Source organism: Falco punctatus (assembly GCF_963210335.1).
Source record: "Falco punctatus genome assembly, chromosome: 3".
Lineage (NCBI taxonomy): Eukaryota > Metazoa > Chordata > Aves > Falconiformes > Falconidae > Falco > Falco punctatus.
The window spans coordinates 58613142-59189857 of NC_137582.1; the positions used below are offsets into that span (position 1 = coordinate 58613142).

The 576716-nt window shown below is 39.5% G+C and overlaps 2 protein-coding genes and 3 long non-coding RNA genes across 12 annotated transcripts; 4 read left to right on the forward strand and 1 right to left on the reverse strand.

The window, feature by feature from the left end:
* Positions 1-31938: 31938 nt before the first annotated feature.
* Positions 31939-41750, forward strand: TGIF1 (TGFB induced factor homeobox 1). 2 transcript variants are annotated; one of them, XM_080381393.1, is made up of 3 exons: positions 31939-32489; positions 39181-39407; positions 40747-41750. In XM_080381393.1, the coding sequence occupies exons 1-3, from the start codon at positions 32474-32476 to the stop codon at positions 41311-41313; spliced, it is 810 nt and encodes a 269-aa protein (XP_080237519.1). In that variant the 5' UTR covers positions 31939-32473; the 3' UTR covers positions 41314-41750. The 2 variants fall into 2 exon arrangements, with proteins under 2 accessions (XP_080237519.1, XP_080237520.1); XM_080381394.1 differs by lacking the exon at positions 31939-32489 and adding an exon at positions 33220-33962.
* Positions 41476-399978, reverse strand: DLGAP1 (DLG associated protein 1). 7 transcript variants are annotated; one of them, XM_080381372.1, is made up of 13 exons: positions 399864-399978; positions 374338-374434; positions 313344-326632; positions 203281-204306; positions 188990-189204; positions 160263-160440; positions 157552-157792; positions 90963-91336; positions 87631-87722; positions 77085-77503; positions 67758-67849; positions 65171-65323; positions 41476-62287 (listed from the first exon to the last, which is right to left on the reverse strand). In XM_080381372.1, exons 4-13 carry the CDS (start codon positions 204232-204234, stop codon positions 62078-62080), a joined length of 2928 nt encoding a protein of 975 aa, XP_080237498.1. In that variant the 5' UTR covers positions 204235-204306; positions 313344-326632; positions 374338-374434; positions 399864-399978; the 3' UTR covers positions 41476-62077. The 7 variants fall into 7 exon arrangements, with proteins under 7 accessions (XP_080237498.1, XP_080237500.1, XP_080237499.1 ...); XM_080381374.1 differs by lacking the exon at positions 374338-374434 and having other exon boundaries at positions 326527-326632; XM_080381373.1 differs by lacking the exon at positions 374338-374434 and having other exon boundaries at positions 203281-214282; positions 326527-326632.
* Positions 91260-126957, forward strand: LOC308061438. The gene is made up of 3 exons (XR_013927227.1): positions 91260-119765; positions 119917-120010; positions 121079-126957. It is a non-coding gene; the product is annotated as an uncharacterized lncRNA (long non-coding RNA).
* LOC308061439 lies at positions 227881-399870 on the forward strand. Its single transcript, XR_013927228.1, has 3 exons — positions 227881-232312; positions 233386-246743; positions 386451-399870. It is a non-coding gene; the product is annotated as an uncharacterized lncRNA (long non-coding RNA).
* On the forward strand, positions 246778-248281 carry LOC308061440. The gene is made up of 2 exons (XR_013927229.1): positions 246778-248061; positions 248115-248281. It is a non-coding gene; the product is annotated as an uncharacterized lncRNA (long non-coding RNA).
* Positions 399979-576716: the final 176738 nt, after the last annotated feature.

Genomic DNA, 576716 nt, shown 5'->3' on the forward strand with positions numbered 1-576716 from the left:
TCTTAGTTCAGGGGGTGGTTTTTTTTGTTTGTTTTTTTTTAAGGTACAGTTTGCTTGAGTTTCAGCCTCTAATCAATTTTACATTAATGACTTTCCTATACAGTTTGCTCCATTTTATCTCTGTGGCGGTTGCAGTTTTCATTTGGTGAATCTCCTTGCATTTCTCTGCTATATGTGGCTGATGTCAGACACCTGTGATATCTGGGCATGTTCTTACATAGTCCACAAAGGTTTGTTTCAAGCTTTTGTTCCCAGAAGCTATGGAGAAAAGGACGGTATAAAAGCTGTTTAGAACTGAAGTTGGTTGGGGGTAAGGGGTGAGAAGTTTTATCCCTGGAAATAAAAGCAATGTGGCATGAAAGTATTTGTAATATGGGCTCCTTTTAATGAATCTTAGCCACTTAGTTGACTGAAGACATTAAATTGTTCTTTCCCTAAAGTAAGTAATTAACTTTCAACACAGAAAATTAAATTGCTTAAGATTATTACACAGCTATCTGAACAATACTTCTAGTGTCTCGTTGCATTCATTCCTTTTTCGCCCCTGGCATTTTGTATGTAATCATCCAGACACCATGAGACGTACTGATCAAATAAATTGGAGCCCTTTGCACATTGCAATCTTTTTTTATATAGTATTATACAATATGCTATTACTGTAGCCAGGTAATAAATAAGAGTAGAGTTAAGACAGAAACTTCAGGCAAAGCCAGTCTGTCCTGTAATCCATAGTCAAACATGATCTGGACTCCTGAAATGAGCTACATCTTTACTGGGAGAGAGACAGACTCCCGAGTTGACTTTAGCAGATACTTTGCTATTAGGCTGAGCACATTTCCTCCTACTACGCTGAAAAAAGCTGGCTGAAGAGCAACTTCTGTGCCAATGCTCACAATGCTCCTAGAGCTCCAGACAGGTGAGTAGGTCTCTCTGTGTTTGTGTAGCGTCTAGCAAAACAGAGCGGGGTGTAGGTGAGAAAATATAATGTCTTAAGGCATTTCCATAAGAAAAGTAATAAGCACTTTTTCAGTAGAGGTCACAAAAGCCATGTTTGAACAGCTTCCACTGGGCCTTTTCTAATTCATCAGAACATCATTTTCACCCCTGGTTTTGGCTATGCTGATTTAGCAGCTTTCTGTTAGCAGTGTTCTAGATAACAAGTGGCAACCAAAATATTCCAAGGCTGCCTCATCCTTTCTTATCCTACAGCCTAATGACAAAAGGAGGCAATTGTACCTTGTTTGTTAACTACATGCTGTGCTTTATCTTGCAATTTGGCTTATGTTGTCATCAAGTTGCTAATCATCATTCCGTGGCAGTGTCTGCACAGCTCCTCCATGCAGCTCTTGGCTGCATTGCATGGGCACGGTGTTGCAAACTAGCAAATCCAAGCACTGGCACCTGTCAATAACTGTTGTTTAGAGGGAAGTTGTTCCTTTTGCCAGCCAGTGGAACATCAGCTCTCCAGGCCACTAAATAAATGCTATTTTACATTGTCTGGGCACCGTATGGTCTGCATACTTCTGACTAGAGCTGAGCCACAAGCTCCCCATGCAGTCAGGTGCAGGTGAGAGAGCCAGCTTCCAGCCGCAGTAGCCATGCCTTCCGCTGGCGTGTTGTGAAGAGAATCAGGGAAAGCCTCTCATAAAGTACCAAAAGGATTTTGTTCCCTTGCCCAAGCGCTGAAGTTTTTGTTGACCCTTCCAGGCATTAATGAATAAGTAATCTAGCTGTTCAACGTCGTCAGTTGTGCTACACAGCCCACAGGTCTGCACCCTGGTGTACCTGCAGCTCTAGTGCCTCCTCAGAGAACTCATCTTGTATTTGGATGTCCAAACCTATGGCTTAAATGAGTTCATCTCGTCTCATGCAGCTTTTATTATGTCTTGCAAAATAAATCCATTCTATGCTGGAGCCTTGCTTTGGCACCATGCTTGAACAGACAGAACCAACATGTGGGCATAGCTGGAGGTGACTGGGTTGAATTTGTCAGCAGGCGAAGTCCTTCCACGTAGGGAAAGAGGAAATGAGGTCTGAATCAGTTCCTAGAGTAGCACAAATTAGTGAGCTACTAAGAGCCCTCAGAGAGGTTCCCAGAGAGCCTCACACTTAACCCAGGTAATTATAGCTGCAGGTGGCTGTGTAAGCATGAATCACATAGGTGAAAGTCGTGCTGAAGCTTCAGCAAGGCTGGTTTTTTAAGCCTAGGAACCAAGTCCAACTATATTTTATTGACCTTACTGCCAAGACACTCTCAAGCCTTGTAGTAACGGCTAGCCAGAGTACCGCATGTTATTGCCATTTAAAACACCTGGGACTGGGACAAGCTGTATTGGCCAAACCCTAGTCTAAATCCATACAAGTAAACCCAGTACTCATACAAGTTTGACAGGGAAACATCGGCTCTGTGCCTGCAACTCACTTTTTAACAAGCAAAGATCTATTTCCATCCTAAAGTGCTTGAAAGGAACTTCTGTTTTTGAGAACACGACATAACTAAGGTAACAAATGACTTTATCATCTACCAATGTCCTTTAAGTGTGGACACACAGGTTTTGCAAAGGAACTTTAAACTTACAGGTTTCAATCCATACTGAACTTATTCTTTGAAGTCTTAACAGAGTGAACTGTACTTTTTCTGTCCATGCCAGATTGTCTGGAATGGCCTTTTACAACTTTTTTTCTAGAAGACTCATAACATATCTAATGTTCCAGGCTGAGCTGAACAGCTTCATTGTTATTTCCAACCTAAAGCCACATGTGGTCTACAACATGACGATGTCTTTGGGCCTAACTCATGTCCTGCTCCTTCACAGCCTGAGTCCAGCAATCATAAGCTGAACATGTTTAGCAAGGGTGGACAGCACTGAGTTAAGCACAAGCACAGTGGTATCTCGTGCAAAATCACAACTGATGAGATTCATGCCTTTTGCATTCCAGGTCAGTATCTAATGCTTACATACAGCAAGTAGAGACCCGGGTGCAATTTCCTATTGTGCTTGAGAAGGGTCAAGGCTCTTATACCAGAAGCCGTCCTCGAATGAGACCTCTTTCACCAACAGAAAGATGGCCAAAGCCCTATATAGCAGGTACAGCCTAGGGCTATGTTGTGTAGAAAATCATGGCCGAGCTCCTCAGACTCCTAGAATGGTCTTCAGTATCAAAGCACTTGAAGCAAAGCCCAGTTTAGAGGATTAGCATTTGTCAAGCCCAAATAACTGTAAAAGGTAGAGGGAGAGGTACATAGGAACATACCAAATCTGTGCTACAGATTATGCCTGCTTCTGCTGAGGTTCCTGCCAAACCCCATCCTCAGACACCAGTCTTGCCAATTTTTAGCTTGCTCTCAGCAGAGCTGTTATACCACAGCCCAAAAATGCCAGCACACAGGACTCCGCGCCTTTAAATAATGCTGCTTTTCCATGCATGGATTTTCCTTGCCCTCAGCTCCCCAGCCAGAGTGCCTCTCCAGTATGGGATTAATTTGAGAGGGACACCTTCAATGCACTCCCACTGTACGAGCTTACCGTAACAGAGAACGACAGAATAACAGTCAAACACTGGGGGGAAGGGGGTGTACAAGTGCCTGTGTGAGTGAAGTCATGCATTCACTCTGTTCCATTTTTTCCAGATGTGGCGCTTAGTATTTGTAACATTGCAGTAAGTCCTGTAGCTCTGTCCATGTTTTTACAGCGTACTGTGGGAGAATTCATCTGTCCCTGCCCCGGATCCTGGCAGAAGTAGCATGGGTATGGCAAGGCATCAAAGTGAACTGGCTCTGGCTCCACATCTGTGGTTCCATCGGTGGCAAGGCATTGATCCAGTGGTTCATTCTCCAATGTATGTCTAAGTTGTGCAACAAGCCTGCTTGTTTGCAACTCTCCTTTTAATTTGTGTGGAGTCAATCCATTGAGTCTATTCCACACTCCAGACAGGTCCATTTTCAGCTGTCTGACTGAGGCAGCCCTTTGCATATCTGCTGCATCCCAAGACATCCTGCTCTTAGCTTTGGTGCTATGCAAGTCAGCACATTCCCCTCCTACTGGCACATTTCAGTATAAGCCTCCCTCTTCTCAGCTTTCTAAGCCAATTTCAGCAATGTCAGCCTGTGCCACATTCCATGCCTTTCTAGTCCCAGTTTCTATCTAAGCTCTGTGAATCCACAGAACAGCACAAGATAATCTGTTCACAGCTCCTGATCCAGTCCAAGCAGTCAGAATATACCCAACTGAAACACTTTTTGGTGCAAGCTGACATGATTGCAGGGGAGAAAGAATTAGGACCAAACATCACAGTCTGATACGACCTTTCCAGGCTACCATGGAAGGGAAGTCATGGTAGTAAAAGGGAATCACTATGGGACTAAAGGGAAGCAGTTATCCTAACGGGGAAGACACCTGCATAACTAGTATATAAGCAATAATTAGTACAGAAGGTGGTACCAAGTTCAAGAACACAAAAACTATCCAGAGAAAGGAAAGTATTAGCAATACTATTATTAACTACTTACTGCAAAAGATTAATAAAGGTTAAAATTAGTTTCAAGTGTATTTGGTGAAAAAAAACTAGAAAATGAAACAAAGGTGCTTTCATGATTCACTTGCTGAAAAGGAACATTTTGAGATTCAAGAGGAAGCAGTTGGACTGTCAACATGAAAGGAGCAATTGATCAGAGGAGAGTGCAGAGGGGCTCCTGCTACAGAGCGAGCTCAGGAAATCTGTACAATGAGCAATAATGGTGATGACTGAGAGCCCAGAACAAATGTTATAGGGGGGTTTCTTAAGTGATGGGAAGGCATAAGAGCCTACTGGTATGAGACAGGAGGAAGCAAACTAGTAGTAGTAGAAATTGGTAGGGGATTTTTGAAGGAGGGAGATAATTTAGATTAACACAAAGATCAAAAGTCTTTGCACATGGCTCAGGAAAAAGGCCAAACCGGGAAGACAAACTGAGTAGAGAGATGAAAGTCACTGGTATTGAAAAGGCAGTCGGGATTATTAGTGTCTTCTGATAGCAGTGAATGGCAGAAATTAGTGTGCTGCTGAACGCAGGGTAGAATAGTGTGGCATTGCTATATCTGAAAAATGAGGAAAGCCATCATCTTTGTCTTTTCTACCTGAGAATCCCAAATTACTTTGTGCTGCAATACCCTGTGGTGTGAAGAAAGTTCCTGGTCTTGAGAGGAGATACCAACAGGCCAGATTTAACTGTTTATAATGGCTGAAGGTTAGCAAGGAATGGAACAAGATGGTGAAATCTGGCTGAAATATGAACACTATGTTCAGAAAGGCACTGGCTGGTCATTTTCTGAGCAGCGAGACAATGGAAAAACATATAGAACAAAGGAGCACTGGGTAGGTGAGCCAAGGAGCAGTTTTGGGTGACAAGCAAAAGAATCGTTCCCAGAGAGGGCAAGAACAGAACTGACTGTATGGAGCATAATCAGACTGAAAAAAAAGAAACCTGAAAGGAAAATTCAGATCAAACCACATTAGTTTTGCTGATTTGCTTCATTGAGAAGTTTACGTAATATTTCATGTGGAAATCAAGAGTTTCCACTCCTCTGTGGTCAGCTTTAACAATGTAACCCCAAAACTCTGACAGCCATTTTAAAGAAAGAGGAGGAAACTTCCTGAAAACCAGAAGTAACACCATGAAGTTAAAGTTTTGTCTCCTGTGTCCCCCTCCTTTTTCTACCTAGAAAACACATGTATAGATCAAGCCTCTTTTCCCTCTAACAAGCGTTGTCCTCTGTGTGCTGCCCCTGGGACGGAGGATGGAGGCTGGGAAGCTGAAGTCAAAGGTTTGTGGGGAAGGGGGGCTTTGTCAAACAAAGGGTGCTAGTAAATGAAGAGAGAGAGGGATGGATGGAAGAACAACCTGTGGAGCTCATTAACAGTTGCAATCAGCAGTGCTGCACAGGGCACAGGTCCTGGGAAAGGACCAGGTAAGCGCAGCACATCAGCTGTGGCCAGGACAGGTAGACTGGAAACCAGCCAAAAACCGCAACTGGTGAGTGAAGATGACACTTACTTGGCAGGGATGGCACTGCTCTGTTTCTAATCTTCTCTCACTTTGCCCCTTGGAATTTTTTGAAGCCATTTGTCATCCTTACTCATGCAGATCCATTCTTACCCTGAAAGTGACCCTACAGATTTAAATTCAGATGTTAACTGTACAGGTAAAAGCATGTCATACAGAGCATTTAAAGGTAAAATTGTGACCTAAAAGAAATACACAGGATAAATATTTGCTACACAAAATAGTTTCTAGTGTACGGGTTTTGTTGTCAAAGGCTGTGTTGCAACACCGCTACCTAAGACCAGGACTTCAGGCTGGCTAAGACTGTTTTGCCACCCTGCATGGGCTTTCTTTCAGAGGCAAACACCTACACTGCCAGTAAGGTCCTACAGCAGACAGCTGTACGTAGCTACTGAGTAAACCAGCAGGGCTCAGTAGAGGACACATGCTACTATCAGTGAAGAAAATGCTGGAGGTGGTTAAGGACCTAGATGGCAAACACATACAGGTAGAAATTCTTCGATGTTCACAAAACATATAACCAAGTTCAGAAAACAATAATACTGAAGTGGCACCCAGATCTGAATCAGGTACTGCCTGTCAGCATTCATGTGCAGAGGACCTGACACAGCGGGGCTTCAACAGAACAAACAACTCCTCCTCCTTCCTCGGTGGTTGACCAAATATTGGACCACACGGGCTCTGCTGGCTTCCTGCTCCCTTCCACATTCCAGACAAGAATGAGGATTCATCCTGAGAGGCGAGAAGTTACATAGACAGCTATTGCTGCCTTTCAGAGAAGGGAAACAAGCTAAAAAGCCGCATAGGAGCCGAGATTAAAAGTGATGAGCTTCTGGCTGGGTGCACTCTGAAGGTCATAGCACTCTTTCTGATTAGAAAGAAAAACATTTGATTTACATAGAAATATTTTTGGCAAGAGCAGGGAAGAGACATGCTATATGATGGATATGGTTTTGATTACACTTTGAAAGTTTGCCCAACTAGAACAGTAGCAGCAAAATAGTTTGATGTTTAAGCGACCCCCCTCCAAACTTAAAATAAGGCTTTTCTGTTCAGCCAAATATTAAAAGACATTTCACTACAAGTTCAATCATCTCCCAAAGCTGCTTTCTCTTCACTAACAAAACTTTTGACTTGCACATTAAAACAATGATGGGTGAAAATAATCTTGATCAATCACTCATGGATCATCTCCTCCTGTTTATTCAGTTGTTAACCCAGTATCTTTTTCTTTTCTCATTACAACCATCACTTTAACAGCAGACTTGCATTTAATGTTACAGGAGCCTTTTAATGATGACTGATGAATGTGAACAAAGAGAGAGAAGTTATTTTTGCAATTAATTATTGCACAGCTTTATTGGTGCAGCAAGCACTCTGTGTTAGAATGTGCATAGGAAAAGCCATACAGCTGAAATTATTTGCAGATCTCCATTTTAAACTCTAATTTCATGTACTTGAGACATCCCATTTGTGGTCTGAGTCCAAAGGAGAAATATTCCTCCTTTTGTTTAAAAATTATTTCTATCTCAGACCAGCAGTATTTTGTTGCTATCAGTGTTCCTGCTGTTCTTTAACCTTACGGACATTGTGGATGACAGGCTGGAACAGAACCATAGAATACCATTCATTTTGGTGCAGATCTCTGAACATTAGAAAAAGGGCTGGCAAAATGGGGATCCAAATACTGGACCTGGACTGTTCACGTTTGGTCAGGATATGAGCAAAGACTTTTCCCTTTTTATTTGCATACTCATACGGGGATTTGGGTTTCTTACTCATTCTCTGTCACAAGCACCATGAAAAACATGTTACTTACCAAATCACTCTGACTCACTAAGCCTCTTCATTTCAAGGCCTCATCTTTTATATATTTGACCAATGTCACTGGAACCCTATTTCATGGCATAGCCAAAACCTTCTCTTTGATTATAAGTCATGACCATGGCAACAGTCCAATTGCAAGATCTGGTGAACTGGATGTCCTGATAAAATTAACATGATCTTATAATTATAAGTACATATTTGCATTTCCAAGCCAGAGAAAATAATGCACAAAGTAAATATTAATGTTGCTGGATGCATTGTACAGCAAAGGCCAAGGTACTGAACGCAGAAGTTGCTTCTCTTTTTATAGACGCCTAGTTTAACAACTTAAGAGTATCAAGGTAATCTTTAATGCATCCAACATTCCTGGGCAAAACTACCTTATTATACTGCACCGCCATTCTACTAAACCAGCATTCTGAACATGAGCAAAAGCTTCTTCCACAACCTTTATTTAAAAGTTTTCCATCAAAATCCTGTTGGTGGTGGGCAGCTAATTGTCTTTTTAAGCAGACTAAGGTCTTTTGTTAAAACCAAACTTTTTCACATAAAACTGGAAATTAAAACAGCCACATCAAATCTGGTACTTGGGAAGCACACCCGATTAAACCAGGATCTGCATTTTGTGAGTGCCACTTTCTGATCTGAGAATACTCTGCACCCATTATATCAGGACACACTAAATCAGAAGTCCTCTTCTGTGTGGAGCCTGAGCTCTCTCTCGGTGCTGCCTCATGGGCCTGCTGGCACAGTCCTCACGTTGCCAAAACTACCCTCCCTTCCATAGTCAGATGAGGTACAGTGGTCACAAGCTTCGCCTTGCACCCTGAAGGCTGCTGCCCTGAATATTGGGGAAGACCCAAGTACAGAACAGGCAACCCAAGGGAACTGAAGTCTTCAATCTGTTGCAATACCATGGGACTGGACTCATCTCACAAACTGAACTACTGATTAGGTTGTTTTCACCGGTGGAGCTGGGTGTGCTGGGCAAAGGGGACACACATCTCAAATGGGGTGCTGCTGGATTTGTTGCTTTGGCTGTTTCAGTAGAACCTCCTACATCACCACTGCCTGCAAAGCACCCCACCACAGAAGGTGAGGCCTTTCACACCCACCAGGCCAAACACACAATGTAGGTCTGCAGAGCAGAGCCATGCCTGTAACACTTGTCTTCTTACAAGGAGTCAACAGTTCAGGTCGCTGTTATTCTCTCTCCCCTCTGGCAGGTGAAGAAAATTCTCCCTGTTGAGATGCCACTGCGCTTTGCCCTTCTCACAGAGGAGAAGCCACCAACAAGATCACTACTTCTGGTGGAGGTGAGCTCAGTGGGCCAGATGAAGGGAAAGCTCTGGTTAGTCAGGTTTCTCCCAGACCTCCTCCCTCCACCAGGAGGTACAGACCCTCCTTCAGCCTAGTTGCCTGTAAGGTGTTTCCACATGGCTCTCCTGGCTCTAGCCGAGCCACAGACCCCTCCCCAGTTCTGCAGAGCAGGGGTGGCACACTGCTCGTAAGGTTTTGCCTTGCATGCAAAAGGCATGGTGTTAGTCCATGACAGTTTCAGCCCCTGTTCCCTAAACATGTTCCCCAGAAACGCCCAACTCTGCTGTCTACCCCCAGGAAAACTGTCCCTGCTCAGAGGCAATCATACTGAGGCTCTTCCCAAAGACTGCAACTGCAAACATCACCCCTACCTGTTCACAGCACAAATCGAGGATGCCGTAGGGACCTTTGAAGGTTTAACTGAAAGCTGCATTGGCTTTGCCTTGTTACTGAGATGACTGATGTGCTAGAGCAGCTTGGCTGCGCAGTCCTACTGCTCATGAGTGCCATCAGAAGGAAGGTGTGGATGTGGAGGCTGCTTGTGAGCCTTCAAGATGTTAGAATCTGTGATGAATTAATATGCACAAATGTATCAAGAGGCATCATGCAGTGCCTCTCTCCAAGAGAAAGACTGAACTAATTTATTCTTACATATAATTACGTATCTTAATCCTGTCCTAACTCTACTCTGCTGTTGCTGAGGGTTTTTTTTTTTTCCTTGTCTCAAATTCAAATCATTGTCAGGCCTAAACATCAACAATATTTTTTTCAAAACAACTGTGCGAAAAAGACAAGTACAGAAAACATGCAATACTTGTCAGCATAAACTTAAATAAGCACTGAAAAGAGAACTGTAGAAAAATATGTTGTACTTGTTATGGTTTAGGCCACATCCTGATTTCACATCCTGATTTAATTCAGCACAAGTCTGAAACAATGCCATTAAATCCACTTTGCATTTACCCCAGGTAACTGAGCAAATGAGGACCTGGAATGAAATTAAATTTGATGTTAATTTAACAGTTAGTTTTAGCAGCATAGATAAAATTATAATCCCAAAAACTGTTCTTCCCCTTCCTTCATGTCAATGTTGCATTTTAAACTCATCCAGACACTGAAACTACTGCAGAGTTGGGCAGTTCCTTAGTTACAGGAACCCAGTTTTCACAGAGACATCAAAGGTTTGTGCTTTGAATCTGCATGGGTTACTTACTTAGCTGACTGAATTTAATCAGTTCGTTTTGCTCTGGAGAGCTCCACGCAGCCCTCAAATCTATTGGGTTATACTGCTCTATGCAGTGAGCAAGTACAGCCTGTGTATTTTCTCCAAAAAGGTTGCTCAGCTTCCCATTGCCTGACAAGGCTGAAATAAATTGCTTTACTGATCTTCTGTCCATGCTGTAAAGCCTGTATATTTTCCTGACTTCCAGAGTCTATGAAAATGCTCCTGAGAGAAAAAAAAACCCTGACTGTTAAACCCTTCCTTTTCGAGAGGAAGGGGGAGGTGTTGTTCCCCCAAGCTTACTACGATTATGTCTTTAGTTGAAATGCAGTCCCTCAGTCTTTTTTTGTAGTCACATTTTCAAATGTGTCAAGAAGCACTAGGAACAAGAACCTAAAAATCGACAAATAGTTGTTTAGGTCTGTTTATTCCCTAAGAAACTTAGATACTTTCATGAATGCTTCAAGGACCACCTTACCTTTTTTGGTTTTCATTCTAAAATGACAATACTGGGACGCATATAACTAATCCTTTCCTGTATCAGTAACTCCAACTTAACATATAAACATGGAAAAAAAGCTCCAACATCAAGTGATACTAAGGCCACTACAAGAACTACTGATTTCTGCACAAGCTGCTCACTGACCCTGCGGGTAGGTACACTTCCATGATTTGACATCCTCAAACCAATCCTAGGATCGCTCCATAGGTACATCACTGACTGAAGCAAAACCCTGAAGTCTCACAGCAGAAACCTGCAACCAGGCCCTTCCTCCAGCATGTTCACTAGGACAACTGGAGCCTGTAGGTCAGCTCTGAACACCCCTAAGCTATTGTGTAGTGCTCACAAAAGCCAAACCAAGACTTTTTTCCCCCCATATGTTCCCATATAATCTTCTCATATTAGCTTAGTGGTTAAAGCATTCACAGCTACCATGGAAGATCTTGTTTCAGGCCCTTAAACTGGACTTTAACCCAGGGGTCTGTAACTCTGTGTAACACAGGCTGTTGGGTAAGTCTCTATTAGGTAAGCTGTTTAAATAACTCCATATAGCTTTGTATAAATAACTCCACACCTCATTAAAGTGAAGATATGAACCAACCGCACTCAGTGACAATGCAGATGACGGAGAGGTAATTCTCCCCCTCTGACTTGATAAATATTTAGTTACAAGAGACTGGAAGAGATCTCTTACAGACCACGCAGGAATCCTGGAGCTGGAACATTCCCTTGGGATGTATGTCACTTCATGACTAAGCAGCACATGCTTGTTCTAGGTAATGACTGGCATTACCTTTGAATGACTCGCCAGATTTAAAGATCACAGCTTTAAAAAAAAAAAGTTTCCGCAGAGTGGTGGAGAAAGAGCTCCAGGAGAGGATGATGACAGAGACAGAAAGATTACAACCTTAAGGAGGACTTAAGGAAGGGTCCTCGTGATACTGAAAAATCACAGCTGTTCCAAGTTCACTTTCCTATTTGCACAGCCAGCTCAATATAGTGACCTGGAAAAACAGCAGTCCTTTCAAAAAAGTTCAAATGCAAAGGCAAGACAGGCTAGCTACCTACTCACAGGTGGAGTGACCCAATGATCTGAATTGAGAACTGAAAAAATACACAGTAGACTGAAGACAAGGAACATGTCTCTTTAACAGTCATCAAGCCCAATGTGAAACTGAATCCTTGACAAAGAGTTAACTAAGTGGCAGGGGTGAAATCTTTGAAAATTAAGCTCCCTAGAATCTTACTGTATTTAAATTCAAGCAGAAGAAACCAGCAAGATGGTCTGAAAACATTAAAATTTCTAACCACCACCTTATTTCTCCTTTCCTCTCTCCTGCCATGTTGGATGTAAACTCTGGAAAGAGTGAATTCTTCAAATACCAAAATAAATGTCACCCAATTTTAGTTCTAAATCGCAGCCTTCTCAATATGATCTCTAGATCACAGATCAGAGAGAAAATGACATTCTGCACAAAGCCATGTTTGACCCAGACCTCTGGATCACTGAATTTTATCAGGTGACCTGTGGATGAGAGTTGGTCACAAGGCATCTAAAATGGTACTAAGCACAATGTAAACAGCTTTCTGTAAACACACAATGGACACGAATAAACATGAGGGGTGGGGGGGGGATAATAACCATCAGTTTAGACGTATTTTTAATTTGGCTGTAAAGGGGTAAATCATTCCAGCAAAATCACACAAAACGTGTCTCCCACCAAGGTAAGATCTGACATGACTCAGCATTCTCTGTGCCATGCCTTCCGTGTGGGACAGCCAGGCAGGAGCTGGTGTACACGCTGTCCGGTTTCCTACTTGGTATGAATGAAGGAACAGGATGTAGAGTGCAAGCATACAATTGCGTGTATTCATTCCTTAAAGTAAATTCAGCCCAAGCCTTCCTTGGATAGAGTCAGTGTTAGGGATTAAGCCAGGGCTGACTGCCTAGTCAAACAAATGCCATTTACAAAGCTAGACTTTGCACTTCAGTGAATGCAGAGATGACCAGCACTAAGAACTCAGGTCATTGGTCCCAAAATACTTCTAAAATTGCATAATCACTCTTTCTAATGGGATAACTAGATCTAATCAAAACCTTCCCTATTTAATCCACTGTTTTGAAAACAAATGATACTGGCACCAAAGAAGAAACATTGCAGATCCAGGTTTTAATTACTTTAGCTGTGCAGTTCTACCTCAGGGTCCCAATGTATGGCTGAATTAGGACATTTTGCAGGGTGCTGCGGAAACATGGTATATGGCTGTTTTTAGCTTACCAAAAGGAGACAGAATGATTTAACTTAAACCTTCCTGGAGGTTCATGCTAACATATTTTACCTTAGGCTTCCTATAGCCTAGCAGCACATATGCAAGTGGCAGTTACCACAACACAGCTGACACACAGTAACCCTAAGCAAAGAAATTCAAATGTGTTGCCTTTACCCAGATCTCCAAACTCCCAGTTTCTTGCACAGAACACTTCTTGGAAAAGCTAATTAATTATTTTCAGTAAAAAAATCCCTTTTTATCCTCTCCTCCTATCTTTTTTACATTTTTTTTCTTAAATGGTGAAATAAACGTTCATGAAGGAAGTACTCATCTGTTGCAAATTGGTGCGTGATCATTATAGCTTTATCACAATGCTTTAGCACTGAGTTTATGTCTGTGAAGGCATTCTGTTAATTACAAAAAAGGGAGTAATTCTTAACAAACCTGAATTTTAGCAGCTAATTCACTATCTTAGTAGCAGATACTGAAATGCTGCTCTATAATAAGCTCTAGAAGCATCTCAGTACTATCACCAAGAGGTGAAGCTACACAGAGCAAGGGAAGACTACAACCAGTGTCAAGGTCTCCCCACAGAGAAAATGCAAGAACCTAATTCTTCTGCTTCAAAGGATAAAAATTGTGAGTAATAATTTCACCAATATCAAACCTAAACTCATGATAAAATACCATCAGATTGGGAACAAGTCCAATGCATTCTCAATGCTCATTACACAGTATGTCACCTCTTAGTAAGGCACCAAGTAAGAACATACAGCGCCTATATTTAGGTACTGTAACATTAACATTTGAATCCAACTCACACATTAGCATCTCCACCTTTCAGTCTTAAAACGGGGATCATGACTTTCCCACAATAACACAGCAAATGAGGACTGGCAATGAACCACAGCATCACATTGTTCCCATTCCACGAATGCAGCCAGATGAGAAGTGCCCAAAAGCTGCCACGAAGACAACAGCTATTTCTGCAACTTTTGCTGTTCTGAAAATCAATAGTATTCACAGCATTAAAGAACTGCAGGATCAAAGATTGCTATAACTCTTCACTGAAATCCAAGGCTGAGCCCTCAGGTGCTGTTATCCCCAAGGATAACTGATAACCTGCCAGAAGAGTCAGCTGAATCCAAAGCCAACTATATTCAAATCGACTTGGTTACTGTTTCTAGCTCTGGATCAGCACTGCTCTCAGCCAGGCCCATATTCCTGGTGCAAAGCCTTCCCTGAGCCACACTGCTTCCTGACCCAGCTATCGAACAGCTTTGAACTGCACTCTCCCCTTGCCTATTCAGTAATCTTATCAGAACTCCTCCTCAATGCTGTAATTCTAGTTCAACACCTCCAGGCACTCTCTCACACACAAAACAAAGAAGCCGAAACACATGGTACTTCGTACTTCGGCTCAGCAAAGGAATTTCTCAGCTAGATGCTTTATTATTAAGAAGTGCTGCAGAGTCCCAGAGTTCTGTAAAGCTCAGCTTTGCCTCCATAGCAGTCCAAGTTTTGTCCGTGTTTCAAACCAGTTAAAGATTTTTCCTGCTTCCTCTCTCTCCAAGTGCCCTTGTTCACAGAGAATCCAGGTCTACCTGGATTCCACCTGTCTCTTTGGCCAAGCAGGCTTTCCCTCTCTTTGTTATGTACTCCTGCTGAGAAGCAGCAGGTCTGTCAGCCATGCTGGCTCCCTCCTGTAAAAACAAAGCAAAAAATAAAAACTAAAAAGAAAAAAATAAATCCAGAGCCCTCCACCTCAAGGGCCTAGTCCAGCAGTTCTGAGATCAATAAAAAATTGTCCTACCATGGCTATTCTCCAAGAGGTCTAAACATTCTTCCTGGGAACAGAATTTATAATTCAAAATGGGTGTCTTAAATGCAGTCTCCATTTTGAAGAGTGCAAAATTCTCCAGCAGAATGATGACAGAAACCTGCCAGACAGATTATGATGCTGATGCAGAAAACAAAAATTTATAAAGTATATAAAGATAATTTTGTAAAGTATCTGTAACACTTTTTTTATCTTGCTGCATGTAACTGTATGTGGAGACACAGACCTGTTACACTGATTAGACTCTCTGGGGGCAAAAAGAAAATTCCAGGACGTAAGGTTATATGGCTCACAATCACGAACGAAGAACTGCTAATTAATCGATTGTTCTCACTGGACAGGCAGCTTTCCAGGGTCCTCTTTTCATGTCCATAAATCAGATTTTTGTTAGAAAGCTAACTGATCAGTGACAGTTGCAGTAAAATCTTTTTTTCCTAAGATACATTCTCACAGTCTGTGCAATGTCTGATGCATGCCTCTTATTTTTCATTAAAAATAAATCACTCTGTACCTCTAATAGTTTCGGTACAGACCACGAAAAGCTGAATTAAAACTGAACAGAAATGTAAGCTATCAGGATCTAAAGGACAAACTGAGGTTAACACTTCAGATGCTTTAAAAGATGAATGTACAATCTGACCTGAACCAAACTTCAAAGTCAGTGAAGGCCAAGTGAAGATAAAAAGAAAAATGAAAAAGATTTCAGCAATTACTTAGCACTGATATTTCAGTAGGAGGGAAACAACATGTACTTAGGTTAAAAGAAGCCTTCATGCCTCTGATAAATAATGTGATACTTAAAAAAACCCAAACACAACAACATCCCAAACTGTGAAATATAATATTACTTTACTCTTTAATTCATTCTTTTCATACTACAGTACAAATAGCAGTAATGACTGTTTCTTGTAACACAGATATTCTTCAAATAAATAATAGCAAGTGGGAAATAGTAGCAAGGGGAGAAAAGGGGGGACAAAGAAGGAAAAAAATATTAACCTAGAGACCTACTGAGCTATATAAACACAGGGCGGGGAGAGGAGGAGAGGCAATTTCTTTCCCAGATCCATAAAATTCACCACAATTATCTTTATGGACCCACTTATATCCATCTCAGCAGAATTCTACTACTTCAAAATAGCGTAATATTTCCTAAAAGGAGAATTACTCAAGATCCTTATGAAAGGCTAGAGAATTCTGAGGTCTCCCAAGCCTATTGTTCACTGTAAGAGCTAGAAGAGCTTGGAAAATACAGCTAAAGATATAAGTAGCACATGGGAATCCTTGCCAAAACTCCCTTCCTATCGGCTTACCGCCTCCCGCTCCTTTCTCCTGCTGCAATCTTTACATCTCCACTGGGTTTTTAAATGATCGTTCTAGAAGCAGTTAAAAATGACTTTTAGGTTAGATAGTGTCAGCAGCATGGTCAAAACATCTGATTTGATGGTTTTGGCCCAACAAAGGCTCTACCAACAAATGCTATCCCAATCCCCTTGCCATGTTCAAGAGAAAATCAACTAGTAAATCTGTTGCCAGATTAGTAATGACAAAGAACTATTTCCAACTGATTATTATTTAATATGAAATGAGCTCATGATCTCAGGATGGTTCTGGCTGTAAGGTGGCATTACATCATTCACTCTCACTGTCGACACTGGAGTTTTTGGCGCACGTTCAGCAGACAGCACCTGCCTTACTAGAACTCGGATATCTAATTCATTACTAGCTCAGCTCCCTGATATACTAATCAAGGAAGACACAACTCAGAAAAGAATAGGCTTTTTTTAGCTAGGACATCCATATCTGACTCAAAGGACCAGATAGCATAATCATAAAAAGAAGTTCTAGTTTTGTCTCTGCAGCAGATTCTACATTCATGACCAACTGCAAAACCATTCCAGTAAACCATAACTTAGCCAAATTAGTGAAGATACACCAGCAGAGAGATCACTGACTTACAACTGACAATAGGTAGCGAACTCGGAATCACATGCATGCCCACATTATCTGACCATCCAAACTAGACCCCCCCCAGGTTCTTTTCCTAGGGCAAGTAAAACTTCACTACCAAGAACTCTCTGTGGCATTCAAATACATCTTGGTCTGTCATATAATTTTATTAGTAGCGAGTCTGCAAACCACACAGCCCAAAACCAGGGACACTCATCACTCCCTGCTCCTGTCTCACACTCTGCACACTATCTCCTCCCTCTTTGTCTGAGGCTGGGTAATGCTTTATAGTTTCTTTTTCAGCCTTTAACCCTTTCTTAAGGCCCAAGTAGGAAGCAGAGGTGTCACTGGTAATCCATGCACTGTCCACCCAGTGAGGTACTTTCTTGTGTGACCCTCATAACTACTTGTACGTTTGCAGGGAACATACTAAGCACCATTTCATTGCTACACTATTAACTTCAGAGCTGCCTGGTTGGATGGACTGCCATCCTGACAGACTGCATGCAATGCCCAGAAAACACTAAGCATATACAATGACTTTACACAAAGGCAAAGGATGCATATCAAAACAGCACAAAGTAATCTTGTGAGCTTGGTCATGAGAGAACCTTTTCCTCAATATTTGCCCAGCAGTAAGAGCTGTTCTGGTTTTATGGATATGGAATATGGAAAGACCACTGGTTCCTTGTGCGAAGTCCTTCAGTATCAGATATGAGTCAGGTCCCCTGACTCTTAATTCCCCTATTCTAATTACAGCTATCCATGTAATTAAGATGTGTTACAAGTGTTTTAGAAATAATTATTAAGTGCACATATTGCAATTTGACACTGCAAATACCAGACAGAACCTAGAACCAGGTTAAAAATCTGAGGACTGCACACTAGTGGTTATGTTGTGCCTTCATGACTGGATGTAATTTTTTTCAAGCTGTAACTGCTGTGATCACTGCTATTGACAAAATAGGATCATCAACTCTACAAGCTTCCATAGCCATGAAAGTATGAGTTAGTAAATTGGGAGTCAGAGATCAGAACTTGTATGGAAATAATGAAATCTCTAAATTCAGTAAGGCCATCTAAAATAACCCTCTTGGGTTTTGTGAAGCAACATGAGAAGCTGAACGTCCCAACTTCCTTGCAAATATTCACTCCTGTAAATTTTTAAATACATCAAAATTATCTCCTTGGCACTCTCAAGACAAAGAGGATTTCCTCCATTCTCAGCACCAAAGCAAGAGGCAAAACCACATAGCTCTGACAGCACCTGAATTAACAGCACCAGAGGTTCACAGATAATCTCTGACTTGACTGTTATGGTTTGTTTTAATGTTTCATAACCATATCCCCTTTGATCTGCAAATCTTTACATTGGCAGTTCTGTGCTTTGAATTTATAGGAACAGCCACTGCTTTAACCAGTTTAAGAGGGAACTGATTCACATTACTTGCTCAAAATTAAAAAGAAATACTTCCAAAACCATAGTCGAAGGCATTATTCTATTACCAGCAATTGAAATAAAAGTCTTGTCATCAGTTAGCCATCATTTACATTCCACTGGTGATCTACTGTAAATAAAAAGAAGAGGAAGACAACTGAATGTATTACTGACTTCTTTGTGCTGGACCCTAGAACTTGAACTTTGACTAGGGACAGACAAGCCAAGCTACTGGTTTAACACCTTTGCAGAAAACTAACTTCACCAAGACAAATACTTGTTTTGGTTTTGTGGAAATTTTTTTTTTTTGGTTGGGGTTGGTTGGTTTGGGGTTTTTTTTTGTGGAGAGAAATCAAGTAGACATCAAATTAATAAGTCACTCATCATCTATGTATGTATTGTAGTTATGCTTGTAGATTGTAACTATAAGCAGCCCAACCTTGGCTTTAAACACACAGATGATCCATCAAATCTTTAAAAGGCCCAAATAGTTCCACGGGAAGTGAAACGTTCTTCACGTTTACCTGCAGCTTTGTGTCTCATATTTGTATTATCCCATTTCAACTAAGATACAAACTCTTGCCACCTTTTCTTTTGTGCTTGGGGCATTAAAAATTTCCCCCTCGTGGGTCTGTCACTGTCTAAGAACATAACTGAGCCCCTGACAAAGCCTTTCCTTCTGTGGTGAGATTCAGGCCTTTACCCATTCAATCATTTTCATCACAGACAAAGCATCTTTAAGACACTTTAATGCTGGAAAATTTATCTGAAACTGTCCTACAAGTTTTAAAGTTACTGAGGAACCCAGGCAGATCAGCAGGCAAGAGTAGCACACTTCTGTAAACCTCCTTTCCTTAGGAATCACAACTAAAATTCCTGACCTGGTTCTTCTGTAATGTTATGACGTTTCAAGGTTCATTCAGTGGCACTGGGTACCCGTTGCTGCCTGCTCCTTCGAAGAGAAGCACTCATTTTTTCCTAAAAGGAAACTCCATACCAAAGCAGCACCTGGCAGCACCAGCTCCTGCCCTGACCCTCCGAAGCCTTTGCCCTGTTTTCTGACCAAGTCTCAGGGGTACAGCTTCCCTGAGATAGGCCGTGGAGATAGACCACACTAAGTTTTTGGTTTCACCTCTGTTCAACTTCCATGAAGCTTATGATTCCTGCTGCTTTCTTAGCTTTTAACAGGAGCAGTACATGTTAAAGAACAGATGACCAGCCAACCCAGAAGCAGCTCTGACTTGATTGCATCTGAGAAGGCAGGTTTTCCCTATCCCTCTGCCCCATTTTTATTTAAATCCCCAAGTTCCAATGGCATTAGATGATGTTTCTAAAGAGCATTAGGCACACTCAAGGCCCATCCAAACAAAAAAAAAATGTACTGCCGTGATTTATAATGCATCAGGCAGTGACTCACATAACTGGCTCCCCTGAGAGCTCTTTTGAAGCGTACATGAGTCAACAGACTGACAGGACAGCACAATATGCCATCACCAGGCATTCATGGGCAGCCTCGCCGTTTCTTCTGCGGCATGCCTCATTCTCCTGTCTCCAGTATATCTCTTTCATATCTCCCTCTGGCTCTGTCAAAGCAAGTTACACTTTATTAATCTGCTGATCAGGTCTATTAATATTGCAGAAATTAAATTAACTAGAAGTGCAGCATCTTTGAGTGCTAACAGAACCAGAAGTTATAGTACCTTGCCTCACTGAAGTCTGTGGAAGTTTTTCCATAAATCCGAACAAGGCCAAAGTCTCAATTCCAAGCTCTAAGACCATCTAAACCCTAAGTGTGGCTGCTTGAATAATGCTGAGCCTCCCACTCAAGGAAGCTTACTTGTCCATGCAGTCCGCAGTCCCAGGTGGTCTTGCGTTTATCTCCAACGCCTGCTTGCCTTTCTGCCTTAAGCTAGTCCTGACACTGGTCCACCAACAAGCCTTATCTTATTTGTACTGAATTTTACACTTTTGAAATATAACAGACATTCCTGACAGGGTCACTGTATTTCTGAAACAGTGGTTAACAAGTTGTTTGGCCATTTTGTGGAAAGTGTATTGCTGAAAATAATCATCACCTTGACTTTCTTAGCAGTTGTCAAGCATTACACTGTGTTATGTGGACATGAAAGTCTGAAGTTGGCTTTAAGAGTGAAAAGCAGTATGGCTGTATTAATGTGGCGTTTCATCAACACTAAGCCTTACATCTCAGCTAATTAGTGAAGCAGGAATGACACAATGACAAGATTATACTGTTACCAGTGCTCAAAATTAATTTAGCATGACACGTGTCACTTGGACAGGACTTAAATTTTGGCCAATCTACAAAGAACTTTTACAGAGGCATCTCATTTCCCAGTAGACACAACACACACACACCAGAATGATAATTTCTGCTAGGCGTTCCATTCACTAAGCCTTCCAAAAATAATATTGTTACCAAATTTTCAAAACAGTATCTTCCATCTGCACATGTATTATTATTATTAGTGTGATAAGGCAACAAGGAACATTGATAAAATGCCTTTGTCAAGAATCAGAGTTACATAACTAACATTGTGTGCATATTTATACACACATAAGTGTACAGATGTATCAAAATATCACTTAATGTTCTCTGGTTTGTGTTTTGTTCTAAGATTTACACGAACAGTGATGGTCATGGCAGGTTACTACACTGTAAATACATGTTCATAAGCACATATTTGTAGGCGCAGGACACATCCATACACATAGACCAGAACATCAGTCTGAAGTGCTCTGTATACTCTTTTCCTCTTAGATTGGTAGATCTACCCATGAAATTAAATTTTGCTTTATTAGCAATGTTCAGGCTTTCATACCAAGTCTACATATACGTTAACTGTGTTACTATGAAAGAAAGCAAGAAACATTACAGCACTGTAAGAAAGCAGCAGTCTTCTCTCCATACCATAGAACAAGTTTTCTAAACTTCTGCATTTAACAAAATACTGTGTAATACAGTGTCATTTAACACTCTTATTTGTTGTAAATACTAGCTGTCAGAGTTTTAACCTTTACACAAGGTTATAAAGGTTAAACCAAACCCTTATAAAAAGGTTTAAAACAATTTGAGAAATCTTCTAAAACCCAAACAATTTGAGAAATAGTGCTTCGGAAGATGAGCTTACTACCACCAGATTAATTGCCAAGCAATTAGTATCGTCTCTTCTGTAATCCTTATCTCTGTCTCTCTCAAATATGCAGTTCAGTGTCTTTGTTAAAGAATCAGACTGAAACTTCAGTTCAAGGGGGGACACATGCAAGACTAAAAAAAAATAAAAAAGGGGTGGGTGGGTAAATTTATTTCAGCATTTCCACCTTCTGTAACTGGACACAGATTGTAATCCTATGCATTGCATAAAGTCCCCCTTTTCCCTAAAACCTTCCAAACTCTCAGCAAGGGTAATTACTTGGCCCTAGTTTTCACGTCCATTTCAGTGTTGTACATCACATACAATGTAGCGTCTATCCAGTTATCACTGTTGACCAAGAAGCGCTTTATTCTAGAACAAGAAATGAGGTTCACCAGAAGGAGCTATTGCTCTACCTCCCTCCTGACCAGCACTGCTCATGGCAACGTGGCTTCTGCTAACCACATGACATTATCACGTACACCTTGGCGTTTCTATATTTTATCATGAGTCAGGTGTGTTATGTTAACCATGAACAGGTACAGGTTAACAGTTTGACAGTATACAGGTATAGAGCACTTTGTGTCTGGAGTTTACTGCAGGTACACGTGATTTATCAAGTATTAAACCTGGCAGCAGCTTCTTTCCAGAGAAAGGAGTGAGAAAACATTCATCGGTTCATTACCAATTAGCTTTCAGTTAACAAGTAAAAAATAAACACGGGATTTGTTAAACTTTCAATGTTGGGGTTTTTTTCCACATTTAAGGCTAGAAGTTCCTGTCTTCAAAGGGCAAGTTACTCAGTCCTAAATAACGTGATTTAAGAAGAGAAATGCTAGCCAGGAGCTAGCTATGCGCAGCTTGCTTCGATTTTGTGACTGCAGGCACACTTGCAAGAGCTTGAAACAGATGTCAATCATCTGCCTTTACCGCACACAGGTAAGACAGACAATTAGCACCTTGTAAACAATTCAAACAAACTGCAAGTCACTCAGACTAGCTGTAGCCTTCTGTTACATTGTTCAGGACTATCCAGTTAATCGATCAGCTCCACACCTAAGGTTTATCTCTGAACAGTTGAAGTCAGATCCTCAGCCATCTGATGATCCTACATAAGACTGTTAGCATCCAGGTGTTTCAATCCCAGCTCCTCAGGAGACTAATGACTCTATTTAGACTTTTTTTTTTTTTTTACAGGTTTTGTTACACATCATAAGAGGTACAGGGTTGGAGTAGGCGTAAGAGATTCTAGTATTTGCTCTTACTATACTTCTTAAGTGCAATGGAAGCAGGAAAAACAGATTGTAGCATCTTAATAGGTAACAGATCAACATATGATTAACACCTGTGTAAAGACCTACATTTGCTCCATAAGGGGACACAGTTTATTAATCTAGTTTCACTTCTTCCTTAAATGTCCCGAGACCCCTTCTTATCAAGGCATGAAAACTCCATGCTGTACTCACTTTACACTGGCTATCCAAGCTCAGCTACTTGTACTTTCAGTGTCTCCTAATGCATTACCACAATTTCCCTCAGCTCCCAGGGCAGTTACCCCCACTTCTCTGACAGAACAACCAACCTGGCCCTGTCTACTGCAGGACAAAGAACAATTAGCTATGACTTATCACCTAGCTAATTATGCAGACCACAGAGCACCCATAAAGTATGGAGAATGCCCTCATGATTTCTGGCATTTGAGATGACTGTGTTTGAAAACTTCGAAAGATCAAAATCATGAAGACTATTACAAAAATATTTCCATGAAGGACAGTTCACCCATTTACACTCTAAAACCAACCGAATGCCCAAATCTTACAAAAACAAAAAAGACTGCCTGCCATAAAGTCGCTCACTTCACATAAATTAAGGCTTCTCACACTATTTAAAAGTGTTGTCACAGGTTCCACACTGTGCCCTGGACAGATATTCATAGGGTCACTGTGATGAACCCTCATGTTCATTTTCGGACATTGTGAAAGATCACTTGGTGACAGGTTGCCCTAGGCCTTCACAAAACAAACTAGTTGCCTCAAGCTGTTTACAGACTGCCCAGAATACCCATGTCTTTAAAGTGCCATTTTCCAAAAATCTGGTCCTGGGGATGCTCCTGGGTTACAGTTTACCCTTCACCAATACATAATAGTAAAATCAAACAAACAAACAAAAACCCCAAACAAACAAAAAAACCCAACAAACAGAAGATTACAGTCCTGTTGGCTGCATCATTTTACTTCAGCATTCACAAGAAATATCCTGACATAGACAAAATACTTTTATATAAAAAGCCCTGTCTCACTTTTCTTTTTGTGTCTAGGGTGGTTTGGTTTGTTTGGTTTGGGTTTTTTTGTTAAATGGACTATTTTTTTCAGTAAGCAGTAGCCTTTTCCCTGCATCAGGCTGGATCCTATACATCCAAATGGAAAGCTGTCCTAAGTAGTGCTGGACTTGATATGTAGGAAGAACACACTACATCAAGAGCAGTGAGCCCTGTGCAGACTCAGAAAGGTCAGCAGTACTGAACAGATAGCATGCATTCCTGTTTCTCTCCCCTGCTCGATCCTCCATTATCTGCAAGTCTTCAAGATTTGAGTTTTAAAAAGCAGGCATCGACACCTGACTCACTTTCCTTAGTACAAAGTTATTGAGGGTGAAAGCACTGTGATCCTCCCCAAAAGAGCAAAACCCTGATGAAATCAATTTCCCTAGACTGTAGCTCTCTGTCTCCTAACATTCACTCTTGGATGGGCCACACGCAGATTTAGTAACCTTCCTTGGTGCCCTAAATCATAACTGCAGAGAGGCACAGCCCCAAATCATCACAAGGTGCATTTGCCTTCAGAAGGCTAGGGCCTCAGGCTATGTCTAGGATTTTACAGAAAGGTAGCCAACACCCATTACCGATTGCTTTAAAAACCTTACACACCTTTTTCAACAGTGAAAACCTAATTCTTCTCTCCAGTCATCAAATCCTCCTTTTCATGGCTCCACCCAGGTGAAAAGATCAGCTCAGCTCACTGGTACCACCTGCAAGATAGGTGCAGTAGTCCCTAATTCTACAGATTTGCTCCTTTAGGCTGGGCCTCTCAGGTAGGCACTGATTCTTTCCAGCTGAGTACTATGTACATAAAAGCTCAGTAAATAAAGTAACATTAACCGCTTGCTTATACGTTCAATTGATGAAGCTGTCCCATAATGCTGTAAATTTGACTGGTCACTCAAAAGTCTGTAACACATTATAATATCAAAAGATTATTGTGTCTGCACTTAAATATGTGAAAATTACAGCTAACTTACAATAATATAAGCATCAATTTTATACTGTTTTATTAAAAAGTCACAGCAGCAAAAGTAATGAAGTGGATGCAATACCTATAAAAGTACAAAGCTGGTAACTTTGAAAATAGAGCTCCCAGGTACAGCATAGACAGCAGTGAAAGCTTTTCTAAATTCATTATACAGTGTTTAATTGTGGCCTGTCATAAAATCCCACTATTTTTTAACTAGTCTGCATCCTTTTCAATATTTGTTGAACATAAGGTTATATATCTGAATAGTTTTTTTCTATACTATTATGTGTAATTGATAACATCTGAGTTTACATTCTGCTAAAAAGGCATGGAAAGTCTGCAGTCCCAGAAGGCATTTTTATTTCTGGCATAAGCCTTCCACCCTAATAACAGGGAAGGGCAATGGTGCATCTTTAGCAAGAACTTTAAATTTCCAAAGTATTAAGATGTGGTACCATCACTTTCTTAGTTCACAGGCATAACAAGTATTCCAACTTAGGTTTTTGTTATAATAAAAACAAATTATGTTATTTATTGTCATACAGAATAATATTTCATATAATAAACAGTATATTTCATTCATTACCATTGCATTGTTTTGGTCCTTCTGCAAGTCAAATTTAACCTTGTCTTGTAAGGACAGACATAACTTCAGAGACAATGTTCCTAAAATGTAATTCTTAAAAAACAAAACAAACTTTTAGTGTAGACTCAACCAAGCAAATACTTGGCTGACTGTTAATTTGTTTAGAGTGGACTACACTAAACAGAATAAAAGTGCCCAGATACAGCTAATAATAAAGAATTGTTTGATTTTAAACTAACTTTCTGCCCTGAAAAAAATATCACTTTCCAAGTGTAGACATCTCACAGGCTTTGGTTTTGTTGCTTTATACGGTGTTAGACAGATATAGTGTACAGTTAGATATAATTTGCTGATGCAAAACCTTAAGTGGAAACAGACATTTATACATAAATAATATACATATGTTAAAGTATTATATAAATTACACATAAAACATATAACAGTATTTAGTTAGACAAGTCAGCTAAGAAAGGTCACTCTTGCTCTGGGCACCTTGCAGTAAACCTCCTGCCTTATCTTTGGTATGTGCTAACCGTGTGGTAAAAGCAAGTTAGGCATCCCATAATTAAAAAACAAACAAAAAAACAAACAAACAAAAAAACCCCAACAAAACAAAAAAAACCCTAAAACTACTTTTTTTTTTGTCAGCCATACCTGCTTTACTTGCTCAACATCTTACAGATAAGCAAAAACTGATTGCATAAATAGCAAAATTGCACCCACAGTTTCAAATTTCAGAAAAGAGGGATCTGTTTCCTTGCATGCCCAAAGTTGTTGAGCTGAGCCAAGACTGTAAACGATCATGCCATGCGTCATGCAGATTTTTATACACTTAATTGTGTGCACACAAAAAAAAACCCAAACAACAGAGCCAGAGCCTCCCCTCTTAGATAAGGGGACAAAGCAGTTATGAGATGTGCCTGTGGTGGGCAAAACCTCTTACTTCCGCATAACTGGAAGGAACACGTGAGGTCTGTCCCTTGTCAAACTTGTACTTTTATTTTAAGTTAAAACCTGAAAGTGAACACAATTACTCCAGGCAAGATTAAACCTACAATTCACTTTTTTATTTTTAATTTTACACAGTGGTCTGACTTCAAACTATGGAGAAGAAATTGGTTCTACATTAAGGCAAGTTTCAAAAACCACTCCCCAGAGTAGCCACACAGCTTTTAGTCTCAGAGTGCAAGTGATTATGCCACTTAGGAAGTTTCTGCATTGTCAATCATATCTAACATTATTGCATGTACTTAAGTTGCCCCTACAGTAATCATAAAATTCTATTTCCATATGCTTGTATACTGAGGCACAGACACTGGGGAGGACCATGTGCAGATCTGGCCCAGGAAGAGTTGAAGGAGCCCCCAGAGAGAGACTCCAGAGCACTAGAACCTGCTAGAGAAGTCATTGCTCCCATTTGCCAGCAAATGTCTGAAAAATCTCAGTGGCAAGCACAGCTCACTTCAGCAGCTGGTCCTCATCAGGAAGGATACATATTAAAATACTGCCCGTTACCTCAAGTCCATGCTAAGGACCAGGCTGACAACCAAAAGCTTGCAAACCCAGTGCTATATGAGATAGAAGTCAGTGTGATTCTACATAAGGAATTCCTGAGGCTTTTGTTCTTGTTTGATCTTTGATAACCACAAGAATGCCCACATAAAAAAAAGTTAAAAGCATATTCAAGTTGCAGAGTACGTTATGCAGAAGTTCTGAAATCTTAGGATTGCCTTCAGGACTCTGAGTTACCCTTTTTGCCCTTGCACAAAAGGCGGCAAAGTGAGCCCTAATTATGGGAACACAGCTGGTTAGTATAATTTATTTAAATTTCCAAAAGGTTTTTGACAAGGTTCCATGCAAGGAGCTACTGGAGAAACCAAGATGATGTTAGGGGAAAAATGCAAATGATTGTCATGAATGAATATCTGGTTGGAGCAAAAGAATCAAAGTGTAAGGTTAAACGGTTGGGTTTTATTATGACAAAAGGTTAACAGCAGAGTGTTTCCAGGTCCTTATACTCAGTCCAGTGTTCTTTTAATATATTAACTCATTCCAGTGAGAGAGGGAGAAATAGGTGCCAGAGTCTGCAACTGTCAAAAGTATATTCGGGAAAAGGGAGATTTGTAACTTCAGTATGACTTCTCTTAGATGAATGAACAATGCAATGACAAAAGAAATTCAACACTAGAGATGAACATGAGACCATGCTCAAGTCAAACTTCAAACAAGCTATGTAACATCCAAAGTTGACAGAGCCCCATGCTCAGTATGTAGCAGCAGCCAAAGATAAAGCCGAACGTGCTCGATTCCATAAGAAAGAGGTCAGGGAGCTATATCAAATATATATATATTGTAATCAGAGGCATAACTTTGCTTAGAATACTGCATGGAGCCTAAGTCACCTTTACTGAAAAATGGAATGTCATAGGACTAAATAGACCTGGGAGAGAACCAGGGCAATGAATAGGCCGGGAGTAATTCTGATAGGAAAAGAGATAGAGAAAAATGAAAAAAAATTATCTCAAAGTATGATGAAAGTATACAAAATAACAAATGGTACAGAGAAGGTAAAAACAAGGAACTTCTGTTTTCATTGTCTCAAAGCACAACTAGATATTAAATGAAATAGAGAAGAAAATTAAAAATTAATGCATTTATGTAATTCACAACTCAACATGCTACTCTGCCACTGACTGCCATTACACAGTTTTAATGCTATGGAGTTACTGAACTTTTATACCAGTATAAAGACCATCCAGCTATCTCATTACCAAAACCCGATATTAAACTATTGTTCTAGTGCTTGTATTGAACTATTAAAGATTTGGAAGGGACATTTATGTGAATACGTTACCTCACATCTGCCTTCTGTAGACTCTACTTTTTGTCTGATACACCTGAGACTAGTCAATGTCACAGATAAGAAAAACTGAAGAATGGGTGTGACCTACAGGAGCAATTCTCATTTTTCCATTCATAGAACAGATTTGTTAACTGGAAGAACAGTTAATTGTTACACTGCTCTATTCTCATTGCTGAAAGTATGACCTGCTTAACTTACTGTGCACTACTTACTTCTGTTGTGAATATAAAGGAACAAATTTTCTCACAACCATTGCAATGGCATCTGAGCATTCCACAAGGATCAACAGGTTTATTTTCGTAACATCCTATTAAGTGAGGAAAAAAAAATATAGTCTCTAATTTATAAATGGGAAACTGAAACAAAGATAACAAACATTGACAAGCCTGAGGTGCCTAGGTCCCAATTTTCCAGAGTACTTCCTTTAAGAGCTTCTGTGCCCAAAGCATGGCCGTGGTGACTTTAGTAGCTAGGCAAACAGTCTCAGCATCTCAAACCAAAGCAGTTGTAAAATAAGAAACATACCATTAGTCATGCAAGATACCACATGTGGTAGTGTGACAGGATAGAAACACACGTGGTATCACCACAGAACACTGACAAACCTGTGATATGGACAACCATTGAGCAATAAAAAATCTAGCCCCTCCAGTTTTATTTCTCTCCCTTCTTGGAATCCAGTTTTACAAATACTTAGCAGCATGTCTATGCAGATGGGTCCAGGCAGAGCTGAACTTGCTCTGACTAAACCAAGCTGTTCAAACCTGTTGGCACAGATGTATCTTGATGCACATGTATACCACACTTACCCAAGGAGCTGCACAGATGCCAAAGTTGCTCATTGAGCAGTGCGAACTGCTTGTGAGACATGATGATCAGTGCTGATGTAGCTCCAGCAGATTACATAACACTAAAAAACAGCCTCACCAACACACAAAGGGAAAAGAAACACTGCAGAAAGTTACATACCGTCTTCTGTACCACTTACTACTGCCTGCAATCAGCAGTCAATACCAGCACCCGTCATCAACTTACAGGTCACCAGGTTACTGCATTCATTGCAAAATCAAGTTGCTCTGTTCCTCAAATCTGAGGTCAGGACAGGCGAGAAAATCACCTGCCCTCTCTTTAGGTACAACCTTGTTTCAGGTGTGTTGAGGCTTTATTGGTACAGAAGGTTGCAGGGGTTTTCTTGTACCCACCCTACTTTTTTGCAAGTTTTACGCACTCTACCACCTCAATCATGAAAGCCAGAATTTGTAGACTGATCAAAGGTATTGCCTAGCCAACAGCTGTGAGATGCACTGCACATTTTCTGTCTTCCCCAGAGGTCCCAACTACAGATACCCCCCTTCATGCTCACATCCATGGAGTAAGTTGGCTCAAAAAATCCCACCTCTCTGCATTTTGTACTCAGGGAGCTAGGAATGACCACCGCAACATGAGCTGTGAAGCGGCCCACTGCCTGCTCCTAATAGCTAAAAAACTGCCATGCAAAGTTGAAATCAATCTTCTCCTAGCATCCTTTGAGACAATTCCGAGGAACCCACGTTCCAACAGAGCTAGAAAGACTGTTCCTAATGCTCTTAAAAGCAAGCCTGAGCTCACTGTGAAAATAAAAACTATTTTTTTCTCCTCATAAAAGTGACCTTGTCAAAGAAGAAAACCCCAACCTCAAAAAAAAAAAACAACCAACCAATCAAACCTCAAAAACAAAACAAACAAACAAAGGGGAGGAGTTTCACGAATTTGTCAGCAGTCCCCAGCACAATAAGCATGGTGAGGCGGCTGGAGCGGTGTGGAGAAAGGGAAATCTCCTCAAATCCTTGACGTGTCTTTCGTTAACTTCCCGTCATTACTTTTTTTGCATGACCGTGTCCGGACGCTCAAAACACCAGTTTGAAGGGTCAGCCCTCAGTGCTGGGAAGCAGGACTTTCGAAAACAAAAACAAAACAGGAAAAAAAAACCAACCACCAACCACGCATACGGCGGCGCGCGCGCACACCCCCCGCCCCTGAGTCACCAGTCCCTCGGAGACACAAGCTCGCGTCTTGTCACGTTAAAAACACCCGCCCCTGAGCGAGCCCCGTCCGAGCGAGCCGCCGCCGCCCGAGCACTCTCGCCCCTGTCCGGCGCCCGCCGAACGGGACGCACAGCCGCGGGGCGACAGCGGCGGGATGGCGGCCGGAGGGGGGGTGCGCGCCCCTCGCCCCGCGGGCCGGCGGGTAACGGCCCAGCTCGCGCCGCCGGCGGCGGGAGCCCAGTCAGCGCCGCGCGGCACAGCCGCCCGCCTGACGCGGCGTGAGTCAGAACGGCTGGGCCGGCCTGCCCCGCCGCCAGGCACCCGCGGCCAGCCCCAACGGTCACCCGAAGGCGGGCTGCCGGCCCCGCAGCGGCCAACACTGGGGCCTTGTTAACTGGCGTGACTCACCAGCCTCCCTCCCCCCGCACACGTCCCCCATTCAGGATGTAACAGCTGTTTTATCTCCAGCAAGGTCGCTGTAATTACGCCACATAAAAATAGTTACAAGGTACTTGGGAGGATTTGCTGTTAAAACGCTGTTGCTTCCTCTTCTGTTGTGAATGCGCGTTTGTGTGGATGCCCGGGCCGCCGAGCGGGAGGGTGGGGGGAGGAAGCAGCCCTGCTCTGCCGTAGGAATTCATTATTTCATCAGCCGTTTAACACGTTTGCTTCTCAACCCCCACCGCCTGTCCCCGCTGCTCCTCGGCCGGGAGCAGCCCAGCACGTGGCGGGGCAGGAGTAACACAAATACGTTCACACACTGCCCGGCGTAACAAGCACGCTACGGCCGCACGCCCGTGCCGAGGCAAGGCGGATTATTTTGCTTTCCACGCCGAAACCTTCGTGCGCGAAAATTCCAGCCCGGAGCTCGGCGTTCAGCGCTTTGAAGTACGCGCCTGGCGCCGAAGGGCGTCTCGATCTGACAGGGGCGGGGGGGGGGGGGGGGGGCAGCGCCGGGACCCGCCGGCGAGGCCACCCGTGCTCGGGGAGGGCTGTCCCCCCCGGCTCGGCGGGGAGCGGCACTGAGCCCTCCGCCAACGAGCCGCTCGCAGGTACCGCGTTCCCCATCCCGCAGGAAAATAAACTGTTGCTGCAACGCGTGCTCGCCCGAGAGGGATGAGTCAAGCTGCGAGACTTTCCTCTTTTACAGCTACGAGCATGTGCCGCAGCAAAACCCACCGGGCTGGGGGGGAGGGAGCGGAGTGGGGAAAAACAACCTTTACGAACTGATGTAAAAATAACCCTAGGAACGGGGCTCGTCTTCCCCGCGGGAGAGGCCGGCCAGCCGGGGCTCGTTCAGTGCCATCGGGGGGTGGGAGGGGGGGGGGGAAGCAGGAGGCGAAGCAGCCTGCCCTCCGGGCCGCTCGGCAGCCGCGAGGGGGGCGCCGGGGCCCGCCAGTCTTTGGAGGGCTCCTTCTCCTGCTGTATGTACTCTCCTTTATTCTCTATTCACGCGAAGGAGTGGGTGGTTCATCCGGCAGCAACAGGAGGAGGCTAGTCAAGGGCAGCTGTCAAAATCTGCCCCCCCCCCCCCCCCCCCCCCTTCTCCTTCCAGTTTAATGATCAAATGTCTGCCTGGAATAAAGGCGAGGGAGCGGGAGGCACGGAGCTCTCCCCCCGCCGCCGCCGTTTGTGTGTGCTTGAGCGAGCGGGTACGGACAGACACCCCCCCCCGCCTGCCCGTCCCTCCCCTCCCGTCTGACAGAGCCACAGCAGCCCGGGAGGGGAGGGGAGAGCAGGAGGAGGAGGCAGGCGCGAGTGCCAGTGCAGCGCTCGGTTACTCTCCCGTACTCGCTGCGGGGAGGTGGGGGAGGGCGGGCGCTGTGCACCTTTTCCTCCCGTGCCTTTCCTCACTTTAACAAGCCGGGGCCAATCGCCGGTAGGAGGGAACAAAGGGAAGGGGGGAGGGAAGCCCACCCGGCAGCAAGCCGCACCAGAAAACCCCCGGGGAGGCAGAGCCCTGCGGCTCCCGCTGACAGCAGCACGGCTCCGGACTGGGCGCTTGGCTCCGTGGCGGTGGTTCTTCATCTTCGTCGTCCTCCTCCTCCTCGCCGAGTTTAAAGGGGGAGCCGCGTCCGGCGAAGGGGGAGAAACTTGGGTCGGTGTGCGGCGTTGTCCGGCGGCGGCTCGGTCCTCGCGATCAAGATGAAAAGTAAAAAAGGTAGTTGTGATGGGCACGCTCGGCCGCTGGGAGAAAGCGGGGTGCCTTACACCTCTCCTCTGCCCGCGGGAGCAGCGGGGGGGCTGGGGGGGGAAGGGGAGTGGGGGGGCTGCTGCCAAGCCAGCCGGAGTCTTGTTTTCTTTCTCGGCCGTTTTCTCCCTGGTGCCCCCCGCCACCCCCCGGCGAGCTCCCGCCGAAGATGGCAGTGGATGCTCCGCTCCCAGACAAAACATGCGGGGCTGTTGTTCGGAGGCGGCCGCCTCTCCGCGCCGCTGGCTCTCGGTCAAAAACACGGCCAGCCGCCCGCCTCGTGCCCCCGCCAAGTTTTGTTTTCGTTCCCTCCGCCGAGCCTCTTCCCCCTGTTCCCCGCTAAAACGCCTTTTGTCGCTTTTCCGCACCGAGCCCCGCCGTCCCGCTAAGGCGGGTCGAGGGTGCGGGTCGTTTTCCCAACTTGGGGCGAGGAAAGCGGGGCCGCTCGCAACTCGGAGCGCAGCGGCCCGCGGGCGGCCGGCAACTCTTTGTTCGCGACGGGAGCGGGCACGGCGGCGCGGGGCTGGGGGCGGCCGCGGCCGGACGGCTTCAGACCCCGTCCGAGCCTCGGCCGTGTTATTTTGCTGAAAGTTGCTGTTTTTTCCTTCCCTTTTATCCCTTGGGGGGGGGGGGGGGGGGAACGAACCAAACGAGTCCAAAAGTTTCGACACAGTAAGGGTTAAAAGGAGGAACAACACCCCGCACCCCCGCCCTAAAAATAAGGCTGATCAAGTTTTCTTTGTGATAATTTATAGACAGACAAACTTTACGGTTAGAGGGTTGTTACTCTTTGCGCTCGCGGTGCTTTAAGTGCCTTTAAATGGGAGCTTGGCCACAAAGGCGCGGAACGTGCTTTCAGATTTAACACATCTGCGCTAGCTGGGAAGAAGTTTTTCGCAAAGCAGAGCCCATTCAGTTGCGGTGTAGCAGTCGGTAGAGTGGATGAAGGGTGTTTTGCTTTCAAAGACCATTAAATTACCCGAAGTGGAGGGCTAGAGGGGAGCAGTGCGCATGTTCAGTACTCCACAGAGTTGTGCTGTTTTTTCCCCTACTACGCATTCCAGCGGCTCTATAGTAGAGCAGCCTCGGTCATTGTTAATATCCTTGGAGCAATTAATGCATATGTAGTTCGTGAAATCAGTGGGCTGCTGGAAGGGTGATGTACTAATATGGTTTGTAGCCCTCGTCAGAAGTTTTGGACGTGCCGCCCATCTGAGAGGAGCACACACAAAGGGAATTAAGCCACAAAGACGAAGTTTAAGCAGCGGGCGGGCTGGTGTTTAACAGCGAGGCGTTGCGAGGTCCGCAGGCGCAGGGCGCGCGGCGCGTTGCAGCCTGCCTGCGGACGGCACGGATTGCTACATTACATGTGCTGCATACCAACCTCGGCCGCTGTGCCTAGCCTGTGACAGCACTGACTTTAAAATGTTGCAGTCCTCTTAGGTAGGTTGAGATTCTTAACCTTATTGCAGGCAGTTGTTTGGTGTTTTTTTTTTCTTTTTCCTTTTTTTTTTTTTTTTTTTTTTATGGTTTCGCTGAATTAATTTAGCCCAGTTATTTTTAGGACATTCCTATGGTCCCTATTTGCACAGCAGTGGTGAGCTGGTTTCCTGTCTGCTGTTGCTTCCATTGTTCAGACTTCTCTCCCCGAGGGCAGCTGCTAGTTGGTGAAATACCAAACTCCCTGCACTTTCAACTGTTGTTCTTGCCACCCCCGAAATAAATGCGTGTGAAAAACGCTGACGTAGTTTCTAGGTATGCATGTGTAGGGCTTTGTCTGTGTGTGTGTGAGTGTGTGTGCGAGAGCGGGGGAAGGATCTGCTTTGAGGATTGCGAGTCCTGGGCTGAAACAATGGAAACAATGAAAGGTGACAGGCAGGAGGGAGAACTTTTGAGAGGGGCCATGGGCCCGGGGTTTGCGTGGCAGAAATTAAAAGGTGAGGAGACAAAGACGGGAACTTTTTAAAAGATGTTAGGGCTAGGGTGCCTTTGTTTTATTAAAGGTTGGGCTTGTAGTTATTTGTGACCTCCTGGCATTTGAGGATCATTCAAGAAGTTTCAAAGAGTGACTCTTGTTACAGATTTCTTGCTAGCACTCCTAGAAAAATCCCGTTTGAAGAAAAAAAAATGTATAGCACAGCCAAGTCTGGCAGCTTTAGAAGCGATAGAGCGCAAGCTGTGAAATGCAGAGGAAAACAAATAAGCTGGTTCCTCAATTATGAAACTTACTCAGAGGAAAAAGTTTGGTGGTGTTTTGTTTTTTTTACTGTGGAAATTCCCTCCTGCATCCTTGTAGTTCATGGTTACTCATGAATAATTTCAAACTAATTTAGTTTTGTTGCTGCCTTTTAAATTCACATTAAATTTCAGTTAGGTTTTTTGTTGTGTGTTGATTTTTTTACTTTTTGTTGTTTTGTTTTTTGGTGTTTTTTTTTTTAGCTACCAGACTGGATTAAAGCCCCCAGGACTCTTCTGTGGATAGTTTCATTTACAAATAATAACGTGATAGCGATCACACTGAACGTACTCAGCTTGTTAATTAGCTGATTTAGACTACAATTTCACAAAGACACAGGCATGTGCTCAAGTTTATACATGCGAAGAATTTTACTGAACTTGGTTACAACAGGATCGGGGCCTTAGATAGGAACAAGTTCTGTTTATTTGTTCTCATTAAAAAAAAAATGCTCACCTTCAGAAATTCAGAGAAGCCTAAGGGGGTGGGGTGGGTGGTTTTGCCTGGGGTGATTTTTGTCCATCCCCTCTCTGGAGGGCAGAGATTGTTCCTCGTGGTATACTTGTCCCGTTTTGAATAACAATTGGCTTTTGCCACTTCCTCTGTGAAGCTCTTACTCGACACAATGAGATAGTGTTTTTTTTTTGTCCTGATACTCAGCCTAAATTTTTCACTTGCTTAACTTCGATTTCATTTGTCTCAGCCCGAGTACTTTGTCCTCCCCCTCCAAATATTTCAGCGAGCCTTCTTAAGTAGCAGTAATTTATTTTGAAATCAACTTTAGTTATCGCTGCACTTCTACTCAAGTTGTTTCAGGCTGTTAACGCTGGGTGTTGAGCTAGACTCGAGATCCTAGGTGTAATCTGCCCTGAGCTGATTACAGGAGGACCTGTAAAGTCTTTGGGCTGTGGTACAGCTCAGCAGTGCATTCAATCATGCATATGACTTCAGCAGGGAAGCCGGGAGGATAAAGTAATTTATAAAGAAGGGATGCTGATCATGTAGTTCTTAGGTCATTAATAGCGTGGACTGCTCATCTAAGTAGCGATGGCAGGAGCAGAGAACTGTTATTTTGTATTGTTGGTCAGACCTCCCTGCAAATGAACTTGTGCTGCTTTAGTTTAGTCCTGTAAAAGCAGTTTTTCTGTTTAGACTGAATGTATTTAGGAGGCGTAAAATAACCTGGTGCTGGCCTGCTTTTAAGACTAAATAAATTAGTAGGTCAGTTGGGCCTACTCGTCGTGTCCACAAGCCTTTATTCTGGGTGTAAATAGCAGTAAGCCAAAGGTCTAGTCATGGAGCCTAGCCAGAAGCCTTTTCAGTTGGGCCCTGTTAAAACAGGAAACCAGCAGCGAATAGCCTGATTACTAACAAGACGGAAAAACAAAGCTGGGTTGTAATCAGCAGGAATGCTTTAATGAAAACAGAGCCTTGACAGCAGCAACGTGGCTCCTGCTCTAGTAAAGAGTATCAGCTGGGGCAGTGCGAGATTTCTAGCGATGACTTCCTGTTGCTGCTGGCTCCGCACCACTGCCGCAGGTTCAGAGGGCTGATCAGCTATTTAAATGAGCTCATCTGAATGAGGAGAAGTCGTACTACGCTGGGTTTCCTGCTTAACCAAAACCTGCTTTGTGCTACTAACTTGCTGTGTCAATTAGTATGACACGCTGAGCGAGTGGGTCAAAGGGCAGGCCCTGCTGTTGACTCATTTCTTGCTAGGTAGGTTACGGTTAGTCAAATGGCAACTTTTACTTTAGCAAAATACTTTGTTTGCAAAATAGAGCAATGTTCTTATGCTGTTGACTTTCAGACAGTGTTTTCTCACTTGGCTTCCGTGTGAGAAAGAGCAACGGTTCCAGAAGAAGTTTTGCTGTCAAGTCAGTTATCTCATGTTCAGAGAGGCACCCGTGGAATCTTTTCACTGTTAACATCTTGGAGAGGTTACTGCACATGGGGTGGTGTGTAACAAGAACTCCTCCAGATACGCCACGTAAATATGGTTCACAAACCATTAGACACCAAACTTTCTCATAGGAGTAGTTATTTTGGGTTCTTTTCCCTCTTTATTTCCAACCCTCACTGTTTGCCTCTCCCTCTTTTCCAAGGTCCTGTCTTGCTGCCTGTTACGTCTAAAACCAAACAAAAACCCCAACCCACTGGAGTGCTGCAACACTTCTGGTTTCTGACAAACAAGAAAAGCACACTTGAAAACATTGTCTGAATAGTGTAGACTAGTTTTAGCTAGTTTTAAAATTCAATTTAAAAGGGATGAGCTGCTTTGCAGAGTCATCGTGTTGTCTGTGCAGGATCTTTGTTCCAAGAAGTGCTCCGCATGGCTCCAGGAGCCCATTGTGCAAGGCATGTTCTCAGGTTAGGTTACAGGCGTGACAGCACTTTCCGTGAAGCTATGACAAATACAAAGCTGTGTAGCACAGAATCATTTTCAAGCAGACTTGACATACTTTCTACGTTAATTAAGAACCTGTTTACATAATTTGGAGTTTATCTTGTGTTGGCTACTTAAATATTGTCCTATTGTTCCTGTTCCATGCCTGGATAATTTATGTAGCTAATCATCACAGGAAAAATTTGGTGTGTCAGTTCGGTGTTTTGTCAGTTACATAAATCAGCGATTGGGAGAATGAAAACAATACAAAGTAAGTAACTGAAGTAACTATGCCAGACAAATTACAGATTGGTCATACTGCTGGGAATGCTTGCGTATCAAAAATATGCATTGGAATTTGGTTAACTTAAACTAGATTTAAGGATGTTGGAGCTATTCGTAAATAGGGGAAGGAAAGAATAACTTAAATGTCAGCTTTGGCTAAAGTTTGGAAGTGTGGGGAAAGGTCCGCCTGCTTTCTGAGTGTCACACATACACACTCCCCCACCCCAAGTATTAAGGGAAACTTGCACACAGACACTTTTTTCTTTCTTTTTTTCTGTGTTCTGGATTTTGTTTGTTTGGGGTTTTTAGATGACATTTATTCCATCTATTTCTTCTGGATAGAACTATCTCTTTATATGTATTTACACTTTCAGGGCACACTTCTTGTATTTTAGAGCAGACTTTGTTTCCTTAAACAGAAGGAATTTCCTTTTTTAATTATAGGTGTTTGTCCACATAAAAATTTTACTTTTTCTCTCCCCCAAAAAAGATTAAGGGCTTGTTTTTCTTCTGTAGTTTCTAGAAGATGCTTCTGAAAGCCACTGCAATTTCACTTGAAATCAGTATTCAATTGCACTAGTTGAAAACGTGTGGTATCTTATTTAGATTTTTATATACTTCCTGAGATTTTTAAAATTTTTGGTGAATTTAATCTGGTGAGTATTTAAAGCATGGTTTTCTTTGTAATTTACAGTACTGTTTGTTTCCTCAGTGACTTACATATCCTAACAGAGGAGAAGAATTGTGTAGTCTTCCTAACTATTGAATACTTGTTTGTTTTAATTTTATGTGTGTACCATAGCTTCATTTTACTAGTAGTGTGATGTATGTATGAAGGAATAATCAAATTTTGAAATCTGTTCCTTCCTTTGTGTTGAAGGAAAAATGTACGCAGTTAACTTGTAAATCTAGAGCCTTCGTAGTAAGTGTAGCACAGAACACCATTTCCACAGATCAAAATGAGATGAAAACTATGAAGTTGAAAAAATAATCAGGATGCAAAGTGAGTGGTACATTTAAACAAACAAACCTGCCCAAATGTTAAAAGATTGTTGTTCTTTAGTACAGAAAGGCAATTAAATTAAATAAGTCCATCTCCTGATAAACTGGTGAACTCTTAGGTACCTGGTTCTTTCCTTTTCTTGCATGCTTTTTTCCTTCCTAAGTGAAAATCCACTCGGGGATGGGGGCAAACACAGTTTTTCCCTTTCTCCTTTTCTTGTTCTATTTGTTTTCTTAATAGATCTGCAATGAACTATTAATTTATAAAATCTACAAGATATCTCTCCCAGGAGGAAAGCATCAGCCTGTTAAGAAGTAATTAAATGACCCATTACCTGATTTGGGGTGTTTTAAGTTCTTGCTTATTGACCTTTTGCCCAGCCACTGGATAGTTATCCTTGAAGAGAAGTGTTGGATGCATACCATAGCAAGCAAATTTGGACAACACTGGCATTAGATAGAAGCAATCTGATAACGTGCAGCAGATAAAGGTTGCCAGGGGAACAAGAAAATGAGGGTTTGCAGAGAAGAATTCCCCTAGGAACAGATCACTGGTGCTACTTTTTGTTCAGCTGACAGAAAAGCTACAGCCTGACAAGTTAACGCTACAGGACAGATCTCCTGTACAGGAGGCTATACCATGATTCATAGTGAAGACAGTTAATGTAATAAAAAGTGTCTGAACTGTAGAATGCTGGAGCCAAGTAGTTTACGGATTTAGGAGGCTGATTGTTCCTGTCTTATAATTGTAGGTGTAGTTGCAATATCAGGCAGTGAAACGGAGGATGATGACACCATGGATGTCCCACTGGATCTTTCTTCATCTGCTGGCTCAGGCAAACGGAGGAGACGTGGCAACCTGCCTAAGGAATCTGTGCAGATTCTTCGGGACTGGCTATATGAGCACCGATACAATGCTTACCCTTCAGAGCAAGAAAAAGCGCTGTTATCCCGACAAACACACCTTTCCACACTACAGGTATTAAAAACCAGTAGTTCTCACTTCAAAAGGAGCTGATTCCTGTTTTCTTCTTAATTTACCTGTGGTTTGGTCACCGATACAAATGTTTACACTCCATGTGAGATTTTATTGTTACTTTCCTTCTGATGGCACTTCTAAGGAGAAATACAAATGCATTGTGTGTTATGATGGTCTTTGTTTATTGGGAATAAAATTACTTATCTGGGAGAACAGGCAGTAATGAATTTGAGCATGCATGCTAATTTTTGTGGAATCAGGCTCCAGAAGACATGAACTGTTCTGTAGAAGGTAATTTATTGGGATAAGGTGTTTTATTTGTTAACAGTGGTTTTATGGTGATAGATAAGAGTTATAGGTTAAACTGCGTTCACTTCTAAAACGGCAACCTGAGGCTCATTCCTGTAGAATAGGCATGTATATAATTATGTGTATGATGACTTCCATTAAGATCTGTGGAATAACCTATATGGGATAGAGCTACTCAAGTGCGTCAGTATAGTTGGTGTGGTTAGTCTGGATTCTTATCCCAGGATACAGCACTGATAGCTGCAGGTCCCTTGGACACGTAATTCTGGTCTTCTGTGATCATCTTTGGTGGAATAGCTGTTGACAGCTGCTGCTTTCCACCTCGTGGGAAGGTGGCTGCATGAGAACTTGGGTAAACCCTGGGTTGTTTTTTTTTTTTTTTTGAGAGGTGCTAAATATAGCACTCCTGTTGACTTCTGGGCTTTATTTTTCCAGTTAATTCATTAGTAATAATTTTGTAATCGGCTATAAAGTAAAATTTGCTTAATGGAACATCATAAAGAAAACCTTCTTTATGTAGTAAACAGAAAAAAGACGTTAAACTGTAAACTATCCTGTATCACCCAGGAAACTGGTTTGATATTTAAACAAGGACAAACTTAAATGAGGTAATTCATGTTATGTCTGTCGACACAGTCAGTTGAACAAGGAAAATCAGTAACTAGTTGTGGGAGGAGTGGCTCTCTTCAGAGAGAAAAGTTTTTCCTGTTGTTAATTAACCTAAGGGTAGAGAACAATAGCCAATAGGTTAATGTGTGTGCACAGAGTTAAAAGCTAAACCCCTCCGTTTGGGCTAGCAGTCTTCAGATGTCCCTAGGCTTTCTGTAACAGGAGTGGGGAGCTGGCGGTAGAGCTTGGGATAAAGGAAGGGCCTTTGCCAGGCATGTCAGAACTTGTCAGTAGGTCTTTCTTTTGTTCTGCAGTTAAGGAAACTGCTTGGAGGGATTCATTAATCTAACACAATGACTCTTAACGGCACATAGTTGGAAATGAATGAAGGTAGAAAATTAAGATGTCATTATATTCCCAGGTCTGCAACTGGTTTATCAATGCACGCCGCAGGCTTTTACCTGACATGCTGAGGAAGGATGGCAAAGACCCAAATCAGTTCACTATCTCCCGGCGAGGGACCAAGCTTCCCGAGGGTGGCCTGGTGGAGTCTTCCATCGGCACAAAGAACTACATTCCCCTGCTGGAGGAGTCTGCCTTCCTTCCTGCTGCCACACCGCTCAGCAAGACTGTGTCCTCTTCCAAGCTGGCTTCCCCAGGATCAGTTCTGGCTCGGCCATCAGTGATTTGCCACACGACTGTGACTGCATTGAAAGACGCCCCTTTCCACTTTTGCCAGCCAGCTGATGCAGGCCAGACCATGGACCTGCAGCAGCCCCCAGTGAACGGCTTCACAGACAACTCCCTCTCCTACCACGAGGACGCATCTAAACTGGGATCTGGTACAAATGCACAAAGTGGGCTGTTTAACACTCCTCCTCCAACCCCACCAGACCTTAACCAGGATTTTAGTGGATTTCAGCTACTGGTGGATGTTGCACTCAAAAGGGCGGCAGAGATGGAGTTGCAGGCAAAACTTATGGCCTAAATCCCCTTCCTTCTCCTTCCCCGTTTTGTTTTTCCAGGCAGGGATCTAACAGCTGTGTGGTTGTTGCCACCCACACAATATCAAAAGACTTACTGCATTATTATTATTTTTTTTATTAATCTTATTTGCACAAGGGATTGCTGAAATGAAGCTTCCTGTCACTGAGATGGTCTTCAGTGGAATATGGTCATTCCAAGAATTATAAACTTAAAAGCTACTGTAGAAAGAAAGGATTGTGTGTTGGGTTTTTTTTTAATGTTTTCTTTGTAGGTTTTTCATAATGTGAGATGGTTCCCAAGATCATGTGATTTGTTTTTGTTTCTTTCAGACTGTGCAATATCTAGTAATGATATAGAGTCTTCTTATCATTCCCATGTGGAACAGAATATACCGACATGCTGTTTAAAATAAATTTTCAATTTTTTTAACAATATGAACTTTGGATGATTATGCTTTTTTCCCATAATGTAATAAAATATTTTCTTTAAAAATGCATGTATACAGAGTATTTTGTTGAATACGAGCTTTGCAGAAAACACAACTTTACTCTTGAAATAAATGGAAGTGAGAACTATTTTTTAGCTCGTACTGACTTTACTTTGGTTTAGAGAGCTATGCTAGCAGTTGTTGTTAACTAGATGTTTAAAAGGAATGCTGAAAATTGGGCCAGAAGTATCTGACTGTTCTCCTGTGTTGAAATTTTTTTAAGGGATCAGAGGAAGCTATGTAGGCAACTCTTACTAAATTTCAGGGGGATATCTCAGTCCCCTTTAAGACTTCCAGATTTTGGCTCCTAGAAATACTTTAGGGCTGGGAGACGTGACAGCCCATGGGGAAGTTCTCCTGAAGATGAAATGAGGCCAGAAAAGGGGTTGAGGTGAACGTTCTTCCAGGTCTTTGTGATACAGCTCCTAGACATTGCTAGCGACAGATTTTGAAGGAGGGACAAGGGCTCCCAGTCTTTGCTCTTCCTGGACTAGCAGTGGCAAGGTTTTGACTCGGTAATTCTAGTAAGATGAAATAAAGAGGCTGTATACGGTTGAAATCCGAGTTCTGGGAGCTAGGTCACGGTGAGATACTTAAACAGGTGGCTAAGATTTAGAAGAGATCCCTGTTGCATTGGGGTGTATTTTGGCCAACAGAAGCCAAGTTACCTTTCAGCAAAGAACTTTGCTATCAAAATGACTTATTACTGAAAAATGTTAAGACTTACAGCTCACATTTCAACTTGCTTGAATGTCAGTCACCCACCCCTTATCCTTCCAACAACAGTGAAATGAGAGACCTCTAAGGGGAAAAAAAAGCAGTTTGGCTAATCCTTAAAAACAAACCAGTTGTCTGAGAGGCTGGGGGAGGGCTTTGTGGAGCAGCAGAGCTGATGAATTTAAAGATATGGTTATGAGTAGAAGATTGCAATATTCAGACTGCAATGTGTATGCGTTTTGTTTTGCTGTGGGCTTTGTCTTTTATTCATTTGTTCTCTGAAGTACTCTGGAAATCTACTGAGCTTCTGCCTTTCTTGAAACTTAAAGTTTAAAATCAATGATTCTATATAAAAACAAATAGTAAACACTGGCTTACTCATGTCTGCATCAACTTCAGTAACAGTCATCCTAATATACTGTATTAATACAGATTTTTTTAATACTTTCCATCAAAATAAAGCTAGAAAAAATAATTTTGAACGTAGTCAGACATGGCTGTACACTTTCTCTTAAGGAATAACATGTTGAGTCCAGAAAGAGCCTTGTGTATTGTCTGTTTGGACATACTGTACTTTATATTTCTAGGTTAATTTTCCTGGGATACCTATGTATGGGTTTTTTTAGTTGTTTGTTTGAGTTTTTTAATGGCTAATTATAAAATAAAATGGAAGTACACTTTGTGTAACTGTGGAGTCAATGTTGAGGGAAGAGTTGGTCAATAGGCATCTTTTTGTGACATTAATGGTGGTTGTCAAAGGGTGCCAGACACCCAAAGAAGAGTGTCTAGTAAAGGTCTGGAAGATGCTTTCTTGTCCGCATGCAGGAAGGAGCTTTATTGCAACACTCCTTACACCCATGCCTCAAGCACTGACAAATGGAAAAAGGAAAAAACAACCTCATGCAAATATGTTTGCATGGTTTGATTTGAACTTTTTTTTTCCTTTTCCCTATTATTTTTCTTCTTTAAAGCAGGTTGCTGGTGTGCTGTGGGGTAGAGAAAAAGCGGAGGACTGATCATTAAAGGGCATTCTTACAGATCTTTACTCTTCATTACTCTGCCCTTTAAAATAAAATTAAAAAAAAAATGTCAGGAAGTTCAGAAAAAAAAAAATTGAGCTTTGCTGGCTGAGCTGACCAATTCTGTAATTCCACTAGAGCAGCTGCAGTACTGAAAATGAAAATAGGGTGAGGAGGAAAGCTGTCGCCATTCAGGTTAACAGTTTTTATTGAAAGTAAAAGCCTGTGGGCTCTGCGCTGTTTTCATTTACCATTATGCCACACAAAATGGCATTCGTGTAACTGAGCACCAGAGTCTTACCTGTGTGATGAGTACTGCATTTGCATTTTGCTGACTGACTTGCCCTGGGGGCTTCACTTGTGACCAGTTTTGCTTAAGGCCAGTTATTTTTTTTAATCATTACTTGTTAAGGTTACACATAGAAGTTCAGCTGTAGTCACAAGCCAAACCCCTTTGGCTGAGTAGCACCTGGCACACTGTGTAAAAACTTTTCCCTACCCTGAGGTGTTACTTACCTTGGAGGAAGAAAATTACTCATATTGAGTACCCGCTAAAATAATATCAAAAGGGAGTTCCTGCTTTCCTGTAATCTAGCACTGATAGATTTGGTGCAGGCTATTGAAGTTTGCCTGAACCTGTTCTTTCAGAGCAGAAACCTGAAGTAACTCTGGATAAAATTACCAAAGGGAGGTAGAGGTGGAGCGAGGATCCCAACCTGAGCAGGAGTCCTAGTAACAAACCAAAGGCATCATGTGCTGGCCACTCATCCCTGGTGGAGCAAAGGAAAAGTCATTTCTGGGAACTTGTTTTAACATGGAATAAGAAAAAGAAAAGCAGTAGAAGCTGGGTCAAAACCCGACCTGAAAACACACGCTTGGGCTGACTGCAGAAGGGAAGGCATTGCCTTGTGTTCCTGGAGACCGCGTGGGCAACCAGGGTGTAAGTGAGCTGAGAGGTATGACAAATCTATGCCAGGGAAAACGGCTCACACGCAGACTTCGTCAACCTTGTTTTCATGGCTTTTGTGTCTTGTAAACAAGTTGCGGCAGCTGCATGTGATAAATCTCTGTGCAAAGCAAAAATAATTACAATAGGGAGGGAATCTTGAGACTGGCGTCGCCGCCTGTGTGTGCGGGGGCGGGGGGCTTGTGGTATCCCACACGTCTCCCAGCTTCTGCCATGAGGTCAATGTGCACGTCTATAAAACCGTTGAAGCTGTAACAGCTGGCTTCATGTGCTATGGGGGAGGGAAGGGGCGCAGGGAGAGCACGAAGCTGGGGTAACTCGCTTTGGAAGGGCAGTGCAGCCAGTCTGCGAGCTCCAGGGTGATGCCGTCTGCGTGGCCAGAGGGGATGCAGGTAGTAACCTCGCTGGAAAAGGGGTGGCAGGAGGAAGTATGCAGAAACGGAGGAGAGAGAGCACATGAGTGATGGTGGGGAATGATCATGGTTTTCCTCTTGGAGAGGAGGGAAGCCCAGCCAGCAGAAGGTGCAGTGCAACTGGAAGCCCAGGTGCACCATGACACTATTAAGTGTCACTTTGATACCTATGGTATTTAGGCCATTTGCAGTTAACTGTGTGCTGCCTGTCAAAGTCTGTTTTAATTTGTCATTTTTCTCAAAGCACTTACGTAGTTTTCTTGTTAATGCTTAAAACCTGTTCCTGGAGTAGTTTGTAGTTCTATTAAAGCTCATTTGGGTTTTCTTTTTTTCTTCCTCTTCTTGGCATCCTGCAGTTGTCAACTTCCCTCTGGCTTTTGCCGAATAGGGATTACTGGCATGAATACAGCACATGTTTACTTTTCAGGACATGTTTTAAGACTTCACCAGTTGCGGGAGTAGTTACATCTCTATCCTGTTTCGCTGGTTCCGCGGGCTCTTCTGTGAGCTGCAGTGTTGAGACTGAAGATTAGATTAGCCACTCACTCTGGCAAAACATCGCTTAAATCTGTTGCTGTTCCAGACATAATAAATGCATCCTCGTGTGCTGTATGGGGTTCAGTGTCTATTCCTGTCCCTATCGTGACAATGAGTTCCTGGAGTTCTGCATACACAGAAAATCACATGAAGTGATGCTAGCTATACTACAAAGTCAAGACTCAGACTACTTTCTCCATCTAAATTTTTGCATGCATTCCTGCTGACAGCTCAAAGCCATAGCATCTAGCCATTTTGCTCACATGTCCCTTCAAAACCGGCTTTACTTGCCTTAAAACTCCCTTTTCTTTCTGAAGCTTTCTAATACCTTCTGAGGCATTGGGTTTGGGACTGAAACTGGTAAGCGTCACAAGTCTTGCTACACAGGCTTGCAGACTAGGATAGCTTCCAACAACAGGTAAACTTCACAGCTCTTTGTAGCACTGCAATGCTGCCTCACTGTGTAATATGAATCACGATTCCTGAAGCTGATGCAGACATGAGTAAGTCACATCTGCCTCCTAGCTAATCCCTATTCCACCAGATAGCAGTGTTTCTGCCAATTTTTGACAAAAAGTGTTGATCTTTCAGCTGCTTACATATGTGTAATAAACCTGCAAAGATGCACACGGGCAGGTAGCAGTGCTTTGGATTAGTCACTTAACGAGGGGACAAGTGGCAGCTTGTGGGTTGAATGAATGCAGCTGACAACTATCTAACCCTCTTTATTCTTAGACAGCTTCTTTAGGACCACAGACCAGGGCTGTGGCTGCTTTCTCTAATTGCAGCCTAGCCAATGTCTGCCCTGGGTGATGAGCCCTGTCTGCAGGTGTGTAACACTTGGGGCAAAAGAACCCTTGTCTGGGCATATATAAATCCTGCACGTGGTTTTTGTGGTGAGCCTTTCATTGCATCATTCAGCAGGTCAGTCCTAGCGCTGTGGATTTTGCAGTAGACATGTATGTTTGTGTGGCTCCTCTGAGTCTTTGCCTCTCTGCACCGCTGCCACACTTTTGGAGAAATATTGCCCTGGCAACTGTTCCCAGAGCTCCGCCATCAGTGACATTTCACAGGTTGGTAGGGCTCAGCTTCTTTTTGAGAATATTCATTTTTATCATTAGTAAGGAAATAATTCCCCGCTGTGAGGGCTGTAGTTTTACAACTATAGTGTTCAATAAATATATAGCAAATGTTTGGTCCTGCCTCTGATGTCCCTATAGCTCTTTGGGAAATGATGTGTCATACACTTCAAGCCTGCTGCTGCTTCCTCTCTGACAAACACTGAAGGCCAGAGCAGCTTATGTTAGGGATAAACCATTTGGTTTCTTTAGCTGATGTGTCCCTATCTAGTTCCAGCATAAACCAAATATTCTTTCCTATCTCAACTTTGCCTCTAGTGGTCTAGCTCTTTTGCAGAAGCAAAATTGTTTTCAGTTGATTGGTGACTAGATTTTAGTGCTTGGCAGCAGCCTTTTGACCTCCCCTTTAGAAGCTCTTGATGGAGAAGACAATGTTGATCATCATTTGGTACTTCCTTATAGATTTTACCATGACTATATATATATATAAAAGGATACCATACATATATGGGTCCTGGTATATATAAAAGAACCCCAAGATATTACTTGACTGATTGTGGGAAGAGCATGATATCCTCCAGCTTGCTTTTATGAATTTGTGTAGCTTGTCTTGGAAATTGTTCTGGATAGCAGATACATAACTTATGGTAAGGATCACAACAGTTTTGTAATTTTCCTGAGTAAGCGTTCAGCTGTTTTGCCAGAGCCTGTAATTTCACTTCCTTTTCTAGCCTGCAATGCTCTGATTGCCTGACCTTGTGCTGAATGTCTTATTTTGTTTTCTTTTGTACTTCTAGTCTCATTCCATGTTTAAACTCTCCCTCTGTCATCTCTCTCCCTGTTTGACTTGAGAGTGCTCACATGATATGCATAGTCCACTTAACTAGGTTAGAGATTATTTTGACTTGGTTTGTACTGTTTTGAAAGTCATCTGATCCTTGCTACCCCACTAAATTAACCACAACAGCAGATCTTGCTCTGATGCGAACAAATCAACTTCTGTTCATGAGAGAAAGCACATCTTCCCTGTGTAGATAGCTTGGCTTTTTTCTAACTTCTGCTTTCTGTGTTGTGACAGGCGTAATTTGAAGAGAGAAGCAATGGGTAATAAAATACATTGGGCATTTTCAAAAACAGAGGGATTGTTTTAGTTTCAAGTCAGTGGCATTTCTGGTTTCAGCACGCAGCCCTGGCTCTGCTGCCACGGGTCTTCCCTAGGTGGATGTCCCACCAGCTGAGGCGTGAGGCAGACGTTCCTCTGCCAGCCTTGACTAAAAGGTGAGTTCAGGTTATCGTATTAAATGCTACTCAGGCAGTTGCTGCTGTAACTCATTCTTCATGTTGAACTTACCTGGCTTGTGTTCAGCCAAGGTATTTCCAGTGATGTGCTGCCAACTTTTTCCAAGGGCTTCCTCAAAAGTCTTTCTTCCTTAGCTGGTGATATGTGGAGAAAAAACCCTGCAAGTATCTCCTTTTAGTGTATAGATTTACATCTGCAAAACATATGCTGTTGGTTTCAAAGCCACCAGCACCTCCACCTCCCTTCGTCTACCAAACCAGGCCTCCCTGACCCCCTGCTCCCTCTGTCCTGCTGCAAGCAGCTTCAGCCAACTTCATCTCTTTGCCTGCTGGGACTTGTCACCATATCAGCTGTCCTGGCCCTGGGGGCTACCCCCAGGCTTCTGGAGGCTGCTCAGATGCAGACGGCCTCCTTCATTGCCTGACTGGTAAAATAATAGATGTGCTCTGGGTCTTTGAGAGTCTTACTTCTTACCAACTGTGTTCATGTCCCCCACTTGAGGCGGGGGAGAATGTCCCAGTCACCCTCTGAAGAGAGAGTGGCATCCCCTACCATCTCTTTGGACCCAAAGGAGGAGGTGGTGGGAACCTGGGCATCCAGGTCTGTCTGTGGGAGAGTTCCCACTCAGTCCTGCAACACTTTATTCCTTCACCTGGATGTGATTGTGGGAGCAGTTGAAGTGGTGCAGGTCCCAGGCCAGAAGGGTGCTGGTAGTCTCAGGGAGGGCAGCACGTGAAGCCTGACTGGGGAGTGTGCTCACAGCCAGCACCACCCTGAGCTTTCTCAAATGTGGCAACTTGAATTTAAATAAGCAGCACACACGGAGGTTTGGGAGGTGGCATCATTTTTGTTCCTATTTACACAGATAAGCACACAGATAAGGTATTTTCCATTGTGAGAAATTTCCTTTCCTTTCAAATGCAGCGATACAGAAGCTCAGGTTTCCTTGAGCACCCCAACAGGGTCGTTGGGGTGAGGAGGGAAGCCTGGACCAGCTGATGCCCACATTAGCCAGGCTCCTGCCTGGCAGAAGCTGCTCATCGGTGGCGTGACCCTGCTGCTCTGTGATGCTTGTCGATCTCAGGGGGAGTTTGATTTGGGATCCTCTGCTTCTGCGAAGATTTGCCTTTAATCATTACCTTACCCCAGCCCTCTTCTGCATTTGCTGGCCAGCCTGGGCTGCAGTGGGCTGCCCCGGATGGGGTCTCCAGTGCCTGCGGCTCCTGGCAGGGCGCGGGTTGCTGCCCTGGTGGAGCTGGCGGCTCCCTCCACCTGGGGCTGATTACGCGCCGCTTCCTCCCCAGCTGCCAGGGGCCTGGATGGAGGGCGAGGAAATGGCCTGCGAGGCGCTTGTCAAGGCCGCAGCCCGGCCCGCCGTGCCTTGGCCCTTTCTGCCGCTGAAGGAAGGGCCGGCTGAGCCTCCCCCCGGCCTCCTGCCCTCGGAGCTCCCCGGCTGTAGGCAGCCTGGCAGACACCGCGCGGGCTCTGAACCCCGGCCCGTCAGCACTGGCTGGGTACAGGATGGGAGCAAGGGGCTTTGAGAAAGCCCTAATAAACCTTTCGATTATGAATAAGACAAAATAAATAATCCTTCCCCACGTGGTTTGCCTACATGTTCTTCCCTGGAATACATTGGAGTCTGATTTTTAAGAAATTATCTCTAAAAAGCCCACGCGTAGAAACTTAACTGTCCCGGCGACAGGAGTGTAATCTGCCTTTGATCCCGTGAATTGTTGAACCACAACTCTATCTGTTGCCCAAGGACTGCAGGAAATGTACACAGGCTTATGCAAATTTCTAGGAGAGGGAATGTTTTGCAGGGCTGGGGCAGGGAGCGGAGCAGGGGAAGATGGCTCTTGCTGCAACTCTCAGTTTCTGGATTGCAGCTGAATAGTTTGGCAGTCCTGATGCTCTCCTGTGTCACCCTGCTGCCAGTTCCCACGGCTTCTACCCCTCGCTGCTTGCCGCCCAGTTGTGCAAGCCTAGAGCGACGAGATTTTTCAGACCTCTTCTTGTGTACGCCTGTGGCATTTACAAGCAGAGTCTGCAAACTTGGTCCTTTGGCTGCATTTTTCTCCAAAGACCCACAGTAGCTGTAATGTTCATGTTTCATCTCTAAATGTAAGATTCGTGTTTTGCCTCCCCATGACTCTTGCCAACTGGGGGATATTTGCATGGGGGTGGGTGATTTTGACAGTAAGAGACAAAACAATTCCTTTGGGAACCTTGAGGGGAGCCAAGACTGCACCGGAGCCCAACCAAGGCAGGATGCAGCAACGACACAGTGGGGGCACAGCCCTCAGCTGGGAAGCTGTCAAGCAGGACTTCAATTTTGTGTAAAATGTGAATTTTCCTCTTTCCCAGACTTGTAAAAGAATGCTCAAACCCTTGTAAAGAGACAAGTTGGGTGTAGTGTGGGAGTACAACTATCACCACATTCGAAACAACTGTGCTTTACATCCTAACCCTGGCTCAGGGTAGCAGATTCTGCTAGAAAATAAAAATAAAGATCCCTTGATCCCTTCTCTGTTTTTTGGTTTGGGTTTTGTTGTTTTTTTTTTTTTGTATGTAAGCCAAGTGACGTGACACTGGACTTCAGTACTTCACCTGATTTATTTTAATTTGCATGTTGAAGAAAGCTGTCAGACTGTCAGAAGGGCAGGATGAGCCCTCCGTCACGCAGCCATCCTGGCGGCAATCCCCTGGCAGCCATGCCATGGTGCCGCTCCGTGCCAGGGCAGGCTGTGCTGCGTCCCGAGCACGGCCCGGAATTTTTCATGGTTCGCATGTGCCGCACAGGTATGGGCTTGCACACAGCAGAATGTGGGGCAGCGCCGCCTCAGCTGGGCATGAGTTCATTTTGCTGCGTCTGTTTGTTTTTTTCACCTCGGTGATAATTCTTACCCAATGTGCGATCTCTGCTCTGTGTACATTACTACTCCTCGTGATAATCAAAATCCGGCCCTGAACTTTTTCACTACAAAGGAAACAAGAACTTTGCCCTGCTGGCTGTTCACCAGGCGTCCGGTGATGCTGCAGCCTTTTCTCACGTGCAGAAAACCCCAAAGTCTGTGGAAATCAAGGTTATGTTGATGTCAGAATGCTTGCTGTTTTTTCACTGGTACGGGTGGTGATCAGGCACTTTGACAAGACATGAGATTTCTGGTGTCAGCCTTCTCTTAAATAAAGAGAAGGCACCCAACCGGTCAGTGGAAACAAACCTATAAACGCCAGGACTGCCAGTGGCGCATTGTATAGGGCTCAAAGTGCAACCTGTGATGGGCAAGCGCTGAAACATTAACCAGACCTTGGGACACTGTCTGTAGTTGCCGCTTGGTGCTCACGCCATTGCTCCCGGGAGTGGGGAACGAGGCCTGCGCTATTATTAGTCTGTGCGGAGAAAGGGCGCAGCGGTGTTTGCACAGCATGGACGGAAGCGCTGGCAGCGGCCCCGAGGCATTGTGTGTGCAGCAGTGTGGGCAGCAATAAAAAGGTATGAGCTTCCCCATGCGGGGAAGAGGGAGAGGCTAAGAGGTTAAATCTCAGTTTCCAGCTCTTGTTGAAATGCTCAGGCAAGCAATGCAGTGCTGGTGGTGTGAGCCCATCCTTCCACGTGCACCCCCATGTTTGCAGGTATAACCTGGCTGCGGGTGAAGCCCCTGACTCTAAGCCTCCCCCTGCCCCCAGATGAGGTAAGGCTTGTGCGAAGAAAAAATATAATTTATGAAATTTCCGCCTGTAATGGCAGGGGAAAATGGGAATACTAGAGTTTATTCTGGGCCCACACCTCAGGTGGTTTGGATCTGGGTGGTGTTTTGGTGTTTTTTTTTTAACACTGGTGAGCTGTCCTGGAGATTGGGCGAGGAGATATGAGGAGCCAGAAACTGTTTCTGAGTGCGCGAGTGTTGTAATCACATTACTGCTCCCTGAGCTCAGCTGACACAGGAGACTGGTAAACACCTCCCATTGCCCAGGTAGATGACAGTACATAAATTTTCAGAGCACCCTGAGGAATAACAAGTTTTTTGCAAGTTTGGCTTTGAACTCTGAAGGAGTTATGCTTGCATGATGGACGGCAGTGGTGCCTAGCTGTACTCTGAGGAGGAATGCGGCTCCTGACTCCCTTGCAGAGGTTTTATCCTCATCTGGAGGAAGGGTATAGCCAAGCTGTGTGCCGGTGCTGACGCTCGCAGCTGTAGAAGCTGTCATTTCCTTTCCAAACACCAGCACCCTCAGCAACGCACTTGCAGCTGCCTTGCACGCTTGGCATCCGGCCAAAAAACATTTCTATAGCATCTGCTCATGCTATATACATGTGTAATGTTAACTTACCTGATTCCTGCTGTGGGTTTCTCCACAACCACTACCACATACCCATGTCTTATCAATGCGGTGGCTTTGGGAGCAGCCTTTTCCACTAAGGCTTAGAGTGAGTTTACCTGGCAGCGTGTCCCATTTCGGGAGCAGCAAAGCGATGCCTTGCCCTGTTCGTGTTGAATCATTGTTACCTGGCAAGAGTTTAGGAGCCATAAGATCATATTTTATTGTAGTATATTACAGGTGCAGAAAAAGTATTGGATTTTGGGTTTATATCGAAAGACTAATTCTTGGTCAGGATGATAAAGTCTTTAGGTCTAGGACTTTGCCTTCACAGCTATTTGTAAAGTAATTGCTCTCCTAGTAGTGGCAAAAGAAAGGACATGCTCATTTATGGTGCTTTAAATCATACAATTCGTTTCCAAAGACAAACAACAAAATCGTAGCAGAGGGCTCTGGTGCAGGGCTCCTTCTTGGATTGTAAACACCGCAAGACAGAAACCATCAATATTTGCACTGTGTCCAGCCCAGCCCAGTGCAGCTTCTCTAGCTGGGGCTTTGGAGGTGTGCTAACAGGAATATTAAATCACACTGAATACCTTCTGACAATATTTACAATTTAACAGTAACCATGCATGTGTGTGCCTGATACTGTGGATTATAACCATGCAGCACTGGAACCAGAAAACCTGCCATGAGGCCAAGCATTGTGACACGGCCCCCTGCTCTTCCCCCTGCTTACCTTGCGTGCAGCCCAGTGGCTGGGACTCTTTCTGGTGCTGCCAATATTCATCAGAAGCAACTTCTTACAAGAAGCAATGCGAGAGTAAGCATGTTACTGTGTGAGCTGTCACCAGATGTGCCCAGGACTGTGGACTGAAAAATCAGGGGGAAAAAAAGCATTAAAAATACCATTGCCATGTTGTCCTCTGGGCTTACACAAATGTGACACAGAGAAGAATTAGACTTTTGCAGTTTTATGTTTCCTTGACCTTTTGAGAGAGGAAGAAAAAAACGGATCCAACTTCTGCTCCTTCTTATAATGCTGAAAGTCCAGAGCAAATATAATACTCTGGCTCTTGAGATGTAAAAGCAGAGTTTCATGTTGTCTATTGAAAAATCAGAGAGAGCGAGCTGAGGTGTAACGATAATTGAACAAAAGCTGGATGAGTTGAAAGCTAAACCTCTGTCCCAGGTGAGTGTAATTATTGGTGTTTAACGAAATTCCTTCACCCTGTTCTGTTGGGCTTTCTGACTTGGCATCAGTGTGAGGTAAAGCAGAAAACATGTGGCTTCTACCATGCAATGTCCTCTTACCGTATGGGTCAGGGATGTGCCACGAGGGAAGGTTCCCAGACAGCGTCACCTCAGCTGACAGACCATGGCAGTGGCAGCTATGGCTAATGCATGTGGCAGGGACAATGCAACAGCACCCACATTGCACTCACTTGACACTTGGGAAGGCCTTGAACCATTAGCATTAAACTCACATGTGCTATTTGTCATGAAAACATTTCCAGTTAAAAATCATTTTAGAGTATCACTATATTGGCTTACGCAACTGTTGACAAACAAAATCTGCTTGGATTACACTTTGATGATAAACTCTGCATGTTTCAGCGGGTTTTCTTTGTTTTGGCTTGGTTTCCTGGGTTTTTTTCCTGCCTTCTACTAAGAAATTTTTTTAGCTCAGAGGGGGCAAATACAGAGGGTGGGCTGCTTCCTACCTGAAACCTCAGCATTGCCTAGGAGAAGCTGATCAACACAAATCATTGCAATGAATGCAGTACTGCACACAAGTAGCTTTTTACCACTTCTGTATACAAGCACAAGGCTATTAAGCAAAGGACGAGAAACACGTGGAGTGCACTGCAGTTTGCTAACGTATGGCTGGGTTCCCAGGTCCATGTACATTCTTGCAGACAGGCTGCTGTTGTCACGATGCTATTGCCAGGAAAGATGTAAACAAAAGGAAACCTCTAGTTGTCAGTTGAAGTATTAGGTTAGTAATACAAAAGAGTACTTCAAAGAGTCTTTCAGATTGATACACGCTATTTATGAAAGATGTTATTTATTATATGTACTCGTACAACTTTATTGATGTAAGCACTGGGTTTTACGTTTTTTTAAATCACAGCAGTATTTTCTATGTGGTGAGTCAGGGCAGTGAGCAAGGTCATAGGATCCTCTTGCACAAGATCATGACTTAAAATTCAGGTGTTTTAGGCATAGCTCTCCTGAGCTCACTCGGAGATTGACAAATGGATATGTTTCCGTTGAAGATGCTGAAGTTTTATGTTTGTGCTTCCACTAAATTTCACAGCTGTCAACTTGCCTGGGGTGCAGTCTCTCTCCCAACACTGCAAATCCAGCTGTTAACTCCACTAAAAACCCAGCACTGGTGTTTATGCTGGATTAAAACAGTTGCTAGCGAGATGAAAACAAGATTTACTCTTACAAACTCTTCTTTCTCACCATGACAGCTTACTTCACGGAAGTAACAGCCATGAACTGACCTGGATTACTTTTAGGTTGCGTTGCTTGTGTTATATCCATGCCACGTTCCCCTAGACTTGGCAATGTTTCAGCAGCATGTGACAAAGCCCTGCCCCGTGCAAGTCCTGGTGTTGCCCAGGGACTTGCATCTCCCCTGCTCTCAGCTGGGGGCCCAGGGGCTCCTTGAGAGCATGCTGCCCTGGCACATGTGAGGCTTGCAAATAGCACAGTGGAAACCGTGGTTATGGTGGCACTGATGCACTGGAGAGGGATGTCAGATTATTTAGAAAGTAACTAATGAAAGATCGCTCCAAGATGGGAAGGAATTTCCCCCTTCAGCTGTCACTACAGTGTGACAGTAAATGCTTTGGTCACAGATGAACTTGCTGGTATCCAGGCTCTTCTGCCAAGTCCCTCTCCTTCCTCCTGCTTTCCTCCTTTCCTAGGGCCACTCATGGCACTCCCTGTTTTGGCTCTTAGTACCATGGCCGGTGCTCCCAGTGCTTATTTCACCTTGGTACCACAGCATGGCAAAATGCTGTTGCAGTTTTTGTGCATCGTCTGTGAGCTGCCTGACTGGTACCAATTTTTTCCCTTTTGTTGTCAGTTATTGAGTGGAGAGATGAGGAACAACACATGTTGAAGTGCATCAGTTATATCCATTTCCCCCACCTTAGGCCTAGCATAGCCATGATTTGCCAGAACTAGCTACAAATTAAAGAAGTTTCAGCATTTTTTCAGATGGTAGGAAAGTTTTCTTCCCAAGACTGGCAAGAAAACTGGAGCACAGTGAGAAAAACTGAAATTACCATCGCTTATTCCAAAAAAAAAAGAGAAAAAAGAACATGCTATAAGATGACAAATAACATAGCCCAACTCATGCAGTACATCAACGTCTCAGTTTGTGGAGCATGCACAGCAAAAACAGGTATTATCACAGTTCTGGTTCAAGGACTGCAGCAATCCAGTGCTGAACACATGCTTTCGAGGTGGCTCTAGATGACTATTCTGAGCACCGATAGCCAGTACAATAGGAAAAAATAAGCCATACTATTTTAAGGACATGACTTTGATAATTCTCTGCTAAAAAGCCACGGATAAGTGATAGGCTGGACATTCCCACTGGGGAAATAAGTTAGTTACATTGGAAGGAGTTACCTTTTGCTATTCAACATCTCGGCTCCCTAGTTACCATCTCTAAACTAAGATGTTTGCCTCAGCACACGGTTGTTCGCACAAGTGACTTATCTTACCTTGGTGAGACATTTGATACCCATAAAACATCCGTCACACTCTGTCCTAGTGCTTTTCTTTAACTCCTTTCCCTGAACCTTTGACAGCTTCGAAACATGACAGAGCGTTGTCTGTGTGGCTCAGGGGCTGTGCAGCGGCTGCCTTCTCCAGGGGCTCTGCAACACTCCAGTATTTCTCCTCTTTGAATATTGCTGGAAAAAATACATGATTGCTTCCATTCTGTTTGACTAAAAATAAGGAAAAGCCCTGCACCCTGGCATGGAGGTTGTTCAGAGCAGAGTCAATATGATGAAGGCCTCTGCACCAGAAGTCACCTATAATAGGTGGTGGCAATGTCACAGCTCAGCTTGTTTTTTAATATATATCTCTTTTTTTTCTCCTCTCATATGTTCTTTTTTTTTTTTTTTCCCCCTGGGTGGAACACAGCCGGGGAGGTGATGACTTACCTGCCACAACTCGGTAGATTGCAATCTGGAACTGGCAGAGTGTTAACACAATGCCCCAGCAGAGCTTTTCTGTCTCTAATTTCTATGATTATGTTGTTACTGGTTCAGTGAAGAGAACCATGAAAAACACAATTACCAGGAAGCCCTGTTCCTTTCCTCATCCCTTTGTCTCACTGCGGATCGGGTGTGTGACTCACAGAGCCATAGAGGACCTGCTGTATTCGCCCACGCTACTGAAAGGGGTTATGCCCGCTGGTGGGACCCAAGCGTGGGAAAGCCTGACCGCTGGCTGGAAGGGCTGGTCACGTCATGTTTTGCAGCTGGCATCCAAATGTATCCTGATGAACCAAGTGATAGCACCTACCTTCTCTTGCCATAACAGCAGCCAAGCAGCAGCACAGGAGAGGGGCTGTAAAAACCTCACTGCCACATTCAAAAGCACAGGGAAGGGAAAATGGCTGTGAATGAGCTTGCTGTGGCGGGACAGTGATTTTTTTTTAGATCACTGGCATAGCATCAGACTAAAGGGAAAGGGAGCAAGTATGTTTCAGCTGTGGGTGCTGGTCCCAGGTTTGCTCAGTGCAAGCCCAGCTGTGTATCAGTCTGGTGGGGCTGATCTGGCCCCGTTATGTGGCACATAGAGGGAAGGGAGAACTTCACTTGTTGACTGCACTCCAAATCATGTCTAAACCTAAAACTCCAATGACAAATGCCAATGGCAGCAGAGCAGCCAATATTTTTATTAATTGCTGTCAAAAATGTCAGTTCAGTCAACACCAACTCTCAACAGATCTGACAGGTGAGATGCTCCAGTCTTACAGTCAAAATATATTATTTGCCTGTTGCGTGCTGCAAAAATAAATGTCTAGCAGGAGAGAACAGACTCTGGCAGACAAACAGACAAGCTATGCTTGTGGGGAAAGCTCATGACTTGATCTGGAAGGCAACATTGAGTATAAATAGGGATAAAATTTACCTTAAGCTTGCATGAAAGGCAGGGCTATGAGCCGTGGTTTGGACTTCTTCATTCTTCTGGAGAACAGCTTGAAACATATTTGCTATTTTACGCTCTCTGATCTATTGTTGTTACAAAAAGATACCAGCCACCTCAGAAAGGTTTTTAAATAATAAAGCATATTTTTTTCCATCCCTGGTGCATCAGTTTATCAGACCAATGAGAACAGATATTCCAGCACATGAAGAGAAATCCCTTCATCTCAGTGGTAATAAACTTTTAAGCAGAAGTTTCCCTGCCTGTGGATCCCTGGCACAAATCTTCCTGATCTTCCTGTGCTGAAGGTCTAAGCACAGGCAGACGATATGTGGTGCAGCACTGGCATGCCATTAATATAACTATTAGCCTCTATAGACTGAATCAGAACCTGTTTAAATGCTGGTATAGCCATGACCAACATCATCCGGGACATATTTCTATGGGATTTGGTGACTGTCTTTATTTCATGTACCGGGAAAAACCCCATCCGGAAGCAGGATTCCAGGGAAGGGAAAGTCAGCTATCTCTGCCAGGGATCTCTTTCACCTCCCATGTTTCAGCCATCACCAGAGATAAGCACAAGATGAAGGGAACCAGTGAGGGGAAAAAGAAACAGGCTGGGGGTTTCTTGCCGCTTCTTTTGAAGTCACCAGCGTAACTCCAGACATCTTCAGCGGGGTTTGGCTGGGCTCCGTGCAGAAGCGCCTTTGAAGATTTTGCTAAGGCTCAAGGCCTTGATCATGGCAACATTTACCTGTGAGTAACTCTGTGCAGATGAGCACTTCCAGGGTACTCAGTGGGACGCTTCGTATGAGGCTTTGCAGGATTGGTCTTAAGCAATGAGTGCTTAAGAGAAACATTCTGCTTGTCCTGCTTTTATCCTTGACCACATCAAATGAAAACTGCCTTGGCAGTTACGGGAGAACGAATTTGCATTGAAAACCCACAGCTTTACAAGCAGTGCATTAATTATTTTATTAATTTGCTCTTTTTACATTATGGGAAACATTCATCTATTTACATTTTCCTGTCCACACACAAACCCGATAGATAATCCTATGGAAACCCAAATTGTTAAGCCATAAAAGCACTCTCTGTCTAAAGGCTTTCAAATTTGTGTCTTTTGTTTCTAATCAAAAACATTTTTAAAATCACACTTGGGAATGCAGGTAGGCCAGTGATTTACATTCCAGTTACTTAAAATTTGACCATTTTCCTTAAAAAAAACCCCAAACCAAAAAACCCAATAAATTCACAAAGATACAGTTTAAATTAAAGTGATAGTGCACATCAAAGCATTAAGGGAACACCAATAAATAAACTGAAATATATTACAAATAAATTATTTCTATTTACCTTTTCAAATATTAAAAATCTTTAATCCATTTCTTCATCTTTCTTTACAAAAGGATTATGAGAATTTTATGGAAACATCTGCAAAAAATAGAATAAATACTTCTTTTTTTGGTTGTGTTTTTTCTTTAATTTTGAAGCAGGAGACAAAACCAACCTTTTCTAAAATTTCCCCCAAGAAAAAAAAAAGTGATAATTTCATCCTGAAGTAAAACAGAATATAGGCATTTTATACACTGGGCAGGTTAGACTAAAAACAAATAGTTACAAATTATACTAAAACAGATGATAGAGCAAATATACTAGCATTAGTGTTGGTAAATGAGTCAAGTGGTTAACTAGTGGCATTCTAGGGGCGGAATTATTCTATTTTATATTTTCTGGTCTTGGCTGTATCTTTAATATTTTGCTAAAAAACTAAGCAAACATTATAATACCTTCTCCAGCGCCAAATGATCTAACAGGCATTCAGCTAAGAATAAATTCATTTAAAATAGATATGAAAAATATTCTATGATATACAAATACAATAATTTGTAATGTACAAGACTAGATAGTCTTTTGCTTTTCTGCTTTTTTAAGGGGGAACTTGCTGGATATAAATTTCTGTAGCCACTTGTCAACCAAATCTTAACTCATCTTTCATAAAACGTTCACAAAACTAAGTAAGTCTGCGACACAGTTGTGAATGTGGACTCTCACCTGGATACTGCTTTGAATATTTCAGTACAAATGAGTTCCGAATAATTAATATTTCCTATGACTATATATGCTCAAAAGTGGCAGTTGGCACTAGTACATACTGCGAACACCGTGATGTTTCATTGCTGCTAAAAGTTAAACGCAGTGTTTCAAAACTAGCAAATACGCTGGTATTCAAATGCTTAGAGGGTCAAACCTTTCAAAGCTCCTGTAACACAAAGCACTCTAGGGTTACACTGGATTTCTGATTTCTCCAGTTAAAAGTCTTTATGTATTAAATTATTAGCCCTTATCTTGTAAACCACAGCAGTAAATATTTGTGCCCTGTTTATAAAGACATAGCTCAGATATCAATGGCTTTGAGAGGTAGCAAATTCTCTAGTGGTTTTAGTATGCTCTCATGAAAATACTTGGTGCCAGAACCTATTACCTCTCCTATTTTCTTGAATAAAATTAAATTAGCACCTGGCTATGATGTCTTAGGAAAAGAAGCTGTCTGGCATGATCTCGATGAATAGTTTTAGCAAGACCTTAATTTTTTGATGATGATTTTAAATGCTTTTTAAGTGCAAGCTGCAGAATTACACCCGTGCAGCGGGATTTTTCACGGGTTGGACCATCCATACAGGTTTAACAGCTATGGGCATAGAGAGCCAGCGTTGGTGTGCAGCAATGTCTGCACCCTGTGCTCCTCCATGGCAGGGTCGTCCCTGTGCCTGTTCCCATCAGGAGCAGAAAGCAGCCTGCCTTCCTCTCCCGTGTTCCCCTGCCCTGGCAGCCGGGTTGAAGAGCACGCAGGGACCAGTGGAAAGGTCCAGAAAGCATCACCACAGGGCTGCGCACACACTGGGGGCCCACAGAGTGCTCCTCTGCCCCGGACCAGCCCCAGCATCCAAACCAGCTTACACTAATTCTGCTTTCAACAGCACATGCCAGCTAGGCACGCGTGTGTGCGGGTACACACACAGACACACACACATGCACGCACGCACGCAACTTGCTTTCAGCAACATGCCTGACACAGCTTTCCTAATGTTGGCACAAGAGATTCCGGTAGCGGTGTGGTCAGCATCGTTCCTCATCAGACGAGCTGGAGGACAAGCTCCTGCCTCAGCCAGGGGGTAGCTGGGGGGGACAGACACGCAGGGTCTGACCTCTCAGGCTCCTCTCCAGCTCTATTGTCTGCCATTTCCCCCCACTATTAGTAAGCTACTTGGGATGCATATTTTTCATGACTGCAAAACAATGGCAGAAGCCAGGGTAGGAAGGCTTGTTGTGAAAAAAATTAAGTTCATATTGATCCCATAACTTGTGAAAAATACTTTATTGTTCTTGTTCAAATGGGTATTCTGTACTATTAAGAAGAGGCTGAATTAGAAACTTACTCCAAGATACAGACTGTTTGGTGATAAACAGTCTGAACTGTAGCATACAACTGGCTGTGGATAGAGCACAGTAAGCTTGGCCTGGAAAAGCATCAGCAGCTCCATGTACAGCATTTCGCCTACAGGTGTCCGTGTGTGGCTACGTGGACGTATGAGATCAGATGGTCCCACCGAGATTAAGACATCAACAAAACCAAGCTTTTTTTTCTTTTTTCTTTTTTTTTTTTTTTTTAAACCAATATAATCCATACAATACAATACAAGAGGAATTGACAATACAGTACAATTTTAAAAATTCTTAACACTTGGACAAGAAAATCCTTCTTTTATGTTATCTCTTCAACTGTCATTGCTTCTTATCTCCTTCCTTTTCACTCTTTTATTGCCTTTCAAAATAGATTATTTCCCTGGAAGATCGAATTTACAATCTTCTGCTGATTGAAATGTTTAAGTAGTGATTGATGAAATAAAAATGAGGCAGTTTGTGCAGCTGTGAGTGTGCAGGTATCTTTCACAGGATCTTTTATATCCCTTGCCATCTCACCTGTGGGATATACTTCCACTTTTTCACCTCCCAGAGCTGTGTTTTATTTCTCCCCCCCTCCCCACTCCCACCCCAGCCCCCTCCCCTTGTGTGACTCCTTAAATTCAGGTGAGAAGGTGTGATTCGGAGGTTTAGAATAAAGTGCGCCATCTGCTTTAAAAAAAAACAGTAATAAAAAGAAGGGAATCTGAGTCATAGCTCCTTTCATCTTTTGTGAGGAAGACGGCAGAGTCTGAAAGGATCACCCTGCATGACTGAAATTTCCAAAGTCCCCTACAGTTTGATATTGCTGTACACCGAGTAACAGACTAGCTTTAGGTTAACTAAAGATCATGAGTAAGTTAAACGGAGCATCTACTGTACAGGTGTGTGGGTGCGTGGAAGTCTGAGCGCTGCATTTATTTGTTTCAAACAGAAAAAAAAAATGGATCGTACTCGTTTACATGAGGCAAAGTGGTAGTAGCATCAGTACATGTGACAAAGCATCATGATGACATGGGCGAACCTTCAGAAAGGAAGGGTGATTAGAGGACATCTCTCGGAGGACCGACAACTACGCCACGGCAGTGAAGTTCACTGGGAGCATCGGGGCGGCTGCGTACAGAGAGAGGGGGCAGGGAGAGGAGGGGAGAGAAAGCGAGAGAGAGAGGAGGAGGAGGTACAAATACTCCATGGTGACCTTGAGCAGGAGCCTAGAGGGGCAGATTATACATGAGGCTTGTCTTGCCAGAGAGTGTCCTCCCGGTTGGATCCCTTCATAGCCTGGTCTGGGCTTCGGGGATGTATATCTCAATGCTTTCGGCGCTCTCGGTAGCTGAGTTCTGGCGGACCGATGCAGCGCGCTTGGCAGCCATCAGCCGTTTCCGGGCCTCTTGACGCTGCGAGCTTTCCAGAGAGCGTTCTCGTATGAGTGGCACCTGACCTTTCGATGGCTTCTTTGGCACTGGAGGAGGGACCCTTCTCTCCTGATCAAAGCAGAAGGTTAATGGCATTATACAGCTTCTCAGGGAAAGATGGGAAAAACTAGGATACGTCAGTAGTTAGAACACACATTTTACCTAAGGTTTGTTAGCTCTTATCTGCCTTTCTGTCTTCAGTGAACTGGCTTTTGTGCTCAAGGGTTCATAAACACAGAGCAAGGGCAAAGGGGAGGGGAGGGCCGGCCGCAGTGCTACTTCTCCGCAGGGACGGTGCGTTAAATGCCCGGCGCTGCCAGGGCTGAAGCCCCCACTGCTAACCGCTTAGTGCGGCTCCCTGGGGTGGGGGTGATCCAGGCGTCTCCTCCTGGTGTCAGGGACTAGAAAGGAGAGCATCTCGGATGCAGCCTCCTGCTGCCAGTGCAGTCGTGTGCAGCTGGGGAGCGAATGTCGCTCTTGGCAGAGGAACTTTTGAGACCTCCGACTCCTGGGCCACCCTCTTCTATACGTGTATAATGCTAGGCACTCGTGCAACACGGAGATACCGTGGCTTTGGCATTCCCAGATGCAGATGGGAACTAGCTGCCTGCAGCTGGTGCATCAGAATAAATATTTTTTAAAACCACCATATATTTATGTATATATTTTGTACTGGCTTAATGACTGCTCAAAAATCCCACACTTTCGGTCTCACTGTGCAAGCTCGTAAACTCTAGCCTCCTGCTAAATAGGAATGACAAGCTACAATCAGCTAGAAATAGAAAAAAAACGGTAGGGAAAACTTAAAACTCATTAAGAGAACATGCATTAATCATGACAGTGGCAGCTAGCTCCAGATACGCGATCAACAAGGAGGACTTTTATGTATATCCTGGTGCATGTACACACACACACACACACACAAAACCAACAAAAAAACCCCCTCAGAGAGGGATCTCTCCCGAAAAAGAAAAGTGTATTCAGGTCTGAATTTCAGGCGGCCACAAAGACTTTGTCAAGTTAATTAGATTGTCTTTTAAGTTACATCCCCTTCCAACTGTGAACACGGTCTCTGAGCGAAGGGATTTTATCACACTACAAAGGTCCCATTCTGCCCTTTCGTTTTCTTTCATGCTGCTCACAACAGCTTCCATGGCTCAAAATATAAAGGTGCTTAGTTACACTTATTCATACTTTGCTTTTTCTCTCCATCCAAGGATTAATCTATGCTGCTTACAAAGGGCCCAGTGGCAAAGGTCAAAGGCAACTGCAAATATCAATTCCACAGAAAGTTTTTTCTTCTTTTTTTTTTTTTACCCTTTTTAAGAAAGAAGATCATCTGTTCCATCTAAAATCATAGACAAATACTGTTGAAACAGGAACACAGTCAGTGTAATTCTTTAAAATCTTTACCTTCCTACTGTAGGTCCCTTTCTTCAGCACTACTTAAGTTCCTTTAACCCGTTATAGTCTTCTTTTTGTTGGAAACTCTTTGAAATGTTTTTCAGAAGCAAAGAAAAGGCACATTTTTTTGTAAAGAAAGCTCTCATTTCTTATTGATGCAATTGCAAACACTCGGCCTACCCGCTTTACTGTAAAGGCTAATGAAAGACCATATACCAGCATTTGTGTGCATGCATGTTTGACAGTTTTAACTTCCTTTTCTGACAGATACTGAAAAAAAAAAGAAGATAAGAAAATGACTTGCCTTCAGTACCTTGGGCTAGGAAAACACATTCCCATTCATTCCCCTACAAAACACACTAGGTGTGCACAAATGGTGTGAACATGGCACTCCTAAGTCAGGAATGAGTATTTAGTCTTGATCGGAGGAGGAGGGAGAGTGCTACCAGCACTGCCTTTGCAAGCTTCCTGCTGCAAGATTAATGGGGTTTGATATTATTATGGTTATTTGTCCAGAAGAAAACACCGCTTTGGTCATCAGCAGCCAGCTGACCGTAAGTTGGGGCAGCCCAGACTCCTGTCTGAGCCACTGTCCCTGTAAGTCACATTCCCCCTCCTTCTGGTTACCCTACCTGTTGGCTGTATTCATTGCTATCAGACCAGCCACAGTGGAAATTCAGCCATCAAATTACATACCTATAGGAGCGCAACATTAGACCGTTGATTCCTCTAGGAATGGGTCTGTCTTTTAAGGATTTTCTGAAACATTTGTGTATTTTGGCTCACCCAAGTGCTGTTTGTCTTGATGCGGATAGTGAGGAGAAAAATAAGGCAATGGTGCCAAATGAGAATGGAAAGTGAAATGTGGCTCACACTTGGAGATGTGGTAGGTTTTCATGGTGACAGAAGAAGACTACATTTAAAAGAAAAGACCAAAGCTCCAGATGATTTTTATGCTACCTTGGGTAAACAACACTACCAGCAAAGTGAACCTGTTTATGAAATCACCCATTTAAGAAACCCCAAAATAAATAAAAAAACAAACAAATGGACAAAAAAAAAAAGTAGTTCTTTCATGTAACATTTTGGAAGGCATATTTTTGATATTGCTCTGTTTGTAATCTGGTTACCAAAGTCAGCGATTATTACAGTGCTTCCCTAGTTTTTTCAGTAACACAACCTAGAACTCTTGCTATATGCAATAATATGAACCGTAAATGTGATTTATTTAATTTAAAGAATCAATATATAAGGCAGTTCCTTCCAACGATTGATCGTCTAATATGATTAAATGTAAAGCTTAACAAGGTACCACATTCCCATTATCCGTTTCACAAAGACAGATTTGGTTTAAAAATATGCCTGAAACATATTACAGATAATATCCCAGATGATTATTATGTAAACATTGTTATTACAATGAAATTAATTTGATATAAGCTTCATTTCACATTTTTAACGTCAACGCTGTAACACAGAGGCCTATTTAATCTGTCCAGTATTTGTGCAGGGTTTTAAATGAAGCATACAAAATCTACAATGTTCTACCTTCTTGTCATGAGGATCCATCTGTTTCCAATTATTGGCCTTTAACTGATGAAGTTCATCAAATTTCATACTAATATTTTCTATGGACAACTGCAGCATATCCCAAAACCCTGCTAAATCCTGGGAGGTCGGCCGTGGATGTGCATTAGGATTCTGTGCAACAGAAGAAAAAAACACGTTGGCTTTAGTACCTCTTAATGTAAAGCATTTGTACAAATGGTTACAAATCTTGCTAACAAAGCAGTTTCAGCAGACCCAAGCAATCAGTGAGGTGCAGAGAGAAGTGGAGCACTACTTGCTGGCGGGTTTTTTTCCGCTGAGTATGGCTTGGTGTTGAGCTGCTGTGCCCCTGCAAGTCCCCACACACGGAAGGCAGCAGCTGCCCCACCCCGGACCACAGGGCAAAGGCACATGGCAGATCCCCTGTGGCAGGATCTGCCTGGGAATGTTTCAGGGCACAACTGGTGATATCCTAACTGCGCTGAAATTAATCACCAGCCTCCTCTTCACTTCCATGAGGAAGGATTCCCTGCCATGTTCACACTTGTAAAAGACTGATACATGTGCAAACGTACATTTGCTGCCTGTGCAAACAGTGATATGACAATGCGTGAATGCTTTTTCCATATTGTGAGAACCTAATGTGAGAAGGTCTACAAAAATACACCATTTCAAGTAAAATTGCCTGTTACACACCTCAGGCCAATTTTTTCATATTTTTTTGACAAGAATAACCTCTGCAGGGTGAAAAGCTCAGAAGAGAACATGCAGAAACAAGCAGTCCCATTTTTACAGATGGATTTTTGGGAAGAGTGAGACTGGGACCCAGGTGGGGAGCATTGCTTTGTGTGTGAAAACTCAGTCCAGTTCATTAGCTTGAGAGTATTTCTCAGAAGAGCACACCTGGACCATTAGCATCTCCAGTGCAGCATGAGCCAGACGCTGAGAGGTCCTGTGCTGTCTTCTGTCCCTTTAGTGCAAGCCAGCTCTGAACATTTTCTGCATGCAGTGGACATACATGAAATGGTCCCTGCTCTGCTGGCAAAGTTTGCATGAGGGAAAGCTTTCTGTACGGTGTGTCTCTATAAGTTGGTTTCCAACTGAAACTCTTCAAATAAAATGAGATGTTGCATACACTCACTTCAAGTATGTTTTTCCATAAATGCTGAGGAGTACCTACACCAATCTGAGTCAGCAAGGTTTCATGGGTGCTGTGGCCTCATGAGATTACATTGATATATTGTTAATAATTCATAGATAAAAAATTATTAAAACCTTGCGTGTTGTTTCACATGGCTCAAGTTTTAAGTTTTCTCCCTCACCAGAAGCAATAAACCCAGGAGACAGTTGCTTGCCTTACAAAATTTCTAAGTATTTGTTGTTTTCACAGCATCACTTGACAGATCATTTTGATAGGATGGTTATACCACCAAAGGAGCAGTTACTGAAAACAATATAGCATATATTTTTAGATTCCTAAGGAGACCAGAGATTACACTTGAATTCCTGTTTTTTCAGTGCTTGACACTAGCAGGTTGCCCAGTTGCAGGCCTTTATTTACAAAGACGTGCAACAAGAATGCTGTTTCAATTTTTATGTTAAGAGTAGGAAGGCTTATTCAGGCAGAGCCAATTTCTGTTGCATTTGTCCACTGAGGCAGATTCTGGTTTGGGGCTTGATTTCCAGAGGTGCATTAACTGGAGTGGAAACTGATCACCCCGCTCTGGTGAGTATCACAGGGTTTGATTTCCTTTCCCTGTTCTGTGTTGACAGAGCATAATGCTTTGTGCTTTTGGGACTTCTAGGAATTTATGCCAACATTGGCAATTAAATGTATTGTATCTACTCTGCAAAGATGAATTGTTAATTAAAAACTCTGAACTTTTTTTAAGTTAAGTGCTGGCATTTTTGAGAATACTGCTTTAGATACGTGATGTGAAATGTATTTTCATTTATTAACTGAAATCTTGTTCTGATTCTACTACTACTAACAGCATAAAAATAGCAAATAATAATACTAATTGTGGTAGCATAGACCAATTACATACAGTAATAATAATGATAACGTATTGGCTCTTTTCCTCTTTGCCCTTTTAGCACTTGAAAATTATTTTTCTGTCTTTCACTATTGAGGTTGTGTAACACGAAGCACAGACTTTAAGTGTCTTGATTGCCTGGTATTTCTGTCTTGTTTAATACAGGCAGCATTGGGATTACATGGGAAAGCCCCACTAATGAGACTTCTGGTCCACCCTGAAAGACCTTAAGGTCTTTTACCCAAACATCCCTGTGCCTGTGCAAACTGAACTCAGAGGTCAAGGGACAGATCCTTACTCCTCTGAAGTCAGTAGCAAAGCCTCAGCGGTATTTCACTCAAAGCGTTTTGCCTGTGGTTATTTTCAGGCTCTCAAGCTGTTGTGAAACTCATGCTGACTCTGCCAAGTTTCACAGAGTTGCTCCTAAATTCATATCAAGGCCTCTACTGGAAAAACTACCATGTTAGTCAAAAAAGCCATCTAGTTTAGGTGTAATTATTCACAGGCTTAGTAGAAGGCACACCACAGTGTCTAGCAGAAAAGTTACATACCAGGTTTTCCTCGCAAAGTTCTCTGAACTGGTAAAATTTCTGGGCCATGAGAAGCTGGGCACTGCCCACTGCAGTTCGAATTTTTCCTAGAACTGAGAGAAAAAGAAACATAAGACACGATACTTTGTTGCGGGCAACCAAAAGCCTATAAAAGAGGGGAGAAAGGTGCACAGCAGTCAGCTCTGGCTTTCATAAAGCATGCTATCTTTCAGTCATGGATTAGAAAGAGGCTGATAAATCTAAGACCAGATCTACACTATGCAAAAATACTAATCTGTTGCTTCATCTTACCCTCATCCCCCAGTGAGACCAGTTGTAATGAGCAAAAAGCACTTCCATGGCAATATAAACATGGCTAATCAAAAGCCTTTACAACCTGTACAGAAAGCATACCAGAGGTGACACCTCTCATCATCACTGTGACCCAGGCTTAGGCTTTGAATACAAACCCAGCTCCGTGCACAAGGACATGCAGCTTTCAAACCCTGAGATGCCTTCTACACTGTTTGGAAAACACTCTACCTACCAGCATTTCTGCCACCTCGCTTAGCAACTCAGCACCTTATTTTCAGGTTTAGCTGAGTGTTGCTTAAACAGAGCCTGGGAAAGGGAATGGTGATTTTAATGCACGCCAATGAATCTCATTTGGACCCCCTGGGTATTTTCCGTGAGCACAATCTGAGATAGCTTCTGCCTTTGAATCCAGATACACAGGCATACTTCAGGGAGCAATCACACCCTGGCCTTTCCTCCTTGCTGGTGACCTGGAGGGAGGTGTCAGTCCTAGCCCAGCTCCTGCGCTGTCTGGGGACTCCTTTGTACAGACAGCTGGGTGCTTATGGTCTTTTTGGACTGAGTGCTGTGAAGGACTGCAGTGAACCAGAAGACAGCCCGTAGTAAATGCCTCTGAACAAAACAGGCACTCGTACTGTTTTGGTTGCATTCAACCTCACTGAAACAGTGGGGTTTTACTGCTGCAAGGGGTAGTCGGGGATACACCACCCAAGACACAGGCTGGTGTATTCGGAGACCTGCATTTCCCTTGGGCTTTGCCGAATTCTGGTCCAGTGGGAGCATGTGCGTGCACATGTGTGTATATGAAAAAAGAAGCAAGCATGCAGAAACAGAGCAGAAAGACAGACATGGCCTCAACTGGCAGTGGGACAGTCAATCCAGGAAAACGAGTGTGATTTTGGGGCCTGCTTATTGAAAAAAAATCGATGCTGTGAGCAAGAAAGTGGCTACCGGGTTGTTTCAATACTCAGGAGACTTTCAATACTCAGGAAAAACAACAACAACAACAATGCTATATGCACTGTCTTTAAATAAATGGGTTGGCTTCACAGATGTATCTGGCTCCATCATTAATTTTTCCTCTCCACTGAAGCAACTTATTATCCCCCAATTCTCTGGTTAAATATTGATTTAAAAACTAATCTAAATTAATTAAAAAATTACCACTTCATTAATGAAAAACATTAATATCAGCCACTGTGTCACAATTTTTGCTGCTATTTCTACTTATAGATATTTGCATTGTCCTAGCCATCAAATAAAGTGACTCTTCCATGACAAATTTACAGTCTGGATACATGAGGCAGGTGAGGGAGGAACATGAAAAACAGAGACAGGAAGTGGCCTCCTCAAGATGAGTGAGTTGTTGGCAGAACCTAGAGGAGATACTAGCTGCCATCCTCTGTACCATCCCTGGGGCATGGTCACTTTTTGTATAAAACCTAACACAAAGTTAGCAGAGCTGCACTGGGAAAATACTGGTAAGTAAGAAAAACCAGATAAATACATAAATAAATAAATGCAACTTTGCTATAACCCCTTCTGACAACATTTTTAAGGTCTCACAGTCCCGTGACTGGCTGCAGTGCATGTCAGCAGCTTGCGACCAGAATGCCATCATGCGGTGCTTGGTAAGAGAAAGGCCTCTCTAAGGGATTTACTTCTGTAGCCACCGCTAAGCTGACTGGCACAAACACTCATGATGAACTGAAACCAGACGCACAGTAGTATGAAATCTGTGCTCTGCTCCTTCAAGGCAAGTGGCTTTTCCTTCAGCAGCCTTAAAGCTCACTCCTTAAGGCTGCAGAAGAAAAAGTGGGATGTGGAGTTAATTTATACTTCAGATGTACAAAGGGGGGGAGGGGGGGGAAGAAGAGGGAAGAGAGGGTCTTTTCACATTTTTTTTCAGAAACTATAGGAGAGAGCTCTGTGAACACACACAGAGCCCAGACTTTCATTTTGTTCCCAGAACTCAGCTCAGGACTGCCAGGAAATAGCCGTGAGCTGGAAGATTCACTAAGCAGAATATTTTCAACATATTGCGCAGGGAGTTTTGCACACAACTCTCATTATTGTTAGCAAGGCTTGCGTGTCTAATTCTATGCGCACAGTGCTGAAAATGGACCCCTTGGTGTGTCTAGTCATTTATGCAACCCAATATGCAAACCACTCAACTGAAAGGACTTTTCAATAGTAGGAGGAGCTACTCCGGGAGCTTTCATGTGGTTCCCATTGTTATGAAAACTCTTCCCACTGAGTATATTTGGGAACAGCTGCCTCATCTGGAGCTTGGCTACTCTGATGCTTCCGAAGACTTGAGAAGGGGAGGAAAAACAGTTTCTCGACTTCTCGGGACAAAAAAAAAAAAAAAAAAAAAAAAAAAAAGAAGGAGGGCTCTTTGTGGAAACCTGCACCATCTGAGTTGGAAATCACATCCCAAGTACGAAGAAATGTAAAAACACCTTGTTGGTGATGGATGGAAATGTGCCCCTTTCTTTGAGGGAAGAAGAGCTTAATATTCAGAGACCTCAGCAGAGGGAAAAGGAAGTCCTTGTCCTTGGCTGCCTAGCGACTGGCTATTTGCCTAAAAACCATCATCCCAGCTGACGGTGGGATGCATGCTGATGCTGTTCTCTATTGTTGCCACTTCTGCTGTAGCTGCGGCTGTATCTAGTCAAGTGTCACTGATTCCTCGCCCCTCAAAAGCAAGCGGTCTGTTAATGTGCAATCCGTCAACAACCAACTCTGTCACGGAAGTTAGCGAGGAAAAAAAAAAGAAAAAAGACAAAGCATGCAAAGGACTGAAAGGAATCTCTCCAGAAGGCACAAAGCCTTATCAATAGCCTGAGTTTTGTTTCCAAACACACGTTGCTTTTAGTGTTTCAAGTGCTCATTTCGCTTACTCAGTCAAAACTTCCAGTGCCAAAGAGAAAGGCCAAGGTGTAGTAAAAAACCCAAAATGTAAAAATAGATCAGTACTTTCTTAGGAGGAAATCCTGTGAGGTTTGAAGCCAGATACCAAGAAAATAAATTGAATTGCAAAGATAATACTCAAAACACATCAGAAAAGAAGCAGAGCAATCTTTAAGAGCAAGGGAGATGTGGTACAGGAGAAAAACATAAACATTCAAATTGATGTGTTCAGCTAGTAGGATAAAAAAAATATATATAAAACCAAGAAACCACAAAAAACCCAGCCCATCAAGATGCAATCATAATGGATTTAAGCACCTATATAATGTTATTCATGTCTGCTTACTATTCCATACAGGGTTATACAGCACACTTAGCACTGTCTGAATGCCTTCCAGTAATGCATTAAGCAACGTTATTAACATCCATCATATGCTTTGCTGTCACCGCTTCCCTAGGGAGAGAAGTGTGTGTACTGCAGTGTTTTGTTTTTTATAGTTTGAAATTTTCCTCCTTCCCCGCCCCCCCCCCCCCTTGCTTTGACCTCTCTTCCTTGTAAATCCAGTCGTCTCCTGTGACAACTTTTCAGAAATAGACAGTTATGTCTATTCTGGAAGAACTGTTTCAGTATAGGTATTTTGATAAAATCCAGCTATTGTGGGGTGCCTCATCACTATTATTGTTCTTGACTAGGGGTTGCAGAGTGTTGTTCGAGGATAGATGCATGCCAGTGAATTTCCTTGTGTCTCTAAACCCCCAACCTGTTCTCCTTTTAAAAAGTTCTTAAATATAGACTTAGACTACATGCTGTTCAAGCAGTAAGTTCTTGATTCTCTTGGCTCTCAGAACTGCATAGGACCTACTCTGGGATTGTAGAGCTCTGTGTATCTCCTCCCTCCAAGTCTTCATGGAAAAAGAAATGAAAGAACAAAAAAACTGCAAACACAAGCAAAAAGATGGTTATATTGTGATCTGCTCTACCTTGGAAGGAGACTGTGTGTGTAACAAGGATAACAAAATACAAGAAAATAAAAACAAAAAACACCTGAAGTGATGTGAAAAGTCACCACATAGAAGCTACTGGTGTTTTGAGGAGTGGCAGCATTATGTGGCCTTAAAACATCAGCTGATCTCTGCATTTCAACTCTGATAGCCCCCAAAATCTCACAAGTGACAAAGGAGGCACTTTAGGACTGTGACTATCAAATGCCCTTAGTGTGAAAACACCTGGTTGGTAGATGTAGACAGTGTGCAAGCTAGGGAACAGAAAACCAGGGACTTGCTCATTGCCCCAGGAGCAAGTGGCAGGAACAATAGCTGAAATTACAGGGACACAGCCTGACATTTGTGTTGCAGATGTTGGCTGGCACTATGCATATGAAGCAATCCGGCCATAGAGCCGTCACAATCCATTTCCAAGCCAGGATGGACCAGCATTTTAGCCTATTCATGTTGACAGACCTACATTTAAATAATGCCAAGCATGACAAAAGCCAGGAAATTCAGAGTTAAAGCTACTGCTCAGATTTTAAGCTCGGCTATTAAGGAGAAAACAGCCAAATGTGCAAACTATTGAAGGAGAAGTTCCTTGCTTTGAGTCATATGTACTTATAGGAGTGATCTCACTGAAATTAATAGGGCTGTCTGCATGAGTAAACGCTGTTCACTGGAAGTGAAGCAGTTTCCATGTGTTCTCTGACTTACTTGGCTTTTATTAGCACACTTCATGTTTTTTCCCTCACTAGATTGTTTCATTGCTTGTGGATTTTTCTTTTTAACTTGCTAGACTTTGGACATTGGCAGGGCTTCCAGCCAGGAGCTGGCTTTCCTTGGAGAAACCCATGTGTATGGAGGAGTCCCTTCTGGAGAGAAAGGAAAACCAGGACAAGAAAAGGCTACGTCGGGCATACAGCCAGAGGCATGTAGCCAGGGAGATTCCAGCAGGACTCGGCCACACGTCAGGCTGGTGACTGTCCCTCTGCAAGGCTGCATCAGCCTGCTGCAGGTTGAAGCCGCCTCGCTTCTCGGAGCAGCAGGGACCAGGACAGCTTGGGGGAGTCCTGCAGAGGTCTGGCAAATGGGTTTCCTTGCTCATGGCCAAGAGTGAACTCATGGGTCTCCTTCTGCCATGCACAACTATTACGAAAAATATATTTTTTCCTTAACTTTATTCTCTTGTGTCTAGCCTTCACTCTTAAGTTTTCCTTTTAAACAATCAAAACAAACCAAAACAGCAAAAAGTGTGCAAACATTACATAGTTTGCCAGAACTGGCTGAATTTGCAGAGGTTCTGGTCCTAAGCGGCGAGGTTACTGAAGATTTGAGGTCAGCCTTTGTTCGCAGACTAGCCCAGAGGAGTATAATATACACGCAAGACAGTTATAATGACATGTCTTGTCAGAACCTTGTTTTTCTGTTTTAGTTTTCACTTGATTGGCCTGACTTGTCTCACCACTAAATCCACATTACACCTGACTTGTGGTGAATCAGGCCCACTGTTTGCTTCTGATGGTTATCTTTGCATGGAAGCCACATTACAATGCCCTGTCAGAGAGACCCATTTCTGAAGGGGAGGGGCAAAATGAAGCCCTCTGGTTCTTCCAGAAAGGTTAATGCTCCCTGTGAAATAAAAGCAACAGCAAAAAATCCAGCAAAAGCCAGGCCAAGGCTGTAGGTGTATGTTCCCATGCTCATCGCTGCTGGGAAAAAAAGTGGGCAGAGGCTGCTCGCTAGCAGCCCTGCGTGGGGAGCCAGGCCTGCTAATCCTGTGTGTAAATGGTTGCTCCAGAGTCCTGAGCCAAAAGGCACCAGCGTCTGCGGTGAGGCTCTGGCTGTATGAAGTTTTGCAGGGGAGAGGCAGGAGGAGAGAGCAGAGGGTTGAGAGAAAACAAACAAAAAAAGGTAAACAATTGATTTCACCTGAGGCCTGCTCCAAAGTGTCAATCAATTCTCACAAGGTGTTTAGCCTCATATGTCTAACATCTATTTTTTTTATGAGCGCCCTGGAGTTTGTAGCCAATGTCTCTGTAACAGGAAACCATACCAGGTATCCCAGCTTAAGTGTGAGTGGTATTCATCTGCCTGTTATGCATGCCGCAGCTTTATCAGAAAATTATTTCAGATAAAACCAGAATATACTATAGAATAAATAATTCATGGCGGAAGGGGAGCCACATTTCTCTCTATATTGGCATTTCATCGTGCAGCCACTGAACCACAGCTTGTTTTTATACACAGCAGCAGACTCCATTTCCCAGCTAGAAACATTCAATCCCATCTGGTAGATTCATTCCCAGCTAGATAATACCCAACGTATCTATGTAACATACAAGCTACTGTCAAACAGCAGTGAGCCGTCTCCCCGAGACAGCTGTTTCGCACAAGGGCCGCATTGTCTGGAGGAAGCGTGGATCGTTTTACACGGAGCGCCGGGGGGACGAGCCCTGTGTCAGCTGCCATGGCATCGAGAAAACCTCGCTCATCACACGTTCTCGTTATTTTGTTATCTGGCCAAACACACGCTGGGGATGTCAGGTTGAAAACAAAGGATGCATTCCCTGCTCTGGTTATATTTCATTAGGAAAACCAAAGCAAACACACCTCTTCTGCTCCTTTCCTCCCTCCCCCCAAAGTTTATAGATGTATGAAAAAGACATATTTCGGGGCAGGGTTTGTAACAGCCACGCTTTTGTTTCTGGTGCTGCTGAGTGGGCAGACTGGCCCCGGCCATATGCTTTTCCTTGGCACCAGGTAGAGTGTGGCATGCTGAGCTGCAGCAGAAAGCTGTGTGCTGCCTCTGCGGGAGGCAGCCGCCACGTGCCAGAGTGGCTGATGGTGTCACACTGAAATCAGTACCTCACCAGTGACCACAAAACCCAGGTGACCCCTTTTCTCCTCCTGTTTCCAGCAATCATGAGAAGTGCTGGTCAGAAAGACGAAGAGGAGGGATTATCCACCAAACACATGCCATTTGCGCTGTAAGGAGGCACTGGGAACAGCCAGCCTAACCACTCCTTTATTTTCCCCACAACTGACTTCTCTCACTGATTGCTCAATGAAGAGCCCTTTAAAACTATCATATATCAAAGACATCAAGACACTGAGACAAAGTTCTGTACACGGATATGCATGTTCTGCATGCATCAGCCTTGTCAAATTTCACTTCATGTTCTTTTCCCAAGGCAAATACATACTTTGGTGCACAAATAAAATAGTTCTATGTTTTTCTATTATCAGTTCACAGAATCACAGAATCACAGAATGGCAGAAGGGACCTTTAAAGATCATCTGGTCCAACCCTCTTGCCATGGGCAGAGATATCTTTCACTAGACCATGTTGCTCAAAGCTCTGCCCATCCTGGCCTTTGCCACTTCCAGGAGTGGGCGCCCACAACTTCTCTGGGCAACCTGTTCCAGGACCTCACCACCTTCATCATAGAAAATGTCTTCCTTATGTACAATCTAAGCTGTTGCAACAAAAAGAAAGCAAGTGGGTTTTGTGGCTTGGACTTACAAAAAATGTTGCATATTTACTATTTGTTCTGTGTGCACACTTCTTTTTCAATCAAAATCTCTTAGTTTGTGGGGCTTATTTATTACATACTAACAACAGAAAACCTTGGTATTGTTCAAAGAGGTTTTTGAATGTATTGATGATGTAAATTAAAAATGCAGTTCAAATACTCTAAAACTTGGGGAACCTGAATTGGCTTTAAAGGCTAATCCTTCTCTATTTTTCCTTCAGAAAAAAATGTTAGCTTATTATATAAAATAAACTTTGTAGAAATAGAAAATCTTAACATACCTTAAGGTTATCTCATACTTTCCATTAGAAGTCACTTTGCAGTTGCTTACAATAGTGTCTAACTTTAACTATCTAGATCAAACTTCTCTATGGGTATTTCTCCCATTGGGTTGAATGGAAAGATACAGCAGAAACAGCTTATGCACTTCTAAGAATTATTTTTTTTTTTTTTGCCAGTGTTAAGTCCTTTCTTTCCATAAATCAAAATCTACACATCTCAAAGGAATTCTAGCACCTTCCTTCTTGAAAGGAAGGGTTAGAAATTTGAAAGAAGCAAACCTGGAGCTGAAGTAGTAGTCCTTGCTTTGTTAGGAGCTAATTTGGGGGTTGGAAAAGGGTTATTTGTACATCCAGGAAAATATACTTAGGTGTGCCTCAATGCTACAATGTTGAACTCCCTATATGCAGCTGCTCCTTAGCGTTTTCTAGAAACTCCCTGCTAGAATTTGAAAAAACTTAATTCACAAGGGGCGTGCTCTTAACTTTACAGGCTTACCTATGTCCAAAAGTTGACAGCTATCAATAGTACTGCTCCTTGTAATGGAAGTAAGTGGAAAAAACTTCCATTTTTACTAGTAGAAAAAATTCTTGACAGGGAGTCACATGCTCAGCAATTCTTTCCTAATTAGAGTGAATGAATGAGATGTGAGCTACCCAGCCCTTCTTACTAATGAAGGCTTACTAGACATTCCCCTTGCCTTACAGGTGGGGTAATACTTCTGGCAGCAGTGACAACTGATGTGTAGTTTGCATGTATGTGTTTTTTATCACAGAATATGGAAAACTTGTTTTACTGGGAAGATCAAAGAGGAATGAGAACTGCAAGGAAGATGAAGGGAGGCTGGAGAGGGGAAGAGAGGGAGAACAACTTGGAAACACAACTGAAGTCTCAGTTGGAAGAAGTGCCTGAATACTCTGATGCCAATCACCATCTAAAAGGGCAACTAAAATATGAATTTAATGAAAAGCAACTAGAATCTGTTTAATTATGTTCTAAGGTTATGAGAAGTGATTTCAAATGGAAGCATTAAGAAACATTAATACTACAAGATCCCTAACCACACTCTCCTAATTATCCATTGAACTATGCAATCCCAAAAGCTAATACCTCTGGAGTTTCAAAAGTGCTGAGCATTTGCATTCTCTGTCAACTTTAATAAGGATTATTATATACATACATACAGTCCTTTTGAGAATCACAACCATAGCTTCATTAGCTAAATAAGAAAGGTTATGATACAGAACTCACTGGAGTAAATTTGACCTATATTAAATACTTCTTTGTAGTTGCAATATTATTGTATGCAGTTACTTACTGTCCTCAGGTAAGTTGTTTTCCCGTTCTTCTCTCTCCATTTGTTGGCACCAGCCCTCCATACGATCCCTTTCTGCCTGAAGTAGCTTCAGAAACCAGTGGCCATCTCGTGGGCACACTGACCTTTGAACAGCTTCCAGAGGATCTTCAGTGATAGAGTCAATCCAGGGGTCAGGAGGAGGTAAAATTGATGGATCAAAATCAGTATCAAAGTCATCATCCACTGCACATGCGTGGTAATGGTTTCCTGACCCTTGTATGCTAACAGTAGAGGTGCTTGCATCTCGGGAAAATTGTCGTGATATTTGTCCAGAACACGTATTGTCCTCTTGAGGGTCGATTATTTCAAAATTCTCATGGAAATCCAGGTCTGCTTGCACGGCTGTTGTTACACTATTAGATCGTGTAAACCTGCGAAAGCTTTGGAGAACACAAACATAAAATGTTTAGAAAGCTTTTTCTAGGTAAGAAAGGACTTACTAAGATTCTGCCAGAAAGACTGGCAGTCATGGTTCTCAGTCTACACTCATGTGCTTTTTGCATGTGCTGAAATGATCATCATAAATTTGTTTTCTCATTGCAAGCTAACGAACAAAAATCTCTCTTTTTTCCATGCAAGCTTACTGTTTATTGAGGCAAGTACCTCTAACTGTTGTGTGGTTTAACAAAGCCAGAGGCTAGGCCAAGAGACAGCTAATAGTGTCAATAGCTCAGGATTTTAGGTTACCAATTAATGAAAAGTTAAAGGGGCTCAATTTTAAGTGGCTTATCTTTCAGTTTTTGAACCTCACCCCCCTGCAATTACACACCTAAACTCATCAGCCACATTTAAAAATCATACACATGAGATTAAGAAGATAGTAATATTAATGAGTCCACCATCTATGTAATGTTATACATTCCATTTATAAAGAAGGTAAGTATTTTCAACCCAGATAAGTATTTTGTATTGCTTCTTCATAATTACTCTTTATAATTATGTACCTGCTAATACCACTGCTCTCTCTCACAATTTTAGTGCTCATTCCCAGTGTTCAGACATTTTGTTTTTCACATTCAACCTTCAGTTTCAAAATGGTCTTCTCTTTTTCACCAAAGCTAGAACTCTCAGTTGTTGTCTATGTTACCCTCACCGTGATGGCTGCTACCCTGTAGGTAGCTTCCTCTTGCATTGCATAGTTTCCTTGTGTTGGAGCCTCTGAGGGCAGAGAGCAAACCCTGGGGGTAAAAGTGAAAACAGGGGAGAAAGGAAGTTTGGGGCTTTGGGTTTGAGTGGGTTTTCTTTAAATAAACAGCACTCCAAATTCTGCAGTCCAAGGCATCCGAGGTGAAAAGGCTGCTGTAGAAGGAGCAGAGGGAAGTATAAAGAGTAAGAGACACCTAATGCTGTTGCAGGGGGTGGTAGTGAGAGCAGATATGACAAGCAGTAAGTTGTGTAGGGAATGAGTGGAAAATCTGCAGGCAAATAGTTACAGAGTCAGGGTAACTCTAGAAACTGATGCACTGAGGAACACAGGAAAACAAGAAAAGCAAACACCTGTCTTGATCCATGATGATAAAGAAGGTAGAACCATAAAGTAATTAATGTAGACGTTACCTAAATTAGTAATATTTAGGCTTCGGAATTAACATAGTTTTAAACTGAATAGGCGCAGATTCTCATCTCTTCTTCTTACTAATCCAGGATGTCTGTGCACTCATGCAGCTGGTAGTTCACTGCTAATTTGTTCATAAACTCACTTTACACTTGAAACCATTGCTAGGACCCATTTCCCTGTGATATTTTGGCTGTTTTGCCCTTACTGGTTCTATCTTTAGTTTGAGCTCAAGCAGCGATGAAAATGCTGAGGAGATAGTGGATCTGGATTTTGGGCACTATTGCTCTCCCTTTCATTTATATTTGACCTTCCACTGAAGCAACAGCTGATTAGACAAGTGTAACTGACAGCAAAACTTTGTCAAGTGTATTTAGCCTGCAGTTGGGGAGGTAGCAAATGGAAGGATGCCGAGGGAGAATTTCATGTCCAATGTACCTGATGCATCTAGGTACCTCAGGAGGAGTGCAGCAGACTTTAAGGAGGGCTGCACCAGGTCCTGTTGATAGAGGAAATTAGTGGCTGTTGATCTGAGGCTTTGAGAGGAGCAGAGCAAAAGCAAAACAGGAGTTGAGAAGGGTTCTCCAATTGAAAAAAAAAAAAAAAAAAGCCATTTCCTCTGTAGAAGAAAGCTCAAATTAACTTCTCAGCCACACTAGTCTCTGGAAAACTTCAATAATATATTGTGTACATATTTTTTTATAATGGCTTAGGGTACAAATGTGTTAATGTAGTGTCAGCCACTTGCAGTTCTTTTGAAACAGGTGTTGTTAAATGATGCCGAAGTCACAGTTATGCCACTGTAGTTTTGCATGACACGCACCAACAAACTGAAAAATATGGAGAGAGCAGAACTCTTCAGCTCAGTAGTATTTATCCTTTGACAAGCAGAGCAAAGCATTTTGCTACAGTCTGATACATCAGAAAAAATTCAAAAGGGAGGACAAGGATCATTGATTTCCATAGGAGGAAAGACATTTCTTGGTTTAGAAAACAGATGGCTGAGGAGGGGTATAGGAGACCTGTGAAGTCCTCACTGGGTGATGTTTCACCATTTCTCAGAGTGCAAGAACTGTGGGGAGGAAGGCAGCCAGTTGCAAGGCTGAGAGGTCTAAAGATTTACATGTAGTGAAAGGAAGTATTTCTTCACACAATGTGTAATTAAATTGCCACAGGATCCTGGGAAAACCAAAGGTAAAAATAGGTTCAAAGAGAACCTGATCAAATTCACAGGAGATAGGTCCAGGAAGAGCTATTGCACAGATGTCATATCTGGCTTAGGAAGTCCCTGAACAACAGACTGCTAAACTGGGAATGTCTACTGGGAGAGGTAGTGCTTTATATACACCCTTTATACTTTTCCTTTACACACACTCCTTTATAATTTTCCTAAGTATCTGCTACTGGCCCTTGGCAGAGAAAAGCTGTTAGACTGCTATTAGTGGTTAGAAAGATTTTAGCTTTAGACTGACATTACAATGGAAATCTTTTGGTCCAATCTACCCTAGGTTTTTTTTGCTTTAAATTGGCCACCAACCTGATAAATCCCTTATCTGCGCTGAAGTGCGTGCATGCATATACACAAACACACAGACACAAAAACATGTGTGCCCACACAGACACATGCTCACACAGGATTTCTTTTGTCATTTAGTCAGGGTCCATTGAGAGCCAAGGCATTAGTATGCATTGTGCTCTTCCACACCTCCACCTGGAGAGAAAAGCAAATGCCTTAATCCAGGCTCGTTCTTCTCCATGCCCCTACCTCCATGTTACAGCTGCCTTCTGCTTTCCCCAGTGCCCTAGACTCTGATATCCTTCTGTTTCAGGTGACCATTTGTATTTTCAGTTAACACCCTGGCTTTTCAGTGTACACCAGATCCCAAATGTAAAAACATCAGGGTCTACTTGCCAAAAGGATGTATTGCTGGAGGCACTACATTTCAAAGCTTTCAGGAGTGTACTCTTACTGGTTTCAGTATGAGGTAGTACCACCAAAACCACTCTGCTCAACAAATGAAATAGAATAACCTACTTTTTTCTCCCCCTTTGTTTTATCTATATAGTATGCTACAGGCTTGCTCAACAGATTCTTGGCACCAGATACTGTAACCTATATGTCTTCAAAAGAAAAACAACTTGGCAATAGAATATAGCATCAGTTGAAAATTAAAAAATACTCTTAAGGAAATGTATGTTGAATGAAATGCAGGAAGGCACCCACTATCTGCCTGCCTCCAGCACATCTATGTAAAATGCCTAATAGATGGTAATTTTAGTCTCTGACATACCTTCCTCACTCACTTCCAGGATGTTTTACTCTTACAAAACACCATTTGTGTCCCACATGCGTCTTTTTTTGTTTTGCTCTGTTAAAACTCTATACTGCAGTACTGCTGCTGGAGCTAATGCCTAAGTTTTCACTATTTCTACATGTACAAAACATTCACAGGTCTACCTAAAACTGCCACGTTTTCATAAATTGCTAGTAATCGTTAAAAACAGAGATTTGCTTCTTCCTCTGTTTTCAGTCTTGGACCTTTTGTACTCATTTGTGCCCTGCAGGCACAAGGTGTAATAATTACAGCTTCAGAGAACTGCAGCAGGTATCTGGCCTAAGGTGCAGAAAGCCATGAAACCTCAGACTGGATAAACCAGTATGGAGAACAACAGCATGATGTGTTTTGAACAGCAACAACAGGGTCACTTGTTAGCTTCGAAGTCTTTTGCTTTCTTTTGAAAAACATGTTTGCATTTGAAGTCAGATAACTTCTTTCTTTCCCCTCAGAAACCCCAAACCCCAGAAAAGAGCTAGGTTTCAAATCAACTGATGCACAGTGAGTCTCACAGGCACTTAGATTAAATTCAGCCTGTCTCACTTTACCTGTTGGCTCTACTCTTTCTCGGTTATGGACTTCTCTGCTAAGGTTGCAGTGACTGTCAGCAGAACAAAACAAACTGCAGGAGTTACCAGGTATGTACCACATCTTCTAATAGCAGGATCTTCAGCCATACATCTTCAAGCTACACAGTCTTGTGTGCTTTTCTCTATCCCTCCCTCTTCTCTCATTCACATAGTCTTTTTTCATCACCAAGAGTCTTAGCAGGGCAACTGTAATCCTTTATGGCAATATTAGAATAGACTGTTTTAGTGGGAAGGTACCTGTAATGATTGTCTAGTTCAACTGCCTGACCAGGCTGAACAAATGAAAGCCTGTTGTTAAGGGCATTGTCCAAATGCCTCTTAAACACTGACACACTTGGGGCATCGACCAGCTCTCCAGGAAGCCTGTTCCAGTGTATGACCACTCTATCAGTAAAGAAATACTTCCTAATGTCCAGTCTGAACATTCCCTGGTGCAGCTTTGAACCACTCCCACGCATCCTGTCACTGGATCCCAGGGAGAAGAGCTCAGCACCTCCCTCTCCACTTCCCCTCCTCAGGAAGCTGTAGAGAGCCATGAGGTCACCCCTCAACCTTCTCTTCTCAAGCTAGACAAGCCCAAAGTCCTCAGCCGCTCCTCACAGGACATGCCTTCCAGCCCTTGCGCCAGCTCTGTTGCCCTCCTCTGGACACATTCAGGGACCTTCACATCCTTCTGAAATTGTGGGGCCCAGAACCGCACGCCGTACTCGAGGCGAGGCTGTACCAGTGCTGAACACAGCAGGATGATCACCTCTTGTGACCGGCTGGTTGTGCTGTTTGATGCCCCCCAGGACGCAGTTTGCCCCCTGGGCTGCCCGGGCACCCTGTGACTCACAGCAGCCTGGTGCCGACCAGCACCCCCAGAGCCCTTTCTGCGGGGCTGCTCTCCAGCCACTCCTCCCCCAGTTTATACTGGTGCCCCGTGTTACTCCATCCTGGGTGCAGAACCCAGCATTTGGATTTGTTGCTAGACTTCATCCCATTAATCATTGCCCAATGCTCCAATCTATCCAGATCCCTCTGCAAGGCCTCTTGCCCCTCAAGAGAGTCAGCAGCACCTCCCGGTTTGGTATTGTCAGCAAACTCGCTAATGGTGCATTCAGCTCCTGCATCCAGATCGCTGATAAAGATACTGAACAGAACTGGCCCTAGAACTGAGCCCTGAGGAGCTCCTCTGGTGATGAGTTGCCAGCCAGATGTAGCCCCATTCACCACAACCCTTTGAGCTCAGCCTGTCAGCCAGTTCGTCGCCCAGTGCACTGCAGACCCACTCATTTCACAGCTGGACAACTTGTGCAGAAGGATACTGTGAGGGACAGTAAAACCTTACTAAAATCCAGAAAAACTACATCCACTGCCTGCCCTTCATCCACAAGATGGGTGACCTTGTCAGAGAAGGGTATCAGTTAGACAGGACTTTGTGAATTCATGTTGACTGTGCCTGATGATTGCTTGTCCCTTAAATGCCTTTCAGTAGTACCCAGGATAATCTTCTCCACAATTTTTCCAGGAACTGAGATTAGACCGACAGGTCTGTAGGTTCCTGGGCCTTTTCTCATGCTCTTGTAAATTGGAATAACATTAGCTAGCTTCTAGGCAGCAGAGACTTTCCTAGACTCGAGGACCTTTAGTAGATGATCAAGAGGGGTCCTGCCATAGTATCTGCTAGCTTCCTCAGTATGCTGGGATGAAGCCCATCAGGCCCCATGAACTTGGGCTTTTCCTCCCTGTCCTCCACTGCCCTGCTGTACCCCAGATATTCATGGGGTGTGTACTCTGCCCACGCCAGTGTGCAAGTAGCACAGCAGCGCAGGGAGGATGTCGTGCTGCAGAGACAATCCACGGCGAATACACACCCTGTGCTGGCTAGTCTCTCACCACCAGAGTCTGCAGGACACAGAGGACCAAAGCATTCCTGAGGTCTCTCATCCTCATATGAATCTGTTCTGACCTTTGCCTTGTGATGATTTCTGGGCAGCCCTGGGAGGAATGGCTGGAACAGAAGAGGCAACACTTTGTTAGAGACCTAACACACAAGACCAGGTCAGGGCCCCTAGCTTTAAACAGGAAACATTTTTAAGCCTTGCCTTTGAGACAGCCACTCTTCTGCATACCAGCTCGGTCACTTGCAGCCGGGTTAGTTGTGGAATCATGGAATGGTTTGGGTTGGCAGGGACCTTTAAAGGTCATCTAGTCCAACCCCTCTGCAATGAGCAGGGACATCTGCTAGAACAGGTTGCTCAGAGCCCTGTCCAGCCTGACCCTCAGTGTTTCCAAGGATGGGACATCTACCACCTTCAGAATTCCTCAGTGGAATGGTTTCCACTGTGGAGAGCACAGTCAGCCAGAAAATGCTGTCTTCAAAAGGCAAGGAAATATCAGTCCCAGCTCAGCTTAGCCAAAATACAGATTTGAATGTCTTGTCCAAAAGCCTGGAATGTTGAGAAGTTTGAGTTAGAGCAAAGGACTGGTCTGCTGTACAGGGAAGACCCTTAAACCTGAGTATTTTTTGTCAGGACAGTAAGTGACCAAACCCAAAAACCTAAATGAAAAAAAGAGAAAAATATGGCTTTATATAGTAACAAAAGCCAGAGATATTTTTATATTTTGTTTTATGTTACCCCACTACAATTTCAAATCATTTCACTTTATACCACACCAAGAGGTATGGTGTGGTAAACCACACTTTATACCACAACAAGAGGTGGGAGCACCTTCCCTGGCATCACAGAAACCAGAGGAAATGGAGAAGGACCATTTGTCTATGGTCTTAACCTCCCACGGCAGTGTTCTTCAGAAACTACCATTGTTTTAGCATTCATAAATTCTTGTGATGGCAAACCAAGTACAATTACCAGCTGATGGTATGGCTAGAGCAATGAGCGAGACAATTGTGGGGTGAGGACGTAAGGGGAGGAGATCTTGGGGCAGGCAAGGTAAAATGCAAGAGACATTAAAAGTGATTACAGAGCGATGGGACCGACAGCCCCTTGTTCAATAAGGATGTGTGCTAAGTGACCTGGCACAGTACATGATGACTTCTATTCTGGTTCAGTAGAACTGATTGACTTCCAAGGACTCAATTATCTTCTGTAAGAGAGGAATGGAAGTTGGTCCTTTGCAGCCAAGAAGTTGCAGGTAGAGATAAGGGACAATCAGAAATGGACAGAAAAGGAAGTGCCCTGAGTCTGCACAGATCAGCTTCATTAGATACACATTTCAAAATTGCCTTGGAAGGAGTGGGTTATGTGCGAGGAAAGGGGAGGAACATTTTGACTTGGGGTTTGTTGGCATCACGGGGGCGATCATGTGAGAGATAAGAGAGTTACAGCAGGAAGATTGTGAGGTTGAAAGAAATGCATAATATTTTTTTTCCATGAGGACTGGACAGAGGTACTGTAAATTCTAGAAACTGTAGAGCTGCACTTAGGGAATGGGTATAAAAAAGATTATGGAGAGCAGGCAGCATAAAGAACTGAGGATAAGAATAACAGTGATGGATCCAGTTGTGATACAGTCAGGTAGTGGTAGGCACATTTATCCTTTGAGCAGTACAAGGGAGGAGGAGGGGGACTCAGAGTCATTTGTCTTGGCAGGAAGCCCAGGTCAGAGGGAGTGAAGGGCTAATGAAAGGTCTGAGTTGAGATGGAAGATGGAAGAGAGAGAGGAAGATGGTCTGGCATTGAGCTACTTGGATCAAGAAACGAGGCAAAATCTTTTGCTTACTTGGTCCAAGCACAGAAGCAGAAATATTTAAAAGGACATGAGGAGGTAAGATGCCTTAGTGTGAGAATAACAGTCATGAGATGAGGGAAAGGGGGAGGAAAGAACAGGAAGCAAAGAAGGGGAGTGAAACAAATTTTGTATGATAGGCTTTTGGTGCATTAAGCAAAGAACTTTCTAGTGTTGTAACTGCACTGAATAGACTGGCAAGGAAATGATCACTTTACTGTATCTATTCTCTTTGCTGTGTCATTTTTCTTTTCTTATTTTATACTTATTTAATATTTCTGAAGCCTGAAAAGCATTCATTTGACAAAGATTCAAGTCAAAAGGGCTTTTCTTAATCTCTGCAGATGTTATGGTGCAGGAGCAGGGAAGAATGCACTGTATTTACAATTCTATTCCTGTAACAGATAGTCAATACATTGTGCTCTACTGTGTTAAAAAAAAAAAAAAAAGGAAGGAATATGAGTGCCAAACTACGATGATAAGCTCTTTGTGTCTTGAGCACACTCATTTTCTAAGGATTAGGGGCTGTCCTTTATCAGCCAGTCCACTTCTGAAAGTCCATGATAGATTGCTGCTTGCCCCTCTGCTCCAAACAGCAGCAACCTCAACTTTGTCAGCAAGGAAACTCCCAAACACAGCTGTCAGTGGGCAATGCAGAAATACTGCTTTCTCGGGGCAGAACCCCACTGGCAAATCTTACCTTTCTCTCTGGAGCTATAAAAAGTGCAACAGAAAGAGGACTTTGGAAGTAAGGTATTTACAAACAACCATTTATTTCTTTCTTTGTTTTTTTTTTTTCTGTGGGTTTTTGTTTGGTTTTTTGTTTTGTTTTTCTGGGTTTTTTTTTGGTTTTTTTTTTTTGTTTTTTTGGGGGGAGGGTTGGGCTTTTAGGGTAGTTATTTCCTTTGTGCTTAGGCTGAAGGGAAATGGTCCTTCAGCATCTATTTTAATGTGGTCATTTACCTAGTGCTGGAAGAGTTGTGGGTAAATGGGGCTAAGGTCTAACACATAAAGAAATGTCTGCCAGCAAGAGATGTTTTAGCAGGTTAATGAGGAACTTGGTAACAGCCTAGCAGATCATTGCAAAATCACATTTCTTTTTGCTGAAATCACTTTAGCCTTTTAAAACCACAGGAAAATACTCTGCTACTTTATGGGGAGATTTTGTTGAATTGAAAATTATATAGATAACGTGTTATTTTTGAGTATTTTTAGGAGGCGTAGGAAAAATACAGTGTGAAAATGGTCATCTCCTTTACTCACTACTGCAATCAGTGGGCCAGAGGAGGGCAGAGGGCCCTGATTTTGTCAGCTCAGATTTGCTGCACCCAGGTTTTCTCTGGAGAGATAGCAAGGGCGGCTCTTCCCTCACCGACAAGCGATACTGCCCTGAGGCTGCTCCTACATACCGTACAGTGAATGAATTATCAACAAAGCAGCTCCGGGATCCAAAAGTTATGCAGTGCCCAAGCATCTTGCAGAAAATGAACAAAGAGTTGGGTGGGTGCTTGCAGCCAACACAGCACTGGGCAGGCCTGCATGCTCAGAGGCGAGGGGAGAGTCCAGCTTTTCTTCAGTCACTGAGTCCAGTTTTGGGAAGGAATTAAGAATCTGCAGTTGTGGTCAAGCACTCAGAAACTTTATGTGTTTCTGGAAAGTGCTGCACCCTGCAGCATAACTGCAATTTGTAATCAAAAAGAAACATAGTTCTTAAAGACAACTATTTTTTTTTTCATTTTTATTGGAGCATATTTGTTTACTGAATCAGGTTACACTGCAGATTGGAGAGAAACTAGTTTTGCAGGCTTCCTCTCTAATCTCAACAATTTTTGCAAGGGAGCAGTTGTAATGCAGAGATGTCTGGGTAAGATACCTGAGCAAAAGCAATCAGTTTGTCTCTGTCACTGCACTGCTCCACGTGGCCAGTATTATTCTGCTGAAAACCAAGGTAAACTTCCCCATCAACTCTATGTTGCTGCAGCCATCTGGAGCCTAATACCCCAGCTGCATCACCTTTCACTGTTTAGGAAGATTTTTTGGTGGAAAAGCGCTTGTTAAAAGTATATTGACCTTCAAAATATGTGGCGTGCTTCTAGTTCTCCCACCAGTGCCGAAAAATCCCCTCTGAGAAGTAACAGCTACAGTATTTATAAGAGTCAGATTTTCAGCTGGGTGATCTAACAGTTCATCCAGGAAGCAGGTTTATATGGTCATGCGTGCAGGAACTAGGGCTCTTAAAAATTAGTTGCAGCGTAATTATTTACTTTAGGAAAACAGCATTAACTTTTACTCACCACTTTTCCTCCTCCACTTGAACTCCTATGGACTGGAACTTACTGGTTGCTTTGTTTTCACCTGATTTGGTGGATTCTTCAGCACCATCAACCTTAGAAAAAATTAACCAGTTACTTAGAATGTATTTTAGCAGAGATATCACCCAGCTACTTACAATTTCTATGCATGATAACTACTAAGTGTCTGTACATACAGTTTGTACCATAAGTATCTTCATCTAGTCAGTCTATCTGTGGTGTGGACATTTCTGATGTTATTAGTGAATATTCATGATTCTTGTTAATATATAAAGCATTTCTGGTAAGAATGCAGATGGATTTTATCCAGTATTTTATGGAGGCTGGATGCTCATATTTGCCAGAGCAAATCTGTAAGCAGTTGTAACTTCACTTAGTGTGCTCCACCGTTTGTTTGATTTCACCTGCTAGGGTGTATGTGTGTGTATATGTGAACTCATGTCAAAATTATGTGTTTATTTTGTTTAAATGTTAGTGTCTGGAATCAGAGCACTGTACAGATAAGATTTAAAGAAAGCAGATGCAGGTCTTGTGTGCATTTTCTTTGCTGCTTCATCATGCAAACAGGTGGTCCCCAGGAGCACATGCAGGACCTTCATACCACCTCTCCATCTCTGTGAGGAGATTTATACCAATGGTAAAAAGTTAAAATTTAACCACACATGTGTCTCTGAGCAAAATCACAGACTTCTACATCAAATCAATGTAGTTGTTAGTTCCCAATTCTTTTATGACATTCTTTGGCATACATGAAAAAAATTTTCCATCACACAGAATTTTTGGACCACAACAGTGTAACGAAGTGACCTGTAGATCCACTCTGATCCAGGGTATACAAAATCTCCGGCTGTAGTTAGCATCTGTTGCACCAGTAAATAAGCTTGTTGTTGAGAGCTAGTTGAACAGCCTATGCAGGAAAAGTGCTCCAGGAGGGATGGGAGTTACAGAGCTGTTCAGTGAAGTGAGGTACTCACCTGATACTGAAGCTTTTGGGGACATAACTACATCTTAAGTCCCATAACTGACAGAGAGAAGCAACCTTTTGATGGGAGTTTTTCTTTGCTTTACTTAGCTTGTTTGCTAAATAGATTCACAGCAAAGGCTTGAGGTGTCTTAAGAGTGACCGAGGGGTGCAGAGGACATGCACAGAGGTTTATCACAAGTGCACATTAGGTTTATTTGTTAGAGGCAGAAGCAAACCGAGAATATGCCTCTGGCTAATGTAACTTTCCCTTCTCTACAGAGATGGGCCAAACTATAATTAAGGTGTATACCTGGTCTGAGTTCAGTCTAAGCCTAAACTAGGCTCCCTTTACAGTCAATGGAGAGAGACTGATTCCCATACTGCCAGTCAGAGGGCTGACAGTTTACCTACCTATTTTTGGGCAGTTGTTTCTAAGAGAAGTAATTTCTGGCAGCAACAGCTATTTTACAGTATTTCCACTCCCACGCTACCTCTTCAGCTGTACCAGCACAACTGTTTGTGCAATGATGCTGCAAAATGGACCAGACAGCGAACTAGCAAATTAGTTTTCTTTTATCTGTGAAGCCTGTCTGACTCTAAAAATCTCATTGATGGGGCACAACTGGGAGGTTAGCACAGCGCACGGGTAGGAATCCTGTAGGGCTGTATCACTGCTGAAGGTTTTGCTTCGTGTAATCCCAGCTTTAGGCATCTTCATAGGTTTGTACACAAAAGCTGCCCTGGCAAGCCCCTCACATACCATCCCCAGGCAGCTTTCTCATATGTTTATGTTGTAAATTTCATCTGTAAATTTCAAAGTTTTAGAGGAAGGCTGTCAAAGGCTTGAACAACATTTGGGGCATTCTTTTCCTCAGATCTCAGGAAACCGAGGACCCTATACTCTCAAAAGCAGCATTTGTTACTTGCAGAAATGCTACCTTAAGAAGAGACATCAAGGCGATAGTCTCTCAAGAGCTATGATTCAATTACCACGGTTCATTTTGGCTTCTGCAAACATGGAAATTATTTCTTTCTACCCATTATTTTGCAGGGTGTTTGCCTGCTAAGGAGTCTTTGTTGCTTTGCTCAGCGAAATGAGGGATTACAACAATAAAATGGCACCTTAGGCTTGGCTGGGAATGGGAATAAGTAATAGAAGAGCTTTCCTCTACCCTTGTCCCACCTGGCCCTTGCTCCTCTGTTTAACACTGAACATCAACCCTTTTTTCAGATTATACCCAAACAAATGGCTGTGAAGCAGAAAAAGGCTACAACAAAGCTGTGAACTGAACCCACAGGCAATAGCAATTACTGCCCTTCCAAGAAGAAGTAAGAGAAAAGTCACAGCTTCTCCAGGATCTGCCCCTGGGATGGCATACTTGTACACAGCTCCTCTCATCTCATCAAGCCGATGCAGAGATTTCACGGTGAATTCTTAGTCTTTGCTAATCAGATAAGCCTGCCCAGGCATATAGTGCTATGCTTACAACCTCCATCTGCAAGAAAAAAAATAATCATGTCTTCTTGTGAAGGCTGATAAGCTGTGGATTGCTATTCTGTTTGCTTGGGATTCATCTCCCATCAAAACCTGTGTTGATTCTTAGTTGACTCTAAGTTCAAGTACTTGGTTGCAAAAGCGAATCCTGCAAGCAGATAGCTGGAGTCTTATGCACATTCTTTTATTTTTTTTGGGTGGGGGGGTGAGGAGGGGAGGGTTATGGAAAAGATTAATTAAGAAAGCAGATTACATTGGTCTAGTTTATTTGCTCTTTCTCCTTTCTGTAAATAGGAGTGAACTTCGGCGGGGTTAGTTTTCTTGTTTCGTTCCACTAGAGGTAACAAAAAGTAATTTTCTTTAACAAGGGCAAATCAGAAGGAACTTATCCTCTGCTCTTGAGGCTGAGATAGGAACAATGCTGCCTCATTCAAGCTGCTACCAGTCATTATGAAATGCATGAATAAGCAGCGACAATTAATTCAGTGAGGCTGGACGAAAATATTTTTGGGGTGATAGTGTAATGTAAATCATTGTTTTACACATTCCCTTTCAATGATTTAATTCATGCCTTTCTGACCCCTGCTGCGTTATGATTCATAGATTAGTGCTCATGTGTGTAATTTAACAGAGCTGAATAACAAGTGGCAAGGAGACTTAAACAAATCCTTGCATCTGATGTTTTATGATAAATTAGAAAAGCATCATTAGTACCATGCAGAATGATTACGCTGCTGCAATTTCTATACAGGTACTCATCAGGAAAAGAAGAAAAATACACCGCATAGTGAGCAGTAAAACAGATACAGAAATCCAAAACAACAGCAGACATATAATCCATGCCCTGTACTGTACCTGTATTCCAATAGATAAGCATCTGTTTTTCTTGAAGTGGTCCTTCTTTCTATCTTCTACTGCAACGGTGGCAATGGTTGTGGTGGTGGTGACGGTGGCAGTATTGTTCCCTACATGCTGACTTGCAGGGCCATGGATTTGTGCATTGGCAGCTTCAATAGCAGCTGTTAGTGCCTTCATACTGTCCAAGCTTTCTGTGGAGTTGCTAAGTCCAGACTGACTGATGATATCTCCCCTCTGTCCATGCCCATCCATATATGCATCTTGGGCAGACTCTGTGCTGCTCTGTGCTGTGATGGAAATAAACGGTTTGGTGGTAGTTCTTGGTGGGACTGGAGGTGGTGTCTTCTTATAGGTGGTAATGCAGGATGACACTAGAAAAAATGTATGAGAGTTCTTGATTTATTGATGCTGCAGGGAAAATGGATGCAAATATGGTTTCAAAGCATCAGTGAACATGGACAGAGCAGATGTAAAGGGGATGCTGTTAGCCAAAGAGCTCCCAAAAGTTCCAACATAAGGCCCACGGAAGTACTTGCTTATCAGTGTCCTCTGTTCCTACTAATGCGAGTGGCAGAATTGCTAGTAGAGGGAGGGAAATTATCTATTTGCCAAGTTCCTTCTTAGCCTTTTTAGGATTGTTTTCTCCAGCATATTTTCTACTAACTGTTCTGAGTCCCATAGGAATAAGTCCTTCCACCAAAACGTTTGTTCTGCTCATGGCTTCCAAACAGATTCACAAGAGTGATGAGTCTCTCAACCACTAATCCTAGCTACTTCATGCAATTTTATTGCAATTGTTTTCTCTCTCTCTCCCCTGTCTGCTGTATTTGCCCAGCTTATGTAGAATTTTAAACTGCATTTTTCTGATCAGAGAGAGATTCCCAAACCGTCCTAGGTCAAAGTCTCTTAACACTCTTAACAACATTCTTGGGTATGTGCATTTCTTGCTATAAACCATCTCACTTGTTGCACAGACTTCTCAAATACTTTGAAATGCTTTGTAAGCTGCTAAGGATATATTTAAAACAACATTTTGCCATGCCTAAATGTCTTCTTATAAGTATAACAGTTCTGGGAAAAAAAAATTGCTTGATTTTCCACACAGAGAGTTACACACAATGAAGTCAATGGCTAAAAGCCTGTCAGTCAGTGGCACTACTTAAAGGAAAGTGTAAACATAAATGTTTGCAGCAACAGAGGCTTTAATAAAAGTTTATGAGGACTCCTCTTTTCATATTTTGAAGGCCATACTCTCTGTGTAAGTGGTGCTATATGGATTTAGAAGTTTAGCTTGAGGTTCCTGAGTTGAAAACTATGTACAGAGGATTACATGCAGAAAGCACTACATGGAGATAAAACCATCTTCCTTTAAGGGTTAGTTGGCAGCTCTGCATTACTGGAGTTCTGGAATGCTTTCAAATGAGGAAAGAAAGTCCATTAAGAACAAAAAACAATCATGATATGCTCTATTTTTTTAAAGAAAATAAATGCAGGCATGAACCTGTGCAAAGTTCAGACACAAACATGTTAACATAAATTCTTATTAACAGTAATCATATGGCAAGAAATGATTCATCAGATCATTTTAATTGGCAGACGTCTATGCCACCCACATAAAAGGTAACTCTACTACAGCTGTTCTGCTCTGTGTTTGCACTGTACGTGCTTGTTGAGCCAGAAGCCATTATGGTATTAATTTGACTAGCTCAGATCCATATGCCTTCTATCTCCAGATAGCTGTAGGAATAGTTATAACGTAAAAGGTGTTTCCAGGGCATGAAATCACACGGGATTTTTTTAAAGGACTGTAGCGTAAGTTTCTGATAACATGTCTGGACCCATGTTAAACACATTGAATGCTAATGGAAAAAGAACGTTTCACTAAAGCAGTGAGGGTTTTGAAACTATGATTCACTTCTGAAGAATCAAACAGAAACCACAGCATTTTTGAGAGAGGAGATGGCTAAAAATGAACTTGTCAAATTTTAACTCTGGGGAAGTGAATAGTTGGTAGGGGTTAAAGGTGTTTAATAAAGTGCTTATGACAAGGCTGATATCTGAAACTAAGAGAAAAGGTGACAGTTTTACAAAAGAGGATTGTGATTTTTGTGCTGTTCAGATGCTGCCAAAAAGCATTTGTCGTGACTGGGCACATTCAGGTAAATCAGTTGCTGTTGCTGCAGCACAAGCGTTTGCTTGGGCTTACGGAGAGTTGTGGATGCTGCTGCTTGGGTGATGACCCACGTGGTTTGTGGTCTGCAGAATGTTCTCTGAGTGGTGGAAATGTAAACTGAAATTCACCACTGAAGAATTCAAAGCACATACACACATACATATCCAGGTAACGCTTTGAGAAGCTGGTGCCAAACTTGTCTAATAGAGCTTGGTGTGCAATGCTACGTTGCAATTCAGCAAAGAATAAATTGCACTATTTAAAATATGCTGGGCAAGGTCATTGTGGAACTCCTGGGGATACGCCAGCATCTTCAGGACATCCCAGCAAGGCACATATCATTTTTCTTACATAGCAGATAGGGAAATGATAATGAAACACATTCAAAAAGTACTCTTAGGTAAGAGAGAGAGCATCAAAACCAAAAAACAAGCCTTAACAAGACTGGTCCCCACATCTCTAGTCATCCCCCACCAGAAAGGGAGTCAATAGCAACTCCCTATCGACAGCTACCATGCACTCTGGACACAGCAGTACAAATACAGAAATGCCTGATTAAGATGTCTTTCATCCTGTTCGTAAATGTACTCAATGAGGAGTCTAATCCACACTGCAATGAAAGATGTTTGCACTCAGCTAATTAAATCTGAAGTTATTCTTAAGAGGGGGAGAGAACTGACAACTCATATGGTGAAATTGTAAAGAGAAACAGCAAACGTTCTTTTAGCAAGTCAAAACAAATCCTCAGTTTCCTGGAGTCACGCAGCACATACTGTACAACTCTGGAGAAGCAGAGTGTGCAAGTCATAAAAGAACCCCAGGCACTTCATTACTGGAAATGATGTAAGCTCCTGCCGCTCCTCTGCAGAAACGACAACAAAACAATGCTCAGGCTGCTGCCGCTGTCAGAGGCAGCTGCACTCGAAATGTTGTAGCTGGCTGAGCCCTCCAAATGGCTGAAGCACAACAATGAAAGGGATTCGGTGCATCAGTTTTTATCTGGGTGCTTTCAAGAACCTGGCAACTTGTGACACGGCAACCTGAAGGATCTGCCAGCTATTCAAGTGGCTATGGTATTTTAAATGTTAAGCTGCTTGAGAAACAAAATGTGTTCTTCCCAAGAAAAATGACAAAATGCTGGCACTTTCTCTGTGTAGCCAAGAGAGCCTGAGCATTCAGTTGGTGTGGGAAGAGCACATCAACGTGCTCTGTCCCTGCGGGCAAAGGGGAAGCTCATCCATCCAACTCTCCTGCAGCAGAGTTGGTCTGCCTGGTAGCAGGACTCTGAAAGAGAAGACTACAGGATCATGGGATGCTTAAAAGAGATGGAGAAATCCTCACTTCACACAGAGGGAACTTTCAAGGGGTTTTGCACATGAAAGTTAGTTTAATACCCATCAGGAAGTGAATTTAAAGGGCTGTATAAATTCTCTGATAAATACATTCTTGGACATGGATCAAGGAACAAAGTTCTTTATGGAAACTGATCTGACTGGAGAGTCAAGTCAAAGTAGTCTCATTTTTCATTAATATTGTTTAGACATGGAGTTTGGAGTTAATCAGAAATGTCTTTTTCTGAATAGCAAATGTGTATATGAACCCTCAGTTTGTCACAGTATAGACTAGCTTTTCATATTATTTTTCAGAGCACAAATGCTGCTGGAGCGGGTATATATTCCTCTCCTGCGACATATACAAGGTTTAATCCAGAAACTAGTTAAGTCATGTGCAAGAATCCTCTGACTCCCAAAGCACCTTGAATCAGGCCCACTGTTTCCAGCTGTATCAATCCACCAAGTAATGCTCTCCTTTTCCTTTTGATCTTTATCCTGTTTCTGTGGCCTGCCTTCAGGTTACAGTTTAATCCCAAATACCTATGGAAAAGCACTTTCTCCAGATTAACAAAAAAAAAAGTCATGGTGTTTGTCCTCCTAGCCAGTATTTCCAAACAACTAGCTCATGGGACAGGAATTTGGAACAGGGAGTGTCAACCACCCAGTTCAGAGGGAAGTCTAATGATAAAAAAACATAATCCCAGATTGCATAATAATAAAGGCTTGAATTTGAATGTTTCATTGTAAGATCACTTCAGTTGTTTAAACATGCTCACTAGGGAGATGAGCCCTTGGGAACAAACATCAGCATGCAAACACAAATTTTTCGTTCAGTGAATGGGTGCTCAGGAGAACCCCAAGGCAGAGTAATATTTGTGAAGAGATCAAATTCATGCAGTACTTTGAACAGTTCAAGTGATGAGGTATGTGAGCAATATCTTTCTAATTTGGCAGTCTCATATAAACTTGGTTAACAAATACAAGAGTAAACGAAAGTGCAAATTTAAAGTTAATTAACGTAATGGTGTTTCTCTTGAGAAAGAGGAATAATTCCACAGTTTGAAAGGAGCAGCAAAAGGCACAACTTGTGTACAGCTAAGTATGAAGGTACAAGGCAGTTCTTCTACCCTGCACAGACGGACCTTAGTCTGTTAAACAGATGTGTTAACAGCAGTGCCCTTGCATTTCACACAACTGCAACACAAAACATGGATGTAGGCACGTCTCACAACTGCAGCCCCAGAGCACCCCATACAGAGGTGCCGTGCTTGATTTGGCTTGTTAGACTTACATAGAGCTGTTATTCTCTTTACCATGCACTTATTTCCTTAATTTGTTGAGGTCTGGGGGGAAACGCTTGGAAATTGGGTTTCAGATCCTGTATTGTTGTTTTTACGTGCAAAACATTGATATGAAATTTTCTTAATAAAAAACTGCTTTCATGTAGCAGATGGCTTCTGAGGATGTAGAGATTTACTATTACCAAACTGAAATAAAGATTTTTATAAGAATTTAAACTGCCCAAGGGAATACTACCAGTGTGAGCTACGGATGTCATTATCCCATATGAGAACTACTGAAAATCTATGTACCACACCATCAGGAGTTCTGCCAAGGCCATGCTTTTTCCATACTCCCACCACTGCCAAGTCAGATATGTTATCTGACGAAAGCCCAGGTTACACTGGGTTAGGAAACAGGCATAACTGATAACTAAAATCCTGCAGAAATCCATACAAAGTATCTAAACTACCTTTACTGCACAAAATAGCACCACAGATTTAATATCCCATGTACTCTGAGGTCTAAAAGCCAGTGCTGGTAACCTTTTCATAAGGCTGGAAATTTTTCATTGCAAGTAAGGTGCCTTCAGCTTCCTAGCTGGATACAGTGAAGGACCTCTTGAAACCTAGGAGAGGTGTGAGACTGCATATGGCTCACCCTTCATCTCAAACGGGTCGAGTTAGAAAATCTGCATGTGCATAGTCAGTGGATGACAGGTGAATATTTGTTCAGCAGAATTTTTTTTCTTTGAATGTCTGCTGCTGGAAGCTGCTGATGCCAGTCAGAAGTTTAATTGCTATCCCAGGGAAGCTGAATTAGTGTACAGAGAGCAGCTGAGACAGCCAAACGTGTTGGCTAAATGCAGTTTATCACTAGGATATCACCACAAATTATGGATGCACGGACAAAATTCGGTGCATTGTAGACTTCCTATGAGACACACTGCACTCCCTGTACTATATAGCCGTAGCTTTACTTCTCTATACATAAAAACTACCAGTACATTAACAGCACACAACTTAAGCAGTTCAACTCATGTGGCCTCAAAGCCAAGAAGCCTATAAGCAACTGAAACTCTAGAAAATTCACATAAACTGAAAGTCATTACCCAAAACAGATTGTTGCTAGGATGGCTTATAATACTTTACTCCTAAAAGCTGTGAACTTTACTGTTGTCAAAAAATTAGGGCTCGGCTTTATCTCTGCTGAAGACACAGATAAATAGGTAAGCATATGACCATGTGCAGTCCCTAGAGTTAACTACAGCTAATGCCTATGAACTGCCTTGCCTTTCTGCCTGGAGCAAGCAGCTGGAGGGGACAGCAGTACTATTTCTTTCTGCCATTCCTTCGCCAGCAGCTGTCTCCATGAGATCAAACTGCACCGCACCTGTGGAGGTGATGCTTTACGGAGGGGTTCGATCCCAGACATTGGCCCATGGGAAGTGACGAAGCTATATACCCACAGACATATGAACAGCTGCTCAAACTGAAATTCAGTCAGGCTGAGATGGAAGTCAGAAGTGAAACTATTTTGGCCTTGTCCTTAAACTCTGGCTACCAACAAAGCACCTGGAAAAACAACAAGAACTGCAGGGATGAGGATGTGAGTCTGTCCTGGACAGATGCTTTCCAAGAGCTTTGAAAATTCAAACTGCTTTAAAACAGTCATGGTAGAAGGTATCTGATACCGAACATCAACCTCTACATTCAATGAAGCATGTTGAAGAAGAGTGAAACAAAAGAGAGAAAAACAATACAGCACTGTGGCCTTTTTTAGTTAGCATGTGAATTATTTACCATCTCTTTTGATCTGTACAGTATTTTTTTTCTGAGCAAATCAGGGAAACACTTCTTGATCTATAGCTTAAACTAAGCCTAGCGAACCATTCAAATACTTTCTGCACTTAAATACTTCACCAAATATTTCATACTTCCCCGCCCCCCCCCCCCCCCCCCCCAATTTTGGAGCAGTCATGGAAAACAGGAGACACAGTATAATTTTAGGTTTAAAAAAAGTAGATTTAAAAATATTTTATGTTTCAGAACTTACATGTCATAAAATCACCATGGTATGAAATTAATAAGCTTTCTGAATATCAACACATTAATCTTATAAAAGGCATTTATGGAAAACAGAGGAAACCTTGTGAAATATGGTAGTTTTATCCCACTTAGACTAAGAGTATGTAACAGTAAATAAATGTAATAATATGCAGCTTGATGAAATCAGATCCTTTTCCCATATATTTTCCAGGAAGCAACTTCACTGGCACTTTGATATTACACTTTGTTATGTGTTACTGCAGCACTCTCAAATTCAAAAATTTGCATCTTTTTCCCTCTGGCAATACTGTTAATAAAACAAAATGGGAATTATTCTTTTAATGTGGAGTTGTGCTAACCAAATACAGACACATATATGTAAGCAGCTATTTAAGTAAAAACACAGTGCAAGAAACAAAGCCTGGATTTTCAGAAACACAGGGGGTTGAACTCCCTGCAAATATTTAGCTACCTTAGATAGGAAGATGTATTTAATAAGTTTCAAATCCAAGCACAGTCTGAAAAACTAATCCCTTATTTTTTTGCCTACTGAGGAATGGTTGACTGTAAAGACTTTAGCTATAAATGCACGTTGCAAGTTCTTGGAGCTCATTGCTTGTAAACCTGTCTCCTATTTACATTTCTGAATTGGATCTGGAACCTTGAAAACCTGACCTGAACTGTGAATACACAACCTAATTTCCAGACTATAACAGTAGTTCTTTCAACATGCCAAAAGTGAGTGTGCCACAGTGGAGCCCACACTTTACACTCTGTTTGGGCGTGTTACTGTAGGTGCTGTTCCTTGAAATTATCATATAATATTTGTAACTGCTGGTGCTGGACATATTAGTATACTCTTGCAAGTTTTCCCTTCAGTTCAGATGGACTATTTAATATCTGAGCAGCCAATACATAGGAGACTTAAACCCTATCAAATGTGGAGATACATTAGGGTGGATGTGTGGTCAGAGCTAAGCCCACATGTTACTAAAGCTCTCCTGAAGCAAGTACTGTGGGTCATACCATTCTTCACAGTTTGTTAAGAAGCGCTGCCTTTTGTTCTTCCTGAGCCTTTGCTGCCAATCTCTCATTCTCCTGTGGTGGCAATGCAGCTGAGTGATGATAAAGCAAGTTTAGCAGTCAGTCGTTTTAGGAGAAGCTTGTCATAAATTTGGTGGAGAAATTGTATGTTGAAATTGTACAGCTTTTGTCACATAGGTGGTGGACTAGAGAATAATTAGGACTCTCCTCTTGTAAATATGTGAATCCCAGAAACTAACCTGTGAACTTAGAGGAGACTTAAGCAAGCCAATTATCTCTGAGTAATCTGACCATGTGACGTTTAAGTTAGCTAGATATTAATGTAGTTGGACATCACTGTTCTTGACGTTACTGCAAGGATTGTCTTTTTAAGCTCTTCACTGCAACTGTCTTTCAAAAGGCAGTATTTGGATGAGTTATTGACATTTCAAAGTGTGATTTCTTTGTAAGAAAAATAAAAGAGACTGTAAAAGTTGTTCCCTCTTCCTCAATCTGGAAATGTACCTTTTTTCTTTGCTGCTGCTGTTAGCAAGAAAACAAGCTTCTGCTGGTTTTTACTCCCAGTGGTTTTCTGAACACTTAATAAACTTAAGGTAAGGTAAGCAGAATTCTGTATCATTGCACACACTGGTATCAAGCTGGTCTCACAGAATTTTATTAGTGATGCTTCTAGATTGCCTTAGAAATAAATTAGTTTAAATTGCTAGAAACTCACTCCTAATGTGGACACATTTAGAAGTGGATATGACTGATAAGGTCTTTTTTTAAACTTAAATGGAAATGCAGTGGAAATAAGAGCGATTCCCTCAAAGAGTTTGTTCCAATTGACTGTATCAGTTCAATGATTTTAAACTGATTTCCTTTTATGCCATGCTGTGCAAACAAGCTGTACATTGTTATCAGTTGCATTCATTTGAATCCACTGAAAACTGTACAGGTACAATTTAACCCAATAACAATTTTGAAGTTTAAGAGCCCTCTTTAACTTTCTGGGTCGAAATCAGTTCTCAGGGTTGTTCTGTTTGAGTTCGTTTGTGCCTGCATGGTTTGGTTACTTTTATGTCTGGAAATTTTTAAAAGCTACAATAAAACACAGAGCACAGTGAGAAGCATTGTTACTAACGAACTTTTCAAAGCTGACCCACACTGGGAAAGTTCTGCACTATGAGACAGTTATATTCCTCCAGTCATTAGGGGACTGGTATACACAGCAAATACAGAAATGTAGGTACACCAGTTTTGCATGTTATTCAAACCTAAGGCTGTTCAGAAGCTTTTAAGTTTTGACATAGACTATTCAAATGTGTTTAATACAACCTTTGTGAGATGGAATTTACTGTTTTTGGTACAGTAGCCACCTACTTTATTAAGCAAACTACCTCATGATGCTGATGAGTATAGGCTGTGATTCCTCACAGCAGAAAGCACTTTGTCACCTGATCCAGCAAAGGACTCGGATATCCTTAAACTCTTGAAAGAAAGTATGTACTTTAGCTTTTCTGCTCAGTCCCCAGTGACATGAAGGCTTTACTGCTTTCATATAATCTCAAAAGTCTACCTTTCGATTTGTTTTGAGAATCTTATTTTATGCTACTTGATATCTAAGATTATATTAAATAGTTTGGCTAAGAGTTAAAAGTTATTCAAATGACAGCAATGATGAAGGGCTGCTGTGTTTCAATCAGATATATGTTGGGAAGAAAGTCAAATGCCAAAGACAAGAAAATAAAAGCCAATACAAACTAGAAGAAGAATGTGATTGATAAAAACAACATGAACAACTTTTTAGCTACTATAAATTGCTATGAAGCACCACAAGAATTGACATACATAATCTTTCTACCAGCTTCAATGTAGTTCACTGTAACTCAGAAGAGCTATGCAGGTAAAACACCACATTATATTATTCTTATAGATAATTACTAATAAACATAAATTTAGAAAACCAGCATTCAGGAAGGAAAGTATCATCTGGGTATTGAACAAGAACATCTGTTCAGTGTGAAGTACTGACTTGTTTTTAAGCAGCCAGTACTGCATTTTTTAGTGTGCTTAATGCTTTTGGGGTGTTCCAGCCCAAGCAGGAATATCTAAAACAAACAAGTTGTTCTTGTATGTTTCCTAAAAAAACCAAAACCAAACCAAAACCAAACCAAAAGCAAATGCAAGAACTGCTTGCAGCAGGAAGAAGGAAGGGAAGAATGAAAATTATGACTAAATCCATGCTCCAGGCTGAAGAGTGACTTGTCACCTGAGAGAGAATTATGACCCAGCTCAAAAGTTCTGCCTCCCTGATAAGGTTATCAGATGACCTGTTAAAAGTCACCTGTCAGGGCAGATCCTCTAGCGCCGTGGGGGAAAATCCAATCCCTTCTCAAATGAGAAGGAAATGTAGACAAAGGGTTTACACAAGAAATTATAATTATCTTTGATCTAATTTCAGGTAAAATAGCAAAACTGACTTAAGCTTGAAGACGTTAACTTTTTTCAAACTGTAGAAAAAAAATGAATTGCTTGGTGATGAAGGCATATGGAAAATGTGTATGAAACATATTCTGTCTTGAAAGGAATGAAAATCTACATCAAACCCTGATTTCCCATTTACATTCAAATTAACAATTTTCAGCCTTGCTCAGTGACAGGTTGGAGGTCACTGTGAGTGACCTAATCTTTTTATCTATTTGCTTGTGTCTATGACAAGAGTCCTAGTTAATAATGCAACAGATCAGCTGAAAATACTGGTTTGGTGTGAGAAATTCCTAATGATCAGCCTGCCTGTCCTGAGTACAAAAAATATTGACATCTCACTCGTGGTCACCACAGTTTACAGATAAAAGCATTTAAACAAATCTGGACACAAGAATCACTTCTTGTTGGGAGACCCGAACTAGCAAGAGGACATCACCAGTTCCCAGAAGACATTTAGACAAAGGAAGATGGTAGCCCTGGCACACATGAAAGAGGACAGACCAGTCTTGTGTTACTTTTAAGTGAGTTGTTCTCATTTCTTTCCACATATTTCTCCATTCATTAAAAAAATGCCTGTAAAAGAGGCCTTGAAGAAATTCAGTTTCGAAGTTTGTAGGAGTTGTCAGATACAAACTCCTGTAACTTCCTTGGAGACATCAGCTGCGTGTCTGATGATAGTCCAACAGCTTTTATTTCCTTCTTTTTTTTTTTGTTTGTTTCTCTTTTATTTTAAAAAAATCAGTTTAGTACAGGTGGAAATTTTAAAACTTGCCAACATGATCCTGAAACTCTGATGGCTGAATTCACATAGTCATTCCAGTGGCAAAAATCAGAGGTTTATTTTACATAATTTCCACAAGGACAAGAAGCATTGTCACAGTAAAAAACCAATTCGAATGAACTTTTCTCTCCCCAATTCACATATTATTTATTTTCCACTTAGAATTCTATTTAGCCAGAGATTTTGGAATTAGTGCTTATGCTCTCAGCCTGAGATAAACCTCCCTTTTCTCTAACCCCTAGACAGCAAAATAATATTAGCGTTTCTCACATTTACATAATTATTAAAAATGAATGATGCATTTTATACTGGCTTAGTTAAAAGCTAAACCCAGACATTTTCTGCTGGCTGAGTTAAAAGGTAGACCCAGGCCATCTATTTAATACATAAGAAGAGAAAGAAAACTCACCCAAACGAATTTTGACACTTGAAAGTAAGACCTTTTGAATCTCTAGACTACAGGAATTCTTTCTGAATATCACAAGGCCAATACAAAATCTTTGCAAATGCCAGCAAAGTGAATCCTACAAGTCTGTACAATTTCACATGCACATAGCAAATCTTCTACACCTCTAAGTCTATGAGATGCAGGAAAGATCAAATCCTTAACCAATGCTCCAATTTTTGAGCTCTCTTCCTACCATTTTCTGCCCCAGCCTGAAACTTCCTCTTCTTAGTCACTCCTCTAATATGACCCCTTTGTCACACACACCTACTTCTCCTACAAACATGGTGTTTCTTTTGGAACAAAAATCTGTCTGAGACTTTGCTGGCTCACGGTGAATCAGAAGGTAACCCAGACTTCTGACTGAAGACGCTCCCACAGGCTTACAGGATGTGAAAGAAAGGGTTAGAGTCAGGTCTGGATCCTCTTGTCCACATTGGTCATAAAATATTTAAAAACAAATAAATAAATACAAACTAATACAGATAGCTGTGAACATTTGATGAAAACAAGGATGCTCAGGAGAGCAACATGCAACCGGGTTCAGCTCAGGCTGTTCAGTTCAGCTCTGCTTTGCTTGAAAACCTTTACATGACCTCAATTTCTGTTTGCACGGATGTTTAAAGAATGTCTGTCTTAATACCAGCACCTTTATCTGCCTGGTTAACATTGCTGAGAACATGTGGTTTTTCATTATTTGTTATTCTCATCAAATTACAGAGTCTGAACAGTATCACTGTCAAATGCCAATCACCCAGCGCAAAAAGCAAATAATTAAAATGGACAGATGATGAATAATCCACAGGCCAGGGTCTGCTTTTCATAAATTGTCTGTTAACAAATGATAAACAAATACATCTGTAATAATGAGGACTGTTCATAAACAACTTGGGAACTGGCAAAAATTATAAATTCAAGATTAAAATCAGTTCCAGTGAGTAAATCAGTCAGCTCTTTTTACCAACAATATTAATATAATTTACTTTTTATCACGGGGGATCTAAGAAGATATACAGACTGTGCGTAGCTGTAGGTCACAGCAGCAGCATCCACGGCTGCACTGCGCCCAGCTGAGAGGACAGTTTGAGGCTAGTTGGACGTTTTCCAGAAAAGTTATTACTTTGGAGTAATTATGCATTTTTATGCATAATTACTCCATACATTTATGCACCCCCGCTTTTTATTTGGGGTTAAGCGTACCCAGATGAAGAGTTATTTTGGAATGACCACGGTACTTCTGGACAATTTCTGGATTTAGGGAGACTTTGCTGCAGAGAGGAGGGCAGCACGCTGAGCCAGCAGTCTCCTCCTGTCACCTTTGTATTCCTCCAAGTCTGTCAAATTGCTGGCACGTCTGATTCTCTTCAGCCTTTAAAGACTAAAAAGGGCAATATTCAAGGTATTGGCTGAATTGGGTGAAGAAAAGAGCAACAAAATGTGTGTGTGAACTTGCCTCTGTCTAAGATTTCTCAGGGCACAGACTTCCCTACCTTCAGAATGGTTACAAAAAGCACGAACAGTTAGATTTCAATAATTTGAAAGGCAGCTTATTACATCCACAATGTCATTGTTTTCCATATAAAATTACTGTTTAATCCATGTACACCAGAAGTGAAATGTACTTATAAAATGAAAAGGAACTTCCTTAACAGTTCTCCTGAACTTGGCACTTAGGACTGTGGATGAGTCATATTTTCCTTGTTATCCCATTCAGTTGACTTTTCTATATGTCTTGAATGTGCTATGTATTAACAGCCAAGTAGGCCACCACAGCAGTTTTCTTTGAGATTGGGAACCTGCTGATTTGACCTGTTTATCAAGAGAAAAGTGTCATCTCAACAGGACAAGATTGCTTTGTATTTTTCCTCCCTATTTTCCTCTTGTGAACAATTTCTTTTTAACCCCCTAGAGCCAAGCAAAAAGCCACTGGTCTAGAGGATCCCCCCCACCATTTATCTTCTTTTCTAATATTTGTCTATCATTCAAGAAAAAAAATACAGGAACTTTTTTTTTTTAATATAAAAATCTAAATCGTGAGTTTGAAAAAGCATACCCTTATTGTTCTTTATGTATGTCTGTGAGGGACTCTTTGTGTCTATCTTTAAGCACAAGCAGTGGAATTTAGACTCTTAAAAGGGAAAATAAATGTATTTATGAACAACCCTATAATGATAAAGGAAAAAGTGCAAGACCTGTCATGACAGAAAAGAGAAGACAATAACTTCAAACCTTGCCATGTTCACACAACAGAATGGACTTCAGCTCTGTTGAGTGTGTTAGAGTACTTCAGGCTGGAAGGCACTATTCACTCTAATTTAAGTTAGTATTACAGTCAAAGAGCTTTCAGTTTTAAAAGCATCCTAAGCTGCTCTGAAATGTTCCAGAGCTTTGTTTTCATCACTTCCACTGCTACAAGTTAAAAGTAAGACCTCCTAGATCATTGTATTAGCCTCACTAAGGAAAACTGAGTCAATGGTACTTCCTCCTCCCCCATAAATTACATGTTGTCAAAAGAAAAACTGTGTTTAAAAGGCTACATTTCACATTCTTCAGGGTTCTGCATGCCACTTGGTCAAGAACTGAGCTTTCCATGACCTTCCACAGCCTGCCATGTGTGAAATTCATCCTACGTGACAATTTTAACATCAGTTACATCATTAACACATGTTCCTGTCTGCACAATGTTTTTTTGCACTTTGCCAGATGAGGCAGAGGCAAGATGAATTGTGACTGTGCACATGCAATTTTCCAATAAAAACAATATGGACATTATTATTCTTGGAAATACATTCAGAAAATTTTACTCTACGTTGTATAACATGCTTTTGGGTGACAGGTAAGCAAGGCACTGGGAATGTATGTTGAGTAAGAAAGAGGAGTCTATGAGTACAATAAATACCTGTGTGCATGTACTTGTCTGAACACACAAATACAACTACCCATGCATGCACATACAGAATTATGTTAATCTTGACCTCTGCCTTTGAGTTTTGCTTTCGTTCCCATTTTATACGATGCAACAAATTTCAGGGTGTGCTTTAGTGTCTTTGGTTTCTTACAGGATGCTCCTTTTGGGTAGCATTTGACATGCCTTGGCATATGACACTGGGAGGGATTATTTGGTCTATCCACAGCTTCCATGCAATCATATTAAATCCCAAAGTATCTCGTAGCACTAACCATTCTGACACAAACCATAAACCACCCCAAAACTACATGAAAACACATAGAACTTGCAGTAAATAAAAGGCTGAAACCTCAAAAGTGGAATGCTATGGGAAGAGAGCAGAAGAACATCAAGGGCTCAACCAGTGTCATGGGCCCTTCTAGGTAAGGGTGAAGGTGTCCAAGTGAGCCTTTCCTACAGATAAATGATTTTATTTGACACCACAGATTAAAGCTAAGAGGTTGGTGTGCCCAGCATTAACTGGTTTGGCAGCTTAGTTCCCTGCCAGTTCTTCGCTTCACAGAACAGCATATAAAGAGATATTCGGAAATGTGTTTTCTGGAAATAGTTTTCTTCAGCTTTAAGGTAAGCGTACATGCATGTGCATATATTTGTATAAAGGTGTTACTGGGACACAGAGGGAATTACAGTTAATAGCACCAGATGTCCTACGGCTTTGTGTCAAAGACAAAAACCCTGCAGCTCGGTTACTCGTGCAACCTGCTTGCTATGGGCTAAAAAAAAATTTCTGCTTATGAGCAAAATAATACACGTTATTTCACTGCTCATTCTAGCACCAGCCCTATAATTACTGCATTCTCAACTATCTTCCACATTCCCCTTGAGCTGTGAATTACAAGCTTTCAGCGTATTGGATACTAGTTCTGTGGCATGATTAGATTACCATTTCCACAGGTTGCCAAAGCAGAAGAATAGCTCATCTAAGTATGAATAGATTCATTTAATTGAAGAGAATTTTCTTTACCTTTCAGACTAATCATCTGTGTCTAGCACAGGGTAAAAAAGAACAGAAATTCTTTGCAAGTTAGCTTCTCTTAGAAAATAAAATTAAACCCCTAGATTTTCTACCCCAGCATTTGAAGTTATGCAGATTTGGGGGTTTTGTCTGGATGCTCAGCAGAGAGCTGTAGTTTGCACAATGCAGATACAGACCTGTTTTGTGTTGTAAACTGAACGCGCCAGTCACTAAGGAGGCCAGAGCATAATGGAAAGTAGCCATTTTGTGTTCATTTAGTACACAGGCTTGGAGAAAAGAAAGACACATATCCATGTCATTTTTTATGTACTATTGAATAGAATATAAAGATTATAAATATTTTATTAGCCATTTATAGGTTAAAAAGGTAATTTGCATGGACTAAATATTTCCTTTTGGAATTCACGAAAACATAACAGGTTTGAATTTGGAATAAGAAGCAGCATTTGAGGATATTTGTTTTTTGCAGGATGTTTTTTGTGTGACCATTTAAATGTGTATGTTCAGAAATAGTCAGATCACCAGTATGCCAGCGGCACCCGTTCCAGTGCTACCAAGCAGCTGTAACCCCAGCCTAATGGGCAGCACCTATCAGATTTACAGCTTTCTTGTGCTTCCAGAACTGCAGGCAAAGCAGGCAGGTGAGTCCACTCTACTGTCTGGTCAAGTATACAGGTAATAGATCACACGCAACCTGCTTGTCTTTTTGATGTGGAAGCTGATATATGGCATGTGGCAATGCGGGTCAGAAGCAGCCTCAGTGGCTCACTGGCTCCACTTGCCCACCATTGATGGGACACTGGTTTTGCTCAAACGCATTCAAATCCTTGCCCTACACAATGGCATAAAGCAGACAGCCCACAGGTTGCCTTCCCAGCCGTTTGCATACAAAAGGGTTTTGTTGGATGCAAAGACTGACCCATGCAGAACACCAGAGAAGTTGGTGAAAACTCATAGGTTCTTCCATTGGTGAGCAGCCTTTGGGCCCATCCCTTACGTTTGTAAATGAAATTCCAGCCACACATTTGCAGCCTGCTTGGCACTCTTATCACCCATGTTTTAACTCTCCGGTTTATGATTCTATTATTTTAATATGGTCTCCAGACCATCTGCAAGCCACCTACAGAGCCTGGCAGCTCACACAGTTTGGGAAACGTTGCCTTGTGATACTCCTTTGTAGTAATTACATTTAGAGCTTGTTAAAAAGCCAAATCTAAACAACTTTGGAGATGTTCAAGGAGAACCATAGATTTCTTCTTGACATGCATCATTATGTAGAAAAAGAACATTCCGTGAAACACAAGGATATTTATTATTCAACAGATTACGCTCCATTACAGCTTAAGCTAGTCTGGAAAGAAAAGGACAGCATTATTTAATTAATGATGGTTTGCAAATTACATCCAGGGAGAGAATAGCTGCCTTTTCAGTTTTTGTTAGCCCTCATGTGGCCGTGTGAGCACTGCTCACAGAAATACTACTCCCTTCTCCCTCACTGACACACAGACACACACATCGTTCTCCTGACTTTGTCCTGACTGTTCCTGAGTGGTTTTCCATTCAAGAAAGCATCTAGGCAAACAAGAACATGCTGCCTGTACGAAAAAGAAGCCCTTTACCTCAGGGTGTCCATCTCTCTCTCTCTCTAAGACAAACACTCCCTGTGTTTTCTGCCGTGGCCTCTCTCCAATCCTTCCACCCCCTCCTCAGCCCTGCCTCACATTGCAGCCTTTCAGATGCTCTTCCTGAGTCTCGCTGTTTCCTGCAAGCCGGTGTGATTACAGTCAAATTCCTCCTTCCTTACAGACTCTCAGGACAGTAGTTTTTCTGCCTGGTAGTTCAATGCGTCCTTCTACTACTAGCTTCTTGTGCACGTGCTGTTCTGCTTTCTATAACAATGCAGCAAATGTCACACTCTTTGTCCAGAAGGATAAAATCCCCATGTAAGCGCCTACTCAGCGCATAACGTATGCCCAAAATGCCTGAAGTTTTCCAGCATGCTGGTTATGCCGTGATGTGGTACTGTTTTTCTGGAAATCCCAGTTACAACCTGACTCCTGTATGCTGGGTAATTTCAACCTGTATAATTTCCGTTCCTTGCTGTGAAAGGAAATCTGAAACAAATGCAAAGCACACTCACAATCCACTCAGCAAATATTGCCAGAAAACAAAAAGAGGAAAAATCTGGAAAAGCCTGTACCAATGGCTATAAATGCCTAGAAAACACATGCACTCTGGGCAAGTAATTTATCCCACTCTCCTTACAACAGCTATATTTGGATGGGATGAACTGCCTTTTGGCAGTGTCTGCCCCCCTCCCTGTACTGAATGGCAGGCCCAGATGTCTAATTTTGGATGGCCAATTAGGCAAGAGGAATCCCAATGCTAAACAACTCCAGCACATTGCTGCACACAGTTGCACCTATTTGTATTTACTCCCTTTTCTCCATTTTTGTCAAGCTCTGAGATGAAAATCTGAACACAAAGAGATACTATTCTAGCCTCAGAGTTTATCTGTCTCGGATACAGTGGTTGTAAATGTGCAGAAGGGCTCCACTTTGCTGTTTGTCTAGCACTGTGCAATGGAAATCAGCAGTTTGTAGACAGCTCTTTCAAAGATCAGAGAGAAGAAATGCTCCTTTCTTTCCTCTCTGATTTCCTCTGAGTTAACAACAGATATTGACCTTATGGATTCACTGTAGCACATTGTGAATTATGTATGAAATGCAATTTCCCTGTCTGCTGTGAACAAGTTTTGGCTGTACTGTTTGCAGTTGACCTGTTGTCAGAGGGCTCACAGTATTCTCAGAGACATAGCTAAGGCAACCCAACTCAACAAAAATAAACTGTTCATTTTCAATTAAAAAGAATATTTTTTAATTTCTGAAAATCCTCCCAGAAAGCAGCTTGTCATAACTCCTCCTAACACAGTTTAAAACCTTTTAAAAGTACATGTTTTATTCTCCCAAGGGTTCAACATGTGCTTAAGGGTAAACTGCAATGTTAAGTAAATAGAATAGAATAGAATAGAACAGAATAGAATAGAATAGAATCCTACAATGATCATCTAGTCCAACTGTCTGACCACTTCATGGCTACCAAAAGTTAAAGCATATTATTAAGGGCATTGTCCAAATGCTTCTTAAACACTGACAGGGATAGGGCATCAACTACTTCCCTAGGAAGCCTGTTCCAAAAAAAAACCCACAAGCAAGGGAGATTCAAAAGTATGGGATGCCTCACTAGCACACCTAGAATCAAGAAATCAACAATGATTATAGCCTACCTATGCTTTTTTCCATCCAGCGAAACTTACTTCAGTGAAGATCTCCCAGATTACATCAAATGAGTGATCTCAGATAATAGGTCCCATACAAAGAAAACCTAACTTTCAGATATAGCCTGGCTTATGCTAGTTCCCTGCTCAGTACATTTCTTGTGCCCTCCGATTCGGTCATCAGAGACCTTCTGTGAGTTGTATACGTTTGACTAGTCTTGGGGACTAAGGTGGAATTTGGGCTATCTTAATATGGCTCTGGAAGTTTTGCAGCCCACTAGCAAATCAGAAAGAATCAGCTGATTTCTCAGTGGGAAAACATATTTTTAGAATTCTACTCAGAACATTTCTCTGTAGTTGGGTTATTAAGAAGTTGGAACATGAGCACATTTCTATGGCATTATTCAATTTTCCTTCCTTTTGTTACATTCAGTTTTAAAGCTTCCAATCAGTGTTTTTCCCTCATCTTACTTTTATTGTCATCCTAGGAACAAAATGCCAACATAACAATGAAAAATAAATAAAGCACTTATTAACAATATATAAAAGCCACAGAAGAGAACTGGATTACTGAAGTTATGAGGAAATTTCAACCAGGTGTTTTTTTCTCTCTCCTCTGTGCAAGCCCCATTAACAATGTACAGTGTGTGCATCAACAATGTACGCATGGTTCTGGATGTGTAGGGCAGGAGTTTAGCAGACCCCCCCCCCCAGCAATATGGGAACAGCATCCAACTCCACTGCTATTTTTCTGAAGCTCCAAGATTATTTTGGGGGTACAAACTACATTCACACTTGAGCTAATAACATGAGTAGAGGCAGAGATGTAAGCAAGCTACCCTTAACTGATGACCACAAGAGTAAATCTGACAGACACTTAAGTACAGCAAGTAGATTTGTGTCAACAGTTCATGCTGCTGATGCAAGGGTTGTCCTGTAAGTTGCACCCAAAAGCAAGCAGAGTTGGCTCGGAATGTTTACTTCTAAAAATTATTTATAAAATGGGTTATTTTAGGTGCACCAAATCCTGGTTTCCTTGTGGGCATGTATAATTTGCACTCATGGAAACTGTAGGAGCCCTCTTTTCTCCTGCTCTCAAGTAGTTAAAAGTTAAACTGTTTAGCTATTTGCATGCAATGAATTTGTTGTTCCTTCACTTAGACCGCTATGTCCTGTTATACATTACACATCCAAGGATTAGATATTGTATACACTTAATTGCTTTTGATCCTGTAGTGGAAATAAATTTTATAAGCCAGCCAAACTTCTAACCACGTATACATCTGCTGTCTCCCTGAAGCTTGCTGACAGTTAATTCCCTTCACATCTTCTGTAAGCTGCACAAGAGGTACTATTCCCAGTGCCCCTGCAAGGTTACAGCCTGCTCCCATCCTGCATGACTAAATCAAAGCATTCCAAAAAACCAAAGGGACAGTCAAGTCTCAGGAATTTCAAAGCAAACGTTTTCTGTATGTCTGGGTCTTCAAATCCTGCCAAATCATTTCTCCTAGTAATCACAAGTGTTTTGTTTAGCACACCAGCTCAGCTCCTGGCTTCTATTTCACTGACAGAGCAGAGACTTTGATTCTGGCTTGACGTACACCTGGATAAATCCACCAATGTTAACAGAACTGCACAGGTATAACTGAAAAGAAATAGAGATACAGGTCTGGCTTTGTGCACACAGATATCATGTAGTAAGTATGCACCATGATTTTTGTAGTAAAACTGCACAGCTTGTTCAAAAGCACACATCCGCAGGGAGTGACAGCCTCCCAGGGGATAGCTTGTCACTGTGGTAAGGCAGCAGGCAGCCCATGACAGATAACACACCTGTCTTAATTGAGGACAACTCCAATACAGATTTTTCAATCCACCAGGCAGCCTGTCCAGAGAATGCTAGAGCTCTAGGAAAATGGCAGTTCCATATAGCATCACTTAAATCAACATTTAGTTTAAGAATGACAAAGCCACTGAAAAGTGTTGCCCTGTACGTAGAGTGATTGAATATGGGACTGTGCCATGCTGTAAGGCAGAGCTGCCAGCTTGTGCCACCCCACCAACTCAAGGCCATGCTGGCTGGAGCAGAAGGTCAGACCTGAAGCTGCAAGGGTTTAACAGTAAGGTTTGCCCAGCTATGCCTAAGGGTGAGCTGGGAGGGAGCTGTCAGCAATAAAGAAGAGTAAATGGACTGATCGTAGCCAGTCTCAGATGGTTCTGAATCAATCGCACACTCTCCTGGGCCACCTCCAGTATGGCACTACCTGTGAGGGGCATGGGACAGAGATGCATCATCACACAGCTCTCCTTCTAGGTGTGATAATATGCTCTCCTTTGGTAAGAGCTGTAGCTCTTGATGTGCCTGCTCTGGGTGGATTCCCAAGGCAATGTCTCTCTGACATCTCCCTGATCTTGCCTGGAGAAGGAGCCATCCACCATTCCCCTGGCTCAGCCCACGTTAACAGCGGTCTTTTATTCTCTGCTGCTACTGCCCCAAACAGAGCCGTTCAGGTAAGACTCCCTTTTTGTTAATGGATGTAAATCTAACAATCTTCCATAGGAATGGATGCAAGTTTTTAATCTAAATATGGAGTCTGCACATGACAGGAGAGAGAAGCAGAAGAAAAGAAGAAAGAAAGGAAAGCAAGCAGGTCCAGATCCACTAGGCTCCAACTCACCACAAAACTTAAGGACAGGTATAATATTCCCAGTTTTTCTCATATGAGAAAGAGAAGCTGTCTTTCTTACACACTGCTCCCTCATACTCTATTTCTCTTTTCCTAACACTCTCAGAAACTTCTGTCTTCACTCAGTCATCCTTGCTCTAGGTTTCTTAAAATTGCAATTGGATAATGACCCTGGCTCTGGGGAAACCCCTTGTCAGAAGGATTCCTGGGGATATCGCCCCTATCTGATGAAACAGAGAGTAGCTAAATTGCCAAAGGACTGACTAAAGATATGGTTCTGTCTTTGTATTAGAAATCCCCTTTTACCAGCAACTTTTTTTAAGGAACCCTATAACACAATACGTATGCTTGTACATTCATGCTCCTGTTTTTTATTTTCTGTCAAATAAGATGCTGATTTTCTGAATATTGTGATCTGTGTGTGTGTTTCATTGGGAATTTGGACCTTAGCCTGAGCACTTGCTACCTTGACCTTAAAGATCCCAAATGTGTGGGCACCATTTGAAATAATTTCCCCAAACCTATCTAAATTTTTCTCTCTCTCTGTGTTTACATGTCACACTTAATCACATGCAAAAGCCCTGTGCATAGCAACACACAGACAGCCCTGCAGTAAATGTAAAGAGGGGATTGCTTAATCCCTTTAGGTTTCCAGTGTCTTCTCTCTCTGCCCTGAGCCATGTCCTGCAATCTTATTTGCTTTAAAGTAACCCTCAAAATACTTTTCAGGAACTTGGTTAATCTGGTATTATGCTTCTAATATTTCAGGGAAGACCATGAATGACATTCAGCTAACAGGCAGTGTGTAGCTATGGACATAATTGCTTCTGAGGTAAAAACCTTGAGCTGAATGTGCATATGGTTTACATTTGTTTTTTAAAAGAAGTCCCTCATAAAGCATGTTGCCTATCCCACAAGGCATAATAGTCTGCAGAAATGGTGGAGATGAAGTCTTCCCATTAATAATTAAATTTCTGTTGCTATCACAGTGGTGAGCATTAGGCAATTACCTTTTGTCTTTGGAGCTATTTGTTCAGATAGCTTTGTAAATAAATCCCTGCCTTCATGGGTCTGATCCATTAAAAAAAAAAAAGAAGAAAACCAGCAAGCTACCTCTTGTTCCAGAAGACGTCAAGGACTTCTGCAAAAGTCATGGCTTCTGCCCCAACCACTATATGCATTTTGTTCACAGTCTTTGATGTATTTATCAATAAGCAATAAGCAGAAAGAAATGCCCACCACTTTTACTCATTTTATAGCTCGTAAGAGAATATTTTTGAGAAACTATGTAAACTCTGAGTCAGCGCAAGGAGTTGTTAAGGCCACTGCTGTCAAATACATGAAGCGCTTGGAATTGCTTCTGTGCTTGACAAGTGTGGTGTGTGTGTGTCTCAGCTGGGGCACACGTACTGACAACACAATCTTTCCAACAACAACCTGCACAGCTCAGTGTTGCAACCTCATGCATGAGGGACTCGGGACTCGGGCAGAAGAGGCAGAACTCAGGCACAGCTATTTTTGGGATATTCTTCCTACTGCCACCAAAGGGGATACAATGGATGGGACTTGTGAATACTGCTGTCCAGGTGTCCTCAACAAATCAGTAGGCTATTGGCCTGCTGATGCTGCCTCTTCCTTCAGTGGCAGCATCCCTAGCAAGCCACTGGCAAGCTGGGGCTCACCAGCTTCCATGTAGATGCTTGGAGCATACACGGTTTAGACTCCCACCCTGTCTCAGCACCGTCCCTCCACCTCTATGCCAAAATCCAGCTACGAGAACTTGCAGTTTAAGGTATGCTGCTTTTTTGCCATAGATTTTCAGACATCAGCAACATGTTGGAGGTACTGCCACTTTTTCCTTTCATTTTTGCTTGCTCTCAAGCACACATTTTTGTGGTAAGGAAGAACAAGGATGTTTCTGTATTTTGGAATGTAGAAGGCTATGATTGTGCCAGTGAAGCTATATTAAGAAGAAGCCTGAGCTAAAGTGTTTATAACCAATAATGAATTTAGCCACTCCTTTTTCTATTCACAAAGCTTGCAAAAAGTTTTTTTAATATTTTTTGTTATGCAGCAGCATTCTATAACACCTCTTATGGATCTAGGTCAGGTTTTAGCACTTGTTTATGAACAGCTCACTTCAACTGTACCTCGGCATATTCAATGTTTATGCTGTATGGCTGAGCAACTTTCATCACAACTGACCATTACTGCTCTTTGTTAATGGAAACTTTTGTAAAGGGTAGAGAGATTAACAACTTCAAAATACCTGCAAAAACATTCTCAGGATCTGAGAAATGAAAACTGCTCTTTGAACTTTCCATGAAAAATACCTGGAAAGAGTGAAAAATGCTGTTTAAAGAGACTTTGCGTTACTTTTCAGATAAAATGTATATAGGGGAGCTGGGGTTAAAAGTCCCTATCCCCAGGTCAGAAATAAATAAATGGAACACTGTAGTGTTTATTCCTAAACCGAACATTATACAGGATGGAATTCAACAGCAAAGTTAAATATAAAATAAATCCAACAAGATTATAGAAGGGCACTGTAACCCTGTCCCTGCAGTGACCCATGTAATAGCTCTATGGTGGTGCTTGTGATGACATGTCAGCAATCCCACATTAAATGTACTTTAAAGGCATATTAGCTTCTCCTCTTTGTGCTTCCAGAGGTGTTTCCTTCGATCCTTTATGAACACATTTCAGTGTCTTCTGTCCTCTTCCCCTTACCCCCACGTTATCTGCAAGCAGTGTTACGTTGCTCTCTCCTGACCTTCCTCCTCAGCTGATCGCTGCAGTGAGGAAAGTATTTCGAGATACCAGCTCATGTTTTTTCCCTCTTGTTTTTAGCAGAAATTCCCTCGCAGCAGCTTGTTCAAAATAGCTGCCATGTGGAACCACTTTTGCAGCCACATAGTGCTGGCAAAGAGCTAACACTGACTTTGTGAGACACGGAGGTAAAAGAGGCAGATGTAGCCCTGGAGCAGCAATGGCAGGAGCAGCGATGGGTAAGGGCGCAAGGAGCAGGTCTCTGTACTGGGTAAATACTGTTTGGGCTGAGTGGAATCAAATTCTCTGGATGAACTGGAGGATGGGTAGGTATGCGGGGGATATTGAATATCATATTTTGCACTTGTGAAGTTACATGCTAGATAGCATTTAATATAGGCCCTTGTCACTTGATTTCAATTATCTCTTCCAGAAAATTAGCCCTAAAATTGTATGCTTGGGAGAGCTTAAAACACTGTAGTTGCCCCACAGATGATGTGGGTAGGCGGAGGGAGCTCATCTGAATGAAAAAACCACAAACTTCTTACTCTGAGGCCACAATTACCACCTCCAAGTTTGAAGGCTGGCGATGGCAAGGACAATTTTTCCATGAGAAACAGCGTAGATGATGCCTGCTTTCCCCCTGGATAACTTCTTTCTCACTTCAGCCTCTCCTCTCTCCATATCTTCATCCCCCTTTTGCCAAATGCCCTGTTGCTTCACCTCTTCTCGGTATCTCCGTGTCCCTTGCTCCAGGCCCCTGGTGCCACCAGCTCAGCAGGGCCAGGCAGGGCGAGTGGCACCCCTGCCCCCACCCTCACCCTTCGGGGCTGCCGGGGCTGGAGCAGCTGGCTTTGCCAGCGGGGATGCAAGCCCCAATTGTGCTTTCATAGCCCACCACTGATTTTGACAAATCCCAGCAGAATGTAAGCAATCCTGAGATCTTTTCCTTATTAATTTGGCTGGAATTGATCAGTGAGTTAAAAAGTTATTCAGGGGGGCATGGGTTATTGGTCTCTGCTGGCCTGCAGGCAGTGGGAGAATTGAGGTTTAGAAAACCAGGTTAAAATCAGCTATTCCTTTTTTTTCTTTTTTTTTTTTTTAAAAAGGTAGAATTTTATTCAGAAGTAGCTGATTCATAATTATGCTGTAAGGTGTCAACAATGGGAAGTCTGAAACACCTGTAGCACACTGTCATCAACGCTGCTTGTGACAGAAGCACTGTGACATGGGCAGCTGCGGAAGAACCTGATCCTTAATGAACCGTCATCTCTGAACTCCTGAGCTGCCTTTGCTTGTGCATTGTCAGAAACTCATTCCCTGTTCAAGTAGTAAGTTTTGTAACGGCAGTCAGGACACACACTTCTTCATCCATGAGGATACAAAGATGTATTCCCGCTTCTGGTGTAAAATTCCGTGTTAGGAGGAATTGCATCTGTCACCTGAGGTTCACATCTTAATGAACATTAGCAAATATCACCATTTGCTGCCATTTGGATCTTGCAGTGAAATGTGGCTGATTATACTTGTTGGATGCAGGAGCTTTATTAAAATCCATAAGTTCAGGCTATGTGCAAATAAATACAAGGTATATTCCACTGGCATGTATAGCTGTTTTCTCTGTGTATATACTTTTCATCTATAGAAAACTTTTCAACACCTGTTTTTGCTTTTCTTCCTGAAAAATGATGCGAAGTTATTCCCTATGCCTCTTACACTATTCTTTTTCACTGTGTGCTGACACATATGGTGGAAAAATGTTCACGGCCTTGTAGAAAGCAGTAAAAAAAATTACTGAGATTTCCTAGTAGTCCCATTTGTAGCAAGTATTGACAAATCTTGACATTTTATCATAAGATATTTTGTTAAAATACCTTTCTCAAAGCTCTGGTCCTTGAATTAGGTTAATATTCCTGTAATAAATCAATTGAATTGAAATGGTTTGAAAATCAGAATATAAGTAGAAATAAATTCTTTTTTTACATCTCATTATTTTTAGGTACTCATCATACTTCCAGGTTTGGGGTTGATGCTGCATACAAATGACAGTGAATGGTCTGGGATATTTTAGACCTCATAACTCATGAACAACAAGTTAAAATGTACCCTTCCAGAAATCATATATGGTGATCTCAAATTTTCTGGGAGTTTCTTATGGGCAGGGAGAATAGAACTTACACAAATCCTCCTTTATATCTTTTTTTCCCCCTTAATATTTTAAAATCTGAACCTTTCAAACCACACCTCTGCTCTAAGCTAGCAAAGTCAACCGGAAAAATTTACAGGAAAAAAAAAAATTCCAATATTTAATTTTACTCATTCAAAAAAGAGAAGATGTGGCATTTTATGATCTTACACTGTGGTAATACTTGGAATTTTGTATTTGGTATCACAGAATTAAAATCCATAAAAGTAAGGTTAAATGAGAAATGAACAGCCTCGTAGTCCTGGACAATTCACTAAATACTTTCTTAGAAAAGGAAAGCTTTCTAGGCCTCACACTATTAAGCAGGGGCCTGTACCACCCTGGTATTACAAACTCTTTTTTTAGGACCAGACAGCATAAACACAGACTGATATTACTTTTGGTACACTCTGCCTAGCATAGTTTGTGTGGGAGTTTTCTGAAAGCTTGCCCCAATAAATGATTTACTGGGACAGTAGAAAGATCAGGAAAGCGCTGAGCTGGCCTCTTAAGACAAATTACTTTCTTCACTCACTCCTTGAAATCCTTTAAAAATTTCTTGTAATGATTAATTTTCCAGAATTCTAAAATCTGTTGAAGATCAGGACCATGACCACCACATATCTCTCCTGGGATAAAGGCATGGCCTGGTCTTGGATTGAATCCCGTCTGGTGAATTCACATGTTTGCTTTGGGTATCCATTTGCTTTACTTGTTACCTGAATTTTCCTACAGAACCACTAGGGTTTTGATGCTTTATAATGCTGCACATTTCACTACCAAACAAAACACAAGAGAGTGTTTTGCCCTCCTTTTTTATATTAATTTTGTCAAAATAATTTGTTTCAGTCTTAGTAAAGACAAAACCAGACTCGCAGGGAGGAAGGAAGAGGCAAGTGGGAAGATACCAATAAAGGCAGAGAAGACAGATAAGGGAGATGGAACGAAATGACTCCATGTACTCAGGGGGCTCCCCTGCCTTTCCACATACTGGTACCTTGCTGGGACCCCTGAGGAGTTTCACAATCCACATAATAAAGAACCAGTGGTAGGAATCACATGGAGAAGAACAATTAAGAACAACAAGAAAAAAAATTACAGGCGTAATTGTGCCTTGTTAGAAGTACTTTATGATAATAAACAATGATATGTATTTCTGATGATAATGATTCTGCATTTCACTCTCTCCACTTATTCTAATTTCCCTCTACATCACCACTGCTGTCTCATACAGGACATTTGTGTGAAAGATGAGTTAGAAAATTAGATTCCATTATAAAAGCATCAGGTATAACAAGCAAAGCTATGGAAAATAAACTCTCTTCCTTTACTGCTTCTGCACCTGTCATTTCCAGTGGTTTCCACCACCCACCCATACATGTTAAACATTTCACAAGCATCACTAACTCTCATATTCTCTTCATTTTACTGAAGGAGAAACTGAGGCATAGAATAACTTGCCTACAAATAAGGACCTACCAAGCAGCTGGGCTAGGCACCAGGCCAGTCTGCAGTTGTATGCTTTAAATGTTTCTGATGCTTCTATGTAGAATATTATTAATTACTGGCAATTTGTAGTAGGCAAACCCATATGAAGGCCTTATTAGCTGTGTGTGAACACAGGGAGAAGAGCTTCTGCTCCCCAGAGGAGCTCACGAAAGGCTCACAGCTTTAATAGCCCATAGAAGCTCACATTGGGAAAAAAGATCTTTCAAAACATTGCTCCCATAGTAATTTTAATTATGACAGATCATTAGTCAGCAAACCCATGCTCAGGGACTCCTTATTGAGCAAGTAAAACCTCGTATCCACAGCTGCAGCTGTGACTGCAAGCTGGAGTGCATCACAGTGCTAACAAAAGCAATTACAGAAATATTAAGACCTTTAGCAAACCCAGGCAGGACAGTTAATTCACCTATCACTAGTGATCTGATTGACTTACAACACCAGGGAGGAGAAGAGCTGCTAGGGATGCAGACACTCACTGCCTGTGGGGCAGCAAAGGGTCAGGTGTTTGCCCCCTTTTTAGCAGTAATTTGGTACCCAAGGGCTGTGTGTGCCTTTGAAGTGCAATGCAGTTATTTTCAAAGACTCCCATCAACCAGCCCATCGTGTAACTTCAGAAGAAATGACACTGTAATAGCAGATATAATATTCTTCTTGCAGAGTCTGCAGTTCTCCGACACGTCTGCTTGACTCTCCTTTCATAGCGGACAAACCTCCCGGCAGGAACCAGTTAACAGGGACAGCAAGGAGCAGCACCAACACACAGCAGCTCTGGAGGAAGGCAGTCATGTATTTAAAAAGGAAAAACCACCACCAAGAAGCCCACAAAAAAGCCACACTATTTATTTTTCTGGGAGGTGAGTGGGAAGGCTTTCAAAGCATGGCTTTTTTTCTGTTTTGGCACAAAAAGTACTTTTCCAAATTGAAATCTTCCATTAGGCTGGCTTGGAAAACGGCATGTGGTTTACAACCATGGCTTGTTCTTTTCAGCTTTGCCTCCTCTTCCAGGTTAAAGTCAGCAGCTGGGAGTGTCTCTGGGAGGAGAGTGTAAGAACCACAGCATCCCCAGCGTGTTTCCACTGGCTGGCTTTGGGATCTGCAGGTAGTAAACACAAGCGCTCTCCCTAAAAGGACCTTGCTTGGCAGGATACTGAGGGAAAAAAATGAGACTATTGCTGAGGTGGGGAGCAAAAAGAAGTTGTTATTTGCTGGCACAGGGAAAAGGAGCAAAGGATGCTGAAAGGGTACTGGGCAGCTGCTTTTCCGGCTGCTCTGGGAGCCAAGGGAAGAGCCTTTGATCTGCTGAGCAGGCCTGGGCTTGCCGCCAGGACCTATATCCTTTCTCCAGCAGTGACAGCAGGCTTCCTCGCTAGATCCTCTCCGATTGCAGAGTCAAAAACAAGTGACGTAACTCGTATAGGGACCTCACTGAAATGTTTCTATTATCACCAGCTCTGCAGAAAACATATGCTACAGATGCCTCAATCTGAAATTATCTTCTCATTCAAGGCGGTGAAAAAAAACAACCCCAAAAACCCCATGAGGTCCTCTGGATAACATCTTGCAAAGCCTCATAAAAAACCCTGTAGTGTACTGGTGAATTAAACAGACCCATTGGTTCTACAGCTGAACTACCATGTCTGCACAGCACCTTGGCCAAGCAAGCCCTCCCCCAAATTTTAATGTGCTTTTACCAATTGTGACTGGGAGATTCGAATAGGAATATGGCTTCCAGACCTATACCTTAAATGGTATCATCAAGGTAGTATTTACTAAAGAATGAGCTGTTATAAAATAATTGCCAACAATTCTTAGTGCAGAGTGATGTGAAAACCAGCCTTCTTGATTTATGGCAGTGCCCAAGAAAGGGGAATACGCAGACAGCTGTGTTCCTTAGCTCTGAGACCAAAACAGCCAGCATATACAGAATTTCCTCTGGCACCAGCATGCCTTTGGTGCTTATCAGCATGACACGCTACCACCATCACTGCAGGTAAATTCTGCTTGAATGCAATTCAGGCTTGCATCTTACCCCAGAACCAGCCAGGATTTGAAAGTCCCACCACACAAGCATTTGAAGCACACAAACATGCAACATTCTATTTCTAATGAAACTAAATCATACCTTTTTGCATGATATAACCAAAAATTCACTTCACCACCTTTGCAGCTCAACAGCTTTTGCAACACTGCCTCCTGTTCCTTTTGAAGCTTACCGTCACTACTGAGATGCAACCTTGCAAGACGCTAGGAGTACTGGCTCAGGAGTTTGGATGGTCCCATAAAGTTAACTCAACCAAGCAGTTCTAGTCTCTCAATAATGCTTCCATATTGCTATCAGGTACTTGCTGCTTTGTATTAATGTTACTTGCATGGCAGTAGTGCTTCTTTCAGGTGGGGTCCCCCGCCAGATGCACTGGGTGGCTCTGCATTAGTTCTTTTTCCCAGGTCATAGTTTAACACTGTGGGATGTGATAACAGTTGTACCAGGTGCATTGTTTTCACCATGTCCAGCTTTGCTGAACACAGCTGAAGCCCTGATATTTGGGTCAGGTTTTGTCTCCAGCCATTATCATACTGACTTCAGCTTGCTCTTGATGAAACCTTTAGTCCCTGGTGCTACTGGGGCACCAGTTTCAATCTGTGATGCTGCCTGCTGCTTTTCACAGGGACAGAACCTGCAAAGATTTTGTGCTCTTTTTTTCTCCCCCAGCTGCTAAGTTTTACTGAACCTATCAGGCATTGCTACACATGAGAAGATACTTTAAACACAAACTCATTAAGAAGTTGGGTGTATTGAGAAAAGAACAAACCACAGAATATGAGCAATGACTTCTGAAATGATTGGCTATATTTTGCATTCTAGCACACACAATCAAATTTTGTAGAGTTCTTTTTGAACCTATGCACCTGAAACCTGTTTTTTTTCCCCACTTGAGACACTGTCTCAGTTGTGTGCAATTACTTGAAAACAAAGCAACACACATCAGTGGAACTCTTAGCTGGCGTAAACCCATGCTGACAATTAGGCTTTCTATCAATTTTAAGAAGCTGTTGTGCTCACTGTAACACTGCAAGAGCAGCCAAACACCCATCTCGTTACAGCTGTCTTGGACAGTGGTTAAGGCAGGCTGCTCAAGACAAGAACAAAGTAATGTTCTCTCTCCCAGCCACTCTCCCAGCTCAAGTGACTTGTAGTTTAGCAATTTCCCTAGTCTGATGCGGTATCCTTTGCAATCCCTTAAAGGATTTTATTTCATTTATTTGTGTGGTTGCTTCTTGAACCCATATACTAACAACAAAACACCTAAATAGTTTTACACATTTCATAAAAATGGTGCATTTTCTTCCCTATCTGTGTGCGATTTCAGTTTTTTTCGCGCACTCATATCAATATACCACATGTGTGATTGCCTTGTTGCTTTTATCTACCCATAATTGGTTGCCTCACTGCTGATAACATTGACTGATGCAAAGACAGAGGTGTAAGCAGAAAGGAGACATTTGCAGATGTGGAAACACTTTAAAATAAAATGCCTGTCAAACAGAAAAGAACAGCACTGATTGGGAAAGAAATTATCTTTTCCATCTTCCTACTGCACGCTGCTAAAGATGCAAAGTTTATTTAAAAGGACAACTTTGAAAAGGTAGTTGGTGCTTCAATTTTTAAGAGAACTGAATGATGACATTTTTTGCTACATAAATACTTGAAGCTTCATTCATAATTTGTCATTAATAATAAACACACATGTGTAGAAATATCACTCAGGTTTATAGTAACTTAAAACTAATATAACTAGAGATAATGCTGCAGAACAGGAAGCATACAGCAGCAAAGCCCTCTTCACTCACTGTCCACAGCTGCATATAGGATTAAGCTGTGACAAGTAAGCTGAAGGATTTGCCAAAATTATCATATGGCAACATGTTAATAAGCTGGAATTTGGCCCAAAGAGATGACACAAAAACTGTTTTGCTGTGACAGATTTTGCCTGCTATTGGCTTTTTGAAACTGAAGGCCCATGATGACTTGTTACTCACCTTCTTGATGCGGTGTCAGCAAGAACTACTGGGACCTTCTTTCTGGAATTCAGTGCTAAACAGCCCAAATTTGGAGATCAGGAGGGAGATCTAATGCCAATAATTCTTCAGCTAGTAGCTCTTCTTCTTATCCTGTATCTCATGCCTGTGACTCCGGGATAAATCACTTAAAGGGCATCACATACGTACAGAGCACTCTAAATTGGTACCAGCCAGACCTTACTTAGCATAGCAGGCTTCTGGAACATAGAGGTGGGACTCAGCCTGCTGGAAAACCAGCTCAAGCTATATGCTTTTGCAATCTGGTGGTAATAAAAACCATCAGCCTATCTCCTAAGCCTCTTCTTCAGACTGCTGACAGTTCTGTGTCTAGTATGTAACTGGCATCAAACAAAGGGAGGTAAAACACTCAGTAAACCAGATGTATGGCAGTTATCATAGTTTCCACTTAATTTTTGCTCAAATTTAATAATTGCCAATCTGAAATGGGAACAGCTGACTGGCTGTAACATATAAAAAGTATGTTCATATTTATATATGTCCCTAGTTTCCTTCCCCACATGTACACATTTGAAAAGCCTCGTGTTTTGCAGCCTTCACCCAAACATCTGCAATCACTTATGGAATAAAACAGTCTGCCATCTCAGCCTAGGCTTTTCAGTGCACACTACAACTGATGTCGTTTTGGTATTTCGAATTTTCAAAAGAAACAAATAGGTTTCCAGGCAAACCACATCACAGAACATGCCACGGTTATCAGTTCAAAGAGCCTCACTGGCTCAGCAGCTAGTGCTGTGTTTCATCTAGTCTTCCTGACTGAGGTCAGGCAGGGAAATCTAGCGCAGGAATACACATCTGCGTATATACAAATAGCTTCAGTCTTCAGTTGTTCTCTCCCACTGCCCCCTGAAATAATCCTCTGCAAAGCACAAGAACTATCAAGTACAGGCTTGGCCAGGGGTAGACTTCAATATGAATCATGCTATGTTCTAGAGCGTGGGTGTTTTGCATGTCATTTTAGGGATGAAGGAAAATTGACTGAAACAGAGATTGTAACTGCACTATCCCATACATTACTGTGAAAAGGTCCCTCAAACTTTTTTACAAAAGTGTATTCTGCTTACATTTTGTCTTTCCTCTAGCCCACACCAAAGCTAGGGTGAGAAATAAGCTCCCTAATGATCCCAGAGAGTGGAAGTAAGACCAGATTCAGGATGGAATGCTTAGACCTTCACTTCCCCAATTTGGCAAAAGAAGCTAGACATATTTTGGGTTCCCAAAAAGACCCAGCATGGATCCAGGCTTCAGTGAGTAACAGATTAGACTGGACACAGTAAAGGCAAAGCAGAACTGCCTCTGGGGCTGCTCCTGGCTAACCTGAACATGATTTCAGTCAGTAGCCTCAGGCAAATCCTGGGCTGATGCCCATGCAACTTTTTTTAAGCAAATTCATCTGCATAAATGAAACTAAGGTGTTGTCATAAGGGAGATGAGAACATGCTAACAGCTCAGCATCGGTAGGTATTGATTGAACACTTTGCTGACTAATCCTGGTGGGCTGCCAGTGATAAAATTACATCAGGCTCCAGTAAAAGTTCTAAACAAATATCCTTTACTAAAATTAGAGGAATAAACTGTTCAGAGGACTCAAAGGACTGTTGAGTTTTTTATTACGTAAAGCCTTTGGAGTAAGATGTTACACTAACTTGGTAAATGGGTTTGAACATAGCTGAGACAGGGAAAATATGGTGTAGCAGACACTGTATTTCAGATGAAGTGGAAGGGCTACAGTTTCACAAGATCACAAACATCAAATGAAGTGTCTCAATACCTTGGTGTAAAAACTTAAGACAGAAATGGACAAAATGCAAAAGATGGCTGCAAGAGTGACTCAGGAGTTTCACATTTGGAAATCAGTCCCTGTGCTGTCACTGGGACTACTGTCTGGTGCTTCTCCCTGTTTGCAGTCTGGCATATGAAGGCACACACGCTGTGACTAAGATTAATTTTATTTTAGGTTATGTGTCCTCATCAAAGAGCTCCAAAGGATGCTGTTCAAAGTAGGCATTCAAAAGCACAGGTTTCTAAAAATGTGTTATTAAAGAAGAACTATATGAGCATTTCTCATGTATTTTCCCAAGGGCAAGCTGTCCATTTTTTCTTTGTTTTTATCCCCGAGATGTGGGATTTCTTCTCACAGACACAGATCCTGAAAGATCTAGTAAGAAATGATTCTTCATGTTACAAATGCCTTGTCTGCTGTCCCTACACGCTGCCTGGCAAAGCCTTCTGAGCTTTGAGTAACATCACTTTTATTACTTTTGAATGTAAGTCATGCTTGGCATTGCAGATTTTAACTCTTTGTAGTGCTCTGGTTTTACACAAATATGATAGCTCCAATCATTTAGTGTCCTTTCCACAGGCATGCTTATCTGATGAACGAATTTAACATTCATAAGCATGTGACTTTCCTTCATGCCTGCCTTGTCCAACAGTATGGTACTGCTATTCCTTTTTGACTTGAGGTGCTAGTCAGTTTTGGATTAGATGGTTGCTATGCTAGGAAAGGACCGTGGTGATGGAATAAACATCAATCTTTGAATCTTTGCTAACAAAGAATAAAGGGAGTCTGACTTCCTTCAGCTCTGTAAGAATAAAAGAGACAAAGATTTCTGTTTTTCAAATCTAGGCTGATATCAGCACATGCTTAAACCAAAAATAGTCATTCCATATTCCCACCACCCACCCCCAGTGTCATACCCTGAGGTTTTCTGTGCTATATCTAGCAGTTTTGATGTACCTGTGTGAGTTCCTGTTGTTTCTGTCACATACTGATAGGTACAGCTCAAACAAATCAATGCCCCAGCTCCTGTGTTTCTGATTGCACTTTGTTCTTAAGAGATGTTCACTATGTTTTTATGTTTAGGGTATTGCTTCAGGTCTATAAACCAGCTTGTTTTGGCTATCTGTACTTAATGGAGGATGGCTGCTAGACCCACAGGCTCCTGTGTAGATTCTCCCCTTTCCCCAGCAATCCAATGTTCTTCAGGCCAGCCAGCAGGATCAAAAGCTACTTTACAAAGAACATTTCCCTTCACCTCAGGACTATAATACTGTTGCAGAAGAAACACCCGCACTACTCGGGAGCTGCGGGCAGGTCACATAGAAATATTTTAGACTCACATAGAAATGTTGCAAGGAAATGTTTAAAAGTCTATAATGAAGACGTCCTGAATGAATGGACTGTTCACAAAGGATCATCTCAGCTCCTTTCAGAGCATGTATTAAGGATGGGGTTTGATCGTAGTTGTCTTCAGCAGCAGGACCAATGCAGATACCTTAGCCACTTCATGCCACTTCTGCAACATTACATTCCTACCTGTACCAAAACACATCACAGAGCAGTTGGATGGTGCTGTCAAGCAGATCAGGTGCATGATACATGTCACTGCTTTTACATTTGTTTCTTCCCTTTTTTTTTTTTTTTTTTTTTTTAAATCCAGATTCACAGCACAGCTCCAGAAATAGCTGTATTAACAGAGCTGGAGGGAGCAAGACACTGTGAAATAGGGACAGAGATACTCCATGACAGTATCACTGCTGAAGACAGTGTGCTATCACTGCAGCCCAACTCTAGGGGCATGGAGCAGCCCCTACCTTTATACTGACTATGAGAGCAGCTCAGGAAGATTTATTTTCCTAAGCTGAAGTTGGCCTTTATATATAACCTTTACTTCTCTCCATAGTGCAGGAAGATTCAAATTTATACACTGATTTTTACCTTCAAAATGAGGAGCAATGTATTACTTTGCAACCAAGGAACCAGAACAGAGATACTGATACTGATATTTAAACAGATTTACAAACCCAAACCTACTTAAACATCTGATCTGCATAGGGGTTTCTGTGAATTTTACCAGGCACCTATCCACATCATTAAATACTTAAATACATTTCTCCTTCTCCACATTCATATTAATGTAATTAAGATGAGAATTTGATTTTAGTTCTCTCAGGGTTCTTTTTTAACTTGAAGAAAAATATTTTCTGCCTGGATAATTATTGTATGGTTCTGATTTAATGAATTAACAATTAAAAATTCACTTCTAATAATGCCCAGATCTTTTAAAAGATCTCTATAATGCAAGTCATCCACCTGCATGCATGAAGCGTCTTCTATGTTCACCATCAAAACAATGCCAAGATCCTCTTTTTGTGCTGGTGAGCTCTGTAAAGCTGACACATCTATGAAGAGAATAGGCTCATCTCCATTAGATCTTACACACCTGCAATAAAACTGGTAAAAAAAAAAGAAAAAGTTTTTTTTTGCAGAATCCTTCACCATGGCAGCATTGTGAAAGCCAGGGGTATACAATTTAACATCGGGCTCAACCTGGATTTACTTTCATATTCATCAATGAAGGGGTGATTTTTACAGAATACTCTTTCCCAGAACAGAAGAAAACTTTGAAGTCTTCTGCTGAAAAGACAGTTGAATTGTGTAATGAGCTGATCAGCTCATATGCAGAAAGTTAAGCATCTCATCAATAACAGAAACTGAAAGCAGTCAGTGCAGAAGCATTAATTACACTTGGGGAAAAAGCAGCAGGTGAGTCTCCACTTTAGTCCATTGTCTTGGAAGTTCAGCAGTGAACTGGAGAAGCTTCCCACCTGCCCCAGCATTGTGTGAACTGTAATGGAGTTGGGCCAGTTTGTTCATTGAAATGTTTTTCTAAAAGGTACTGGCGTAGATTTGCCTGGAGGCTGTTGCTGTGTTTTCTTTGAATCAGTTACGGCAAATAAGGCAGTTGCAAGATCCTTTATATGAAGAGCCCAGGGGATTCATTTTTCCTGGTCCAGGCCAGCTGAGACTTTGTGAGCAGAAGGACAGACTTTCAGCAGGCACAAAGTACAGGTATAGCTGCTGAAAGGGCAGCTTATTTCCAGTAAGTAGATAACCCACTCACTTCTTTCCTATCTATGTACCCAGATCTGCTTCCACCGAAAACTGGAGCACCTGGGGAGATGGGTGTATCCTGGTCCCTCTTCAGCATGCAGCATACCTGGGGACCAGGACTCTGAGGGTCTTGAGGACTTCACCAGTTCAGACTCAGACACACTGGCAGAGGGAGGGCATGTGTGGATGGACGAGGAGAAAAGACTCATTTAATAAACAAGTGAAAAAGGTTATTTCTTATTTCCTGCTCATCAGGTTTTGGACACTGAACTGCAAACCTCTAGTATTGCAAACATCTTAAAAGTTACTGGACGGTAAGCGGGTAGTATGCAGCAACTCCTTGGTGCAAAGAATCAGTACCTTGGAGTCAGCACTGAAAAACGGTGAAGAGCGCAAACTCTTTCAAACATCACGAGAATGAATGGTTTTACCATTTGTATTTTTGTAGCGTCACGTCATCCGAACTTTTTTCTTTGGTTAGAAACCTCAGTCACCCTATCACAAGTACCGTATCCCGAGGCTGTCCTTTCCCGGCTCTCCAGTAGAACAATACCTCCCTCTGGTGTTTGCCTGCCATTGTTACTGCCTCAGCCACAGCCCCTGGAAACCCTGCCAGAAGATGTTTATACTACAAACCCTCTTTCCTCGGCCGATGGCGTTTCAGGCTTTGGGCAGGAAGGAGGGTGTGCACCCACCAGGCACCCACCCGAGGCACCCACGGCCGCAGGCGGACATCACCGCATCGGGAAAAGCGGAGCGCCAAACTGCTGCTGCTGCCGAGCCGCGCACGGTGCCAAAGACTCATTAACATGCTCCCTGCACTTTTTTAATTACATGAACAGTAGGCTTACTGCAATGCATCTGGACGCTTTATTTGATGAATACAGGATCTTACCAACCCAGTCCTGAGAAGGTCAGGATACATATAGGGATATGTCAAGTGGCTGGATGATAGTTCAGAGTTAATGAATTACTGTGTTCTGCTCTTGGGACAGACAATGTGGAACTGTCATTCAGCTGCAAACTTATTTACAGGAATGCTGTCACAGCTTCAAGGCTCACATCTGACCTACAAGTGAATTTAAAGCTATATCTGCAGACAGAGGAAGCAAAATGAGACACAAGAGAATTAACCGCCGATCCTTTAGGCTAGACTTTACCTGTCTTTTGCTATACTAATGCTGATTGTCAATTTTTTCAATGTAAAATTTAGAAGAAAATATAAAATCTTTATGTTAAATATATATCACACAAGAATCCATAATAAAACACGCAATAATTTTTCCCCCCAGATTTTTGTTGTAATCAGATGATGAAAACAAATCTGCAATACAAGGTGAAGGAAACTAAATGCTTGAAATCTGCATTTTTCCAAAGAGAAGTGGCTGTTTTGCTGGGCTGTTTAATAGAGAGTCCTTCCAAAGAATCATGCTATCATTCAGCTAGGTGCTCTCTCCAAACAGCCCACAGTTTTTTTTATATTTGACCTAAATGTCTGGAGTTTTGTTTTTTTGTTTTTTTTTTTTTTTTTTTTTCTATTTTCTTCAGCATATCACAGAACATGAATCTGTAAACTGATTATTGTTGCTGTTAATACACTTCTGAATGCAAACATCTTTGCACATTATTTCAAACATTGGTGCATAGAGCTGAAATCAGAAAAGTTAAAAGATCTTGAAAGCTCATACTAAATCCTGACTGTCTGGCTCCCTGGCCAATGCCTCATATTATACAAAGTGTGTAACCCTACTACACCTTTGATGTAAAGCAACTACCCTTTAATGTGCTGTAATCTCTCATTCCCTTTGTCTCTCAAACAATAATCCTCTTGCACATGGTAATCCTCAAAATCACATATGCTCTTTAAAGCTTTTCTTTTAGAAATTATTCATATCCATTTTCCAGGCACCGGAAACTAAATATTACAGAAAACCTGATTCTTCCTGCTTTCACCACAACAGTCTGAATTTTTCATATTCCACATCACTGCTTGGCTGGAACTGGATCAACAAAATAAGTAAACAGTTTCTAGTTGTCCAGCAAAACAATAGCATGCCAAGTTTTTGTTTGGTCAAGGCACAACATGTCTGGGAGAGTTAACAGGAAACAAGTAAAATGACATTTTCTATTCGGGTTGTAAAACAGAGAATTTAATGTAGCTGTCTAGAACAATTAAAAAATATGTCCTCCTGGGCTACTCAAACAAGCTAGCAAAAGAAAAATTCCCACTCCACAGTAATAACAAGCCCCTTAGCACTGGCACCTGGATATTTACAAGTGTGCTACCAGCTGCTCAAAGTTTCATTTTGCAAGATTAAATGTTTTTAGATGATGCCACCTTAAGTCAGAGGTAGAGGTTGAGACTAGAGTTACTTTATCAGACTAGCGTTTTTATTTAAATAATCGAGTCATGACAACTGGTGATGACTATAATGTGAGTCTCATTAGGCTGAATGTAAGATCCTAAATGACATAAACTGCATTAATTGCAGGACATGATGAATATTAGCCTAAGAGTTCAAAAAAGTATTTTTATTTGCTGACAATCATGCACATTGCCATACAGAATTTGTAGCAAGTTGAGGTACAGCTTCCAATGATACAACAGCACAACCTGCTGATCAGACCATCTCGTCTTTTCCATCCAAGCCCAGCCAGCTTGCCTCACTCCCTCTCTGAAAGACCAAGCACAGAGCACAGACAAGACCAAGGAATTTCTCCATGTTTGCTTTTTACAGAGGGCAGGGTCTGCTGCCAGCAGGACAGATTCTGGTTGTCCTCCTGACTTCTAGGGGCATTTAATTCCTTTTGCCCTTGTTGGGAGGTGCTTTCCACTGTCCCTGGGCGTGGGAATCACCCATCCACAACCCCTCTGCATTGGTTGGTCCTACACAGCCGCGTTGTCCTCCCTTCTCCCGGGCCAGTGGGCAGAGCTGTGGCTCTGGGTCAGCTTCTGACTCACCGCAGCTGCCCTGGGGGTGGCGGGTAAATACACCTGAGCTGAACAGCACAGCTCTCTGGCATCCTGAGTTAATGTTTCACAGTGTTTGTCATTTAATCCTGTGACTACAAGAGGCTTAAAGTTTCTTCTGAAGTTCTGTGAAACCCTCATCCTCATACAAAATCAAAACTATTTTGCACTTACTTCATTCAGATAAAATCACAGAATCACAGAATCATTTAGGTTGGAAAAGACCTTTAAGTTCATCAAGTCCAACCATTAATCCAGCACTGCCAAGCCCATCACCAAACCATGCCCCTAAGCACCGCATCTATCCGTTTTAAAACACCTCCAGGGATGGTGATGGCACCACCTCCCTGGGCAGCCTGTTCCAATGTTTGGCCACCCTTTCAGTGAAGAAACTTTTCCTAATACCCAATCTCAATCTCCCCTGGCATGAGGGGGATATAAGACTATAACCTATACCTTGTGAGTCACAAACCAGAATGCAAACTCCCCAATTTCGAGAGTTTGAGGGAAGGAATCTTGACGGTCTCTCAGCCTAAGCAGATTTGGATCTTGTTGGAGGTTTAGGGGTGCCCTGCAGACCAGCAGGTCTCTCTCTGCAGTGAACTGCAGTAGCACGTGTGTCGAGGCTCCAAGACTGCCACCCAGGTGTAACAAGAACAATAAATAGTACTGATAAACACTCCAAGCTGAAGTGGGCTGCACGTGGGAATCAGGCAGTACTATTTCTAAAAGAAAGGCAGGAAATTAGGCTCTCTTATGCCATTTCAACTGTTTACAGTAAATCAGCAAAATTAATGGTTCTAGCAGAGAGAAACTCTACTCTCACTGAAAAATTCACTGTACTCCAAGCAAGCTAGCCAAATATTAATTTCCTTACAGCTGTTTTCACCATTTATATCCTTGATTTGCAAAAATTAAGTCAGCTGAATTTTCTCATGAGTGCAAACATTTGTGTTGCAAAAAATAAGAAACTCAAGGATTTAATAAATTTTTAGGAAATAAAGTTAACTTATCAACTCTAAGTGCTTCTCATCTCACATGAAAGTCCAGAAACTCCAGATAGATATAACACTCTTGGGTAACCTGACTGTTTGCATGAAGATTTAGATTCTAAGTGTTGAAGGCTGTCAAAAGGAACCAGTCTAAATTTGGTGAGCAGAAAAAAGTGAGGTAAACCACCAAGGTTACAAGCAAGACACCTAGGAAGACGCTAAAAATTTTTCATGCAGATACATCAATGAATACAAAAAAGTAATCTCATGTCCTCCATTCCTCTCTCTAAGGAGGATTAGAAGTCTAGCGGTCACAGGGAGCATGCTTGCTCTCTTTAGTCCTCACCCAGGTGATAACAAGCAACTCTAGCCTGCCAAAGATTCATTAAGCAATCACTTTGCCAAACTTTGTTAGCAGTGTATTGATTAGAAACACACAGCTTTTAAATTATGAAATACGTGTCCTTTTTCAGTTTCTGAATTTTTAAAATCAGCGTAATCACTTCTAAATCACTGCTTTAACGTTTGTTTATTGAAAAACAAATTACTGAGGTAAGAGCTAATAGTTATAATTAATACTATTTTTCTTTCATCTTAATTCTTAATTGAAATGACATTAAATGATCAGAAGTTAAAATAGAAGGCAATGTAAACTGACTGCATATATGTTATTACTATGAGGAGAAGAAAACTTTAGTATTTAGATGAGAAGCTTATTGTTATCAGCAGTTACGAGACTGGAATCAGAAGGTCCAGATTAGATTTCAGGCTCCAATTCCCTTTTTATTTCAGCTTTCTTATCAGTGATATGAGGCTAATAATCTTTGCTTTTCTCATTTATGGATTGTTTCAAGGATGAAAAATACAATGTCAACTTTGAATATTATCATAATTAGTTTTAAAAGTGTAAATTAAATAATGAAGATATATCATAAAAGTAAAGAAATGGGGTATTTGGAACTATGAATGCACAATACTGAATTTGTCAGGAAACAATAGCAGTCTGATGAAGAAAAATTAATCTTTTTTTCTTCAGTGGCAAGGAAACAAAATTTTGGAAATCACCGTATGACTTTTTTTCCACATATTTCCCACTGAAGAGGTCCATTCTGAAAATGTTTATGGAGTAATTTTTGAGAGTTAAAACTATTACAGGTGCAACTATCTTCTGATGTATGTATGGCTGGAGTCTAAGATTTTCAGTTTATGGAAGAGTGGTTGTATAGACAAAGAACAGGAGTTGGGATCTAGTAAAATACTGTAGTTAAATGGATTCCAAAACACCTAGTGATAAATAAAAAAAGAAACTACAAATCCCTATTTGATTACCAAAGTGTATTTAAAAAAATTAACCCCTGCCACTTGGAGAATTCATGGAGAACATCAATGGTATAATGGCTTAACTAACTTCAGAAGAAAAAAAATTGTCCTTAAAGTATTAAAATTAATGCCAGCAAAAGTAATCCATCAGAGTAAGATAACACATGACAAGCATAATTGGCTGATTATTTCTCCAGACAGTCAGCGGAACAAGACAAATGACAAAGCTTACAAGTTACAGCAATTTATCAGTTGCTTGTAAACTAGTTTAGCTATATTATCTCAAAGTGTGTGTTGCTATACATCAGGTAATGGTCTGATTCTCTGTTTCACTTCACGAATGTCACCTGGTTACTTCTACAGTGGATTTCCTGTACTGACACCACTGATGAACATGGGAGTGAAATGTTTTGGAAAATGTGGGTCTTTAACATTTTTATTCTTAATCTCAGCAAAACTTCACACCAACGTGTACCTGCTTATCATTCAACGTTACCTAGTGGACACTGGCATGTTTCCTTTCAGACGTGACAGTCAAACCTCAAGTTTTACATTTATGTTTATGACTGAAACACAGAAATTCCAACTCACTTCACACTTCCAGGCATTCCTAAATCAATATGAAGGCTTAAGCTCCAATGTGATTTTTGGTATAAATTCATTTGTTCAGGTTGTAGGACTAGGAATTGATTTATTCTTTCAAAAACAAACTCAAAATCATTTAATAACCCTTTCTAAAAAACCTTCAGGAGCAATTTAGTGAATCAGGGATACAATATGGATAACCTACGGCAAGGTGTATGCAAAGGTGTATGCAAAGGTGTACCTTTGCACGCTGTTATTTTCTATGGAGAAGTGTCAATGCTTTTTATGACCTGAGGATCCATCTGTATACTATATAATGTGAAGATAACATCAAAATGACAGAATTGTAAAAGTGCCTGTAAAACTACTAGATTTTGCACGCTGACACACTTACTTGCATGGTGCTACACATTCTGTCCTGACTGATTAAAATCTGGAATAATTCTAAAATAAACCAATGTGACATCAAAAGTACAACACTATGATACTTTTGAAGTGTGTTTTCTTTTTCTGCAGAAAATGAATCTTTTATTTATTGCATTCATGGCTAATATGACAGTTATCTGAAGAAAAATAGTTTAATGATAGGCATTGGTCTAGGTATTCAATTTCCACAGAAAAAAAAAGGAAAACATATGATACCATTTGGCTGTCATAAAATCATAGAATCATAGAATTATTTAATTTGGAAAAGACCTGTAAGCCCATCTACTCCAACCATTAACCTAGCACTGCCAATCCCACCACTAAACCATATCCCTAAGTACCACATCTACACATCTTTTAAATACCTCCAGGGATGGTGACTCCACTACCTCCCTGGGCAGCCTGTTTCAATGCTTGACATTTTTGGTGAAGAAATTTTTCATGATGCAATCTAAATCTCCCCCGGCACAAGTTGAGGCCATTTCTTCTTGTCCTGTGGATTGCTACTTGGGGAAGAGACCGACTCCCACCTGGCTACAGCCTTCTGTCAGGTAGAGAGCAATAAGGTCCCCCTTGTACCTCCTTTTCTCCAGGCTAAACAGCCCCATTTCCTTCAGCTGCTCCTCATAAACCTTGTGCTCCAGACCCTTCACCTGCTTCGTTGCTCTTTGTACATGCTTCAGCACCTCAGTGTCTTTCTTGAATTGAGGCGCCCAAAACTGCACACAGTATTTGAGGTGCGGCCTCACCAGTGCCCCAGTACAGGGGGACAATCACTGCCCTGGTCCTGATGGCCACACAATCTCTGATACAAGCCAGGACACTGATGGCCACCTTGGCCCCCTGGGCACACTGCTGGCTCACGTCCAGCTGGCTGTTGACCAGCACCCCCAGGCCCTTTCCCACCAGGCACTTCCCAGCCGCTCTGCCCCAGCCTGTAGCGCTGCGTGGGGCTGGTGTGACCCAGGGGCAGGGCCCGGCACTGGGCCTGGTTGCACCTCATACAACTGGCCTCGGCCCATCGGTCCAGCCTGTCCAGATCCCTCTGCAGAGCCTGCCTGCCCTCCGGCAGGTCAACCCTCCCCCACAACTTGGTGTCACCTGCAAACTTACTGAGGGGGCACTCGATCTCCTCATCCAGATCATAGATAAAGATATTAAACAGGACTGGCCTCAATACTGAGCCCTGGGGAACACCACTTGTGACTGGTCGCCAACTGGACATAACCTCATTCACCACCACTCATTGGGCTCGGCCAGCCAGCCAGCTTTTAAGCCAGCACAGAGTACACCTGCCCAAGCCATGGGCAGCCAGTTTCTCCAGGAGGATGCTGTGGGAGATGGTTTCGAGGGCTTTACTAAGGTCCAGGCAGACACATCCACAGCCTTTCCCTCATCCACTAAGGGAGTCATCTTGTCACAGAGGGAGATCAGGTTTGTCAAGCAGGACCTGCCTTTTGTAATTCCACACTGACTGGGCCTGATCACCTGGTTGCCCTGTATGTGCCACATGATGGCACTCAAGATGACCTGCTCCATAACCTTCCCCAGCACCATCAGACTGACAGGCCTGTAGTTCCCCAGATCATCCTTCTGGTCCTTCTTTAACATGTGCATCACATTTGTTAACCTCCAGTCAGCTCCAGCTAACCTGCCAATTAGCCAGGACTGCTGATAAATGATGGGAGGTGGCTCAGTGAGCACTTCCACCAGCTCCCTCAGTACCCTGGGGTGGATCCCATCCAGCCCCATCGACTTGTGTATCTCAGTGGTGTAGCCAGTTGCTGACCATTTCCCCTTGGATTATGGGGGCTTCATTCTGCTCCCCATCCTTGTCTTCCAGGTCAGGGGGCTGGGTACCTGGAGTGCAACTGGTCTTACTATTAAAGAATGAAGCAAAGGCGGCATTAGAGTATCTCAGCCTTTTTGTCATCCATGAAGATGTCATCTTTTGTCATTTCAAAGTAGCTTTAAAACCTTCAGTTAAGATATGTAGGTCTATCATTATGTCAAATCCCAAGCTTTTAACACCAAACATATGATTAGTGTTGTCAGATCTGTCAAACACAGCAACTTTGGCAGGTATTAAGTGCAGTAGCACTGACTTGGTTGTCAGCAGTTGGTTGGCTCTAGCAGGTCCTGCTGCGGGATTGGATTGGGATGCCTCTCTGGGAAGGCTCCCTGTCTCCCTCTGCTCCTGGCAGTCCCCTGGGGTGACCTTCTGGGATTTCACCTTCTCTAAAAAACCCTGGGTGAGCCTAAGCACAGGGTGAGCTTTCTCAATGATGAAGGGGCAGTGAAGGGGTTTAACAGGTGGCTGATTCCTTGACTTTCTGTTTAATCGACCTTCTTAATGCTGCTGAGATCAAATTATATTGTTTACATTGTGTTATGAAACAGTACTTTGGATGGGGTATTTTCCATTATTATTGAAATCAAGTAACTGACTGCAAAGGGCAGCTGTGCAAGAAACGTATTTTGTAGCCAACACCATATTGTGTTACATTATACTACCAAAAGCACAGCACGAATGTCAGAGGGTGTAGGATTTCACTGGCCCAGGTCTTCTGTAGCTGGATCTTTCCTGAATGAAGATGTATTATGAGAATAACTAAAAATATTTCAGAGTTTCAGTTTTCAAGGAATGGTTTCTTGTACAGTTGTTATGTGCCCAACTCTATATAGCTTAAGCTTTGAAATCATAAACCCAAATATATGTATAAAACTTATGAAAGCTTTTCATGCCAGAAATTGATAATTTCAACTTTGATACATCAGGTCCTTACAGGATTTGAAAGAAGCAGCTGCACAGGACAATTAGGCAGCTGGAGATCAACCCTCTGCAGCAATATAAAGCTCCAGTTTCTGAGCCTGCAGGGATATGAAATATCAGGTTTTAAGTATGACATCTCAACATGCAGAAGAGCTGTCACTGCTGTTTTCAGTTTCAAGAAGGGAAATTATTTCTGGGGGTAAAGCCAAATTTAAAGAGGGAACATTCTGGGGCTGTATTAAAGATAAAGCTGGAAACTCTTTGAAATGGCAAACATATTTGAAACAGCATAGTATGTCTTCCTTTCAAACATTAATTATTGCTCCATCTACCTTTTCGGAAATACTTGATTCCTAACTTTGTTTACAATGTGTTTGTGTGTGATAACTCTTACAACCCAAAGGCAAAATGGTAACAACCTGTGTGATCACTTGGCTCCACCGTTTTTCAGTCTCTGCAAATTTATTTTTAATAATAGCTTTTTTATATTTGTAAATTTATTAAGATGACTCATCAGATCTGTAGATCCTTTAAGTATTGTATGGACAGCATACAATAGTGCTCTATATATACCTACAAAGAATTTTGAAAAAACTGGAGGGACCTCCCTCAGACCTAGCCAGGTACAGTAGGATTCCCAGCAGTGCTTAGCTCCATTTGCATACTCTGGCTATAGAAGAACATGTGATAGTTGGAATGAGAGTCTCATTATGAACTCAAATGGTTACAAAACCCGTATATTGGAGGACCCAGAGGAATATGCACACAGGGGCACAGGCTACAATTGAAACTAAACTCAAGTTGAGGAGAAATCAGAGGGCAGAAGTTTAGTTATAAGCTGTATATTATATATTTTTCTATATAGTCAATGTAACTATCAATCAGCACATAACACATAAGACTTCCTAGAGGATGCTGGAAGAACAATATATGCCCTGTACTCAAAATGTAAAGATTTACAGCCCTTATAAGCCTTAAATTAGCCCCATTGGCCATTTCTTCACAAAATGGTTACTAATTCAGTACACAGAAAAAGCAGTGCTCATCTGATCAGCAGCTCTCCCCTACACCGGGTTTTCCTTCTTGCTCAATGTGCAGTCCCATCATAGGTCTGCCAAAAATAGCTGACACTGCACCCAAAAGACAGAATTCCTATTTTCCTTGGTGGCTAACATTTTCTTTCAGAAAAAAAAATAAATGTTTAGGATCACCTTCTGAGGAAAAGAGAGGTTAATTACTCCCATTTCAGAGGTGGGGAAATGAGAAGCAGAACAATTAAATTTAAGATTACCTACAATTCTGAGTCTGCAGTCTAAGATGCTGATAATTTTACAGATTGCATCACCTCCTGCATGCAGGGGAGAAATCCCTGTGACTTCAGTTCTACCTCAGCACTTCCACCAATTAAGTCTGCATCTCCAGCCAGAGACTCATGAAACAAGTTCAAAGCAGGCAGACGTGGCTCTGCCCATGGCAGGGGGGTTTGGGACTACCTGGTCTTTAAAGATCTCTTCTAACCCAACCCATTCTGTGATTCTATGGTCCTATGACACCGGCAAGAAATTACTTGTTTAACATCACACAGGAACTTTTTGTTGGAAGCGGGAAGAATCCAGGTCTCCAGGTCAGCTTTCCATGGTTTTAACTATAAGCCCATCCTTTTTAGAGGTGTAGTTCCCTGGTCTCATTTGATCCACACTTTCTTCTGCAACAAATTAATCTTGGACTCAGAGGACAACAGCTTCCCTTATTTCATATTCCTAGACGACCCTGGATTATCTCCTGAGCAGAATCCAATCTGTTCCCCACAGAAGGCAGGCAGAGACCTTCAGGAAAACACAGTAAACCTTGCAATTAAGGATTATGACATACAATAGGTGCCCAATGGAGCCAAAATAAGCCTGTGGAGGTAAGTCTAAGTCCAGAGTTTTCTACTCTATGAATGATTCACTTGATGACTTTAAGCATGACCTTTTAAAGTAATTCTGGATCTATAATTTCCTGTGCTTACAAAAAAGCAATGAGAAAAGAGAAATTTCCACTGTGAAGCATTATATTGGAAATTATGAGCAACATTAAAGAAGACTGAAATCCATCTTGCTGCTGACTGAAGCACCAGGGGTGACAGTTAACAGGGGCTGCCATGCTCCAGGTGGATTGGAGGGGAGACACACATGCCTGTGGGCATTTACAGATGAAGAAGAAAAGAAAACCTGAGGAACCAAGCCTGGTCTCTGAAGGGGAACGTGGCATGCAGAAATACACATTTCCACTTCTCACCCAGCTCGCACCTTTCTCTGCCCCTTCACCCAACTTGCTCCCATTTCTTTCTCTTTCTCCAGCCATCCCATGCAATCCAAGCTCACTGTCCTCTTCCAGCAGTCATTCCTCTGGCATCTTCTCCCAGTCCAGACACTCCCTGGACATCCAAGTCAGTCTTCCCTCCAACAATCCATTGCCCTCTGCCTCTGGTGTCAGGCTCCTTAGCAGTTCCTCACGCCCAGCTTCTTCATTAAAATGTTCATCAGCCTTTTTTATTTCTGTGCTGTGTTGTTGAGTCACTTTGAGTTTTCTGTATTTTAAAACTCAGCTACTCCAGGTTAAAGTCTAGTAACTTACCTTTTCAAGTTTAAAAGGTTTTCTGAGTCTTTTTGGGAAACTCACTATAAGGAATAGACCGAATGTAATCTACCTCAAAACATCAACAGACTTGATGTCCTGTCCCAGCTGAATCTCTCTCTAATCATGGTGGCTCCTCTTAGAGATCCCAGTTTAACACTTTTCCTCCTGTAGATTGCTACCTAAGTCTTCTTGCCTTGCCAGTCACCACCCTCCTATTAGTTTCAGGCTTACCACAGTGCCTTTCTGGCTTCTCATCCATCTCAGAGTCACCAGCAGTTTATGGGTATCCTATCAGGTGACTGTCTTCCTGACATTTACTCTTGCAGCTCCCCAGGAGAGTTTGCTTAGGCAAACACTTGGCCCTGGGGTCGAACATCTATCTTCCAAGGTTTCATGTGAAAATATTAACACAGTTTTTATTTTTTTTTTTAAGGACATCACCATGGTGTGGTGCTTGAGGGTTTTTTCCCCCTCAGCATGTGAGAAAGCTTTAGCTTTGGAAATAAAACCAACTTGTTGAACATGTTATGCATATCTTTCTGTTTTAAAGATAACCATGGAAGATAGTAAGTGTTCACATTCTGCTTTAGTCTCTTTACTAGGAAGCAATGCTTGCTACAAAATGACTTTAAGGGAATCAGGCATCCACACATTAAGTGAAGGTATCTGGAAGAAATTACTAGCTATTTGCTTTATGTGATTCACTTTGTTCTAACATGAACATATATGCATAAATAAAATCAGTTGTTCTCAGGTCTTACAAAAGTGTTCTTCATCTGGGTCAATGTGAAAGGCCAGAGAGCTGCAGCACTGCTTGCTGGGGTTTACTGCTGATGCTAATGAAGAGCAATCACACTGGAGGAGGAAGCTGCCACATCTCAGTTTTCATCACTGGGCTGTGGGAAAGCTATGACCCACTTTTGCAGTTACCTCCAAGAATGTTCTCATTTATTCATTTTCAGTTTGAAACGGTCTTTTGTCAAAAACACAAGCAGGTATCCTTCAAGAAAATGTGAACTCATACTGCAACTGCCTGGAACCAATTTGTACCCTAAATTAGCAGTAGAAGCAATGGAACTTATTGATGCAAGTAATGTAAACAGAAAGATTCATTTAAAAATCTCTCAAGATTGAATTAGGCTGACAAATTAAAAATTAACAAAACTGAGGCACAACAGCAGCTTTCAAGAAAATAAGCATTGTTTAGTAATAAATTTGCAAGCCTCTGCAATAGAATAGGCACCTTTCAAGTAAAACACCTGTTAAAGTATTTTATTAGCCTTCCAAATCAAAAATGTAATTTCACATTCCTTGTTTTCAGGATCTGATGCCAGTCTCCTTGGAAGCAGGAGGTGCAGCAGATAGTGCCCTCTGTTACACTTTCAGCAGTGCTTCCTACTTGTTACTTTCCAAGAATGTCTATTTTTCTAAATGTTGTGAGAACAGTGTTCATTTTCGCAAACGACAGGAACGATGGGGCCATGGTAGCTGCACGATTTCCAGAAAAGTGAAAGACAAAGAGCGTGCTGGCAAGGTTCATGCTGCGCTGCAGTTCACACTGAGATGAACTTCACTCCTTGGACTGTCTGTCCTCAGCACTTGCTGCAGCTGTGAAATTCGGGTCTGCACCTTGGCTGCCGCTAGTTACAGGGTGACACAGTCACACATCACAGCCTGTCAAGCACTCAGGCTATAAAGGAACTAGCACTAAGCCCACCTGCATGATTTTGTTGTGATTTCACAGATACCTTCAACTGCTCAGCTTCAAAAGACAGGAAATAATGGATTTATTTCTGATATCCAAATTGGATAATCTAGCATGTATTTATTTCTGGGCAAAATTCACTTTGGCTATGGAAACAGTGTTGCCTTCAGTGTTCAATAAGAATCTGTAACATTTCATTTAGGCTACCTAAAAAGAAAAAAGGCATTAGCTCCTAACTTTTACAATATCAGAACTAGGCTTAATTCATACTACTGCTGTTATCATGCTAATTTTTGTAAAGGGAATTGGTTTTATTTTGAACCCAGTTAACAGGCTTGTATCTTGTGCTGGAGTGGATTCTTTTGGCCAATTTTGACCCATTAATGAGATGAGGGTCCCTGAAGGCATCAGATGAGATAAATCAGCACATGCATATGCAGTTATTAAAAAACTTGACCCTGTGCCATGCAGTCCATGCATCTGAATGAAATATAGGCCTTACTTTTGCCCATAAATTTTACATTTTTTAATCTATAAGTTGAAAGAACACAATATACTGTAATTGTACTGTATTTGGAAAAACTTGTTCAAAAATAGATTTTTATAAACGAACAATCATGAAGTGGAATTGAGCCAGTCAGATTACTGGCAAAGCTTCCTGCTGAATATGATTAGATAAAAGGAAAACAGAGAAAATTGATCCTCTCAGCAGAATTTGCCATAATTATATGCAGGATGAGGAATTAGCTATTATTCTAATGTTAAATTCCTCAAGTGGCCAGAAGGAACACTCTTGCATAATCTGCTTTTTTGATCTAGTCCATGCAAAATGAAGATCCATAAAAAAGTTAAGAAAAATGGAGATGGGGCTGATCAAGATCTATAAACCTGGTAATTTTTCTTCCTAAAGGTTACAGTGGAAGGATGTATTGGGATTGTCTTACCAGCACTTCTCCAATAACCCACTAGCTTCTGTTTAACAGAAGTTTTCATTTCAAGAAGTAAAATCATTGAATTTCACACATGCATTCGTCCCTGTCAAGTTGCAATCCAAAAAGCCTCTAAATCTCAAGTGCTATTCTTGCAAGGCAACCTCTTTGTGATGGTTCATTGCTAGCATGACCTGAACTCTGCCCTGCTGCACCAGCAATCACATTGTTGTGAATTAAAATCTTGTGTTTTTACCAACACAACAGGACTTCTCTGATCACGAGCTTCTGTTTATGCAAGGAGCTCATGGCTTGGAGCACAGCTTTCTCATTGCCACCTAATTCAAGTGGAGATGGTACTAATAAGATGAAATAATACTTCTGAGAAGATACAAATGACTCATGAACACGAAGAGGGAATAGGCTATGTAGCCTAATGAGAAGGGAGGATTGCCCTCAATACTACTGAATGCAGTGAAATAGCAAAAATGGAATTGCGATAGGTTGGCATTTCTGGCTGGTGGGCTAACAGCTGAGTTAGGTAACAGAGGAATTGTGAGCACAGCTAAGCAAGTAGAAAACTTCTCAGTGCGTCTCCTTTCCAAAAATCAGAAACTTACATAATTATTCAAATTAGCAACATGAAAAGGAATCAAAGGAAAAGGAAACAAAAGCAAGAAGCTATGAAAAGGAACAGCTTGTCTGAAAGATAATTATATACAGTTAAGAAGAGTAAGAAAAAAAGCACTATGTTTAGTATGCCTCCAGATTAGCACTGGTCTTTCCTTAAATGCAATCTGCTCTGCTAATTCTCCTTATTTCTTTTATTATAGATGTTGCAAACATAATGGTTTTATAGTTCAGGACAGGGTAGGTGATCTTAGCTGCAGTATTACTACAAGCCACCCATATCCAGACTGCTGAGATGGCCTTACTCTAATTCTAGCTGCTAAAATAATCACTATTAAAACATCAAAAGGAAAAGAAGGAAAAAGAAAATCTGATTTACTACTAGGGGCCCAGAAAAATCTCTCAAGTTGTCAGAGCTGTAACACTGTCATCTCCTCTTCGCTTCCTGCAGCCTCCCATGTAGCCCCCATTCCCTTTTTTCAGCCAGAAGTGACACTTGCCTGCTGGAGCTGCCCAGTTTGTCCAACAACACACTTGACTGTGAATGCACAGAGTTCTCCTTCATGCTAACCAGAAGGGTGCAACTGGGAGAAACCAGAAATTTTACATAAAGGCAAAATTTAGAGAAAATGACTGCTAGAGCCATGAGTGATTAATATGTATGTGAACAGTGGGGAGAGCTGCTGACTGGTAACTTTATGCAATAATGCTTTTAGCAAGTATAAAATATGGCTTTAACAGATAGTATTCCAGTGAAATCAGCTGTATTCAAGAGGTGGCTGTAGAGATGGAAATGTGATTGAAGTCCTGGAGACAACAGCAGCTCTAGCTATATATATATGTGGTAACTGATGGGCAAAGGGCATCTGGGACACTGGGTGTTCTTCCCTAGAATTGCCTTTATTTATTCTGGACATATCACCAACCCCAGATGCAGCAAATACTTTTATACCATATAATGTTTAGGTATTTTAATTTACGTCTTTAAGATGGAGGCAGATTGCAGCACATCTTTAGAGTTTGTCTCAGAATATATGGTTATGGACTACTGGATAATAATTCCTCAACTGTTGTGAAAATGCCAATTGAAAAGTCTGTGGTCTGACTGCTGGAGGTGTTGCTGGCTGACAAACTAAAAGATATCTACATTTTTCATAGGCAGGGAAAGGTGGAAGACAAAAATCTATGAGATAAAAATAAGTATGGATACATCATCGTTTTTCTCCAAAGCAGAGTTATAGACTGATTGAAGGGCCATTACCTGTAAAAATCAGAATAAATTGCCTAGGAAAAATGGTGACTGACGTGAGTGTCATGAGGTCATCAGGTTAGTTTACGAATCAGCATTACTGAGTTTACATCAGATTTAGTTTACTAAGCAGCAGTTTTTATTGAGTAAATGAGCTACCCCATTAGCTTCAGCTTGTCCCCAAAAAAATCTTCATTAACTAACCACTTCTGCCAAACACAGCAAACATCTCAGGCTTGAGTATTGTGGGGAATTACCAGGGACTGAGCCACAGAAATCACAGTGTAAATACAAGCCTAAAAGAAGACTTGCCAGTTGACTTCAACTTCAGCAAGTATTAAAATATGGATTCAGTGGAGACAGACAGAATTGGAAATCTGCAGTGAGAGTGAAGATGAATCAAAGTGCATGAAATTAAAAGTTTTTACAAAAACACATTTTAAGCACGGCAGCTGCTAAGAATCAGCAAAGCAGCTACAGTGAATAGTGGAAAGCTGACCGGCAGATTACATGTGCGTTGGTAGCACGTGAAATGGTTGCAGGCCTTGTTGTACAAAATTATTTAATGACATTACAACTTCTAGATGTGAACTTCTTTTCACCTAAAGTAATTTGAGAAATGCAACACTTTCCCCTATTTGATGAAAAACCATGACTTTGTAACTTACTGCACTTTAAGGGAGATGTATACTAATTTGGATTTTGCAAAACCTATACAAACTGCCCCTGTAGAAAGGTACCCACCTCTTCTTGTTACATCGTCAAAAAGCAAACACGCACCAGTTTTATTTTACAAGTGAAATGTTTTTCATAACAGTATGGATGAGCTAGATATTGCTGACAGCTTGAATTAATAATTTCTCTGGGCTTCTTTCTCTCTCCTAAGAAGCATGATGTCATGCTCCAGTAACAATAATAAGATTTTTCAGGAGAAAAAAATTAGATGTAAAAGACAATGCCAGATGATGCCAATGTAACCATTGCTTTTCTGTATGAGAAACTGACAATGTCTCAAGCCCCAAGGAAGGTAACATCATGTAAGTGAGAAAAAGGATAGCGTTTTTTTGAAACAGGAAGCCTGGACCAGGTGGATACGCCTAATCCTGCACCCATGATTAATGTCACATGTTCAGAATTACTACATTGATGTTGTTTGATAACCACACTGTTTATTTTTGGAGATTAGTGATAGTAATTGGCAACATTTCCCAATTACACAGGTTCTGGCTTGGGATAAAAAGACTTTCTTCCTTATGATTCTGCATAGGCATTGGCCGGAATGCCACACTAAAGGAGTCCCTGACTCCTCTCCATGCATGACGGAGAGAAGACCGTCTGAAAACTGAGGAAGGCTTCCTCTTATCATCATCATCATCTGGCATAGTTAGTTTTTTTCCAGTGGTGCAAAGGTGGTGCAAAGGACATGTGTATACCAAACTTTATGTGTTGAGAAGAAAACACAGATGGTTTGCGGGAAGTGCACATGGTTGCAGTGCAAATAGAAATAAACTCTTTAATGGAGTCAAGCTAATTTTTCAGTGGGTGGTCTTTTTTTTGTCATTGTTTAGCACATGTATAAGGAATATGGTGGCAGTGGTCAATTCACTATATGATATTACGGACAACAGATGCAAGGCACTCAGTATTGCTCCACCTCATTCTGCTGAACATGATCTCCTTGATAATTGTAGGGGTGGAAAGAAAGATAGATAGAGCCATCTCTTCTGTATTTTCCATTTATGAACGTGACAGAAACAATCTTGACATTGGGTAATAATCAGTTTTTCTTGTGTTGCAGATTTGTCTGCTACTACAGCATAGGGCAAGTGTAGTATGACATTTCCCAGGATCTCATGTTTTCTAGCAGCATAATGGAAAAAAAAACCCAACATTTGAAAAGATTCCTCAGAAATCATGTTTTGCAAGCCATTTCTGTATTATTCCCTAGGATTTGGTTGCACAATTTGAGCTTTTGACAGAAAAAGGACTAGAAACGCTTACATTTGTATCTTCTAAAAAATATCATAAACTGGATTCCAACAGATTAATGCTCCTGACCCAGACTCTTCTGGTTGTAAAGGCACCTGCAGTGAAATAGAGGAGCCAGATGTTTCTGTGACACCAGGCATATGGAAATTACGAGCTGATTCTACAATGCTTGGCAGCTGAGGACACTCAGCACCTTTTACAATTAGATCCTCAATGAGCAAAGTTTGCAGGAAAAGAAAGATCTGTCTCACTTTTGCAGCTTAACATACTGCTCTGATCTGCAATATTGTACTTAAAATATTAAAAAATGTATCTGCAAAACAGATGGAGGAAATTGTTATCCTTCACTTGATGGAATTCCAACACTGCTGCTGTGGTCCCACGAATTCCCACATCTATTCAAGCTTTCTATCCAGTGCTTACTTCTATCTGTCATGTTCATTATTTTCCATTCACTAGTTTTGACAGCCTTTTGAATGCAATAAAGGGATTCTGGATGCCATTAATTTGATGACCATCTCATATCCCTCTATATCTCCTGCCTGCAGGGGAACTGGAGGCCTATAATAACAAGAAAACATCTTGTAAAGTAAGTATCAAAACATGGCTACACTGGGGGATCAAACAGCATCAATAAAACAAGCCAGATATCACACCTTGTCCATCTAGTCTACACGCCCAAGTCATATGTGATGAAGGAATAAAGACAAAGCGTTTTGGAAAAACTCATGTTAAAAGCTCTATGCATATATTTCTCACCATCAACTATTCACACCAGGAAAGGTGTTACTGATTCTGTGTTTTGTTGAAATAAGTGCAGGACACATATCTGTTTTATAAAACTATTCTGGACCTGCTTTGCTACTCAAAATCAGTTTCTTCCTTGTCTGTCTCCCTCTCCTTTTGTCACTTCTCCCCTTTTTTTCTTAACCATCGAACTGTTTGCCTTTCAGTGAAAGGAGGTATGTTGAGCCTGGAAAAAAAAGTATAATATTAAGAGTGAAAACTGCTTTAACTCCTACTTGTTTACAGATACATGTTTTCTGCATTGGTGCATGTCACCTATAGGGTGGGCTATTATATATTTTATTAAATAAAATAACCCCACCCATATGCTTTCAGGCTCGGTACCCCTTCACCCTACAGCTATTATGCAACCATCCCACCCAAGCTCACAGGACATAAGACCAATCTTTATACTTGGCGTGAGTCTTCTCTACCAAGTCGTACATACTCTCCATAAGGAAGCTATATACTTAACATGCTCAGTAAGCATTGACAGAAACAGAAAAAGGCTTTCAGGATTCCAGCATGAATTTGAAGTCCAGAAAGGGGAATGACTGGGAAGGTAAATCAGATTATGGGAGGGTGTTCTTATTCATAATACCATGCATAATCTGTGGAACTATGCAACAGCAGAACAGACGATGTGCCACAGGCTGCGGAGTCTGTGTAGACAAGGAGTGCCTGCTCAAGCACTAGCCCCGCAAGTGGCTGATGTGAGCTTAAACACAACCATGCATTTACGTAAAATGACACTGCACACTTTTGGGCGAACGTGATGCATCTTTTTGGCTGTGGATCGAGTCCTAGAGGCAAATTTAGGAAGGTTTAATGTTGGTATTAGAAATCTTAACTAGTGACTTCTTGCCCTTATTTGTCTCCCTTTTTCTGAAAAGAGAATAAACATTTTGGTCTTAGCTGTGCATTAATATAACTTCTAACATGATCTAACTTCCCTATAGCAACATTCCAAAGAGGGAAAGAGGTGGCATAAAACAATATGTATAAGGACAGAGCCAGCTCCCTTGGAAGTATGTAATAAGACAGTAACTGACTTCACCTAGATCAGAGCATGCAGCCTTGCAAACCATGTTATCAGCACTTCCAACACAGATGCAATACTTTCCCTCACCCCACCTCCATCTCTCTGATTACCTTCTTCCCTTGCTTCCCCCTTTTTTTTTAAAGAGGCAAATGTTAAAATGTCACATAAGAATTCAGGGAACTGTGTGAGATAAGACGACTGTAAGGCTACAGCACCAGGCAACAGCTAATTCTGTCACTTGGGTGTAAAGTACCCTTCCTGCAAAATGGAAAGTGACAGACTTTCTCAGGACTTCCTGAGGGAGTCAGATTGGGGCTAGTAGTTCATGGACAGGTTGGGTTTTATTCATAGCTTGTATATTTTTGGTCTTACAAGACCCTGGCTTTTTTTTTTGCCACAGATGTACATCATTTTACTTGACTGTTAGCAAAGTTCAGGAGAAGAGGGTTAAAATAAATTGAAAGGAAGGAATTTTGGAACAGAAATAGCCCGCTTTGTTTAAACAAAGAGTCTGACAGCATTTATTTTGTTATACTATTACAATGTTCTGACTTCCATCTCAGCCTTCCCAGAGGGACACAGATTTACATTTTACTTTAGCTAAAGACAGAATTAACTTGAAAAATCATTACAGCAAAAAGAATGGTTATCGAGCCACCATCGTCTTGACTGTGCAAAGACAAAAAATAGGTGTCTTTCTCAACAGAACAAGCAAGAGCTCTGTCACAGCAGAGGGATTTGTGATATCATTTATTGTTTTTTTTTTCTTTTTTTCTTTCCTCTGATAGCTTAGCTCAAATCCCTGATCAAAGCAACTAGGGATTGTTCTGCTCAGATGGCTTACTGCATTTTAAGTGGAATGCAATTTAGCGCTCTCCCATCTGACCAAAGCCAAATTCAGTAAGGGAAAACAATTTCCAAAGACCAACATATCCATTTCCCCCTTGAGAGGCCAGACAAAGGTTGTGGCATTAGAACAGATTACCAGCATCTGCCTACAGTATGATTTGATAAAAGGGAATATTAGACTGTGATGGCAGCCACTAGACTGTCCCTCTTTGCAAAATAACATTAGGTGGTTCCAGATCCCAGTTGCATTGTGCTTTGTTATGGATCACTGTAAGATGCAGTGTGCTAAGATCGGTGTAATAGCAAGAAATAAAAAGAGTAAATCACATCTTTGTGTATACTTCAGAGTTTCTGTGGGTTTTTTTTTTAATTTACAGATTTCTTTGCTGCCATATTTCCTTTGGGCTTATCTATGCCATTACTAAAGAAAAAAAGCAGTCTCTGTTTCCAAAAGTGATTCATAATAAGTGGTTCATAATATACACACCCCATAGTCCACCATAGCTTCAAAGAGCCAATTACTGTTAGACTGTTGCATAAACACATATTTAGGAAGCATGAAAACATGTAATTATTTACTGGATCCAGTACCTAGTACATCATATCTGAGCTCTGAAATGGGAATTACTGATGTGATACAATATAACGGCTCTAAACAAATTGCTGTAGTACAACAGGGGCCCTGCAGAGCTGTACTCATTAAACCCACTTATTACAAATTCTTACTTAGTTTTTTGAAAATCCAAGATCACTCAATCACTTTAAAAAGCTCATCATCCCCAAAAACCTCATCATCTTCTCTGCAATTCTTGGAATATGCTGTGGTTCCAGAGAGTTTTGTAATTATTATATCTGAGGACAACCAAAATATTCAGGCTTGTCTTAAAGGAGTGACATGGAACTTACTGCAGGTGAGTGGCAGCACATTGCTGGAGGCTGGACAGTAGCACACACTAAAAAGAAAAACCTGCATTATTTTTACACACTGGATGTATTAATTAAGCATAGACCCTTCAGGAAAGAGGCCTAAGTCTTGCTTCCCAGAAGAAAACTGTAGTTAAAAGCCACCACATTAGCCTATTTTAGGAAAACGGCAGGAATTATTACTGAAAATGTGATCACATTATATAAATTGGAGCATGTCTTCAGCTTACTGATTCAGCTTATTTATGTCACCACCATCATAAAAACAATGCATTGGAAATAAGCCAGAGCAAAGAAAAGATTTAAGTCTTTACTGTATTTCTCCATGAAGTGAAAATTGAATTATTTGCCCTTCATTTGCTACAGGCATCTCAGCTAGGACACAATGTATCCCTAATGCTCAAAGTTCTACTGTTTTAGAGCAATGACCAGTCCCTGAGAACAACATTTTGGATTAAGGTTATACTGTCCTCCCACAATATGCAAGTAGAAATGAACCGTGTTTTTATTTTATATTCTGCTTCACACTCTACCCATTAGTTTGCAATTAGAAGCTGGCACTGCTATGGGAAACCTGCCTCTTTGTGATGTGATTCTAGGCCTACTTCAAAGAAGGTTGGTTCCTACTCCTGCCTGCAAGTCAGAAAACATTGTCCCCAAACATGCAGATGCACAAGGCTGCTGAGTCAGAGCTGCTGAAGTCACATCAGCCTTGCCCTGTACCAGACCTAATTGTTAGGACAGCATACCAGAAGTAAACTGCTGCCTCTGCAAGAGGTAGACCTGTCAGCCAGCCTAAGCTTGATGGCAAAGGGTGGATTTGCCTTGTGGCAATGGGCAGAAGAGATGGTTGATTAAGCCACCGCTTCTTGGATTGTGGCAAAATCACTGAAGTTTTACCTTTTGTTTATAGGCTTAGAAAGCAATTAATTCTCAGTTAATGAGACTTGAGGCGTGCAGTGCTCAGTCAACACAGCAACCTTCAAATTACTATTTTGCTTGTAGTATCCTCCTCCTGTACATTTTTTATGGTAAATCAAGTGGTATTTTGTCTCAGCTAGGTGCTGGACACTCAGGTGCTTTAATATGCTCAGACAGGTACGGCTGCAGGCTCCACCAGGGGTACCTATACAGAGAATGTGCACACCAGCAGGAGCATGGTGCACAACCATGGGACCAAGGTTGTCTCACTGCATTGATGCACCAGGCAGTCTCCATCTAACTGGGGCCCTGGACGCTCCTGCAACAATCTCCATGTAGTGGAGCATTTGATAACACACATGCCTAGTCTGAAGCAAAAGCATAGCTCAAATTCAAACACAATCTGCACTGCTTTAGGGAGAACTATAGATGTCTGACCACCTGAAATGATCATCATTTTAGCGTGCGCTGTATAATCAAAGGAAATGCATTAATGGCAGAATGTATTTAGGCACATTCCATACAGACATATGCAAAGGGCTTCCACACAATTTTTCATCTCTGTAAAGAAATTAAGACTAACAAATAATGAAACTTTACATTTTATGTAACTAATCACTACATCCTCTTTATTTGTGCTGCCACTAGATGAGCAATCTACTTACAAGTTTTTTTCATAGGATGGTATAGATTTCTTTTAAAGATACCCTTCTTCTGAAAAATCATGGGTTTTCCTTTTTCATTTGAGACTGTCAAATCTACATGTCTGATGGCCATCCCTATTCGCAGCATCAGGAAAGGCCCGTAGGGTCCTGCAGAGCAGCACGCTGAGCAGCAGTCAGCAGTGTACCCTTGCACTGGGGGCTGCCAACTGCATGCCCAAAGCACAACTGGCAGTTTGAGGGAAGTGTCATGCTGGTGAGACCGTATTTTGAGTCTGTGCCTAGTGTGGCACTCCCCAGCATGAGTGACACATGGACATTGATAGTAGGGTTGGAGTGTGATGTGCCCGATTTCAGCCTTGGAGATGCCCAAGTTATTTGGACAACTGGAAAAGTCAACCACACAACTGCCATCTGAACAAAACAGCAGAGCTGTCCTGTGTTTCTGGAAATGTTCACAAAGTAAGAACATATTCCTTCAAGACATTTTAAGATCAAAGTTCTGAATAATTACGATCTTTCTCATATTCTTACCTCATTAAGAGCTTTAGCCCAAATGTTTAGAAGCCTATCAAGCAAACGAAGCGTAAGAATAGTAAGCAAAGACTGAATACTGAAAGGTATTACAAGTCTTTCATTTCCTGCATTTGAAACATATTTATAACTGTGGACACCACTTTTAACTCCTCCAAGCTTTATGTTTTCAGCGGTGGAAAAAATAAACAGGCTATACACTACAAAACAAAGTCCTCTCACACTTTCTCTTTAGGAAGTTCTGAGCTTTTTTTGCTGTTTCATTATGCTCAGCAAGTTGCCTTGAGCTTTTCCTGAAATTGTAAGGACTGAACACTTTCCTGAGGAGCTGTGAGGGAAAGTGGACTTGTCATAAAGAAACCAAAATCACCAAGCTCCAGGCTGAATGCCTCAGGTTGTCTCTCTCCAGATTTGAGCAGTGTCTCAGATAGGAACAAACAGTTTAAATTCAATGTTCATAATCACACAGAGAAAAGAGGCAGAAGAAGGGAGGACGATGAAAAATCAATGTAATATGGTCCACTACCTGACATCAGTACAACTCTGAACCACCTGTAACTACCAAGTATTCTTAAAGTAGAGGCCTGTGCAATATCTATTCCAATAATCCCTGTTTTTCAGGCCACAAAGCTCCATGTGTCTTCAGGACATACAAACTTTACATCTAAAAATGGAATTTATCAAACTTCTTTCACCTCCAGTTCTTGATTGGCATAAAACTACACCACATGTAAACTGACCTGCTGCAACCTGCCAAATGTTTGGGCAGCTTTTCCATGGCTCTTTCCCATGGCTCAGTCCCGCTCCTTCTCAGGCACTTATTATCAGAGCAATTTCCATAAGCGCCTTGCATCATGCTTTAAGTCAGTTAGAAGTGGTCCAGCGAGAGCTCAGTTCTGAGTTTCTCTCATTAAAAACTTCCACTGGCTTTAAATACATGGGGGTTTTTTTGGTGTGATGTGGAGCTTAACATTTGTAAAGCTGACTTGTGGGATAGACAAGACGGAACTTGTTCTAGCTACAGTCAGATGCCTCTGAAATTGGAAACTGTGTTCTTCTCCAAGGTCAGCTCCTCATTAGTAAAGGAAAATATTTTTGAGTGCTGGTTTCAGCAATTTGATAGCAGATCCAAAGGCAGACTGCATTTCAGGATTACTCAAGGAAACAGAGGAAATGAACCATGTAAATTCTTTGTCAAACATTTCTACACTCTTCAAATCTGTGTTAAGATTTAACATCTGCATGAAGGCCTTAACTTAGTTATATTTCTCAGACCTTCTGCGGAAATATCTTAATTTTGGTACAGATCCAGAAACCAGCCCTAGCTTCAACCAGAAATCAAATCTGAAATCCTAACTCCTTGTTTCTTTTTGGACAGAACGATCTCTGAAAGGACAGATCTGAGGAGTCCAAAAGAGCTTTCACACAGCTGGCATTCAGTCAGTTATAGCTTCCTTCTCCACAGGATTTTATTTTATTTTTGCATACTGCCTGGCACAAGTCTATTTTTAAAGTTGTTTGCATTTTTCTTTCTCTTTCTTTCTTTCCTTTTTTTTTAAAAAAAAAATTGGCTAGGCAGCCCTTTAGAGATTTTCAACAAAATACCTGACCCCTCTTGGTCAGATGTTCCAAGGGAAGGAAGGAAAACAGCTTGCTCAGCTGAAGCTCCATAATTAGCATATACTGTGATAACTCTCAGTCCTTCTTTAACCTGCCGGCTACACAGCACGATTTCCTTGGGATTTTTGTTTGTTCTGCTTTTAAGCAGAAGTGTAATATTACTGAGAATCACCAGATGGCATTGCTGCAGATAGCTTTGAAATTTCCGTTCACCTGACTACAGAGGACACATACAGAGAAAATACATATTGCAATCTAGTGTAGTTTTTCCTGATGTTACTGCTTGAGCTCTGCTACAGAGATGTCACTTTCAAATTAAACATATCCAATCTCAGTTATATATTTGTACCTGCATGTGTTAATGCTTAAACCCTCACAATGTCATAAAGTTTGTTTGCAGCAAAGGAACAGCTGCACAAGCACGGTTTAGAAACACAGACAGAAGAAATAGGAGAGAAAGGTGTTTTTTAGACTACTTTAAAATGTCATTGCTTCTTAATGACTGTATTTTTTAAGCTCACTGAAATGATTTACAGACTTTTAGAGTTGTTTAAAGGATATCTATTTAGTGACTGAATCTGCTGGCTGAAGAGTTTCAGCTACAATGGTTGCACCCGCAAATAACCTGGGATCAAATTATGTCATAACTCACAGGTCATTAAATTCCTCTGAAGACACCAAATGACACGGGAGGTAATTTTTAGTGCAGGCTATGGAGTATAACATATGCCAACACTTCAGAGCTGCTGTAGCTCTCAGCCTGCGCAGCCCCTCTCCCAGGGATGGTCCCGGCCAGTGCAGGGTACAGCTGCCTCTGTGGGTATGACTAATGCCAAGCGAGCAAATACGAGAGTGAATGGACCTTTTCAACTACTCAGCTTTCAAGGCATGATGGAATTGTGACATGGCATTTATTTCTGTTACAGTGGTAACTTTGTATTTCCTCTTCTTCATTTCAAAGTCCTTAATTTCAAAACCAGGATAAAACATCATTTCGCGTACAAAATCACCTTATGAACAAAGTGCCCCCCTCCCAGATACATGCAGAAACTTCACTTTGGTGAGGTTAGGATGTCTTTCTGCACTCACAGTGTAACACTTCATCCTGTTGATGACAACAGGTTTGTGCCTACACCCCCATTTTTACACTCAGGCTCAGTTTCAGCCAGATGCACTCACCCCGTGACGTTGCTGCGATAGCACTAAGACCAGCACAGGCTGCAGAGGCCACCAGCTGGGCAGTCACCCATAGCTGGGCTCTGTGCCACAGCCAGCAGATTAGGACTGGATTTATAGTTAGATTGAGCACATCCTCAGGAACTGAAAAGCTCTGCCAATAGACATGCATTCCTAATTTCAGAAATAAACCTCCAACACTATGTGGCAAAAGGAAATTAAAAACCTGAGGTTACAACCACTGTAGCATAGGCTAACAGGCAGAGGTAAGTGTGATTTTTGTCCATAGCGCTTGCTTAACATTTTTATCTAGATGTCCTGGAAAGCTGTGGGTCATTTCTCTGGAGGAATAATTTTGAAACCAGTGGACAGGCAGTTCTCTTGTCTTTTCCATCATCGTCAAGCTGGCATTTCCCTTGGCTTCCAGCAGTCAAGTATCCAGAGTTCCCAGTATCAGTATACGATCAGATCACAGCTTTTTGAATTAGTGAATGAAAAGCCAGGTCCCTGAAGGAACTGCTGATGTTGATGAAAGAAATTTTGTTTGGTTGAACAGACAGGTAGTTTTGGGGCAGGAGGACAGCCTTCTCATTTGGGGATGTTAAATCTGTAGTTTAGATCATAACTGCCCTTACATTTCCCACAAAAGCATTTGAAACAGCACCTCAGTGGAGATAAGTCTGAGATACCATTCTCCTTTCTTCACATCTGCCTAGCTGTTGTGCTTTTTCCCATTTTATTGAAGCAGATATTAATAGAAACCACCAATGATACCTTTCACGTTTCTCTTCTGTGAGCCAGCCACAGGCAACAGCAAGGTAGTCAATATAAATGCTTTTGAATGGAATTAATTCAGCTCGAATCCCCATTAAAAAGATAGTGGTATGTAAGTCAGATAGTAAAAGAGACAAGTTGTCTGAAATGCTACCAGTGCAAGGGATGGGCCCTTGGGAACCCACGAATTAAAAAATGAGAAAGATAGCTCATTAGAATTCCCACAGCAGAAAATAGATAGCTACAGCAGTCTTTAAATGCTTTTCTGGATGTCTGAAAAGAGGGCTGCAAATCATTCCCCTCTCTGCAGTTTAAGGTGCCAACTACAGAAGCAGTAACCCAAGATAAACCCAGTGGTTTACACTTTTCAATAACATAGTTTTGTTCATATGATTTTTTAATAAAGTCAGCTACCCAGAGAAGAGCCTCTTTGTGGGTGTACTACAAAAAAGGAACATAAACAAGAGACAGTTTACAGTAACTATTTTCATCTTTTGGGTTTTACAGTGCTTTTGGCTGATACGTACAGCCAACCTTCTCCATTTATACACCATCATCTCCAGACACAGGCACCATTTATCTGAGTGACAGAAACAACATCTTATATAATTTAAAAATGGTTATTCTCTTCTGTATTAATAATTACAGTTATTTTTATAAAGGAAAAGTGTTAGCAAAGCCATTCTCAAAGAACTGAAAAACCACTCTGGGATACCCAAATTGATCTAATAATGGTGAATGCACGCTGAAAGATCCCTGAAAACTCCCATCCTTCAGCTTTTGCTTCAGAATACATTTGACACAAGCTAATACTGTACAGTGAAGTAACACACACCTTATGTAAATCCTGTCTTTGCAGTGTGGTGCAAACCCTGCATGCATGCAAGAACTACTTTTATAGCAGAAATGTTGTCACGTAAATACTATTTTTCAAGGATTAGTGACTTAGACAAGAACTGCTCTGCAGCATTTTTTAAAAATGCTTTGATGTTTGTGATGTACTGCCAGTGTATTTCCAACAGTATTTAAACTTGTTACTTTTAGAAAAATGAATTAAGCTCAACATTTTTGGTAAAAGGATTGAAAGTGTATTTTGATGACATAAACCAATTGACAAGCAGCTTTAAAAAAGACTTGAGTGAGAGATAAGGAACCTACAAGGTATAAACAACTGCACCTGTGTGAGGTAACACACAAAAAGGCAAAAGAGTACAGAAAACAGAAATTAAAGAACCAGGAGAAGAGGTAGTAGGCACAGTGAAATACTTATATTAGTCAATATTAGTCATGAATGTGAAGAGTAGATGTATAGTAAATTAAGCTTGTGTAAAGCAGTGGAATGAATGCAGAAAAATCAAATGAGACCCTTTCATCCTTCCACAGGGAAGAGCACACACATGTAATGGTTCCTGGCTCTTGCTTTTCTAAGTGAGAGAAAGAGATTTGGATTTTTTTTCCTGACTTGCATTTTTTTACCCTTAAGCACTAATTTTAGTGACAGAATCTGGAATTCATCATGGTTATTTCCAGAAGAAAAGCAATCTCAAACATTAAAGGGAAGGTTTGCAAGTCTCACATTTAGACCAAAATCTCTTTCTCTTGCAAGGTTTGAATAGTCTGAACTGCAGAAAGAACAACAGCAGGATGTGAACATGCATATTTTGACCTGCAGACCACTTATTTCCTTCTTCATTCCCACCTCTGAGATGGCCTAGAGAGCTGTAACAGTCTCTCTGAGCCATTAAACAACACATCTAATAACTTGTAACTTTTAGGAAAGGCAGAGACCATTTTTCATCTTTGTAGAAAAACTCAGCAGAGGGACTCTCCAGAGCAGAGCTGCTAACCCAGAGCCTCTTGTTCAGCCTTGCTAAATTGTGATTGCTCATTTGGGGAGGAGAGTGAAAGGAAGCATGACCTTGGACTTCTCTTCTATGTGCTTTTAACCCAGAATAAATTAGCTTGGATGTAGGAGACACCACAACTGCATCAGCCTTGATCTGTGCATAGTTTTAGGCTGATTAGTTTGTCCAGATCCCTGGTGAAACAGACTCTCTTATGGCTTGGTGTCTGACAGAGAATTGCTCATCATTACTCTTATGGAGTTGCACAGAAAGGTACCTTCCCTTTCCACAACCCCTCTGGGTTCCTCTTTTTGTTACTCACCAGTACTGCTCTGGATGGTCCTCACCGTGGTGGTTGTACGTGGGGGAGATGAGGACCGCAGCGATATGCACTCGTCGTCCTGGGAACAGCCCTTCTCAATGGCTCTGACATAGCTGTGGCTCCGCATGCGGAAGCAGCCCGGCATGGGCAGATCCAGCGCCTCCACAGCCTGAGACTCCAGTTCACTGAACACCGACTCGCAGACGGATTCGAACTGACCGTTCACTTCCATCTCACTCACCTGCAGACAAGGACGGGGCAGGGTCAGTATATCCCTACACCAGCCTACCTGGTACAAACACCTGCTACAGTAGCACGATGGCCAACATCTGTTAGACCAGCCTTTCACACGTGAAGAACAGGTGAATGGCACATAAACACAACCCATTTTACAAAGCAACAATTGTCAGGGGTAAAAAATCATGTACAGAAAGGGGAGAGAGAGGCGTTAGGCAGAGATTCGGCAGAGTTTAGGCTCCTGGTTCCTGCCAAGACCGGTGGGAAGCTGCAAGTGCTTATAGCAGCACCTGGCTGCTGTCCCCTTGGGCCCACAGCAGAGGTTGAACCTTTGGCCGTTATGACCAGTACACTGAAAAACAAAAATCACACTTTCCCTGCGGGGTGAGGTAAAAAACCAGAAAAGGTCAGCTTAATGCCAGTGTGTAATCAAGGAATCAAGGCCACCCACATGCAACCACAGTGATAAACCTGAGGGGCTGGGAAGCTCGAGGGTAGAAGTGGCACAAGCACTTCGGAGGGGGAGGCTGGTAAGGGAACCAGCTTTGTAGCAGGGGAAAAGTGTTTGTATAACTACACCTCTGGCTGAGACGGAGATGCAAGGGAATCCTTAGACCCTTTGTGGAGCAGTCACTAGGTGGTGACAGAGACTTGCACTCATGCAGGTTAAAGAACAATGAAAAGCATGTGGCCTTGCTGCAGGTCTTACAAACTCGGAAACCATCTACCTCGTCTTAATTAGTAACGGATGCTCATGTTTCTAAACTGAGAATCAAGCCCTGAGCTTGGCATTAAAGCACAATAATTATCACTACGGAAAACATGCACGTGGAAACCATCTCTTGAAGACTCTGTTAGTTTTCAGGTATGCAAAAGGCCAAGGTAGCAGGAGAAGGTAAGACTGTTAGTCTTAGAAAAAAACATTAGTAATCTTTTTCCAGGATTACTTTTACCAAGAAAAATGTTATGCTGAGTATTTGTACATATAACTGAAAAGAGAAACCTCAAAGTTAAGAACATATTTTTTCAAAGGGAAACTAAAAGAGCATGTAAGAGTAGTAGATAATACATCATAAAGAACAATCTTACTATGGTGGTGAATAGCCATATCCCCAAATAAACATCTCTGAATCTATGCTTTTTTTTTTTAAAAAAAAAAGCCCATAAATTCTTCACAGCGGCAAAAGATGCTTACTCTGTGGCAGACAGCTTTGCGTAAGTGTTAAGTGTCCAGCTAAATAAGTTAACTAATGTTCATATAATTGCCTCTGAGACCCGAATTTCAGTGCTGTTTCCTCCTAGATACATACTGACCCTCTTTCTAGGGCATCAGCCCGTACTCTGTGCAAAGTGCCTCACTATAAAATGCACAGGTGAATACTCTGAGGCTCCAGTGCCCAGATACAGAACACTGCAGAGATTCAAACTACAGCGCTGTTCTGAATGGCACGTATGTTATGGCCATTGCTGAAGCCCTGTCATCAATGATGTCATGTGCATTTTTCTGACATTGCAATGACTTGACATGCCAATAATAAGGGGCTAGTATACGGCACCATGAATCCTGCTGCTGTACTTCTGGACTAGTGCAAGAAAGTTCTTTTATCCAAGTGATTTATCCAAATGATCCACTTAAGCAAGCAAGCCAAAAATCATACCAAGGAGCTATAGGATTTAGCAGATGAGCTACTGGCCCACTGCCCTGTGGAGTGCAGGCACTTTTGCATTTCTTTCAGATCTGTTCCTGACAAATTCAACTGTACAAGCATGTTGTATGCAAGAACAGGCTATTTTATGACGCTAAAAGTCATAAACTGAATGTGTCACGGTGGCCTTCACTTTTCTTTGAGTTTAGAATAAGCATGAAGGGGTCTTACAGGATTTCAGGGCAACAATATAGACAGACCTTTGCACCATATATATATATATACTGCAACATTTGTACTATACAGATAAAAAGTTCAGAGGCGCACAGGGTTAAGAATGTATACAATAGCATAAAGAAAGCTCTAAAATTTCTAATAAAATACAAATAAAATTGTGAAATACAAAATACTATGGACGTAATTTTCCTTCAGCATCTCACTCAGCATGTGAACTTTTTCTTTGGAGTCACTCCGAAAAAAATTGATTTGAGATACTAAGCACAAAGATGCTTAAGAGAACCCTGTTTAAAGACATTGTTGATGAGCACCTGCTTTCAGAAAAGAAAAATAAAAAATGAGACTGCTCCTTCAAAGAAATTGCACGTTGTGCCACTCATCCATTTGCAAAGGGGAGGTTATGGCATTATGAAGTGTTACACTCTCACAAACAAGACTGTGTGTGAACGCCCTTGCTTTATTAAGAATGTTATAAAAATCTGTGGTGTGATCTAATTTCACTTGAAGCAAAATCCAGTTTCTCCTATAGCAAGGGTTTGGTGTCCAGTGTGGCGGCTGCTCTCCAGGCTGCTGCAGGTATGTGTCACCCACCTGACTGATGGTGCTCATGGCTCTCATGTAGCTCTCATTGCGGGAGCGGAACTTGGGGGACGTCAGCAGCCCTGCGGGGTCCAGGCTGTCCAGGCTCCTGTTGATGGACACTTCGCTCACCGCCCTCAGGTAACTGTGGCTCCGGATCTGAAGCTTTGGGGAGTGTTCACTGGATATCCTGGGAGGTTTGAGGAGGGGAAAGAAAAAGAAATAAAAAAGATATTTCATCAGGTCCAAATGGCCTTACCAGGAGTGAGAATAACCAGGTGTTTTTCACTGGAACAGGAAGACTTGAACAAGTCATTATATACTCCTTGTAAGTTATAAAATAAGAATAATGCAAGTGCTTTTATTCAGATTACCCCATTCTTTTATTTGGTGGGTGGAAGAAAGAAGGAAAGAAAGGATTTTTTTTTTTTGGTGGGGTGTGTTTGTAAACCATGCCTAAGCAGAACGGCAGAATAACTCCAAATTTATTTCTTGACAGCAGCATGGAAAAATTTTAGACTACTGACAGTGGCAGCAACCAGCTCCAGCAACCCCCCCCACTATGTGAGACTTTTGAAGTGACAACATTGAAATGACTTCACATGTTGGTTTTAAAAAAGCAAGTGGAGCCACTGTGGTGAGTACAAGGAAGAAAGCCTTGTGTCCTTACAGAGCTGAATGCAGGAACCACCACAGCCAGCTGGGAAGGGGGGTAAAGGAAGGAGAGGCTCAATAGTAAGGTTCGATGAATGACCCTAAACACATTAGCATCTTGAAATGCAGCTGGTAGGAATGGTAGGGTCTCTGTTCCCCTAGAGGGTTGTTTCTCTGAGGAAACCTGGTGTTGAACAGACCTGCTGATGCTGTGACTCTTGACACTCATGTATGTACCTGTATAACAGGGCTGCTTCTCCAGGAGCTTTCAAGGGTGTCTGTGCTGATAGAATCGGCAGATCATACACAACATGCACAATGAACTTGTAGTGTGTCTTAACCTAGGAAATCATTCCAAGAATTTGGGGCACCTGCTAAGGTTTGATGTGCTTTAAATTTTATTTTATTCCTGGCATAAGTTGAGAAAGTGTAAGCTAGAGAAGTAGCTTTACATGACCTGATGTCAAACTCCAGGTTTATAATCCACAGTTGTGTTTCTGAATTGATAACTTTCCCCATCTTTCCAACATGAGTGACAGACAAACAAACAATGAACTGCCCCCAGGTAATGTGCACAAATTGTATTACTCCTGCTCTATGTGCTTAGAGTCAGACAGCAAAGGTTACAACATGTAGAAACAATCCTTCACCTACAAGATGTTTTATCCTCTGAAAATGCAGGCTAGGTGCTGTCTTCTCACATCCTTTAAAGATGTGACTCACAAGAAGTGATCCATGTCATGCCTCTTATGCAATTATTTTGGGGACATTTCCTGTGGAACAATTAATCAGTGGATAAAGTACTGAAAGGGTGGTTCTTCAATATGTTTATTGAAATATCTTTAATATTCTCCAAGTATTAAAAAGCAATCAAATTAAAATATTAACTAAATTTTCCATTTAAAAATGTAAATCTCACATGGATGTTTGCAGTTATATGAAAGAATAATCTGTAACCTAATTACAGGCTTAATCTTGGTCCTCCAGTCTTTAGAAAGACATACACAGCTGACCTGAAAGAAGAGAATCCATTTTATGTCTAATTCCTCAAGCGTTTGCAGATATTTTGTATTCAAGTAGCTAATGATGGTAATTAGTATGAGCAATTTCCCAGTGGCATGCACAATTCTGGTAACTGTCAATGTATTTTAGGAGGACAATTCCATTGTGTAATTGCACACCTAAGTAGTTCAGAAACTGGGTCTGTTTCTGAATGGTACAATACCGTAATAAAATCTAGGCCATCTCTACAATACTGTATTCTCTGGCTGCTAATTACCTGCCTAATAAAAATACATAAACTTATGCTAATTATTCAATATTCCTGTCACAAGATCAAGATAAAGCCCTTGCTTGCCATTTTCACTACGCATATGGTGCAATACTCACAGCAGCCATATTCATATGCTTTGACTCCTTACGCCATTTGATTCCACATGACAAAAGAAGGGGTTTAGACATCATAATTAGCCGTGTTCCAAACAACTCAAAAAAAGGAAGAGAAAGTAATGAGAAAATGACTGTTACTAATGGTTAGCTACAACATTTTGGTAACTAACACTAACTGTGGAACTCTCGGAAAAAAACCTTTTTGTCTATTATTGGATAAAACCCCAAAGAAATAAAAAAAAGATAAAACAGAATGAATAATTCAACAGACATAATTTTTCAAATGCATGAAAGCTACTTCACCATGCTGCAGATCTGTAAACGGATCAGCATTGCCTGAAAAGTATTTCTTAAATTAATTCAAAATGTATTTTATGAATGTTGTGAACAGTTTGCTGCCAATATGTGACATGCAAAATTCAAATATGCTTGATTAGCTGCCAGTTAGTCAAATACGTCACCTGGGGCTTGTCGCTGTTCACTGATTAGCTGAGCTCACAAGAAGACTGCAGCACATCACAAAATTCATCACACAGGTATTGCCAGACAGAAATTTGCAAGTGCTGAGGCACGTGCCCTTTAAAGACTGGAACCAGTATAACAAGATGCAGGTACCCATAGCAGTACGATTCTGCTGTGACAGCCAGAGTACAGACCAGGTCAGATGCTCCAAGTGTCGTGGAAAGCCACCACAAAAGGTATAAAAATTAATTTTCTGTATGCATTAGTGTCGCATAATGTTTTCCCAACTCCGCTTGAAACAAGGGCATCCATCCATGAGAGTAAATGTTTCCCTGTCGTTTCAGATGTGGGTGGTCAGCACAGCTGCTTCCTTTTTCTTTTTGTTCCTGACTATACAACTGGCCAGTCTGGCACATATATAGAACCACATTTTACAGGTGGCCACTTATCTTAGCCTGTGCATACCTCCCAACTGTTGTATAAACCAGGCTAGGATACTGGCAGCTGTTGGAGGAGGTGGTTCCTTGCTCACTGGTTGTTACAATCACTGTTTCACTAGATGTAGTGATGGGGGGGGGGAAGAAAAAGGATTTAAAGCATAATCAAAGAAACATCTGAAGGTTTGCATTTATAATGATTATCACTGCTTTTGTAGCTGTGTAATAAATTGTCACTATGTTCTGCAGTACACTTTAATGAACAGCTGAAATGCCACTGGAAATTCCATTTAGGAATAAATCTGACTATGTATGGCAGGGAAGATCTGAATGTCTAATTTCTTTTCTCAAAGTTACTGTTACTGGCAACCTGTAAATGAAGTTGGTATTTTCCTCCTTACAGCTTCAACTCCATCTTCTATTTATCCTGTATTACCTAAACTTCTGTTTGCGCCATCATAATTTCCACAATTAAGTATGACAGACATGGGACTGAGACTTCGGGACAGCTCTTTGCCCCATAGGAAACGGGCTGTTAGCTGCAGTCACTGCATTGGATATACTAATTGGCAGGAGGAGGATGTGAATTATTAAAGGTCTTGAACAAGATCCTCAAGCATGCCACATCATTTCTGTGCTGCAGTGCCTGCTGCTGTGACATGGGACAAGGGCTGAAGGGCAGTTCTGAACTCAGTGCCAGAGCCCTTTCAGAGAGGCTTTTACACAGCTCGTCCTTACTGCTGTGGTGGAAAAGACATTTTGCCTGGCAGGCTTCTAGCCCCTTGTGGATACACGATGTGATGAGGTTGGCTGAAGCAGCATCCGTGGAGCTTGCAGCATGCATGGGGAACCAGGCGTGCTTTGAGGCTGGGCTGTCCCCAAAGGCAGCGTGCTGCACTTGCAAGCGGCAAGTCCCCAAACTGGCTGCACTGTCCTTGTCCCCCATAGTGTTGCCCTTGCCCCAGGCCTCACCCCAGAGGATGGGAGCACAGCCATAACAGCAACATGCTTTGGCAGTGCAAGGAGTGGGAGGAATAGCACTGCTAAACGTGCTTCTTAAGAACGACGGCAAGAGGCACCAGGAGATGAGGGCTTTGGGTTTCTGCCACTCTGCTGGATGCTGTTGCAGGTGCCCCAAGGGGATTAACCAGAAAAGGAGCCAGCCCTGAGTTGAGGTGGGTGGAAAAGGAGTCTGCTGAGTCTCGGTGGAGAAATAAAAGGCTCCCCTGGGTAAAGAAGTACCTCTGATCCACAGGGTGCCTGTGAAGGCAAAATGCTACTGAAAACCCATGAGGGGCTCTGAGGGGCAGAGCAGTGTCCATTTAAAGAGAAAATGTGTTTTAGTGAAGCATCTAAAACGGAAGATTGTGTAGCTGTGTAAAGGACGTCTTTAAGCCACCTCTGCATATTGCCATTTGATTTCTGATCTGTACACATTTCAGGCATGCTGAGGCCGATCCTCCTTTTTTCATTCAAATATAGAAATGAAAATATTTTAAATGTGCACATTTAATCACCCCTACAACTGTTGCAACAAGCGTGTTAAAAAACACTTCTAACCCACTGTTACAGATGTGTTCGTATTTACACGGCTTTAATCCAGATGGAAACATTTTGTCCCTCATTTGCTTAATTGGCTATTTGCAGAGTGAGGAGCTGGTCAGTGCAGGTAAGCGTGCCAGGAGCTGGACTTGGCTGCTTGGCTCTGGCTTCCCTGGAAGCCTGAGGCAGAGGCAGGAAAGAGCATTAGCCTAGGGCCTGCCTGAGATGGTGGTCCAGCATGAATGAAGAGGGAAGGAAAGCTATACACAATCTTTACATACTGCCTTGTCCTTTCTGACTTTTATGCTGGCCATAATTTAGTTCACTCAAATATATATTAAAGGGTTTAAAATACAGTGTTAGGAGATTAAAAGTGAAATAGCTTTGAATGTATTTCTGGAAGAGTTCCTTTGCCTTCAAAGTGTCTTTGAAATGCCAAGAGAAGGTAGACAACGGGGATTTACAAGAACGGGCAAGTTTAGTTTCAAGTATTTCCTTTTATTTTAGGAAAGCACAATGCAATCTGTTGTATATGTGCTCTTTATGAAAAACACTTTCATTTATTACATTTCATTTCTGAATGAAAAAAGGGAAAGCCAAGACTGATGATGGCTGTTTTTTTTTTCCCCTTTAGGCCAGACACAATATAAAAAAGTGCTACAATGAAAAGTAGCCCTAAGACTGTATTGCCTTCTCCAAGTTCAGCATTCAGATTCCTAGCACAAAGCGCAGCATTGTGCCAGACGGGTACTGTGCTCTGGCAACAAAAAATGACAAAGCAGAACAAAGTGAAAATCCAGAAACATGTCCTGAATACTTCTGTAAACCAGTAGAGGAACGTGCTAAAATTTGCCTTCAAATAAGCAGAAGGCCCCCAACAACACAGCATGTGCAACCCAAACCCAAGAGAAAATAAACCTCTATCGCTAAGTATCCCAGCTCTCAGTTTTGTAGCCTACAATGGACAGCTCAGCTCCCTGGGGCTTAATTATCCCTGGCTGAATGCCCCACCTACGGCGTGGCTGATGGGCACATCCAACATACATTGCTGTGCTTAATTTTATTTGCATTTTAGTGTTGCTAGAAGGTAGAATAATCCAGCACAGTCTGACACAGGGCAAACACTGAAGGACATCAGAAAGGAACATGTACAGAACAAAGTCATTCAAGTGCATCTGTCTGAACCTGCTCATGATACGGGTCACCAGGCTAGGGTAATTTGATCATGTTGTCACCCATGTTCCGCTGCTTTTTCAGTGCAGCAAACACAAAGCTGTCATGCTACCAACAGAGACAAGGGCAGCCCATAGAGTTTTCAGCATTCTTCCCCCTCACCAGGGATTTTTCTGAGTTTTGAAGATCCCCTTTTCTGTTTTTGTTTATAATGAAGTGAACCTCCTCATGGGGACTTCCTTGAAGAAAAAAAAAAAAAAAAGCCCAAACCCCAAAACGAACACCCCCTCAACCTCTCTTTATGTCCTTAGTATGTTGCTAAAGAGTCAAGCGTGAGAAAGAAAAGTCTAAAACTTGGAGACAACTAGAAAAATCTCATCTGCTGAAGGGCAATTCAACGTTATCAGCACAAAATTGGCATTTGCTCCCTTTTGCTTTACAAAAGATTCTACTACCAGACTACCAATCCCTTTCACTGCATGGACCAGCACACCACAAAACTGCCTGGGACATGTCTGTGTGACAGGGTTTTCCACTTGGTGAGGAGTGGCAGAAATTGCAGTAAAGTGTATTTGTGTCTTTGCCTGATTTTTCAGATTCTGTTAGGGCTACACAGGAAAGCACTTTAAAATAAATGAATTCAGAAGTCCACATTTTGGTGTCATGCAGATCTCTAACGTGTTTATCTGTCTACCTCTAGCTGTTGTGGGTTTTTTGAATAAGCCCATGGTGTCCTGTCAGAGAGCTCCTGTTTGTTTGATAGAGGGCAGCAGGAACTGGATCAATGTTTTTTAGTAGCAAATCCTTCTAAAAAGCCCAGTCCCTTTTAAAACTCTCCACATCTGGCTACTGCTAGCTTCAGCATCAGCCATGAAACCATTCATTTGTGATTTTATTACAAACCTGCTTTCATCCCGAAGGACAAGGAAGCTTTGGGTTGTTTTTTTTTTTTTTCTTTTTCTTTGGGATGTGGAAGTGTTGAGATTGTGTGACCCTGTTTCAAGAGCAATCTTTAGTTGTTAAAATGTTATCAAAGCTGACGACTGCACAAAAATTCAGATAGACATTAAAACAAAGCTTCCTCTTTATCTTAAAGATCCTCTCAGATGCTGTGTACAATTGATAAAAAAAATAGGCTAATGAACTGAAGGAACATTTCCCTTGCCATAGACATGCTGTATCTTCTCCCTGCATTCTAGACACGGTAAAAGAACAGAGCACAGCATGGAAGGGGCACATGATGCCATATACAATCGAGTTGGTAAGAGAAGCAGATGGAAGATGGTGCAGACAGACATTATACAGTTATCTTTAATCAGAAATCTGGTCTACATAGTGGTGCTGATTCCCATGTGGGTGTGTGCATGCATGGGGAATAATTGTACGTGCTCTTCTGTTCCACCCTGGAGAATGAAAACAGATGCTGAAATGTAGAAACGGTTCAATCCAGATGAACCAGATCAACCCAGTCATACCAGAGCAAGTCGTTTCTGTGTAAAAGCAGAATTTTTTGTTTACACTAGAAGATAAAGCCATCCTTTCCCGTTACACTTAGCAGGGTAAGATATAACATCGTCAAGAACACCCAGCTTGAGAAGTGTGTCTTTCCTCTCAGAAGACCCTCTGAGGAAAGCTGTGGGCCTTAATGTCGCCCCTATTGCCAATCGTACTAAGTATATGCTCAAACAGGTTTTTGGAGATCCTTGCTTATGGAAAAAATGTCTGAGCCTAGACCAAACACGAGATGCAAGGCTCTTGCCTTTTCAGCACGAGTCTCCTTTGGGCTGGCACTAATAATCTCAGGACCAAGTGCTGCTCACCAGCAGAGAGATATATTTACCTAAGCTGGAAAAGCTCTTGCCTCCTAACAAGGTATAGTGCAAAGAACGAACAGTGCCTGAGGGCCTGAGCAGGTCAGTGGTGCCTGCAGCCCTGCCTGCAGCCCTTTGGCCCCTGCTGGCATAAGGATGAATCCTTTGCTGCTCTACCTGTTAAAGCCTTTCACCACTGCTTTGATGAATTCTCTCTTTGCTGGCACAAAAGTCAAACCCTCTTTCCTGCAGAAGACACTCCTTCAGCTCTCCTTGGCGAGGCCAGGCTTGCCCACCTGATCCCACATCACTTCATGTTCTTGGCTACTTCAGTGCCACCTCTCCCCACGAGTAAGACTCAAAAGTCATCCACAGTCAGCTCAGATGAAAGACTTATTTTAGTAATTCAAGCATTTTGGTCTGCCAGCCAGCCACCTGTGAGCACGTGTTTGAGGGTGAGCCCCCCGAGAAGGAGGGAAGGAGATGCCTCCAGGACTGCTCAGGCATAGCTTTTGGTGCTGGACACAGACCGCTTCACTGCCACTTCCATGAGTGCTGCTATTATCACAAGTGAGTCAAATCACACTGTCATTTTCCTCCTCTCAGCTGTCTGGTAACATACTCAAACCATCCTCTTGCACACCTGTGGATCTGCACTACCTCATGCATTCGTCAAATGGAGAAGTTTGAACGTCTTTGTATTAATATTAAGTTTATTCCTACTCTGAATACTTACAGACAGCTTTTTAAAAATTTATTTCTTTATTTTAACCCCAGGATATCCGGGATCGAGATATCCCATTGCAGTCCTTGTGTTATTCTACAAAAAAATCAGTCTCCACAAGCTTGGCCCTCACCTGCTTAATTTAATTTTCAGGTCTCCCTGATTCGTATTTTAAAAGTTTGATTACTTCTGTCAGTGGGAAAACCCAAGAATTACATCTCTCTGCCAAACCACAGGAGGAAAGCAGTTACTTTTCAGGAATGTCACCTGGCTGTGTGCTGAGCTGGCTGCACAGCCAGCCCTCCCTGCTTAGCACTGCGATTTATGCAGCAGCCCTGGCTTGCTCCAGGGAGTGGGAGGATAGTGCTCCAGCTTTGCTAAAAGGCGTCTTCTGGGCAAAATTCCTGAAGCTGAAAGTCCTCCTGTGCTGCTCCAAGTTACAATATTGGGCAGTATTTACCTATGAATAATGTTTTCTAGGTAAATACTAAAAAAACTATTTCCTCTTGAATGTTACTGCTGTGTTTATTTAATAGCAATTTTTCCTGACAAATTGCAATGAGTTTTCAGTGTTCAGTGTCCTCAACTCCACATGGACCTGAAACTAGGTGATGGTCACCCACACACTGCATGGACATAAGCCTGCAGGCCCTGCCACGTGCCTGCTTCTGTACCACCTAGTTCCAAAAGACATTTCAAGTATCCGGGCTAGATCTGTATAAACATCTCCTGGTGAGGAACACATCTTAGTTTTGCAAGTCAGCTTCATTACACCTTCGCATAAATATGCAGCCACCTGCATTTTCCATAAATGCATTTTACATATGCAGCATTTTTTCACCTCCTATTCAGTCTTCTGCCATTTCAAAAGTTTCAGTTACCTACTAAAAACAAATGGAAAAAGCAGATTCAACACCATCTGTACAGTTGTGCAACACAAACCAAACTACTGGAGAAACTCTGGAAAGGAAGTACATTTTAAAGCAACAAGGAGGCTAGGCTAGTAACTATGTTAACTCAGTTTTATGGAGAAGGGAAAAATCCCAAAGCCAACTGAGCTAAGGGACTGAGCTCACCTTCTTACATCTCTGATTAACAGCGCTACCTCCAAATGAATGACTGAGAAAGCAAGATTCAACACAGGGCAAAGCATGCTACCTGGCAATTACAATGATACCTCACCCATTGTGGGCACGCTTTATTTCCTGATAACACCTGCAAATTGTTGACCTGGACTGTAATATGCACTGGTGGTGACTGTGGATTTTCTCTCCTCATGCCTCTTGATGGGTTCATTTTGAAAAATCATATGCATACTCTTACTAAGCGGCTATTTCAGTATCCTCTGTTTTAGCTGGTTTGTACTTGAAGGACGCTAAGCGGTTTAAAATGCCTGAAGAGAAGACTGCTCTTTCTTTTTTTCTAAACAAGTACTTCTATCTTACTACATTTAGCTTCTCTGCAGACACCTGTGAGAATCCAGCTACTCCTGAAGGTGCAGGGGTTGAGAGGGGGTTGATAAGACAGAGCAGTGACCTACTGGATAACTCTACAGGCAGTTTCTTGAGCTGTGTCTGGATAAGTATAGCTTGGAGCTCAGATATGACTTGCAGCTGTCTCTTCCTGATAAAAAAGCAAAGGCTCTGGGGGAAACTGTTCAACTGGGAGTTACCACTAAGATAAACCCCTGCATCTTCTTCTGTCATACCAAAGAAGCTGGAAATAATAACTTGTATTCCATATTTTTATTTAAAGTACTGTCTAGAATGTAAGTAAATTAAAAAATAATGATGTGCAGTAGGGTTTCTAGCAAATTCTCTACTGATTCTCTGGGCAACAGTGTGCTGCCCTGGGGGATTTTCCCTTTTATCACTGATCTTGCACAGCAAAAGTGATAACCCAGGAGCAGGGAGACTTTCCTTCCATGTAACTTTACCAGAGCTATTCCTCAGAAAAAAGGAGCTGCTACCACTTTTCCTTCAGGTGCGTTTACATCAAAAGAAATCCAACAAAACAAACCCAGTTAATTCCAAAAAATCAGTTATCCATGTGTATCTCATAATTCTGTCTCTCCATTCCGAAGTCTTTCTGGTTTTGTTTTGCAGTGATTACAAAAAGACTTGTCTGCTGTATAGAGATACAACATGAAGTGATAACCTGTTATTTCAGGTGTATATATTAAACAGATAAATAAATAAATAAATAATAATTAAAAAATATAAATAGTGGTCTGGACAAGTTGGCATGTCAATGCTTTTATAAACAGGCCGAAAGCATACCTCAAGGTGGAAGCCTGCAGTTGATTTCTATTAATAAAACTTTTCTGATAAATACAAGTTTGCTCAAAAGATATAAAATTATGCTTAAGACACATTATTAGATTTTTTTCTTCTTTTTTAAAAAACAGATGCCTTCTGTGTTATAGGCTATTGTTGGGCCAAACTTGTACAGAATGAATCCTGATAAAGCAGAGCTATCTGTATTTTGGAGTATGAAAGAACAAAGGAAAAAAATGTCTCAAGAAACCTGCAAAATAATGCAAAATCCTGCTGGGGACTGAAAAGGAATTTTTTTTCCCCAATTGTTTAAAGTAGTTATCTTTTGATCACATGAAACATATACCCTGAAACATTTATTTGGGTCTGGGAGTAAAGAAATGGACAACAAGTTATCATGCCATTCATCATGCTGTCCGTGTCAAGTGCAATGATTCAGATGAAGACAATGAGAACATAAAAATTGTTTCTGAAGAGTGGATGCTCTTCAGGGTTGAGAATTTTCAAAGGGGTTGTACACCTCATTTTAAAGGAAGAAAGCCTGCCCTTGTTTCAGCTGGGATAAAGTTAATTTTCTTCTTTGTAGTTAGTGCAGTGCTGTGTTTTGGTTATGATGTGAGAACAATGTTGATAGTACACTGGTGTTTTTAGTTATTGCTGGGTGATGTTTATACTAAATCAAGGACTTCTTGGTTTCTTGGGCCCTGCCAGCGAGAGGGCTGGAGGAACATGGGAAACTGCAGGGGGACACAGCCAGGACAGGTGACTCAAACTAGCCAGAGACATTCCATACCATATGACATCATGTTGAGTATATAAGCTGGGGGAAGAAGAAGGAAGGTGGGGATATTTGGCATTATGGCATTTGTCCTCCCGAGTAACTGTTACATGTGATGGAGCCCGGCTTTCCTGGCGATGGCTGAACACCTGCCTGCCCATGGGAAGTGGTGAATGAATTCCTTGCTTTGCTTTGCTTGCGTGCACAGCTTTTAGCTTTACCTATTAGATTGTTGTTATCTCAACCCCTGAGTTTTACATTCCTTTCCGATTCTCCTTCCCATCCCTCTGGGTGAGGGGGAGTGAGGAAGTGGCTGTGTGGTGCTTGGTTGCCAGTCGGGGTTAAACTACAACAAAGTCTTAACCCCTGCAAAAGTCAGCTGGCTTTAAGTATTTCCAAATATTTACTTGAATTTAATTATCATACTTAGAATTAAAATCTGCAGTTTACTGAATTGGTACACTGCTCTTTTCAAATGAAAAATTAAAGCAAAAAAAAATCCAGCAAGTTCAGATGGCAAGTAGAAAAAATGCCCAAATATCTGTGTTTGCACAGGGAAAGGAACAAAGCTAGTTCCTTACAGAGGACTGACTAGTAGTGTGCTCTCTATCCCATATAAATCACAAAACAACCCACTACTTATGAATGAGTTAAGAAACCTCCCTTTCCGTTTCAGAACACAATAGTAGGATACGTGGTCAAGCTGAAGATGGCCTTCTGTCCTGCTCAGAAGATGAAAACACCTGGATATCTGTGCTTTTGTTTAAAACACCATAGCAGAGGGGGAAAAAAAAGGAAAAAGAAACTAAATTTTTCTGGATAAATAACTTCTACCTGGCATTTAAAACCACAGGCAACAGACTGTGACTCATGGGTTCAGATTTCAGTGTTGACAGAAATTTGCTGTGTGACCTGGAGGAGAAGTCATACAAATTCTCACAATCAGAAAACAGGTATGTTAATACTTCCCTACAGCATCTCTTAAGTGGCTTTGTGATGCTGAATTAAAGTTAGCAGACATGACTGAGGTTTTTCGATGGAAGAGATTAGTGGCACCATGTTTTTTATTATGTTTCTGGAGGCAAAGGTGACAGAATGATTGAAATAATAAACTTCAGCCCCAGAGACAGATATTGTACATGAAGCGGAACAGCTGGTTAATAAAGAGTAAAGAATGTTTGGTGTGATGGTCAAAAAGTACTTTAGAAGAAATGCATTTTTCTATTAAAACTATTATTGGCTGTGGATGATGATTTATGGTATCATCTCAAGTCAATGGTTTTGCTGAGGTAAGACAGAACTCTTTCAAAAGATCTCCAGTATCATAAAACTTCAGTGAGCTATGGAGAAGTTTAATGCCTAAAATGTCAATTTTAAGCAAAGTGTAGTGAAACCTATGTTATGTTCTCAAGTCTCACAACTTTTATGAGTGGGCTGCAATTTTACTCATGAAGTAACACAATTTAATCACGTTGCGTGAGTAAGCATCCTCTTCCTTAGATGACCCCTTCCTTAAAAGGCTGTTGTACTTATAGCGGCTATTTTTACTGCTCAGTTTTTTAGTCACCTTGATTAAGAAAACAGACATATTATGATAAGATATTAATCCATATGTTATTGTCAGGAGCAACAGGGCAGAGACCTGTCTGATGACGTTTGAACACCAGCATGTCTTTGCCTGCAGGTGGGATGTGTAGGGCTGCCTTCGAAGGTCTGCTCAGGGTCCTGACAATAAGATACGGATGTGCCAGGTAAGGGCCAATTGTCAACCCACCACACTTTGTCCTTCTGACTAAGTAGACTGGGGACGCTGCTAGGGAAAATTAAGCCAAACATTCCAGCTCTGCAACACCTTTACATTTTCTTGAACTCCTCACAAAGGGATGTGTTCTGTCTTTTTCAATGACATGAATATGCCTGAGCTACCCACTGGTGTCTGGGCATGCACCGACACATCCAGGCAGACGGGGGAAGCACGAATGTCCTGCTCACTGTCCAAACACAGTTCCCAGTATTTCACCATGACTAGACAAACTAAGCCACCTCGAATTCATAACTTTTTCTGTTTAGCATACATCAGAGATCAGCTATGATAATTACCTGGATTTGGTGTAATATACCGTGTGGAATCACAGAATGCAACAGAAGCAGGGTGGTCTTCTTTATGTGACTGCTACTGTGGAACATGTAATACAATGTACAGAAGGGACCGGGAAAGCTTGAGAAAACTGTACAGATGTGGACTTGAAAAAGTGAAAGGCTGGTCATGTAACACAGTCACGGATATGTACACAGAGGCACCATGGATTACCAAGCAGGCAGGGAGCTGGAGGATGCTAGTGTGGAAAAAGTAAGCTCCCGGTAGCTAAACTAATGGGGTAATTCCTCGAGATGTTAATGAAGAGCTCCACATAGTCCACCTGGAGCCAGCCAGCCACTAGAGGGAGGAACAATCTAGTGCTGCCAACGATTGCTGTTCATTAGGCTTCTGTGCTTTACCTTTTCCTTAAAGCTCATCTTATGAGGCTTGCAAAATCTTTCCAGTTAAAGGAAAAAACCCTCGAGTTTTCACAGTTGGTGAAGAAAGCACACAAACACAGAGTTCAAGGACTCAAGAAACAAAACATAAAAAAGATGGTGCACATCTATTATATCTTAGAATATATTCTGATTTCTACAGCGTTTGTGGACCTGATTTGCAATTAATTAGGATTCATAGGGTAATTTGCTTTCATAGCATTCAGCACATCATTACAAAAATGGTAGGATTTAAAGCTTTTTAATGTGTTTTTCATGAGTGAAAGTATTTTTCTTGGTGATTAGAAAGGGCAGGTCAGCACTGGGTCTGGAAAAAGAGTTTTCCTTCTGTACAGAAACTCACAACTTACTAAACACATTAACTTCCATATTCATTAAGAATAAAGCTATTTGAAAGTAGAAACCAAAGAGAAGCCCAACACAATAATACACTCTCTATGGCTGTATTACCAGTCTTGCTCCTTTCACTACAGTAACTATGCTAAATATCCATCTATAGCAGGAAGGAAGCAATTTGGATATGTGAAGGCAGGTTTTTGTGTGTACAGCAATTCACTCACTACTTACTAACACTAACTAACTAACAGATACTCAGTAACAGGAAAACGCTAAATAAAATTAGAAAGGTGTTTGTATCTGAAGATAAGCAAGAAATTAATTAGATAGGTAACTGCTAGATGTTTAGCAGGTCAAATCTTAGAGTTTTGCTGAAGGTCTATTGACGGGAAAGTCTGAGTTATGTTTTTTCCCTCAGCTTAGGCAAATTCTGCATAAATTAACAGGCCCAGTCCTGCTCTGGCAAACAGGAAAAAAACAAACTTAAACTCAGCAGAAGGAAACGGATCAATATCCTTCATAAAAAGATTGTAGAAAGCTCATGGATAATATCTGTTGTGAGTGCACTAAGAGCTTGGGACATAGGTAGAAAAACACTCCCCCACTTGTTCTTGTGGGTTTTGCTGTCCCCAGCAGCACCGTGCTCTTAGCGGGTGATTAGGCTGCCATCCGTGTGGCTGTCTGCCCCCTCCAGAGAAGAGAAATCAGGAGACAGTAACAGGAGACAAATGTTTCTCCAAGCCTTCCAAATGGCTTTTAACCAAGAAAATTCACGTTTTCCAGGAACAGGCTTGCACAGAGCGTACAGTGGGATCCCCCTCCACTCAAACCAGGCTGTGATTTTCAACGTGTGTGGTGTGCTTGCTTCTCTGTGTTGCACACACCATGGCAGCTCAGGCTCTGAGATATATTAAAAGATTTTTTCCTAGCTCTGAAGGCCTTCCCTATGGGCAGTAAAAAACCCAAACCAACCAACAACCAAAACATTTTAAGATTCCCTTCTGCTATAGTGTGAAGGGTAAGAAATACAAAGAAGATTTATAGAGAAGTGAGTGGGAAGCTGTGCGTTGGTGTACATAGGCAGGACATAGAGGGAAGAGGAGAGGTAGGACTAGCTGAGGGGAAGGATGCCTATCTATCATTTACCCCCTGTGAAAGTATCTGAACCACCTCTAGGACACATGTTAGGAATGGGTGTGGGCTGCATGGTGGTGAGAGAGGGGGAGATGTGTCAACTTATGAGATCGTACCTATGCGTTTCAACAGACTCAGCAAAATGCAACATGAGTTATTGCTACTCCTAGGAATCACATGCTCCTCCTTTGGGCTTTCATACTTCATGGGGAGAGCAAATACGTACAGCAGGTGGAAAAAGCGAGGAGAGCATCCTGGAAGCAGGATGCACGTGGGAAGCACGGTTGAGAAGAATTGACCCTTCTATCCCTGGATGAGGTCTCTCCAGCCTCTGCAGCTGCAGAATGCAGTACAGGATACCGTACTGTACAGTACAGGGAAGTACAAGGATGACTTAACTTCTTCCCCATGCTGTGCCTCGCTGCTCACGCAGTGTGGTGCGGCTCTTCCCAGGCATCTCCGTGAGCACAAGGAAATGCTGCCGCCAACCTTGCTTCAGGAGTGCAGAAAGGAGTGAAGAGCAAGGGGGCAATGACTAACAACGACTGTACTAGCATTTCTGCTGCCTCTTTCGAAGGCTACTTAATTGCTGCACTAACTGTAATGAAACAATGCTTGTGACATTCCAATGTGCAGGAGCTGGAGGCTCATTGATACCCACGGCTGGGAAGAGGCCAGGCAGGGAGCAGCAGTGGTGGGGCGCCTGGTACTCCTTCCCCGGCCTCTGCTCCCAGGGCCACATCCTACCTGCCGTGGGGGTGCAGCATGTAGATGTAGGGGCCAGAGTCTCCCACCACCCTGCTCCCCTCTGGCAGAAAAATGGGCACCACACTTGGGAGTTTTGCAATTTCTGTCCTTCATTTTAATTGCTGAACTGATCCTCCCCTTCCCTATGGGAACAAGGCAAGCCAGGCACTAGTTCCAGGTGCACCCTTCATGCTCTTTTTAGACCTGAGAAACACCGAGCAGCCAAATCATACCTTAGAGTGCTCCTGAACTATAATTAACCTTAGTGTGTCATTTTATGAAAGAGAAAGCTGTTAGATTTGCCTGAATTCAAAAGAACTTGAGAGAACAGTGGCAAGAAAATGTTTTTAACAAGCAGCTTGATTAATTCATGGCAGAGGTTATCATCCCATTGTGTTGGGTAGGAGGCTGGCATTTAAAACTTCGTGTCTACTTTGTCAGGGGGGAGAAAAAACTTCCATAGCTCAGATTTTAAACGTTACGCTTGAGACTTGTAAACAACCCACTGCAGAATCCAGTACTGAGGACCCAGATCCCAGTTGCACAGTATTCCCAAGGACTTTCAGAGAAACAGCAGACAACTATTTTTCTGCGCCTTATTCAAATGAAGTCTCATACCTTAGGGAAAAAAGCCCAGTGTTGATTTTGAGTTACAGTGCATACCTCCCCATGGAGCGAGACGCCCTCCCAGAAGGGTATCTCAGGCCTGTACTGGGGGCAGTGGGTAGCCCAGGGAGCAGGGCAGGGGATTTCCATTCATTTCAGGTCTAACCTGGATCAGATCTAAACTTCCCATTGTGGCTGACTTCAGTGCTGTTAATGAAAGAAACACCGAGGGAGTAATTGTGAAATATAAGATAGTACAATAAAACCTGTAAGATTAAACTCAGAAGCAAGATTTTACCTGATTTTGGCTACAAAAAAGACTATTTCTATTTTTTCTTTCTAGAAATACAAATATTCTATTTATGAGATGGGATTAGATTAAAAAAATATTTATAATTGAAAATATTGTAAAACAGACTTGCAAATAAGCATCAGGAAGTCCTAAAATCACTGTTTTAAGTATTATTTTACATGTCAATTTTATTTCACCCTCTTCTTTAAAAATATTTCTTCAAAATAAAGGTTCTTCCTCTATATATAATTTTTTATTGTCTATTATGTTCATCATTTAAAGGTGGTACATACAACACATAATCTGAAAACGTATTCAAAAGATGGAGAATCTCTACAACATCAACAGCAAACTACAGCCCTGTTTTTAGAGACAGCTGTTCAGGTGATTCACTGTTTGCATGAACTTCAAATGATTTATTTTATTATTCTTTGGGCTGTTGCCCTTAAGGGAACTAGTTACATTAAATAACAAGCTACCATTATATGGACACACTGATTCTGAGAACAGGGGAAGGGAATATAGTCATAACACACAATTTCAATAGAAAACGAGGGCTTGTCAATCTTCTGCCAGAGGCAAAACACTTGGCCAGATACCGCAGTCATCACAGAGATATAACGGAACAGATTAACTTCTCTGGAGAAGGGACAATTAAAGCTGATAGGAAAAAGCCTCCTTGATGTTCACGTGTGTTTGCAGAGTAATCCATGCACAAGGGCTGCCTGACCGCTGGTCGGTGGCAAGAGCACCTGGGCTGCCATGCTGTGGTTGCGAGCCACTGTGGCAGCTTCTGCCTGGAGAACTGGAGCAGTGAGCAAACCCAGTTGCCCAGGAAAGCACTCCAAAGACAGCTTGAAGCATGGCTGAGTGCATCTAACTACTACGACGTATATGGGGGCAGCAATGGAGCACCAAAATGAAGGCAGGCACAGCCATTTTCCGACACAAGCTGCATGCCTCCCCGGTGAGAAAAGGATGCAAAGAGAAGGATCCATGAGTGCTAGCAATGGACCAGCTCTACTCAGGACTAGAAACTGTGGGATAAAAGAACTGTGAAAGACTCACAAGGATGATATTAGTAACAGGACTAGTGAAAAAGGTTAGTAATTAAATCACCGCTGATGAAAATCTTAGCAGGAGAGTGTATTAGGATCAGGGCTACAATAAATGAAAGCTGAAGAGAGTGCTACACGGTTATTATTTTCAAAGGTGTGAAATTCATTTAAAAAGAAAATAAAATAAGCAGTGGGGAGGTGGAAATATGGAAGTAGTTGATAGCCAGAAGGTCATTCTGTCACTGTGTGAAGGGACGAAGACTCTAGATGTGGTATTCTTTATGCAAATCTTGGCTTTTCTAATGGAAAAAAGGACGCTTAGCTAAGTACTGATGATTATTACTTAGAAATATTAAGGAATCACTTAAAAAAGAGAAAAAGAGAGAGAAGAGAAAGGGACAACAGAAATAGTGACATAGTGCTAACATTTGTTCCAGCCAGTCAGTCTAACATCTTACCTGAATAAGGCATCATTCACTCCCTCTCAATGCAAATGCGTTCATTATGGGTAAACAGCAGTTAACTTGTGTCCCAAATCAAATGATCTCAAAGTGGGGGGGGAGGGGGGAAAGTAATAGACAGAGAGTTACTGCTCTGCCAGAAATGACAATCTACCCAACAGTAAATGACTGAACAACTGCAGTGGCACAGCCTGACTCACCAGCATTTCAAACAAGTCTGAGCAACACATCTCTGCCAAATCCCTGTTGTCTCACAGCTCTTACAGCCACATGACTGAGATGAGTCCAACAGATCCTGCACCAGTCTGAAATCCATGGCTAGACATTTAGATTGGACCCTATTGACTAGACAGTGCCAATGTTTCTGAGATTTTCAACATCTTTGACTGCAACTTCACAAGGATGGTTGAATGACATGTTGGCTACATCCCACTAGAATAAGGAAAAAAGACCTTTTCAGAGTCAGAAATTGTGTCGTGTGTCGTCCCCCCCACCTCCCCTGAAATAAAAAATTCCAGCTTTTATAAATATAATTTCTGTCACTGCTACAAACATAAATTTTATGAGATGAAGTCATGACTCAGTTGATGTCGTCATTGACACCATTTCACCCAAAGTGGTTGTAAGCTTACTGCATTATGCATGTATCCTTGGTTTTGAGATTTATGCAAATTTCAGAAACAAATTATTTCTCTAAATATGATAAAAGCAAAGTAGCAGTTTTAAGTTTTGAAAAAAAGAGAGTAAAAGTAATAAATGAAGTAAAAACCTTTTTTCCGTTCTAGTACATTCTCCAGTCTTTGTTATGCAGACAGTAACAAATACTGATTATTACAAGAGAGAGTTTTAATGAATGTCTATATTATGCCTATTTTGGTGTGATGAAGTAATAACTGTGAACAGTTTTAGAACTAGTCCAAGGAGGTCTACCTTCTAAAGATGTTTTTCAAGGTTTCCTTTCAAGTGTAGAGTAATGAAGGCTTAGAACAGATTTGCAATAGCAATTGTCAGATGTAAAACTGGTGAGATTTATATACTAGTCCTGAAAGCTCCTGAGCTTGCCTTCAGCATGATACATCACTGTCACAGTGCAGAGCTGCACAGATGCAACCCAAGCATGGCTGCCACTCCAATGTCATTTAAATAAAGGGAAGGATTTGGGTGCTTTGATGTGGCTGCTGGCATTTGGGGATGACAAAAACAGAGCTTTCTGTGGTCGCTGGGTTTGCTGCAGGCAAAGCTGCTGGGCAGCTGGAGTGTAGCCTGGTCAGGTAGCACAGCCCTTTGGAAGGGAATGGGAAATTGCTGTGCAACTCCACTATAGATGCAACCGCAGCAATCTCTTACAGAAAATCAGAACCTCAGCTGCTGCAGAGGTGCTTTCAACAAGAATATGTTTTTCACACCAGCATATAACACAAGCTGTGATCGTATGATAGTTCTCTATCTTTGTGGTGTATGATGAATAAGAAAGCAGGCACAATGTAAAAAAGTCTTTAAGAATTTTCCCTAATTTCTCCTCTCCTGAAAAGATTTATAACTTCATTAGGAGGAGAGGAGTTTTTAAAAAGTCAAGCCTCTTCAGGTGAACCTTCATTCACGTGTGTCACTGGGAGCAGAGTGTATTTGATGCTGCCCTACTTCAGCACCTTAGCTGCCAGGGGCCATACACTTTCTTTGCTGCACCCTGCCCCTAACCTTTATCCCATACTGCACCCAAGTCAGCAAAGAATTACCAAAACAAGTTGAAAATTACTCTATCTTAGCAGTAATACAAACACAAAAAAATAAAAGAAACAAATGACTGGGCATCAACATGACTTAGATATTAATAGTATCTTTTATTTGTGAGGGCAGCACAGTTACTTTCACGTCTCTTTCTCTCACCCTAACATGGTGCAAATTAACAGAAGATCCCAAAGCATGTCTGCAACACTGATTGTCTTGTAATTTCACGTTGAAACTAAAACAAAATACATGATTTTATCTTTTTCTATTTTTAATCTAAAGGGGCCCCAGCACTTCACAGTGAAAGAATATTGCACTTCTAGCTGATCAGAACAGAAAATTATTATGAATAATTAACTTAATTATTGTCGCCTGCTTGCTTGTCTTGTTATGTTGGACATTAAGTACTCCAGACTGAATTTTGTGCAAATGCACATCTCATTCTATGCCTGTGAATTTTCTGCATGGCAGACTTAATACATCAGCTGAGCTCCCCTTAGCAGGCTAAACCAGACAGTACAGGATCACATACCGAGAGTCAAGCATGGTATGGCTGGCAGCAGTTGGAACATAATTTCAAAACGCTAGCAATGAAATAACATTTAAAATACATGCGGCACTGCTGTGGGTGGGATATCTATACTTACTATTCAACAGCAGGCCTTCAGGAATAATTTGGTCCTGATGAGAATTTTATTTTTATATTTAAAAATAAAGTTAAGGAAGTAAGAACAGTGGCAGTGGGTATATTCCATAGCCCGAGAAAGACAAAGAATCATAAAAGAGAGGTCTGGAGGGGTCTTCATGAGGTCATTTTGTCCCACCTCCAACCCTAAAGCAGGATCAGCAATACCTAAATTTGTCCTGGCAGACATTTTCTACCCTTTTCTTGAAAATGTCCAGTGAAGCGATTTCTCTTGGCAATGCACTCCTGCGCCTAACTATCATTACCATTAGGAAAATTTTCCTAACATATAGCTTGTGTATGTCCTTGCACTCTAAGGCAGCATTTCTTCTCCTGTCCCCACTGGACATTATTAACTTCCTTTCTGAGGCAGCATTTTAAATAGGTGGGCAGAAGCAGGGCTAAAAATAAACAAGTCCAGTTTTGCATGCAAATACGCAGGTTGGCTGTGTAAAAGCTATACCCTGAAAGAGATGGCTGAAAACCACATCTTGGTTCAGTAATTATAATTGTGTTTCTTAAAGCAAGCCCTAGAAGTGACCATTTGAACCATAAAGTATAGTGATAGACCTTGCTTTTTAAAACAGACAATGGGGTGGACTTACACTCACCAAAATAATTTTCTCTAAAATGTATAAATGTTTACAGGATTTAACTGAGAGAAGCTAACAATTTACACTTCCATCTGTAGCTATGTGTAACATAAAGCTTAAAGCTGAGCCAGGTGACTAGATACAGGACAAGGACTTCCATTTCTGCAAGTAAGCCAATCATCTAAATGAAGTTGCAGCTTTTCTTTAACAGAAATATCTGCTCCAGTATTGCCAAAAGATCACACTTTGACTAGCAAAGTTAAAGTATTTTTTTTTTTTGTTTTTGGCTGATGTTTATTCTTAGGTTAGTTAATTTTAATTGATGTCCTCAGATTTCAACAAATAAAGGTAAAAGTACAAGCCAGGCAACAACTGTAGTGTAAGTCACAGATTACAACCAAATTCTGACTTCTTCTCTTAGAGAAACAGGAAATAACTTTATTTATACAAATGTGACATTACTGACATAACAGGGCACAGGGACATATGGAGCTAGGTGTAGACTGACAGAAAGGTAAGTTTCACAAGGGGATAAGCAACGTCTGCTAGCAGTGAGACTGTAATAGCTAGGGCATCCCAGTTTCATTGCAAGATAAACTGGTGAGGATCATCACAGGAGGAGTGCCCATCCTACTTACATGCTATACAGCGAACTGTAGGAATGCCCTGTCTCCACAGAGGATCGTACAGTGAGATGAGCAGGTTCATTTCTGTGCTGTAAAGGTGTACATATCTTTGTGTGTGGGGACACAAAGCCCAGAAGAAATGCTGCCATGGGGCACAAGCTTTCTCACATGCCCATCAGTGATATTAAGCATTAACTGACTGATCATGCTATACGTATCTATCATCAGTGGAAAGTTGCAACTGTTCATTAAAAGCTCCAAGCTCAAAGTTCCTTCAATAAATCTATATCCTCTGCTCCTTAAATATCACGTACACAAAATAGATGCCAGCTGCCCTAAGGAAACCATTAGCTTCAGAGGTATACCCACCTACTACCTCAAAATAAATATACTTTTTATTGCCTTGCCTTTCAAATTTTCTTCTGACTTACAAACTATTCATTGAACTTAATCATACCTGACACATGAGCCTGAAAAGTGAGAAACCTGTTTGAAGCTTCTCCCTAGCTTTCAAAGAAAAAAGAGAAGGAATTGCGATAATATGAACAAAAAGCTAAGTAATAATGTCAAGCATCAGTGACTGCAGACTGGGAAAGTTACTACCTAGGCCAACAATACTTCTAGAATACTATTCCTCTGGCTGCACGTCCAAACCTCATGGAGATGCTCCAGTCTCTTTCACATGAAAGCCAAAAAAACCCCCTCTTCAAGCAAACACACCTCAAGGAAAACAGAAATAATTCTTTCACTAGCTAAACACCTGATGAAAATGTAAGAGAAACATACTGTAAAACACTAATAAAAGATTAATTAGACTTATTCCTTTTGTACTAATTAGGAAGGTCATTGTTCCCTAACTGAAAGTCACTCAACAAGAAAGAAAATTAACAAGCTTCCCTGCATGTGTCTAAAAATACTCACTATAAGGAAGATGAGGTATTGCATCATGTTGTATGGTCCCTCTTCCTTCCCCCTACCCCTGATCTGGGCCAGTGAAGTTAATGAGACATTTTTATTAATTTTAGCAGAATGAGGACAACACCTCCATTTAAAAAAGCAGTATGCTTTTGTTTATATAACACCTTTTTCTGGGGATAATTTGAAACATGTTATAGTAATATAGAAATAGCCTAAGGTAAACAGGACCTCATTCCTAAGACCAAGATGGTTTTCATACCGTATTTCACACCATACTGTATGGTGAAATGCAGTGTAAGGACATCAGCTTCAGTTTGCTCAAATGCCACAACAACCTAGCCAATGTGTCGGGCTACAACTATCCTTACATCCCTTATCATTTCCCTCAGTGCAGACACTTCCCAAGAACAGCATTTGTGAAAAGCTGAAAAAGTGGGAGAACCATCTCCAGAGTTGATATTGATCCATGATTTTCTGAGAGACTGTATATTTAAGTTTGAGAAGCCATGAAGATTTCTACATATGGAAATGCATGTGTTGCATCACTATAGGAAAACCAAAGCTATAATGACCTCCAGCTTTGCTCATAAGATTTAAAAACATCCTTGCCATGCAACATGCTGTGTCTTTAGTGTAAAAACCTTTTGGACCTTTGCTCATCCTTTCATACATGTTAGTCCACGTTTGAAAGGCATTATTCAATTTCACCGTTAATTCACTCTGTGCATACGATGCACTTTATCATCCCATCAGTCTATATGGATGTGCCCATGTGTGCATATCCCCTTCCTCCTGATTACCACAAATTGCCATCAGACAAAATTATTTGAGAGTATTATTTTTACAATGGTAAAGGGATTTTCTATCTGAAACACCTTATACTATGTAACAATGGGGTGGCTAGATTTTTTTTTTTACAAGTAGTCCTAGCAGAGCTGGTCCTGCAACTCTATCAAGATTTGATTTGTAATCTAGGTTGACACTAGTTTGAATGCTTGTTCTCCAGGAACTGATCTGATCCTTTCTCAGACAGGTGATGAACAGTTAGAATTCAGGATGTATAAATCAGATCTACCCATTTCTTCTTGCTTTTTCCACTGTTTTTAAGTTTGCTACCAGATTCTGCCTCTTAATTGAGCTTGATTATTTACTGTGGTTTTATAGGATGTTGAGAAAAATAGTGCAGAGGCTTTCAAGACAATTTTATCTTCAGAGTCCCATAAACATATAAGTATAAAGTACTTATGCTATTTGTATTAGCACACAGAAAATAAGCCTGGATGTACACAAATAACATGCACATATTTTGAGATATAATTTTTGAAAGGTGTCTGATAAACTTTAAAGTTAGGAAGTGGTTGGTTTATTCTATTCTAAGTATCACTTATCTATGCAGTAAATCACAGGAATAGATGCAGCTATGGTGGAAGTTACACAGACAAATTCTTTACCATGGGATAAAAAGGAGAAATGCCTAATGTTTTTTGCTTATATGCTCACACATTCCTTTCATCATCAGTGGTGTAATTTGGTGCCCATTAAAAAATGTTTGAGGTGTTTATAACTCTGTTTCTCCATGTCATAGATGACTGGAAAAACATGACGTTTCTATTAGAATATCTTGAAAATAAAAATTTGTTAAGAAAAAACTGATTTCTATTCTTCCTTCTCTCCTTTTTACGCAGGTTCTACAAATGCATGTCCAAAGTATCAAGATCATTGAAACTGTCAATATACTGGTGATCAGAGTACAATTCATCTCAGAAAAAAGTTTGCATGATCAAATATTAATTCAAAGGAACAATTCTGCAACTGTATATAACCCAAAAAAACATGCAAAATGTCCACAAATACATTACCATTAAGTACTGTAATATTTTGGAGAAGAAAAAAAAAAGCAGCTGTGCAGAAGACTCAAGTGGCTGAAGTCGCTACAGTAGCAGCAATATTGAGTTAGGAAGCAGAATGTGAAGCTATGTTTTAAGTGGTGAGTGTTTGTACAGTAGAGTAGAGGAAGAGGGCCAGCAAAAGTAGGAAAACTATGGTAACAGGATCCCTCTCTTAGACGTCTTGTCCTCAACCAGAGTTTCCAGTCCCTCCCATATTCCTCATCTTTTAGCTCACTAGCTATTTTGCTCATTCAAGAGATCATAAGGGGTGGATGCAGATCTTTCTTTGCCTTACTCAGCTACAGATCATCATAAGGTTTACTGGAACTTTGTGCCTTCCAGACTCCAGTCTCTCTAGTGAACTCGGTTAAAGCTGGCCAATGGATTCAAAAGTTACTGGGAGGTGGAGATGACAGGTTGGCATGTGGACGTTGTAATTGCATACTTTTTTTCCAATGAAAACCAGGCTAAGCATAACCAAGGTACATATAGGTAGTGAAGAAACATATCCTGATCTGAGCTCAGCTGTAGTAGAGTTATCTGTCGTCTGCACCTTCTTTAGAAGTTAGCTAACCAGTCCATTTTCCATGTGCTTACAAGGGCAAAAGAAACTTTTGCCACTTTTCAGGAATGGGCAAGAAAATGTCACTTTTTTTCCAGCTGATCAGTTTATCTAGGCTGAAAGATTAAACACCAAGAGGATACTGCCAACAAGACAGAGAGAAAAAGCTGCTTACTTCCTGGTAGGATAATGAGAGTGCTGCAGCGGAGGTGTGCATTTCAAGATCACAGCAAGCTGTGCTTTGTTCAGAATGGTACCACAGCATTTGACACGTGCTGTAACCACATGGATACCATGGCATGGGAGAAATATCGTAGGAGGGAGATTGTAAGGTATAGCAAGAAAAAAACCTCAGCAAACCCAGGAAAACAAATTTGTATTATGTAAACGAGACATGACACAGTTGTGCTGTTCAAAAGTTACTCCTTATATAAAAAGAAACATTGGTAATAATGAAAATCCTTTCTTAGAAGACTAGGTGCATGAGCAATCGTAGGTAGGTAGGTGGGAGGAACAGCGTGGGTCATGAGACCAATATTAGACTTCAAGTACTCAGAGAGGAAAAGTCCCACAAGATGAAAAATCCCTTCAAAACCAACAGTGAAAACAAAAGGGAACATGTTCTTAAGTTGTTTGCTCTGCCAAAGATGAAAGTGAAGCCAGCTAGAGACTGCATACAGAGAAAACAGAGAAAGAGAGTAGCAGAAGTGCAGAAGGTCCTGAGAATTACCACTGTAGAAGCACCAGTTTCACAAGGTGCCTTGTTCTTCACTAACAGAAAAAACATAATTAGAGGAGTGGAATACCATTCAGCATTAAGGTGTTAATAAAGTTCTGCTAGGTCAGCTAGAAAGTCCACTAGTGTCAGTAAAAGGCTGCCTGCTGACTAGAGGGGCTTTTGGCTCATTTCCACAATGCTCTATTCAGGTGCAAATTGAACTCAAGTCAACAATAAGCCAAGGAAGTAACTTGTTATCACACATTACACAATTGCTTGATGACCTACATGCAGTGAGTCAGGGGCCCTAATTTAGTCTCTGACCAACACGTCAGCAAAACTCTATCACAACTCTTCGAGTAATCAGGGTAGCCCTGGGATGAACAAGCAATGTCATGGTCAAGGTCAAGTCACGCTACTAAGAAAGTATGAGGAAGTCTGCAAAAAAGACCCATCATAACAGAAGACTTCAATTCCCAGCAAACACTTGGCTAGTTCTCACCTGCCTGCCTGCACCCCCCCCCCCCCCACCCCCCACCCCCCCCCGCCCCAGTTATCATGTTCAGCAGAAAGGAATAAAAGCAATGTGTAATTATGTATTATAGAATTTGTCTCTGAAAGTGGAAAGCTTTTCCAGGAAGACACATTTCTATAAAGTATCATCATAGATTAAAAGAAATAATTCAGCCAGTTTATGCTGAAAAGTCATTGAAAAAGAGAAGCCATTTCATATTTTGTCATCTTTTTTGTTTTACTACCATTTCCCATTTCCCCCTTCCTTCTACCCAGTGATTTACATCCTACTTCTACATAGCTCCTAAGCTTACATGAATTTTAGAGTGCAGCTTAAAATTAAGCATACTCCTAAAAGCTTTCCTGAATAGGAAAGGTTTTAAAAACATGTGAAAAGACATATTTGACCAAGCATTTTGCTGAATTGCAATAATTTGAAAGCTAAACCTAAAAGCTTCTGCTGCCTAGCCCCTCTGATCTAACATCCTCTGTGGGTGAACAGTGACATGCAGGACTTTTTATTTTTAATAATTCCATTTTCTTTTGCAAATCACATATCTACAGAGAACAGAAATGACCAAGAGCAAAGACACTCACTGTGATGCACTGTGCTTCACATTACATATATTACAAAACTATGTAACATATGTTTCTGAAGTCTCAAAAAGAATAAATTCTGTGCCTGTTGGTGTGTCCATGCATAAAGCATGGCTTTATGGAGTTTGTGGTGGTATGTAACATTTATGTTCACCTTGCAGAGATTGCAATAACTGATCTCAGAGGAGGGTTTTGGCTCAGACAAGGATGTGGTAAAGCCTGCTGGATGATGAGAGGAATCACTGGATCCCTTGAGTAAGTACCAGCTAGCTTACGAAAATCCCTGCAGAAAGAGACTGCTTTCTCCTTTGGACACTAATGGAAAGACAGAGCAGAAGCAGTTCCTGACTTCCCCAGAGACAAAGTCAGGCAGGTTTCTCTGGGGAGCTGCAATAAGCATGTTTTTTTCCTTCTGGTCTATTCATCACTGATGTCAAGAGCATGACATTCTTAACAAGGATCAAAAGCTTTTCTCTAAAATCTATTTCTCAGATAAGGTCTCTGGGAAAAAAAATGGGGTAGAGAAGAACAAGGAAGGAGAGGAAATTAATGAGGGAAATGCAGGAGGAATCTTTTGTCTCTAATCACAGATGGTAGAAGAGATGCAGCTCTTCTTTTTCCATTTTAAAGCTACAGCCTTAGGCAAGTTATACTAAAATTAGGTTATTTTTGGTTCATTGAACTATGATTCACTATTATAGCTACAAATTTTGCAGAAGACAGACAGAAACAATTGTTGATTTTAATCTACACTATTTTCTTTTCTGGATAGAATTTATTTTCTTGCTTTAGGGGCCCTCTCCATTTTTGGAATAATTTAAAATAAAACACTAATACCAAAATTGTCCATTTGTGTAATTTTCATGAGAATCTGTGTGGTTCTTTTAAAAGGCACAGATAAAAGAAAACCACAAAGTGACATTTAAAAAAACATAAATTCATCATTCCTCCTGACTAAAGCTTTCATAAATGATTAAAAAATAATTCAGTTTTGGTTATATTTCTCCACAAAATACAGTGCAATTCTGAGTGAACAGGGAAACCCTGGATTTGTCTATTTTCAGATGTTTATTGTTCTTTTTAATTAAATGTCAGATGCTCTCTGATGAGTTGCAAAGACTAGCTTAGGGCTAGTTTCACATGTTGAGTATACATAAATATACAATTATGCAAAGCTTTTGCAGGCCAAAGCTATAATTCAGGAAAGTATTTAAAGAACAGACCTATAAAGAACAGAATACTCAACACTAACAGGTTGGAATACTTGGCAAATTCAAAGCGCAGGCAGTAGGGGTCCCTTTCCAGAATAACATGGAAATACATTCCCAAATCTACTGTTGTTCAGAAAAAAACCCAACGCAAAATAATTATGACCAAACACACTTGTTTAAATACTTTCCTTAACTGGTGCCTAGAAGGTAGAACCCAATAGGAACAGAAACTGCATGTCTTAATGGAGCGGTCTGTATGATGTAGTAAAACATGGACTTACTTGAGGGTGGTGAGCTCTGTAAGGGATGGCTGGGTGGCCTTGAGATAGCTCTCTCTCCGTGCAGCAATCTTTGGAGATGGCTTTGGACTCGTATCTGAGTCTCCACTGTCATCATCCCCCATGGCTTTGATGTAACTGCCACTACGCATTCGTCGGCAGGGAATCTCATCATCTTTCCCTCGTGGAGTGTATCCAGTCCATTCATCTTGAGGAACCTGAAGTGATAAAAACAATTCCCTTGTTAGCATACCCTGAGGTAATTGCACAGCAATACTTGACCGTGCTAAGTCACAACAGTGCCGTAACTAAAACTCTCGTGGCCAAGAGCCCATCCTCAATCCAATTTGACTGTGGGTTGCTGTTTGCAGCAGCGGCCTGCTTCACCCCCTGCGTAGGCGCAAGAACCTCTGGGGCTGTTTGGTATTTTCCACTACTTATCTGGGAAGTTTCTAGCAAACATGCTGACATAGGAACCTCAGTTAGATCTAACACTGGGCTGGATAAATCTGGCTTTTTGGTGGTTTCTATTCAAAGTACTTACAAACCAGATCAGTGTGGTTTTGGTTCAGCTCAACATACTGAGCACCTCTGGGGAGGCACAAAACATGAAATACAAATCCCTATGTCATAATCTTTTAAGACAGCGTGCATAGCTACAGTCACCAGGATGACTTTGGTTGAAGATACATTTCAGATTAGTGGAGCAAGGTACTAATCATCACAAGAGTAGGTTTGCAAGTATGAAATTCTACTGCTATCGCTTCTATAGCATAATTAGTGTGACTGAACACCTGCCAGCTTGCGGGGATCCTCCTTTTGAATTACGTTAGCCTGAGTGCCTGAGCCATACAACTCTTTATTCCCTTCTTCTTCTTCTTATTGATGTGCATTATTTCTCTTGATCTGAAGGAAGTGCTGTCGCTTCTTTGCACTGGAAATCTGGAACACTCAGAACATGCAGCCATGGCATTTTGGAACATAGCAGAGGATAGTACAAGAGCATGGTGCTCTTGCCCACCCATCCTTTCCCTTTGTTCCTGGGGCTTCTGACCATTGTAAACCAACACTGTTCTCTTCCCTGTAACAGTAGAAACAACGTACAGTGCAGCAGAGTCCTTGAAGAAGTTGTCCTGAAGTTATTTTGCAGAAGCCCCATTTTTATAGTAAAAGTGAAACCACCAAAGGGCTTTTTAGTTAGACATATTTTGTGTTAGATTTGAATAAATGTATGTGTGAATTTTTAGTTTGCTACTTTTCTGATTATTCTTAGTGAATCAACTCCATAAAGCAAGCTATAACTACAATGCTCAGAAACATAAGTCATATTAAACAAGAAGTTTCAATTTTGGGTTGCTAAAATTTATCCTGCAGCTTACAAATACGAGCATCTACCAGGATAATCACTGACTGTCTCTTTTCTATGGAAAGTTTGTTCTTCAACAACATCTAACTTCTGCTAAGTATCTTATGTATCCATTGCTTCCCAAACTTCAGCCAGAGCATTGACATGCTAGCTTGTTTAGACAACCAAAACGGAAATGTTGGACTGTTTGCTAACAGCTTAGCTATTGATTCCCACTACAAACATTATAAACATCAGAGGCTGTAAGGCCTTTCAAATGTTAATTTCAATGTAGGTTAAATTTTTATGGCAGTTTGTCAATCTATGTTGCTATAAACTGCAATCCAAATCCTACTTTGCTATACAAAGGAACAGAGATATTTCATGGTCCTAAGTATTCATGGGCTTATTACTATTTATAATTAATTAACCAAACTATTCACAAGTCATGCCATTACTTTGTTTCCTGCTGATTTCAAAACCAAGACCATGCCAACTTCCTTCCTTTATTGACCCTTTTCCCACTACTGTCATCATGATTTAGGGCTTTCCTTGAACTTCCAGGCTCAAACAAGTCCGTCTTTCCTCTTGGGCTCAGTGTAAGCTCTTTTTTTTTTTTTTTTGTCCCAGATCTCTTTTGGTCAAGCCTGGCCTTGACAAACTCACTTGGAGCACTGATATTTTCCTCAGAGGACTTAAGATTTAATCCTGGAAGTGTACTCTAATTTGTATCTTTATCACCATTTCTTCTTATGACTCAGTCTTCCTTCTCAGGGCTCAAACTTCCTTCTCAGTTGCCCCCCATTTTATTTAACCAATTATTTCCCTTGTGCCTTTTTAAAGTTAATTTCCATGTGTTCTTTAAATATCCTTCAGTTAATGACTCTGGTAACTCTACCTCTGTGAAACATTTAAAATCTTACCTTCCAGCAGCACACAAATTTTATCATTGATTTCTTTTTTTAGAATTATTTTTAATTTTTTTTATTTTTCTTTTTTTCTTTTTTTTTTTTCTTTTTGATATTTGCATGGGCTTCAAGAACTAAGTTCCTTAAGGCAAGACTATATTTCAAAGTCCAGTTTTCTTATTGAAAAATGTCACGCAGAATTGCACATCTATAGGAAGTAATTAAATAAATACATTTAAAACCACTTAAAACATCCTAAAGAATCATAAGACTCTGACTGAGAACTGAAGTTTTACAGACTGAGAGTACGAAGTACTAACAGAACCCACTGGAGGAACAGAATGGAATACATGGTTCTGATATGTTTCCATTGTTAAAAATAAAAAAAAAAAGAAAGCAAAAGCAATAGCAATGTTTCAATTCTGTGGCTACTAAGTTTATGCCTAGACCCCAGATCTGGAAAGTTGATGCTTTCCTTGTGTGTAAACATTTCTAAAATGCAAATGAAAGTTGGTAGTGGTTTCAAATTTGATTTTTGACATACAAAACTATGGAGCATTTTACACTCTTCCAGACATGACAGACAGAGAATAATATTTTTTTTCAGATCTTATTCCTGCATTGGTTCTAGGCCTATAGCATTATCAAACACAAAAATACAATCTATATTCATACCACCTCTCACAGACATTTTGGAAACTACAGCTCATGCTTGTCAGCTGTAAAACCTTGACTTTTTAAACGACTCATGTACAAAAAAGAAGAACAGGCTTAGTAAAATCAAGCTCTGCTCATATTTTGGTGACATGCTTGGGCTTCAGTCAGAAGTTTAAAACCTGTAGTAGTGTATTTCCGATCTGTTTTCAGACAGATATTAGATATATAAGTCAGAGTATGTAAAGAATCTGTGAATTCTCAGAGGACATGCACTTTAATCTGTTTAACATTTCATACATTATACTTTAGTTAAAGATCTGTGTTTTTTCTCATTAAAATAAACTAGTGATTTAATATTTAATGAACTAAATAAAATATGGTAGTATAATGCTAAGCTTGGTGTCTTTAACTAAGAAAAAGTCAGGGGAGTAAAGTTACAATGCTCATAAAGCACCCATAATTCAGGCAAGCTGAACACTTACAGTTTTATTAAATAATAGACATACTGTAAAATTTAACTTTATCGTTTATAGGTGCAATACAAATGATGAGATATAGTTGCTGTGGGCACCATAACTCTGGAATTCTTGAGTTCTGTTATCAATAACCCCAGACATAGGTACAATACTTTTAAACCCAAAGCTTCTTAAAATGGTTTAGATACAATAGGCCAAGCTGGTTGCAATGAATTTACCACAAAGCTTCCTATTCGCACATGTAAACACTGTGTATGTACCACGATGAGCTTTGAATGCATTGCTCTGGCCCCACAGTTTGTGTGATGTGATCAGGAGGAAGTTTCCAGTCTCAGCTCCACTCACTCACCAAAGTGAGCAGCCACTAAAAACCAGCACGCTACCCTTTTAGTAGCTCTTTCACCTTTTAAAAACTCTGGTTGCAGAAAATGAAAGTTGAGCTGTCACATAGAGACCAGGGCCACAGCAGTCCCAGGGAGTGCCACAAACCCACCGGCTCATTTGTGTACTGGCAGCCACCTGTATGTGCAAAACCCAAGGGAATGATACAAATGCAACCCAAGTTCCATAACCATGTCATGGGTTTAAGGTTTACCTGTATGTGCCAAAGAGAAAAGGATGGCTATGGTTAGGAAAAACAACCAGATTTAGAGAACAGCCTAAAATAATCCAAGTATGCTTCTAATTTCAGTTAACACATTAAGGAAGTCAGAGTGTTTGTACAAACTATCTTACCTGCCTAGACAAAGCTGCAGCAGAAGAATGTAATGGATATTTGATTAAAAAGCTATTTTAGTTAAATAGTTTGTCAGTTTTCTTGCAGACATTTAAGGCTGAGTGTTTTTTGGTTTTTTTTTTTTTTTTTTTTTTTTTCCAGTAAGGTTTTGGTATTTGAGTGGGTATTAGGGAAAGACATTTAGGTCCAGATCCCCTTTATCTTATTTCAGTTTTTCAAGAGTTGAAAACCTTAATTTCAGAAGTTGGAGTAGGAGAAAACAGACATCATGTAACTGTTGGAGAACACTTGCAGGGTAAAGAAATGCTTTAGAAGTAGATTTTTGCTTTGGCTATTAATGGTTGTAATACTTTTTATGAAAGGATCTCAGAGCACTGTGTATTACTTGAGCAGGAGAAACAGCCCTTAAAGCTCAGCATTTCCATTTTGCTGTTTAGAAAACACAGGCAGAAAAATAATACTTTTGTGCCTATAGTCAAATACCTCAAGCAATACCTACTAAAAGAAGTGACCTCATTTTCAGAGTGCTTTCTTTGGTGCCTAAAAGGAATGGCTGTAACAGCTCATGCAGAAGATGCAATTTACTGTCACAATAAAGTGTTTCATATCAGCGAAAAAAGTAAAAGATATAGCCCTCTCAAAACTACACATTGTGAAAATAAAATGGATCACATTATTGCATGTTTCTATACATTCTGTTTCTATACATACTAAACTATGTACTAAACATTCTGTAGTGTGTTTCTTCTGTTGATCTGGAAAAATGCTGGGAAAAGTGTCCATGTGAACCTCCAGCTCTTTTATTTTTTTCAGTCAGGAGGTCTGCACAAATTTTCCCACAGGCTCTTCCTTTGTTTGAATGGCCAATGTTACGTCTTGCAAGGTCGCATACCACACTGCATGCAAGTGCATATGCACAGTATCTGCTGTGTTAGAGAATTAATAGCATTAAGATTGGCACACCTGAGATAAAGCTGTTTCATGCTTTTAAGAAAATAGTATTATCCAATTACCTTGGCAATATGATTTTTTTCAGTATCAGAATATCAAGCAGGAACATCACTTGCATGATTGTTTTTACTCATGAAAAAGGGGGAAGAACTAAACTGAGATCTAACAATGAACATAATTGTTTTTATTAAAATAGAACTATTATTCTTCACACTGTTGAAGTAATAGAGATTCTGGAAACATTTCATCCTGCAAATGATCTTTAAGTTCATGTACAATTGTTTCTTTACAAACCTAAATATCAGAAGTGCACTTATAGAAAAAGCACAGTGAAACAGAATACCATTATTACTTGAAAATACATAGAAAATATTCAGCAAAGGCCTCTGAGCCAGGCAACATACTGCAATTTAAGACTTCAGCATACACCTAGAAATAAAATGTTTTTTACAAGTATGAAAGCTAAGCCTGACTATAGTTCCTTTCTTCTGATTAAATGGCAAATACAAGATTCTTTTGTAAACAGAACAGACTATACAGATAACATAATGCCACCAGCCAGCATCTTGCCTGGATTCAGCTTGATTTAGTGTATAGATTACCTGTCCTGATCATTAACTAAATGTATGTTGCTCTGGAGGTGTTCACACTTTGTCATTAGCCAGACTGGACTGACTGGTCAATTCCTTTAATGCATTTTTTGATATAAAGGAACTGCATTTTTCTAATAGATAGTCTAGGTCCCCAAATAGAGAAACTAAGCAAACAGGTTTACTGCCCCCTCGGTTTTCAAGCATTAATTTCAAAAGCTCACACATAGTGGCATGTGAAATAAACCCAGAATGTAAGGACAAAGCTAAAGAACACAGTTGTTATTCAATTTCTAAACAATAAAATGAGAATAACCAATTTCCTTCTTTTTTTTTCCCCCAAATTGTTATTAACTTACCTTACCAGATGAAATAGCAAACAGACTGTCTCTATAGCAAATTAAGTTCATTATTGATTTCTAGTTTGATTTGGTTTATTGCAGCTGAAATCATTAAAGCTTCTCCCTGTGCTTTGCCAAAGCAATGTGGATGACTATAGAAGTAAACACAAGGACTGGAAGGAGTGGCTAACCATCGCTCACAGCAGTAGACTCGTAACTTTAGCTTTCTATTAGTATGCAAATACTTAATGAAGTGAAATCACACAACTGAAGAACAATGCTTAATGACTGCTCAGTGCAGATTTTCAAACCCATGCAATTTGGTTTTCTTAGCCAGTATTATGCCTCTTCTGTTGTGCTGTTAAGGAAGTTTCAATTGCCATCTTCCACTTATTAAGCCTATCCTAGCACTCATAAATGTTGAATTAATAAGACCAATAAAGGTGAGTAGCATTTCATTCTATCAATGTGCATGCATTAAGAATCATTGAAGTATGCAAAAAACCCTGATGCCTTAGAAAGCTTAAAGAACAATATATAAGCCTCAAATGTTTTCAAAAAGGCAGATAGGAAGGTTGCTTCTATTTAGGACAAACAATATGCTCAGCCCCACCTGCTTTAGCTTACACTATTTCAGCAGTCAGGTTCTACTACAAATTCATTTAATTTAGCTGACGTATCTCCATAATTTTTACATGAAGAGCATTAGAAGTCAAGACGAAGACCCTGTCCAAGATAAAACATTACTTCCTCAATCCCAAGTGCCTACACCTTGCATCAAACCTGAACAAGCGGTGTGAATTGCAATCTTCATTCACATAACAGTAGTTTGGAAAGTCTTCTGAAACACGAATCCTCATAAAGTAAGTCATCAGACAAAAGTCTTCAAGCATCACTCCAGTTTATAGTTTTCATTCACCAGAAGGTACCTTGACCACTAGTTTGTCAATCTGCTTCACATCCTGTATCATGAAGAGGAATGTGTGTCTCCTACGTAAAACAACCATGTCTTGATTCCTGATAAATTTTCTCCTTCTGCTTTGTGCATAAAAATCCAACCAACCATGAAATGGGCCATGTAGATACAGTAATTCCAGCCAAAGGACTTGCAAGTTTGCCACCCACAAACACATTCTGCAGAAAGGAAGCCAGACAGCAACTACCACATCTGTTAGCTGAAGGAAATGTAGCTGAAGGTCATACAGCAGGACTCTTAGCCAGGACCTCAAGCTAAAACTGCTTTGGTGATACTCATGGATGATAGTCTCTCTGTAGCAGAGGGCAGACATTCATTCTCATCTTTCTCAATATCCTTGAAGCTTTCAGTATGCTTGGCTATAATGAGATACGACTCCTTGCCCAAGTAAAGATAACAGAATGACTGTTAACATAAATACCAAAGGACACTTTCAATGACTAGCAATGAATACATGTTCTTTCACTTCTAGATACCTTCTTCTGGTGAGGCAGGTCTCTTCCTAACCACTCCAGCACCTGCATACAGTGACTAGTTTGCATCAAATGCCAATACTGTTAAATGAGATGTCATTTTACCTTTCTTTCACTACACATGGCCACAAGTCTGCTATCAAGCAGCCAGCAGGAAACTGGCTTGCGGATGGAGAACATGTGGCAGAAACTGTATCCTTGGAAGAAAACAGATGTGGTGAGGATAGCATTTTGAGAAACAGCCCTTATGCTGTTTCTCTTGGCTGACTATAACTGGATAATCTGGTGCTTTGCTAATGTGCTCTCGCAGGCAGCTGAACTGCCATCTCCAGCTGGCCGTTAGCTTCTGTCACATTTTAGTGAACAGTGGACAGACTTTACTGTAACTTCCACAATGCTTTCTTTTGGATTACAGCAATGAAATATACCTGTGTAAGAAGCTTTCCTTTCACTCTAAGAAAACCTTCTTGGTTTCAGAACATCATCATGTGTCTTCTCAGTGACTCCAAACTGTCACCTCTGCTCTACAGCAGTGTACCATTGGGTGTCAAATCAAATTTATGCTCTTGACTCTCATCTTCTGGGAACTGAACTGCTAGAGACCAGGAAATCTGAAAGATTTCCTAACTGATTAGCAGGCTGGGGTTATGTCAGTAACAAAAATTAGACAAAAACCTACTTGCATAAAAGACTCAGAGACAATTCAAAGTCTGTCTCTGGAAGCCCTGGCCATCAGAACTGTAGCAGTGCCTTGTCCAACTGCATGGCACATTGTTCAGCCTTTGGTGAGGGAAATACTTACCCATCCAAAGTCCAAACAAGACAGTCCATTGCACAGGCTCAGGGTAAGAGGATGAAAGGACAAATGATACACAATAGATTCATCTTCTTGTTACTTAATTCACTAGTGACAGAAGCTCAGCTGTGCAATAAACACAGCACAAGAGCATTTGTGAGGCAGAACAGAAACTGTGGCCAGCCGCCCCAGCTCAAACCACTCTTCTGGCACTGTTGTATCTCCCCACTTAAGACCTGCACTATAAATTCTATTATTGAAACAAAAAAAAGCAATAACTGGATGTAGGGAAAATATTCCTTATTTGCATTAGCTGAGGAAAACATCATTGATTAGTATTTTTTTCCCCACCTGCTTTGCGTAGCTCCAGAATAAAAGTTTAGGATTTCAAGCTCAGATGCAGATTTAAATGATCCTCTTTGCTGGACTTGATTTGCCTTGATTTTTTTTTAAAGTAGAATTAATGTAAATAATAAGATTAGACACTCCAGATATTTAAGGCTACAGAAAGGAGTCAGAACCAGGACTGAGTCAAATTGTATCCATGAAGGAACTGAAATAGATACCAAATGCCAGGTATTGTGTGCAGCCATAATTTTCATAAACATTTCTGACATAACAGTATACATAACATCGTGCCACCCAAGTATGTTGCTAGTTCCTATATATGGTATGCTAAGACACACAATGGGCAACCAGCTGCTAAAACTGTGTTTATTAATGGATGCGCTGTTAGAATGTAGGATGTTATCAGCATGAACTAACAGCAATACAAGTTAATCTAGAAAAAATAAGATCAGTGCCAGTATATTCAATACTAAGAAGTTACAGAATGGTGATAAAACTGAAGGATAGAAAAGTATCACCTAAGGAACATGGACAGATAAAATGTGAAGTACTGACATTGCTGTAGAACAGCTCTCTTAGTACTTAGGTGGCCCCCATTACTGCATTACTCAGACACCAAAGGTCAGTCCAGCTTTTAATTAAATGAATGAGAACACAGCAGCTGTTAAGGTGAAATATGTGGCAAGATCATTCTCGCAAACTCAGCTGACATTTTTTTTTTAAGGTAAATTAAAGAACTGCAAAGATGAGAAGGACAGCTATACTGAAATACTCTCCCACAAATTTGTCTTAATATGGCAAAGATATCTTGGGTAGGTTAGCAGGTAGGCTAAATAACCAAGCTATATGTTCAATAGAATTATTTGTTATGAATTTATTTGTAAATAAGCTATTTTGTGCTTTATTTATATTTTCCAAGTGCCAGTGCAAAAAAATATCTAACTTTATTCATTATTCATATTACCCATCTCACAATTTAAAAACTGAAATAAATCAGATTTCTGTGAATTATTTTTTCGCTTTGTTATTGTTAGAAGTTATTTTATTTTAAAATTCATGAACATTTAAGAATTTCCAAATGTTCTCATGATTATTCCATTACCTGGAAGGTGGCCTAGAATACATTACAACATTTGACATTTTATTTCACAGTCATTTGAATTGTTTCACTAGCTTTACTGAGAAGTATGTTTTATGTGAGCTTAGTAAAAAAAGTTTGAAACCTATACCTCAAACACATTGTAGTACTGACTGGAAAACTGAGGGGAAATAATATATGCTTCATTGATTTTCAATCTATAATGGAATAAGAGAGAAACAGACAAATCTTCAGATATATGGAAAATGGAAGATCAATATTAATGGATATTAAACCCCAACTTTTATATATATATACAAGGACATACTAAAAGATTAATTTCAATGTAGTAGTTGCGATGGAAATGCAAACACCACAAGTAGAGATTAACTGAAAATGCAGATAGACTTGCATAGATGAACCCAGTATAAGAGATCTAACATGAATTGTTGTGTTGTAAGGATAAACACTTTGTAATTTAACATAGCACACTAACAAATCATATGACAGATACTGGTCCTTATTAGCACCCTGACCTAGGGCAATGCCCTCTGTTTGCCTGGACATTCATGGACACAGGAACAGAAAGAGACTGGGACTGAGCAATATCTCTTAAGAAACTGGAAGCTCCTTGTCCTGAGTCTGGAAAACAGGTCATAGAAAACTATGAGTTTCTTAACACTACACTTTATATAATAGTTCACATGACAACCTTCACACAGGAAACTGAGCACAGTACCAACCAGAGTCCTTCACCACCAGAAAATGCTTATTATACCCAGAAACTTGTCTTATATTTTTTATGGTATTTCTTACAGTCTCCCACCAAAGGACAAGCAATGCAAATGTAGGAACTCAAATGACTGCACCATCGTTCCCACCTCCTGCACTTCAGTTTTGAGAAGTAAAATTTCCATTCTCAGCCCCAAGTATCTGACACAATTGACTTCAGTCTCATCAAATGGGATCAAGAGGAAACATATGACTGACCCACAGAAGAATAAAAGAGGAATAATATGAAAAATGTCATCCTTTATATTTTTCTCCATCTTTTAATGAAGGGACCAAGGACAATGGGGACGGTAATTAGAGGGAACATTGAATGGCAAAACTATAATTGGAGACAGACTCTGCAGTGTATTTGAAACCCTATTAGCTTCAACAATCATGAATTCATAGAAAACAAGAGTGTAAAAAATTTGTACCCGTGTATTTAGACCCTACTGTTTGCAGAAAAAGGCTGCTGCTTACATTTCATCTTCTACAGTTTTCTTAATTTTAATTTTTTGAGAGGAGAAGTTACCAGGGAAGTAAAGGCTGTCCACTGCTTTATAAATTATTCTCTCAAGGGAGGGAAACCAACTTGGAGAAGAATTTTGAGAAAAGATGAACAGTTCCTTCTCTCCTTCCTTCAAATTAGTCCAACTTGTAAACTGGATCAAATAAAAGCATTTTCCTGAAGCAAGAAGATAAAAAAAAAGGAATTTAACTTTCTGCCTCCCAGTCCCTCATTCTTGAAAGGAGAAATAGAGAAAAGAGAAAAATACAACTCCATTCCCAAAATGCAGGTGAGAGGAAAAGGTTTGCTTGACGGTCTTTAGACTACTCTGGGAGCCAATATCTCTTTCTGAAGATGCACAGTGTGAGCCAAGTCTCTCCTAGGCCTCCAAGGATGGACACTGCACTTCAGCACCCAGGTTGGAAGCGGAGCCTGCCGGGGCAAAGAAAGACTGTGCAATGCAGGAGGACTCTGCATTGGATCCAAATTCCAAATTATGAGAAATAAGCCCATCTGTAACACAAACTACTGCCAATTCCTTCCACAGAATGGTTATGTGGAAAATATCACACCAAGTGAGATAATTGTTTGTTATTTCCATGTCTTTACACTGAGAATGTATCCAGATACTTTTGTGAAAAAAAGCCCTTACAAGTAAATGTGAAATCAATGTCATCTGTGATCTCTGATATACTCAGTTCTATCAGAATAAAGAAAATGATCCTGAGTACCCTGAGTTGAAAAAAAGTCACTCCATCAATGAATTCAGATACTACGACAAGAGGAGTTTGCATGAACGAAATAGTTGCCTCTTTAAAGGATCAGAGAGTTTATGACCTGGACCATAAACAACAGCTTGAATTACAAGTTTGTTGATAAAAGCATCTATTTAACATTTAATGAGTTGAATAAAACAACAAAGTGTCATCATAATGAAATGAAACGAGCAGAGTTGTCCAGTATCGTCATGATTTTGCAGTTTACATCTCATCTAGTGCATTTCTAATTGTTCTAACATACCACAGCGGCCTTTTGGTACAATGATAAGGTCAGCAGGAAAATGACAGATACACAGAATACCTCTGCAGCCCACTAATGGAGTAATGCTCTGCTGCTGTTAATATATCTTTATACTGCAGGACAGCCAAAAGGCCTCAATTAGGTTTGCGCCCATTGTGCTGGGCACTGTGGAAACACAAAAGGGAACAAAGTCCTAGCCCCAAAGGGCTTGTAGTCTAAAGAGATAAGTGCTAACAGTGAAGAGAAAGGCAATGGGATGCATTCAAAATAGACTGACTTCTTAATACTTGTATCTATTTGTCATCCTTCCAAGCTGCTAAGAGAGAAGAATAATCCTGACCTGCTTCCTCAAATCTACTCTGAATATTATTTTCAATGTTAATTGAAACCTGCTTAAGATTTTCCTTTTTCTTTAAAACAATTTCTAACCAGTTATATTTCCATGGCTTTTACAAGCAAGTATACAATTAGAAAAAATGAAACAAAATTCAATGAAAACCAAAACAGAACTACCGGTGAGAATGAGAACCACGGTGAGAATTTAATTATTGTGAGAATTCAGTTATTCTAATTCCTGCCCTTGACAATTGTTGGACATATTTTCATACAGACACAGATAATGTCCTCTAATTCCACTTCAAGAGTCTATTCCTGTCAGTTAAACATTATCTAAAAGTCCCTATGGAGGTGTTCATTTAAAGCTGATGCTGGCACAGTTTTTTTCTCTTTTCTGGCCATCTGGTCACAAACTGAATAGTGAGCAATTTTATCTAAACCTGAGAGTAAGACTGAAGGAGTAAACAAAAACATCAACAAAAGAAGTCTCAGGGTCCAAAGTAACCACGACAATCAAGCCTGAAGTTATGATTTCTTCTCACTCACAAAATTCAGACAAAAGGGGCTTAATAAAAAAAAAACACCCTCAAAAGGTTGCAACCTGAGACTATTTTGAAACCCCTCTTCCTCTCCAGTCCATACGCACAGCTGTAAACACACACTGAGCATTCATATTGCCCCCTCAACCCACTCTCACAACAATTAATAGAAAATACACAGATCCATTTCTCTACATTTAAAACATAGAATCCCAGAGGCTGGCATTCAAAATTATTTTGCATGCCATTCAATAAAACCTTTTAAGATCAATTTTTAAATGCGGATGCCTCAGTCCTACGCTTTCTCTGCATACTGACTTAAACAACAGAATGTGGAAGCTGTCTCATTAAAGTGCCCATATGAGAAAACTCACTACAGTTTCTATACAAATAGACAAGAGTCCCACTACATTAAAATAAAACCAAATCATCTTAGCAAACCTCTTTTTTCCTCATGGTCTTCTCTCTTCTCTGTGCAACGTTGTTCCATCTTACACACACACTTAGATGTGCCATAAGTGCTTCGTTTAAAGTGCATAAAAGCTACCCAAAGCTCTTCTAAGAATGAAACAGTTTTAATATTTTCTGATCCATGTTCCTGCCACATTCACCAGCAGTATGATAGCTCCAAGAGCAGACATCTGATTCTTGACATTTAAAGATACAATACTGGTGAAAAATAGTGACGCTGTATTAACTGCAAACAGCTTGTGAGGGAGTAGGTGATGTACTCCTAAAATGTATAATCAGAACAAGCAATAATTTCAACCTTTTGATTTTTATTTTTGTCTCAAAGCCATGAAAAAGAGGAATAGCTAGATAAACAAATCTGGACATGTTACAATAACTGTTTTATGAGAATGTATATTCTATGGCAAAAAGGAAAGTAGGCTGTTTTCCTGCTGGAGAAAGTATTTAGGTACCCCAAAGTTTCTCAAAAGGGTCTCAAAAGCTTTCATAATAAAATAAGCAGTAAATGAAGGCGAATCTTGAAATTACAGAAATCAAAGAATTTGTATCCTGGTAACATTCAGTTAATTGACATTGTAATGCTAACTGCAAGCACTACAACATCAAATTCCCTGTACCCCTACTGTGACTGCCTTATACATTCAAAAAAGTACACAGAAAGGTCTTATTTTGCCCACATGAAAAAAATTAAGCCTGTTCCAACATGAACTGTTTCTTTGAAATAACAAATGCTGGCAAAAAAAACACAACAAAAAAAACCCCAACACCCAAAAAACCACACCCCCCCAAAAAAAAAAAAAAAAAAGCAAATTTATTTATAAATTTATTTATCTTTAATTTCAGCAGCTTTACCCCTTGTTTGGTGATCAGTGACCTCTCGGGAAAGTTGAAATACCAGAGCAAACCTCCATCCCCCACAAACACCTGAGACAAGGCAGAGCACAGTTAACAGCAATCAGTTCTCTGCACTGTACCTGGAGGTACTGACATGACCGTTCCTGTTGACACGTCTCTGCCTTCACCACTGTCTGGTCCATGTTAACTGATGCTTTCTGGTAAACTTCACGGGCTCTGCTCACGGTTAATGTAGAGGACCAAGAGCTTTTCTTCATTAACTGGGAGTCCAAATTCATGGGCAGGTTTGCACAGGTAGAGCATTTGACATCATTATTGCTTCTGGATGACTTCACAGTATGTTCGCTAATAGTGTTATAGGCTTCCATAAAGTATTGGGAAGAAGAACGATCAGGACATCTTCCCATGGTCATGACCCCACTGGGACCATGATAAATGCAAACATCATTGTCCAAGTTGTCATCTGAACTCCACCATCCTGATGCATTGGATCTGGGCTTACCTTCCGATCGCCTTTCTTTACTCTTGCTGCGCTTCCCATACCTCATTGTCTGTGACTCCTCCGGGCTTGCTTTGCCACCATTGACGCTCCCCTTGGATGGTCCCTCCAGTGAATGGGACTTGGTAAAGAGCTTTTGAACAGAATGGACCAGATGCCGGATCCTCCCTGGGCTGTCACTGCGGTGCTCCATGGCAGTCCGCTTGTACTGCAAAGTGTGGTAGCCATCCCGATTCAGAGGCAGCTGCCGCTCAAACTGGTCCAAAAGGTTGGCAGGAATGCGGTTGGTCTTGTTGGCAGTTCCGTGGGGAACCAGAGCACACTCGTCCTTGAGTTCGTGGTGGGAGCTGTAATGCCTCCGGGGAAACGTGCTGCTGGCGATCTGGTCGCTGTAGGGCACCATACACTCTGCCTGAAAAGAGTTCCTTTGAGTGTAATAAGGGTGGTCTGCAGGATGGGGGTCCACCGGGTTTAACAAATATGGCTTCCTGTCCGGGTGGTGTGGCAGACTGTCACATGGAGGGTCACAGGCAACCCCATGATGATGACTACGGCTGCTGGATAATCCCTTCATCACTGATGTAAAGCGAGTCCCAAAGTCATCTAATACGTATGGCTATGCAATGGGCAGATCTCAGAGAAAGGCCTAAAAGAATGAAATGCAACAGAAGCCATAAGATATTCAAGCTAAGAAAAAAACCAACATGTGCACATTTAGGATTCATTGTTTCTTATTGGAAAAATAATTGGAAAAAAAATTTTCTGATTCTTTTTAATCACTTAATCTTTCCCATGTCCAGCGTAGTGATAGGAGATACCTAAAGAATACACAAGAACAATTATCTTATTCCACCAGCTAGGAAACAAATGCAAGAAATCTTTTCTGATATGAAATTCACTATTGCTCACAAATCCACAGCAAGGTAAGTATCATGACCTACAGTCTAAAACCTCAGTCCTGAAAACATTTGTGGACATGGGCCTCCCAGGAGTCCTTAATTACTCATCTGCATGTTTTCAGGGCCAAATAAACACATTAAAAAGGTCATGTCTTTGAGGGAGCACTTTCTAGGTAGCTTTGGGCCAGATACTGTTGTGCAATTAATGGGAAACTTTTCTTGGTCTTCATTGCACATCTATTTGTGATTCAAGTGCAGTTCTACTTGATCACCATGTTGTCTGCCTAGACTGTAAGCATCTCAAGACAATACATAAACATATTTCTGTAAGCTCTTTTCAAATTAGAGAATGAAACAATAATACATTACACTGTCAAAATGAAGCCAAACTAACTGTTTAATAACCTATATACTTGGGCTGGTTGTATTTAATCTTTACTCACTCTTATGCACAAAAAATTAATAAATTGTTCTGATAATGCATGGCTTAGTTTAATTTTCCAAAAAATTTCAGAGTACTAAGCAGTGTTTAAATATCCCTACGTATTCCTTCTACCATTAGTATAATCGGTATAGCCAAAATATTGCACACTGCTATAAGTCTATGGGATTTCAACACTTAATACTTGATTACAGTGATTTAGCCCTGAAGTGACTCAATGTTATAGACTGTTGATTACAAGTTGAAAATTGAAATCTTCATCACAAGTGACATAATAACCACTCTGTTTGAGGCCAGATGTCCTCATTTTAGCTCTCACCACTAGCAAAACTCTGCATGCAACTGCTACTGTAACCTCTGAGCTACTGACACGGAAATTATGGGGTTTCAGAGGTGGCAAAACATTCTCATGGTGCTGTGTCAGCTCCTGATGGACAGAGGACTCCTTAGAGGATGCCCTCTTCTACCACACACAACTGAAATTGGAGTCACTCAGCTACTTTATTCCTTTGTGGCATGGCTAATCACATAATACTTTTGGAAATATCACCCTTGAGATCTTTCTTGGAGTATAGATAAACTTGCATAGCAAACAGTTTTCTACTATGTTCCTCCAGTGTCCTCTCAGATAAAGTTCACGTTTTAACAGGTTGTAGACATTGTACCTACTGGCAAATTGTCAACAATGAAGCTTTCTAAATAACATTGAGTGAATGTCAGTCTGGAAAAGCATGCTCTGCCTTTCATCAGAACATATTTTGTATTTTCTTTTGAATCTGTGGTGAGCTGAAGAGGAGTGTTTTTTCAATATGCTTCAAAGCCAGTCTGGATATCCTGCATTTTATTCCCCCCTCACTGCATCCCTGCAATGCAGAAGATGATCATTATCAGGAGACCCTGAATTCGAAAAAAAGATTTTTCAAAATACCACAAAAAGCACTGGAAATATTCCAAATGGAGGAGCTCACTGGCTTACCTGAAGAGGAGGACGGCCCAAGGCACTTTTAGAAGCACAAAAATAATATATTCAGAGGCTGAACTTGTCAATTACACTGTAGTGACAATCCTTAGCGCTTCTAAAAAGCCTTTTACATCTCTCTGAACTCCTTTAAAAATATGATCTGCTAGACTGTTTAATAGAGAAAAGTCCAAAGGGGTGTAGTAGTAGATGTTACTTAGATCTTTGAAAATGTGACTTGACCAAGAATATCCCATCAAGAAGAATATCACTAAAGGATATAATGACCAAATAAAAATACTCCAATATCTGGTATCTATGAATATCTTTCACACTTGAGGGCTTGTGAAAACAAGGCTTCAGCCAGTTAATTTTTATTTAAATCCATTTATAACCATGCAACACTCCTCAACATGTTTGATATATTATCTTAGAGTTAACAATAGTGTGCTCTATAAGATAAAAATAGTAAAACCTTGCCCCAAAGTTATGAGAAACACATGAAGAAGTGCAGTAAAGTGGGACATGTCCAGAACCAGGGATTTATTTTCATTTTTTCTTAATCTGAATGGCTCTGAAATTTTCATTTTTTTCTACTGTGGAAAAAGAGTATGTGTAGCCAGAGAACCGAAAGGACTGATATTTTACTGTATGAAGTCATGACAGGCACAGGGGATGTCATGGAACTATTAAGAATATGTAGTCTTAATATATTGATAGAGCAGAATAGCTGGGATGAGGAAACACTTGATCTGATTTATAGGCTGGGATGCAATAGTGTGGAACATCTTGAAGACAAAGATGAGCTTAAAAGATACAAGTGTGCTTTGACCGATGAGAGCAACAGTGTTACCAGCTGTGTTTTGGATGGACTGGTAATATGAATGCAAAGCAGGATGTGCAAGAAGTCTCAAAAAGTGAAAAACCTTATGAAAAGTGACATTTGACTGTATATAGAGAAAGGGATAGGCTTTCCATAAATTGTGGAGGAAGATTGGCTAAGCACTCCTATATAAGCTTGGATGACAAGTAGGATGGTGGAAATGTTTAAAGAAAAGATAACATTTAGTTCTACACCCATTTTGAGTCTGAGCTGTCACTAAATATTCCATGAGGAACTACAGGAGAAAAAAGCAGAAAATAGATAGGATGATCTGCCCAAGAGGAATCAGATGAAGAGATACAGAGAATAACAAAGAAAAGATGCTTGTGAAAGCAAAAAAATCATAGCATTACAAACAAAGGAGGATAAAGCTTTGCAGGAGCAGCAGATTTGAGAGGAGAAAAAAACAGAAGTAGCAAAGACCAGAGAGTGATAGAAAAACTAAACCAAAACCAAAAGGAAGCAACAAAAAGGCCTGATGGTAAAGGCTCCAAAACCTGGGAGAAATTGAAATTCAGATTAAAAAATGTTTATTCCCAACTCTTAGACTGGTGTATGCATTATGAGAGTTTTTTTCTGCTGTAACAGCATTGAAGATATTTATTTTATCATGTGTCAAGTGTGATAAAAACCCATGAGTATTAACCAGAACATGGCTTCTTCTTACCCTAACTATATTACTGCTGCTACAGGCTTGAAAGTGTAATGAATTAGAAAACAACAAACACTGTACCATAGCGCAACTTCCAAGAAGGAAAGAATAAGTATAGCATAGTATAGCATACTCTGCACTGAAGAAAGGAGTAGTGCTTTTCTTAAATATTTAGTAGACAATTCTTCTGCAGAGAAAAAAACCCAACACAATTCCTAAATCACTCTCACACCTCAGTCCTGCTTTAATATGTTAATATATGTCTAGAAAAACCCCCACCCTATAGTCTCTGATTCCATCATTATTTTTCAAAAAATATGCATAATTTTCCATAATTGTGTTGGCTGAACCTATCAAATAATGTTTAGTGCAATTAACAGCTGGAGACAGGGCTATCTGATCATATCATGAATAGCTGAGAGGAGGCCAATTAAGATTTTTATTGTACTGTATTTTTTGGCCAAACTAGGAACATTTAATTACTCATGAAATAAGGCAAGGCAACAGATGAACACACTGCATATTAATAAACAGTGGAAATAGCAATTCTATGTACAGCAGACGAAAAACACTGATGGCATAGGAATAAATGAGATATTAAATAGATACAGTATTGTAAGGCTAAAGAATGCTTATTAGTTTCAACATTCATGTTACATTTGCTTTTGTTTTCTTGAGGATGCCCTGGGTAAGAAGGATATGAATATATTAATCCTTGCTGCTAACGTGGTGTCCCTAATGCACAACAATTTGTTGGAATAACTTAGTAGCTAGAAAATTGTGTAATTAATTCTTATATAATTAAAGTGAAAATGCATGCAAAATAACAAAAGCTGAATGCATTAATTACCCCCACTTTTACAAATTCTATTTAACTATATTGTCTACATATGTTCTAAATTTATCCATAAAACACATCTTCAAGAAATATATTCTTTTCCTTAGACATATGTGAAAATTTCTTTCTTTAAAAGGTTTACTGATATGCCACACAGCCCCTCCAATTTTATCTCAAAGGACTGCAGATTAATATTTCTTACATTTTTACAGGAAGCTGTGAAAAACAATCAGGTAACAAATGCTTTCACTAAAATAATGCATACATAGGTATATAGACAGTAAGCAGGTAGTACAAGAGTGTAGTAGGTAGTACAAAATGGATAATTAATAACTAAAAATGACTGATATAATAAAATTATTTATGGCCATTAGCAACTTACAAAGCTTCATAATTGAAATGTATTTTTATAGGAACAGTTCATATTTTTCTCTTTTTTTCCAATAATCTGATAATGTTATAGCAGTTCAAGATTCAGATCAAGGCAAACTGCCACATGCACAATATAATGCATAATGCATAATGTAAAGTGTAAGGTCAATAACTGTGAAGATAACTGACAGAATGGCAGTGATACCTATGTCAAGATGTATAGGTTAACTATAAAAACATGGAAGTAAGATATATATGAGGAACAGACAAGCATTCTCTTCCAATTTGTATTGGCAATATACAGAAGGAAGGCAACGCAACTACCTTACGTGTGGTTACCCACAGACACCCTGACAGCCAACTCTAACCCTAATGCCAACAGAGACACCTGATTAAGTGCCATTAGGACCACAGCATCTTAAGTCTTATATCTTTGTCTGTTCAGAAACTAAGGCATTGCTTATTTACTCACATGCTATGGAATGTTCCCAGGGAAATTCCCTTCCCTGATTCTTAGAGTTTTACAGAAACATGGACGATAACTTCTATGCTGAGAATCAAACTTCTATACGCTACTCAAACAGCACACTGCTTTATCCCAAAGGTCTTGATATTTTACAGCCATTTTGTGTAGCCTGCCTGTTATGTTATATCACATTAATGAAAATCTAGACATCAAGAAAAGGATATATATTCTAAAATGCATCTATGCACATATTTTATTAAAGGTGTACAGAAGAAAAGGAGGTCTCAAATTATCTTTCTAATCCATTTTGGCAGCTAATATTAAAGATACTGTGCCTTGGGTAACAGTCTCAAGAGAATGATTGGCCTTTGCTTCCAGGCCAGCACTCACACCAGGCAAGTCATACTTACAGTATAATTTAATTTTAAACAGTGGGCAGGGCGTCATAAAGAAAAACATTTTGGCCAGTAACATAAACTCATTCCAGCTTCATGGGCAGATCAATAAGTGGCAGTAACTGGGGAAAAAAAGTAATTAAACTCTAGCTGATCTGTGAGGAGTCCCTTGTGAATGGTATGCATACCAAAAAAACAAGGAGAGAAGCATCCTACTAACAATGTCATAAATATAGATATTTCTTAAAAATTTCTGTCTGCACCCAACAATTTTTAGTTTGGACACACTTGTGATGACATTTACATTTGACGATTGTTTTGGTCCATGAGCTTTTGCTGGGCAACTGTGGTGGTCAGTACCAGGGTAGTAGGTTCCTTGAAGGTCTGGGTTTGAATTTCTTTTCTTCATCTCTGTGGCTAATAACAAGTTGATTCTTCACTAGAAGTGTCACTAGAACTGTAGTCACTAAAGGAACCTAACATATAATTAATCTCTGAGTCATATCTAAATACATTACAAGGTCTGCAAGAGTTCTAGCAGCAATATGTCAGCAAAATTTTGACACACACAGTCTGAGTTTTTCAATCCTGTTAGGAGTGCAACTGGGCAATATGCAGGATTGCATGCAAAAATCTTGGCCCTACAAATAGAAATACTAAACTGTGAACATCTGCTCTTCCACTCCTGTCATTTGCACACACAATTAACAGGCAACTGTTAAAAAATCCTGATCTGTCTGGTGACTAATAATATTCTGTGTAATTAGACTGCTCATGCCTTTTCTGCAGTATAGGACAAAGAGTCTCTCTGACTTGATAAGGTACAGCATATCAGTTGGAGAGCCTGTTGTGATTTCCGCTGAAAAGTCAGAACTGCTAAACAACAATTTCTTCTTCCAGAAATAATGCAACCAGAAGATTATGTCTGCATAATGTGCATGTAAGATAATGCATTAAATTGAATCATTTGGTAAATGTCATGTAGGCAGTATTGAAGCATATACCTCATTTACAAGTTTAGATGTTTCATTTTGTCCTTCTATGACTTCTCAGTAGGATGATGAACTTAATGACCTCAACTTTTTTTTTTAGCAGTACTTAAAAATGAGTTTCCAGAACGCTGTTTGGGGCAGGGGAACAGCAAAAAAGCATGAAAAGGAAGATACTCCAGAATTTGGAGCAAGGCTAAAACATACTTTTCTAGGTTGTTTGTACAGATAATCAATGATTTAGACTGCTTGTATTATCTCAGGTTTACAAAAGGAAGCAAGTATGAGGGACAGGCTACATGTTCCTACAGAACTGACATCTCATAAAAATAGAGGGGCTACCACAATGGCATAAACCATACAATATTAAATGACTAATACACATATGGAAATGTCAGATATGTACATGGATTCCTGCAAGACAGTCAGCTATGAATGTCAAAGGCTTATTTTTATAGTAGGAATGAGATTATCAGCAGATAAAACCTACTGTCCCTGTGAAAGTCAAGTAAATTAATGCTCTGCAATGTGTTCACACAGTGAAAATGGACGTGTGCTAAAAGCAGCACTTGGTCCTCATTGCAAGGACACTTACTAATGTGACGAAGCAAAGGATCCACTGCAGTGTCTAGTGATTGTCAGTGATCTGATGGAAGCTGCTAATCTAAGTCAGACCTTGCACCAACATTACACAGTCTTCAGCTGCATGACTCACTAAGTCATTTTCTACCAGCTTTTAAAGTTCTCTGCAGTTCTGTAGCATGGCACTTTTGCAACAGGAATCACAGTGAAATTATTGCCTGAGCTACAGTTTTTCATGACCTCAAAGGCTTTTCTACACATGTCTTGAAATGACAATATGTCAAGCCAGTCAACTAGCTCTTCATAGTCCTATGCACTGCAGTCCACTCAAAGCACGCCGCACCAAAGAATACATACTTTTATTTCTGTGATGGCAGTGACCGTGATACGTGATTGACAAGCAATTCTCATGACTCAGACTGGCTCTAAGCTTTTTAGTCCTTGCTATTTAGATATTAAGCTAAACATAATGCTAAATGTTTCTTTCTCCACCAAAAAACACCCAGCTCATTTTAATGTAACGAAACACAGTCTCTTATGAGACTCTTTCTACCGCTCTGGTCTTATTCACTCACAGACCTTGACCTCATTTAGCAGAAATAGAGACTGATTTCCTTGAAAAATGTTCTTCCAAGTACACTGTGATCTTTTAAGTCCAAGCAAAAGTGAATGCTACAAAAACATATCAGCATCAGAGTCTATTCTTGCAGATGGTTTCCCATCTTGGCTTTCAACTAGTAGCTCCATTTCAATGGTATCACCCCTGAAAATCTGTTGTCAGCCCCAGAAACTAATGAAAACAGAGAAAGAAATTTCCAAGTGTCTTAATGGAGAAACTTCACAGAAACCTTACAGGAACGCTGAAGACCAATGGTAAGAGCTATGAAGACATTAGTTTTAGCAGAATGACACTACAGGGCTTACTGATCTTCACAGCTGGACAGCTCGTATACTACCCCCACGAGCCCACCAGAAAGAAAAAAACCCTGCAAAGCCTCAGTGAAAATGTCCCATGTTGTAACTACCAGTAAGAACTTCCTAGAAAATCCACCTCATAGTCATACTGGTATTATGGAGCTTTGACTTTATCAACAAATGTCATCACTATGATCATGCCTGGCCATGGATATGTTCCAGGTCCTGCTTGCCTAAGCCGTGTTTATACAGTGAGGAAGTAGGAAAAGAGATGAAGCAAAGAGTGGAAAGAACATTCTGCTCATCTCCAAGGCCAATGAACTTCTGTATGGGAGAAAACTGACTCTTGGAAGAATCAAAAGCCCTCTGTGAAGGTATGACACAAAAAAGCTCAGCAAGCAAGGTGGAAAGTTCATTGGATTGGAAGAAAACAGTTATGCTTTGATCAAAAATCTTATTCATTTTAACCTGTTTCTTCTCACTCAATCTAAAAAGAAAAACCAGCAAATCTAAGCTTGGTTTAGCATTGAATATGAAATATCTGAGTAAAAGGTAGAAAATAAGAGGCCTATTGTAACTGCTCCCTAAAATAGGGCTGTAACATTGAACTACCTGAGTTTAAGTTTTTAACAGCCAAAACCCCAATGAAAAACTGAACCAAATCCTCATATATGCTGTGGTATATAAATACAGCTGAAGAACTTTAGCCATCTTATCTTTGACGGCTATAGTAACTGATTGATATTTGTTGTCACATAGATGGAATGGAAATAATTTCTGGTTAGATTTGATGGAAGTCTTCAGCCACTTACTCAGATCAACTCATCTCATTTCACCTCTACCGGCATAAAAAATAAGAAACAGAAAAATTATCTTATCAGAGGAAAATATTTGCTACAAATATTTTTCATGCAGCTCTAATTATGAAGAAATTGAAATGGCAACCATTTTGCAAGTAGACTATTTTTCACAGAATTCTGTGAAAAACATTAGTGAGCTATGGCAAACTAGGAAATAAACCTTGATTTTTGAAGAATGTCTGAAAAAAATGACTGATACTTTCAAAAAGCCACGTAAGTTTATCAAGTACCTTATAGAATACAATGTGACAGCAAAGGTAAGTGCAGAAGAGAAAGTCTGAGGGCAAAATGCTCTTCTCCGAACATGGCACAGGACAGTGGCTGCATCCCCTCTGGGAGGGTGTTCTGCCCTCGAATAGAAGGCACAACATCTCAACTTCTGCTTGGAGGCCTCATTCAGTTCCACCTAAACCACAGAAGCACTAGCTACCTTTAACCTATAAATTTACAACAGCAATAATTTAAAAGCTTTTATGAACCCCCCATACCAGTAACTTTGATATTATTTGGATATAATTCTGATTGAAAACAAAAAATAAGAAAAAAATGTATCTCAGATCTTTCTACTGTTATTTGTGCACATCTGATTTGTTTCCACTGTTCTCGTGTCTTTCTTCTTTTTTCCCTGTGCATTTTTAGTAAATATAGTCAATGGTCTGCACGTACCTAGAAACAAGTAAATTTAAAAATTAGAAAATACTTTTGCAAAGTTTATTTTAAACTTTTTTTCATGTATAGTGAGGTAGGCAGACAAGCAGCATATGACAAGAATCTGTAGGAATTATGAGTCTCCAATTAAGAATCAGAAAATAGTTCTATTAATATGCAGGTAAAATCAAAACAAAGCTTAATTACTGAATACAGAACACTTCTAATGAAGGCCTGCAAACATGCTAAAAATTATTCATAGAAATAAAATTTTCAGCAGAGTAAACATGTCTTAAACATTTCAGAAATAGCTTTCAGAATAACTCTTAAATCGGGAAGAGACAAAAATAACTGAAAAAATTATTTGATGAAATTACTTGTGGTGAATAATAGTCTGATGTTGGATAGCTGAAAAGGAAAAACGAATGAAAATGCTGATGGCTTGAATTGCACAGGTCAGCTTTCTGGTGTCATGGAATTAAGCAGTGATTTGTACTTGGGTTACTGATCTTTACTTCCACAGTTCGTGACTGATCTTTTATCAATTTGGTGAGGTGACACAGGATTCACTCTGAGGCTTTGAAACTGGCAGGAATACGGTGGTGGTGGTACCCTCACGTTAGGGGTGATGTACTTCACATATGTATTGGTAAGAAACTCAGGTCTGAAGATTTCTTCTTCACCGTATGCACTCTGTACAGCAGCTCATCATAAATCACTGTGCTGAGATATACCAAACAGCAAATGAACATGTTACTGTTGAAGGATGCCTGACTCCATCAGCACAGTAGGCATCTATACTACATGTTTCACTCCTGGGGGCTCAGAGGGAAAACCAAAGCACCAGACTGTTATTTTATACTAGCCTTGACAGAACATCACACATTGCTGACAAGAAACACAATAATGAAGTACACTATTAAAACTTTTCTTTATATTTAGAGTCAGGAAGTCAAAAGCAAGTAAAATATAGTGAAGAATATTTCCATTTCACTTGAACTTTGCTGTATTAAGGAGTATTCACTGAAACAGGAAAATCAAAGTGAGGAAGGGAAAGAGTGGAAGAGAAAACACTAAATGAAAAGAAAGAAAAGGAAGTATGAGCTTAATTCTCTTTTGGTTTTTTTTTGTGTGTTACTATTCCTAGCAATGCCCCAATTAATATAACTTCATAGATCTCAGTGGAATTACTCCTGACTAAAACCAGCATGAATATCATGAAAGTGAATGGAATGAACTTAATCTCTGCATATAACACTTTCTAATTTAATAATAACAAATACGTATTTTCCATAATGTTTAGCAAGTACAGTTTCAAACCCATTAATAATACATTTTAGAAGATAATGATATTGGTAACTCATCGTTTTATCACATAGAACTACCATAAATGAAATGCACTCCTGAAATTTATTTTACAAATAATGGCAAATGATTAAGTACACTGAAATAACATACCCTTTAAGGTGAAATGCTTCATTTCTAGGTTCTACTCCAAAGCATCATCACGAGTATTTTAAAAAATCACTTAATTAATGCATTTAAAATTATTTTAAATTAAATTAAGCTCTAATAGTCTGTAAAAATTGCCTGCAGAGTAATATGAAAGTGTGCATTAATTATTTCCATAGCATTGAAAATATTTCAGGAAAAGAGTTCTTTTACAAGAGAAACAGCATGAGCAGGCTATTATATATATCAAACTGATGATATATGCAAAACATCCTGATAATTCTTTGTTACTTCCTCCTCCTAATTTAATTTCATTTCATTTCAGGGTGATGGGTGAGGGGATTCACATAACCTACTTTAATTTTTGTATTAAAAAGTCATAGTCCCTTAAACCTGAATGAAAAGTACACAGCCTTTTCATTTTATTACTTCTTAGCTATTCAACATAAATAACATTTTTTCCTTTCAAAACATGAGGTTCATCATATGTTAAACATCAGTATTACTGTGTAAGCTCAGGAGGAGCCACAGCTGCTACACTGTTTGTCCTCATACATAATATGGGGGTTATAAGGGCCATCCATAACTGCTACTGCAGAGCCACAATTTTTTGTTGACATAGAGTACACCTTTTAGAAAGATAGTAATTCTGATTGTAAAGATATGAAGTAACAGAATCTGCCATATTTCCAAGCAAATTATTCTGGTAATTCGTCACTGATACATAGTTGCATCAAAACCTGTCTGGTATCCACTTCCAGTTAATAGCTATTCAGCCTTTTGAATAGACCTTTTCAGCAGCTGTAACCATAAGCCATGTTCCCACATGCTTCTATAACACAGAACCATTTCATGCCCTTCTCTGCCATAAACCAAATTGATGGGGTTTCTTCAATCACATCTAAATACAGATTTTCAGACTTTTAGTAAGTAACTCCTGAAGCTGTCTCCTGTCCAGCCTTTGGCTACTTTATAAAATACATTTCCTATCGGATACGCAATAATGTGGTTGTGCCGTATCAGTAAATACAGATTTGTTCTTGTGAATTCCTCTGTCTGCAAAGAACTTGACTGAAAGTATTCAGTAAACTTGTCACAGCAGGGCTTGGGTCTTTCCCTGATTTTTCCCACAAAGCTCCTAGTTTGGCCTATGAATGCAGTACAACATATAACATACAAGATGCTTATTCACAGCTGTTTTGAGTTCATACAACAGATGTTTTTGTTTTGTTTAGATTTAGAGTGTTAATTTAAATCAACAATTTTCAAATACTTTAATTCATGCTCACACAGAAAGACAGATTCACATTTTACCAATAATTAGGTAAATTAAAGCATTTCTCTTGAGACTAGTCATGTCAACTTGCATTTTCACAGACGTAACTCAGAATCATACCAAATGTTCAAGTAAACTAATTTTATTTTTCATTAAAATTTTCAGCCGTTACTGTTCACCAGTATTAAGTCTGTACTTCATGGAGAAAAGAAAACAAAATTACATTAGTCCATAAAACAGCAGCTGATCTAAAATTTACTGTTTATCCTCTTTCTTGGAAAGTTCACGGTAAAGCCAGACCTAGCGATCATTATTGACTCTGACCATCAGGCTAACCCCTGCCAAAATAGCAACATGTGTGAGCACTACCAAAGAATTGGGATGCATCGTTGTTAGAAAACCTACAGTACTGCAACTATATTATCCAGCATATTTTCACAGTGTACTATTTAAGGCTCTGCAGAGAATATCCAAGGAACAAATTTTGGACAACATGGGTGGTTGCTTTCAGAAATGTATGATTTCTGTAGTAATACTTTCCAGCAGATAAATGAAGGATACTGGTTTTAGTAACTATCCATTTTGAAATTACTTGAGCATGAAACTTATTTAAAAATAAATATTTTTTAAAAAAGATTAATCACTTTTTGTAACTTACAGGTGACAGTTGCTTAAAGGATACCAGTAAACTAATTGTATTCCTTTAATTCCAGTTATAAAAATTTATGCATTGATATTCTGTACCTATTTAAAGAACTGCTAGCCAATGAATATTTAGAGAAGAGTTCAGTTCTGCAAGATGTTATAAAATCCCTCCTTATTATCTGAATTAGTGAAGGTAAAATAGCTGCAGAACATAAGTGAATGAAGATGTGGGTTGAATCTTGCATTGCAGGTGGGCAGAGTCCTGGGATCTGTGCCACTTACAGCCACAGAGAGTTTTGGGCACTTGCACTTTGAATTCTTTTGTTTCCATCCCAGAATGGCTGTACGCAGTAAGGTGGGCTCCAGCAATATTGAGATATATACTTGTTTTATACAGTCTCCTCCTTCCATTTTGTTTCAGGTTTAAGAACAAATGTGGTTAAGATGAGAGGAAGGCCTGTCAATTTTTTTCCCCTTTTCCATAACAGATTTTCATAGAGCAGTATGAAACAGAAGAAAAAACAAAACAAAACACATATACTTCACAAACTCACTGAAAACACACCAAATAAGAGCATGTAAGCAGATCTGTCAAATGCTGTTATTCTTTACATGAGTGAATATACAGAATGTTAAAAAGTGACTATCCTAGTCTTATTTTTTCTTTTTCTTTTTTTTTAGAACAAGTACTTTATTGGCTGCTGGTAAAGCTGTGTTCAGAAAGGCCTTGCATATTTTTGAACAGTCATTCCTCTTTTTTCCTAAATGGAAAGAGCTGGCAGGTCAATGACATAGATAGAGAAAGTTCAGAATATAACCTTGGAAACATCATGAAAAGGTCTGTGATCTCTCCTACCCTAAGTGAATAGGAAAAAAATGCCAAGCCTGCTAAGGCTGTTAATGTTGGTTTAGTTCCATAAAACTGTGATTTAAAAGGAAGTTTTTATGGCTTTAATACAGCCATTAAGCATGTGATCTCAGACAATTACAGTGTATCTTTGAAGTCTACGGGAGAGATGGCGGACAGCAATCAAAATAATGTTAAGCATTACTTGCAGGTTTCCTGCAAGTTTCTGTAATAAATTCCTGCAATAAGGTTTATACAACCCCCCTATCTGTGCACTTCTGTCTATTCTTCCACCTGCCACCCTACCTCCTGCCCTGCCTTCCTACTTCAAATTTAAAATGGCAGGGGTTGAAATACAAGATTTGTACAACCCCTGAAACTTTCAGTAAGAGAGGCAAATCCCACCTATTTCTTGGCAGTGGGAAGAACTGTAGAAGAAGCCTGAATTTTCTTAGAGATGAATCTGTTCTTTTTGGACTTGGGCTCCAGTGATACAAGACACCAGGGACACCATCAGAGATAGGACCTTTCCAAGATTCACAGTGTTGGAAATGGTGGCATCTGAAGATCAAAGAGTAAGAGCAAAGGGCACAGAGACCGTCATGTACCCTCCAAGCTCTCTCTTTTTCCTTCAGAAAGCACTGATGTCCAAGTAGACTGCTTGGGAGGCTGGGAAAGCCAAGAAGCCCACAAACTGATCCCTCCTCAGGTTGCCCACAATCAGCCCTCAAGGCCTGCCTGATGCAGGAACTGCCATCAGGCTCAGATGTGGCCAGCTAATTTATTTGGTTCTGCAGTTTGAATCCCCTGGGCTGACTAAGCATCTCCTGTTGTACTGCTCATTCTTACAGCAGACCTGGGAAGTTTCCTCCTTGTGCTTAGGTTGACTTGTCCTCTTAATTCTCACATCTCTGGCAAAATTTTTTCCCTTTAGTTTTGAAGGGCTGTGTGACTATTTTGACTGAATACCCAGCTATATTTTCTGCCATTTTCTCATAAAATTTTGAACTCCAATCTGACTGAGGCAACCTAGCACCTGTAAAGATGATTCCACTCTTACAGGTCTCATAAAAGAAAAGGAACTCACACCAGGTCTGAACATTTACAAGTTCACTTCTTGTAACTTTTTATTTCTGTCTGATTACTTGAGTTGAAGAAAACAGCCTGACTGCTGCTGCCAAAAAAAATAATTATTAGGGAGAAGACTAAAGATACATATGGAGTAACAAAACCACTACCATGATTCAATTAACTATCAGCCAGTTGACACACACAATGCTATAGAAAGTCACATTTCCCAGTCAAGGCAGCCATGCTTCATTCACACAGCTACTTGCTTTATGTTATGATAATGAATATATCAGTATCAGCACCTTTAATGGTTTTGTCTTCTAGACTTTTGAAAGGCTTAAAAATCTATTAATATCCAAGTAAAAGGGCATCCCTTTTTTTACACAATTTCCAAGCAGGTTAAAAAAAACTTTGAGGAAAAAAATTTAAATTTTCCAGGTATCTTAACACTATTTCAAAGTCTGTATTGGGAAAAGTAGTTGAAATGAAGTGTATAAGACTTAATCTTTCTTAAACATAATGATGGTGACATATGAGGATTCCACTACCTACCAGTCCAGAAGATGAAGCAGTCAATTTAATATGAATTTGTTCTGCTGCTTTATGTCTAACTTGGACACATAGGGAATTCTTGTGGAAGTAACTAGACAGAATGATAAATAGAGAATTTGAGTTTAATTATGACAATTGTAAAAAACATTATGCCTGTCTCCTTTTCTTGATGGTTCTTTTTTTTTTTTATAGGCAGAAGCTCAAGAAACTAGAATGTGCTGTAGTAGGAAGTTTTTGAGATTTGAATTCAGCAGTAAAGATTTTCCAATGGATGCTCCAAATTCAAAATGGTACTAATAGAAACACTTCTATTAACCTAAAAAAAGCTTAATTATAGCAAGCCTGGTTGTCCTAACAGTCATGCAGGTAACAAGCCAAAACAGTCCTTTATACCTTCAATTCCAGCTGACCCATATTCTCATAAGTAGCTAAAACAATCCATGGCATCTGGAAAAACAAACTGTCAAAATTTATCAGTCCTTGTTCCACACATTTTAAACCATAGTCAAAGTGAGAAGCTCTGAAGGTTGCAATATTCTCTTGCTGGGATCAGACTCAAGTGATTGTGTCCTGGGTGATGCCTGTATTTCACAGCACAACCCTGGTCCTCCTCCTGGAGGATATGCCACCCCCTTATCAAGGGGACAGCTTTGTTGCAGTGTTCTGCTCTCATTAGTCAGGTGGGGCTGCACTCTTTCTCAATAGGCAATTTGTGGAAATCTTAGGGTAGATAATCCCAGGCTCCTGCCTACTCCTCACATGGCCAATAAACCTCTGTTGTTACCAGGCTTTGTGGTTACCATTTTCCCATGGCCCGATGTCCCCAGTGTTGTTTTTCCTCAGCACTAGTTGTGGTTAGAAAACAGGATGGGGGCAACAATGCAAAGTAGTTTTTTTTTAAAAATGCACTGAATAACAAAGTTACATTTATTTCCTGAAGCTGCCAATGTTCATGCCATTGGTTAAGAATAGTATGGCTAAAACCAAGATGTCATGGATGAAATTTACCTGAAATGAAATAACACTGCAGGAACATTCAGTGATGAACTTAACCCAGGGCCCATGTTTCAAAGCTCTTCTAATGACCAACTAGAGGACCTTTGTGAAGCTAGAGTAATTGGAAAATGAGTTTCTAATTGTCATTAACTGAATATTTTTTCTTAAACACTTAACAATATGACTTCTTCTCAAGCTAGCTGCAGTCCTAAATGAACTCCACAGGCAATAATTTTTCCTTTTATGATGTGAGGGACATTATTCTTCCCTTTGCTTTCATGGACAACTTCAGCACACAGCTAACATCCCTTCGCTTTAAGGTGATTTGCCCTCAGAAGTACATACTTGGGGACCTATAGGCAGCATTTCAGTTCTAAAAAGTAATGTTCTGGTTAAAAAAGAAGATGTAATGAAGTACGATAAGAAACATGAAGATGAGCGAGACAAATATGAAATGCTCCACGGCTAAGAGAGCTTGGCTGTCTTAGGGGCAGAGAAGACAATAGTAAGCAAAGAAATTGGCAGGCGGTGTTAAACTACCAGCCAGAGAACCTTTTCTGTTTCACCTCCCAGTCAGTTACATCTCATGGTATGTATTCCTCAACTTCTTGGGGTTCAGGCTATGTAACAGCATTCTCTGTGAAGCATGAAGAAACAGAATGTACACAGATTCTCAGAACATCATATGATACCGAAGAGATGAAGTGAAACAGGAATGTCTCAGTGACGCCCACAGGAACAGTCACCATCGCCAAATTGTCAGCATGCCTCTGCAATGCCAGACCACAGAGAGCATATGGATAGTTTAGGCTTTCTGCCATTAGACTAGATTAGCGGAGCGCATGGTTCATGCATATCTAGTCTAGTTTTGTGTCACTGGAAAAAATATTTCTGCTACAAGTAACCTCCTGGACTTAGGGAAGAAGGGCTAGTTCTCAGGCAGCTTCCACAGAAAAGCCTGCTGCTGTCTTCTGCATCTGCTAGGTTTGGTGGTACCTCCATGGAGAAACCCTTCATGTGATCTGTGCTTACACCTCTGAGACCATGAACCGAGGTGTGAAACAGAATACCCTTCCCTTCTGTCGAGCAAACGTGACTGACAGTTCTGCAAAATCCATCCAACAGATGACACTACTGGGGATTTTTGTTCTGTTACAGCCCATGCAGGCTGTATGGCAGCAATTTGTGCAAAGCCTGCTCTCTGTGACCTCCCCAGGCAACAGCAATTTAGTGAAAGGCATACACTGCCCAGAACCTTTTGTGAAAAAATGGTCTGTATCATTTGGAAGGGAAAACTTCAAGTCTGGTGGAATTGGGTATTTCAAATTTCATTTTCTTCAGAAAAACATTAAGTTTGAGCCACAAAAAACCCAGAGGGTGAATAGCACAACATACAACCTAACTTTGGTCTCTCCAGAAGCAGATTCTGGTATAGTCTGCAGTGCAAAATGATCAAGCCATTTAGTACATTTTCATGTATTTTCATTATGGAATATTATTCCAGCAGAAATTGAGTGTTCAATTTTTCAGTATATTGTCAAAACTAAGAAAACCAGAATATAGTATTCTCTATTGCAGTTGACTAAGTAGCTAACTTTTATCAACCCTGAACGAACTAAAAATATGGTTATATAAAATGTTCCTCCTTTTGAAGCTGACCTAGTTATTTATATCTCAGTACATAACCCATATTACAACTCTGAGATCTAGGAAGGTTTCCAACTAATAAGCTACGGATATAAAAGTGGCAATCATGTACCTGCACATTTGTTCCACTTCAAACAAGAAGCAAAACACAAAATGGGAAAAAAAATGAAATAGTAAGTTAAATATTTGTTAATGTATACATCCATCATTCTGCAAACATATGATTAATTATGCTAAATTGAATAATCCTATGCAAATGAATCTATTTGCAAATAAAAATTCATAATATTAAATATTTGTGAAATAGAGGACAAAATGTTCATGCCAAACTCATAGTTGAATACAGCACTTAAAATATTCTTTTAGTGTTTGCCTTCCATTTTTTGGCATATTAATTGAATTTTATTTTGCATTGGCAGCGTACAGGAATGATTTGATCAAGAGATCTTTAAATATTAACAAGGAGCCAGAGGAGTCTCAGAGGAAAGAATCCTGTTAGTTGCAATGTAAATGCAAACATATGCAATGTTTATTTCTGGCGTACTACTGTTGTGGTCTATCTTAGAGGCCAAAAACATTATTACCCAACGTACTTTAATTAGACATTTTTTCAATTAATATAAAGAAATGTCTTTTTAAAGCCAATTAGTCTTCATGTCAGTTATCAAAGTATTCTTAAAAATTAAATGTTCCGTAAAATTGAAAATAACAATTAGCTATTTAAACTTTTAATAAAGGAGTACTCTAACTATGTCTCTTCCCTTATAAACTTTAAGTATACAATTTCAGGCAAGACTTGAAAAAGAAACTGCACCTCACTATATAGGCTTGCTCTTCAGCAAAAAAATGCCATGTACAGTGTTCTGCAAGACTGATTACATTATTTCCTAAAATTTTCATCCAATGCTGACAACTGTTAGTAATTTTATATAATACAAATTGGTCAAAATAAAAAAAAACTTTCAAAATATAATCTGGAAACATTCTCTTTATTATTTAAAAATCAGAAAATAAACATTCAGGATTTAACATTAATTATAGGAACATAAATGTTCTGGCAAGTCTTTACGCCCCTTTTTTGTTCTTACACATGAAAGTTAGTCACTGCTTGTACAAGGAAATATCGGAATGAAGATCACTCCAGACTGGATACACAAAAATAAGTATGTTTAAATGGGTCATAGCATGACACTTCTAAAAACTCTTTGTACACAGATATTTTCCTAACAGCTCTTAGCTACCCCGAGTATGGTGTTCTCAATCATAACTTTATCATTTAGAACAAAGGTACTTCCATGCAGCTTCACTGCTGAAACCAGACCTTGTAATGAACATGAATTATACTGCCAGTTTCTTTAAGGTTCATTTATACCAGTCTTCAGGTGTAGTGGATGAAGTTGTAAGTTTATAAAAGAATTTCACTGATGACACTGAATTTCACAAGGATCTGAGGTGTTTTGACAATGCAAAACATATTGTAAAACACTGGAAGCACTGCAATTTCAAAGAACTATGAAAATATTCTTGAACATCCAACATCTTAACAATTACTAATCTAAGAGCATATACATATACTGTATTCCCATGAGGCAGAGATATTTGTGGCTTATGCATTGCATTCTCTTGAAAAAATCTGCTTGCCATATTCATGACAACATAAACACGTTCACATGTGTTCTTACTCATCTTCTTCATGAATATTCATTTACCCAACTGATTTAGAAGTACTGGTCTTCTAAATACTAGACAGTCCTTCTGAGAATTTTGCATTCTGAAATGTAAATAGTCTTTTTCTCCTGGACAGTTGTCAGTAGCCAGAATAAAGGTGAAACTTGCAACTTCATCCTTCATTCAAGACCACCATAATCTATGCATAAAAAGAATGAAATGAAACATGAACTCTGCATTCTCTTATTGCTATTCATTATTCATTAAAGTTATGTTAGTCTATGTTTATGGAAGAATCTTTTTTTTAATAAGGACTTACTGCTCAAATAATTTCTGTCCTGAATCCAGAATTTTCTATAGAATCCCAGATTCCTTCACTGGCTTAAGAGATATCAAAGAGACTCCTAGGTATTTACAGATAGGATGTAGACCGAAAATGATGATTCACAGTTTCTCACACACTGTTCATTGCATTCCTCACTGCCCATCTGTCCTCCTTCTAACCTTGACATAGCAACTTTCAAACAGCAGCAGTACAATGCAACCATGAGGAACTCCATATGGCCTGTTGTGAATCACATCTTGACACAGGGGAACATCCCCATTAGTAGGAGGCTAATAGGGATTGGCAGTTGGTCTTTTGAAAGGCTACTTTAAAATTCTCATACCTTGCACTGCAAGGCAAAAAAACCCCACCTCTTAAAAGTTATATACTGTTGGATTACGACTACTTGTTCAGTGAAATAAGCTATTGCCTGTAATTTACTATTGCATTTCAATAGTTGGAATGTGAGATAAGAATGAATTTACAATATAGTAAGTCAGATGTAAAATAAGAAGGGGGAAAAAAAATTGCTTTCACCCTTTATCACTTCTGGAGACTACATTTAATGCACTTTTGGGAAGAAATTCATTGAAAAAATGCTTTGTCTATGTAAAAAAAGAAAAAAACCCCCATCCTTCTTATGAAGTAAGGCAAAAAAAGGTTTTTACTGCAGAACACTTGTATTACTAAAATATTTCTATCACTGTTACGTGATTAGGCTAAAAATAAATCTATTCATCATCTTATAATACTGTAGAAAACTATGTTTGCATGTAAATTACTGCAACACCCACAATGACTTATGTTTTCATCCTACTGAAAAATGCCACTTCCACAAGCATATTTATAATCTTATAACGAGATCAGTGTTTTATAAAAAAAAAAAAAAAAAAAAAAAAAGGCCCAAATCAATACAAATACTCAGCATTCCAACTTCTGTTTGGTTGGGGTTTTTTTCTACCACCCCCCTCCACCCCCCCAGCATTTCAGTGAATTCCATGGATTAAAACTGAAGGAGGCAGCAGGCTCAAAACCTCTTTTACCACCTCATGCTGCAGGTTCAGGTTCTCCTCATTTTGGCCAAATTTGTGTGAGGTCCTGAGAAAACTCTTGCAACCCCTGCTATCCTTCAGGTTTTATATTCAAATCAGCAACACTCATGTCTGGTCTTTGGATACATTAAGCTTCCTTTTTTACTTTCTCCTGTAAGTACAGTCACCAACAAGCTCCCTTTCCAAGAAGAGAGTAATTTCTTTTTAGAAAACCTTCAGCACTCACACATAAATCAGAATTTAAATGCAGTAAAGAAGACAAGGGCAGGATTCACAGCTGCCACAGAACAAACTATGGGTTGTCATCAGCACCAGCAGTGCCACAAGAAAAGAACTTGATACGTTATCAGCTGCAACTGAGGAATAAATAAAAAAGGAAGGAGAACTGAACTGTGACAGATGATAACAGCAGGTTGCTGAATTTTTCAGTTACTTGCAGACTGCTTGTGGGAAGAGTTTGAGGCAATGTGCTCTCAGCTGTGCTTCATTTGCACAGTGGTGACATTCATGAAGAAATCCTGTTTTTACAGAGGTAAAGACACATATTCAGGCTCGGGCTTTACATCATGTCATTTTTGTCCGGTCCCACAGCTATATATTGTAGGTAATATGAGAGAAACTACATGATCTATAATATGCTACGAGCCAAATATGCAAATGTTTCTATAAACATGCATCCAAATCTCCAGATAAATTGACAAATTGTTCTTTTGAATTTTTTTCTAAAGCACTATCAGACTGTTTCAAGTTTTTTATTGTGACAATATACATTAATAACATTCTTCTGGTATTACAAAGATGAACAGCAGATTACACAGCCAAAATCCAGTTCCACGCTGTCAACTTCAGCACCTAGCAGGTTCCCACAGTGTTCAAAATCTTGCCAGAGCTGCCACTTTCCCTTCACTCCCTGTCTATACTCAAATGTCCTTACAAAGTAAAATAAATTTGCAAGGTGGCTGCTTAAATGCAGCATTTTTCAGCATGGTGATATCAATATGGCAGTGAGGAAGAAACATTTTTCTGCAACAAATATTTGTTAGTCTTAGAAGAGAAGTGAATGTAAGTCTGCTGTACATTTAAGTATAAAAATTACAAGTTCAGAAAAACTTTTAGATTTAAGCTCACTTTTTTGTGAAAGGCTTCTGTAAGCAGAGGACTATTTTTATGCTTCCCATTCATCCATTTATTGCCCTAGTCCAGGGGTCCTCAAACTTTTTAACCAGGGGGCCAGCACACGGATGCAGTGGCAGGCAGCCATCTGCGGCTGCTTGGTTTCCCCCCCAACCCCCGGGGGGGGGTAGGGGGTGTGGGGCGGGGGTGTCTGTAAATACCGGGGGCCGGATTGAGGACCCTGGGGGGACGTATCCGGCCCATGGGATGTAGTTTAAGGACCCCTGCCCTAGTCCTAGCATCGTATGACCAGGCAAGCATTGAGCTGAGAGATTCATTGAACTTGAGGGAATTAGATGTGGGTACAACCTTCCCTGGCTTGCACACAGCTAAAGAACGTGCTTGGAAATACTGGCAAAAATGTAGTATGAAGTACAGCTGACTTGTATGAGTATGCCATTGTATCAAACAGGTGGTACTAAAACTCTATGTACCACCTATATATGAGATGAGTGGTACCACTTATTACAAAGACTGCCAAATAACTTATAACACTTCCTTTCCAGTTGCTTATAACCTTTACATACCTCTGTGCCTATGGGCTGACATTTTCCATTATTGGGAGCTTTCAATTTTCTGAATATTCTTTGAAGATTTCAGCCAAAAGAATCCCACTATTTCTGCAAACAAAGCTAGTGAAAATATGTTGTTTTCCTCACATTAAAAAAAACCCAAAAAACAGTGGTGATGTTTGAAAATTATGTACATCAGCTCCTTTGTACTTTAAAACAAGGATATAAAATTTGCCAGACACTTATCTACTCTTGTATTTGCCCAGACTGAAGACTTAAAAAAATGATGGTGAGACTTAAGTTTTAACAACTACATTTCCACAGTTCCTCAACCCCAGGGCTTACTTATGTTTGCAGATACAATGCAAATGTTTTGAATACACAAAGCTACGCAATTCTAGCTCTGAAAAATCAGGTCATGAAAATATGTATGTACTACATACGTGGCAGAACTTTCTCACATACACAACTTGTCGGATGCTATAACATTTCAAAAATGAGCTATGTATATGCATAAAAATACATCTCAGGTAGACTATGGTGTAAGACTAGGAGAAAGAATTATTTGGCTATCAGTTCCTTGAAAAGATGCCATATGAAGAACTTCAGAAATGATGCATGATCCCTATTTTGACCGACACAGTCAGAGTGTTTAGTATATTACTGTGTAACAGCTTCTGGGAAGTATTTGGAAGCCAGTCAGCACGGATAATTCTGTAAATACTTCAATGAGTCCATTAAGCCTTAGCAATGTAAGGATAAAATGAAATGCCTACAAGTGATGGAAAGGCACTAGTGTGCTACCCATCACACAGTGGAGAGGACAATGAGTAATTGTGATGGGTTGACCTTGGCTGACTGGCAGGCACCCACCAAGCTGCTCTCTCACTTCTCCTCCTCAATAGGATAGGACACTCACCAGTTACTATCACAGGAAAAACAGACCTAACCCGAGGAAATTAATGTAATTTGTTGCCAATTAATAACAGAGTAGGACAGTGAGAAACAAAACCAGAACTAAACCCACCTTCTTTCCACCTGCCTTCTTCCAAGGCTCAACTTTACTCTTTCAGTCCCAGCACTTCTACTTGCCCACCAGCAGCTCAGAGGAAAGGGGAACAGGGTTGTGGTCAGTTTGTAACAGTTTTCTCTGTCACTCCTTCCTTTTCCCTCACACTCTTCCCCTGTTCCAGTGTGGGTCCTTCCCATGGGCTGCAGTTCTACAAGAACTGCTCCAGCATGGGTCCTTTCCACGGGGTACAGTCCTTCAAGAACAGACTCCTCCAGAAAATTTCCTTCTGTGTGGGCTGCTTTCCATGGCCCGCAGCTCCTGCCAGGAGCCTGCTCCAGTGGGACTGGCTCTTTGTGGGCTGCAGCTTCCCATGTCCACCTGCTTCAGCGTGGAGTCCTCCACAGGCTGGAGTGTAGGTATTTGCTCCACTGTGGTTCTCCATGGGCTGCAGAAGGCAATCTGCATCACCATAGTCTTTCACGATGAGCTGCAGGGGAATCACTGCTGTGATGCCTGGAGCACCCTGCCCCCCACTGCTTCTTCACTGATCTGGGTGTCTGCAGGGCTGTTTCACATTTTTTTCACTTGTTACTACCAAAATACTAACTTAATTTTGGGGGGGAATGGGGAGGGAAAGGGAAGTGTGCTTGTTCTTGATCTTCATCTTTCTTAGTCAATATGCTTTCAGCCATGGCACACTTCAGAGGTATTTCTAGAGGGCAATACAGTCTGTTCTTTCATTGGGTAACTTTGATCATTGATAGAAAGTATACATGCAAGATCTGGTCCTGTTTTCTCTCTAGCTTGCTCTTTCTTTATGCAGTTCATTAATTTAACCCTACATGTTTCCCAGAACACAGCTTTCAACTCCACAAATATCCAAATACTCCCATATTTGCCATTTTTTGAGAGATGAAGGCTAAATGAAATAAAGGGGCAAAACCCTGCTGTGACACCACCTCATAAATTTTTCATGCTGTGTATTGAGAACCCCCCTCACCAGCTTCTCCATATCTAATGCAACAATCCTTGCAGCCAGATTCTCTGATCCATTGTGCAGATTCAATCGAGTTTGAATTCAGTTATACTGGCAACTGTACCTAAACAGTGGACTAATTCAGGCTATGCTGGAAGCAGAATTTTATTGTATTCAACCTCTGTAACATTCTGTGAAGAAGGAGAGTTTATATAGTACCTGTAGGTTTTCTAATTATGTATCACAAGAACCTGAAATTATCTAATAACAGGATTTCAGTCTGCCCCTGCCCTTCTTTGCAATAGGACCATGTTTTTTTAACAAAAGCACCAGTAACTGCTTGTCTGTACTACAACGAAGATGGCTATCCTGTAACAAAAAGGGCTGTGCAGTGCTCTCTTCCTACATTTATATGACTGAATAGATTGTAAAGCTGATCAATTCACTAAAAAGGGAATTGAACTCCCGTTGCAATTGTTCTCTTTTTAATCCTGGCTTGTTTCTCAGCATTTCCCACATAATAACACCCTACGCTCTGTTAGAAATGTCATTCTCATTTCTTAGCCACTCCACTGAGGCACTGGGTTGAGAGATTGTTCTAATTACTAGTGGTGAAAATATCCAAGCAGACTTGGATATATGCTATACATTTACACACTTATTTATTCTAGCTCATTCTAATAATGCTTAGATACTTTAAGTTTTGACTGTTTACACACATTTAATTGATGGAATTTTCTTTTTTTTTTTTTTTTTTTTTTAACAGTCACCGAAAAAAAAGTAAGTATGAATGCTTTTAGATAGCACATTTTTAGAATGTGAGCATATGGGACTATGCATTGAAATTGGTGTATTTTATATAGTGTTTGAGGGGCATAAGCACCTGAAACCTCAGCTCATTTTTACATAAAGGCAACTGAAAGCTACCACATGTCTTAAGAATTTGGCTCAAGCTTTCTTTTCTCTTTTCTTTAAAAGCCAAATGCAATATTCAATAACAATTAAACTCAGTGGTTGCTCTTGGTGTTCTCACCATTTCATGCAAGGGAGTGGGCTGTAAAACTTTATTTGGGGCTGCATAGTAATGGATATATTTAATAGAATTACAGTGTTGGAGCTGATCACTTCTAATCTGGCCAGGCACTGATAAGGCTAAATGCATTATTGTGGTAGTCTTGGCATGGGTTGGGGTGGGGAGGAAAGAAGTGGAAATCAAGAAGTAGCAAAAGCCAAGTTATATTATGACATAATAATCTCCCTCTTTTTGTGGAAGTTAGAAATACCATTTTTGTTTCTCATTTCCTTATGTACAGCACTGTTCCCACAGCCCCTCACACAGCATTGCTTGTTTTCCCCCACAACTAAATGAGCATCCCTCTTGCATTCAGACTTTTAACACGAGTGGTCATAAAAAGCTAATGTGAACTGGCAGAGAAACTCAAGGACAAGCACAGAACCTGAAAGTAATTTAGGTAGTTTTCCCCCCCAAATTTACTAGTTTTTAAATGCCCTTTTATGTCTTTTATTTTGTTGCCAAAGCATTTTTGTGAGGCTACCAATGGGCAGTATTGCCTTTTTTGCATGATTTCCACATTAATTCTTTGTTCTCACAAAGAAATGCCATTATTTATTTCCTCTGGGATAAAAAATATCACAATGAGGGGTGAGATGATAGGGATAATTAGACTAAATGGTGGTATAGAACACAATGGGAAAAATATCTTTTATGAAGACCACCTGTCTACTCATTTTTGTAGCCTGAATGATGTTTTGTTTTGTTCAGGGAAACAAATTTATTTAATAAAGTCCAAAACACAGATGGCAGCTGCTAGAAAAAAACAATACAAGATTTTGTTGCGAAGGGTATAGAAATGATCCGAGTTCTGAATGGAAAGAAAAATTTCCTCTTTCTCTGTCAATGGTTCTGTTTTCCAACAGCTCTCTCTCATGCAGCCTGGGATTTAGTTAGAGCAGCAATTCTAATCCTGAATGTTAGAAATAAGGATTTCTTTCTTGTCACTATAAGCTGTTTCTTATATACATTCTTTTCATGCATCTTCATTATTTTATTGTAAATGATTTAAAAATACTTGAATCTACATAGTATTTATTGGCATTAGTTTAGAATGGATGAGGAGAAAATTCTTAATTTTCCATTCCTCTTGCAGGTCAAAAATACATAATAGTTCAAGAAAAGATACTGATTATCTTTTTTTAGACTCTACTGTCCTTTATCAGAAGAAATCTGTATCTGAGTTCAAATTTAAATCTGCAGCAAATGTTGGCATCCTTATTTGGCAAAAAACATACCATGAGCTATTCACAAACAACAGTAAAAGCAAGAGTTACTCAGAGAATTATTTAAGAAAGTGATTTTAAATGTTTACAGTATCTCCTTAGAAAGTCCACAAAACCAGAAAAACAGATTTTTTATTAATTCAGTCTGGTTCTGCTGAGGAGGTTAGGAAGAAAGGGGCTTGAAAGAGGACATTTCTAGATGGCAGGTCAGAAGCACATGAGGTATCTCAGTCTGATTTCAATCTGGCCTAAGTCGTTCAAACACATTTACCTAAATAGGCAGCTTAACTGGGAGGATAAAACAAGAACTGTGAACAGTCAATGAATTTTGTGGTTTAGATACCAAAATAATCTTATCCTAAAGAGGATTATCTTTCAAGAAATAAAAAATTAAGTCATGTTGGGGATCTACTTTATTTTCTTCCTTTAGATAGGGAACCTGTCCCATGGGAATCTTACCTGTCCTTAGAGAGGAAGGCAGATTTTTACGGCACTGCTATTCCTCCAGAAAAGAAAACCTCAACAAAAGAGATCAAATAGAATAAAGCCTAGTGCAGATATCTGGTATCACACAGTGAAGTTATTCAGTAAAAAAATAATAGTATAACAGCCTCTGAATAGATTCACTTTCCTGTAGCCAGTCTTTGGACAAGACCAGAGTCTGGCAGATGGACCCTGGTTGAACATCAGAAGGGTCAGTGCTGATACAGCTTGTGGAAGTGGTTGGTCTGGAAGATTCAGTTGATTTACAATTTTTCTATTTATTCCCCTATCATGCATGTGTGTGTGTGTGCGTGCATTTTTGAAAAAAAAAAAAGTTTTCATCTTATAAGATCTTTCTCAGGAAGATTTCAACAGTTTCTTACCATTTTAGCAAAATGAGAATAATACATCTGCAACTTGTTATGATAGGTACTTGGTTAACTGATTCTGAGACAATCATTATTCTAAGGGTTAATCCCAACAATAAAACAAAATCATTTGGAATTGAAAAAAAAGGTGGAAACCACACAGGGAACATGATGGAATCTTGCCACTGAAATCATGTAAGCCACCAATTTTTTTCTCACAACTCAGAACAATTGGATTGTAAACCACTGCTTAACAGAAGTAAACCAGGGCAGGTAATAGGAGACTTTAAATTTAAAATAAATGGACATGCTCATGCAAAGCTCAATGCCCATCTGCTTGAAAGCCTTTTATGCTACTCTGGCAGCAGATCCACTGTGGAAACACGAGAATGCAGCCTCGGTGAGTACAAACCTGCCAGATATCATTGTCAATGTATGCTCTGATCAGATCTATTACATGAATTGAGGGCCTCAGCATTTTGTTTCTGAGAGAAGAAAATCAGGTTATAGAAACTGTTATTTCTTTGTGACAACTTATCTGTAAGAGATTTCTAGCAGCCACGTAGTAAAATGTATTTTGCCTTACTTTCATAAATGCCAAATCTCAACAAATTAAGCACAAATTTTGAAAATAACCTCCACTGAAACCTGAATGAAAGCTTAACAAAGTATTAAATGATGAATTTTTACCTCCTTCCAAATCATTTACTGAAAAGCAGGAGTGGACTTTGACCAATTACTTGAGCTGTGAATTTTTGTTTTAACTAGGAGAGCATTAGTTTCGAAGCTTCTTTTGAAGCATTCATTTACAGCTTCTAAAGCAGATGAATTTCCAACATCTACAGAATCTACATTAATATTATGTATTATTTGTATCAGAAACAGTGTGGCCAGCAGGACAAGGGAGGTGATCGTCCCCCTGTACTCAGCACTGGTGAGGCCGCACCTCGAATGCTGCGTTCAGTGTTGGGCCCCTCACTGCAAGAGGAATGTAGCGGTGCTGGACCATGACCAGAGAAGGGCAACAAAGCTGGTGAAGGGTCTGGAGCACAAGTCTTATGAGCAGCAGCTGAGGGAACTGAAGTTGTTTAGCCTGGAGAGAAGGCTCAGGCATGACCTTGTCACTCTCTACGACTACCTGAGAGGATGCTGTAGGCAGGTGGGGTCAGTCTCTTCTCCCAAGTAACAAGTGACAGGACAAGAGGGAATAGCCTCAAGGTGCAGCAGGGGAGGTTTAGCTTGGATATTAGGAAAAAAATTCTTCACTGAAAGGGTGGCCAAGCATTGGAACAGGCTGCCCAAACATTGGAACAGGCTGCCCAGGGAGGTGGTAGAATCACCATCCCTGGAGATGTTTAAAAAAATGCATAGATGCGGTGCTTAGAGATATGGTTTAGTGATGGACTTGGCAGTCCCGGGTTAATGGTTCTGTGATTATGCATTCTAAACCTCTTGGCCAACCAAGGAATGGAGTTGAAAGTAACTTCCCTGTTTGAGGCAATTTCGCCATAATATACAGTGCTTACAAATCCTTTTGAGTTAAAATTCAAGATTAAGTGTATTAAATTAAGAGTGGCGGGTGGTATGTTAATGCCAGAACTCCTCCTGTCTTATATGCATAGGCCAACAGAGTCAATTCTCTCCAGCTTCGTGGTTCTGAAGTTACTGCTTTTCTTACTGTCAGTGCTCTGAAGACTGAAAGAAATTTTGAACACACAGCTGCTCTTATTAGCAGCATCTGAACAAGAAAATATTACCTCTTTTGAGGTAATAGCAGTAGGTATCTTCTTGTTTGACATCCTTGCTGAGATATTTTTGTTGCTGAGCATCTGTGATACCCTAGCACGTTGGTCCCTTGTCTTGCACTTCATTCATCTTGGCAAACAAAAAACCAATGCATTTGAGCGGGCAAAAATCTGAGAACCACAATCAGAAAAATGACTGACTTAAAGTCATATAGTAAATTAAGAAGCAGAATGCTCATGCTTCATACAAAATAATGTAATGGGCCGCATGTCATTCATAAAATGAAAGCTCAGTTAGAATGGCATTGCACAGAAAAAAACCTTGGTTTGGCATTACTCTGTGCTTTAACAATGGTTCATTTTGTCCAATATGATGAATCCACCAGGATCTGTCACAGAGACAGAAACACTTTTAGTAGCATGGCTGTTAATTAAAGCATCTGTAAGACAAATAGACACATTTCAGAAAGACTATTAAACTGTTTAAACTTATTGTAATTTGGGGTTTTTAAAAGGAAATTGTAACACCAGACTCCTAAAAGAAAGGAAGCACAATGTTCTAAATACTAATGGAATAAAATTACTATCTTAATACTTTTATGAAGAATTTTTAGGGTAGTTTTAAGGCAATAATGACCTGGAATTTAAATATCTTCAGAATTTTCTTACTAGACATTTTTTTTATTCATGTTCCTATTGCCTCTGCCAATGAACTGCACTGATAACACAGTATTGTTAAACAGAAATTTCTACAGGGACATACGTTATCCCTCTTTATAGGCATATGTATATGCACATATCTACTTGTGTATATCCTGCATGATGCCTCATGTACGTATTGTATTGGACAAGCAGGTAAGAAATGAACTGAACAGACAGACCACAAGATGGGTGGAAAACCAGCTAGCCTGCTGGAGTCAAAAGGTGGTGACTAACAGCTTAAAAGTTCAACTGGCAGCTGGTCACCACTGGGTGGTTTGTCAGGGTGGATACTGGGTCCAATACTATTCAATATCTTCAGAAATTATCTGGGTGGCAAGAGTGACTGCATCCTCACCAAGTTTGTGGGTGACACCAAAGTGGAAGGAGAGATAAACCAGAAAAAAGAGCCACCACACAGACATATGTCAACTGGCTGGAAGATTGGGACAAGAAGTTTTAACAGTTTAAGGAGGTTTAACAAAGATAAATGTGAACTACTGCATCCTGAATAACTGCACACAGCAGCATGGCCTGGGGTCTGACTGTGGGGTAAACAGCTCTGTGGAAAAGGCCCTGGAGTTCTGATGCACAGCAAGCTGAACAAGAACCAGCAGGCAAATGTGTCCTAGGCTGCATCAACAGAAGTATGGAGAGTTGTAGGAATACATAGTTTACAAAACAGTCTAAACCCATCATAATTTCAAGTGATATATCAGATACTTCTATGCAGTAACGCTAATGCTTCTGACATACTCATCAGCCTTGTGGTAACAAAGGAGACTGATGAACTACGAGACAGTGGCTGTTGGATTGAGACTGAATACTGACCATTTTGGATCCTAGATTGTAGCAAATTTAGGGAGCAAAATGAAGCAAGGCCGTTTCTTCAGGAACTGAAAATAAGAAACAGCTGCTACCTGATCATGCTCTGCATCTTGGAAGTATGTAAACAACTGGAGTAAAGCTGCAACACAGAGCAAGCACTCTTTCTTTTACATGTTGCTGCAGCAGATATAACGTATTATATGAAGGACAGGGCTTTCTATATTAAAATATCCTCACTTGAGCAATGTAATATCATGAGTTAACTGAGGTATTTGACACTTTGGTTTGTCTTTTTCCAAAAGCGCTTTTTTTCCAGCAGACTTAACCAAGCATAACTGTAGCCATCTCTTAGATTCTTTTCTGGAGACCAACTGTACCTCCTTTCTGTCCGGGTGGCATAAGTCCCTGCCCTATCAGATCAATGGTACCAACCTTTTTTTTCCTCTGAGGATCAACACTTGCTAACAGACTGAAATGATAAATGCAATTCTGCCACACTGTTATGGATAAACTACAGCACTAGTTGGTGTTTTCAATTTTTAAAGACCTATGAGAGAAAAGGAATTCCTCACGTTTCAAGTCACAAGACAGCACACACATCTTTCCACTACTATAGGGAAAGTAACAGGTAATTTAATCAAAACCCCAAAGCATTTGCATGTGTACTTTCCTAAAAAGGTGCAGAGAAGTTTTATTATGCAAAACAAAATTAAAATCAAGCATGATGAGTAAGTCATGACAAATACAGAGATGTTACTTAAAAACTTAATGAAGTTTTATGTTCCATAGAACTTACTCTCCCACTGAAATAGTGCCGGCTGCTTCCTATTTGAAAGAAGCCTGCAAAGAGGTTGCTTGAAGGTATAGATAAATAATAGATTATGCTCTTCCCAATGGAAAAGCAGTAAGTGCTTTAAAAGCACATCAAAATGAAGAAAATCTGTGCTAAGAAGTTGAATGGAGCTAGGATTTCACATGAAAAGAAAGTGCTATTCTGTTTGAATTTGTAAATGATCACTGGGTTTCTGGGTCAGTGCCCATTCCCGATTTAGAATAACTTTTGACACATTTTAAAGTGTTACTCACACTACTTCAAAGAGAATACAGGAAAAAGAGAGAGCTTTCAATGCAAAAAACCCGAATCACTTTCTCTAGCGTTACATTAAGCAAAAAGTCCAAATTAAATTTGGAATTGTAAAAGAAATGGTAACTTAAAAGGTTAGATTTTACTCCATTACAGAGGAAAGAATTTTGTTTTCTGGTTCATTTTTGAATAAAGTCACAAAACGCATTAACTATTCTCTTGAGTCCAGGCAAAGATTTCCTTTCCAAGCATGAGAGAAAGAAATCTGTATTGTGTTCAGCCTAGCAAGGCCATAAACAAGGTCCTGAAACATATGGATTTAATGAATAAAATTGATTTTCTTCTTAAAATTTTTTTTTACTGCTTTCAAGCTTCCTTTTCTTAAACATATCTTTGCATTCAAGAGCAAAAAGCTAAGAAATATAGGCATTAGTCAAGCAAGGAATGACAAAGAATTCCAGTTACTTAGCATCTCCTGGGGTATTAGCCAGGAAGTCTTTTGTTTTTCATCATAGCACAGTTGTGAAAAGCCCAAGTCAGCAACTTGCTGAAAAAAACCTCTAAGTGGAAAGGGAACATTTTGTAAGAAAACCTCTTCTCTTACAGCAAAACAGCTCCCTCTGAGACCTGAGGATGGTCTCTCATCACAAAGAATGATAACACTAAGCTGAGACAGAAAGCTCAGCACCCTGAAAGAACAATTTCCAAAAAGAGTCATGGGCAGATCTTTTCCAACTCCTCTTGAGACAATTTCCAAACCAGCCTGTGGTCTGCTTTCAGAGGCTGTATCCATCATATCTCACAGCTTTTGGGCAGTTCTGTCCCAGTTTAAGATTTCACTTAGAAATTTTGTCCCATAAAGGACGTATCTAAGGGAGACTTAGGGTAGACTAGATAATTCTCCATGAGAAACTTAATGATTTCACACACGGACACACACACACACTCTTTACGCTGATAAGCTCCACAAGGATATGCATACACAAGAAAACAACGGGAATAAGAAGTAATTTCCCAAGTCTTATTCTACACATACACAAACCCTATTCCTATCATGCAGCCTTTGTTGTCTTTACTGGAAGGTACATCATTTGGTAGATTTGAACAGGCTGAACAGTTCAAGCATGTCAGAGTCCACCTGGACTGTTGCCACAATATGCTACCGCCACAATTGTCTAGGAAGCAACATCACTGAATCTGTACAGCACAACGTAGAAGCACAACTCCTGACAGTGCTCACCTGGGCCAATATTTTTGTTCTTAGCAAATGCTTGCTCATGTCACTTTTAACACCTAATAAACTGGTTTTATGATTGTCTTCAGAGGCTATTTAGGCATCTAATGGTATTTGCATGACTGTCATTTAGATACTCAAACCTAAACTGCATTTACAAGTATTTAAACAGAATTCTTTCATTGTAACCACTGAAAAAAAATATCAGGATGCAAACCCCAGAACCTATATTGTCCCTTCTCAACAAATATCCTAGCTGGTCCCCCAAACTGTTTCTTTTCTGTTCCCTTCCTCAAAATTTGCATTCTTGATTGCACAGTGATCCTGTAAGCTCAGCAGGGGGAATGCTGGGGTACTCAGCACACACAGTGGTGCTGACGAAAGTCCAGAACCCAGGTGACATACCTCCTAGATGAGCACTCTAATAAGGCTACTAGGTAAAAACTTGTATCATTACCCAAAACATCATCATTACCTTTTCTCCAGGCATAATCTTTCTTTTTCAGTTTTAACCCAGCCTATTCCAAGCACGCTTTCAGTCTGCCTAGCAAATCAGGACCTTCAGAAGATGCTTCACTTGTGGATCCCACTACTAGTCCAGCCAAGTGCTGACTAAAAAAATACAGTAACATGGGTGTGGATGTGTGAAAAACTTTTAAGTGGGAAACTCAGGCACCTGTGTTGTTGCAGCATGTTACTGCTCAGGTGTGCTTTTGCTTCAGTGGCATTGCAAGTGCCTGAGGACCATTTTGCATTTCATGTTTGTCCAGAATAGTTCTTATAACAATAAATGAAGTAACTTTGAGTATCTGATCTCCTCACTGACAGCAAATAATGGATTATAGAACACCAAGAAACTATCCTATCATTAAACAAGTACTGAAACTTATGGACACTACTTATTTTCATCTCAATACCACAGTCCTTGTCATGTAATAACGTTGTAATTCACTTTCATCTTGCTTTAAGTGAGTACTAGATGTTTGCTACTGTTTTCACATGCAGCTGAATGTATGTACCATTGGAAGCAGGTGACATCAATTCAGAATATGAATTTATCAGAAAACGGAAAACATTTGTAAATTTACCTACATATTGAAATGTATTTGTTTAAAGACAAGGTTTTCAACAATTCATGTCACGGATATGGATTTTTCATTATGTAATTAGTAATAAAGGTACAGTTATAATTCACAATATACAGGTAATGACAGATAAACTTTAGAATTTATGCACTCTATTTTATATCAGATAGCTACACTTTTACTTCTAACAAACTGGAAAATATAGTCCTGTGTCTGAATACAAAACTAAGTGCAAACACATTACTAGGAAATTAGTCTTTCCCTCCCTGGACAATTTCAATAGCAGTATCAAATTACTAACATTTTCTAACAGAAATGCAAACCTTTTAGTGAAAAAATACTTTGGCCAAACCCTCAAATAACTTCATACTGAAATACTGCTGCAACAGGACTCTGCATTGCGAAACATATTCTTAAAAGTGTGAGACAAGTTCCTATCCTCATCAAAGAATTAAATCATAATTAAATCTATGTGCAAGTGAATCAGATACATTTTAATGTGCAATCAGGAAAATAATCACAGTTGGAAAGATTAAAAATTGCTATTTCAGTGTGTGATTCCTATCTTGCTACCGTTCAGTGTTCTATTAAAAGAATTTTTGAAGCAGCAAGACTATTCTTAAAGATGCAGTAGAACTGTAATCGTAATATTCCTCTTCCTTAGGAACTTGAAAAGCCATAGGTTGCAAACCTGCATGCTCAGAGACCAGACTATGTTGACTAAATTGACAAAAACTGTAAGTGTGGAGTTAAGATGGTGTGGAGTTTTTTTTGGAGAATTTACATGGTTTTCACTTCTTCCAAAGGCTGATCTAACCCTCATGCTTGCACTGACAGGATCTACTTGGAAGCTCACCTAACACTAATGGCATTTTTTGGATGCGGAAAAATGCACAGGACAGAGAGAACAGATATTTTAAGTACCAGAGCAACCACACCAAAGTAAAATTTTAACCACAGAAGTTTTGGTATGCCTGCACTGCCTGGGCCAGGTATATTACTGCTCCAGCGTATTTCAGTGCTGACATACTTTATGCAGAGGGGAATCTTGCCATCATTTTCTAGTTTCCTAGTTTCCTATCAGCTGCTAAACTGTCTTAATCTCTTTAAATTAGAGACATAACTGACCAAGCCATTTGCTTGAAAGTGAATGGCAAGTATATATGAACTGTTCAGAGCACAAAATTAGTACTTTTGGCTCAATGCTTGCAGTTGAATTAGTCCCCAAATGAGCTTTTGCTGTACTCTAGGAAGATATAAAAGGAAAACACTGCAATCTGTTAAGGATTAGAAATTAAAGCACTGCTATAGTGCAGAACATTGATTTACATTATTTTTGTCACAATGTCACAAAACTTAAGAGTTTGGATCTCCATTGAGACTGCCTGCTGCAAGTCCAATGAGCCTTCAGCTAAATTGTCTTCATGCTGCAAGGAAGCAGACAGCTCCAAAATGAGCTGCTTTACTATTTCTATTAAAGTCATAACTCTAAGAGTGGCCTGATCCACCCTGCTACTTTTGCAATTCCACTGTTTCACTATGGCACAATTGCTGCCTATCTACTGTACAGATTTCTCTACTACATCATCTCCAGTTCCCACTACAGATGTGCTTAGAGGAAGACTATTTTCTTCAAAAGATGAATATTTCAGTTTTGGCAGAAAGGGGCCCTTTGCTTGAATCTGGAATAAAATGTACTCGAGCAAAAAACTGCATTTCTGGCATGAACCCTCAGTGTTCCTCTGTATTGCTACTGTTTGCAACTATTCATTGCACTCCTGCAAGGTCTGCAGTTTTGGTAAGGTTGTGTTTAACTCCAGATGGTAACTAAGTGTCATGCAGCTGCTTGCTCACTCCCCACTGGAGGGATGGGGAGGAGAGTCAGAAAGGAATGTAAAACTCGAGGGGTGAGATGAGAACAATGTAATAATTGAAATAAAATAAAATAAAAATAACAACAACAACAAAACCAGTTATAATGGAAAGAAGGAAGAAGGGGAGAGGAATGAAATCCAAAGGGAAGGGAAGAAAGAAACCAAGCGATGCACAATACAACTGCTCACCATCTGCTGACCGATGCCCAGCCAGTCCCCGAGCAGTGATCAGCCTGCCCCAGCCAGCCCCCCAGTTTATATACCCTGCATGACGTGCCATGGTATGGAATATCCCTTTGGCCAGTTCAGGTCGGCTGTCCTGGCTGTGTCCCCTCCCAGTTTCTTGTGCCCCTCCAACCCTTTCTCTGGAGAGGCCTGAGAAGCTAAAAAGTCATTGACTTATCATAAAAATTACCCAGTAATGACTAAAAACATCAGTGTATTATCAACATTGTTCTCACACCAAATCCAAAACACAGCACTGCACCAGCTACTAAGAAGAAAATTAATTCTATCTCAGCTAAAACCAGGACAATAAGACAGGTGAAAAATGCTAATGAAGTATCCTGAGAAGTCAGTTGCTGTTATAAATCCAACAGATGTTAGTATTCTATACTCCCTGAGGCTAAAGAAATTATTTACTTATAGAATGTAAGAATTAAATTGGCAAGGATCTCAATTTAGACTTGCACTAAGAAAAGGTCAAATCTGTTTAGATGGAAATGCAGGCGGAATTTTCACTTTTCACTTGAAACTAGCCCTTCCTGATGATGGGGCCTGTAAAGAATCAAAATCTGCCCTTATGGTCAGCTCCTCATAACTCAGAAGTTTCCAGCTGAACCAGTCATCATAGCAAGATAAGTGAGACAGCTTAGATCCACACTGTTTTGCTCATGTAACTGAAGTTTTACTTGAAAACCCACCAGATTCATTCTGATGTTTTGTCTCTTGAAGTACAAGGACATTTTGCCGTCAACTTCAAAGGGTCAGACACTCTATCAAGTGTTTGGCTTGATGATACATTGCATGATTAAAATGGGTTTTGAAAAACTTCTGAGTGGAGTTGGAGAGAGACACCCATTAAGACTTAAGAGATGCAAAACACCTTAAGGAACTACAAAACAACACTGCGTTGATTCCAAGAGTGCAATTTTCTTGTCTTTGCAGAAGACACTTCATAAATAATTTAAGCACAAATATGTGCAAGTAGATAAACATCTCATAATCTAAATTCGTATTTCTTTGCACAACAAGTGACCGCTTAGAAAAATGCCACACATGAGTAATTTGAGTAATGCTTTTAGCACTGTTCAGTGCATTGAAAAAGCAAAAAGAGAGGTGTCCTTTGCATATTTGGAATTTTTGTTAAGGGTTCAGGAATGGTCAAGATGCTTGGGCTAGAGCATTTAATCTCTCTCTGCTTTATAAATGGTAGATTTATATCAAAGATGCATTTTATTTGGAAATAATCTATTTTCTTTCTTGGCATGAACTTCCGAGCATGTCATCTGGAGTTTTGTGCAAAGCCAGAATGTGATATAAAACCTAGTTTTTTTCCTCCAAGATATATGGTTGATAGGAATCACATGTTTAGAAACATTGTAAAATTAAATTTCAGTGAATAACCACAACTTTTTTTTTTACCCCAAACTATTTTTTAGGCCAGACACAAGGAATAAAGTTAAAGTCCTCTTCAAAGCCAGGCTGTGTCCAGCCCATTATGAATAGTAAAATTGGATATTAAAGTCTTTCCTTTGTACATAATACAGGTTGTATAAGAATGAATGGAGACTCGGTGTCCATTCCATTAGTCTTTTGTAATACTTTCTGTGGCATCCTGGGCCATGAATTTCATGAATATATGTATTTCTGAGCTAACTGTACCTTTAACTGTGGCTTGAAACTACATATTTACCCTCTGTGACATACATGGTAGATGCATGCACAAAGGTAAGGCTAAATAAGACTAACTTAAAAATGGTTACCTATGAAGTGCCTTTAAAAGAGACCCCTGGAATAAAATTAACCCTATTCAGTAATAATTTTAACAAAATTAAGAGGTGGCAGATAAAGAATTAGAACAAAAATATCCACCACATCTTTCTTTAAGAGATGCCTAAGCTGACCCCAGGGAAGCTCTATAGTTCTGAAGCTGGTGAGCTGGAAAGGAGGAATGAAAAATAGACAAAAAGTCACAAAAATATAAGAAAAAATTTAAAAGTTCAAAATACACAGCTTTCCCCCCTGTTTTTGAAGACAAGAATATGCAACAATTATAAAACCAAGTATTTATTTATTGTTATTTGAGGAAGATAAAAAAAATCCACTGGAAGAATTTAGGAGGACAAAATATGCTCACACAATCTGAATTTACCAGGTCACCAGAGCTATTTTTAATACTCTTTCAAAACTCTGTAAGATCACAGAATTATAGAATCACAGAATGGTCTGGGTCGGAAGGGACTTTCAAAGATCATCTAGCTCCAACCCCCCTGCCATAAGCAGGAACATCTTCCACTAGACTAGCTTGCTCAAAGCCCCATCCAGCCTGGCCCTGAACATTTCCAATGTTAGGGTATCAACAATCTCTCTAGGCAACATGTTCCGGGATCTCACCACCCTCATTGTGAAAAATTTCTTTCTTATATCCAATTTAATCCACCCTCTTTCCATTTAAAACCATTTCCCTTGTCCCATCACTACAGGTCTTGGTAAAAAGTCCCTCTACACCTTTCTTATAAGCCTCTTTTAAGTACTTGAAAGGCCACAGTAAGATCTCACCAGAGCTTTCTCTTCTCCAGGCTGAACAACCCCAGCTCTCTCAGCCTTTCTTCATAGCAGAGGTCTTCCAGCCCTTTGATAATTTCTGTGGCCCTTCTCTGGGCCCACTCTAACAGGTCGATGTCTTTCTTGTGCTGGGGACCCCAGAACTGGATGCTGTATTCCAGGTGGGGTCCTCAGGAAAGCGTAGAGGGGAAGAATCACCTCTCATGACTTGCTGGTCACACTTCTTTTGATGCAGCCAAGGATAAAAATGGTTTTCTGGGCTGGAAGTGCATATTGCTGGCTCATATCTAATTTTTCATCTACCAATATTAGTGTATGTTGCAGCAGGATCCCCTCAATTATCTACCAAATGCCTTCAGAGCTTGGGGAGGTCCCTGCTGACCGGAAGCTAGCCAGCGTTATTCCAGTTTATAAGAAAGTCATGAAGGAAGAGCCAGGAACCTACAAACTTGTCGGTCTAACCTCAGTTCCTGGAAAAATTGTGGAGAAGATTATCCTGGGTACTACTGAAAGGCATTTAAGGGACAAGCAATCATCAGGCACAGTCAACATGAATTCACAAAGTCCTGTCTAACTGATACCCTTCTCTGACAAGGTCACCCATCTTGTGGATGAAGGGCAGGCAGTGGATGTAGTTTTTCTGGATTTTAGTAAGGCTTTCAATACTGTCCCTCACAGTATCCTTCTGCACAAGTTGTCCAGCTGTGAAATGAGTGGGTCTGCAGTGCGCTGGGCGACGAACTGGCTGACAGGCTGAGCTCAAAGGGTTGTGGTGAATGGGGCTACATCTGGCTGGCAACCCATCACCAGTGGAGCTCCTCAGGGCTCAGTTCTAGGGCCAGTTCTGTTCAGTATCTTTATCAGCGATCTGGATGCAGGAGCTGAATGCACCATTAGCAAGTTTGCTGACAATACCAAACCGGGAGCTGCTGCTGACTCTCTTGAGGGGCAAGAGGCCTTGCAGAGGGATCTGGATAGATTGGAGCATTGGGCAATGATTAATGGGATGAAGTCTAGCAACAAATCCAAATGCTGGGTTCTGCAGCCAGGATGGAGTAACACGGGGCACCAGTATAAACTGGGGGAGGAGTGGCTGGAGAGCAGCCCCGCAGAAAGGGCTCCGGGGGTGCTGGTCGGCACCAGGCTGCTGTGGGTCACAGGGTGCCCGGGCAGCCCAGGGGGCAAACTGCGTCCTGGGGGGCATCAAACAGCACAACCAGCCGGTCACAAGAGGTGATCATCCTGCTGTGTTCAGCACTGGTACAGCCTCGCCTCGAGTACGGCGTGCGGTTCTGGGCCCCACAATTTCAGAAGGATGTGAAGGTCCCTGAATGTGTCCAGAGGAGGGCAACAGAGCTGGCGCAAGGGCTGGAAGGCATGTCCTGTGAGGAGCGGCTGAGGAGTCATCAAAGCAGACACCATTTTGATCTTAACCGCTTGGCTTAAAGAAACATGCAGAATTGTTTATAGAAAAAAGTCTCTTGAAGAAAATAATACCTACTTTGAATTTGACACCAGTTAATTTACTAAGACATAAACAGAAGCAAAAATTGAATACATATTATCTGTGCAAATGAACACACCTCTATACAGGAAAAAGTGCCACAAGGAAAGATAACTGCAGCAAAACTGGCCAGAGTTCATTTTAAAAGGCCAAAGGATTATCCATGCATTGGACTGTTTTGCAGCTAACTGAAAGAAATTTGGCTTGCTGAAGAGACAAGGAGTAGAGCACTGAGGAAAACACATGGTGTCCTGGCCAGACTGAGGCAACACAGCTGGCTACTGCTGTCTTCTTTTTGATGTGTCCATGTTTTAATGAGCTGATGGTTGTCCTCTTCCCCCCAGAATGGGGTAAAAGTTCCTTCTGGGTACATGGCATGAGAAAGAACAGACACAAGTATTTGTGTTTATTCCATCGCGACTAAGTTTTATTCTATTGAGGTTTGGCATTTTCACTGATGTGGGACTATTTACATGCCTCCCAACCTACCAGCTATGTTTCAGGGACTAGGAAAAATTTTTATTTGCCAAAATTGTGGCCTCATAGGTGTGAATTTTAACCTTATGAAGAAGACACAACTAGATTGGGCTGGGGAGAATTCTCTGCTTTCTTTTCCTGCCTTTCTCAGGTGGGTAAGCATGTTTCTGGGTTTAAAGTGATCATACTGGGCTTGACTAGGGTTTGCACTCAACTTGCTCTTCTGAGTTGAGAGCATGGGGAGTCACCTCGCAGTACCTCTTAAACTCTGTTTGCATTATGGATTCATATAAATTGTATTTCACTTCAGTTGCCTAAGTTGTGTTTTACCCTCAGTAGCACTTGGGCTATTTCTAGTGTTCACTCCTATGAGACTTCTGACTAAAATGAAATTTCACACGGAAAAAAACCCACCTTTTTCTTAAAAGGAAAACAGAAATTCTCAGGCAATAGTAATATTAGAGTGGAAAAAAAAAAGTGGATGTTAAGAAAGATTTACCAGCCACCATGTTCCAGACCACCGAACACCCCAGCTATATGGGAAGTTGACATTCTCCCTTTAGAAACAATTGTTAACCTTTCTGACATATTAAATGTTGACATACGTTGAGACAAAAGTATAGCCAGCCAGAGCAGTACCTGAAAATTCAACGGTGGAGTCACAGCCAAAGAAGCTGAAACAACTCATATTTAAAGTAGACTTTAAGGATGTGTTCTTGGAGTTTTTCCTACAGTGATATCACCTGACACTCTGCCACTTGCTTTCTGCCGGTGTAAATAAAAATAAACAAGGTACACTACTGATTTAATTTTAGTGACAGATAAGGTTACTTTGCTGCTGATTTCTTCTGAAGTGAGTTTGTGACTTTATTCAATACTTCCAGTGAGACTGACTGGGCAAAACGCCTCCCAGGGGTAATGGTTGCTAATTCGACAAGATTAAATTTCTGATGGAGGACACAATTTCTGAATCTTAGTTTGTCTATTATTTCTTTTAGGAGAAAAATATGGGGATATTTGAATGATTGTAGTATGTGTCTATAGTATGTCATAAATATAGGTACAATGATAAAACTAACTTACTAAAGTTAAGATGAAATATGATGGTTGATGTAAAGGGTTTGTGTGGCAAGGATTTGGCATCAGGGGAGCTACAGGGGTGGCTGCTAGAAGCTTCCGCTACATCTGACAGAGCCAGTGCCAGCTGGCTCCAAGATGGACCTGCTGCTGGCCAAGGCTGAGCCCAAGGCAATGGTGGTAGCGCCTCTGGGATAACATATTTAAGAAGGGGGGGAAAAAATCTGTGCAACAAATTGCCGTGGGAGAGAGGAGTGAGACTAAGTGAGAGCAACATCCCCGCAGCCCCCAGGTCAGTGCAGGAGGGGCCGGGGGGCTCCAGGCGCCGGAGCAGAGATTCCCCTGCAGCCCGTGGTGAAGCCCACGGTGGGGCAGGCTGTGCCCCTCAGCCCGTGGGGGGCCGTGGTGGAGCAGATCCCCACCCGCAGCCCGTGGGGGTCCATGGTGGAGCAGATCCCCACCCGCAGCCCGTGGGGGTCCGTGGTGGAGCAGATCCCCACCTGCAGCCCGTGGGGGTCCATGGTGGAGCAGGTGGGTGCCCAAAGGAGGCTGTGACCCCGTGGGAAGCCCAGGCTGGGGCAGGGTCCTGGCAGCGCCTGTGACCCCGCGGGGACCCAGGCTGGGGCAGGGTCCTGGCAGCGCCTGTGACCCCGCGGGGACCCAGGCTGGGGCAGGCTGTGGAGAACTGCAGCCCGTGGGCAGGGCTGACACCGGAGCAGCTGATGGAGGACTGTCCCCGCGGGAGGGACCCCAGGCTGGAGCAGGGCAGTGTGAGGAGCCTCCCCCTGCGAGGAAGGAGCGGCAGAGACAGCGTGTGATGGACTGACCGCAGCCCCCGGCCCCGGCCCCCTGCGCTGCTGGGCGGGAGGGGGGACAGAAATCGGGGGTGAAGCTGAGCCTGGGGGGAAGGGAGGGGTGGGGGGAACGTGTTTTAAGATTTGGTCTTACTTTTCATTATCCTACTCTGATTTGACTGGTAATAAATTAAATTAATTTTCCCAACTATTCTGCCAGTGACAGTAACTGGTGAGTGATCTCTCCCTGTCCTTATCTTGACCCACGAGCCTTTCCTTTTATTTTCTCTCCCCATCCAGCTGAGGAGGGGAGTGACAGAGTGGCTCTGGTGGGCACCTGGCATCCAGCCAGGGTCAAACCACCACAGTTGAATAAGTGCATAAATTGTTTTCTTATAATATCTAAATTCTCAAAATATTAGGGGTTTTCTGCGTGCCATATGGAGTTAGGTGTGTCCTAAATGAATTTGTAAGTTTGTTTTAACAATATGAAATCACTATATGAAAAAACATTTTTTAAGACAACAGCTCTGTTTTAAAAGGCCTGGCTTAAAAACAGTTTAATACAGCGATGAGTTTTCTGATTGATTTAGAAATATGTTGTATTAGGTCCTTGAATTTTGCTCTTTTGTAGGCTAAAAGCCAGCATTTCAAAATTCAGTTAGAAAATTACCAATAGGCTTATTTGGCCCAAAAGCAAACTCAAATGGGATTTGTTCTCATTTCTGTCAGATAACATGCTACACAAGAATGAGGCTGCATTATGTGCTATACAAGCAGATACTGCTTAAGGAGTACAAGCAACGAGTTTTGTTACACATGCCTGGGACTTGGTACCTTCAGAAATGCTTCAGCTGTTGCCAAATGGACAAAAGTTGCACGTATATAGATGCTGTACACACTCAAAACACATTCTAATCATGTCAGATGTTATTCATGTAGACATGTAGACTCCCAGTCAGTATGCGATAGGTATCTAAAATTTAATCTGTCTGTACAAACCGAACATTCTAGGAATGGGTTTTTTTTTGGTGAAGGTGCAGGGACTAGTGCAGCTCTTCCCTGCTGTGTCTTGGAAGTGTGCTCCCAAACGACAAACAGAATTAGGCAACTACCTTGCACTGGAACAAATGTTATTTTAAAGGTTCCCCCCCCCCCAACCACCCCAAGGGATTTTAATTTCTAAAATAGAGACTTAGCAGATATAAAAACTTTGAGGATCTCAGCTTAAGCCTACAACTATGAATTTGTGATCACTGAAACAGATAGCAGTCACAAAATTCTGGAAGACCTGAATGCCCATGACAAAACAACATCCTAATGATATCCTAAATGCATCCATTTACTGTGTTTAGAGTTAACTTGCAGACCAGCCATCAAAAGAAACTTTCCTGTATACAGCCTTTGCATGACACACAAATATTTACACATAGGTTTATACTCCATTCCACATAAAGGTTAGGTTTGGGTTTTTTTGGGTTTTTTTTGCCAAGCAGTACTGGTAATCCTTAAACATATGATAACATACATTCACAGAATGTGAAAAACAGAATCCAAGTGTAGCTATGTCCTAAGGTCCCTATTTAGCTGAAAATACTAGTGACATTTTAGGCTGATAGATCCTGGCCCAGTGTGAATCCAGCCTATTCAACAGAAAGGTCAGCAACTCATTTCTCACCCTCCCCAAAGCCTGGGTTCAAGACTCTTTTAGTCCTGGCTTCCCACTGTTTGCTCTTGAACAAAAAGGAATTATACACTTCATAAGGCCTAATGCTTGTTGTAAGAATTCTCCTCTACAGTCCTATATGCATAACTGGGAGAAGCAGTGTGCTCTGCTGACAGTCTGCAAAATAATTTATTTTCCCAGGCTGACATTTTAGTTACTGTAGATGTACAAAGGGAAAAAAAGATAAATTATTTAAAACTAGAAGAAACTGAGGTTTATTCAGCAATAGATTGCAAAACTGTGACTACTTACTTTAAAAGCAGGAAAACAGTTTTATTATAGACTCACAGAATCATTTAAGTTGGAAAGGACCTGCAGAAGCACACGATGCTGCAGCTAAGTTTCACAGAAATCACCAGCTTTTTCCTATCACAAACATGAAGGATGGTATAGAAAACAACGGAAGCCATTTTTCCATTTGAAGAACATGGAACAGAGTCGAAGAGGAAAAAATAATCAGCTCAGTTACCATTCAAGCCATGGGGATGAGACACACGTATCCCTGCATCACTTTAACAATTCACCAAAAATATGTTTATGGAGATTTACCAAGTAGAACTATCACTCATGTACTAAGGCTGCAGTAAATCATGCAGTTTTGCTGGAACTTTGGGCAACAGCATGAAATTGTTAAATCATTTACTCCTTAGAATTACTTTGTAGGTCCATCAGGGAAAAGCAGATGAAACTCTTCCTGTCATGTTTCTCTCAATTTATCCAAGCAGGCAGTAAAGGGCAGTATTGCCACTTCTGAAATTTTCCTCGGGGAAGAGCCATTTCAGGTTATCGCAGACTTTCCAAGTAGCCACATGTGGCAGAGGTACTGAAAGGAAACACGAATCAACAGCCCCAGCCCCACTGGTTTCTGGCAACACAGCAGGTTCTTCTCCATGTGTAGCTGGGGGCTCTCCAGAGAGATGCTCTTTCAGAGAAGTGGAACTGCACCTGCTTTTCATTGCAAATAACCACAACAGCAAAGCCTCTGTTGTTGGAATTTGTGGCAATATACCAATTAAAAAAGAATTTAACATTGCCAAACCCTTAATCCTGTGTATGTGTCCTCCAGCTATGTGTAGCACAAATGGGCCGTATAACAGAAGCAATTCCTGTTGGTGATCAGCACCATTGAAGCTGTTTTTTAGAAAACTTGTCCTATGAGAAATCCTACCACCTATGAGCAGAAACTTGATATGTCTCCTCCACAGACTGCCTTGAAGTGTTACAGCTCCTACCTAGAATTTGGACAGGAGTGGTACCTGCCCCTCAGCAGCCTTCTCGCTATTTTGAGATGGCCTGATGTAGATTTGATGCACATTCATTAAGGAAAACTTTCAGTTCATTTTATTTGGAATCATAGTCAAGGATGTCTGTGCACTGAAATAACACCCTGTGGTTTGTATGTTGCTGCTGATCTTTGTTCCTTTGGATGGCAGATTGGTAAAAATGGTTGCCTTCTGCTCGCCTTAGACCAGCAATGGTATACTTAGCAAACCCAGTGTATCAACAACTACTCAAGTGTTTAATTAATCTTAGCCTATAAATAAATAAACCCCTCGGTGTCACTGCACCTAGAAGAGCTAGTCCTCTAAATCCTAGTGCTGGAAGACAGTGTTTCTTGAAAGCAAGGATATTATGTTTGGTCTGACAAGAATCAGCTCAGCTTTCACTGTACTGCTTCTCAATTAAGCAATTTACCTGGAAATTGGTAAAACCATGGAATTTTTCTACAAAAGATGAGAGTTATGAAATTGCAGAATTAAAAAACACGGATTTAGGATTTGGCTTTTGTTTAGTTTTTATAAGAAATACTGAAGCGTGACAAAGAAGAAAGCAAGCTAGTAAGCTTCTCAAAAGACCTCTGTATATTTAGTCTGGTCACTACCTCCTTTTCACTTTGGATCCTATTCACGTTTCATGTGATATTTATTTACCTTAGACATAGTCAAATTCTGAATACCAGGGCTCTTTTCTTCTCCTCCATCTCATTCTCATCAATTCTGCGTATAACACCAGAATTTATGCCTTTTTTGGTGGTTTTTTTTTTCCAAATACTTTTTTCAAAAAATTCTAGGTTTAATTGCTGAATAGGTGCTTTCAGTTCATCAATACATGAATAATTTAATTCTCACTCTTTTTTTCATCTTCCAACCCACTATATTTGCAGTTTTTTACTCTTGTGGATGAAGCTTTGTACATGATCTGCTTGGACTCAAATTCATTTTGACAAGAGGCAGTGATTTATTTCAAAGGACTCATGAGCTTAAATTCACCATCTCAAATGTACTTTATATATTGTTCAGGGGCTTTTTTTTTTTTTTATGCTTGCATAAGCAAGAACATACTTTCTAGTAAGAAAAAGCAGCAATGAAGTCAGCTGCAGAGTTGACCAGCAATCATTATATCTGCCACAAAAAGCCAAATACCAGATTAATTTTTCCCCTCTATAAATACATATTTTTGGTGCTAAACAAACTCCTACCTTCATATTATTAGATATATACTAAAGGAGCAACAGATGTCAACAGCTGAAAGTGCACTCCTTCCAAAACTTAATCTAGTTTCATTAATAATGCAAGTTTATGTGAGAAAGCTGTTCCCAAACACTCTAGATGCTGCCAGTGCACTGAATGCATGTCTGGACTGCACAAAGGCAGTAGATTTCAAACAAGATGGAAAAATATTCTTTCCTTTCTGAAAGTTTTATCATTTACCCCTCTAAAAAAAAGATGAACACATACCCCTTATTAGAAATTGTTAAGCAAAGATTACACTTTTGTGTTCCAATAGAGATGTGATATTAACAAATACACAGAAGCAATGTGACCAGAATTCACTGGTGGATTCAACAGGAGTTTGCTGTTACTCCTGTTACAGATTGGTTACTACTACAAAGACACTGGGGGACTGAGTCACAACATTTACAACATTAAATATCATAAAAATAATATAAATTGGGATGAGATATTAACTCATGCAATATGCATAAATAGAGGTTGGCATGAACATATATTACCATTACACTGTGGAGACACTTTGTTATTTATGCTACAGTTTGAGTACTACCATGAAGTCTTTTCTATCCTCCATTTAAATCACTACTGCCTAGATACATTTTCCATAGAAGTTTTGAATGCTCTGTCGTTCTGGACAGCATTACAGACTAGCCACCTAGCAGAACATTCTTCTGTCTGCTAAGTTTAAAAAATTACAGTTGGCTATTGTAACTCATATAACCGTATTTCCCATAGAATTTATTTTTTATTTTTCGGTGCAACTACTGATTAATTTGTGGCAATATTCCAAGTCAATTGACATTCAGAGGAATAAGAAAGCAACCATGTACTGAACAAGTTAAATCTTGCATTTTAAAGGAGATTTCCATGATCTTAAATTGATTGTTTTTAATTATCTTTTTTAAAGTTGCTGAAATCTTGCTCTATACAGATCACATTTAAATTTCAAATATATCACAGAGTAACCATTACAACATCTTTAAAGTCTCACTTAGGGAATCGTTCCAAAGCTGTTGTGAGGTGAAGAGTGCTGAAAAGTGAAATCTTAAAATACTCTCAAGCTGGGGAGGTCATTCTGCTTCTGAAGGCCGGTAGTTTACCTCAGTGTTTTATCTTGACAGTAACATGTGCTTCTCCAGTCTTTTGCTGTATTCTTCCTTTGTATTTATGAAATTAGGATAGTAATTTTATATGCCAAGGTAATTGCATGTAACACAGTGAGCTGTGATTGTGAATTTATAAAATACATAATAAAATGGGTGATAAAAGAGTAACAAATGTCCAAGTCTGCTGCATAAATCTAGGTTTTACATGCCTTTCCATTCCATCTTGGTACCTCCTGTTTTCAGACTGCATTGAAATATATTTTTCCCGATTAGTCACAAAGAGTGCAATGACGAAGCATGGTAAAGCAGTTCCAATTTATACAGCACTGGACAGACTGGTTACAGTTCCTTTATGACTACTACGGACTATACAATCAGCAGCAAATCTAGCTTAGAATGATTTTTGTTGCAATGAAATGAACTACAGATGAATCCTGCTGTCCATTAATCCACAGTCACAAAACACTGACTCACCTCGCTTCCTCTTTGAAGATGCAATCGTTATTTAAGAGAGTACCTATTCTGCAACAATTCGATTCTCCTTGTTAAAGAGTATTTCTAAGATTTTAGACTGCACTCTCGTTGTATAAAGAAAATGCCCTTTCTCTTTGTCCCAGTGAAAACAACAAAAAAACCCTGAAAACAGATTTTATGGTAGAATGTATATATGCCATTTTTAGAAAGCCAGATTCCCCCATTTATATGAGAAAGAAAACAGTCCTTTCAAAATAACCAAACCCTGTGTATTTTAACTAACAGTTTTTATAAAACAGTCTCAGAAGAATTGGAAAGCAGGGTGCAGGAGTACAACAAAAGAAGAAAGAAAAGAAACTATCCACCTCCTAATCCACCCAGCAATGCTCCAGAACTTTGTACTCAGAACACAGTACAGTATCACAAATCTTAAATCAGCAGCCAGCACTAGCCAGTTTTAAAAGAGAAAGACAGCGGGGGAGAACAAAAAAAATGTTCTATTTTATATTTTCTCTTTGTTTATAACAGATTTTATACTGTACCTGAGCTATGGCTGAGTGACCCGAACACCTAGAAGAGAATGTACTAAAGCAGGCAGAGGAGAGACAAGAGGAACTGTGGAAGAGTACTTGACAGTGGGAGACACTGCAGGCAAATGCCAGACAAATTCAAGTGTAGGTAAAAGGGGAGGAGAACCCCAACCCACTCCCAAAACACCAAGATGATGTCTTCAGTTCTGAGATAACCAGCTCATGGGGAGCATCAAGGGTACAGGTAGTCTTCATAGGGAATGACCTAAGCATTCAATTCCAAATGCTGAAGTCTACATGATAAACTCCCAAAGCAGACCAAAGGAAACACTGTCGGCATTTTGCTGTAGTAATGCTATTTTAAAGTGGAATCTGTATGTTTTTTATGGGGATCAATATTTTCCATATTGTAGTTGAACTATTTCATACATAATTGTTTTGTAATATAAAAAAAAGAAAATAGGCTTTAGCCAAATTGCAAATTCATGTACTCTAAGTGATAATTGAGTCTATGCATACCATAAACTTTAAGGCCTTTTCATGTGATGTCTAATCAATCAGTTTAGACATGCAGTTCACAAAACCACCAGAAATAAAGTTATTTTTGGATATTTTCTTTACAGTGCTATCTCATTAATTTTGAAAGATATTAGTAAAAAGCTGGGTTTACCATTTTGAGAAAGATGTCAGGAAATGAAAGCAGCAGTCAGTTTTCACAGCATTTTTCATGGATGTAGAAGCACAAGTATCTGCTTTAGTGTCTTTTTTTCCCAAGTTTCTCCAGGCTTGAAAAATAGTTATGCACCATAAATATCATTCTATGAGTCATTTACTTAAGTGAACAGCTGCCTGCTAATTAGCCAAATGCTCTCCATTTTAAATCATACAGTTAAATGAACACACTGCAACAGGCACAAGAATGAAGTGCAAGAACTTTACTAAAATGATGAAACAGCAGAAACTTATTATTTCCATAGCAGCAAAAAACAGAGGTCATTTCCTTGCTCCTGTATCTATGGACTAAGACGTGCAATGATAATTTGCAGTAGACCGTGGATCTGAATATAGAAACCCAGGCTAAAATCACAGAGTCTTTGTTAAATATATGAAATGATACAGCTTTTAGACCACAACTGTTTTCTACTAATTTAATAATGCTAGGGTGTGTTTGTTTGTTTGTTTTTTTTTTTCCCCATTGAACTCCTGAACAGTGCTAACATCTGAAGAGCTGGATAAATAGGCATTAGCAAGGATGGCTGTTCATGTTTACTGGAAAACTTTTTTGTTCTACAGTGATTTAGAAAGCTAATCAAATCTAGACAAAATATGAAGTAGGCATGCCTTCCTGGAAGAAGCCAAACCAAACCCAAAATAAAGCAGAATATCTTTTTCTCATGACCATTCTCATCCATTCATCCATCACTAAAATCTTGCTGCTGGTGTTTTTTTTGTTTGTTTGTTTGTTTGTTTGTTTTTTAAATTAGTATAATTATTTGCAATAGAAAAGAACTGTATGAGTCAGGACTTCCCTTTGAGCCTCATATCCTACCTTCCTAAACAGAAATTCTTTACTTCTTAAATACAATAAAACCCCAACAGAACTACAATGCTCAAGGGGCTCAAACAACCCCATATGCATAATGAGAACAAAACATCTGATCTCTCTGACTGTAACTAATGCTATGCAGATCCACCTTTGAAGGTCATTATGCTTTGAGCGTGCCTTTGCGAAGTTACTTTGGGACAGGATTTAAAGCATTTTTAATCATTTATTTGAATCTTTAAGCAATCAGGAAAAGTCAGATCCAAGAAACCAACATTTGAAATCCTTACTTAAAGTACAGTTTTCATTAAATTCTCAGTTTGTATTAAACCTGACATAAAAGAACCCCCAAAATCATAACCAACAAAACAAGCAAACAAAAAACCCAGGAAAAAAAGTACTCAGATAATTATTTTTTCCTGAGAAACTTTTTCACAGAAAACTGACACAGCTTAGTGAGAAGGCTATTGTGTGTGGTTGGACACATTCTGACCTGATTTTCACTAGGAAGGATAATGCACACATTCCTTCTTGTTCTCTATTCACTGAAACTGAGAGCTATGCTTAAACAATTAACCCAGTCTACAATATCATTACAACAGTGACCTCCAGTGAAAGATAACCATAAAATGAATCACTCACTGACAGGATAGCCATACTTAGGGGCTTTAAAAAGTAAACTGCTGTACAAGATTTGCCATATTTCTATTTTCTTTCAGAAACATTCAATAGAGATAGAAGCTATGAGTACTTTATGAGCAGAGTTTCAGAACTCCAATATTCTACACTTTAGCTCACATGTATCAAAAGAATTTCTGAAATGGTGTGTGATACATTTAAAACAGAATTGTGATTGTTTGCAATAGAAAAAGACTTGATTTGATACCTTCCCCCCAAATCCTTTAAAATGCTGTATTCATAATGATAATCAATACAGAAAAATCTCAGGACGTATAAGTACATTGTGTTATTTTAGTATGATCCTTGATACTACTTTCCTATCATCCGTTATCAATCGGACCCCAAGCACTCATCTTAAACAACCTTATATTACTGTATTTTTAATTTTCTCATCAGAATTGGGGGCTTAAAGCTACATACAGTTAAGTACACCTACCTTCCTGATGGTTTATCAGTTTTAGAGTGGTCCATCCACTTATCCAGTCCCACAATCCTGTGAAATCTGCCCAGTAAACCAGACAAAACTGAAATAAAAAATCCGCTCCCAATACATACAGGCTGGAAATGAGTATCCACAGATCCTGCTGATTTCTGTTTCAAATGCAGTCTATGAACTTTTGAATTTTAGGTTTATAGTTGCTATTTTGCTCTTTTGTAAGATGTAAATGGCTTCTTGAGGCTTAGAGCCTATGAAATGACAAGGAAATGACAACGACATGACAAGTGGACAAAAAACTTCTGCTCTAATCTGTGCTGCCACTCAAAAATCAATTATTTTAAGGAAGGTGCTTTGCAACATGCTCCTTTCTTTCTGCTTTCCTCCGTATTTGCAAAAAAGAGTGAATATACTAGAGCAACTAAAAAAGATTTTATCTCAAAACAATGAACAGTCACAAATTGAAAAGCTTTGCACAGAACCTCAGTTGTTTTATCAAAGAGGTAGAGGGCACAATTTGTTATTAAAAGATGCAGATGCCATCTGTTCATTGGGAAAATAAACCGCATCATTCACATAGTATGTCTCTCATTCTTGCCAATATGCATGACTCAAAGAGAAGTCACATTTTTTTGCAAAAATTATTCCTATTGCACATGGAGTATGTACACTTACTTTTCAAACACAGACATCCCCTCTTCTTACCAAGAAGCCTCCTTGACAGCTCCCTGCAACAAAACGTGACTGAATCCTCATAAATCATAACCTTCTGAATCAAGCTTTCACCTGGCCAGCAATCTCCTTCCCATTCTATTGACACCATGGACCAAATAGGCAAATTCTTTTAAGAATGGAACAGCCACAGGTATAGCCGGGGTAGGATCTGAGTACTGTTATGTAGAGATTAACTATTTGAGCTCTATCTTATTGTGAAGGGATTAAGCCCAACTAGGAGGAGAACAATAACAGAAAAGGGTATAAGGAAAATGAGAAACTTTCCAGGAAAGGGAAGAGGACCATAAGTTTTGGGTTTCAAAGCCAAGAGTCAGAATGGACTTGCAAAGGGGATTACAAATGCTAATGTTTATGAAACTGCCTTGACTGTGGGTCAAGAATCTGGGCACAGCCAAATGTCTTTTTAGCTCGAACTGCCTGTGACTGTTGTGTGTACACTGTAAAGACACACCAATGTCCACAGAGACACATGAAAGCCAAAAGACTGCAGTATATTTTAAAAAAGTATGCAAGCATCAAAACTGACAATAACAACAAAAAACTGCAAACCATAATTAGAAGTCCTTAGCTTACACAGTCAATTATTTTAAATCAACTGTTTCTTACACAGAAGAATAAGTAACAAGACATGGGAAGTAGAAAATTGACTTTAGATGGATAGCTTCATTATTTCTATAAAGTAATGATATGTCTCTTTCATCTTAAATATCCTGAAAATGCAGAAATTGCTCTGAGAAACTTCTCTCCACAGGGTTTAGTGACAGTTAGATTTTTCCTCTGTTCAGAACACTTAAACCAAATCAAAGTGACTTTGAACTTCTGTGCACTAGTTATGTGTAAGGAAGACATGCAGCCCAGAGCAAATAGAAAATCAGTCAAGATGTTTGAATATACAAGTTCTGCAGCAGTGAAATGAAATTAATTTGTATTCACAAATTAGGGGGCAGAAAAATAAAGAGTAACTTCCCTTTCTCAGTACCTCCTTTTCTCACTCTCCAATCTTACATATGTATTCAATAGCACAGGACATTTTCATATCTGTATTAAACTTGCAGTGCTACTTGCTTGGAGTAAGACAGCTGTGCATTTTACTGATAGCCTCAGCCGTAGGTCAGAAGTCTATGCACAGATGAAAGTCTTCCTAGCATAAGCAGCGTATGACTCTGCATTGTGTACCCAGAGACAGATCAGTGCCCGAAGACTTTCCATCTACCTGTACAATTACAAAAGCAAAATTCACAAACTCACAGTCTTCAGCTTTGTAGCTCTTCAGTGTGGTTGCTTTAATATGCATGCTGGGCTAGGTGTCACAAAAGGATGTAATCAATTTAAAAGCCTTTATGTATTGTCTCACCACTGTAGGTGAATTAAACTCAGATGGCAGAGAACAGTTACCATCCTCAGCTGTTTGCTCTACTTCTTTCCAACAGACTACTATCAACACTTCATGGGTGGGCAAACCACATATGAAGCATATCCTGAAACCATCACAGCTAACAGCCTGAAGCTTTCAGGCAAACCAAAATTGATTCTGGGCTGTAAATTGCAGCAGGAGTTTAATAAAAAGCCCAGTAGTTTACACAGTGTGTGTAGGGCAGACTGTAGGGTAGACTGCTCGGGAGAGTTGCTTAACCAAGTATCTCACAAAACTGTCCCTTCCCAACCACATTAATGATACTCAAAATGGATCTAAGCAGCTTGACTCTGAAATCACACAAGTGCTGAACAGGGTTTTTTTTTCAGCAACATTGATGCATATTTACTTTTGCAGGTAATACAGGTTAATTTCTGTATATCTTCTGCTTTGCAAACTCAGAAATAATAAAAAAGAAGATAGGTCTGTCAGGGTGGCTTCTGTAAGAGCCTACTGAGAGTGTGCAGCTCCTCCAGGGAGCGATCTATCCCCTTCTAAGACAGTTAGCTGAGACATGGAATTGCTTTCTAAACTCTCACCATTCCTTGATCACAAAGCAAGACTAGGTGATGCTCTCAGGCAACACACCTACCTCTTAAACATTCAGGTCAACATCTCCTATTCTGAACAAGCTTCTATTTTGATTCAGGTTTCTCCTTGCCATGTATTTCCTCTTTTCTTGGACAGAAATAAAAAGAAAGGCATTTCAGCCTTTTGGTACACTAGATTACTACCTGTCTACTGAATTTTGACATCAGAAAGATTCTCCTGATGTTCAGCCTAGGTTTCTCCTCCTATGACATGCTATCATATACTCTTAATTACACTCCCACTTTCTTCTATGACAAATAGATCCACTGTTTCTATTTATGGAATTTAGAAGAGGTATTTCCAAATCTATGAACAGTAAAAAGAGTTCACTCTTGTATTTGATAAATGAGTAGATACCATATCAGAACAAAAGGAAATAATGCGCTTCTGAAGACACACTTGGCATTTCCTTGTCAAATCATCCACATGACTAATTTAAATCTCAAGTATTCTCTGCAGGACTGGCAGGATACCATACACATCTGAGGCCGATGTAGTACTAAACTTCACAGATAGTCTTCTCAACCTGGGAGTTCTTACTTTACTATGGAAATCAGAATTTGTGGATCGTTATTAATAACAGCAAAAATGTGAGACATCAAAATGTGTTTTCTCGGGTAAATTTGTACTTAAATTCTAGCTTCAATATTTAGAATACATTATTAGATAAATTAAATCTCTAAAACTAAATATTGATGTAGTAAGACTATGTCTGTTGAGGACTCCACATTTCTTTTGCATAGACTTCGTGTTAAAATTCTCTTTCTCACCAACTATCTTTTTGAAAAGAGAAATAAGAGGAAGCTGCCATTCAGCCTAAATTAGTTCCTTTCTAAATTCTAGCCAGACAAGGTTATTTTCTCCTCACATCCAGATACTTCACTAGGTACAGTATCATAAGGTCACACCCAGCATGTTACATATATCCAAGAAACAAAAAGCCTTCCTAAGAAAGTTCAGTTTGGAATAAATCTCCAAAATAAAAAGAAATTTTTTGCTGCTTCTGTTCTATAACGCTATTTTCTTTTAACACTAAAACTTCATGGAGTCATTACCATTTGGAAAACATATGAGGCAAAGTTTATCTACCATAGGGTCAAACCCAATTTTCTCACAAACTTTACTGTGGCAAGGAAAAAAATTAGAAATAAAGGTCAATGAAGAAGACCAAGTAAGATCTGCTTTTTTATGCAAAAAAAAGTCCCAGAGTGGTTTGTGGAAATGACAGATGCATAAAGAAAAATCTCATTAAATCTCTGAAAGAAAAATGGTACCGATTTCTAAAGCTAACAGAAAAGTTTGTCAAGTAAACTAATGATGGAAACAAGTTATGCTTATGCATTCCCTATTATCATTTGGTTTTGAATTAAGCACATTGTTAATTTATGCAAAATGCTGCAATTTTCTATAATGTTTCTAATATGGCTTCTAGGCTGATTTATTACTTTTATTTTCTGAATTGTAAAGTCTTTGCAATAGAGGCATTTGTGAAGTCTGTATATATTTACTGTAGCTTGTACAACGGAGGCTTGACTTATTAAGGTGCCTGGGTACTGTAAAATAAACTGATAAATAGGTATCAATACAAAATTCTTAGAAAGGTTGAGATCTGTTAAGAAACACATACTGAGACTAGTTTTTTGTTTTAGTTTTTTTTTTTTTTCAGAGAGTGCATCTGCCTTTTTTATGAAAGGGAGAAAAAAAAATCCCCAAAAATGTTTGAAGTTACTTAACATCATATTTTGCAATATATTAACTCAATATGAAAGGAAATAATAGTATGTTGCCTCAGACATTAAAAATATTGGCAGTTCCTTAATTAAAATTCATGAGAGTTCTTTAAAGTCACATGGATTTTTTCACAGAGTTTGAGAAATGAAAGTAAAAAATCCATACTAAATATACAGAAACATAGAAAGTGATTTATGAACAGATTTTTAATCTGGAAAGAGAGGGGAAAAATAAGAGGCAGGGCAAAAAATTGAATAAGAAAGAGATTTAATTGCATTATAAATGTACATTATTATTGTACTTCTTAGCCTTAAAATGAGGAAGAGAACAGTCTACCAGAAAACACAGTGTATACACTAACAAATTAGATTTTAAGTCACACAAGGGAGAAAAAGCCTCAAACATGCGTCATTTGTAAGGGTTTCTTTTCCCTTAATTACAGATATTTGATGTGACATTAAATGATTAAGAGGACCAAATTGTCAGTTCTCATCAGCAGACAAATAAGGTGACAAGTCGCTTTGAAGAAATTGTTACGAGAAGGGGCATCTTTACAAGAAATCCCTTGCTATTCCAACATGGAAATTCTCTGAAATCATCTCTAGGTCAGTGCTGAAGATCAACACATCAGCGAGATGAGAAAAATACCAAGAAAAAGGCAAAGGAGGACAGATGAGCAGGCACTGATTCTGGCAGTTCACAATGACTTGAGAGGGAAATCCATGGATCCACATTTCTCATGTATCTTGCCTTCAGGGAATAGACATGATCACATATTTTCAGAAGTATCTATTTTCACTACTTGATTTTGATGCGTAAACTGTGACAGAGTCTGGTATCTAAGGAAACTGGAGGTGGATATTATGAAAAACTGGCATCTAATTTTTTTCCTCTATTTCAGTGTTCTGTATCAATGAGGCACTAACAGCCAAGGGGTTGTATGAGGATCAGAGTCAAGTGCTGGTAAAACACCTCGAATATGTGAAGTGCAATATAAAAGCTGAAAGAGTGGCTGGGCTGGGCGCAAGTATCCTCACTGATCTGGCTTTACAACACCGGCAGACACTGGTTTTACAGCACCTACATTCAGACAGGGCATTCTGAGGTGGAAAACAACCTTACAGTGTCATCCCTTCTTTCCCACTGAATCAAAAGTCCGCACAGTCTGCTGCTGGGTGCTGCATTCATAGAATTATAGAATTACAGAATGGTTCAGGTTGGAAGGGACCTTAAAGATCATCTAGTTCCAACCCCCTCGCCATGGGCAGGGGCACCTTCCACTAGACCAGGTTGTCAGTTGATTTTACAGCTCATTCTTGAAGCCTGTCAATGACAGGTGCTTTGGTACTTCTCTGTTTCACCTGCTGAAAATCGATTCAAATATATTTGTTTGCATTAAGACTTTTTAACTATGTGTCAGTCCTACAATATATTGTGTAATCTCTCCTATGGATTTTGCTTACTGTCCTCAAAGCAGTGATTCAAGAATTGGTTTTACATTAAATGCCTTTTTGTCTTATTAATGAATTCCTCCAAAGGTAATTTTAAACTTTAGCCTTCTCAATTAAAGTGTTAAGCAAGAAAAAGTATCCTACTTCATGCATTAAATGGCATACCAAATAATTGCTCTAGTTAAAACTTATCATCCTTTGAAGAAGCTGCAGCACCTTTGTTCGCCTGCAGTATTTTTGTTCACCTGCAGTGCTTGCTCTAGCTGCTTCAGTTTTCAGTATTAAAATGATCATGCCGTCAGCTTTGATCACAGCAGATGCTTTCCAGGTTTTGCTCTTCCCTGGAATATAAAATTTAAAGTTAACTTAGATGAATTGCATTTAGTCATAATAACGCCTTGGCAATTTCTCTACCAGCCTAAATAGACAATTTAGGCAGCATGTAATATTTAAATCCTTTATGCTCAATTCACTTTTTCCAAAGGATGTCTGAGGCCTCTCCTTTGTATATTAAAGAAGCTGGTTTAAATAGTGCTTTCTAGTGAAAAGTCTCTATGGAAGTAATGCACTACAGAGAGGTGCATTTTTAAGTAAAAATAAAAGGGATTATTTGCTGTAAGCTTTTGTCTGGGTGACAAGGATGTTTAGACATTCAAGAAGAAAAGAAAAAAAGCACAGTCCTAGTTTTCTTACCTGGATATCCTAGATTTTGGGTTTTCCTTAAAATCAATTACCTATATGTGCTGCAGTTACGTAACGTGAATTACATGTTCTGGAGTTTAATAGTCTCCTCTAGCCTTAAAAACAAGGGGGAAAAAAGGCAAAAATCTCCCAAACCCACAAGTCAGAAGCCATTCCTTTGTATTCATCTTGCAGTTTTCTAGTCGGTCATCTCCTCCATAGTCCAAGCAGCACATCTCAGCCCTTGCTATTTACGTCCTTTAAGTTCTGCAATACCTTATTGCCTATGCTGATACTTGTATGGATAGTATCAGTCCTTACAAACAGAAATGAAATTAACTTCAAAACAGAAGTGCCCTGAAAGAAACTTTGACAGACTGGGAGATTTGCCCACTGTCACGCAGGAAGTGTCTTGCAGAGCAAGAAAAGAAAGCCAGAACTTTAATCTAATTTCTTGATGTCATTATGACAATAAAGTGCCCAAACCAAAACATTTAACACTAAAAATTGGTTTCATTAATGCCACAACTGGAAGACCCAGTGCCCTGATAGAGCTCTGTGAAGTGTGGGTTCTGCACACCTTCTGCTCCTTTAACTGTGGTTGGGATTTTTTTTTGATAATGCTGCATGTAAGCGGCACTGAGCACAGACTCAGAGCAGGCAGTAAGAGTGTCAGGAGAAAGCTGAGAAACAGCACAGCTTCTTATTTGTGTAGCAGCTCCATCTACCCAGTGGAGTTTCCTTGTGAAGACCCCCTGCCTAGACAATGTTCTGCACAGTTTTGGAAAATGATATTCAGTGCCTGTGATGAATAGTTGTAAACCAGGAGCTAGTCAGAGGCTATGGAAAGAGCATTGCTGAAGGTGAGCTACTGCAGCTTGATGTTATTGTGTGCATCATTATCACCCACACAAACCTTTTGATGGATGGATGAATAATTTCAGTGTGTGGGAAAGTAACACCAAGTGATGGATTTCACCAGCATAAATATCACCAGCAATTAGTTAAAAAAAAAAAAAAAATAAAAAAGAAAAAGAAAAAAGCACCGTCAACACTTCAGCTTGGAAATACATTAGTTTTTAGATAAGTAATTCTAATTGAGACTTTTGCATACCGTGATGACAGCCTTCAGAATGCAATGAAGTTTGTTCTACCTTTTACTATGATTGCAAAAGGGATGCATAAATGATGAAAAATCTCTCAAAGAATTACAGTGAAGAATATTTTCAGTTTAGTTTTCCATGTGTTTTTCTAATAATGAATATATATATTCTTGTGTAATATGATCTCTATTTAGATAGTCCCTCACAAATGATACAATGAAATTCTCCATACCCAGTATTTGGCCAACAATTGTTTAACATTATTATGGGTAAAATCAGTTTTGCTCATAATCAAAACAGTAGATGACAGCTATAATACAGGACAGCCCAATACCTGCCAACCACACACAGAAGGCCTAGAGAACTCTTATTTCAGAACAGCCACTGATATTCCTGCCTAATAAACAAATATTTCTTTAAAAATAGAGTCTTTTCAAGAGGTGTAAGACATACGCTGCTGCTGTTCTCTGCTACCTCAAGTCACTCAGTCTCTCCTTCTTGGTACATATCACACTTCATAAGAAATATCAGATTAATCTATACAGTGTTTCTTAATTTTTGCCAATTATGCTCCAGGATTCTCTGCATCTTTAGTACAAAATACCCCTTTAACTCACTTTTCTCTCTACCAAGAGCTGCTCTACTTGCAGATACTAGAAAACAACAAAATGAGTGGCCAGACAATGGAAGCAGAAAACTGAAATTGCTGATGGAGCATCTCTTTGTCATTGAAGCATATAAGCGATTTCTAAAGACACAACAGTGAATGGTAAATCGTGAACAGTATTGTGGCTAGTCTGCTGTGGTGGATATCAAGTAGGGCCTGCAACCAAGGGCTGAATGACAAAGCATCACAGTAGGCCAACTTGAGGAGGACTTTAAAAGCCCTTATATGAAGGGTGGCACAGCCTTTAAGGACATGCAGTTCTGTGTCTGTATATACACATGTAAGCGATAGAAAGAAGAAAACAAGAGATCTTAGCTTCTTGATGTAAAATTAAAGAAACAGATGTGCCTGAAGCTCAGTTCAGCTGCTTCATGTCTTTTAAATGTCTTATTTTGGTATTGGAACAACAATTCAAAGCTTAGGAACTTCACAGAGTTTAACTGATTGATGTTATATGGCACATACTCTTAAATAACTGTTAGAAGTTCATAAATAAATAAATAGGAGCATCGTTTCACTGCTTAGGTTGTACAAGTATTCTATTTATCCTATCCTATTCTATTGCATTCTAAGTATAAGATTAAACATTCCCCATTGGTTTCTGCTCCCTCCAATGCAATCTATGTGGCATCAATGTCCTTTTGAAAAAAAAGAACACACCAAAATGCAACAAGAACATTTCTGGGGCAGCAACTAGGCTATTTTCCAGCCTGTTACATGTGTGTAAGATAGTGCATAACTAGATTTATGCTTCCTTGGTCTTATACTGAGTACACATATTAGCCAAAAGACTAAATGGCATCAGGTATTACATTATCTTCTGAGTCCTGAGAATCCTTTAAGAGATGCACTGAAAGTTATGAACTGCATTTAGTGGAACACAGGGCCATGTAGAAGTGACTGTACATGCAGGTCTTTGCTGTCCAGATGGCTGTAACACACTATCTTCTGGGAAAAGGTGTTTGAAGGTATGATTTCCACATGCATTAGGCACTGACTTCTTCCATTTTTAACCTGAAGGTTGTAATTTTTTTCTTGGTTTGGTTTCTGCAGTTTATGTGGCCCTTCCAAACTCTTCCCATCGATTTTGGGAATACTGAAACCCCAGACATCACTTCTTGCTCCTTAGACACATCCCTTGCACTTATTTGCTATCCTTAAAACTGTGAAGACCCTTGAGCTCCAGACAAATGGCAATGCCTATATAGTTACCAAACATTCTTCTAAGGAGACAAAACCATTTAGTGAAGGGGGATTGCATACAGCTAGACCTATATTTTAACAGGTCACTGACTACACTGAAAACAGTATTTCAAATCATATCTTATGGATATTCACCTTTCCAAAAAAATCCATTATTTGTATCTTTTGCAGCAAGGAGAGGGAAAGCAATCTTTAATTATATTACACATTATAAATATTATAGCTTGAATCATCTGAAAGTAAGTGGATATATTAAAGAATGAGAAATCAAAGTCCCATTTTTCCATTTTGGACTAGAAGAACTGTTTTTTCTGTTGTAATTGTGCTTCATTTATAATCCAAAGTGCAATATGGTACGGCAAATATGTATAAACACACACACATGCACTCTTTCTCTTTATATTACATACTCACGCAGTATGTGGCTAGCAGCAGAAGCAACATATATAGTATGTGCCAAACAACTGAAGCACAGCTTAAAACTCTGATAGCAAATAGTCCTGTCACTTGTTTTGAGATTTGTATTCTGATGGTTGCTGTATTCTGTTAAGTTTCCATTTGACCATTACGTGTCTTTCTTTCCTTCTTGTTAAAGGTTCATTGCATTTGCATTCTCTCCTTTCTCTCTTAGGTGCAGAAGCACTTTGCTTCCTTTTACCTCTCTATTTTGAGTCAGTTCCCCACAGGTATATACACTAATGCATTTTTAATGATCTTATTCCTACAGTATCTAAGCTTCTGAATAAAACATTTATGTGCAATATCTTGTAGATCAGAGATGTTTTCCTGTGTCTACACAATAGACTGGTTTTAAACTTAAAAGGCGGGTTGTGGCAAAGCTAGTTTTTCTGTACTCCTTGTGGATCTGGTCATAGTAGTTGAAAAAGCAGCTGCTTATACAAAGCACTTCTACTGTAGATTTTAGATTGTTATTTTTGGATACCGTGGATTTCCTATGTGATTCCTCAGACCCAGTATTTCAAATGCCAGGCCCTGCCTTGCACGTTTTTAAGAATATTATTTTAAATCTGATTGAGCTGGTGGAATTGAAATTACTGTATGAACTAGCTGACTATCTGTCTTAAAGTTACTTTGTTTCATTAGCAAGAAAACACACTAGTACTAAACTAAAAAGAAGAGAGAGAGAAAAAGTAGGTATCCATATACATATTCTTCATTAATTTAATTAAATAGGCTCTTTGGAGAGAAGATCTAAATCAAGTTCAGCATTACAGTGCATAGTAAAGATAGAAACATCAATCCAGCAGGTTGCCACAGATGGTTTCACCTTCATTTTCCACATTCTGCTCCCAAGAAAAGAGTTATGGAAAAAAAATGAAACAAAATATAAGATTATGCATATTTTTGATAGCGGTACACTATCAAAGTTCCTGTCCCTCTATTGACCTTCCTTGACTGGAAATGCCCTGAAGGACAGAGAGGAAAATATACTGGCATTATCTGCCAGCTCATTCCAGAGAAAGGAGATTGACTGTGTTTCAGCTGGGGCTGAGCTGCCAGGTTGCTATGTGACCCTGAGTTCATCCTCTGTGAAGCCCATGTCTCAATTTATTGACCTTTTACAAATGCAATAATGACACTTATCCACCTGTTTAAGGGTCTGTAAGGAAAACTATTTATTGCATTTATTATTTTACAATCTTGCTGAAATTTCTGGTTCCTTTTCAGGTGTTAAAGTATTTTAATTTTGTTTTAATTTTTATTTTTTTTTTTTTTTAGTTTTTAAGAAGTAAGTATGACAGTTAAATTTCACATCACGTATTTACTAAATTGAAAGAGTCTTAAAAATTAATGAAGAGAATGGAACATTACTTAAAGAAGCAGGAAAAATAGAAAAGAAGGCTAAAGAAACAATTTGCGTTATGACTTCAGTGGGGTAGTTAACGATTCAAATTAGCTTGGTAAAGGAATTTGAAATAGACAATCAATGCTTTGATGTTTTTTAATCACAGTAAACAGTAGTCATATCTCAAGATGTATGGTTGAAAGGAAGCCTTGGGGAAATTAGACCACTGGGCCCATCAAAAGCACTGGGCAGAAGAACATTTTAAAATCACTTTAAAAGTAAAATTGAAACTACATTAATGGACAGAAGTAATTTCTGCTATGTACTTTACTGTACTTATGGAAAGGCTACACTGGCCTATGTTGCTGATGGTATCTCATCTGCAAATGACAACACCCTTTCCTCTTGCTTTCAGAGGTTGACAGGCTGGTAAGTTGGGTGTCATTGGCAATTCTGCATAGGGAAGTTTCTCTGTAAACAAGTCAAAATTAGTTTCCACATGTCTTCATTCCTGAACAGAGATTTACAACAATTGGGTGGCCTTCCAATACATTTCAGTAGTTTTAATAATGAAGTCCTCAGAAAAAAAATTACTGTAACCTTCAAAAAACACTTCAGTAAATGTACTTCAGGGAGCTGATCTACCTGAAGCCTCTCTCATTCTTTCAGAGGTTACTTTGGTTTTTTGAAGCAATTTGGACGTAAGCATTGTCTCTCTTGCTCCTTCACCCCACACAAAAATCCTATCCGCCGACTTGAGTGACACTCTCACTTTGGGCTCTTGCACTGCTGGCTGAAGGCCAGCTGAAATTTTCCTCTTGAGGATTTAGAATAAACCATGTGAGCATATTGGGTTTCCCAGTGTCTTTCTCTGATTTATTCTCTGTGGCCAAAAGGACAATCAAGTTCTAGACTTCACTACAAAGAAAAAAAAAGATACTTCACTACAAAGAAAAAAAAAGATGCAGCTGCTCAGCTTAACAGAGCACTAAGACACATGTATATCACACAGCACACCATATACCCTGGCACATGCAGCACAGGAAGGAAGCAGGGGCTTTGGCAGGGCTTTTCCAATGCTGCCTGTATTCATAAGTCAGTTAACTCAGTGGCTCAGACCCAAATGTAGGTCTTTCAAGTTTGCATTCTGTGAAAACACACACACACACACACGGTGGTTAAATTGCTGATAACTTCAGGCAAAAGAGAACCAAAACTGGAGATCTGTCAAATGTGAGTTCTTTAGAGGGAAAACCCACAAATCACGGCTTTGCTCCAGAATATATACTTTATCTGTATCTCCTATAAATACTAGAAAAGGTTTTCCAGAAGACATTCAGAGAGGAATTTAATGCATGTCACAGCATCAATATACATATTATTATAACTAATTTAATACTTTCTTCTGTAAGTAGAAAGTAATAGAAGATACTTCAGCACAACCTTTAGAGATGTCAAGTGTTGAAGTGGGAATCCCATATAATGGTATACCACAAGAAAATCAAAAGATGTAGCGTGTAGTCACTCTGAAGCTTTTCTTTCCATTTTAGGGAAGAAAAACTTGTTCTTCCCATTAGTGGTCTCTCAGTTACTTCTGGTAAGAAGTGAAACATCGTACTTTCTTGTTCCTTATATCCCATTTCCCAGTTCATAGGAAAGAAGAGGATGGATTAATGAAGACAGAAAGCAAAGACAAAGGCTGGAGAATAAACAGTTCAGGCAAGGGATGGCAGTCAAAGAAAGGCTAACTGAATGAGGAGTTAGGACAATAAATGGGCTGTTGTAAGCAGTTTGCAGTGAGGTACAAGTTGAAAGACAGCGACTACGTTCTGTATTTTGACTCTTCTGTTGTATGCATATATTTCTCAGTGATGTTATCATCCCTCCATGTCATTAATGATACAAATACTTATTTAGGTGTTTTTTTTTAAAATTAAATTCCCATACTAAAGGATACTCAGTGGAGATTTGGAGGTAGCTGCTGTTAATGCATCTTATACATTGTACAATGAACCTGAGATTCATAACACATTTAATTCACTAATTTTACTGTCACAGAGGCATGGCAGGAATTACCCAGTGAAAGTATTATTTTGCCTATTTCATATACCATATATTTATAGGTGTATTAAGCAACTTTAGTATTAGTTTCAACAAATTAGTAAGCTTAATATCATCAGATGCCAAACTCTCAAATAAAGTTGAAAACCAGTTTAGTTACCACTGTAAATACAAGAAAAACTGCTGTAGGTTTTGATAAAAGCATACACATGTATGTACACAGCTACACACTGCTCATAAGCACCAATAGTAATATATTAAAAACATTCCCATGTTACTCCTTACATTTCATCTCCTTTTACTGACAAAATATAAAGTGATGTGACTTCTATTCAGAAGTTGAAAGAAGTAACATAAAGGCAATTTGGGGTTTATCAACATAAATAACTCATAGGTGTAAGGTTTGAGTAGTAAATTCTTGTAAATACAGACTACATGTTAGCAATATTATTTATAATTTCACAGTAACCTTCTTTTCTTGAAAGTCTTGTTTATTGGCTAAGAATCAATTCTGATGATTTAGTGATTGAATTTACTGATGTTTCAATCTCTTTGATCCTTATCTAAACCTTGTTGAAATGAAGATGAGTCCTCCTAGTAACTCCCATTAATTTGGGAGGCTGCAAAAGCTCAGTGACTGATTATTTGTTTACTCAGAACTTAAACAAAATATAAATAGCAAGATCTCAAAGTGTCCTAGTATACATTGTTTTGATGGAGGTTTTTGAACATTGAATTTATCAGCAGCTGTCTAGCCTGCAGTTGCTGAGGGTAGGATACAAAATTCTAAACATGCTCTTACTGGAGGTATTTAAAAACAGGAGTGTTAACACCCTACTCAGGGATCTGACATGCCACACAAAGTTGCACTGAACTTTTTTTCCCTGACAAATGGAGCAGCAAGTTCAGAATGCATCTCATGTCCTCTAATGTAACTCTCATGGCACAAAGCTGCTTTCCAAGTGTTCTGACCTCCCTGAAGGTGCATATTTTTGGCTGCCTTTCAACTTGATCCATTTTCATTTTTTCAATGAAAATCTTGTATTTTATCTAGATTGAGACATAGACTTAGGTCCATTTGTTTCTCCTCAAAGTACTTGCAACTTCTTTCTAATTAATAAACTCCTCATACCTCATCACCATACCCTTTATTTTTTTTCCTCAACACTCACTTAAATGTTCATGAAATGGAATCTAACCCTATCTCTAGGTTTTCTCTTTGAGATATCTCCTACACATTGTTTGTTGCAATTTGGTAGTTTCAGTTTCAGGAAAGAGTAGTATTTTATTCAATATACTGTAGGTAATTACAGTAGATACCATATGTCCTATATTCTAAAACAGGAATATTGCACTGAACGCTCTGTTGGTTTAGATTCCCTTCCCTACCAGCCTCTGTGAATTACTGGAGCTGCAGAACACAGCAGAGTCACTCAGTGGAGAAAATGTCTTGGCTATTTGTATTTAAACCAGAGCATTTTATATGACTTAAAACTGGTCCCAAATGTGGGGGTATTATCAGCTCTGAGCATTATTTGCCATACACTTATCCTAGTATGAAATATCCTTAGGAATTCACTTCCACTATATACATCGGAGTTGTAATTACGTCCTTCTAGAATCACAGCATACAAACCTTCCAAGCAAGAGCCTGTAATTACAATGTTGTGAAACTTCTGCTGTTTAGTAGTACAAATTACCATTGAACATTTTGGTGCAAGTTAATAGACAAAATCATTGATACAGCCAAAGTAAGGAGAAACAAATGTGGCTTTACATCACCTTTACGCTTTACTCTCTCTGTGTTGCAGACATCCAGTTGCCTTACATTACTACATGATGATGACTGCAGTAAGCCGATGCAGAAATTATGAACCACAGCGAGTAGGAGGAAGCAATTACAGCAATTAATTTTGTGACAAATATATGTCACACACAGTTTTTTCAAGATTAAGCTTCCTTTGCTGCAAGGACTCAAACCCCGAGTTCAATGGACTCCCTAGCCTAGCAACAGCAAGACCACGCTTCATTTTAGTGACAGCTCTTCGATATCAAAGAACATACTAAGGAAGTTTCTACAGCTAGAAAAAACTCAATGAAGGTACAACACAGAAGGGGAAAAAAAATCACCACGATAAAGAAAGAAGCTTTGGGTGCACAAAACAAAAATTAAAACAAAGTCATGCTGCTGTTGCCTGACTTAGACTCCCTTAAGCTCCCAGATCATAGCTCCAGAACTGGGATACAGAGCTGGCATTGTACAAAAAGCTGACTGCAGCCGACCTGAACATAATTCAAAGAATATACCAGCTTGAAAAGAAACTGGCTATATATAGAAGACTTCCATGGTGAGCAGAGCCCTGCCTTGCTAACCAAATACACAGTCTGTATTTCTCAATCCTGAAAGACTTTCAAGTGCAAGTTGAGGTTAAAAAGGTTATTATGTTCAGACACTATTTTAATAGCCCACACTAGTGATGTTTTAATTAAAAGTGGCAGTACATTTAGAACTGTCTTCTCAATGTTCCTCAGCTGAAGAACATATAGATTCAATGAAATTACAGAAACATCAGAAAAGGCAACACTGGTCTAATTTTAGATGGGTGACAGTGTTTCATATCCCAGTGCAAAAGTCTGACACATCTTTCCACAGTGTGCTTTCTTCCTTATGACTGCCATGGGAATAGAGCGGCATACGCATAATTTTCATGGATGGAAGTCACACATAAATTTCCCAATGCTAATACAATCTTCAGTCTGCTATGTTAGGTAGTGCATGCTTTCAGCTAGTAGAATACAATCCAAATGCTTTGCAGAAGAAGTAGGAAACTGGTGGGTTTGACCTTGGCTGACTGCCAAGCATCCACCCAGACACTCTCTCATTCCCCACCTCCCCCAGAAAGGGGAAGAAAATAAGATTAAAAAGCTTGAGATAAAGGCAGGGAGATCACTCACCAGCTACCACTGTGGGCAAAACAGATGACTTGGGAAATTAAATTTATAGTCAATTAAAAATAGAGTAGACTAGTGAGAAATAATAACAAAACTTCCCTCTTACTCTTCTTCCCAGGCTCAACTTCACTCCTTCATTCCCAACTCTTCTGCCTGCTCACCAGTGGTGCAGGGGGATGGGGAATGGAGGTTATGGCTAGTCCTTAATATTTTGTCTCTGCTGCTCTGTCCTGCTCACACTGTCCACCAGCTCCAGTATAGGGTCCCTCCACAAGGATACAGACCCTCATGAACTGCTCCAACGTGGGTCCTTCCCACAGGCTGCAGTTCTACAAGAACTGCCCCAGCGTGGGTCCCCCAGGGGCAGCAGGTCCTGGGAGAAGACCTGCTCCTGTGTGTGCTCCTATCCACTGGCCACAGCTCCTGCCAGGAGCCTGCTCCAGTATGGGCTCACCACAGGCTGCAGCTTCCCCCAGGGCATGTCCATCTGCTCCAGTGTGGGGTCCTCCACAGGTTGCAGTGTGGATATCTTCTCCACTGTGGTCCTCCATATGTTGCTGAAGGACAACCTGTGACACCATGGTCTTCTCTGTGGGCTGCAGGGGAATCTCTGCTCCAGCACCTGGAGCACCTCCTCCCCTTCCTTCTCTGACCCTGGTGTCTGCAGGGCTGTTTCTTTCACATTTTTCTCACTCCTCTCTCTCACACCTGCTGTGCAGGTTTTTTACCCTTTCTTAAATATGTTATTATAGAGGCACCACCAGTGCTGGGCTCAGCTGTGCCCTGTGATGCGTTGGTTGGAGCTGGCTGGGACTAACTATGTCCATCACAGGGCAGCCCCAGCCTCTCCTCACAGAAGCCACCCCAGCAGCCCGTCAGCCAGTGCCTGGGCATGGACACCCAATACAGAAACAAAAAGAATAAAGGTAATAAGCTATGTTATATTGAAGGCTTAAAAAAATTAATTGTATCCTTTCTCTTGTCAAAACAATAATTTGAGAGTTCAGCTCAAGAACATTCATGGTGACTCAACTGGCTTCTTTACGTACCTCATTAAAAAAGTACTTTCACTTGGACAGAAACAAATTGAGATACTCAATAAGTGATTCTGAAAAATGAAATAAAAATTTGAGGGAAAACAGACAGGCTTAAGGTGCACAGTTCACAATATCTATGTTCACTCCTTTATGATAAATGGTATGTTATGATGCCACCCCCTCAGTCGGTACTATAAGTTCAGAATTTCATTTGAATGTCAGAGAAAAAATGGATCAAGAATTAGGGCATGTAGGTAGACAACATCAAAAAGTACTTAAAAAGCTCTTAAGCTTACACTTGAATATGAAATTAACTTCATTACACCTTGTCTTTCAAAGTAAGTTGAAAGCCACAACTAATGTAGCCCTTTCCATCAAAGGGTCATTTAATTTATTCTCTCTACTGAGGTCTGTGCTGAATGACTAAAATCAACAGGTATTGAAACTCCTGGATAGAGAAAAAATATTAAAAAGTGAATTAGCTGCTGGCAGAAGCTACACATAGTGTAACTGAAATATAATCCCAGAAAGTAATATTAATTTTCTAGTAAAATTACAAGGATTTACAGAAAGACTGATGTGTCTAAGGCAAGAGCATGCTCCTCATGTTAGACACCATCTTCCTTAGAGTACTGTTTCCACAATGTCAAATAATTTGGCACTGAAGGGACTTGGGTTTGTTTTTCTATTCTTTAATAAAGTAGAATGAAAGTCAAAGTAACACTCATCTCTCACGCTCAGTAGGACATGTTTATATTTGTTTATTTTGTTTATGTGCTATAAAAGTATTATTTTCTTCCATAGTTTCTTGGTTTCACCACCAGTAACCATGTTTTGTGATCCTTGGCCTCTCCTACAGTGATGCTGAGATAAATCTTAAAATCCTACTTCAAATCAGCAAAATCTTTGTTGATGTTTTCAAGATTTGTGATGTTGTGAGAAGTGTTACTAATTTATCCACAGTAAATTTTTATTCTGAGAAGTTTTATGGATAAATTTCAGTACTGTATTCATCATTAATTTATAAGTCATGAATTTGGCATACAAAACTAAAACACCTGGGGCAAAAAGAAAGTGATGTTGATTACATCATGCTACTTGAAAGATATTGATGCTTTATTTTGACATATATAGAGATTATTTAGAAAATATTTAGAAAAAGTACACAATTTCCTTTATTTCAAGGAGGAAACTACCTGACGTCCAAGCAACACTAACCTGATAATTACTGTTTGGAAAAATGTGGTGATTGTATAGATCAGTCAAGCAAAAGATTATTTATCAGAGATATATATATATATATATATTACCATAATCAGGCTTATTTTGACTTACAAAAGAGGAAATTGTTTGATTAAAACTTACTGTGATCCTTGGCCCACTGCTGATGAGCCAATCCATTGCTGTACAATGCAAGATTTAAAGGAAATGTTATTCCAGAATGCATGGTGTCTGTTGCACCTGCACATCAAAGGCTCCTGTACTGATGATCAGTCTGGTCTGACTAGGTCTTATGTTACTGTTGAAAGAAAAATAAGTACAGAAGCCAACAGCAGCTCTTAGGCAATAATCTGATTTCCTTCTCAGTCTCCCTTAGCCTGGATCTTAACTGAAACCCCAGGTTATAATGCACAAAATTTAAAGTAAGTCTGCAGTCTCTCTGTGCTGAGTGCTACCTTACTCATAGAACCAGAGCACGGTTCTATGTTTGTCTTGTGCTGGGGGCCCCAGGGCTGGATGCAGCTCTCCAGGTAGGGTCTCACATTAAATATGATTTGAATCTAATTTGCAAAAAAAGCAGCAAAACAACCCCAACCAAAACTCTCTGCAAGAAACAAAGAAGAGATACAGTAGATTTTTAAATGTATGTTTATGCAGGCAGAGATTCTATCTTTTTATTAGACCAGCTGACAGAGTGGATGGGAACCAGGAAAGTTGTCAAGCACAGAAGGTCTTTTTCAGCTCTGAATTGTTAAAACCCTTTGTGCACCTGTCCTAGTCAAAATGCACTTTCACTTTTCCCAAGCCAAAAAAAGTAAGAAACCCCCTTGAATTACCCTTTGACAGTACTACTGCAGAAGATAGACCAAAAGTTCCAGGTATGTGAGGCTGAATTAGCTATGATTTCCAATTGTGCAGTATTCAAACACGTTAGTCAAGATTGATTTATATAAATATGATAATTACTTCAGCATTTCCACAGGAACAAGCAGAATCCTCACAAAATACTCAAAATATTTGTATCTAAATGGGTCTAGGTCTGCACTCTACAAAAATTGGTTTGGGGCGAGATGGGTGAAGGAGGCTGCACAGCAAATTCTGGTTGTACCAGGCTTTGCACTCCAGAGACCCTTTGTCAGTAGATGCAGACACTGAAAATAACACATAGCAGGACTTTGGCCTCAGCCAAGATCTATGGAGGTTGAAAGAGAAAGCTCATTAAAAGCTGTTTCTGTGGGGTTTGGTCTAAATATAATTTAGGAGAAAATGAATGGAAGGTCTAAACAAATTGGCTTGTTCCAATATCACTGAAAGTACACATTTGAAGGAAACGCTGAAGGCAGCAGTAGTCCAGCTTCAATTTTAGACACCTAGTAGAGCTGACAGACCTGGAATCTGAAATGTATCATTTTATGAAAAAGATGAAGGACAGCAAGGAACATGAATGATGAAATGTTTACACCGGTTTCTTTAGAGAACTATTTTCTTCATACCAGAATGACATTGCACATTATTCTACATCAATGAAATATTACCTTTGAAAAAGGCAACAAGCCATTTCCAAATTCTACTTTTTGAAGATGGAACAGAGTCCAGAAAGTAAGAATGACATACTGTAATTTATAAACTACCGTACAGCTGTAAGCAATGTTATGCTTTCAATTCTAATATTATCCTGTTATGTATAGTAAGAATGTGGAGTCCCATTGCTTTTCTCAGAAAAAGAGAAAAAAAATAATGAAAGACCAGTGGCCACTAGAAAAAACACACAATTCTTTTCCATAGTCAGTTACTATTAGAAGTAATAACTTGATCAAATTCCTAAGAAGTTCTGTGCTGCTGCCGCCTTACTAGATATCAGGCTAGTTATTGCCCACCTTAAAAATAGAAGAACAATCCTTGAAAAGACACAACATTTATTTCGGTGCACGAGAAAAGCCTCCAGTGTGGTGGGAAGGCCCACATCATTATCTTTACCATTTGCATCACTATATGTGATAACACCTGAAAGGGTGAATGTTTCTTCTAATCAACAGATCTGCAACATGCATCTTCGTTGTCTTCAGGTATGTGAACCAGCTGCCTGCAGCCCCCCTCCTGACAGGGTTTAGTGGACTTCCAAAAATCCCACCTTTCCTAGTCCCGCTTATGATGCCAAGTACAACATCAGTATCCCATTCATACACTACTGCCAAGCTTGTCTCCTTCTGCTAAATGATGTCTTATCTCATTTCATTTGCAACTTTCCAATATGCTGTTCTTGCCTAGGCAGATATAGAAGATACTTAATTTGAAAAAGCTACTGTCATAACAAAATTATTCTTTTGACAAGTTTTAGCTAACAGAAAAAAAAAAAAAAAAAAAAAGAAAAAGATGATCACATGTAGAATCACCCCGCTTTCTTTGAGCTACTTAGCTGGGCTTCTGGAGCTGAATTTCATCCATTCAATTAAATCCATTTTGAAATGTAAAAATAACATTTACTGCGAAAAGGGCTGAAGGCTTTCCTTGTTCATCTTGTTTTAATATTTCTCAGTCTTTGGGATAAGGGTAATGAGATTCCTCTGAATTAAAAATGCAAATTTGCCTGCCCTAGCAAGATGAAAACTGTATCTACGGATGCTGCATTATTGGGATATTGATAGTTGATGGTAATCTGGACAGCTCAGGAACTGCTTATCATCCAAGGATACCTACAATGTACTGTTTAGGATGAAACACTCTACTGAACACTACATTCCACCATTCAGGCATTAACCTTCAGTCCAGCACCCCCATGTACCATCCTACTGCACTGCATGCTAAAGACATTTTCATAGCTTGTCACATTGCTGTCACACTACTGACTTGCTTGACACCAGAAAAGATGCTAATGGCTATGTCTAGGGATTTGATGTTTTCACCCCTTAATTATCAAAGGACTAGTTAAGTTTGTCTGTCAGCTCTGTGGAAAGTTGGGGAAGGCAGATGCTTCTCTCGTGGTCATGGGGTGGCAGCCACAATTACACAGTCCAGATCACAGACACTGCCTGCCTGCCTGAGAGCTGTGGCAGCAGGTCCTGCTCAGCTAAAGCATCTTCATCCACACTTTCCTTTGCTTGTCTCCACCCATACACAGGACCAGGTGTAATGAGCCTTGCACTGAGCTGAGAACCACAAAGCACAAGGCCCCATGTCCTAACTTCTTTGATTTCTAATACAGGGACCACAGTGAACATTAAAAGAAAAGCCGCTAGATTTGTTTCTTTAATGATAAAATTAGGAAGCTTAACCTGTTCAGAGACCTCTTTTATTTTAGGATGAAGCTTACCAGAAGGAAGCTGTTCAGAAAGAAGGTTTTCTTGGACAAACAGGTCTACTTTAGCTGAAGCTGGTTGCTTGGTGACTCCCAGCTGCAGTGGGAAGGGTTAACCAAATTATGTGGCTAACTCCTGGAGATTTAAGGGGAAGGCTTCCTTCTCACAGCCCATGACAGAAAAGCTTCTTGGCAATCTGTCCAAACAATGAACCATTTCCTCCAGCAATTTAAAATTAATAGGACAGTCTTCTGTGGAAGGGAAATATACAATTTAAGTACTTCTGAATATAGTTTATTTAGTAAATTATACCCTTACTAGCAAAGGGACTACAATTAGGTATTTTCACCTTTTTTAGAAGGATTTTTTTTCTCCCCCTCCCCTTGAAGAATGAGCGAAGAAATGTTATTTCTATAATTAAACTGCTAAGTTGCCGTGGTCTTTGGAAAAACCCCCAACCCAGAGATTCTGTCCCACCAGCTCTGTGAGCTGCCAATACCTGTGGCAGGCACGGCACGCGGTGTGCTGTAGGGAGCGCAGCATGCCATCAGCACAGGCGCCCTTACAGAGCGAGACAGGCCCAAACACAAGACAGGTGCAAACCAAACGCTTGGGATTTGTACCAGAAAGCCTTACAGGAACACAGATTCTTTTGGGAAGCTATAGCATGTTATTATTTGTAAGGACAAATGCTCCCAGCAGTTTCTGGCTCCTGTTACATACACCTAAACCAGGAGGGTTCTGTACTGCCCCATTATGTGGCACAGGAATGGACTGTGCTACCCTTTTAGAGGTGGGAAGAAGATACGTTTTAATCCATCTTTCTGTGGGATGAATTGTGGTTGGGATCTGTCTCAAAGCCTTAAATGGCCTTTAGTCTGTGTTGAGCGTACACCTGATCTGCAGTACCTCTAGGCTGTCCCACGCTGCATGGTCACGTAACGATGCTCTTGTCTCAAGTTCTGTCTCTTCCCCTTCACTCAAATACTGCCCAAGACATCCCCAACACCAGGTCTTTCAAAGAAATCTACAGAGGACAACACCATAGCTGTATTTCCCTTCCACAGGGAAAAGCTCCAACACCAATTCTTTTAACTAATCGGTCAGTCAATTCTGGGCAGGAATTGAACACTGGTTTCTACTTAGTAAACAAGCAAACATTAATTCAAAATAAGAAGATGGAATTAAGGAAATGCCTAAATATTCGGCTGAATTTGGATTTTTAAACAAATTCTTATATAATAAACATTTTTCAAAGGATATTAGAATGTCTATATTAGCAAGAAAAAGTTTTTAAATCTGAAATATTATTTAGAAGTAATTGCTAATTTACATGGCATTTCATACATTAACGAGGGCTGAGCTTATATTTTATAGTAATGAAATAGTATCAAATATAATCTTAACAATTTAATGGTTGGCTGGGTTAATTAGCATCTTTCAAAGACTGATAATTAGTATTTTTTGACCTCAAGGTCACAGCTCAGACCAATTACTAATTAGAGCACTGACAAGAATTAAGACAAATATAGCATTTTCATCTGAAGATCCTCACATGCTTTACTTCTGCACGTATTTCCTCAAAACACCTACAAGTTAAGTGACAATTTTTAAGGCTTGTGTTACAAAGAAGTAGGCTGAGACACTGACAGGAAACAACACTTTCTTCAATCATCATAGTAGAATGCAGGAAAAAGATTTGCACATAGTTTGGTAAACTGTCTTGACAATTTTGCAAAGCTGACAAAAATATATGTCCCTTTTTATCCCCTTCCAAAATGGAAGTACCACTGTTGAGCTGACACAGTGTCATACAAATACATAAAAGTGCTTTCAGAGAGGATAGGATGGGTCAAAATACCTAGACTTACTAAGACCATTGAGCATTTTCTTTATTTAAATAAAACTTCCTTTTCCTAGAAATTCATGTATTATTTAAGTACAAGACTGCTTGTCTAGTACTCAGCAATATGAAACCACTTTCCATATAAAAGAAATTGATTTACTGTTCCTAACACCATTAATATTAATTAGCACACACAACTCCTACATAGGGTGCGTTGACATTTATAGTTTAGGCCAGTTTAAGTCCCAAGAGCTTCACCTACAAATATCGGAACAAAAAGTTCCTTTCCCAAACGGTTTATCAGCTTTACACTAATTTACTACATTTGGACTACTTAGGCACCAGTGACACCCACTTGGAATCACAGCTAAGTTGTGGTGCTTGCTAGCCCAAATTATTCCACAGGAACCTTCCAGTTGATCTAGTCAAGACAGATGAACAGCAGGAACAAGGAAATTATTAGGTTCTTTCATGGAACTGGAGCAAACTCACCAATATATGGGAAGAAATTTGCTGGTAGTCAAGCAGAAAGCCTGCAGTGAAAACTCAGTTTGGTGCCTTAGCAACAAGACCCTCTGAGTGGTACAGTAAGAGGCAGGATTCAGGTACCTCAACATAGACAGCTTGTGCCATTTTGGATGCCTTAAGCATCTGCAGTTTCTGAGACATATTTGTGAGGCTGGCAGGTACAAACTAGGAGTGAGACCTGAGCCCTGTTGGAGGAATGGCTTCAAGCCAGGCAGGTTAACTTACAGCATCTAAAAAGGCAATAAATGCTCAGTTCCCTAAACCTCAGTCCAACCTCTGTTTGGTTCATGCCTGAGAGAGAAAACAGTTTCCAGTATTTTAAACAGGGAAAGCTAAGGAATCTGTATCCTTTCGTTTTGGTTTTGTCTGATTTTGATCTCCACTTGCAAAAAGTGGTGAAAAGCTGCTATGCTGCCAGAATCAGGTCATCATTAGAAAATTCTTCTTTCATACAAATTGCAGTAAACATAACGCAGTGTTAATGATTCAGTTTCAGCTTTCCTGATTTTCCTCTACAGACTGGTGACCTGTACAATCTCCCCTTCAAATCCTTATTATTTTACAAGCAAATTATAATTAATAAAGTAAAATCTGGAAAATGAATACAAGGAAGCAAACTTCTCTTTGCAATTATATGCTTTCATAGAAAAGATGGTGCACTGTACCACACATTACATTTTTCAGGTTTATCTCTTTTCTGTGAAATCAATTAAAAAAATCTATGGAAGAAAAACATCAAGTAAATGGGGCATAAACTGATAATATCCCTAGGTACTGACTGCTTTTGCACATGCACCTCTTTTAAATTCCCCTAAACATATTGTGCTCTATACCACATGGGACACATAATTCTTACACCAAATTTCACCCCTTCTTCAGTAGGTTTCAGGGCATCTAGAACAGTTTATTTTCTGCTATGAAGTCTAGGAGACTCCTTTATTCTCTGATTATAAGGAACCTAAATAAACAGTACATTAAAAAAAAAAAAGTTGATTATAATCATAGGACTAGAAAGAACAAAATTCCATTTTGTCATAATTGCAAAACATTAAGAAGTGTAGTCAGTGCAATTCTGTATCTACATATGTGCATGCATTTATATCTGTCCCTGTTGGTTTCAGCACTTTGGATCAGACAAAATATTTGCAATGGAGCTCAAATCCAAATCTGCTTGTTTGACACTGCAAGGTGTTTGGAGTGGAAATCAAAGACTGCACTGCTTTAGAAAGCAGAGGTACCCTGTGATGTGTCAAGCACACAGGCCTTGCTTTTCCGGGCAAAGGCCTTAAATCATTTTTCTGCTGACAGGTGTGCTCAGGGAGAAAGAAGGGTTGTTTATCTTAATGTCTTTATGTATTTTCTGCAGCCTGTTCACATTAAATGCAACAAAGCATCTTGGAAAACAAGCTACTGACGTAATTCAGCTGTGGCTGAATAACATTAAACAAAATTTATCTAGCCTTTGAAGTGCAACCTTTATATTCTCTATTCTAAACAGTAAAATAAGCAAAATTTGAGGCTTTCATGTTAGCTGTCCCATCCTTATCTCCCTTTTTTCCAGCAAACACAATGCAAACACAATGGGAGCTGGACTAGCAAGCAGACAGTAACACATCTGTTGCAAAATTTGGCAGGATAATATAAAAAGAAGTCAGAACTTCACGTAACTGTTTATATAAGAAGTTTTACCTACAACTTGCAGTCATTTTTTCCTGAAGACTGGGCCAAATTCTGTAGCTGTTTATACTCAGTCTATGGCAGCCCAGAAGATAAAATCCGGCTTCTCAATGCAATCATTTGACACCAGGTGTCCATGCCTGAACACTGGAAGCATACTCCTTTTCACCAATTTTCTTAAGCCCTTATCTGTATTGACATAAGTATGTTGCTGTGTCATATTTGAAGCCAGTGAAGCTTTCCTCATAGACATGTTGAATATTCCTGGTTAATATCTCCATAATGTGGTACAAAACAGATGTGTAATAACCTAACACAGATTAACACAAATTACTCATTTTTTATCAATATATGCATTTAAAAAGTGCCTAAACACCTGCTGGGTCCAGACTGAGCTATTTTTGTTAGGTGTTTTAAAAGAATTTGTCAAAGTACTTTCAAACAGAACGACCAAAGTTCCTATGTTGAATTCATGGGCATTGATTCTTCATATTCAATTCTCTGTCACACAGGGAACCAAATAACAATGCCTGTACCACAGAGCCGATCATATCACATCACAGAGCAGCAGGAGGGTGCTGTGGCTCAGCTGATGTGTGCTCTTCCTATCCACACTGAGCAGAAAATCTTGAGAGCCCAGCATGAGGCAGTGGCCCAGGGCAGGCAAGGCAGGGATGTGCTGTACAACAGCAGCTCCTGTTTGGCTGCTGATCAGCTATGCTCTGCCAAGTCCGACTGCTTCAGGGGACAGTCATAAAATAATCCAGGCTGGCAGGGACCTCTGAAAGTCATCTGGTCCAATTCTTTGGTCAAAGCAAGGGCAACTTCAAAGTTAAAGCTAACTTCAAAGAAAGATCAGGTTGCTCAGGGCCACATCCAGTCAATTTCTGAGTATCCCCAAGGATGGAGGTGCCACTCTGTGAGATCTTCTCCATGCTTGATCACCCTACCTTGTAAATTATTTTCCCTAATATCAAACACAAATATGTCAACTGGCAGAGTTGAAGATAGTGATATATTCCCAGCCTTTTCTGAGCAGCACTGAAGAAACCCAGTTCTCAGGCTCCCCATGTTGTAACCCCCTAATCATGTCGATGACCCTTCTCACTGTATAGTGTCAGTCTTGCTCCTCTCTTGTTTTGCAGCTTTCTGTTTGTGGTGGTGAAGGGCTCTCGTGAAAGGGGAAAAAATATTTTGTAATGAGCAATAGCCTGGGCCTCAGGGTATTTGACCTTTGACTCTCTTCCTTGTATTTTTCTTGTGTGATTATGGGAAAGTCACCTTCTTGGGTTTGATTCTAGTAGTGACTGTCGAGCTCTACCGTTTGAATTAAACCCATGTAAATTTAGTTGCCTAACACACAAAACCAATGTGTGTCTGTATTGATTCCATGAGAAACAGAGGGCAGGTGGGCCCCTGAAATAGCCACTTCAGTTAATTGCCAAAGGTAATTTGAAAGATGGGTTAGGGTCTAATGTAATACAAAAAAAGGAATGATATGAAATTGAACTAAATCTGGCTAACTGTGGTGTAAAAAATGCCTATGTTATCAATGACATCAACTTTGAACTTGATCACTTTCTGTATGTGCTTTTTTAACAGAAGAGAATGGCCAAGGCAGTTATTAAAGTGTAAGTCAGACCCCAAAATCAAGAGTTGGGGTAAAAAATTATGAAGGCTTTAAAGAAGGTCAAGTCAGATTTCTTTTATCTATCTTCTAATTCTCTACCTCATTTCAGAGATAAGTGTAGTAATAATCACTTTGCCACTCCTTGCAAATGCACAGTCAGTTCAATATGCCACCAGGGGATACTAGTAGGGAGCTCTTCCTAGGGGAATCAGGATCCTGTTGTGCTGGGCCACGAATCCAGCAAATGCTAAGGGATGTTGCTGCACTGAAGAGCTAACAAAGCTCTTTGGATAGTGAACTGGAACACAAATTCACCAAAATCTTATCACACAGAGATGCCAAATACCTCTTAGATGGAAATGGCACTTTAAACCCGCTGAGCTGTGAAGGATTCACACTGGACCTGTGAAGGAATGGCTTTACGCATGACTAGAAATAGCTTGAGACATCCCATGTCCTTAAAGAACTTAGGTTACATCTTTCAGAATGAGCTGAAAGACAAGCTTATTAACTCAAACGTTAACATTTTTGTAGCTTACATCGGCAGATGTCCTGCTTATAAAAAAATGGGCAAAATATCCCATAACAGGCTCTGAGTATACACATTTAGATGAATTCAAAACTGTTTTCAAAGGAATAGTTTTTCTTAGATGAAAACATAAAAATGAACATTATCACACCATCCAAATCCACTTCGAAGTGCAAATGATTTGCAATATAAAATTTATTTTGCATAATACTATTGAAAGACTGGCAAAGCAGATGAGTCTTGATGCCAATGCAACAGAAGTCTGAAGTCTGCTCCCAGCTCTACTTAAAGTGACCTTGCAGAAGCTGTCCAGTATTTTTTTTGTGAAAATGAACCGCTGAAAGATGCTGTCAAAGTTGGAAATATGAACCATGTGTAATGTGAAGGAAACAGAAATATTAACAGCAATTAGGAGGAGAGCTGGAACTGAAATTTATGGTTTCTGGGCTTCCTATCAAATGTATCTTTGTACATAATAACAGGGATAATAACAGGGACTGTCTGTGTCTCTTTCACAGTTGTTTTGGTTCAGATAAAATCACATGCTCTGGCTGTATGAAATAAATGTGAGCAACTGAAAATATTCAATGATGGAAATCTGAAGGTGCAAGCCTGAATCAGCAGCACACAGATTACTGCTTCTTCTCCATAAAGCAGGATGCTTTGATTTTTCCTTTTGTAACTATGAAATACTTTCAAGAAGGGAGACTCAAAATACATTTTTTCAGTTTAAAAGTAAATCAGATTATAATTCCACTGATGATACATTTCTAATCTTCTTAAATAATTAAAAACACTTAAAGAAAAAGATAGAACCTTTTCCATAGCAATACAAGCTTCTCCCATCTTCTAGAAAGGATCTCACCAGAAGAAGGATAAACAGCAGGGTTGCATTACCTAAATGAGCCATTTGATGATAATAACTCGTGATAAAATAAATGCCACGACTCACAGGAAATAAAGTGAGTTGTAACACTCACTTTTGTTTTACTTGCAAAATAAAGACTTGAGACACTGTGACACAGGCCACCACACAGCTACTTTTACTGCTATTTTGAGGGTAAAGCTACACCTGAAAATACCAGTGTAGAGTTTTCATAGTATTAGAATAATGACAGATGAAAAGTCTTCACATTTTGTTTCCACCTGAATACAGAAACATGACAATTGTCAAATCATCTGCAGTTTCTTCAGACATCTAAACTATAAACTTTATATCAGCATAATGTTTTGTTATGTGACTTTAAGTCTTGTGATACTGAAGTAGTTTAAAATTTTTATATGGAACTAAATTTACTAATAGTCAATTTTATGTCAGTATCATGATGATTCTATCTATAATCAGCAATAAATATGTTTAAGAGCATGTCCTACAAGACTCAACAGGGATATTTAGGTAAAAGGAACCACAAGGATTGAGAGAATTAAATTGGACTTTGAGTTGTCATTTTCTGAGGGTAGTTTAAAGAAAGTAAATACACGTCAAAGTGATCAATCATGTCAGCTCTTGAGTAAAATTCCCCAGGCCTCCTTTCTCTATTAACTTTGTGTGCCTTAAAAGTATCATCAGACATGACGGCCTGTTCTCCCAGTTGCAGGTGGTTAAGTCAGAAGCAGCTTGCAAGACTGACAGGAACAACTTTGATATAAAGTAAACAGAAGAGGAAAATGGGGTCCAATATCTGTAAAATCTCCCAACAGTGTAATTACTTGTTTGCTTGTTTAGCCAGAGAATTAGAGAGATCATAACTCTGGACTAATGCCTTCAAAGAGAATGGAGAAACTGGAAAAAAAAAAAAAGACAAAAAAAAAAAAAAAGACTACTTTTTGCAATTGTAAGAGAGAGCAGCTCTGTTTTTCAGACCCTTCTTCTGATTTTAATTCAGGAGTCTAATTTTTTCAATTTTCCTTTTCATCAATAACCATTTTCGTCCTGTGATATGAAAGGTTCATATTGTTGTTTGATGACATATCAAACCCCCCACTTCTGCCTGCAGAAATGTACTATATATACACTTCTCTGTCTATAAAAATATTGTATCTGCTATCTACATAGATGTGGCTTGGAGTGAAGAAATTTCTCCCTAAGCAATTTCTAAATTTTAAGCTTTTTTCTTCTTTTTCAGTAGTGAATTACTCCCCTGTGACTCCCCAATGCCATGTTTCAATGTTTTCTGCTGGACAAATTGGGGATATATTGGTTTGTATGGATTTCTACTATGATTTCTAGTGTTTTTTTAGTTTAGAAGGAAAATATATTTAGTCTATCAATTTTATGAAGGACTTTCTCTCTTGAAAAGCTTTAAAATATCTCTATAAAGGGGAATTAATTATTTTACCTTTTTAAGAGAAACATCATCCTACATTTACTGTTATTGCATTTGTAATCCCCTTTTGTGAATCAAGCTATTAGCTCCAAGACATCTTGGGGTGAACTATAAATTAACTTTACTACAGGATCACATTTCATTTAGTAGTCATATATATAGCTTCCTCAAGCAGTATCACCTCAGCACACCCAAAAACCCCCTCCAGTTTGCATTAGCAGTACAATTATATTTTATGGTATGTAACAAAGAATGTGAGAAACTCGGTTTGCGTTAAAAATAAAGTAAGTTGCTAATCCTCAGCAGTGTGAAAACAAGATCCAAGGGAGATTTAAAAACTTAGAAACCAGCAGATGAATTAAAAGATACATAAGTCAAGGATTTCTGCAGCCTGATGGATGTTTTTGAACATTGGAGTTGACATTGCTGACTTTATTACACATTTAAATGATGATAGGTCCACTGTGACTACCTTGCTTGCTTAGCTGCCTAGAAAAATCTTGTGTTATGACTAGGAGTTACCAGTTATATCATACATTTCTACTTCAAGTGGGCAAAACTAAGTTGGAAGATGTTCTTTACTTTTTCAGGGTTTTTTTGTAGCAAAAGACCTGATGGTTTTTCCTGCTCAAATACATTGAAAAGACCTCTACCTTTACTATTTTTCAAAATGTTTTTGGTATTTAAAAAACTCTGCATGTTCAGAATGTACAAAAGTGCAACCTGTAACAGCTGTAATGGTAGGATTTTTTTTTTTTTAATAGCACCACTTTGCTGTATTATGCATTCATAACTATCATGATGCAACGGAAATTAAGGACAAATTCTAGCAGTTGAATTCAGGGGACTGGAGACTTCCTACTACCACCATTTACTCCTGTGTCTCCCTCTGTGACTTGCTTTCAACATCCTATGCAGGCTTGAGATGAATCTATAAGATTCAAAATGGTGCATGGGAAATTAATTCTGCACATGCCTTCAGATTCTAGGGTTTTCTGAAAGGGTACAGAATTATGCAAATACTTGCCCTTGCCCTTTTTAGCTTTCTTACAGGAGATCCAGAATGTCAGCTACCATGAAACAGTAATGTAACATCCAAATTCACTGGAGGAAACCATACAGAGAGTCTCATGGAGTGTCCTTCGGTCCTCCAAAAGGATGGAAAAAACATCAGATTTTTTTTTTTCTTCTGTAAAATAAGTACACAAACACCCAGCACAGACTGAAAAGTTACCCATTTTTACAGATAGAGATGAGATTCTTCTGTATCAGTAATGACTTAATTTTATATATTACAGGTTCAAATAAAAATTTCTATAAAATTCTATGGGCACTAAAAGCAAGTTACACTAAATGCCACAATTTCTTAACGCACAGCGTTCAGAAATGCTTATAACAGTTCTGTGCTATAAATACACAGACAATAAAACTGAAATGTTTCATAACTGAGTGTGCACAGAAATTTTATCTAAATTAGAACATGATTACTCTTACTGGAAGCAGTTTCATTACTGTTAGCACTTGTAGGTCTTGCCTCTTTCTCCCTAGGGAGAAAACCAATGACTGGAGAATGCCATATCTAGTGTAGAATCTTTCTATAATTATCACAGAGATTTCTAATATTGGGAGCATTTATTTCCTAACTTTGTGGGAAGAAAGTCAACACAATCTCTTTTTGAAAACCCTGCTGTGCCAGCATTATTTGTGTTCTAATATTTTCTAACAGCCTTTCCGAGGTATAAATGAGACGTCAAATCTAAATTAACACTGGAAACATGACCTGCCCTGCTCTTTTGCTGCAAACTGACAGCTCAGGCACATACGTCAAATATGAATTGCCCTCCGAGCTAACTAGAGATTCAGGATTGGCATATTGCTGAACTGCAAAACTTACTAAAAAACACATCACCATAAGGAACAAGGAATCCCAAACAATTCCGTAAACTTTATTTTTCACTTAGGAATTATTTTTTAATATATAAATTTACAGTGTCAAATCTTCAAAATTAAATCTACAGGTCCTCACAAAGCTTTCCTGCTTGGTGAATATACGGGTTTCAAATAAACCTCTTCCCAGAGAACTAACTGCTTTTCCCATACCTAGTTCTTTCTTACATGCTGTCATTAGGATTCTGCTTTGTCCCTTCCTTCCTCATGATCATAGAAAAAAAGCCCATCCATGGATAAACTGCATACAGTCATTTTATCAACCCTCCTACCAAAACTGAACATACCTATATACTTTTTGAATCCTGCTTTCTGAAAAGCAACCCTATTAGCTTTTGTCATAACCTTCACAGAATGGAAAAATAAATTTCCTTCCTCTTTGTAGTAATCTCCTGGTTAAGTAAAGGTTATGGTATCTGCTCTTAATTTTCTTTTTTTTTTTTTTTCTCTAAGCAACCATTGTTAATGAAGCCTTTCCTCTCATTAATAATTTTCTTAGACTTGTATAATACCAGTTGCTCTCTCCTAAACTTTATCTCACAGGTCCTAAACTTTCCTGATGCACATGGCCTAGAAGCAGAAACAGTACGTCAGCCGAAACACTCCAATGCCACCTCTTTCCCTCCTGTTAAAGTTCTATGAAAAAATCCTTCCAAAACAGCAAATAAATCAAAACATTTAATATAAAAATAAATAATACAAGCAGAAGAAAGACATGGTGAAACCTGTGTGTCTTCATCTACCAAACTTTGCCTATCTTCAGATCACCAAAAAAGTGGTTTCGAGTTCACATGGGCTAAAAAAAGATCTGAGAAACTTGGAAGACTTGTAAAAGCTTAATGTTTCATATCAGATAAAAGTAGAGATGAAAAATGCCTATTTCTTTTTATGCAAATGATAAAACCATATTCTCCATGGACCCCAAAAGGAACAGGAAGAAGGAAAGAATTTTGGAAAATCATCCCATCAAATCCATAGAAAAATAGATGATGGTCAAAAACATTAAAATCTGGCAAGAAAATTAGAAGTGCTATTTTATCACATTGATTTTCACTACCACATCTTCCAATATTGACTCATCACTCATGGCTAAACATAGTTTATGTAATTGCACTGAAATACCTTTTAGTTCTTAAGTGTGAGAGACTTATTCGAGGTCTTTCTCATGTGGCAAGTGAATACTTGCTCAGCACCTCAGATTTCAGTACATTTCCAGTTTAGTGGCCAGCCTCTCCTTTTCCTTTGCCATTTTGCCTTACGCCTCTACTTTTCAAAATAAAACTTTTGCCTATACATACAAACGTAATTCTCAGCTGGTCCACTTTATCAACAGCTTCCTTATTTCACACAGGTAAGTTAACAACGTTACTGATTCTCATCTAAAAAGGATGTATTTTGCGTTAGCTTTTGAAGGGCATTGGTTTTGGTTCCTGAACTAAAGCTGATGGCAATAAATAGTAGAAAGAGTGGATGGAAATGTTCCTAATTCACAGCACAGGGGAATTCCAGCCTGCCCCTTTTGCCACTGCACTTTTGATGCTGCCCTAGGAACTGCCAGAGCCTGGTGGCAGCAGGAGCAGTAGTACATTGGCATATGGTTACACAACAGGTATGTGTAGGAGTCAACAGTATTGCCAGGTGAAGCACAGGATTCAGTATTAAATCAACTATGTTCCACCTCAGGAATTAATATAGATGACAGCTATGTAGGAAGTAGCCGTTTCTGGGCAGCTATCAGAACAAACAAGAAGAACAACCAGTCATTATTTTAATCATTCATTTCTGTGCCAGTCACTGTGCCTTCTCAGTGTGCATTAATGTATGTTAGAGATTCAGCACAGCTGAACAAACTTCATATTGCATGTGAAATTACTGAAGGATGAAAAATGAAGACAGTATATTGATAATTCTGAGATAGCAATATGAAGTCATTACTGAAAGACAAAAAACTAGATGCTGTCATATGTCATATTCTAAGTTATCCTTTGGAAAGATATGCATACTGTGTATAGAAACGGTAGCTATATGTCTAGATAATAAGTGTATCAGCCACATAGGTTCAAACATCTGGTCCATGTGCAAATAGGTGAATGCCCAACAATGGATTACATAGATGTTCTAGCCAGAGCAGAGGTATACATGCTTGAATTGTTTCAAGTATTCACAGTTGCACTACTTAATTTACATTTCGTATTTCTGATATGTGTAAGGTTTATTAACAAATATAGGGATGAAAGTTATCTCCATGTCTAGAGTTCTAGAATTCAGCAGCTCAGTGGTGTGGGAAAACCCATTCACTGCACTAGGCATTCACTGCATTATTCCAGGAACAGCTTTTGAGTATCTGAGTGATCAGGTATTTTTACCACAGCTGTCTATTGTTCTCTGAAATGCTGATCTCGCTTTAAGTACCCACAGCCAAGTACCATTCATGAAGAGAATTTCATCAGTTAGCTTTCTATCACAAATTTTTGGGTTTTGTGTATGCAAGCTCAACATTACAAATTAAACATTTTTTATCATTGCAATATTAAGATTTTACAGCCACACCCATTTAGAAGTGTAACAATATACTGCACTACCTGTAAAAACTGGCTGTTGACAAATGTTAACTTCAAATCTCAATTACTCTAGTATGTGAACAAAGCGCTATAGGCAAAAACACACCTGCATTCTAGGATACAAAATATGATATGATTCCACAAAATTGTTACAGGTTAAGGAAGAAAAGCAACAGAAACATTTTTATGATAAATAAAGGGTCATAATAAATATTCCTCGCAAGTCTTTTATCACTTCTCCTCTGATAATGTAACTGCCAAGCAGTTGCATAACATCAGCAGACCCATATAAAATAAACACGTCACAAATGACAGCCACCCACCAGCAAACACTGTGATAGATCAGAAATAATACAAGAGTAGGATGAATCCCTGTGGCATTCCCAAATTAAAATCACAAAATATTGACTGGGAGCAATTTGGAACAACCACCTGGCCTCATTATATTAAGATTTTAAAATCTGATCATAACTGATCTGAATCAGTGCTATATATGTTTTGCAGGTATAGCCATATTCCATAAACAAACTTGCAAAGAGATATAGTAATTCTTCATAAGAGCTTTTCTGGCATGGGGAAAAATGGTAGTAAAACAGTAAATGCATTTGAAATCATCCTTCCCTCCTCCTTTTCTGGTAAGATTTCTAATACATTCTTGTTTTCACATAAGAAGACAATTCATTGTCTAATATGTCATGACAGAGTATACATTTTAACATCAGACAAAAGATATCAGAATATGAGCTCAATGTGACTTCAATTTCTAAAATTTCTTAGACTCATCTGGAAACGCCTCCTGTAACTTAATTAACTGAAACCTCTTAAACATACTTGTGCTGAAGCCAGTATGTACAACTTGATCCAAATAATAGTGAAAAGGGGATGAGAAGGAAGGAAATAATGTCTTCCACTTAAAGCTACTAGACACTGTTGATCCTTAGTCATACAACTAAAAAGTAAAGGATCATCTTTTACCCCAGAACTGGTCCTAATTTGGCCTGCCTTAAAAGCCCCATTAGCTTCCTAGGTCCCATGCAGGAGGTGGACACAATATCTCTTTACCTGCACAAGATGCTGGCTGGAAAGCGTGGCAGTATTTGACAACTTTACATCATCTTTAAACAAGGCATACATTTGCCTTTACCCATACCAAGCTCCAGTGGCAGTCCTCTGAGGTGCTCTAAGAACTGGACAGGCAGGTGCTCTGGACATGGTTTTACTCTCATGTGGAGAGGAAGGTCATGCCGTTAAGCCCCCTACAGACCATCAAGACCATTTCCAACAAACATGTCAGCTATGAGATGAGGAGGGTGGCCCCCACCAGCAATAATGACTATTTCTCACAAGCTGTTTAAGGCGTAAGGGAACAAATACCTGACAGCAGGGAATCGGGAGGACAAAGCAGCGCTCAGCCTCACCCCCACACCCATCTGACACTTCCACAGCCCAGGAGGAGGAGAAGGGAATGCAGGGCAGAAAAGGGGCTCACTGGCTCTCACTGGCCAGGCCAAAGTAGGTGACAATGTCAACAGTGCTGTATCTCGAAAGCAGCGTGCCATATGGTTTCACTTCACAGAGACATGCTGTGTTTAAACTGGAAACACATGAAAGCATTCTCGAGAAGGAGGCAGCTGGTTAAGCTGTTGGTTAATATTTGTAATTTTTCTGAAGTTTTTATTTAGTTACTTAAAATAAACTCCTCCACATATCCTGCTCAAGCTGCTCTATCATCGAGGAGAGAGTATGCCATCAGGTTTTCTCTGCCAGTCATGAAATTGCTTTGTTAAACCCCAGTGCTGGTGTGGAAAGAAAAGCCGGCTCCCAAGTCTCCAAGAGCGGGCTCTCTGCCCTCTCCTCGCTGTCACAAGCTTTTAAGCCAACGCTGGGTTTCCCTTTGGAGGTGAAAGCATTCCTGCACCATGTGGTAGGCTACTAAATTCGCCTGGGGCGCTGTGAGGAGCTGACAGAAAGAGCCAAGCTTATCAGCTCGTTATGTTTCCTCTTTCCCACTAAATCTGCTGTGAATTCACACATCAAACTCCGGCTGTAAAGCAAAGAATGTGAAAATCTGCAAAGCTTCACAGGAAAGAGACCCGAACCCTAGAGATCAATGTACAGAGCACCACAAAATGCATTTTTAACAATACAACTCACAACCCTATGTCAAGTCCTCCCATTAGCAATCCAGTGAACAGTTATTACAGCAGTTCCACTTAATCAAAATTAATATCTAATTCCATAAATTTGCAGTCTGGACATTTTTAAGTGCAGAAGCTAGACATTTCATGTGTGGGGGTGCCTTTTGACACTGACACTTCTGCTTCATCTCTGCAAAATAGCACCCTGCAGTCTGTACAGGTTTTCATCCTTTGCTATCTCCCAATGACTGTTTCTAGCCCGTCAACCATATTTTAAGATGAGCCATTGCATCTTCTGCTTGAATCAATATTAATTTATGTCTCTTCTTTCTTCTTCTTTATTTAGACACTGCCAACTCTAAAATGGAGTATACAGATCCATCTTTTACACAGTTAGCTATTTGTGTTGATGGCAACAGGGCCAACACATCTCATGTGTACTGTATTTATCACTTAAACATTGCTAAACTAATAGAATTTCATTGTCTTCTGTTTTATTTGAACTAAACTTTGACGTTAAATGCTGGTTTTCCAGATATAGGCCATGAATGCACATCTTCAAAGCATTAAAAGGCACATCTTCAAAGCATTAAAATATTTTTTAAGGTCTTGAAACAAAGTAACAGAAGTTCTGTGAATGTTCTCATTATGCCTGTTCTATGCCTCCATTTCTACTTCTGGTGAGTAGCAGAGTATCTTTGTATTTTGTTTGGTTATCAAAACCTGTACGCTGGTGAAGAAGTCAGGTAGAACTTCTCAAGTATGTTAGTATTGTATCATAAAATTAAAAGGTGTGCAATGATGTCAGTATAAACTCTGAAAACCTAGAAGCTTATTTTATTTTTTCTTATTTGTAGACTTGTGTAATATTAGCTATGGAACTGGGACTTCAAAAATATTTTGAATTTCTGATAAAAATAACAAATGGTCAGAAGAAAAAACTGAGCTGCAACTTGCTAGAAGATCTGTAAACAATATACTGCATTAAGAAGCTATTGCTAGAAGATCTGTAAACAATATATTGCATTAAGAAGCTATTGGAAAACAGCCTTTAATGATCTGTGCAGCCTTTAATTTCCAAAGGATGTAGTTCTGAGAAATAGCTGTAGCTTGGCCACAGCTTTTTTTTCTTACAATGGAATCAGAGGTTGGTCAGTTCCAAGACAGATCTTTTAATCCAGATTAGATGACTGATGCTGATCTCCCCCCCAGGGATAGGTATATTTACACAAGAAGGTTTTTAAATCCCCTTCTATAACACTTTTTAATCTGTTCTCCATTCTGTCACACCATGCCACCACATTCTCAGAGACCTTTTATTTCAAAACAACCACTTTGAATGTCTATGCTTTCTGGATTGTGCATCTCAAAAAGTAACTTGAAAACATTAGGTTTTTTTCTTTGCTCACTGGAACAAATGAACAGCAATCTCTCAATAGCTCATGCTTGGTATGCAGCAGAACTATTGCCTTATTGGCAACATTTCCTACAATGGAAAAGGCCAGCACAGGCCATTTTAGTATTTATAAAACCCTACTCTAATTAACTTCTTCTGGTCAGAATTAAAATGGCCAGTACTGGAAACACAAAATGAAAGGTTAAGTGAAAGCTGCTTCTAGGCTAACATCTCCAACCAGGACATCTAAAAATACGGTGGAATAGAGTGAAAAAACAATCAACCTTAAGAGTAGAAATGTTTATTTGAGAATATAAGTGTGAAAAGACTGCTGCAGAAAAATAAGATGGTAGCTCAAAAAACTTAAAAGGTTATAGCTGGAAAAGCAGGTGGGCAAACCTTTCTACCATAGTGTATGCCAAAGCATGATATTACGTCAGATGCAAAGAAACCTACAAGGGTAAAATAGTGCTGAATGCTGCAAAGATGGCTTAAGAATACTACTAATTAAAGATCATGTTCATCACATGTCTCCCCCATCAAATGCAACTAGAAGGAAGCTTCTAGGCACCAAGATGCTGAAATCTTGGCTGTACTATAAGTTACTGTTGCTCCAGTTTGCTTGAATTGCATTTGCTGCCAATCTTTGCATAAATGATTGGATTAATAATCAGCTAATGAAAAGAAATTTGGCCATAACTATGCAATTTTATGTTTTGGGTTTTTTTTAACATGAGATACCGGTAGATTATCTTAAAAAGATAGTCCAGACTTCTAAAAACAGAAACTAAATTCTGTTCTAAATTGTAAAACTGCTCTAGTCCTTCACAGTAAAACAAACCCAGTCTTAAACTAACTTACCCTAAATGTTACCAGCTGCTAAAAATACATCTCCAGAATTTGATTTGCTCACAGATACTTTCTGACTCTGCCTAAATACAAGGATTCTTTGTAAGGATACACTCAGTTATGTAGATTGGATAAAGAATTATGAAAGATAACATATAATTTCTCTCCTGATTTCATATTTAGATGCATAGAACATACCACAGAGCCATTTAGTTTATCAGAATATGACACTGGATCAATAAATGGTTGTCATTTGTTCAAGCCAGAAAAAGGCAGTCTGGAGCCACTTAATAGGGACTACTTATTCTAAACGATACTAGACTGTCTCATAAAACTTGTTTACATTTTTTCTGTAGTAAGCTATATGTGATTTGTACTTTTAATTATTGCAATTTCCTTCTCTTAAATGAATTTCTTTATTTCATTCATCATTTTAATACTACCAGTGATCATGAAATGCCAGTTCAATAAACAAACTATAATTTTAGCATCATAAATCTCCCAAGACCTAGCTTTGATGGCATGGTATCCTACCAAAATAGTTATTATGCTCAAATCTGTTATTTAATTAAAAATGTTTTGTAGTTTATAGTCAAACATCATAGCATCTTGCTTATCAGGAATGTGACTTGAGTTAATAAGCTTTGTTCAGCTCAGATTCAGAACTCTGTTTTAAGCCTCTAAAATAACCAAAATATTGTACTGTCTTATCTGGTTAAATCTAAACCCAGTAATTCATAAGAGTGACTTCTAAGATCTTTTTGATATTCTCTATCATTATACTAGGCAGTACAAGGCTCTAAAACAATACTGGGAACTGACTACAGATATCATTATCTGAGATCGTACTTTGTAAAAGTGGCATGGAAGATCCCTTTTACTTGCTAGGCAGTTCCTTCACTGCATCCACATATTTATCAATCCAGTGTCTGTAAGCTGGTGAAAAACCAGCGTATTCTGAGAACACTTTTTGACCTATGGTTTGTATCAACTGCTGTTATAAACACATCTATAAAATCCAGGGCAGAAGTCTACTTACTAGCTTACAATCAAGAAAATCTCTATTAAAAATGTATGGGGAGAAAAGGAAACATAGCTGCCTGCATGAAATCCACTTTGGCTTCAGTCACTTGATATTTGTTCTCTATGCGCTGTACAAAATTACCAAAGCACACAGAAATGACACTTTGCCCTTGGGTGCAATGGAATGACAGATTAAAAGAGTAAATGGAAGACTTGGAGCTTCCTCCAAAGGGAAAAAAATAAGCTACGTAAATGCTTTCAAAGCCTTTTCAAGTGTCAGCTTCTTTTTTCAAATCAATAGAGTAGTTATTTAGTGAACCAACTTGAGTGTCTTGAAAAAGTAGGGAGCATGAGGAAAATGGGTGGGATGTGGAACTTGATTAGTTCACCCACAGCTGTGACTGCCTTCATAAACACCTAATTTTAACCTAGAGTTACATGTCTCTTGCTTGTGTAAGGAAAGACAAGTTGGATCATCAGCTGATGCATCAGAAAGCTTCTTTTTGTTGCATTACAGATGGAATCGATAACTGTGCTTCACCTCCAGAAACTAAGCATGTTTTATAGTCTATTTTGACCCTTCACCATAACTTAAGGTACCCTTATAAAGCACAGTAAAAGACAAGTCAAATTTCATTTAAATCAGACTGCAAGCTCACACCAATTTGCAGTTTCTATAGGAATTAAAGACAAATTGCAATAGCTTAATATTAACCCAGGGTTTTGTTGCAGTCAAATACCTACCTACTATTCACCAGCAATGGCACAGAGTAGAGGCTCAACCTCTTATCCCTGAATTAAAGAATCTCCTTTGAGCAAATTCAACATTTCACAAAGGATGCTTTACAACATCTCAGTGTTTCCCAGTTTCAATTATATAATTTTTTTCTGTTTTCTCTTAGGTTACATTTTATGGGCATTTGTTACTGGAAAGGAATAATTTGTTCTCTTTTCAATTTATATATTACAAGCCCTTCATCAAAACAAATAATAAATTTTAAATCCTTACCTCTGAGAAAAAAGGGACAAGCTCAAACTTAGGATGGATCAGAAATATGAATTTATTGAGCTCATTGATCAAATGAGTGAATTAAAGAAAGGTAAGCACCATTTGGATTGTAGTTTTCTGGTCTCATTTTAATCAACTATTTTGTAAGGGAAGCAGATGATAGTGTCAAGGTCAACAAGGCTCATGCAAGAATTCAATTTTTTTTCTGAAAGAAGGCATATAAATGTCTTTTGTATAGCACAAGAAAAGTAAGAAATGCTCTTATTTAGTTGCCAGAAATTTTTCAGGCAAGAGAAAGCATATGTGGTGTAGCACTCACTGCGAGCCAAATGTGAAAAAAGCAACTTAAACTAAAGACAAAGGAGAATATAAGAAAGAAACCCTGAGGCACTTCTTCACACAAGTAATGTCCCATACTTAAATAAAACCGGAGCTTCAGGAGAAATATTAACATGAAACAACACTCCCAGAACACTTATGAGATAATGGTATCAGCTTAGTCCCAGAAAAAAAGCAAGAAGGAGCTGTGAGGACAGTTGAAGTTTTATGTTACGATATACTTTTAATCGTCATGTGTTGAAAAATGCTTACATGTGTTAAGGACCATCTATAGCTAATGACAGTCTCTCCATGATATGAGATTCTCCATAATGAAGCAGTCAGATTTGAGCTCCCCTATGAAGAATGGCTGCGATTTGGGGTTGTTCAGGTGGGCCTGTAGTGACAGAACAAGGGGCAACAGTTTTAAACTGCCAGAGGCTAGACTTAGATTGGACATAAGGAAGAAATTTTTCATTATGAGGGTGGTGAGCCTGTGGAACAGGTTGCCCAGAGAAGCTGTGGATGCCCCATCCTTGGAAGTGTTCACAGTCAGGTTGGGCAGGGCTTTGATCTAGTGAAAGATGTCCCTGCCCATGGCAGGGAGGGAGTTGGACTAGATCTTTAAAGGTCCTTCCAACTCAAACCATTCTAGGAGTCTATGCTTGTATGATAGTTCTCCTACCTAGATACTAAATGGATGCCTCATTAAGGGTCTGGTATGGAACTGCAGATGTGAAGTCAACAGATGTTGACTGCTGAGGCACCAACACAATCTGCTAGGTTCCTGGGGGCTGAGGGTTTTTTGGGGGGTGTTGATCATACAGGCAACGCTGCTAAACTGCTTGCACCTTGGATGTAATGGAGGTCTATCAAATCTGAAATAGCATAAAAAGGATCAACAGATAATGACTGATTAGTGTCTCTTCTGAATAATACGGAGCATCAGATTATAGTAACTGATAATAGGTAGAAAACTGAAGTACTCTGGGATAATGCTAAAGATACTAAAAGCCCATACTGCTTCAACAGGTAACCAGGCACATCTGCAGAACAGAGGTTTATCATAGGCTAGCAAACAGAAGTATGAAATTTTGGGCTCACCTTAATCCTTGAATTGTTAGAGGCTGGGAGAAGATTTTGGAGCAGCATCTCTCACTGTATGCTTTGCCCTTGTCCTATATTTTTCCCATGTTAGCTGCTATTCCTCATGGCTGAAGACAAGATGAAGCATATGTGGCTAAATGGACTTTTAACCTGGTAAGATACAGCTGTCATTACGTCCTTAGCAATGTCAAGCCACAGTTCCATCAGATTGAACTGTTCGGTGTCAAATTCAGCTTAAAGACCTGACGATAGTACCCACCCTATTCCTTGCAGGCTGTGTCACAGTGAAGTCAACATTTTGTTGCAAGGAAACAACTGGGTCTGCATAATGAAGTAGGCAGAAATTCCTGTAACTACTGCATTATAGAACACCTTATATTATGAAATCATACCTTCAGAATCCACCAGCAAGCAGAAGCTGAGGGTCAGGCAGCAGGAAACTAGAGAAGTGCAAATATGTGTCATTGTACAGAGGTTAAAAAATAAACCCATGGTACACAGGCTGAAAAGGCAGCGATGGCCTTTCAGGCAAGGAAAATGCCTGCTGTTTTTTCTTCCTGCATTCAGAAAAATATGCTTTCTCTATCATCTTTGTTAATAAGCAGAAGATCATTAAAGAGATAGTTGACTCTCATAATCCATTTCACCCCCAAGCAGAAGCAGCTTGGCAAGGGTCCAAATATTGGCCTGTGCAATTTTGCCATGAAGCAGCAGGATTTTCCAGAACGTGAACAATGATTCAGATATGGTGTTCCATTAGAAGCAAGGCACTGGAAAAAAAAGTTAATAATCATATAGTGAGGCAAACAAAAATAACTATACAATTAGCATCTTTTTAATTTTCTGTTTTTCCTCCTCAGCTTTAGGCCTGCAGTTTTCAGTGGTTCTCAGGGCTTCAGATCTTTTTAGGGAGAGTATAGTCTTTCATATAGTAAATAACTTGCTGAAAATAAGCTTATTTCTCTTAGTTCTTTCCTAGACCTCCTTGGAGTTGTCTATTGACTGTGAAGATGCAAGTATCATAGGTTTAAAAAATCTCGGAAGATGAAAGACTGGTTGATTGATTTCTATCAGGCAGCAAATTATCAGGGATGGAAAACAAGCTAATACTACACAATTTATCTCAATTTATTTTGCTAAGGTTTGATTTTGTCACTTTTCAGAATTGTTGTTCAACTGCTGATGGAAAAGCCCACAGGCAAAGCAGAAGACACAATTCTGGCAGTCTTGTTTCATCACAATTATCTTATCAAATCTTTGCTCATTTGTTCATTGATACTTTTAATTTTATAATGAAGACACTGCTAAAATAGCACACCCAGAAGCTTCCTATTAAAATAGCTTGCTATTAAAAAAATATTCCAAGATTATTGGTCTGAACTTTGGGTGTGTCCTACTGAAAACTACAGTACAGTGAGGACAACATAAGATTTCCAGTTCTTTACATAAGTTTGACTAACTGGTCTATAAAGTATCTATTTTCAGAAAAGAGTTCCTACCAAAGATTTCAAGCTTGACAATATTGATATTTTTGGTCTGATATGCAAAACATATCCTGTGTATAAATGTAATTCGGGCATATTAAAAAACACTTAGAAATAATAAGCTCATGCACTTCTGTCCATAACAGAAGTATATAACAGTCACAAGCATATATGTTGTTACAAGCTTTCTGGAAGAGACTTGCAGATCTAGAACTGTTACATGGGTGAAAAAATCAGGATTTTTCCCACCTCCAAGCACCAGACCCTAAGTAGGACACTAAACTCTGGATTTCAAAATGACAAAAAATTAACACTGTGGAAGGATTATGATGCACTACCTGAAGAGAAAAAAAGCCATAAGCATAAAGTATTTTATATTCATTTCTTATATGTGGTATCTTAAGAAATAAAAAGGGAAAACCAGACCTAGCATAAAGAGTAAAGAAATGAAATATATGTATCAAAAAGGTGATATGGGGCATATATTCAAGGAAAAGTGACTGAGGAAAAGTCTACTATTTACTAGACTGACACCCCTCAAACTGGTAAGTTCAATATCATAACAGGGGAAGATGTGAAACAGTTTAAGAACAGGGGAGGGATGAAGTGCAGGTCATCATCAGATTATACCCTGATGGTACCGTATTTTTCTCAGCCAAAGGGAATTTGCCTACAGCTTCATGTTCATAGAGCTTGATGGAAAGAAACCCAGTTCAGTTTCATAATGAGAACCAAGGGAAATAAAAAGAGATGAGTTCTTTATTAAAACTTACAGCTACGGACAGAACCTCTGTCACACCACCTGCACTACTGATTAGTAGAAATGTACCCTGGCCCAAAACAAAATGCCTCAGGAAATGTTTACACCACAGCGTGTGACCCTGTATCGGCTGGCTCCAATGTTCAACAGCAAGAGCTGTCATGAATGGAGAAAGCCAAAAACATCCCTAAACTCCTTCACAAGCAGCAGAAACAAGATACTATCAAAATATGTCTTCTCTGGTCACACTTCATATGCTTTCAGGAGAAGTAATGGCACTGTGTCACAGACACAAGTAGGTATTTTTGATGCTGGGACAGCACACATGCTTTCCAGAAAGCTTTGGGCCTCAGGAGGAGACTTTGGATCTGAGCAGGCTTTCTCTCTGTCTTGTGCACTCTCGCACTGCAGGTGGGGAGCACAATCCTCCTTTTCATCAGGGCACAACATCAGTGCTCTGTAAGAGAACTTAGGAGAGCCTTTATGTGGTATTTCCCTCAGTCATCCTCCAAATGTTTCACTTCCATGTTACTTGCTGAGGAAAGGCAAGCTGACTTTCCCAGAGCTCATTCAGACCAACAAGAGCAGAGCAGCTAACAGCTAGTAAAACAAGTGCTAGTCCTAGATTACTTATTGATTTAAAATAAAGAAAAAAAAAGTAAAATGAAAAATACAAATTAATGTTTTATAAACCCGTGGGAAAAGATTTTTCAGCACAGTACGAAAATTTAAAGCATTTTACTAGCTAAGGCTCTCCGTCTCCACAAGAGTTGAACTTCAGCCCCACGCAATACTAGTTTTCAGGTGGGTCAGACACGCCGGGACAAAAGACATACCCGCAGCTGTGGATGGAGGCAGACAGAGATCAGTCACCACAAAATAGGACCTGTGTAGGTTTGCTAACACGGTACTGAATTTCAGATAGGAAGGATGACATGGAGGTAGGATACATCCCCTGCACCCAGCCTGGCTCCAGTAGGGCTCCTCATACCATAACTTACGACTACCAGCTATGAGGCTCTCACCTCATATTTAGTAATATTTCTTTTGCCCCTTGCTATTTTACTGTCTTTGTATTTTTTATTATTTAGGGGTAGAAAGAAAATATGTAGGTAAAAAGCAGGAGCAACAGCAGTAAAAAATTAGCCATCAGAGTATTTTTAAATTTTCACAGAATTTGTATTTTATTTCAAAGTTTTTTGTCTTTCATTCCAAACCAACTGAAAATTATCTCAAAGTGGTTTTCAGTTCTGTGTTTGAAACCAAACCACTTAAACCAACCTTTTTTTTTTTTTTTTTTTAAATTAAACCTTTTCTTTTTTGCTACCATTTCTGACATCTGTATTGGCTAAGCATCTCAAGAGCAAGCATAAAAACACTCATAAAATTTCAAAGGTCTTCATGAGTATTTCTCAAAGTATTTCTCATCGCAGTTTAAATTTATGTCATTAGTGCCAAGTCAACAGAACAACTGCATGGACAAGGAGGGCAATGGTAACTATCCTGTCTGATGGTAATATATTTTTGTGTGTGTGTGCAATGCATAATTTAAATCCTATTACACTAAAGAAAAGGCAGTGTGAAGGGAGATGAGATTAAACCTGTAAAGACCAGGTGGCCTTTTTTTCATAAATAATATCACAAGGAACATCTAACTTAGGTTCCAATGGACAGATACTAAACAGTTTTCACTGCCCTTCTGTAAGCCAGCCAGCCTTACAAAAAACAGAGTGTGTTTGAGGGATTCAGCCAAAAATTTTCCTTTGAGGTTTCCACAGCCTCCAATCTTGATCCAGAACAATTAAAGGTGTCTCAAAAAATCGTTTGTATAAGTGAGAATGACCACTGAATTGGTCCCTCTAGCACTTTTCCAAAATTCTGCATCTCAAGCGATACTCCAGAGAAGGGGAGTAAGTAACTGTTTGCATATAGAACCTTTTTTTCCCACATTTGTAGCAGTTGCTACCAACGGAGCCCTCAGGGGAATCAAATTCATCTGACTCCCTGCCTTTCCACATGTTCACTGGACCTACACTGTCTCAACTCCCTACTCAAAGCCCCACTCCTAAGACTTAAATCAAATGAGTAGTCAAAGGATCTGTGCTATTTGAACAGGAGTGAGATTGCACCTGAAATTAGTGAACGCTTAAGCTGAAGGAAATGGTGACAGTATACTAGCACTAAAAGAGACAGAAGTAAAAAAAATATTTTGTAGTTATGCAATCATGCAGGATTCTTAGAGCACCGCCCCAGTCCTTCCCCATACTGCCAAAACTATTAGCCTTAAGCAACTGAACAAGGTGCTCCAGGAAAGGTGAAAACACAACCTGGACAAATATTGGCATTACTAACAAGTAAGTTCAGTCACTTCTGGATCCAAGTATGATAAGAACAGAAGAAAAGAGAGTACATGACTGTCCTCAAAACCTACAGATTTAATGAGAGCATATGACAATGTAATAAGGAAAAAAAATAAGATCATCTCTTAATACAAGATTTAGTGCATATACTGACAATGCTTTGCTGACTATCAGTGATAACCTAGCAACAATCTAAGTGTTATGTGATAGAAGTTATATATCTATTTTATGATAGAGGTAACTTTTGAAGAGGGATGTGAAGGATAAGATGCTTGGATGAAACATAGCTAACCAAACGTTACATAGATACATCATCTAACAGCAGCTCCTCTTGTAAACTTCAGTATTAAACATAGTGTAAGTTAATACAAGAAACTCCTTAAATCTGTGTAAATGAACATTTATTGAAGCATGCATAAAAGGCACAGAAGTTAGACACGCTTAACTGTAGTTATGGCAGCAGCAAATAAGATGACCAGGAAGAACTGGTCAAAACCAGAGTCTGAATGAGAAATGAGACAAAATTGCCATGCACTGGAAGGAGACTATGATCCTGATGGATGAAACACAAGAGCTTTGTTTGCCTTTAAAAAATTTTGTATTAGTAACTGATATATTTTGGCCCCATATATATTAAGGGGCTTAAACATGTAACACCTGTTTGCATTATACAGATAAAGAAAATGTTATGTTAATAAAGACAGAAGAAAGGTTCTGCTCTGAGGCATTGATCCCCCTACACTGTTAATATACATTCCCACCGATATGAGAGGAGTTACTTTTTGGAACGCAGTTTCCAAAATTATAGAATCATAGAATCATTTAGGTTGAAAAAGACCTTTAAGATCACTTGACATTGCAAAGTCCACCACTAAACCATGCCCCTAAGTGCCACATCTACACGTCTTTTAAATACTTCCAGGGATGGTGACTCAACCACTTCCCTGGGCAGCCTGTTCCAATGCTTGATAATTCATTCAGTGAAGAAACTGATAGCTCTCAGTCAGAAACAAACTGAATATTTGCACTGTGGGATTCATGCATCCTACTGTCACAAGGATCCTTTTGAAGAAACAATGTGAAAACATTAAGATTTCTAAAATGCCCAGGGTTTCTGACACATTTAGTTCCTTCTTTCTGACACATTTATTTTCCTCTCGATAAATATCAAAGACACTAAATTTCATGGCCTTCACTTACTTTGATTTTAAGCCATCCAAGTACAGAAAAAAAAAAAGTACTTATATGGAATGGCATTCATGCCTTAGCAGAATGTCAGCACAGGGCTTTTTAATGCCTAAGGAAGAGGGATTGCTACTTAAGAACAAATTTGCTTCATTCAGTGGCAATGGAAGTATTAAACCACGGAGACCGACTATTTTAACAAACGCTCCTGACAAGGGCCTGTGTCAATCAATGTTCAGACCACATTACATTTGCTGTGATCCTGCCATTCTCCTTTTACATGAAGATCTGGGGGGATTTTCTCATTATTCCAGATATTGGTATCCTATAAACTCTGATCTTCTTAAGCAAATGGGCTCTCCCAATCTGTTTTCTGTTTGCAAAGATGAGTTATTAAGGAATAAGAACTCTATTGAATAATTGCCACCAAAGTTGTATGAACATGAACATTTAAATTAATGTTATTTAATCCTTACATACCTACTGACTCCAAACAATTTGCTCTGTCTATATGCTAGTACTATCCACATATCAAACTTGTTAAACAAGGAATTTATCACAAATTGGAATTTGAGTGCCTACTGATGACAAATGTTTGTAAAACAAATTGTTAATGAGGCAGGTTTTCTTTTCTCCTTTTTTAGCTTTCCTACCTCTCCAGAGCTTTCTTAGATCTCAGTCTATGGCAGTGTGGTATCACTCCCTCAACTCTATTTTCACTGGCTGTGTGTTCCAGATTATGTTTTCCTATGCAGAGTAATTTGGATTGCAGAGTAACATTATAAATTAATAATTACCCATCTTAGAAGTTATTATCTAATACTTTCATATTTGATTAATCACAACATAAGTTCTACTGTGAAGTGGAAACAAAGTAGCTATGCTTTAAAAAAGCTCTCTGATTACATCTGTATAAAACAAGACAATCTTTGCTCATATAAACTTTCTTGCTTATTAACTTGCATGACGCATGCACAAACATTCTTGCTCTGCATGATTCAGTGACTTTGAATTTTAACAGTCCCTTTAGGTAGAACCAGTGTAGAAAAACTGATTTAAGAAGCAAAATAAAAGTCAGTGAACAGTGATAGAACTCAAGGAATTACAGCTGGTACTTTAATTGAAGGATTTTCTCAGAAACTTGCAATGTATCAAAACCGTATGCATTCAATCAAGAATGTATTCTTCACACAAAGGCTACAAAACATGTCCCCAAAATTAAGATAGTTATTATAAAATAAAATTTAAAGTATTTGTGTCTTTTGAAGAAAGGAAAAACAATATCAATTTACTTAGAATTTACGTTTACAGTTGTTACATGCCTTAATGTTATCAAGCTGTCCAATTAATTCCAATTAACCATAAAAGAGTATCATTAATTGCATGAAACAATTAAAAGTAGATTCTTATCTTCACTGGAAATGAAATGGCCAAACAATAATGGTCATATATTCAATCTCTATCTGACAGAAAGTCAATATGCAAAGACTCTGTGTGAATTTTACTCATTCAGTTTATTCACTGTAGTTATCCAGTATTTATTTTCACTTGGGTTTTGGCTTGGGGTTTTTTTTGTCTGTGTGTGTTTTTTATTTGTTTTGGGTTTTTTTTATGAACACATTCCATAAGTATGCATTTAACTCTAGGACTTGTAAAAGGGCTAAATATAGTAGCAGGCATGTTGCCTGGTTGCACGTTGCAGAAGTGTGACATTTGTTATCTAAACTGCGATAATATGGAAAGTAGGAAGGAGAGAATGGATTAGAAAGGATTAGGCACTGCAGCCTAAGTAGGACACTATACATAATATACCTGTATACATTGAAGTTACACATTTATATAATATCTGTGAATCCTTTTTCCTTGCCTTTCTGCCAGTTAGGAGTTAAAAAAAAATAATCTGTGCTTGAGCTGTTCTTAGAAAATAGATAACAAACAAAATAAAATACCAAGTTAAAAATGAAAAAGTAGTATGCCTTTACCTATGCACATATGATTATTTTGGGATGGTTGGTTAAGTATTATAGTGGCTATAAGGTGTGGACACAAACTGCTGAGGTGTCCTGGTTTTAGGACCAAATTGTAAGTTCTTCTATTGAGTAATGATACATGACAGATTTAGTATGTTATCACATAGGTTTTGCTCTATAATGGGAACAGAAAAATCACCGATATAAAAAATCCCAGTTTAAAAATACTAACAGTGAAATCCTAACTTTATGGAACGTATTTTCCAGGACAGAGGTAAATTTCTCCATGACAATGGTACAATACTTGCAAAGTAGAATGAAAAAAACCTATACCACCCAACAACAACAATCAGTCTCCACAGACACATGGCCTTTAAATTGACATTAAATTGCACGTGGAAGTTCCAATAAATGGAAAGTATAGTGGACTGTGTGCTATGTTTATCATTATGAACTCCCGTGCAGGGGGCTGCTGTGGCAAAAATCAGGCTTTTAGTTGCAATCTAACTTCCATACATACTAAAGGGTTATGCTTTATTTGTTTTCTCTGCAAACAAGCAAACTCGTTGCTGATAATACTTGCATATGCAAGAGCACATGCAGACTATGTTTTTCTAGTATGAAAGTCCAGAAAAAAATGAATCTGCTAGGTGGAAGCAGAGTGAACTTCACAGACCACCACCACATCCTCCTTCCCAGCACCCTGCAAATCCATCCCAAGGCCTATGAACCACTTACAGCCCACTTCAGCTATAATTTGAATAATACATTCTGTCAAGTTACGCCATTTTCAGAACAAATCATACATCATGTATTTGGTAGTAATATTTCCTACTGGAAAAGAAAGTGGTCTGCAAATTCACAGTCACACAATTATGAAAAATGTATATGACATTTTTTCATTCGGAGATTACATATAGGTAATGTAAAAGGTAAAATTATTTCATTTTAATAATTAAAAGAGGAATGATTACAGCCAGTAGGTTACTAGGCCTATCAATATTCTGGGTTAAGAAACATTTCATTGCACTTCTGAAAACTGCTGGACTTTCACTTCTGTAGAGTAAGTTGTATTTTACGAATAATATTTTAAAAATATCTGGGAGTCTTTTTTTTCACCCCTGAAGTCCAGCGGTTTCTGTATTATAGCTAGAGTTTCTCTTGCTAAACAGGACACATAGGTTTCCATTTAAAATCTGCTTTCTTGCATAAAAAGGCAATCCTGAATTATGGAACAGGCTGAAGCGATGGCAGAAAATGCTCTGATCTGGAAACCCATTTCTCCTGTCCCTATAATTCAGGCAAGGCAGCTTTCTTGCTGTTAGGCCTGGCTACAGGATGAATTTCATAACACAGACAATCCTTTTCTAAGGGAAGAATCATCCCTACTGGGATAAAGGGAGAAGCAAGTAGAAAAAAGCATTTGCTGCTAGACACAAGGGGTTTAAGGAGGCTCTCCTGCAAACAGCAAGGGCTGGGGTGATGAGCAGCACTTATCCCATACTCCTAAACTCCTGAAAAGGCAGGAGGACTGAAAGGAGAGAGAATGTAGAACAGGTAAATATTTTAGAGACTTTCAGGCCAAGGGGAAAGTATATAAATAAAATGCCTACCAAACACTTCGCAGTTCTCAAAAGCAGAAGAAACTGGGGAGATTGCTCATTGGAGAGAAGTCCTGTTGCTTAAACCACATGGAGGAGAAAGACGACATTTGAAGAATACTTTAGAGATGTTGGCATTTAATGTCATAAACCAGTGTTCAAAAATGTACATCAGATACTACAGTACAAGCCTTCTAATACTTCACATGAACTAAAAAAGATTTTGAGAAATATGAATGACTGTTGAAAAAAATTCTGAATAAAATTTCTAATCTATAGAACAACCAGTGTGTAAAATATAGATGCTGTAGGTCTGATTGCTTTTTTAAACTTTTGTTTTGAGAACAACCAAAGGGAATGAAGGACAAATTTCTCTGACTAAGCAGGACCACTTTCAAATGGTTACTTGTGCTGTTTATTTCTTTATTCATTCAATAATACATGGATGATAAAATTATATATTGCAACTCACGCTGGAAAGCCACACACAACCAGAAATAAATTCTGGGCTTAACCAAATGTTCTCCTTTCAGCTTCTCTGCAAAAGTCTGTTATTAAATAAGTTTCAGTTCAAAAGACTTCCAGTGGGATGCATTTTTTAAAAAATCAGCCACTTAGTCTCAGCTCTTTGCCAGTGGTCCTTCTAGAGCTGTAGAGAGAGAGGCACATCTGGAGGTGGGATGGGGAGGAGAGTAATCTGTCCTTATCGTTTAGGGATTTGGTCAAACCCATTCTTTGTTGGTGCCATTTCCACAGCCTAAATACAGATCTTGGACAACTGTCTCGGAGTAAGTTAATAATTTTGGACTGGTCAGCTCAGGTGTACTTATCCATAGCACCCTCACTAATGCCATTTGTGGGAAGCATTTGAGAATGAGAATTGACAATCAAAAGTAAAATATGAAACTTATTAAAGACAATCCATAACATGGCAAAAAAAATAATTGTGACTGATATTAAATGGTCATTTCAGAATTGGTGCAATAGGTAGTACCATCATGTTTTAACAAAAAAATAATTCATTTATAGGAAAAGCTACACATTATATGCATTGAAGAAAAATGTCTCTTTATAGATGTGATTAATGTTTATTTATGGATGTGATTATTATATTCCCATCAACTACAATCTCTGGGCAGTTGTACATAATTTAAATTGTGAAATAAATAACACTATGCTAAGAAATAACATACATCAATTACATTGCTGATTTTTCTAGCCCAATTTAACACTCATTCATGCTTAGATAAATAGATGATCCTTGGCTGACCACAGGATAATAGTTTCTGAGCTAACAACCTTCCCAGTGAGTACACACCTCTGGCAGCCTTTACATTATACCCCCAAGCAGAAGTTCAGCTACCAAAGTTGAAAACAAGAATTACAACATTAGTATTGACACAAGCTATTTGTAGGTTAACTGATGATGGCAGGTGAGAATTAATGGTGCTCAGCAATAGATTTATTTCCCAGAGAATCCCACTCACCGTAGAACAAGCTTTCTTTGGCTTTATCAAATAAAAGACTTTGTCGACTGTGAGCCCACGGTAATAGCATGGGAGACAAGTGTGCCAACAGAAATCAGCGATAGCAGAAACCCTTTATTAGCTGGATCTTGTCAATCACCTGGAATTGATAGCATCAGTGGGAATAATCAAAGGCTGTTAGTAGCCCACTAAGTTTTCCCTGTTCTCTGGAGAGTAACCAGTGCAAATACAAGTCAATTTCCCAGAGGTGTTTCAAGCACTGCGGACTCCCATCTTCCCTGGTTTTCCTCAGCAAAGAGACACTGATCGCTTAAACACCAGCTCTGTCATCCACAACAAAACTGCATTCCTGAGACACCTACCTGCTCTCTAAAACAGCCATAAACACTACATCTCTTCTTGGAGATCTCCCCACTTCCAGGACCCTCAGATCACTCCTCTCACTAGAGGAATATGGAGAAAACTAACTGCTTAACATGTGTCAGGATATCAGGTACTATCATGACAACCAGAACAGAAAAGTATAATTAACAGATTAAGTAGGCTCTGCACAAAAATAATGCCTTCTTTTCCTAGCTATAAAGAGGTATTTTTTATTTTTATTAATAAAGAACTGTATATCAATATAGCTAGAAATATTTTGTGATCTAAATAATATTTACTCAGACTGGAATATAAAAGTCCCAGGTTTCATAGATTTTTTGGGGGTCAGGAGGATTACAAAACCTGCAGGGCAAACTGTTGAAGAGATTAAGAGAATTCAATTAAATTTAATCAGGATTTGCCAGAGTAATGTTCAATATATAAATAATTCAAGTTTGAAAGATACACCACAAATTTGCATTCTGTTTCCCTGAAAGAAGACAACATAGCATTCAGGTCTCATACATTTTGTCTTGGTTTAGTACTGCTGTAGTTATGACTAAGACCATGAGTTAATATGCATTTAGAAGGATAACCAAAACTAGTAATATTTCAAAGTCAGAATTTTTTCCTGCTTTTGCACAGAGGTCCAACTTCTCTACAAAAGGCATCTCATTTTGTAAAGTTAAAAAAGAACCCTATATCACATCTCTGTAAAAAGAAAGCATCAAATTTATACAAGATTTCCTCACAGAAAATAAATAGGTTTTCTTTTCTCAAATACACATGAAATGAACACAGCCTGATAGATTGGGTAGCAGTAAAAACAATCAGTACCTGTAATGATACAAATTATTCCACCAAACCTTTTCAATCATCCTAACCAAGAAGGATCCCTGATGAAGTATCAAAATTGTAAGGAAGAACCACAACTTAATAATATTTTGCATATAATTAGTAAATCTAATGCAACTGTATTGGAGACAGAACAGCTGTAATACAGGAAAATACTGTTCTACTGATTCAATGAACTGCATTTGTCATTCTCAATTTGTTTTACCATTTGGATTTTAATTACAAATCAAGTACCTAATGTAAGCTGAAACCAGATAATTCAATTTATGCTAGGTATGTGTTTCCAGAAAGTAATCAATCTAATATTTTAGAAAGAGGAAGAAAAAGGTTTTCTTTCGGTTCACTGCACTTGGTCAGTCACGGAAGCAAGTGGCTCAGGTGCCAGCAGCCCAGTGCTCCAGCCTCGGTTGCACAGGGGTGTTTCATGGACTGAGGGAACCTCAGGGGAGCCGAGAGCGCTGCCAAGAGCCCCCAGCTTGTGCCACAGCCCTCTCACATGTATAAAAGAAGCCCTTGGGGACTGCTAGTGACCAGCAGCACTGCCAACAGGGTGGGCAAACAGGGCATGGCATGGCAGTTTGCATAGCAGTTTGTGCGGAAGGGCGTGCAGAAGGGTTGCTGAAGTCCTGCCAGCTTGTCCAGGGAGCAATGGTATCCACCCAGCAGAAACCCATGGCTTCTCTAAGCTCTGCGCCCACCATGACGGACGCAGGTGCCCAGACAGAGATCCAGTGGGAACATGCTGCCACCCAGGTGCCAGGCTGCTGGCTGTGCCCTGCTGTTATGGCAGCAGGGGATGGGAGCAGTGAGCACACTCGTGGGAGGTGTGCCCAGGTGGAGGAGCTCCTCCACTCAGTGGCAGAGCTCTGGAGGAGGTGAGTAAACTGAGGAGTACCAGGGAATGTGAGAGAGAGAGATGACTGGAATTGCACCCCACCTTCCCTGGAACAGGCCCAACAGGCAGACAGGACACACGATACAGAAGATTCCTTATTCTCTCCCTACATGGCCAAACACAGTGACTCAAGGGATAGGGGACAACGGTGACAAGTTCCTGCCTGGTGCATCTCCTCCGTGACTACCACATCATCCCAGATGCCCTTACGTAACAAGTATGAGGCTCTGCAAGTACAACTGAACCATAATGAGGATGATGGTTCATCCAGCTTGGAGGTGTCATTGAGGTTGTCGGTCAATGCCCTACATCAAAATTGCTTCCTTAAAGAAAAAAAGATAGGCCACTGTCAGAGGAGACTCCCTTCTGAAGGGAACAGAAGGCCCAATATGCAGACCAGACCCACTTCTTAAGGAAGTCTGTTGCCTCACTGAGGCCTGGGTTAAGGATCTGAAAAGAAAGTTTCCTGCCTTGGTACAGCCCTCAGATTATTATCCATTATTGATTTTTCAGGTAGGCAGTGATGAAGTTGCCACAAGAAGTCTGAGAGCAATCAAGACAGACTTGAGGGCCTTGGGACAACCGGTTAAGGGATCAGGAACACAAGCAGTGGTCTTCCCTATCCTTATAGCTGCAGGGAACGATGAGGGAAGGAGCAGGAAGAGCCAGCAGATCAATACCTGGCTCTGAGCCTGGTGCCACTGGCAGCATTTTGGTTTTTTTGATCATGGGTTAGTTTACACAACACCAGGCCCACTGGCAACAGATGGGGTGCACCTGTCTCAAAGGGGGAAAAGGATCTTTGCACAGTAGTTAGTAGGGCTCACTGAAAGAGCTTTATACTAGATTAGAAGGGGGAAAGGGATCAAACCAGGCTCACTAGAGATAAGCCTGAAGGTGGCACATCAATGTTTGAGGGACAGTGCGCTAGTGAGTCCTTCAGTCTGCTGTCTCAGTGGAGGTAGGGGATGGACATCCATGTGGCAGCAAAGACACAAGGTTTATTGATGTGTTAGAAATCACAGAAGGACCTTGAGAATGGTCATGTAGGATTTAGGACTTGTCCCACCAAAAAGGTGGTGGGATCAATAGCCCAACTGAAAGGCATCAAAACCAATTCCTGCAGCACAGGCAACAGACAAGAGGAGCTGGAAGCCATTGCACAGCAGAAAAACTACGACAATAGTTGCCGTTGTGGAAACATGGTGGGATGACTTGCACATCTGGAGTGCTGCAATGGATGGCCATAAACTCTTCAGAAGGGATAGGCAAAGAATGAAAGGTGGTGGGATAGCCCTGTATGTTAGGGAGTGCTTTGATTATCTAGAGCTTAATGATGGTGATGATAGGGTTGAGTGTTTATGGGTAACTGAGCATCTGGGAGAAGTCTCATGATCACCTGCCCTTGCTCTTGTGGGGGATTTCAATTTACTAGATACCTGTTGGAAATACAGTGGAGAGGAAACAATCCAACTGGTTCCTGGAGTGTGTGGAAGATACCTTCCTGTCATGGTGAAGGAGCCAACTAGGGAAGGCACCCTGCTAGACCTGTTTGCAAACAGAGAAGGAGTTGTGGGTGATACAGTGGTTGGAGGCCATCTTGGGCATAGCAATAATGAAATGATAGAATTTTTGATTCTAAGAGAAGTAAGGAATGGGATCAGCAGAATTTCTACCTTAGATTCCTAGAGGGTAGACTTTGGCCTGTTTAGGAGCCTGATTGACAGAGTACCTTGGGGGACACTCCTGAAGGACAAAGGATTCCAAGAAGGCTGTACATTCTTCAACAAGAAAATCTTAAAGGTGCAGGAGCAGGCCATCCCCATGTTCTGAAAGAGGGGTCAGCAGGGAAAAAGACCAGAATGGCTAAAAAGGAGAGCTTTGGCTGGAACTCAGGGGGAAAAAAAGAGTTTATGACCTTTGGAAGAAGGGACAGGCAACTCAAGAGGACTACAAGGATGTCATGAGGTTATGCACGGAGAAAATTAGAACGGCCAAAGCCCAGCTAGAATTTAATCTGGCTACTGCTATAAAAGATAATTAAAAACATTTCTATAAATGCATTAGCAACAAAAGGCAGGCTAAGGAGAATCTCAATCTATTATTGGATGGGGGGGGGAAACGTAGTGACAAAGGATAAGGAAAAGGCTGAGGTACTTAATGCCTCTTTGCTTCAGTCTTTAATACTAAGACCAGTTGCCTTCCAGGTACCCAGCCCCCTGAGCTGAAAGACAGGGAGCAGAATGAAGCCCCCATAATCCAAGGGGAAATGGTCATTAACTGGCTACACCATCCAACAGTGCTGAGGAAGCTGGCAGAGGTGTTCACTGAGCCACCTTCCATCATTTATCAGCAGTCCTGGCTAGCTGGGGAGGTCCCAGGTGACTGGAGGTTAGCAAATGTGACACCCATCTACAAGAAGAGTAGGAAGGAGGATCCCAGGAACTGCAGGCCTGTCAGCCTGATCTTGTGTTGGGGAAGGTTATGGAGCAGGTCATCCCGAGTGCCATCACGTGGCACACACAGGGCAACCAGACGATCAGGCCCAGTCACTATGGGGTTATGAAAGGCAGGTCCTGCTTGACAAACCTGATCTCCCTCTGTGACAAGATGAAGTGTGAAGATGACACTTAGTGGATGAAGGAAAGGCTGTGGATGGTGTCTACCTGGACCTTAGTAAAGCCCTTGACACCATCTCCCACAGCATCCTCCTGGAGAAACTGGCTGCCCATGGCTTGGATGGGTGTACCCTTCACTGGGTAAAATTCTGGCTGGATGGGTGAGCCCAAGGAATGGTGGTGAATCCAGTTGGTGGCTGGTCACAGTGGTGTTCCCCACAGGTCAATATTGGGGACAGTTCTGTTTAGTATCTTTATCAACGATCTGGATGAGGGGCTTGAGTGCACCCTCAATAAGTCTGCAAGTGACACCAAGCTGGGGGGGAGTGCTGATCTGCTGGAGCATAGGAAGGCTCTGCAGAGGGATCTGGACAGGCTGGACTGATGGGCTGAGGCCAATCATATGAGGCTAAGTGCCGGGTCTTGCACTTGGGTCACAACAACACTGAGTGGCTGGAAAGCTGCCTGGCAGAAAAGGGCCTGGGGGTGCTGGTTGACAGCCGGCTGAACATGAGCCAGCAGCGTGCCCAGGGGGCCAAGAAGGGCAGCAGCATCCTGGCTTGTATCTGAAACAGTGTGGCCAGCAGGACTAGGGCAGTGATCATCCCCCTGTACTCCACACTGGTGAGGCTGCACTGCGAATACTGTGTTCAGTTTTGGGCACCTCACTAAAAGAAAGACATTGAAGTTCTGGAGTGTGTCCAAAGAGCAACAAAGCTGGTGAAAGGTCTGGAGTACAAGTCTTAGGAGGAGCAGCTAAGGGAACTGCCTCATGTTGTGCCAGAGGAGTTTTACATTGGATCATGAAAAATTTCTTCACTGAGAGGGTTGTCAAGCATTGGAACAGGCTGCCCAGGGAGGTGGTGGAGTCACCATCCCTGGAGGTATTTAAAAGACACATAGGTGTGGTACTTAGGGACATGGTTTAGTGATCGACTTGGCAGTCCTGGGTTAACAGTTGGACTTGATGATCTTAAAGGTCTTTTCCAACCTAAACAATGTAGAATTAATTTGTTTAAATATGAAGAAACCACTGAGAAAATAAATACAATAGAAATAAAATAACCATACAGAGATGTACATATGAAAGCTACTTAATAGAAGGAACATTTGATTTAGAATGTAAGAGCTAAAAATGATTGGTATTATTGATTTTTTTTTCTTGTTCCCTGACAGCTAAACAATTACTCAGAGAAGACATGCTACAAACACACAATCTTACCATAATATCATGTGCAGTAAGGATTAGTAATTGAAAATAAAACCCCCACCACGTTGTTGAAGGCTACAATAGTCTGGCAGTGCAGGATGAATAAATTTGTGTAGTAGAAGGATATCTGGATACAGGAAGTGTTTTCTTAAACACTCAGGCTATTGATATCTCAACAAGAGATCAATCCATTACCCAAATAGTCTCAAGGTATTAACTTGTCTAACCCTATAACCAGATGCTCTGTCAAATAAGGGGATTTCTAAAATTATGCCATGTTATATCTGGCTCTGTCATGCTTTTCCCACAGCACATGCTTCTTTGCTTATTGTTGCTCTAAGACACTAACTCTTGTCATGATACTTTAAGAAATCTGACTGGCATCACCAAGTATCAAAGAGTCAAAGCCAGATCAGAAATCTTGCTGCAGGACAAAGTTCATCCTTGTTACAAATTTCCACTGAATAAAGAATGATCCTACAGCGGTTCAATAGCATGTGCATGGAGATGCTGGTTTTAATATCATAGCTTGCTTATTTCTCGAGAATCAAAATAGCTGCATCTCCTACAAAGTTGCTTAGATGTATCTCCCTTATTGGATTGCTTCTGATCTTTAATCTAAGAAGTTCTGTAGTTACTTAAAGTCATATTTCAAACCAGTGGTGTACTTTCTTTCTTGATGTCATGCTGACTGCCTTCAGTCCTGCCTACTATTATTTTGCTTTTGGACAGATTCCACATCACATACGAAAGAAAATATGTTTTGACCTAATCAGTCCAATTTGTATCTCCTGGGACAGCAATGTTGCCTCATCTCCTTGAACACACTTTCTGAGTTACATTTTCAAATTGGATAGAAAGAAAGAAAAAATATATTTGTTATTTTTACAAACTACTTTGAGGAACTAGATGTACATATATGCATAAACATACATATATAATGTAACGTAAAGAAGTGCAATGCAGTAATTACATGACTTACTCTGTGCAAACATTCCTCAGACTCATTTGGCCAAACCAAGAAGTGAACCTAGTCTATCATAAAGCAGCACAACTCAATTTTTACTGTGTTCAAAATCTTATTTTAACAAGGTCTGTCCATCAGGAAGGTGTGCACCCTTCAGACCAGAGGGCATCTTCATGCAGTGGTCTGAACCTAAAATTACAGCAGTCTTACAGCAAAGCATGACACTTCTCAGAGGCACGGGAGCAAACTACAGGTTATTATTTGAATAGCTGCATTATAAAACTATTGAGGTTAACAAGGAGATATATTACTTTTTGGGTTACTTATGTTATTACTTGCTCACTTACAGAAGCCCCAAATCCCAAACTGTTAACATCTGCACATTTTCTCAGTCACTAACATGAAACAATCAACTGCTTGGACATTGTGCACCTTCAACTGAAGTACCTGGCTGGAATGTTTTGATCTTGAAAATGTAATACATTTTAGAATGGGCTTGCATCTAATTTTTTTTCCGGCACTGGACATCACAATAGCTGCTTTTCAGTTTGAACTTTTATAAGCTGCGTAAAGAAAGCACACAGCAGTTGTCATTAATAATTTGTCTGAAATACATATTGCTTCATCTCCTGGTTGGACTTGATAGACCACATGGAAGATCTATATGATAATGATGATAAGTGCAGCAATCTCATCAGTATAATGCTTATTCTGATAATGATATATAGTTCATAAAGATGACAAATAGCTTTTATATACTGATACAGCCCCAACAACCTAATATTATAACCTTGTCACACTGATGTCTTGGGTAAACAGATTACCAAAGTATTTATGATATATCAACCACTACATAAGCACTTACTTATCTTTTTGCTTTATATTCAACACAATTCACTTTTATGCAAATTGTAACAATTTATACCCCAGGTTTTCAACAGTGGGCTGACAGAAGCCTGTTTTCTTATACAACAAGAAGTAATTTTAAAGAACTGTTGAGTGGGACACTCAAGTTATAATTTCATTAACTGTTAATAACCACAAGCAGACTACTATTTTTCTACATTAATTGTTTCCATGATGTTAATTTGTACATTCTTGGAAAAAAATAATGTAAAGCTTAAGAACCCCCCCCTAAAGCCTCAATGTTTTACGTTACAGCTTTATACTTATAAAGTGTTTATCAGGCAGAATTTGGATTTCTAGAGCCTCACAAAACTCAGCTTTGTGAATAAACAAAACTTAGGACAAAATCCAACTCTGATTCAAGGGATACAGTGATCTTCCTCACCCATAGGTGAGCTTTATTTTGTTCTCCATTACCATCTTATTTCAGATGCATATCTCTGAAAAGTAATACTAGGAAATTGTCTTGCAAATGTTACTTGTACTGACTAGTTTACAGGACAGGTGGCTTTTAGCCATGCAGACCCTAGGCAGTGAAGTGTAAAAACGAAAGAAAACAGATCGTTCCTACAGTAACGGCCGCAGTGCCCAGTGACAGCAAAATTACTGCCTGTACTGGCGCATGACTGGATGTTTAATATGTCTATGTAGCCTCTAATTCAATGCAATTCTTATGGAGGCAAAAATGAAGCCAACCATACTCACTGAGTTTTCCTGGTGAGAAGCAATGGTCTGAAGTGAACTTTTTATATTGACAATATTACAGAAACCCAAGAAATGCATAGTTGTACCTTTCTAGTCATATTTCAGGACCTCCTCTGGTCAACACACTCAGATCACAAATGACTGACCATTTCTGCTTTGGCCACCAAATCAGCTGCTGAAAACCTAACAGATCCAAAGCTGTTGCTCAGCTGCTTCATGCCATATAGGTACACAAGCCTGGTCTTTCAGTCTTTCCCCTACCAGCAGCAGAAGAATGGAGGTGAAATAGCATCCTACTACTCTGAATCACTGTTGTTGTATAAAACAGCTGGGGTGAGTACTTCCAACAGCAATCTCAAGCAGCTCTTATTAGGTAAGAACATTTTTAAGCTATTCTCACGTACAAACACACACACACGCTGACTCTGTGAACAAAAGAGGCTACTGGGACAATACAGTCTAACCTGCTGTGTAACATAGCAGAGACCATCTCATCCTATTCCACAGTGCCTTCGATCAAGCCCCATTTGTGAATCAAAAGCAGCATACTGCTTTTAGCTTTGCTGCATTTCTAGAGGAGCCCAAGAGATCTTGGTGAATTAATGAGTACATTTCAAGGGTGTTTGAGCATCTAATTCTCTAAATTGCTCCAGCAATCCTAGCCTTAATTCCAAATGAAACCTTTTAAGTTACAAGAATCCACAACACTGTTTGGTAAATTGTTCCAATGTGTATTTACTTCGGCTTAAAAATAAGCACTTTGCTTCCATTTCTAGGTTTAACTTCCAGGTACAGGATCGTTTTTATCATCACTTGTGAGTCTCAGAAGTTCAGCATTCTGTTGCCTTCCACAGGGAGAAAATTGTTTTCTGACTCCCCTCCTTGAACACTGAGCCAAACCAGCCATTATTTTTAGTCTAATTTGAACCAATCTTGTGGCTTCTCCCAGAGTTTCTCCAGTTTTTAACAACTTTTTAAAACATGAGTACCTTAATAAAATATGTCCTGTAGTGGCCATATTTGGAACAGAAAGGTGACCCTTTTGTATCTGTAAACTTGAGTAGTGCATTAACTTGCCACGTGCAGAATCCTGTTACAGCTGGTACTGTACCATACCCTCAAAAACCTTTTCAGAATTTTGATTGAGGTGATCACATCCCCATTTTGTACTCCCTTGTTCTTGTACTGCATAATTCTTAAGCATAGTATTTGTTTATAGGCCTATATTTGTCTACAGAGATTGTTATAGGACATACAGAACGATATTTTACATACAAAACTCACCTAAAACTTTTATGCAACTCACCCTCATTGGTATCTATCACTTCACCAATTTTTTGAAATTTTTCCAAACTTTACTTTTGATGATTTTGTATTCTATTTTACTCCTTGCAACTGTCCTGATTTTCAGGATTTGCAAGATCTGAGTTTTAGCTGAAAGAAATTCCTAGCCAGCTCATAAAACCTAGGTGCCAATTATTTCATTGTGCTGATTTTGTAACACTGAAATATTTCTTCCCACTTTTAAAATAAAACCAGTGAGATAAGTGTTTGCAGGAAATCTCTAGTTTGTTTAAATTTCATCAATGTGCTCAGATAAACTCAGCAAAGCAAAGGCAATTCAGAGAGCTTCAATAATATACATGACTATACATCTTGTTCTTGATGAAAGACACTTTGTTAAACCATCTTCCTCGTTTTTTTCTTTTGGTCTTGAGAACCTAGTCACTGCATCCAGCCATGACTGTGGTCTGTTTTGAGCATTCAAGTCCTGAATACCAGAATTGTTTGCCACGTACCTACTGTGACCCACTGCTATGATGCCCTTTCCCCAAATCATCATCCAGCTTTTTAAACCATGCCTGCAGCATGCAGAAAGAAGCTAAAAGAGCCAGCAGGAAAGGGCAAAAATCCAAATAATAAGTAGAAACTATACAATAGGAATAAAACAAATTGCAGAAACAGTTTAAAATAATAACTGTATGGTACAGGGAGTTTCATATAAAATATGGCTTTCAGAAGAACATAATTTTGTATTACCCAGTAAGTCAGAAGAGGCTGCTAATGTACCTCAGCCAGACTTTCACTATTCAGTGAGGACAAATTTATCTTTTTATTTTGCACATTGAGAGTTCCATCCCTGTAATACTGAACTAAAAAGATTATCGGAATCAGAATTTTTATGATGTTGCTGCTTTAGTTGTTATAATCATATAAAAATATAAAGACAGACCATATAAGGACAGATGTGCTTCCTATACTCTTTCCAGTGCGAGAATAAATGTGGAGCGCCTGATTCCATGAAGCCATCAGGACATAGCGAGATATTACCTATATTTATGACTGTGCCTATGTTTGCTGATGATGTGCAATGCAAACCTAAGGAAGAAAACCCTCCCTGCATCAGCAGGCTAAAACTAGTGCCAGTTCCAGAGATCTGTTTGTTTCTAAGATAGGCAAATTATTTCAGGGATATGATTTTGTACCATGGGAGTAAATAGGATTCCCCACTGTGTTCAATTTAAATTTTTTTACTGGAAGAGAATGATGGGAATACAGAAACATTCCCTTTCTCAGAGTTAATAGTGTTATTACTTTTCACCCACTGTGCAAGCTTCTTACAGGCATCCACTTCCAATAGTGTGCACTTACAAAAAATAGCCATGCTGGGGGAATTCAAAGGCCCATGTTTGAAGGTGGAAGTAGTTGCCTAAAGAAGAGTGTTACCTGTCTCTGATACTATGTCCCTTGGCCTCAAGTCTGACACTCAACAGTCATGCATGCACAAGCAGGTCTATTTTGGCAGTGACTTTGACTGTAAGGTAAGGAAGTCACAAGGAAAGGCATTTTAAAATTAAAGTACCATTTAGAATTGGATAGGATTAATATAAAATAGGAAGAAAAGGTGTAATAAATAACAAAGGAGTACATGTTTAAAAATTTAGCCTCTCTTCCTTACCTATATTATACAATCTCATACTTATCAAGGCAATGGGAGGTGAGCTGGAAGCAGGCAACACTGCCTTGAAGTTACTTTCTCTGTTTTCCTGAGCCTATTCCTCTGAGTTTACTTGTTTACTTTCTTATTTTAATAAAATTAAATGAAAATGAAATAATTATTAAAAATATTTAAAATTAAAGAGTCTGTTTTGGTACCTTGACATAACTTATATAAAAACATAGATAGGCATGTTTCTTTAGTACTCTCTGATAAAATACTGCAGGTGTAATGTAGTGATGCTTTAAAGGCAGTGAAATAAAATAATTGGTCAGAAGGTTACAAAATTGCTCTCTTTAGTTTTACTGAAGCTAAGGTTAGCTGTAGAAAACACAGCCTTCTTTCTGGCATTCTGGGACAACTTCCTCTACCAATTTCCCAACTTCCAAAAAACCCAAACCAAAAATATCCAACAAAAAGAACCCCCAAACAAACAAAACCCCTCAATCTAAATGGCATGGGAAGAAGGACCACACCTTCTAGAATTTAGTCAATAAATATCTAGATGACACCAACTGTTAAAAGGCAGGAGATCAAAGGTACATTTCTGAAATAAATAATGATACAAAAATTATTATAGCTGTGAGGAATTGTTTCCTACTTCTGCCAGATGTGAAATTTTGTTCAGACTGATACAGAAAAAACGATGGCCTTAGCCATATTGAATACCAGCCTTCCTCTTTATTTTGTTCCTTTTATTTACCAGGTAAATATTTAACTCATGTAAGCAAATTCATCAGTTCTGTATTACACAGAGATAAGCCTCTATACTTTCTAGTTATTAATGGTCATTTCCTTATTTATCAGTAAAATAAATTGTTTGATACAGTATTTTATTCTATATCTCAGCACCTCTCTATCTGCATTTTTATTTTCTCCACCTATATACTATAACTCCATTTTCCCTTATGCTTACAAGGATCATGATTTTTCAGAGTTATGACATTATTGTTGTCACTATGGCACTCAAATTTAAGGAGTGGCCAGGAGTAATTTCAGTATCTGGCTCATTCCAAAACATTTTGGAATATTCCCTGTACTTCCGACTTGCCACTGGATGCAAAAATATTGGCTCTTTACATCTCATCAGGTGCCTCTTGTTGCCCACATACTATTGCTTAAAAAGAGTTATCTCTATCTTACATTTTGATGTTTGGTCTACCCTTAAGTAGAGAAGGAAGTTGAATATCTGAAATGTGTTTTCATTTGAAATTTCCTGGTTTATCTAATAGACAAGACAATTCTCCTAGCTATCGCATTGTCATTTAAGTCTCTTTTCTCTGATTCATAGGCTTTGTATATCCAATGAGGGAATTACCATTCAAGCTGTAATAAAGTCTTGTCTAAATTTTTCTTTAAAAAAACCCAAGCAAGTAATGATCAGTTTTCAGTTAGCACCTGAAAGCTGTGTCCTGGTTTTGGCTGGGATAGTTAATTTTCTTCTCAGTAGCTGGTGCAGTGCTGTGTTTTGGATTTGGTGCAAGAATAATGTTAACAACACGCTGTTAGTTTTACTTGTTGCTGGGTAATGTTTATATTAAGTCAAGGACTCTTTCTTAGTGTCTGCACTGAGAGGGCTGGAGGGGCACAAGGTATTGGGAGGGGACACAGCCAGGACAGCTGACCTGAACTAACCAAAGGGATATTCCATACCATGGCACATCATGCTCAGTATATAAACTGCGGGGAGGTTGGCTGGCGTGGGCTGATCGCTGGCTGGGCATTGACCAGTGGGTGGTGAGCAACCCTATTGTGCATCACTTGTGGGTTTTTTTTTTTCCTTTTGGGTTTTATCCCTCTCTCTCTCCCCTTCTCATTACAATTACTATTATTATTTATTTCAATTATTATATTGTTCTTAACTCAATCCACCAGTTATGCCTTTTCCCCCAGTTCTCCTCCCCATGCTGCTGCAGGGGGGTGAAGTGAGTGAATGGCTGTGTGGTACTTAGTTGCCAGCTGGGATCAGCCACAACAAGCTGTTTTTTCTTTATATTTGATTACACTACCTTTGCCTCATCGAAGCTTTTGTGTCTTCTCATTGTACTTTACCTCAGGCAATACTTCTAATTTTTCTCATTACAGCTGTTACCTTCACACCAGCATTAATAGTAAAATACCTTACACTTTCTCTTGTACTGCATCAAAGATCATCATATCTTTTAAGTGGTAATTTGTTCTCCATGTCTTGTGTCCTTTTCCCTAAGGAACAACATTTTTAAGAGTCTGAGACTGCACTCAGTCTCAAAAAAAGCATACAAAGCATCCTCTACCCTATCTCCCAATAAGACAGGAAGACCTTAAGACTTAAATTTCTTCCCTATATTCTCCCTGTAGAGGATTAATTATATTCCTTTTGTTTGGTCTCGTTATAGTTCAATTTCTTCTGTGTCCCTAACACATTCCACATAGGTCCTCCTTATCCAACTTCTTCACAGCCTAGTCATCTTTCTACGGATAAATGTGTCTTGATTTAATGGCATGTTTAAGTTCCATCTGCATTTCTCTTGAACAAAATTCACAATAGAGTAACGCACATTGATGATATATACCTTGTGAAAATAAATGGACCTCATCCTGCTGTTTCTAATAAATGTATCACTAGTCAAAATAACTTCTTCAATGACATAATGGTGGTTTTTTACTCCTTTAAGATATTTTTTATGCCCCTACCTCATATCCTTTTGCCCCAAGCAAAAGTCCCCTTTACAGAAAGGCACTAAACTGATAGGAAGCATCACAGAAACTGGCATTTCTTCTGAGAAGCATCTATATACTCATTAGTTTTGGCATTTTGTCCATTCATATTATTCTACAATGAACAATTTTTTTTGTGTAGTTCTAACGGTGTATTTACAATAAAAATCACTCCCTACTGCATTCCCCAACACAACCCTCCATACTGAAGGAATTCCCCATTACACCGATTCTCCCAACACTCAGTAAAAACAGTCTCTGTTCTACCCTTCAAGTGGTGTTGACTTTGCTTCTTGTGAGTAAGCAGAGGGTTGCTATATTAGGAGGAGTGTGTGTCTGTACATATATCTACAAATACCCTATCCAAAATCTTAAATATCCTATCCAAAACTGGACAGATCAACTGAATAGGTGGAATTTATAAAACATCATAAGAAGGATCAAATTTAAGAATAAAACTAAATCATAAGCTTATGTCCTAATATTTAAAAAAGGAAACCACCAATACTCAGGTGAACTTCAAGTAAAACTAGAGGCAGAAAATGGTAAACGAGATTGTTGTTGGAAAGCATCTGTCATGATACACGTGAACTGACAACATGCATTTTGACATTTCCTAATTTTCACAGAGGTGACTGCACAGCCTTAATAATGTTATTACTGCATCATTCTTAACCTTTTGACCCTTCAAAAAGATACACGCCCAAATTGAGGTGCATTAACAGCCAAAGCTGAACACAGCTGTAAGAAACTGAACACTGGGAATGCTGGAGACAGTTCCCTGTGCTTTGGGTAAAACAAGTGATCTTGTTGTGTAAGAAAATGCATAGCAATTGATATAAATATATATGTGATAAGTAAATGTGTTACTGTAAAAAAAAAATTCCTAAGATAAAAATCCAGCCAATATTTGGGAAAAAACACATCACTGCAATCATTATATAAACATCTAAATGACATTGTAGACTTTTACAGAAGGCCAAACAGAGGTAAAGGTAGATGAACCGACCTAGTTAGTTTATATTGTCAGAAAATACACGCTAGGTCCAAGTTCTATTCCACAAAGAAAATGCATTACTCTTTCTCATGTATAAGTACCCTAGAAATATATACTTGTAATGTGTAAGTATATATATATATATGCTACATATGCAACATACAGCATCATATATACATTATGTCTAATAAATCACCCTGGATACAGTTTTATGGCTATGGAAATGTTCCAGCAGCATTGATATCTTCTCCTTTTACATTAAGTTTACTAAAATACAAAACAATTGTTACTGCTGGGTAATTTGATAAAAATTGAGTTGAAAGAAACTAAATTTTTTAAGTGAGGTATCCATTGACATTTTTTAAATAAAGGGAAAACAATGAGTAAAGATCACTCTGGAGTGATACAAAGAGTATTCCAGAGATGTAAAACATTTCATTCAGTATCTTAAACTTACCGTCCATTCAGGGAAATATACAATTTGAAGTACAGTATCATACCTAACTGATGGTGATATACCCATAACCAATTCTATAATTAATAGGTTAATTTACTATTAAATTGCTTGTTACTGAACTGTAAACAGTTGAATATAGCATAGTTCTAAGAGTTACTTTTAAAATCATATCAAATTATAAGCAGCATGACCACCATGTTAAAAAGAAATATAAATTAAAAATACTCTCCTTGTTCCTAGTGCATGTATGTTTAAGCCTGTTATGTGGTAATGAAAAAATCACATAGGGAAGTATGGATTTTAACTTGTCTTGGTATGATCAGCTTTGTGAAATACCCATAGTTCACTACATGTAGACGTTTCACTGCTATTCAATATGTGTTCAAGAGCCTAGAGTTGCTAGAGGTCAGCTTATCTTCAGTATGTCTACCAGGTCAGTAAGATCCTGGGTTTTTTCCAACTTTTAGTGTAAATAAATAAATAATTAAAAAAAAAAAGAAAAAAAAAAAGGCTGCTGTGTAAACTGTGGAAAAGGAAGTTCTGTCCCTATCAGAGCTTCTCCAGGCCATTTCAATGTTGCTTCCGAGTTGCTGCAACCACTCCCCCATACTGTTCTTTGTACTTGATTTTTGGCTCTGATCTCTCTCTTTCATTATATTCCTCTAGGCTAAATCCATTCTTTCCTCTCATACTTTCTACACTCACTCCACAGCTATGACACATCCTAGCCCCCTCTGGGGCCCTACTGGACATTTAAGTTTACGTGCTTCAATTTTATGTTCATGTCAGACTCATGAAAATCATTCACCACCACATTCAAAGACACCTGATAATAACACTGTCTGCACTCTGCAGACCTAGATAAGTACAAAGATGAGTTATCATATACATCATTTTCTAAGCCAAAATTGCAAGCTATCAGGCTACCTTCATTTCCATTAAAGCAGTTCAGATTTTGCAGTCACTTGGCTTCCTGCCTTTTACAAGTAAATCTGCAGAAAAATGAATAAAAGTAATGCAGAGACAGATCAAGGAGAATGATCAGAGAGTAAGAAGAAAGGACTCACCTCCTTTAGTCAGTTTTCCATTTTAGTTTGGTTCAATAGCTAGAGTGAAGAGATTTTTGCACACTTCAATTCAGATGTCAGTTCCAATATTTGGTGCTTGACTGTTCTGAAACACAATCAAAGTGTAGCAGTTAAAAACTACTAGCCTGAAACAAGATAAAATTATTAACATGGCAAGCAGATATGTATTCACGAAAATCACAGCAATATTAAGAGGCTTTATATCAATAGTCTATGACAAAGTTTTCACATGGTACCACACTGTCCTCCTTGCAAGAAAAAAGCACAAAAATATACAATACTTAGATTGAATAAAGCTGCAATTGTGGTGCCATCTCACATGCTTTACTCTCCCTGCACAACACATGAAGTTTGTTGGTTCTTTTACAGAAAGATACAAAGGCTAATTACATGTGATTGCCTCAGTAAATTTACTGTCCCTCTGCAAGTTTGCCTCTCCCTGAGTCTCATCCTTCTACAACCTTTTCTTACACTACATAAGCACCGTGGAGTCCTTGCTGCCTCTGTCTGGAACAGCAGAGGAGAATGATGAGAAAACTTGACCACCCACCCAGCTGTACACACAGTGCATCCCCACCAGCATTCAGTGGGTAGTGGACAAAATTGCGAATCACTGCACATTTAAATATACAATTTTTTTAAAAAAATTATATAAACTGAAAATTCATATTTCCAAGCCATTTTCTTTCTCTGGTAAGGAAAATGACACATATGTTTTTCTCTTTTAGTCCTCCAGTACTACTTACTAAGACTAACAGAAATAAGTGGCTTTTCTCTGTGTTCTATATTTGAGCTCTATGAGTCATCTCACTATTTCAAGTTTTGTTTCTCATCACTTAAAGGTCTAGTCTATTTTATTCTGTTGTTTTTTTTTTTCATGTGAACAATTTGTAAGTACAAGCCAGAATAAGCACAAACATTTTTTCTTGTAAATGCAGTTAACAGCTCCAATCAAAATTTACTGAAAAGCTTATTAAAAGAGATAAAAAAAATATATGTATGCCTAAGAGTTCTTAGATACTAGCTTTAGATGATACTGAAGTACAATCAGTACAACGACTTGTTCAATATGTTGAAAATACTGAAGTTATTTTACTCTCTTGATGCTCATTCAGAGTAACACCTTTACACAGACCACAGTTAATGATCGGGCACCAGTTGTCAGAAAAAACAAGTAAAAATTTTCAGAGCAAAAATAACCTGTAAATATTACAAACTCATATTTATAAAGCCAGAGGAGACCAACCGGATCAGTGAGTCTGATGCCCCACTTCCCATAGGCTAGAAAACTTTCTTTAATTAACTGCTTTGGAAATGGGAGGCACATCTTAGTAAAGCATCAAACGGGACTGAAATTAGCTTCCAAATAACCACTAAGAGGACAGAAGAGGACAGGAACAGCCTCTAAGCACAAGACAAGTTTATTTCTGGGAATTCCTTAACCTCAAAAGCAGTCAAATTGATAAAGGCTGCAGTTTGCCTTTTGTAACTGTCTTTTTATTTGCTATGAGACCTGTTTCCAAGATGAACAAAATTCTTATACTATTTCAGAGCCTCTGAAACTATCAGAATAGAAACAGATTTCCACTAGTACTCCAACGACAGCACTTTTGTATAGCTGGCTTAGAGGGCCTGCCTCTCCCCTGAGGTATATAACCATCTTCATTGTATTTCTTCCCAAAACTAAAGCTAATTTTCAGTTCTTTCTGTACAGGCATTCTTTAAATATTTCTTTCTGGTTTGTGCAGGTTTTTGAGTCAGGAGGGGGAGAAAAAAATGTTTAAAGCAGTAAAATGTGATGGTAAAAGCATCAGTTTGGCAGTGGGATTGAAAGAGAGGTATAGAACTGGAAATTAATCTTAAATAATTTCAGAAATGCATAGATTTCCAGCTGACAGGTTTTTTTTTTGAGGGAGGCTTTAATTTGACTACAATATTGACTACCTCATAACCATTTCAGATTTTCCTTGAGAGTATAAAATTGACAGAGTATATTTAATTGAAACAAGTAAACTGGATTGATTTTTTCATATAAGATCCCCTTAGGAAGCTTTCAAAGATAAATCTCTAAAGGATCAAATTGGGAAGGCCTTAATGCAGAGTCTTCAGTTGTAAGGACTTCCCTGAACACATTGAAACTCCCATGTTTGAGGATTTGCTTTATAAACTTGCTGAAGCTGGGCTCGAACGGGTTTCTCTTAGTTGGAAGCGTTTGCTTGGACAAGAGGAATCTGAACTTGTCAGATGTATTTAGTGATGACAGGGACACTGAGGCCATGCAATGTACAGGTATCACCTGCATCAAACAAGTGTTAAGCACACTGTAAGCCACGGCCTAAAATGTAAAAGAGGAAATAAAATTTGAGAGGAACTTTCTGCAAACATATAAATATATATGATACAGTTTTCAGAGATGGTCATGGATTAGTGTGCTTCAAGCTCTGTACTACACATGGTACTATCCAAGTCAACAGACCAAAATAAATCAATGTTGTTTTAATGGCTTTCAAATTTGTTTGATTCTTCATCCCTTTTGCTTTTGGTACTTATTTGTGCATATCCATGCATGCGAGCCTTCTCTGCCCACTTTCCTTACTTTTTATTGAATCAGAGACACACAACCAGAAAAAAGTTCACCGAAGACCAAGATGATGATGGCAGGTACAGAATGACTTTTGCATGAAAGACAAATGAACAGGGTAAGACTACCTGGCCTATGAAAGAAAGAATTGAACCATGGAAGATTATGAAAACATGACAGGCATGGAGAGGGTTAGTAAAGCTATTTTTTTCACTGCCTAATTCTGCCCAGTGCAAGAACTAGAGGGCGTCAAATGAAACTGGTTAAGAATCACATTCATAAAAAGGAAGAAAGCAGAACAAATGAACAAAGGGACTTGGCTCTTTCTGAAACATGCAGTTGCACTGTGGAACTTGCTGCCACAGGAGGTTATGGGCATCAAATCACGCCTTCAAGGGGAGTCTAGACAGGTGCAGGAAAATGAAATTCCCTGATTTTAGCTAACTATAAATGTTCAGAAACATCGAGCTCAGAAAGACCCCAGGTTCAAGACAGCTGGAGGCTAAGAGCATATGCTTGCCACATTCTTGTATTCTTTCTTTTGGTCTTTGATGCATGAAATAGAATGTGGGACAAAGGACTGTTGGCCTTGACACTGCAGCCATTTTAATGATCTTCTTGTAGTACACCCAACAAGCTGTGCACACTGATATTCTCACCCAGCATACAGGAAAAAGAGAGCAATTGAATAGAAAGTGGACAGGATTCAAAAGCTTTTTTAGACTGATGTGTTTACACCACTGTGAATGACATTGAAATACAGAAGTACAAACTGTAGGGCATCTGATCCCTTTTGTTTAATTTCAGACTGTTGCTTTTTCATGAAAAATGTGGACATTATGAATTGACTTTTCACTCAACAGACTGACTTGAAACTGCTTCATAGCCTGTAATCACTGCTACAGCAGGAATCAGACCTACATTAACCTCCCCAGTTTCTGGTTCAGTTTTAGCACGCAAGAGTGACTCAAATCACCTAGGTATTGTATGGCAGATCATTGAACAAAAGCAGAGTCTTTAAAACCCGCTTTTAGGTGGAAAATACTAACTTCACAACTGCTATGTAGTTCTAGCTAGATTTGGTCAGAAATACACCTAGAAAAAAGTGTGGTAGAGAACAGGAAAAAGGGAATAACCTGGAACAAGTGCCCAGGGAGGGTGTGGCATCTCCATCCTGGAAGATATTGAACACTCAGATGAACAAGACACTCAGCAACTTGATGTAATTTTGACATTAGCCCTGCTTAAGCAGGGGCTTCAGCTAGATGACCACCTTTAATTCCTTTCAACTTAAATTATTCTGCAATTCTGTAATTAGTGTGAACATTATCATTAAGCTAAATTTCAGTGCAGAAATGAAGGGCAGGTCTTCAAATATTTGATTACACAGTAAGCCACTCCATTTCTCTTCTACCTTATGTACCTCCATATTCCTGGGGTTCTGCTGTCATACACCATTTTTAATTATCAAATATATACTGTAAAAGAGATGAATCAATTTTTTATGAAGTAAAAGTAATTTGTAGTGAAAGTGGATGACTATCCATTTCTCTGTAAGCAGTGTCAGGATACGGACCCATTTTAACAGCCCAAATTTGTTCCATTACAGGAATGTCTTAGAGTGGCTTTATATATAGTGCACCCTTTCAATGAGGGTACCCAGGGTGGCAAATGGCAGATAACCTCAGATGTTCAGAAGCGACCTCTTTCAGAACATGATTTAGTGCATATTAAGCCACTAGCACCAACAGTTTTTCACTTTTTAAGCACTAGGCAGGAACCTCACATATTTGCTACCCAAATTATAGCCAAATAGTAATAATTACAGAAATGAGGACTCCCTAGTAACAAACTGCCAAATGAACTTCTAAAAATTTAATTAGAACCATACTAGTGCAGTAGTAATGGGAATATCATAAAGCTTAGCAATGAGCACAAAACTCAACCTTCTTCCTATAAAGCCAAAACCGCGCTATTACACACTTATTCCACCTCATTGTAAAATCAACAGTCCCCTCAGACAATTAAAAACTATGCTAAGTACTGAGAGACAGTAAATTACAAATACAATTAAGTAAATAAGAAAGCCCAAGTCTCTACTTAAATATGCTGCCAATTCAGCTAATCCAAGCACAGCAAATATTAATGCAATACTTCAATGTCTACAGCTCCACTCCTGATCTACAGTAATAATAATACATTAAGATTTTGTCCATAGTCAGAGCAAACTGCTTATTTTCCCCAAGACAACTGGAGCACGGAGTTACCAATAATAAGCTGCTTGTATCTTCCATCATCCTGCTGGGGAAGGTGGTCAGAGAAGACGAGCACTTTTAGCTTTATTGTATTTGCCACCAATTATACACACACAGTCTTTTGACTATACTTTAAACTGAAAAGAAGCCAACCTGAAGCTATTTAATGATCATTAATTAAAATCAATGCTGACTAAAGGGCTCTGCAAAGTGTGATTTTTAATTGTTCTGCTTTAGGAAGTGACTAGACAATCACTACTGGCATTCCTTTGCTCCTGCATCCAATGTGGAAACAATTCATACCTTGAGAAAACCTTCTGATTTCTGCAGCTAGCACACCAATGAAGAAAAGTTTAAAATCCCAGATCAGTGATAACTTCAGATAAGTATTATGCAAGAAATGAAATCTGTCTAAAATTATGCTGACAGCACATGTCACTTGCCAACAATGTACAGTAGTGCTGATGTGCACTGTTATCTGTTTATAAGCTCACAGAGAAACGATTAAATACAATTTAATTCATTCAAACTTGAATATGTATTTATACCACTATATAGCAGCATGTGAATGGCAGACATTTCAGTGTCTCACAGCACTTGTATTATTCTCAGTGCAACCTCATAAATATTAATTGCTTTTGAAACTGATTTCTAAGTCTGCACATGACAAAAAGGAAAAATCCCAAGTGCAGGCTTTCCCTCAACATCAATCCACAGGAGGAATAAAATATTCTTTATGAAATATTCCTGCATCAGCACCAGTGGGAAGTTCTGCAGTCTCTTCAAGTTGGAGGTAAATGGTTTTAATTTGCTCTTCATTGTAAGTGAAAGAATCAATTATATAAAGCCTTAATATTTCCAAACCTGTTTTGCAATAAGGAGAAGTTTCCAGAGCTTCTTACCCAAAACTACCCCACTGTGAGATTTTTCATGGTATGTGCATGAAGGACTTGGCTCAAAAGCAGGTAGAAAACTAAAGCAGAGGAAAATTAAAAAAATAATAATCATAAACCCACAATCTTCTGTATTCCCTCCACCCCCCCCCCTCCAAAGTCTATGTATTTTAATCAAGAATAGTTACAAAACACAAAACTAACAATGTCTGAAAGGGATGACAGAAAGCAAAAAATCCGAGTGCAACAAATGAAAATGAAGGCCACAGACAACACCTATAGTCATGCTCACTCTTAACCACTGCTGCTGCATTACTCCTGCTTATAAATCCTTAACCTGCCTCACTTGTGCCTGGTAGACAAGCACTTCCAGTGAGGTGAAACTCTCACAGACTGGCCGCAGAGGAAGGGCTAAGCAGCTAACGCAAACAGCATTGCAGCTGCTGTGCAAAATAGGTCAGCGAAGTAGGAGAGGTGTCCAGACCTAGCAACTAGGCACCCAGCATGCATGCATGCCGTATCATCCCAGTTTCAGCTATGTTAATGGCATGAGCAATGGATGAAAATACATAAAACAGCCTCATGAAATTAACAGCCATGGTCAGTCAGCCTGTCCACTACTCCTAAGGAAGGAAACAAGAAAGAAAAATTTTAGCCCATGACTTATACAAAATATTTTCAGTGTGAAGCACTGTGCAGAGACTGGCCGGTCCATTTCCCTTTACCATTTGATACATATATAGAGATATATTTATTCGTACCACATATGTGGTGGAAGTCTTTGCAATTGTACCTGCAGAGTCTGGTGAAATGTTATAAAAAACCAATTACAATCTGTTGCTTTCACAAACTGTTATACATTCTATGCAATTTATGACTAAAATTTATGCTGGGACAGGCTGGAGAGCTGGGCGGGGGGGACCGAATGCAGTTCAGCAAAGGGGGTGCCATGGGGGCCTGGGGGGCATCGGGAGGAACGTGGCCAGCAGGTGGAGGGAGGTGATCCTGCCCCTCTGCTCTGCCCTGCTGAGGCCGCACCTGGAGCGCTGTGTCCAGTGCTGGGCTCCCCAGTTCAGGAGAGACAGGGAACCGCTGGGGAGCGCCCAGCGGAGGGCTGTGAAGGGGATGATGAGGGGACTGGAGCGTCTCTCTTAATACGAAGGAAGGCTGAGAGAGCTGAGCCTGGAAAAGATGGAGAGGGGATCTTATCAATGCACACAAATAGCTCAGGGTTAAGTGTCAAGAGGACAGGGCCAGGCTCTTTTCAGCGGTGCCCAGCGACAGGACAAGGGGCAACGGGCACAAACTGCAGCACAGGCAGCTCCATCTGAATATGAGGAAGGACTTCTTTACCCTGAGGGTGACAGAGCAGTGGCACAGGCTGCCCAGAGAGGCTGTGGAGTCTCCTTCTCTGGAGACATTCAAAACCTGCCTGGACACGATCCTGTGCAACCTGTTCTAGGAGAACCTGCTTTAGCAGAGTGTTGGACTAGACCAGGGATCCTCAAACTACAAACTATGGCCCACCGGCCAGATACAGCTCCCCAGGGTCCTCAATCCGGCCCCCGGTATTTACAGACACACACCCACCCCACCCACCCCCGGCGCCGTGGGTTGGGGGGGAAACCAAGCAGCCGCAGATGGCTGCCTGCCACTTCATCCGTGTGCCGGCCCCCTGGTTAAAAAGTGTGAGGACCTCTGGACTAGACAATATCCACATGTCCCTTCCATCACCAAACATTCTGTGATTCTGCAAAAATATCTGTGCATCATAGAAGTGCTTCTAACACAACTCTGCCAATTTTTAAAACCCCATTTACCTCAAATGACATTTCCACAAACGTATAACAGTCCATTCCAAATTATTATAGAATTACATAATATACAAATTACAAATAGAAAGTACACTGGTCTCCATATTCCTCACAAAGCCTTTGCATCGTACCAGTTCAGCCTGACTTCTGGGAACATGTATACAAGGCAAAAATATTGTGCTTTTAAACCACTCTAAGTTTTTATCCCTCTCTTCCTCAAAATAACATGACAGGCAGTAAAAGACAGAAAACAAAAACTAGGTATATAATTTTTCATGGTACACAGTGAAAAGTAGACAGTTTCAAAGTACATCTTCCAGAATCTCATGTGAATTTTAAACATGCCCAGCTCATGTTTTTATTTTACAAAGTCCTAGTCCTGTAGTAATTGAAATTCCCTTTGCTTTGAAATGCTGAAATTCTGTTTTCAGATTAAATAGCAATCACAAGGCATTTGAGCAGTTTTTGATACTGAACATGTTAAAAGAACTGCATGCAGCTGCTGCACAGAGAAGTTCTCAATTACACAGTTGGTTGAAAACGTATTGTGTAGTAAAGAACTCTACTTGTGCAGCAGAATTAGGAATCTGCAAATGGGGATACTTCGATAATCTAGTCAATTTTTTTCATAAAGATTACTTTTCTAATAATATAAATCAGTACATCTTTCAAAATACTTAAGAGCACATTTACGTCTCTTTAACATTTCCTGGTGAAACGACATCCTGTCTCTTCACTGTGGATATATGACAGAGGCTATCCCTGTAAATATTCATGATTAAAACATCTGGCTAGATAATAGTTTTCCCATATAGTATGCAATTTTTTTTTTTTTTGTTCAGTCATCATCTATTGGCTGTGTTTAAACTCAAGCCTTCAAACTTGCCAAACACGGCTCTGGATATTACACTGGATGTTAAATGATGAAAGTTTACTCTTGCATGAATTCCTACCAAACTCAGCTGTTTTCATTAGTCAAGACACAGTAGGGATCGTGTGTTATTTCCTGCACAAATAAACATTCCTTTTGTTAGCAGAGAAATTACCCTTTTTTTGATTTTATTTCTTTTTAAACCAGGGTAAGCCATGTGTTTTTCCGCTGCAGCAAGATGAGAAGAAAAGACCTAGGAAAGTTCAAACTACCTTGTTAATAAAGCTGATTCATAAGTCTACAAAATAACCTTATATGTCACTGACATAAATTACTGCAAGTGGTCATATATAAGTTCCTGGTGCACAAACAAGCAAATAAAAAAATACAACTATAAATCGTGTGTGTGTGTGTGTGCGTGTGTATGCTTGTTTGTTTGAGTTGTTTTGTTTTTTAAACAGACTAACAGACAATACTGTCAAGTTGACCCCAGCAGAGATTTTTCTCTTTATTTTGTGCTAATAAGCAAGATGTCAATACAATTTTATGGAGTCATGAATGTGGTGCTTCAGTCACACGTGTTTGCTGCTGGCCTACCTCTGCTCACACTGGCTGCCAATATGGGTGTTGATTTGAATGGGAACACAGGTTGAAGTGAAAAGATTTTTAAAAATCCTACACGATGCATCAGTTTTATTATATTTAATTACACAAGCACTGGTTTTCAATTATATTTTACTGGGAGAAAATTGAAGAAACCACCTAATCAAAACTTTTAATACATTATTTTCTGATTGTAGACTTCACAGTGTATCAGTATGAAAGAGAATTGTGCAAGGACAAAGAGAGAATACAACTTCTGTAACTGCATGTTGGTTTTGCTTAATTAGTTTATTAATTGCTTGATTAGATAGTTTGTGCAGTACTTAGGAAATGTAAAGCAGTGATAACTGCTAATTAATCACATAACATTCAACCACAGCCGCAATGTGTAACAAATTGTAACAATTTGTTGCAATGTAACAAAATGTATGTAACAAAATGTAACAAAATGCATGTAAGAAAATGTAAAAAAAAAATAAATAAACGGCAAAATGGTGAAGAAAGAAGCAATTTCCTTCATCAGGAGAAACAGAACTGGAAAGCAGTCACAGGCAGCAAATAGTAGGCTGGAGGTGCAGAAAGCCTGCTTCATGGCAAGTGACAGAAGCAAGAGATGAGGTGAATGAATTACACTAAAAGCGTTGCCCAACTGCTTATATTAAGAAGAACATATGGTGGAAAAGAAGCAGAACTGCAAGGAAAAATGACAGTTTCATTGAATTGCAAGTGAGAGGTAAGAACTTCAATATCCACTGTGACAGAATACTTCTATGTGTTATTATAAGCTCTGGTGGATGTTGTCTTAGACCAATTAATGAATTGGAACATTTGATCCTGCAGCATTTAGTGCAGTTAACGTTGGAGGTGGAAAGGTGCTCCTGCTAGCATTTTCTGATGACCTAATGAACCTGCTCTCAATGGAACAGCAGTTTCTGCTGTCAGAATGACTTGAGAGCTGAGTGATAAAGGGAAGACAGTATTTATCACTTCTTCCAAGTCCAAAATCATGCATAAATGGATGAAGCAAATGGAACAGAGTACCTAGTGATGGTAAAAAAAGCAGGAAAAAGGGTCTAGTTGTAAGAAACATGCAGAAGAGAGAAAGAGGTATCTGCTGCTCTAAGAATAAAGTTGAGTTCAAAAAAAACACCTGCAAAGGATGACAGGAAAAAGAAATTTCACATCATTTATGCCAAAAGTCAAAAACTTGTAAGCGAACTACCGAAGAAAAAAAGGCTAAAGTATTCTGCAAGTGAAAATAAAACCCTTCCAAAATATTTCTGCCATGACTTTCAATGGTAAAATTATACAATGAATAATAATAAGAGATTAAACATACAGCTAGATATTCAAAGATATAGCAAAATAATGAAAAAAGATGAAAAATCAAATTAATATATTAATCATCATAAGTAATAATAATCAGTCTTAAATACTATTATTTCTATGATATCAAAAGTATTCCGTATAATACTAAAGAAAGTTTTAATACCACTTTATGAAGATGTGGGTTTTGTTTCTTAATTTTTTGATTAGTTTATTTTCTTCAGCCTGTCAGTATATGTAAAACAGCCTGCAGAGATGATTTAGTGGTACAATTTATAAGTTGTTTTTTAATGTTGCTTTAAATATAGAGAATGCTGAAAAATCTGATGGATGCATATCTTAAGAGATAAAGAAGCCAAAACCATTTTGCAATACCACTGTTAAATTTGTCTAATAATGCACAAAAAGTCAATCGGAGATCACTTGTAATTTTCAATTAATTTGTTCTGACACTTCGTTAACTCTTTATATTTCATTTTTGTGATCATGTCCTACTGAGTTTTCCTTTCATTAGTTTGGGATATTTGCATCGGTTTTATTATTTATTAAATTCTCCTTAAGATCTAATGCTAAGGCAAACTAGGATGAGCCTTGTTAGTACTCTTTATTTTATATTGTTTACCATAATAAGGGGCAAGTATGCAGGAATTGGTGTTTTATTATTCAGGAAGACATTATGAGCACCCTCTTTCCCTGGAGAACCTTAACGTGAGCTGTAGGTCAGTTTTAACTTCATGGTCATGGAATGTAGGAAAAATTATTTAATATGTTGAAACCCCTTAGTGGGAGAACTAGGTCCTCAGCACCAACTGCTTCAGCGCACTGATCCCACCTTCTTGTGCTCTGGTAGTTTCTGAACAGATACAGATACTGCCTGTGGCACCGAGTCCAAATGCCCAGCTTACCACTGTGCATTGTTGGTACTCGCACATTTTTACTGAAAAAAGCTACATACACCCCATGTGATGATGACAATCAAGTTATATTTAGTAAGCCAAGAACATACAAGTCCTCCAAGTACATTTTGCCCTCTATCAAGCCACACTGGAGGAACAGAGGCTCACTCTAGCCTCAGGCTGCTAATGGGGGATGGGTATTTTGCTAGTGGTTGTGGCTTTCCCTCCCACATACCACCTGCAGATTCGGAATACATCACAACCTGCATTATGCTCAGATTTCAGGTTTCTGCTGAAAAGATGAGGGCAAGAAGATGTTTTCTTTCACCAGAGCTAAAGTTATGACTCCAGGGGCCATTCCTGATCTGGTGTATCTAAGTCCCACTGAAGAAAACTGTGTCAGGCTTTCCAGATGCTACATGATCATATTTTGAGCATAAGGAAATGCAGCTGAAGGTAACTTCTAAAAGCTTTGAGGCATTTTTTTGTTTGCATTTCACAATCCTTCCAGAAGATAAAGGCACATGGCAAAACGCACATCCTTAATTTCTTCACACTTTACACCTCCATTTTATTCAAGTTGCCACATTTTTGCAGTTATTGCAAGTTTTGTAAATAGATTGCAATTGTGTATGTCCTAGTGAAAGACTTTTTTTATTTATTTTTTTTTTTTTTTTTTTGCGACCTGGAGAAAGTCCACAGTCAACAGATCTTGTGTTTTAGCTGAACACAACCACCTACATGTACTAAAACTTGACCACAAAGTGACATACAAATTACTTAACCATGCCCCTTGTGCATTTCTGTGTCCCTACACAAAGAATAACATTAGTTGGGGCAGATTTTTCTACCAAGGTTGCACAGGAACAGCTGGTTTTTAGTGTCTCTGGTCTAGCAATTCTCATAGAGGTCCCATAGAATTCAGACCTCCAACAGATGAATCTTCATGACATGCTACAAAAAAATTGATTGTTTAAGCTTGTAATGACATGCTGGATGTTACGTGGTGCATGACCCACAGTCCTAATGAAGACTTTGTAACAGAACAGACAGTACCCTAAGAATATCCATCTGAGTTTTGACTGATCACTTGGTAAATTTTGCACTAATGGCAGATGACAACCATAGGATGGAAAACCATCCTCAAACATTATCAAGTTTCTTCAGCTGGCTCTTGCCTTGTTCCATTTTTTACATAGTTAACCAATTACTGTGACAGAGAAATCAAGTCTTGATACAAGCAAATTCGTTTTAAAAATTTCTCTGAATGAGTATAGAGTATTTTATGTTTTAATTTTCCCAAACCACGCAAACATACTCCTTAACCCTCTAGAAGAATATTTTATCCCATTCGGAACTTCTTTGCTCCTTCCTTTTGTTAACCATGTTTCTCTAAAATCTTGCTATTTAAAATGTAGTAATATTTATTTGATAACATATTCAGAGATGGATAATTCAGAGATTTTTAACATGAGCTCTTGAGGAAGTGATTGATAAATGCACTGGCAAAACATGCAGTAAGTGCCTGTGGCATGGTCTCCATATAATGTTGGCTGAATATGTTCTTTTGCAGTCTGAACTGTTGACTTGTAACATTGGCTTCTGTCTGCTAGACTACAGAAGATGACATCAGACCAGAGATGCTTTCATTCTAGGTTAGTGGATACAACATACAAGAACAATACAATGCTGAAGTACTTCAGCTTCTGAATAACTTCCTGTTGCAGCAGCCACCTGTAATATGAACATCAAATGCACACATTTGCTTGCTTTTGTATTCTGGACTTCTCAACAAACCATGACTGTCTCGGCATTTAGCAGCTGACTGTCATGCAGAAGGTGTCACTGAATGGTAGCTTTTACTTAAATATGCTGGCACTCAAAACTACAGCACATTATAGACACGACTTAAGTGGTGAGACTGTCCATCCATAAAACTTAGCCTGTGATTTTCAAAGAAGTCTTCAGATGGGAGGAACCTTCATTTAAACTCATTTAGATTTCTCCACTGAAGTTCCTCTTACCAGAAATTAAAAACAAAGTGATAAGTCAAGTGTAAAGACTTGACGAAACAAACACTTGTGAAAATTCAAATCACTACATTGAATGCTAAATGAATTATATTAATACCTTGTGAATTAGACTTTTGGCCCAAAGCAATTGAACTACCTCATTTGGTACTTAAAAACATTGTGGCAGCATTATAAATGGGTAAGGTTTCCCAAAAAAATGACACACCACTTGTTCTTTTAATATTAATGTTAGCAGGAAAACAAAACAATTTTAAGGGAAAAAAATCCTGATTTTGCATGCAACTACAATGAGTGCTGGCTTTCTGTCTAAGAAACAATTACAATTGGATGGTTTTTTAAATAGTTTCCTAGCATTTTTCTGAGTAGCCTGTAGCACTGAAGTTGTGAGCATGATTTTGCATTTGCAATCAGAATGAGTCACAGCTAAAGATTTTTAATGCACTACTTGTATAAGACATAGTATCATGATATCACTGTGTATAATTTCCATTCATTGTAGATCATTTTTGTCAAGAAATAGCTATTACAATTGCATGAAACTTGGTAAAACAGATTTTCACTAAATGACTTCACCATGATTTGATTTCATTTGATTTTCCCCCTCGTTATTAGGCTAATAAAAATTAGCCATGTTAATTGGCTGAATGACTTTCTGTAAAGGCAGGTTTTCCAGTTGAAATTTTCAAGTACAAGATGAACAATCTAGTCCAACCTCTAAACAAGTGTTTAAAAGTCTGACTGTAACATGTATCTACTGTTCTGCTGATTACAACCCCTGCCAAAACATTAAAAACAGACACATCAGGACAAGAAACATAGATACCATATTTTCCAATATCCTGCTTATTAAACTCAGGCAAGAGCCTTCCTACACATTACTCAATTACTATTGTGCACTATCTTTCCTGAATCCCAGTATCAACAAGCATGATATATTAAGGCTGCCCAAGCCAACAAAAAAATTATAGAGTAACCCATGTGATTTACCAGAGCTCATTGCAACAATAACCAAACTTCCTTTCCTTAAAAACCTATTATCCACAATTAGGTCCCAACAAGACGATTTTATTTTTTATCTGGGAAGTATTTTTTTCTCAAGAATAATTCTCAGGAAAATTTTTCTGTAGCAGTTTCTCCACTAGATCTGACCAGCAGTCAATATACCCTTATACCATATCTGCAATAGACATCAAAGGCATGAAAGCCAAAGAAGATTCAAGTCACAGAACTGCTACCATGTGCCTTGTGGTAGGAGGTTGATCTTCTATTTCAGTTCCCAAAGGTCGAGCTAGGTAATGCATCAGACTGAACTACTGACCTACAGCCAAGCTATCCCATCAATATGAGTTATCTTTCCTACGTCTTCTTTGCTCACGATGAAAAATGAAATCTCTTTTTCTATAGTTACATTTTCCCCCAATACTTTCCTCCATTTTGAAGGCAAAAAAAGATACAGTTGAAAAGTTTCAACCTGTTTCAGAAAACTATTGGAAAACACTCAGCATCTTGAGATGATAAATTTCAGAACCGAGAAATCCTGGTGGATAAAGGATTTTGCATGTAGAATACTGAACTGGTATCACACCTGTTTTGAAACCAATTCATTAATGTGTCATTCCATACAGACAGATGAAGTGCCACAACCGACAATTTCACTGGCAATACTGAAGTGGAGGCTATTAAGACTGTAATGAAAATCTGAGGGACTGATAAACAATAACAAGGAGGGTGGTGTTTATAGGGCTGTTGCTTGCGTCACAAGTTGTTTACTAGAATGGGAAGCAAGTGTACCTGTTTTGCAACAAACTTGACAGAGATACCCTGTGCATTTGTGCTTCAGGTCTCTGATGCAAAAAGGAAGGTATCAGAATTTCTGTTGTGCCCTTGTCCAGCCTTATCTTTTAACTCTTCTATCTTTAATTATTGCACACAAGCATATGGACAAGGATAAAACAGTTTTCAGATTAAATCAGTCATGTTGTAAGATACAGAAGAAATTATAAATACTCCAACTCGAATATCAAGATACGTCTGTTTTGTGTTGGGTTTTGGTTTGGTTTTTTTTTGTAAACATGTGTTATGCAAAAGAGCATTTGTTTGAATTTTCTAAAGGACCAAAATACTAGCAGTTTTTCTTTTTTTAGCCACCCAGTTAAAAACCAATCCTCTGAAATTTGATGTCAATTAGAGGGTTGTTGTGTTCTCTATATCCCACAGAGCACCTGCGCAACCTGTATTTCTCCAAAACACAGACATTTTAATTCTATAAAGGATTCCTTTTCACTCCATTTTAATGGCCTTTTTAGTATTTTAGGTTAGTTGCATGCATGTACATGAATTCACAATGCCTCCGAACTTAAAATCTGTATACTTGGAAAAACTACAATGCAGTTTTGCCTGTGCAAAGCCATACAGTGGCAGTGATGTGACAGCCTACAATAGAACAGTCCTATTCTTCTCATTTTCTTTAGTCTCAGGTTAGTAAGCTTTTCAGACTTGACTGAAGTTTGCATTCCATCAGCAGCAGAGGGAACAAGTTTCTGCAGCGCAGGATGATTAATAATTTTCCCACCTTTCCCAAGTTGCTTGTGTTTTCACAATTTGCAAAGAAGATATGTAGTTTAATTTGACAATGACTCACTTTCCATGAGTACCAGACAGCCACGCATGAGGAGGCCAGAAATTCTAATTTTACTGTAATCTTGTTACAAAACAATTACTGATTCATTTTACCTTCCTTTAACTATCCAGAGAGCTGTACAGAACTGGCTGGTGCATCTATGTGTTTGTAAGATACACTTTATTTTGTCATGTGAGGCAGATATGTGCTGGGTTTGGGAATGGGGGAATGGATTGCAGCTCTTTAAGGATTCTTTTAACAATTGCATTTCTTTAACAGTTCTCCATGGTAGGACTGTCTTTATTTATGCAATGCCTAAAACAACAGGTCTTTGAATATTGATTGGATTTCCCACATACTGCAGTGACTTCTGCATTAAATAGCAGCACCATAAGGGTATTAGAAGTCCATTTTTAATAGCAATGCATTAATGAAACAAAACCCCAATTCACAGTATAGGCCTACAAGAAAAGAAAGCCAGCTAAACCGGGGTGAATGCTACTGAAGCAGGAAATGCTTCAATACCAAGTGCAGCTGAGGTCCCTCAACAGAGCTTACTTTGACTGCAAGATGCAGAGATGGATAAGAAATAGAATTCAGCCAGGGCTGAATGAGATTGGTAGGACTATTTGTCAGATATTTTGGTTTAATTTTGTTTTGCACAACCAAGGGACTGTCCTTGGTCAGTTAAATAGGTTTTTGCATAGAAAATGCTATATGTGTGTTTCTGACTAAAATAAATTTAACTCAAAAAGGTCAAGAAAAATTGTATCATTAGACCAAATCAATACTTCAGAGTCTGTTTGGTGTTTTTTCAGTATACACAGAACAATACTTAGGTAGTTCTAAGAAAGGGCACCCCACCCGTGACTTTTAAAGCCCACAAGGAGTGTAACAAAGCCTGAACAGGGCACGGACTAGAAGAAACTCTCTTTGCCACAGAGAAGATGATGTAGAACTTCATAATCTTAACTTTACTAGCAGAACAGATTATGGTTTAATGGAAGAGGTTTTTTTTTACAGAGTCTTCATTGTCTCAGCACAAAGCCTAGATGCCAAACATTCAAAAATCAAGGAAGTCAGATGTAAGACCAGTAAGATAAGATGTTCAGAGGTACCAAAAAGAGATTAAATATTCACGTTCCACTTGATTTCAACTGAGATCACTGTTAGAAAGCTGCTCTACCTGACTGCCTAAAGAAGATACTATCTTATGATCTCTCCTCCCCACTGTTTTGGTAGCTTAAAAAACCCCTACCAGATGATATGTCTCATTATATGTTACCTCTCTAGGAAGAAATGCAAGTTCTTTTTCTTTTCTTAGGAAAAGGGGTGGAATCTTTCTTAACCTTCTTCCTATTATAGTATCCCAGCCATCTGCACAGGTTTGCAAAAATGTTATTCACATGACCTAAATTCTGAACAAACATTAACACCTAACTACCATCTTATTCCTAGCTGTACTTACTCTTGGAAAGGCAGGGAAACACTGCTGTGGAAAAATCATGAGTGCTTTTTTACTCTGTCCTATTTTACAGTGTAATATCAGATATTTAAACTGCATTATGCTGACCATCACTCACCTTCAGGAACATTCCAATCTATAGTTCAAATGCCACGTTTCCAAGTTCCATCTCCCTCACTTTATCTTCCCAATTGAAAAGTAACTCTATTTTGCCTTTTAAAAACACTTATTGACAGAGCAACTCTCTCACATTGTTATCTGACAGAGGGTGGATGAATAGGTTTTAGCATTTCTAAAGGAATATATAGCCGAAAAGAGTCATAAAGTGCATACACAAGTGGAACAGTGTTGCCCAAAGCAAGGTTGTGAGCTGTTTCAAATACTGCAACTGCCCATACAGCCATTTGCTCTCACATATAAGTATTTCCTTGTCACACACACACAAAAAAAAAACCTCCAACCTGAGTCCCCTTCATAGAATATTCTCCTCCATTGTTTGTTTTACCACTTTATACATGGTCCAATATGTCAATATTGGTGCAGAGAACATTTAACCTAGTCCCTGAGACACAAAGCTTTGTGCTGTTACAGACGTCTTCCTGACTGTAAGAGTTAGAAGAGAGACTGAAGTAGAGACTGAAAGGGTAGTGATGATGGGAGATGAAACAGCAATAAAGATAACTGGCTTAAAACAGAGCTTCAGGAGAAAGGGTGGAAGGAAAAGAAGGAAGCATGGAACATGATACTAGGAATTCAATCAAGCAAAGACAATGCATTTTAGCCCAGGAGATAAGAGCCTTGCTTATCAACAAGGATCAACAGAAAATAACCTCAGTTTAGAGTAAGATAGTATTTTTAGAACTGCGTAAGTGAAAAACTTCTAAAACTTGTGAGAAACTTGTTACTGATTTTGTCTAGACTGCAATTGGTGCTATAGAGTGCAGCACAACGTAGCTATTTGTCAGCTAGTTTGTATACAATAAGCAGTTTGGTCATGGTAACACAAGATCCAGCAAAACATGCAATGCTCTGAGCTCCATGTTATTAAAATTTATTTATGTTAGTACTTAAGCAGGTGAGCATATTTTTGCAGTTGAGAAATAACTATAATGACATTGGACCAGCTGGATCAGTTTTAGTGGAAGGGGCCCTGAAAAATGCTAAGAACTTCAAAATTCCCAGTGATAACAGACAATAGCCTGCTCAGAAGAACCCAGCAGGATAATAGAAAATGCTTTGCTTGGGCTCATGGACTAAATCATATTTTTTAATAGAGTCAGATGTGAGCAGCAGGGAAGGGAATGGGAGGATTTCTTCCAAGTTGTGCATTCTTTGGGACGTACCACATACATTGCACAAGGCTCTTTCTCTGTATACCTATACACTCTGCTCACCAATAACATAAGAAGACAACAAAATCTTAATTTCCTCAGACACCAAACCACCAGTAGATACCATCTAGGGAAGGCATGGGGGAAGAGAATTTAGTAAACACTCACATACCCGAAACTGTATTTCTAGGAAGGCCTTGCACAGTAGGAAGCTGCCTGGGGCAGGAACTGCTTACTCAGATGCACCCATTTGCAGTTCTTCCTGCAAGCTCAAACCAACGAAAACCAGGTATCTCTTCCCCCTAGCCCTCCAGCAATGAAATGCATTGGGGGAATGTTAGAATAAAGACTTTAAAGTCTTTCTATCCTCAGTATTTAACAGAGTACTCCCTAGGTAAGAGCACAATGAAACCTACTAGTCCAGTAGCAGCAAAGTAGCTGAAGAGCTTTTCCACCTGCAGCTTCCCCTCATCTGCTTGCGAGCCCCTTCCTGTTTGACTTGCCAACTCAATGGCACCTGTAGCCACTCCCTAATCCTACGCCACCAAATGCAGTTTAGCTTGAACTCCTTTCCATTATTTCTTCATTGTTGATTTTCTTCTTCTTTTCTTTTTAAAATGGGCCTTTTTAAGAGAACAAAGCTGGGGAGCAACCAAGTTTCATAAGCATATTTGACTTGATTCTACTAAGGATCATCCAAACTACAGTCTTCTATATTACAGAGAAAAGCTGCTATGTCAGAAAAAGGATTAGCTACTTGCAAAATAAAACAAGAAGCAATTACAGATGACATGATCTTTCACCTAAAGTTCTTCTTTTAGGCACAGAATCTGAGAAATAAAAATACCTAAAATCATTGCCTTTTACAGTCTTTTGAAAAGCTCCTTTGAAATACTGTGCTATTTTTTTATCGCATTGAATAGGTGTAATATTTTATAAAGGCTGAACAAACTTATAGTCTACCAAAGTAAAAATGGTAGTTTATCATTTATGAAGGGGATGACTTAACAACTTTTTAACACTTAGATTCTGTTGCACTTTGGATTGAAATCAATGTGCTTAATTCAATTAAAATTATATTTTCATGAGAAAGTAAAAAGCTCTTTCATGCAGTTATTCATGTATTCAGGCCCAGTGTCCCTTTTAAAGAAAATGACATATATATGTTAATGTTTCAAAAAGTATTTTTAATATAATTATATTAAAGATGTAATTATGAATCTTAAATTTAAAAATTCATATCTGCATGTACTGCTCATATAGAAATAATACATCTGGAACAAGTCGTGAAAGGGTACAGATATAAATATATCATAATTTCATAAATAGAGCTTCTGGAGATATTTCATGATAATCGTATTCTCTAAACATTATAAAATCAGTAAAATTGTTTTTTTTTGACTATTTTGTGATGTTTATTTTCTCCTGAATTGTATCTCCAGCCAAGAGACAGCTGCTACTTTCTAGTTAATTGTCCTCTAGAGAAACACAGTTGGTTAAACAGCCTTTAAAAACTACTGTTGTTATGGCACTTTATGGACCACATCTGAACGTGTATGAAAAGCAAAGGAATTTCATAAGAGCCCCCTAAATGCTGTCAGAAATTTAGTTCTTCTTATGTCATAGTTGAATTGCCTGTTTATGAAATAAAAGCTGACACAACCATCAGTGAAAATGCAGCCATTCTTGGACTCCTTTATAAATGAACTAATGAAACCGAATGCTCATTCACACTCAGCATTAGCACTTCAGGGAAATATTCATAATTTCCTAAAACTTAAACGGAAAGAGGTCTTACCTTGATAAAATCTGAGAAAAGAAAGCCAAGGTTCCCACATTCCAACATGGATGTTGAGGATACAGAACCAGAAAGACCTCTACAACAAATTATTATAGTTGACACATATATTCAGTTTTGACACACAGCCTTCTCCTTTACCACTTCTAAAGAGATTGTCCTTGAAAAGGCAAACAAACTCCAGGCTTCTGGAGGGAACAAAGACTACTGTAAATCCAGGTGAAGGAGCATATCCTTTCACAGGCCGTCCTTTTTGTGGAGAAAATGGAGAAAAAATTGCCCATTGCTCAGATTATACGCTCCAATCTATCATATTTTAAAGCTTTATAAATACAGCAATTCAAAAAGACTGTTGCTTATGGCAACAAATATAACACAGTACAGATGGGAGGGGAAAAAACATTACTGCAAACCCATCATTGCGCTTAGCAAATGTGTACCTCTGAGTGCATGTTTGGGTTTGATAAAGGAAGAAAAAGACAGACATTAATGTTGCAGTAATAAGGAGTACACTTGTCCGTGTTTACATATCCTAAGTGACCCTGAGAAGGCCTTCTATAATTTAAACACAGGCACTTATCTTTCAAAAGTGTGTCTCAAGACTATGAACTGATAAGGCATACTTAATTTAAATGGACAGCAAATAAACTTGCTATCAGCTAATTAGCTCACTAAGTTTCCTTTTAGTTAGTAATATTTCAAAGAATAAAGTAGTAAATATTACCAAGGAAAATGAAAATGTTCCCACTAAAGATCAGCCCTTCAGTAAAACCACAGCAAGCTGAACAGTTATGACTGTGCCAGCGCATGTTTGGCTGACAGAACATAATGCAATATATAGTAACTGCATAATCATTACCCAAAGAAAGATGAATCTTCAGTAATGGCACAAACATGTTTCCCTTTGATCTACTATGGTAGATAAGATTTTACTAACTACAGAAATAACCTGACCAAAGTGTACTCATATAATTTGTTTGACATAACAGCAACATCAAAGGATCATGGTGCCCCGATTCTCCACCTACTGGCAAGAAAACTGAAATTACATTCCCCCTTTCACCAGCAGTAGTTTTTGCTGCTATGACTACGAAACTATTTTTAATTTTGGCAGATGCTTATGAAAAGATGAGTTTTTATTACAACTGTTATCACTGCTGTTGGTACATCTTTGCCCTGTGCAGTAATATAGGCACGACAGTGCTCAATGTTTATTCTTCTGCAGCGAAGTCCAATATACATAGTCGCTTTAGATTCCCTCTCCCACCACAACCATTGGTCATGCAAACTGGATGCACACTTGAGTGAGCTGTTAGGTTTCCTCTGTCTTGCCTATCACCATCAGCCTTGCACATGCCAAACAACCACACCACAACTCACTTTACTTAAACGTGGTCTGTAAGAACTCAGTCAACACAGGAGAAGGAGTGCATGAAGGAATATAACGTAGTCCTCTCTGCCCTAGCAGCACTGGCTTAGGCATGCCTAATTTTGCACACAAACTCACGTAGATGCAAACCTGATTCGTAAATAGCTCGATCTTTATATAATTACAGGTTAGAAGCCATAGTTGACAAGTTTTAACAGTGAAATTGGTGTGGTGTCTCATACTGGAAACGCGGTAACATGCAACTTGCGGAGTTTACAGACTATTATGCTAGCATTTGTGAAAGGCAAATTTTTACATGTTTTCAGGAAGGCAGATGAGTACTCTAGAAGCATTAGAAACATAAAAAATGACTGTTTTCACTTTGAAATACTTTGAGAGATGTAGGAACAAGGAAATATAAAGCCAAGGGCATGGCCTTGGTACCATGCCTGAAATATGGTGCAAGTGACATCAGCTTTTGAAGATCCCATGAGAATTTTACAGATCTGTAAGAACAGAAGCGGTGGATGTAAAGATAAAATATAAAGTACTGGGGAACAGCCTACACAGCATTGCAAAGGGAAGTCACGCTTCATTATGCAGCATGTGTTCTTTGAAGGGGTTTATGACCATGTGGATAAGGATGATCCATTCATCTACTGAACTTCTACTTGGATTTCCAAAATTATTTTGAAAATTTTCTTCACAGAAGAAAAAAGCAGTAGCACAAAAAAAGAAGACACTTGCCCAGATACAGTATTGATTAAAAAACATGAAAAGGAAAGTTCTCACATTGGAAAGAAACTTCCCATAAAATCAAATCTCTTATCTGGGAAAAAATGCTGTTATGCATTTTCATAAATGATAAAGAAAAAAGGGTGTGTAATGAACTCACTTAAAGTCTGATGATGTTATATGGTAATATATGTGGACAAACTGTAAAAAACTGCAGAAAGATCTTACCAGGTTAAGCAGTAGTGCGACTGTAGAAATTCAGTGTGTATATAAGGAAAGTAAGACCAGTGGTGAAAAAACATTCCTAATTTACACATAACAAGATGGCCTCTAGGTATTAGAAGCTAGATACTATGGCTATTGCCCTTTCAGAAAAATGTCAACTGAGTGACCAGCAATGTTGGGAATTACCTGGAATGGAATAAGGAATAAGAACTTAGGTCACTAATTGAATAAGTAGTCCACCTGCACCTGGTATACAGCATGCAGTTTTGCTCCACCATCTCAAAGTGATTCAGTAGAAATAGAAAAGGGCAGTAAGCATGATCAATGTTTTGGAAATGTTTCTACAGAAAAAAAAGCAGTAAAATCAGTTGGAATTTGTCAGGCTGGAAAAGTGACTTTTGAAATTATGGCACAGAGAGTGTGAAAAGGGTTCAGTTCCTCAGTTTGTAATACAGAGCGAGAAGGCCATCAAATGAAGCTACCAGAGCACAGGTTTCAAACAAACAGGAGGCAATTCTTCATGTAACATCTCATTAATCTGTGTACATTCTTGCCATCTTGTGGATGTTAACAGTTTACATTGTTCAAACAGGAAACTGAAAATGGCTGTAGTTGAAAATGTATCCTTCCACTGAATATAAAGACACCACTTCTGTCAAATGCAGCTCTTGTCCAGGAACCCTGTCCAAAGCAAATGATTAGAAGCTGAGGGAATATTATGGAAAGTTTCGTGAGCTTTCACAGTTTTTACGTATCTCCCTAGGCTTCTACGTTTGGTCATTGTTGGAAACAGGATACTTGGCCTGAGCCATTTCCAGGTGCAGTGAATTAATGATCTAATGCAAGCCTTAATATGATGCACATTGTCAATGTTTGTAGCCATCTACCATTTCAGAACTTTAAAAAATTATTATTATTATTGTTATTGTTATTACTTGCTGGTTTGTTTAGGCAGAACATTTTCAAGAACTTTGGTCAATCTTTTGGAGGCTGCTAGGGTACCCACCTAGTTACACATTTCATCCTTAAGTTATCTGAAATGCACATTTAACCTACCTTGTTTATAGCCTCCTTTACGTCTTTTAGGAAGTCCAAAGAATGAGATTTTCACAATTTGTTGAATGCAGCCACTTTATCAAATAGTTTTCTCTCATTATGGAATTGACAATGAAGATTATGCTTGATTTTTCTGAAACTGTGATTGCAATTTCTTCTCAGCCTGGGGCTGAGACTATCACAGTCAGTCACAAACTAATAAAATGACACCATGCTGTCCGTACACATGCTGGAAAATCTGCCCAAGAATGACTTTAGACTTGAGCAAAAAAAGCAATCACTGAACCAATGTATTAGTTTTCTAAGACCAGTAAAACACTGTAGGGTTCTACCAACATTCACCATCTCACTGAAGACCATTTAAATAACAGGGTCACATACATTCCTTGACAAAGGATGGATACTTTTATTAGGGACAATTTTACTATGAAGTCCTTTGAAAGGAGTGTCAGGATCTGGGACTGAAAAAACCCTTCTGTTCCCAATTCCACGGACTAAATATTGTAGTTTTAAACTTTTTGCTGCAACTTCAAGGTTTTGATTTGGTTTTCATAGCACCTAAGCTGGGTCACTGAATTTTGGTGAGTAAATTAGGAAGAAAGAAAAAATCACATGCCAGCAGAGAAAGCCAGGCATGTGATTCAGGTCAAGAGCACAACCTTGGTATCGGATCAGCCTTCCAGAGTCCAGGCTCTGAAATGAAGACTGGTTTGAAGAAGACCCTCCTTCCAATTTAGGACATCCCCCCACCTTCAGTGCTACTATTTTGAATGACTGATAGGAATACCGTTCAGTAGCACCTTCACAACACACGACCATATCACTACAACCATCAGATTTCTAGGGGACTAGCCATGATGCTGCAGCTGAGTCCTACTTTCCAGGCTGGACTGGGAAAGCCTATTAGACACTGATGCGTATGTACCTTTTCCTCATAGGCACAGACCTCTCAAAAGAGAAGTGAAAATAAAAAACAAGCTTTCATTTGAAACAATGACATGGTTTCTGTAGGAAGAAGAAATACCTTCAATCTATTTTAAATCATTTTCACTGGTGTAAACCAGCATTTTGTTGGATGATTGAACTCATGGAAAAGAAACTCATTGGGAAAGAAAATTTCATCTGAATTTTCTGAGGAGGATCTTTATCATTTGTTCACCTCAGCAAGATTCTATCTTATTCTGCAGCTCAGCAACTTTGAAATAATTGTTTTCTATCCATTCATTTAGAATTTTGGATGGAACTCCTATTGTGACAGGATGCAGATTTTTTAGTATGAATAGAGTCTTTTGTTAACATTTATATCCAATAATTCAGGATCCAGCTGCTCCATAAATAATGTCAAATCATCTTCACCATCTGAAAGACTGAGTAATCTAATATTAGACTTGTGGCTTCATGTCAGAGAATTTTATTCACCTTTAGAAGGCTACTAGCAGTTTGAGATAAAACATCTGTTTTGCAATCCCCCTCTGTTTCGGTGCTTCCAGCTTTAAAGGTTTTGGTGTACACCACATCTGTCCAAGTTTCCACATTTGATAAATGTAGTCTTGCAAAATCCATTTACTATCCAAAGCTGTTACAGCACATGTACACATTAAAACGTTCTGCTAATCTGCTTCATCAATAAATTACTGAAATGGCTTTTTCTAGGCTTCAATCACAGGAGAAATGTCTAAACGACCACAGAAATGAGATTGTATTATATTTATTTTCCCCTCCCTCTACAAGATGAGGTCATTCAGTATGCTCGGGCCAGATTTTGTTCTCTCATTACCCTTCAATCTGTTAGAGGCCAGAGCCTAGGTAGAACATCTGAACAAATGACCAAACTTTCCATAATATTCAAAAGTGGCAAATATCACAGTGAAGTCACATTGTAAAAGAGGCTCAAGAAGAACATCGCACTTGCTGTGATGTAAAATTTCCCTGTCAAGGAAGACAAAAGAATATTAATAGCTTTTTGCTGTGTGCTTAATGAAATACTTCCCAGACCACTTGCAAGGTCCTTTATTAAGAACAATAACCTTTCTTCCTGAGATCAGTGACACGGTTTTAAAACAGAACACCTTATCAAGTGAGGTTTGTTCCATTTTTGTTACTCTAGGCAATGAACTCTAGAATAGCAGTGATCCAAATATAAGCAATTTCTAGACATAAAATATGACTGCAACTATCATTCAAACAAACTACCTCCAGATTGCCAAGAATCACAAACATAGCTCTTGGTCTGAAAAATAATCGTGATGCAGTGTGATCTTAAACAAAATGCTTTAGAAGTGAAAGAAAGGACATTGACAACAATCAGGTCACAAAGGTTTCTGGGAGAACTCTGTGCCAGTATTGATGTTATTTTTGTTTGCTTATCTCATCTTTTGCTTCTTACAGTCAGGAAAGAAGAAATGAGGGACAATTTGTTACGACTGTTCTACAAAATCTTTGGAAGTGATTGTATGGAAAAGTCTACAGACTCTGTGGCCATATTTCTGCTAGAATCATAGGAAAAAAAATGTTAAGGACAAAAAAAGCATTAAACATGGGACTGAGGCTGGAAGGAAGAGTAGAAAAGAGGGAAAATGCAAAGACTTGCTAAATATGTACAAAGGACCATTTATTTTCTTCATCCACATTTTCTCTGTTACAATAGTTTTGTTTTCCACTGGGGTTTTTAGTGGGTCTTGAAATTTATACTATCACATCTGCATAGACTGTCAGTCCATCCTCAGTTAACAACCATTAAGTATCATAGTAGTAACATAATATTGCATGACAGAGTATATCACCTGAACTGTCACCATAAAAGCTGTCCTAAAACTCTTCGCAAGATGGCTGTCTGCAATATATCAGTTGCACAACAGGCATTTACAGCAGCTCTAGAAAATTTACAAAAGTGTGAGAAAGCAATACAGAAGTATCTTTTTTTCTGAAGTATTAATAGTAGTAACATGAAACTTTTCCAGTAAAGCCATTTGGCAGCTGTACGACCATATCGAAACCTGCACTGTTAGGTACTTTACATTTAATTGCTTGCTGTTACCTAGCTTCCTTATCAATTTCTTTCTTCTCCTAACCAAATTAATCTTTAAAGCTGACTCATCTTTTTCACTGAAAAAAAATTGTGACCCTGCTGTACATCTTGTCCTGTAAAAATTAACTGTGATGATATATATTCCTATTTAATACAAAGCTTCTTGAACTAGGAGATTTTTGGTTGGACTAATATCTTCCTCTTGCTTAACAGGAAGCTATGCAATGTTTCTTATAATCTCCTCTCTTTCTGATCCCAAAATTTCTGACTTTCAAATTACATTGAGAATTTCCCTGTGGTTGCTAACAAGGTTGATCACAAGCCAGGACCTTATTCTTTGCAAGCAGGAATACAGATTAGTTCAGTCTGCCTATGCAGGCAAACAGTGGTCAAGACTTTCACTTAATCTCCTGTGACGTGAATGAAGAAGCACACTAAATTAGCTGTGTGGAATGATTGAATCACTACAGTTGAATGATCAAATGCCTGCATGAGCTGCCATAGAAGCTCAGGTCACTAATGAGACTTTTCTGCTTTACTGAATCAGTTAGTTGGAGTTTCAGGTCTTTTTTTTTTTTTTTTTTTTTTTTAGCACTGTTCAGAAGCAAGAGCTGGGCTCACTTGAATAAAGAAGAAAACACACCATTTCCGTTTGTTGCCTTTTAAATTGAATTCAATGCTTTTACAATAGGTACTAGGAGTTCACTTTTTCAACACGATTCAAATTGCATCGGAAAACTGGATCATTTGCTTTTAATCTACTGGGGTAGCTGCTTGCAAATGCTTTTTAATTCCACATTGCCACAGAACAAACAGAACAAGCTGTTGCTTAATGTTAGCACAGAATGTAAGTACTTGAAAGCACTTCTATAGAAAGAAATTAAGATGCTAAAATAAGCACCATTTAATTCCAAATGCTAAAGTTTTGCATCAGTGCATAATACTACAGAAATGAACTAAAATTTCCAAAATAAAGAAAGGATGCATGCTAAAATGCCAAGCATCTAGCCTAGAATCTCTTGATAAAACATTTGACAGCGGAGCCTTTAACTCAAGTTGGCCATTCAAAAACTGAAACAACCCACAAGGTTCAATCCCCTTTTAAAATCTTGTCCAACTTTATCTTTACAATCACCATGGAGCTGTAGCCTAAAGGATCTAATTCCATTTGACTTAACAATATCTGGGAGACAAATTGCCTATTTTACGTTCTACAAATTATTATAAAAGCATTTGCAAGTTCTTCAGTGTATTATTGCATGTTGATACGCTCACTCAGGAAATAAATCTCTCCCTTATGGATTTCTTCTGAACATTCGTTAAAAGAAAAAGAGTGTTTCTCATTTAGGACCATCAGATATCAGGACAAATTACGATGAGTTAAATGCTCATGATGTGGAAAGAAGATTTTAATGCCATCCTTAAGGATATATCTGACTTTTTACAGAAGATGCAGTAACTGGGAAAACTTTATGCTTTAGAACATCAGAATTTTAAATGATCCAGTAAACCTTTTTCACCCTTAGAAAGACCAGCATTTTAGTGACGCAGCTAAACCTAAACTGCATAATGAAACTCAGTTCAATTTGAAACAGGGAAGAGATTATCTGCTAAAACATGGAAGCCTGAGTGGAACTCTGAAACTCTAAAAGTAACTGTGTTATTAGGTGTTCAACAGCACATGAATCTGATGGGGGCTAGACTGGTTCAAGGAGAATAAGCTGAAGGCAAATTTATACCATCAGATCGCAGCTTCTGTTGCTAATGGGCATGACAGTTCCTACCTACTTTACTACTGATTGAGAGCTGCTTAGTGTAGCAACACTCATGAACTCTGCTAAATTAAATTTCTATTTCCAATTAACAACAGGCAGGAAAGCACCCTGTCAGTCAGCTTTTAACAGCCATTACATTCCACATTGCAAAAAGTCACTCTAAATTTTAATGTCTTTTCCAAGGCTATTTCAGGAAACTTACAAGATGGCATACATTAAACTAAGCAGAATAAACAGCCCTGAACCGTATATGAAGGTTCAATACGGTAACAAAAGGGAATTGGTGCCACCAAAGGCATCAGTCATAGACCCATGTTTTTGGTTGAGTGACTCAGAGTGGAAGTAAGGAAGCAAAGCTCTAAGCATGACTGAACTCAAAATTTGCCCCATTCTGTGTTTCTGGTTACATTTACTATTACCAGGAGTGGTGGCTGCCATCTGGCCTGATCACCCAAGAGGATTCCTTCCCATAGAAAGCAGGACTTTGGAAGCAGGGCAGGAGGAAAGAGGCGCTCCTTGGTCTCAACCAGCAGGGTGCTGGGTCACAGCTGGAATGCCTTCCTATATTGGGGAAATGAAGGAGCATTTCTACTATGAATTATAGCTTCTCACCTTCAAGCCACCACAGCCACCCTACTTGTACAATGTTTCAGTATTTGTTGCTCGGTATGAATGGCCTTGGCTCATCTTTTCCTTAGGGAATAGGACATTACCGAACACAAGACTTGGCACGGCAGACAGAAAACATAATCACAGCTTGCCAGAAACGGGGTTTGCCAAAATTGATACGACTTCCTTATTCAACCTTAATGTTATATTCATGTAAGTCTTTGGTATTTTTATTACCTACAGCAGCAAACAGCATAAATCTGGACAGCTTCATAGTAAGAAATACCACTCTGAGAAGCAGTTTCTGTTCTGATGACATCACTGTTGTAGCGATACAAGAACTTAGTGAAATATATGAAATTAGCACATGAAAAACATTCACCAGATGAAATTCAAGGCATCCATGAGACATATTTCTACAAGTCTATCTTGATTTATAACAACTGAGGTTTTCACCTAAAATATTTGATAGTTATAAGTGACAAACCAGGGTAGGGGGTTCTGGGTGAAAAATGTTACACTGTCATCAACATATGCTAAAAGATGCACTATATTTAATTCAGAAGTTCTATGTAAACAGCAGAGATAATGTAAAATGAAGGATCTCTAGAATACAGGACTGCCACCCAGAACAGTATGTTTGTCCAAGATTTCTCTGGGTTTCTCTCTAGAATATTTTTTAAAGTATTACACCATAAACCTGAATCCCCATGGAGCTTTCCCTCTGAATCGCTGCATGTTTCGCATGAGGGTCTATACAAATTCAGCCTGGCAATGGCCAATACTACTCCTTGCCTATCTCTGAAATATTATTTGGCGTACTATTATATGCAAAAAGGAACATAAGAACATAATAATAACATTTACCAGAGACAAAAAAAGAGTAAATTGAAATTTAGGATTTTATCACCAAAAATATTTTAAAAGATTTATTAAAAAACCCAAAATATACAAGTTTCAGAGGAAATGTATTTAGTTGTTAGACAAGACGAATGGAATTGACATAATCTGGGGTAACAGCCTATTTTTTGTGAAGGTCTTATTTTATATGATTGTGCAAATTACTTATTTCTCTACTCCACTTTTGCCCTCTATAAAACGGGATGACAATCCCTAGTTTTGAAAAACCAGAAGTATTGAGCCGTAATTCTTTCATGATGCAAAAGCACACACGGCCCTAAGAAAGATTCTTCTACAGCATGTCCTTAACCACCTTTCTTACATTTTCAACTAGGGTGTGTGAATGCTTTCCTAAACTATAACCTTGAGTATATTATAAGAAGAGACATTACTACATGCACATTTATTTTTTTTTAAATAACAAATCATGTTTATATTTTTAGATCTTAGAAGAGCAAAGAAACTAGCAGCTTGTCAACATAGACCTATTTATGTAAAAGAATAAAATCTTTACAGCTCAGACCTGTAGTTTTGCTGAGCTTGTGGACTGCATAGTACAAATTGATATAGCACATATTGAGAAGTAAATGTAGGCACAGGTGAAGAGCTCGGACTGCTTATATAGGTGATGTGAGTTAACTAGATGCCTATTTCACGATAACAACAGTAACATACAATCATAGAACAGTTTGGATTGGAAGAGACCTTTAAAGGTCAGCTAGTCCAACCCCACCTGCAATGAGCAGGAACATCTTCAACTAGATCAGGTTGCTCAGAGCCCTGTCCAACCTGACCTGGAATGTTTCCAGGGATGGGGAATCTACCACCTCTTTGGGCAATCTCTTCCAGCGCCTCACCACCATCATTGTAAATAATTTCTTCCTTACATTTGGTCTGAATTTACCCTCTTTTAGTTTAAAACCATTACCTTTTGTTCCTGTTACAACAGAGTTCACTAAGAAGCCTGTCCCCATCTTTCTTACAAGCCCCCTTTAAGTACTGAAAAGCTACAATAACATCTCCCCAAAGCCTTCTCTTCTCCAGGCTGAACAACTCCAACTCTCTCAGCCTGTCCTCGTAGGAGAGATGCTCCATTTCTCTGATCATTTTTGTGGCCCTCCTCTGGACCTGCTCCAACAGTTCCATGTCTTTCCAGTGTTGAGGGCCCCAGAGCTGGACGCAGTGCTCCAGGTAGAGTTTCACCAGTATGGAGTAGAGGAGCAGAATCACCCCCCTCAACCTGATGGCCACACTACTTTTGATGTAGCCCAGGATTTCTGGGCTGTGAGTACACATTGCTAGCTCATCTCCAGCTTTTCATCCTCCAGTACCCTCAAGTCCTTCTCTGCAGAGCTGCTCTCAATTCCTTCATCCCCCAGCCAGTATTGATACCAGGGGTTGCCCCGACCCAGGTGCAGGACCTTGCACTTGGCTGTACTGAACCTCATGAGGTTCACATGGGCCCATTTCCCAAGTGGCTCTTATAGCTGTCTTTGCTGAAAAGTACATTTACTCAGTTCTGCACATTGCAAAGTTTTATGTACTTGAACAAAGATACCACCTAATTCCACTCCTGTACCTACTTTTTAATTTGTAATACTGTCCAGAGCTCTGGATTGCAGACTACAGCACTAATATATCTGTTGTATATGCAGGAAGTCTCAGTTTTAGTATCTAAGTGTCAACAACTACTCTTCAACCCTCACAAAGACATGAATAATCCTGTTTCCCAAATAAGAAGAAAGCTAAATGACAACTCTGAATCCTACCATGACCTAGAAGGGAATTCCTGGCTCAGCCTGTAAAGCAGACTGATAATTCTTAATTTTTTCAATGTCTTCTACTATTCTTTTCCTCACTTCTCTCCCATCTTAAGAACCTGGAGTAAATTACACAAATTTCCACACTGCTCATACCACAGGTTCACATAGTTCACTTGGAGTCCTGTCTCATAACAGTGACTGGGAATAGATGGTGTGTGATACATTTTAATTTTGTGTTGCACCGCTGCAATCAGGTATTTTATTTTCATTTTTAAAAAGGATTTTTAAACCACTTAAACAGAGAATTTTACTTGCTTGCCTACCTCATCTGTTCTTTTCTTGAGACTATAGGACTAAATTCACCTAGTGTTTGTACTGGAAGAGTCTAACTCAGGACTCAGTGCTGCAGACCGTCAGAGGAAAAGATTCATCTGGTCATCTCAAAAGATCCTTAAAACTATGGCAGAATTACTGAAATCCTCTAATGGAACGTGACTGAATGGTAATTTGTAGTGTTAGCAATTTTTGCAATTATGTTTAGAGACGATGTTCAAATAACAGCATTCTATATGCCTTTATGCATCTTATCCAGAGAAGTCCTGCATTAGCTCTAAGCTATGCCCTAAGCATATCTCTGCCTGCCTGGAAACAGATGTTCCACTTGGCTACACAGTATGGAAGGTAGGGAAAAAAACGCCATTTCACCTTGTGGCCAGGGAAATGGGTGGAGTTCTGTACAGCGAAAAATGAAAATACTGTGATAACATTCTAGTACATCTCAACCTCATAGAAACATTCCATTCATTTCAGCAATCTTTTTGAATGCTTCCATATAAACTACATAAATCTGTTTATATATCCATATAAATCTATTCTGTATATGATTTGAAAGAATAAATCCCATTCCTCTGACAGAACCCTGTGCACCTCATTGAGAACAAAGCAGCAAGAACTGTGCCAGAGAACTGGTAAACAATTTCATGCAAAATATGGTGAAATACAATCTCTACAGCTGTATTCATTCTGCATTTTACATAGCAGGGTGCTTGCAGCTACCACTGATGGCAATCAATGGAAGCTTTTATTTTGAAGAGAAAAACTGTAGTAGGATGCCAACAACTCTGAAAAACTCAGACCTGATTTTTCATACATCTGAAATAGGCCTCTTATTCCTTGACAATGTCTAACATGAATCTATTTATACGTGAAGCATTTACATACAATGATGACTGTTCTTCCCATGGAGAACGGTGCAGGAAGAAAGCAGGAAGGGGAATCTGGACATAGGCAGAGAGAAGATAATATGGAGGACAGAAGCATGAAAAAAGCCAACAGTGAAAGCCAGGGTGGGCTCAAAGTTTTGGAGAAGACTAAGGATCAAACAGAAAGTAGAAGCAAGAAATAGAGACGTGGAGTAGTAGAGAGATACGAAAATTTGCTTACTTGGCTATGGTAACAAGTATAGCAAGCAGGTTAAGGAAAGTGGTTCTTCCTCTCTACTTGGCAATTGTGAGACCACACTGTGAGAACTGTCTGGTTTTGGGTTTCCCAGAAGGACATTAATATACAGGATCGAGTCCAGCAGAGAGCTACCAAGATGACCAAGGCCCTGGAGCAGATGACGTACAAGGAGACTCTGCAGGAACTGGTTTCCTCAGTCCTAAGAAAAGAAGGTTAAGGATGGATACTACAGTAGTATTCAACTAATCAATGGGAAGGTGTAGAGAAGACAGAGACAGCCTCTCCTCAGTGGTGCTTAATGAAAGGTTGCAAGGCAACAGATATGAGATGAGACAAAAGATAATCCAACTAAACTTTAGGAAAAAAATATTAACTGCAAACACTGGTGGTCAAATCCTGGATCAGGTTTGGCCAGAAAGGCTGTAGAATCTCCATTCTTGCAGACCCTTAAAACCTGCTTGAACAAAGGCCTGAGCAGCCTACTGAAGCTTGGAAGTTTTTTTGGTTTTTTTTGAAGCTGGCCTCACATTAAGGCCTGAGTATTTGGACCAGATGACCTCCAGGGGTCCTTATCTACGTAATTTGTTCTGTGATTCTATGAATTTGAGATGAGGATTAGACCTGGAGGACACAAAGTTATGATACTGCAGATGAGTAGCTATAAGGCCATGCTCTACACAGACTACAAGTGAAGAAAATTTTCTAGAATCTCGACTTCTGCAACCAAATATCTGCAAAATTTCATGACAAAACATGTGTCTCATTCCCCCTCTAGTGGCTAGTACACATAGGACAAGTCAAGGCTAAAACCACTTGGTAAACTCTAGGGGCAAGTACTCGAGAAGTGAAAGACATTTATCACACAACTGGATATCAATATATTCTGACACGATGGAATTAGGGGGTTTGTTCTCCATTTGTTTTTTTCTAAAAATAAAGTTAGCAAATGGCATATGACATATATTCCTGGTATTTAAGTTCTCCCTCTGTTCGTAAAGCCAGTGTAAATGTGCTGTTTTCTGATTTTGAACTATTTTTTTCTTCTATTTCAAACTATTTTTACATGCTTTAGATTTGTGCATATATGCACATACGTAGATATATGTGACTCTCTGTTTATGTGCATCTTTTTGTGGTTGTATTTGTGTGCAAATTTTCTTAGTGGACTAAGTTGATAAAGCATTTCCAAAATCCTTTTATTCAGACCTATTCACCTAAAGTCATCTGTTACATCTATAAATGAATAAAACTGTCTAAGCTTCTAAGATATTTGTGCGATTACCAATTATGTCAAAGAAGTTAATGTATTCAGATCAGAGAAACATACATGATGCTTCCACACCTAAGCATAAAAGGAGGTATGTAGACTAAATATTACAAAAATAATAAAAAAAAAGGTTTAAATGCTTTGGTCAAGTATTTTAAGAAATGTGATACAATCTATTGCAACTTAAAGGAAAAATAAAAAGAAAATAATAAAATCAACATTAAATTTTGCTTTTAAGTGGGAATACGAAGTATATTTATTCATTTATTATTTATTAATATTTATTTATATAAATACTGTTCATAGGTCATATTTGTTATATGTCAAATATTGAAGGAAACATAGAAACACAGTTGATGATAATTATGCAAATATGATTCTTATAGCCCGGACAAATAAAGAAGTCAAAGCAAGACATTTAAAATAGTCTTTGCAAAAAAATTTATGTTTAGCTACTGTGTAAAAGGATGTGAATTTTCACATGAGAGAACCAGAGAATGTTTCCTGAATATTTCAATGATAGTAAATGAAATGAAATAATTACGTTCATTGAAAATAAAATTACTGATTAAAAGATGCAAGCAGTGATAATTTTTACCATATTTCCAGCTATGGTAAGGGACAGCCAACATTCTCAGACTACTTTGCCTCTAGTGTACTGAAAATATCTTTCTTTGCATCTAACCAGCAACAGTAAGGCAGCACCTACCATACAGCATATTAAATACTGGTTCTTTGCTCAGTAAGCTAGACATGCAGCTCTTTTGCACAGGTCAGTAACATATAGACCACAGCTACCAGAAGTGCATGCAGAAGCTAAACAAGCCATTTTGCAAGGGTTTCCTATCCACAGTTTTGCGTATTCACAGCTGGGCAGTTTTAATTTGTGTACCAGTCTGTCAAATGGCTCTACATGCAATGTTAGTTTTAAACTTCCAGAGATCTAACCATTTCAATGGGGCAAATCACCTGCCTAAAAATAAGTGTGTGCCAGCCATGTGCAGAGTGTGGCCATGAACATTTCATTCAGTAGTAGAGAGAGAGAGGAACAACCTGTTATAACCGAGGGGACAGCAAGCACTTGTTTCCACAGCACAGAATGAAAAAGCATCTTTGACCACCTTACAGTGCTGGTAGCCCTATTCTCCTGCATCCAACAGATGCTACTAATATTTCACAGTACCAAAAATGTACTAGGCATTACAGAGTAAACAGTAAAAACTGCAACCAGATTCCAGAAGTTTAAACAATCCATGTTACACCTCTCACTACAGACAACAGCATTTATCAATAGGGTAGAAAAAGGCTGCAGATGGATATGATTTACAAGAGTAGATTTACAGTGCAATGTCTTTACCAGGCTGCTTTTGAAACTGCATCCATTAATCAATTGTTCTAGATGTACCTGGGTTACTTCTTCTATAGAAGCAAGAAAATATGCCAGTCTTGGTCAGACAATGATGCCCAGGTACATATTGTACAATTCAGTCTAGCACACCCAAAAGAAATATGGAAATACAGGTTATATCGGTATCACTGATCTTGGAACTTGGCATTCTGTCTAAGCTGGGCTCCCTTAATAGAAAATGGAGAGAAACAGGTATCTCTATATCCTGTAAATTATGAAAGTACTTTAAAATGAGAAGAATCCTACTTTGTCATTGTCCTTTTCTCACTGCTGCCTACAAAGATACCTTAAGCAACTACCTTTGACTAGACACTTAGCTCTTAGCCCAAGTTAAATAAAATCTCCACTTTTATTTTCAGACTTCAGATTGAGGTATCGATATTGGATTAATCAAGATACAACTGGTTTAGCACCAGCCAAAGAAAGGATAAATAGGCTATGCTAAGAGGTAAGCCATTTCACATGCCTGTGAAAAGCCCTAAAGAAAAGCATATGAATCAATCCCGTTTTAACAGCCATAACAGCATGCCAGAACTCCAGTTACAAAAACTGGGGGAAATTTAGTAATGCCAGTACAATGCTGATGATTGCCAAGGAAAGGGACACCTTTTTCATACTCCTACAGATGCCAGAAAAAGACATGGATTGGAAAAAAAGGAACAAAGAAATCTGGTGAATCATTACTAATTTAACCAGAACCACCCCCCCCCCCCCCCCCCCCCCTTCACTAAGCAGTATGGTATCCTGAATATCAGCAAGCACCTCAGAAGATATAACGCATGAAAGCAATCTTTCAGGTGTGCTGAAAAAAGGAACAGATCAGCCTTAAGGCAAAAAGTTTATGTAACAGGGCACAAACGGAGGAGTAACTTTCCACAGAGAAGCGCTTTCTCTAAGATTTGTTCTTGCATTTTTATTCTAAAATTGTGCAATTTTCCTAAAGTTTTGCAGTTCCAGGATACAAAATGAAACAAAATGATTCAGATGATGATTGACTGACTCACAGACTGCTAAATATTTGAGGATATGAAAAATCGTTCTTTTCTATAAAAGGTGATGGCCAATTTAAATACCATTCTGAAATACAGTTCCATTAACAATCGTTTATTGAAAACCAATAACGACATGTACTGTTCCATGGACTGCTTTTGACCATTTTGACCATAGTTCAGGATCTGCTTGGACATCCTCGGGGTAAGATATACTTGCTAAACCAATCCCTTGCAGCTGGAACTGCTCCAACTCTCATTGATTTGACTAATTAGTGCATTGGATACTATTTATCAAGCCTTTCAGTAAAATGAGCTAGTCTGGTCAAATGGTACAAAATGAAAAACCATCTGTGGGACGAGTCACTATGCTACTCTGCTCTAAAGTACTGATTTAGGAAATACAAGGGAAAAAGCAAATCTACCTGTGAACTCACTTCATCAGTTTGGGAGGTTTCACGAAGACACCAGTAATATGTCTTCCCAAATGACTTGTTGTTGAGCTTTGTCAATTTAGTGACCCAATGTGGGATTTAAAAAATGTTGTGTAACTATCAGTATAACAACATCCTATAATAAGTTAAACTAAATTATGCTGTTATCTGTAGTAAAAATGCCTAAAAGGAAAAAGCAAAGGGCACAAAATGGAAAAGATAAGTCACTTCCAAGTATGACTTAATGAACAGAAAAACTGAAAAATATCTTTTTAAAAGAGTGAAATTTAAGATAATGATAAGAAAAAAACCCAAGAAACTGGATTTCATTTCATGCTATTTCGTATCAATGAATAATTCTTTGAGTTTCTCTTGTGGAAAAATGATACAACTCTAATAAAATGATTCACAGCACTAAACCATTTTCCTTAGCAAACACCATGTACATTAGCAGAACATCTAAAGGAGAATGTTTCTGTGGAAGATTTATTACTGTGAGATTATGGTAAAATGGTCTGGATGGCTCAGTGTATGAAATCTTGTCATCCTGGCAGAAGTACTTTACTCTTTCAAGAGACAGACACACATTTGGAAGCAGGAAATAGAGCTCAAATTCTGAAGCTGCAGAGACAGAGTCTGCACAGGCTCACGTTGACGTTGCAATAGGCAGTAAAATAGCAGTAAGTGTGAACTATTAACCCCGCACCAAGCAATACATGCTGGCATGAGCAGTGGAAGATGTCCACTTATTTGCTGAATCGAAGGAGGCCCTGCAACAGCAAGAGCAAAGCATGTGTATGGGCAGGTAAGGGAAGAAAGAAAAGAATGAACTCTGACATTTTAGTGTGGTTGTTAGAGGTTTGTTTACCAAAATAAAACTAATATATTTTCCTATGACCAGCAATATATACCAGAAAATAACCAAAGGAAAAGCAATCTTGCTGAGCAAATTGCATGTACGGTATAAAGCACGTGAACTTAAAAATAAGGGTTTTGCAGATCAGATTCTCAAACTACTCATATATTTCCCATCTAACTCCTTGAAACAGATGGATTAGAAAATAACAACATAAGCTATTGCTTAAATAGTATCTGTCAGAGCTGCTAAGATAGTGTAATTGACTACACGAACAGTTATATATACTGGTTCAGTTTAGGTTGCATCATCACACACACACACACACAAATCAGAAAACCCAGTGGCTGATGTCTTTACATGACCCATGAGACAAACCAGATGGCCTAATGACATCAGCAGCGAGCCCACCTCCAAGTCATTTGGTGACACTGAAAGGAAATCCATCCACCGGCTGGATTACTAGCTGTGGTTCACAGATGTCAGTTGCCCTTCCTCTGCCTTGTTTTCCCCCAAAAGAAAAAGTTTTCCTCTGTATACAAAGTGGCATTCTTAGAGCAGACCATCACCCAACTAGTCGCACTGGGCAACATGAGAAAGTGAGGAGCATAGTGCTGGGGCACAGCTTGCAAGGAGTGCCTTTCTACCACAGCTCTTTTGACAGCAGGGTCACAGCACAAGCAGCGCACCTCCCTCCATCCTGGGAGCCCGCATGGCACACCACAGAGCAGGCTGAGCACCTTGGGCTAGCATACAAGATCTCAGAGCCAGAGACTAGCTATGACTGCAGAGATACTACAGCACATACTGGAAGCACAGCTCTAGCTGCAGCCCTAAGTCCATCTTGCAGATCTGAGATGCTGAGGTGAAGGAGCTGTGCAACTGGTTGCACAGGTTATAAGAGAAATGCTTAGAGGTGGAGGCATTTCTAGAGCATTCTCAACCTGGTATGAGTACAGCTTGTATGTTAGGGATAAGAAGCAGAGCAGGCAATACAGTGTTAGAGCAGCCGGAAGGTGGGCGGACATGGATTTAGTTTAAAAAGCAGAAATATGGAATGAGGGAGTGAGGACTTAGAGCAGGAATAGCGGAAGATCCTATTTTGGATAACTATAGGGAGTCCATCAGGAAGCTGTGGCTCGCACACACTGCAGCATGGCTTCAAGAGCCAGAAAGTTTGGCAACCCTTACTCTGTACTTTCTACTATAAAATTATATTTTCTCTCAATGCCACTTGTTCCTGCATTAAACTGTTCTCCCCCTGCCCCACCCCGCTTCACATCCCACACCTTCTCCCAACCCCACCACACTTAGAAGAATTTCTGTATACAAACAAGGGAATACACTCCCCAGAGGCTTACATATCATACCTTTCTGTAATAACGAATAAAATGCCAAATGAAGTGTGCAAATCCAAACTGTGAAAGTGGATTGTGAAGGAATCAGGTTCTATAGGTATCCCCAAGACCCCGTGTGCTCATCTTTATCCTGGCAGGTGGCAGGGAAGCACCACTCTAAAGCAGAACCATGAACTTGTTTGACTTCACTCTGTGCCATGCACATGCATCACATGGGCCCCAAATCTGCACTTTTATCATACAATTTAATTAGTTTCAATGGGATTTAAGTGAATACTGTTTATTAGTCTGCCAGCTGCACTTCGGGGATTATCCAGGTGTACCATGTGGTAACAATGCGACGCCCCAAATGCCAATATGTTTAAAGGAGTGGTGCTATCTTAAATATTGCTATTAATGTCAGAGCAACACCACAGCAGTAACCTTCCAGTACAGTTAGAGTAACACAGGCTAACCCCCTCCATGCCCAGGCTAACTTTCTGTATCTGAGGGGAGCAGTGATTAAAACCCTTTTGAAGATCACCATCAAAGCCTATTTTGCTATTGATTTATATGGAATGTTAATAATTAAACAGCTGGCATATTTCTCAGCTTCCTCTCATTGAGACCCAATAAAAGGTAATCTATTTATATTCCACTCAAGATCTCTAGTGGTTCTTTACTACCTCAGTATTCAGTAAACACTCACTAAGCTATTATGGAGCAGGACTAATATTTCACTTGAATTAGTAGGAAAATGGCTTCTTTAGCTCCCAACAATAGCTGTTGCTGAATCTGTAAAGTGGGAAGGAATCTGCGTAACATACAAAAAAGCTACCCAATCCTTTAAACAGCTTCCTTTAAACAGGAGTTGGACCTGATTCATGAAAAAAATGTGTATGTTCAGTGGGTGGTAACTTTGATGTAGTTCTTTTATGTATACAAGGGTTAGCCAGAGTGTCTGAATAAAAAAGGAAGCCAATCTGCTTTTATTCAGACATAGCACCATGTGGGCTGAACGTGAAAAAAAGAAATGGTATATTAAATGCGAGTCAAAGAGACTCATTTTCTTGTTAGTACAAATTATGGGAATAGGAGCCCAGCTGAAATGTGTAAAACAATTATATGAATCAGTGATGACTCTAAATGTGGGTCTCAGAACAAAACTTGTTTTTCCTATAGCCAAAGATCATGGTGACATATTTGTTTCTACCAGCCTCACAGAAGAGCTGGGAACACCTGTGAGATAAGTGACTGATCCCCAGTGATGTTCCAGCCCTTCCCACGCTCCTCCTTCCTAACACTGGCACAATGCATGTAAGACTGCCCTTAAAATCCAATCATTCAAGGGTCCACAATAATTGTGACATTAAAACCAAATCATGTTTGATATCAAAGGTCCGTTCCTCCTTCAGCCTGTATGTCCTTATTTATCTCCATTCGGCGGCACAATGCCAGAGGACCAATTGCAGTAGAAAACTCATGCACTTTCCCTAGATGAAATTTACATTTGTAACTCACTTCACACCTCATAAAAGGAACAGCTGTTTAAAACTGAAAATCAAACCATCAATTTCTGCCAGATTAAGGAAAAAAAAAAAAGAAGCAGCAATTCAAATCACATTTAAAGTTCACAGGGGTTACTGCATTTTATTAAAACAAGTCCAATATGAAGCACTTTTGTCATTAAAAATCCATTGCCACAAAGGAAATTTTTGTAATTGGATTTCTAAAAAAACACCACTGAAGAGGACCTGAAAAACTTTGAACTTCTGTACCAATTATTTTTTTCTGTTTCCACAAAGAAGTGGAAACAAAGAAGACCACCATGAAGAAATGGTCTTCATAATCAACCCAGCATCACCTAGAAGGCTGAATTCTTTTACAGAGTTTCTATCTTTCAAACCCCTTCAAAAATCTTTGCTTGCACCATTTTTAACAAAGCAGCTTGTATGACACAAGCATTTGAAAAAGAACTAGACAGTAAATTAATTTTACTATAATTGAGAAAGGGCAAAATATTTGCAGGAAGCAGATCAACAATTCCTGCTGTAGAAGTGGACTGCCAGTATCACAAGCACGATTTAAATTGTTACATAAATGACTGATGGATTTGGGTTTAAAATTACCATTTGCAGTCTATCCTGAACACAAAACTGCAATCCAGTTCTTTCCTTTTTCTTCAGAAAGTGATCTTTTGATCATCTTTATTGAAGGAAGAACGCAAGACATGAAGACACACACTACTTGTAGGGGGGCCTGTGATGGACTGCAGGTCATAAAAGCATACTCAGCAAGTGATACTCTATTGTGATACTCAGCACAAGTAATTTCCCCTAGCCACATTAAGACAAGACATATCCCTCCTTTTCCAGTGGCTAGAAAAGGCACCCAGACAGTAGCTCAGACCAGAAGCCCAGTTTTCGGACAGCTAAAATGTCCAAACCAAATGGGGCAATTAATCCTGTTTGCAATTACTAAGAGCACTGCACTCATTCATAGCCAAACACATTCCACCACAGGCTTTTCAAGATCACTCACTATTCTATTTACTCAGGGTCTCCAGCCTGCACTGAAACTCATGATCAAAGCTGTCACTTTACCTAACTAGATTAATGTCACCTTGCACCTAACTACACTGACAGACACTGAATATAGCTGTGCCTTTCAGCAGAGTTGTTGGATAGGCAAAACGGTGAAATTAATTTACTGACCCTTGGGTAAAGCTTCATTTTCAAGGAAATCTGAAGTTGTTAGCCTCAGTTTTATTCCTCATGTGTTTGCATTAAAATATGTAGGTTCTTTCAGCACTCTAAACTCATCAGTGATCCAAGACAAGCTGTACACTTCTTACATGGCTATAGTGTAAATGTAGCAAATGAAACTAAAGCCAAACTACTACTGAGTTAAAGAGTGTCCCTACTGGATTTAAAGTATTTCAGTTTACACATGCCAGCTTTTTTGGTTTATTACTTTGCATCAATTTTGCTTAAGGCCATTAAGTATGCCTTCTGGCCTGTAACAGACTGATTTATCATGTCACACAGGGATCTTTCTGGTATTAACCACTCTACTGCCAATATCTGGAATTCTGGTAAGCAGAAATATAGGGGGTAAATAGTAACTATAACATGAAATTTGAGACCTATAAAGCAATACACAGCCACACCAAATTCCTCTGCTCCATCTGAAAACTATACAGCTGAAAGCTTTTCCCCTTATCAACTGACATGGGTTATTCTACAAAAAACACAGGATACTCTCTTTCGTTAACATTCTTAGTAGTTCCCTTAAAAGAATCCTGTTGGCATATGGTATCTTGGGGAAATAGGGTCACAGGGAGGGAACTTCTCCTCTCCAAACCCCCATAAATCTCTCTCTCCCCCAAGATATAGGCAGGCCAAAAGCAATTATGGCTATTTGCATAGAAAGCCAACATTTAGGTATAGTCTCTCGTTTCTATGGCAGCACAGCTCCTATAAAAACACAGCTCTCCAAGCTCACTGGCATCACTGTGTACTCTCAGCCATTTCCTTAACAGTGAATTTCCCCTCAAAACATGCCAGATCATGTAAATTAATGCCGACCCCACCGTCAGCAGAGCTAAGAGTGAGGTGCTGGGGAACGCTCTCAGTATGAATGGCCAGTGGTTACAGCTGCTGCCTCCTGCCCTCCCTCCTGCCTCTTGCTGGCATCCACACTGGGATCACTGAGGGCTTGCCAGCCGAGCAGCGGGAAGGGAAAACCATGCCAAAGAGTAACTTCCTTTTTATGTCCTGCTGCCTTTTCTTCCCACTCTGAATAAACTGAAAAATCCATCACCCAGAAAATTGAGATGGAAAAGACTGAAATCACTGCTGCCTTCACCATGCTAAGATTACGCAATAAAAACATTCCCTGGATAATGGGATTTGTCAGCATCAGCTGAAAAAAATGCCTACTGTACGATAATATCAAGAAACCAACTACCCCTATAAACAGGAAGTGGCTGATGTTATTTTTCAGTTAATTCTATGTCTAAAGCAAAGCTGTATATTATTGTTAACTATATAGATAACTGGAGCGTTTATACAGAATTTTAAGTTGCAATTAAAGTGCCTGCTTTATGCAGACACCTGTTTAATCTTCTCAAAACTACCTTACCCCCTTCCTAGGAAGAATTATAAGATTTGCGTATTACTACTGGAACACCTAATTGCAGCCAATGAAAGAGAATATATTCTCTAGGGTATCAGTAAGTATCCTGTATGTTTATTTAAAATTAAATGCATTTATGTATAAAAATACATTACTTCAGTTGAAAGTGCAATGGGAAGGATATTTTTATAGGGTGAAAAAGAAAAAAATATCTGCTTAGGACAAGAATACTCCTCACCAAAACAATTAATAATTTCTTTATGGAAGTTAAGTATCACATCATTATGTGACCATTTTTCCTTCTGATGCTGAGAGAGTTTTGGATTGGCAGGAGACTTGGAAGTTTTGATTAACAACCTACTGGAGCTCTTGGCAAGATGCCTGGGTGTTTCAGATTACTGCTGCTATAGAAACTCCCCTGGGTGACTGCACTGCTTTTCTTTTTCTCACATTTCTAAAATGCTGGTCTTCAATTTTTATTTTTATTTTTATCCTTTTGCAGTTTGCTCCACTTAGTAGCAACTGCTGCACTACTGTTCTGCTTTCATTCAGTGAACAGCACAGCTACACAAACAGCTATCATTACAGATAACAGGCATCATAAAAGAGTTTGCCATATGCCTTCTCAGCTGGCCAAACTGATGACACAATTCTTTTACAGCAGTCTGGGTAGTGCATAGGAGGTATATACATTTCGGGAAGCTGGTGATTCATTAGCGTCTTTCTGAGTGTATTACTAGTTAACATACTTTTAAGGACTGATTATATATGAGATTAATATAAACTTCATTTTAAATTACTATTTAAAAATTCTAATTCCAATTTATCCAAGAAAGAATGAGGTGCTGACTACAAAATCAAACAAAAATAATTTATTTTTGCATGTTGTTCCCTCTTTTCAGTTCACTTTTTCAATTCTCTTTCTTCCCCTCTCAGGATAATCCAAGTTATACTAACATGGTGAATGATCTATCTCTTTTTCCAGCACCACCAACAGACTTTAGTGGGAGCAGGAGCACAAGCAAGCACTTTCCATTGCTATTTAATGGAAAAGAGCAGAAAATAGTGAAACAGTGTAGAGAACAGTGCCTGACTGCTGCCCTCAGCTGTGTCACACAGTTACGCCATGTACACCAAAAGCCTATACAGGCCATCATCAGTGAAGTGACTGTGTCTTCTGCACATATAGACTGTGTCTATGCACACAGCTGCAATCGTCGCCCTAAGAAGCTTGGGGCTTAGTAAGCGTGGACATAGACACTACACTAAATCCAGTCTGTGGGCACTTCGCAACACGTGCACTTGGGTTCCCGCACTCATCCCCTTGAGAGGAGGGCCACTGCTAGGCTAATCCCTGACATTCATTCCTGCTGCCCTGCCTGCCACATGCTGCTTTCAAAGGGAACAGGCTACAGTGGGATAAGCTGGTTCAGCAGTGACGACTTATTTCTTGGCATGTTACCTATACACATACGGACAACGTCTGATCTGCTGGGGCATAGCAGCGCCGTATGGCTCCTGCGTCAATGGATCAATGGATGAGCTGCCTCCAGCAAAATAGCTCAAATAGCTCACACCTTGCTCTGAGGGCTCCTGGGAAAAGAAGGATACCAGGAGACTACTACAGGAGGAATGAACAGTCCTGAACTAAGCTCAAGAGAGACGCCCAGAGCCCTTCCTGAAAGGAGAGGCTCAAACACATTGCAGAACTCACTTGAAGCAGAAACTGAGACACAGATAAGTGTAAATCATCTTTACTATCTGCAGACTGTATCCAAGTCAAACCCAAACCAGAATAATTCAGAAATTGATTTTGTTATCTGTTTCAATGATCAAAGCTTACAAAGAAACAGGGCTTTGGATCATTAAGGTCCTTATCAGTTGCTAGAGTTATTGTAAGAAAGATTTACAGTTATGATTACAAAACTGACAAACATACAAATAATCAAAACTTATCTTAAAATGAGAAACTACAGAAACATTCTCAAGTTACTTAAGGTAAAAGTAAGACCCAGAAGTGTTTCAGAAAAAACCCCAAACAACCAACAAAATCAAACACACAGACATTCATACAATTCTAACTAAGGAGATGCCTCCTGTGCTACATAGCTCTGTTGGAAATCCAATTTATCTGCCTCTTGTCCTTTCACTAGTATGCACAAAACCATTTAAGTTAGCAGCAATCTCTAGAGCTCGTCTTGTCCAAGCACCCATCTAAAAGCAAGTCCAGCCAAGTTCTGCGTACCTCCAAGGATGGAGGTACCACAGCTTCTAAGGACATTTGCTCCAGTGATTTTACCTCTGATAATTTCCGTCCACCCCTACTTATACAGAATTTCCTGTGTTCCATTTTCTCTGTGGTTTCTGGTCCTTTTGCTATAGACCTCTGAGAAGGGTCTGGCCCTGTTTCCTCAGCAAGCCCCAAGGTACCTGAAGACAGCAATAAGACCTCCCATCAGCCACCTCTTTTCAAACCTAAACAAACCCAGTTCTCTCCACCTCACCTTGCACAACCTCAGATGTACTCCAGCCCCATGACCACCTTGGTAGCTCTCTGCTGGACTCAGCCCAGCATGTCCAAGTATTTCTTTTACTGAGGAGCACCAAACTCATTGTAGTTCTCCTAATGTGGTCTCACAAATGCCAAATAGAGGGGAAGGACCTGCTGGCTGTGCTTGCAAACATTACCTGGGATATGATTGCCTGTCTTTGCTGCAAGGGCACACTGCAAACTCATGCACACCTTGTTGTCCACCAATATCTACTTCAAGCAGCTACAAAGCTACTTTCTAGCCACTTGGCCTCCCAGTCTGTGCTGTTGCATGGATTTATCCCAGCCCAGACACAGGGCTCTGCATGTGCTTCTGCAGTAAAACAAGAGGCAGCATTAAGAAGTATTATGACATGTTGCCATCTATTCTTTTACAACAGGGGAGAAAAATGGCCAGTGGAAACTAGGGCCTTTTACTGCAATCACTAACACAAAATTTAGAAGAGGAAGTCCGAGTTTAAAACTTATATTATAAAACAAAGCTATAAAATTAAAGTAAAATAATTTAAAGAAATACTATGCATTACAGGTAAAATATCCCACAGCGTTGTATTTATGGTTCAAACCTTTAAAAAGGCAGCCTATGTAATACCTAGCAGCAGTACTTTCCAGGAAGAATATATTGAATTTTTAAAATATTCAAGAAGAAAACATTTTAATTTATTTTCCTGAGGAAAAAAAGCAATAGACATCAAAAATGGATTCAGAGCACTTTTAGAGTCTCATATTTTCTACTTTTTGCCCTTCACATTTCCAGTCCCCAAATAATATATCACAGCTCATTTCTGAATCAGAAAAAAATGAGAGGATCCATCTGAGGACTCGCAACACTCCTTCCATTCTGGCTGAGGTTTATAATTTGCATAAACGTGAAGAAAATGCACAATATCAGCATATCAGGGCCTAAACATGCTGTTATCCCACAGAATCCACAACACCCAATAATCTGTTAATCAAGCACAGAGGAATGACAAACACAAATCTGCTGCTGCACTACTGTCTTTCTTTGGAAAGAATCAGTCTTTCCTGATGCTTGAACCACCTAGACTAGAACTATTTCTGTGACACCAGGAGTTAGCAAAGAAATGGGGAGAAATAACATTACAGTGAATTACTAGAAGCAGTAATAGTACCATATTCAGGAGGTATTGAAGGAAATTTATGAGACAACTGACCACAAGATATTAACATCTCCAGAAGGGAACTGGAAATGGTATGCTCCCCTTTCTTTACGCATATCTCATCAATCATTTCAAATGCTGTGGCATAGCAGTGGTGTCTCTCCTCTTTGTTTGCAGAGTCACCATACACCACTGAAACACTGTATTTCCACACACTCCTGACAAAACGCTTCCTCCCTGCTCCTCCTTGCAAGGGAATTGTGGCTACAGAATAACAATTTACCTCTCCATTTTTCTCTTCCCTTTTCCTTCTTTTTCCTTCCACCCTCCAATCTGGTTATTTTTGGACTGCCAGTTGGGATTATTGCTCTTTTTCCCTGCTAAAATAAAAACAAACAAGAGTTATACTTCAGATTCTGGGCTTAAGCATGAGATCTGTCTCTAGCATTAAACAGTCACATTTTTGTGCCTGAGGTACAATGCTATCTCCTATGACACTGACTAAAAGCAAGCCTTGCAACTAAAGGCAAATTCTGCTTCTGGATTCACATGTGCAGTTTTCTGAGTTCTCTGGTAACCACCTATCAACCCTGAGCAGAATTATGCCCTGAGAATCCAGCACCGACTGACATATGCCGAGTCTTACAGCATGTAAAATTGGCCTTTCTGAATGGAACTCCAATGAAGTACAGAATATGCAAAACTGAACTAGAATATTTATGACTTAAAGCACCCTTTCTGTCTGACACAGAAAGGTCATCTTTATTTCAGACCATCTTTTACTATATTTTGTTTTCTTTCCAAGCACCTTTAAGATGTACTTGCAGATGGCATATTTGTAAGGAATTTAGCATATACAAAATAATAGACAATGTAATAGTGTCAGTTTCTCACCTCTAAATGAAGGTCTGAAGTAGAAAAACCAAGATACTTTTCCAGGAAGCAAAACCAAAGGGCCCCCCCACCCTGATCTCATAACATCACACATAAAGCCTCAGCTGAAATCACTCTCAAGGTGTTTTAATGTACACAATATCAGACATTTCCCAAATTAAACCAAAATACCACCAAGTGTTATTCAAATGTTCATTTCTCTTCTTTTTTTTTCTGCATTAAAATACTTTCAACTGTAAGAAGAGTTTTCCAGTACCTGAAAAAAATCCTTTTTATTGTGCAAAATTAAATATAGCAAACAGCTGACAGGAATTGAAAGGAGAAGAGGCTAAACATTTCAGTGAAAATCATTGCATCTTTTCAGATAGAGCTGAGAACTATACATAGGCTACCTTTAAGCTTGTTGGTGACTTTGAGCACCAGACTAATGCAGTCACCCTTAGGAATACACATAATTCCTTTTCACAGGCATTTCACAGGCCCTGCCAGGCACTATCATATCCCCTTAGAAGTAACATAACCTTTCCCAGTGTATATATATCATTTTAGCACCTACATTCTGACATATAACGCCACATAAATGAATGTTTGCAGATTTTGAAATGTTCTAAAACCTTTTGCGTGCTCAGTGTATCTATTCCTGGCACACGAGTGCTAACCATTTACCTAGTGACACTTCCTCCTCTCCCCTGACGGCAGCTATGTTACAGTGAAGTCTGCAGCCCTATTACACTGAAGAATCCAGACCAAATGTCTAGCCGAGTACCTGGTATACTATTCCAGCTTGGCATAAATGTAAATGTCAACTCTGTGTTCTCCAGCTGTGCTTTCAAAGGGTCAGTTAAAGAAAAGGTCACTGGTTTTTTGTTGTTTTTTTTTTTTTTTTTTTTTATTTAAAGTTTATGAATAGTTTGTATCTTCATTTGAACTATCACAAGAATTTTAATTCTTAGGTTTACAAGACTGGTATCCACATTTGGATATCTTAACATGACTCAAGCTCAGGAGAAATGACCCCTTCCAATTTAACCACTGCTATGAGAAAATTAAGTTGGTATTTATAACTCGAACTGAAGGTGTCTGTATCAGACAATGGGGCAGTTACCTTGGCTAAAAATCCACACGGCACAGCACTGTGCGTGCAATGGTTGAAGACAATGGAAGCAGCATGGCTGTTCTGGTAGGACTTCTTAGCTCAGGCACCAAACTGCACAGAAGTTGTGTCTCACCAGTTCTGTTTCCAGCCATGAAAGTGTAAGCATCTACTCAGCCAGCGTTTGCAACTCTACTCCAGAAAGTTTTAGTCTCTCCTTCTCCTACTTTCTTAGGGCTTATCAAAAGAGAGAATTGATTTAGCTTCAGATACTAAGGTATTTTTTTGGTACAGAATAGCAAGAAAAAGATCTCTGAATCATTGCCAACTAGTTCCTCAGGCAGGCACCTATAACATACTAGTGAGCTGGCAATATTGTCACGAGCAAAAAAGAAATGCATATATCCATCACTGCTACACTGCAATAAAGTGCCCAAATTTAGGGATCAGAAATAAATCAAAAGCAAACACGGAGCTTACTGAGACTAATAAATTATGAGAAGTCCCCAAAATAACTTCAGAGAATTTAGTAAAACAAGGTCTGAAGAGGTAAGAGACACCATACTGTTGCTTCTGTAAGCTTACTGTGCCCTCTGTTGATCATTATAATACTCTTTACAACTACATGACAACACAGGTTTTCCCAGTGACACTTTCTTGCTCAGGACAGTCTGTGGCTGCCTAATCAATGCAATATAGCTGCACAGGCAAAGAGCATGATGTCTACAGTACCCTTTTTTATTTTATGTAGAGCGTGGAAAAATACAGAGTGAACAGGGCAAGAGATTACAGAAAGAAAACGACTGTTTAACAGTTAAAAGTGTCAAATACTTCCCCCCCAAAACGTGCATTCTTTCTAACTACAGAATTCTTATGTAATATCAAATCAGAGCAAATAAAAGCAACCACAAAATTGTAGGTCATTGCTACATTAGTGTTTCTCATCTCAAGAATATATTGAACAAGACTTTTGATATCATTTGTAAAAATACTCAGAACTGAGGACACCACAGAACCAATGGCAGCATTGCTTTGACTATGCAGTGCAGAATAATTTGGAATATAATGGAGCTACAAATAATTCACACATTCACTCAATACACACGCAATACACAAGAGTATTGCTGCAGCCATACAGTACAACCGGAATATAATTCTTCTGCCTCAGATCCATAGGTCTAAATACTATGTTTATTTATCTGCATTGAAATGGCCATATGTGATACTAAATGTTTTTGGAAGGGAAAGAGGGATCTGAACAGCTTTTCCAAAGTGTATTCCCACACCTGCTGAGTTTGCCCGAGGAAGTAAAAGGGGTGAGAATTTTACTTCCTGATACCATACCAAGAGGCACACAATTTTGTCCTGGGTGTGCTAGAAAACAATAGAAGACTGAAGCACATCACATTCTAAAACTATTTATAGAATTTTGATTATTGCCTAATGGTTTCTGCCAGTTTTTTTAACAGCTCAAAGTATCAACACCAGTCTTTGGTTTAGCTTCTTTCGCATTCAGTTAGGATGGCCCTCTTTTTTCAGCCTTAACTACGAACGCAAGAGTCCCTATTTACCTTCCCACCAGAAACTCGCTGGCTGTAGTTCAGACACAAACTGTGGTGACTGATATGCTCTCAAAGACTCCACTGATATAATAAAAAAAGTTTCCTGACAATCTCCATTGCTCTTCTCAAACATTTGTCCAATGGAAGGATAGATCAGACCATTATTACTAACATGCTGGCATTTTAAAGTTTTGTATGAATATTTCAGGAGCTAGCTGCATACAAAGACATTCTCTGTGTTGCTGAAGATGTATTTCTTTCCTGTCATCCAGTGCTTATGTCTTCGTTTGGCTCTGTGTTGCAAAACATCTTTCCACTGATGTCTTACATACATGTATTATTTTTTTGCTGGAAGTTTCTGCACTTTGTGCCTTCATGTTTTGCTTTGTCTTCCACAGTTCCCAGCTGTGAACTTTATATTTACCCTATAGGGTGTATTTGCTCTGACTGCTTGTTCATGAACATCTCTCTGGGACTGCCTTGTGTCTTATGCTGTCATCTTGCAGACATTTATTTGCAGTTACATGAATCTTCAGCTTCAGTTGAATCAGTATCTGCTGAGTCTAAATTACTTTGTGCTGATGATAAAATGGTGCTTCTTTTGCCAGTGCCTGTTCCTGTCGGTGCTGATGATAAAATGGTGCTTTTGCCGATGCCTGTTCCTGTCTCCGATTAGGTTTTAACAGTCAGATGGCAATCCGTATCCTTTCACAATACCTGAAACACTACAACAAACCCCTCTTTTTTCCCTGTAATTCTGAACCTTTCAGATATATAGTTCTTTTTCTGCCTATGAACACGTGCTAAAGTGTTTTTCTCACTTTGCTGAGCAGAGATTTTCCATATTGTAGTTAGTAAACTCCTATCTCTAGAAATTCCCATTTAGCCTTTCTCATGACTGCAAAACCAGAAGCCCTATCGTCACTTCAAGGCAAGAATATACAAGATGATGGAAACACTTTTGCTGTCTCAAAAGCCTTGTACACTGCTACTGAGCACGTAAGGATAAAAAGTTCATTGATAATTGGAAAATGGAAAATACTCAGAATGGTTTCTGAAATGATAGTTTATTGAACTAGACCCCTGAAAGACTGAAGTGACAATAATACACACATCAATTACATTTCTAGAGTACAATTATTGTGAATACATTGAAAAGGACTTTGAAATGGGGCAGCAGAGATCCAAACACACAAAATGTATCATCTGATAAAAAGCAGAGGACTAAAATATTCACTTTTGTATTTAAGTATTTAAAATCAAAATTTGTATAGGATTTGGAATATATGCCATACTATTATGGAGGCCAAGCCACAGTCCTTAATCCTCTGTCTAACTACTATCACAATGAAATGTTATTATCAAGAAAATATCTGATGAAATGTATTTAGTTCAACCATACACTTCTTAGAACTAATAGCTAACTTCTAATTTTTAAAGATGCCCATTCACATCTTATGTTTAAATAGGAATTTGCACATAGACAATGACTATATTACCAGTGCAGCTTGTATGGCCACATGCAGATTCCAAAAGATCAGAAGTATTTGCACAATCTCCTCTCAAGAGTTTTGAGGACAAACTGACCCTAATTCCATCTAAATGATGCTAAACACATATTAATGAAAATAGTAAATTGGAAACTTGAAGAGCTTACAAAATCGTGGCTACAACCCTCACAGTGAAAATTAATGCATTCCCAAGTATGCAGTTGATAGCTTAGTTTTAATAAATGTATAACAGTGTCTTCTGTAAAACCATCTCTGCAGTGGTCTGATCAATATTTATTCCAAACTACATTATGTCACTTTAACCTAGAGAGAAATACCAGCCCTTTGGACACAGAATTCGAGCACACTGCTGTCCTAATACTGTGATTAATGCTGTGAGCTACACCCTGCCTAGCCTTCCTAATCTCTGGGCTTTCTAATTTATAGCAGAGATGGATAGGCTATCAGTGGGGAATTATGAGGATTACTAGCTGTTTATCTCTCCTTTGCAGAGACACTTTGCTGCTTATGGAATTACCATAAACCCTCCAGCTACAGGGCCACTTCTATACTTACCCAGAAATGTAGCTACCTACTGGGCACAAAATTTTTTGGTAGCCAAAATATTAGAAAACGTTGGAGTTGATGGATGCATTTTTTTTTTAAATGATTTGAACATACTGTCAAGACCTGTCATGTTACTTCAGTGGTAATTTGTCTGCAGGTTATCTTGCATTCACTTGAAATCCAGTGCTGTGATCTTGTCTACACTAATTAGAGTTCAGCATTAAGGCCTGGAGGTTGCCCTCAAGCATCACCACAGGTGAAACCATTAAACATGTATACCAAGCCGTTTCTGCACTCATGGCAAGTTATGTAACCCATTTGAAAAGATTTCATCTTTATGGCCACCAGGAATGTTGCTGACTTTCCTACTATCTGATAATTAAGGGTTTCCTCATTGCTTCTGCAGGAAGTTCTTATGCTGTGGAGCACAAGTTTCATTCTGGGGTGAAACTAATCAAAGAGTTTGAGGGGAAAATGTATATTATTTGTTTTAGTTTCCTGAAGGAGGAAGGAAGGAAGTCGTCCTATAATAATTTATTATTCTACTGACTTCTAAAAATCTGAGTCCGTACAGAACAACTTTGCTCATTTCAGAAGAAACTAAGAAGGAGAACCATCAGTAAGATAAATGTTAGCCCTCGTACTGAATAGCTTCAATATTACAAGTGTTGTCCAACAATACCTATTATATACGGTTTGCATTTATAGCCAAGGTATTTATAGTCAAGGTACCTCTGCAACCACAGTTTAGTTAAGTGATGATTTGAGCACTAACATTCAGCTAATTTGTCTGTATTTCATATTGCTTAGATAGATAAAACTTTAGCATGTTCTTACTCAACTCCTCATCGTTTGCCACTGAGCTAAAACTTTGTCTTTATTACTTTACCAGCCTGCTACATAAGACCCATTAAGAACAGTTAATTCAGCAGGTTTGAGTCTCTTAATTCTATGCATCAAAATAGTTGCATGCATATTTATAAACATAATAAAAGGATGTACAACACAAAGATACTTTCACACTCAAAGTCACAACATAGCCTTTGATTGTCATTGTACAGTCATTTGTATTTGTCTATGCTTACTTTATATTCAAAGACTGTAACAAAAGAAAATTGCTGAAATATAATCATTGGTTAAAATAAGAACTCTTTTATTCTCTCTGTTATCTTCATTCAGTTGTTTCTGATACCTACACACATCTTTTGAAATACTTGATTTTTTTAAGACTTAAAAAAACCACCACCAAACCATTTCATGCCTGAATTCCTTTCAGAACATTATAAAATGTCTTAGTACATAAAACACACAGGTGTAGTCATCCAGGTTCTTCCTTCAAGGTATCACATATTGTAATAAAAAACAAAAATACAATTACCAAAGGGGAGAACCCCCACCCAGGAACCAGATAGAACAATCCCAGTCTCAGCTCACATTTATGCAACACTGTCATGCCAACTTCTGCAGTTTTATTGCATCATTTAATCTCTGGCCAGCTCCTCAATGAGTATGAAACAACAGAAATTCATTCCTACTTTCTCATTTTTTAGTACTTCCTCGGCCATCTTCTGCAGCACAGGACCCCAGTTGCCTGCTGGGACCATCTAGGCTTGTCGTAACTAATTAAATCCCTACCATCGCAGTGGCTTTGCACACTGAAGATACTTTGGTCTTTCCTATTCTCTGAGCCCTAAGTTTAGTGTCTGAGGGAAGGAAACTATTTTGTCTGAATAAAGGTACTTGGCTGAAAAGAAGGATATCTACATGAAATTTAAGAAGACATGAGAACATACTATTCACCCAGTCCAGCCTCACACCCTATGAAAGCCTGCTAAAAAAAGGGCTACTATAAGTGAGCCTCCGTTTCACTGAACCATGTTAAGTCCATGCCTTAGTGTGCTGCCATATCCTAGTAACAGGATGAAATCACCTTATTTTCCTCTGTTCTGGGTTTGTTTGCTTTTCTAACAGGGCATGCTAAAACACACCAAGTTGTTTGGATTTGTCAAGGCACAATTGGCTAGATACAGAAAAGCAGAATTTGGAACTTTCCAACAGGTTCTTGAAATCTAATAGCAAATTTACATAAGACGTGAGGTTTTACTTTAAAAATGGATCATCTAAATGAGTATGTGTTAATGGATGAAACATGGATAAGTCATGTTATCAATACAACTCGCACATTTCTCAAATGTCCATCACCCTGGTCCCACTAAAGCTGTTCTTGTCAGTTCTGATGTACATATCTCAGCACTTCTCACATTCACCTGCTGACTACTCCACACTAGACTGTATTCCAGGGACATAGCCTGTATTAGCAAGGGACAACAGCATAGCTTCAACACCAGCAAAACAAGCCACCATTCCTTTGTGCACAAGGAGGACAGAAATTTGCTGCTGACAGCTGCAGTGCTAGCTCCGCTGCTCTGGTGAGTATGCACATGGGCAAGCATGAAGCCATTCATAGCCCTTCCAGATCACCTCTCTGCTGTGGATGAGTACCTGAGCACTGCCAGCTGAATGCTTGTGTACCAGTACTTAATGGGTGGATAGTGAGGAGACAGCTGTAAAGCTGGCTACTTGAGTTTTTATGTCCACATTATTGTTTGGTTTTGCTTTTATTAGCTTTGCTGTATATATTTTTTCAAATGCAAATTGTGAGGCTTTCTTATCTCTTAAATGAAAAAGTATGTTAAATTACGTAGTCATTCAAGAAATGTGGATGATAAAAACATACTAAACCATATTGCAACAAAACACTTTATGGACTCTTTTTCATTTTAGAGGAAATACTAGGTATACTTTCCATCACTGCACTGGGAGATAGGGTGAGTTTTACCCTACTGCTATAAATCTCTTTTAATCGCATGTGGAATAGCAACACAGATCAAATGTCTACTGCAGTTGGGAGTTTCAGTATTCTTTGCATTTTATGTAGTTTCCTTTTTATCTGGCAGCATAAGTCCTTGGTAGGGTATGTGTGTAAGGAGCAAATTCTGGTTACAAACAGACAACTGATCAGGAGGAGGCCTATGAACTACCTAATTCATTTCTTCACATCATTCTGTATTTAGGACGTGAAGGTTAAGTCTAGCTACCAATGCGTGTATCAGTCAATACCAAGGTTTTTTTTTTTTTGTTTTGGCATTTTTTAACGTAGTTCTTCAAAGCAAAATACACTGAAGAGAGATGAACTCTTACTCCCAATCAGGCAAACACAAATACACCATCTCTGACAGTGTTAAAAAGGCTTGTGCAGCTTAAAGGGATGTAGCACACTGCTAACCTACAACAGTGGCCCTACCTTTACATCAGAACAGTTGAAAACTGCTCTGTGATGTTTCTAAAAGGGTAAATTATTTTCCTTAGAGAGTGCTAGAATTCACTTATTTTGCTGCCTTAGAGAATTACAGAATATAAGAAAATTCCTGATTTTTACACTTTTCTATCTAATAATTTTTAGTCTTCTTACTATTGCTCTAAATACAAGCAGATTACTTCAAGTTCATGCTCTTCATCCAAACTGAAGTTTTCTGTTTAGGAATCAAGAGCTACTATTCTGTCTTCACTGTAAACAACTAGTCATTGCAAAGTAACTGCCCCTGTATTTTCAAAACTGTATAAAAGTATAACAAGTATCATTGAAAAAGAAAAATTAAGAGCTAGGTGTGACTGTGTGACAAAGTAGGGACCCTGTCCTGGCAGGAATACAAGGGCCTATGGTTCTCTAATACATTTACAAGCTTCATTCCATTATGAAAAATGACTGCCATTACTAATTTTTTCTGATTATTTGCATAAGATTGGAAATGAGGCACCGTGAATATGAAAGGATTTCAAAGAGACACCTTCCTATTATCCTGCTAGCCTGTGTCACACCACTGTCCATTATATTTATTACTTTGCTGAGCTGGGCTTCCCAAAACAAGCAAACTGATAGAATTACTACCAAGCAGTTGCCAAAATGATGATAAATATTATTACAAACTAGTGCTTCTCATAAAACAGGTATAAACCAGATTTCCCTTGACACGCACTGCAAAAATCCCTCCTTGGCTCAGATGCTAGCTACTGCTTGAAAAACATCACCTGGCTCTGGAGATAAAGTTCATGCACTGATCCTTCCCAGCTGAGGCCACCACGTAGCTATTCTTACCTTCGGATTACCCACAAATGTTGGCAGTGATGATGTCTTTCTAGAAATATCTGCACTCTGTTAAAACACACTCAGCCACATCTTATTCCTGAATTACTCCTTTCCCTTCCCTCCTCCAACACCCACAGTCACTCCTCCTCCTCCCTTAACTCCTTTAGTTAAAACTTTATATACAGAAAACAATCAAAGTAAAGTTTTACACTTAAAATGAAAGAGTGACTGGTGTACTGGTGCAGAGTATCACAGACTTATGATAGGAAGGAGGGGAGTTTCGTTTCCTCCTCACAGATCTTCAGACATCACAGATGAAAGTCAAAGAGTGAAAACATGAATCTGAAAGACAATTCTGCCTAGCAAAGAGTAACATCACGATTAAGGACAAAAATATCATAAAAAAATAAGCCAATGCTTGCTGGAAGATATTCAGGACAGCCAGGTTAAATGAGGTATAAGCTGTAATCAAAATCGCAACCATCAAGCTGGAAAGACTGGAAAAGAAAATGAAGACAGGAGTGCTCTTCTGGGGTGAGATTAATGTGCACTGAATACAGCAGCAGTGAGAAGACTAAAACCTATCTAATGCAGATTATATAATGCTGCATAGTCAAACATAAAAGAGAGCTTTCTTAAAGTTGGAAGCATTAGTGTTCAGGAGTGCACTCAGCTGAAGCAGAAGAGCAGGCCCTTTGTTCCTCACAGGAGCTGCTCCATGGGATCTGCAGTGGTACCAGCTCCTGGTGCCATTTGGAAACTGAGATGAATAAGAGACTTGACAGGAAATGGAAAAGGCACCTGCAAGAGTAAGTCTAGAAAGCTTTTATCTGAGGTCTCAGCTATGCTTGATATACCACCAAGGTAATAAAGGTGGAAAAGGTAAACAAACACATTCTCCCAAGCTGGTGTGCAGCTTTATCCTCATGTTAAATCAAGATGTTGGTGCCATAACAAACCTAATTCTTTTATGGTAGAAATTTATCTCAGAACTATTTTTATCAATGAAAAAAACAATCAGAACAATAAATTATCAGGTTTTTACTTGTGATATTTGCAATCAAATATGAATGGCAGCTAGCAAGAACATTAGCTACTGATGAAGCTCATGCTGACTCCAAACTCGGCACTTAGAAATCATCCATGATGAATTCATCTTTCTTTTATTAAGGCCAGAGAATTCAGAAAATGAGAGAAATGGCTGTCAGTTATTTCCTTTTCCTTGCGAAAACCTGCTCGTTCTATTCTTTTATGTATGTAAATTATGCTAATAAAAGGCATCCTTTATTTTTATTTCACCTTCCCATAAGACCTGATTAAAAGTGATAGTATTAAGTACACAAACGATGCATTGAACAGAAGATGTGTGTACCACGGGACACACGGTAGGGTTCTGCGATACATGTTTACGCATAACTTGATTTATCCATTGGCAGGTAAATAGGAGCTGTTAATACTCAGAAGACTTTTGCTGAAGAAGCTAGAGTGGCCTAGGTTGTTCTAATTCATTAATGGAGAAGGTATTGCACAACTTGTCATACATAACAGTGCCTTCTTGGGACTGCTGAGCCTGCTATGTGCTGCTCTAACAGCAAAACCCTCTTGAATTCCGTTATCCGGTAATTAGGGGTTACTCTGGCCAGGGGAATAAAACCCCAGCATAAAACAGGGACAACGGAACGGCTCCTGTTCTCCTTCTTCCTGTGCTCCTGGGGCTGGTGAATCACATCTGGGAACTTGTATATTGTGCCAAATGAGCGTGTACCCACAGGCAGAGTGCAGAGGAGCCCTCGTGCTCCTCTAAGGTGTCGCATGGGATTTGGCTGACGTTTGGTGGCTCAGAGCCACAGAATCACCAAATTGGCTCATATTTGTCATCACACTGTCCACTGAAAACTTTAATGGTTAAAAAACAGGCTGATCTGGAAGATTCTTTGTATATAATACTCATAATACTCTTCTAACTGCCATAGAGCCTCACATTCTCCACCCATCAGAAAGATGTCCATGAATCAGCATGAAGATTTCAACAACACAGAAAGCTACAGTTTTGCACAAACATTAAGGCAGGTTTTGTGTACATGTAGTGGGTTTGCATGGCAAGATTTTGGTAGTGGGGGGGCTACAGGGGTGGCTTCTGTGAGAAGATGCCAGAAGCGTCCCCCATGTCTGATGGAGCCAGTGCCAGCCGGCTCCAAGACAGTCCTGCCGCTGGCCAAGGCCGAGCCCATCAGCAGTGAAGGTAGCACCTCTGTGGCAGCATATCTGGGCAGGAGGGGGAATCAGTGCCAGAGAGAGAGAGGAGTGAGACTAAGTGAGAGCAACATCCCCGCAGCCCCCAGGTCAGTGCAGGAGGGGCAGGGGGGCTCCAGGCGCCGGAGCAGAGATTCCCCTGCAGCCCGTGGTGAAGCCCACGGTGGGGCAGGCTGTCCCCCTCAGCCCGTGGGGGTCCATGGTGGAGCAGATCCCCACCTGCAGCCCGTGGAGGTCCATGGTGGAGCAGATCCCCACCTGCAGCCCGTGGAGGACCATGGTGGAGCAGATCCCCACCCGCAGCCCATGGGGGTCCATGGTGGAGCAGATCCCCACCCGCAGCCCGTGGGGGTCCATGGTGGAGCAGATCCCCACCTGCAGCCCGTGGAGGACCCCACGCCGGAGCAGGTGGGTGCCCAAAGGAGGCTGTGACCCCGTGGGAAGCCCAGGCTGGGGCTGGGTCCTGGCAGCACCTGTGACCTTGCGGGGGACCCACACTGGAGCCGGCTGTGCCTAAGGGGCTGCGCCCTGTGGGAGGGACCCACGCTGGAGCAGAGGAGGAGTGAGGAGGAAGGAATGGCAGAAACAACAGGTGATGAACTGACCACAACCTCCATTCCCCATCCCCCTATTCCATCATGAGTGAAGTTAAGCCTGGGAAGAAAGAAGGGCTGGGGGGAAGGTGTTTTTCTGATTTGAATGGTCATAAATTAAACTAATTTCCCCAAGTTGAGTCTCTTTTGCCCATGATGGTAACTGGTGAGTGATCTCTTACTGTCCTTATCTTGACCCACGTGCCTTTTCTTGTGTTTTTCTCTCCCCTGTCTAGCCGAGAAGTGGAGTGACAAGAGTGGCTTTGGTGGGCACCTGGCACCCAGCCAGGGTTAAACCACCACAGTATGCTTGATACATAAACAGATGTGGGGAGAAAGATACAATTTTTGGACCTAAAGACTCTCTATTTCTCCAATTTCCCTATAGTTTACATTGGAAGATTTTACCATATGTTTAATTTAGACAAAGCTTATTTAGAAACTGCCAGCTTTACAGGAAGTTTGGCAGAACTGTATGACTAAAAAAATACTTATGATCTGGGAGTTTAAACTGCCCTTCTACAGATTCAGTTATACAAGAAATATAAAATTATTTCTGGCCAATGCAGTCAGTTACTTCAATGAAGCAGTTCTCTTTAATGACAAATTGCCCAGATTTCCCATTTCATATGGCTATTTTGCACCCTGTTATTCCTGAAAATAAAGAATAAGATCAGTCAGCACTCCAGGCTGTCACTGTTTACTGTTTAAGAACAGGCTGAGTGTATGATGTGCATCTGCATAAACTCAGATAAAGGGCATAATTTGGTTAGACATGATAAGCAAGAACTTCCCACAATGATTCTGTAGGATCGATTTATGCTGTCATGATCCACTCAGGCATTTTATACTTTCTCTTTCCACATTTTTCTTTGGACACTTTTTCTTCTGTGAGATTAATTTGTTTAGCATTGCTAATTTCTAGTGAATGTTATATTTGAATATCCTAAAGCTAGGAAAATGTGTAGAAATAATCTGAGATTAACTGCAACAGATGCTCAAACGCAATTCAGTTTTCTAGAACTGCAATCTGACAAAGCAGTAAGTCACTCTAATGTATAAAGGAAGAGTTACGAGTATGCACATTCTCAAGAAACGTCTGAGGCATACTAATCATAATTAATATTCATTCCAAAACTCAGCTTCAGATTCTTGAGATGGAATTATAATGGCACGCAGGAATAAATCTGAAGACTCACAAAAATACAGAGGTAGTACAGGTAGTCTAGATTTCAATTTTGCATATGTTCTCTGTATCTTGTTATTTATGCTTACTGCTTTCCTACTGCATTACTTGCTCAAAGGCAATGCTACAGGCAGTGAAGTGGGCCACAGTGGAAACACCCATTACACAGTCCCTCTTTTTTTTGGGATGCCAGGTTGCAACTGAAATGTTGGGTGGTACTGGTAGGGTGAGTAAGGCCACTGAAAAGGGAGTCAATATCAAAACACAACTGCAAATTTTAGTACACTAAATCTAGTGACCTCATTTGCGGCTAATCCGGACATGAATTCAGCTATGAAACAGTCAAAAATATTTTTTTTCCAGTAAGAATATGGTATAGATCTCAGGTGATGTTGTGTTAAAGGGAAGCCTAACAACGAAGATAAAACAAAAATTTTCCTGCTTCTTTTAGCAGAATATAGAAAACAATAGAAGAATGTAAAGGCAATAGTAAACATTTACTATACGATTAACTTCACAGACAAAACAAATATCTCACTGGCCATCAGCAAAATCATATTGCAAATACTAAAATTACACTAATTTTCCTTTTTTTTTTTTTTTGTTTCTGTTCGTATCCACAGAACTTACAGCTGCCAACCTGAGGACAAGCAGACAAGTTTCATATGATCAGAGAACATCATATCCTCTGGGGCTCAGTTTTATCAGATATTGAACACCAAAAAGAAGCATATTTCATGTTCACATTTTGATCTGTGAGTTTAGATTTTCATCATTCTCACTTATTCAGACTAATACTGCCTCTCTTTGATACTCAACTGCAGCCACAGTTGAAATTACACAGCTAGGGCTAAGACTATACAAATTTCTAATATAAAGCACTGCACCATAGGTTGGATGAAAAGATGCAAGTTACAGCAGAAAAGAAAACGCTGTTTTCTGACATTTATCCTTTACACATAAAGGTGGTTGAAGAAAAGTCAATCAATAATTAAAGATTTTCTTAGATTAATTTTCTTAGTCAAGGAAAGGATTTTTTTCCTTTTCGACAATGTTATTATTACCAAAAAATCCAAATAAATCCTGAAGTAATGAAAACATATTTATTTCTTAAGTGTTTGGTTTTTTAAAAAAAGGGGAAACCACAATTAATCAAAGTAATATACAATGTGTAAATTTAAATACATTATACTTAAAATTTATTTAAACATGTGCTAATAGGTCAGTGAAAGTGCTTCTGTTGGAATCAGACCCTAAGCAATACCACCGCAGAATCCAGTGGAGGAGAAAATCACTTAGTTTAAATTATTAAAATTAAGAAATGTATATGTCACATAATAATACCTTGGCAATTACACATGTGCGCTATATATTATGCATTTTATGTTTAACTAATATTTTCATGAAATACCAGAAACTGTGATTAATAAAATACAGTTTTAAGCTATCTCACTGACACCAATAATAAAGCATTCAGCCTGAACTTTACATAGTTCAAGACATCCACAGTTTATTACTTCATGGCCAAAATAGTATTTCCTGATGTGAAAAGATGACAATAGCCACTTTAGTTGGTAATACTTCCTCTGAAGAGTAAAATATCCAGTCATCAGAAAAAAATGAAAATAATTTTCCATCATCATGCATTACATAGAGGACAGGTTATTTCTAGGGATTACAATTTATATTCTTATATGGCACAAAGAACACTTTTTTTTCTCATGTGATTTTCATAATTTTATTGCATTCCAAGGAACTGCCCTCTTTCCTCCTCCCAGACTCCCTTCCCACCTTACTGTTGCAAAGCTACACAGAGATGCTGAAAACCTAATGAGCAAAGAATCCTAAGAATGAGCAAATGATCAACCACTATCCTTGAAACCAAAAGCTCTCTCAGAAGAAAAGTTAAGGGATAAACTGGTCAGTTTCTGGTGCCACAGAACAATAGAAATTTAGTAATAGGAGTCATTAGCAGCCAAGATGAGGCAAATCCAGCTTTTAAATAAAAGGAAGATGTTTTCAATAGTAGGGACAATTGGCCAAGTATTCTCCATAATTGCTCCATTCATGAATATGTTACAAATCCAGGGCATAAACATTTTAAGACAACGTGCTCAGCTAAACTCAAGACCTCAGCTACTGTAAAGTATTCAGGTCAGCCATCCAATGTTATTCAGCTTTTTTTATTACAAACTGTCTAAATATTTTTAAACTTATTTCAAATTGTAAGGGTTTTATTAGGTTATATTACCTTATCAGAATTTTTAATAATACACCACAACTGTAAATGGACGGCAAACTGTTCACAGCTCTGAGTCATCTTCACTTCTGAAATATTTGTAATGTATCATAAAACACATAAAACTACTGCATCCAATTAAGTAAATACTAGAGATAGACTTAAAGACAAAACAAAGCTGTGCCAACAAAATTTAGGTACTTATTGAATTGAGAATAGAACTGCTCAGAACGTTTTGTTGACTTGGTATTTTCTGGTCAAAAGGCATTTAACTAGAAAATACTTTTTCTTTGAGTGACATATTTTGGGTGGAAGTATGAATTTCAATGTATCCCAAAGAACAGAGGAAAATCATATTTTAATAATTTAATAAAAATAATGTTAATTTCTTCTTAACCTACTTGTTCAGAAGAGTTCCTGTGTGATTGGTGGCAATGAAACTACCAAATTTCACCTTGCCTTCCAGCCTTCAAGTTTTTTGTACCTCACTGTTTTTAGTATGGTTAGGCATGCCTTTCTCCCAGAAACCTTCGGTGTGTTTCAAAAAAGCCAGAGCTCTATTCCCAAAGTACAGGCAAATTTCAAATTCATTTCATTGCCTATGAAGAGAGCTTACACAATTAAAGTAGCCCTGATGACACTCATTTGTTAAACAAGCTAAATCTTCCACCAGAGGTCAGTCTCAGAAGAAAGGTTGTTTGGAATAAATGAATAAAAAGGGAGAAAAAGTCTACTTAAGTACTACTGAACATAACACGAGGCTGTTAATCTCTTTTCAATTACTATTAGCTCATTATATTCCCTTCAGTTTCAACACTCAAATACCTAGATACATTATGTTCCATTAATACAGGTGACTGAGGCAGCTGGGGTGACTTCATTTCAGAACTACAAAAAAGGTGCTGAATACAAGAACAGTAAAAGTGTAAAATAAATGTGGGGTAGTTTATTAAGTACCTTTAACAGAGACAGTCCCATAGTAACATTAGATTTTTATTATTTTAACTTACTAACTGCACTGTTTAATTCTGCCTTAGATATGAGCCTTCCACATTCTTCTGTAGTGTTATTAGCTACATGAGTTCGTCTTCATTTTATTGTGACTATTTTGTAAAATTGAATTCATATCTGAAACAAATAGCCAGCAGTATATGCATCTATAAAAATATAATTTCCAGGTAGTGACTTATGTTGAGGATATTAGTTTCAAATGCTAAAATAAAATACTTTAGAGTGATAATTTTGATGATAGTATGAGGAAAGAGAGGACATCTGTCATTATGCTTTTCTCACTCTTTCTGAAATCTGGTTGAGTTTCAGGACCAGATTCCAATGCAGAGCAACTCATTTGAGAGAAAAGCAGCCCCTCTGTTTTAGCAAAAATAATCTCTCCATTAGGAAAAAACAGGAAGCTTTAGCTAGTAAAAAAACCCCAACCCTAGGGAACGGGAAAAAAATAATTCCTTTTAATAGTCATCATTCACAGTCAGCTTTGTGAGAGACAGCATACATACTAAATATGAAAAAAGGCGAGAGGAAGATCCACCTCTGTTTTATCTCTAATGTACCTTTTATCAGGAGTATGGTGCTGAAGTCCAGAAACATGGTGTTCATACCATTGCAAACAGTTTTTCTGGAAGAACCACACAAACAAGATTACCCTATAGCATGACAACCCTAACCAGACTTAAATCCTAAGTACTGTTATTCTGAGATGCCTTAGAGAAGTCAATTCTGTAGTATATTTGTACTGTAAGGAAAAAAAAAAAGAAATAAAAAGGAGTACAGCTTTATCCATTGACCATTACTCTCTTTAATAAGCCATATACTGCGTTTCTTTGGACTGAAGTTCTCTAAGCTCAAAAAACCAGCCCATCGCAGGAAAAAACATCTCTATAAATTCCTACTCATGCACTTCAAAATTGTCAATCAACCCCTTTATTTTAGAATATGAGGAAGGATTTGTTTCTTTGACTTTTTAGTGGTTAACCATTGCACTAAAACTGCCTAGAAAAGAGATATTCCATTTGCAATGGATGCAGTTAATGAAACAGATAATATTCTGTCAGCATGGTAAAATCACTAAATAATTTAATTCAAACTTTCTAAACTCCATTAGCATAAGTAAGTTTAAACTATACCAACCTTATTTGATATCAACGTATTTATTGCATAATGCCCTGAAATCCCTTGTACATCTTGCTCATACACTCCCATATATATTCTGTCTTTCCATGATTGTTTCAGTGATGTAGTATTTTTTGTAGTCTAAATGTTACTTCAAGATTAAAACTATGAATTACTATAATTACAACATTCCAATACTTAAATTACTTTTAGTAATTTCATTGTGTTATGCATGGATCACTGATTCAAAGGTAGTATTAATTCCAGAGGTGATCCATCACATTACAAATGTAATTTTTTCACATGCAGCGAGAATAAATCTCATCACTTTACTATCTTTCAAGACATCACTACTCCTAAAGACAAAATGATTTACTGACTTTGCTGACCTATTTTTCTTCTAAAAATTTAGAACCATCAGAAATATTTAATGACTTGATTTAAAATGCTGAAATGGAAGCACACCAAAAGCATATTAAAAAGCTGGTTTTTCCCCAAGAATTAACACCTGTCAAATTAATAGGTTTTGAAGTGAAAGACTTCATGTCCATTTCCACTTGCAAGTTTGCAAGTAAACACTGTAAAAGAAATGTGTTTTATTTCTAAAGAAGCATGAAAGCACCATGTCCCTTTCCAACTCTGATTTGTCTGCAGTAAGACTTCACTATGGAACCCCCAAAAGCTAATCACGCATGAGAATTAACCCCTCTCCTTTGGAAACTACTGGCCATAATTTAGAGAGATGCAAATGATATTGCTGAAATTGATTTAACTATCACAGCACTAAATAAATAATAATAAAATAAGTTTACAAGCTTTGCTATGTCCTTTCCAACCAAGAGGATAAATGCTAACAGCTGCAGTTGCCCAGGTACGTTATACGAAAAATAGCTCTGTTCTGTGGCTAAGATATAAAACACACCTACAACCTCAGCATGATGGAACAAACCACAATCCAAATGTTATATCTAAGATACTTTGCCCAATAAAACTCTATGCAAGTACTAACAAAATTATTGTTTAATTACAAACATCAAACTTCTTGAATAGGAATTCAAAATACACACTTATAATACCACTCTCATTAGGGTGATATCTTCTTTAGGTAGCACAGTCACAGCTGACCAATGTTAGTCTATCCTCAGTAAAAAAACCACAGAAACAATACTCACCCCCCCAAACTACCACCAATTCTTTTTAAACATACAAATCTCTACTTTAGGTTATTATCTATGAACATTGGCCATACAGGATTGAAAGGTAACATGGTTTTAAATATCTGAGAAATGTCAGCAATGTTTCTATTGAAGAACATTTCAAGCAAATGTCAAAATGCATTAGAGGAAAGAAATATCAAACAGTAGGTGAAAGATGCAGTAGAGGAACAAATAGGAATCAAGCATATCTATATATATTTTATAGTTAGATGTGTTCACATAAATAAAACCTCCAGCTAGAACTAATGATTGTGTATAACTGACCACTTTTAAAAATTAGAAATAATTAAATATATCACCCCAATTCACTAAACAAGATGAAAATGTAAAAAAAAAGAATTATTTTCTTTATGAAACTATTTATAAATGCATGAAATGTTTTCTGCACTCTCCAGAACCAATTTAACTATGTGTACGCTTATACAAGTCTATGCTATTGACAACCTATTTGATCAGTTCAAGATCCAAACAGAACAAACTTCAGAGGTGGTAGCTTGAAAATAACAGAGCACGTGGGAGTTGGATATTAAAACAGCAAAATGAAATACATCTTTTGTAAAGTTTTAGTTATCCCCAGTGTTACACAACTTGCTTTATTTACTACTAAAGGGAAAAATCTTGAAATATATTAAATAATAGTACTACTGTAATCAAATGTTTATGAATTATAATGGCATGCTTCTCATAAACTAGTATAAGACAGTGTTACAACGGTTAAAAGACCATCAACAGTGTGAAAAAGTACGAAAATAATTTTGAGCCATGGCCAATGACACTAGAAAACTCATTCTGATTAATACCAACTGACCTGTATTGTCCTGAATGAATGACTGAACATAGTTAAGTTCTTGCAGACATCTTTTAAGATTTTGATATAACTAAGAAAAGTTCTTTTGGTAGTTATGTGATACCTTTCCTGGTCACACTCCACCAGAATTTTATTCTTTCTAAGTTGTAGGAAAAGAACTGTGGCATTGCAAGCACACTAAATTGTGGCTGTTCTTGAAGCAACACAAGTTCTAGCATCCTACCTAACCATACTCCACATGTCTAGCTTTTTTAGGAAGTAGGTCAGCAGCTCAGTGGTACATGGCCTGCGATACAGATAGGAGCAATCAAAACTCAAACACTCCTAGCCACCTTTCTGCTTAAGTATGCAAAGCAAGATCACGGCTCCTGTGTTTCAGAGCCTGCTCAAACGCCGCTTTTCAAATTCATTCAAAATCCATCAAATTCACTGTTGATTTTATTATTGTTCTACAATAACTATGCTTTACTATTGTATTTCTTTTCAATACATACATTTTCAATTCCTTTAAAATATGATTTTTATCTGAAACACAACTATAATACAGGTTCTCTATTTGTGTAGTATTTTGCATACTTTTGAAACGTCCTTAGTTTTTACTCACCAGTAAAAAAATTGAGGTTTTCGACTTTCCTTTTCATTTTTACCAGCTGTTTTATAATAGTGGCAAAGACAAAAAGTAATTCAGAATCTTTTTCTGTAATGCAGCTCTCATCCCATACAAATGTATCATAATTCAAAGTTTAAGTAATTATTTTTGCGCAGGCAAAGCTAGCAGTATATGCCAGGTTGTCTGAAATATGTATCTTGTGATTAAAGAAATAAAGTATGGCTTTAATTAGGGAGGTAAGAAAAGCTTTTTCAATGTTTCCTTAAATATATTGGGAAGTTTTTACTCCACCGAGATGGAGAGAGAAGAGAAAAAAAAAATAATCTAGAACTACTTGAGATTTCTTTTTCCTGGGCTTTCCTAATTTTGAGGAAATACTAGATTTCTAGTTGCAAGTCAAACTGTTACATTTTTTTTTTCTCCTTTCCGTGTGTTTGCCTTGTTTCACTTATCAGGAAGTAGGATCTAAGTTCTACAAAAACATTCCCATCTTTCACAGCAAAAAGGGCATATTAAAAAAAAACAAAACAGAATAAATAACTTCCCATCCTAAATCCTTCTGCTGTTTTTTACCACGTGTCTTCACAATTTTTAATGCTGATTATAACAACAAGATTTCACAAATCATTTTAATTCCAAAGCTTTGTTTTATACTGTACTACAACAGGGTTAATTCAATTAATTCTGTGGCCGTATCCATTCCTGCCAGAAAAGGAAAATTACTGTCCTTGTACCTTCAGTTAAGGGGAAATAGTTCTGACTTTGTCTAATTGGGCTTCAACAGAGAACCTACTGGCTTCACTTCTTCAAATAATAGACTTAAGATTATAGGAAAATTCAGGTAAGAAGGGATATTGGGCAGTTTCTTGTCCAAGCTTCTGCTCCAAGCAGGGTCAGCTGTGAGACCAGACATGGCTGCTCAGGGCTTTGTCCAGTCAAGTCCTGAACACTTCAAAGAATGGAGCCAGTGCGATATCTCTGGGCAACCCAATGCAGCGCCTAGCTGTCCTCAGACTGAAAATGTTTTCCATACATTCAGTCTAAATCTCTTGTTTCAGCTTGCAACCATTAACCTGAGCTCTTGCCTCTGCACTTCAGTTTGCCAGCAAGTTTGCACTGGCAGCTGTTTCAGGTACTTCAAGCCAGATTTTCATGGTCCTGCCCTTGAAAGCTTCTCTTAGGTATAATATAGTAATGTCATACTCCTACAAAGTACCACAGTAAGCAAGCAAGACAAAATCTGGATGACTTTCCTTTTTTTTTATTTTTCTGTGTGATTCTCAAGTCAGTGAGGCCGTTTGCAGAAAATAAAGACAGTTACATGTGATGGAGTTCAACTACAGATTAACACACTCAGTGTCTGTTGTCTACATGCAAGAAAGATGCTTAAGTTTGCTATTACCTAGACACCTAAGGCCCAATTCATTTGTCCTCAGAGACAGCCTGGAACATTCTTTCCCAGCCTCTAGCCGAGGTCTCCAACACCTCCTGTGTCATATTTATTGATTCCATGTGGATGTCTCATGTACACTGCTGCTTTTCAAATGGTCCTATAGGTATACGCAGGTGTCAGTGGTTTGAACTTATAGGAGCCAGGTATTTGAATCATTCCTTTGGCCTGACTACCACGAAGACATATAGTCCATTGACTATATGTTAGAATTTAGACACCTACATATGCTTGCACTAAAGTGTCCTCCCCACAAACTGAAAACCAGCCACAGCCTAAGATCATGACAGATGACAGCAGATAATTACAGCTCATGAAACAAATGGCAGAGCTCTGTGACATGGGTGAGGACACTACTTGAGATGGTATTACCGTATACTGAAAACCAGCTTCTCCACGTTTTGTGTCAGGCTTTCAATCAAATGCACATTGAAGACAAAGTTCCATGTGAGAGAGTAACAATATTCTTTGCTCCTTTTTCTTCCCTGGCCACTTCATCTCAGGAAAGACTACTATTCAAAGAGCAACAACTAATAAAGTCCAGACACAGTCCATGAGATGCAGGAGATAGAAAGTAGAAATCAAATCCCACCTAATCTCTAACTCCTGCTTTCTGTGAATCTAATAACGGTATGTCAGTAAAATGTCAACAATAACATACAGAACTACTATGTACCTCTCAAGAGACAGAAGTTAAACTGAGCTCTCAAATCTTCATGACTTGGGTAGTTCAGGGAATACTGAAGGAATATTCCAGAAGTCTTTCTTTTAGTTCAAGACCAGCAGAGGTTTCCATCCGTTGTTGAGACTGTTGCTTTGAATTACAGTGGCAGTCCTTGCCCTTAAAAAAGCTCCAGCTAATTCCAGTATCTTATATTAATACTCATCCTATCCTTTCTAGTAAAACTTTCATGTGGATTGAAAAAGTGGGCTAAAAACATTGAAAACCAGTCTACAGATGTGGAAACCCCATGAACAAGTAATGAACATTTAAAGATTTTAAATAAATATGCTACTGTAGTCAAAAGCAGACTATTCCTGAGACACAGGCTTTTCTATCTGCTGGTTTTTTTCCCATCCACTCCAAATTTCTAGCTCTTCCTTTTTACTTCTCCTCATGCTTTTTTCAGCTTAGTCTGTTTTTCTCATCTGGGTAATCTTTATATCCCAGACAGGCACTTAATTCTACCTTATACTGTCAACCTTATTTTCCCTGGCTTCTTTGTGAGCTCAAATGATGCAAAACTCGAATGTCCAAACTACACAGAGTTGCAAGCTGAGGTCAAGGCACTGCTTTGATAGCACTAAAGAAAAAACTGAATTAATTGTGAAAATATTCAGCAGATGTCTTGATTAAATTCCTTTAAATGAATGTTCATGAATTATTCAATTGACTAAAAGCCCAATGATTCATTTGAACAATATCCTGAAATTATTTGAATAAACTATTTTATGATATTATTCAAGCTACCTCTGGCTATAAGTATTCTGGAGCCATCTGGATGAATTCCTAGATGCCCTCCCAGATTATCCTAAATGTTTCTCTGTGAAAACTTTTGTGCGTTCATTTGTCCTATATCTAGGCCAATGCAATTACTAAAAGGTAATACCACATTATCTTCCTGGTAATTGCAGGGTCTTACAAATCTACAAGAAGGCTATTGCTGCAGACCAAACCCATAACCTTCCTATGAAAAATGCAGTTTTCCCTAAAGTACCTGCACAAATTGATACTAATTATGTAGGAAATACAATGAGCAACACTGTGGGATCCCTTTAATTTGAGGAAGTCTTCATTTCATAAATGAATAAGGCCATTTTCCTTTCTGATATTCTGAAAAATGCATGTTTATGGAAAATTGTCACTTGTATTCAGATTTAGAACCTAGAAACTACAGTGATGGTTCCTTGGAAATGCTTAAAATAGATAAGATGGGTTGACTGATTGCATATTCCTTTGAATTATTGTGAAAGCACCAGAACCATCTAAATCATTCCATAAGAAAAGTGGAGTTAGAAGTTATGTAACTTCAAGTTGCTATAAATTGCTTCTTGTTGAAAGCTATATAAAACATTTTCAAATCTGTCATGTTCCACCTCTTCTGCTTAAAAAAACCCCAAAAATCTAAGTGAAAATGTCCAAGAAACATATGAATCAGGCTTATGTTGTTAAGTTGGAGCAAAAGCTATGCCACCATGGACACTGGATACTCTTCTGCAATTAAATCTAAGAACTTGAACCATTTTTATGTCAAGAATGTATTATAGTGAGACATATTTTGTTATGTTAGCTAAATCAATGTAGCTAACTCAAGCAACGAAACCAGCTCAGATATACTTTTTTTTTTTATTTTTTTTTTCTCTCACGCACACACTATCTTCACTTTAATTTAATCCAAGTTCATTTCTTGAATACAGATTATATTTACCTTCTTTCTGCTGCTGATATTCCCATGTGCCCTCAGAACAAGCTATTTGACAAAGTGGCCAGGAAAACACATTTTCTACTTCTCTTCCCACAGTAGCATGCAAGATGACTGCACAGCCACAGCATCCCAGAGAATATGCTCTACGACATCTGATCTGACCTTTGATCTTTGCAAGAAAACAGTCTCAAATCTTGGACTGAACTATCACAAAGCAGGAGGAATGGAATAAACAGTTTAGAGAACATGAAGGAGCCAGAAAGTGCTTTACTTGTAGTGATGGGAACTGAAGAAATTAACACGGTAGATGTCAGAAGATAATACAGAGGTTAAAGCTGTGGGGCAGCACCTGAAGTCTGCTCTTGCTAGTCACAAGATTAACCACCACTGCCAATGGGAACTGTAAAACCAGTGACAATAACATGAATGTCAGGTCATTCTTTTCTATCCTGAAATATGTATTTAAATTAAGAAAGGAACTCTTTTTCTCTTTTTTGGCTATTTTTTGTGTGTGTGTATATATATACACACACATTTTAGAACTGCTGTTCTGACATTTTTACTGGCAGTGAAATTGTAAAAGCCTTTAAAAGCCTTGTAACCATTTCACTGGGAACAGAGGGTTGAACTACTACCAAATGAGGCTTTGAAAGATAACAGCTGGAGAAAGCACTCATTTTCAGGACAGAATATCCCCCTGTGAAAAAAACTTCTTGCTTACTAATACAGGTACCTTCTCTATTAAAACACATGGGCTGGCAAAGCAAAATAAGAAAGGAGTCATGGCAGAATTGCATTAGATATACTGAGAGTGTGTATCACTCAGCACCGAGTACCACTCTATGATTATATCCATTTTTGTACTCTGAAAAACAACAGCCTCCTACAGCAACAAAGACAAGTATAAGACAGATACCGTTTATCCCAGAAAATCTCTTTGCTTCTTAGAAAAAGACTAGAAATTAAAAACAACACCTTGCTAGTGAAATTAGCTGAAATAGCTCCTTTGATTATCTGTTCTTTAAATTAGGAAAGAAGAAGAGATTTTTGTTGTTGTTGTTGTTCAGCATGATTTATTTTTAGACTGGCAAAGAGACAATGGTAAACAGAACTGAAGCTCTGTGGGCACCTTCTGAGGTTAAATTACCTTTCATGCCATTTGCACAGAAGACTGTTCTCAAGCAGCTTGAGCAGATGGTCGGGACACCATTGTCCGTTTACTTGTATCCACAAAGATAAACGATGGCTCTTTGAAATCCTGAACAATGTGACCCTTGTGAAGTCTTAGGCTGCCAAGGAAAAAAAAACAAAACCCGAATAAATATAAAGGTAGCTGAAGAGGAGAAAAGAGTTTTGACTGATGAAATTTAATTTTAAACTATTAAAATCCCCCTTTAACAAATATATATCTCTATCTCTAATCTAGAATTATTTCTCTAAAATAAACTAATATGTTCCAGAATACTTAACAAAGTAGGAGACACAGGTAAAAACAAATCACGCACAGTAACCCTGACTGAAATAAGAATCTGCCATCTCTGCTCAACTGCTTCTACTACATATAGCATTTGCTGGAGCATGCTGCCAAGTAACAACCAGTTCTGCTTACTGGGCCACAGAGATGGTCAGAGATTTCCAGGACCAAGCCAGAGCAGACAACTGTCAGTGCACAGTGATCCACCCAGTCAGCCAAGTATTGGTAGAGAAGGTCATGAAAGTGAGAGAACATGCTGCATGTGGTTTTCAGTTGTTTGTAAGAACTTCCCAAACTTCTCTGAGAGCAGCACTGGTCAAACATCACCAATATGATCATTTTGCCAACAAGCAACTTGCTAAAAAAGCACTTTTATTGAAACAAGTTACTAATAACAAAGATAAACATCCACAGCTATGAAGAAAACCCGGAACACTTTTGGGATTTAAGAATGAAGTGAGCAGATATTAGTCTTTGGACATGCAAATATGCCTAGGTTTCAGCTGGGATAGAGTTAAGTTTTCTTCCTAGTAGCTGGTATAGTGCTAGATTTTGGATTTAGTATAAGAATAATGTTGATAACACACTGATATTTTTGGTTGTTGCTGAGCAGTGCTGAGAACCAAGTCGAGGGCTTTTCAGCTTCTCATGCCTGGCCAGTGAGAAGGCTGGAGGGACGCAAGAAACTGGGAGGGGACACAGCCAGGACAGTTGACCCAAACTGGCCAAAGGGATGTTCCATACCATGTGACGTCATGCTCAGTACATAAACTGAAGGGAAATCTTGGCTGCAGTCTGCTGCTCAGGAACTCGCTGGGCATTGGTTGGTGATTGGTGAATAGTTGTATTGTGCATCACTTGCTTTGTGTATTCTAATTCTTTTATTACTATCATAATCATCATCATGATTATTATCATTACTATGATTTTCTTCCTTTTCTGTCCCATCAAATTGTCTTTATCTCAACCCACAAGTTTTCTCACTTTTACTCTTCCATTCTCCCCCCCATCCCGCTGCAGGCGGGGAGTAAGCGAGTGGCAGTGTTGTGCTCAGTTGCTGGCTGGGGTTAAACCACAACAAACTAATTGCATAACCTGTCACTCTTAAAAGCTCCTGAAAGAAAAGAGAAAGCAAGGTTTCTGAATATGGAAAGAATCACATGGAATCAGTGAAGAGGCCCAGATGCTGAGTTCTATACACACAGCAAAATAAGACAGAATTGGGTTTAGAAAATAACAGTGAAATTAGATAACTATGATTCACCAGCCATTCAATGTTCTAAAGCCAGCAGGTACTGTGAAGCATTTAATTAACTGCAGTTGCGTCTAAAGGTAGATAGTTGTTTCTGCAATAACTACTTGTTCGAAGAATGACACAACAAATAAAATTCATATCTTCTATCTAATACCTCACACTCCGCAGCAACAGCAGGTAAACAGAGGATATATTTCTCCCTCTCTCACTTCAGTGACCAATTGCCTTTTTTAAATCTCTTTTTTCCTCTGCTGTTGACATATTCAACATGCCTTAGAACAAATATACAATTTAGGCATGTAAGATTCTTGACAGATTTTTAGAAATTGTTAACACTCATTGGAGCAATGAAAGAAAGGAAAAGACAGGTTGATATAAACATCAAGCAATGGCATCCAGCAACTTGAAGTAATACACTTTGATAATGGAGGAGTAATTATAGCTCGTATAAGAGGAAATAAGTGTGAAATAATGTAAAAATGAATGGGAACTTAATAAAAAATGTTAAAAAGTTAAGAAAACAGAACAATTTATATTCATATGGGAATACAAGAGAAAAACCCGATGGGAAGATTTTTCCTAACTCTCCTCTCTACCTCAGAAAAGGGGGAAACCCGAAAGTATGTTTGTTCGAAATATCAGTGTTTCATGCTAACCTTCATGCCAATGTCATTAAAAAAAAAAAAAAAAGCTTCAAGGCCTTTCTTTCCCCAAGGGAACACTAGCACTCTCTCTGCTTCACTTCCCCCACTTTTGTCACAAAATGAAATGTAGGGCCATTGTCCCTGACATGTTTGTCTCTACTTAACATCCCCAGCGACATTTGCCTATTTGCAAATACAATACAATGAAAGTCATGAATGTGCAATGTGTGTGCATGAATGTGTTTAATGTGAATCCACTCTGAGAGAATAAGTTGGACAACACCATCACCCATCTCTCAGCAAACCACTGCTGTCTTCCAGTATCAGTGGACTTTACTTAGAAGCATCTCCATTATTACAAGCTGGATGTTATTTTCTTCCTTATAAACAATGATAAATTGTAAAAAATACACAATATCTTTATACGAAAAGCAATAAAGTGGTCTGTGAGGGACATGATAAAAATGTCCCTGATCGTGAACATAAAACATTTTCACTGAAAACACGAGTATACATTTTGGTTGTCCAGTAAAAGGACCGTTAAATAATAGTAAGGCAGCTGCATCATTATCAGATAGGCTGTTTCAATCATACCAGTTATGAAGAACCTGACATTTTACAGGAAATATGGCAAACCAGCATTATTTACAAATGTGCTGTTTGGAATGTGGTCTACGTAACTTCCATACTGAATGAACTGGAGCATCCATAAATGTTTTAGCTCTCTGCTTACCTCTCTCTGGACGTGAAACTGCCCAAAGCATATCAACAAAATGAATTTGAAACTTCTGAGAATAAAACTTCAGCAAATCAAATGAAATGTCACTTTTTTTTTGGTTGCTTTTACCAGGAGCTAAGAAGCATCATGAAGGAAGCATAGGACTGGCAAGAGCAATACACACACACAGAAGCAAGTGCACATATTTATAGATGGACAAACTAATTTCCAAGGATGTGAAGATGAAAACCCAAGTGCAAAAATGTTGGTGGTTAACTGTTTATTCTTCCTCAGTTAAAGCAGTAACAATACCCTCCATGTAAATTATTTCCTAGATCCTCCTGTAAGCCAGGCCATAATTATTGTGCAATAACAAGTTGCCACCTAAGGATCGGACTGTTGAAAGCTGCTGAAAAACTAAGCCACGAGGCAAAGATTTAGGCTGTCTTTCCCTTTGTACAACTGGACATTAATATGTCTTCTGAAGACTAAAGACAGTTTCCTTTCTGCAGGTTTAGAAGTATAAAAGGCTCCAGTGAGAAGATTGGGAAGGTGTTCCCATCTCTCCATTATGCAGTAAGTTAAATCGATCATTATTTATGGAGAGGGAATATGCTGCAGACTCTTAGGAATAAGACTCAATAAAAACAAGGAGATGAGCAACAACTTTAGTCTTAACAGTGAAGTTGTACAGCAGCTGATTCCAGAAGGAATTTCTCAGTACTTAATTCCTTTCATAGCGCACATAAACGTAGCAGAAGAATACGGCACAATTACTAAAATCTTATGTATCTTCCAAGAAGCTGATGATACAGGACATATTTCATAATCACAGAAGGGAGGTAACAAAAAGTCGAAAAGCTGTCTTTAGTCTCAGTATTATGGGTATCCAGCCTGGAACACTTTTTAAACAGACAGCTATTCCGAATGAGGTGCGTTAGTGGTAGAAGAGTTTAGTAGAAAAATGCTGATCTGGAAATCAGGTAAGTGATCATTTGGTGCTGAAATTAGTAAAACTTGCCTTTTAAATCTTGCAGAAAATGGTTTATGATGCTTGCAGCTAAGACATCTACAGATTCAACTACAGTTTAACATTCACTGGGAAGGAAAGAGTACTTGAAACTGCATATTCCAGAACTGTAGTTATTTCTTATTTCCTAAGTCTTTGTTTCCCTAAATGTAACACTAGCAAGATGCCAATTTCCCCTACAAAACCAGATGAAAAATAGATACCCATTTTAATATTCTCTTAAATCACTGGGAGAAAGGATGAACTCCATGATAACATGGACTGATCACAGACCATTCCATTAAGACCACACAGAAACCTCTCCCTGAGCAACAAATGCCATGGTTGTTAATAACATATTGGCTCCTGACCTGCTGAAACCAGCAGACCAAGAATTTGCAGACTCTTTGACACATGCTTTTACAGTGCTAAATGAAACTGAGCTCTCAAGTATAATACTTGGTTACTAGGGACAGAAATATTTGTGTCTTTAAATAAAAATTAATACCATGACACATTTGGAGCAAGTTTTCCCTTAAACATGCACATCTTTCAGATACTTGGCAGGAATCACGCTCATTTATGCAAGGTGAGAACTACCCAAGCTTCAATATCTAAAGAAGCAGAAAGAGGAAATTAATGCAATATCCAGCCCCCTAAAAATTCTGAGCAAGTCCTTAAAGACTCTGGCTAATGAAATTTTGTGATGTTCACAGAATCACAGAATGGTCAGGGTTGGAAGGGACCCCTGCAGATCACCCAGTCCAACCCCTAAAGCTAAAGCAGGGTCACCTACAGCAGGTTGCACAGGATCGTGTCCAGGCAGGTTTTGAATGTCTCCAGAGAAGGAGACTCCACAGCCTCTCTGGGCAGCCTGTGCCACTGCTCTGTCACCCTCAGGGTAAAGAAGTCCTTCCTCATATTCAGATGGAGCTGCCTGTGCTGCAGTTTGTGCCCGTTGCCCCTTGTCCTGTCGCTGGGCACCGCTGAAAAGAGCCTGGCCCCGTCCTCTTGACACTCACACATGGGATATTTATGTGCATTGATAAGATCCCCTCTCGGTCTCCTCCAGGCGGAACAGGCCCATCTCTCCCAGCCTGTCCTCACAAGGGAGATGCTCCAGTCCCCTCATCATCCCCGTAGGCCTCCGCTGGGCGCTCCCCAGCGGTTCCCTGTCTCTCCTGAACTGGGGAGCCCAGCACTGGACACAGCGCTCCAGGTGCGGCCTCAGCAGGGCAGAGCAGAGGGGCAGGATCACCTCCCTCCACCTGCTGGCCACGTTCCTCCCGATGCCCCCCAGGCCCCCATGGCACCCCCTTTGCTGAACTGCATTCGGTCCCCCCCGCCCAGCTCTCCAGCCTGCCCAGGCCTCGCTGAAGGGCAGCGCAGCCGCTGGGGTACCAGCCGCTCCTGCCAGGGCTGTGTCACCGCCAGCCTTGCTGAGGGCTCTGCCCCTTCACCCAGGGCGCTGGTGAGCCCGTTGGACAGGGCTGGGCCCAGCGCTGAGCCCTGGGGAACCCGCCAGCTACAGGCCTCCAGCTGGGCTCTGCGCTGCTGGTCACAGCCCCTGAGCTCTGCCATCAGCCAGCTCTCGATCCGCCTCACTGTCCCCTCATCCAGCCCGCACGGCCTGAGCTGACCTCCGGGGCTGTTGTGGGAGACAGTGTCAGAAGCCTTGCTGCGGTCAAGGTGGGCAACGTCCACCGCTCTGCCCTCATCTACCCAGCCAGTCGTTCCATCATGCAAGGCCATCAGGTTGGTCAGGCATGATTTCCCCTTGGTGAATCCATGTCAACTACTCCTGATGACATTCTTTTTCCTTCACATGCTTCCAAATGACCTCCATGAAGAGATGTTCCATCACTTTCCAGGGATTGAGGCGAGGCTGACCAGTTTGTAGTTTTCTGGGTCTTCCTTCTCACTCTCTTTGAAGACTGGAGTGACATTGGCTTTCCTCTGGTCCTTGGGCACCACTTCTGCTCTCCATGATCTTTCAAAGGTGATGGAGAGTGGCTTAGAAATAACATCTACCAGCTTCCTCAGCACTCATAGGTGCATCCCATTAAGGTCCATGGATTTGTGGGTGTGAGGTTTGTCTAAATGATTTCTAACCTGATTCTCCTACAATTACTTTCTTCAGAATTTCTCTTTTGCCTCTAGGGTCTGCAATTCCTGAGAGCCAGCCTTAGCAGTAAAGACTGACGCAAAGGTGGCATTCAGTAACTCAGCCTTCTCTGTATCCTTGGTCACCAGGGCACCCACCTCATTCAGCAGCAGTCCCACATTTTGCGTAGCCTTTGTTTTGCTACTGATGTACTTGAAGAAGCTATTCTTGTTGTCCCTGACGTTCCCTGCCAGATTTACTTGCAAATGGGCCTTAGCCTTCCTCGACACATCCCTGCATAATGTGACAACATTCCTATATTCCTCTCAAGTGGCCTGTCCCTTTTTCCACATTCTGTAAACTTCTTTCTTCTGTTTGAGTTTTGCCAGAAGCTCCTTACCCATCCGTGCAGGTCTTCTCTTCCTTTACTTGATTTCTTACTCATAGGGATCACCAATCTTGAGCTTGGAGAAAGTGATGCTTGGATAATTAACTACCTCTCTTGGACCCCCTTACTAGAATAGAGCTCTAACCCGTGGGATTCTTCCAAGCGGGTCCTTGGAGAGGCCAAAGTTAGCTCTCCTTAAGTCCAGGGTTGTAATCCTACTTATTGCTCTACTTCCTCCACACAGGATCCTGAACTCCACCATCTCATGGGCACTGCAGCCAAAGCTGCCCCCAGCCTTCACATCCCCAACCAGATATTCCTTGATTGTACAAGGACCAGCAGCACACCTTATGTCATTGGCTTCTCCACCTGTGTCATCAATAACCTGCAGGAATCTCCTGGACTGTGTGTGCCTAGCTGTGTTTTCTCTCCAGTAGATATCAAGGTGGTTGAAGTCCCCCATGAGAATCAGAGCCTGTGATCATGAGGCTACTTCCAGTTGTCTGTAGAAGACCTCATTGATTTCCTCTTCCTGATGAGGTAGCCTCTAGTAAAACCACACAACAGTGTCCTCCATGTTGTGTAAAAAATAACCACATGATTATCTGTTATTTCCTACTTTGTGCAAAGACATGGACTTGTGCAGAATGGGTGCTAAAAGCACTACCAAATCAAAATGACTATGTTTCACAACACTTTTTACAGTTATGAAGTAACTTGTGAAACCTCATGCCTTTCAAGAATTACCAGAAATGTTGGTTGGTGTAATCTGCAATGTCATAAAGTGTGATAAATACTAACGAGTTTCAGGGTCTATTTCCTAGATGTACACCTCTGAAATTTTTAATTGCATTTCCAAGAAGTCTAAGCTTCCAATAATTCATTTCAGTATTTCTGTCATTTCTGCTTGCCCCTGTTCTATTGTAACTTTGATCTGTTTTCAGTACACACAGTCACCTCTTCCATTCTGGGAAGAAAAGACTTCATTAAACTTACAGACCCACTGATGACAGGGCCCCACTGAACACAAGCTTTATCTGACTCAGTTAATGTTCTGGAGATCTGAAAATCTTCAGAGAGATAAATGATGACTACCTAGACTCCCAACAACTTTAGTGGAGGTACTGTTAACCTGGAGGTCACTAAAGCCTTAGCACTTACACATTGCTTCATCTGCAGCCAGGAGACAGTATCAAAATATAATTTATTTGGGGAAAGGCAAAGCAACTCCCTTCTACATGGAACATTTACAGAGCAACAGACAATACCTACCTCTTTCACAATGAAAGTGGCCAAACCCTGGAGTGAGCTACTCAGAGAGATCATGGAATCTCTACCTTTGGAGATATTCAAAACTCATTGGGACATGGCCTTGAGCTACCTGATATAGCTTTGAAGTTGTCCTTGAGGTCCAGAAGCCCCTTTTAACCTACATGATCATCTGAATCTGTGCAAACTTACTTTATCCTCAGCTGAACCACAGCAATATCCAGAAGACAAGGTAGGAATTTGATCTGCTCTACTTCAGGCACTTTCCAAAAAGAAGTGAGGCTGAGCTGGGGAGCTCCAAATCATCTGAATTGCTCTGCAACGGCCATAGGAGAGTAGCACCTCAGCTTTGTTTCATAAGGACAATAGCTGCTCCAGTACTACAAAACCCTTAATTCCAAGCTCATGCTTCAGTAGTGATTCCTAAGAAGGATTGCTAGTAGCCAAAAATCACCAGTATAGTTACCTGATACATTGGGTTTTCCTTTGAGGTCTCCCATCTCATTAATGATGAGGCTGACTTGGCTTTGCATATGAGATTTAGCAAAGAAACAGCCTGCAGTGATACTGAAGTGGAAAACAGAGCAAATTAAACTGGTTGTCTTCCTATTTTGCAACCAAATGCAATTACCATGCTGGGTAGATGCCATCCAAAGAAAACACTGAACAACGCAAACAGAAACCATTTCATTAGCATGCACAGAGTGAACCTTTCCCCAGGTGTAATTTAAGAAGCCCTTAAAATACGCAATTCTATCTACTACTTTGAGTCCTCAATCGCTTCCTACTGTAATTCTAGTTTCCCTCTACATGAAATCCTGCAGTTAAATCTACTTTCAGGATGACTGCCCTGATTAATAACTCTATAATGTCTGTACTCTCTGTTGGATAAAGCATTTCTTTGTTCCAAAGTAATCCTTTTCCTCTGAACACTGGCAATTTCAGTGCTGAGGGAATGAATCACCACTGCTTGGTGCTGCCATTCACACTGCTGGGATATGTAGTCATGTGAAGTCATTCTGAGCCATAATTTCTTATCCTCCTCAGTCAGCTGTGGATTATGACAGTGGAAGGACTATATGGATACAAGTAACTCACAGCTCATCCAACATGCCCATCAAAAAGACCAGAGCAACTTCACAGATACTGGATGAATTCTGAATACATCAATTTTTAAATTTTGAATGCTAACTCAAGAAAGAATAATATTTGTTGGAACACACAAGGCAACCAAAAAGGCAGAGCACAGTAATACAGGATGCAGTTTCTGGAAGGAAATGGAAGGGAAAGCATGCTTTGTTATATGTCAAGTTCCACTACAATTTGCTGGAAAACAAATCTGCTTGGCAACAGCAGTCAGTATTTTGATTTTCTCTCCACAAACTGGAATTAAAAAGAAAGGAAAGATCTCTCGAGTTTTCACACATCAGTGATGGAGGTACTCTTTACAGCGGAGAGCAAATGTTCAATGGCCCGACTTGGGACTTGTATCACAAAGGATCATTTAGTTCACTGGAGAGATCTGAGCATGAGACAATAATACCTCCAGGTATCAACACTACTGATGGGCAATTAACTATTATGGGTGTCATAGCTTTTTTGAAAGGTCATTTCATCTGAATGTAGAAGAGGGTCATTTTAGAAAACATTTCCACAGAATAGGGTAACATTTACTTGCCTGCTTCAATCAGGAAAAAAGTAGCTTTCAATAAAGGATTTAGAAATTAATAAACAAGTTCTTAAAACACATTTTACAATGATCCTATACCACAACATATTAATAAATGTATGTTGATGACCGAGAGGCAGCACTGTATAGAAAAATGCACTGAGGAAGAAAGGCTGAAACATGCATTGTCTCATCAGCTTAGTGGAGCTCATTTCACCTGAATTTAAATGACTTGAGTAAGATTATGCAGTGAGTCAGCTCAGAGCCCAGAATAGAACCAGGGAATCGTGGCTCATTGTCTCTGTCTTTAACCATTAATTCGCACTCCCACACTGAGAAAAATGAATGTTACTATTTTATTAAGCCCCCCAATATATTTAAATCATACCAATACACTGAACCATGTTAAAGAAAAAACATGAACTGAGGTATAAGCCTGACATCCAGTCTGAAACTTGGGTCACTATGAATATGGGTAGAAAAGGGATAATGCTTGTGTAAAACTGATGGACCTACACACTTTACCATCAGTCCTCTAGCTTTGATTGCTTTGGGTTCTGTTATAACTAAAATATGTCAATCTCACTTCCAAAACAAAACAAAAAAATTACAGAGGTCTCCAACCACAAAGAAGCTTTTTAGGTAATAAGTTATGTATGTATTTGTTACTGTAAAATTTCATTCTACCATAAATATACATTTTAAGCTTTCTATTGTGATCTCTGTTAAAATCTCATGAGAGTATACTACTGCTTAGAAATTGTTTCAATAGACAGAGTGCTGGATAGCTGTCTCCTAACACCAAATGTGTCATTTCAGTCTAAGGACAATAGTGGATGGATGCCCTGAACAGCTCTATTTATATGTCACCTTACACTACAATTTAAAGAAACTTCCCAGTATTTAAATAAAGAATGCATGTTCTGGTAATATTTAGCTAAAGTTAACACCTAGTAAGGAAATGGATGAACTCTTTATTGCTAACAGAACTCTCCTAATTAAATACAGATTTAAAAATGAAATATGCATTCTGGAGAATATTCTTTTTCTTTCATTTCTTCTTTCTTTCTTTCACACACTGTTTTTCTTTCACTTATTCTGACATGGTCTCTTTTTGGCCCTGAAAATGTGAAGGATCTGCTTTGGAGTCTCTCAAGATAGTAACAAGTCTGCAGGTGCTGTGATCCCAGCTTAGTATGGACTGTGTCTACTCTCTTCTAAAACTAGTATCAACTGGTTCCAGACCTCCTCTAACACTGCATATTCCCAAACACATTTTTACTCTCCAACTCAAATGGTTGGATGCATTTGAAGCTCTCAGTAACCACTAAGGTCCAACAAGCCACTAAATAAACACAAATATGAGCAATTAATTCACAACCTGTTCCAGGTAAGAAGCAACCCACAGCTTCCCTAAAAGAGGCATTGATCAAGAACTTTTACATCTGCATCAGTTCTTCCCCACCTGCCCACTCTGGTTAACTGGGATGAGCTGGCTGTATTTCCCTTCTTCAGTGCTGCACAGAATTCATCTGCTCTCTCAGTCACTCCTCCTCCCAACACACAGCGGAGTGCAGCCAACATGCTTTCACTCCAGCTCCCTCCAGTTGCTTACAGCAGATAATAGCAGGTAAACAGTCGTGGTTCTCTTCCCCACAGTGACAGTCAGGGGCTGATCGCTGCTGAGTTAAGGAAGAGAAATTACTCTCCCCAGTCAGCCAAAAGGCAGGTGAGATGCTCTTCTATAATGAGTTTTACAACCTGAAAATGTTCTCAACAGCTTTTTACTGGGAAGACCTCTTCAAAAAATTTAAGTTAATGTCTGAATATCATTTTAAATGTCACATGCAGACAGAGCTATATAGTATATATGAATATACATGTCCTGGTCACCTATCAAAGCTCCTTAGTAGACACACCTTTGAGGCCTGTGGATCACAGGACTGAAAAATGACCAATTAAACTGTTTCAACATGTGAAATAAGGAACAGAACAGGGACCTGAGAAGGCAACAGGGAGCTGTGATTATACAGAACATGCAGGATTTGCATATTGTCAGCTTGCAGACTCAAGGTGAAATTTTCCTGAAAGATGCAAATAGACAAGAACTACAAGTGATATCAGCAAATTATGAAGTCTGATATAATTAAGACAAATTTCTAAGCTATATATCTCTCTCCTGACTGTAAAAGAAGGGTGTCACACGTGCTGCCATACAGCATTGCAGAACCTTCCCAACAACTTTGCTTGGTAGAAAGAGTGGTTTAATTGCTTCACATATTTTCTTGGAAGTCATCTTTACTGTTCTGTTGGCAAACACCTTAGAGTGAATGAAAATATTATCTATATCTATATCTATCTATCTATATATATATCTATAATATAGATATAACAAAATGCTTCTTTTGAAAGTTGATAAAGGCAAGATATGCAATGGATGAGCTAAGAAACACTGGCACAGAAAAATAAAATAGTTTATATAAGATAAAACATGAAATCACCAGCAAAGGTGGAAATACGTTTGAGATTCTAAGAATTTTCTTTGGAATGGTCTTCTGGAATATGTATTCTCTGTAATAGCAAGCTTTTTTTTTTTTTTGATAAAAAGTACTAGGATATAATGTTATTACGCATACATGAAGCAATTTGTAAACCTATAGTATTCAGAAGACATAAACTATTTTTGAGTACTGCTTCAAGCTCTACGTACCACTAGAAATTCACAAAAGGTGGCTAAAGAGTCATTATCCCCTCCTGTAATTCAAAAATTTGGTGCTGTCTTATGAAATTACCAGCCAGAAGGTTTAAAATAAAACAAAGGAAAAAAATTGTCACAGATTGTGCATGTAAATCAAGGAACTCACTCTCTTAAGATATTAAGGAAGTCAAAGGTATAAAGAATTAAAAAAGAGACTGAGAAGTTCATGGAGAATAAGCTCCCTGATCATTACTAAATACAGAAGTAAGCTCCTTAACCCCTAATAGTCATTCCTGGTGTGCCTCATTTCTTAGACTTTTTCTGTAAATATTCACTACTGGTCACAGTAAGAGAAAGATGAGCTGGACCTCTGGTCCCACCCAGTATAGCATCTTTTATGTTCAGCACAGCACTGAAGAGAATGGTACCTGTTGTGTATGAGCTTCTCAATTGCAACACCTGTCTTCCTGAAAAGGCAAATTCATGATGCAGGCATATAGAAACACCAGTCATGCTTTGCTTGGTTTATTCTTCCAGGTCTTTCAAGGTCATGAACTTCCGGTATATGGTCAAAAAATGTAATCTTAACTGCTCATTGCTTTGCAAACTAAAAATAGCAATCTACTCTGCAGTTCCTCTGGTTGCTTGGGTAAAACCCTATAGATTTCTACAAATAGATTTTTGCACAGTACCAGGGCAAAGGAAAGAGGGGAGAAGAGGGATGTAAAAAGAAGTCAAAGGTCTTTTTCTCTAATGAGTTAGTTTCTTCCATGTATGTCTTAACGTGGACCATGCATTGCTGAAAATTATGTTTTAGTGAAGTCAGATTCTCACACACCCTGCACTTACCTCCTCCACAGAAATCTGCCTTATTGGGAAACATTTCTCAATCACACAAACCAGACTCTGCAGGCAAAACCACCTGAAAGGTGTTATCAGCCAAAAGCCAATTTGAAATGCAGTGAAGTTATCAGTAATAGTATAACACCAGCTAATAGTGATATTCCTGTCCAAACACCCAGAACTATTTGGCTTTGGATGCCTTTAGCATTTGCTAAAGCATTTTTTTCTTTGGTGGAAAGAGATGAGGGTGTTGAAGCAAGAGCTTAAAATGGGATGTGAGTTTTGAATTTCAAAACTTCATTACAAGCGTGGTTTGGGGCTAAGCTTAACCTCATGCTTCTTGTGGGAGAGTAAGGGACTGCTGGGGAAAGCCCCACAATCTGAGGCATTAGAGCTAGCATTGGTTCTGAGAAACATAAATGAAACCTGGCAAACTGTTATTTCACAGCAGTATGATTGCAGAAAGAAGCATTAGTTGCCTCTGACGTTTACTGCTGCATCACTGCTACATACTGAGTGCGAAATCCTGAGCCATTTCTTTCTCTCCCAACAGCTATCAGAAAACAGATAGGTAAAGATAGTGTGGTGGCCCTGAAGTGGTACAACCTGCACAACAAAGCAGCACAAAATTTCCGTCTCTCAAAATCTTCTCTTTTTCCCAGGGAAAAATATGGTAGAAGTTGATTTTCACAATAAAAAAAGATGTTTATTTGGGTATCATTTAATAATTTAATTATCAGGTTTAACATGAATAGTCAAATTATGGCAGATTTTTAATGTATATTGTACTTAAATACCTCGTCCCTACAGCTCTCTATTTTCCTGTGTACTTTTAAAATTTTCTAAATGTGATTTTGATAATGTAATCAGCTGCTTGAATAAACATAACCTAATTGAAGTAGTATTCCAACAAGCATTATTTCTATTATTATAACTTCACTGGTGCATAGCTGCAAACAGACGAATGAATGATAGCAAATGACCTAGATAAATGCGTCCCGATAGCTGTTGCTCCTTAGTCCTGACCTTCTGACACTGTTCCAGCTGTGCAATAACTTGTCCCAGCATTAAGGGACAGACAATCTCAGGCTCATTCTATTCTGGGAAAACCACTAGTATTTCTCCATAAAGACACACAATGTCATAAAATTAGTGAACTAAAATGTATTTCTAATGTATAATCAAAAGAAACATTGAACTTTTCTACAACTTCTCATCTCTCACTATGAAAATAAGTAATAAGTAAAGAATTATAGTAATAAATTAAATGTTATTCCTATTTGACTGGTAGTTGAATGTTTTAGCATTTATTTTCAACTTTTGAACTCAGAAAGTACAAGTTTCATCAAATCTCATTCCTGAGGAATCCTATTTCCAGTGCCTTTTAGTAAACATAAGAAAGGAAGATAAATGACAGAAAGTAGTTCTGACTTAACGTATTCAGAGTTGTAATCTATGTTCTGTGTAATTCAATGCACAATGGTAATTCACAAAAAAATTGCTGCGCTACAAAAGAAAGCCAAAAGTAATCAAAGAATATGTAAGATAGGGTAAGAAACTATGACCACTGCACAATCCCAGCGTGACTAATAATTCAGAGAGCAATGTGTCTGTTATAATATATATGCTATATTATACACACAGAGTACCATGTTTTTTACCTAAGAAATTAGTCTTACAATGCTGGGTGATGCCTGCATTCAAGCATTATCTTGCAAATACAGTCAAGCAGCTTAATACAAAACCACACCATTAACTTACATAACTAGCAACTGAATTTAGGTATTCCCCTATGTAGCCCAAAATACCCCTAGATTTTAAAGCCAAAACAATCTCCATCGTTAAGCTGCAGAAAATGATGCCAGAAGTTTTAAAAGCAAATTAAACCAGATGTGCTGGAGCAACATCGCTAGTAAAGTGTAGCCTAGTCTCTGCTATTTTTTCCAGATTCTGTTTGCACACTCTGGTGAGAGTAAATAATCTATTGTGATGGGGAAGATAAACTGGAAAACTTTTCATCAGTCTCACTAATCATCACAGCAAAAAGCCAGAAATAAGGCTTTCTGCCAAAAACATTACATTTTAAAATTCTGCTACCAGAAAGGTGTCCTAAGAATAAGTCCAATAGTTTCTCCTTTCATCCTTACCTACTTTATATTATGTTAGGAAATCAATGCTAGAGAAGTGTGTCATATAACAACAGGCCCATGCAACAGGGGGTGTATTTTCCTACAGTCTCCAACTACCGTAGCACTGTGTAACAAATTAAATACAGCTTAACTATAAAGTCTCACTGTAAAAATAATTTTTTAAAAAAAACACCCCTGAAATACCGCTATATGATTGAATTTAGATTAAACTAAACCCAGAGAATTTTCTTATGAAGTTCTTTTGGCACCTCAGCTGTGCAACACCTGGGACCCCCCCTGCCAGAGAGTATGCCCCACAGTGCTCTAAACAAGAAAGCTAAAAACCTTGAAGAGCTATAGGAAGGAAGTAAAAAAGTGATTTGAGTTCTGCAAAACTTACTTCTTAGTGAAAAATTTAGGAAACTCAAACTATTTGAATTGTCTTTAAAAACACATGATGCAGAAACAAACAAAAAAGACCCCAAGCCCCAGTGAACCCACACCTGGACCAATAGTAACTACCCACCTAGAGTTTTCTTGATTCTCTTCCCACTTAAACTGCACTAGACACTGTCATGTGGCCCACAGAAAAAAATTACAATTTGGACCCATTTTGTTTTATTATAATTCAGAATTATGAAAGAAGTGCAACTGTGAGATCAAATTGTAGACTGAAAGGCAGAGATCATGCAGAGTTAACAAACAATAGTTTCAAAACAATAGTTAGGTTTCAAAACATACCTAAGCTGCTCAGAAATGCTTGAACAAAAAGGCCTTGATCTGTATGGTTGGCACTTTCCTCACATAAGGAGCATGCACACATAGATACTTCTCAAAGTCAGTGAAGACAGTGTCAGTTTTATTCAATATTTTTCTCTGAATAATAGGTTTCTCCTTTGAAAGAGTGACCTGTGTACATCACTGGGCAAATAAAATGTTCACTTCAGAACACTAGAGAGCAAACAAGAGAATGAGAAAAGGGTTGAATTTCATCAATTAGAATTTTGTCATCAATTCACTGGGTCCAGAATTTCACACAGATTTGTTTGAACTGATGTATTTTTTAAAAAGAAAATCAGTATAAGCAATAAGATCTTTCAGTCCTCATTTTTTTCATCTTAATGGAAATCAGCATTAATAGAGCCTTTTGAGGCTATCATCTCCAATTCTGAGGGAAAATTATTTAAATCCATACATTTGTTGACTGCTTTATTATCAATTTTATTTTTTATTTATTAAATTTTATTAACAATTTATTATTTTACTTCTTCACCAAACCAAAGCCAAACCCCATCTAACCCACTTTCCTGCCAATACTGAATTGATTCTTATTGTACTTATACCCTACTAGGTTTACGTGACCAAACATTGATGTTTCAGTTCCTTCTCTCAACACACTTGCACAGAATGCTTCTGCCTAACAGCGTTCACTTAAAAGTGAATTACCATAGTAACTTTCCTTAGAGTTTCTTGTGATTGTGTTTGATTTTTACCACTGCAAACCAGTTTTGGCTCACAGAAGCTATCAAAGGCAGCAGCAGCAAAGAGTGTCTGTATCTTATTCACAAAGGGAAAATATAGCTAAGGTCTTATGACATTAATGGCACTTGCATACACATGTTCTTTAAATTAATAGAATAAAGGACCTTAAAGTTGTCACAAGGAAAACAAGAGTAAATCAGGCACTGGAAAGACAGAGGAAAAGCTTATTTCTTTCCCACAAATACCCAAATAGCTCCAATGACAAATTTTTGTTTATGGCTTTATGTAACAGTCTTGATCTTGAGACATCCTAATATTTAAATGTTTAATGAATATCTGGTGAACTATAAAGAAATATGCTTAAAAGCTGACCTAAAAGAATGCTTAATAGAGTCTAGATAAAATGTCAAAGTTATTTGTTGTGATCTTTACTGTTTTAAGCCTTTGGCATTACTAGTAAGTCACACCCAAATGAAGTATTCCAGGCTCTTCAGAAATATAGGGATGTTTTCAATAATGGACACATAGACCTGTTGCAGCTCCTCTCATTTCTGTACGCAGTGTTTTAGCAATAATGACCTGGGCAATAAAGAACCTCTCCCCCAAGGAGCATAAAACTGAATGGGCAAAACAGGTTCAATGGCTCAATGCAGAATAATTCAGTTCAAATAGTTACAATTTTTCTCCACAAAAAATGATAAAATAATCGTTTGGGTACTTTCAGAGAAAAGGGAGCCAGGTCAGCACCCGCAAAATGCATCATCAACTTTTTAATAGACATCTTATTGCCACTGTGTTAACAGACAAGTAGGAAATGAAGTTCACAATGAATAAAATAAGCTACAGGTGAATAAAATGGGAATTTTCCCCTCCCAAGGCAACTTAGGCATCCATATAATTGGAAATGCACACACAGTATATTGCCTTGGAGGCAAGATAAATAGTCTCTCCCCTATCTTGTGGGTATTGTAAGGCATTGAGATTAAGGATTTGGTAGCATTTCGAGCAGTCAACATTTGACAAGGCCATAATAGGTATTATTTGCACTTTGTAAATTAAAAACTTCATTGGCCTACATACTCCACATAAGATGGGGGACAACTGTATTGCAGGCTGCATGAAAATAAGTGTTAGTCAAGATTATACATTCTCAGCGAATGAGACAATAACGAAGACTCTGGTTCCCCTTTTAAAGCAGTAGACTTCAGACACTGAAGTGTTAATTCACCTGCCCAATGCCACACAGAAACTCTAGGACAGAACCTACCCTTTGTTTTAAAGGCCGTTGCTTGACTACAGCAGCTTTTGGTAAATCACAACTCTGTGTTTCAGTGCATTCATCAAAGAAACAGCCATGGACAAACCTTATTGTGCATGGAGTCTTTTAAGCAAAGTACTTTAAGTGTATCAAAATCATAACATTTGCAATTTGACATGAGTTCAGAACAAATACACATTCTGCCTGTGGCTACCAACTGGCACTTATTATACCTTAGATATAAAAAATATTGTCAGATATTGCCACTTAAAGTTGAAAAAAAAAAAGAAAAGAAAAAAGAGAAGATTCTCACAGAACAGGAATATCATAGGTTAATTTTTAGCCTATTAGACCTACAACCTACATAGATTATGAGCGGGTTAACTCTTGTGAGAATAAATGTATCAGAAAAATACATTATAATATTCTCCAGCAACATTCTCCACCTGAATATACCTAAGTAGAAGAAACTTCATTTTCTGAAGCAAAACTACAACAGCACAACTTCTAGAATGACCGAAAGCAAGAAGGTTCTGCTTGCTCCCCAGAGGCTTCTGATAGAAGATCTTACAGAAGAAAAAGATGAGACTGCATTCCAAAACCACAGAGTCTAAAGCCTTGCAAACAAATAAGGCTTGATCATCTGGGTGAGAAAGAACAACACGGAATAGGAAAAAAAGCTCTACTTTAATTTCTGCATGGGACTTCTAAAAAGGAGAAGAAAACTTGCTTCAATTAAGAAAATATCAACACCTCAAGCTAGCGTGACTTTGATCTTACTCTTTGTCAGAGAAAAGAAATTCCATCTCTTCAAAGCTTCAACCAAGTAGAACGAAGTTATTAAGGAGCAAGAAAACTTAAATAAGAGCTCTTTAGAGAGACCAAGGGCAAACTGTCAGGTATAATATTTTAATTGATTGCCTACATCAGGGAAATTAAAATAATAATATATCTGTATTGGTACAACAGTAGTCATATATATTCCTCTGAGAACTGAGTGACATAAATTATGCAAAATTTCATAGTAGTTTCAGCCTTTACATTTCTACTTTACCTTTTAGACTTTAAGAGTCTTTTTTCCCCTCTTTTTTTAACAATATAATTTATTACCACTTAACACTTACAATATTAAAAAGTATTTTATTAAATTATATCATTGACTTTTGAAATTGTACTTAATATTAATTTACAGCATTAGACTGACAGCCACAGAAACTCAGATCCTACACAGGTCCCCAAAACAAATTACTGCCCAGCCAGAAGCACTGGGAGGTTTTTCAAACCAACTGTGAAACACATCTCATCCCTAACCCAGAAGCAACCTTCCATTGCCATACCCCTTAGTACTGACCTCCCCTAAAGGTGCTGGCAAGGGGTGGCACAGGTGCCTCCTGCAAGTGTTGGGGCAGGTGTTACCTAGCGCTGACTGTGATGATCCCCTACCAAATCACAGGGTAGACTTCCCAAGTGACAATAATTTTCAGTCACTACCGGTGGCTGGGCACTACGCAGTAGAACTCAGAGGCCCTGAACAACTGCAGACTTTTCCATCTTCTGAAAGAGACAAAAATCTTTAAATAACCCCCCCATGAAAACATTAAAAAACTCAGATGAGAAAAGGTGTGGCAAGCATGAGGTAAAAATAACAGGATGTTTAAATCATTATAAGCTAGATATAAGTAGTCAATCCATGTGGTAAGCCTACTTTTGCCATCTGCCTGGCCATCAAGATCAGGTCAGGAAACCAGCAGCAGTTTACAGATTTCAATTATCAGCTGTCAATTATCAGCTGTCTCCTCCCAGCCATTCAAACAGCAAGGGCTGTAGCAAAGGCTAACAGCAAAGGATGAATTTGGTTAATAAATAAGTCTATCAATCTAATGGCATCTATAACAAAGGGCATCTATATCTTAAAGGATTAAATTTAAGATGAGGAACTTCACTAACGTGTGTTCATGTCTGAGCCAACAGAGCCAGACTGTGCCACACGTGCTTGGGTTCCTGGTGCCTCAACTGTCATATTTACATACAACATCTTTCATGTGTACAACCTGGAGTCAATACAAAGTTAATAAATCCAAAGAAATCTCCAAGATAAGCAAGTTCAGAGTCAGAACTTGGCATTTTTTCATGACAGCTGTTTGTCTTAAGATGGGACAGCACACTGTTCTCAGCTGTTTTTTCAGATGCCTCTGCCCTCTCTCCTGTTATTAAGGATTTGTATTTATTTTTATTTACTCTTCTGAATTCTGCAGTGGTATCTTACTGGACACGCATAATTACTGACTTGTATCACTGTTAGGTTAACAACACCGTGATGCATATTAAACAAAAGGAAGGTCTTTATTTTGCCATTTTAAATGCTTGTTTGCAACTTATTTGGAAACATCTTGGTAAGGCAATGAGATAAGTAAAAGAGGAAGACATCAATGATTCATTGGGAAGGCTCAGGGTCAGATTATTGAACAGAATCAGATGATTGAAAATATTTGCCACAGACAACTGAAGCAAAAAATGCATGATTTCTTGCTTTGTGAAATCATAGTTTTGACTTTCATATCATTAAAACCTTCTTGTAGACAAACTAACACTTATGGACTTAGTCGTTCCATAAGCTAATCAGCACCTAAGATCTTTTTCATCTGACTTCGAATGGCATTTTAACAATTTAATATCAGCTCACACTGAAAAACTGATTGGCAGAAACAGGTGACAATAGCAACGAATTCTAGTCTGTGTGGGACCACTACTATGCTCTTAAATACAAAAGGAAAATATTACTTCCTGCAACTCTTGCTTTTGGATTTGAGGAAAAGCCCAAGCAAAGATGTTTTACATGGAATCCAGTTTCATTTCCCTTCCCTTGCTGATAGTCTGCACCTGGATCTAATGAATGAAAACTCACTTCCCCAGGATATGGCCTAAATCAGTATGCAATTACCATTACAAATGAATGTATTCTGAACCTTAAATATGCACAAACAGTATTCTTCTGAACAGGAAGATCTAGTAAGCACAGTGGTTCATACAACATCCAACCTACCAGAGAAAAGGCTCGGTATAGCTACATAATGTAAAACATAAATATTCCATCTAAAAGGGCCTTGATTTGACTATTAAACTGTTCTGTTAGTCTTGAGAAAATAATGCACGTATTGCAGGTTATTATTCTGCATTTTGAGGAAGGTCTTCCAGGTGTACTGGAAAGAGGCATTATAGAATTTACACTGGTACTCTTCTGCAGACCACAATATACTAATGCAGGATTTTTAGTGGAACAAAAGGACTTGATTATAAGGAGTATATAAGTATAATGATGAAAAGCATCAGCCTGTCCTTTCCTCTGATGTTGATGACAAACAGCTCTTGATGATACTGGTATTAACAAAACTCAGTGAAGGAGACCCCTTTGGCATCTACTTTCAGTATTTACTATCATGCTATCATCACGACAGGAAAAATGGTACCAAGATATTTACATGGAAGTTTTAAATTGAGTTACTTTGCAACAGTAAATAAGAATGTCTATTCTCTATTTTATAGCTGATGAAAACAATGCACAGAACCATTGCGTGACATATAGAGGAATGCAACTTATGACTTACTAAGGAAGGGTATCTTGACATAAAGGTAAGATTCTTTACATTTTGATGCTATCTATGTCTGGTAGATTGTGATGCTACCTATATGCTTTATATTATACAGATACTGTCAATTAAAGTATAATTGTATTTTTTATCATTATGCCCCCTACATACATGCTATGCTTCAAGTCATTATCACATTCACTAAAACACAGCGGTACTGTATCCCATGTCAGCATTTAAATAAGTATAAGGATATATAACAATACAATTAACAGAAGTATTCCCAATGAATGGGGCCTTGAAAAACAAAGAGAAGCCTTGATGGGAATGATTCTGCAATCACTAGGGCTTTTCATCGTTCTTTTTTAAAGAGAATTGACAAGCGTGATGGAAGGACAAAGGGAGAAAAACTACAATTTTTAAGCTTCATTTTTATTCAAGACATAGCACAAGGACATCCAGAGGCAGCCTCGGAAACACGAGATACAGTCAGAAATGAAGCTTGATTTAGTAGCTGAATCCATTTATTCTTTTTGAGTTTCTGCATAGCACCTGACACGCAGGCCTCTCACCTGACTCATGTCTTTCAGGACTTTACAATTAAAAATAGCATGTCCATCTGAACATGAGAGCACCCCAAAAGAAAAAAAAAAAACACCAAACCGTAAGTTAGTATCTTATGTTAAAACTTGCATATTTCTGCTCAGGCAGCAAATACCTCTGCATATTTATTTACCTTGGACAAGATGAAAGGTCACCCATTATGTGCATAATAAGCTAATCTCAATTGTAATTACACTGCAGAAAAAAACCCTTCGTTTGAAGGTTAACTAGATTCAAAATAAGCCAGTTCTCATCAGGGTGTTGCATTTATTTCAATTAAGTCAATCAACTTAACAAGGATTTAATTAAAAACAAGTTAGCAAGTCAGAAGAAGTATTTGAAATGCAATTAATAAATATTTTAAATAAGCAAGATGTAGCTAATTCAAATATATGATTATAAATGCACTAGCCTATTATTTATTTGCAGACATTTGCTACTGGTCAACAACAAAAAGCACTTTATCCTGGGAATCCTGGCATGCAGCTCATCCTTGCAAACACAGTGCCCAGGAGGTGTAATATTGAGCTTTCAAGGAATTAGGTAGAGATGAGTACCTATTTCCGTTTGTTTTACCAGAGGGAGAACCCAAGATCTGTCCACACTTTCTTTGCTCTATTTCACTTACTGCTCTTAGTACAAAATAGCTGTTCAAGGCAGTTAAATAAAATATAAAGTGGCATTTCACCAAACCAACATGTTTTGTTAGTTGTGTAGTTTCTTTCCTCTTCAAGCACTTTGTGAGCTGGCAGAATGGCGAGCAAAGCACTAACAAACAAAACCACACAACCGTCAATATGAAGAGGCTAGTGCTCATGACTGCCATGCAATTTCCCAAAAAGCATCAGTAATTTACATCAGACGTGTTCCCATTCTGTGCCTTTCCATTGTCTTTTGAACAACTGTGCACCTCGTCCCTGGCTTTGGAGTCTAACAACAATGCTCAGACCTCAGCTGCCCACAGTGTCCTTCAGTTTCCCAGAGATCTCTAGCCTATGCAATACCATTATATTCTTCCCCTTTTTCCTGACATTCCTGGAGGGGAAAAAAAAAAGGACCTGCTGCTCCCAAAACCCCCAAACAAGATTCCTGTTCTCCGTAAGCCATCATTAAAAACACTTTATTCTTCTGTCACCACCCAAGACCAATTTAATTATAATACAACCGATGTAAACATAGTTCAAGTAAACATACCTTTAATTAAGAACATATATATACCCAAATGACACTTTTTGTCTACCTCCATTGTTTACAACTGACTGAGCACATTTTCTTTCATGTATCTGACACATTGAGAGCAGAAGCACAAATATTAAGACAAGAATGATCAAAAGTGTCAGCTCCTTTTGGGCAACCAAATTTGAGAAGCCTATTCCTGATCTTTCAGATTACTTAATGTTTTATTGCACTTTGCACCTTCAGACCACAGTTCCTATTAAACTGGCCCCAGCTACAGCTATAAGTGTTACAAACTTAAGTAAATTAACCCTTTTCTGTTGTGAAGCCCTCAGAAAATAAGCAACACAGAGTGAGGAGTTATGCTTGAGAATTTTTATATCTACCTGATTTTCTCAGCATCTTGGAAGAATTCCGGGACAAGGCAAAGCTGAAACCCAATTAGCCATGTCAAAAACACAGTCCTCTTTGAGTCCTCTACTTTAATCACTGAGTTGCCCCCTCTATATACAGACCTAAAGCAAATCCATCTCATACACTGAGATGTAAGGAGGGAGGAGGGCCTCTTTAAGCATATAATTAACCAGATGCATCATAATGTGTAAAGATGCTAACTTAATCCCATGGTTCAGCTGTATGCCCAGCATTCCTAACTTGCAAGCACTTGACTGTGGGTTTCACAGCTACTTGTCAGAAAGGATGGATTATTGACTTGGATAATGAGTTCAAGTCTAGTGAAGGATATTGAACAGGCACTCTGCAGTCCTGTTCTTAACAACTTTTACCTTTTTTTTTTTTTTTTTGTTTTGTTTTTTAACCTCCCCAATTTGTGCACCCATGCCCCTACCTGTAATTTTGTCCGGTTCCATTTTATCACCAACTTCTCTCAAGGTTTAGTGAAACAACTTAATCCATTTCTTCAGAGAATAAGTGGATGGGAAGTGATGTGTTCTTTGAGAGTTCTAAAATTTTCAAATTACTCACCCCAAGTAGGTGATCTGAAGCAGAGAGAGAGCAAGAACAGGATTATTTTATGATACTGATATTGCACCATCCAGGTGACAACCTGCAGAGAGCAAGACCTCTCTACAGCTAATACCAGAGAACTGTTTCTTACCCCTTTTCACCCAAGCTGTCGTAAATTGGCAAACACAAGTTATTCTTTAAGCCTTCCTATTTCAGCTTTACTGAAGATACTTTGTTGGAAGTATTTAGAAAAAAAAGCTATGTTGAATTGCAACAAATGACATGTATGTATTAAAAAACTTCCAAGTTATATATGGTGATCCTCTAGACTAAAAAAACAGAGTAAGTTTTGTGAGTGTTGGTATCAGTTTGCACCAAAACCATTACAGTGTGCAGTGAACCTTTCAAGGACTTCAACATTCTTCCAGAAAAGTGCATCTTAGTATCAACTGCATCATAATGGTGATTCCTGTAAGAAAATGTTTTTCTGTTTTGTCAACTGCATGTATTTTGTCTGGTTTATTAATAAGTCCATGTGCCCAGGACACTTTGGAGTTTATCAAAGAGAAGGATGAAAACAATTGTACATGTTTTGTCAAAAATACTGGCAAATAAATTACTGACATCTCCACATACACCTGGCTACCTGGGCTCCTCTATTCCCCCTTCTGACCCATCAAAGCAGAACAAAACAAACCAAATGGAGGATCCAATACTATTGTGCTATACAGACAGAATTCTGCTATTCCTAAGAAGAAAAACAGAACACTGAACACCTCCTATTCTATCCCCAAACTTAATCATCTGGATAGAGCTGGTATTTTGTTTGATTTCTTCCATGTCTTGTAGAGAAAGGAACATATTGCTCTGAATAAGACAGACACAAAGCAATCAAAGATGTTTGCGTGCGGTACAGAATGTGATTATTTTTCCTTTTACCTCTTTGACTCTATAGCTGACCACCGTATTTTGCTTTATGAAGCAGCACTGGAAAAAAAGCCTCATTCTTCAGCTGAGAGAATATGCGCTAGACTGTGAGCCAGTTTCCCTCTCATGTCAGATAACGGTCAAAACCACAATGCAATGCAGAGTATTTCTAATACAACTATTTGCACAGTGAATGATGCAGTAGTTCTGATTATCTATGACAGTCACCAAATTTCCACAAGAATACTGTATGAGATTTAAACTAGCTTTTTTGTGTCTTCTCTCAGACTCCATGCAGATGTCATCCCTTCTCCTATTTTGAAGCAACTTGAAGAAATGGTGAATAATGAGCAGCTCTGGCTACTGAACCCATTCTGGTTTAGTGTTCCCCTTACTCCCAACTGCCAAACATAGTTAAAACAGATGCTATAAAATGGAAGCTTTGCTTCTCATTCAGAGGTAATTATAAACATCTCTAGTACCATGTTATTGAGAGTCCTCAACATTCACATGCCGAACAGCCTTGGAAGCTCTCTGAAGTGCAGCATATTTTTAGCTAACCTAATGTCCTGCTTATTCTGCTGAAGAAAAATAGCAGAGTTTGTTTTAAGGATGTTATGTCTTTTCCCTAAATCTGCAGCTCATCAGTCTGTTTCCAGAAAGGCATAAATACCAGATTTAAACTGGTAAAACTGTTTAAGTTAAATGCTATCAGGTAATAGGGGGACTTTTAGGACAGGGTGGGAATATTTTCTTCTTAGGAACCCCTTAGAAAATAGAGTCCTAACAAAATTAAAGACATTTTTCTGCAAAAGGATGACAAACAAAATCAGAGAAGGGATATTAAGACGTCTGGCTGAATCTTTTGCTCTGACGAAGAATGCATATATAGACCATCTCTGAAAATGTTTTTTCTAATCTGATTTTTAAAACCTTCAGTAAGGAAGATTGCAGAGATAGCCTGCCCTCTTTCTAGTAATACCTTATGCAATGACAGATGTTGACTGCCCTCCCCAGTTAATTAATTTTATAAAAATTAAATTTTAAATAAAACGTTTCCCCATAGATACATTCATAGATCTCTAACAAATGTTCCTACCATCCAAAACACTTACTTCAACCACTGCTTAAAGTGCAGTATCCCCAGCTAGACACAGTAGTACATCTGAGACCTGAGTGACATTTATTTAGTTGTGTAGACCAATTACCTCCCCATATTTCACAGAAGAGTTACACTGGCCTTTTTTTAAACTGCATCACTGCCAGATTTCCATTCAGCTTGAGGTCCAAATAGACCCTGTTATTCCAGCTGCACAGTTAGTCATTCCTCATGATGCATTTGTGAATCTCATGTTTCCTGAGAGCAGCTCTTCATGCTTGCATTAAATTTGAATCAAGTTTAATCTCATTGCCGTTATGATACACATATCAACTCCTTTGCCAAGAACCACACTGTATCTCCCAGCTGCCCCACTGATGTGCTGTGGTGTCTGGGAGAGGGGCTGCCCTCCGTGTTTTCCACAGATGGCTATGGAGTACTGAAGCCTCTGTACTTGACAGACTGCAGAAATATTCCTTTCAGATTACCGTGTCAAATAAACCATCCTAACTGAGCAAAAGCAATACTGCTCCAATATCTGTGTTTAGCTATTGAAGCTGACTAAATATGAAGGAAAACACTACAGCACTTCAAGGGAGGCAGTAAGAGCTGCAGACTGACTGGAAGCATTGTGTCTTCTATGCAAAATTTATTTCCAGGGTTTCCCCAGTAGCAGGAGCACTCACAAAGGGCTGTATAGGCAGCTCATGTTTGGACCCCAAGCCCCACTAGACACAAAGGCTAACAGAAAAATTTAAAAATACTTTTAGTTTCAGGTGAAAAGGTGAATAAAAAAAAGATCAGCTAAGTAATTTAAAATAAAATTGCTACTCAAAAGGAAAGAAAAATATATTAATCAACCATTCCCTCACTACTTCTCATTCTCACTTAGACTCAAAATGAGAAGTATGCCACTGACAGGTACACCATAACTATCCATTATATCTGACACTGAGATAATTTACTGTATATTAAAAAGAACAGTTCTGGCACTTGTATACAGTGGTGTCAACCTTAATTGCTAAGATGCACTGAACAGCTCTCCTAAACACAGCAATAATTTACATTTTAAAAACAAATCAAAGACACAAACAGGTGGAAGCACTCCATTGTGCCATATGAGACCCTCGTTCCTACAGCTGTGAGCCAGAACGAGTGCACATATCAGCTTGGGAGCAAAAGGAAACAAGTGCAGTGCTAAATCCTCAGAGTCCAGAAAAAACGGTACCACAGACTTTACTCCAAAATAGTGAAACAACATGCTTTGAAATGAAGGATTTTTACAGGCTAAAAATTGGCATGTACAAATAACCCACAGTTTACTACATGATACCCTCACAAACTGGGAAGACATGGTCTAAAGCAAACCACACTAAAACAGGCTTACAGCTGTTGACAACAAGATCTAATCACTGGCAAATGCAAGGATCACTTGGGTAAAGTTCGCAAGAGCCAATGTCCACTATGGTGCTATCTTATTTTTTTTTATTAGTGAGTTAGATAATGGAACAGGGAATGTGTTTTATTAAATTCAGAGATCACACTAAACTTGGAGGGATTACAAGCATGTTAGAGGCCATGATTACAATTCAAAAGGCACTCAGGAAAACAGAGAAACTGTCCAAAAGATGCAGCTCTTTTACAAATGTGTACAACACACTGTAGTAAAACAGACATGCTCATTTGCACAAATTCAGGACAGAGATTCAGCAAAGGTTTGACTGCCAGAGATTCCACAAAACAGGACCTGATGGCTACAATTTGTCACAAAATGAATGTACATCAACTGTTGTCACACTCTTATATAACAAAAATCCAATCAGTCATCCTGCTGGGATGCATGATAAAGCTTCTACATATGATACAAACTAACTTTATGTTCTCCTACTGATATCTTGAGACACACTAGCAGTCTCTTCCTGGAAACGTCCATGGGAAGTCCCATGAGGCAGGGGTTGTGCTGACCTTAGTTGGACAGTAAAGGAAACTGCCTGGAATTGATCAAAAGCTTCAGCTGATCAAGTTCCATTAGGCAATCCTTGCAACTCTTGGCAAGATACCTGTTATATCATAGCTAAGTGGTAAAATTGGGAAAAATGTATCTGAAAAGCATAAACAGCTAACCTGTCCACTCTTAGATTGGATAAGTCACCCTACAGGAACTCTGTGGCTTACACCCTTGGTGGAAAAAGGTTTGGACTAAAAGAATAAAGAGAAGAGGTTGACCCTTTCTTCTTGGGGGGTGGGGGTGGGAAGGCAGGCTCCAGGTGGATTGATCAATATTACTGTATCCTTTCTAAAAGAACTGAAACCCTATAGGGTTTTCAAAGAAATGTGGCTGGGGAGAAGAGAACAGCAAGAGTGGAAATGAACAGATGGGAGATAAACGGGATACGGCAGACTGGCTGACGGAGCAAAGCAGCAGACAGAGCAAGCAAGAATAACTGGCAGAGAAGGCAGCTAGTGGGAGCAGTCAGCAGTGGTCTTGGCTGGCAGGGAATGGCTGGAAGTGAATGGTGTGAACATCAAGGTCAAAAGCATTGCTCCAGCAAGGTGTCCCAGTGCAACCAATAAATTGCAATCCACTGGGCTAAACAAAAGAGCCTCAATACCTGTTTCAGCAGCAAGATAAAACTTGCCTTTAGATGGACTCTTCTTACCAAGCTTCGTTCAAACTGATTTATCTCACAGACTCTGGTGGCTGTAGTTCAGTATCAAGGTAATCAGCTATCGCACCTCTTTGATCATGCTGCACTGCAATGAAGTGGCTGGTGCCTGTGGTATACATGGAGCACAGTGTTGGTTTGTGCATGAGTGCTGCACCTCAGATGCCCAGAATGATCTATCTGTGAAGGGAACAACTGTGCAGGGCAAAAGCTGGTGGTGTCTCTCATGCTGGGCTTTGAGGGAAATTGTCATTGCACATGCAATAAAGAGGAGGAGGTTTACAGGTGTGCCAGCATAAATCAGGCACGGTCTGGAAAGAGATCCTGATAAACAGTCTGAAAAACTGGTAGATGCCTATAAGCAAGGAACTGCCTCAGCAGTCTCATCAATGTTTCACAGACAAACCAAAGCAGCACTAAAATGTGTTGTAATTCAAATGTGACTCAAGGCTGAATGCATGAATGTTTGTGATGTTCTGGTGCAGACTCAGACTGGAACTCACTTGGGATGTTTTGTAGTATGGAGTTCTGCAATGCAGTCCTATTCCCTGTTTTATTACAGTCTCTTTGTGAATGACCATATTCAACTCACACAAACTGACTTTAATCCATATAATTTAACGAACATCATACTGCCATCACATCGTAGTTTATTGACACTTCCTATTGGTATGCTGTGTCATGACTAATATCTGCCTCAGAATAGGTGTTTTCTCTTTGGAAAGTAATAGTTTTGGGAATTTCTGGTTTTAATTTAAAGGGTAAATTAAGTTAGTTGTGTTCTTACTGCTCTTTTGAAGGCAGGTCCTTCTCCTGCTTGGAGAAAAAGGCGGTGAGGCTTATGTTGCTCACTTCAAACACAAAGTAAAACTTCATAAAGAAAAAAACAGCTTCTACAAAAGTTTTGTCTCCTGCATGGACAGGGCTTTGTTTGTTTGTTTGAAGGAGAATGCGAACAAAAAGAAGGGTAAATGTGGCAGCATAGGTTTACTCTGAAAAAAAAAAATCGCAATTTACAAAGAGGTTCAGAAACACTTGATTAGCAGAGAGTAAAATTAAGCAAGAAGCTATACTTCCAGATGTCACAGCTAAAACCACCTGGCTGGCATCTCTAAATCTTCTAATTATTATCCAGCAAAACGAGGTAGCGAATATTGCTTTCTCTTATATTCATATAGGCTTAGATGTAATTGTCCTTGATGTATTCTTAAAAGTTGTTATCAGAGATTTCTATGCCATCTGTACATCAATAACTAGGTTTTTTTGTTTGTTGTTTGAAGAGAATGAAACAGCATAGGACTGTCCAAGACTTTAGATCTGTTTTTATGGAACCAAGAAAAAGGGGATGGTAGGTGCAAGACCCCTGACATTGTTTTCAAACAGGTGAATAGTATTTACATGACATTTAGACCTGCTGGCATAGACTTAAATTGTGCAATGAATTATATGGGAATACAATCTATAGAAATGAAATAAAAATCCCAGCCCAGAATATATTTATCTATAGAATCAAAATAACTTAGTTAAAGAAAAAAACATCTTGTAGCAAATTTTTACAAGGAGTTATGCATCCTTTTTTTTAAAATTAAATATAAATTATTGATGAATAGTACCTAAATACCTGGTAAAACTACCCCTACACAAATCCCAATGTTTTTTATTAGGAAAAAACCTTCCAAACCTAAGCCTTTCAACTTGCTACTTTTTTCCAAATCAGTCCATTATTCAGGTTTACTTTTCACAGGCTGCAACTTCTAAGGTGTTTTTTGCCCACAGTCCTTTCTTCTAGAAACTGAGCTTACGTGTATGAGTGGGCAGCTCTCACCACTGATGCCAGCAGGTTTCTCAGAACAGAACCTGTAGAAGTTTCTTGAAGCAAGTGAAGGAGAGAATCACATAATTATTAGCTACAAGGATGCTCAAAGAAAAAGGAGGCCTAGGCTTCTGTTTTTGCAGCTATTTCCAGATACATCTTCTGACTTAAGGATAGGAAATAACCCTATATTTAAGTTCATATGTGACATGTAATTAAGTTGTAAACAGATGAAAAAAACCCCAGTATTTCCCTACAAATGAGAAACTGCACTAAAAGTGTTTTTATTTTTTTTAAAGTATCAGGCCTAAACATTTCCTCAGGAATTAATACCTGGAAGAGTTGAAAAAAGAAAAAAGCCTTTTGAAATGAGATGAAGTACAAAACTCATATACTTGGATCCCCTCCTGAAGTCAACAATTCCCAAAAGGTTTTCTTAGGAAAACAGATTTGCCTACTTGCATGTGCATGCTTGAATTTTATGGGTATTTACATTTTCCTTCACTTCTTGTTATCCTTATTATGATTATTATACAATTATGGAAGCGCATGATCATTCAATAGGGAAATAATGAAAATGGCTTTAGTAAAAGTTTGCTAACTACAAGGGAACTACACAATGATGCTTGAATTTTTTCCAAGTCTTTCTTTGGAAGAAAATATGGATTCAACAGACTTAAAATGCTCTATGAAAATGAATGGATGTTGTTGAACGTAGATGCAAAATCTAGGTAAGATCAAAGTATTTCTATGTAAAAGCATCAAAGCAAACAACAAAGACTCTGTTATTTTGACTTTGCATTACAAGGTTGAGTCAAGAACATTCAAGCCAAATGCTGCCTCTTTATCTGGCTTCACTGGAGATACCAATACCCAGAATCATTAATACCAGGACAACAGAAATTTCCACTAACCCTCAAAACCAAAATATGTATCAGCATTCTATTAATTGTGATTTCTATGTCAAATACATGGCATAAATTACCGACTTTGTCTCAGTTTTACTGAGAACTACAAGAACTATCCATCATAAATGCTTTTTCCACTGCTGGCTGTAATACTAATTTGCAGGAGTAATCCCAGACACTTCAACTCTGGAATTGAACTCTAACAACAAATTGAACTGGTAAAGTATGTTTCACAGCTGAAGCTTTTAATTACAAGTACTTGTTCAGTCTTGTTAATTATATTTCACCCTGTCCCTCAACAGACAGGAAAAGAAGGGAAAGAAAAAAGGCAGCAGGGACCAAAAGCAGAACCACAGCGTTCCAAATTCTTATGCTGACACATTTTTTCACAATTCATTTTTAACCAACAGGTTCTGCACATTCTTTCTAAGCTTCCAGCCATATATAGAGCAAAGCAAACTACTGGGGTCAGCAAAAGAAACCTAGGATATAATTTTTCAAAACCATCACAGTCATATGTTTAGCTGTACATGTTAATAGTCAGAGAGATGATGGAAAAATATTTTGCAATAAAACTTGTAGATAATGCCAAGAGTAACTACATGAATTTAAAATGACTATTCCAGTCCCTGATGATTCTACCCACCTGAGTGCAGAGGATTACATGGACCTCAAGGTCCCGCTTCTCCCTCAAAGTAGCCTCCTTCTCCAAGGCTCTGAAAACAGCTATACAGAGGCTGCATAGAAGCACTGAAGTCAACACTGCAGTTGAAAGTTGTCCCTCAAAACTTCAAAGGCAAAACCCTCTAACTTGCCACTGCACAGAGAGGACAAACTACCAGCTCATCACTGGTAACTTCCTACAAGACCATGGTCAAAATACAGCAGCATTTGAGGCTTTTTCCTTAGAAAAGCACATTCACTTACATATTTATCATCACCTCACAGCCACCGATCCACTAGAAAAAAACCCCTCATTTAAGAATGCATTAATAATAAAACAAGAACTAAATCTACAGCAGCTGTGACAGTTATAACTTTACTCATAATGAAGCAGGTGCCGGCAAGAAGGTACTGCTCAAAGTCCAGGCAAATCAAATGTCATCTTATTCACAGAAACTCCTACTTGCAATTCATCTGCAATCATCATGCTGAAATAAACCCACCTATAAAAAAAACAACCACCCCAAACACTTTGATCATTTTAAATTTACTTTTAATGAAACCAAGTTGCTCAAAGCCCCATCCAGCCTGGCCTTGAACACTTCCAGGGATGGGGCATCCATGGCTTCTCTGGGCAACTTGGTCCAGTGTCTCACCACCCTCACGGTAAGAATTTCTTCCTAATATCTAACCTAAATCTATCCTCTTTCTGTTTAAAGCCATACCCCCTTGTTCTGTCACTACAGGCCCTTGTAAGAAGTCCCTTTTCCAGCTTTAGGTACAGGGAGGCTGCTATAAGGTCTTCCTGGAGCTCTCTCTCCTCCAGTTGGAACAACCCCAATTCTCTCAGCCTGTCTTCATAGAAGAGGCGCTCCAGCCCTCCAAACATCTTTGTGGCCCTTCTCTGGACTCACTCCAACAGCTCCATGTCTTTCTTATGCTGGGGGCTCCTGAATGCAGTACTCCAGGTGCAGTCTTACAAGAGCAGAGTAGAGGGGGAGAATCACTTCTCTTGACCTGCTGGTTATGGCTTTGATGCAGCCCAGGATATGGTTGGCTATCTGGACTGCAAGCTCATATGCCTATGTTGAACTTCTCATCCAGCAACATCCACAGTCCTTCTCCTCAGGGCTGCTCTCAATGCATTCTCTGCCGTGCTTATTTGTGCTAACTGACCCAACCCAGGTGCAGGACCTTACACTTGGCCTTGTTGAACTTCATGAGGTTTGCATAGGCTCACCTCTCAAGCCTGTCCAGGTCCCTCTGGATGGCATCTCTTCCCTCCAGCATGTTAACCTCTAATGGGTTTGTGTGGCAAGGATTTGGTAGGGTGGGGAGCTACTGTGGTGGCTTCTGTGAGAAAATGCCAGAAGCTTCCCCCATGTCTGATGGAGCCAGTGCCAGCCGGCTCCAAGACAGACCCGCCGCTGGCCAAGGCCAAGCTCATCAGCAACAGTGGTAGCACCTCTGGGAGAACATATTTAAGAAGGGGGGGAAGGGGGGGGTGGGGCAGGGGAAGCTGTGCAACAAATTGCCGTGGGAGAGACGAGTGAGACTAAGTGAGAGCAACATCCCTGCAGCCCCCCAGGTCAGGGCAGGAGGGGCTCCAGGCGCCGGAGCAGAGATTCCCCTGCAGCCCGTGGTGAAGCCCACGGTGGGGCAGGCTGTGCCCCTCAGCCCGTGGAGGGCAGTGGTGCAGCAGACATGCACCTGCAGCCCCTGGAGGACCACATGCCAGAGCAAGGGAAGAGTGTGAGGAGTCCTCCCACTGCAGAGGAAGGAGCAGCAGAAACAACGGGTGATGAACTGATCACAACCCCCATTCCCACTGTGGGGAGGAGGTAGAGAAATCAGGAGTGAAGTTAAGCCTGGGAAGAAGGGAGGGGTGGGGGGGGGGAAGGTGTTTTGAAGTTTTGGGTTTATTTCTCATTATCTTATTCTGATTTAATTGGTAATAAAGTAAACTGATTTCCCCAAGTTGAGTCTGTTTTGCCCATGACAGCAACTGGTGAGTGACCTCCCTGTTCTTATCTCAACTTATGAGCCTTTTGTTATATTTTCTCTCCCCTGTCCATTTGAGGAGGACAGTGATGAAGCAGCTTTGGTGGGCATCTAGCATCCAGCCAGTGTCAAATCACCACATGACTGTACCACACAACTTGGTGTCATCAGCAAACTTGCTGAGAGTGCACTCAATCCCACCATCTGTGTTGACAACAAAGATGTTAAACAGCGCTGGTCCCAGCACCAAGCCCTGATGAATGTCACTCACCACTGGTCTCCACCTGGACATAGAGTGGCTGACTGTAAGCCTTTGAGTGCAACCATTCAGCCAATTCCTTATCCCCCAATGGATCCATCCATCAAATCCATGTCTCTCCAGTTTAGAGACAAGGATGTCATATGGGACAGTGTCAAAAGCTTTGCACAAGTCCAGGTAGACTACGTCAGTTGCTCTTCCCTTATCTATCAATGCTGTAACCCCGTTGTAGAAGGTCACAAAACTTGTCAGGCACAATTTGCCCTTAGTGAAGCCACGCTGGCTGTTAGCAAACGCTTCCTTATTTTTCGTGTGCCTTAGCGTATTTTCCAGGAGGATCTGCTCCATGATCTTGCTGGGCACAGAGGTGAGACTGACTGGCCCATAGTCCCCTGGGTCTTCCTGTTTTTATCGTTTTTAAAAGTGGGGGCTATGTTTCCCCTTTTCCAGTCAGTGGGAACTTCACTGGACTGCCACAACTTCTCAAATATAATGGATAGTGGCTTAGCCACTTCATCTGCCTGAGTTTCCTCGGGACCTACAGATGCATCTCATCAGGTCCCATGAAATTCTGCACCTTCAGGTTCCTTAGATGGTCTCACACCTGATCTTGTCCTACGGTAGTCGGTTCTTCATTCTCCCAGTCCCTGCCTTTGCCTTCTGCGATGTGGGCGGTGTGGCTGGAGCACTTGCTGGTGAAGACTGAAGCAAAGAAGTCAGACTTTTCCATGTCCTGGGTAACCAGATCTCCTGCTTCCTTCCAGAGAAGGCCCACGTTTTCCCTAGTCTTCCTTTTATCACTGACATACCAATAGAAGCTTTTTTATTGCCCCTGATGTACCTGGCCATATTTAATCTTATCAGGATTTTAGCTTTCCTAACCTGATCCGTGGCTGCTCAGTCAGTTTTGCTGTATTCCTCCCAGGTTACCCATCCTTGCTTCCACCCTCTGTAGGCTTCCTTTTGTGTTTGAGTTTGTCCAGGAGATCCTTGTTCATCCATGCAAGCCTCCTGGCATTTTTGCCTGACTTCCTCTTTGTTGGGATGCATTGCCTCTGAGCTGGAAGAAGGTCACTCTTGAATATCAAACAGCTTTCTTGGGACCCTCTTCCCTCTGGGGCTTTATCCCATGGTATTCTACCAAGCAGATCCATGAAGACGCCAAAGTCTGCTCTCCTGAAGTCCAGGGTAGCAAGCTTGCTATGCACCCTCCTCACTGCCCTAAGGATCTTGAACTTTACTCTTTCATGGTCACTGCAGCCAAGGCTGCCCTTGAGCTTCACATTCCCCACCACTCCCCCCTTGCTGATGAGAAAAAGGTCCAGCATAGCACCTCTCCTCATTTGCTCCTCTATCACTTGGAGAAGGAAGTTATTATTAACACCTTTCAGGAACCACCTGGATTGTTTATGCCCTGCTGTGTTGTCTGCTATCAGCATGGTTTAAGTCCCCCATGAGAGCCAGGGCTTGTAAATGTGAGGCTGCTCCTAGCTGTCTATAGAGGGCCTCATCCTCTCAGTCTTCCTGGTCAGGTGGCCTGTAGCAGACCCCTGTCTGTCCCTGCCCTCCTTTTAGTCCTGAACCATAACTCTTAGTCAGCTCCTCATCCATCCACAGGAGGAGCTGGTCATTGAAATAGAAGGCAATACCCCCTCCTTGTCTCCCCTGCCTGTCCTTTCTAAACAGCCTGTATCTTCTATTCCAACACTCCAGTCACAGGAGCCATCCTACCACATCTCCATGATGCCAATAAGATCATAGCCCTGCAGGCATGCACATGTCTCTAACTCGGCTTGTTTATTACCCATGCTATGTGTGTTTGCATAAAGGCATTTAAATTGGGCCCCAGATGAAGATGACTTAGGGGCTGGAGGGGCTGGGATTCCTTTGTACTGCTCTTCAGGTGCTTTCCTGCTGACTTGTAATCCTTCTCCAGGCTCTGGGCATCTATTGCTGGCACTGGCATCAAACTGGTAAGAGTGGGATGGATTGAGGTTCCCCTCCCCTGGCAATTTTAGTTTAAAATCCTCTTTACCAGCTTGGCAAGCCTATGACCCAAGATGCTCTTCCCACTCTCTGACAGACGGACCCCATCACCCTCAAGTAGACCAGGTTTCTCAAATTGAATTCCATGGCCTAAGTAGCTAAACCCCTGAATGTGGCACCAGTTCTGTAACCATTTGGTGATTTGCCAGTCAACTGGCCCTTTCAACCCCTTTTTCCTTTGACCAGAAAGAGTAATGAAAAAACTACCTGCACTCCAGAGTCCCTCGCTGTCACTCCCAGGGCTCTATAATCCTTCTTGATACTCCTCAGACTGCTCCTGCCTGTATCAGTGGTGCCCACTTGAAACAGCAGCAGCAGATAATAGTCAGTGGACTGCATGAGGCTTTGTAGTCTCTCGGTGACATCCCTAGTAAAAGCCCCTGGTAAGCAGCACGCCTCCCTAGAGAGAACATCAGGTCTGCAAATGGGTGACTCTGTACCTCTCAGAAGAGAGTCACCTACTGCTGTCACCTATCACCTTTTCTTAGTTGTGCTGGTCGTTATACGGGGAACAGATCAGGCTGCCTGACTTGGCTCCAGCATTTCTCTTTCCTCTTGCAGAGCAGTGAAGCTGTTCTGTGAGGGCACCTCAGGCTTCAGGAAAAGTCTTCCTCCTGCAGGTCCTTGCCATGGTGAGCTTCTATTCTTCTGCATTACTGGCCACCCTTCTTTCTGTGTGTGCCAGTGGGTGAGTTTCTGGCTGTTTGGCTGTGGGCTGTGTGTCCACTGCAGACTTTACTGGGAACCACCTAACACTCTCTCAGCCTCCCTGATGTTACACAGCCTTCTCACTGTCTCCTGCACCTCAGCCTCCTGCTGCAGGAGGTTCTCCACTGGACACACCGTTTGCAGGCAGGTCTGCTGCCTGTCCCTGCCTCAGGAGAAAGGTCTAGGCACTTCCCACAGCCTGAGGTCTGCACTGCAGCCTCTGCCTTCAGCAGCTCCATCTGGGTGGAGGCATCAGCCACTGCTGGGGTAGATGGTGCAGACTCTCCAGCTGGAGCTGCAGCCGTCACTCTCAGACAAGTGCCCACCATTCTGCTGTGAGAGTCAGGTAGGATGAGTGCCTTTGACCTGTGCAGATGGCCAGAGAACAGTGCCTGGCTGCTGGGTTATGTGTACTTCAAGCCTTTCCACTCCAGCCTTGGAACAGTGTGTTTCCTGCAGCATATGGACCCCACCATTAAAGACACAGGTGATTAAGATGTTTCAAGCACTGAATTATGGAAACAATAAAGGAAGCTGGATTAGCAAATTGTTAAAAAAGGTTCTACTCAGACACATCTCTGAGTGACAAAATGGGGAAAGAGAAAATTACACTGCACTTTAATGACATTTTAGAACAATCTAATATGATAATGCTTTGGCTGAGGCTGCATTGACCCTGACAGTATAACCATTACAGTCTTTGATATGCTATTCACAGCTCACCCATTACCATTTACATTGACATAAACTCTCAGTTTGGAAATTATTCCTTTTAATTAAAATGAGGTTAGTATCATTTTAGTTAGAGACATAAAACTTGGTAACATAATTTTCATCACTATCTCAGATTTCATTCAAAGCATTGTATTTTTTTTTTTTCACAAGGGACAGAGACAATTTATAAATAATGAAGGATGTGTGGTAGCAAGTCACAAACCCGCAAAAAAGCACACACAAAAAGAAAACAGGTCACAGAGCTGAATGCCAGGGAAAAAAAGGCAAGTACCTGTTTAAAACTCTGGCAACATGGAGACTTAATTCAACTTTGCCACAGAGCATCTATTAAACCAAACAACAGCAAGCTCATGTTCATCATCCCAAAGGAGATACAGAGTTATACCTGTGATACAAACATTTCACCAGATCAAATCACCAGGACCCTGTTCTCATTTACACAGGGCTTTCCTTACACATGACCAAAGTCAGCACACTTATACACTGCATTTCTTTACTGCCAAACAGAAATGTGAATGAATAATAATGCAAATGAGACTCCAGCCCCCATATAAAAACTTGTCTCCTTTACTGGTGGGCCTACTCTGAATAAATTAGTTAGCAACACATGAACACGTTGAATTCTGTTATAAAACCATTTACCACTGGGGGTGTGGGAGTGTCTGTGTTATATTTTGCTTTTAATAGTGCTTGAGGAAAAGGCTGAGGTACTTAATCCCTTCTTTGCTTCATTCTTTAATAGTAAGACCAGTTGTTCTCCAGGTACCCCGCCCCCTGACCTGGAAGACAGGGATGGGGAGCAGAATGAAGCCCCCATAATCCAAGGGGAAATGCTCAGCGACTGGCTACACCACTGAGACACACACAAGTCAAAAGGGCCAGATGGGATCCACCCAATGGTACTGAGGGAACTGGCAGAAGTGCTCACTGAGCCACTCTCCATCATTTATCAGCAGTCCTGGCTAGCTGGGGAGGTCCTAGTTTTCTGGAACTCAGAAATTGTGACACCCACCTACAGAAAGGGTAGGAAGGAGGATCTGAGGATCTACAGGGCTGTTGGCCTGACCTCACTGCCAGGGGAGGTTATAGAGCAGGTCATCCTGAGTGCCATCATGTGGCACATACAGGACAACTGAGGGATCAGGCCCAGTCAGCGTGGGGTTATGAAGGGCAGGTCCTGCTTGACTAGCTTGATCTTCTATGACAAGTTGACCCCCTTAGTGGATGAGGGAAAGGCTGTGGATGGTGTCTACCTGGACCTTAGCAAAGCCTTTGACACCACCTCCCACAGCATCCTCCTGGAGAAACTGGCTGCTCATGGCTTGGGCAGGTGTATTCTACGCTGAGTTAAAAGCTGGCTGGCTGGCCGAGCCCAACTGGTGGTGAATGGAGTCACATCCAGCTGGGGACTGGTCACAAGTGGTGTTCCCCAGGGCTCAATACTGGGGCCAGTCATGTTTAATATCTTTATCAATGATCTGGACAAGGAGATTGAGTGCCCCCTCAGTAAGTTTGCAGGTGACACCAAGTTGTGGGGGGAGTGTTGATTTGCCTGAGGGCAGGCAGGCTCTGCAGGGGGATCTGGACAGGCTGGACCGATGGGCCAAGGCTAACTGTATGAGGTGCAACAAGGAGAAATGCTGGGTCCTGTACCTGGGTCACAACACCACCACATACCACTACAGGCTTGGGGAAGCTGCCTGGAGGAAAAGCACCCGAGGACGTCAGTCAACAGGGAGTTGAATATGAGCCAGCAGTGTGCCCAGGGGGCCAAGAAGGGCAACAGCATCCTGGCTTGTATCCAAAAGTGTGGCCAGCAGGACTAGGGCAGTGATTGTCCCCCTGCACTCGGCACTGGTGAGGCCACACCTCAAAGACTGGGTTCAGTTTTGGCCCCTCACTACAAGAGGCACGTAGAGGTGCTCGAGCGTGTCCAGAGATGGGCAACAGGGCTGGTGAAGGGTCTGGAGCACAAGTCTTGTGAGGAGCGGCTGAGGGAATTGGGCCTGTTTAGCCTGGAGAAAAGGATGCTCAGGGGAGACATTATCGCTCTCTACAACTGCCTGAAAGGAGGCTGTAGAAAGGTAGGTGTCAGCCTCTTCTCCCAAGAAACAAGTGAAAGGACAAGAGAAAACAGCCTCAAATTGTGCCAGGGGAGGTTTAGATTGGCATATTAGGAAAAATTTCTTCACCAAAAGGGTTGTCAAGCATTGGAACAGGCTGCCCAGGGAGCTGGTTGAGTGACCATCCCTGGAGTTATTGAAAAGACATGCAGATGCAGTGCTTAGGACATGGTTTAGTAGTGGACTTGGAAGTGCTAGGTTAATGGTTGGAGTCCATGACCTTAAAGGTCTTTTCCAACCTATATGAATCTATAATTCTATGATTCTTTCCTGAGAACACTGGATAATTACTTTTTTCAGCTGACTCAGAACAGGTATGGGGACTAGCTGTGCACACTCTACCACTCTGGCATATCCAAAGTAAAGACATGCTAAGTAACGTACTGCGTTGACTAAACTAGGCTACCATTCTCCATTAGAATATCTCCATTTTCATACTCCAAAATTTGTAATTTCCCAACTGCAGCAACAGATATCCAGAAACTTATTTAGAAGTAGAAGTAACTTGAAGGAATGGTATGGAAAACAGTTGCATCCAGAGTTAGTATTGAAATAAATTATCTGCAAAAAATAAAAGGAAATTAACATATGTATGTAAAGGAAACAATATATGCATGTGGGAATATGGAATATATAGTATATATAACTTTACATAAGTACAAATCTAATTTAAATGAAGATAGATAGCAACAGGAAAACAACCCACAGACGATCTTGGTTTGACGTGTACTCAGTATGGTTGGCTTCATCACATTAGAATGGGTCCTACATTCTATTTAGTCCAGTTTCTAGTACCTTGTAAAATAGTCTCTGCACATTCACCTAGTGAAATTACTCCTCCTGAATGATGCTCCATGAAGGCACCTATACCTAAAATCCTATACTACAATCTAATGTAGGCATACAAGTGAAAATGAAAATGAAAAGCACAGAGAAATTATGCAACAAGTCCAAAGCTACACAGCAGAGACTGGGGCAGAATTGAAATGAGATTATAAGATCTGAACTCCTACATACACTATATTGTTTTCTTTCAGATGACACCGGGAAAGCTCACCTCCACCCACTGCTGAAGATACAGGAAAATATATCTGCTCAACAAATTTGTGGAGCCAGTCTCTTCACCCTATACAGCCAAGGAATACACTCTACTTTAAAAAAGAATTCACAAATAATTGTGGACGGACACAATGTATTATTTTTTTTTTAAAGAAATACCATTTTTCTCTAAGCATAATCCAAAATTTTGAGTTTTGGTCTTGAATAGATGTACACAGAGTTTGAAAATACAATAGAAAAAAATGGTCATTTGAATAAAGTTCAGCTTTTGAAAAAGATTTTAAAAGATTATTTTTATACAGTTGATTTTACAATAGAAAAATCTCTACATGATACAAAGGTAGCTTTGATGCTAGCATATTTATAATGATGTTTTATTCATGTATTTCTTTTGCAGCTCTGTCACTAGGAGTTGTATCAACTACATACAACTTAATTCTTTCACTGCTAGCTGTGCAATGAGAAAGATATTGTTATTTTCTGATTGCATTAAAACAAAATGAAATATATTACCTGTCTGTTCTATTATGATTAGAAAATGCAGTGAGTGTGAAATATGACATGTATGGCTACTTTTCAACAGAAATGTCATATATAGAGAGAATTTTTTGTTACATATATGCCAAAGCTTTCTGTATTTTTCAAAACTGCATAGACATCAATAGATCCAGGTTGCTGAAGTATGCTGTCCTACCGTCCTTTATACTTACTTACAGCAGTTATTTTGTGATAACTTTAGTTAGTTAAAGGAAAAGAGCATATTGTGGACCTGAAAATTTCCATCCCTGAACACTGGAGGTTTCAATAGCTTTGTTTGGTTTTTTTTTTAAATTAAAAAAAAAAAAATCATAACCAAGCCACACCTCTGTGTCCACTCTTCCTTTCTGCTGTCATCTGAAAATTATTTGAGAGGTGTACGAGGGGATCTTTTTTAAAAAAATCCAAGGAAATGAAGAACAAAATGTTAAATTTATCCTTGGACAATAACAATTTGCTTTTTGGCATAGCCACTTGCCAATGGCTTTGGATGACAACAACCCAGTGTCTCATCAAAAAGTAGAGCATGGTATTGAATACTTCATGTTAGTGTTTGCAAGGTCCTAAATTATCTTCAAAGAAAACCAGGGTATCTTTGCTCTGGAAAAAAAAGAAGTAAATGACCAACTGGGAAAATCATGCAGTGATAACAGTCTTACATTTCAGTACCAGCAACATGAAAAAACATGACACTGATACCACCTTAACTAGAAGACAAGCTCCAAAGCTTCATGTCCTGCTGCTCCAGTTAAGATATAAGAAGTCCTGTTACACAGCCTTGCTCCCTCCTGCAGCCCCTGCATAAAAGCTGCATATTCCTTACATCAATACTCAAAGATTAAAAAAAATCTTCATAGAATATGCAAATTCAGCCTCCCAAGGAGACTTACAGTCTTAGATCTTATGCGTAAATGGGAAGTTTCGGAGAGGAAAAAAAAAAACCAAAATCAGAAGATGAATTTTATTAATTACCATGGACATATTAATATAATGTCTGATCTGATACCATTAATATCTTTGGCACGTTTATCCTGATTTTCAAAAGAGCCTGGCATACATTAAAAGCAAGCAGTATGAGTAGTTTCTTATCAGAGGTACTGAGTACAAAATCTGTGGCTTTGGAGACATAATGGGAATCCTTAATTCCCTGTAAGTGTAACATGAAGTTAAGATCCCTTAGAAGCAGAAGAAATTACCACTCTAACTCATGCAGATCTTGCTCTGGTGCTGTTGTATGATGCAAGGAAAGGGTTTTCCCAGTGGCTAAAAAGCAGGTTTGAAATTGCTGGAACTACTGTATAGGCAAAGAGACAAAGACAAAAGCATCACAGATGTAGCCAGAAAAGACAATGGAAAACAATGAAATATCAGAGGAATACTTATAATACACGCATAGAAAAAAGCTCAGAGAGTCCATCTGAAGCATAATCTTGGCACTAAGCAGAATTTTGAGAATAAAGAGTAAGTGACTGCTCCCTTTATTATTACTATTCTTTTTTATTTAGAAAGATATAATTTTATGAAGAGTTGTTTTGCAAACAAATAAAGATGCACCCAATATTATAGGCAGCTGTCTCATCACTTTTTCTTCCCAACAGAACAACCTACAAGCCTTTGAATACTGACTAACCATTTAATTTAAAAGAAAGTATGCTATATACTCCCTTTTGGATATAACTGGACTACAGCTGAATATCACATTGACCCTAATTATATTTCTGATATTACAGAGGTCCAAAGAAAATATGACCCTTAAACCACTTAGCAGCATCCAAACCAATATCTGAAATAGCTAGGTATGGCTCTGTCAACCTGCTCATCAAGAATTCCACTGCTTTGCCATTGCGGACATATTTCAAAATGATAAAATGATGCTGAAAGCTCCCTTGGAAGCACTGTTGAGAGAATTACATAGCCTGTCTTCTTGACCAGTTGTCTGTGGGTTTAGTGTGGACTCAGCTAATGCCATAGGCTTTTGGCAGCTGGGAGTATGCACAGTATAAAACATCATTCAGCTTCACTGTCTCAATCACCGTGCTCCACAGAGCAGAAAATTAAGTTTGACAGATTTGAAGGAGGTTCTTGTAATTGACTATAATTTATATAAATCATAATATATATGGCATAAAAATCTCATCTGTAACTTCCAAAGAACTGCTACTGAGTGTCATTATTTTATAACATAATAGAAAAAAAAATGAGTTTAGATCAAATACACATTTTCATTCCTGTGGACAGAGCATTGTCATCATTTCTATCTTTAAACATTCTACCTTTAATTTTCAGAGAAGCTTAATTTCCATATCATCCAGCCTTAATTAAGACGACTAGTAGTCTTTATATTGTAACTGGCTAAGAATTTTCTGCTGGAACTGCCTTTTATTGGAAATAGCTGATATTTAGGTGACTTTAGTATAAAATAATCTGTCAGGTTTCATGAACTTCCTATAAAGTTTAAGTAGCAGTCTACTGTATTCTGCTTGGTACATCTTGCTTTCAGAATGCTACATCCACTCTGTTGGGGACACATAACTCAGAAGCCAAGCCTCTCCAGCACCTTGGGTTTGAATGTCCTAAAAGTGGAGAATCCAGGACTTTCTGCCATGGCAAGCACTATCCTGCCAGGGTTCCCAGGGATACTGTGGAGTAGGCTACCTGAGAAAGCCTTCCTTGAGTTGCTGGCTCCAACACACATGGCAATTCCTATCTACGTCATCAAATTATTTGCCTTTCTGTTTCACTGCACAGCCCTCGGCCTCTCAGTGTCAACATTGCATACATTTTAACTTGCACACAGACTCATACTCATGAGCATTCCAAGCAGTTCCCTTGGTGAGAGAACCTGAGCACAGAAGAAAAGATAATATGCTCCAACATCTTTACAGTACGGACACAGGCCAGTTCACATCAGCCATTGCGAGTCTCACTTCCTGGCCCACACTGAAGGGCCTTCTCAGAGCAGCTCATCTTGGCCTTCAGCTATACTTTCTGAAGCAGATACTTTCTGTAGAACTCCCAAATATTCCATTGGCCAATTCTAAACCTCATTTGCAACAAAGAATTCAGGGTTAGATGCAGGGCCTGTGATAATGTCCTTAGATATGATAATGAAAGTGTCACTGGAAAACTACAATTTTTTCAGGCCCCCCTTTGTACCTCTGCTGTTAAGGCCACCAGTTTAAGAGCTATGAGAGGCTTTGATGGTCACAAGTGGTGTTCCCCAGGGCTTGCTATCGGGGACAGTTCTGTTTAATATCTTTATCAACGATCTGGATGAGGGGATTGAGTGCACCCTCAGTAAGTCTGCAGATGGCACCAAGCTGGGAGGGAGTGTTGATCTGCTGGAGGGCAGGCAGGCTCTGCAGAGGGATCTGGAACGATGGGCCGAGGCCAGTTGTATGAAGTGCTTGTATTGGCCAAGGTGGCCAGCAGCATCCTGGCTTGTATCAGAAGCAGTGTGGCCAGCAGGACTAGGGCAGTGATTGTCCCCCTGTACTGGGCACTGGTGAGGCCACACCATGAATACTGGGTTCAGTTTTGGGCCCCTCACTGCAAGAAGGATGTAGCAGTGCCGAGGAGTGTCCAGAGACAGGCAACAAAGCCAGTGAAGGGTCTGGAGAACAAGTCTTATGAGGAGCAGCTGAGGGAACTGAGGTTAGTTAGCTTGGACGAAAGGAGGCTCGGGGGGATCTTAACCACTCTCTGCAACAGGGTGCCCAGGGAGGTGGTTGAGTCACCATCCCTGGAGTCATTGAAAAGACATGTAGATGTGATGCTTAGGGACATGATTTAGTAGTGGACTTGGCAGTGCTAGGTTAATTGCTGTACTCCATGACCTTAAAGTTTTTTTCCAACTGAGGTGATTGTATGATTCTATGATTTTGTAAACTGAGCAATGTGTGTTTATCAGCCCAAAGAAATTACATTACGTAACAGTTTTTAACACTGGCAACCATAATAGGAATCCTTAAAGAAACCTAAAATGTTACCTAAACATAGACTTGAATTATTAATTGAAGCAGGACATACAAATTGCAGTTCAACATGTACTCAGTATCCCAAGCCACTGGCACGGAGACAGCAGATGACAGAAATTGTGACTACCGAGCAATGGGTTGCAGGCTACTGCCATTGACTGCTAGCTTCTGTTATTCCATAAGCAGCTTCACGGGGAATGGGAGAAGGCATACTGCAAAGGTATCTGTGAGAATTTTCCTTTTCCAATGGGAATATACTTCTGTTAAGAAAATAAGAACTGTGAACATTCCTCCTTGTTTGAATTTCAGTCTGAACCATGGGTGCTGTCTGGCTCAGGTATTCAGTTCTGCCTGAGTGCCCTTCCAATGTCCCCATGGTACATCCTACTTCCTCAAATAAAACCCAAATATATGGTACAAAATCATGTCTCCCACTCAGTTCCTACCAATGCGTTGACTGTTTTTTTAACAAAGAATACAAAAGTTTTAAGAAAAGATTTACTAAATAGCTACCTAAACTGCATTTTCTCTCTCTCTTTTTTTTTTTTTTTTGTACACCTGAATGCAGACTATACACACAGTTTGATTAGTCCTGCTGTGTACTTCTCAGGGTACTGTAATTGGTTCAGAAGCTAATCAGAAAGCCACTTCTGAGGTGCATCTAAACTCAGGAACTATTTTCTTAGATATTTTTAATTGAAAAGACCCAGCAGCATCACCCAAAGCATAGGGACTCCATAGCAGTTTTCCCAAGTGAAACATAAATCTCCGAAGCTCCATCACAAGCAGCCTCCCTTACCTTCCCTCCAAGTGTAATCACTTCAGAGGAATATAAAAAAGAAATCTCACACAGTGATAGAAATACAGGGAAGAACTATTTCCATAATAGTACTTGTCTCTTTCTATAAACATTGGCCTTTAAAATCTCAGATTTCAGAAAAGGAGAAAAGGTCTTGTGGCTGCACAGAGACAGAAGGAAAGGAAGACATTTTCTCTTCCTCCTGTCTTGCAAGAAATAATGGGAACAGAAGACAGAAGTGTCCTGTGTAATAGCTATTTAAATATCTTCATTTGGATATAACCTGACACATGAGTTTTAACTGCTGAAGATGGTTATCAAAGTCCTTTCTCCAGAGCAAACCACATGAAAAACCCCAATGACCAGGAGCTGCCCGCTCATTTAGGTTGTGATGGGTAGGACTACATAACAAAGAAGGAAAGCAAAAGCAGACCATGTCTCACACACAGGTCTCCTGCTCCACAGGCAGTTCAGACACAATGACGTGTTCCATGGTATGTTTTACCACAGCAATACAGAGCAGGTACTTCTGGTTTACTTGAGAACAGCAGACATATTGTCAGAGCACCCAAAGTCTCTAAGAAGCACAATGTTAGCCACAGCAACAGCTTCAGGCAATTAACAGACCCATTTTACAATCTGGCTCTGAATTTGTCTTCACTGTCCCTCATTAGTCCTGGTATAAAACTGCTTCAGAGGACTTTTTTAAAAATTATTATTTACTATTTACAACTGACAACATAGAGCTTACACTTATATATAAAACATGAATACTTAGTATTTATGCTTACAGCTATTTAGGCACCTCACACTAAGTCACATTTCTCAGTTCACGTAGTAATTGCTGGGTTAGAAGAAGAAGTGGCTCTCTGAGGATCTGCAAGGGAACCACACATGCAGCCAGGTTTATAATCACCAATGCAATACATCTTTTTCAGCATAATTTTTCCTATCAGCCTATTACATTTACTTACTTATATCACAAAATTATATATATATTCACTTATATATTCACAAAATTTCAAAAGCCAGATTTTATTCTTCCATCCTCCAGCGTGCCTGAGTTCACTTGTTAAGTGTTCTCATGCTTTTCTGAAAACCTGCTTTTAGTTGAAAACAGACCATATAAGATACGTGGTGAAAAGGCTATAGAAGAAACAGAGAATATTACAAAATGCAAACATATCACATAATATTATGCAAAAGAGCTATTTGGCTTAATAAAATGTAAGACAAGAGCAGCATTACAAATACTAACAAGTAAATTTAAAGACCTAACTAAATAAATTTACCTGTGGGCAGCCATGACTTAGAAATGTGAAGTTCATTATTTTATAACATTACAACCTCTTATTACCATCTCCTCTATTCCTATACACACACACACACAAAACAATCAAAAAACATCCACAGCCCCTTCCTGAGGAGTGTCTGTATGGAATTGTTAGCCATGCTTGTTCTCCCTGGGGCATGTACTTTCTTATCTTCTAATCAGTCAGTCTACTCCTCCTGTTCACCATTAACTGATAAACTCCTCCCCCCAAAACACACATCCCTAGTTTTGGCCTGCAAACTGTTTCTCATATTGCAAATGTAATCTAAACATCTCTCTTCAGTCCTGCAGCAGCATTTTGTACATATTTCAACCAGAAAAATAAGTGTCCATTTCTCTGTCTGGCAGGTTCAAGAGTTGTTTTTGTGAGTTGATATTTATTGCCTTGCGGTCTTTTATATTCAGTAGGTCTAAAAAGATCTTTCTTTTATCACTCTGCTACCTCAGTCTAGGATCCTATCATCATGACGGGCCTCATCTTCCTTTGTATCACTTGGCAATTTAGGTTGTGCAAGCTATATTAAGTGCTCACAGATTTTCACAGCAATGGCACGTACAAGAAGCTCCAGCTTACATTGAATCCACTAGCTATAACAGACTGTTATGGTGGGTTTTTTAATACGTATTATACACTCAAATATCCCTTTGTTAAAATGCAAAGACAGCAAAGTCACTCATTCAAACGTTTGGAAACGCCAAAACTAATTACTGCTGCATGCACCCTTATGTTCCAAAGCAGCTGAGAGTACTTGGTGCTTCTGTAAACTGCAACACATTCTCAAGTCAAGCAACCAGCTACCGAAAAGTTCACTTCACTGTTATGACACCATCACCTTGGCAGAGTCAGAGATGAAATACAGCTCTGAAAATCCATTCACCCACCCCAGTCATGCTTTTACTTCCTTGGGTGTCTTTCTCATTCGGTACATGTTCCCTTGTGCAGATAGCTTCTAGAGGTCAGGGCTTTTCTGCTAGAAATCGTGACTTGAGCACCACTAGTCCTGCCAACTGGTGCCTCAGCCACTTCTATCTTCTCTGCAGAAGCAAACCCTTCATAATTGTCGTGCCCTGTTCCCCAGCTTCTTGATGATCTTCATTCCCAACCTCTTCACACCAGTCCCTATTGCTTCGGCTTAAAAGTCCTAGTGCCCTGCTGGGCTTTGTCCAAGACTTTAACACACTCCTTAAAGTCACAGAACTGGTTAATCTGTGCACATCAAAGAAAATAAAGAAAAACCAACTGTCACTCAAACTGAAAAACAAAAGATATTAATCATTTGGTATTATCACCACACAGCACATGTGCACATATGACTAAGACATGAGGGAGGAGAACCATATGTACCTAACTATTTGCAAAGCAGACCTAGAGAGGTTTTCCAAATTAGGTTGCAGATGACAAGAGTATCAGTACAATACACACATAAACATAGATTCAGATGCAGTATTTTTACAGTCCTAATGGAGATAAGGTTGGATGAGGACTTCTTGGGTGCAATTTATGCAATACCAGTTTTCATAAGACTGAAGTAACACTGGTTAAAAAAACCCACACTGATTTTGTGGAAGGAAAAAAAAAGTAAATCTTGCAGAGGTATGTCAGTTCAACTAGCTAGAGAATTGGATCTGAACTGGAGCTGCTCAATTGCTTCTGCATGACCAGGTGTCAGTAAAGGATAAGTAACATTTATTTCCATCTATGCACAGCTGACGTTGCCAGTTTTTTTCTAGAAATAGACATTACAGAGGCTAGCTATCTTTTCTTACCTTCCATTTGGATCACTGCAATCTGCTCTGAACTTGGACAATATTTGAAAAATTCAGCTAGCATAGAAGTAGGCAATATTTTAGAGGCAAACCATTTGGAAACAGCCATCTGTGCTTGATAATGGTTGGAAATTTTAGGAAAATGCTACTTTTCTCTCTTATCACTTTTTTATCAAAGAATTTCTTGATTATTTTTTTTTTTACTAGTTTCACTCATTTTACCCTTTCTGCAGTGGATTTCTTTTCAGTACTAATTGTGGAAAAAAGATAGAGCTTTATGTGATAGCCTACAATATACTAATTCACTTATGTTGACCAGAGACCCTGGCGTTTGTGTGCTCATTCATGTCCCATTTTTACTACCTATCCCATCCCTTCTAATCCCTCCACTCTGGTTTCTCACTATTTGCCTCCACCATGGAGACCACCCAAACAGTCGAGAAGCCAGTATCTTGGTTTAGGTGCGATGCAACTGTAGCATGAGCACCTTCACCAAAAATCTACTTCAGAAAATAACCTATTATTTCTTAATTCTGATAGAACTTGAATTTGCTGTGTATTTGACAAAAAAAAACCTTCTTGCAGGTTTCTGAGAGAGACATAATTCAGTAATTAGGAAATTAATTTTAAGGAAACAGTCAGGTATGGTGCTAGCAATGATTTCTTCATTAAGCAGCAGACCATTTATTTTCCTCACACATGTACCAAAAGGTAGATGCCATTTTTTTAAGCTAAAAAGGCATTTCTATGTAGCAGATCACTGATTTCAGTTAAAGAGAACTGAGGACTCACCATTTCTAAGATGTTTAAACATTCATCAAGTCTATAGACCTTATATGGTTACAGATACATCTCACTAGACAAAAAAGACATTTACTTTTCCAGTACCTTAGTTTAAGTTCCTCACAAACATCAACTGTCTCTATAAGCACTTATTACACAGGAAAACCTGAAAAGTTCCTTGCATTTATGACTAAAGACATCTGATTATGATTTAAAATATATTCTTGATTTACAAAATTAAACAAGAATCTGAAGACTAAAACCACATGTTTCATGGTAATTTCATGTTACGGAAGCCTTTCTTTTTATATTTCTACTAGGAGCTTCCTTCTACAGGTGATTTAAGTAGCAAATACTTCAAAACATTCAAACAGTAAATACACATTTTTGTTCCAAAAGATTATAAAATTACTCACATACTATACCATCTATATTGCTTCACTTAAGACAACACATACATTGAATATTTTACTGCTCTTCTTCCACTCCCTTCCTCCAAAATATTTAAACAAACATTAGAAAATCCTGTTTGTAGTCTCAACTGAAGCTGAGAAAGCTGTTAGTTCAATCTATATACACTCCCTTCACTGACCTAAATTATAAGAGACTAACTTCAAAACCACTGACTGAAAACTAATCTTAAACACTGAGCAAGTGTAACAGATCTGTAACCATACCTCCAGAAGAAATGCATTAGAGATGCACTGGGAAAAACTGCCACAAAATAAATACAGAACCATTAGGTGACACGTTAACTCAAATATGAGTTTCTTTTTTGCAAGCCAGTAGCCCAAGGCAGCTCCTCTCTGATTCACTGTGTTACTGAAGCACAAAACCAGTAACCTCAGAGCTCTCTGGCACAAAGCAACATTGCAGCAGGTCAGCTCTCTCATGGAAATAGGTGATGTGGTTCAGGCACCAGCCTGGTATCAACCAAATTGCTTCTGCTCTTTACCCGACACAGACACACTTTGGCAAATAAAAGAGAAAAAAGGTCTGGCCCACTTGAATCTAGGGGTCTTTCCCCAAATGCTCAAAGTTCCCAGCTGCATCCCACTACTTTCTGATGTCAAAAAGCCATCTGTTAACCACAGGGCATCTCATTGTTTCCAGACACTAGACAGCAATCATCCATCCTCCCTGAACCAGAAAGCTTGGTAAGACACCAACTGCTTAAGCCACATATTTAAATTACAAGACAGTATGAAAATAAACATTTATGCTTTCTGACCCCAAGTATTGAGCAATGGAGAAGCTGTAAAAACTTTTTTCAGGTGCTGAAAGAGTCTGGCCTTTTTCAGAAAAATGCCCTCTTGTCCCTTCAATACAGGTGACCCATTAGCATGTGTAACATTAAGACCACTGACTTAGCCGAGAGCAGGATGGTAGAAGCAGGTGTGACCTGTTTCTGAATCTGGACAAAATCAATGCAGTCCAAGTGCCTCCGGGAGTCAGTTTTGCTGGCTAAAGAAATCTATCACTTACTATCTTTCAGTTCCTTCAAACCACTTCTTCGATACAAGTATTTGCTCTACAGCTTGTTATGTCCTCCATCTTTCCTATTCATGTTCTGGCTTCAGTTACCATTCATCTTCTGGATTTTAAATGGTTTACTGGGTAGAAAGGCATATATATTTCTACAGTGAGCATTCCCAAAGTACTTCAAGTATGTACAACATGGCAGGTCTGTATCCTCAGATAAAAATTAACAGGTCATCTCACCTTGAGCTTTGACTCCATTCCTTGTTTTAAGCCAAATTCAGAACTGCAACAACTATGCACAGATAATGCCTTTGGTATGACCCTACATGAAAGCAGCATGACCTTGGGAGGTTCAATGAAGACACAGTGAGATGATGTTTTTCTCACAGCATGGCCATATATACCACGTGCCAGTCCTGCTCTGCTGCTGCCCAATATTCTGTGCAAATCAATGTGCTACCCATTTGTCCAAGTCTCTTTGCAGAGAAATCTGGTTACCTCCCATGATTTTATCTGCATTATCAACATCTCAAATATAATTACTGTTCGAATACGCACATTTTGCACTAGTTCTGTTACTTTTCAGTCCCCTGACATATCCCGCATATTATATCAATGCGGATTTAAAAAAAAAAAAAAAAAAAAAGTTACCTTTTCCAGAAAAGCTGTCTTCCATTTTGAGCATGTTTGTTCCTGCCTGACAGAACAGAGTGCATCAAAGAAAAGTAATAATGTATTTTGGCAGCTACAGCTGATACAGAAAGCATCTACCTTAAGACTTGGAGACAGCAAACTAAGGTAAAGCTCATTGTGTCCTAGCCAAGAAAACCTGCAGAGAGTCATGCTTACAGTGAGAGTAGAGCTGGAAGCTTAGCTTTATTACTAACTGAAATTTGTGAAAAAGCTAAAACTGTAAGGAAGGGAAAAGGGAATTCTAAATAGGTGTTGTGGAACTGTTTAAAAACAAGTTCAAAATAGACACTCAGTCACTCCTGATCTGTGCCACAGGTATCAGCTAGTTTCATGCATGTCTATCTGAGAACTGAACCAGAAATTATTTTAGGGGTGCTTTACGGTCTACTGCAATTGCATGGGATCAGCCTTCAGTGATTTTTTTGTTTGAGAGCCCTTACAAAAACATCTATTAAAAGAACACATTTTCTCCCTTATGTCTAACTTATGTTGGTATAAAACACAAGAGGAGAGGGGATTGTCTCAATTTGCAAGGAAGTCGCTGCTTTGACTGACACAAACAAATCATTGCTGCACAGGAATCATTTCAGATATGGCACCTCAGCTCACTTCTACAAACTTGCAAATGTTCTCCAAGAAGCAAAACTGAAGTCAGTGGGATGCCCCACATGGTCTCGTTTCCATCGGGGCTTCAATATATTTCAGCATTTAAAAATGAATCTTTTCTACAGTGTTGATGCAGATGGTCTAGACCTGGGGCTGAAGCTCTTCAAAGCTCTACCCTGTGCAGCCATGCGCCTTACTGCTTTGTAGTTCAAGAGCTAATGACAACATGCACACATTAATCTGGCAGAAGCATCCACTACAGCTCAGAGGCAATCTCAGCATGGATGATTTTGCTCTCTAGAGACTGTTGTTTGCACCTTTCAAACAAGTACCCAAAATCCTTGAGCCTATTTTATAGCCAGAAGTGATTTGCTTCACTTCTTAATTTTTTGCTGCTATTTTTATACTAGCACCTCCCTCTCCAAACAAAACTGAAAAAAAAATTTAGAAGTTTGAAATATGTAAATTCCTGTTAAAGGCATGTGGTATTTCAAACCGCATGACTGCATTTACATACATATTTAAATTGAGTGTCTGCTGCCTAAATAATCAGAAAAAGCCCGTGTAACTTCACAAACTATCCTAAATTTGATTCAAAAGGGAATAAGACTATTAAAATAATTATTCTCAGCAACAACCTTTTAGAGTAACTGAAGTAAGGATTATCTGAAGGCAGCAGTATTTTTCCTTGTATGAACCTGGAGGATTTCCTCAAGTTTGAGCGTTCTTCTCATTTCTTCTGAAATCAACACGAGCTCTATCTGAACTGATAAGAAGTAAGTTTTTTGCCTATGATCTTGAGATAGAAAACAATAAATTTCCTTTGTCAAGTAAAATTATAGAAGTAGTTACATCCATTTAACTATTACTAATCAATAAACAGTAAAAAAAATAGAAAATATTAAAATCTGTATCTTTAACACCGTACATTTCATGCAACAATAAGTGGACTGTATTTAATTGTTACTGGAAAATTCATACAACGTCATCTTACACAGCTGAATATGTAAAGGATGAGACCTACAGAGACTGGTTTAAACTGCAAACAGCCAAAGTCATCAAATCACTCTCCTGATCAACCTAACGTGTAAAAAAATTCAGCACACACACTGCAGTTATTTTAAACACTGCATGTGGGCACAAGCAATAACCAGCTGTTAAAAGTACTGATGCTTCTACATGACATTTCAAAATACATTTTCTCCTCTACTGCCAGCAGTTATTTTTGGCACATGCTCTTATATTGTAAACCTGTTCTCCTCTACTACCTCCACTATTATCTTGACCTAGCATTCTTCCTCCTCCTGTTCTAAAACTCCACTATGAACACAGACATAACCAAAACCCAGTATTTTTCTGAGAATCAAAGAGGCATGCTGTGACTGTAGCTACAGCTATGCAAATACAGGGAAATTTGGTGTGGACCACCTTTGGATTTGCCCTGTATAGGAGATAATTTGATGAAGTCTCAGCCAAAGAAGGGACCATCCTGATAGTAAGTTCATACAACTCTGTTGATTCTTTATATATTCTGATGGGAAAGGAGCAAGAAAGCTGCAGAGGGACTTCTTACAAGGGCATGTAGTGATAGGACAAAGGGGAATGGTTTTAAGCTGCAAGAGGGTAGATTTATGTTAGCTATTAGGAAGAAATTCTTTACTGTGAAGGTGGCGAGACCCTGGACCAAGCTGCCCAGAGAAGCTGTGGATGCCCCATCCCTGGAAGTGTTCAAGGCCAGGCCGGATGGGGCTTCGATCAACCTGATCTAACAGAAGGTGTCCCTGCCCATGGCCGGGGGGTTGGAACTAGATGCCCTTTAAAGTCCTTTCCAACTCAAAGGAATTTATGATTCTATGACTGTGATTAACAGTCTATTCCAAAACTCAATATAAGTTAACCAGAACATTCCCCCAGTAAATCTGTACCTGAAACTGAGTGAGATCTCATCCATGTGTGTTTTTTGAGGTTGATTTCAGAGCAAGGCATCAGAAGGTAATGTAAACATGCCAACTTAATTAGCATAAAGTGTCCTTCAACACATAGTAAGATTTGACATCCCTTGCCATATGATGCACAATTGCCCAGTTACAACAAACACCTGCCTTGTTGGTATTAAGTGGCACACCAAGACTTTTTGTGGATAAGGAATATCATTACATCTAGCCCATCCAGAACAAGGGAAACCACAACCTAACTTCTAAAGCATGCATCTGTCAAAAGGATCATACTCTCTTACCAACCTGATGTTTTCATAACCAATAAAATATTGCTTATTACACTCAGTCTCATAATCTGAAGGGCCTCACACAGGCACCAATTGTCACAGCACTCTCCAAACTGTCAAGCTGCAACAAGGTCTTTTACCATCTTATACCAGCATACTCTTCATGCCAGTCCCTCTGCTGTCTTTTCCTCATCCAGGACATATGTTGTCTCTACTCTTGCTTCCTTCTCTCTCTGCTTCTTCCTCAGCTGCTCTCTCTTCATTGGCTCTCAACCACTTCACTTAACCAGCCACAGCTGCACCTTATCTACATCGGCCAACCCGCTGCCCCTGAAGCCAGCCCACAGCTGTATATTATCAATGCTAATTAACCCAGCTTCGTTCCTCTACACTCCCCCCCCTTTTTTTTCCTCTTTTTTTTTTTTTTCCTTTAGTGCTGTATTCTAGATCTGCTGCTGAAAGCTCACCCAGGTTACTGTCCAGTGTGATCCAAGAGGTGAAAGGACAAGGCACTATAAGTTTTAACACCCCCCCTTTGAAGAAAACAAAATCCCAGATGCTAAGAAAGCAGATAAGAAGAAAGGTGATCAACCTGTAGAAGCTGAAAAGCCCAAGATAAAAGTGAAGAAGGAATTCAGGGTCAAGTTGTCCAAACTTTATGAAAAGTTTATTTGTAAAAAGTTTGTGATGGTTGGTAAAACCATGAGGTATGAAAAAAAAAAAAAAGAGTTCAGGGACAAGTTGTCCAGACTCTATGAAAAGTTTATTTGTAAAAAGGATATGATGGTTGGTAAAAACATAAAGTATGAAATGTTAAAAGGGAAAAGGAGAAAAAAAAAAGGGGGGGTGGGTGGGAATTCTAGAGGAGTTATAGAGGACTGTATGAAAAATTTATTTGTAAAAAGGTTGTAATGATTGTTAAAAACATAAGGTGTGAAATGTTAAAAAAAAAAGGGGGGGGGAAGTGTAGAGGAACGAAGCTGGGTTAATTGGCATTGTTAATATACAGCTGTGGGTTGGCTTCAGGGGCAGCGGGTTGGCCGATGTAGATAAGGTGCAGCTGTGGCTGGTTCTGTGAAGTGGTTGAGAGTCAATGAAGAGAGAGCAGCTGAGGAAGAAGGAGAGAAAGAGTAAGCGCAGAGAACATATGCTCTGGATGAGGTGAGGAGAAGGCAGCAGAAGGACTGTATGAAAAGTATGCTGGTATGAGATGGTAAAAGACCTTGCTGCAGTTTGACAGTTTGGAGAGCGCTGTGACAATAAAATAATTTCAAAGTCAGATATATTAGGTTTTATGTATGAAGCCTTGTGAAATAAATTTGTTATTTGAGATCAAATAGATTCACTAAGAGGAAGAGTCTAAATAAAATAAGATACAAATACCAATTTGCATTTAAAAGAACAATGATCAACATTTGGCAAAGATCTGTTTACAATGTAATCATGATCAATTTCACTAAGAAAAAAAAAGCCACTTCCAACAATTTTCTTTACTAACAAGATTCTTTAAAAAAAATCAATTTTATAAAATATGCTTTGCAAGATTTAAATAAAAAAAAGATCAGGTTGTTTGCCTTCATGTACAATTTGATCAGATAGCATGTAATAGAGGTGACAAAGCCCTTTGAAGTTTCCTTTGAGACTTGCATTTCAGTTAATGTTCTTATGCAAATGAGGACTATTTACTTTTTTAATTCCAGCTCTTTTGACTACAAGCCCTCTAAACAGATTATTTGTAGCTCTCCTGTTTAAGAAGTTTTGAGTGTATTCTCCTCTCATTGAGCAGACAGCTATGCATAAGCCTTTCATTAAGGATAAACTGCCTTTCATTGAAATGAGAATATAGCCCTAAGGTTTTCTGAATTTAATTCATGTTCGGTTATTCATGCAAATTATTTTACATTTACATAGCACATGAACATAGTCTCTATAACTTCATGTTATAGACAGGTATACTACTCATAATCTGTGGCCTGAACATGAAGACATACAAGACTGTGCAGCATTAGCACATCTGTTAAAAGGTGGTGTCTTGGAAGATGCATTTGGTAGAGTTTTGCTATGTATCAAGACTTTATCGGTGTTCAAAGATTGTTCGCTATTTGTTGTGGTTTCTCTTTTATTCTGAACACAGCTTAAGGTATGTTTTGCCAGACAGAAGATAGGATTTAACAGGTTCCATTTGACATAATGAATGGAAAATTTGATAAAAGCCCAGGCTAAAGGGAGACAGAAACAGTACAGAGAGCTCAGGCTGAGATCTTACTAATCCAAAGCTTGTCTGTGTTTTGCTGCAGGGTCTAGCATACCCTAAAAAGACATTATATCTAGGTCCTGACCTTCACATTGACTTTTTTTATTTGAAGTATCTGTGTAACCAATATGTCCGTTTGTGTTACATTTCCCCTTTGTCTCTACCCACAGAGGGAGGATACTCGGCTATCATCAGCCTTTAGCAATGAACTCTAAACTCTTCTGCTTAAAATTAAGATTCCCACATTTTCCTTGGCTGATTCTCAACTCAATTAGAAACCAAATAACTGGCCAACAAATCAAAACATGCTTGAAATCAAGACCTGATTTAACTTCTTTGTCCTCTAACCTTAATAATGGGTAAATAAAAATTACATGGCGGTGACATGCAGGAGACATGAAAAAGAGCAAACTTTTTTTTTTAAATCCATGCATTTTTGAGGCTAAAAGTAAGAGTGAAAAGTAAACATTTTAATCATCTGTCTTGCCTTTTTTTTTTCCTTCCCCATAGTTCTATAATTAATCTTATTGCTACCGTATGCGTTAGGGAGAAATTAGCAGAACAACTTTTCCAGATGTTGGTGAACAACCTACTTTAAAACTTCTTCAGACTAACAAAAGTATTTTAAAATTTTCTAAGGCTATTATTAACACACCCTGGTTTGAAAAACAAACAAATAAACAAGTCTGTGAAAGCAGTGAGCAGAATCATTTGACCTTTGATTTAAAACAAATACGCAAAATATTAATTTGACCCAGTGCATCTATAGATTAATATAGACTCTTTTGGTTATGAAGGTCTCTGATCTACTGGTTGAGTAGGTCTGTGTTCATTTGAGATGTGACATTGTGCTGGGCATCTCATGGCAGGTCTTGAAAATTCTTGGTTCTATCAGTAGGAAATAAAAGTTCTCAGTGTATAGGACAGGCCTCCCAAAAACATGATACTTCAGACTGCTACCAGAACAGTCTCTTTTCAAAGATGATCTGAACTAGTATTTGCCTTTATCATTTGTCATATATTCAGTTTAGAAAACCTACACAATCAACACAATAGTAGAATCTCACAGAGGAAATAATCCTTCAGCTAAGTTGCTTCTTACTTTAAATGCTGGATGCACCAGGACTTACTGAGATATCTTTCATGTAGCCAAAACCCAAGTTAACTGGGAGAAAATATTACTTAGAGGATAATATTCAGATACCAATCTGGTTTAAAAGTTATCTTCTGTCAGATTAACATTTTTATTTACAACTACATAAAAATATAATGCATATTTATAAAGGAGGAAACCACAATTTTTAGTATATTGCAATGCCTTTCATGCTTTAAATTGTAATAAATGGGACATTTCAAATTTAATCAAACTGACCAAAAAGTCCGTGGGATCCTTCATTGCTTTGCAACTACCTCCTGAAGTTTTATACAAATTTTAATAAAATACTGAACATATAAAAATAAAGTTTTGTATACCAGCAACCCTTTACTGCTTATATTAGCTTACATTTCACAATCAGTGCAAAATAGAAACACCAAAGTAATATTGTGCTTCAAGAAACTTTTTTTATTTAAAGAGATGGTGAAAACAGTTTTTCAAAGTCATGTAAGGGATCGGGATATCTAGCTTCTATTAATTTTCATGGGCAAAACAGAAACATCTCAGTGTCGGTATTTAATGTCTAAGACTACAAAGGACTCAACTCACCAGGCCACACTCTCTTTCTACATACTTTGCATATGAAATGATTGCAGCCCTTATGGAGTTTCAGATAGCACATGCTTTCAGGATGTGCAGAGTATATTATTTATCAAACATGCACACTCAGACAGGAATCCAATTCTAGAACACAAGTTAAAAGCACTTAGCTGCTCTCCAGAAACATTCAGCAGGCAGAACAAGAAGATGAGAAACACTTCTGCATCATGTCAGCAGTCGTGGTGTGCACTGGACTAACATGAGTCAGAAGGATGCATCACACATCAAAACCTTATAGAATTCGTGTTCTGTCAGGACAGTTATTTCACTGCACTGTCTCACAGCTGTGGAAAAATGTTCATTTCCAACAGAAAATTTTCTGCTTCTGGTCTCAGTTCAGAGTTATTACACACACACACACACACACATACACACACCCCATTTCCTAATCTGATTCCCTCCAGTTGTTTTTAAGCAGAAAGCTATTTTAAGCAGAAAATTAAACACACAATGCAAAATATCCCCCAAATTCAAATGAGCTGGCTTCTTATATTGCATATTAACCAAAAAGGCTTATTCTGACTGACTTATGCTGTTCACTGAGGTGACAAAAATGCGGAAATAAGAACCCTGAGGCAGAAAGGGAGCTCACAGCTACTAAAGACAGAGGTAGCATCAGTGTCTGTGTCTTTGCTTCGTCAATGGGTAATAGCAACTTCTGTTAAAATGGAAAGTTACGGTACCGACTACCACGTTCACGAGGAATTATAAATCAAACAATTACCTGAGTGGTAGTGCTTAAAATGACAGTGGTAACTAAACCAGACATGAATAGGAGAAGAGAAAAAGCAGGCATTACTTTAACAGTGCAAGCAAAGTCTATTCTGAAATCCCAGGGGTGTGTGAAATTTTCAGTAGGGCATAAAAACCTCAAGCAAAAGGAGGTATCTGTTATATTTTTTATAATCAAGTCCACAGTATATAAGCAAGATCTACAATTTTACTACCTGTGGATCAAGAAAAGTATCTATAAATTATACTTGCCGAGCACATGCTGTACAGGCTAGATTATTCTGGAACAAACAAACATTAAAATATAAACCCCTGCATGCTATTCTGAAATAAGAAAGTTAAGAACATAGATTGTCAAGATAAACTGAAAATGCTATGATTCCATAGGAAGATTAATGTAGTCATATAATCTGACTTAATTCATATATTCAGGATTGCTTATAAAAAGTCCTAGCGGTATTGTTAAGTTAGATCTGTCTAACCTCTAAACTCACAGCACAGAAACAACTGAAGGTTTATATCCTGTGTTAATAGGACACTTGCACACTTATATGTTCATATACAGCTAACATCCCTGCATGAATACATACACAAAACAAAAGGAACTCTGGATATGAGCTTTTTAAGTGAGAGATTATTAACCTGTCATTTCTGGCAAGGTGTCCAAACCCTGTGCCATCAAATGTGTTGGAAGATTTTTCCAAGGAAAGAAGCCATGTTTGGCACGGGTTTGAAAAGGTTTGGAAAGGTATCTAAGAAATGTACAAAAAGAGTGAATGTTTCAGCCCCTCAGGGACTCTGACTGGTTTCTCAGAAGTCTTTGTGTTTAACACTACTCCTAAGGTCAGTCAAACACACAACACACAACATGTCTCTCTCCACTACAGACAGATGTGAGCTCTATACCAGACTGTGGGAAAATTACTTTGGGGGGGAATTAGAGAAAACTGAGACCTAGTAGAAGCATAGCATTATGGAAAGCTTTTTAGGGTGAAATGCAGCTATCGCTTTCGGGATGTTTGGCGTGCACGGAATCTGCCTTACCACGGCTCCCTGAGCAAGGCACCCTGCCACCTCGGCACCTGCTGACAGGAGTAAGGGAGGGGGGAGCGGAGCGGGGACCCCGCGGCCGGGCTCTGCTGTGCTCCCCGCAGGGGGAACTTGGCGGCACCACACAGCTGATAAGCTGCATAGCGGTTGTCAAAGGAAGAATATATGAGATGATGTTCACTGTTGAGCCAAGAATTGTGGCAAAATTACTCTCCCCAGATGAAATAACCTTGTTGCAATACTAACGCACACCTCCACCCCAACGTTACCACCTCCACGGTACCACTGCATCTCACTGGGTATGTGATACCAATCAGTAACAAAAATATGTGTGACTAGAGTCACTCAAGCTCCACCTAAATGTAAAGAAAATGGACTGGACTTGGACTGACATAAATCCAAGAGGGGGGAGTTGTCATCTAAACTCCTGAATTAGCAAACTCTGATTTAGTGTTTAACATACAGTTAAACACTAAATGAATGGGTTTCTAATCAAGGGAGTCAGCCTCGGAAAGGACGAGAAACAAAGAATGGATGGTGAAAAGAAGTTCATTATCTAAGTTATGCACAAAGAACACTTCAAGTGAAGAAGGTTCTGGCTATGAGAGGAGATGCTGACAAGGTGTTGCAATCCACTGACATCAACAGAAAAATAGTTGAAAACAGGACAAAGACAATTGTGGTAGTGGGAGATGGCAAACTCCAACTCAAATAGCCCCCCCTAAAAGAGGGCAAACCCCTGCTTGAGGACCATGTGTACTTAGTGAAAAACTTCAGCAGCACTATCTGAGGATGCGTGCTAATTTGCATTAAAAGCCAGAAACATGTAACCAATCCTGTGTATGATACTGAATATGCAATGTGCTACAAATATAAATAGTAAGCAAAGGAGGGAAGAAGTCAGGGAAGACTCCATCATAACTTCTGGGACCAGTCGAGGGGCTGAACCTGTTTTCTCCCCCATAGGGACACCTACTGGGTATGAACTTTATTCTATGACTAACTCATGCCAGCTGTTACCAGGTGTATTGTTTTCAGCTTGTTTTGCAGTCAGTGTATTATCGATGTCAATCTTTGAACCTTATTCTGCCACGAACTTGCATTTTGTATACTAAAAATCTTTAGCTGAAAGTTCACTTTGTATAAGTCTCTGGAAATGTGAGTATTTGTGATAAGGGGTTTGACTCAGTGACGCTGTCAGCGGGGATCCCTGAATGGGTCAGTCGAGTCACCCCCTGACACCGTGGGCTGTCAAACGCAGGTAGCGGACAGGCTGGTCAGACGTAAGGGTCTCGTCTTTCTTAGGAGATTGACACACAGATCAAATATAAAGGGTTTGAGGACACACACCCACACCCACACCCACACCCTTTTTAACGTGACACAGATGAAATGACTAAAGATTTCTTATATTTGACACAAAAAAAAGTCAATTATTAAGTTATGAGTACGAACATGACAGCATAAATATTAGTAACACATGTATAAGATATGAATCAAGAATACTGCTGCCCCTCAAATCATATACTTCATTGGAATACCTTTTGAATCTTGAAGGGATATATGTTTTGGCTTGATGAATTTCATGTACCAGTACATTCTTATTTCCGCAGCTCCATGAATTTGCACTAATCTAAGGGCTCCCAAAGGAACTGCCATTTTATTTGTATTTTTCAGAAAGTTACTGAAACTGATACTGTCATGAGGGAAATACATAGTTTATGCTCTAAATGCTTGGAAAAAGAAATAGAAGTAAAAAAGAGGACTACATCTTACATATATGTTTTTTCATTTCATTGCATTCAACTAACTCAAACACTTCTCTTAAAAAAGTCTGCTTCAGTCAGTGGACTGGACTACACTCTGTACATAAGCAGGTAACACCCCATGCAACTAAAGCCATATCCATCTATTCATCAAGGAATGCTAGTGACAAGTGTAATGACCAGTGATTTGAAGGACAGTAAAGCATTTTTTCCCATCAAGATCAATGGAATAGAGGCAAGATGTGAGCAGGCTTTAAGGCTAAAGCATACAGTTTAAACCACAGGGAAACATATGTGGCATGGAAGATGGAGACCCAAGAGAAAGCACATTAAGATTGTCAAATGAAGGAAATGTTAGCTTTTCAGAACAGATTTCCATCCCAAAAAAATCTCAGCTCCTCCTTCTAAAAGACTGAACGGCTGATGACCATTACCCACTTTTCCATCCTTTACCCTTGGAGTGATAAGCAGTGTCTTCATTCAAACAAGACAAGTGGTGGTGGTGATAAAAATGAAACTGCTCAAAAGCAGAAAGTAAGAAAGCTCACAGGAACAGATTTATGTCAGGTGTTTGGGTTCACAGATGAATCAACCAAGATTTTTCAGGTGACTGATCTGATCTGAAAAGTCAGCTGCCAAAATGCCAGCATCTTAAATTGTACATACTTCTCAAGCCCCAGCACGCAATACCCTTCTTTCTTATTAAAGAAAGCAAGTGAAAAATTGCTTCTTAAGGAAAAAAAAAAAAATATCAGTAATGCATTTCTGTGATAACCTGCCTCTGGATTATGACCTTGGAGGGGTATGGGACTGCTTATCAGCTCTAGGTGCAGGACTGAACTGAGGTACCCTTGCTAATATCTCCCCAAGAAGAGAAGTATTATTTATCAAGGTGCATCTGTGTGCATGGCTCAGAAAGTCTATATGTAGCTAGAGGTGCAATGATACAATACCATATTGCAGCTCCTAAGCAGAAGAGATTCTTTAAAGATGGAATACAGCCTGGAGAGGTTTTGAGCTCTTGCTTTTAAAGTAATCTTTTCTGGTTTTATTTTCCTGAAAAAAACCTGTGAAACTGTCTTCACCTTGTGTTTGGAAAACTGTCATAGAGATTGTGATAGGCCACAGAATATATGCATGGATTGTTCTCTATGATCTAAATGTTAAAGAGCTCATAGGTAGGACTAACTGATCCTTCTGTGTATTTTTTGTGCCATGGACATTAACAGATTTGAAACAATCTTAACAATTCACAACAGAAAATCTTTTGTCAAGAAAAACATCAGTTCTCATGATGCTTTTCTCTCTGACATTTTCCTGAAGCTTGAAGGTATATTGCAGAAAGCATCACTATAAACTGTACCTGCTCCTGTATGCTAGCATAGGTATTCACCACGAGCAACTACAGGAGCTAAAATACTGGGACTAAGTGAAATTTATTCATATGTTGCTCTACAATGCTAAATTAAAACTGAATTACAATAAAGCAAACAAAACATAGCAAGGAATGTTCACAATGAAAATACATTTTGATAGACAAACACCATAGTCTGGAGAGAGACTAAATTCAAACTGTAGAGAGGCAGCTCTTTAACAGAACGCAGAAATATTTGTTAAAGCTTGATGTAGGTATAGATTCAATGGCTTTTAGGGGCAAACCCCATGGCATTCACGCAACAAAAACTCCCAGTGAAGTGAATGAGTATTTTCCCTAAAGACCACAACATTTGGCCCTTAGAAATAGAAAACTTCAATAACAGCAGTTTGGAATAAGTGAATTCAATAGGAAATTAATCTACACAAACACCAAAGAGAAAAGTACTCTTTTGGTTAACTAATTAAACTTAATATGCTTCTGAAAGTCTACTGTATTTACACATTTACTTATAAAATATACATTTAGTGTATGAATATCACAGTTTAGTACTTGGAAACCCAGATCAAGCTTGTCATAGCTATTGGCACAACCTAGTTTAACTGTTGCTATTTCACTGCAGATCCTGCAGTTCACTGTCTGTAACTTGGTACTCAGGGATAAAATGTTGGATAAAATATTCCGAGTTGGTGAATTTAGAGCTGTAACAGAATTCAGGCTTTATAAACAGATATTACAGTGAAAAAGTTTACATATGGATTTAAAACATCATACCTATGGACACTGAACTAAATTGGTTTAAATTAGTCTGTTGTGTATGCTTTAGAATAAAATGGTTTCTCACATCACGGTCCCAAAACCAAATTCCACTGAAAAACAAAAGGAAGACTCCTACTGAAATCAAAGTAGACAAAAATTTGCAACATATTTGATCCTAAAATTGAGGGTAGGACACACATGAAACCTGTGTACTTTTATCACCAAAGAATGAAGCCTACAGATAACATTGGTGAGAATATTCAGAAGCTTCATTCACCTAAGCACTGAAAGTCCAGGTGCTTTTTCTGTATCATTAGATTTCTCTATGACACTGATCTTTCTGTTGTTCTTCCCTCATTCAATTAGTTCTGCTTCCTCTCCAGCATTATCTTCTTTCATTTCTGCCCCTGTTACAACAATTCAGGCATGTTAATTTTTCATGATATACTTCACAGACATCTGGAAGATCAATTTTCTAAAGTTAATCACAACAGTACATGAATGTATTCAGGAAAACTGCAAAAGGGCAATTCAGAAAGTAAAGAAAAACCTTTGAAACCACATGACATTTCTGAAAAAGCTCTGTTAAACAGAAAAAGAAATAAATTCCACTCTTAAGGATGCTCCTGAGACTGAGAACTAACTCTGCATAATCATTAATATCTGCTATATGAATGCATTATAAAAAGTCTTTATTAGATTGGAGGAGGCCTCCGGGGTCACAAAGATTTCTCCCTCATTATCGCACATAACCACATCACATAAGCCCTTAGATAAACTTCGCAAATTTCATCTGAAAACCATTCTTGGACTGTTGCTGGAAGTAATACAATTTTCTCTGGTTTCCAGCCCTTAACTATCCATGGGCGGGTCATCTGTGTGTATACCAACACTATCCTTTGACTCAAATAGTTGTTCCTTCCCTGGTGTTCAGTCAGTCCCTTACACAAATAGAGACATTTTGACACCTTCCAGCCTTAAAAAGTGTGACTTTTTCAGCCACACAAAATATTCTCTCCCTCAAATTTTCATGTGGCCTTTCTGCCATGTGAACTTTCCTTCTCCAATGGGCAGAGTTCTACGCAGTATTTCAGATAAAATCGAACCCCTAATGTTTTGCAAAAGAATTTATGCTTTTCCCCCTTCCATGTCAAACAAACCATTCTCACCATGTAGGTAAAACTCAGCTTCACAGCCATGAGGAAGTGGCTGGGGTCACAGAGATTTCACCAGCACAAGCGGTGAGAGTAAAAGGGATTGTAGGATTTCAGGGAAATGAAGATTACGAGCAAGACTGCAGGAAAGCTGCAGGGTTTGGTGATCTCTGGGGGAAGCATTACTGGTGGGAATGTAAGGATTTCCTTGGGAAGAAAGAACTGAGCACATGGAGTAAAGCCTTTGGGGACAGAGGCAGCAGAAGGTTAAACTTCACAGGTGGTACTGGAGCCTCCCTGCCTCCCTGATGCCTCTTGAGGATAAACCCTACTTTCCTCCTAAAGTGTCCTCCCTCCCTTCAGCAGCAGCTACATGTCAGGCTGAGACTGGACCCCAGCCTCACCCCTTCGTGCTTCTGGGCTGCTGCACTCTGAGGTCAGGCAGCTCCAGGTCAGGCAGCTCCGATGCACACAGGGTAAGCAGGGCTGTGGTAACGGCCGACCTTCAGTGCAGGCGTAACAGCACCCACCACCTCTGCATGCTGGCTTCTCAGGCAAACACCATACTTGACCTGCGTCTAAGGAAATCACTGTTCCTGCACATTCTGTGTTTCAAGGGGTCTTCATCTGTATTTGAACCATGATTATAAGCTTTCACATTCATTCTGTACTAAGCTAGTAACACAGATTTCTCTGTCAAACAGTGAATTCCCAACTGTAAACAGAAATCATCTGAATTAGTCTCCAGGCACTTGCATGCTTGGACACTGATCTCTTGCACTTAGTAAAGCTAAACTTCTTCCTGCTTCTGCAAATCCAGTCCTCCTCTGAACTGTAGGTGTCTCCAGACCATTGACTCATTCCTTAGCGTATGCCTACACTTTATGGCAGGGTCAACAACACAATACTGTAACACAACAGATCTGAAGACTTACCTTTGACAAACACAAATTTCCCCCTAGCCAGTACTCCTTCTTTAACCACAGCCAGTCATCTCTCCCTCACCCAATATCTTGTCCATCTCACTGTTCCTCACTATTCATGTTACAACAAGTAATTTCTTATTTGGCACCATAAGCTCTTTATTAAAGTTCATATTGATTATATCTGCCATATTTTCTTGCATTAAACACTATTTACTGATTATTTTTTAAAGGTAGAGTTTATCTGACAACATCTGCCTTTGCCAAGTCCATATAAAATTCCATGCAACTTTTTATTTACCTCCACATTTTTAATTGTTCTCTCCAGCAATATTTTTATCTAAGTAGTTACAGACTGTTAAGTCAAAATAAAGGTCTTGCAGTTACTCATATTACTGAAGTATAAAAAAGTCTATACACATATACATATAAAAGGGAAAAGTATCAGCAGCCATTCCACAACTCTTATAAGATATCACTCTAACTGATAGACATTGACATACATCTTGTAGTCACTAACATTTTTATCGCTGTTATGCCTCACCTTTGCTCTCATAGCCAGCTGTATCATCCTTAATGATAAAAGAAACAGAATGTTAATAAACCCTTCGGTCTACACCTAAACCTCTGTAATGAAATTTCTATTTAGTCCTCCTTCACTATTTCTCACTCCTTTTTTCCTTCTGTACCTTTGGCTGAAGAGCTGTTTGTTAAAATATCTATGATATCTAACTAGCCCTTGCTTTTAGCAGTTTTCATTCTATCCTTTAATGGTTTTCTTCATTGATTAGCCAAGAAGGAATAGAGCAGACACCCTAATTCCAAATGATTTCCGGAGGATGATCATCTCAGCCAGTTACATCAAGGAACACCTCTTGTGCCACTAGTTTTAGATAAATTTTTCCATGGTAAAAGTAACGATGTTCCTCTCCCACACAGCATGCTGAATTTTTCTGTACAGCAACTTCCTCGTGTGCTTTTCCTAGTTCTTCTAAATTTGCTATTTTGAAACTGAAGACTGAAACATATTACTAATACACTTTCATTTATGCTTCTATTTAAGTCAAATGGATCAGCTTGTGAACACAATTCAAGGTGGTTTTTACAACTTTTTTTTAAAAAATAGAATTAATATCTGTAGTAATCACAACTTACCAATTATACAGCAAAGCATTTAAGACTGTAATATTGATAAAAGTATTTGTTTCCCAATCTCCACCTTGAATTTCTGCAAGTGAGTTTTATCTTTGCTCATAACACTACAGGAGTCTCTATCCACACTGTCTCTGGAGTATACAGGTAGGTCTCTCTTCAGCAACCAACACAGTTTCTTTTATCATCCTTCCCCAAAGAATTTTGATCTAACAGCATCTTTTTACCTATGCTACTGCTTCTTGCAAGCGTATAGCATGATTAATTAGACATATTCACTTTAAGGAGCTGTCAGTACATTTAATGAAGATACTGCATTTTATTGCCATGGGCAAAAAGAAAATTTAGGTATGCAAAAGGCTACAGATGTAGTATCTAGAAAAAATTGTTATTAGCAGGTGCTATGGTTCAGGCAATTAAAAATAGTTATTGATATGATTAACTCTATAATAATAATAGTAATAAAAAATATAAATGCACTCCAGCATCCAATAAAATGTTTTTTCACCTTAAATAAGGAGGGTATACTTGACCTCCCAACTTCATTTATCCATATTACAATTGTTTCCCAATATCTCTTTGGTACCTTAAAAAACCCCACAGATCCAAGACCTTGAAGTGGTTTTATACAGTGCAGCAGTGTATCCATAAACTATTAATACTTCTAAGGGCACGTGAATAAAATGCTAATTATTACTGTCCCATATGATACGTGTAAGAAACATCTCTTAATTAGAACTAATGATAGGGACAAAGAGGAGACCATACACCTTATAAATTGTCATATTCTTTCCTCCTCCACAAAAGAAATTATTTCTAAAGCAACTTTTCAAGGCTGTACTGTTTCCTTTACAATGAATATAATTTATTTATTGCTATTTGTCAAAGCACTCTTTATGAAAATATTCACGAAATGTAGGGAATATAAGACCACAGAACTGTAAAATAAGCAAACAAAACAAAAAAAAATAAGCAAACAAAACTTGCACCTTCCTTCTCAAAGACAGCCACTAAAAAACCAAACATTAGATTGATTTATAGTTTGAATTTATTCAGAAAAGAAAAAATAAATAAGAGTGGTCAAGTAATAAACCTAAGCAGGAAAAGGGAATCAGGAAATAAAAGTTAGGACCTTCTATTACAATATGATATGCTTTAGACACAGTTCCTTTGGATTTTTCTTTTCTTTAAAGATACATTGGTAAGTAGAGTTCTCAAAGCACATATTTCACTGGGGTAATGAAAATTGTATTTTTCTTACTTTGCTTCCCTTACCTATACATTCAATTAGACAGTTACTAAACTAGTTACTTAAAAAAAACCCTTGTAGATCTGCATGATCAAACCCTTCAGTGAAGCTACTATGGTCAGTCACAAATTACTTAATATATCTGGAGTATAAAACATTATAACAGGAAATATCACACTTTAAAAAAAACAACCTAGAATACAATTCTAGATATTTCCCTCTTCAAAAACAAACAAAACCAATAGAAAAAGCCTATTACACTGTTGTGAAGTAGTTGCCTCTACAACTGTAGCCACCAAAGCTTGATATGTTATAAAATGTTGAGCCATTTGCTTTGTTTTACTAAATATTCTTTTCCATTTGTAATCATAACTAGGAGTATTACCAAGAAAGTAAAATTCTAGCATAAGCATGGCTTGCAAATTCACATGAAAATTAATTTTTTATTTTTTTAGACCTCTTCAGAGGTCAACAGTATTGAGATCAGGAACAATGTTAACTAATGAGATCAGATGTGCACATGACTTCATCTTGTTTAGCTTCTCAGAGGACAATAATAGCATCCTGGTTTCAGCTGGGATGGAGTTAATTATCTTCTTAGGAGCTAGTGCAGTGCTGTGTTTTGGGTTTGATGGGAGACTTCAGTTCCTCAGGCCTTACTAGAAAAAAGGCTGGAGGGGCACAAGGAGTGGGGAGGGGACACAGCCAGGACAGCTGCCCCGAACTAGCCAAAGTGGTATTCTGTACCATGGGATGTCATGGCTGGTGTACATGTATGTGGGGGGGTGGCCAGGATGGGCAGATCATTGTCCGGGGACTGCCTGGGCACCAGTCGGCAGGCGATGAGCAGTGGCATTGTGCTCCACAGGTTTCTTTCTTCCTTTCCCTCTGGACTTTATCCTTTCCTTCCCCTTTTTCATTATTAACTGTTATTGTCATCATTGTTACATTGTTCTTTCAGTTTTATTCTATTTCAATTATTAAATTCTTCTTATCTCAACCCTCAAGTCTTACACTCCAACTCTCCTCCCTGTCCCTGTGGGGTGAGGAGGAAGTGAGTGAGCGGCTGTGTGGTACTTAATTACCAGCCGGGGTTAAATCACGACAAATAGGTTTCCTTGAACCCATGCTATATACAGTCTGATCAAACATACATATTCAAGTCTAAGTTCCTGGTTGGTTCACTAAGATTTCAGGAGTTCATTAACAAACTCCAGGCAAAATTTACCACTGTTCATAACAGTCTTTCAGACAGCTCTAACATGGCTATAACAGAACAAAATAGCTGCCCCCAAATTTAGAATCTGCCTATGAGAAAGTTAGCGTTCCCAAGGAGTTACGCCTGTAATATGGTTTATGGAATTTTTTGTTTGTACTGTCCAGATTCAGAACCAGACGATGTAGAAAATGAAGCTTTTGGCACAAGTGGTGGTGGTGGTGGTGGAGCTTTACATTCACTGTCTTGTCTCTGTTTTATTGAGCAACATAGTTTAATTTTGCTTTAAGTAAATATTGAAGTAGATGGTCCTTCAGTCAACAGAAACTTCTCATGTCCATACATTTTGATGCATGTCTCTGTTACTGCATGAAGTCATATGTGGTTATTATCCAAAAGGGAGTGGAGATTTCTGGTTCAGCAGCTCATAAAGACCTTTAGGGAGCAGTTTCTTTAGCACAAAAACATATTAAGCCAAATTCTGCTAGTTACATGGGGCAGGAAGCCAAACTTCACCAACTTTCTAATAATCGGGTCTTTACAAGACTGCTGCAGGCTATTGCTATACACAAAATTTATCAAGAAAATGTGTCCCCCTAGAAGACACCACCTAGTATTCACTAAGCAACACAGACAGAATAGCATGAAATACAGAAGAATCTTAGGTGAACTTAGTTAACCTTTGTGAACACTAATCAGACAAAAAATCTGTGGTGTTTTGTGTAACAGAAGACCAGCTCCTGTCGAAGTGAGATGGGGAAGTAAGTTTGTTCTTACACCTCTAAGTCCTAGCCTGCATGGAGGTCATTGATGCCCTGAGTCTTATACTAACCAAAGAGCTCCACAACTTTCCTTATATCTCTTACCTGTAGGACACCTGAGCAGCAGAGAGAAAGACAATATTCAGATGGTTGTCTTGCTAGCCTCCATGGAGAGCCCATGACCACCCTGAAAGGTGTCAATTACATATGTGAAAACATCTGTACAGCATATTCTATTGTGGCTAGCAAGGTTTTGGAAAGATAAAATACATTCTAAACACTACCCTAAATAAGCCAAGAAGATAACATTTCAGGGAGTGTAGTTTGAAAGTAATAAAAAAAAAAATCATCATGTACCTTGATTATTAAATATATAATTATGTAAAACACAACTCTGTGTGTCTGTTGTCCAAGTATATACATGTATACTTATCACATATTTTGTTGGATTTTGGTTTTTTTACTCAGTTTTAATTTTACAGGGTAGTGATAATAAAGGGCAAGAGGAATAATGGTTTTCTACAAGAAGGCACCAATATCAATCAGTCTTCAGAGGTGGTACTGCAATGGTATGAATATTAACTAAAAACAGAAAAAAATTACAGAATTACAAGGTATAAAAGAAAGCAGAATATTGCCTCTTTTTTTCTCTCCTCCTACTTTAAAATGGAGATGGATTTATTAGCTATGTTATCCCTGAGCACCACCACAGAAATATATGCAGTTGCATGAAAACTCAATTTATTTTATGATCCACTGTAAACCCAAAGTAACACAGGTCTACAGATACTGAGACAGCATGTGTCTATCTGTATGCAGATTTTGTAACTTTTATTTATGTACAAATACAAAAATCTGCAACATAAACTGGTTACAAAATTTGCATACTTCATTTTGTTCATTATAAAATTTCATATAGTCTAATAATGAGTGAATTTAGAGTCACTAAAATCAGATAAAAGGCACCAAGTTACTTAGTGCATGTGCATTTTGAGTCACATACTACTGTCCTTATTTTAAAATCATTACCTATTTGTGTATCTGCATGCAGCCTGAGCCCAGCTCTCCCTTCCCAAATGAGCAGTGTACCTGAGACTAGCTCCCATTCTGACCTTTCATTCACTAATTCACAAGATAAACTGGGCTCCTCTTGCCACCTCTGATGAGGAAACCTTTTGGGACTATGCCTCAGGAGTAAGACATCAAAATCTTCACACTGGGAGTGAAAGAAAGGAGAACTAATGAACTTCTGGCTACCAAATACAATGCTTCCAATGCAAGATCCTCTGGCCACAGTGGCCTGCAATGAAAGTGATATTGTTACGGTGTACTTTAATCTAGGTCACAGCTGACAACACAAATCTATGTTACCAAGTCTAAAAAGTCATCAGATGCAAACCACATCAACAACACAATTATTTGCAACAGTCAAATGCTTTATAAAAGAAACTGTCACATGTTTGAAAACATACAGTTGTAGGAAAAAAAAGTATTTTCTTGCTGTGATTCTGCACACAGCAGATTTAAACCCCAAGCAATTCTTCTTGCAGCATTCCTGTAAAAAGGTCTACAGGAACAAATGCAAGATATAATCACTTCAAATGGCAGTTTGGATGACAAGTTGGGATCCATTGAATTTCAGCAAATCTCTGAGGTTTTTGTATACCAATTTTTCCTCAAGCCTTATCATTACACAGCTACTGTAATAATAAACTGTAATAAACCATTTGCCTACACTAGTTCCAAATGCATTTTTTCCTGCCTTATCACTTGTCTAAAAAGGATCTGAAAATAGGTCATAATTTCTATGCAGTTGTTTAATATACAGGAATTTTCACCCAATATTTTTGCAGAAGTCTACCGTAACTACACAAGTGACACAGGATTATTAAATATTCAAAGTTTATTTTTATATAAAATGATCAGTGTTTATGGTCCTTAACGAGATGTCATTATGAAAGAACAATAGTTTCAATGCACAAAGGAACCACCTAAATGATCACAGAGGTACTTGATTTGGGTCTGTTTGAAACCCATGTTAGGGTCTGTCAAAATACATTAATTTTATATTAACTGCTGAAGCTTAAAATCCATTTATTCTCAGCAAAAAAGTAGTTTAATCTCTTCAAAATCAATTCATAGCCAAATAATACTCTTAAAATATGAGGTTATTAATGCAACATTTTTAACATCAAGGAAAACAAAGAATACTGATCTTCTGTTGCAGTGTGCCACACCCACAGTTAATAAAAACAGACAAACTAAGAGGTAACCCCTGAGCTCTGTAGAAAACAAGTAAGCCACAAATAAATGACACATTACGAAGCTGTAATTAACTGGACAGGAACTGGTTCTTCGTTAGAACATCCATTTCAATCATATCAGGTGTGTTTAATGGGTTGTCTGTCACAGGAGCAAAACGCCCATCTCTTCTTCTGCACTGCAGAAAATAAAAATGCAAGTAAAGCCTAAACAATAAGACCTAATTTAATCTTCTCTCTGAGGGACAGCAATACCTCCCAAATTGTCAGCTAAGCAGAAGCATTCTTTCTGAAGCTATTACCTCTAAAATGTGGTACTAATGCAAAATAAAGAGGTAAGTATTAAAAATATCCATAAGCACAGTTTCCCATACACAACATGCAAGGTTCCAGAGCTATATTCAACTGAGAACACAGGAAGTATTATCTTATAGATAACACTAATAGCCCAGACACTAAAATACAAAGACTGTATTTTGTATATGTCAAGGTGTCACCATGACAATAGTGTTTTAATTGTGAACACGATTTGAGAAATATGGTGATACTGAAGATTAATAACATTTTTATATTTCAGATGGGAAGGAGAAGCGAGTTTATTATTAGCAACAGAATAAACTGTACTCTCTATCAAGATGCCTCTAAAATGTGAGCAACGTACATAATTTTTGAACAATGAATCCAATGGAAAAAGAGAAGTTAATAAAAAAAAGTAAATGTATATTCTGTTTGGGTGAACAAAATCTTTGTATAGCATTACTCACCCTATATAAAGAAGCTGGTTCTATATTGCATTTGATTTCATTGTATTGAGGAGCAAAGATCTGATCAAATCAAGTTAATGAATGCTTCTGTCCAACTACTAACAATGATTAAAGAAAAAGGAGAACGTTCAATTCTTTAAGACCATTTCAAGCAGATTGCAAGTACATATTTATTAGGACAAAAATACTGAAAATTAACTAAATGTTATAAAAGACATTTTAAACTGGGAAAATGTGGAAATATATCAGGAGATGAAGTTACTGCTACAACCTTAAGACAGCACTGTTTTACAAGCACTACAGTTCTAGTGGGAGTTAATACAAAAAGATTATCTTTCTGCATCAAAACCTAAAAACTAGAAGCTGCAATATCACCCTGTGATGAATGTTTTCACCATATTCAAGTCCAGCGTATCTCACAGCACCTGGAAACACTTCAGTTGCTTCTTGACCATTTTAGGCACTATCACAGTCTCTCCAATCCAGTTCCACCAGGAAACAGCAGTATTTAGTAACATTTATCACCTTTCTTTTAAAAACAGAATCCATCCACTGAACCCTCTCTCGAATTACAAATGCTTCTTATCACAAGCTCAGTTTATTCTTAATGGTGTGAAAACACCTAGTATAGTTTCCTCCTGGTATCTCATGGAGTATAACTTGTACATGTCATGTCTAAAGCATCAACTCCTCTGTTGTCAGGAATACGTACCGGGATATGCAACTGAACACATCAGTTGATTTCTCAGGTCATCTTCACCTTTCTGACTAAGAGCCCTTTTCAAAACAGCTAATTTATCATCTCCCAGAACAATCCTAATTAACTGCTTTTGTGTTAGGGTTTCCGTCTCTTGGTTCACCACCATAAAAAGCTTTTGTATCAAAAGTCCTGGTAAGTCCTGTTAACAATAATCCAAAACCATTTGCTCTCCCTGGCCATGTTCCTCCTCCTGCCATATATGTCAAAGCACTTTTTCAGCAGTATCTCTGGATTCAAGTTTCCCGTAAGTAGTTAGCACCATTCACTCCTGAATGATGGACTCTGTAGAATGTCCCCAAAACCAGCTCCACATAAGTGGCAGAAACACTCTGCACACCACTGAGTCATGCCGCCATCCTTGATACCCTACCAAGGGGTTCCCGGTAAAACAATGTCTCCTATCAACAGCAAATCCACCTTAAATGGTAATTACCCACAACTTTTCAGTCCCAGCTACTGCCACAGACAGCCTAGATCTTGGATCTGATTTAAACATTCAATTAATCTCGTTCAAATAAAAAATGTGAAATAAACTGAATTACCAACTGTGAAAATGCCCGAGTTGTTCACAGCTCTTAAACTTTGTGAGAAGAGCAGCTGAAATACTTTCTGAACATACGAGTTTTAAAAAAAGTTTTGCTTAAGTTAAATTCTTAAAAATATCCCACTGAAAAGCTACAGCTCCTATTCTCAAAAATAGGTTATTCTGGCTTGAAAGCTATGAAAATCATCAGAAGGCAGCCTTAGAAAATTGCCATTTCATCTCATCCAACAGGATTATGTTAGAAGCTGTAAGAAAATTCCTCTTTGTGCCCCAGTCCCGCAGAACATGCTCCCCCAGCATCAACCACCAAACGCATCGCAATCTGCAAGTGAGCAAGAGACTTTCATCATTGCTTACTGCTGTTCAGTGGGGCACAATGGCATAAATGCTAAAAATGAGATAAGAATACACTCTGCTTCTAGTACCTTCTATCCTCCATCTATGCTTTACAGAAAGTGTGGAGGAGATGGCAGAGGTAGCTTTCACCATAATGCAGAAAAACGGGAGAAAGTGTGGTGCACACAGAAGGAACATGAGTCAAGACAAGGAGACAAAGTAGTCAGGCTAGGGGAGACAGATGAGACAGGGGCAGGGCGAGATGCAGTCACTGAAGTATGTTTTATTCTAGAACTTGGCATGGAGCCCAGAAAACTGAAGCCTCAAAACCCTCCTCTGCTGTCAGCTAATTTTTACAAAAGCTAATTGCAAAGCTCTTCTCTCAGATATGCAGCTGGACACAGAAGGGGTAACAGTCCTCTACAACCGTTCCAACAGGAAGACTGCTTTGCACTACAGTTCTTCACTTCTTGGGATACCTATATGATACTATTAAAACAGAAAAGGAATTGTGTTTTGTTTAAAACCACAATATTTAATACCATAAAAAAAATTCAAGATTAAATATGTTGGAAAAATAACTTAACTCAGTGAAGAATAAATTAAACACTCAAATACTGGTATTGTTCCTGTATATGCTATAGCATGCACACAACTGGCACACATCTCTTTTCCTTTGCAGCCATGGGTAATTAACACATGGCCCACATAAACATGTATGCCAGCATTAATTAAGTTCCCTTTCTTCAACTGTGAAAGAAAACTTCATTCTTGTTCTGTGAGACATGGTTTCAGCCATATGTAAAGGTTACAATACACAGAAAACAGTCTTCTGAGCTACTGTGAATAGAAAACAATGCAAAGGGGGGCTGGGGGAAGGAGAGCTTGGTCAGATGTGCATCCAGGCAGTCCCACATATTAGCTCAGGGATTCTGAGTATTAATTGCACACATCTCTACAACACCTGTTATTCTAAGGAAATGTTTTTAACCTCCAGAAGTCAAAGATGTTGTCCTAGTTTCAACCGGGACAGAGTTAATTTTCTTCTTAGTAGCTAGTGCAGTGCTGGGCTTTGGATTTGGTGTGAGAGTAACGTTGATAGGACACTGATGTTTTTAGTTGTTGCTGGGTAATGTTTATAGTAAATCAAGGACTTCCCAGTTTCTCAGGCCCTGCCAGCGAGAGGGCTGGAGGAGCACTGGAAACTGGGAGGGAACACAGCCAGGACAACTGACCTGAACTAGCCAAAGAGGTATTCCAAACCATGGGACATCATGCTGAGTATTATAAGCTGAGGGAAGAAGAAGGAAAGGGGGGACATTCAGCATCATGTTGTCTTCCCAAGTAACCATCACATGAGATGGAGCCTGCTTTCCTGGACATGGCTGAACACCTGTCTGCCGACTGGAAGTGATGAATGAATTCCTTGTTCTTCCTTGCTTGCGTGTGCAGCTTTTGCTTTACCTATTAAACTGTCTTTATCTCAACCCACGAGTTTTCTTGCTTTTACTCTTCAGATCCTCTCCCCCAGTCCACTGTGGGGGGAGTCAGAGAGTCGCTGGGTGGTGCTTAGTCGCTGGGCAGGGTTAAACCATGACAGATGTACATTTTCCATCATAGTTCTCTGAAGTTACTGTATTTCCTGGTTTGTATTTATTCACCATTAGTAAATCAGAATTTTTCCCACGCATTGTATTTCATAAATAATAAAGTTACTCCCTGCAAGTGCAACCTAGTGAATGTCAAAGTTGATGCTGAAATGTTAAACAAAGGAAGAGACAGGCATTGACCCACAAAGCAGATGTGTAGCACCATTTAACAGGCTTATGGACAAAATGTATTTCTGAAATATTACTGCATGCATCTGCATAAATCTGACTGTTGATGGGAACCAAAGCTGACAAAGGTTTAACAACATAAAAATGCATCTGTGATGTGGTGAAAGTGACAGCCCGTCAGTGTACAATTATCATATATTACTAATGGAATACTAATCAAACATTAATTACTCTAATTATAAAAACTTGTCTTGAAAGGCAGTCCACATTTTCACCTCTGGAACTGTAATTGACACACAAATGAATTTGACAGTCTTAATGAGTATAAATCCTTAGTGGGAGAAACAGTATCTTAATCTTGCAGCATTTAGGTTAACAGCCAGTTTCCACTCTCTATGGGTAAAATTCAAGTCAGCTTAGATGGTCTTATGCACTACAACCTCTGATAAGCACTAAACATATCTAACATGAGACAAAGATAATACATATGCTGTGTGCAGGTTTACTGAGTGGAGATTAAGTTTTTCTTTGAAAGAAACCTGGAATATCTGTCTGTAATGTACAAAGTTAAGCCTGAAGTGGGATTTCAGTTATTCATGGGCACACACACACTTTTGAACCTGTGTAACTGTTTTTGTTGCTTCAAAAGTATCTTTTTTGTGCACATACAGTGTTAAAAACCCCACAAATATTAACCAAATACAAAGGAGACCAGGTAGCAGTATAAAGTCTGCCTTTTAGGTGATAATATTTTGAAGTGCCAATAACCCAGCAGGTCTCATTTAAAAAAAAAAAAAAAAAAAAAAAAAAAAAGAGGTTCAATCCTTCTGCTTGTGTATTGACACAACCCAATGTCTGCTTAAGGCAGTGATAGACAGCATGAGCCACAGGTTTCAGTGAGTAACAGATCAGGCTCCTATGGATTATCCTAGCTATGCTAAACCATGAGACATTCTTTTCAGCAACTACAAAAAAATGTGCATGTGTTGGCTTATGGACATGTTTCTTTTTACACACCTTGCTGAAGATACTGAAATCTGGACCCATTTATGTCACAAAGACTTCTGCTATTTATTTCAAAGGGTGTTCTGATTTTATCTGATGTAAAATCATTGGATCATTGAATATCTCAAGCTGGACAGGACCCATAAGGATCATAGAGTCCAACTCCCTGATCCTTGCAGGACTACCTAAAACTAAATCATATGAGTAAGAGCATCGTCCAGATGCTCCTTGAACTCTGACAGGCACAAAAGATACCACGCTACCACTAACAAACTTATAATACTGTTTGACCTTACAGGATATTTGGAAAAGTTTATATAAATAAATTGAAATTCAGACTGTTGACAAAATAGAATGGAAAATTAATTGTAATTTTAGAACGATGAGCATAGTTTAATCTGTTTTGAATTCATCTGCCAGATAATTACTTAGGGATTATGAAGAGTGTTATGATTTGTTTAGCACTGTAATTTTTTTATGTTACTGTTTCAAATTACTGCATTACTTTCACTTATATTATCAGATATGGTCTGAAAGTGTAGGAAAGGTCTATTTATCACCTCTGAAATAGCAAATTGATTTGGAACTGATACCATAAATAGAAGTCTAAATATTTTAAACTCCAAAATCATAACTTTAAATTGTTTAATCTTTGTCCTTGGTTATACATCTTCATTATTTTATGATAAAAATCATTCAAACTATGTGTTCACTTGTAACTAAGGTGGTAAAGAAAACTCTGAAATTATCTGTAGTACTCCAGGTTGATGTGATTTTCTGTTGTTCAAAACAGTATTTTTTGTATTGCTAAACACAGAATCCTCTCAAATTCATTACCTTGACAACAACATCCTAGCAAATAAAGTGACCATGTTTTTACCACATCAGGGGTGGCAATATTGTAATATCCAATGAGGGTGAGACAATGAACACATCTCATCTATTACCGTGGCCAGTACTACACAAATGATTTGCCAGTTCTGATATTTATTGCGCAAGACATTTCTTCCACACATTATGCTCTTGCATTACCCACAGGCTACTCTGAGGCTTAACATCATATGTATTAACTCTTAAGTCCTAAAATTTAAATTCATTCCCTAATTGGCTATGGAAAATGTTGTAACTGGTGACATCAGATTTTTTTGTTGGTTTGTTGGGGTTTTTTTTGAATTTTCCCCTCCAGTTTTATATTCCACTATCCAAATGATAAACTTGTACCACTCTCGTCTTCAAAAAAAGTCTGAGGTGAGGTAAAATTTAAAAATCTCTAAATATTAAAGATGAAAAATGGTGATTTCATAACAAAACCAGGTTTTCATTTGGATATACGTATTTACATTTATACATACTTGAAGCCAGCATTAAGTCAGATCCACTCCTGCTTTCATCCCACTTACCTCCCTGTAAACTCACCAGCCACAAAACCAGTCTTCTGCATTTTGCATCTACTGAGATAAACTCTACTGCAAATACATTTCTGCTTCCTGTTAATGCTATCCAGTCAGTGCACAGAAGGGCACGAAATCTGGTCTATTTTGATAAAATATATGGGTTTAAGTATTTTTTAATAGAGTATTTTCTTCAGTATGTCTTTGCTTTAATTTCACATTTATTTATTAGGCACAAGCAGAATTACTTATAACAGTTATTCAGTAATGCATGACTAATTTCACCCTACTTTCAAAAAGCATTTGACCTAGCAAAAAATACAACAAAATTAATCCTACTTCTTAAAATATCTCCATGTAAACTCTAAAAAAATGCTTAACAAAATAACTGTTAATATTACCTTTGCCACACTTAATTTTCCAGCACATACACAAATAGATCCAGAGAGACTCCAAATAATTAATTTACTTACTTTAGCCAGTGTATTGTAAAGATAATAATGAAATCTATTAAGAAAGGACTACATTATTAGGTTCCATAAAATTGTGGGCAACAATCCATGACTAATCTGCAAATTCAAAGGGGGAAGCAAAATTAATTTTTTTCTTTATTTATCTATTTTAAACAGATAAGATGTGCAGCGGAGACGCTGATCAACATATTTAAACATTTTCTTTCTAATACTATGGCTTAACTTTTTCTCCCACAGACACAGCAGGCAGCTTACCTTAGACAAATTCATATTAGAGATAAACAAACTGGAAAGTGACTAAGCACACAAGTTTCAGTATCTACTGTCAGAAGGGCCCTGTTTATGCTACAGGATGATTTGCCATTGAAATTCAATTGGATCAAGAACTGTTCTCTTAGCTGTTGAACTGGAGGTCATCTGGAAACACGTGGAGGTAAAGAAAGTCATCAGGAGTAGTCGACATGGATTCACCAAGGGGAAATCATGCCTGACCAACCTGATGGCCTTCCATGATGGAGTGACTGGCTGGGTAGATGAGGGCAGAGCGGTGGACGTTGCCCACCTTGACCGCAGCAAGGCTTCTGACACTGTCTCCCACAACAGCCCTGGAGGTCAGCTCAGGCCGTGCGGGCTGGATGAGGGGACAGTGAGGCGGATCGAGAGCTGGCTGATGGCAGAGCTCAGGGGCTGTGACCAGCAGCGCAGAGCCCAGCTGGAGGCCTGTAGCTGGCGGGTTCCCCAGGGCTCAGCGCTGGGCCCAGCCCTGTCCAACGGGCTCACCAGCGCCCTGGGTGAAGGGGCAGAGCCCTCAGCAAGGCTGGCGGTGACACAGCCCTGGCAGGAGCGGCTGGTACCCCAGCGGCTGCGCTGCCCTTCAGCGAGGCCTGGGCAGGCTGGAGAGCTGGGCGGGGGGGACCGAATGCAGTTCAGCAAAGGGGGTGCCATGGGGGCCTGGGGGGCATCGGGAGGAACGTGGCCAGCAGGTGGAGGGAGGTGATCCTGCCCCTCTGCTCTGCCCTGCTGAGGCCGCACCTGGAGCGCTGTGTCCAGTGCTGGGCTCCCCAGTTCAGGAGAGACAGGGAACCACTGGGGAGCGCCCAGCGGAGGGCTGTGAAGGGGATGATGAGGGGACTGGAGCGTCTCTCTTAATAAGAAGGAAGGCTGAGAGAGCTGAGCCTGGAAAAGACGGAGAGGGGATCTTATCAATGCACACAAATATCCCATGTGTGAGTGTCAAGAGGACGGGGCCAGGCTCTTTTCAGCGGTGCCCAGCGACAGGACAAGGGGCAACGGGCACAAACTGCAGCACAGGCAGCTCCATCTGAATATGAGGAAGGACTTCTTTACCCTGAGGGTGACAGAGCAGTGGCACAGGCTGCCCAGAGAGGCTGTGGAGTCTCCTTCTCTGGAGACATTCAAAACCCGCCTGGGCACGATCCTGTGCAACCTGCTGTAGGTGACCCTGCTTTAGCAGGGGTCGGGCTAGATGATCTCTAGAGGTTCCTTCCAACCCTGATAATTCTGTGAATCTGAGAAATGCTATCTGATGATTGTTTAAATAGTGTGTGCTGATTTACTTTTTTCCCAAGAAAAAATACATATAAATAAATACATCTTATTCTGAATACATCTTATTCTGTAAAATTTCAAGTGTCTCAGTATCATACAAAGTATGCATTCAGCTTTGAGTAATAACTTACTACACAAATGTAAAGCAATTTATTTGCATCCACTAAAATAGAATGAATCATATCCATGATACCAAATTGCAGTAATAAATTGCTGAGTTCTGCTAGTGTTGGAAGAAGCTTTATCATATTAGATTTTATGGTACATCTCTATTATAGTCATATTTTATTTATTTATTCAGCCATACATCATGGTATACTAAATAACATATTGACTCTTTACAATCTGTGGAGGGCACACATCTGCCTAGATCAAACTGTTAAAATACTTTTTCCTTTACCATAAGTAAGGGGTGTTTACTATAATAAAAAATATGAGTGCAATATAACCGTGCTGCTGGTATCCAAAAATTTGGTACAGTCACCGTGACTATGTAGAAAAACTGTCTAATATTACACCCACTGAGTGACTTATTCTTGAGAAGTGGACTTGTGACTAACTGAGTCTACCACATGTATGCAGCTAAGCAAGTGTTCGCCGTAGGTCTGACATAGGGTTTGTGAAATTTGTTACCCATTTGAGCTAGCTGGTCTATAAATTCATGTTCTCAAGGTCACCTGATGGCAATAACTAAAGTGGCACTGAGCCGTGAGGTGCAAGTGAAGTGTGTGTTTGCTGCCTTCAAAACCTTCCAGAAAGGCAATTCATGGTTCCTCCTCAAGGTCCTCATTGCTTCCACCAGAAAAACAAGAAAACCTCTTTAAGGTATGCATGTGCCTGAACAGCTAATCTCAGCTTCTCTCAGGCCTCCTCTACAACACGGAAGAGTAGGGAGAGATGAACATCAAGAATAAGGCAGTTTAAAGGGGACTCACTCTCTGACTTTTATTCTCCCTGCAGTTGAGGAAAAAAAAATCCCCCATCAGAAGACCAGTCCTGACTTAAACCTAAATTCAAAGCACATCTAAGCCTGAAGAGGTACCCCATGTTTATCAAGCAAATTGCTAACATCACCAGCAGCTGCCATGAACTAGATATGGAAGGAAAGACGAGTACAGCAGCAGGTTTTGGTTAGACTAAATGTTGAGAGAAAATCAACAGACACATCTGAAATAATTTATATTCTACAATAACACAAGGCTGTTATGTACACACAGTATTGGAGTCAACAGTACGTTCATTTTTTGATACAAAGCAGTAGAAAACCCAAATCAAACTAAACCCAAATGCTCAAAACCAGGATAGTGCTTTGTTCAGCAGTTGTTTAAACCAATGTCTAAATCAGCTGCAAGGACACTGTATGCTGAGCCCCTGTAGGGTGAAGGAAGCCAGAAAGGCTAAACTAGTTCTGGCAGACCCATCAAATAATTAATTAATTATACCACAAATAATTAATTAATGATCCCAGTTTTGTATAAAAACAAAGAAGAATCACAGTCGAACAAAGTAAAATTCCACATCCAATTTATTAATTGGTAAACTCAATTGTAAATTGAGTTGTAAATTGTAAATAAATAAAGTAAAATAAAATACTGGGCTTTTTTGTAATAATCTCAGGTTCAAGCATTGTTTCTTGCATCAAGGACGTATGTCACACAGAGATAACTGGGAGCTGCACACAGAACATTGGTGGGATTTGTTCTAAATGATGTACTGTATTAAACATGAAAATGAACTTTAGTTTGACATCACTACAGATTAATAATACTAAAGCTTTTAAGAGATCCAATTTCCATTTGTGGGCTTTCCTACATATTAGTTTCTCTGTTCTTAGAGACTGTAAGTCCTTGGGAAAATGGTCTAATTATTTTTGGTCCTATAGCAGTTCAGGAAGCAAGTTACAGATAAGCTGAATAGCAAAAAGCAGGTTACAGTGTCTATAGATGTGTGAAGTCTGCCAGAAAATTAGATTATTGGACACACAGAATGGAAGTCTTCAATTTTCTTCCCATTCTATGTAAAATTTTCCTTTTAGTTCCAAAAGAAACTGAAATGGGGACCAAGGTGAACCTCCATCTTTCTCTCACCATGCTCTACTCTGTGTTGTCATGGAGGCACCAGAAATTTAGAATAAAGAAATGTGATGTAATTAATTTCTCCCAGGTCCTGTAGAAATGCTGTGATCCTCGAGTAGTCTCTTTGCAAGTATTTTTTGTCTTCAGAAAGGCTCTACAAGTGTAACACATGAAAGTATTGCTACTGCATTTCAGCAATTCTTCTTATGAGAAAAACCTCTCATATGGCCCTGACCAATTGGTGCTCAACATTAAAAACCTCTTAAGGCTTTTTACAGGCCAGGCAACCTGCTCCAGCAGTTCACATTCAAAATGCCAGTCAGCATAAAGAGCAAAGGATCAGGTCAAGAACTTCAGTATACTCTCATATTTTGACTTGGTTCTGTCAGCAATGTCCTCTGGAAAGTAATTTAACATAAAAGATTAATTGTTTTGCAGCACGCTGCACTGATTTTAGAAGTACCCTGCACAACATCTGCTTTGTAAATGACCAAAGTACTTGAATACTGCTAACGTTGCTAACTGTGCAAGGCATTTTTCACATGAATTTGTAAAAATGGGAATGGCATTTCTTTATCTTTTGTCTAAATCTACCACTGATAATTACTAAAATCTGGTTTTAGAAATGTGCAAATTATTATTCCTTTTTTTTTTGTCTGTCTGATCCTGATTTCTAAAGTTATCCCATTTTCAGAAAATACATTTTATTTGAAGACGAACAGTGTGCAAGAAGTTAACCATATGTATAGAATAGTAAATGTCCTTTTTATTGAACTCATTAGAATATTTGTGATGTGCAAGTGGTCTCACAGGCTTCACGCTGTTGGTTTGCCCCTTGACTGAGAAATTATTAGCATATGACACAGCAAACAAATGATCCTTTTCATGCATAAATACCTTTGCTCATATAGAATTCTGCTATACAACACTCTCTGCAAAATACAGCATGAAGATTCCCAGCAGGTAAATTTATATCATGCTATAGAGGGGTAAAACACCATACAAGTATTCTAGCAGTCAGATCACACACCATCACAGTATGATAAGAAACACCACACAGATGTGCATGTTGGGAAAAAAAAAAAAGATGATTTTTCCATACAAAAATCAACTCACACTTCTACTCAAAGTGAAATGAATACTCTTCAACTACCATGCCACTTCGATTCTGTAAATGACATTACACGGGTATTGAAACAGCTCTACAAAGAATATCACCTTTGAAGTAATTTTTATGAACTAATAAAAAAAAACCAAACGACCCAAACCAAAAAGAAAGTGGAAGAGGTAACCATGGTTTTCATATGAGTAAGTTTGTATTCTTTCAGGAATTAAAAACGTAAATATTTTTTTCTGAGCTAAGAGGACAGCCAACTGGTTTGAATATCATTCAGGAGCCTCTCCTGAATGCAATATCCGTAGCTTTTTTTTTTTTTTTTTAAGAAAACATCCTGCATTGGCTTTTCTTCCAAGGAAAAGTAAGATCCAAATGTGTGAGAAAAAGGTTTTGTCTTCAGTAATTCTTTGTAATTCTTCTTGAGTTTACTTTATCACGTAGACATCCGTATTACATTTTTTTTTAAGAAATCCATCTTTTTCACTAAATATCACAGTGCTTCTCAAATAGATATTGTATCTCTTCTTCTAGGCCCTTTCATTTAATACAGTGATATAAGTAGCATACTTTTCAAAGTACCACTAATCTAGTAATTGCTACAACTCTTTCCCTGTTGCTATTAAATGACACACACCATCTAGGCATTTGGGATGATTTTCCTCAGAAAATCATTTGAATAATCTTCCCAAATATTACATTTTATGGTTGCAAAGTTCTTCCATAAACAGAATTACAGAATCAATATCAATTTTCAATCTAAATTGTTTTGACATGACGATGCTTGCAATACTTCTCTTGTACAAAATAACAATAAATTCTCCTAATTCTACCTCTTTAATTCCTTGCTGTGGTGATCTTCCCCCTATTTATCCTACTTTGCCATCCCCTTGCCACTAAAAAGCTACATATGGATATTCATAAATATTATTTTTAAAAATGTATATAAACTTGACAATAAGCAGCTCTCAGCAAAGAAGTCTGTTAGAAGGAACAGCTAGGTGTATGATCTCCTATGATATATTTTTACAAAATGGGGTCTGATAATGAATATAATGACATTCTAAAAGATGGTCACCAAAAAAAAAAAAAAAAAAAAAAAGAAAAACAAAACTCCACAACATTATGGATGGAAACCAGATGCAGAGCTGTTGACAACTTTAAAGGACCAAACCACATCCTTGTGAAACATTTGCACCAATGCAGTTCCAGCACCACAAACCCAGAAGCTGCATTCTCCTACAACCAACAAAATGAAGCTTGTCCTATGTGAATGTTACACTGTAAGGACCCAAAAATTCTGCAGGATGGAAAGAGGATGGAGATTCTTGTGTACTTCTGATATCTGTGAGACACCATATGTCCATGAAACACGCTGATGCTAAATACTTCTGCTAGACAAAAGCAACTGCACAATGCCTGTTGTCCAGTTATTCATGAGTAGATACTGTTGAGACCGCTACCAAAATCCCAGAAACCTGGATTTCATCTCCATTTCCCTTTAATTTTTTTCTTTTTTTTTCCTTTTTTCTGATGACAAGACAAAAGCAAAACACAGGACAGTAGTGAGACACTAATTCTCAATATTGACTTTCAATGTCCGATGCACACTGCTAAAACTGAAGTTACCATGCTGAAGATGAGACTCTAATCACTGTCTCTCACTGTTACTGACCTCAGATCAGGCAGATACATTATCCTGCTCCATCTGCAAAACTAAAGAGACACATGGGAAGAAAGTGTGTACAAGCACAGAACTAGCAACAGAAGTCACTCAGGAAGCTGGCTGGGAAAAAAAAAAAAGCTCTTTTTTCATTTGAAAAAGTAACTTGGCTACCGTCCTATCAGCATGCCCCTTGAAGTACCTTCAGCAAAGATTTATGCCCAGAACATGAAAGGGACTTTCAAGCATAATTCTTAGAATTTTGGGCGATACTCATCCCCTTATCTTCCCTTTCCCCAAAAGAAAGAAAAACTCAAGGAATCTTTGACTGGATTCAGCACAGGCACTACATCAGCACATCAGGCTATTAAGAAGCTGAAACCTGTAAGCTGCTGCAAGTCAATTCAAGCTACTGCAACCTACATTCAAAATTTGCCCACAAAGCTTAAAAAAGCACCCTCTAGATATGAGATCTTTGGTTATAAATTGATGCCGCACACTTCTGTCACCTGAACCACAACTGAGGTTTGAAACCTGAATCTAGATATCTAGAAGTGTACACTTCCTTCACACAGTAAAACGCCCATTTCTGAAATCCATAGTTTCCTTAGTATAAGAAATCAGAAGATGAAGAATTTCTTCAGCTAATTAAAAGTGACGGTAAAATTTTCAAATGGAGGGAAAGAACTGGGATGAGGGATGCTCACTGAAATGTTACCAATACAAGGACAGGGCATCATGTGGAAAAAGATCAAGCCTCTCATATACGAAGGTTAAAGGAAAAGTTTCAGAGGCAGCTATTAAAAAATAATTCTCATCTAGCAGATGCTGAAGATACACATAAAGTCAAGCTTACTTGGCAAGCCAGATTATGAATGTACCCTCTGCTATCATTATGGTTTCCTGAGCAGATTTTCAAATGACACAGGCAATTCTTTCAGAAACATAGAAATACAGAAAGGTAGAAATACACTGTGTGATTTCAAAGCGCTGCAAAGTGTTTCTATAGACAATCTGCCAACAAGACAAGTTAAGAAGGCCAAAGTCAGCATTAACATCTGTCTTCCAATTACAGCGTCACAAATGACATATTGCTCAGTGACAAATGATGACTGCTGTCTTATATTAAAATGGTTGCTCTAGCAGATGTTTTTAAATTATCCCAAGTTATGTCACAGGGAAAGGCAAAAGAACTGGAAATATGCCCAGAGAGACCTGGTGCACCAGCAGCCTAAGGGAGCGATTTAAAAAGCCATTTGATAGCCTCTCATGAGATCCTAGCTACAAAAACTGAATACAGAAAGGAAAAGGGGAACAGAAAATCCGCTATATGCCTCTGTGAAGTTTCAAGTATCTGATTACAGGATCATCTGGAATAAAACCATTCACCTCATCTTAGCTTGGTCAGAGACACAGTCTAGGCAGACAGTCCTTCACAGAAGAGAGGGAAAAAAACCCAAAAACCCTAGAATTACCACAATAAGCAGTGCTCTATATTACTGCTCTGTGATGACAGAGTCAGGGCAAAATAAACTCTTTTTATCATGAACATCTCCAAACTGCCATCCTAGTGTCACATATTACATACTGACTCAAAAAATAAAATTAACTGCTGCTCCCTCATGAGACAAGGTAGCCTGTTTTTACTGCTACAAAATCTCTAGGACACCATGGGAAAACTCAGTCCAAAAAGAGTATAGACAAATAAAAGTGAAAGAGAGAAAGAGAGAAAGGAGATGACCACCCTTCTGCCTGAAACAGACTAAGGAGTAGGGCTCTGTCAGGTCTTACACACTTAGAACCAAGACAGCTCTTCAAATCAAAAACCTGATGGGGAAAACAACTTATTTCCTGAAACCCCATATTGAAATCATGTAGGTATAGAAACACTGAAATATGTGAGTGGAAGGGAGGATGAGAGCGGGAAGAAACACAGAGTCGGTGCTCAGCTAGTGTAGCATCACTCTCAAGAGCAGCTCTCTGGAAGCACGAGACAACAGTAAAAGCACACTCCAGTAGACAAAATAACCACAAAGAGGAAGGTGCCAAGGAATGCTGCTACAAGTTAAGGAATGGGTAGGCGTCTTGTCTTGACCTATGGTGAGGGAGAAAATCCTTTCTCTCTCGTTACCATGGAGATCCCCTTTTCAAGTTTCTTTGGATGAGATTTATGCACAAGTGCAAAATTTTGCATAAGAGGAAAACAAGTATTAATTATGCGCCCCTAACAAAAATAGCCTTCTTAAATCTTGAGAGATAATACAACAGAGGCTGTAAAAAATAAGTTTGGTTACAGAGATTAAGGGCTGAATAAACCGTCTCATGTTAAAGTGCCTTGAGCTCTGTCTTCTTAAAATGGCAATACCAGTCTGAGGGTATCGCACCTGTCTATTACAATCTGGGTGAAAATTTGAGTTACTCGATGGCCTGAGACCAGAGTGAAAATTACAACAACAACAACAAATTGCATGGAGGCTGCTTACTACTGTTCCTTGGTGCAGGACTGCTTTTATTTGTTATACTATTTCATTAATTATTCATGCAGTTCTTTTTCTATTTCCAGGTGGCAATATCACTAGCCAGGGCTGCACTGAGATGCACCACCTTTACAGGAAGGACAACATTGCAAAGCCTAACACAAACAGATTATATTGATATGCTTGCAAGTTAATTCCACAAGAGACAGCACAGAATGAGCCTTGAATTAAACATGTATATTTAACTACACAGTTCTAGTGAAGGAAAAAAAAAATAAAAATAATACTTTATTTTGGGAGTAGATATATATAATGGAACACTACTGTACCCTTTATTTTGAAACTACTTGATTACTTTTCCAATAAACAGCATATTTTTCTCCCATATGCTTTCATTAATTTATGCTAATTGTAATAGTTCTGCAATACACAGTATCAGACAGAGAAGCTGTACAGAGGGAACTGTGTTATTGCCATTAACAATTCCTAATTTTCCTGTAATGGTTACTATCAGCAGTAAATTTATCTATAAATATATATCATTAAGACTTTATGATCCTTTGGATCAGCAGACACCCATCGAATTTGCAACACCTTCCAAGTGAGGCAGAAATACCGTAAGTGCGTACACTGGACCCACACACCAGCAGAATTTAGTGTTGCCTCTTTAAAGGTGAATTAACATTGAAACACAACCCAAGGCAACCGCCTGAGCGTACACCATGCCTACAAGCACACCTACCTTTTATTTATAAGTAGGTTACAAGTTAAACAACGACGGTTTTTTTTTCTTTTTAAATAACTAACTTCATGTGCTGTCCACTACGTTTCCCACTGGTTTTGCTTCTCTTACTATTTCCTCCTTTTTTGTCTTCCCATCTTTAACAGCGTATTTACGTATCCCTGGCAGCTGCAGAAAACAACGTGAATGAAGTAAGACCATCCAAAATCAATCATGCGCGAAACCGGAGAGCTCCCTGTTGAATATTAATTACTCGATAATTTTCCTCCAAGATCAAATAAAACCGTCGACCTCCGCCAGAAGCAAGCACAGTGCGCCAGTCCCCTCGCTGGCATCCTCAGCCGGGTTTAGTAACGGCGGCGACAAGACGGAGGACAAGCCGTAATTACATAACGGACCCCTCCGAACACCTCGGTTCCCCGGCGGCGGCGGGTGGACAAGCGGCACAGGCCGCCCCGCTCCCGGCTCCGCGCCGCTCCCGCCGCCCGCAGGCCCCCGCTCGGAAAGCGAGGCGCAGCGGCGCGGCGCGGGGAGGCCTGCGCCTCCCGGGATGCGCCGTAACCCCCGCTCCTCTCCGCTCCGGGGACTGCCCCGCAGCTCTTCGCCGCTAAGCGCCCGCACCCGTGCCGCGCCGGGCCCGGGGCCGCCCCGAGGAGGGGGGGCTGCGCCTGGCCGGGGCCCGCCGCCCCCCCGATCCCCCCCTCCGGCGGCGGCGGGGGAGCTTCGTTGCCGAGCGGCCGGGCAGCACAGGCTCCACACCGCCGCCTTCCTCCCTTCCCCTGCCGGCCTGAAACGCCTCCCCCCGCAGCCGCGCCTCCGGGGAAGGACAGTCGGGATCGGGGTCCGGGCGCGTCCCGCGGGACGCAGGCCGCTCGGCGGGACCTCCCCTCGGCTGCACAGCGCTCCGCACCACAGGGCGTCGTGCGCGGGGGAGGGCAATATTCACCCCGCGCCTCTTGTCCTGCGAGGAGGGACACGGGACAAACTCGGCTCGAACAACGGGCGACAACTAGTTGTGGAGCCCGCGGAGGGCGTCGGCGGGACGCGGGTCGGTGCGGGCAGCCGGCGGGTGCGGGGCCGGGCCCGGGGCGGCGGCTGCCCCCGCCCCGCTCGCTCGGTGCCCGCGGCAGGGCCCCCCCCGGGGGCGGCGGCGGAGGATCGCAATCCTCGGCGGCTGCCGAGACACCCGCGGAGCGGGATTCGCAGCCCCGTAACGCAAGGCCGGCTAGAAATTACTCATTTGAATGATGCAGCAAACGACGGGGAGGGGTGCAGGTGGGGGGTGTTAGCCCTCCCGTTGCCGCGCTCCAGCCCTGATTATAAGGCAGGCTCCCTGCCGAAGCCAAGAGCTCTCTCTTCCGAGCACACAGCAATTAATAGCAACCTTCATCCCGCGAAACCTTCGCTAAGCACTCCCACACGCTCGCAACCCGCGGTGGCAACTGCGAGGAGCACAATAGCGGGAACATCTCTGTCTCGCAGACCCGGGGCGCGGGGGCTGGGGAAGCCAAACCTCTCGCAGCAAATCCCGATCCCCAAGACGAGGAGTCCCGGGAAGCCACGGGGAGCGGCAGCAGCGGCAGCCGCCGGCGCGGCAGGAGGGCAGGCTGCCTGCCTGGCAAGCGGAGGGCGTACGGCGCAGCACGCTGCCAAAACACCATCACCCACCGGTATTGTCAGCAAACAGCGCACAAGCATTTACCTTTTTATGCCCGCCGTCCGTCAGTCAAGCATTTGAGGGAGAGAAGGGGAAAGGAAAGGAGAAGAAAGAGACAGAGAAATAGAGAGAGACAGGCGACTGCTAATCCCTGTGTAGAAAGACTTCCAGCAGCAGCAGCAGCAGCAGCAGCATGCGTGTGTGCGTGCCCGGAGTGGAAGCACAGCCCTTCTGGCGATGCACAGGCTCATGCACCGAAGTACTGTCATGTGCGTATCTCGGTGTGTGTACCCATGGAGAAAGAAAAAAAAAGGAAAGAAAAAAAAAAAAAAAAAGAGAGACGGGGGAGACTCGTCAGTCACACGCCTGACTGTGCATGGATGGGGGGGGGGAGCAGAGGAGGAGGAGCCCAACGCTCCCCAGCCCAACCACCGGAGGAGCCGCTCGCTACTACGGCGGCCGGGCACCGCAAGCCGCCGGCGTGCTGCCCCTCCGCGCCAGCCCCGCACGCCCGCCCTTCTCCTCCCGCTCCCAAGGACGGGCCTTCGGGAAAGACACCCCCCACCCCACCCCCCCCCAGGGCCTCTGGCCCCGGGGACCCTGCTGCACCCCGCGCTGCCCCAGCCTTGCGGGAACCAGCTGAAACCCCCACCACCGCCCCAGCCCCGGGTTTCTGCCCACAGCGTGCCGCCCCGGGGAGCGCCCCCGGGCCGCGGGGATGCCCAGCGGGGGACGGGGCTGCGGCGCCTCCCCGGGGGGGCGGGCAGGCCAAGCCGTGCCCACCGGCACCGGCCACGGCCGCCGCGGGAAGGGCATGCGGATCCGTACGCGGGGGGTGCCGGCAGCGGACGGGGGTGCGGGGGTGGCCGGGCGGGGTGCGGGTTGGGCGGTGGCAGGAGCTGTAGGTACGGCGACAGCCACATATGTTCGCGACCACTGACAGCGACAGCGCGGTGAATGGCTACAGTGCCCCAGGCCACTGTGCCCGCACCCCCATCCTCCCGTGTCCAGCCAGGTATGCTCAAATTCCAACCACGGTAATATGACTTACCAAAAGGTATTTGAACAGCGGTAATAACGTTCAAATCAATTATGTGCTGCACTGTAAATATTACATCAATCTTTTGGCTGTATAGCCACATATATGCATGTAAATGAGATTTTGACATACAATTGATGAAACAGCTAAAATAGAATGAGCATATTGTTCTTATAGTCCTAAATTTACTAGTGGGTCGTGGCCCAAGATGTGATTTCGTGTCGCAAACCGGGAAAAGTTTGTGAGAAATGTCCCTGGTACTTTATTCTTCGTACAAACAAAGTAATACGTACGGACTAGAAGTTAATCTTAGTAGTAGAAAAAGGTCTATTTAATGGCAAGGATGCAAAATGTTTTGGTGAGGATGTCAGGTATACTGTTTCTACTTATTTTTTGTTTCTTTCTAGTGGACAATGTAAAACAAGGGGGACAGGAAGAAGAGTTATTGACAGTTTTAATTATAAATGTAGGTCACATCTACAGGCTAGGTAGGCTAGGAAATTCTGATGATTGATAATTATGTTAATTAGCAAGCAATCAACTAATTGACTGGGGAAAAATTGATAAATCTATTTTAAAAATAATTCACAATAAAATACTTTGAGACTTCCCAGAAGCCCTGCAATAAAATCAAAAAGACCAAATTTGTTGTTACTAAGTTGTATAAATCAAGTAGGTACGACATCGTTAAAAAAAAAAATTGCACCCCAAAGCCACATAATTTGTTTGGGTTTTTTATATATAAAATAAAGGTACACATATCTTTTTTGATCTTTAACTGAAACACAAATGTTGAATCTGAGCTAACTCAGGCAAATAATCGTAGCAGTACAGGGTTCATTGGGGTTTTTTTGGTATTTATATGTACAACGCTATCCTACGCAGTATATTAGTTTATATGTTAGCAAGATTTTTTTTTTTTTACTTGTCAACATGAACTGTATTTTCAAGCTAGTTTCAACCTGGCATGATCTATTGTGTAAAATACGATGGTCTGTGAAGACCTCATAGTAGAATTTATGTAATCTTCCATATGTAATTATGTGAAGATTTAAACTGCACTCCATAGGCCTGTGAAGTTATAAGGCAGATTTAGTCCTGTTATATGTGATAGTTCTAGGAAAATGTTCATACCAAATGGGTAGATTACATTATTTAGTAGAACTACATAGTAACGAAAACAGATAACATACTTTTAGGCTTCATACAAACTTTCAGAAAATGAAGTAGACCCAATTTCATTTAAAGACTGAAGAGTAAGAAGGAAAGGGGACACATGTTTGCATAAAATTATCTGACCTCAAAAAAGCCAGCATGGAGATTTTCTTCCTTCTTTTACTCATACTCCCTGTTGTGAATCTAAACATGTAATCAGTTTTCTGGATGCTCCTTGTTTGCCTAACTTTAGTCTGACTGGGCCAAGAGGTAGGAAAGGGAAATCTTGTTATAAAGTCTCTCCTAAACTGATCTAGAGGAATCTGCATCTTGGAGTAATAAGAAATTCATGCTGCTTTACATGATGATGTAGATGGTCTTCTTGGGCCACTAATTATTTGGATTTTAGGCATAACACTTGTCTGTACTGGTAGTCCTAGTACTCACAGGGTTTCAGAAGATGTGCAGCTTGGAGGGGAGATTTCCAAGATGGGAGCAAAGATTCTTCCCCGGGCTGTGAGAGAGATGGCACGCGTGAACAAAACTGAGAAGAGGCTGTGAACCAGAGGGTTTCAGTAAGGACAGTGAACAAATGTAGGTGAACAAGAAACAAAGAAAGCAAAGCCTGGAAGTGGAAGAAAAATGTTCCAAAATAGATTTCAGGTCAGAAAAGTCAAAACAGAAAGGAAAAATTTTCAATGGCCTAGGGAGGTGAGATAGTTCAGTATTAATATCTTCAGCCATCTGCAGTTTACCAAATTACCCCAAATACAAATGTCCTTACTATGATTTATACTCATAGTCTGATCTTTTTCTTCTTGGAGGAAGTTCTCTTTGCTTTGGTTGATGGTGAAAGAGGTCATCATGTCGACTGTCATTACTACATAATTAAACTATATGCATGCTTACATGAACTTCTTCCACGTGCTGATATTAACCACGTTACGAATTTGCAGGTTTCCAATACGGTTAGTTTTTGTGTGTCACTGCCCTCTACTGGGGAGAAGGTCAGAACCGCTCCGTCAGGTCTTGCTACGAAGCCTTAGAGCCTCCAGAGCAGCTGGTGGTCCTCGTTTGTTGGTGAATCACCTTTCCACGACCAAGGCTTACAGGTGTGAAGATCTGGATGGCCAGCGTACGTACCATGATTTCTTTTTCCCTGGGAGTTCAATTAATTGATCTTACAATTTTTTGTCTGTGCTTTGTTGACACAGGCAAAAAGATGACTAAGCAATGGTTGAGCTTTTAAGATACATGTCTTCCATTAACTTCTGGGGAAGTTAAGGCATCTAAATTCATCACAGAGATGCTGAAAATCTGGAGCAGTGCTGCTTTGATAGTATTTGCCTGAAACTTTGTAGATAACCTCATTGCCTTTCATATCTAAATCCTTTGGTGAACTCTGCATTGTGTTACAAACCTATTGCTCTCTATCTGTTTTCCTACTGTGACCTTTCATGCCTCTATACTTACTTTTCACTGTCTATGTCAATACTGTCAGAGTATCACATTTTTGTTAAGTTTTATTTTCATTTTCCTCTATAGACTGGGCATTAGCAGAACAACTGAAACATGGAGAGCACAGCAATGATATCATCCCAGTTCCCCCGTGTCTCATTTCCTCCACCTACTGTCACAACAACTCACACACATAAAGAGCAGTTTCTGTTAGAATGCACTGAGTTTTCCAGCTGGGTGGGCACACGCGTTACCAAGGCACACCGAAAGCTGGGAAGGATGAGGCCTGCTCAGGATGTACAGTAAAGTTTCACTAACAAACTCAAAATGTGTCTTCTACACAGGAGATGCTAGCAATTTCCCAGTTCATTTTTAACTTTGCCACATCTAGGTCAGATTTACAAAGGTGAAGATCACATGTTGTGCTCTTCTCATTCTCTTGTGGCGTCAGCTATTGCTTCAAGGCAAGAAGGCATTTCGAGGGTGGCTGTTAAGGGTATCTTCAACATGGGCAAAATAATAGCTTTGGTGGCTTCTACCCCTAATTTTCTTAATGGCAGAGCCATTTAACCTAAAACTCTGCTTTCTCCTCCCTGTCTGAGTATCCTGAAGCAGATACCCACCCAGAAAATTTTAAGATATTTTTACTGTAATAATACTATAAATGTCTTCTACTGAGAAGGGTTAGTATCCACCACGCCCATTGTAGGTCTGTTTGTTGTATTTTATTGCATTGCACAGAAGGCAGTAATGTCCTAGGTGGATGAGTTGTGTGGGTTGCCTCGTTTCATGCTACCTAATTATTTGCTATATAAAACACTGCAGCAAATTCCTTTACCTGGCCTAATGGATAATATGGAGGAATTAATAGGGCATGGAGAAGAGCAGTTGTTTGCAATGAGTGACTCCTAAATGAGAGATGCCCTCCAAGGAAAAGGTAAGCAGGCATCACCTCACCCCGTGCAACCACATTGACTATCGACTGATCAGTTGAAAGGGAATGGTAAGAAGGCCTGGTGAGCCACTGGTTACTCATCCAGAAAAGCTGGAAGAAAGTAGCAAGTAATCCAAATACAGTATCAGTTCAGCACAACTACTTAATACAGAGAAAAGATATCTTCAAGATTAGCATGGGTTTAAAATTGATACGTATTCTTTTATGAATAAGAAGTAAAACAAATACTCTGTTAAAGGTATCATTCATGTGACCCTTAGGCTATCAAACACATAATTCCACAAAACCTGTGACTTTCAACCACTATCGAGAACAAAGTCAGAAGTTGTCTTGAGAGGCTTTTCAGCAGGGTGTCTGTTTTGGAAGATGTAAAGTAGAAGATTTGAGAATAACATCTTACCTCCCACCCCCCAAATCTTTCTTTGGTATTAGAAACAAGCAAGTCGCTGTGGTTGTCAGGTATCAGGATATATTTCAGTGGTATCAACAGCAGTGTTCTGCATAAGCATAAAGACCGAGGAGTAAACCCATGAAATTCCCTCAGTAGAATGAGAATACCTTTACAGATACTGAGACACAGCAAAGCCCTCAGAGAATGGCAAAGTGCAAATCAGTTTGTAAACATCTGTGTCAAGGAGGTACATTCAATTTCTTAATTAAGAAGGAGTATAGTAACTTAAGATATCATGTTTTTTAAGTATGAACATGTAAGTCTAAAGTGGAGTGCAATAGAACCATTGGAGTATTTTTGCTCTTTTTAACAGAAAAGTAGGGAAATGGGGAAAGCTTTATAAGAACCTTATATGAATGAGAAGACTGGTAATCGTGTAAAAAAATGTCTTTCATTTAGGATTTTAAACAATGTATTTTTAGATAAAAATGATATTTTTTTATCTACATTAATTCCTGAACAGGCAGCACAAAAAGCACAAAGCAATCAGAGCCAGCTGAAAACTACCATGACTAGTTTGTACAGAAATCACCATTCTCTACCATGTGAGCTAGGATTATTCCTTTCTTACAACAGATAACAGCAGAAGATACTTCTTTTCTACTCATATTAACTGCACATCAAAACCCCTACAATAGTCAACTGAGATCCAAACTGTGGCCATGGCTTCATTTTCCTAGTAATGCTATCAATTCAAACATTGTTGAAGAGAAAAGACTGTTGAAAACAACCTTCTTCATAAATAATTAATAATTTAATCATATACAGCATGAAGCCTGATGGGAAAAAGCAAACTTATTCCTTCCATTTTGCAGGTGAAAAGTTCAGTATAAATAGAAGCAGAAACAGGAGCTGGACTCCTATATTCTCAGAGGTTTTACATTTTAACAGTAGGGTTATCGTTTGCATCTAGCTTGGTCTGTTTCAGCTACCAAATGATTTTTAAAGTTAAGGCTTTCCCACAAAGCACCAGTGTCCTGGAGAGAAATCCTAGGAATGTTCAACAGGGCTTTCTGATGTGACAGCTCAGCTCCCTCCCTCTACTTAAATGGCTGGATATAAAAGAGTGACAGCTACATTTGTCCAGATTTAATCCTGTGCAATAATCTTGCCATTTATATGGGGGTGGGGGGTGGGGATGGGGGGGGGTAGGGGGGGGTGGTGTGTGGGGGTGTGTGTGTGTAGATAGCAGGAAGAAAGACATCAAAAACTTTAGAGATGGAATTGTTCATTTTTCTGAGTTTTGTTTTGTTTTGGGTTTTTTTTTAGTGTTATGCTGAAAGAAGGCAACAATTTGGTTTGTTAATCATTTTTCACCATCTTTTCACCTTCTTTTCATGTGAATGCCAATAAATCAAGTAGTAAGCACTACACAACTGTCAAAAAGTCCTAATTTTCAAGCTTAAACCCACATTTTTACAACATGCTCAATTATTTTCCACTTTGTGCCTGGAAGATATACTGATATCTCACAGTTTGGGTGTTTCTGAGGAGAGCTTTTAAAGGGAACTTCTAACAGCCAGACTCCAGAAAGACCAATAATTAAGACTTACACCAATAAAGGTGTCAGTCAGGTAAGGGAAAGGAATTCTTTTAAGTCACAATGAAGACCTGATAACATCAATGAAGGTAGCATAAATGGATGTTTCAGGCTTGTTTCTACTGCCTTGGAAGTCAACAGGAGTTTTACAATGAAGGTAGCAGCAGAGCAGGACAACTAAATATCTCATCAGATTGTAGAAAATATAATTTCCTATTTTCCATCCATGATCTGTAAAGTACCCAAAAGTGACATAGGTATAGCAGTACAGTGAAACTATAACTTAAGCATCATCTTTCATCGAGGGTCTGTAATTAAAATAAAGACAAATGAAAGAAAACACAGGAAGAAACTACTTAATGATATTTTTAAAAATGTACAAAAACATATTCCAACATACTTCTGTTGCAAGTAGAAAAAAGTTCCCAGATAGTGGTACAATTCTACAGTTGTTCACACAACAGGGTCCTGCTATGAAAGTCCATGCTAAAAGTTCTGGGTTATATTAGTAATTTAAGAAGTGAGGGCTTCTCAGGTCTCTTGAAATCCCCAGACTTGCTTTTCATCAACTAAATTATAGCTGCACTATTCCAGAGAATCCTTTCTTGTGAAAGTATGCTTATATTGTTCCTGTTGTTACAGGAGTTATGAAAAAATCATGCACACCTCTTTCAAGAGTTCTCTGTTAATGGGTGTGCAAAAAAGCGTGTATTGACGACGTGACTCTCTTCTGCATTCTCTATGGCAGTTTGTGCCAGGTATTTGGCGTGGTGGTGTTCACCCCTCAAAAGCAGGGAGGACAGTTTATTCAACGTGCTTGAATAAATTCCCCTCAGAGACAGTTTTGTCCTCATCAGAAAGACAGAAGTTGTTGAATGGCACTGCCCTCGTCCCCATGAACAGTATTGACAGCATCCTTTCCCATTCCTAGCAGCCATCAAATGTCAGTTCAGTTAGTGTACTTCGGCTATTGCGCACTTCCTTCCAAACAGCTGAAGCAGCTTTCAGAACTCACAAAAAACCCCAGACTTTTTATATGTGTGGGAACATACAAGGTTTATAAGTCCTATAAGAGGAAATCTTTATGAGCTTCTTCCATTCCATCATTCTAGCTACCTGCTATCCAGAAATTTTTGATTTCTAATAATCAGCAAATTAATCTGTAATTAGTCATCAGCTGAGCTAGCAGTGTCTTGGAAATCTGCAAGTGCGTGTAAAGTGCTGTGCAGTTCAGCATATTTTATAAAGTTGTTTCGAGGCCACAATAAAGTATATCTGACAGCATTCATATATAAATCATTCCTGCACAACAGAGCTCCAACACCAAAAACTTTGATCTGACCTGGTAACATTTCGTTCCTATAAGCTTGTAAATAAAAATACACCCACCCCCCCACACCCCTCCAATTTGCTCCTTTTTTAATATCCATTAAATTTTATTTTAACATTAAAATGTCATTCAGTAAAGGACAGCAAACTACTGTGAATAAATCACGATGCATGCACAATGCAGTGTCTCTGAAGGCAGAAACCCTTGGCAAAAGCAAGACTAGCAAATTGCATGGTGTCCAATACCACGGTGTAGGGAAAAGAGTTGGGCCAATGGCAAGCAGTCAGATTCCTCGACTTAGGAAAAGTGTCACAGTACAGCTTAGTCAGCAGATCAGTTATACCCTGGAGAAGACCTTCTACTATATTGCTTCTCTGTGCTGCTTCAGCGACGCAGAGAGGCCATAAAGCGGGTATAATTGACTGCCACACAGGGAAGCTGAAGGCAAGAAAAAGTGCCATTTTGAACTTGTTCATAAAGGAATCACATCATGTATAATTAAATGTACTGCTGTAATCAAGAGGATCCAGAAGCCATATGGATTCAGGATCCAAAAGGATGACCAGACATCAAAAGAGGAGAGAATATTTTAAGCGCAAGTAAAAAGTCAAAAGATATTACCACCAATAGCATGGTAGGGTACTGTGTTAATTTCTTCTCAACACTTCATTTATTTATTCAAAGAGGTTTTTAAACTGCCATCCTTGAAAACTGAAGCTGGAGTTGACAACCAGGTTTTGTTCTTTCTGCATCGCTGAAGAACAGAAAGTCTCAAGAGTATGCATTTGACAGTACTTAATAATGTTGCTCTTTAAGCGACTATAAACTGGGTCTATCTGTCACTGATACATTGTTTCTACAGGGTTAACAGGAATAACAAGTGGTAATACATGCTTTTGTCTTTAAAACTAATAATAGTTATAGCTTTGGAGAAGGAATTCTTACGTAAAAAAGTGCTATTGTTTTAATTGTATCATATTTCATATTCTACATAAATACCATGGAAAACAGGCCTGGGAAAGGAAGAAAGGAAGGTTTATGTGAAAAGAAGTGAAATAAAATGCCTTACAGTTTCCAGTCTGACCTGTTACTTCATCTGTACTGGGTTTCTATTAATCTCTGGAACAAATTCTCAAGGGAAACTGTGAAAGTCCTATTTCTTCATCTTTAAACACTCTTTTGGAGAAAGCACTTGAGATTATACTCTTGTTCTGCCAAAGAAGCTAAACAGGCCTATGCAAACATAAAGATTTATTTATTTATTTATTTTTATGCATATTTAAATGGACAAATCTGCAACCTTAAAATAAAGTAAGGAGTAAATTCTAGAGATGGTTAAATGCTATTATCAATACCTTTGTGACAGGTGGGCATGGTGTTACTCCTTCCTAATAATGTAGTAATTTTTTTTCTCCCTACAGTCTGGTTAGCATCCAGTATTCTTTAATAGAAAGCAGCAGACTATAGGAACCAACAGCAGGCCATCTTTAAACTGTTCATCACAGATGAGCTGTTCTAAATCTCATGGAGACTTTGAACCCAATACCAGCAACCATATACTCACGTTCACTGTCAGCAGCAAGTGGTGCGTATTTCAAGTAGACAGAGTTTCATTCACGAATGAAATTCATACAATTTAAGGTCAAAGGAGCTGGTAAGGTGGTCTCCTATTTATCACCATTTTTTCCCCTTTAAAAGGCTTAATAATTTGATTTGCTTTTTAAAAAAAGTCATCCTGGCCTGAAGCATGCTCAGAAAATGAATGGTTCTCCTCCCTTTCCATGAAAACAAACTAACCTAACCAGCGTCAAATAAAACAGCTTTGAATAGTTACAATTCAGTATCAGACTGGGCTCATAGAGGTGTTAGCCAAAGGCCAATTACAAGCTGATCTAGCTAAAGCCAGTGTATTCTGGACTTAGGACAATCTGGAGTTAGGCCAAGACCTAGGATGGAAAGAGCTTTACTGGATGATGAATTATCTCCTGTTGTCAGCAGACAGTAAAAGGACATACATTCTCATCCTCCTGGAATTACACACCATAAGATAAGATAACAAGTGTCACTTATAGGTAGCATAAATCCTGTGAAATACATTCTCAATTGCTTGTGGTGCTGTGCCTGCTTATTTTCTAACATTTCTGTGAGCATAATATAGACTCTACATTGGATATTTTGTCCCTCTGCATCCCATGTAATCAAAAAAGCTCTCTGCACATAGAAAGTGCACCTCAATATAGTAGCTGGCTTTCAAGAAAAGAGACTGTTTAACATTCACATTGTTTTAATGGCTAGGAACCATGGTTAGGATGATCAGTTCTGGTGTGCCAAGTGCTTTGCAAATACAGAACAAAGGAGTATCTTTCAGAGAGCTAATAAAGTGAGAACAAGACTACAACAGGCAGAAGATGCACACAAACAAGTAGGAGAGTGCAAGGAAAGAATGAGGTTGAAGCTAGCTGAGGTAACAAAAACCTAGCTCTGCAACTAGCTGTATACCAAAGTGGAAGGACTGCAGGCTTAAGGCCAACTCATTCATTCAGGTAATAGAAGAAACTTTTCATATCAGATGTGTTGTGAATATTATCGTCAATAATTTGTTAACTGGGTTCAAGGCATCCATTCCAGCTTCTAAATATAGGTAAAAACATCCAGAATTCACTTAGAAAATGCATTTATAAAATGCATTGTATGGAAAGGTGTCAAAACCTTTTGCATCTCAGAATTTTCTCTATATTGAACAGGAGTTTGATCTGAGTAAGAAACTGGGTAAAAGTTCAACCAGCTGATTCCTCTGAAAATTTTACATCATCCGTGTGTCTGAAAAGGTTGCAGCAAGAGTCATGGACAGCTACACTTTATAAACCTGATCTAAACACAAGAACAAGGCCAATTCGTTTTAAAAGTTAAGGACATGCTAGCAGTGCAATAGAAGTTAATCAGAATTAATGCTTGTATACGTTCTTACAGGCATCACATTAATTAAGTGCAAAGCAAACAGAAAGTAATATATATGACCAAATTTATCCTTCTCTAGAAAGGTTTTCCCACAGGGGCTCACATATTTTGGAAGGGAGCTTTTTACAACTTCAAATATTTCAGTAACGTGTAATATGCGTGATGGTGAAGGTGATAACTGTACATGGTGGAGTGCTCAAGAGCAGGACTGTTAGGCAGGAGGTAGTAGGGCAGGGAGAAAAGTTGTGTAAGATTTTAAAAGTAACCATGCTGTCTTAAGCTGATGTGCTTTCTCCACACCCTTAGTAAAATGATAGAAGTATTGTCCTGTGTGATAAAGGAATGTTTTCTTAATACATGGAAGCAAGTACAAGTCTCACCCCTAGGTTGGTACAGGAGGAATACAACCCATGAGATCCCATTACTTCTCTAAGAGTTTAAAGCTCTGAGCACCTGGTGCTCAGCATGTTCCAGATGTAGGTTCTCAGTGCAGTGACAACCAGCAAGGTTACTCTTAAGGATAAGGTAGAACATGCACATAAACATTTATAGAATGAGGGGTTTGGCCTCAGTCCTGGAGCGTACAATCTCAATTTAGTACTTGCAGGTTTAAATATTGCACTCTGAGAAGCTCCTTGTACCACTGTTCAAAATGCAGTTCATCAACTTGCCATTCCCTAGCTGGTTTTATTGATGCTTTCTTAGCTCTATTTTCTTTTAGACAAGAATATGTATCCTTGTATCAAGAGGCTGTGTCATAGCGCAGTCTTTTCACCACAGCTTTAGACAATGTCCAATACTCCAGAGTCCTAGCTCACTGGTTTCATGGCTAACTTAACATTAAATTTACTTCCTCTCCTCACCTAAGCAACTAATCCATAAATATATACTTTTCAGCCTCTGCAGCCTCATGTCTATGGCCAGGGCTGGATTCAGCTGCAGTGCAGAACGTCTCACTCCAGAAGAATTCAGAAGGTGACTGGAGCTGCCACCTTCATGGCACCAAGATGCCAGTTTGACCCGACATGAGTCTGTTTGCTCCAGGGAGCTATCAGAAGGTGCTGAATTGACCAGAAAGGAAGAATTGCTGTTCTTTTTACAGGCAAAAACTGATCTACTGCCATGTCAAGACTGCAAGGTCTGCTCCTCCATACACATATGAACACCGTCAGGGCCAAAGAAAGCCTTAAACTGCCTTTCTAACAGTAAGGTGGTACCAAAAGAGGAGAAAAATATGGTTCCTGCTTTGAAATCTTGCAAAATATCTCATACTCTGTTCTCTTAGACTGCAGATGACTTTGTAAACCCTCAGTACTAAAGCATGTAAAGCCCTAAAATTCTATACAGACACATGAAGTTCCTCACCAAAGCCCATACCTTTCTCTGAAACAGAGCACTTTGATATTAAGTTTAAAACTCTTGACCTATTTAGCTGTTTTATAAAGAATTTGTGTCCTTAGAAAAGGTAATGCTATAACTCACACCAATTCTTCCAGTGGCCGCCTTCTACTTCAGGCTATGTTCTAATCTTTTTCATTTTTAGTTCTCCCAGCTAGCTCTCACCCAAATCTCAGTCTCTGTCAAACCCTGGGTCCTTCATTCCACTGCATATGCTGGAGCAGCAAAGACAGAGAATAGTTGTGCATGATCAGAATGCAGATAATAATGCTTGAATTTGTGCATGTCAAAAGTATTCCTTTCAGGAAAAAAAAAAAAAAAAAAAAAAAAGCCACAACTGAAATTAAGAAAGGGAGATACAGGGAGAAAGAGAAACAATAAACAATGTAATGAATATGATTCCTCGCAGACATTTATTTTTTCACTCCTGTGAAAGACATGTTTCCTTACACCAGTGACCTTGCACATCATTCTTTTATAATTAACAGGGACATGGAGAATAAAAGTGGGAGTCCTATTATAAAATTATTTAACGATTTATCCTGTGTGATATTTCTGCAATTCCTTGTCCTACTGAACAGAGAGTGCTAATTATAATGGTCTCCGTAAAGTGTGAAAATAAACAGGAAAAAATTATTCAATAATTCATTTACATGATATTCAATAAACACAGAGGAATAGTGTATGTTAAACGTGCCTTTGTGTTTATGTAGCAAAGATACAGACTTATGATTAGCTTATATTTTGAGAAATTCACACTGCTAACATCAAAAAAGCATTTTCCGTGGAACAGTTTTGCCATTTAGCCAGTAGTATATACCCTAGTATACTGTGTCTGAAAGCAAATGTAGTAGATCCATGCAAATAGAAGCAAGGGCAATCAGGGATAATTTAGAAGAGTCATCAAAGCTCATTTACGTAGTTTATTGGGACCTCTCTATTCAAGATAGGTGGGTGAAACTTACTCACCAGGTATAGAAAACCAGAAGGTTAAACCCAACAGTTTAAATCATTCAGAAGCTAACAGTGTTCTCTGATTCTGTGAATAGCTACAAAAAGGCATGTGATTTCCTCTGTGGTTTTGGTGTGTTTGTTTTTCTTTTTTCTTTTCTTGTTTTTTTTTTTTTTTTTTTTTTTAAATCAAGCACAGAAAGTAAGTTTTATGACTTTGCAGAAATGTTTTGGCTAATGGTATCTCATAGGGAAGATTCTTCTAACTTTGTCAATTAAATACAAAAATACCATTGCAAAGCATCATTAACATTCTTGCTAAATTTGAAAACCAAAAAAAACCCCACAACAAAAACAACCAAACAACCCACAACCAAATGGCAGAGTAAATTAGAACCTTGCTGTTCTGTAGGGGAAAGCCAAAATGTACAATTGCCTCTGTGCACTGCATTTCCACAACAATCAAATGTGGTTACCGTTCTCAGTTTACCATTAGAATATTCAGAAGTGACTAGATGGGAAAAATGAACTGTGTAATGAAAGAAAATAAAAGTTTAACTGCACACTAGTTACAAAAAGCACATTAAAACCAGAAATAAAGATAGCTAGCAATGAAAGAACATGGGGAAGCTACAAAACTGATCCCTAGTGATATAACTGCCCAGTACACATCAACTATTTCTGTTCGTATGTCTGCATACACACACATTTTAGAAGTGCTTTTTCACATTGAAAAATCATGAATTAGTGCAAAACATATGAGGATATAGTCCAAAATATTCATTGCCCAGGAAGGTTGCTAATAGTTAATAAACAAAATTAAAATTTACGTGGTACTAAAAACTGAACTGGAAAATAAATATGCAATCAATGGGAACAATCATACCAAACATGTATTAGCTTGTAAACTTACTGGATCAAAATGTCTTACTAATATATCTCAAGCTGGTAGCAGAACGTATTTTAATTTATGTTTAGCTTTTTATAGACTATTTGGGAATTTGAACAACAGGAGTAGATTTGAAAGAATGTAGGTAAAAGAGGAATTGCTACCTAATAAATATAGGAATAATGGAAGAACTACTTAGAAAGAATGTCTAACATAAAAGGAATACAGGCATGCCATAGTAGATGGGTAGAAAAAGGTTCCTGGCTCTAAAACCCCCCAAATTTTGTTATTCAGATGCTTTAGTTTATATACACCCCTTGTCTACCCACCACTGCAGCAGCATCAGCATGTGATAAGTGCCAGGAGCTGACATGCTTTATGGCAAGAGGTGGAGAGGTGGAATTTTCTGGCACAATGAAGTTAATAAAATGCCAGCATACATGCATATTCACTAACTTCATCTGCTTATAATTAAGAATGTTATCTGCACCAAAAAAAAAAAAAAAATAGAAACAAATCTAGATTTACCTCTTTTCATGCTATCCTTATTTTTCAGAGTGTACAAGTCCTTCACCTTATTTCTCTGACATACACAACATCATGGTATTCTGTGTACGACCTTTCTGCCTACAAGAGGAGTTGATTTTGCCACCAACAGATAATTTTGTAAGTGCAGATTTCCCCAGTGTACGGGTTATGAGCTTATGTATTTTCAATATGGATAGCATTAACTATAGCATGAAATATGAGTCTAGATGGGACATGGATTACTGAAAAAAATATATGTTTAGGGTAAAGTATTCTAAGAAGAAAGCAGTTTTTATAATATCTGACTGTGAGTTCAATGAATCCATCAATCTATCTGGGACCTGGATGGCTTGCTTAGTGAACCAAAACAAGTTTTCCAGGTGGTCTTTACCTAGTTAGAGAACACTGAAGAAAAAGATTGGAGCAGACATACTTCATAGCAAGGAATAAAAAGCTGAAGTTTCCTGGCACACTGAAGTTATTTTAAATATACTTTGACACAATGTTGGCATTTGAAACAGCTGTACTTTTAGTAAAAATGTTGAAAACCCAATTATAGATAATTCCTTAAAATACATTTCCTTTCCTATTCCTACAGCATCACTTGTATCTCACCTGGATTGAAAATTCCTGAATTTTTACTCTTTATTTTTTTCAGGTGGTAAGAAAGCTCAAAAAAGACAACCTTCACCATTTTCTGATTTCAACATCCATTAACATCTAAAACTCTGTGATATGAGTACAAACAAACAAACATTTAAATCAACAAAGTTTGCTAGGTTAGGGGTCTTTTCAATAAATAATAATACTTTTTTCTTCAGTTTATCCAAATTTTAATCAGTATCCTTATAGGGCATCATTTCATGATGTAAGTAAAGTACGACAGGGCTAGTTTCATACTGAGCTAGCCTTATTCCTGGAGAAGTGAACACCACCACTGTGTTCTGGGAGAGAGCACAGACAGAGCGTGCTCTGAAAAAAATTATTCTCTGCAGATAAATAAAAATCTGACCTCTTCTGCATCCATGCAAAAGAGGATATTTGAGACAATAAAAATATAGACACGTATGGAAGAGGACATGTGCCAGTAAGCTCATAGGTGAAATGGCTGTGATATGTCAGCTGTAAAGTCTTCAGGTGGCAGTGGCAAAAGGAATTGCCTTCACCTTCTGCTGTGAACATTTATATGCTAAATCTGCTTTCTAGGTCTTCATATAGGAATTAAGTAAATCAAAATACTTGGGGCAAATTCAAATTACGCACTTAAGTGCAATGCAAGCTTTAGAGATAACCTTATACTAGTTATGTCACTAATGAATATATTTAGTTTTCTACAGAGCTTCTAGATCCTAATATTCAGATGTAGGATTAAAGCTACCTTCGACTAGAAATTTATAAGAGTGTAATGGCAGTAGCTATATTGGATCGTATCCTATATAATGAACATTATTATGACCAACAGCAAAATACTGCTGGTCATTATGTGAAGAAAAGTAAAATGAAGAAATCAGTTCTTACTCAACACTGATCTCATGGGTATTAACTTTATATTATTAGCTGAGAGCTACCTATTTCTTCTTCTATTTGTTTTACTCAGTAATGTCTTTCTTTGTTGCTTTGTTATATAAACTACTTCATATGAGATCTGTTATGGACGAGTTAGCCTGGAATGCTCTCACAGAAGTTCAGGCTGTTGTTTCCTTTTTGCTTCAGTAGAAGCTAAGATGTGTCCTACCATAGACTGATAGCAAAATACAAAATTTGTGTCCTATTTGCACATATTTTGGCCTGCTTCTAGCTACAAATAGATTTTTTAATGAAATAATTTATTCATTAATATTAATTCATAAACAGTATTTGAAATTCTTGAGTATGCTTCTATAGATTAGAAATTTAGTATTAATTCTACTTCAGTGCCATGGGATTTTCCAGGAGCTGACCTTTACAATACAAGTTAATTAGGCCAGTTGGAGTATTCCCCTGCTCTTCTGAGAGGGGTTAAATTAGGAAATACCTTGTTACAACTTTCTGAATAAGGCAGAAGGCTAAAGAATTAGTGTTTGAAGTCCCTGCAGTTAACCTCTATGGACAAGAGATTTCCAGACACTTAAATTACACATGCAGTTTTAAAAATCTAATCTCAGTTCCTCTCTGCAAGTTTTTATTTCCTCTGTCAGTTCTTTGCTAGGAAGTCCATCGCAAATATTGAAAATGAAGGCCCAGGATGTTTCTGAGCTCAATAATACCTATTTTAATTCTTAGATTTCCAGATATTTTCAACACAGAACTGCTCCTGTGGGCATATACGGTCTCTCACGTATCAGGGAGACAAATTCTATATTTTAAACCTTTTTCCTGTACCACTACACGATCAATAACTAGGAATTCCCATAGAGGAATCTTTTGACTAGATGGACACAGAACTGATTTTGCTTTCCAGAATTAGTGAGAAAACTATTTCTTGGGACTTTTTATAATAATATACATAAAAAGAGGGGTTTTTCAACAAGTATTTTTTAATTGTTGGCAGTTAGCTGAAACTAAATCAAACAGCATAGTAATGCACACAAGCATGAAACTAATTGCTACAGAATTTCCATTTTAAAGGTCAACCCATTTGCATAACTTCACTTACCATTTTATAAATTGAGAAGGAGTTTCATAAATAGAGAAGGAATAGCAGAGAACAGAAGAAATCAAGAGTTAAATTCCATATGTCTAAAATAGTTTATGACATACTGGTTTATATCTATATTAAGAATACTTCCATTCTAAAATACACTAGTTTAAAGAAGGCAGCTCGATTGCAAATAAAATTAATCTAAACAAATAGGCTTTCACAAAACAACAGTGAAAGACAGTCTAACTGATTTTTTCTCTAATGATTTATAAGTAGGGGAGAGAAATTTTATTTCAAACATATAGACTGATTTGGTAATTTCATTTAACTTTCAGTAACCAATTTTCACTAAAACCAGGAAGAATTTCTACCCAGAAGTTCTGTCTATTTTTCTATCCAAATAGAAAGACATGAAACACTTCTTGGTAAAATTTTATCAAAACCCCCCACAGAAATTGAAGTACACTGATGAATCATTCCTCTGAAGAATCAGAATTCAACTACTGTGCTATATTTATCAGAAAGGAAATTTAATTTTCTTTTAAGAAGGCGTTTTTTCAATTCACATTTCACCTTTTTTTCCAGCTCACCCTCTATTTTATTATTTTGTTTAGGTGATTCAACTCACTAACAACGAAGATGACAGTTTTCACTGATTGTAAGGCCAGGTAAGAGAACGTCTTTCATCTTCTCCAAATTCCTGATTCACAGAAGTTCCTTTGTTTGTGTTCATTAATTAATGCTTGGAGCTGAACTTAAGGCACAGCTTCCAGAAAAATCTCCTTATGTTGATTTTAGAACTACTGTACAGTTAGAAGTCCCAGTAAATATCACCTATCCCATGCAAATTGGCACATTAGTTTGATGTTAGTGTTATGGCACAAATTTCTACATTGTTATGTTTAAGTTCACTTCCAGATATTTGGTATCTTCATGTTCTAGACAGAATTATCCATTATCTGATTTGCAGTACTTACAGATTGATAATATTACTCCTTAATCTTCTGTTTGATAAGTTAAATTGATTGAGAGCCTTGAATCTCTGCCTGTAAGGTATAGTTTCCATGTCTTAATGATTCCTGTGCTCTTTTTGAAACTTAGTTGCTCAAGATCCTTCTTGAAATATGGACACCTAAATTACAAAGCATATATTTCAGTAGTGTTCCCATCAGTAGCATAATAGTTATGTCCTGAAGGACAACATTACTCCAAGTTTCTCTTTGGAATTACCATTAGCTATCAGCATGATCATAATACCTTATTTAAACTCATTGCTCCCAGGGGTAGAGTCTCCTGTCATATGTGATTGTCTTCACCTTGGCTTTAAATGTAAAACCATCTGTCCCCTATTGAAGCACACAGTGGTTTACTGTACCTATGAATCAAGTTACTTGTAATGCTTTGTATTAGTGATCTGTCCTTATCATGATTTCCCCCTCCTTTACTAATGAGTTTTTGTGTTTTCTTTCATGTCATTAACACAAACATTAAATGGCATAGTTCAAAAGTTGATTTAGTGAGGTACTGTCATAACTGGTTCAGAAAGTTCATTTTTTTCAATTTGTTTTTAAATGCTTAGTTGAAAGCAAACTCCTTATTGAGAAGTACAAAACCTTCTCACCTTTTCTATCATGGTTACTCAGTTTGTAAACAGGTAAAATTAGACTTGAATTGGTCCAGGGTATATTGTATAATTTACCCCTGGTTTAAAGTTTCTTCTCCTACTTGATGGTATTGTTCCATACATCACTAAGTTTAATTATATATTTGACCACTAACACTTGTTAAATCTCAGAGACTTTCAATTTTAAAAGGCAAATATAAATACCATTCCAATGTTCAAAAGCAGCAGTCATACATAATCTCTATTTTAAAGCATCACATTATTGCAAACACACATGTGATTACATTACTCAGTTTAAAAAAAATAATCAAAGCTATATGTGTATTTAAAACTAATTACGTACTTAATTACTCAGTGGTTTCTGTTTTAAACTGTCACATAGTTCTGCCTGTTTCTGCATCTCTAAAGGTACCATAAGAACCTTATTCACACAAAGCACTGTCTGGCAGCTGTGAGAGATGCCCAGATTTGAAAAAAAAATGCCCTGCAGAAAGTCACATACTCTTTGGATATCAGTTCTCAGAACTGCAGATCCTCTTTCACTGACTCCTGCCACCTCTGACAGCAGTTGGTGCTGCTGGCTCTGATGAAGGCAGCAGCAGGAGCAGCTGCAGCAACAGGGGCAAGGCTGCCTGCCTTAAATATGGACCTTGACTTACACGCTTAATTTTTGTCATTACTATTTGTCTTGTATACCCAAATTGTTTGCACGTGTCTTTTCATAAAGAACTGTTTCTAAAATCTGGCAACAGGCAAAACAGTGAAAAGTAGAGGGAACTAATTAGAAATAGCCTAATTAATACGTTCTCCAGATAAAATTTTGAGATGTTTTCTGATGAGAACCCACATAAATGTGGCTAAAAGCCATGTTTCAGCTAGTATCCAATTTCTGTGGAAAGTATGTTGCCCAATGCATTTCCTAAAACAGGGGTCCTCAAACTATGGCCCGTGGGCCGGGTACAGACCCCAGGGTCCTCAATCCGGCCCCCGGTATGTACAGAACACCCCCACCCCCGCCCGCCAGGGGTTGTGGGGGGAAACCAAGCAGCCGCAGATGACTGCCTGCCACTGCATCCGTGTGCCGGCCCCCTGGTTAAAAAGTTTGAGGACCCCTGTCCTAAAATGTCTTGACTTAAAACCAGCAGCTGACTTAAATCAGTTTTACCTCTGGAATGTGGCAGGTGAGTTATAGTTATGAGCAAGTTCCCATGGATTTCCTTTGCGTATCACAGAGAAACCCACTGTCAATTGTTCTTCAAACTCAGTGACATTTCCCTTGTTATTTTCAATTCCATATATACAATCAATCTCAATATAGTTTGGATCCGTGATGCTTAAGGTTACGAGTTTTGCAGCCAGGAATTTTGTTCTGCCCATTACAATTTTAAGCTAGATTATGAAAACATCACAGTACTTACGATTGCAAACATTTGTGTCCATTCATGCTAGACTAATTTACATGATCTAAGCACAAGCTGCTAGGATTTCTCCTAAACTGTTTCAGTATTTTTCAAAAGGAACCTGGTATCTAGAATCACAGTTGGGATTTCTTCTGTGGGGAGAAAACCTTTGGACACCAGTGCTGAGAATCCCATGAAAGTAAATAGGAGCTGCACAGGTTTTCTAACTACTATTGGACAACAACCTTATTTTTTTATACCTGACAAGAGACAATCACAAATTCCTTCAGATTACATGGGTAGACTTAGTATTTTCTTCTCTTTTGTATGCCAACACTGTCAGGTATTACTTAAATATCAAACCATGGAGCTGACTCAAATTCCATTGAAGTTCCTTAACCAAATTGCTATAGCTGTTATCTTAAAGCACATCTCCTGAACACTGTAAATAGCAAGCATTGTTTGTTGGGCTATAATTTCTTTTCTAGTTTGAACACTTTTCTAATGGTAAAATTAGCTATAATATGAGCTTTTTCTCAAAAGTGAAGTTAGAGACATTATTGAATTTTCTAAAGCAAAATATCTACAGAAAAGCTGAGTAGTATCTTAGCCTTTTGTTAGAGATGAAAGACATACCTAGCAACATGCATTCTTTCTATTTTCCAGCAAAGGAAACATGCTTAAATTCATCTGCAATTTTCTTCATATTATCCAAGACACTTCTGACAAATTTTAGGGTCAGGAACAGAATTAGAGTTCACCTATAAAATAGCTTTGAGGCTTGGAATGGCCATTCCTTAATCTTTGCAGGGATCTATTCCTCTTCCTTATTCTTAGTAAAACATGCCATTTACGAGCCACATCATTCATTCTTCTTTTTAAATGTGGTATTGCAGAGTTCTGGCCAAGATTAGATGCTCTGAATGACTAAGCGGTTTAGTGGAGACTCTCACTGTTCAAAGTTAAGTCATGTTGTATTTTGAGGGGAAATTAATCTGAGAACCAATACCTGAGAACTGAAACCTCATGAGTTCAAAGTAAAGTGATATATTAAAAGGTAAAAAAGTTAGGGAAAACAAATATGAAAAATGGAAACCCGTGAACTGAACACAGTTTTTCTTGGGAGGTATATTTTAGGAAGAGTAATTCAAAGAAATATTAAGAATTCACTCTACTAAGCTTAAACAGCTGATTTAACAAAGGTAACTTCGTCAGCAGATTTTAAATATTGGTAAAATATTAAAAATTCAAAATAACAAGACATTTTAAAGATGTGATATTATAGCAATTATATTGAATACAACAAAAATGTCCTGTCTGTAGAGTCCAAGTCATAGCACTATAGAAGACTAAGAGTATCTTCCCTGTAGGGTAAATCCTGCAGCCATTAATGTTTCTAGTGACTCATGCAGTGTATTTTCCAATCAGGAAAAAAGCTGGGAAGCTAGGGCAAAGCCAGAAAAACTACCACTTGAAGCTCTATTGCTTCCATCAATTTTCACACAGACTTCTGGTTTTTCACTGCATCTCAGGCAAAATATTTTACAAAAGAAACCCTCTCTTTTACCCCAATTTTGGAAAGCCCTGACTAGGTGGTACTTCTGGAAAACCTTTATAAACTGAAAGCCGTGCAAATCTTTGCATAACCCCATCAACTGCCAGAATCTTCAAGCCGTGTGGTTTCCCTAGATAAGGGCAGCTTGTGACAAAGTTTTGTGTAAAGATGACAGCATACATCTTCCTGGCACTTTATAACAAGAACTTCAGAAGAGAATCCCATGTGTAGTGGAGGCTGAAAAGTCCAGAAAATGATAGAATTTCATTACAATACTCACTTACATGAGCAGCAGATGAGAGGCAGGCTGAAGAGGATGACAGAACTGATGATTTGTGCATTCTTCTGCATAGAAGGAAAGAAATTCCAGAGATGTGAAGGAAAGGTGCAAAAGGTAAAGGTATCCAGAGGGGGTTTAGGAGAGAGGCATTTGAAGTAACGACTGTCAATAACCTCTTGGAATTTAAGGCCACGTGTCAATAGGTGGAAACAGCAGTAGATTTAAGAAAAGGGTACGTGGATTAAATTATATAATCTAGGCTGATGAGAAGAGTTCAAAAGGCAACAAGAGGAAGAGCGAAGGCAGAAGCAAAGGTTCACAGCCAACAAGAGACTGGGCTAAAAGCACAAACAGGAAAATTAAAGGCTTGGAAATAAACATTTTCTCAGTATTACCTTTTCTACTTAAACTGTTCTTATAAGAGGATGCTATGCCATAAACGCTGAAGCTCTATTGAGTGAAGGCCTCTGGGTTAAGACCTCCAATATGACAGTGTTTTACACTTTGACTCAACAAACTGTATCACCCAAGTATTTTACATGTCCTTCTTTTAAAGCTCGTAAATATTTGGAAAAGTCTGACACCTGACTGGATAACCCAGGGAAAACATAAAGTTGGTTTAAGTGTATATGGGTTTTGGTAACATTTAGCTGAATACAAGGGCTAGGTGCAGATTGGTAAATTAGAAATACGAGCCCAGCTGATCAAGTCTTTCTTGTATCCTTGAACACCTAAAAACTTGCCAACAAGTGGGAAATGCAGAAGTAGTCTTTGCCAATATAAAATATTGACTCGCTGACTAACAAAGAGAATTTTTTTTTGAAAACAAGACAAAAAATCAATCTATGTTTTGTTAAATACATGTGGATAACTGACAACATCTACAAAGCTTTGAAGAAATAAAAATAAGAACAACATTTCATAGTTGCAAAGTATAATAAAGAACCTCCTGACTAATGAAGGCAAGGGCAAGAAGACCTTCAATTTGACATATGGAAGCAAAGGTGTTAACACGCTTAATGAGTTAATTTCATCAGATTTATTTCTGTGTCATTATAACTGAGATGTGAAAAAGGAAACTGAAGATTAATTTCTCAAAAAACATTGCTACTTCAAAAAACCTGTTTCTTTTAGTAATGTGCATAAGGAAATAGTTTGATTTCTTTAGTTTTTTGTAAAAAAAACCCTCTACCTCCTAAGTTAACGTTGTCGTATATCGAATTTTATCTAGTTACATTGAATTGTGGAACAGTATTTGCATCCTGTAAGTGTAAAAATCACTGTGTAAATGTGTTAGCTACCTTAGTGAAGCCGAGAAATGGCACTGCTATTTTAAACAAAAACCTCCCTAAGGTATTGCACATGTAAGAACAGAATTACCTATGATGACCACTGATATAGCCTATTTTCAGTTCACCATGAATGACCACAGAAGAGCAATTGTGCTCAACAATATTAAAAAGGTCCAAACCCAAAGTAAGACTTAAAGCAGCCTCTCATTTTATGGTGCAAACCTGCACTGAAAACATGAGACAACTACAATATTGAAACTTCCAATTTTTGGCAAACCAGGAAAACTCGATTGACACAATGAAGCTAGCATGCGCATGAAAAAGTTGAAAATATCTGCTATTAGATGTTGACACAGACCAAGATTTAATGCAATGTGAAATAAAATCTAGACAAAAGTACAAAATATCATTCTGTACCTTGCCAGACATAAAAGCACCCTCACTTAGGCTCGCGTTTGTTTTAAGCATTTTTTAACAATAATTTTTAAAAAGGGTATTATAAATACCTTACTTCTGGACATGAAGAAATACTATTTGATAGAGAATTACTGTTTCTCTGATTTGTTCAAGCATCATCATTAGTTTTTCACCTGTACTTTTCTTCTAAATGAGTTTTGTTTCAGCATTCTTGCTATCTTTCTGGGGTTAGGAATTCTGCAGAGTAACCTTGTTGCTGTTGCACTTAGTTTTTGAACAAGAGTATTTTCTCTCCCGGTGTCTTGAATCCTCTTTTATTTGTGCGTGTGTGTGTAGTTACTTTAGTCTTAGATAGCAAAATAATGTATTTGATCTTTTGGAGAAGTCAGCCCTGTGACATATATTACCCCTTTTATGTTTGCATGACCCAAATCTGTCACAATACTCTGTTTTCGTCAGGGTGTCTTAAACTTTCTATTACAAGAAACTAGGATCTACAACACATTTGATCATATTAACTTGAGAAACTAAAACAGATGGAAAACAAGTTTAATACACGTGAACTGTAGGTCAACCATCTTTGTTAGGAATTATGAATTAAATGTGGCAGCTTTAATCAGCTCTTGTAGATAAGGACAAACTTAAATCTTTGTTGGCTGCTGTGTCTTGAGAGCCTCTTCTATTAAAGACTACATATATTTATGTGAGATATTAAATGGCAGAGAAACACTTCATATTCAGCTAAGCTGTTTGTAGAAACAGCAGCTTTGTATCACCACCTAGTACATTTCACACTTTGCTATTCCCTATTTCCAGTCATTAACAGTAATCCTAAAGATGAATGCAAAACTAGTTGAAAGTGAATTAGGCTATGTTAATAACTCATAACTGTTTTTCACTGATGAGAAGGTTTCTCCCAGAAATCCTCATGGGTAAAATAAGTCCCTAAAAGAGTCACAGGTAGAAAAGACTCTCACATTTGCTTAGTTGGAACGATGTATGGAAAAGGGAAATTATGTGATTACTCTTCTCAGAAGTCTGTTAAAGCTACCAAATATTGTTGAAGCTTTACCTGCACTGCAGAAGTGTCATTTCCTATTTAAAAAATGAAATAACAACATATCAGTGACTGTTTAGCTTTATGACTTATGAATGATGGTTCAAGTGGTAGCTCTTCCCTTTTAAACAAGATGTGATAGCCATTAAAAAAACAGACTTTGGTATTCTTCTTCATTAGGCAAATTTCCTTGTGTCTAAAATTAAAATTAAATTCCACAAAGCTATGAGAGAAGGTTATCATACCTAACATGTAAGCTTGACTCACTATGGATGACAGAAATAAGTGTAATGAAAGCAATTTCAGTGTCTGCTATGGTGTTAGGCTATAAGCTTAATTATCACAGGTGCTAATCCACAGCAATAAAAGGTATCTATTTTTATTGGTTTTTTATTTCAAGTAGTAGGTTGTCAGCTAGTGATCACTGTGGAAACTTTGCAGGGCATTAATCACAAGTAAGCTACTACCTTCAGTCCTTGGACTGCTGCAAGTCTTCTGTGCTCTCTCTCCTTAGGTGATAGTAGTGGATAGATCCACACCCTCTTCCACCAGTTAAATCTCATCATTCCTGAAAGTAGTCACAGACTCAGATGAATGAAGAAAGCCATGAGAGGGCTCTTTTGCACAGGTGGGAAATCTCCAAATGTAGAAGGCAGTGATGAGCTACAGGATGTGGTCTGGAACTGCAGCCAGTGGTAGGAATCCTGCTTTGCTCACTCAAGAGCTCCAAGGTGCCCAGGGAAATACATTGGGGTGCATAATTACTTGTAACATTTTCATGGAATGATAGCTGTTCTCACCAACCGTCCAGGTTTCTCACAAAAGGTTAATGGATTTACTCTGATTCACAGAAAGCCAGAAAGGAAAACTCCAGTCATCCTTGTCTGGAAAGACATTCTGTTTCATTCTGGTGGACAATATTTCAGCCTTAATAATCTTTGCCACTTCTGGGGAGGAAGAGAGGCCATCAGTCCTTATGAAACTTCTTTACTTTACTTACGGAACTTTACCAATTCATCAGCATATGTGATCATTCCCACTTCCACCTCAAATGCAAAGCATGTTCTTTTCTGCCAAGATTTCCCAAAGATTATAGGATACATATTAAAAGAAAAAACAGATAATCCCCTACTGCAACACCCTGTTGTCCACACAGGTTCTTTTTTCCCCTGGAAAATGGATGAAAGAAACCATAAGACATATGTGACATCTTACTACATAGCCTAATGCGCTACTGGCAGCTGCTTGGATGTTATGGTGATAAGAGTGGCAAAAGAGCCTATATAGAAGCGATTAGCCAGGGATTTGGGAGAAAGGAAGCCAAGTGGCAATCAAACTGGCTGAAGAAAATACAGGGAGCACAGAGAGGATTGTACAAGAAGCACCTGCCAGTCAAAATGCTCTGAGTATACATTTATCTCCCTTTAACCATTTTCCATGAGTCAGACAGCACTGGTAGCTGTAAATTCAAGCACTCTCAGAATCCTTGGATATCAACTTGGCCCTGTGATCCAATAGCAGTAATTATCTGTCATTGCACAAGAGCACCTGAAAGCTGCTTTTGTATAGCTAGAACACTTTATGCTATAATAGAAAAGCAAAATTGTATCTACTACTTGAAATTGCTGGGTGAGATGTTTTTATGACTACCTCTGAGATATAATAGTTCTTCCCCTCTCTCTCCCACCCCCCTTTCTTCCTTTTCTGGCAGATAGACCCCAAAATAATCAGGAATCTTGATTGCAGTCTTTAGGACATTATCTTCAATGGTACATAAACACTAAACAATAAGAAGTGGACACTTATTGCCAGCTGTAATATTCTGAAGAACTTTATTTTAATAAGATAAAGTCAAGTAATTACCCTTCTGCTTCTGTTTAATTACATAAGAAAGTCCGTACTAGCTGCTGCACCCTAAGAACACTAAATCAGGATCTTCTTGTATACAGCCTGAAAATTTTCTTCAGGTATCATCTGTTATATGAAAGCCACAAAAGAATCACAAAAATAAATAAATGGAGCAGCAAGATTTTTAAAAGAGAGAGAGCCTAATTTAGAGTACAACAATATATGAACAGCTGAACCTTGGTCTCAAATCTGATTGGTTTTACATCAGCTTATAAGTAATGATTAATTCATATTTATTAAATTTTTTCCAACAGTGAACTTTATTCAGGGCTATTTTGGTTACAGGAGACTGATTTTAATACAGCTACAAATAGACCCCCTTGGCTTGACTGACACTGAGCATACCTAAAATGCAGACGTGCTCTTACCATCTTGTGTTGCTGGGGCTGCGATATAGGACTGCTTTTGCAAAAAGCAATGAGAGAACCAAGACATGCTATGTCTACTGTAGTTTTAATTCTAAATATGGATCTAGATACATATAAAATTTTCTGGAAGACAAATATTTTTTATTAATAATTTAGCACAGAACTCTATTTAATCAACCATTTAAAAAAATATTCAAATCTCCCATGGAGAATATGTCATTCATAGATTACTAATGAAATTTAGATGTCTAGGTCTGCATACAATTCTAAGGTCCCACTCATCAGTGCAAGTGCCATAATTAATGCTCCAATACCTCCTATGGTTGATATGAAAAGAAGAGAAGATGTCAAATCATCATAAACTTGTTATAACAACAGATACCAGACACTGTCAGAACCTCAGCTAAGATCTCCATCCCTAAAACAAAACTCTAAACTGGAAATGTTAATTTACACGATGAATGTGCTCCTTGCTTTGAAAAAACAAAACTAAGAATCCTCAAAGGGTTATAAAAAAAAGAAATACATGGACTTTATAAAGATGGAAGAGCCTTTGAGAGGCCATTTAGTTCATCCTCAGTCCCTGAGAAAGGGTCAGCCAACCCTAATTCCCTCATTACTTGCTTTCACAAACCTTTGGTGATGGAGACCCTGCAGGCTTACTGGACACTCTCTTTTACTGCCTCTTTTAGCAAGTAAAAAGTTTTCCTCACATTTAACATGGATCTTTCTTGCAACGTAAGCCTATTATATCCAGTCTCTACCAATTTTGGACATGTGTAATAGATTATTCCTTTTTCTTTGCAACAGCTGCTTTATATTGGAAGCCTGCTGTTACATCCCCTTCAGATTGTTCTTCCTTTTGCTAAAACAACTGCAGCTCTTTCTCTTTTCTCATAAATAATGCCTTCTAGATCTCTAGACAAACAATTGTTGCTTTTCATAGTGCACTCCAATCAGTCTACATCTTCTTGAGTTGATTCTTGAAACATCAGACAGGGTGAGGTCTCCCTAGTGAGAAATATTACTAAAGAATTATTCCACTGGTCTAGCAAAGTATTCCAATACAATGACCTCCTGTGTACCTGCATGGTATTACAAGGTTCGTTTGCTTGTGATCCACAGTAATTCCCAGAGCCTCTCCTCAAAGCAACTACCTATCCAGTCATTTGACATCTGTTCTTGTGAACCTGATTATCCCTACCTCTTTCATTGAGGGTTTTCTTTTTAAAGTCAATGATTATTGTTCAATTTACAAATACGATTTTGAATTATAAATTGTACTCTAACTTCTCAGATTTAGGATGTTGGTAAATTAAATGCTTTTCTTTTTATTCTTCACATTGTTAGTAAAAGCACTGAACATAAAAGACCTCACTTGTGATGTGCCTACTGAATTCAGCTAGATACTTCCTTCCAGTTTGACAGTGAACCCACTGGTATCTATTCCTCAGGTGCTGTTATCCAATCGGTTCTTTACTGCAAATTGTATTTCTTTACCTTCCCTATGAGAATATCATAGGAGATTTTGTTAGGAGCCTTGCTAGAGCTAAGATACGGAACAGAAAAGTGCCTGTTATCAAAGAAACTCATATTGGTTTGATCTGACTTGCCCAAATGAATCTAGTTGGCTGCTACTCGTCTTTTTCTTGTCTTCTAGATTCTTACAAGTATTTGATACTGTTATTCATTCTAGTTGTTTTTTCACGGGACTGAATTTAGATGCCTGACCAATAATTTACTAGATTCCCTACTAAAAAAAAAAAAAAAAAAAAAAAAATGAATAAAGAGGCAAAGTTTCTCATGTGTATACGTACATATTTAACCTTCTGTACCATGTCTACTTTTCACCTTAATGGTTCTGGAAGTGCTTTGGGGTCTTATAGGATAAAGTTCATCAGGCCCAACTCACATGACAACAGTTATCTTGCTGTATTATCTTACAAACCATACTTTCTCTGTGCTGTAGGCTGAGTTCTACCCCCCATGTTTTTATGATAATCATACCTTGGAAGTGGTTTTTCTAGACAGATCACAAAGGCTTTAAAATCTGGTATTTCATCTTTATGGAATACATTTGTAAGATAACCCAACTAATTTTAAATGGTTTTATAGGTGTTGCAAGATTTATCGCCAAACCAATTCTCCCTGGTTGTGCAGTGCAGTCATAGTGTATGGAACACAGACGCTCATACCTATATTGTCCTTAATCTAGCTCCTGACAGTGAACAGACCCATCAGGCTGTGGTGCAGGTCAGTCAGAAACCTGCCAGAAACCCCAGGTACTTATTCTGACTGCTAATTAGAGATGAAGGTACCGCTGCTACGTTTTCTCCACTAATTAATTTTCCTTGTTAGCTAAACAGATAGTAGATACAGATGCCAGCGCTTCAGTAACTCAGCTGACGAGGCGCGCACACACACACATATATATCTGTATATCTCCAAACACCAAAGTCATGTGCTACTAATAAAATTCCAGTGGCAATGAGGGAAGAATCAATAAAGTTAAGTTGCTTTCTGTTTATGGTATTCTATTGGCAATAGATTGTTATTTCCTGTAATTCCTTCTTTATGCGTCACCATGTGATAAATTACTTGGTGGCAGCGTTTCATTCTTTGATCAAAAAAACTGAATTCAAGTTGTTCTTTGCATTAATTATCTATCAGACTTGTGGGATAGCTCAGATTAGTTATTTATTTTCCTGTAGTTTAATTTACTGACTGCATAAATATGTAAATGCTTAGGACACAAATTTAATCCACTCAGTAAATACTTAGACAGAAAGATATATAATCATATATGTACTGCCTGTACATATAGTAGTATTAATATACAACTCACATGGCATAAAAGCAAGACCTATGAAAACAAGCAAATTAATTTTTAAAATATGATACAATATCTAAATAACTATAATAACTCACTATACATTCATGAAATAAAAATCAAGCATACAACAAACATATTAGCACATTTAGTATATTCCTTATTATTCCTTTAAAGTTCACTTTGTGAAGAATTATGGGAACTATAAAGAAAATGGTTTGGAAGCCAATGATGTGTTCCAGCATTGAAACATTTTGGAAGACCTTTGTATCCACTTGCTAGGTCTCGGGCACAATCCAACACACAGAAGGAACATAAAGTGCAGAGAAATGCTGAAGCCAAGGAGAAGGAGAGCGAGGAGAGGGGACAGCAGAACTGGAAGCATATTTCAGGTTCAATTTAACATAATTTTAAATTAGTGCTGGAGCATTCAACTAGAATAACATTTTCAGAAGCCATTAGTATATTCCGGCAACAGGCAGAGGACACCCTGAGGAGTCATATGAAGGAACACCTTCCCTACTTTCCCTTCAGGGTTTGGTGTGGCACAGACTTTCAGTCAGATCAGGAAAAGTGAAGGGAAAAGGAGTTATTTTAAGCAGTCTTAAGACAAACTTTGCGTGAAGGGAGTTTAAAGCTGGAACCAAATATTTTTTTCTGCTCCAGTCCTACACCCTCCAAATCATTCAATTCCCCCATGAACAGAACTCACAACTGACTGAACTTGGAAAATGCTCCTGGAGTTATTCATCTGATTTCTTCGTTTTGTATCCATAGTAAAGCAATCTGCTTGATTGCCAAGAGACTTTTCTTGTTCAGTTGAATTGGGAGAGGGGTCAGAGAAGAGGAGAAGAAGAGGTTTCAGGGAAAATAAAAACCATACAAGGAAGAAATAATAATTCAGGTCAAGGTAAAGTTTAGAGTTGGAAGACAAGTGTTTGGTTTTGTCTCAAGGTTACTTAACCTTTTTTCTTAACTCCCACTCTTTTTCAGTTACTTATTTGAAAAAGAAAAGGCTATTTCAACATGAGATGAACTACTTCTTTTAAAAAATGTCAGAAGTATTTCAAGTGTTCAGATATTAGAACATTTTAACATTTTTGAATACTCTCTTTTCTACATTGGCAGAAGGTATTGCCCACACAATTTCTTTGGAACTGCATGTAATTGTGAATTTACTATTTGCTAAGGAAAAAAAGCAACAACTCAAAGCTAGCTGCTATTGAAAAGCACAAGACTGCCTGTGTAATGATTGTTTGTTGCATTGGTGTGGCTTTAGACTTAACATTTAGAGATTATTGGGGAAATTATTTTTTTAAATTAAATTCCTTGAGATATGTAGAGATCTCTGTAGATCCTGAAGAATTAAACTGCTTTGTCATTCTTTCTCTTTAGAGAAGAGCCAAGTTCCTGTTCCTGATAAAATGTGCAAGAAAATACAGACAACTTTAGTTAGAGAGATCTTCCCAGAATTCTCAAAGATTAGGAGGGTTTTTTTAAATCCCTCTCCTATTAAGGCACCATCAAAACATTTCAGGGGCATTTTTTTTTTGTTATTTTTAACTATAAAAATAGACACAGGAAGAAACTCCATTCTAGAGCAGTTCAGTGGTTAGGTTACACAAGTGGGAGACAGCCCTGTCTTTTCTCAGTACACTTCGCTGGATCTGTTCAACATTACAAAAAAGCTGTCAAGAGTCATGCCTGCCCCTGAATTCTCCCACACCCCAAAGTGACGCTCTAATTAGTAAGCTAAAGAGAATCAGTCTGTCTCTCCCTGTGTTTGAAATATTAATGAGATTGACAATTTGGGCGATGCACAGGATGAGGGTAAATATATGACTACTGAGAGAGAATGAATACCCAGTTATATTAGTGGTACTTAGGTGAAGGAAAACTACAGGTTTAGGATGTGAGGTAAAAGTCTGCTAAAACATTAATTCACTACCTGCCCAGGGGAAAGACTTCCACCTACTTCAATCTGAAATCTGTTTGTATCGAGTGAGAGTGTGATTATAGCTATGCCCATATTAAGCTGAATCACGGTTTACAGTAATTTTCTCAGTAGGTCTTAAAGCATGTTAATTTTTAATTAAGTCTTAAATTAATTAGCTCTCTTTTAGGATCAATTACCCTTCAGTCCATGCATTTTTTTTATTTTTTATTTTTATAAGCTAAAGCTGTGCTAGTGTCAGGCTGTTTGTGGCTATCCCAACATGAAATTCCACATCTGGTCATAGCACAATGTCTAAACCTTGTCAATGCAGGAGTATTACTTTCTTTATATATAATGAAAAGTTAGTCTGCCAGCTTCCTAGTCATACAGGAAATTTACGTAAAGAGAAAACCTGTTCCCTTCAGAAAGTTTTTTGTTGTTGTTTTTTTGGTTTTGGTGGTTTTTTTTTTTAACAAATGAGTCCAGTTTGCCTTTTCACTCATTGTATCCTTTGGGGTGCTTACTGCTCTTCTAATAAGGATATCAACTTCTTTGCCTGTCACATATGGAGATACCTGCTGAGGCGGCTTGGTTTACTTTTTAATCCTCTTTGTCAATGCTAGTGCCAAGATCAAATGTTTGTACAAACAACTCTTCACTGTGCTAATGAAAGATAGGATTTTGTTGCAACTTCTTTTTTCTTTAAATTCTCAGGAGTTGCACAAAAGTTTTCTTTTTACAAACCAAGTCCCCAGGAACAAAAGCCTTTGCCTATTGCTGTAGCCCTGGAGAACATCTCATTTCGTAGAAAGTGCTGTCTTCCTGTCCTAAGGATCCATTGCTGATCACCTGGCACATGTGAAAAGCATGACTCCAGTGAGAACCAAAGCGGTGGGTTAGATGGTGCCACTGTGCTCACTTCTGCCATGGCAGGCAGCAGCAAAACACTCTGCCAGTGCACTGTGAAGATATCCTCACCTCGCCTCTCTCAAATGCATCCATTTTGTAGAGTCAAAGTAGTGATAATCAGTGCTTAGAGCATTGAAGAATAATGACTAGAAATAGGACAGGCCACAGCAGGGGAAAATTTTTTGACTTCACAGCCTCTCAAAGGCATCCAAACAACAATGCATCAGTTTTTTTCAGTCAGGTTTAATTTTATCTCCTAGGTCTTCCAGCTTGTAGAGGGGAAAACCTTTTTCTGTGGATCAATTAACACATACATCCATGATAAAACTGTTCTGAAAAATAGATACCAAAACAACTTCAGGACACAGATAAACTAAGTACAAGTCCAAAGATAAACATGAAGATTATGACAAATTGTGAAGACGTTATTTAGAAGAAATCTTAGTTAAAGGTCTGCCACATGTACCATGGAAAGACTGACTGACATTCCAAACCACCAAGTGCTGTTCATAGATGCAAGCTGAAAGGAAGAAAATGGTCTGGTAACGCACTAACTGGTTTCCAGGATACTGCTTTCATCTCTAGTGATCTCCATTCCTGAAGGATGTGAAGAAGCAGAAAGGAGTCTAGCAGACGGCAGCATGCAGAAGAGGTCATCCATAGGCTGAACACAGATCTTTGAGTATAAGGCTTAAGGAGATCTTAAGACACTTGACATATTCATCCCATTCAGCACGTTTCTTTGTTTGAAACTGTTAGCTACACAAAGTGGTGAACTGGGTGGGTCCTTGGTTTGATTCACTGCTGTAATTCCAACATTCCTACATGATGCACAAAGAGCTGGAAGGAAGATAATCTCGCACTATCCTAGGTTTATAAGATTCATGAAATGCAACAGACCTCTCTACCATTGCAGCAGTTAACTAATTCCCTCTGTTACTAATTACTCTGATTTATAGTTCTGTAATCTTTAGCCGTCAAGTGTGTACATTTGCTCTGCAAGTGTGTGTATGAAGAGAGGGCAAAGATGGCAAAGAACACAACCATGGGCCATATACTGGAAGGTATCTCATGTATATGTCATTTCCAGATCAGGCCAAAGGAGAAATATTACTGTCTTCCAGTGACAGAACACCTGCAAGAACCCTTCTTCAGTTCTGGGATCAATATTTTCTTCACCTGCCCGGGCTGGCAGTCTGCGGTCACTATCACAGTATCCCCAATAGGGTACAATATACAAGCATGGGCAAACAGGCAGATGATAAGACGAGGTCTTGTTATGTTTAACCCTAATTATGGGATCGTATGCAAGTAATTATCTGTAAGCAAAATGTGATCACTCAGTTTAGGTATACAGGCAGATGGGGAGCTCTGGCCTGAATTTAAACTACCAAGGAAAAAAATGTGAGAGTCTGCTGGACACTGTACAAAATCGAAGAAGATAAATTGTTGACAAAACCTAAAGTGCTCTAAAACTATTTAGACAATAGCAAATAATAGGATAAACTACCAAAGTGAAAGGGAAGTACCAGAAACTCTCCTTGGGTGAATAACATTAAAATACAGAGAAAAGGGGTGCTGGCTTAGCAGGGGTTCTCACTAAGCCAGAATTGACAAATAAGGGCATAAAATCAGCAAACACAGAGCTAGTGGGGGAACGAGGAAAATGAGGAAAATGAGCTTGGGTTGATTACATGTGAAAAGGGAAAAAGGGATTATTAGGAAAAATAAACAATGCAGTCAGGGCTCTTCTGCTCGATCAACTCAGCTCAGGCTGGCGCAGGTCAGGGAACCTGCCGTTCTGACTGCACCCCACATCTGACCTGTTTCTGTAGCCCAGGGAACCAGGGTGCTGTCCATTTTGTCAATGCAGCGACACTGTAAAAGGGATGGTAGAAGGACTGGACCTGCCCTAGCAGAGTCATGACTTCGTAGCATGGTGATGCTACAGGCTCGGCAACTTCTATTTCTCCCTGCTAGGGAAAATCAACAGATTAGCTGCAGTTCGATTGGGAGCACTTGCCCATCAATCTGATACACTTCTCTATTAATGCTCACCACAGACTCAGTACTAACACTACTTAGATGGCAGTTATTTAATCCTTGCTGATAAGAACTGGGAAATGAAGTAATCACATAGACACAAAGTACTTGGAACAACAGGAACTGGACCAAAATTGTAGGGTCAAACAGAATATGGTACCTCTGCAGTTTGGACATTGCATTCTCACTTCACTGTTGCTGTATTTTATGACTATGTGCTAGGGATCCTTGCAAACTTCCTAGGCTCTTGTGAGATTTTCCAGGAATTTGAACAGGAGTTTACTGATGCCATCTTGGCAGAGCAGACTTTTTTGCAATATATGGTGATTCTAGTGGTAAATTATTCCATATAGTAAAAGCAGTATAATTTTCCAGTCCTGAGTCTAACATAGCAAGTCATTCCGGATATTACAGGAGAAAAAAAATTTCTCTTTGTTAAAAATTATTTCATACTGCATAATATTCAGTCTCCAGAAAAGCACAGACTTAAATAAAAAAAGAAGCATTTTAAATGCCAAACCTAATTTTCTTTCACAACTTTGACCAAGTTCTTCTCTGCATCAAATTAAGGTATACCTATCGTTGGATTTTATCAAAAATTGGTATAGCATATACATGATTTAAAAACTCACAGCTGTTTAAAATGTAACATCCAATGACCTTTAATTGAATTGTATCATTTGGAACGGAATGGTTATTGCCAGAGTACAAGCATGTAAATCAATTCATTCTAAATTAAAAAAAAATTTGTATAAATCTTCACTGGCAAAATTTACACTTTATTACAGATTTAGTCCCACCTTAAGCTAGAGAGCAATAGAATTCAGCTACAAGCAGTCCTTTAGGAACAACTATTCAGGGACTACAGAATCCTCCTTATGAGAAGCGTCAAGACCTGGTGTATTTTAAGACTGCACTGTAACAGCGCCTCTATCAAATCTGTGCCAAAAAGCTAAAGAACACCCCCCCCAAAAAAAAAAAAAAAAAAAAAAAAACACCACCCAAAAATACTCAAAAAAAAATCCTACCAACCTTCCAAAACATGAGATAGTATGGATGAATGACTAGCTATGACAAAAAAAATAGATAAAACCAGACTTAAAGAATTGACTTTTAAAGGTTTAGCTCTTGCATCACATTTTTTCTGAAAGTAATGATCATATTGGCTTGTACAGTGGAGTCCTGACTCCTACCCCTCAATATTTAGGTTGATAACCCTTAGAAACTGAATCATACACAGTCTTTTTCACCCTGTAATGAAGTACAGCAAAAGGACAAAGTATTGTTTCAGCATTTATGTAGGTGAATATGATTGTTCATATATAGGAGAAGAAGAAAAAAAGTTCCTGAAAGATATTACTGGAGAGAAGGAGTGCTTTGTGAAAGTAACACAATTGTTTTCCCCTAATCCCCAGATGTTCTCAGCTAGGGGCAAAATCTTCAGATCTGGTAGAGCTTTTATGCCAAAGGGGTAAGGAAGAAGTGATGAGCACAATTGGATTCCATTTGTATTTTTTCATCATTTCATATATAGATGTTCAAGAACAGATTTTGATACTTTGTTAACTACCTTAAGGTTGTAAATTTTCAAATTTAATATACAACATTTGAAGATTAATACCAATTCACCTGCTCTGGACAATATCCCAAACTGATGAACATGGATGGTGTTACTCATACATAAAAGGTGATTTGGACGTGGTCATACCATCCCACATGGGACACCTCAGTGTGGGAAAAATAAGACCAAGAAAATTGCACCGTATTTTCTTCCTGGAAGTTTTCTTCCCATTCATTCTAGTAAGGAAGCAGAATCTGGGACCAGCTTGCTACATTTTGGATCTCATCACTGGGTTCCTGTTCTCTGAAGAAAAAAAAGATCCTTTCAAACAAAAGGAAAGAAAAGGCAGGGAACAAAGCAAGGGATTAGAGAAAAAATTCTCTTCTTAAAGAGCTTGCTAAGATGGAAAGCTTCAGACAGCTAAAACCATGAGTGTTTTGGGAAAACCTGAAGCATCTGGGAGGAGAGTGTTGTAGCGAAAACCCAACCAAAGGCTTAGAGCAATAGGCAGATAGTCCTCTTTGCTCACCATGTTCCCTCAATTCATAATAAATATGCCTGTCTTTCTTACCCCTTTACTTTGGGACAAAACAGTAGTGACAGTAATGAGCAAATGAGACACTGAACCCAGTCACAAATCCTTTAAACTCATACTGAAAAGGTCTAAATGCAACATCAAAATCAAAGTGCAAGAATCCAGTCGCAGTCTTAGAAATGACCTCAGAGTAATGGCATGTGTTACTACCAGCACAGCAGTAAGAAGAAATGAAGGTACTACTGTAGGTCTATGCAGTATTTTTTTAAATTTTTCACTCTACTAGGAAAAGACAATTCCACTGCATGATATTTTTGTCTGCTTCAAAATTCCTGCAATGTAAATCAACGGGCACACCTATGTGCAAGGAGTTTAGCTGAGTTAACTCACCCAACAGAAAATAAGTAAAAACTATTTTTCTAGTTTAGTAACAGGCTAGCATGCATCTTCCAGATGTGCAATTCTCTTGGAGGTACAAGGCAGATGGTAAAGAGACTTACAGTATCTGTAGCTTGTACTATAGGTACACAGTATTTCAAGACGCTAAACTGAAAGATATTTCTTCTAAGCTGTGTAAATTTGCAGAGATTTATCTCCATCTTCGAATTTTTTTTACTATCCAATCAGCATACTAACTGATTTCACTCATCTTTATAAATAGCATTTGTCTTCCTATTACCATTCAAATATAATTTACACTAGGCAGAGAGATTACAGACCTTGATTTTATATGAAGTGTCTTTGAGTCATAGTGAGCAAAATGACTCACTTCCATCATTGCTGTTCAGTAAAATGATTCTGAGATATCAGAATTATCTGTTCTGTCTAGTCCAGCCCGTTCTATTTATTTTTCTTAAGTTTGACTCCTGATGAGCAATGATTTAAGGCAACATTTCAAGTTTTCCCCCATTGTTTTTCAGACCAATCTTTCAACGTTACATCTAGCAGTCTTCCAGACCAGAAGACCTGCCATTTTTGTAACCACTGTCAAAGGCTCTCTGTCTCTGGAGATAAGCAAAATCCAAGTGGACATGGTCCTGAGCAACCTGCTCTAGGTCACTTTGAGCAGGGCTGTCGGACTAGATGTCCTTTGAAGGTGCCTTTCAGTCTCAAATATCCTGTGATTCTGGTAGGAGTTAACTTGCACCAGGTAACAAACCATCCTTAGGACGTATACTGTACAGCATGTTAGAGGAATACTAAATTCTGTTCCCTGAGTGAACAACACTTTTGATTAAACAACAAAATAGGTATAGTTAATGTGCTGCCTGTATGCTCATTTGGCAACCATGTTTACGGTAAAATAACTGCATGCCTAAATAGCCAAGGTAAAGGTCTTTAATCATCAGTCTGCAAAAGCAGGAAACATTTGATTCTTTCTGCACTGAAACAGCAAGCAAAGGAAAGATGAAGAGAAAAAAAAGAGTGCAGGCAATTGCATGCATTCTTCAACTTTGAGGTAAATAAAACCGATTAGCAGTAAAACATGTAATGGAATTTTGCACGAAACAGATCAATTCAGTGCAATAATTTTACTAGCAACTTCAATCATGTGTTCATCAAAATCAGTAATTTCCCAAATGGAAGAAGAGGAGATCGTGCTAATTCCTGATGCATCAAGGTACAAATAGTTTTTTCTCTTTTAGGAAGCAAAGTAACTTGAGAAGTATCATACATAAAAAGAACAGAAGACATTTTCCACGCAAGCATTCGAGTGCTACGCTGAAAAGTGACAGGAAAAGTCTTTCTACAAACTCTGTAATTCTTCTATTTTTCCTCATCCTGCTCCAAAAGCATCACTGACTGTGTCTTGCATTTTAGCAACAATGGCAGAATTTAAAAAAAGGTGCAGCTTTCTCATGTTCTGGCTTCCCTTTGTAAGGGCGCTGACCTTACCTTCTCTGAATCCCAATCAGAACAGTCTGACTGAGTAGAATCTGAGGCAACAGAAGATGTTTACATGTCTTAAAAACTGTACAACTAGGCCACTTGTATTCATGTACCAAGTTGTACTTGTACGAAGAATGGACCCATTTTCTCTCATGCATGAGACCTACAACTGAGTAGAACAATCTCCTTTTCCCCTTCCTCATTCAATAGCAGAGGCCCAGAAATGTCAGACTTATTCTCCAGCTGACTAATGCTGTTGACAAGGCAAAGGAGCCCTGGCCAAGAAGAAGCAGTTCATCTTCATCTCTACAAGGTACTCTCACTTTAATTTAGATAATACCACCTTCTGCCCGTTTTTAGAGGCGAGGGAAACAAAGAGCTAACCACGTAGGGGCAAAAGAAAATACAGAAACCATGAGGAAGGGATTTACTTTCCAAACTTTGCATTCTGGCTAGTCCCAAAGACTTTATGCCCTCTTACTGCTTCAAACTGTTCTTTGTGTTTCCATACCTGGTATCTTCAAAATGTTTTATTCCAAAGAGGGAGCTATTAGTTGGTAACCAACGATACCTCTTTTGCTTTCCCTGAGTCTATTCTAAAATTACTTCTGATGTCCATGCTATTACCTTATTATAAATGCAAAATTATCTGTCAGTCCCTCCTTCTTAAAGAGTAAGTTACATTACACACAGGAGACAGAACATGACTAAATAGTAAACCTAGAACATCTGATTTATTACAAATTCATACCCTTCATTAACATAGAATATTTTGTACCCACAGTCTTCTCCCAGGCAACCTACCTGCTTTTCTGATGCAGAAGGTGGGAGAATGGTGTCCCTGTTTCTCGTTAAAATGTACTGGTGTTTCATCCTGCTGTGGCATGGATATTGTTTATAAACAAGCACATAAAGAATGATCCAGTTTGACAAAGCGTGGCTGGGGCAGCATATTCTTTTTGTTACATTTTACAACAAAATATACAAAGAAGTCATACTGATGACGCAGAGAATGGGGAGTTTGGTTTACATCAAAGGAATTCATGAAAGTTAATGCATATCAAAAATAAAAAGACATCTGAGTCACTGCACAAAAGCTATTTTTGAACTTATATAATAAAATATACTTACGTATGATATAGAGAGACTGTGCCAGCTATGGCATGCATATCCCTCTACTGTAATTAATCTTTGAAAGCACTTTCAGTCATTTTAGATCTACATTTACTTCTGCCTCACACAGTTACAGTGTTATCTCAGTTTTCACCATCTGTCACAGACATTAAAAAAATTTACTTAAATCAAAGATCATAAACCCCATTTTTAAAGCAACCTGGTTTTCATGCTTCACAGTTTCTGTAGGCCCACACATATAATTAAGACAAAAAGCATCATGTTACTGAATAAGAATGGAAAGGTATCAGCAAAGAAGCTTCTGCTTTCATGAGGCCTTTGCTTAATATACATACTTAGGTCTTACATCTTTCACATCATGTTCACAACTTACATTTCAAGCTCCTCTCTGTTTGTAAAGAAAAGACCCAATGGAAATAGCAGGGGAGGAAGAAATCTTTTGGCAGATCAGCAGTTGCCAGGGTGTCTTTTCATGCTTCAGCAGTCGTTAGGACTCTTACCCAAAAGCTATGCCATTAATGAGAACTCTAATGACTTCCATTCCTTTTCTTAAAGGATTCAGCATGTCACCAGTATTTATGAGAAAGCCTGCTGTAGTGACAGGGACATTATGTGTTTCACTATATTTCAAGTTGAGAGATGCTGAAAATGGAGCATTAGTTTTTCTACTTCTTTTTTTTTTTTTTTTTTTTTGAGAGTGGGGAATGGGGGACTATGGTTTAAACAGTCTCTCTTTCCCTCCCTCCTTTATAAATATATGTGTCACATTTCTTGCAGCCTGAAGCTAGAGAAGTGTCTTCAAGCTTGTCACCAGATCTATTTTCCTCCAAATATCTAGCAAATCACCAGAAGCTTTTATTAGCTGAGTGAACTGAATCTTTAGACAACAACTGTTCCAGTCCCTCCTGGGGATTTTCTATCTGTGTATAGTAAATAATTCAAAGTTTGGAGTTCTGTAAACTTACTTATTTAGCTTGCTTTATTTTTTGAAGCAATCAAGGGACTTAGCATTTTATAAGCAACATGGTGGTTTCTAACACTAAACAATAAATAAAATTAATCTACATGGATTTGTTTTCAGATTTCTTCTCATAACATGCTTCCTTTTCAAGTTTTCTGAAGGGAAATTTGTTTCCTTTACCTGACACCACTGAAAGTAGTTATGGTCCCAGTTTTGCAAACACATACTGCCTTAGTCACTGAAAAATCTTCCTACTATCAGCAGTGACATTGCTCATGTGTGGAAACAAGCATAATCTTAAACATTTGTAAGACTTCTACCTGGATTCTTTACTATCCCTTTCCAGTTTATCCTCTGGCACCTATGTTAGCTACCAAGTATTTTATTTAATACAAGTGCACCTGTCAGAATATTAATTTAAACTGTCCCTTCTTATTTGCCAAGTTACACATCTACCTAAAGGATTAAACATATGAAAGAAAGAATCCTGGAAGTGCAGTGCAAGTCAATAAGATCAAAACTCCTTGAAGCATAGAAATACCATTGCAATACTAATACAGTTCTTAAAAAGCTTAAATTGTTCCCCTGACACCTTTCATTTGTTATCATTTCTCAAGGAAGCAGAAAGGAGATTCCCTCTTCTCCACTCTTCCAAATAGCTTTAGAAGCACTACTGATACACTTGCTATCCAATCCATTAGCAGTTGCTTTAGAAATGAAATAAGTTATGTGTCTGGGCTAATTCTGTGATAATTTCTTGTAGTGGTTATGCAAGCAATGATAAATACGTGAATTATCTTCCTGTCTATGAAATTGCAGGAACTTTTTGTCTTGTGTGCCAAGAAAACTCCTTTGTAATCAGAATTTATTTTTTCTCCAAGGAAAAGTGTTCTTCTCCTTTGTCATACCATCCTCATCTCATCAGCATTTTCCTCTTGTACTCTTTTTTTTTTGCCCGTACAGTCTACGGGAGTTATACATCAGTGTGCAGTAATAAGCTTCTGCCTTTTATGAATAAATTTGACTGTGTGTTGACTGATGATTACAGGGAGATTAAACATTCACATCACTTCTGTGCACTGTAGATCCCCCATTCTGAAGATCCACTGTGAACACCGAGTGATGTTTTGAGAAGGAATCCAGAAACAAGACAGAGTTTGCACTTGACAGTCAAGAAATTTATCAGCTGTGCAGAAGTGTTTTGTAGGAGACAAACTTTGAAGTCTAAAAGCATTGTTTGATTTGATGTACAGCTTTAGCAGTCTCTCTAAAGAAACTCAGATTTTTCTTTTAATTTTCATTTGATATTTAAATTTTGCTTCCACTAAAAGCTACCTGAAAATCTGCTGAAAGTCAGCTATCATCTCACTTTTTTTCAGTGTACACCTTGATGGCATTTCATTGTGATTAAGTGTCATGGAGTGGAAAATGAGTCATAGAACACCACTGAATGATGAGTTAACATCCTCGGTTCTGTCGTTTTCTCTAGTTGTGACTGGAGTTCTCCTGTTATTCTGTATCCACCAATACATCTGTGACATAAAACTTAGATATAATACTAGCACGGTGTTCTTTAGATGGTACCAAAAACTGGAGTTTAATTTTGTATCTTTATTGCCTCAATGTTCTCTAGCATTGAGCACTTTCAAAAACTATCCTCTCATAAATGACTTATGACAACCCCCATGCAATTTGAGTGTTTATTCCCCCTAACTAGGCTAACAAGAGTTAGGTACTACTTAGGAGTTTTCTAGAGCAATATTTGTCATAGCTCCTACTTGGCGTGCTCAAGCAGTAACAGGACATTCAAAAGTAGATTCTATCGAACCTGAGATTAACAGTACAAATAACACAAGGTTAGAAGAACCTACTGCAATAAAAATAAATATAATCACAACCAAAGATAAGTGTTAAACTAATCTTTTCTGAAAGCTAATGCACTAGTGTCAATAACTCAACCCACTAATGTACACTGGCTGGACATGCTGCCATCAATCAGGAAACTCTCCCAGGACTTCAGGATAAAACCAAATGGAAAAAGCCTTTGCGTGAAGCTGCTGTGCGAAGCGAGGAACAATCTCAAATGCCTGCAAGGGGAGGAGTGACACGCAACAAGTGGAGGCAGATTTATAAAGGACTTAGGGCTAATCAGAGTTTCTGCTGGACTCAGGCCTCCTGAGACATTACATCTTACGGAAATAATGGATACCATTAAAAATGGCTATTTATTGCACTGTGGTATTATTTTTTTTTTTTTTTTACTTACAGGATTTGCAGTATTCCCCTGAGAAATCTCTTAAATACCATGGAAAATACATCAGTAGTCAGTGGGAATTATAATGATGCTTAATGTAGGAGGTGAATCGTAAGGTACAATCTAAAGCACAGGTTGGTGAAATCAGACAAGGGAAAAACTGTAATTGTATACAGTCAATGAATCTAAATGACTCTCTAATTATAACGTAACTGGTTATGAATCCACACGTTACTGCATGAAAGAGACTTATTACTCACAAAAAGCTTATTAATCCCTTACGCCCAAAGGAGGGACACTGTGATACAAAAGGCTATTTTTCTAGTCAAAAGTGCTGTGAGTCCATGCCTTGTAGCTGGAAATTGTGAAAACATTTCAGTACTCAGAAAAAAAATTATTATTCCCTTCATTACACTCAATATTTCAGACAACCCTCATATTTTAAGCCCTGGGGACTATAAAATGGAATTTTTCTCTAGTGTCATTTTTATCCATCACAGAGCTCTCTTTTGTCTTGTAGGATTATTTTTAATGCTTAACCTTAAGGAATATCTGGTCATTACCAGTATGCATGTACATACATTTATACAAGTCTAACCAGTAGATCAGAAAGTGGTTTTACAAAACCGGGAAAACCGGGCCCGTAAGGCGAGTGCAGGGCAGGTGGGGAGCAGGCTGCCCCATTGCCCCCAGAGCTTTCCAAAGGGAGGATTTGACCTTCCATTGTTGGCATAAGCAAGTACAAAATCTTGCTAAATAGCACAAACAGTAAATAGTACAAATGTTGAATAAGTACAAGTGCTTGAATGGAGGCAGGTGTGCGATTAGGTGGCACACACACATAATGGCCACCTCCCCTGCCGTGTGCCCCTAGGCGAGTCCTCGTAATCAGACCCAGGAGGAGAAAACAACCAGGAGCTCCATTCAGCCTTCCATTAGCCAGCAAACACTCGGTTCCCTTATGAGTATCTTTTTTTAACTTGTGAAGAGGCAGTGAATGAGGGGAGATGCCCCACCTCAGACCCATCTCATCGGTAAGCAGCAAATGTGTCTGAAAGCCCTTGATGCCCATAACAGCCATTTAGCATAAAGAGCCATTGAGAACCATACTGCAGTAGAGAAAAGCAGTGGAAAGGCATCAGAGATGAGATTACATTTCTGCAGGAGCTGAAGCTGACTAGAGGAGTAAGAGAGGCAGTCCAGGCAACAGTTCCCCACTTTTTGATGATATCCACACCTGCCAGCCCCAACACATCGCAGCACGAGGCTCAGGCACGCAGTTTCGCATTTCCCAGTGGTCAGCCTCAGCATCTTCCACATTCAGCTGGCTTACTCCTTGGGCTTCATGGTGAAAGATTGCAGGTGTTTCAATATATGAATCTGCACTGGTGAATAAACCCTTCTGTAATCAGTCACTAGTAATCTGTTATGTGATTCTATACAAACATTGACCTGAACTGTCTACTCAGCCCCACGCTTATGCCAATGGACACAGTCACGTGCACAACCTTCATGTCAGGCAAAGCATGAAGTACATCAGCCAGTCAGTGCTTGCACAAGAGCTGTTTTTGACTCTATGGCGGTCATAAAATAGTCTTTTCTGTTTACAAAATGTATATAATTTTTAACATCAAACAGCATATTGATCCATGGGAGAAGTATCTGTATGTTAGAAGGTGAGTGGTATCTCCATTTAATTTATTGAAAAATTAGTTTCTGAGGAAAATATTACACTGAATAATAGATTTCTATTCTGAGCTCACAGCAAAGGTTTAGAAAGGACTCCCTATAAGATGCTTGTTACCTCTTCTGTAATCTGACAGTACCATCATTATTGTGATTTAGAGAAATGAAGTAAAGACTAATCTTTGCATAATTAAACTGATCAGGGTGAGTTTTGCTGGGTGAAAAGATCCTTGATTAAGCATTTTACCTGCATTGTAAGAAAAGGAAATTCTTAATATTCCTCTCACCCCCTGTTCTTCAGTATTCTTTGCTCTAATTTGATTTCACAGTATTTACATAACACATTTAATGGGACTTTTTTTCCTAACTACCTTATAAAAGTGCTTTTCACCCTCCCCCACTGCAACAAATAGCTTTCAACCATTTAAAGGAGTTCAAACAATTCTCAAGTAATGGAAAAATCTGTTTGCCTGATGTATGTTTGCAAAGTTACTTGCCAAACTATGTATACAGCTACAGTGCTCATCGCTCATCAATTTTCCAGTACCCCTTGAACAGAAGTTCATCTCTTGCAAAAGAAAATATTTCTTGTTGCTCACAAAACCCAACATATCACATGTATTCTGAGAAGTATATAAAATCATGTATCACCTCCATTTTCCTTTCTTGTATAATGTTGAAATAATAGTCACCTTATAATTTTTCCTCTCATTTTCTCAAATTACGGGCAAGAACATGAAAGCCTCACAAAGGAAATAAGAAACTCAATTTCCAGTACAAGTCAAACCTCAGCAGGTATTAGGAAAAACATGTCCTGAGGATGACTGGCAAGTTCAGAGCCCCTGGCCACACAGCTTCAGTCAACACTGGTCAACCCGTGCAGGGCTTAGCATCACACTCCCCTGATCTGGGGCACTGGCTTGTAGGCTGCTTGCAGCCTTTGAAGGGCAGGACAGAATAAAAAGCCACAAATCACCAGTCTTCTCTGCTATTTGGGGTCAAGTACAAGAAAATAAATTCAACAAGTGGATTTGATTCTCGGCTTCAGTTTGGCCATGCTTTCCCCCACCACTGGTTAGAAGTGGAGCACAGTTTGTCAGTCCATAAACACATCTGTTTGCCAGGTCAGTCTTACCATCCACCTACAAATTCTTCCTACAGAGAACAATACAAGGGTATTAAATGTACTGAAATACCTTCAACAGTAAAAGGAAAAACCAAAAGAATGCTAATTTCTCACTAAAATTAGCAAGTCAGTTTTTATTAAAACAAACAGAGCAGCCTCAGAAATATCTACCTCCTCAGATGTCCCCCCTCTTATGATTGAAGTTTGACAGAGATCACCTGTAATAACAAAGCTCCAATACTGACATAAGTTACCCTTAAAAAAGGCAATGTCAACTGACAAGACATAGCATGTGTTTGTGTGTCACTGAATTAGGCAGATATTTCACCAGAAATCCAGAACTCTCCACTCTCCTGTCAGCATCTCACAGTAATTATTCCTTCTGATAATTATACCTTACAGATTCACACAAGGTAATTTACTATTGCTGATGTCATCCTTTCTGCAGTTATAAAACTTCCATAATTTTATCCAAAAAATAAATCAGTGTGATTTGAAAAATGTTTGTATAAATATTTGTGATTATAATGCAGCAAATCACTGGTTTTACCATGCCACCTGCCTTTAAGCTAATTAACTATAATATTCACCAATCTTTGTATCCTTAAGTAACTGTACAGAGAGAAATTAACTTTAAATAAATTAAAATAATTAGCTACTTTCTGTTACAGCTTATTTATATTGACAACGCTTCAAATTTATGTCATCATACCTTTTCCAAAACTCAAAAGACTAGTTTTACATATGTATTAATATTTTAGAGATGCTTAGTTACATAGGAACTTATTTACTTCCTTGAGCTTCAGGATATCCTCACTTTAAACACTGAAGATTTCCTCTGAATATATTAATATTCCTCTTTTGAAAAGGAAGGTTATTCTATAAGAAATTGACTCACTGGGTCGGAGATTTGAAGAAAATACAAAAGTGTTTAAGCTTTAAGGACATACTCCTGTGACAGTCAGTTTAACATCAAAATAAGATTGGAGTGCTGTCTGCTTAATGATACAAATACTACTGGAGCAAAGGTAAATATCAAATCCAAGGTGCTACAGAAATTATATTCTTGTCTTTCTCACAGTTTGATATTTCACATTTTGATTTCAAGACTGATCATTGGTCTGTATGTACATGTTGGGCAGCATTTACAGAAAACAAAAAGCGTCAGATGTTCTCAGCGTTATGGAAATTTTTATCTTTATACAGGTTTCATCCAGCTGTGTTTTCTCCTGGACTAGTCATCACTATAATGGCTACAGGAAAAAATACACAGTTATTCATTGCAGACACTGATTATTTTTTTTATCATTTATTATTTATCAAAAAGTCATACTTTTTGATAGTGATTTGAAATCATTAATATGTCTGTTTATCTGAAGCAATAGTATCTGCAGCTAAGACCCAAACATTTCAACCAATCCAGTATCTGATTAACTTCAGACACACAGATGAATAGAAACTTTTATACAGAAATTTATTGTGCTTAAATTTAAAATGATTTCACCAATAGCCTTTCGGATACTACACACAGCGAAGAACTAAAAGTGTACCATGAGGGGAGATTTCAAGGTAGCTGGACGCAAAGTTTTGACAGGGCTTTTTACACCAGTTCAGAATGGAACACACTGGTGGTGTTGGAAGCTCATACTTCTCCCCTTTACCATTTTACCTTTTCAAAATTATTCATGTCTATAATGCAGTAAAAGGAGAAAAAAACCCCAATTTCTTTTGCTTTTAGTAAGACACAGGTTGATTGCTGTCTCTTTCTGAGAAGTAGTATGTGCAGAAATGAGGTCACTGTCTGAAATCACTCCCCCATCTGCTCTGTTTAGCCTGTGAGTCATATGGAGTAAGAAAAAAGATTATATGAACCAGAGTTAACATGGAACAGAAAACAATAGAATAACACAGCAACAAAAGAAATTACTACCCCAAAGTTTGCCCTATTCCCCTCTATTTGCTTACTAGCTTTAATGCATTGATTAAGAAAATCAATTTAAAACAAGGTAGTGAGAGGAAATAGAATGCCTGATTGTGATTAAAGCAAGTGAAGAAGCAAACTCAGGAGAACCGTGGCAGTTGCGATGGAAGTGAACATTTTTGTTGACCTATTAAGTTTCTTGAGCATCAAGAAGTAATATTAAGGGTGTTATGAATTTAATTAGGGATGAGATAATACTAGTATGTTTTGTCAGTGCAACAGACTATTGTGCCTTCTGGTCCATAGAATAAATCCCAAGGAAGTTACAGGCACTATGTACAGGGCGAGTAGTGGCACAGATACAAATGCAAAGTAGTAACATAACAACACAGAGGAGATATCAGCATAATATACCTTGCATTCAAATATTTTGTGCTGAAAGGTTTAAGAAAAAGCAAGTTTTTCTGTGCTTTTCTCCCCGTTAGTATTCAGTACAGATTTGACAAAGTTCACAGATAGATTGTAAACAGAAATGATGTCTTCCAAAATAGATAAGATTTATTGAACACAACATTTATTTTCTTTTCCATTTTTTGGGTTCATCTACAGAAGTAGGTCAAAATATTCCACAACTAGTTCATGATCTAAAATTGCCACTTCAGATGTTTTGAAACCATCTGTGGAACTGGGTCTTAAAAACACAGAATAATTTGGGGCAGATTGAAAACCAAAAAAAATAATAAATAGAAGTAGATCCAGGCTTGGATGCATCTTTTGATGAGAGCTACAGGTTTTTTGTCTTTCCTTGCAAAATGAAGTAATATTGCACATTTATTGTGCAAGATAGACAGCTTTAACAGGAAAAAAGTCCAGCCCAAGATGCTATTCTGCACTATTGTGTGGGTGGCTTGCATAGTGTTTACATTTGCTTTACACAAGAAACAGCTGCTCACAAGCCTCCTGCAGCCAATATCTGGGAGCTGGAGACACCTTCACATCTACCTGAAAGCAGGTCAGCCTGCACCACTGGGGCTGAAAGTCAGCTCAGCACCTACAAGGGGAAGCTGCTGCCCTGCCACTGTGACCCATGCCCCAACCCAAAAACCCAGCTTGCACAGCACCGACAATCAAATCTCCTGTGGGAAAGGACGGGTGGAAGTCTGGCACTTCCCCATCTGAGGGAGTGCCCAGTCACAGACTCACTGTCATCAGCCTTTGCTGGCAGCACAGGACTTGCCATTTTGACATAAAAGTAAAGTTTCAATGTGTGCTTTTCTGACTACACATAACATTTTAGTCTTGGTAGCTGAACCAGAAAGCAAGCATTTGCATGGATTTAGTCATCTCCCTTTTGCTTTCAGTTTTAAATTTGTTGAAATATTTCTTGGTGTGCTTTTCCAGGGCCACTACTGAAAGCAAGGGAAACCACTAACACCGCAAGGGAAGATAATGTCATAAAAACATAAAATACATGAGACTTCAAAGTTCATCAATGAGCAGCCTCAAGCAGAAGGATTGTTTATTCAGTGCTTTGAAAGGAAGGGAGAAACTAACTGAAGGACTGAACAAAATAAAGATGTGCAAAATTCATTGTAAAGTGTTGATGAAAACCAGGTTGACTTTTAAATTGTAAAATATTCAATATACCGACTATAAAAAATATTTTTTATTGCTTGGTTAGTATCTTGTGGGCAAGGCAGAGAAGGAATAGAATTTTTTTGTACATTTAATAAATACTTATTTATTAAAGCATTTAATTAAAAAAAACAACAGTTGTGAAAGCCCATTCTTGGTAAACAAACCTTTAAGATCACCACCAGTTAAAAAAGACAAAATAAAGCCCTTATTGTTGCTTAATAAAAAATGCCAAATCAGAAAAATTTTGAGCATTATTTTCTTAATCCAAGCCACTGTTCAAAACCCGCTCTCACCAAGGGCTATGTACTCCAGCTCCTTGCTCTTCTGACACGAAAGTGAGCATGCAGCAGCTGATACATAAACTAGTAACTGAACTCATAGGTTCTAAGTCACATAAGGATGTGAATTCTGCTTATACTTCTAGGATCTGATTTTGCATTGGGAGCTGATATGAATCTTGTTCTTACAAAAACAGCATTTCTCCCAAGTAAGAAAGTTTAAAAGATATTCATTACTCCCTTAAACTCTAAACCTGCAAATTCTTCTGTGTTTACTTAGTTTTGCTAGCTGGCAGTGAGACCAGAAGTATGATGTGATATTTCATTGTTACCCTTTCTTATTTTTAATACATTTTATATATATATTTATTACCATATATATAAATATTACATTATTATATTTATCATTATAGCTAAAATGCAGAAAACTTGTAAGCAGAAAGAACCAATGTATTTGCACTAAGATTCATTTGGTGACTACATCAATCTGCGGAATATTAAAATTTGTATAATCTTTCATTTTCTTTCAGTTAACTGCAGTGGTAATGTCTCTGCATGTAAACCAAGGTCAGATGGCATTAGCTCAACTCACTTCATTTTATTCTCACTTCACACCCCAGGCTCAATCTCATAAGGCATATCTAAACACACGAAGTTAATAAGGCTGATTCAATAGCTACGATTCTCCTAGTACTTCAAAAGTGGAACAATAAATGCTGACACAGACAGCTGCAGCGTCAGCCCCAAAGGATTTACATCTACGTTTACAAAATGCCGGAGAAAACACATACCTAAACAAACTTCTCACAGCCAAGACAGTCTTTACCTGTTTCACATTAAGACTCCACTGCTATGTTTGCAATCCCAAATGCTAGTAACACTCACCCCTCCTTGAAAATATGCTGGCTCATCCCCACCCCCATAAATGTTACAACTCTTATTGCAGTAGTGACCCCTAGTTTAAGAACTGCTGCCTAGGCCTTTCCCCCTTCTGTGCTATATTTGTGTCCAGTCAAAGCATCCGATATCCTCCGCTAATTACCATCTAAGCTGTTATAAAGAATCTACACGTGTTACTGCACGAAAGAGGATTACTGTACTTTAAACTTAGCCAGGCTGGGTAATCCCATGTGCAGTAGGACTGGACACATAATGGATGCAAGTTTACAGACAGCACTTTGGGCAGCATTTCCTTCGCTGCATGGTTTAGTTGCTGCCACTATTCTTTGCTTCTGCCACAATACCAAAAAAGCGTCTGTTCACAATGAGCACATGCAAAAAAAATACAAATATATGGTAACGTCTTTAATTAGGTGTTTTTTACAATTCTCGATGCCGTAACATCCTTTCAAGACAATGGTGGCAGATATCCTTAGTGGTATTTATGGTCCTTCAGAATTAATTGAAAATCTGTTTTAGAGTTAATAATTTTCCAATGGTGGTTGTAAACAAAAAAACTAAGTAAAGCTCCTAACGTAAGAGCTCAGACAGTGATCTTAAACCTATGCTTATCTCCCATTCCAAATATTTTAGATATCTGAAATTCTTGTTTAATGAACAAGTTAGTAGCTGAAAACAACATAAGTAACAAGCGCTTGACTGTATTAAAATGTTTTCAAATTTGATCACGATTATAAAATAAGCAAAAAAAGAATACTTTTATTTCATTTACAGACAAGAAAAAAACCCTCACTTTTCTTACTAACTTGCACACTTTTGAAAGTTTACACAGTTCCATTAAATAGCACTGCAAATCATTTGCTCCCTGCATTTGTAGGCCAGCTGAAGAAAGCTAAGTTCACAAGGATGCCAAAGACCTACATAATGTCTTCCAAGACTTGTGCCTTTTCCAGACAAGAGTGGGCATTATCCAGTAGAGGAGAAGTAATCTAAAAGTCTCCAGGCAGGAGATGTTTGAGAAAGGCAGTGCTTGCAGGACAAGGAAACATCTGTTGCACAGCTAGGAAGCGCTGGGAGACAGGCATACAACTTGCACTGAAACTTCAGCCTTCATGTTTCAGAGAGAAATGGAATTAAAATATTGTTTTGGCAGTACAGAACTCCGAAAATTGTTCCCCATCTTGCATATATACTTACATTTCAGCTCTAAAACTTTATTAACATTAACGTTCTCTTGAATACAAATTTTCTTTACATGAAGTGAATTAAATAAAAAAAAGCTAAAGAAAGTAAGCAACCTGCAAAAAGTCTAGTTCTAAGAAATTTTCCAGGGGTTTAGTTTAAAAGAACATGAAGTGAAAGAGTTATAAAAAAATCAGTGAAGGAAAATTGCTGAGTTACAAACCTTACTCTCTCCCCAGAACCCCTGGATTTTTCAAGCTTTTCATGAGAATGTATGTTGAAAAATGACTGATTTAAGACACCAACAACAAAAGATGGAAAAAATATTTTAAATTATATTCTCAAGAAAAATGAATGGTCAAAAAATTATTTTCTTTATCACTAGCATGAATTGTGATGTCCAGCACTGGGCAAGGTCCATTACTCATAAGTCAGTTTAATCAGTTCCCCCAGTTCTGGGAAAATTTTACTGGAAATAGACTCTTTCCAGGTTAGGAGTTTCTTCTCAACTTTGAAAAACAAATATGCTAGACAAATCATTTGCCATGTTCATTTTCATCTGTAACACATCCATGCTGAAACAGGGCAACATAATACCATACCACCAAGGAAGGACTTGCTTATGCACTTAAATATTCTATACAAAGTATGAATATTAAAAAACCCAAAAAACAGACTGATCATTTTTACAGTGCATCTGCATTTTTTTAAAAAAAGAATCTGTAGAAAGACAAAGCTAAGTATTTTATATCTGTCCTTGGATTGAGCACTCTTCTGCAGATGTCACAGTAGTTCTCTACAGAGGTCCAAATTTTACACAGTATTTCTTCATTGAAAGAAAGTAGATTCTTTGTCCCAGTGCCTCATGGCATTTAAGTCCATAGTTAAACACCTACCCCCACATTCATTGGCCCAAAGTTAGAATTACTTCCCTTGTGTCCTCAATTCATCTGTTCTCAAACCAGCAAAAACCAGGAAACAGTCTCACAAAAATATATCCTCTATAAAAGTTTTAACTCACACAAATGACTCAATCCATGCAGACAGTGGGGCAGTAAACCATGAAAACTGCAGAAATGGGTAGGCAGGATTGAAGTGAAACACCATGAACCTCCCCAAAAGCACCTCATTGTGCCCCCATAGAGCAGAAACAGAGGACCAGAAAATTTTTCCACAGGGGTCAGGGGTTGTTTAATCTCAAATTTTTGGTGTATACATGAAAGTTTTGCCACTAGGAGAAAGGCTATAAACTTTGCACGGCTTCCGTTACTTCCCTGCCCTCTTTATCTAGAAATTTGAAGTAAGTTTCATAACAACTAAGTTATATAAGGTGTCACGATAGCTCTCTATAAAGGGCCAAATTGTATGCTTTTGCTTCTTGATTGAATCCAGCTAAACTCTGTTCCAGAAACTCATGGCTCTAAGTTTCACAGAGAAGCTACTCATTTCCCCAGGAAGTCATTAACTCAAAGATGGCACTTCCCTTCGTAACAGTTACAGAAATCCACTTCAAATAAGAAAGAGTTATATATTTTTATATAATATCTTCAACATTCTTATTAATGGGTCTTGTGCATGGCAGTATCTTCAATTTTTCTCTGATTGTGTCTAGTTATTTTTCTGAATGGTTACAATCAAACCTCTCAGGAAGTCCTGAGTGGTCCCAAATATACTTTCCCTACATCAGTCTACCTAGCTCACTCAGCCTCCCACCTTGGCAGTGTCCTTCTAAAATTCCTGTGGTCTCCTGTCAGTTAACATCAATAATTTCACTACGAAAACAGCAAGCATATATTTTAGATGCTTTGTTGTTCATGTATGTAAATAAAGCCATGCCAATGCTTCCAACATTTCTAATGCAAATGCCAAGGCTAAGGACTTCACAGCTGAAAGAGGCCATCATTTGCCTCCTTCAATAGTATTTAGGAAATAAAAGGAGATGTCAGGGAATTGCCTTTCTCCCTGCTCCTGAAGGGCAAGTGCCTTGTCATCTTTGGAGAAAAAGACATATCGGAAGTCATGTAATGATTAAGGTTTTGACATCCTATTCAAACTGAAATCTCTCTTGCCATTCCTAGCAAAGAACCTGTGGAGGAAATTTTACAGAGAACCTTTTAAAAATTATTTAATACAGTATTTTAATGATTAATGTTATTAACTTACCTAAGACAAGCATGCAATAATATATCTCTTCACACGTGATTAAAAACCATCTCAGAAGACATGGCTGGTTAAAGACACGAGGTGACATAGTAAGACATTTGGCCCAGAAGCATGTTAAGGACCTAATGCACTGCTGACATTCTGCTTAGCTGGGTTTAATCTCTGCAGCAGCAATGACTCTTCAAACTTGCTCCACAAAAGGCAAGAGACATGAAAGAGAAACAGATGATGGTCAAGTATTAATTGAAATTCAAAAGCGAATGCGAGTGGGTTTTTTCCTCTAGATGATGTGATAGTTTTAAATGTAGCAGTAGATCTGCAGCTTGATGGCCTAAGAATAACAGAGAATCAAGGTTTTCAGGGAAAAGCAGGTAACAGTAGCTGGAAAAAACAAGGCAAGCTTTCAAACACCATTCCTTAAGAACCTGATAAAGTTATTCTGATACAAAATCTCTCCTATTTCCTCTGCTCCAGCCCTATCAGTGAGTCTAAGGAAAAAGTACTGCCTCCCCCCGCAAATCCTTCCTTTTTCAGTATGCTTCTTGGTCACAAACTTTGGATCAGTCTTTTCACAAGGGGCAGAAAGACCTTGTAATTATATTCACGCACCATAGAAGATGACTTGCTAGAAGCCAACATACACTAAAGATGAGCAAGGCTGGAAGGAAAAGAGGCATATCTTACAGAGAGGCTCCAGTCCTTCTGAATGTACCTATTCAGCTACAGTAGTGCTTTCCCAAAACATTTTCCCTTTCCCTCCTCAATGACAGAATGCTGGAAACTGCTTTGCAAAGATCTTTCCTCCCTTCCCCCACACTACGTTATTCTTTACATCTTCTCTCTTATACAGAGAAAATGATGCAGAAAGAGTAGCCAGTTTTTTCCACACCAAATAATTTGTTGACTGTTAGAGGGCATATGGGCAGGACAAGCACTGCCTTCAGCAGAGTATCTGTGCCCTCTGTCATTATTTTCTGCTCTCGCTGCCCATTCCTAGCTCAAAGCAAACGCTACTTCCGCCTGCTACTCGGAGCAGTCGTCTAAAGGACAAGAGGTTTTTTGTAGCTGTGCTGCAATTCACAATGCCAACACAGAAAGCCTCATTCCTTCTTTACTTTTTATCTAGGAATGAACACAAAAGATGGAGTGGGGGAAGGGAAGGAGAGATGGAAGAGTGCCCCAACTTTTCTTCTGGCATACACAATGTTTGTTGCAATGTTCACAGACTTAGCATATATTATCTGGGTTATCTATAGCCATTAGTGTCATTAAAATATCCGATTATTTTCATTTCTGTAACTATAGAAGAAATAAAACTTTTTATTTAGACTAATTATCCATGTGCGACAATTATTTTTTAGCTGGTATTTGAATGTAGTTGCTATTTTGTTAAGGTACTTAATATTAAGCATGTGGTAATTAGCCACTGCAAATATAGCTGAGATTTATCTACCATAGAGGTGTAATGGCTTTAAACTGAAAGAGGGTGGGATTTAGATCAGATGTTAGGAAGAAATTCTTCACTGTGTGGATGGTGAGGCACTGGACCAGGTTGCCCAGAGAAGCTGTGGATGCCCCATCCCTGGAAGTGTTCAAGGCCAGGCTGAATGGGGCTTTGAGCAACCTGGTCTAGTGGAAGGTCCCTGCCCGTGGCTGGGGGTTGGAACTAGATGATCTTTAAGGTCTCTTCCAACCCAAACCATTTTGTGATTTTATATAAAGTTGAACTAAAATTTGCCATGTTATTGAAACGACATACTGAAATCGGGCTGGCAAGGTCTGCAATGAAAGAACAATGGTCTCACGTTATGCCTGTTTCAAAATGGCATTTCACAGTGGCAATGTGTCATTGGAAAACGTTCAACTGACTTCAGGTAAGTATGACTTATCAGAGATATCCCTCCATCTCTGGGATGCATGAAATTGGAAGTTATGTATTGGCCTTCAGTCTTGTCCTAAAACAGTTCAACAGCGTGCCCTCCGATAAGTGAAACTCAAGGCAAACTAGCTTACCTCCCTGCTACAAAAGCACCTCTGGTATTTTTTAGGTATAAAAATATGAGAACTCTGTTCTGAAGCGTACAGAATAGCTTGAGAGCAACAGTAAGCTTTGTAAGAACAACATGACACATTTTCAGCCATATATTAAATGCCAAATGATATTCCATTTTGCAATGCTTAAGCCCACCATCTCTGTTGCAGAATTCACTGGTTTCTCCAGCCCACCTCAACACTGGGATTTTTATTTTTTTTTTTTTTTTGTTCTTGCACACAGCCGGTAGTCTGGCAAGCTAATCGTCCTCTGCTGATTCTGCCAGATGTCTGTGAAATAGAAAGCTGCCCACCACCAAAGAGGCTGGCAGTTTTATGACTCTGACAATTGCTTGTGGCAAAATTATAATTAGTATACCACTGTTGCTATGAATTCTAAATTGCATCACACCAATTCCAGCTCCAGCTTTTTTAGATACTGAATATGATTTTTAAACAATTGTGAAAACAGCTGCATGCTGATTGCCATTAAAACCTACATCTAGCAGAACTTAGCATCAGGCACAGTGATGTTTGTCTCTGTACTCCAAGAGATAGTGTAAGTGGCAAAGATTATGCTGCGTTGGTCCACAGAAGGCTTTCAATGTTGTTCTTAGGGTTATAAAACATTTTTGGATGAGTTGCTCACAGGCAGATTATATAGACTTTTTGCTAAAGAGAACACTCCACACAGGGCTTTTTCTGTGATTAAATATTTTTCATGTATGTTTCCATTCCAAGTATTTTTAAACACCTCTAAGCAAGGGAGAGTGGGTGGAGAAATATGACATGCAGAGAAAGAGACTTGGAAATTTAACATTTCACAAAAAACATTCTTGAAGAGGTCAGAAATGCTGTGTCACTACCCAAAAGCAGCTCTCATTTTACTGCCTAATCCCTGGGAATGTGGAAACTACATTTTAGGTACTGTTAGTATTGCTTAAGGAGGGGCGATGCAAGGTGCACACCTCCCTTTAACCAACTCAGTGGGTTATTTGCAGCCTGGTGCAGCTGGTGTGAGGTCCTGTGGTGGCAGGAAGCAGCCACCTTTCCAGGGGGTGTTTCCACAGATGCTTACTCCTTCACGGAGAACCAGTGCCTTTCCACTGATGCAGCTGAACTACACTGCAGTGAGGTTTCCAAAATAATTTCTATCCAATCACTCTAACCATAGCATTGGAGAGCAAAAAAAAATGGCAGATTTTCTTTTTTTTATTGTCTCTTGTTTAGGCAACAAAGTTCATGGCCTTTGCTCCTTTCAAGCAACTTGCTGTAGCCAAGAAAAAGACATCTGCAGAGGAAACTGCTTAAGCTGGGCAGTTGCTGCCTGGTCTCACAGCTGCACTGCTAAGAGCATCTACATGCAGAGCCCTCTGATGAAGGCACAAAGAGCAGCCCACCTTGGGCCCACCTGAACCAAGCAGGAACCATCCCAGATGGTGGCTTCTCACCACCCATCATAAAGCCTGGCTAAAATTGGCTGCGGTGCACTTGCAGACTAGTAAAAGAAGCCTGTCACAAAATGGAGAGTGTAGCAGGGATGCTGAGTACCATTTTGAGGCTCTTGAGACAAGAGTTAAGATTACATGCTTTGCTTGTGCTGGACAGCTGTGTTGCAGGCTAGCAGGACCTTCCCACCACGGAACTGATGGCAGCTACCAGGGCTCTGTGCGATCCCTGGCCTCCTGAATCCAGCTCTCCTTTAGACGGAGCCACAAGGAGGGCCTGGGGTGCTGCCCAGCAAAGCTTTGCAGCCTAATGCACACACAGAGCAGGCAGAGGGCAGGCAGCCCTTGCAGCGAGCAGGAAAGCTTTGCTATGTGTTTGCTAACCAGCCTTTTGTGAGTTTGATAAATGCAGGGTGTTGAGCACCATAGTGAGCAACACAATACGAGATATCTTGCATCAGTTATAGCACAGCAGTGCTTGGAAAAAAAAACTTGTGTCCAGAATCCCCAATGAGGAATGTTCAAAAGAACATCCAGAGAGTTGTGGTTCTTGCTTCCCTAACAGCAACATGCTTTGTAGGCGTTAAGCAATAGCTGCAACAGGTACAAATAAAAAAACATTCATACACTGCCACTGCATAATCTGTCCTTCCATTCTGATTTTCTACAAGGTAGGTGTAAGGTCATGAAGCCAAAAGGTTGGGGGTGAGGGGTGGGGAATAAAATCACATAGCAGTCAAAGCCTTTTCAGTGTTTGCTGTAAGGCAGAGAAGAGAAACCCCTGTGTCTGCGAGGCTCCTGCACACTCCTCACACTCACAGCCACCCAGGTATGACACGTGGGCATCTCAAGGGGATATTTCAAAGGAAAGTGATCAGCAGCCAGCTTTGAAAAATCCAACTTTGGAGCTCAAATGTGTTGATTATACATTGCCATGGTCACTATCATTGTGCTAACAACCTAAGTGCTGTTTACTGTTCAGGATAGACCTTTCTGTTGCTGTTACAAAAGCTATATTTTAAGAAAACACTCTTTTCTAGATTATTTCATTATTCAAAGCCTGACAGCAAACATATATCACCCTTATACATGCAGTGATTAGTCCAGCCAAAATGAGGAAGAAAAAGCAGAGACAAAAGCTTTTCTTCTGGGCATCTTTATTATTCTGCATGATTAATTTTATAAAAGAACAAAAGCAAAAAAAGCCATAACCCCAACACCAAATGAGAAATAGACAGCAGATTAAACTATCTCCCTTGAAGAAGGAAAGGCATCAAATCAATTGTGTGGACACATGAAAATTATTTCACTAATGAAAAATATTTTTGAAGCCTTCTAGGCCAGCTTCATTTATGCATGAGAATGTTATGGGTTTGTTGTTTTGTGTTTTTTGGGGGTTTTTAAAAATGATTTAAAATTATTTGCCCAATTGATGATTAGAAAGAAATACTGCAAAAAAGTATCAGCTCTGCTACTTAAAAATAAGTATTTCTTAGCAACATGACTCAAGTCTCCTGGAAATTCAAGATGAGATTCACTGGAACCAGTGTTAAGGTATATTACAAAATTCAATATTAATACAGTATCACCCTGTAATATATTAATATTGACCTAAGATATTATTGAAGATACTTGTAGAAAAAAGTAATTCTCCCATTTCCACTTATGTTTTTATATCTGGGGTAAAGGCCATTACTGAAAAGCAAGGAAGCAAGCAAGACAAGAGGAAAAAAAAAATGTTTGTGGTTTTTACAGACACAGGAAAAGAGTCAGTGGGCAAAATCTCTGCTACTGTAGATTAAGAATGAATAGGGGATGGCTGAGGCACCACTGGAAAGCCCAAAGGGACCAATAGCTTCTGTTTTTTTCCAAGAATGAAGTACAGCAATTAGCAAAGCTGTGTCACAGAGCACTCACATATTACACTGTTGTTTTCTCCTACTGGCATTTGCTCTTTTTAGAGGTTCTTTACAGATTGGTATCATAGTGTTCGGTACAATGTGAAAACAGATAGTAAATGGGAAAGTATCGATCCAGTTAAACATTAGGGATTTATAGGCAGTTAGCAATTAACTGGATTGATCATTTTGGTGCAGCAGTTTGGAAAGTAGCTAGAAGACTTTAAGGATGCAATGGAAAAGCTACAATCAAAAGTAATCCCCCTCCCCATCTTCTCTTGCAAAACAGCTACCTCTTCCCATTTAGCAACATCACTCTTCTTGCTGAAATTTCTTTTTGATTCACACATCTTATGTAATGCATTTATTAAATGATAATGTCCCCTGTGTTTTTTGTTTTGTGAGTGAAAACACAAGTTGTCAGAAATTCACAGCAGAATCCACACAAATGGATGAGAGTGAGAAATTGCACATGAGGATTTGCTCACAGGGTGTCTCTCACGTCGTGTCATGGGTGCCAGTGTACTATCAACAATGACTAACATCATTTAAGCAATTAGCACAAAATAATCTTCTTGATACCATGTTTTGCATGGAAGAAACATCCTGGTGATTAGCACTATGTAGTTAGAGGTGTATGCATGTAGCAATTAGATGAGGGAAAGGAATATTCCTCCCCACGCGTATCTCCAGTTATTGAAAATAATGCGAGCCATCATATCTAGCACACAGCATAGTCACTGCAGTCCTCAAACCTCAACAACAACCAAAAAAAGCCTGTTACACTATTCCAGGAACAGTGAAAAGCTTAAAGTCACAAGTGTTAGGGGCTATATTGATACATCACTTTCTCCTCCCCTCCCATCTGCTGTTTTCTCCACATTTGCACCCCCAAGAACTATCCCATAGCCTCCTCTGTAGAAAATCGGTACAAAAGAAAGAAATCCAAGGAAATACACAGCTTTTATAAGATGTTAGACAATTTGGCTATTAATAACACTTGACGTCACACCTTCAGGGAAGCAAAAATAGGCCAGCTTCAACTCAGTATGGCTACCAGAGCTGCAGCTGGCCAAAGGTAGCTGCAACTCACAACTCCAGAATAATCATGTTCTTTAAACTATCTGTAAGACCAAGATCTGTGTTTTCAGTGATTCTTCTGTCAGCAAATTAAAAACAATAAAGAGAGCGCTAATATACTTTAGGTAATTTGAATGCTATTTCATGTTAATTAGCCAGGTCAGCCTTGCTGCAACACTTCAGTTAATTGTGGGAAAGTAGTATCATCAGCTCACTGCTAGGTAGCACTGACAGCTGTTCAGCAGCTAGTCCATCACTCAGAGGCAGCATTTTGAAAGAAGATACAAAGCTTCAGGGATTGCCTTTTCTCTCTGACCCACTGACGAAGCCTCTTACTAGTATTAATGTTTTATTAATGAAGATGCTAAAGGAAATAGACAGCATTTTCAGACATGCCTGGACTTGACCCCTAGCTGTCTCTATGATGGTCCATTTCCCAAAAGGGCAGAGCACTTCTAATTCCAAATGAGAATCAGCAGCTGTCTTGGCTGATCTGCTTAACACCATGCCCACAGTCACACAGACATGGGCTGCACTGTGTGCCATAAAGCAGAGCTTCCCCCTGCACCTCCAGGATCACCAAACTTACTGCAGAAGGAGAACATCAGCATGACATTGCTGTGAGGCAAAGCTTGTTAGTGAAAGGTTTAGTGTTACAGTAGCAGAGCCATGCTTTCCCCCTGCCCGCAGCACCGCTCTGTCTTCCTCAGTACTAGCAATAAGTTTGTGCATCCCCAGGGGAGCCTGCAGCACACCTGCAAGCTCCACTCTGGTCTTCTGAACAGCTTTTTCCCTGCCTTCGCTATACAGCTATTCTCTCACTTTGTTCTTCATAAATGCTGCTCAGAAAGTTTAGTGACAACCAGCTTAAAAGAAAAAAAGAACATCTTTCCTCTCTGACTATAGTACAACATACATACAAATATATCTCTTAGCTATAAAGGATTAATTCTTCTTTCCAAAAGCACTTGTTAAAGGCTTGCTCTCTAGAAGACAAATACAGCTGATTAAGAGTGGTTATTACTGTGCATTAAAATATTTTTTCCTAGTCTTGACCAAACTTACTGAAATACTGTAAGAAGCCACAGTTTGCTGCCAGCAGGGAGACTGCATTTTTCATACAAAAATAGACAATAAACAGGCATGTGAAGTAGTCTCATACTGATCTCAGGACACAGTGTATTATTACCTGATTTTGGGGGCAGTTTCCTCAGCTGAAGATGTCAAATTGGGTAAAACACTTTCACTTGATTAGTAGACAATCATTTTCTGACTGTTGATACTTCCACAGCTCACTATAGCAGTTGGCATCTTTTAAATATCAGCAAAATTTTTATTTCATTTATTTATCACATCATAAAAAGAACAGCTTAGCTGTAGCTTTTTGGCTCAACAGAAGAAAAGACAGTAAGTCAGCAGAAAGAATTCAACCTAATTGATCCCTGTTTTATGTCCATGACCCTTAAGTGTAAAAGGTTAAAAATTAATAAATAAAATAGCAATAACTTTCAAGACCTTTTGGTTTTTTTCTGGTTAGACAGTGTGCAATTGTTTTGCTTTCCCTACACTCCTGCTAAAAATAACATACAGCCACATAGGAAATTCTGCCAATGCAGTGCACAAAGCATCCACATTTTTCTCCCCATCACAACATTTTAAAAAACCCTAGTTCTTCCTTCAAATGCAAGATTCTACTGGATCTGCCATGTTTTTTTCTCCCTAAAGAAACAGAATTTTAATACCTGAAAAAACATATTTCCAGTGTGGATCCATCATGTGTGGTTGCTATGGTGACATAAGTCAGCTAAATTCAATCAGTTGTCTCTTATTTTGGTATTTTGTTTAAGAAATCGCCTCTTAAAGAAGCTCCCTTCCCTTCACACACCTAATTTATGATTGCTCAATGGGCTTATTATTGTACTGGTTACTGCTACATGATCACACCTTGAAACAAAGCCTTTTCTTGAGGAAGTCCCCAATAAGCACCAAGAATAAATCAGCTAATAAACCATGAACACATATGACACCTTATGACACTTCCTCTACCTTTCATGATACATGGCTGTATCCTTATACCCTAAACTGTCTTAGCTGAGGCTATTTTTAACACATCAGCTACCCAAGCAGCTGGTTTTCTGCCTGCCTTCCTCTCTCCGCCCCCCAACTACAGGTTTCCCTTTTCTAGTTTTCTTCAGATAAGTAGAATTCCATTTTCAGAAACACAGAAGTTTAGCCACAGTGGAATTATTTTCCCACCCCTCAGTGATATGCTCAGTGTTCAACATCACTAAAACAGGGAACATTTTACAATCACTAAAGGCAAGTTCCACTTTCCAAATAAGACCAGTATTAAGTGTCTGTATGGGAGTTTGAAACAAATTTGATTATAGTAGATAGGAGGTCACTTTAGTCCCATATGTCTAAATTAACCATGAAAACAGTGAAAAGTGTGCATAGTTAACATGGGATCAGAGAAATCTCACCACAGGAAAGACACAGATTGTTGACGCAGGTCTGGAGAAGGGCCACTAAAATGACCAGAGGGCTGGAGCACCTCTCCTATGAAGACAGGCTGAGGGAGTTGTGGTTGTTCAGCCCAAAGAAGAGAAGGCTCTGGGAACACCATATCACAGCCTTTCAATACTTAAAAGGGGGCTTATAAGAAAGATGGGGACATACTTTTTTAGTGAGGTCTGTTGTGACAGGAGCAAGGGATAATGGTTTTAAACTAAAAAAGGGTAAATTCAGACCACATGATGTAAGGAAGAAAGTCTTTACAATTATGGTTATGAAGCACTGGAACAGGTTGCCCAAAGATGTGGTAGATTCCCCATCCCTGAAAACATTAAAGGTCAGGTTGGACAGGGCTCTGAGCAACCTGATCTAATTGAAGATGTCCCTGCTCATTAAGGGTGGGGTTGGACCAGCTGACCTTTAAAGGTCACTTCCAACCCACACTACTCTAAGTCTAAATGGCACCCAGTGTTTTGTTTAGGCTTTAATAAACTGGTTGGTAGATTATTAATGGGTTTGTCTTAAAACACAGCCCTGCGTGTCCCATTTCACCAAACAATCTCAAGAAACTCCATAGCAAAAGTACAGAGAACATGTGCAGAGTCGATGTGCAGCTGTAGAGAGCCTCTGCCTCGCAGGCTGAGTGAAATAGTAGCAGTCTGTGTGCACAACCTTGTGGTAGTTTTTAAGACAAACCTGGATTTGAGCAAGATCACAGATGCAGATGTTATCAAGATGTAGGGTTGTTACACATGCAGAGACAGACACTGAAACCCAAGAGCTTCAGTCATGTACTTGCCTTCCTTTTCAGCCCAGTCCACCCCTGTGTTGCCCTGTGAAAGCAGGCCCCAGGTTTACTGGTGGCCTTGACCCATGCATGCACTGCAGAAAAAGTTGTTCCACTTCCTCATCCTGCTGTGAGAAACAAAGTGCTACTGGAATGGACGATCTTTGGTGCCAGGGAGTAAAGTCTGAGCCAATACAAGCCTTGTACCGAGTCTGCAATGTCTCAGTAACCTCAGAGGTTCCTTTCAGCTTTCTGCTCTTCCTTCTCATCCTTGCTGTTCATTCATCAAAAACAGACAAGCTCTCATTTTAGTGACAACTTGAGAGATCTCTTTTCCTCTCTTTCCAGCCAAGGACATTGGATTCAACTCAAGATACTGTTTAAGAATGTTTTCCCTGCTTAAAAAGCTTACTGAGTTTTTAATGCATCCTTAAGAAATGCTAAAAAAGTCTATCTTATGTAGCAGCTGAAAATTAAGCTAGCCCTAACAGCCAGCTGCCAAATTAAATTGTTGCAATAACAGAGCTGTGTATGTTTTTATTTGAAGAACGCTTTTCCCACCAATGTGGCAGCACAGAAAACTCACATTTAACCAAAAGAGAAGATCTTGCTTAGATGTATGGTTTGCAGTGGTGGCATGCCTGAGAACATTATTTCAATTCCACTTTTATTCTTATTCTGAAGACATGTAGTTAAGTCAACAGTAAAGGAAACAAAGCACTCACAGGTAGAAAAAGAATAGTAAGACATTTTAATGAAATATTGTTTTTTTTACAAGATCTACAAAAGATTGTCAGCTACAAATCTGCAAAGCAAATCCAAGACCATTGCAGAATGTGTTAGCATTATTAGCATTTATTTATTTGTACTAAATCCTCACTGACTGATGCCTGGCAGAAGAGATTTTGTGCATGAAAAGATCTTCCATTTGGAGTTTACAATGAACAGATGGAAGCAAATGGAAGTAATGATCTTTTTCCTCCAGTGTACTTAAATAAGACACCAGATACTGCCTGGTGTCACAACAGAATGAAGCTAATGCCATCTATGGATATTACTGCATTTTGTATGCTCAGAAATGCTTAGGAATTTTGCCAGTGTCTCAGGTACTACCAAAAAGCCCATTCAGGATCCTGGCCTCTGTTGTGGAATAAGGCGAGTTTTAAAAGACTAAGACACTAATGACATGAAAAACTTGTCTTGATAAGTACTATAGCAACATTGTCACCAAACTGATGAGCTCTAGAAGGTGTCAGAAACATTTCAGTAGTTTCACTGAATTTCCAAAACAGATTTACAAAGGTTAATGCACTTCAATTATTTACTCACAAGCGCTCTGAAGGTGCTAGATTTTGAAGCATGTAATTGAGGGAAGACCATGAAAGCTCATGTTTCATGGACTGGCACTGCTAGATGGGATAAACATGTCTGAGAGGCCACAGTATGTCTTTGGACAATAATTGTCCAAAAACTTAGGGCCAGGAGCCTTGCCACCAGCTCACAATATTAAACAAAGCCCCTTAAATTGTATCATTGTTGTTGATTTGAGTTCTTTTTGGTTAACCCAGCTTGAAAGAGCAATTGTATGTAAAGGAAAACCCAAACTCCCAAGATTTCCAAATTGTTTTGAAAAGAAATAAGCTGTGCATGTTGAAGCACAGGAACAGAGATGGGACAGCCGGGAAGCAAACTGCTGTGAGCGCTTGAAGGAGACAGTGAGCAATTACAGGCAACTTCGAAAAATTCTTCACCAAAATCGAGCCAGCAGTTTTCCATCCCTTTCCTTTTGCATGCCCCGAGTTCACCTTTTATTTTGCTGTTCTTGGGCCCACGTCCTCATTCAACATTTTTTTTTCTTCAAAGACAAAGACCAGCTCAGAACCAGCGAAGCCCCAGTAGTAGCTGGTACAAAAGCAAAGCCATTTCAGAAGAAGCATTAACAGAATGTGTTTTGTACACTGGGAGCTTGTTTTTCCCAAAGGAAAGATATGGGAATGGCAAGCTTGAAATAACTGCAAACAAAGGAATTTCTTAAGAATAACTATGTGTTTTCTTATCTCTCAATTTTTTTTATGTTAAATCATGACTTCTCCAGACTACCTGTTCAGAGAAGACATTGCAACAGAAATTTTAAAATAATGTGCAACAGCATTGAAACATTTAAATTTAACAAAACTGCCCAACATTTATGCATGCAGAGCATCCACACATCTTACTAATTCAAGCATAAAAAAGAATATTTTTTTTATCCACAAAGGAGAAAAGAGTTTGGAGAAATTGCTTTTGATTTGGTCTAAAAAACCAAAGTGGCTTCAGGCACTGCCTCCAACCCTGCAGTTCTGAAGACACCTGCTCAGTTGGTGTTGGAGGTAAATTTTCTTAGACTCTTTGAAGTTTTATGTCTGCACAGATGCAAAAGGGTAACCACAATACTGAAGCAGCTCCGTGCTCAGCCATACCTAAATCTAATTAAGGCTCAACATTTCTGTGCCATATCTCTGACAATTTAATCCAATAAAACATACTCAAATTGGTACTACTGTATACTAACAGGATCAGTTTTTCTTGCCATCAACCACATTCCAAAAAATGCTTAACAAATTATGATTGTCACAGCCACGTTAACAAAATAGCACAGAATTCTGTATGCACATTCAAGAAATAAAAGCTTCAGATTCAATTTCCAGCCCCACCCCTAGGAAAACAGTTTGAATTCTGTTTGCCTGCTCCCAAACAGTTTAGAACTACCCATCCTAAACCTACCAAGCTGCTCTGAGCCTATGAACTTAAGGAAACATACAGGAAAATAATTTTAGTGATATGGAGAGGACAGAAATAAGTATACCAGTGTGGACCCATGGCTGAAGCTTTCTTTTGAGTTTGCAGAAGACCAGATTCTGCCTTTTGTTTTGTTTTGTTTTCTTTCTCCAGCTTATTCCACAGTTATTTACTGTACGATTGAATCAAGTTACTGTTTTCTACCCAAGGATGGTTAATACCACTCTAACTTCTGAGTAGATTCTGAGAAAGGACTTTTTCCACTAACATTTTGGAGGGGATGCAAAAGAGGAATGAGCTGCAAGCCATTAGGAGGGCTTTTCAGGCAGGTGCTTCACATCAGCAGAGATGTGTCTTGGAGTATGATTCAGACCCACTTCAAATCTCTACAAATTTGTAACCATGGTAAGGTGGTGTATTGACCTTGCATAACTCTACAGTATGCTCTCAGAACCTCACTCATCTCATCATCTCTGCTTATAAGTTTGAGCACCCGAGTTCAGCTACACTTGGTGCTGATCTTGTTCCTGCTTCAGCACCCCAGACTTTACCTTCATTGGTTCTAGCCCTTCATTTTCTGTAGCAGTTTTCTTGGAAAATGAAAACAAACTTGGAAGCAAGAAATGAAATGTCACAAATAGTCCTTTAGGCCAGAAGGCAGCTCCTGGAAAAACAGTGGGGAAAAACAATATCAAAACTTTCACAACACAGTCTTTAAAATGAGCCATGCACACTTTCCAGAGGATGATGTGAGGATTTTACAAATGCAGGGGCATTATACTACTATATGCCTTGCTCCAGCTTAACCCAATTTCTCCAGAGGGAAGGCGCTCCTACTGGCCCCAACAGGGCTACCTTGTGCAGGTGAGCACCTATGCAAATTTTGTCATTTCAGTGCAACTTTGCAAAGTGCTTTTTTACAATTATAGGAAGGATCCCTTTCCTTAGCTCAACATATCAGCAACACTCAGCTTCCTTTAAAAAAAAAAAAATCACTTAAAGGGAATGTACCACCTGGAACAGATCCTCTTTTTAGAAACCTTTGATACATACATAACAAGGAGATAAGGTGTTATTTATAATCATCCTTCTGAATACCTTAAGTAGGCATTGATGGATGGCTGAGATAAATATTTCTACCCTCTACATCTTTACCTGAAGTCAAGAGCTAATACATGAAAGTTCCCACAGGATAAATGCATTCTCAGGTTTCAGAAACACACAGAAATGGTGCTTTTTATGTCACTTATGATAGTCTCTCATCTGCTTGATTGCTAGGTTTAATCTCAAAATTTAAATGCCCAACCAAATTTCAAAGATTCACATTACATTCCACAACATAGTGGTGGTTTTTAATTTTTGGATAACTTGCCTGTAACACTGTGACTCAGAAGAAGTGTGAATGACAGAAAAAAAACTTATTAAAGACAGTTTGTTGGAGAGATTAGGGACAAGTAATTCACTCAGAGGAACAGATTCGATGTTTTATTTTATTAGCAAAGATCCAGGAGCCTGTTTCCCATTCTGCTTCAGCTCACGCACTAATCACTGCTGTGAGGAGCCCTTAAGTCAAGGCCATACAAAGCCTGAAAATGGATTAAGTTTATCCCAAATAACGTAAGAGCGGTCCCAAATTCAGGTTTAGTTTAGGTTACAGCTTAAAGAAATCCATTCACCTCTGGGTATTCCAGAAGGTAGAACTTTCCCAGCTTTTATCAAAGTAGCCCACTGTGGGCCTAGGTACCCAAAAATTACCTTTAGGTACTTCGCGATACTTCTCAGTCAATGCCTAGTTTGCAGTACCTTATTATTGCTTTGAACGTTTTACTCAGAACCGCCCAAATCTTAGACATGCTGACCACATGGGTCTCTACTTTGAGCCTTTGCCTCTGGAACCCATTAATCAGTTTTTTCTCCTATGGCCACATCTAGAACAGTCAGTTGTATACACACACCCTAAGCACACAACCAAAGCAAGCCGTGAAAAAAAGTGCAGCTGAAGCAGGAAAAGATAACGCCCTTTTTGATTCAGTGGACAAGTAGTTGAAGTGAAGCAGTCAAAGTCCCAGGCACAAGAGTCATATTTTTCTTGAGGAAATGAAAGTTTGCACCTCTGGCTTTTCAGAACATCAGCACTGCCCCAAGGCAGACTGGTGCAACACTGGCTGCAGGGGCAGGAGGTTATTTCCAGAGATCCCTGCCAACTTAGTCACTCCCTGAGGCTAATACAGGTGTGTCCTGCACCCCCTACATATGCTGTGCCCTACTACACAACAATGCCGCATGTGCACAGGGAAAAGTTTAAGTCCACATAATACTTCTGTGCTGAACAAGTAATAGCAGGTGACAGATCATGCAGGGCTAGAGCTAGACAGCAGCAATTTTTTTAAGCATTTGAGACAGCCAAACTGTAGCGAAAGAAAAGGTTTGAGAAGTGGATGTCTGGTGTCGTGCAGAGGGGGGACCAGGTGACAGAGGCTCACAGTTTTGCAGTTGTAAGGAAGGCAAAGCCTGGGAGCTGCTGTGTGAAGATGAGGTGATAGCAACTGGTGCTGCAAAGGAAAGGAAGAGACAAAGGGAGGCTGGACCAAGGTGGGCTGTGTGGCAGTGCTGAGCTTAAAAAAAAAATATCAGTTTGATTCAGATGACTTTCAAATTATTTCTTCACAGGGTCTCACAGTTTTTCATTGGAAGTGTTCCTCACATGAACACATTTGGATATTTATTGAACAAGAGGAAGCATGTTTTAATATCTCAATTGATCACTAGTGATCCATCTGCCATTACAAAGACACTTAAGCACACATGCAAAAAGGGCAAACACTGGGTAGGAGATACTAAGTAGGCAAATTGTAGAAAGAAATTTATCTGGGCAAAAGACAGACCTGAGCCAGAGATTTGTGTGCCCTGGGATTGCATCCTGATCTACCAGATTGCTCAGTAAGAGAGATGATCCTTCTTTAGTGACTTCTGTAAGGAACAGACAGTTAATGCTGCTCAGGCAGGGAGAGGTCCCAGCTAGCAAGCCCACACAGAGCAGACAGTCCAGCACCTGGAGTTGGGTGATGAACTTGCACCCAAACTGAAGATAATTTCTGAAGGTGGCCACCCAGTCTTACGAGAGTATCTTATGCTATATAGCATAGACTGATCAAATGAATGGAACAGTTCACATATTTTCACAAGAGGCAATAGCCTTATAGGATACTCCAAAAAAGTTAAGTGTTCTTGAAGTTATTTATTTATTTATACAGATTTCTTATCACTCAAATTTTATTCAATATTTCTAATAATACTTTTAAAAAGAACATCTCCTTAATGAAACAATTTGTTCTGGTTTTCCTTCATAGAAATGTGACAGAATATAGTCCTTTCCCTCACATAGGAAAACCGAGCATCTAAAGCCAGCTATAGAAAACACTTAATATACACCATTTAATGAAATCCATTTAATTATTCTGCTGTCTAAACACAGACAACAACATTAATTTATGGTTTTTATTTATTCAAAATATTGGTATTAATTAGGAAAAAATATGGAAGTATTTTTATTAAAGAAGGTTCCCACCCAAATGACATTTCTCCCCTTAACAACTGTGCTCACAAACTTGCAGGCTCTGATTACACATCTGAAATCCACAGCTGCACTAACACTTCAGCAGAAGGTAAGGAACACAGTTACTCAGTACTTATGTTTGGTGACCTGGCAGATATTTTGCTAGCAGCTGTGAAGGAAATAATTGACAAATCAAGTATATACTAAAGCAACACATTCTGATTCTGAGAAGGAGGCATAGGGTTTGGGACTGAAATAGCTAGATACAGGCAAATGTTTCAGCAAGACATCCCAGAGATGGAAAAAAAATTACCAACTCCCAGTACAAAATGGCAGATTAAGTATTCTAGGAGAAAGGAAAAACAGGACTGATTTACTCCTGATTTAACCTGATTTCAAAGAATATGAACCTGGCTTAGGTTCTCTGTGACACATATCTGTCAAATACAAGAAAGTACAAGTACATGCCACATCAAAACTGAGCTACAAAACCTTGTAATTCCAATTACACAGGAATCCTTCTTTGCCTCCAAGCTAAATGTGCAAGAAAAAATTAATCCAGGACTGCCAGATATGTCATCTCCAACTCATTTGACAACTGGTATTAACAACAGCCTATTATATCACTTTCTTGCTTCCTGTCTTTCAAAGCTATGCGTAGCTGTATCAGGTCCTCTGAGCACAAAAAACGTCACATCAAATGAAGTCACTGGAGTAATACCAAGACAATTTCAGGCTGTGAAACAGATCTGCAAGGTACAGCTGGGGAAAAGCTCTAAACTGAGCAAAAAGACTGCTGAATCAATACAGGTACAAAGCATTTTATACAAGCAGTTGTATTATAAGGAGTTGCCTTGGAAAAGCAAGGCAAAGTTCTCTAGAAAACTCTAGTTATTGTTCAGAATAACATCCTTACAGCTTGTACTGAGCAGGAGCAAACAGGCAGGACAGAGCTGCACTAGTCTCTGCCTCCTCCTTATAACTCGGAGCTGAGTGTGCCTCTGTCCTCATCACAAGCCTTGTGATTAAAATGCAGTAGCACCCAGAAGAGAAATCCATGTCAGTAGGCTGCATGTCTAACCAGTGGTGGCAGTCCATAATTCAGTTGCTCTAGTATGAATGGTTTTGGAGAGCGGGGCCTGAAACTAAATCACAGAGCAGTTTGGGTTGGAAGGGAACTTCCAAGATCATCTAAGACCAACCCCCCTGCCATGGGCAGGAACATCTTCACTAGATCAGGTTGCTCAAAGTCCCATGCAGCCTGGCCTTGAACACTTCCAGGGATGGGGCATCCACAGCTTCTGTAGGGAACCTGTTCCAGGGTCTCACCACCATCATAAAGAAGTTCTTCCGTTTGTCAAGCTAAATCTACCCTCTTTCATTTTAAAATCATTGCCCCTTGTACTGTCACTACAGGCCTTGGTAAAAAGTCTTTCTCCATATTTCTTAAGTACCATGAAGATCTCAAGTATGAGGCAAAGGTGCACCATGTTGCATAAAAGCTACATTCCTTTGTTAAGAGATTCTCGGAATGCTTAACAAACATCTGCTGAGCTTCCTAATACCCTGGGAGATAAGCATGGCATTTTATGGAGGGATGAATTGAGGCACAGAATGATTAACTGACTTGCCACACACTGACTTTGCATCAAGCAGCTGTCAGATTTTGAAATGCGCAAACTACCTCAGCTTCTCAAGGCAAGTCAGAGCTCTGGTGACTTCTGTAGTTATGCCTACAGGCAACGGCTGAGGGTCAGACCAAAGCAATGAGATTGTTCAGTAGAAATGAGACAAACCAATAGAGATTTAGTCCTGGTGAAATTTAGATCCCAGCACCTAATTAATATCTGTAAGATTAAAAATTGGCCCCATACTGTATATCCTGAAATGTTTCCTCAGAAACATGATTTCCAACCAAAATATTTAGAGTTGAAATTTAAAAGAAAAATACAAAAATGTCTAGCTTTCAGAATACGGAAAAAAACTTCCAGACTTTCTAGCATTGCATGTCAGCATTTTTGTTGCTTCAGAGGGCCAAATTCAATGTTACCTAAATATGGGAAAAGTGTATAAGTGTACAAGTCATCCAACAGGAGTTTGACAGTATGAATGCACCTAGGTGATACAACAAATCAGTTTCATTCAGAGGGTCTTGACTATAAACACGTGATTTCCAAAATTAATCCAGGTTCATCTTTCTATTGCTCTTTGCTCTATACCGCTATTGTAGAGCAAAGGTGTGCAGGAAAAGGGTTTGGCATTGTATCCTCTGCATCCAGCTCAGGTGACTTGAGCAAGAAATTATGCAGCATTAATCAAAGTTAACAGTTTCAGTTTTCACAGAAAGCAAATGGGTGAGACTTACATCAAAATATAACGCTTCAGAAAGAACATCTTGTATTGGCAGGAATTATTATATGTAGAAACCACACCTTTCTCAGTCACTGTGATCAGTATTTCAAGGACAAATTAAGCCACTAATCAAAACAAGAAATACTACCCCGGTTGTCTATTTATTTGGAGAAGTATTTCCACTGAAATGAATGTAGTGTGCATTGTCAGGTTAATCTTTTGGGAGAAAAAACAGTCATAGTCTCCATGGACATGATACATATCATAAAGAAAAATAAAACCAGGCTGAAAAATTTGGGGTAGGTTGTTTTTGCATGGGTGTTTGGTTTTTGGTGTGGTTATTTGTTAGTTTTAAAGACACAGAGATGAGTTTTGTTATGTGGCTGTTAGAAATTGTTAGTCTCCCTTGTGACAACAAGGTCTAGTGGCCCTTAAGATTTGCAGCTCTAGGCTTCAGTGTATCTGAAATTTTCCTATATCTCCCCTTTGCAGATGAAGACAAGCTTTACAAGCCATCTAATTTACACAAAAGTTGAGGTATTTTCTTTATACAATTAGTGTTCAGGTCCTCTTCCAAATGGCCACAGGAGTGTACACTAACTGGTTCACTACATTTTATCTGTGTACTAGTACAAAAGAATAATTGTATGTGGCCTGTTAACATTACAAAAATCCACAGGCTATTTTAATGAGCTATTTTTTCCCCCTAGTCCTGAAGAAATTAATATTTACTTTAGATTTTAAATCCTCACCCCTCCTTCATTATGTTTTGTAAAGTCCAACTACAAAGCACAAGTCAAGTTGCCAGTTTGGGGTGGGGGAGTGGGGTTAGTTGGTTGTTTTAAAGAGGTACTGTCTAAGACTCAATCAATTTATGTAAATCACCTATTCCTGTGGAAAAGGATGTGCCTATGACACCAGTCAACAAGACTAATTCCACTATTGCCAGCATAAATCTAGTTGGACTCCATTGACAATGCTCGAGGTCAAATGATCTGCATACCAGTTCACATCTCAGCTGCACAAGCTACAACAGTCAACAGAAAACACTGGTTTAATTCTGTTCTTAACCATCACCTCTTACTTGGGCTTGTGACTCCTTTTTGTGCTGCATATTCACAGACTGCTTTGCTGTGTTGAACAATAAATGCAGAAAGAGGAGCTACTGATTTCACATAAGGCAAACAACACTTAATCAGATTTATTTTCTTCCAAAAGTACTGAAAAGTTGCCTTCACCTTGTATTCTCTTCCTGAAGTTAATGAAAAATAACTGTTGCATAAGGCATGAATAATATTGTGTTATATAAATATCTTGTAGTATTTGAACATGAAAGTGTATATTTATGGAGTGGAAAATGCGTAAAAAGCCAATTGCTTTCCTCCCCTTTAACTTAGTGGGAGTTTTCTCCAGCAGTTTCCTAACTATACTCTTTAAAGCTTAAACATTTTCCAAGCAGATTTGACAAAAACTGGCAGAATTCCTTTAACTTCAAACCCCACAAAATTAGTGTCATTTCTCCCCAGCTTCTTATGTCCTCACAGGTTTGAACTACATTAGTAGTCTCTTGCTACCACGCTGCTTGTCAAATTATTAAGGCTATATGTGAAATTTAAACCAGTAATGAGACAAGGAGGTCCAGGAGATGTATGCTGTAGTTAACAATATTACATTGATGCTGCATTCAAATATTCCCTAGCTGTTACAACAGCGATGGCTAATTCTATGTCAAACAGGATCTGTGCTGTTAAGCTGACTTCCCTACATTCCTTCACATGGCATTGTGAAAGTCCTTTATTTTCCAGCTGGGTTGTTTTCCTTTGATGTAGCTTTATTAATGCACATATCCCTTCTGTTTGCTCATGCGAAAAGCTAAAGTAGAAAGCCAAGAGAAAACTGTGATAATTACCATTTTGTACTTTTAGTCTCTGAAGGGACTAACTGGCATAAGAGATTTGTAAGAGCTTTTATATCTTTCTGAATGCAACATAAGACAGTTGTCTACTCTTTGCCCATAGTTCTGTTCTTGGGGGGGTTCTTATTCTTTTATGCTTAGGTTTTGCCTATTTTAGAATAGATACGAGGTCTTTTTAAAGAAAATATTATTCATTTTCAGTGCTATAGCGAAGTCTGAGGTAACTTAATCCAGTTGTTTACCAAGGTAAGCCAAAGTTATTTAAGGGTGCCCCTCTATGCTTTGGGCAAGGTAGACCTGTCTTCCAGAAGGCTTGCCCTCATCTTTCCCTTCAAATGTTCATGTTTTACTGAGCTACAACAATAAAGAAGCCAGCCTGCTATCTCACTACCTCAAAGTATTTCCATGATTTCATTAAAATGCACCTTTCTGAAAACTCAATTATCAAGATTACTTTTCTCCTTAGCAAGACAAAAATGCTTTTGTACAAAACAGAAAGGAAGACGCCAAACCAAAAGCTGTGGCTCAAATTCATTATGAAAACCAAGGAAGTGAAAGTGCCTCAGGACCTCTTTTGTGCATGATTTTTATCTGTCTGTAGAAGTATGGATAGCAGCTATTTGCTACAGCAGCGGCCTTTCACTGGGTCTCATGAATTAGTTATCCAACAGAATAGCTCCCTTATCTAACATACTGCCAAAACTTCAACTACCCAACAGGCATATGCATGACAGATCAGAGCACACCTTTGCACCACCCTTACCAAAGAAGCTTCATATTTATGTCATTTAACAGCACAGGCACAAATTATCCTTGCAAATAAGAAAAGCCAAAAGGTGAAAAAGCCACAAAGACAGGATGCTTTAAGTCAATAGTAAGTAATTAATCTTTCTTTTGATTTCTGCACTTGCTTCTCTTTCTTCTTACATCAAAAGTCAAACTTCCCATGGCTGCTGTTTTACACTGCATTCATCACAGGGGTCACCATGGATGGAACCCTTGAACCCCAAGGTCATCAACATTTTGGCCAAACCAAGGTGCAGCAAGGTATGAAAGCAGCCATCAGTCTGTACCACCTCTTCCACTCTGTGAGCCAAAACAGTGGGTTACCTTGCAGGGAGAGGTGAGAGCTGCAGTGGGGGCAGCACCGAACAGGCACCAGTTAACCCAAAAGATTCCAACCAGAGGGAGAGAGACTCTGTGCTGTGGAGCATGCAAGAAATGCCATACTGTAAATCACAACTATGTGGCAGTTGCTGTGGTAACCACACCTTTTTAAAGATTTGTTGGCAGATAAAACAGTTATACACTGTCACACCCATCCCTTGCACATAGGTGAAGGCTGCACAAGTATGCATCCCTCACTTTGCATAAACATTTATTTTTCTTCCATGAATTCTCAACCACCACCTCTCTAAGTACTCAAGACATGCCTGCAGGGAATGAGAAAGAGGAGAATGAAGCAAGTAGACCAAGTTCCCTGGTATTTTCGTACAGTTGTGAATAGCAGCAGCCGCCAACACGACTAAAATTTTCCATCCTTTGACTTCTCCTTTTCAGTTTTTCTCAAGCTTATGAATGCATCATTCCTAACGAATTTCAGCTGAGCTGTCTCATTTGTTTTGATATGCAAACAGTTCTCTTTCACAAGTTTACAGGAAAAAAAAACCCCACACGTTAGCATATTACTGTTCTGCTAGAAAGCTTTTTCATTTCTTTATTATTAGTAGGTACTTTGCTAAGTGTATCAGTACAATCCCTCATCAATTAAAGAATCCCCTACAGCACAATAAATCCTGATGCTTGCCCTGAAGAGGTCAGATGTGGGACCTAGAGCAAACTGGGATCAGGTTCAAATATAAGTGACTTAGTTCAGCATGAAGAAACCCCTAAAAGCACTTTGCATCCCACATGACAGAACCATCATTGCAACCTCTCCTTTGAGCTTTCTTTTTGGTGTGTTGGATCTGCTTGCAGCCCAGAAGCTTATGGATTGATTTACATATGGAGTACTCCTGTATGTGTCCAAGAATGCTGTATATTTATTAATGGATGAATTATCACAAAAAACCTCAAAGCTAGCTGCTGCTGAAGACCAGTTCAGTGTGGCTTGCTAGACTTGTAAGCATGACAATATATTGGAGGCTCATATGTAAAATGCAGTTTTCAACACTGAGCTTGAGATGTGTAGATTTTTAGCTTACTGTCATCAGGATCTTCAAAATAGAAAGCTTATCTATGCTGTCACGGGACATGAAAACAGATCTGTGTAATGCTCCTTGGTATTAAGCAGCATTAAGTCAAAAGGAAGAAAAAATGCAAACCAACACCACACTGCTTTTGTCCTTAAGAAAACCCAAAGTACAACAAAACACAGCCCACAGCCATTTATATTTTTCTTAGGGGGAAAAACATGGCAGAAAAGCCAAGCATGCCCTGTGTTAATCTACAGAAATATATTAGGTGTTAATTTAGAAGATACCTTCTGAAACAAATAGATGTGTTCTAGTAAAGAGTGAGACTTTACATACATAGTTGTCTGCCACCATCAGAAAGGCGATTTGTGACCAAAACAACTGTCAGAGGTTAAGGTGCTTGCAGAACCAGAACTGAAACTGAGTGTTTGGTAGAACGCTAGCACCCAAGGTTGAAGTACTACCATGGTTCATGCAGCATCTATACACTTATGCATGAGCATTAAAGGCGTAATTTATTCTCTGATTGATATTCAGAGAGAGGAGACAAATTTGAACCAATGTTATTACAATTTCCTCATTTTGAAGGAAGAGAAGAAAGCAACTGAATCTGTCACTAGCCGATACGCAGGAAGGAGATAAACATGCATTCCCACTGCCAGCTGTGCCAGGGGAAGGTGGCATCTCCTTCCTGCCAGCCCACCCCAGCTGCTCACTAGCACCCGGTGCTGGGCATTTCTGCCTCCCTCAAATCCCTTTCCATCAAAACACACAAAGACCAGTCTCACAGCTTGAATCAACCCAGATTGTTCTGTCTGACTTGGAAGGATTGCTCACTTGCACAGCTCAGCCAACAAAAATGAGGAGGGAGTAACACTGGCACAGGGCAGTGAAAACAAGATGGGTTAGCAGGCAGAGGCTTGCTGCCTAGATGTTGGTGAGACTACTGCTTTATTTTATTGTTATTTTCCTAAACTTAAGTATTTCTCCAAATTAACATCTCAGTTAATCTAATACTGAAAAAAAGTGTTGTGGATTATTTCACAGGCAGGGTATAGCCTATCTTTCCAAAAGGGTAAGAATCCATTGGTAAGACAGCAGCTCAGGGGGCAATATTCCATTCAGGAAAGATGGTGCAGCTCCACTGACTGTCCTTTAATGAATACCTGCAAGGATCTCCTGCATGTGTAAGAGATGATCACTCCTTATCCACTATTGGGAGGAGGTTCTCATTATCTTCATTTCATATGGTACACTCCCCCCAGGCATTTATATTATTCCCCCTATATCCGATTAGTGTTCTTTTTCTTTTCTAGGTAGAATCTTTTTATGACCTCAACTACCTCAAAGTAGCCAGATATGTTAAGTAGGTAAGGCTGTGTGGGCTTGCAAAAAAAAAAATCCCCAAACCAAACTCAGCATAAATCCTCCTAGCTCTCCCATTGTTCATCCCATCAAAAGGCCACAACTCTAAACATCCAAAACAGCAATAGTGCTCTATTTCAGTTAAACATTATTACTATTATGCTTTACTTATTGATTTTAATAGCAGAGAGTTAAACTGTATTGTAAGGTTATTTGGGTCTCTTGCAAAGCTGTGACTATCTTATTCATCTCTTGAATGCATAACTATGTTTACTTCCAATGTAACCACATTTGCTTTCATCAGGAGGTAATCTAGCTTATTATCTCAAGTGTTATTGCCATAAAGTAATTGCACAAAAATACCAGTGAGAAAAACCTTCTGCTGTTAATAAGGCAGAGGTTATTTTGTTGTAATGAACTTGCCTGTCAGTAGAAAAGAGGAAAAGGTAAGAAGCAAGAGTGTTGTCCAAAAAGGAAACAAACAAAACCCAAACCTCAGTGGGTACTCTGACTGTTGCCATAACACATTTGTAGAATTAATGATTTCTGTCTATGCTATCCCAAACATCCAAACCATTCCTAACGCTGTTGCTGTAACAAAGCACCCTGCTTCTATAGTGGGAAGGACCTATGCCTTCCCCTTTTTCACTAGTGGTTCATATACTACAGTATGCCTTCAAGCCCTGTCAAAGCCTGAAAAACACAGTACTTATTAACTTGATTTTGAATCAATAGTGGACCCATCAGTGAATATCAGACTCCTTCTGTGGCTGCATCATCACCAGTACCCTGCTGACTTCCAGCAGCAATAGTCCACCCCTGTTAGACTAAAATTGTCAATACCTCAAATCAAAAGAGTGCTTGAGACTGGCTTAGATCAATAGAGCTGATGTGTGATGCACACTCCCACCTCACTTAAGGAGATTGTTAATATAAGTGGTTTTAATGGTATTTCATTCTGTAGTTCCTGCAGCCCAGTCATTAACACTCCGGAATAATTGGGGTTGAAGGATTATTGAAGTGAGAACTGTGCAACTGAACTGAGATTATTCTTTCCCCGCACTTGTTTCCAACCCCTGTTAGACGCAATAAAGGCAGAGCAATTTCTGTGTTCAGCCCATGTCAGACATGAAGCCATCCAGCTCTGCCTTTTATTTGGTGACCTGTACAACAGGTCAATGTTGTTGCAAACAGAAGTATAAGAGAGACAAAAGGAGGAAACAAAATAGAGAAGGAATAGGAAAAGACTGGTGGGTAGAAGGAAAAGTCCACCAGCAGCTATTGTGTTCCTTGCCATCTCACCTTCCTCCAGCCCTCATTTTAGTATTATCTTGTACTCCCTTTGCAGCTTGTGACATATCTGAAGTTTCTATATAACTACTTACGAATAATTCAGGAACAACATGGAGCATCTGGCATCTTGCTGAGCTCGAGAGGTAGTTTAACTAGACTCAGGATGCATAGGAAAGAATATTTTAGGTGGGATATAAAAGGTAGCTCCTGAAGACAGATGAACTGAGAAACAGCACTGCAAAACAGAATGACTTCTAATGCAAAACTGTCCTTTTTGTGTCTTTAGGTATGACAGACGTGGGTTGACTGCATTTAAATACTTATTTTTTTCCCCTCAAAAAAAATCACATGGAATCACTACTTTTGTCATAAACTGATTAATAACGACTAAGTGTAGCAATCAGACTGATTCTGTTGACCATAGGTTAGATGTTCTTAAGCTGTGGAGCTACATTAGAAGCAAGCATAGGAGTATCTGCAAGACCTGTCACACTGCCTAAAAAAGGCCTTTGTACCAGGAGACTAGCAAAAAAAAAAAATTAAAATCAGGTTTCCTCCAAATCTGAGGCCCTATGCCAATGTGTCTCTGAAAGCCTAAAGTACAGCCAGCTCCAACTCACAGCCTGCTTCAATTGCTTCAAGAGAGGTTTTGAATGCTTTGAACTTCATGGCCTAGTCCCAGCTTTTACTTGGGACTGATTCTCAAAGGCACGTTATAAAAGCTGATCATGGAAGCAAAAGAGTTGATGATGTCCATCACAGGGCTCAACTCCTATCCAGTAGCACTCAGACCAGCGTCACACACTTACCAAATCATATTTCATACACCGTTTTAATTTGTCATATAACAAATTCTTAAATAGTACAGTATGAAACTAGTATTAAGGTCTGCAAGAACAAGGCCTTCCCTTTCTAAACCTTAATCCTCAAGAAAAGTACTTTTCTGCCATCCTTTTGGAGACTGTCAGCCACTTCCCTCAACACAATGCCTTAGAGAACTTAAAGCATCCTTGATTGTGCTCCTATAAGAGCACTGCATTGTTAGTCTTATACAGACATTTAAAAAGGTAGAATCTCAATATACTATGTGAGCACTAGATAGTTCAGAAGGTCCTCTCTCAAGAAACCTTCTCTACTTCTCAGTTTTCTCTGCTGAATTCAACACCAACAGCTTCCCATAGAATGGCATGCCATTTTAATGTAGCTATAAGGTCACAAGCCGCAAAGGTCTTCTAGCATGAATATAGTGCTTCTCTCTTCACTCAACAGCAACCCCCACCAATCCTTCTGTACTTTTTTTTAATGTGCATTTTAGAACTGAGAAATCAAAGTCAATGCCTTTCAAAATGAGGTCATGCATAGTTCTAAAATTATTTCCTTGCCAGGCTTCCATTTTCAAATAAAAATCTATTTTTACAGCAAAGGAATAGTGTCTGTTCATTCTTCTCTAACAGAAGGGGTTGAGATTTTGTTATTCAAACATATGAAAAACAAACTGGCTCCAATAGGGAAGGTCAAACTACAGGAAAATATCAGTTCGAAACATGAAGACAAGAGGTCATTGCCAGCATCTGAAAAAAGAAAGCTGATCAGAAAATATTATACAGCTGATAAAGAAACAGGTCCTGCCAAGGCTCAACAGTAACACCTCGCATTCAACAGGCTGCATCCTCAGAGGCATGCAATGTCACACACTGGAAACCTCTGCACAGAGCTAGAGCTCCACTTCAGTCTCAGAGTGCTTTATTTCAGTCATAACATTGTAACTCAATTTTACCATGCACTTTGACAATGTAGGAGAAAAACTAATTTACGAATAGGAGGACAACATGATGCGCTCCAACAGGAAGCCTGCTACCTCACCGCTCTGCCTGATTTATTAACTGCAAAGGGAGAAGAGAATGGCAACTACAGATACAATAGGTCTCATTCTTTTCAAAGTCTACCACCCATTAACAAAACTTGAGGAAGAAAATTTCAACGGCCATAACAAAATCCATTTTACCAAAACATACTGTACATCAACATATCTAGCACATTAAGTAGTGGTGGTAACACTTGCTCAGGTCTCATCTTAAAACAGTTTGTTTTGTACTGTTTGAAAACATTTATATGGCCTTGTCAAAATGATGGCTGAAAGCATCACCAGCAAAACAACTTCCTGCAGGATCTCAGAGTATTTCAATATACTGCCAGCTATGGGTTCTGCTGTTCAGCCCTTCATATCCAGCCGACATCATTCCTATAATTATCCCCACCAGTGTACTGAGGTAGCTATTTCAGTGGCATACAGGCATGAAATATGTTCTTTTCAGTCACTTTAACACTGGAATAAATTGTCTGTAGAAAGCAAGAAAATTAATAACAAATCTTGTGTTTTTTCCTCCATGGAGCACAGCTCCCCCTGAATGGTGACTTAGGAAGCCTGAAACAATTGTGCCGCTGCTTTTCCACTACACTCTTCAATAGACAGACCTGAAAATTCAATTTCTGGAAGACAATTATTTCAGGTTGTGTCTTGTTCAGGAAAACATGGACTAACAGCTTGAAAGAGCTAAATGGAGATACTTTTCTATAACATTTATAGTCTGAAAAAGGTGTTGGCACTCAAGCATGAACTAGGCTAGTATGTAATTTAATACAAGCTGTCTACTGATATAGCTGGAGAAACTCACATTTTTTGCTGATGTAACCTGCAACAGAGATATTGGTTACCACAACCTTACCACAAATTTCATACCACTTGTGGACCACAGGGGCTGCATGGAAAACTACTCTGAGCAATGAGGTACCCTCTAGTTCCTAACCTTCCAGTTGTCCTTACCAAGCTGCACTGGGATACAGTTTCTTACATACGCCCAGCTGCTTCTCCCATGAAAGTGAAAGTATGTGGGAGCAGGGCAGAGAAAAGGAGCCACAGGAAAAGCTGGCATCTGGCCTTGTGATGGACCCAGTTTCTTCTCTACCCGTGACATGGAGAGCACAGCACATTGCAATTTCAGGGTGCTATTTTAAGGATAGGTTTCTGCCTCGTTACTAGGGACACCCCCTGCAGTAAGCAGAGACCCAGAAATCACAGAATCACAGAAAAGCAGAATTCAAAAGCTCACTTAAAGATTCTGATCTCATGGCCAGGTGACAGACTATGCCCAGTCTACTGCGGTCCAATACATACCTGAAGAGCTTTGATGGTAAAATCTTCACAAGTTCACTAGCAGCTGCTTACTGCACATCACTGTTCTCACCAGTGGAGAGGATTTCTAACATCCAACTTTCTTAGTGAAATTACAGCCCGTTTCCTCCCATCCTGCCCACCAGCAATGTGGATGGCACTTTCCTCCTCTCTTTGAAACAGCCCTTTCTGTAGTGAACACTTGCAGGGAAGAGAACACTCTCAATCTCATCTTGATTAGAGAGAAGATAGAGAAGAGTAAGTCCTTTCTTAGAGGCCATTTTTTCTGCCTGGTCTGTCTTTCTTTCTTTGCTATTCTTTCAGCTCACCAGTAAATTCCTGGAGACATAGTTGCCAAGCAAACAATATACGCTTAGGCCTTTTCAGAGTGGACTGTAGACTGCAAGACAGTAATCATTCTAGTGTGGTACAGGCGAGTTTTATCTTTCCACTAGGTTAGATCTAGGTGAAGCTATCTTTATGTCAGTAAAGAGCCTGTACAGAGGTCTACCCGAGGTCAAATCACTTCTAAAAAACCTGCCCTTTCAGGTACTGCTTCAATGCCCCTATGTGTTTAAAAGCAAGATGTTAGAGGTTTAGGAAGAGTTTGCAATGCACTAACTTTTATGCATAATGAAGGTTTCTTTCCCATCTGTTTTAGTTTTCTTTTACTGAAATTTGGAGCAAAATGGGATTTATTCCGTTCCGAGTAGCTTGTGCCTATGTGAGATATTGACAAACTGCAGTACCACGCTGATTACAGCATCAGTGAGCTATCGGCACATTGTGTGAAACATTAAATCACTAGGCAACATCACAGTCAAACCTAACAGGCAACATAAATCCTTAACTACCAGAAATCAAGTACTATCCTCAAGATCGAGACCTAAGCTGTCCTAAGCTTCTAGGGTCTAGAAGTATAGAGACTTTCTCCTTAGGCAACACTTTCTCTATATTTTCAGACGCAAGGAAGAAATGAGCAAGAGGCAAGGCAAAAGTGTTATTACTACAGGGATATCATAGAACCCAAGATTTACTAGGGTCCTAATGGAATCTAATTTCTGTTGTCCCATCAAGAAAAGCCCAATGTAAACTTTGTTATATACAGTCTGATCTACTCAACAAATGAAACTTAAGTCTAATGGCCTCCATTGCAGTCCTGGAGATGCTTGTGCTGTTTTCTCCTTTTGGCATCAACACTGGAAGGAAGTAATGTCTCTAAAACTCATATTGTTGATACCCCAATAGTAGGTCCTCTCACAGAGGATATGATTCCAAAAATCAGCTGAAAAAGTAAGGTTTCATGAACTCCAAAGCTCTTAACTCTTCAGCTCTGACTGAAGTATCCCTCTCCCCTCCCCTAATGCCACCAGTTTAACTATTCAGCTCCACTTCCAAGATTAATTTTCCATAACCACACTTTTTTATAGTTTAATTTTCCTGCTTAATGATTTCAAAACAGAATACTTTATTCTGTTATTTTACTGAGTGTAAAAATCTAGTCTTATGGGATAGTTCATCCTTCTTGCAAACAGCAGAGCTTTGGCCCATTTACTGTTTTATAGTGTAAAGCTGTAACGTAGACATGCCACAAATTTATTGTCATACTTCAAATAGCATGATTGCTCCAGCATAGATAAGATTGGGGGAGCAACGGACACCTTGGCATTCAGCTTCAGATGACATAGGAGACATTGTAGACAGACTATTGTTATCCAAGATCAGATACCTATTTAAGGTCTGTTAAATTGAGCAACAGATGTGAAACACAGTAAGTTCTTGCCTATTTCTAAAAACCTTGGCTACATAGCTTGCAGTTTATTGGTTATTGATAGTTTGTTAACATATGCTAAAGCCATGACAGGCATCGCTGCTTCTGGGTAAACAGTGCATCAGAAGCGGTTGCTGTTCCCCTCTGGCACAGTGTGATAAGGCTGGAAAGAAATGCAAGAGAAATAAGATTCCTAGACATCCACAAAAATAGCACATCACTTGCTTAAAAGTTTTAGATGAATTTTTAAATGTATTCAGAAAGGAGATAACAGGACCTTGCAATGATTGTAATAATTACCAAGTAAGCTTTTTGAAATTGTAAAGCTAATGGCACTGCACATTAAGCAGAGACTAAGCAAAGGAATCAGCAACTGTAAAACAATTAACCATATTCTACTTCTGTAACTTTTTACGTTAATATTAAAAGCCACTTGCCATTTTAGTCCTTTACAGAATAATGGAAGACTAAGAGGTATTATTCAACCAA

Bases quoted from the DNA above. Each gene is read 5' to 3' on its own strand.
- TGIF1 (XM_080381393.1), top strand. The intron at 39,408-40,746 runs GTATTAAAAACC...TTATATTCCCAG, and splicing joins CACACCTTTCCACACTACAG to GTCTGCAACTGGTTTATCAA.
- DLGAP1 (XM_080381374.1), bottom strand. From the start codon at position 204,234: ATGAAGGGATTATCCAGCAGCCGTAGTCATCATCATGGGGTTGCCTGT. The intron at 189,205-203,280 runs GTACAGTGCAGA...TTATCACTTCAG, and splicing joins GGTCATGTCAGTACCTCCAG to GTTCCTCAAGATGAATGGAC. The intron at 67,850-77,084 runs GTAAGTAACTGC...TTTTTCTCTCAG, and splicing joins AAACAACTTACCTGAGGACA to TTCTAGGAAAAATTCGAACT.